This window comes from Ovis canadensis, chromosome 5 (assembly GCF_042477335.2).
Source record: "Ovis canadensis isolate MfBH-ARS-UI-01 breed Bighorn chromosome 5, ARS-UI_OviCan_v2, whole genome shotgun sequence".
In the NCBI taxonomy this organism is placed as follows: domain Eukaryota; kingdom Metazoa; phylum Chordata; class Mammalia; order Artiodactyla; family Bovidae; genus Ovis; species Ovis canadensis.
Window position 1 is genome coordinate 118,843,901 of NC_091249.1, and position 487,587 is coordinate 119,331,487.

At 43.1% G+C, this 487,587-nt stretch overlaps 1 protein-coding gene, 2 long non-coding RNA genes and 1 pseudogene across 5 annotated transcripts; 2 read left to right on the forward strand and 2 right to left on the reverse strand.

The window, feature by feature from the left end:
• Positions 1-53,839: 53,839 nt before the first annotated feature.
• LOC138441539 (uncharacterized) lies at positions 53,840-74,355 on the reverse strand. Its single transcript, XR_011257394.1, has 4 exons — positions 74,198-74,355; positions 56,454-56,530; positions 56,052-56,142; positions 53,840-54,004 (listed from the first exon to the last, which is right to left on the reverse strand). It is a non-coding gene; the product is annotated as an uncharacterized lncRNA (long non-coding RNA).
• An 82,414-nt stretch (positions 74,356-156,769) lies between these two features.
• On the reverse strand, positions 156,770-449,470 carry EFNA5 (ephrin A5). Of its 3 annotated transcripts, XM_069592648.1 has the most exons (6): positions 449,297-449,455; positions 447,479-449,161; positions 209,297-209,589; positions 166,987-167,052; positions 166,480-166,560; positions 156,770-161,244 (listed from the first exon to the last, which is right to left on the reverse strand). In XM_069592648.1, exons 2-6 carry the CDS (start codon positions 447,601-447,603, stop codon positions 161,123-161,125), a joined length of 687 nt encoding a protein of 228 aa, XP_069448749.1. In that variant the 5' UTR covers positions 447,604-449,161; positions 449,297-449,455; the 3' UTR covers positions 156,770-161,122. The 3 variants fall into 3 exon arrangements, with proteins under 3 accessions (XP_069448749.1, XP_069448750.1, XP_070148526.1); XM_069592649.1 differs by lacking the exon at positions 166,480-166,560 and having other exon boundaries at positions 158,012-161,244; positions 449,297-449,464; XM_070292425.1 differs by lacking the exon at positions 166,480-166,560 and having other exon boundaries at positions 158,012-161,244; positions 447,479-449,470.
• LOC138441541 (uncharacterized) lies at positions 449,235-455,366 on the forward strand. Its single transcript, XR_011257396.1, has 2 exons — positions 449,235-450,081; positions 452,767-455,366. It is a non-coding gene; the product is annotated as an uncharacterized lncRNA (long non-coding RNA).
• Positions 455,367-458,734: 3,368 nt separating this feature from the next.
• Positions 458,735-481,466, forward strand: LOC138441644 (high mobility group protein B1-like; annotated as a pseudogene).
• Positions 481,467-487,587: the final 6,121 nt, after the last annotated feature.

Sequence of the window (487,587 nt, forward strand, 5' to 3'; positions counted from 1 at the left end):
ATATAAATGTGAAATGAGAAGACGGGATTGCCTAGGACATTCTCATTGCCTGTGTTGCCCCAAAACAATCTTTCTGCCAAGCCTTATTCTTTCAAAACATTAAAAACCTTATTCAAAACTCACATTTTCCATGAAGCCTTCCCAGATTCACGTTGCCTTTATCCTATCATTCTAATAACACTCATTACCCTTGCAAAAGTTATTGTTGGCTGCATATATGTTTATGAGACTCTCCTCATGCCAATATTATGTTGCAAGCTCCCAGAGGACAGGCGTCTTATTTCTTGTTTCGTTAATTATATACATCACTCATTCAATTGATATCTTTGACAAGCCAACTCTATACCTGCTAGTAATATATGCCTATTTAGATTTTATAGATTTTGACTTTCCTCTTGTCCCAGTTTCAGTCATTTATGTAAATATTTTTGTTTTGGCCATTATTATGTGTGTAACTAAAGAAGATGTAATCCTATGATTTAGTCAAAATAGAGGGTTGGAATTATAGCTAGCCAACACATTGACCAGAAGAACATTAAGGCAAAAATTCTATCAGAGCATAAAGCCAGCCAGTGTCTTCCATTACCATTTCCAATTCCATTCCATTGGTGTGGTTAGGTGCTTTATAGCCCCGTCTCTGATCCTACATAATGTGGCCTACACAGACAGTTCCCATCCACTTAGCCTTCCCTAAGATCTGACAGCAGTCAAGAAGCATCCCTGACAAAGCGATGTTGAGCACCCACAGCAGCTGGTCCCGCAGCCCACTGGTGGCTTGTAAGAGAGAGGGCTCTGACACTGCAGATGGCATTCCATCAGGTCAGTCTCTCACTGAAGCCACTGAGTTCATTTTCTCAGACTTCGCCTGAACTGGGTGGGTGATGATAGCGAAAGGAAAGGTGGCTACCTCTAAAAACTTTCTATCAGATTTTTATATCACCTGACATCAAGTCAATTAGTGATCCTTTCTTTCTGACTGGCACATAGCAGGTGTTCAAAACACAGTGCCTGAATGATTTAAAGAGTGAAATTAACATGAACTGAATACATAAATAGGCAATGCATTATCTGTTTGGGCCTTTTTTTTTTTTTTTAACAATACCAGGGTATTGTTTTCATCAGTATGCTAAAGATGAAACCAGCATTCAAAGAAGTTGTTTAATCTGCTCAAAGTTAGATGGCTTGTCAGTAACAGAGTGAGAATCTGAACACAAATCAAAATTTTTTCCCCGGGTAAGAGTCTCCATATTGGCAAGTTGAGGTTACTGCTCCAACCATTAGAAAAGCATAATGATTAGAGAATGTCAGTGGCTAGAAAGGTGGCAGGCTCTCACACGCCTACCTTTGGGCTCTTCAGCCTTGATCAGGGCAGACTCAGCATCATGTGAGGCTCTTTAGCAGCCCACATTATACTACTGGCACAATTTCTCCGAGCTCCACCCCCTTCACAGAACAGATGATGTTCTGTACAAATATATAAAGCTAATCAGTTGAATAAAACTGTATAATGAGCCCAGATCACTGAATCAGATTTAAGTGTTCCTCTGTTTGAAGTGAGTCACATCTTACAAGTTCAGAGTCCACCGTACATCCGTACACAGCAAGTAGTTTTATCTCCTAGGCTGGCTTCAATTCAAGAGGAAGGTCCTAACATTTTTCTTCTATTGGAAATTCTGTAAGTGCTTCATGCTTAGGGATTCTTACAAAACACCTATTACATTGTTTCTAGCCAGTTAAAAAGAATGGCTACCACTTCTGATTAGTTATAAAAGGAGCGTAGCATACCCATCACCTAGTTTATGGTGTCTTAGTTAAGAATCGGAGAAGGCAATGTAACCTAGTTAAGAATACAGAATAAATAGGCCATTATCCAAGCGCCACCCACTGTTGCCTACTAGTTCTGTGGCTTTGCAAGTTACTTAATCTTCATTTTCTCACTTGTACAATTAGTAAAAATACTAACCTTACATTCCTGTAAGTATTCAGTTCAGTTCAGTTCAGTTGCTGAGTCATGTCTGACTCTTTGCGACCCCATGAAATGCAGCACGCCAGGCCTCCCTGTCCATCACCAACTCCTGGAGTTCACCCAAACTCATGTCCATTGAGTCAGTGATGCCATCCAGCCATCTAATCCTCTGTCGTCCCCTTCTCCTCCTGCCCCCAATCCCTCACAGCATCAGGGTCTTTGCCAATGAGTCAACCCTTCGCATGAGGTGGCCAAAATATTGGAGTTTCAGCTTCAGCATCAGTCCTTGTAGTATTAAATACTGATAATTACTGTTTCATTACAATTTATAGCTAAATACGTTTAAAATTCCCCTTATGCACAGTGAAAAGTGAAACCCATTTCATAATGATTTGTGGTGCATTTATTTTAAGGGGAAAAAATCTGTAAAAGTATGAATCACTGATGTAGAAAAATTTAAAAACGCAAACATCCATTCATCTCAGCAAATAAATTGTGGATTGTGTGTATGTGCAGTGATAACAATGAGTATTACAATGCAGTGGTATGTATTCTAAATTAGCAATGTCAGAATTTTACAGAGATAACACTTCTAAGAATGATATGAACATTCTTATACTAAAAGATTGCTGAAAACTTCAAAACGCCAGTCTTCCAGAATGCAGAAGCCTTTGACGTCTTTAACAGTAGACCCTGCACTACTATATTCATTTCCTGGGGCTGCAGTAACAAATCACCGCAAACTGCACGGCTCAACACAGCTGAAATGCATTTTCTTACAGTTCTGCGGGCCAGTCCGGGATCGAGCGTCAGCAGGTCCACACCCGATCTTGACACCTTGGGAGGCAGTCCTTCCCTGGCTGTCTCAGCTTCTGGTGGCTCTCAGCAGTCTTTGTGGACGCATCGTTTCAATCTCCGCCTCCGTTTTCACATGGACGTGTCTCTGTGCCTGTGTGTTCGGTCTCTCATAAAGACATTTGTCATTGGACTTGGGGCCTACCTCAGTAGCCCAGGATGGTCTCATCTCTCAGCTCTTAACCTGATTACGTTGCAAAGACCCTTTCCACAGATTCTGGGAATTAGGACACGGACATACCTCTTTAGGGCCACCGTTCAACCCACTCTTGTTGTTCAATTGCTAAGTCATGTCCTACTTTTTGCAGCCCCACAGACTGCAGCACAGCAGGCTTCCTTGTCCTTCAGTATCTCTCAGAGCTGGCTCAAACTCATGTCTATTGAGTGGGTGATGCCATCCAGCCATCTCATCCTCTGTCGTCCCCTTCTCCTCCTGCCCTCAATCCCTCCCAGCATCAGGGGCTTTTCCAGTGAGTTGGCTTTTCCCATCAGGAGGACAAAGTACTGGAGCTTCAGCTTCAGCATCAGTCCTTCCAATGAATATTTAGCATTGATCTCCTTTAGGATGGACTGGTTTGATCTCCTTGCACTTCAAGAATTTCCCAAGATTCTTCTCCAGCCCCACAATTAGAAAGCATCAATTCTTTGGTGCTCAGGCTTCCTCCTGGTCCAACATTCACATCCAAACATGACTACCGGAAAAATCATAGCCTTGACTACGCAGACTTTTTTTCTGGCAAAGTGCTATCTCTGCTTTTTAATACCCTGTCTGTGTTTGTCTTAACTTTTCTTCCAAGGAGTAAGCATCTTTTAATTTCATAGCTGCAGTCACTGTCTGCAACCTACTTTAACCAATAAAAAATAATTACAATCATAATTTTAACCATAATAAATTATAAGAAGTAGCAGCTCTTTCATATTAAGTGAAATGTATTCATTCTTTCATCTGTGTAATACTGACAAAATGCCTTCCTCTTGCAGGCAGCATTTTAGACAATGGATGTTCCCTCGGAATCAAGTAACCATGGTCCATACTGCCTTCCTGGACGTTATAGAGTAGTCTGAGAGATGTTCAATTATTAATAACAACTAAGCATGTACTTATAATACATTGTGGCTACTCACATGGGGAAAAGGACAAGGTCCTATACAAAGAATAACTCTAGGGAGAGTATTCAGGGAAGGCTGCTTCTGTGGAAACTTTAAACTAGGAAGACTTTTGAATATGAAGGCCTTGGGCACACAAAGAATTAGGGAAGAAGGGAATCTGCAGGAGAAAGAACGTATGCAAAGGTCAGGAAGCATTAAAAGCTGAGGCAGTCCCCAAGAACCAAACACACAGCAGTGCTGGAGAGAGAGTGAGTAGACGGAGAAGGCCTGGGACTGTGTTCAGAGGGGCGGACAGGGGCCCAGAGCAGATGTTGCCTCGTATGTCAGTAATGGTAAGGAGTCCGGTTTTATTCCTAGAGAGAGAGGAAAGTTGTAAAGTAGAAATTTGGATTTTTAGAGATGACTCTGCTTGCCAGGTTGAGAATAGGCAGGAAAAAAGTGGAACCAGTACAATGGCCCAGACTAGAGGCAGTGGTGGCTTGGACAAGGGGATTAGAGGGAGAAAAGACAAGAAGGTGGATGGGGCAACATTTACAAAGTGAAATAATCCTGCAAAATAAAACTTCATGACGGATTTACATGATGACAAGAGAGAAGACTATCAATTGCAGGCACCTGGCTTATACAACTAGATAAACTGTGAAAGCATGTAATGAGATAGGGAAAGCTGCAAAAGGCATCAGATTACGCAGTATTGTTTAGTAAATTGTGTCTGACTCCTTTGCAACCTCATGGACTGCAACCCGCCAGGTTCCTCTGTCCATGAGATTTCCCAGGCAAGCACACTGGAGTGGGGTACCATTTTCTCTTCCAGGGGTTCTTCCCAAACCAAGGATCAAATCTGCATCTCATGCTTTGCAGACTTTATCACTGAGCTACCGGGGAAGCCCTGGAAGATTATTTAGTTCAGTTCAGTTCAGTCGCTCACTTGTGTCCAACTCTACGACCCCACGGACTGCAGAACGCCAGGCCTCCCTGTCCATCACCAACTCCTGGAGTTTACCCAAACGCATGTCCATTGAGTCAGTGATGCCATCCAACCATCTCATCCTCTGCCGTCCCCTTCTCCTCCTGCCCTCAATCTTTCCCAGCATCAGGGTCTTTTCCAGTGAGTCAGCTCTTCACATCGCGTGGCCAAAATATTGGAGTTTCAGCTTCACCATCATTCCTTCCAAGAACACCCAGGACTGGTCTCCTTCAGAATGGACTGGTTGGATCTCCTTGCAGTCCAAGGGACTCTCAAGAGTCTTCTCCAACACCACAGTTCAAAAGCATCAATTCTTCAGCACTCAGCTTCTTTATAGTCCAACTTTCACATCCATACATGACCACTGGAAAAACCATAGCCTTGACTAGACAAATGGGAAGATTGTTTAAAAGTGAAAGTGAAAGTGAAGTTGTGACTGACTCTTTACGACCCATGGACTGTAGCCCCCAACCCATGGACTGTAGCCCCCAGGCTCCTCCATCCGTGGGATTCTCCAGGCAAGAATACTGGAGTGGGTTACCATTTCCTTCTCCAGGGGATCTTCTGGACCTAGGGACCAAAACCAGGTCTCCCACATTACAGGCAGAGGCTTTAACCTCTGAACCACCAGGGCAGACCCAAGGAGTCATTTAATATTTATTTAGTGAGACATTTAATTTTCTGTCAACTTGCCTAGGTCATAGTATCCAGATATTTGATCAACACCAGTCTAGATATTGCTTGGAAAGTATTTTTTTAGATGAGATTAACGTTTAAACCAGTAGACTTTGGAAAAAGCAGATTGCTCTACGCAGTGTATGTGGGCCTCATCCAATCAGCTGAAAGCTTTAAGACAAGGAGACTGAGATCTCCAGGAAGAGAGAATTCTGCCTCCAGACTCCACCTGCAACGTTACTGCCTCCCTGAGTCTCTGGTCTGCCAAACTGCCCCTCAAACAGTGGACTAGCAAAGCCCCCACAATCAGATGGACCAACTTTGTAAAAATCCCCTTTTCTCTTTTTCTCTAGATATAGACATATAGATTTGTCTGTTTCTCTGCAGAACTTTGAAAAATACATATAATAATGATATAATTTTGTAAGACAAAACATATGTGCATGTAAACAAAACTTGGAGAAAATATACCAAATATTACTGTTTGAGCTTTATGACTGGGGTGCCTATGATACATCTAAATATAAATGTCAAGTAAAGAACTGAATATACAGGTCAGAAAACAGGGCTATATTGTTGTCATCTGTCAGCATCTGAATACATATTAAAGCATGGAAATGGATGAGACATTTAACCACTGAGAAATTTCCAGAAGTTGTTCTGACTATTTTATATATCTCATTTCACTTAAAGCTTACAACTTACAACTCTAAGCTTAAAGCTTAAAACTATAAATTTATAGGTGTGGAATTGAGACTCTGAAAATTTTTGGTCTAGAGTCACATAGGTAAAATTCAAACCTAGAATGACTAACCCCAAAGCTGATGCTCTTAATTACTATGATGTTATTTTCTTTGCTTTTTTTTTAGTTTCAGTTTATTTTATTGGAGGTTTTAAACCCAGTTTTAACTTTGTAAATAAAAGATTGAACAAATAGTTTAGTAAAACAATAATATCTTTTGGAAACTAATTTCTAAACACATATATTAATAGATAGCTAAAGTTTTTTAATGCCATTTAACACACTGATTCGACTTTCAAAATCTATCCTAAGGAAATAAACAGAGGGGAAGATAAAGATGCTTTGCATAGAAATGGTCATTACAGATTACATAATCTTGGAGATCTGGAATAACTTAAATATCCAAAAATATCTATCCTAAGGGAATAAACAGAGGAGAAGATAAAGATGCTTTGAACAGCAATGGTCATTACAGATTACATAATCTTGGAGATCTGGAATAACTTAAATATCCAAAAAGATCCTAAATATCCAAAATAACCTAGTGTTTAATATGTAATCACTGAAAAATAATTATTTTCAAAAATCTTTTAAAATATTAGAAAATGCTTTAAATGTAATATTAGCTGGTAAAGCACATATACTTAGTAATAATCAAATATATTTGTGTATAAGCATGTAAATATTTATAGAAAATATGTCAAATATTGCATGTTTACATCTATACTATAGGATTATGACCAATTTTTATATTCTTCATATTTTTAACTACTTTCCAGACTTTTCTACAAGGAATATATATTACCTTGAAATCAGGAAAAAAAAAAAAAAACCTTTGTTTCACTTTTAATAAACACTGAATTTCAAAATCCAGGAGCAAAAGCTGTAAAGCTTCTATTCTCTAGCTAAGCAAGCCATTTAATATGTTAGCTTCAGCCATAGCATGCATTTATATTTTTATTAAAAATTTTAATGAGTTTAAAAATACTGATCTTCCAGAGTTTTAAGAATTAATGTTTATATTGTGCTTGGGATCATTGGATGAAAGGTGCTACATAAATACAATGTATTATTATTAAGTGTTGTTAAAGTAAATTGAAGACAAAGCATGTAATAAAAATTTCCCTGTGGCAAAAAATCTGAGATCCATATATGGTACCATAGTGTTTAAATCACATTTAACTGTGAACGTACCAACATTAACATGAAAATGTTTTTGCTGTGGTCTGGAATCAGCGATGAATATATACTGTGTAGCATGCCGGTTTTAATTATATATCACATTTCATAGTAGATATTGAAATTGTAGACCACAAGATTTTATATCACGTACTAGGTGCCAAAATTACAAAAATGAAAATATTTTTTAGTTCATGGAACTTGCACAGCTGAAGTTTCACTTGGTAACAATAATATTCAGAGCATATTGATTGAAATGGGATTTTAACATCTAAAACCACCATCAGAGCTTCCAGGTGTGCAATCATATTTTCAGTCAGTTCCTAATTATTCCCATTAGAAGTGAGTAATAGAGAGCATCTGTCAATCCAGTTCTGAGCTTCTGACTTACAGTGATCAAGAGATTAGCGAGAGAAATCCAAGTGAAGAGAAAACGGAGGGCAAGCCCAGAGACTATGTCTGTCTGCACAATAGAGAGGGTCTGTCTAAATAATAGGCAGAGAGAGGGAAAGGCTAGCTAGGTTGGAGATGGAAAGGGAATTTCCAGTTTATGGTGTAGGGTGTGCAATAACTATTCAGGGCAGGCAAAGGACTAGAGAATGTAGGGAGAACTTTCTGAAGCCTAATCAGAGGACCCCTTTTACACGATATGAAGGCGGTAGGTAGACACTGGAGTGCTTTTGAGGTTCTCTGTCTGCGTCTTTCTGTCTTCGGGGTTTTTGCTTGTTTGTTTTGCTTTGTTCTGTTTGGGCTGCACTGTGTGGCCTGCATGGTCTGAGCTCCCTGGCCGGGGTCAAATCCGTGCTGCTGTGGAGGCACTGAGTCTTAACCACTGGACCACTAGGAAAGTCCTCGGAAATAATTTTTAAGTATATTTGTTGGCTGTACACTTTTCTTTGAATATAATTATCTGTGTAAATAGTGCTACCTGGGGCTCCCAGATTTATTTGGGTTACAAAGGAATGTAACTGACTAAAAACAGATGAGTTATAACCTTAATCACTGTAGTTAAATGTATATATAGTAAAGATCCTTTCCCTTTTTATTATACAAGTCAAGGGAAAATAGTGCTATGTTTTTAAACCTTAATGCCACTATTAGTTTACAAAACCATATTTGCCAGATTGAACTATTAGATTTAATCAGCCTTGGGAAAACCTGGAAGAGGTTAGGCAGCCATTTTTCACAGCGTGTGAACTATCCTTCAGGATGGAAAGGAACCTTCAATAATGCATATTTCCTTTGGTGTTTGTCCATTGCCTAAAATGAATTTAACTTTTTTTAAATTAATAAGACAATGTTAATTATATAAGCCAGAAGACAGTTTTTAAAAGCAGCTGATTGTCTTCAGACATGATAAGGTTAAGACAGGAGATCTAAACTTTAGTATGTATTACAATCATCTGCACAGTTTATTTCAAATGTAAAGTCTGGGATTCAGTACTGATGTGAAGATTCTGAGTCATAAGGCCTGATATTGAACCTAGTAACATGATCAAGTGATCCTCAAGCAGAAGACTAAAAACATCTCAGTGTTTGAAAAACACCGAGTTAAACCTTAATTTTAAATATTTGGAGAAAGTTTGGGATGCCAAAGCCATATATTTTTCAGAAATTTTTGTTTACATAATATCCTAAAGTATTACTAATTGCAAGTCAGTTTTGAATTCACATACACAATTTCAGAACCACAAAAAATTTCCATGCAAACTTTAGTCAGCCCATTCTTAAACTTGGCTGTGCATTTTTAAACTTCAGAAGCCAATTTCCATGTGAAATGTTTTTATAGCACATTTTTATTATGGTAAATTATTGGCAAAGTGTTGAATAATAAAACAGATTATGGAAAAAAATAGTTATTTTACATTAGAAAAGTTGAAGCTCATTTTCCTTTTCAACATTTTCTCATCAGTTTTGTCCACATGCATAAGGCAACTGAAATTAAAAAATTTAGATCTCAAAGCACTGGGTAAACTTTTTTTTTTTTTTTGGAAAGTATTGCATAGGTTGCTCTTTTATTAATGGATCCAAATGTTTGTTCATGTTTCAACTGGAAAAACACAAACACCAAAGTCTGAGCACCTCCCAGACTGAAATCTGGTCCTATTCACTGTTGTGTCTCAGCACCTAGAATAATTCTGGCAAGTGGAATGATCTCTAAATGGATTTGCAAAAAAGTGAACTGTATTTCCTACAGTCCATGGGGTTGCAAAGAGTCGGACGCAGCTGAGTGAGCACACACGCACAGACCCTATGTGTGCATTCTGTAGACCAGGGTCGGAGGTTGTGCAGTTTGAGAGCGTCACGCAGACCCACCCTTCTGTGTGCAAGCGGTGCCTATCAGTGGTTTGTGAGCAGAAGACGTCAAACCATGTCAGAGGCTGTGTAATGTTTAGTCACCAGACTAGTTCAGCGTATGATTTTATTCACTTGTCTTTTTGTCTTCATTGCTCGAGTAAACTGGAGCAGGTTGATAACAATTTGAAGTCTTTGTCAAAAGCATCATGGTAAACTCTCAGCAATATAATAGTCAAGTCTATGAATGAATTTGCCCCTTTGTGAATATGAGCTTTGATATATGAGCTCTCACCTCTGTTGAGTTAGTCTACATATAACCTCTGCAGCACTTTAGAACACTTCTTTCTCTCCCTCCTAGGGTCAGACATTGCATGAAACCATGGAAGCCAAACACATCATTGCCTGCCAATATGCTCCTTAAGGGAGATGTGAGTCAGCCCACGGGTGAGCTTAGCGAGAGATAAGGTGAGCTCCAGATGTGAGTCAGGCAGAACCATCCAGCATCTCTCCCGAGCATGGAATCAGTAACAGGAAAGACTTTGGCAAGGGATAAAACAAGATGGGAAGCTGGGGAATTTTCCAAATCAGATATTCAGAATGTGTTTTTATCATTTGAATGGAAATAGTGTAAACTCCCAGCACATCAAACACCTGGATTAAATTACAGAAATATAGGGCCAAACAAATATAAATTATTTATAATTTACCATTCTTGCACTACCCTTGTCAATGCCCCCTCTATTAGCATAAATAATTCAAACTTTTAAAAATTATTTGTGCCCAGTTAATCACATTGTAAAATAATTGACTACATCTTGCAATGTTTAAAAGTTGGGCTATGCTTGAAAATTTTTACTTTGTATTGCTATGTATTTAGACAAGCTGGATGTATATTTGAAAGAACATTGTTGGATTCCAGTTAATTAACCTACCATATTTATCAGTAATCATATTAGTTTGGTGAAATGTCTGATATAATTCTAATCACAGACTTGATCAAATGATCACATTTGTACTTCCTGTGAAGGTTTGATATTTACAAAAAATTTATTTTTCTCTTTAAAAAATATTTTTTGGAACTTCATTAAAATTGTGCTATTAAATATACATTAATAACTCTCAGCTGCAATCCAAACATATGAAAATGATAGATAAAATGAAATAAGAGAAAGATGAAAATTACAGCTATGCTCAAAACAAGGCAGTCATCTCTGTTGAGAAGCCATCTCTATGCACAGAGACATCATCTCTATGCACAGAGACGTCAGTGGGGCAGAGAGCAGTTGTGCTGGGCTGTGTGTCTTAAAACAGGCAGAAGCAACCAGGAACTTGGTACCCGCAGGATAACGGGACTGAGTCTATATGTATGTGGGGACTAAAGCCTGTCTCTCTGCTTGAAAACAGAGCCAATGTAGGCTTTTCATGCTGAAGAAAGGAAGCTGAAAAGAGCTGCAGTTGAATATTTTCTGAGGTTATTGCTTATATAAAATGCCCTGCCTGTTATGCACTAACATGTACTCTCCCAGAATTCATATGTTGACGACCTAACCCCTAGGACCTCAGAATATATTTGGAGATAGAATTTTTCTTAAGACATAATTAAAGTTAAAGGAGATCATTGGTGACTGCCCCATCCAACATGATTGTTGTCTTATAAGAAGAGATTAGGACACAGACAATCACAGAGAGAAGAGCATCGTGTGGAGACATTTGGAGGTGATGCCCATCTACAAGTCAGGAGGAGAGGTCCTCAGAAGCCCAGTCCTGCCGACACCTCGATCTTGTGCTGTCAGCCTCCAGAACTCCAAGGAAATGAGGTTTCTGCTGTCTAAGTCACCTCGTTCTGTTACGGCAGCCCTAGCAAGTTAGTGGAATGCCAGTGGAGGCACAGTGATGCCAACACAGCTCCACGGGCTCCACGCCAGGCTGCCCGTTAGCCAGCCACTGAGTGTGTCCTAGCCCTAATACGACATCACTGGGGCAGGTGGGTTCCTAGGAACCTGGTTGGGTTCAATCACAAAATTGCTCTACAGGGATAGGTATATCCAGAGAGAAGTGGGGAGACAAACCACTCTTTCAAGATGAGCCTGAACACCAAAACTGCAAACACAGAGCAAAACATAATATCAAAAAAAGTCAGCCAATCAAATCACCAGTTGGAAGATGGATTTACTCAATACCAAATTAAAATATTAATAATCTGAAAATAATTTTAAATAGAGGTATTTTGGGAATCCTAAAGAGATAAAGGAACACTCTCCATAAAAATAAAAAGATTAAAAACTGAGAAATGATGAAAAAGAACAAAAAGACACAAAAAAACAAAAATTCCTTGAAATAAAAAATTACAGTTATTAAAAGGATAAATTCAATAGATTGTTTGTAATCTAGACTAGAAAGTGGAAAACAAAAAGTAGCGAATTAGAAAATAATGGTGAGGAATACACCCTAAATGTGGCAAAGCAAGAAAAAGGGCAGTCAGTCTCTATGGAGCATAAACTGAGAACCGAGACAATCATCTGATGCAAGCTCCACAGAGTAAGGGAGATCATCGTAGAAGAAGCAGCATTCAAAGATGGAAAAACTGAACATCTTCTTTAATTAAATGGAAGTCCACTAAAAGCATTAGTTTTAAAAAGTAGAAATTATGAAATTTTCTTCCCAAGGAAAAAATGCAAGATGTCATGCTCTATCACTGTGGACTTAATAAGGAAGTTAAAATCTGTAAAAAAAAGTACAGACCTTGGGCAGTACGCATGCGTTAATGCTCAGCAGCTTCAGTCGTGTCCAACTCTTTGAGACCCCATGGACTGTAGCCTGTCAGGCTCCTATGTGTATGGGGATTCTCCAGGCAAGAATACTGGAGTGGGTTGTCATGCCCTCCTCCAAGAGATCTCCCCAACCCAGGGAGTGAACCTGCATCTCCTGAATTGCAGGCAGATTCTTTACTTACTGAACCACCTGGAAAGGCTTGAGAAGTATACCAACATCTAACAATTGTACCTTGGTAGGTGGGAGATTCCTTTTAAGACAATGGATACACTCACCCCATCAGTCGTCATGGGCAATGGTAAATCCTAGAGCAGAAAATAAGGCAGGCCTTAGTGCTGGTGGAGAACTTCCTGTGTTGGGATCGAGATTCCAAGGAAAAGAGACTCTACAGTACTAGTGATGGCCTAGTACTGCAAGGAGCTGTTTTGTGAATTAAACGTTCATCCTCAAGAGGGTACATCTAAGTTTTAGCCCCACTGGTATCTTGAACTTGAGTGGTCCTGTGCTCACACCCTAAGAACCACGAGCACGTCAGGAACAGGCACAACAGATGTCTGATGCTAAAAGCTCTCGATACCTTGTAAAATTCATTTACCTGAACTGAAGTGTCTGGTCAGTAGAACTGTAACCCTTGAGTCTTGGTGTTTTCTGCCTAAGAGGAGGATGGTACCCATCTTTAATCCTGAAGGCACCGTCTAAGTCTTGGTGAAGCCATGAAATTAAAAGATGCTTACTCCCTGGAAGGAAAGTTATGACCAACTTAGACAGTATATTGAAAAGCAGAGATATTATTTTGCCAACAAAGGTCCGTCTAGTCAAGGCTATGGTTTTTCCTGTGGTCATGTATGGATGTGAGAGTTGGACTGTCAAGAAGGCTGAGTGCTGAAGAATTGATGCTTTTGAACTGTGGTGTTGGAGAAGACTCTTGAGAGTCCCTTGGACTGCAAGGAGATCAGCCCTGGGACTTCTTTGGAAGGACTGATGCTAAAGCTGAAACTCCAGTACTTTGGCCACATCATGTGAAGAGTTGACTCATTGGAAAAGATTCTGATGCTGGGAGGGATTGAGGGCGGGAGGAGAAGGGGACGACCGAGGAGGAGAGGGCTGGATGGCATCACTGACTCAATGGACATGAGTCTGAGTGAACTCCAGGAGTTGGTGATGGACAGGGAGGCCTGGCGTGCTGCGATTCATGGGGTCGCAAAGAGTCGGACACGACTGAGTGACTGAACTGAACTGAACTGAAGTCTTGGTGAACTGGTGAAGATGGGCCTTCGTGATTATGGAGGCCCAGAAACACCGGATGCATTCATTTGCTAAGGCTACCATAACCAAGAACCACAGACAGGTGGCTTAAATGACAGAAATTTATTTCCTCACCATTCTTGTAGCTAGAAGTCCCAGATCAACGTGTTAGCTGGTTTGGTTTCCCCTGAGGCCTCTCTTCTTGACTTTTATATATCCATCTTCACCCTTTGGCTTCACGTGGTCTTCCGCTATGTACATCCGTGTCTGTGTCCCAGTGTCCCCTTTTAGTACAGATACAAGTCATATTGGCTTAGAACCCACACATATGACATCATTTTACCTTAAGTATCTCTTCACCAGTCCTTTCTCCAAACACAAGCACATTCTGAGCTGCTGGGGTTAGGGCCTCTGTGTATGGGTTTGGTGGGGGTTGGCACCCTATCCGGCCTATAACGTGAGGTTTTTGTGCAAATGTCAGAACAATCCAAGAATAGGTTCTCGCAGTGTCGACAGAACCTTCTAGTAGTGACAGCAGCTAGCAGGTGAGGGGGGAAGGGCTGCCTGAAATGTCGCGGCCACAGAGGTCTGGCCCAAGGGTACATCAGAGCTCCTTCGGAGGAGCCCTGGCTCAGAACCTTGCTTCATAGAAGCGTCTGGAAAGAGAGTTATTTAGGGACATTTGAATTTCCCCTTTGAATAAATAGAGGCCCAAATTGAACACCAAAGAAAATGTGACTTTTTTTAACCCCAGAGTAGAGAATTGAGGCGTGCCAATCATGATCCCAGAATATGAATGCAACTTTTATTGCTAAAGGAGAAGAGACGTGAGAGGTAGAGAAGCTGAGAGGGCAACTGAGAAGAATGGGTTTCCAGAGATGTAGGCTTCCTACTCGGAGAAGGCAATGGTACCCCACTCTAGTATCTTGCCTGGAAAATCCCAAGGATGGAGGAGCCTAGTAGGCTGCAGTCCATGAAGGCTGCTAAGAGTTGGACATGACTGAGCGACTTCACTTTCACTTTTCACTTCCATGCATTGGAGAAGGAAGTGGCAACCCACTCCAGCGTTCTTGCCTGGAGAATTCCAGGGACAAGGGAGCCTGGTGGGCTGCCGTCTATGGGGTCACACAGAGTCGGACACGACTGAAGCGACTTAGCAGCAGCAGCAGCAGCAGCCTTCCTACTTACTGTACAGGGCTTAGCAGACCTGCACTGCAGACTCTGCTTGGGGCTGAGGGTAACCTACTGAATTAGGTATGTGAGAGGACTGTTAAAAACAAGTATTTGTTTCAGCACAATTCCTAGATCGTATTTTCAAAATTCCATACAAGTTTTAAGACTCTAAAAATAAACATAAGCAAAAGGAACACGGAAAAGTTCTATGTAGGCCCTTAATTCTTAGATAAACTCAACCACAAGGAGATTGCCTTCGCACACAAAGCTGCTCCCCTGATAACTAATCAGTACCTTTAAGGCAAATGTACAGATGCAGCCAATGGAAAAGAGGCTCAAATATTTATTCATTTGTTCATTCAGGAAATACCAATGAATATACACTAGCAAATGAGAGAGATAAGGGCCCTTCTCTCACTGTATTTCTACTTGTGCCAAATCAGAATAACACAAGGAGGGTAAAACCCTTTGTAAACAGAGGACTCTCCACAAAATCGCGAGCAGAGTGAAAGAAATTATAAGCAATTGCCTAGGACCCTGGGTCCAATAACACATGACTTTTACTATCATAAATTTAAAGAGGACTAGAATAGAACCAAGTAGGAAAGAGCCCTTTGGAGAAGGCCACCCTAAGAGACGCTGTGACTTTTAGTCCAGGTGTTAAGTCAGCCCAAGGCAACAATCAGGGGGCTAGAGGAGTCAAAGCTTCCATTCTGTCTCTGCCCTCACTGGGTCTTCTGCAGGGGCACCCCACTGCCCAGATCCAAGCCCCCGGCAGAAGACGAGGGCAGCAACTCAGGGATCCCAGGCAGATCAGCCTCCAGGGCTGCGTGCGCGGTGAAGTCAAGTGGAGACTTGATCTGGACGGGGTAATAGAAGGCGTCTGGGCTGGCGCCCCTATCTTTACATTCCATCTGCTTGACACCAGTGCACAGAGGAGCTCACTCCCTTTTACACACACCATGTTGGGCCCAGCCTCAATAAATGGCCTTTCCAAATATTTGATGTTTTACAGTCATGGCAAGGAACACACTCAAGGAATTTGGACACTCGTAAATGAGATCAACACTTACAAATCGAAAAGCATTTGCTTTTAACACACTCCCGAAAGGTCGCTGTGAAAGGCTGGGGGTTCTTTCTGGCAAGGCTTGGTGATAATAATAGCTTCGTCAGGAGTCGCTGCCACGGCCTGTGCCTGGGGAAGAAGCCTTCGAAAACCTCAATACTGGGTTGAAATGTTAGGCTCCCGCTAGAAAAGAAATCCCTTAGAAAGTCTCAAGGCCAGGAAAACGAATCAACATACGTCCTGCGTCATTTCTCCAGACTTCTAAAGAAAGCATGCCACGGCCAACATCCCCCTCAACAGCACTTTTCTCTCTATTGTCCCAACACTATCTGTCCCCATTTTGAACTGATAACTGAACATTTTTAGCGTATCCGTCCTTTCCGCCATATATTTTAAGTATACTGAATATCCTGTTATCCATGAGTCTCACAGTAGTTTACAGACATTAATTCTCCAACCAAATATGTGAAGTTAAAGCATAATGACCCCTTTCCTTCCAACGGTTTAAATACAGGAAGCACAGAAACAATAAGAGACCACACCTCTGGTCTCACAGCAAGCGTGTTGCAGAATAAGACTGAACTTGCCTCATCGTTAGCAGTTTTCCAGTTCTTATACCATTGGACAGAACATATTAGTCTGTTCTTTATTTTCCATTACCCTACCCCCAAAACTGAGGTGTCTTCTAAGGAAAGTAATGATTGCAGGGCACGTGACATGTTTCAGGTACTGTGCTTTAAAATCACTGATTCTTCAAATTTCACATTCAGGGCCCTTCATCTTTATAGTTCGGTTCAGTAGCTCAGTCGTGTCCGACTCCTTTTGACCCCATGGACTGCAGCACACCAGGCCTCCCTGTCCATCACCAATTCCCAGAGTTTACTCAAACTCATGCCTGTCCAGTCAATGAAGCCATCCAGCCATCTCATCCTCTGTCGTCCCCTTCTCCTCCTGCCCTCAATCCCTCCCAGCATCAGGGTCTTTTCCAATGAGTCAGCTCTTCGCATAAGGTGGCCAAAGTATTGGAGTTTCAGCTCCAGCATCAGTCCTTCCAATGAACACCCAGGACTGATCTCCTTTAGAATGGACTGGTTGGATCTCCTTGCAGTCCAAGGGACCCTCAAGAATCTTCTCCAACACCACAGTTCAAAAGCATCAATCCTTCGGTGCTCAGCTTTCCTTATAGTCCAACTCTCACATCCATACATGACCACAGGAAAAACCATAGCCTTGACTAGACAGATCTTTGTTGACGAGGTAATGTCTCTACTTTTTAATATGCTGTCTAGGTTGGTCATAACTTTCCTTCCAAGGAGCAAGCGTCTTTTAATTTCTTGGCTGCATCTGGTCACGTTCACACGGGGCTTAGAAACAATCCTGACGTTCAGGCTATCATTGTCCCATCGCTGAGCTGAGTCCTGCTCTTTGTGTCCTCATGGACTGTAGCACGCCAGGATCCCCTGCCCTTCACCATCTCCCAGAGTTTGCTCAGATTCCAGTTGTCCATTGAGTCTGTGATGCCATCCAACCATCTTATCCTCTGTCGTCCCCTTCTCCTCCTGCCCTCAATCTTTCCCAGCAACAGGGTCTTCTCCAATAAGTTGGCTCTTCACATCAGGTGGCCAAAATGTTGGAGCTTCAGCTTGAGCATCAGTCCTTCTAATGAATGTTCAGGTTGATTTCCTTTAGGATGGACTAGCTTGATCTCCTTAAGGGACTCTCCAGAGTTTAATCTAGCACCACAATTTGAAAGCATCAGTTCTTCAGCGCTCAGACTTCTTTACGGTCTAGCTCTCACAGTCATACATGACTACTGGAAAAACCATAGCTTTGACTATACCGACCTTTGTACTGAATGCTACTTAAGTCAGAAACTTTGGGGTGGGGCCCAGACACCAGTATAGTTTTTTAACTCCCTAGGTGATTCCAATGGGCAGTCACATTTAAGAAGCAGTGCTTGAAAACCCTTCCATCTTAAAATGTGCTGTGCAGCCAACAGCCTCAACACTACCTGTGAGCTTCCCGGACATGAAGAATTTCAGATGCTGCCCCAGGCGTACACAGTGTTCATTCTGGCAAGCTACCAAGTGGCTAACCGGCACACTGACGTTGGGAAAAACTGCTGCTTTAAATAGTTACACAGTCTAGTGATGTCCGTGTCACTGTCCTCATTTTACAGATGAAGAAACATGTTCAGAGAAGTCAGGTAATATGCAGATTCTAACACAGGGCTGATTGGCTTTTACTGTTCGTATCGTGTTTTTGGACGGCTCCAGTTTAACACTGGAGGAGAGTTTGTTTTGTTTTGTTTTGTTTTTTAGAAAAGCTGACGAAAGCTTTGAAATCTCACCCAAGAATTAATGCCAAAGAAAAGAAACTACGTGCACTTTGAAAAGTTCATTGGCCTCTGTGCCAGCGTGCAAGTCCAGGGGCCACAGGGGGTGAGCACTACCACCCCCGTCCATCCCCCCTGCCACGACGCCGTGATCGATATGATGCGAGCATGTTAAGTTCTTCTCAACATAAAAGCTGATCTATAAAGAAAATAAACTTTATCTCAAATGAATATAAAAGCACACACCCCAAGCATGTCCCCTAAATAGCCCAAATGCTCTGGGAATTTTACAACCAAAGCCCTCGCCAAAGGCACATTGACAACGGGTAAGATTGTACGTGAACACTTCTGCATGCCTGCTAGCAGTTGAACCTGATTGTTCGGCAGCTGATTCTCATTTGGAATTCTTTCACTATATTTCATTATTCCTTTTCCATGGTTCTTTTCTAGCTGGGGCTGCTGCTGTTGTTTACTATGTATATACTTTTAAAACTAAAAAGGACATACTTTGAGAGAACTCTAGAGAGAGACATAAAAGTTACTTCTTTATATATCGTTTCGCAGCTGAGTTTATTTAAACTGATGGTGGGTGATTATTAGGTGTGGAAAAATCTAAGGTTAAAAAAAGATTTAACTTGCTGGCAGCTTTCCTTAAGTTTTTTTACACCTCTTGCTAATCTTTAGGTATCTTGGCTAAATTCGTAAACATCTGATTTGCAGGTATTTGTGAATTAGAATGCCAAGGAATATTGTTGTTAAGTGGAGAAAGATGCCTTTCCTGGGTCAGAAACCCTCTTAAAAGAAGTACATGTGCTCATAGTATTAGTTGATTTCATCACTGAAGCAAGATGCCCTTGATGGAACATTTGATAGAATAACCCATTTTCAGATGAAACATAAGGGAAATGTTAAGGCAAGAGATTTTAAATGTATAAAATAGAGAGAAAGTAATGACTGCATTCAGAAAAACCACCAATGTATATATGAAATAATCACATATCAAGTGAATACTGGAGAGCATTAATTTGTAAGTCTGCAAGTCCAAAGTGGTTTTCCTTAAATGTGATCACACAGCATCAGGACCAGTGGCTACCTTTGAAACACAAATGCCATCCGATGTTCAGCTCTTAGAGGCAAAACACAGACAAAAGCTTTAGACAGTCATGAATTACATCATAAAAAATAAACATAGAGATCTTCAATTATATGTAAAATAGTATAGAGAAAAGAAAAAGAAGCTGTCCAATAATTTTATCCCTGTAAAAAAACGCTATTCTTAAAAGCATGTAATTAATGAACTTGTTTCTTTAGTAGGCCTGGAAAATACAGTGCATTCTCCTTATTATTCTGGCTTGGCAAGATTATATTAACTCTTCAAGGCCACAAAGTGCAACAGAACAAGTATATGATTTTACTCATGTTTATTTCATACACAACACCTCAATGCCTGAATGTGGCACTGGAAATAAGTAAAAATCAGGCTTGTGTTCATCTTCATCTAAGTGAATTTTCATATTTAAGGACCACAGAGACCTACTAATGAGGCAACATTTATCAAGCAGGACTTCCAAGGAGAACTATAAAGTAAGGTTTTCATAAAAATTATATATCTATAAAATTCAGTATATATATGATATATGATACATATATATTATTATATGTATATATATATATATAGAGAGAGAGAAACAATAGATTTCTTAACTCATTCAGTGGCAAAGTTCGCTAAAATATTCAGTGCTGTGGCCACATACTTTTATAACATGGATTCACATTTACTTCCACGTACCTAGAATTCCCCCAGAGGAGGAAATGGCAGCCCACTCCAGTAATCTTCCTGGGAAATCCCATGGACAGAGGAGCCTGGTGGGCTCCAGTACATGGGGTGGCAAGAGTTGGACATGACTGAGTGACTAAACAATGACCTCAATGACCTAGAATTCTCTCTTCATACATCTACTGAGTATTAATTAATCATACTACTATGATTTATTTTTGCACTTTCTCCACACCTGAGCTGATCTCCACTGTCATTTTTTAATCTTCTGTGTTGTCATTGTTCAGTCATATCTGACTCTCTGTAACCCCACTGACAGAATGTGGTCCACTGGAGAAGGGAATGGCAAACCACTTCAGTGTTCTTGCCTTGAGAACCCCATGAACAGTATGAAAAGGCAAAATGATGGGATACTGAAAGAGGAAGTCCCCAGGTCAGTAGATCCCCAATATGCTACTGGAGATCAGTGGAGAAATAACTTCAGAAGAATGAAGGGATGGAGCCAAAGCAAAAACAATACCCAGCTGTGGGTGTGACTGGTGATAGAAGCAAGGTCTGATGCGGTAAAGAGCAATATTGCATAGGAACCTGGAATGTCAGGTCCATGAATCAAGGCAAATTGGAAGTGGTCAATCAGGAGATGGCAAGGGTGAATGTCGACATTCTAGGAATCAGTGAACTAAAATGGACTGGAATGGGTGAATTTAACTCAGGTGACCCTTATCTCTACTACTGTGGGCACGAATCCCTCAGAAGAAATGGAGTAGCCATCATGGTCAACAGAAGAGTCTGAAATGCAGTACTTGGATGCAGTCCCAAAAATGACAGAAAGATTTCTGTTTGTTTCCAAGGCAAACCATTCAATATCACAGGAATCCAAGTCTATACCCCAACCAGTAATGCTGAAGAAGCTGAAGTTGAATAGTTCTATGAAGACCTACAAGACCTTTCAGAAATAACACCCCAAAAATATGTCCTTTTCATTATAGGGGACTGGAATGCAAAAGTAGGAAGTCAAGAAACACCTGGAGTAACAGGCAAATTTGGCCTTGGAATATGGGATGAAGCAGGGCAAAGACTAATAGCGTTTTGCCAAGAGAACACACTGGTCATAGCAAACACCCTCTTCCAACAACAGAAGAGAAGACTCTACACATGGACATCACCAGATGGTCAACACCGAAATCAGACTGATTATCTTCTTTGCAGCCAAAGATGGAGAAGCTCTATACAGCCAGCAAAAACAAGACCGGGAGTTGACTGTGGCTCAGACATGAACTCCTTATTGGCAAATTCAAACTTAAATTGAAGAAAGTGGAGAAAACCACTAAACCATTCAGGTATGACCTAAATCAAATCCCTTATGATTATACAGTGGAAGTGAGAAATAGATTTAAGGGACTAGATCTATCTAGATAGATAGAGTGCCTGATGAACTATGGAATGAGGTTCATGACATTGTACAGGATACAGGGATCAAGACCATCCCCATGGAAAAGAAATGCAAAAAAGCAAAATGGCTGTCTGGGGAAGCCTTACAAATAGCTGTGAAAAGAAGAGAAGTGAAAAGCAAAGGAGAAAAGAAAAGATATAAGCATCTGAATGCAGAGTTCCAAAGAAGAGATAAGAAAGCCTTCCTCAGTGATAATTCAAAGAAATAGAGGAAAAGAACAGAATGGGAAAGACTAGAGATCTCTTCAAAAATATTAGAGATACCAAGGGAACATTTCATGCAAAGATGGGCTCGATAAAGGACAGAAATGGTATGGACCTAACAGAAGCAGAAGATATTAATAAGAGGTGGCAAGAAGACACAGAAGAACTATACAAAAAAGATCTTCACGACCTGGATAATCACGATGGTGTGATCACTCACCTAGAGCCAGACATCCTGGAATGTGAAGTCAAGTGGGCCTTAGAAAGCATCACTACGAACAAAGCTAGTGGAGGTGATGGAATTCCAGTGGATCTATTTCAAATCCTGAAAGATGATGCTGTGAAAGTGCTGCACTCAATATGCCAGCAAATTTGGAAAACTCAGCAGTGGCCACAAGACTGGAAAAGGTCAGTTTTTCATTCCACTTCCAAAGAAAGGCAATGCCAAAGAATGCTCAAACTACCACACAATTGCACTCATCTCACATGCTAGTAAAGCAATGCTCAAAATTCTCCAAGCCAGGCTTCAGCAATATGTGAACTGTGAAATTTCAGATGTTCAAGCTGGTTTTAGAAAAGGCAGAGGAACCAGAAATCAAATTGCCAACATACACTGGATCATGGGAAAAGCAAGAGAGTTCCAGAAAAACATCTATTTCTGCTTTATTGACTATGCCAAAGCCTTTGACTGTGTGGATCACAAGAAACTGTGGAAAATTCTGAAAGAGATGGGAATACCAGACCACCTGACCTGCCTCTTGAGAAACCTATATGCAGGTCAGGAAGCAACAGTTAGAACTGGACATGGAACAACAGACTGGTTCCAAATAGGAAAAGGAGTACATCAAGGCTGTATATTGTCACCCTGCTTATTTAACTTCTGTGCAGAGTACATCATGAGAAACGCTGGGCTGGAAGAAGCACAAGCTGGAATCAAGATTGCTGGGAGAAATATCAATAACCTCAGATATGCAGGTGACACCACCCTTATGGCAGAAAGTGAAGAGGAACTCAAAAGCCTCTTGATGAAAGTGAAAGTGGAGAGTGAAAAAGTTGGCTTAAAGCTCAACATTCAGAAAACTAAGATCATGGCATCTGGTCCCATCACTTCATGGGAAATAGATGGGGAAACAGTGGAAAAAGTGTCAGACTTTATTTTGGGGGCTCCAAAATCACTGCAGATGGTGATTGCAGCCATGAAATTAAAAGACGCTTACTCCTTAGAAGGAAAGTTATGATCAACCTAGATAGCATATTGGAAAGCAGAGACATTACTTTGCCAGCAAAGGTCCGTCTAGTCAAGGCTATGGTTTTTCCAGTGGTCATGTATGGATGTAAGAGTTGGACTGTGAAGAAAGCTGAGTGCCAAAGAATTGATGCCTTTGTTCTGTGGTGTAGGAGAAGACTCTTGAGAGTCCCTTGGACTGCAAGGAGATCCAACCAGTCCATTCTAAAGGAGATCAGTCCTGGGAGTTCTTTGGAAGGAATGATGCTAAAGCCGAAACTCCAATACTTTGGCCACCTCATGCGAAGAGTTGACTCACTGCAAAAGACTTTCATGCTGGGAGGGATTGGGGACAGGAGGAGAAGGGGACGACAGAGGATGAGATGGCTGGATGGCATCACCAACTTGATGGACGTGGGTTTGAGTGAACTCTGGGAGTTGGTGATGGACAGGGATGCCTGGCGTGCTGCAATTCATGGGATGGCAAAGAGTCGGACACGACTGAACGACTGAACTGAACTGAACCCCACTGAACTCCAGCACACCAGGCTTCCCTGTCCTTCACCATCTCCTGGAGCTTGCTCAAACTCATGTCTATTGAGTCAGTGATGCCATCCAACTGTCTCATCCTTTGTCGTCCCTTTCTCATGCCCTCAACTTTTCCCAACATCAGGGTCTTTTCCAATAAGTCAGCTCTTAATCATACTGCCTTGATATATTTTTCCAATTCCTCCACGCCCGAGCTGTTCTTCAGCATCATTTTTTAATCTCATTTACTCTTTGCCAAATGCCAGTGCTTCTATGAGCCCAGCAGATGGTCTTACAAGTCCCGCTCAGGTTGATGACAAAGACTAAGGGTCAGTGGCATTGAAAGTTGTTGGGAAATATTTTCACCATCTGTCCTGAAGTCTCTAGTTAGGGCACACTTCTTCCTTAATGATGAGAGCGGACGTGTCACGAGAGGTTGTGTGTGTCACTGAGAGCACACCATTCACTCCTTTTGTCATGGTGTCAGCGCGTGCATCATGTTCCTTGCACACATATTTAGAGCATTCAGAGTCTGTGTTCAGTATAACAGGCAATTTGCATCACTATTTGCAACCCCAAGTAGAATAGTTAGAACTGAATTAATTTGCATCACTATTGATGGAGTGGGGCTGAGATCCACCTATTAGTGTTCCTATAAATCTCATTAATGGTGTAATAGAGGTCACTTTAGCCATGTGCCCTCATGTAATTCTGCCACCACAGCAAGTAGAAAGCAGTAACGTGTCTTGAGACCATTTTCCCTTAAAATAGTGTCTCTGTGACTTGCCAGATATTTATTACAACACTGTTTTATGTCTTTATCTTTCTTAATGCAGAATTGGCAGTGCTATTGACTTCAGAAGAGAATTATTATGTAGAAAGAATTCCTGAATGGTGAAGAAAGAACATATTTACTCTTATTAAGGTGAGTGGCGTATTTGTAAAGACTTAACAGAATAAATACATGCTGACTTGAAGATTATGATATTCAGTAGAATTAGATAAACATTAACATCAAGTTTATGGTTATAGTTGTATTTTTGGATGACTCTCTGAGCTGTTACTAGTTTGGAGGAGCATATATTTTGAAAGAGTGAATGGAAACAGAAGGTTGAAGACATGAAGTATAAATCTGAACCCATATTTAAATCCTAAGTTGTACCACATTGTCCTCTCAGATCAACTATTTGAGTGATGATAGACCTGATCTCAACAAACAGGAAGCAAAGTGAAGCGGGAAACGTCTGAGTAGGACTAGATTCTTGCCCTGCCCCTGCCACTGTCTTTCTAAGAACCTGGGTGTTTGGGGAATTCTATCTCTGTAGTGTAAAACCATACTTAGAGGACAGGACAGTCTCTCCAGTCCTTTCAGCTTTGTCCTTCAAACATCAGTTCAGTTCAGTTCAGTTGCTCAGTCGTGTCCAACTCTTTGCGACCCCACGGACTGCAGCACACCAGGCCTCCCTGTCCATCACCAACTCCCAGAGTTTACTAAAACTCATGTCCATCAAGTCAGTGATACCATCCAACTATCTCATCCTCTGTCATCCCCTTCTCCTCCCACCTTCAATCTTTCCCAGCATCAGCGTCTTTTCAAATGAGTCAGCTCTCTGCATCAGGTGACCAAAGTATTGGAGCTTCAGCTTCAGCATCAGTCCTTCCAATGAACATCCAGGACTGATCTCCTTTAGGATGGACGGGTTGGATCTCCTTGCAGTCCAAGGGACTCTTGAGAGTCTTCTCCAACACCACAGTTCAAAAGCATCAATTCTTCAGCGCTCAGCTTTCTTTATAGTCCAACTCTCACATCCATATATGACCACTGGAAAAACCACAGCCTTGATTAGATGGACTTTGCTGGCAAAGTAATGTCTCTGCTTTTTAATATGCTGTCCAGGTTGGTCATAACTTTTCTTCCAAGGAGCAAGAGTCTTTTAATTTCATGGCTGCAATCACCATCTGCAGTGATTTTGGAGCCCCAAAAAATAAAGTCTGACACTGTTTCCACTGTTTCCCCTTCTATTTGCCGTGGAGTGATGGAACCGAATGCCATGATCTTTGTTTTCTGGATGTTGAGCTTTAAGCCAACTTTTTCACTCTCCTCTTTCACTTTCATCAGGAGGCTTTTTAGTTCTTCGCTTTCTGCCATAAGCATGGTGTCATCTGCATATCTGAGGTTATTGATATTTCTCCCAGCAATCTTGATTCCAGCTTGTGCTTCCTCCAGCCCAGCATTTCTCATGATGTTAACTCTGCATAGAAGTTAAATAAGCATGGCTACAATATATAGTCTTGACATCAGCAACTGTATAAGAGGAAAGAATCGGGCATCAGCCATTCTGTCACCTCTCATATGGTTATTCACGTGTTATTTTAAAACTCACATGAGGCAGGATTTGTGAGAATTTTTAGAAATGTAGAAAGTATTAAAGCAGAACAGGGGGAAATGAAGGCAGAGGTGACATTCCATAGTTCATCATCTCTAACCCATCAGCTTTAAGTTTTTGTATCTTGTCCCTTCTAATCCGAGTCTTTTTTACTATTTATCCTCCATTTATTGACTCACACTCAGAGTCACAACCTCAACCCGAAGGAAGGCACCTTTTTAATATTACAAAATTCCAAGGAACAGCACAGGACTTTTGTAATTTCTCAACCTGTTGGTTGAGAAAATATACTTAATCAACATTTAACAAACATTCTTTGAGTACTCAGGGACTTAATGGAGTGGAAAACAGACAGCAGAACCCACAGTCTAATGGGGAGAGACATAAAATAATCACACACACGAAAGGAAAATGCATAATGGTAAAGGGACACAGTGAATTAGTAACTTTTAAGGGGATGTATTTTGTTATTCATGACAGCACTTCCTTTGTGCACTTTTAAAATACTGGCATTTACGTGCACAAGCATATCATTTATTCAGACTACATTTGGCATAATATTACAGGCCCCTAACAGTTACATTTCTGCCCAGGTTAGAAATCTTCACCTTGTCTGACGGTTGTGTCCCTATCTAGAATATGGTGGTTGAGGACAAAGAGCTTGCTTATTAATTAAATGCTTTTGCCATGTAAGTGCATTAAGAGAAGTAACTTCTTGCTGTTACCTCAGACAAGCCCCAAATTTATTTCCCACTTCTGTTATCGTCACCCGGCTGAATGCCCACCAGAGGAAGCATAGAATGGGGGTGGAAATTTGTTCTCCCAGAGACCAAGCTGTCGGAATCTCCGCTGTCTTGCAGCTGTTCCCTCTGGGTCGCATATCCTCTGATGCTGCCAGCTTAAGGCACGCAGGTCTGGAGGAGGTATTCCAGCTTTACCTCAGCCTGAAACTGTGTCACTATGCAATGTAATTTTTCCACGGCATCTGTCTTCCCAACAACACTGCCGGATTCTCCGGCCCAACATGATGCCCACTCAATACATTCTTACAAAATGAACCCGTGGAATGTGAAAAAGCATGTTCTTTGCAATTCAGCATGACAAAGGGATTCTCAGTCCTTCTACCAGGACACAACAGACTCCACAGCACTGGCGAAAAAAAAAAAAAGCATTTGGTATAGTCACCACTGAGACGCACTGTAAACACAGCTTGGACACTTCCATCAGTCATCTGTGAAGTGTCCCCATGACTCCGTGGGAATGGGAGCTGACTGGTGGCTGTCCATGGGTCCATCAGACTGGGTCTCTCCGACAAAACGCCCTCCTGTTCTTCATCCTTCAAAGGAGTGACGGAGGCCTGCGAATTTGCAGCAGCATTGAGTGAATCTCTCTCCTGCCAGTTCCAAAGGAAGAGCGACAGAAAGTTTGCAAAGTGAAATATGAACACAGACTCCAAACACACATGTAAAGGAAGGAGATATTAATTGTTGCCAAGTAAACACTTCTGTTACTGGTCAGAATTCAGGAGTTTTAGAGTAAAACTGCCTTGTGTTTCCCAAGGTCATTGGGTTTTCAAAGCACTTCTGTATTAGCTATCATTTGGGCCTCAGAACAGCACTGTGCCTTGGAGGGGCGGGAGATTCTACTCACATTTGAGAGGTGAGGAGGGTGTCCACAGGGGTGGGCGGCTTGTCCGAGGTCACACGCTGAAAGAGCTGGAACGAGGAAGAGCACCCAGAATCCTCAACATCTTGATTCTTATCTTCAAATGGATGAAGATCCTTTCGACCCCGGGATGTGGGTTGGACAGCTGCTTCCGCGTTTGCAATTACTGTCACGCCTGGTCCTTGTCTCCGATGCATGCTATTTAAAATGACCACAGATAGCTAAATCTGAAGGGAAGTAGTTAATAAAGAAGCTGTGAAAAAATGACCTCGGTTTTTCTACATGAAAATGAAGTCAAGTGCAATTTCAGATACAGCTCAGCTATCCAATCCACTCCTTTCAAGTTAGGATACCAACCTACCTGTGAAATAAACAACCAACCAACCAACCCAATCACAGTTTTCAGGAATGATTAACATTATAATAATTTCCTTCTAAATCTAAATGTTCCCAAACTCTTATCAACCATGTAGCTGTTCTGAGAATGGCCTTAATTCCCAATGTTTTTTTCACAAACAGTAAAAGTTAATATCTTTTTGTGCCAAAACATTTACATAAAATTTAAGAAATCTGTAAATCGGCACCATGAATAGATGGCTTTCTCCCTGTCCTTACTAAAATGACTCTCTGTACATTATGGAACTATAAACTACCACGAGAACTACAAAAATGTTTATTTCTTCAGTTCTCAGGAAAAGAACTTAAAATTTATAAGTGGTTGACAGAAATTAAAATCATATTTGGTTTGCATTTAAAGCTGGCTGTTTACGCCTGTTAGTTATGCACCAGCACACTGCCATGCTTATATGGGTGTTCAATAAATATTTGGTAAATGATTGATGGATGAGTGATCCAATGCCCTGTAGACATACACTTGTCTTTGTCCTGCTATACAACTTTCAGGAGAGAATTAAAGAGAATTATAAAGCATAGAGTAGAGAATTAGGCCTTTAAAGACAAAAATTTGAGTCATTAGTTCTAAATAATGAAACGATCTAGGCTTAACTTCTTGACTCAGCAGGCCTTCGGATTTTTCAACAATAGACTAAAAATATGGATAACATTTCAGGTCTTCTCTAAGGTTACCTCTAGTATTTTCTAATTCTACATTGAAAAGCTATCAGCCAAGGAAATGTCTCACTCCCACCAGAAAATAAGTACAGAATGAAGGGTGATCACAGAGGTCTTAGCTTTCTAAGGTTAAATGTGCTTAGGGGCTGAGAGGTGGGGGGATTATGAATTGTAAAGACAATAAGGACTTCCCAGAGCCTTACAGACATTGTTTTCAGCACATTACCATCTATTACAGAGTCCTATAAAAGAATTGTGGTGGAGACGGAAGTAGCCTCGAAGGGACAAGAAAGGGTATTGAGGACGTCTAAAGTTTCTTCTCCCGTTTTTTTGATTCTTTAACAAAGTAGGTGAAGGAAAGGGAAATGCATTATGAACTGTTTTGAAGTCCCAGAACTTGGAGAGTGAGTCATGGAAGCCTGGAGGAGTACAAAAGAGAGGACCTCTAGGAAGAAATGGAATTCACAGACAGAACCCGCACAGGGCTCTTAATTTTTGAAGAACTGGCAGCTCAAAGAAGGGTTTCAGCCAGACCCCCAAAAAGCTAGAACTGGGACCCAAATAAGAGAGCATTGCGCTCTGCCGAAGGCCAGGAAAGAGCTGAAGAGGGTACCTGAGCCCAGGAGGAGAGAAAGGGCACAGTGTCAGCAGACTGCTGACAGGAGGACCCCAACTGTGAGGGGAGTACCCCAGAGCTCAGAGAATACCTCGTAGCTGCCTGGAAGGAGCTGAACCTTTAACCTACCAGCACCAGGCAAGGGGACTTCATCCGCCTCAGCTACGATCCTGGCCGCCCAGAACTCGCTCCCACTGTTTTGTACAACACTTGGAAGAACCAGGCAACTCTGTGCATGGGAGAACTCCATGAGCAGGCTTAGCATGGGAGAAGGGGAAGCCAGGAAGGATGGGACTCCACAGTAGGATCTTTAAAGGCCAAATCCTCTACCTTTCTCCTCCTCCTCCCACAGCACATCCCCTGTCCTTGTTTTCTCGGGACGGGGAGAGAAATTCTAGCTGGTATAGAGAGGCACTCCGGCCAGCCAAGGAGCTCCTTGGTTCTGTCTCTGGGGTGGGTGTTACTCCCGCACACCAAGCTGCCATGGAGAAACTGTGGATTCCACCCAAACGCCCACAATGCACAGATTAGATAGATGTGTTCAACAGATGAAAAGGTGAGCTAGACATTAGAATTGCTTCCCACAGAGGGGTGGACATAAGGCCAAGAATGACCAAGACAAAGTGAGTAAATGGTAAGCCGCATGTGAGGCTGAAACAGATCAGTGTCCAGCTCACTCCCTGGGTAACTGGGAGGACAATTTGCTTCTCTCCATCCTCTGCTTTCACCCACTTCCAAGCTATACTCTTCTCTACTCTTGCCTGGAAATCCTAAAGACTCCCTCTTTTTATCTTTCCTATTTCCTCCTGTCAATTCTCTTCTCACTGGGTCAGAGTGCCCTTTTTAAAACCAAGTCTCAGTCCCCTCCACCGCTCTCAAACTCTCTAGTTGTACTTAGCATGTAGTTCAGGGTCTTGGTTTCCGAGGCGTCACCAATCTGACTTGTTCCGCTGTAGCTTCATCTTGAACGTCTCTTTTTGGTGATGTCTCTCAGCCTTGCTGGTCTGCGTTCCTTTCTTCCCAAATACCTTGCTCCCATCTGCCTGGGGGTATTTACATTTGCTTTTCCTCTACCTGAAATGCTCACCTCTCTTCCTTCTTGCTTAGTTGACTCTGCACCATCTCCCTTGCCTCTCCCCAGACTCCTCTCCTGGCATATCTCCTTTCTCTGCCCCCACTGGGTCAATAGCTCTTGTTGACAATTCCTGTGGCACAGAGTGCCTCCCTTCATAGCACTAAATGCATGTTGTGAGTCATTCGTTGACAGCTGATACCCACACACCTAGGCTCCACGAGGGCACAAACTGTGTCTCTTCTCACCATTGCCTCCGCAGCACTTGTCTCAGGCATAAAGCAGGCACTCACTGGCTACTTCTTGAATGAATTTTAGCCATCAGAGAGCAATCACCCAACCCTTCTTCAGAAGAGGGAACCGAGGCTCAGAAAAGCAAACAGACTTGCTCAAAGTCCCAACTTGCCAAACCAGAAAAAGTCCTCTTGCCCACAGGCTCGTAATCCATAGTTCTTATCCAATTCTACCACATGACCCTGAAGCTTGTTCAAGGGCCAAATAACAGCCTCCAGTTTTCTTGCTGGGACAAAAGGTGATTGAGAAGAGAAACAAAAGGAATTGTTCACTGGGTCATGTGAGTGGCTGAGCATAAGTGGGAAGCTGAGAAATGGAAGACTGCCACTTAGGAAGACTGATGAGTAGGCGGTGGGCTTCATGCGTTCACACACCGAGGAGAGACCGATCGGGTGGACAGGCCTGGGATGCGCACGGGCACAGGCCCAGGGCGTGAGGCTCCACAAAGACGCCACGTGGCCCCGGCCAGCATCTAATGAAACGAATTTTTCCAGGGAACAAATGGGAGTACTGGAAAGTAAAACAGGGTCAAAGTTTGTTCAACTTATTTTGAATCTTCTTGAGTGGTGGAGAGTGGGAGCAAAGGGCTGAAGTTGCAAGGTGGAAGGCAGCTGTCGATGGTCTTATATTTGAGGAATTGTATTTAATAAACTGTGAGGGTGCTGTTGAGTTTGTTTGTTTGTTTTAAGCCTCTAAAACAAAAAAGGGAGCATTGGAAGCCAAAGAAGTAGCTTTGTCTGATGAAGTGACAGGGGCTGGGGATGAGAGAGGGGCTCCGGGTTGGTGCAACTCCCTTCTGTTCACCCAGATCGCACCTTGGCCACCATCCTCCCTTTCAACCAGTGCCAGTCCCCAGGCACAGGGGTGAATCTGGGCCAAGGTTGCAGCACACGGTTGATGAGCCACGAATTGGAGGGCCCCCTCAGCTGAGGCAGAGAGGGCAAATGCTCTTTTCCCTGTCCGCTGAGAGAAGCACCATGTTTTATCTTAAAACTGGAGGGTTATTCGTTTCCTTTATGACCAACCTAGACAGCATATTAAAAAGCAGACAGATTACTTTGTCAACAAAGGTCCATCTAGCCAAGGGTACGGTTTTTCCATTAGTCATGTATGGATGTGAGTGTTGAACTATAAAGAAAGTTGAGCGCAGAAGAATTGATGCTTTTGAACTGTGGTGTTGGAAAAAACTCTTGAGAGTCACTTGGACTGCAAGGAGATCCGTCCAGTCCATTCTAAAGGAAATCAGTCCTGAATGTTCACTGGAAGGACTGACGCTGAAGCTGAAACTCCAATACTTTGGCTACCTGATGCGAAGAACTGGAAAAGACCCTGATGCTGGGAAAGACTGAAGGCGGGAGGAGAAGGGGATGACAGAGGATGAGATGGTTGGATGGCATCACCGGCTCAATGGACATGAGTTTGGGTCAACTCTGGGAGTTGGTGATGGACAGGGAGGCCTGGCATGCTACGGTCCTTGAGGTCACAAAGAGTCGGACACAACTGAGCGACTGAACTGAACTGAACTGATTCACTTCCTGACCAAAAGAGAGAGTCTCAAATGTGGGATCCCACATAGCAGGGCGGCTTTTGAACTCCTCATCCTCAACCTCTGTAGCCGTTTCCAGTCTTCAAGCATTGCCAACTTCTGCATTAAGGACTGATGTCTACAGGGACACGTGGGTTCTGGCAGCCCCAGTGCCGGTATCAGTCCTTAATACAGAAGGGCCACGGGACTCTGGGTGCTGGCCCTGCACCTTCCCCCAAAGCACAGCGTCAGACTCAGGAATAGAGTGTGCAGAGAGGCGCTGAGCCTCTCTTGTGAAAATGGCTCCAGACTTACACACGCGTAATTAAATTAAAAAAAAAAAAACTCAAATCGGACTCAGGGTACTCTGGGTAATATTACTTTGAGATTTTAGTAGAGTAATAATATGTTTTTAAGTTAATGTTTAAACAGAGAAGAATCAGAGTGGCATAGTGGAAAAAGTACAGACCGGACCTCCACCTAGTTTGGAATCCTGGCTGTTAAACCTCTCTGAAGCTGTTTCCTACTTTTCCTATTGTAGGAGAAGGATCACAGCACTGGCCTTGGAGATCTGGGGGAGGATTGGAGATAATATCTGAGAACACATACACGGAGCCTGGAATGTAACAGGCCTCTGTTCGTTGAATGGCAGCCACCTTTACATGGAACTATGAAACAAGACAAAACAAAAGGCAACATTTTTCTTTGTCAGTGGCTTTTAACACTCATTAATTAGATTGTAAAGCTTCAGTTTATAGAAATCTTCTCACAACAGTCAAACGAGGTTAGTCACTGACCGGTCGTCCTTCATTCTCGTTCTAGATTCCAGTTATCAGCTATTTCCCTGTGTCCCTTCATTCAGCAGGGGCGTTGAGGAGAGTTTCTACATGTTTGAAAATGTAGGAGCTAGTCTATGGTGTAATTTTTGTCACAGCAATCTTAAGGACTCCTTAAAGTTCTTGCATCACCCACCTGGACTTTGCCTTGCTCACCTGCTTATACTGACAATTGCTTAAAGATCTATCATAGACAGTGATTGTATTTAGCTTCAGCCTATTTAAGTGCCAGCTCTCACATATTATTAGCTTTGGCTAATAGGAGTCCCCAAAACTACCTCTCCCCACTAAGTACCAGCCACCCAGCCTCAGTTTCTCAAAAGACTATTGTTCCAGCTCACTTTGTAGGTTTTTAATCTTGAGCAAATAGTGGAAAATTACATAGTACTTAGAAATGATGTAGTTCCATGGACAGTCTACAAATTGCAGTGAGTTTTCAGTAAAGAGTTGCAGGCAGGCCCTCTGCTCTCGTCAGAGATTTAACTCATTTTTCATGAACATGTGGTGGTCATCCCTCCCTAGAACTCCCCACAACCCTCCAGTTTGAATTCCTTTCTCTCCCAATGTTACTGAGATATAATGGACAAATAAAACTGTATATTTTTGAGGGGTACAAGATGATGATTTGACATACATATACACAGTAGAATGATTTCCACAGTCAAATGAATTAATATACCCACCACCTCACATGCTTACTGTGTGTGGAAGAAGTGGTGAAAACACTTAAGACTGACTCCCTTTTTAGATCTACTCTCTTAGCAGATTTCAAGTGTACGATGTAGTATTATTAGCTGCAGTCACCATGATGTACAGGAGACCTCCAGAAATTCATTCATCTTCTCAGTGAAAGTTTAGAAAGCTTTAAAAAAAAAAAAAAACTCACTCCACATCAGTCCCTAAGCCCAAACCAAGAGTGAGCTCAGCTATTACATCTGCCTCCAAGACTTTGCAGCCATTCTAACCCTCAGTGACATCTGCTTCCTGTGGGCACTTTCTAAAGTACCTCAGGCCCACAGCATTCACCATCTGCCACTCTTGTTTGACATTAAATCATCTACTGCTTTGGGAAACGTTTTCTCTCAGTACTTAATTCTAGTCATCTAAATGGTCACGGCATCTCTTATCTGTTAGATGAAAAAGTGAAAGCTGTTCAGTCCTGCCCGACTCTTTGTGACACCATGGAGTATATAGTCTGCTCCCCGTAATTCCAGCATAGTTCAGTGTGATTTAAAAAAAAAATCTTTATTTAATGTCTTGAATAAGAGTCAGTAAACTTCCTACCAGATATTACTTTGGTAAGTCATCTTTTACTCTTTTGTACAAATAAACTTTACACTTATGCAGTATGGTTTTCACTAGGCAGGGTGAAAGACCCAGATCGAAGGTGCTGGGAGCCAAGTATTTAGCTTTGCCAATTCTACTCTGGCTAAAGCAAAGCTGGCTCCGTATCGTCCCATCCCCTCAGCCAGGTGAGGCTCACTTTTGTCAGAGATATGCCAAGTTCCTTTCACTTGAGGTGTCTGCTCTCTATTCTCAACCCTTGCAAATTCTTAAGTATTCTAAAGTTAAGTATATATGCCCTCCACTTATTATTCTTGCTTAACAGAGGTTTTGAGTTAAAATTAGAGATATAATCTGAGACTGTACATATATATTTATACATGTATATGTATTTGTAAATGCATAACTAATAAAATAGTATATAAGTAAAAGTGGAATCTCTCCATGTGAAAGTGAAAGTTAGTCACGCAGTCATGTGCGACCCTTCGAGACCCATGGACTGTAGCCTGCCAGGTTCCTCTGTCCTTGGAATTCTCCAGCAAGAATGCTGGAGTGGGCTGCCACTCCCTTCTCTCCATCTCCTTCTCTCCACGTAGACAGAGTGAAACTTGCTTAACAATGTCTGTGGAATGAACACAGACCTGCAAGCAAAGAGGTTCTGGTCTCACAAAGAGGAACAGGATCTGTGAAGGCGTCTCATAAATAGATTTCCACGGGCTTAGGAACCAGAACCAACTAGCCTCCTCTTCTTGGAAAAAAGAGTTTATGAAAAAGGGAGTTCTTTCTAGTCATTCAAAACTCCATATCCATAAAGCATGTTAAGGAATGTCTCAACACTGTAGATAAAAGTTATTTGGAGAAAGAACACTCCCCTTAAGCCAAGGAATGTACGCTGATTAGATGAGGAAGGTGAAAGAGAGACGTACACCACCTATTATTAATTATCATAAAATGACTTTGAATTTCTCCAGCCCCTTTCGTCTAGGAATTTCAATTTGCTTATATGAGCTAATGAAGCCTCACTTCTACTTTATCACACCTTGTAAGAGAATAAGTCTGTAACCCTGGAATGTCTACCATCTCCTGTAGTTTTCAGCCCTTTGCAATCATTCATTTGGTGTTCAAGGCTACGAGGTACTGAGTAAGCGAGCGTAATTAATCATTTTTTACAGGTAGGGAAACTGAGACAAAAACATAGTATCTTGCCAAGACCACACAGTGAGGCCACTACAGAGCCAGAATCAAAGCCAAGGAATATTTGAATCCAGGGCTTCTGATGGAAAAACTAAATCCGTCAGTTTTTTCCATCTCCCTTCTATATAACTGTCTTTATACACAGGTAGTTTTAGGAGAAGGAACTCCAGAAATTTAAAAAAACAACTTAGAAATAGTAGAATAATGTTGAATTTTCCACATATTTCAGATCGGAATGACTCAACAAAGTATAACTGATAACCCACACTAGGAAGATGATGAGGGTAGCATTTATTATTTTTCCAAAGATTCGCCCTAGAGTTTCATAGTAAAGAATTGGAGAAGACCAACAACAGTACCTAGCCTGTTTTATGTATATGTTGATGTTATTTGGTAAAGGCTCAAATTGCCTTTTCTCCCCACCCACATGTAGTCTGGAGAAGGGGATGGTAATACCTAAATGTCTTAAGTTTCAGAGCCTCCCTGAAGTCTCAATAACAGCACCAGCGACAATTCTTGCAGAGCGCCGAGTATTTTTAGCTCTTGAGGACCTACTCATCTGAAGTTAGTGGATTTCTGAAGAATAATTGCTTTAAATATCGTATTTTAAAATTCAAATATTGTATGCAAAAAAAGCAAACACTTTATCAGGCATTTGTGGTCTCTTGACCTTTTCCAAACCTAGAATGTAAGCCTTATTAAATTCACAGCTTTTTCTGCCTCTCTCTTTTGGGACAGAGAGGAGAGAAAGGCCTAACCCACAGATAAGTATTTTTTTTTTAATTTAGAGGCAACTGGAGTGTTTTGTTTTCTTTGTTAACTTTCCAAGTACCTTCTGCCCCAGGCAACAAGCAAGGTGCAGATTTAAGAAGCTTGCCAGGAGAATCCCAGGGACAGGGGAGCCTGGTGGGCTGCCGTCTGTGGGGTCGCACAGAGTCGGACACGACTAAAGCGACTTAGCAGCAGCAGCAGCAGCAGAAACCAAAAGTGGCTTGGCTGCTCCTGTCCAAAAATAAAAACCAACATGTCTCACAGTTGAGATAAACACCCTCCAAGACTTGCATGTTGTACATGAAGCAGGGTCAGATCAGGCCAGGCCAGGTCGTCGTTCCCAGTGATAGTCACGGCTGGGCAAGTATAATGTCAGAGGCAAAGCACATTGGACCAAATAGGGCCCCCTTGCCTCCATGTCCCCATATTCTGAAGCCAAATGGTGCACTTTGGCATAGTCTTAATATCTATAGAAGCACAAAAATAAATAAACCATCTCCTGATGACCAATCTCAGACTTCAGGCAATGTATGCATGAGTGGCCAGGAACACACTAAACTGCGCGTTCCTTGATAGAAACTTTGTACAGCTTGTACCTCTGTTAATTTACACATTAATAGTTACAATAAGACTAAAAGAAAGGAGCCTCTGATATCCCATAGAGTGATATATATCCACTCTTCCATTTTTTTCTCATTAGCCCACTCTGCAAAATATCAACAATAAGACATTCTTCCCCAGATTTTTAATTTCTGCGGATATTGTCAACTTTGTCAATGAGAAAGCCATGATTTCCCCACTTCAAAAAAGAAAGAAAAACAGTAGTTCCAGACAGACTGGACAAGTTCATTACAAGAAAAATCAAGAAAGTTGTAGAAACAGAAAATTATTTTAATTAATTAATAATTAATTACCCTTGATTTTAAAACACACATCCAAATCAAAGGGTACATGAAAAGTTCTCTTAAGGAAATATAATTTGGCAAGTGACTGCCTGCTACAAATTTGCACCGCTGATAAAAGTTATTCATTGGATAAAGAATGGCTAAGTGGGTAAATTCAGGGGAGAAACCAGCTCTTTAAATTTCAATAGAAGGTTAGAAGGCCATTGCCTATTTAGCTTAGCTTTAAATCTGCCAAACTTGCTTGGGAGGGTGGGCAGCTCATTTTTTTAAATACAAGTCTTCATTCAAAAACAAAGCTGGACCCAACTGTCCCTTGCAATTACATTTCAGTGGCTCCAGCTGGATGTTTGTGTTTTTTTCTGGGTGATTAATAGCGCTCACATTTCAATGGTCGCAGTCAGCCTCCACAGTCATTAACACCCCATTAAGATGGATGAGAAGAACTTCTCACCTTTTGTTTCAATCCACTGGGCCATGGAGGCAAGGCAGTGATGGAGGAAGGGGGGATTATCTGTACAACCAAACAAGCTAATACTTCCTCTAAAAGCAAATTTTTTAAAACCCTTATAAAGCCTTATTTTCAAAAACACTCTTTAGACATCCTTTTAAGAACACTTCACCCAGAGTTTCCCCATATCTTATGGGTGTACTTGGCATGGTTCTTCCATAATGTTTACAAAGCTCTGTGTTTCTCCCCTACTGTTTGTTTGCTCTAAGCCTATAATTATGACAGGGAGACTTCTTTTTCTAAGGAAAATTAGTAGTAACATGAATATCGAGTTACCTTTGAGAAAAAAAATACATGCATAGAAGTTCATGCATGACAGTGTAAACACTGGCCCCATCTCTCCCAAATGGTAGTGGAAATGCCATGTTTTGGAAAATTCAGCAAGATAATTGCTTCTATTTAAAGGAAACTGAAGAATCCAAAATTTGAGAGCAGGATGATACCTAAAAGTATTTAAGCATGGATGTGTCCAATGACACTTGGTATTTTTAATCTCTGATCAAAAAGCCTTCCTTCAAGAGGCTTTTGTGTGATGACAGGGGTAAATTTTGTAGAAAAACTACTTTGTTTACAAACTTGCAAAACACTATACTTCATCCTTTGAGCTGAAATTCTCACAGGCAGTGCCAGGCACGCTCTCCTGATAGAACCTACCTATCCAACGCTGAACTGCCAGGGTGGTTTTTATGGGAACAGGATGGGGTCAGTCAACATACCACTATTTTTATCATTTGGCTTTGCGGTTAAGAGAGTGATTTTATTGAATCAAGTTATTTATTACTATCATCTTTTTTTTGTTATTATCTTCCATTGAAATAGGTGACTTTCAAATCACATAGCAAAATTTTTAAAATAATGACAACATGCTTATCTTAACTAAGTTAAGTCAAAGTGCAAAATCTACAGGCATCTCATACAACATTCACACACACACACACACACACACACACACTCACCAATATTCTTTATTTTACTTTTGTATAATGTACAGAAATTCTTCCCCTCACAGCAACCACTTACAGCATTCCAACAAGGTATCTACACACAATTTTTATAAAGGATGATTTCTTCCTTCTAACTCTTTGAAGATCCCAGTCATTTTAAAACTTACTAGATCCTTACTCATCTCAGCTCTAAAATTGCAAAGTTAGCCACTTTCTTTCTTCACCCCTATTACATGGGAAGGACGGCCCTGCTGCTGTCAGGGAGCAACCCCTCTCCTAGTATAAAATCCAACCCCTCCGTCCTGCCTAGGATTCAGTGCTCTTTTACCCCGCCCCCCCCCCCCCCCACCAGCTTCTTCCCCTGTACTGGCTCTTTCTCATCAGCCTACAAGCATGCTTCAGTCTTGTTTACGCGATGTTGTTGTTTTTTTCCTTAACCTTCTTTGGCCCTATCGTCCCTTCCAATCCTTCCAACCGTCACTCCATTGCTTTGCTCCAATCCACAGGAAAATTCTTTTCAGAAGAAATTCTCACACTCTTAACTCCCATTCATTTAATCAGTCATCTGTCTTCCGTACACCCCACTGCACTGATATCGTTGTCACACCACCTCCAACAAGCTCCACGTTGTGACTTCATCTTCATCAGGGTCTCAGCAGCATTGACTATGGTTGTCTGTTTCCCTGGTCCTGAAACATGCTTCCTGCTCTCTGCTCTGATGACTTGCTTCCTACCTCCACAGCCAGTCCTGCTCAGACTCCTTTCTTGGTTCCTTGGCATCTAGTTGATCTTGGTATTTGGAACACACAAGAGTTTGGTCCTGTGTTTTATCATCTTCTGATGGGAGCAATAGATACTAAAATATGAGGTAACCCAGGGAAGTCATCCAAGAGGAATGGTCCATTCCGCTAGTTCTCTTTCTCTTCTTTGCCTGCGGGGCCAGCCAAGGAGGTCAGGACTTGGCTTAGTGGGGCAGGAAGGAAACCTGTACCGTGTGGTATTTAGAGAATGGAAGCGATCGACGGTGCTAAACGTAACCACAAGTGAAGTGCCATGAGGAACAAAATACGTCCACTGGATTTCTTGACATGAAGGTTTGTAATGACCTTAGAACCAGTTCATTGGACATGGAGACAGAAGCCAGACAAGAGTGCGTTGAGCTGTGGGTAGTAAAAAAGCAGAAATAGGGAGAAAGACACCCATTGGACAACTAGGTACTAATATACTTTAAAGTTCTACAGAATAAGTGGTGTACTTTATGTGTGTGAGTTAGCTTTAATCAGACCCCAGTGTGAGGTTAGTGAGCACTTGGAGAATTCAGCCAGGAATCTAGAGTATCTGAAACAGGCAAGCATCTAGGCAAGCATTTCAGATATTATCACTATCAATCCTAGACAGTTAATTACCATAATGGATGTTAGAAATAAATTTTTGTGTGTTCAGTGAGTAGTGTTCATGATATTTGGGGAACAAAGGAGATTATGTGGGTTCTGCCACCTCCATCACAAAGAAATGAAAGAATCCAGCCAACCTAATAGCCTAATATCTTGTAACTAGAGCCTGGATCTATAACTCAATTTGTTCCTTTGCCCCCACCCCCATATGTATGGAGCTCTAATGCCTAATCCAGCTAGAAGTTCTGTAGTTAATCTCAAAGTCTGCTTTAGGGTAAATGTTTGCCAAAGAACAGCAATTAAGGACTTAGCTGATTTTATGAGAACTGGTTCTACGAATTTTGTACCTACTTTCTAATAAATATTATAAGGAGCAGATTTCAAACTAAGACTTGCATTCATTGTAACTCACCACCTAGAAGGGCGGTTATAAAGAGGAGCCAAGAAGCCTTATTTGTCTCTAAGGATCAGAGCCTACATGGTTTGGTTTAGCCGCTAAGTGGTACTCGACTCTTTGCAACCCCATGGACTGTAACCCTCCAGGCTCCTCTGTCCCTGGGATTTCCCAGGCAAGAATACTGGAGTGCATTGCCATTTTCCTTCTCCAGGGGATCTTCCCGACAGAGGGATCAAACCTGGGTCTCCTGCATTGTAGGCAGATTTTATTTTTTACCATGGAGCCAGCAGGGAAGCCTGCAAGGCATACAGTCTACCAAGTAACCTGACCATTGTTGAAATGCAGATTTGACTTGAGGTCACTGGGGAAGAACAACTTTTTAAAAAAGTGTAACTATTAAAGGAAGGAGAAAAGCAAGGATAGTGAACTGCAATCAAGAAAAAATGATTTGTTTAATGTTTGTTTCCTTATGTTTTGAGATACCAACATGTAAACACTGATGAAAGGATCCCGGACAAGGTGAAATATTTAAGATAAGGAATAAAAAGAGAACAGTAGCCAGGAAGCAGAGAAAAAAAGAGACCTAAAGCAAAGACAGGGAAGCTTTAGAAATAATAGGCTCCCCCACCCAGGTGGTTCAGTAGTGAAGAGTCTGCCTGTCAGTGCAGGAGGACCTGGGTCTGGAAGGTCCCCTGGAGAAGGGAATGGCAACCCACTCCAATATTCTTGCCTGGAGAATTCCAAGGGCAGAGGAGCCTGGTGGGTTATAGTCTGGTGGGGTCGCAAAAGAGTCAGACATGGCTTATCAACTAAAAAAAATATTCTACACAGAGGGAAGGAAATGAGGGATGGGCAGTATTGAATGGCTTTGTGGGTTTTGTAGCAAAGATTTAAAAGAGACCTTACCTAGTTCCCCTAGAGATGAAATGCAAGGTGAAGACATTCTTTGCAGATGAGTGGGGTGGTAGATAATTCACAGATTTTTAAATTGTCCAAAGGTAGAATTGATCAATGGGCTCTCAGTTTAAGGTTGAGAGTTTCTGATGTTGGTTATTCTGAAGATAACAGTCCTGCGCTTGTATAAAAAAATAAAGACGGGACATCTGTGAATTCACAGTGAAAACTTATTTTAGTTTTTCGTAGTTTCCTTGTTTCCAGTGCTCAGAATGGAGACTGCCATTTAATCAGTTTATTTGGGAATTAGATCACTGCCTTGTAAAAACAGTGATGTCCATTACCTCATAAACGCATTAACAAAAGGGCAGAGTCACTCCTGCCACACCCTAACCTCCAGGGGGAGGGTTGGGAAAAAGAAGAATATGAAGAGTAGAAGTTAGTTTATTTTTATTTTCCTATGTTACTTCTCAAGTAATTTGGGGACAGGGGCATCCTTGCATTTTACCTGGTTTTGAATTTGTTTCAGTCCAGCTTTGGGGCTATGGTTTGTTTTGCAGCGGCCAGTCTAGCTTCTGTTATATTCCATTTCAAAACCAACATTTTAAATCATCATCTTTTAGATATCGGTCATATGGGAAAGTACCTGCTATAAATTGCTGGAGAGCAAAACTTTTAGTTTCTACGCCCACTGCTATTTCTTTCACACTAAATGGAAAGAGTGCCTCGCTTCAGTTTTCTTCTTGATTTTTCATTATCCTATATGAAGCACCAGAAAGGCAGTGTTTGACAGGGAGGCTACATGCGAAAAGCAAAGGTTAGGGAGGACGTGAATTATCGGTACATATGGTCTGGGGTTTGGGTATTATGGAGACTTAGCAATCTGGAGTATTTCATCTTGATTATCAAGCCCTCTGGAATGCTTCGGGTGTCTCTCCACATGGTGGAAGAGATGGGAGAAAGCTGGCAGAAGCTCTCCCTTCCCACCCAGTTTAACTGATTGAGACAGGGCAATTTTGTTGGAAAAGTCTGCTGGCAATCTGTAGGTCTCAGCTTGTTCCTCTCTGCCTTGCTGAGAGAGAGAGCTGTTGGAAGAGAATCAAGGCATGAAACTTTCGCCGCCCTAGTTTAAAGCTTATGAAAGCAAATGATCTCCCGGGCACTAATCCTTTCACCTTGGTAAACATGCAACACATCTCCATGAAAGGAGAGACATCATGTTTCTCTCCTGCAGCAACTCAGATACCTGGAGGCTCCAGACTGACTAATAGGTGTCTCCTGAGCCTCCACGGGAGGAAGAAACATCCTAAGAAAACAAGAAAGACAGAAGTTTGGGGGTAAAAAAAAAAATCACGAATTCCCATAAAGCCCAAAGTTACGCTGACAAGAAGCCCTGCGTTATTTCTCCGTCCTTACCGCACAGATAAAGATAGTTTGACAGAAATCAACGTGCGTTGCTAATAGTCATTTTGCTTTATTTTTAAACTCACAACAGGATGTCAGGTTTTGTGTGGTTTCACTTTTTAATCAACCCCATCCTTCCCTACTTACTGGCACAGACTCCTCAGTAACTTGCTGTGTCAGGGAGGGGCTGGGAGAGGCAATGTATTAAGCTCGAACTGAAGGATTTTTTCCCCCTGTAGACCTGTTTATCACTTTTAATTATTGATTGAAAAGTGTTTGCAATGAATAGAGATACATGCTGAAGGGAGGGGATGAAAACACACACACCCAAACCTAAAGATATTCCCCACCCCCCACACCCCCCGTGAGCCCTACATTCCTTTTAAAATATTGGTATGAATTGTCAGTGTATGTGAGGACATTTGGCAGTCTATACCAGTGCTTTCATCTCTGGAAACCTAATATCAGGTCAAACCAGTGGTTTTATCAAACCCTTATCAACAAACAGGAGCATGAAAAATAGCATTTGATATATAGTCCCTAGAGAACATGGTGAGGCAGCTTGGCACCAAGTTACAGGAAAGCTCCAATTATGGATGTTATACCAAGATTGTAATCAATAAAGCTGTGACTTTTCCCCACTAGGGAGGCATCACTTGGTGAAATACCTGAGCTTGTTTTAAAAAACTAGGCTTCTGGGCAGTATAGGAGGGGAAGGGGAGAGGAGGTGAGGGAGGTCTCTCTACATCTGATCCTAACATCTTTAAAGAGAAAAAGAAATTCACTGCAGGAACAAAGCTAGGCAGCCATCAGCATGCAAGCGCCCTTCCTGAGCAACGGAATGAAAAGCCCACCCCCTCCCAGGGTGAAGACTTCATCAAAGAGCAAAGCTAGTTTTATCTTCTCCCTTTCGCCCTCTTTCCTCCAGTGTCATGTTGAAAAATCCTTTGAAAACTTCCGCTGTCACCCACTAAAAACCATTAGCGGAGATTTGGGAATGACCACGGATTTTCCGCCACATACAAATGGGATAAACGTGGCTGGAGAGGTGGATTTTTTTTCCCCTTGGTCCCCCAGAGACACTCCGGGACACTGAGGACCCCAGATTAAGAGGTATCATGACGTCCTGACAGGCGGTCACTTCAAAGTCTTGGAAAGGAATCTCTGCATCACAGAAGGAAGGGAAGGGGTAAGGACCCGAAGAGGATGGGATCGGAGAGCAGACCAAACCTCTCACGGACGGAGGAGGTCCTCTGAAAGCCGGTGAGGTGCCGCGGGAAGGGAAATAAAGCACCCAGGTTTCCCAAGAGACCTGGAGAGACGTAAGACCACACTGTGGCCTGAGACAAGCTCCCCGAGGGGCTCAGGGCTCGCTGTCTCCTCCTGCGTCATCAGCTGGGTCCCTGCACCATCGGGCACCTCTTCCCCTCGTGCGGCCGTGCTATGAAGGATGGAGGAATCGGGGGACACAGACACGTGTGGCCTGGCCACAAGCAGGCTCTCTGGGCAAGGAAGTCAGAGGTCCTCACGGCATCATGGGGCCTGATTCCAGGAGCTCAGGAGGGTAATCAGGTCAGAGGAAGTGTTGGCCGGAAGAAAAGGGAGTGATAGAGAGAGGCTCCTGGTGCTGGGGATACTGAGAAGCCTAAGGATAAAGCCACTGTCTCTCCCATTATATTGAAAAATGTGACTCCCGAAAGGGCATGTGGGAGAGGTGGATGCTTGGGTTACCCACCCTGCACCGTCTCTCATCCGGTTACCTAAAAACCAGAGCTTTCTTCACCGCAGCCTTTGACAGGATCTTCCAGGTTCCTCAGTTGCTAGCCCAGAGGTTTTCACAGATTATCGCCCAGTGGCATAAGGACCACCAAGTAAAACCCGAAAGTCAAGAGCTGAAAAATACTTCCCTGACCAAAACCTTGATATTCCTTTTCCGCTTCCTCTCAACTCACCGCTGTGTATCCACCACTGCTCGTCCATTTCACCGGGATTTGTTTATAATGAGATTGGCATGCGGCAAGATAATGTTTGGAAATAGTTGTGTTTTTCTTCTGAACCCGGTGACTTTCCCCCAAGTCCGCCAGAGGCAAGCACATAGCCTTGAGGAGAAGTCAATTTGGGTATTTGTTTTTGATTTGTAAAACAGTCTCTAGAGAATCAAAAGAGCAGGCCTGAGGGAAGCAAATAAGCAAGTTCCGGCCATAAAAATAGAGCCGGTGATAGAAAAAGTTGAGGCAGGACGGGCCTAGAGGCTTCAGAAGACAGGGGTCACAGCGCACTGCAGAGAGCAGCTTTGCAAGAGCAGGGCTCGTGGAAAACTGCAAGCCATGTCTCAGGGTTCCGAGAGCACAGCCGAAAGGCTGGGGTGAAGACCCGCACGGGATATTCATTGCCATGCCGCGGAGTGAGGACCGCAGTTCGAGGGCTGCGGGCGCATCTCCATGAACGCACTGCGCAAGGACCGCTCACGGTGCCTGGGACGCTCCAAGCTCATCTGAGCGGACTTGCAAGGGCTGCTACCTTCTCCTTTTGCCCAGACTCTAAACCAGCGTGAGTCCTCACAACAGAAAACAAGGTCGCTTACACCTGGGCATCAGTGGTGGCTTTGAATTGTAGAGGGAAGCCTCAGAGTGAGATAACGGCAAAAGGCGGCGCGACTCGACGGAGCCTCTGTGCCAGGCATTTTGCTAGCTGAGGCTGAAAAGCCCTAGCGCACAGGTGTGGCTCTCAAGCAGGTGTAAGGGGTTTAAAAGACAAAAAGGTGGGAGAGCAAACAGAGAACCATAAACGTAGAAAGACTACGGCAGTAGCTGTAGGAACGTAGACGAGAATCTTGACATCAGAGTTGTTGTTTCAGCTGAGGCGTCAACAGTTGATAGACTTTAACCACAAGGGAGGTGGATTAGTTTCCTGTTCCATTCAAGATGGATCTAAAAAGCCATGCTAGCTTCTCAGCTCCCGCTGAAGGCTCTCCGGCTGCTGAGTCAGGTTAACACCTCTCTCTGCCCATCCCTACTTTCCACACCTCCTTGGAGGTCATCTCACCATTCCACCAGTGTCTCCTCATCTCACACCTGACTGTGCGGGAGTGGGGTGTCTCTTTAAGAACAGCTGCTGCAGGAAGACGTCATGGATGGTTTAACTTCGGATGCAGTTGCAAACCAAAAATGGTCTGCCATTGCACTTTGAATAGGTTTCCCTTGTAGCTCAGTTGGTAAATCTGCCTGCAATACAAGAGACCTGGGTTCGATTCCTAGGTCAGGAAGATCCCCCTAGATAAGGAAATGGCAACCCACTCCAGTATTCTTGCCTGGAGAATCCCACGGACAGAGGAGCCTGGAAGGCTACAGCGCATGGGGTCGCAAGAGTCAGACACGATTTAGCAACTAAACCACCATTGCACTTTCAAGGTAAATCTGAAAGTCATCAGTGAGGAGAGTCTCCCACTGGAGCTTCAGGTGAGGCTACTGGTCATCTACTTAGTGTGGAAAAGGAAGTGGCCTGGGGCAAGTAAACTACCCCAAAGTGGCAAACGATGGTCAGCCAGGAGCCTGGAAGGAGAAAGGTTGAAAGATCAGTGACAGTGAGGCAAAGAGGTGTGTGGGTAGCTTGTGTTAATGCCCACCAGAGATCAGGCACCCCAGAAGAGGCCCTGGTCAACACAGTGACGAGTTGACTTGGCCAACAAACATACAGTCTACATCATCAGCCACCCCCATGCTAAAACAATATTTATATGAACAGAGTAGCTGCATTCGCAGGAATGGAGGATATGATGGTCCAAGGCTTCCCACTCACTACAGGTTATCTAATTGCTCTGCTCCTGAATGGACTGTCTGCCAGCATCCAAGACTAAAACTGAGCCCCAACAGTGTTATCCTCTCTTGGAGAATTAAAACGTCACATGGTGGCAATCAATGGCATTGGACCTCTCCCATTCTGCAACAGGTAGTAAAATAGAGTTGACTCCAGAATAGAAGTCCAGTATAATAGACTTGTCACCAAAAAATGTTTCATCTCCTCAAGGGATAGTGCCATTCCAGGAATCCAGTGTTGGCCTCCATTGATGGCAACAATTCTTCTTGCCTGGCATTGATTAAAGCAGAATGCTTTCATGAGAGGGAGAGAGAAAGAGTCTTACCATATTTTAAACTACTTCTTAGTCACTTTGGGCTCCTTAAGCCCAGTGACTAGCAGGTCAGGAAATGCTTTCCCCAAGGAGTCATTCATTTGGAAATCAATGGACCAGCACACCAGCTATGACCTGAGAAGGGCAGAGTGACCTTTCAGAGCTAAACTGTGAGTCAAAGTTAAGGTCTAGGTAAACCACCTAGACAAAGAGAGTGCAGGCTGAAGCTGAGGAATCCAGAAGGGGTGGCAGAGGAAGGAGATGATGTCAGTTGCAGGCCTGAGACTACAGTTCATCTTGGAATCCTAAGGGAGTCATTCTCGGATAGGGAGGACAAGGCCGGTGGGGCTGAGTGGCGCACAGGCTAGCTCTAGCACCCTCTTTCAGGTCTGAGACACGCATCCCCCCACTGCTGGTTGCATTATTCACTGCTCGTACCCACACAGCATGCAGGATTTTAGTTCCCCAACCAGGGTTTGAACCCACGCCCTCTGCAGCGGGACCTTCGCCACCAGACCGCCAGGGAGGTCCCTGACAGCCCACAGATGAGTCCCTTCTCGGAGATACCCTCCGCTGCGGGAAGCTGCTTCACACCCAGTCACCAGTGAGTAGGCAGTTGCAAAAGCTCAGGCCCGTCACTTCAGTCCAAGACATCTCAAAAGAGTCAGCCCGCCCCGGGAGCTCCGTGTGAGTGTGGCTGAGGGCTCTGGTGCAGCTGCACTAGCATTCAGCCCCTCTCTGCACAGCCCTGTATCACCCTTCCCACTCGAAGGGTCTCTCCAAGACCACTCCCAATAGACCAACTGCACACGAGTCTCCGTTGCAGCTGGCTCCCCCACGGAGCCCAGATTATAACAACCGGCTTCCTGCATCTTTGGTTTTGGCACCATTGACCTACTAGAAAGCCTCCGTACGTGGATCGCATTATATAAATAAAAGCTCTGATATCCTCACTTGCTTGAGTTTGACTACCTCATAAACAAGACCGTGTTACTGAGCCTTGTGGTTCATTACTCCTAAGGCAGTCCAGAGTTATTTATATATTAACAAAATATGATACACCTGTAAGAACTCCAAGGAATGTGCTATTTTCTGTCTGGATCATAACATATTTTAGAAAGAACTTATTGTGCACCCTGCAGTCTTGCAAATATTTACCAGAAAACAATCTGTTAAGTTTTGATCTCCCATTCTTTAGCCAGCTTGGACTTAGTGCTTGGAATACCCATTGGCCTACAGGTAGTAACTGAAATGCCATTATTACAGAAATAAATATTTGATTACATGGTTTATTTAATACAATAAAGCGTCTTCTACTCCTGATATTAAAATGATGGCACATCTTATCATCAGTTTTATCTTAGAGTTGAGGGAATAACAGTAATAAGAGTTTGTATAATATTTCCTGGGGGCTTCCCAGGTGGCGCTAGTGGTAACAAATCTGCCTGCCAAAGCAGAAGACATAACAGATTTGGGTTGGATCCCTGAGTCCGGAAGATCCCCTGGAAAAGGGAGTGGCAGCTGATACCAGTATTCTTGCCTGTAAAATCCCATGGACAGAGGAGCCTGTCTGGCTACAGTTCATGGAGTCACAAAGAGTTGGGCATAATTGAGTGACTAAGCTTGCACGCACACACATAATATTTCCTCTTGCTTGGCTCAGACAGTAAACAATCTTCCTGCAACGCAGGTGACCTGGGCTCTATCCCTGGGTCGGGAGGATCCCCTGGAGAAGGAAATAGCTGCCCACTCCAGTATTCTTGCCTGGAGAATTCCATGGACAGAGGAGTCTGGTGGGCTACAGTCCATGGGATCACAAAGAGTAGGAAATGACTGAGCAGCTAGCATTTTCATGTTATAAACATTTCTTGAAATGTATCTTTCAAATGTATCTTACCATATAGTACCCTATCAACAAACAGTATTCCTTATTAAAGACAAGAATTCAGGAATCAGATGGTGGTTTTCCAGAATTAACTTGTCAGATAATTTTTCATCGCAGTAACTTTAGTTTCTTCATTTTAAATATCCCACGTTTTCCACAGCCAATATAAAACACTAAAATCTTCACTTTACCAGTTTGTTTTATGTGATTTCTAGACCCATTGCAATTTCTACTGAAACGTGTCGTAGATGTTCCTCAAAACTACCCTCAAAATGTGTCACAGGCCGATCAAAGTAGAAGTCATGACTTCCCCTCCCCTCCGCCAAAAAACCCATTCTTCTCCAATCTCACAAAGTAGCAGCGCCACCCACCTTGTTGCTCAAGTCAAAATTCTGTTTGATGCCTCTTTCCGCACTCAGACAACAGTCCACCAGCAAGGTGTGTCCCCTCCGTGCCCATAACGTGTCCTGAGCCTGTCCGGCCATCTCCACTCTCCCGTGGCCAAGCTGCCATCACCTCTGTCCTGTAGCAGCCCCCAAAGTGGGCTTTGCACCTCCATTCTCTGCCCACTTCGGGACACACAGAACTATCCAGAAAACCTTTCTTTAGTGCAAAGCCAAATAGATCGTGATTCTGTTCCGCTCCCCAATTACTCCTTGTTGATTATAGAACAAAATAAAGCCTCCTCGCAGGAGCCTGCAAGCCCCTCTGCCATCTCTCTCCACCCTACCCTCCTGAGCTCGCGGCGCTATAGCTCCTCCCTCGCTAGCTCCAGACTCCTTGGCTTCCGGGGTTACCGCGGCTGTTTTCAGACAGGACAGTCTCCTTTCTGCCTGGCGATTCTCACCTTGTCCCCGCTGCCTGGGACATGCTGCCCCGTGGCTTCCTCTCGAGACAGCTCTTCATCTGGGTCTTAGCTCAGCTGTCACCTCCTCAGGGGTTTCCCAGGCCAACTCGAAAGCGGATTGCTCGTCTAGTTAGGTACTCGTTAGCAGGTTTCCTGGTTTCTGTTCTGTGGTCTTCTCACTATCATGTAATTTAATTTTATATGTACTGTTTCTCCCTTACTGGTACATGAAAATGGGCTACCTATATGAATAATACTATAAATATATGTATAGGTATTTATATTTATGCATTTATTTATATGCATGAATATAATATATATATATTGAAAAATGCAGGGGATTAGTAGTGCCAACCCTCCAGACCATCGAAAATCCAATTATACAGCCCTCTGTTACCCTCAGTTCCTCCTTATCACTGGTTCCAATCAACCAGTGATCATGAAGTACTGTAGTAAATATTTAATGGGGAAAAAAAATACATATAATTGGACCCATGCAGTTCAAACCCATGTTGTTCAAGGGACAACAGTATTTATATGTAACTATATGCTTATAAAATGTTTCACATATAAATACAGCAATTATATATTTAAAATAATATAAATATATATAAATGAATGAATACTATCTCAGTATAGAGGACAAGGAGTTTAGTCTCATATAAACACTGAGCTTTAGATCTAATAAAATATGTATTAAATTAAAGGTGTCTCCATCAAAAGTACAAAATATATACTTCTGTGGCATTTCCTCGTAATGATAGAGTTATACTCCAACCCATGTTTTGCGAATTCCGAGATAAATATATTCTCTCATATTTTACATTTCTATACATTTAATCCATGGTTTTGCTTAATGCAATAAGATTTCTTTTACCCCTGATACTAGAGTGGTGATGCATCTTATCATCAGTAATGTCTGGAGTGGAGGGAATAACAGCAGCAACTGTGTAATAAACGCTGAAAGCAAGAAGGAAGCCCCTGCCTTATGAACACCTGGCCGTGTGGCACAGGTAACAGAATTAGGGCAGGATCAGAGGTTGCAGGACAGCCTTCCCTGTGTTTCTCTGACTGATTCTGAAGGAGGGAAGGGAGCTGAAGCCCTGACTGTGAGCTCATCAATGCCACGCTCCAACCAACCAGTTTAGATCATACCTGAGTCAGAAAGGAAAAAAAAAAATGTGAATGCAACTTCAGCAATATAAACAAAATCCTACTAAATTTGAAAGAAAATTAAGATTTTTTGACTAATAGTAGCTTTCTCCTATGAATGTTTTTGATAACCTTATTGGTATCTCAAATTGTCCATATATACAACTTTTTTCTATTTAATTTTTTTAAAAGTGAGAGAAACCCGTAGTACTTAATTTTCATGTTGAGGCAGTGTTAACACCTAAGGAGTGCAGAGAGAATTCAGGTTCCCACCTCTTCTGCTGCTGTTAGTCAGGTGGAGAACATTTAATGAAAGAAGTGAGATTTAATAATTTCCCATAGTCCTGTTATCTGTGATATGAGCATAAACTACCACCTAAAAGTAAAGCCCCATGGTGTCATGGGAAGAAATCAGAAATAGTATTCCTTCTCTCCGTCTCACTTCTGAATGACCAGTAGGATGCAAGGACAGGTAGGCTTTTCAGATGACCATAGAATAGCAACCAACTCCATGTTTATCAGCCCTAGAACCAACGCATTCCCTAGACCTTAGGGTGGTAAATGGGCTTTACCTTGCATCGTTATCCTGCAGTTCTGGTTTGAGAAGAATCTCTAAGGTCCAGCCAGGCTTAGAAAGAAAGAGTATTATCAATTAACAAGTTGAAGCAATTTACGTAGACCATAATGACCAGAACTGGGAAATTCCAGGCATTAAGTAAACCTGATATTTAACCAAGGTGTGATGTTCTTTATAATATGAGGAGGCAAGGGGAATGATATAGGAAGTTAGAAAAATTTACTCTCTGATCCTACAGCTAACAGTAATATAGTTTTAAAAAAGGATACTTTTGACAAAATGTTCTTAATATTAGTTTTTGAGTGCCAACAAGCCACACATTCTAGGTGCTGAAGATTGGTCAGTAACCAAAACAATAGCATCCTGCCCTCATGGAACTTATATTCTAACAATAAAAACTGTCAAATAAGTATGTGGTGCTCATCATGTGTCAGATTTTGTTCTAAATGAATTTTTAATGTATTAGGTCACTTAATTTTCCACAAGAACCCTACAACATGGGTGCTGTTGCTTCGTAAAGTCACACGGCAGTTTGGAGGTAGGATTGAGTTTCTCACACAAGTTTTCTGTCTCCAGAGCCCGCGTATTAACCACTGCTTTATGTGGCTTCTTATCTGCTGCACTGCTTCTCATTCTTTTATGCACTGGACTGTGATGGTGAGCAAGACAGAGAAAGTCCCTGCCCTCACAATAACTCACATTCTGGAGGAGGGAGGCAGACTGTTCTATTCATATTATCTCCGATAGTGATTAGAGGTTGGGATAAACCAAAGGAGAGTGATATCATAAAAAGCAATCAGGAAATGGTTCTCTAAGGAGATTAGAACTCAGTGATAGATGGGATCTCACAGCAGAGTGGGAACGGGGGAAGCAACTAGGGCAGAGGCTCTGAAACAAGGAGTCAGCTGAGCAGGTCTTGGGAAGAGGGTGTGTGAGACGCAGGGTGAGGAAGGGCAGGAACTGTGTGAGATCAGAGCAGAAAGAGGGGCCACAGCCGGACCACGGAGAACCCTGCAGGTCGTAAGGGACGAGAGTTGTGTTCTCAGAGCAATGAGAAGCCCCTGGAGGGTTTTAAATCCATAGAGATACAATATAATTTAGGTTTTTAAAGGAAAGGAAAAGGGTAAGAAAGGAAATACAGAAGTCTCTGACACACGCTATTTGGCATTTGTCTTCACTTGCTCATTAATTAATTTTCCTTTTCTAATGTTTGCATCTTCTAAAATAAGCTTAAAGGTGGGTGGGTTGTTATCATCCTACCCACACTTTTCCGGCATATGCTCATTAGCAGAAATGCTCTACCGTGGAACTTTGGAGCAATTGCTGTAAGCCCCAAGAAGAATTATAAACAGAACCAGCCCCCAAAGTGGAGGCAGGGAGCACAAGGAGGGACAGACGACAATCACATTGAATACCAGGACTGTCCTTAAAGAGACGGAGAGACCTGGAGGCCCCCTGGTTCCAGGCAGCAGTCTCTTTCCTTTATTCGGATCATGGTTGTGGTCCTGAGATTGGGGGGGTGGGGGCGCGGCGGGGTTGGTCTTCGACTGATAACACTGAAGTGGTATTTCACTAGCTCTTTGTCAGGATGACATTCAACAGATTCCAAAACCAGAAGCATACAGGCACTGGGCAATCAGGGCAGACACTGTCTTTAGTCCTGGGACACAGGGCCTCTGCTCCGACATACACCTCGAGTTGCTGAATCCTGGGGAGTTCTCAGGGGTCCAGGGTCTGAGGGAAGACGGCTGAGGGCTGTGGGTACAGGAGGCGACTCAAGACAGTGGCTATTTACCAACTAGTTCAGATGTCATTCAGTATTTTAACAACTCTTAACGGCCACACTGATATTGCTGTCTACGTTGCACCGTCTCCAGAGCCTGGGCGATTTAACAAAGAGCATTCTGAGTTGGGTGTGTCCAGCACAAGCAGGCAGGAGCTGGTTTCCCATAAAGTTAGGTCAGATCTTTGCTTCAAATCCTTGGGCTGTTTACACAAGTACAATCAAATGTATTGGCTGGGAATTCCCCTCGCTGTGAGAGAACAGACTGATTCCCATAGTATATTTTTGCTGGACTAGCTAGCTGTGTTTCAAACCAGCCCTGTTAGGAAACCACCACCCACCCCAGTCTGGTCAGCCTTGAGCCAGACTGTGGTCCTCACGCAGACTCGGGGTCAGAGTACAATAGAGCGGAGTTTGCCAGTGAACACTCGCTTGTGAGCCAATACTCGGGTGATAAAGGCATTGTGGCAGACACGCTCACAGTTATTATTCTCGAGTGCCAAGCAACACAGCATCGACCTCGGACAGCTTGTCAGAAGCACAGTTCTTTCTCTCAAAGAGTTTTTATAAATACCCACACCCCGATTGGAAATAATCAGTTACAAAATTTCTGATACAGGTGAAAGACACCGCTCCATCTTTGTAATCCTTAAACCAAATGACTTTTCAAGTGTCTTTAGGTGATTATAATTTGTATAAATAAACATACCAAAATATAATGAAACATTTGGGCCCATGAGATACAAAGTAAATTGTTTTATTAATAGATAATTCTCATGGTGTTTGGGGACCTCTTTTTGCTGGAAGCGCACCATATATCAATGCAAGGTCTAGTGTTGCGATTTCTTCAGACGTTTTTGCTTCTGGTATACTACTGGTATTTTTCTTTTGCAGGGAAGACCTGGGAAAACCATTTACATCAGCCTAATTTTAAGATCTTTGTAACATTTTTCTGGCTAGCGAATACTTTTACAATAAGGCTATTTTTTCTCTATAAAGAATAATAATATAATAAAAAATTTTTTTTCTGGAATAGTGTGGAAAATTTGGCACCATATGTTCTTACTTTTTGCTCATGATATTTTATGTAAATGCCATTGTAGTCTCTTTTTAAAATGATAGTTTATTAAGTCCCTGGTCATGAAAGTGGGTTTCTATAAAACTGGAGTCACAAAAATACATGTCTACAGTTTTTGTTTTCATTTAAATCATGATTATTCCTTTTTAGCTGTCAAGCCCAGTTTTTATTCCGTTTCATATTACATTAGCAGTGTAACACAGACTTAAGAATGAAAGCGTGTGAAAAGATCAAAGCCAATTTTAATGTCTAAATCACTTGAAAAATTGATTTAAAACATTTCAATCTATCACACTTAAATGAAAAGAACCATAAAAGATATTAGTTGCTTTTTAGACAAGAAGCATTCATAGAGGTTCATCTAAATTAGCCTTCCAATTCTGTCACTAACGTGAAGCCATATTTTGCAATGCAAAAAATAAAGATGGGCCATACCCTCAATCATTACCTCACCCAAACAAACATAAGGAACTCACTAGCCTAGATGCCTGACATTAACAGCATTATGATAACTCAAAGCACATCATCTCCTAGTACTTGCCCATAATAAAATCTGTGCTTCCATACTATACAATTTTCTTGTAATTAGTTCAACACATTAATCATATCAAGGGTATTTTAGGCAATTGTCCAAGATGCATTGGCTTTTGATGGGTATTTGGTACTTGTTTTGCCAACATCCAGCCTCCCTTCTTCACCAGCCCTACATTTCATGTCAGCCTCTGCCCTTCCTTCAGCCTCAGTCTCTTAACCACTTTAAGGCAGCCATCCACCCCTGGCCATAGGGGTTGGGTCAAGGATAGGATGTGACCAACACTGCTTAACCAATGAAATGCAGATTCGTTGCGGGAAATGCCTTTTACAGCTTCCATGTGTTCCACTGGCTTTATTCTAAAATGATGAAAACTCTGAAATCAGTGTAGCTTTCGGGCCACTGCTAGAACTGAGGAAAGAGGGAGCAGACGAGAGGCAGAGTTGGGGGCTGGAGAGAAACCTTTGACATGATTTGGGCACTGATGGCAGTCACTTCCCCTTGCCTAAGCTGGTTTCAGCTGGGTTGACCAACAGCCTGTGTCTCTGGAACCAACTTCATTGTCTTCTAGACGTGTGTGTTCTAAGCCCTTGCTAGGGAGAACTGAATGCTGGAGGTTATGGCAACGATCCTCCTCAGTCCACAGTTACTGCGCTTTTGCCACATACCAGGCACTGTCCTAGTTGCTCAAATGTATTAACTTATATAATCCTCTCAACAACCTAGAAAGCAAACAGTGTTATCCTAACGTCACAGATAATAAACAGAGGCACAGAGGTCAAGGTCACACCTCTGTAGATGATGGAGCTGAGGTTCCATCCGAATCAGTCTTATTCAGAACCACTGCTCAAGACTGCTGTGCCATAGTGCCTCTTGAAGGCTATTTGAAGACACTGTCCAGAAATAAATTCTTAAACTTGTATGTATGACTATATAGTATATAAATGACTTTTATATTAAAATGCCCTGTTAAATTAATGGTTGCTGCTGTTGCTGCTGCTAAGTCACTTCAGTTGTATCTGACTCTGTGCGACCCCATAGATGGCAGCCCACCAGGCTCCCCCGTCCCTGGGATTCTCCAGGCAAGAACACTGGAGTGGGTTGCCATTTCCTTCTCCAATGCATGAAAGTGAAAAGTGAAAGTGAAGTCGCTCAGTCATGTCCGACTCTTAGTGACCTCATGGACTGCAGCCTCCCAGGCTCCTCCGTCCATGGGATTTTCCAGGCAAGAGTGCTGGACTGGGGTGCCATTGCCTTCTCCAAAATTAATGGTTAAGTTCCTGTTATTCCTGTTTTACAAATGCAGAAAAAAATTCAAAGATTAATGGGTTTACTTACCCAAGGTCATTAAACTAATGAATGGTGAATTCACATCTCCTTCCATGCAAAGGAAATTTGGATCAGAAAATAGTTTCCCATTGGCTCTTTTCTATGGAGAGAAATGTTTGAAACTTGACTGAAAATAACTGGTTAAAATCATCCTCTGTAACTGAACAGTGTAAAGGGTACCCTCTGGGCTATCTAAGAGACATCCACATTAATGATCAATTAAGATTATAATTTCATTTTATTTGCACTCTTCAAGTTGATACCTAGCTCTCCTGAAATTATTTCCTTCTTCCTTAAACATACTTTAATTTTCAACATCATTATTCCTGAGTCTGACTCCAGAATTGGATGAATGAGAATATGTAGCAATCATAGCACAGGAAAGAAATCAAGATAGAAAGTATGTCTCACCAAGTCTTCAAGTAACTTCCACCTTTCCTTTTCACATCATGGGAAGTCAAGAAATAATCCCTGTGTTGTCTGTTTACCTGGGAAAACAAAGGTATGGCTTTACAGAGTCTTAATTCTAGAAGGATTGGTATGTCTTCCCTTGACCAAAGAAACAAAGCAAAATATGCCCTTGTTTTGAGTCGAATTATGTCCCCCAAAAGGTATATGGAAGTCCTAACCAGCCAAATGTGACTTTACCTGCCTGCAGTTGTGTAGTTAATTAGGACACGGGGAGGTCATTCTGATGTGGGGTCGGTCCTTAATCTAACATAACCGATGTCTTTATCAGAAGTAAAGGAGAGGTACACTGAAGGAAGATGACCCTGTGAAGACCAAGGCCGAGGCTGGAGGCTGGCTGCCACAAGCCAAGGAAGGCCTGGGGCTCCAAGATGCTGGAAGAGGCAAGGAAGGATATTCTGCTAGATATTTGTAAAGAACGTGGCCCTGCCAACACTTTGATTTCAGACTTGTAGCCTCCAGAAATATGAAAAGAATAAGTCTCTGTGGTTTAAAGACTCATCTGTGGGATTTTATTATGGTGCCCACAGGAAACGAACACACTCCTCTTCCACTATCAAAAACTTGTCAGAATTTATAAATATATAGCAAACATATAAGATGTGTTGCTGCTGCTGCTTCTAAGTCGCTTCAGTCGTGTCTGACTCTGTGCAACCCCATAGATGGCAGCACACCAGGCTCCCCTGTCCCTGGGATTCTCCAGGCAAGAACACTGGAGTGAGTTGCCATTTCCTTCTCCAGTGCATGAAAGTGAAAAGTGAAGGTGAAGTCGCTCAGTTGTGTCCAACTCTTAGCAACCTCATGGACTGCAACCTATCAGGCTCTTCTGTCCATGGGATTTTTCAGGCAAGAGTACTGGAGTGGGGTGCCATTGCCTTCTCCGATAAGATGTGTTATATATCTACAAAAAATAAGCGGTACATTTTATGAAGCATGTAAGATTTGAGTGAGAAGCTTTAAATTTTGAGCATAGGGAGAACAATGAAGATATGGAGAAATGGTTATTTATCATTTGACTTTTCGAGAGACAATTGATAGAAGCATAAATCTCCATTTAAATTCACATGACTGTCTCCAGATTTTAGGTAGTTGATGGAAGACAATAACAGCTTTCAAGACAAAGTACTAGTTAAATCACTTCAGTGATTTTAGAAGATTCCATTCGTCCCTCAAATTATCTCCAATCCATTCTTACCACATTCTATCTCAGGAAAGTTACAGATCAAAGCCCTTCAGCAGAGGACTTTTACAAATGGATACTCCTGGTGTTCCTAATTTCAACTGCTTCATCTGTGGGGCACGTCCTTTAAACTCTAAGCCACAAACTGATTTCTGGCACCAGTTTTCAACTTCCAGTGTATTAGCCCTGCCTCCTCTTAGCTCACCCATCTTTCATCAGTCTGCGGGACGAAAACCCAAACTTGATATGACCGTTAGGCTATGAGCAGATGAGTGAACACAGGGGCATTTTAGCAAACACTTGTCTAATCTTGAATTGGTCTCCAAGAGTGCTGCGTTCTAGCCTCACTGCTTGTATTTTTTTCAAATACACGGTATCGTCAAGCCATTCCATGAATAAACCGCACTCCCTCTTGCTATAGCAAGCAAGATGCCAAACATCCTTCTTTATGTTGGCCAAACAGTTGAATTTTCTCTGACAGTAAAACAAACAAAAGCCTTAAGCAGTGGACTCATCAGTTTGTAAAAATCTAAAGGGGTCCCTCAGTCTCATTTCCATCAAAATTGGTAACATCTGGTAAGCGTCCTCTAACATTTAAAAAGACATTTTCAAATAATACCATTCTGCAGATTTAGGTATGTTGCGTGTGTTTTGCAGATTACTCTTCCTGGCAGGGTTATCAAAATAGAGTTCTGCTTAGAAACTGGACCTTCTGCACATAGAATAAACATTTTTCTGGCTAATTCAAATCCATCATGCTCTATGCTTACAACAGCTAGGCAAATAGGAAGATCTGGGCAACTCTGGCACTGCCTTCAAACTCTGCACTTACCCATGACTGTGCTGAGGCTCAGAGTGCTTTTTGAGTGGGTGAAATGCAGGTTGGGCTTTCCTAATAGAACAATGGTACCTCACTCCTACCTATGAGTTTCTGGTTCAGAACTGTATCCTGAAATTGCCTGTGACCCAGGACTTACCATGGGCCTGCTTAAAACATCTGAAATTTGAGACAGATCTTGCAGGAGAGTTGAAGGTACTTCCTTCTTCTGGATTCTGTCCTGTATTAAGCCAGCTCTTCCCCAAGTGGAATACTTTATTATTTGAGCCCCTGGAGGAATACCTTCACTGCATAGTGGTTTAATATTATATCCTCAACCTTCAGAGAGCACTGGTTCAAGAAGGGTCATCTTGAACAATATTTCTATAAGATGAGGCTGGAGTTGAAGGCATTGTTTACCTTATTAAAAATCCCTTGTACAAAGATACACATAAAAAAATTCTTCTTGAATTTACATTCTGAAATAAGTTTTTCTCCACAGACTAATACATATGCTTGCTTTGGGATTAGAGAAGGAAGGTTATATAGTCAACTTACTTTCCTCTTGCCTTGGATGCCAAAAATTTCAAATCATTTCAGTTCCATGATCAAGTGAATGTTCATTCTTCTACTGGACCCAGTGAGAGAGTACCCCTGTTCCTGTCTGCATGTTTCTTTTAGCTGCTTATATTTGTCTCATCACATGTTATAATTCCTTTTTACCAAAGACTTCAAAAGCATTTCAGATGTTAAGTATGGTAATTAATCCTGAAAACTAGAATGCTTCTCTATAATTCTTCTTTATTTCTTTATTTTCTTAAAAAGGGATCTCTAAAGGCCCTTCAGGGAACTAATAGTCTTCCTTGGGAGTACAGTGATAAAGGAGGAATAAGAATTATCACACAACGATGCCACACTAGCAAAGCAGCAATGACATAGCAGTCAGTATCCTGACTTACCATCTAAGCTTTCGGACTTGGTGATCCCCAGAAGTACATAAAATTCAGAAAGAAACTGAAGATAAACTCATGATTTTTGCTCTTTTCCACAGAGCATTAATAGCTTTTAGAACTGAAATTGTTTTATTAATTTGATTAGGTTGAGGGAAAATCCAAGGCTTCTATGAATAATTCAAGTTGCTGTCAGATCCTAGAAAGCCTTATGGAAAGTAGTGTTATACCTCAGAAATGCCCGCACAAAAGACCATACATTTAATTTTCAATAACATTGATTTATAGTTTTATAAGGAAAATAATAAATATAATGAATTACCTCCATATTTCCTGATCTCAGTCACTATAAAATAACTGCTGTAGTTTTACATTTCCAGTGTGAAATATTAAATGCATAAATCAAAACAAAATTATTTTTCATCTTAGAGAGACTGGTTCCTGAGACTGACAAATTCATTTTATTTTAAAATTAATGTTTTAAGAAAAAAATCTCCATTGAATCTCTACCAACTTTAAAAAGAATAAAAGAGCTTTCATTTTACTATTTTGCCTATGATGTCTTCCACAACAGGTAATGTGTGTGAAAAATTATTATGGTTTCTACAACTCCAAACTTATCAGAAGCCAAATTGCACTTCCTTCCATGAATCATTCTCTTTACTCACTTCCTTTCTCACGGCATTTCCTTTTTCCACAATTGTTTTACCTTCAGTTGCCACCCAGAGATAAGCGTCACCCACAATATGTTCCTCTAATGCCCCCAAATTGGCACTTTTATAATTCAAATATTTCCTTACGGTACAACTAAGTAACTGCATAATGAGAAGAACATTATCAAATAAGAACAATTCAAGAAAGACTCAGATTTTCAAATAGGTAGAAACAGATGCATTCACTTTTGCATTTTCTCAACTTCATCCTCTAAATTTCATTGAGAACAAGAAACAGTATTTTGCATCCTTGATTAAAAAGAGTAAATCTAATTATAAGAATTCATTTTCACATTTAAATACCTATCCGCTTTTGTAAGTGTTCAGCATTCAACCATAAGAAGCTTTCAGAAGGAGTAATGAAGGCTGAATGCTAAAAAGTGCCAAATCCTCGAACAAATGGGTAACTCTGGGCTAATTGGCCAAGAAGAAAAATTAAATCCACCTAAGGACCAGGATATCAAAGCTTGGAAATAAGTATAAATGAAATACTGTCTTTATGGCTCACTTTACATCCTAGAAACAGAAGAATTAAGATAAGCTTTTTTAAAAAGTTTGTGTGTTTACATGACTCCTTAAGCTATCATATATGTTTTTGGTCAAATATGAATGCAGTTCACTCGCTGATTATAAAACCAAATAAGCTTCTAGGCAAATCTTCTAATTTAAAAATACCTGCTTGTCCTGTGGCTAATTCCAACGTGAAGGAGTACAGACTAACTCCTACGTGAAGAAGGTTAATGTGAATAAGACAAGGAATCAATGCTTTCATTTTAATCTTTACAATAACTCAGTCTTGTTTTAAGGTGGTGTGCTTTCTGGAGGAGTTTCATAAAGAATCTCTGGAGTCCTGAAATAACCGTCTGGCAAAGATCTGAACAAGCCTCTCTAAAAATAACAATGGGCTGCGGACTTCATAAACATTTTTAGAAATTAAATAGCTGCTAACTTGTTCCATATGGAAACAAATTCACAGAGTCCAACATGTTGTTCATTGAGATCACCAGAACGCATACTCCAAAGGAAGAAGCAAAGTTGTCCACAGTCGTTCCAAAGAAGCCAGAGGAAACAGATGATCCTGAAACCTCTTAAAAAAATAGAAAAATGAAGCGCAAAGGGCTCTAAAAACCACATGAGACTCTTGCCCTAAGACTTCTTAGACTTTCTTAGCCCAGCAAGCTTTGAAGTTCCCCAAATAGTAATTATTGCTCGTTAAATAAGGGCAACAAAAACTGACTAAAATTTTGGACAGTAGTTATACATGCTGAACCATAAACAAATTTAAATTTTACCATTCAGACCGAAAGGATAGTGTCTCATAAATCTACTTCCCTAATATACTTAAGACATGACGAAGCATAGAGAGTCAGAGATGTCGGCTAATTGATCCTATGCATCCAGAGACGTATCAGTTATTCAAAGCGCCCCATCTGTCCTTTCACTCGGAATTCTAAGTAGTCCCAAGTACTTCCCAAACCTCATTTCTGTTTTCATTTGTTGTTGTTGTTGTTGTTGTTGTAATCTCCTTATGTAATAAAAGAAAATGAAAAGACAGAACCAGCAGCGCCCTCTCCCATCTGCTAGCCTGTTAACCAGTGTTTCAGCCATCAGCTCATGAACACCAAGGGTTTATTCATTCCAGTGTTATGTGAGTAAATTGGGAAAATTGGTTTCCTCTGGTAAAAAACACTTGTACTTCAAAGTATTTCCCCCCCGCGTTCGTACTCCTGATTTTCCCTTTTTGATCTTTACATCTGTTGTCGTATAGATCCAAAAGCTCAGCGATCCCCACCTCCCCTCCAACCATCCCAAACACATGGTTAGTATTTAACATCCAGAACTGCCTTTTCGTTTTTTACTACTTATAATTTTGGGTGCAACTGTCACAAGGAATGAAACTCAAGGAAAAGATAATATCAAAAAGACATTAAGACCAAATTTATTCAGGGTTTTATATTCAAATAAAATTGGTTTTTCTAAATAAAAGGGGGGGTAACATTTCTGGGGCTGTTGCCATAGAGAAAAGTAATAGGAAAAATCTATAGGAAAACATCTTTGAAGTCTGGTATAGTTGGTTGCATTTGGACGGGCAGAACACAGCAGGGCTATGATACTGGTACCTATATGATCGCTGTAGCATTTTGTACTTGAATACCCACAGAAAGATAGGAAATATGTCTGCAGAGAAGGGATAAGATACATATGTAAACCTTTGTTACAAAGATTAAAGTTGCTCAGAATTAAAATTTGCTCTGAGTTAATGAGATGGTTGGATGGCATCACCGACTCAATGGACATGAGTTTGAGCAAATTCTGGGAGTTGGTGATGGACAGGGAGGCCTGGTGTGCTGCAATCCATGGGGTCGCAAAGAATAGGAAATGACTGAGTGACTGAACTGAACTGAACATTTAGGTGCTTATTTCAGCAACCAAGTGCTTAAATTAAACTATGTTAATCTGAACATATGGAAATCAAATGGTTTGTCTCTGGTTGGTAGCGTGCAGGTCAATTGAAACAATTGCTCAGTGTTTCTTCTCAATTTCAGGACCGTTTTGCAATAGCTGGAATAGACGGCCAAAGCACTATGAAACTGTAATTTTAGGAGCATGTTCCCTGTCTTAAAATAGTTCCCCATCAGCTATTGGCACCTGAAATTTTGTCATTAAAGATTGATTTTATATTAAAGCCTAGTTAAAGTGTTTAGCTGTAGAGGGCAGAGTAGGTAACACAGAATGGATGCAAGTGTTTTGTGTGGTGTATTATTTTTATTTTGAACCATGTCAATGTATTGCTATGTGGCGCTGGTAGCTTAGTCACTAAGTTGTGACCGACTCTTGTGACCCCACAGACTGTAGCCCGCCAGACTCCTCTGTCCATGGGATTTCTCAGGCAAGAATACTGGAGTGAGTTGCCATTTCCTTCTTCAGTATTACCATAAATCACCTATTAATAGATTTTTAATTAAAAAAAAGATTATCTTAAAACCATAGAAATCCTCTGGAAGTTCCAGTTGACATGTAAATGCTTCTGGGAAAAGGGCATCTTTTTGCAGAAATTAGCTGATAGCCAGCTGGGACTGAGAGCAGCCCTTAACTCAGAGAGCGTTCCCGGTCTGTGAATTCTCCCCTTCCTGGCAGAGCTTCCCCAGCCACCCTGATTTGTCAGAGCACCTCTGGCAATGTGTCCTTGGAGCTATGGACATTATACAGGGCACAATACTGACTGTGAAACAAGAACAGGCTGGGCATGGACAAAGAAGGAGAAGTTGAAGGGGTCACTGCAGGATGTAGGGAGGAAGCTACCTGCTGTACTGTACTACCCATGCCTGGCCTCACCTCTGTCCTCCTCATGTGTATGGATATGGTATGGACACACGCACACCATCAAATACCCTCTATAGTGCTGTAGTGTCCAGTGGAGAACCAAGGGTAATTTCCAGGCCAAAATGTGTGAACTACATTTGGCATCTTCTGGTTTCTTTCTGAAGCACTCCCTTTCTTGCTAAATGTTCACGGATCCCCTCATCAACTCGCTTCCTTCTCCATCATCAAAGCATGTTCTACGTGTGTCAAAGAACATGAGAAGGATAAATATACTAATATGATGTCTCTATGAGTCTTCATGAGTTGTGCTGGCTGCTGTAGCAAGCAATCCCAACATCTCAGGGGCTTAACAAAGTGCAGGTTTATTTGTGGTTCACATCACAGTCCTTAAAGCTTGGGGAATGTCCCTGGGCGTGTCTTCTCCAAGTAGCAGCTCAGGGATGAAAGTGCCTCCCATCTTTATTTTGCCGCCATCTCCCACAGACGGCCTACATGTTTACCAAGGAAAGAGTTAAAGAGTTAAGACAGTATGTGGACAGTGATACAGGAGACTTTATGGCCAGGGCTGGAAGTCACAGACACCATATTCTCCCACATGCCTTGCATAACTAAATAACTTTGAAAGAATGTATTTTTCTTTTGTGCTCAGGAGAATAGAACAGGATTGACCAACACTTAATCAGTCTATTACGCAAGTCCCCTCTCTTTCTGGTCATCAAATATCTATTTCAATACTTCTCCTGCAGTATCTTCTCGTCATGCCATCTACTACAAAGTTCTGTTTCTCTGGGCAAAGAGCAGTCCTCTCACCAAAGCGGGGTATAACTAAGCTAGTCGCCACCACATATGAACCAAAAAGACAAGTTAGCAACTCTTCATTTACGCTTTCCTTATACGACGGTGGAAGAGAGGCAGGGTAACTGCGAGAAAGACTTCTATTTAGAGACAGGAATGAGAATTAGAGAGTAGTCTAGTAGTTCCAGGAGACTGGTGGGCCCGTTCCTTAATTTGGCTTTGATTCTGTTCGCTGGGAGAAACTCCTCTGTTAGCTCTTCTCCATTACCCCTTTGCCCATCTTCTAGGCAGCCTGTTCTTGCCCTTTGTCTGCCTTGCGGACATCTGAGAGATGTGTTTCAGAGGATGGCCTCTTTGGAGGCTATAGAGCATCCGAAGCCCTGCCTGCTGTTCACGGAAGCTTGAGAACTGTCCTAATGGGCATTGGCTAAAAATAAGACCTTTGACCAAGGATTTTGGTGCAAGCTCTTGCACTGGGAGGTGATCTCAAAAAGCGCTTTGAGTAGTGGAGAGAAACACATGGAAGGAAGGCAAGTCAGTAACACGAGCGTTCATGAGTAGGTTCAGTTCAGTTCAGTCGCTCAGTCATGTCTGACGCGTTGCAACCGCAAAACCACAGCGTGCCAGGCCTCCCTGTCCATCACCAACTCCCGGAGCCTACTCAAACTCATGTCCATTGAGTCAGTGATGCCATCCAGCCATCTCATCCTCTGTCGTCCCCTTCTCCTCCTGCCCTCAATCTTTCCCAGCATCAGGGTCTTTTCAAATGAGTCAGCTCTTCACATCAGGTGGCCAAAGTATTGGAGTTTCAGCTTCAAATTCAGTCTTTCCAATGAACACCCAGGACTGATCTCCTCTAGGATGGACTGGTTGGATACCCTTGCAGTCCAAGGGACTCTCAAGAGTCTTTTCCAACACCAAAGCATCAGTTCTTCTGTGCTCAACTTTCTTTATAGTCCAACTCTCACATCCATACATGACTACTAGAAAAACCATAGCCTTGATGAGACGAACCTTTGTTGACAAAGTAATGTCTCTATTTTTTAATATGCTGTCTAGATTGGTCATAACTTTTCTTCCAAGGAGTAAGCGTCTTTTAATTTCATAAGTAGATTACCACTAGAGAGATTTTAGTAGACAAGCTGGAGCTCAAAACCTCTGGGGACCCTCTGAAAGGCTATGTGGAACGCAGCTTCCAAGAGGGATATAGAAACTCCAGTCTCTCCTTGATGTAAGGTCACTCCTGGGGTGCAAATTCCAAGCAGTCCTTCAGGTGACAGAGTCCCCCAGGGCAAAGAGATACGGGGCTGAGATGTGTCAGCTGTGTCCCGAAACAGGCTGGGGAAATAATAATAGTGAAATGATAGCATTTGCTAAAGGGCCTGAGAGTTCCTTAAAATTTAGTCAAGGAATTTTCTAGTCTGGATTCACTATTTCTTTGGCAACACAATTCCCTCAACAATTTAGTAGGCTTCCAACACAGTCACCTCGAGCAGGAAACACTCCCAAATTTCTGAGATACAATTTGTAAATGAGATTCCCTTCTTTGCATTCTCACCCTCAAGCCTATCTCCTCCAGTTTAATGAGCTAACTTGAGGCTTGTTGAAGAGGTCTCTAGTCCTTCCCATTCTGTGGTTTTCCTCTATTTCTTTGCATTGATCACTGAGGAAGTCTTTCTTATCTCTCCTTGCTATTCTTTGGAAGTCTGCATTCAGATGCTTATATCTTTCCTTTTCTCCTCTGCTTTTTGCTTCTCTGCTTTTCACAGCTATTTGTAAGGCCTCCCCAGACAGCCATTTTGCTTTTTTGCATTTCTTTTCCATGGGGATGGTCTTAATCCTGTCTCCTGTACAATGTCACCAACCTCCGTCCAGAGTTCATCAGGCACTCTATCTATCAGATCTAGTCCTTTAAATCTATTTCTCACTTCCACTGTATAATCATAAGGGGTTTGATTTAGGTCATACCTGAATGGTCTAGTGGTTTTCCCTACTTTCTTTAATTTAAGTCTGAATTTGGCAATAAGGGGTTCATGTTCTGAGCCACAGTCAGCTCCTGATCTTGATTTTCTTGTCTGTATAGAGTTTCTCCAACTTTGGCTGCAAAGAAGATAATCAATCTGTTTTTGGTGTTGACCATCTGGTGACGTCCACGTATAGAGTCTTCTCTTGTGTTGTTGGAAGAGGGTGCTTGCTATGACCAGTGCATTTTCTTGACAAAACTCTATTAGCCTTTGCCCTGCTTCACTCTGCATTCCAAGGCCAAATTTGCCTGTTACCCCGGGTGTTCCTTGACTTCCTACTTTTGCATTCCAGTCCCCTGTAATGAAAAGGACATCTTTTTGGGGTGTTAGTTCTAAAAGGTCTTGTAGGTCTTCATTGAACCGTTCAACTTCAGCTTCTTCAGTGTTACCGGTTAGGGCATAGACTTGGATTACTGTGATATTGAATGGTTTGCCTTGGAAACGAACAGAGATCATTCTGTCATTTTTGAGATTGGATCCAAGAACTGCATTTCAGACTCTTTTGTTGATATGATGGCTACTCCATTTCTTCTAAGGGATTCCTGCCCACAGTAGTAGATACAATGGTCATCTGAATTAAATTCAGCCATTCCAGTCCATTTTAGTTCGCTGATTCCTAGAATGTTGACATTCACTCTTGCCATCTCCTGTTTGACCACTTCCAATTTGCCTTGATTCATGGACCTAACATTCCAGGTTCCTATGCAATATTGCTCTTTACAGCATCAGACCTTGCTTCTATCACCAGTCACATCCACAGCTGGGTGTTGTTTTTGCTTTGGCTCCATCCCTTCATTCTTTCTAGAGTTATTTCTCCACTAATCTCCAGTAGCACACTGGGCACCTACTGACCTGGGGACTTCCTCTTTCAGTATCCTAGCATTTTGCCTTTTCACACTGTTCATGGGGTTCTCAAGGCAAGAATACTGAAGTGGTTTGCCATTCCCTTCTCCCAAAGATGTGCTTGATAAAGGACAGGAATGGTATGGACATAACAGAAGCAGACAGAGAAGGCAATGGCAACCCACTCCAGTACTCTTGCCTGGAAAATCCCATGGACGGAGGAGCCTGGTAGGCTGTAGTCTATGGGGTCACTAAGAGTCGGGCACGACTGAGCAACATCACTTTCACTTTTCACTTTCATGCATCAGAGAAGGAAATGGCAACCCACTCCAGTATCCTTGCCTGGAGAATCCCAGGGACAGAGGAGCCTAATGGGCTGCTGTCTATGGGGTCGCACAGAGTGGGACACGACTGAAGTGACTTAGCAGCAACAGAAGCAGAAGATATTAAGAAGAGGTGGCAAGAATATACAGAAGAACTGTACAAAAAAGATCTTCATGAACAAGATAATCACAATGGTGTGATCACTCACCTAGAGCCAGACATCTTGGAATGTGAAGTCAAGTGGGCCTTAGAAAGCATCACTATGAACAAAGCTGGTGGAGGTGATGGAATTCTAGTTAAGCTATTTCAAATCCTGAAAAATAATGATGTGAAAGTGCTGCACTCAATATGCCAGCAAATTTGGAAAACTCAGCAGTGGCCACAGGACTGGAAAATGTCAGTTTTCATTCCAATTCCAAAGAAAGGCAATGCCAAAGAATGCTCAAACTACCACACAATTGCACTTATCTCACACACTAGTAAAGTAATGCTCAAAATTCTCCAAGCCAGGCTTCAGCAATATGTGAACTGTGAACTTCCAGATGTTCAAGCTGGTTTTAGAAAAGGCAGAGGAACCAAAGATCAAATTGCCAACATCTGCTGGATAATGGAAACAGCAAGAGAGTTCCAGAAAAACATCTATTTCTGCTTTATTTACCATGCCAAAGCCTTTGACTCTGCGGATCACAATAAACTGTGGAAAATTCTGAAAGAGATGGGAATACCAGACCACCCGACCTGCCTCTTGAGAAACCTCTATGCTGGTCAGGAAGCAACAGTTAGAACTGGACATGGAACAACAGACTGGTTCCAAATAGGAAAAAGAGTCCGTCAAGGCTGTATATTGTCACCCTGCTTATTTAACTTATATGCAGAGTACATCATGAGAAACGCTGGGCTGGAAGAAGCACAAGCTGGAATCAAGATTGCTGGGAGAAATATCAATTACCTCAGATATGCGGATGACACCACCCTTATGGCAGAAAGTGAAGAGGAGCTAAAAAGCCTCTTGATGAAAGTGAAAGTGGAGAGTGAAAAAGTTGGCTTAAAGCTCAACATTCAGAAAACGAAGATCATGGCATCTGGTCCCATCACTTCATGGGAAATAGATGGGGAAACAGTGGAAACAATGTCAGACTTAATTTTTTTGGGCTCCAAAATCACTGCAGATGGTGACTGCAGCCATGAAATTAAAAGACGCTTACTCCTTGGGAGAAAAGTTATGACCAACCTAGAGAGCATATTCAAAAGCAGAGACATTACTTTGCCAACAAAGGTCCATCTAGTCAAGGTTATGGTTTTTCCAGTGGTCATGTACGGATGTGAGAGTTGGACTATAAAGAAAGCTGAGTACTGAAGAACTGATGCTTTTGAACTGTGGTGTTGGAGAAAACTCTTGAGAGTCCCTTGGACTGCAAGGAGATCCAACCAGTCCATTTTGAAGGAGATCAGTCCTGGGTGTTCTTTGGAAGAAGTGATGCTAAAGCTGAAGCTCCAGTACTTTGGCCACCTGATACGATGAGTTGACTCATTGGAAAAGACTCTGATGCTGGGAGGGATTGGGGGAAGGAGGAAAAGGGGACAACAGAGGATGAGATGGCTGGATGGCATCACTGACTCGATGGACGTGAGTTTGAGTGAACTCCGGGAGTTGGTGATGGACAGGGCGGCCTGCTGCTACTGCTGCTGCTAAGTTGCTTCAGTCGTATCCGACTCTGTGCGACCCCATAGATGGCAGCCCACCAGGCTCCCCCATCCCTGGGATTCTCTAAGCAAGAACACTGGAGTGGGTTGCCATTTCCTTCGTATGTTGCAATTCATGGGGTCGCAAAGATTCGGACATGACTGAGCGTCTGAACTGAACTGAACTTGAGGCTATCTGCAACCTGGAGGATGAGGTAATCTTCCTTATCAGTAAATCACAAGCGGGAATCAGTTGATAATCAGCTAAGGAAACACACATCCTTAATCTGACCTTTGCCCTGAGTTACTTGATTTAACTAACAATTTTTTTAACCTCACTTTTCCTATTGAGGATTTAGGAACAGCATTTTCACCCAAACATTTCTGGATTCCATCTAGTCCCTCTCCTTTATGTTTGTAAACCAGCCAAGTTTTTCCTGAGCCCATCTTTTTTTGTGTAATACCTTAGCCTGTAATTGCTGGCCCAAACTAACGGTCTGATTCACTTCAGCCATTGCCCCAAACGCTGCAGACTGAGCAGGGACTTGTTCTGACCTCTGATTTATTGCAAGTGGTGGTTGTACTAAATATTTCGCCACCACCTCACATGAACAGCCGTCTTCACACACTTCGATATCAATTTTCTCACTGTGTGTGTCGTTGCTCAGTCGTGTCCAACTCTTTGCGACCCCATGGACTGTAGCCTACGAGGCTCCTCCATCCATGGGATTTTCCAGGCAAGAGTATTGGAGTGGGTTGCCATTTCCTTCTCCAGGGGATCTTCCAACCCAGGGATTGAACCCGGGTCTCCTGCATTGCAAACAGATGCTTTACCCTCTAAGCCACCAGGGAAGCCCCTACTTACCTCTCAACAGTTAAGTCAATGCTAATACTACATATATTTAATGGAAGTGCTTCACTTCTGATATAAACATTTCTATTTGGATAAATAACCTTAGCTGCTATAACAAGCAACCTCAAAAATCCCAAAGGCTTAGCAATGTAAAGGTGTATTTGTCGTTTGTATATAGTCTGATGTGCATGTAAAGCTCTCAGGAGGCTTTCCTACAAATGAGGCTGCTTCCAGTTTCAAATGGCACCATCTCCAATATAACCTTCTCAATAACCAAGGTGGGAAAGAAATGTTGGAAAATTAAGCAGAGGATTTTAAATCCAGAGCTAGACCTGCTAGACATCCCTTCCACGGACATTCCTTTAGCCCAGACCTAACGCAGACAACAAGCTTTCTGCGGGCCAGAACAAGGGAGGTTGGAAATGCCAGGTACACGTTACCTGGAAAGAAGAAAGGGAGGTTTATGTTGCTTGGCTCTAGCAAAGCGACTGTCAAGTCTAACATATTTCTACTCCAAAACAGGGCTAACTTTGAAACAAAGAAAATTAATCTCTCACAATAAAATTCTGTATTATAGACCAGCTTTGGGGGTAAGGGATCCCCTGACATCCTCTCCATCACATGACAAGCATTTGGTTTATCATTCAGTATTTAAGGCCCTACCTGTGTATATGATTTCTGTTTTCACTGGGAAGTAAACGACCAAGAAGAATCGAGCAGAAATGCTCCGTTATTTGGTGACTTATCTTACAGTGATGGCACATGTGGTTTCTTCCTGCTGATCTACTAAAATGTAGAAACGCTGCCAATCCCTCCTAGAAGCAGACATGGATACATGAATTTCTGTTTTTACTTTCCTAGAGGCACCTTTGCTGCAACTGATCTCCAATTGCCTATAATATTTAAAACCTTGGAGAACAAAGTATCCACATGTTAAATTACCTTTTATCATCTACTTTTCTTCTGAATAAATACATTAGCCTTTAAGTGTCAAGGTGCATGAAAAAATATGCAGGCTAAGAAAACCTGGGAGAACACACAGCGCAGAGAATAGAAATCGGCCCAGGGCCCAAACATAGTTTTAAGAATCACATAATAGGTGCATTTAACCTAAATGAAGTCAAGTATCTATGCTCAATATACAGTTTTAAATATTATAAAATTCTATAAAAGGCAATATTGCATTTGTACTATTTTTCACGTATTAGACACACACTATGTAGGGTTGTATGTACAAAGCCATTTATGAATCATTCATGAAGTAAAAATCGTTCATGAAGTAAAAGGGATTTTTAAGGATAATTTTCTGTGATTTTTACAAATGTGAGCTTTTGAATCATTTAATGCCCTGGTAAGAAGCAATTCCTGATGCTAGGAAAGATTAAAAGCAGAAGAAGAAGGCAACAGAGGATGAGACGGTTGGATGGAATCACCGATTCGGTGGACGTGAACTTGGGCAAACTCCAGGAGATGCTGAGGGACGCAGAAGCCTGGCATGCTGCAGTCCTTGGGGTCTCGAAGAGTTGGACATGACTTGGTAGCTGAACAGCAACAACAAGATGCAATTCCATAGTAATCTCATTTCTGCACGTCAGGCCTCCTGATTCAGCCTCACTGCACTCTGACCTTATTTCCTCTTTGCTGGTTCATCCTCTCTCCTGATCCTGGGCCAGTCTCCAGCTCAGGAATGAACATCACTTTTTGGATAATCCTTGTTTGATGACTGATATTACTTTGCCAACAAAGGTCCGTATAGTCAAAGCTATGGTTTTTCCCGTAGTTATGCACAGATGTGAGTTGCATCGTGAAGAAGACTGACCACAGAAGAATCGATGCTTTATATTGTGATGCTGAAGAAGACTCTTGAGAGTCCCTTGAACAGCAAGGAGATCAATCCAGTCCATCCTAAAGGAAACAAACCTGAATATTCATTGGAAGGGCTGATGCTGAAGCTGAAGCTCCGATACTTTGGCCACCTGATGCGAAGAGTTGACTCATTGGAAAAGACCCTGATGCTGGGAAAGATTGAGGGCAGAAGGAGAAGGGGACAACAGAGGATGAGATGGTTGGATGGCATCACCGACTCAATGGACATGAGTCTGAGCAAATTCTGGGAGATGGTAAAAGACAGGGAAACCTGGCCTGCTGCAATCCATAGCATCGCAGAGTCAGACACAACTTAGTGACTAAACAACAGCAAATATAATATATTAGCAAAGACTTGAACTTTGTCCCATGTTTCTAGCCAGTTGTTTTCTACAGAATGACAAGATCTTGTCTAAAGCAGGGCTCTCGATAGGGCTATATGTATATCAGATGTAATCCAGGACTGAGAAGCAACTGGAGACCACTCACGCCATTACTGACTGAGGAGAAGCAAGCCCTTTGCCACAGCTGCATAGCCCTCATCCACGTCTCAGGTTTAGCCCATTTTGGTCTCTGCCATAGCTTCCTGTGACCTCAAGATGCCATATCATAAACCCTCTTTTGCTAAAAGCAGCCTTCACTTTCAGCAGCAAGAATGCACTTGACCAAAGGTTTTCAGCTCCTGGTTCCAGCTTCACCTAGGAAGCTGAAGGGCTAGTCCCTTTTAAATGATGAAATACTCAAAACATTAACTAAAAAAAAAAAAAAAACTGCTACTATTTATTGCGTACGTACATTTCCCTGGGGGCTCAGATGGGAAAGAATCCGCCTGCAATGCAAGAGACCTGGGCTCTATCCCTGGCTCGGAAAGATTCCCTGAAGAAGGGCATGGCAACCCACTCCAGTATTCTGCCTGGAGAATTCCATGGACAGAGGAGCCTGGCGGGCTACAGTCCATGGGGTTGGAAAGAGTCGGGCACGACTGGGTGACTAACACTTTCACTTTTCACTCACTGTGTGCCAGACACTCTGCTAAGAGCGTCACATATATTAAATCATTTAATCATCACAACGACCATATGTGCTAAGTACTATTATTATCTTCATTTTACGAATAAAGACATCAAGGAAAAAGAATTTCAGTCATTCGCCCAAGGACACGGTGCCTGTCATGGTGGAGCTGCAATCTGAACTCAAACATCCCGACTCCAGGGTCTGCGCTGTTACACAATTTCCTCCCTTACAGAAGACTCCGGTTTCATCTGCCAATAACCAATACCTTGTTTGTGGTAGCCCTAGGACTGCTGTCGGCAGTGACAAAAATAGAAGGAAATTAGCATTTCACCTGAAAAAACCTTCCTTTTCAAGATTGATACCTTCTGGACGTTTAGACCTGAGTAAGTTCTAGGATGTTTTCACATTGATTAACTGAGGATGATCACTTAGTCCAGCGTTATTATTTCAGAAAGTACTTACAGCTATTTACCCTAGCAGAAAATCGGTAGGAGTTGTCATTATTTAAATCTTATTGCTGAGGCGCTACAGTCATGAAGCTATTTCCTGAGTGGGTGCTCAACGAGAGAAGACAGATAGTCAATCACCTGGACCCCAGAAAACTGAAGTGAGAAAGGCAAAGTTGTACAAGACTAGGTCACAATAGAGACGCAATTAGCTTTGGGCACCTATCCTTTGAATTGGGCTGTGTCTATACAACGGCAGAAAAAAAATCTTAATTGCTCATTCCCGTCAGTCAGCAATTCAAAGTATCAAATTACAGGCAAATGATTTATTTAATAGCACATTACTATTATAATATATGCGTAGATGTGTGTATGTGTGTGTATACATATGCACCCCAAAACTGTTTACTACCAACACTTGCTAACTATTTGGGTGTTTGATTAATGAAAGAAGCCTAGACTGTACAGCAACTGGAGCCTTCGTGTGTCACTGTTACATGGATGGGCGCCTTAACTCACATCATTTGGTGGTGGAGGGAAGTGCCTCACAGAGGAGGAATTTTGTGTTTAAAAATATATTGGAGAAAATAAAATGAAAACAGCACCAGGAGTGTGAGCAGATTTTGAGATCTTACTATTCGGGTGGCAATTATCTGCGTGGGCTCTATTTAGGCTTCTGGGAGCTCTTCCTGCAGCCTGCCCTGGGACGATACTTGAACTCCCACAGGAGCGTTCAAAGCCCGGGGATGGTAGGCAGTTGGCTGTGTAATAAAACCCAGAGGATATGACAGGTGTGCGTGCCCCCAAGACATCTGCCCTTCCCATCACCCACACCCTCCCCATCATGAAACTCACCCTTCTTGCCTTATTTTTCTGCCAAAATCCCACCTTGAAGACGAACCCTGTTAAAACAAACACGTTGCTTGTGAGACATTACATCTTGACTCGGCAATGGTCACGTATATAGTGACCCAGTATTTACTCAGCAGACCAGATAACATGCTCCTGGCAGAGCTCACAGTTCTGAGAAAATGTGACACTCAGCCAGACGGTTGAATAAGGCGAGGAGGAGGAAGGAAGTCACGGGACACATCCTGAGTAGGCAAGGCTGACCTTAGCCATCCATGGTCACGGGAGAGCGTGGTTGGAGCTTAGAAGACAGCTCCTAAAACGGCCGCTGGGAGGTACCGAGTAAGCCAGCGAGTTGGGGGCGGCGGGGAGGACCATTTTGTTCCTATGTGCCAGATAACAGAGGAAGAAAGCGGAAAGCATGAAAAAACACATGGTTTGTGAGACTTAGTCAAAAGTTTCTTTCTTTTGGAAAGAGGTCAGGATGTGATGATTAAAATAGTTAAAATGCATTTTCTTGAGGTCATCCACATTTTATCTTCTTGAATATAGTCATTTCTGCAAGCTGCCCTAACCACAACCTGGAGGGCTTAAAACAACAGAAATGTATTCTCTCACGGTTCTGGAGGCCAGAAGTCCAAAAGCAAGAGGTCAGTAGGGCCGTGCTCCCTGAGGCTCTAGCGGGGAATCTGTGTCGTGCCCTCCTCTCGTCTTTGGTGTTGCCAGAAGCCCTTGGCACTCCCTGGCTTGCGAACAGACCTCCGCAGCCCTCTGTCATCGTGCGATGCTCTCCCTGTCTGTCTGTCTGTCTCTCTGTCTCTTGTCTTCTAAGGACACTAGTCACTGGATTAGGACCCACCCTCATCGAGCATGACTTCCTTTTAACCTAATTACATCTTCAGAGACCTCTGTTTACATGTTAGGGTCACATTCCTGGGTACTTGGGGTTAGGACTTCAACACATCTTTTAGAGGGGGGACACAATTCAACCCACAAATTGCGGTCTTTTTTCCACCAAAGCATCAACACTTCAGTGTTGTGCATCATTCTTCCCAAAGCCTTCCCACAGTTCCGATGGGATCATTCACAGTGAAGCATGGCCGTTCCAGTAAAGGAAGCAATTGAGGAAAAGACTTATCAGTGTCATTATGAAACTGAACAGCTCCTAGAAATTTAAGATCATATTCTTATTATGTTCTTCCATGGAGCTCTCCTGGCGTCAGCGCTTCCATAAAGTTTTCAGTTTCACCCTTGGCAATCATCCAGTACATGAGCACAGCAGACAGGCGTTGGCACAAAGGCATAAAGGACCATTGTTAGGACAAGGAGTGGCAGCCCAGGAATAAGGAAGAAAGAGAGGAGCTAATCTCAGGGGCAAAGAAAATTGCCCACTAAATCAGTGATATCCATAATACCAAACAAAGGGAGGCTTAAGAGACAGGTTCTTATTTTAAAAGAAGGGGGAGTGGGGAGAGAGAGACAGGAGAGACAGGTTTTCAACAGGATGAAAACTTGGAGTAGCATCTGGATATAATTAGCATACAAATGGAGTGTTGATTCTATAACTTTTCCCGTCTTTAGTTTTTACAACACACACACACCCAGATTCCAAGTAAGGCAAAGAAACTAATTAATAGATCAGTCATTAAATAAATGAAACTCAGGTTATCCACAACATCCATTAATGGGCCAGCATCAATACACCTACATCCATGACAGACACTGTCCGCTGAGACCAATCAGACTCTGCTTGTCGCTCCGTGTTTAGGAAGCAAGTCATTAATATCAACAGTTAAGGTTTCAGAATAACACTCTCAAATGAAATGGAGGCATTATAAAAATCAGGATCGCCCATTCACAACACAGCTTCATCACACCCAAATTTAAAAACTTGAAAAGCTTTAAGAGACGTTAGACGTAAGAATGGTCTCTAGACTGCTTAAAATTGGATAGGAAATGACTTTAAGATGTGAATCTACACATCAAAAGATAATACTGTAAGAACTTTGACCCCCAGCTTCCAATAAAGCTGCCTTTATTTATGAATTCCACCTAAGCTAAGGGCATTAGGAATTAAGTCCTGAGCTACTTTCTCTGGCTTTAATGCCCTCCAAAACAGCAGAAATTTATTGAATATCTACCATGTGCCACGTACTGTTCTAGAAGCTGATGATTCAAAAGTAAGCAAGGCAAAAAGTCCTTACTCCATGGAGATGACATACTAGCAGGTGAGACAGATCAGTATGCCTCTCTTCAGAAACAAGTGTCCAGTTGTCTCTTTTACAATTGTTAAAGAGATTTGGGGGTGTTGGCTTTTCTCCTACTACATAAATATTTTAATATCAGCTACCTCTAGTAACTAGAAGTTCATTCTGGAGTTTAATGTCCTTTTACAGACACTAAAGACATTAATGTAAAGATTGTATAGTATGTTTCATAAACTACACTATGTTAGAAAATCTGAAAAATAATCCTGGAAGGCCAAATATCTTGATATACTTCCTGTACTGGTACTAAGAAAAAAGCAGTTTCAAAGTCACAAGGCATGAGCCAAGCAGGTCTGTGTTCTTGTCCTCGACTTCTCACTTTCCCAGTTCCCTCGCTGGGCTTTAGTTTCAAAATCTGTGATACTTGAGGGTTAAGTTGATTCATCATTTTTGAAGAATTGTTCAAGTTTTGGGGATTCATCAGAGGAAGTTTACATCTTGCAAAACTTTGATTTAAATGCTTAATTTTTCAGATAATTTTAAAACTATTTAAAAAATATAGCAAAGCAAATAGCTCAAGTAGTGTTTTACACCGAATTTTAACCCATTGGATGGTAATATATGCGTGTAGGCTGTTTGTAAGACCTCATGATGATCTCTGGACGTACATTTGAACTTCTTGAAATCGGATTATTGATAAAGTAGGTTGTAGCTCTGACTTGGCCTTTCAGCAAAGTTGCCCTTTCCAGAAAATGATTCCAGGAAGTACCTTTGTCAGCCCAAACTCAGCCAGATTCACTGGGTGTATATTCTAGCAGCATGTAACAGCCAGCTCTGCAGTAACAAAGAAGCATAACATCTGTCATACCTAATGTGAGGAGTTCTAACATTTTCTTTTTTGTGTAAGGGGGGATTGCCCCCCTTTTAAGGTCACTGTAAAGAATGCAAATATGTTAGATATTGATAAGAGTCCAAATATTTAAAGGAAATTAACCATTGTTGAATTTTCTAGGTCAGTTTATTTGAAGAAAATCCTGAGATTTCAAATCCTGAGCTATTAAAATTGTTTATCATTTGCACCTGTTCATTGGTGCAAATCAGAATTTTTTTTCAATATTGTGTAAGCATTACAAAATACAAAAGTACAAAATACAAAAATAAAATTGAAGATTGAGAGTGCATTTATCAGCCATGGCCCAGAGTTCACATTTTTGTGTTCACTGAAACTGCCATTTTTCTCATTAATTTGGTTTTAGAGTAGCAAATGTTACAAAGGTGAACTTTTAAAATAATTTTCAGCAATAGCACTGTTCTCATCTCTTTTATTGGAGAAGGCAATGGCACCCCACTCCAGTATTCTTGCCTGGAAAATCCCATGGATGGAGGAGCCTGGTGGGCTACAGTCTATGGGGTCGCTAAGAGTCGGACACGACTGAGTGACTTCACTTTCACTTTTCACTTTCATGCACTGGAGAAGGAAATGGCAACCCACTCCAGTGTTCTTGCCTGGAGAATCCCAGGGGGTTGCCGTCTATGGGGTCGCACAGAGTTGAAGACGACTGAAGCGACTTAGCAGCAGCAGCATCTCTTTTATATGTGAAAGTTTTACATGATATTGAAATAGAAAAAAATGATTTTTATGAAAAATATTTTATAACTATTCTAATCAGGGGTTTGTTTTCAAGAAACAGAAACCTACTCAAGCTAGCTCTACGTACATAGTCACAATTATTGAACTATAAGGTCTGTCTAGTCAAAGCTATGGTTTTTCTGGTGGTCATGTATGGATGTGAGAGTTGGACTATAAAGAAAGCTGAGCACCGAAGAATTGATGCCTTTGAACTGTGGTGTTGGAGAAGACTCTTGAGAGTCCCTTGGACTGCAAGGAGATCCAACCAGTCCATCCTAAAGGAGATCAGTCTTGGGGGCTCATTGGAAGGACTGATGCTGAAGCTGAAACTCCAATACTTTGGCCACCTGATGCGAAGAACTGACTCATTTGAAAAGACCCTGATGCTGGGAAAGATTGAGGGCAGGAGGAGAAGGGGACGACAGAGGATGAGATGGTTGGATGGCATCACCAACTTGATGGACATGAGTTTGAGTAAACTCCAGGAGTTGGTGATGGACAGGGAGGCCTGGAGTGCTGCAGTCCATGGGGTCGCAAAGAGTAGGACATGACTGAGCGACCTAACTGAACTGAACCGACTGAAATATCACTATAGGAAAACACAAGCAATTCCAACTCACCTGTTCAAAATGGCCTTAGCATGGCCTGCAAGGCCCTACAGATTCTCCCACCTCTCTGATCTCAAGTTCTTCCCGCCTCCTTCTAGCTTACATGGCCCAGCCACACCGACCTTCTTGCTGTTCCCCAGGACCACCCTTGTTCCTATCTTGGCATTTTTCTGCTCTCTCCATGGAACCCTCCTTTTCCAGCTATTGGAGTAGCGTACTTCCTCACCGCCTTCAATTGTCGGTTGTCACCTTAGAGATTCAAACCTTGGTGAACCCATAAAAATACAGTCATCCTTTCATGCATTTCTGGACCACTCTCTGTCTTTTGACACTTCTACGTTTTCCTTCAAAGCGCTTCTGATCCTCTCTCTTTCTCTTCGCATACGGGCAGGTTTCCTTTCTTCCTTTCCTTACTTCTCCCCCTCCTCCTTTCCTCCCTCCTCCCCAACCCTGTCCCTTTCTCTTTCTTTCAGGTTTCTCTCCAAATTATAGGCTCCCTGACAAAGCCAGGAGCTTTACCTGCCTAATTTATCACTCTATCTGTAGAACCTAGATAGTGCCACACAAAAGAGGAGTCTCAATGCTACTTGTTATTTGTTAAGTGAATATAAACACGTGAATCAACTGGGAAGCCGGAAACTTAGATGCTCCTGTCATCTATTGTAGACCCCATGTCTTCTCATCTCTCTCTCTTCGTGTTTTTTTTTTTGGCTTGTCAATTGAAGTCCCCCGTTCCTTTTTCCAAGTTTGCTTTCTGCTTACTAGTCAGTTTGTACAAAGCTGAAAATTACCTCCAGACTCAACCCTACCTGCAATTCAAGTGCTCATCTGGTTCTCTGGTTATAATCCTGTCTTGTAGTATAAATACTCAAATGAGATAAAACATTCAACTCAGTTTAACCTCTAGATGGACCCAACCTTTTTCAGGTCCCAGAGAGGTGGCAGGAGCTCAGCATCACGTGGAACCTTCTAGGATCATCACCTCCGCAGGTACCGCCAACTATATGGGTGCAACCTAAGAGGGGGGGATTTTGTGACACCCAAACAGTGTCTGTTAAGAAATGACAATGCCAACAACAAAGAATGCTGAGGAAGATGGTTTAGAATCGTCCCACTTACCTTTAACATCTTAATATCACAATAAGGAAGTTAAACATATTTTAAGAAGCGTTTTGCTTTGTTGCTTTTTTCACTTCTTTTCGCTTTTATATTTAGGATTCTTTCTATTGCAGATCACTGAACTGCATTTCCAGTTTGCTTAAGCACAGAGATGAACTCTGCTGGCTCTCATAATTGAACAAGACAAGATATTCTGTATTCAAGCAAGGAATGATCCAGAACTTGGATGGTTTTATCTGTAATTTTTTGCTGTCGGATTTTTTTCTCATTTCTTACTTTGATATCCTCAACGTTGTCTCCAATCTCATGGCTTCAAACAGACTGCCAGAAGCTCCCGTGGCTACATCCGCCTAAATTCAAGAGCTTCCCAAGTGTCCTAATGGACTGATTAGAACGCTCTTGAATTAATCACAGGTGTTAAGGGGATGTGATATGTTAATTGCCTTGGGCTCATATTCTACCCCTAGAATTGGGAATGAGCTAAGGTTGGGAGAGAGGAGGTTCTACCGACATATAACCTGGATGCCCAGCAGCAAAACAACAAATTTTCATCACATAATACTTAACTAGTGAGGCCTGGAAATAATTTTGTACAAAACAATGAAATCTCATCTTCTAATTTTGCTCTGTTAACCTCACCTGAACAGATATGGACTATGGAAACTTCTGGGGGCTTCCCTAGTGGCTCAGATGGTAAAGAATCTGCCTGCAATACAGGAGACCTGGATTCAGTCCCTGAGTCAAGAAGATCCCCTGGAGAAGGAAATGGCAACCCACTCCAGTGTTCTTGCCTGGAGAATCCCATGGACAGAGGAGCCTGGTGGGCTATGGTCCATGGGGTTGCAGAGTCAGGCACGACTGAGTGACCAGGCACAGCACACAGCTCAACCTCACATGAACAGATACTGACTATCAAGATTAAGTCATTTTCCAGTGGTCTGTAGATAAAGCATGGCATACTTCATATTCACACTTTACCCTTTGCTTTTGGCTGAATGACTAATTCTACTGATCAGCCCTCAGTAGAGTACCCACAAGAGTCTACTCTCTCGACATGTACATCAGGGAAGGAAGTGAATGTTTCATTAATTAATATTTGCTGGCTAATGCTTTGACATTTACAAAGTCTGGGCCCATCTGCATGAAACTCTAAAATAAAATTAGCAAAGTGATCAAGAATAAGACTTGAGGAAAAGAAGCCAATTGAACCCAAAGAGTAGATGCATTTCTTAACTATTAGGAGATTTCAGATGACACTTATCATCTCCCCATTGTGTGGAAACAACCTGTCAGTTCATTCCCCTCCCACCAACCAAACAGCTTCATTTCATGGGCTCACAATCAAATGATTGGTGGGCTATTTCAGTGTTCAATAAATTGCATACTACAACTGCTACTAAGTCGCTTCAGTCGTGTCCAACTCTGTGCGACCCCAGAGACGGCAGCCCACCAGGCTCCCCCATCCCCAGGACTCTCCAGGCAAGAGTTGCTGGAGTGGGTTGCGGTTGCCTTCTCCAATAAATTGCATAAGTGTCATGAATCTATGCCTGTGCTGTTCTGTGCTTAGTCATTCAGAAGTGCCCGACTCTTTGCAGCCCCATGGACTTCAACCCGCCAGGCTCCTCTGTCTATGGCGATTCTCCAGGCAAGAATACTGGGGTGAGTTGCCATGCCCTCCTCTAGGGGATCTTCCGGACCCAGGGATCGAACCCTGCATTACAGGGGGATTCTTTACTATCTGAGCCACCAGGGAAGTAAACAGAAAATTCAAATCCAAGTTTATTTTGTGTTTTAACTATTTTCAAAATAATAACCAGCAATTTTTATATAGAGAAGAAATATGCCATAGAGGCTTAGAGACTCTGCTCTGGTGTCAGACTGCTCAGTTCAAGTCCTGAATCTACATTTACTCATTGTGATTTAATTTCCTCACCAGAAAAAATGTAAATAATAACAATAGCCATCTTATGGGGTTGTTACAAGGAGTACATGAGTCAATCTACAGGAAGTCTGTAGAAGCTCCTGGTATTGCCTAAGGAGTGTTACCTATAACCTCCTTTCATTTTTTTTTTTTCCTTTTTCTCTCTCTATTCCACTCTCTCTCTGTCTCTCTCATTTCTCTCTCAATTTTTATTTTTCCTTCACACTAAGAAATGCTATTAAATTGTTTTATGGACACCTCACTTCTGTAGGTGGCTCAGTGGATAAAGAACCTCCCTCAATGCAGGAGATGCCAAAGATATGGGTTCAGTTGTTGGGCGGGAAGATCCCCTGGAGGAGGGCATGGGAACCCACTCCAGTATTCTTACCTTGAGAATCCCATGGACAGAGGAGCCTGGTGGGCTACAGTCCATGGGGTCACAAAGAGTAAGACTCAACTGAAGCGACTGAGCCCAGCACAGAACTTCTATATAATTCACGTTGCAAACTGGCCTGGCTATGATTGAGATATAATCACCAAAGAGATGCCTTTGACAAAGATGAAGTAGCTGACAAGTTGCTAAACACAATGTTAAATTGTTTGTTATTGTTGAGGAGTGGGAAGCTTCTCTTTTAAAAGACTCTCATGTTTAAAGCCAACATGATTAATATTCACTGCAGACAGACTAGTTTATACAGCCAGAGACACTGAGGTCAGCCTGGATAATGGAAGAGCACGCTCATTCCTGAACCTGTGGTGTCACACACTTACATCTCTCCCGAGCCCAGGCACCTCAGGCTTGTCAAGAAGAGGTGTGTCCATCAGGCTGTAAAGATGTGAACCTTACAAGTGGCATCATGTAGTCATAAGCATTGGGAATGAGTCATGGCCTATTCCATGAGTGTAGCTCATCTTCAAAGAAAGATTGAACTGACCATAAACACCAGATCATGGAACATAAGCTTTTCGAAAGGCTCCTCATAAAAAATACAATAAAAATAAATACAGCTATTGCCTAAAATTCAAAGTCTCACGTAGATTTATTGTGAATCTGACGCATCATTGCTCATCTTCTTTTTTTGGATGATATCTTTAGCACTGGACTGAGTTTCTAAATGTTGATGACGCTATTTGCGTTAATATACAGAATCAGTTATAGGAGATAACCTCAATAAAGCACAGGACGAGAGAGAATTTGAAAACATTTGCATTTTCACTATATTTTCCAATTTTGTGTGACTATCAGAAATCTTGTTGACATATATCGCTTTTAGGCCTCTTAGTATGGAATGTGATGTGACCTCAATAGTATCTATACTTGAAGTGGCCAAAATGCCAAATACTTCATGATAAAAACAAGATTGTATTTGTATAACCTTCTGAGGGTTCTCAGATATCATAGAATTGAGAAATTTCTGATTTTTCACCAAACTTTCCTTAGTCCCACACACTTGTCTCATTAGGGGTTGCCTTTAGCTTGCAGCAAAGAATTACAGGGATGTGGAAAAAAAATAGCCAAATTTCAAACACACACATATGTATAAGATATGTAACTCACCCTTAATTTTCTGAAACTAGACATGAAGATCATTTTAATGAAAATATAAATGACATTTTTGATAGCTCTCAGTAAATAGGAAATCAATTAACACATACTGTCTTAATATACCTATTACTTCCACGGTACCAGCCAGGTTCTGTAGGAAATTTAGAATGACTGTGAGAGGCAATCTCTGCACACTAGGAGCTTGTATTTCAGTGGGAAGGTTATACTATGTGCAAACAACATCAAACATCTTGAAACAGACAATAATTTAGTGGGAGGAGTAGTATAAATTAACTTATTGTTCAGGTTTAGAGGAGAAAGAGAAGAGCAACGGCATGAGTTTGGTAAAATTCAGCAAAATTCCATGGAGAAAAACAAGTCTTGCACTGAATTCTAATAAATTTACAAAGTCCAGAGGAAAGACGAGCAATGAATGGAGTCTCTTGATCAGTTATTTACTAGATTAGCCTGAATAACAATTACATCACTAAAAGGTGAGTAGAGAATTGAGTTGATTCTTGAGAAAAACCCCCAAGTTTCCTTGATAAAACAGGGATAAGTCAGGGGTTACTTCGGGATTTCAAACTTGGGTAACCTAGAGAAGAGCTTTATAAGAGACAGTGTTCAAGAACAAAGTAAGTTCCATTTGAAAGATATTACGGGTGAGGTGACAGCAAGATATCTCATTGTTGATGTCTAGCACATGAAGGGAAGTGATATACGGGGGAAGTGATCGAATTTTTTAGAAAGATTTGTGAGTCAATAGGGTGAAAAATCATAATGTCACTTACATTCTCTTTATGCAGCTTACTTATTAGTATTCAATATCTCCCCTCCTGCCCACTGTCCCAGAAACAATAGTGCAGTATTAGAATGGTTTTTTCCTTTTGTCTTGAACTAATCCTACCATTCTGTAATTCTTACTACCATTTTGTCTACATCAAAAATTATTCAACTTTAATAGATCAGAGCCAATTGAACCATATTGTCTAAATTTCCCTCTTTCCCTCCCTGTACTTGTGGAGTTTTTAATCAGTATCATACATTAGATACGCCAGATTTTATTTTTTCTATGAAGTCAGGCATGCTACGATAGGCTGACTTAATGTAATTCTGCAGCATTAATATTTTATATATACTATTATTCCATGTAAGTGTATTGAAGCATAAGAAATTTTCATTGTTTTCGTTTTTCTTATTCCCTTTATCTGAGTCTTGGCGGTTTTGCTGAAGCAATTGTACAACAGGCTTATTTTTAAGATCTAGAATGTGTCCCAACATAATGTACAGACAGTTATTTTAAACTATGTTTTTAAATCCTGACCAAATTATTTGTGCCTTCATTAGATAGTCAAAAGAATCAGAAATGGATGCCCTGGGTGGTTAAAGTCAAGATATGATTTAGTGGCTGAGGGGCAAGGATTGGGAGGGGGAGAAGGTTATAGACGTGAAACATAAGTAAAGCCTTTTGGCAAATCACGTTTCTCCACATGGAAACTTAGGCCTCTGGGTTGAAGGATACCTTAGAGACCTTCTAGAGCCACATTTCTTAGGGAGGATCAGGGCTGGGGCAAATGCAGAGGGGCTCTCTCAGTGGAATTTCCTGTCATACTGTTCTACTCCCACTTGGCATATAAATTTAGGCTTTGTGTCTGAGTGCTTATAAATGATAGCATTCAAAAGTTAGCACAAAACCCTTAGTAAAGCTTGAGCACTCTTTTCCCTAAAACATGCTAAATGATTATTTTAAAAGTTCACAGAAATAACAGTGGAATCTCTAAGATAAGTGTTAATTACCTTCTATAAACTGGCACTCCTAGACGTCCTTTGAAGGAACTCCAGCTACAAATGGATATTTGACCTCTAGCTCCATCTGTAATTAGCTACCTGCTCAACCTCGCTAGACCTGAGTCTCCTCAGTTAAGCCAGATGCCCCTATAGTCATATCCAGCCACACCATTCTATCAGGATAATCCCATTCACGTTCTCAGTCTCATGAAGCCCGTTGAAAGGGTTCGTGATGGCAGATTCCTGATTCAGTTTACGTCTATGATTCCAATTCGGCAGTTTTAAGGGTGTATAAATTACTGTTGATGTTTTGATGATAACACCTTAAACATAGAGAGGCCTGGTATCCAAAGCATTTCTTTAACATTTGATTGATTCACGAGTATAATGTAACAATCCATGAAAACAATGTGAATACTAATTTTTCAGAGTGAAAAAAACAAACATAAGAAAGTCAATGTACCTATTAACCCACAAATGACAATTTTGATCAATAGTCTAGTTCTGTGTAGACCTACAGAAATTTATCGCCTTATATTTTAATTTCACCATAGGTGAGGCTATTTGCTCTGTATTTAAAAGTAGGTCAGTAACTATTTTTCCCAGGTTTCCAGGCTATTTGTTTGCATTTGGGAAAGAATAAAAAAAGATTGGGACATATAGGCTAATATTCAATTTGCAGATTTTTTTTCAGAACCAGAAACATTTTGTAATTTTTAATAAACTCTTTCCCTCACGCCATATCTACTTATATATTGTAGGAAAGTTAAAGAAATGGGGGTAGGGAGAGGTGGTGATCCTTGCAAGAGGTTTTGTTCATCTTATGACCTAAAAACCAGACTGCCAAATTAGACCACTGAAACATTCTTCCATGGGTCAGACCAAATTAACGTTTGAAAATGAAAGTGTATTTCCCTTGCCTCAATGGTCCTCACTGGCAAGGGACCACCTGTTTCCAGCTTCTGAACGTTTCACACCTCCGAGGAGCCTGCCGTGTGGCAGCAGTGCCCAGGGAGATGGCAGTGAGTCCGGAGAATAAGGGAAGCCCCTGGCCAGCACGCGCTGGAAGCGGTAGCTGAAGCCCCCTTCGCACTGGAAGCAACAGAGGCTGTGTGCTGGGGAACCTTGTACCACGCCCTGGTGCTTGGCTCTGCTCACTACAAGTCAGCATCTGCGTGCTCCTTCTTTAAACCGGGAAGGCACACTGCGGCTTGCAGTTTCTTTCTGGTGAGCGTCCCCAGGTTCTGGAATGTTCTGTGGCCCCTCTTCCCCAGGAGAGGAGGAAAGGCTGTAGGCATAGTCCTTCCACTTGAGTTTCGAGCTCAGGGAGCCCCTTTCCTCCTCAGTACACTTTCCACAATTTCCTGGTGATTTCTTCTTGCTTAATGGAGTTTTTCAACCACTGGACCCTTCATCCGTCTACACCTACGTAAGTCCAGGAGGAGCAGTTTAAACGCCCAATATCTCTCCGACAAAATCATTGTTCTGCAACACTGAACAAGCACCAATAGAGCGGAGAGCCCATTCAAGCCGGGAACCACCCTCCGACCAGGGCAAGCTTGCTGCAACTCAGCCCGGATGATGACAAACGTGGGCTGCAACGTTTCCGACTCTCTAATCTGGACAACTTGGCTGATATTTACATACAGTGTGTAATGTGAAGCTTGGTAAAAGGAAAGCCTGCCCTTGGAAAAAGATAGACGGTTTGAAACAAGGCGAATTTAAAAACCCGAATCAAAGATCAATCAGCTCTCTGAACTTAGAGGGGCCTTCTCTCAGCACAGGTCCACACACACAGCCCACCAGCGGAGGGGTCTCCCCCTTTCCCCGCTGAGAACAGAGCCCCCCGCAGCTGGGAGGATTCCTCTGCGAGCGCTCCCTGGATGTCCCGGGAAGGAGCCTGTGGCCCTTGGAAAGGGCATTAATCAACTTTGGTTCCTTGTACCTGAGAAAAAAATAGCTATCTCTGGGATCTGATTTCTGTGTGTGTTTCAGACTGGAGAAAGCTTTTATGATGTCTCTTGGTGAAATATAACCACTCTCTCACTCTAAGCAGCCTCTAAATTCTTAAATGTGTGTAAATGGAAAACATGCTCTGGGTCTTTATTCCACCAAGCAGCAGGAAATAAATCAGAATCCCCCCACCCCCACTCAGCCTCTCCCCTGATACCTCACAGATGTGCAGCGTTAGAGGGAAGAGCAGAAATGCTTTATAAAATTAATATGTGGAAACTGCTTTATTTACCATAAATGCCTAGCCTGGGGCTTTCTCTACCATGCCCCATCAAGATATTAAGCTGAGTTCTTGCCTTCTGCCTACCAAAAACGTCTTCCTTGGTTCCTGCCAGACACCAGGGTCTCCATTTTCCACACGGTGGTGACGAGGGTTCAAGCATCAAAGGTGAGCTGGCTGCAAGTCAGTGGTAAACAAGACAGGTCCACTCTGAAATGTGTAAATCATCTTAGGATCCTGCTGGCTTCAATGTCCTAAATAAATATCTGTCGTTACTATAATTGACATTAAATTGAATGCGGGAGACCCCACAGACGCAGGCAAATGGTGGAACTTGCCTCTGTGGTTCATTCACATTTAAAAATATGTAGAAGATATCCCACCGAGCTCGTGAAAGGCATTTAACTGATTTTAATAGCAGTCATTATATTAGAAAATGAGACTTTCCCTTGTAACAGAGATGAACTGGGAAGAAACAAAGGAGGAGAGGTAACTAGCAGCGCCCCAGTGCCCTGCCGGAATCGCGGCTCATCATTCTTGCTTTCAGCAGTTAGCCAGCTCCTTTTGTCAAAGACTACCACCGTCTAATGAAACAATTAGGACTTGACAGTTTAAATATGCTATTTTGTTCTTTTCAAGCTTAAGTGCCAGCCACTAAGACAAACTATACCCACCACCTTCCTATCAGCAGAGCCATTGTTATCCCAGATAGAATGCCCTAAAAATAAAATCCGTTTTGCATGTGAAGCTTCATCAAGTCAGGTCATGCCTGCTCCTCAGGGCAGACTGCAGTGTACTAATTTCATGGTGCTATTTTTAAATGTGGCCTCCTTGGATCTTTCCGTATGTCCTACATAGCTCAACAAGGCACCGAGTTAATGTTCAGGGCGCTCATGCTAGTCACCTCTGCCCACTCTGCCCTCAACTCGAACCTCCACAACCTCTCTATGTAGGCCCACTACTGATGGGTGTGGTCACACTGTGATCAACATCACTTGCTGGGCACTGTCCAACACACGAGCTCTTAGAAGATAGAATTGGCATCAGTTTCTCGAATTCATTATTCAAGTTGTTGCAGTTTCAAAGTAAATCACAAAAAGAGAAAATGGCTTATCATCCTAAGCTAATTTCCTGTCTCTGGGTATCTATTTTTGCCTCTTGTATAGAAGGTTTTTTGGTTTTTTTTCAGTTATAAAATTAACATATTCACAGGTATGTGAAAAGTATAGAAGAGTGTATCATTATTCATGACCCTTTTGATTTTGACCACTAGAAACCCAACTCAAACTTGATATGCAAAATTATATTGTTCATATAATCAGAGGTCAAAGTGGCCTTCTGTCACAGCTGGGTTCACTGTGGCTCGATATAATCCCATGAGGACAAGCTTTCTCTCTCCCAGCTCTCAGTTCCGCCTTGCCACACGTCAGCCTGATCTCCAGGAGGCCTTCTCTGCTTGGCGGCCCATGACAGCCCCAGGCTTCCGCCCTACCAGTAACGCAAATGAAATGGCATCTCTTTCTGCCCAGCTGCTCTGACCAGAGTCTCCAAATTGAGTTTCATTAGCATGACTTGGGTATGTGCCTAGCCCTAAACCGTCAGGGTTCGGTATGGTTAGAGGAAATCTCCGATTAAGCAGATTTTTGTTATATGCCCTCCATAAAGCCAGGATTTTAGATCAACCTCACATTAAACCATATGGACTCAGAAGGAAGGAGGTATGGTTCCCCAAAAGAATATCAGGTGTACCGTCATAAGAAGGAATATATGGATAGCAAACGACCGCAAACATCCGTGACAAAGACCTCTGTCCTTACAATCTGAAATAAGAATCAAAGATGCATGCTTAATCCTAGAGGAGGTGGAAGCTCTAGGGCTATCTTTGCAAACTTTCATAAATTCGTACTAAGTGAAATAATGAAATACTTCCCACACAGGGATTCAGAAAGCATCAGGAGATAATGTGGGGAATAATGAGGAAATCATCCAGGATAGAGAGAAAGAGACAAGTGTATGATAAGAAGTCCTTGGGGAATAATGTCCACAGAATCCGGCCTCCCATTACGCACTCACATTTTGAGTGTGCTTTCCCACTGCCTTGCAGCCTCCCTTGCTTCTGCTGAGAAGTTAGTTATTAATCTTCTTGGGGTTCTCTTGTACATGGCGATTCATTTTTCTCTTGCTGCTTTCAAGATTTTCTTTTTATCTTTGGCTTTTGACACTGTGATTATGATGTATCTAGGTATGGATCTCTCTGTGTTATCGTACGTGGAGTCTGAAAAAAATAATGGCTGGAAACTTCCAAATTTGATGAAAAATACTACATGACCAGAAAGCTCAACAAATGCATTTTCTCCCCATTTCTCTCTCTCCTCTTCACTTAGATATTGCCTTTATACATGTTGGTATGTTAATGATGTCTCACATTTCTCCAAGACTGTGTTTTTTTGTTCTTTTTTTCTCTCTATTCTTCAGATTATGTACTCACTATTGATCTAACTTCCAGCTTACGGATTCTTTCTTCTGTCATTTCAAAACTACTGTTGAGCCCTTCTTAGTGAATTTTTCATTTTGGTTATAGTTTTCCTCCACTTCAGAATTTTCATTTGATTCTCTTTTCCAGTCTTTTCACTGATATTTTCTATTGGATGAGACACTGTCGCTGTGCTTTCCCTAAAGTTTTTAGACGTGGTTTCCTTCAGTTCTTTGAACATACTTTTAATGCATGCTTTGAAGTCTGTGTCTGCTAAGTCCAATATCTTGGCCCCTCAAAGGCAATTGCTATTACCTGCCTTTTTTTTTTTTTTTCCTGAGTGTATGTGTCACGGTTTCCTGGTTTTGAATATGTAATTTTTAATTGAGAACTGGATAATTTTGATAATATATTGTAGCGGTTATGGATACGAACATCCTTTGAAGGATTGTTCCTTGCTTCATTTATTTCTTTGTTCAGTGACCTGGTTGGACAGACTCTGTGAAATCTCTTTCCCCTCGATATGCAGTCTGTGATGTCACTGCTAAGATGACTTTCCGCTTGTTTTTATCTTTTGCCCTGCCTTCCCAGAGGTTGTCACCGAATCTACCTATGTATCAAAGGTTATTTTAAGCCTCCACAGTCAGTTAGGCTTTACTTTTTATCACTGAGTGTCTGTGTGACTTGGAGACTGCTATCACAGTTCAGAGGGTTTATATTTTTGCCCCACAATCAACCAGGAATAGGAAGGTCCTGAGAGGATAGCGCTTGGGGCCAAACATAATCTTCCAATTAGTGATGCGTGTAGTTTTAAGCCTGGCTTCCTAGGAGCTGCCCCTTGGCCAGAGCAGGTAAGTGCTCAGCCAGCATTTGGTCAGAGGTTGTGCTCAAACCTCTTGTGCCAGTAAGGCTTCTGCCCTGTGTCAAGGGATCCATGTGCAGCTTCGGAAAGGACTTCAAATCCGCCCAGCCCCTGGAGTCCTTCTGAGTAGGTACCAAGTCCACGGTGGTGGTGGTGGTGGTTTAGTCGCTCAGTCGTGTCCGATTCCTTGCGACCCCATGGACTGTAGCTCAGCAGTCTCCTCTATCCATGGGATTCTCCAGGTAAGAACTGGAACGGGTTGCCATTCCCTTCTTCAAACTAGTCCATGGGCCCAGCTATTTCCACCCACAGGGTGGACTGTGGTTCCAGGCAGGTTACTCTTGGCTGCCTTTTCCTATGGTTCCCTCTGTTCAACTCCTGGCTGGTCTGCGGTTTCACTTGTTGCTACCAGTACTGTGCAGCTACCAAACCCGCTTAATTGCTCTCCTCCAAGATCTCCATTGTTTCAAACAAAAAGAAAAACACCCTTAGGCCTGGAATTCTCCAAGCTCTGCTCCAAATAGAGTCAGTCCCTTCCAACAGAGTTGTTTACAATTTTCCTCTTTCCTTGAGCAGAACCTGGAGGCTGCTGTACAGGAGCTGGGAGCAGGGACAGCAGTCTGCCTCTCCAGAGTGAACCCCTGCTCTACCAGTGGGTGCTGGGCTGGGTGCTGGTGCCCCTCGTCTTCTCGGCTGGCCCGCCCCTGCCCAAGGGCGGCGTAGCCACACTCCTGGGCTACAGGCAGTTGTTGTTTGGTCGCTCAGTTGTGTCCGACTCTTGGCGACCCCGTGGACGGTGGCCCGCCAGGCTCCTCTGTCCATGGGATTCTCCAGGCAAGAATGCTGGAGTGGGTTGCCATTCCCTTCTTGGCCCCAGTACCCTCAGACTGCCACACCTGGGGTAGTCTTCACTCTCGGAGGGACTGGTGGGGGACAGGGGACCTCAGTCCTTTCAGCCACACACGCCCTAAATAGAGTTTCTGCAACGAGAGCGGGGGAGGGAATTGATAAGCACGGTGCAGCCTGGCCCCTGCAGAGTGAAAACGGAGCCCTAGAGCGGAGCTGGGGAGAGAAGGAGGCCCCTTCCACGCCCATACCTCCTCGTCTTCTGGGCTGTGTCACCCAGAGTAGAATTCCCAGAAAAATCTTTCCCAAACATCGAGCTGATGGGCAGGAGGGGGCACCGGGAGAGGAGGTCTACTGTTCCTACTGGCTGAATAAATTTTCTTGAATGAATGTTCCTCCACTTGCTGTGTGCCTCTGGGACAACTTCCAGAGTTTTAACTATCTATCTATATACATATATCGGAGAAGGCAATGGCACCCCACTCTAGTACTCTTGCCTGGAAAATCCCGTGGACAGAGGAGCCTGCTGGGCTCCAGTCCATGGGGTCGCTACTAGTCGGACACGACTGAGCGACTTCACTTTCATTTTTCACTTTCATGCATTGGAGAAGGAAATGGCAACCCACTCCAGTGGTCTTGCCTGGAGGATCCCAGGGACGGGGGAGCCTGGTGGGCTGCCGTCTATGGGGTCACACAGAGTCGGACACGACTGAAGCGACTTAGCAGCAGCAGCAGTATATACATATATATATATGGACTTCTCTTGTAGCTCAATCAGAAAAGAATCTGCCTGTAGCACAGGAGACCCGGGTTCGATCCCTGGGTCAGGAAGATCACCTGGAGAAGGAAATGGCAACCCATTCTAATATCCTTGCCTGGAAAATCTCATGGACAGAGGAGCCTGGTGGGCTGCAGTCCACGGGGTCACAAAGCGTAGGACACGACTGAGTGAGCAACACTTACTTACATATATATATATATGTATATATATATATCTATATATAAATTTTTCATCAGCTGAAATGTCTCGCTGGGAAGAGCGCCTGCCAGGCTCGTGCCCCTGCCCCTCTGGAAATCCCTCCGCACTCACATTAACTATTGCTGTTCATACAGACCCATGTCAGAGTCTTTCAAGAACTTAAAAACTCATCCAGTCGGTTCCCTCTGCCTTTGAGCAAGATCATACCTTCGTCAGCCCAGACAGATGAGAATCTATACTGGTTTTGAAAACCTCTAGAGGAAAAAAAATTTCACAGCCTTCCTTAATAACCTAAATCAGTGCTTAACAATGCTTACTGCCAGGAATTCCTTTCTTGCGCATAAGCTAAAGCTCACATGCTACAGTTTAAAGGCGTTTGCTAGTCATCTGTCCTGGAGGAGATAAAGAAGAGCTGGTCACCCACAAAACATTCCCCCACCAGGAGGAACAATCTCTACCCTTTCTTTTAAAAAAGTATTTTTCTTTTTGGCCCTGTCATCGGAGTAAATAATCTTAATATTTCCTCATACTTTTCTTCAATTAACAAACAACCTTAGGGCTCTGTTCTGAAATCTTTTTCACTCTTGCCATTGCCCTCTTAAGACTGGAGATGTTTCTCAAAGGGAGGTCCAGGCGTGCTCCACATGGTTCTCTTGGAGCGCTTACTAACCACCCAGATTCCTGTGCTTCCCTCGAGACTCTGTGAATCATAATTCCACCTATCCATCTGGGAATCAGCATGCCTGACAAAAATCCCCTAGGTGACTCTGACGCACTAAAATTTAAGATCCTTTAGGCCAGACTGAAGCCTGTATTGTCTCACAGATTGAAGCGGAAGAATCACACAGGAGCTTCTAAAATCCTAATGCCCAAGCTGTACCCAGGTCCAATCAAATCAGAATCTCAAGGGGTGGCACCTGGGGACGTTTGATGGCGCCCCAGGCAAGTTCTGAGTGCAGCCGATAGGCGGCCAGCTTCTTCAAGGCAAGGACGGGGTAGCGTTTGTATCCCAGCGCCTGAGGACACAAAGGCTAACAGGAACGTCAGTCCTCGGCATTGACTGAGTAAGTGAGACTTGTTTTGTCCCTAGATTCATGCTCATCTTGTGTCCCAGTCTCTTTATCTCTGCATGCCATTTAATTGTAAGCATTACTTTGCTAACAAAGGTCCGTCTAGTCAAAGCTATGTTTTTTCCAGTAGTCATGTATGGATGTGAGAGCTGGACTGTGAAGAAAGCTGAGCACTGAAGAATTGACGTTTTTGAACTGTGGTGTTGGAGAAGACTCTTAAGAGTCCCTTGGACTGCAAGGAGATCCAACCAGTCCATTCTGAAGGAGATCAGTCCTGGGGGTTCACTGGAAGGACTGATGCTGAAGCTGAAACTCCAGTACTTTGGCCACCTGATGTGAAGAACTGACTCATTGGAAAAGACCCTGTTGCTGGGAAAGATTGAAGGCAGGAGGAGAAGGGGACAACAGAGGATGAGATGGATGGATGGCATCACCAACTCGATGGGCATGAGTTTGAGGAAACTCCAGGAGTTGGTGATGGACAGGGAGGCCTGGCGTGCTGCAGCCCATGGGTCGCAAAGAGTCGGACATGACTGAGCAACTGAACTGAACTGTGAAGATCAATCTTTTTTCACTGTTTGTTTTGGAAGGAGACTTGACTTTGAAGAGGGAGAAGAAAGACTTCTGGCTTGGAAACCTGCAAGCTGAGAGATGCTAAGAGACACCTGTGTGGAGATTCCCGCTGAGAGATGCTAAGAGACACCTGTGTGGAGATTCCCGCTAGCCACCGTGAGGCCTGGAAACGTGGCTGTTGAGTGTTGGAATCTTCAGTTTGAGTTATGTCAAGGTTCCTTACATGTAGCACCTTGCTGACCTGCCCTGATCCCATTCCATCCTCCCGCAGGGTGATGCTGAGCGTTTCACATGGTGTGCGTCGCTTCGCACGGATACCCTAGTCCCTTCTCCTTCCTCCCGAGACTTCAGTGATTACACGGCTTACAGCAGAGCTCCCAGTAGATGTTCACATTTGGGCAGCATCCAGTGTAAAAAGGTTAATACCCCAAGGGGCAAAGAGCTGGTAGATGAATCTGTCCCCCTTTCTCTGTAACTTTCTAACCATATAATATCCTGAAACAGAGGTTATAATGCTTCCAGAGGGTGGGTCTGAGGGGTCATTTGCACTTTGTGTTGGTGAACTCAGCAGTGCTTCCTCGTGTTTCTCTGCCTCCGACCCTGCCTGGCTGCCCTGCCTCTCACCCCAATTCCAGGGATCACACTCCCTCATAAAAGAGTGACATGCAGGGGCCTAAAGCTGTGTCTAAGGAACCCAGGGAAGTAGCTGGTATATCACTCATTTCACATCCTTTCCCATCACAGTGTCTAGCTCAAATGAGGTGCCCAATAAATATAAACAGACGTGAACACGGACCAGAAAACTAGACGAGGAAGCGGTGCACACTAACTCTCTGCGGTGGGAGACTTTTGGTGAGAAAGTAATCCAACGGTTATAATTTTCCATTTATCAGCCGTGGGGAAAGGGGCAAATCGGCCACTTTGGATCTCAAATTATTTTACTTTCTAAAATGGGACTCTTGAGTTGTATCTGAATATCATGAGGTTCAATTGAGAAAATACATATTGCTGTGTTCTGAAAATTGTAAAACCAAAAAGTTATTGCTCTGGTATCAGAGTCTTAACTAGATAGCTTCTTCCCCCTTCAGGTTTTGAGAGTATTTCCATATATTAGCGATTAACACGCATCAGTAAGAATTTGGGAAAGCTGTGTGAGAGTGAGCTTATATTAAGCTATAATTAATTAATTCTATAAATAAGAATTGTGAAATTCGAGATAAACATTTTCACTTTTGCTTCATATCTTTTTTTCCTCAAGTGTACAATTCTGTGTTACACCGTGCTGTATGTTACAGCCCCAGGATTTATTGTATACCCGTGCTGTGCTGTGCTCAGCCGCTCAGTCATGCCCAACTCTGCGACCCATGGACCCCCGCCAGGCTTCTCTGTCCATAGGATTCTCCAGGCAAGAATACTGGGCTGGGATGCCATGCCCTCCTCCAGTTCTTTTATACCTAGAAGTTTGTAAATACCTTTTCACTACTTTTACTCACTTCCCCACCTTTACGCCCTCCCACTCCACCTCTAGCAATACAGCAAACCTATGCTCTGTACCTATCAGTTTGCTCTTTTTAGAGTACATATCTAAGTGAGATAATACAGTATTATCTTTTTCTGTCTTATTTCACTTGGCCCAATGCCCTCAAGGTCCATCCATGTTGTCACAAATGGCAAACTTTTCTTTCTAATGGCTGAGTAGTATTCTGTTGTGTATATATAGACACCACCTCTATTTTATTCTTCTTCCAGTTTCACTGAGCTGCAACTGACCCACTGCACTGTATAAGTTTAAGGTGTGCAGCAGAATTACTTTACTTACAGCTTGTAATGTTCATCACCATGAGCTTAGTGAATATCCGTCCTTATACATAAAAATTTTAAAAAATAAAAGAGAAATATTTTCCCTTGATGAACGCTTCAGATTTACTCTTAACAGCTTGCATGTATAGCATACAGCTGTGTTATCATGTTATAAATTGTATCATGTTGTAAATTATATCCCTAGTGCTTACTTATAATTATAAGCTTATGCCTTTTACCTGCCTTCATCCAATTTTCCCCAACCCTCACCTCTGTTAATCACAGATCCGACCTCTCTTTCTGGGAGATGGTTTGTTTCTGAAGTAAAATTGACCTACAATACTGTTAGTTCTAGTCACACAACATAGTGATCCTGTATTTCTATATGTTCCAGACTGATTGGCAGGATAACTCAAGTTACAGTAAGTCTCCACACAAAGATTACGCAGGCGCTGACTGTACTCCCTCCCTACGTTTCCTAATCCTCACTGATTCTGCATCTGGGAGTCTGTATCTCTTAATCTGCCTCACGTATGTTCTTCTTCCTGCATCCCCCTCCCCTCATATTTGGCAACCACCTGTTTATTCTATCTATAACCCTGTTTCTGTTTTGTAACGGTTATTCATTATGTTTTGGACTTCACACATAAGTGAAATCACGGGGTATTTGTCTTTCTCTAACTTGTTTCTCTTAGTTTAATATCCTCTAGATGCATCTATGCTGTCACTGATGGCAAGATTTCATCCTTTTTCATGACTAAGTAATATTCCTTCACACACCCATAGTTTGTTGATGGACACTTAAATTACTTCTATACACTGCTGCTGCTAAGTCACTTCAGTCATGTCCGGCTCTGTGCAACCCCATAGATGGCAGCCCATCAGGTTCCCCGTCCCTGGGATTCTCCAGGCAAGAACACTGGAGTGGGGTGCAGTAAATAATGCTGCTGGGAACATTGGGGTACATTTATATTTCCAAATTAGTGTTTTGTTTTCTTCAGAAATATACCCAGAAATAGAAATGCTGGATTATATGCTAGTTTTATTTTAGTTATTTGAGGGAACGCCATATAGTGTTCCACAGTGGCTGAGCCAACCTACATTCCCACGACCAGTGTGCAAGAATCTGCTTTCATCACATTCTATTCACCAAAATTTGTTATTTGTAGACTTCTTGATACTAGCCAAGCGTGAGGTGATAATCTAATTGAGACTTTGATTTGCGTTTCCCTGTTGATTAGTGACATTGAGCATCTTTTCATATGCATATTGGCCATCTGTATGCCTTCTTCGGAAAAGGTCATTCAAGTCTTCTGCCTGATTTTTACCTGCGTTGTATTTTTTTATGTTGAGTTGTATGAGCTGTTTATGCACTTTAGGTATTAACCCCTCATCAGTCTCATCATTTACAGCTATTTCTCCCATCAATAGGTATTCTTTTTGTTTTGTCAGTTGTTTCCTTTGCTGTGCAAAGAAAGGTTTTAAGTTTAAATCGGTCCCATTTGTTTACTGGAGAAGGCAATGGCAACCCACCCCAGTACCCTTGCCTGGAAAATCCCATGGATGGAGGAGCCTGGTAGGCTACAGTCCACGGTGCGACTGAGCGACTTCCCTTTCACTTTTCACTTTCATGCATTGGAGAAGGAAATGGCAGCCCACTCCAGTGTTCTTGCCTGGAGGACCCCAGGGACAGGGGAGCCTGGAGTGCTGCCGTCTATGGGGTCACACAGCAGCATGTTTATTTCTGCTTTTATTTTCTTTGCTTTAAGAAATACATTCCCCCCAAAATGCTATAATTTACATCAAAGAGGACTCTGTATGTTTGATTCTAGGAGTTTTATGGTTTCCAGTCTTGTATTTAGGTCTTTAACGCATTTTGAGTTTCTTTTTGTATGTGATAAGAACAGTTTTTCTAATTTCATTCCTTTACATATACCTTTGCAGTTTCCCAGCCCCATTTATTGAGACTATCTTTTCCCCATTGTATAAACTTACCTCTTTCGTCATAGGTTAATTTCCCATTTAAGCATGCATTCATTTCTGGGGTTTTTTAATTTTGTTCCATTGATCTGTCTGTTTTTGAGCCATTATCATATGATTTGATGATTGTAGCTTTGTGATAAACTTTGAAATCAAGGAGTGTGATATCCCAATCTATGTTGTTCTCAAGACTGTTTTGGTCATTTGGAGTCTTTTGTGTTTCCGCACAAATTATAGACATTTGTTTTCTTTCTGTAAAAAATGCCATTAATTTTTAGATAGGGCTTGCATTGAGTTTGTAGATTGCCTTCGACAGCCTGAACATTTTAACAACATTAATTCTTCCAATCCATGAATACGATTTATTTTTCCACCTGTTTTATTGGCCCCTATTTCTTTCAGCAGTGTCTTAAAGTTTTCTGAGTATAATTCTTTTACCCCTTTAGTTAGACTTGTTACTAGGCATTTTATTCCTTTTACCAGTGGTAAATGGAATTTACCATTTTCTTAATCTCTCTTTCTGATAGTCTGTTGTTAGTGTATCAGTTTAGTTCAGTGCAGTTCAGTCACTCAGTCGTGTCCTACTCTTTGCGACCCCATGAAATGCAGCACACCAGGCCTCCCTGTCCATCACCAACTCCTGGAGTTCACTCAAACTCATGTCCATCGAGTCGGTGATGCCATCCAGCCATCTTATCCTCTGTCGACCCCTTCTCCTCCTGCCCTCAATCCCTCCCAGCATCAGGGTCTTTTCCAATGAGTCAACTCTTCACATGAGGTAGCTAAAGTATTGGAGTTTCAGCTTTAGCATCACTCCTTCCAAAGGACACCCAGGACCAGTCTCCTTTAGAATGGACTGGTTGGATCTCCTTGCAGTCCAACGGACTCTCAAGAGTCTTCTCCAACACCACAGTTCAAAAGCATCAGTTCTTCGGTGCTCAGCTTTCTTCGTCCAACTCTCACATCCATACATGACCATTGGAAAAACCATAGCCTTTACTAGACAGACCTTTGTTGGCAAAGTAACGTCTCTGCTTTTCAATATGCTATCTAGGTTGGTCATAACTTTTCTTCCAAGGAGTAAGCGTCTTTTAATTTCATGGCTGCAGTCACCATCTGCAGTGATTTTGGAGCCCAAAAAAATAAAGTCTGACACTGTTTCCACTGTTTCCCCATCTATTTCCCATGAAGTGATGGGACCGGATGCCATGATCTTCATTTTCTGAATGTTGAGCTTTAAGCCAACTTTTTCGCTCTTCTCTTTCACTTTCATCGAGAGGCTTTTTAGTTCCTCTTCACTTTCTGCCACAAGGGTGGTGTCATCTGCATATCTGAGGTTATTGATATTTCTCCTGGCAATCTTGATTCCAGCTTGTGCTTCTTCCAGGCCAGCGTTTCTCATGATGTACTCTGCAGAGAAGTTAAATAAGCAGGGTGACAATATACAGCCTTGACGTACTCCTTTTCCTATTTGGAACCAGTCTGTCTTTCCATGTCCAATTCTAACTGTTGCTTCCTGACCTGCATACAGGTTTCTCAAGAGGCAGGTCAGGTGGTCTGGTATTCCCATCTCTTTCAGAAGTTTCCACAGTTTCTTGTGATCACACAGTCAAAGGCTTTGGCATAGTCAATAAAGCAGAAATAGATATTTTTCTGGAAGTCTCTTGCTTTTTCCATGTTAGTGTATAGAAATGCAAAAATTTCTGCATATTAACTTTGGATTTTCCAACGTTACCAAATTCATTGATCCCTAGTAGTTTTTGGTGGTGTCTTCAGGATTCTCCATGCGTAGTATTAGGCTCATGAGCAAGCAGTGAGAGTTATATGTCTCCCTTTCCAGTATGGGTGACATTTACTTCTTTCTCTTGTCTGATAGCTGGGGCTAGGACTTCCAAAACTATGTGGAATAAAAGTGGCAAGAGTGGGCCTCTCTTTCTTATTTCTGATCTGAGAGGGAATACTTTCAGGTTTGTGCCGCTGAGTATGGTGTTAGCTGTGGCTTGCCATGTGCTTGTCTGACTCTTTGTGACCCCATGGACTTTAACTCACCAGACTCCTCTGTCCATGGAATTTTCCAGTCAAGAATCCTGGGATGGGTTGCCAATACCCCCTCCAGAGGGATTTGGCATACGTGACTCTTGTTATGTTGATGTATGTCCCCTCTCTACCCTTTCTCTGGAGAGTTTTTTAAAGTTATAAATGGATGTTTAACTTTGTCACAAACTTTGTCTGCATCTGCTAATGTGACATATCGTGTTGATTTACAAATATTGATCCATCTTTGCATCCATGGGATAAATACCACTTGAATGTGATGTATGATCCCTTCACTATATTGTTGAATTCGGTTTGCTAGTATTTTATTCAGGATTTTTGCATCTATGTTCATCAGTGATATTGCCTGTAATTTTGTGTGTGTATGTGTGTGGCAATTTGTCTGATTTTGGTGTCAGGGTTTTGCTGGCCTTGTGGAGTGAGTTCAGAATGTTCCTTCCTCAAAAAAAAAAAAAAGATAGATAGATAGACAGATTTCTTCCTCTGCAATTTTTTGGAATAGTTTGAGAAGAACAGGTGTTATTTCTTCTCTGAAAGTTTGGTAAAATTAACCTATGAAGCCATCTGATCTTGTACTTTTGTTTTGGGGGAGTTTTATTTAAATTCATGATTCAATTGTATTACTGGTAATTGGTCAGTTGATATTTGATATTTATTCCTAGTCCAGGCATTGGAGATTGTACTTTCCCAGTAATTAGTTCATTTCTTATATGTTGTCCATTTATTGGTGTACAATTGTTTGCAGTAATCTCTTATGGTGCTTTACATTTCTATGGTGTTGGTTGTAACTTCTCTGTTTTTATTTCTGATTTTATTGACTTGGGCCTTCTCACTTTTTTCCTTAATGAGACTTAATGAAGTTTTATTAACTTTGGTTATCTTTAAAAATCAGCTCATATTCATTGATCGTTTCTGTTGCTTTTTTCAGTGTGTACTTCATTTATTTCTGCTCTTTTTTATAAAATTTATTCTACTAACTTTGAGAGTTTCCTGTTAGTTTTCTTATTCCTTTAGATGTGAGTTTAGGTTGTTATTTGAGATGTTTATTGTTTCCTAAGGTAGCTTTGATCTCTGTAAACTTCCTCTAAGAACTACTTTTATTGCATTCGTCCATTTGTCCATTGGACATTTAGTTGACTTCCACGTCTTGGCTATTGTAAATATAGCTGCGAGAAGCATGGGATTGCAGATATCTTTTTGAATGACTGTTTTCATTTTCTTTAGCTAAGCACCCAGAGCTATAATTCCTGGATCATATGGCAGTTCTGTTTTGTATTTTTTTGAAAAGCTTTCATGCGTATTTCCATAGTGGCTGCACCAGTTTCCATTCACACCAACAGTGTTGCATTTTCCCCACATCCTCACCAACACTATTGTTTCTTCTCTTTTTGATAATAACCATTCTAACAGGTGGGCTTTGCTGCTAGCTCAGCTGGTAAAGAATCCTCCTGAAATGAGGAGACCACAGCTCCATCCCTGGGTCAGGTAGATCCGCTGGAGAAGAGATAGGCTACTCACTCCAGTATTCCTGGGCTTTCCTTGTGGCTCAGCTGGTAAAGAATCCGCCTGCAATGCGGGAGACCTGAATTCGATCCCTGGGTTGGGAAGATCCCCTGGAGAAAGGAACAGCCACTCACTCCAGTATTCTGGACTGAAGAATTCCATGGACTGGATAGTCCATGGGGTCAAAAAGAGTCGGACACGACTGAGCGACTTTCACTTTCACTCTACCAGGTGCAAAGTTATATTTCATTATTGTTTCTGGTTTGTGTTTCCCTGATGATGAGATGATGTTGAGCAACTTTTCCTGTATCTGTTGGCTATCTGTAGGAAAAATGCCTATTCAGATCTTCTTCCCATTTTTCAATTGAATTAATTTGTTTGTTAGAAGTTGTTCAAGTTCTTCATATATTTTGGATATTAACCCCTCATCAGATAAAGGATTTGGAAATACTTTCTCCTACCTCATAGGTTTCTTTCCATTTTGCTGATGGTGTCCTTTGCTATGCAGAATTTTAGTTTGATGTAGTCCACTTATGTATTTTTGTTTTTATTAAAGAGACTGTCCTTTCCCAATTAGATACCCTGAGCTACTTTGTCCATAAATTAGTCCATAAATTTGTCCGGGTATAAATGTGTTAATTTCTGAGCTCTCTATTTTGTTCCATTGATGCATGTGTCTGTTTATGGCATCATACTATTTTGATTACTATGGCTTTGTAATAGTGTTTGAAATCAGAATCTGTGATGCTTCCAGTTTTCTTCTCAGGATTGCTTTGCCCATGGAGGCTCTTCTGTAGTTCTATAAAATTTATGGATTAGTCAAGTTCTGTGAAAAATGCCACTGGAATTTTAGCAGTGATTGAATTGAATCTGTACTTCTTTGGGGGTAGCATGGGCATTGTAACAATATTCTAATGACACAAAATAATCTTTCTATTTATTTGTGTATCCTTCAATTTCTTTCATCAGCATCACAGTTTTTACTATGCATGGGTCTTTCCCCTTCATGGTTAAATTTATTCCTAGATATTTTATTCTTCTTTTATGTAATGGTATGTGAGATTTTTTGTTTAATTTTATTTTTATAATTGATACATTAGTTTCAGATTTACACCATGAGTCTTTCTTTGTATATATTGCAAAATAGTTACCACAATAAGGCTAGGTAACATCCATCACCCTATATATAGTTTACAATTTTAATTTTCTTATAATGAGAGCTTTTATGATACACTCTCTTAGCAACTTACAAAAATACAAGACAGCATTATTAACTGTAGTCAACATACTATGCATTACATTTCCATGACATTAATTTTTTCATTGAGGTAACATTGGTTTCTAACATTAGATTTCATTTGTACATGATACTTCTGTTTCTGTGTACCCTTCTGTATGCTCACCACCAAAACTCTGGTTTCCATCTGTGACCATTATAAGTTTCACCTCCCCCGAAACCCTTTCCCTTCTGATAACCACTATGTTCTTCTCTGCATCTGCGTGTTTTTGTTTGGTTTGATTTGCTCATTCATTTCCTATTATTTGGTTTTGACTTTCCACATATGTGTGAAATCGTACGGTTACTGACATAGCATTTATGTTGTGAAAGGAAGGCTCCGTCTTCTTAGCCCGCCGTCCACGGGCACTGCGTGTGTTGGCTTTCATTTGTGTCTTCTTTGTTTTCTTTCATCAGTTTTCTGGATACCGTTTTCACCTTCTTGTCAAGTTTCTCCTGAAGTATTTTATTATTTTTTGATACAACTGTAAATGGGATTATTTTCTTACATTTCTGTTTCAAAAGTTCATTATTAGCACATAGAAATGCAACAGATTTTCATATTATTTTTATCCTGCAACATTACTGAATTCGTTTTGTAGGTCTAGTAGCTTTTAGTGTGGCGTCTTTAAGGTTTTCTATATAGAATATCACGTCATTTGCAAATGGTGACAGTCTTTAGGGTGTCTTTAATCTCTTGTCTAATTGCTGTGCCTAGGATATCCAGTACTGCATTGAATGAACGTGATCATTGTGGGTATTCTTGTCTTTCTCTTGATCATCGAGGAAAAGCTTTCAGCTTTTCATCGTGTATGAGGTTGACTATGGCCCTCATTAGGTTGAGGTATATCCCCTCTATACTTACTTTGTGGAAAGCTTTTATCATTAAAGGATGTTGAATTTTATCAAAAGCTTTTTCTGCATCTACTGACATAATTGTATAATGTTATGCTTTATTTTGTGAATATGGTGTGTCTTCTTGGTTAACTTGTGGATATTAAACCATCCCTGCATCCTTGGAATAAATCTCACTTGTCCATGATGTATGATTATTTTAATGTATTATTGGATTTGGTTTGCTAATATTTGTGAAGCATTTTTGCATCTTTGTTCATCGGGAATATTGGCCATTTTTCTGTAATCTCTTTAACTTGTTTTGGTATCAGGGTTATATTTGCCTCATAAAATTAGTTTGGGGATATTCTCTACTCTTCAGTTTTTGCAATAGTTTCAAAAATAATTAATAACTGTTGTTGAATGTTTGGTAGAATTCACCTGTGAAGCCATCTGGTGCTGGAGTTTTGTTCACCGATAGCTTTCTCTTTATTGCTAATTCAGTTTCATTACTGGTGATTAATCTATTCCGATTCCCTATTTCTTTCTGATTCAGTCTTGAAAATAGTATTTCTCTAGAAATTTGTGCATTTCTTTTAAGTTGTTCAATTTGTGGCCTATAATTGTTCATAATAATCTCTTGTGATTCTTTTTATTCTACAGTGTTTTAACTTTTTCCTCTTTCTCTTCTGATTTTATTTATTTGGACACTCTTACGTTTTGTTGATGGGTCTGGCTCAACACTTACCAACTTCATCTTTTCCAAGAACCAGCTCTTAGTTGTAACTGATCGTCTCCGTTGTTCCTTTTAGTCTCTGTTTCACTTACTTCCTCTCTGTTCGTGATTGTTTGCATTCTACTGACTCTGGGCTTCGTATGTTCCTCTTCTTCTAGTTTCTCTAGCTGTAAGTTTAGACTGTTCTATGTTTTTCTTGTTCCCTGAGATAGGCCTTTATTGCTGTAAACTTCCCTGCTACTACTTTGGCTCCAGCTCATAGCTTTTTGGAACAATTTGTTTCCATTTCCGTTTTGTCTTATTGCGTCATTTTAATTTTTTTTTTCTCTTTGGGGACTCATGGGTTGTTCTGTAGCATGTTGTTTACCTTCAAATGGTTTTGTTTTTTTCCAGTTTTTCTGTAACTGATTTCTCATTTCATAATGTCATAGTCGGAATGGATACTTGATATGATTTCGGCCTTCCTAAGTTTTTTGAGCCTCTTTTTGTGGCCTAACACATGATCTGGACTGGAACGTGCTCCGTGTGCGCTTGAACAGAACGTGCATTCTGCTGTTTTGGTGTGCAGTGTTCTGTATACGTGTCTATTAAGTCCATCTGGACTAACGCGTCATTTAAGGCCAGTGTTTCCTTATTCGTTTACTGTCTGCATGATGTAGTCATTGAGGTAATTGTGGTGGTGACGTTCCTTGCTGCTGTCACAATGCTGTTGTCAGTATCTCCCTTGAAGTGTGTAAATACCCGCTGTATGTGTTTAGGTGGTCTCCCGTTGCATTTATAAATAATTGTGACTGGTACATGTTCTTGCTAGAGTGATCCCTTTGTCATCATGTAATGCCCTTTTGTCTCTTGTTATGGTCTATATTTTAATCTCCTCCATATGTGTGACTTTCAATTCACACACTGAACCTGCTGTGAATTTTGTAGTGCTGTAGTGTGTACTTAGTAAAAGAAACTCATATACAACTGGACTAATGCATTTCAAACCCATCTTGTTCAAAGGTCAACAATAGTTATTTATATATATATAGGAAAACAATAGAACGGGAAAGACTAGAGATCTCTTCAAGAAAATTAGAGATACCAAGGGAACATTTCATGCAAAGATGGGCACAATAAAGGACAGGAATGGTATGGACCTAACAGAAGCAGAAGATATTAAGAAGGGGTGGCAAAAATACACAGAACTGTACAAAAAAGATCTTCATGACCCAGATAAAGATGGTATGATCACTCACCTAGAGCGACACATCCTGGAATGCAAAGTCAAGTGGGCCTTAGGAAGCATCACTATGACCAAAGTTAGCGGAGGTGATGAAATTCCAGTTGAGCTATTTCAAATCCTAAAAGATGGTGCTATGAAAGTGCTGCACTCAATATGCCAGCAAATTTGGAAAACTCAGCAGTGGCCAGAGGACTGGAAAAGGTCAGTTTTCATCCCAATCCCAAAGAAAGGCAATGCCAAAGAATGCTCAAACTACCACACAATTTGCACTCATCTCACACACTAGTAAAGTAATGCTCAAAATTCTCCAAGCTAGGCTTCAACAGTATGTGAACCACGAACTTCCAAATGTTCAAGCTGGTTTTAGAAAAGGCAGAGGAACCAGAGATCACATTGCCAACATCTGCTGAATCATTGAGAAAGCAAGAGAGTTCCAGAAAAACATCTATTTCTGCTTCATTGACTATGCCAAAGCCTTTGACTATGTGGCTCACAACAAACTGTGGAAAATTTTGAAAGAGATACCAGACCACCTGACCTGCCTCCTGAGAAATCTGTATGCAGGTCAAGAAGCAACAGTTAGAACTGGGCATGGAACAACAGACTGGTTCCAAATCAGGAAAGGAGTACATCAAGGCTGTATATTATCATCCTGTTTATTTAACTGTAGGCAGAGTACGTCATGTGAAATGCTGGGCTGGAAGAAGCACAAGCTGGAATCAAGATTGCCAGGAGAAATATCATAACCTCAGATATGCAGATGACACCACCCTTGTGGCAGAAAGTGAAGGAGAACTAAAGAGCCTTTTGATGAAAGTGAAAGAGGAGAGTTAAAAAGTTGGCACAAAGCTCAACATTCAGAAAACTAAGATTATGACATCTGGTCCCATCACTTAATGGCAAATAGATGGGGAAACGATAGAAACAGTGGCAGACTTAATTTTGGGGGGCTCCAAAATCACTGCAGATGGTGACTGCAGCCATGAAATTAAAAGACACTTGCTCCTTGGAAGAAAAATTGTGACCAACCTAGATTGCATATTCAAAAGCAGAGATGTTACTTTACCAACAAAGTTCTGTCTAGTCAAAGCCATGGTTTTTCCAGTAGTCATGTAGGGATGTGAGAGTTGGACTGTAAAGAAAGCTGAACACTGAAGGATTGATACTTTTGAACTGTGGTGTTGGAGAAGACTCTTGAGAGTCCCTTGGAGTGTAAGGAGATCCAACCAGTCCATCCTAAAGGAAGTCAGTCCTGAATATTCATTGGAAGTGCTGATGCTGAAGATGAAACTCTAATACTTTGGCTACCTGATGCAAAGAACTGACTCATTGGAAAAGATCCTGATGCTGGGAAAGATTGATGGCGGGAGGAGAAGGGGACAACAGAGGATGAGATGGTTGGATGACATCAGCAACCCTATGGACATGAGTTTGAGTAAGGAGGGGTTGGTGATAGACCAGGAAGCCTGACATGCTGCAGTCCATGGGTTGCAAAGAATTGGACGAAACTGTGTGACTGAAATGAACTGATAGTTATTTTAAATATAAATTATTTCACTACTTATGTCTCTAATGTTCACAGTAACCACACAAGATTAATTCACTACCTTTATTACAAGCATACTGTGCTGTGCTTAGTCACTCAGTCATGTCTGACTCTGTGTGACCCCATGGACTGTAGCCCACCAGGCTCCTGTGTCCATGGGGACTCTCTAGGCAAGAATACTGGAATGGGTTGCCATGCCCTCCTCCAGGGGATCTTCTCAACCCAGGATTGAACCCAGGACTCCCACACTGCAGGAGGATTCTTTACCATCTGACCCACCAGGGAAGCCCATGAATACTGGAGTGGGTAGCCTACCCCTTTCCATGGGATCTTCCAGACCCAGGAATTGAACTGGGGTCTCCTGTATTGCAGGCAGATTCTTTACAAGCTGAGCTACTAGGGAAGCCCTACTTACATGCTTTAAAGATTTAGCTCCAGATCACGAAATATAGCAAATACAGCAATGAAATCAGTCATACATTTTTTATTTCATAGTGCGTATAAGTTAAGCTTATATTCTAGCATAGTCTATTAAATGTGTCATAGAATTTTGTCTAAAAACTAATGTACATATCTTAATTTTAAAATACTTTATTTCTAACAAAAAAACCTAACAATTATCCGAACCTTCTGTAGGTCACACCTTTTTGTTTATGGGGCGGGTATTACCTTGATATTGATGGCTGCTCGCTGATCGGGTGGTAGTTCCTGAGGTTGGGGTGGCTGTGGCAATTTCTTAAAAGAAGGCAATAATAAAAGTTGCTGCATCAACTGACCCTTCCTTTCATAAGCAATTTCCCTGTGGCATGCAGTACCATCGGACAGCATTCTACTGACACCAGAACTTATTTCAAAATTGAAGTCAGTCCTCTCAGACCTGGCTGTTGCTTTATCAACTTAGTTCATGTAAAATTATGTAACGTTCTAAATCCCTTGTCATTTTTACAATCTTCACAGCATCTTCACATGGAGTAGATTTTATCTCAAGAAACCGCTTTCTTTGCTCATCTGCAAGAAACAGCTCCTTATCCATTCCAGCTTTATCGTGAGATTGCAGTAGTTCAATCACATTTTCAGGCTTCTGTCCTAAATCTAGTTTTCTTTCTATGTCTACCACATCTGTAGGGATTTCCTGTACTGTAAATCTTGAACCCCTTGAACTATCCATAAGGGTTGGAATAAAGTTCTTTCAGATTTCTGTTAATGTTGATATTTTGACCTTTCCTCATGAATCATGAATGTTCTTACTGACATTGAAAATAGTGAACCCTTTTGAGAATATTTTCAATCGACTTTGCCCTGATCCATCAAAGGATTCACTATCTATGGCAGCTGTAGTCTTGTGAAACATATTTCTTAATTCTTGAAAGTTGAAATTACTCCTTAATCCACATGTTACAAAATAGATGTTATGTTAACAGGCATGAAAACGTGAATTTCATTGTACATGTCCATCAGAACTCTGGGTGACCAGGTGCATTGTCAATGAGAAGTACTATTTTGAAAGAAACCTTTTTTACTAGACACTATAGCTCAACAGTGGGGCAAAAACATCCTGTAAACCATATTGTAAACCGCTGTGCTATCATCCAGGTTTTGTTGTGTCATTTAAGCACAGCAAAGTAGGCTTAGCAAAATTCTTTAGGCGCTCTGCTCTGGAGTTTATGAAATGTTAAAATGAACATGGGCTACAACTTAAAGTCAACAGCTGCATTAGCCCTTACTTAACAAGGCAATCCTTTGAAGCTTGAAAGCCATGCACTGACGTCTCTCTAGCAGTGAAAGTTCTAGATGGCACATCCTTCCGATAGAAGTTTGTGTTTCTCTCCTTTGAAAACCTGTTATTTCCTGTAGCCGCTTGTATTAGTGATCTTAGCTAGATCTCCTGGAGTACTCGCTTCAGCCTCTACATCAACACTTGCTTCTTCACTTTGCACTTTGATGTTACGGAGGGTTTTTTTTTTGTTCACCTAGTGAATCAACCTTCTCTAGCTTAAGACTTCTGCAGCATCCTCACCTCTCTTGTCCATCATTAAATTAAAGAGAGTTAGGCCCTTGTTCTTTTAATTTCATGGCTGCAGTCACCATCTGCAGTGATTTTGGAGCCCAAAAAAATAAAGTCTGACACTGTTTCCACTGTTTCCCCACCTATTTCCCATGAAGTGTTGGGACCGGATGCCATGATCTTCATTTTCTGAATGTTGAGCTTTATGCCAACTTTTTCACTCTCCTCTTTCACTTTCATCAAGAGGCTTTTGAGTTCCTCTTCACTTTCTGCCACAAGGGTGGTGTCATCTGCACATCTGAGGTTATTGGTATTTCTCCCGGCAATCTTGATTCCAACTTGTGCTTCTTCCAGTCCAGCATTTCTCATGATGTACTTTGCATAGAAGTTAAATAAGCAGGGTGACAATATACAGCCTTGACGGACTCCTTTTCCTATTTGGAACCAGTCTGTTGTTCCATGTCCAGTTCTAACTGTTGCTTCCTGACCTGCATATAGGTTTCTCAAGAGGCAGGTCAGATGGTCTGGTATTCCCATCTCTTTCAGAATTTTCCACAGTTTATTGTGATCCACACAGTCAAAGGCTTTGGCATAGTCAAGAAAGCAGAAATAGATGTTTTTCTGGAACTCTCTTGCTTTTTCCATGATCCAGCAGATGTTGGCAATTTGATCTCTGGATCCTCTGCCTTTTCTAAAACCAGCTTGAACATCTGAAATTTCACAGTTCACATATTGCTGAAGCCTGGCTTGGAGAATTTTGAGAGTTACTTTACTGATGTGAGACGAGTGCAATTGTGTGGTAGTTTGAGCATTCTTTGGCATTGCCTTTCTTTGGGATTGCAGCCATTAAATTAAAAGACACTTACACCTTGGAAGAAAAGTTATGACCAACCTAGATAGCATATTCAAAAGCAGAGACATTACTTTGCCAACAAAGGTCCATCTAGTCAAGGCTATGGTTTTTCCAGTGGTCATGTATGGATGTAATAGTTGGACTGTGAAGAAAGCTGAGCACCGAAGAATTGATGCTTTTGAACTGTGGTGCTGGAGAAGACTCTTAAGAGTCCCTTGGTCTGCAAGGAGATCCAACCAGTCCATTCTGAAGGAGATCAGCCCTGGGTGTTCTTTGGAAGGAATGATGCTAAAGCTGAAACTCCAGTACTTTGGCCACCTCATGCGAAGAGTTGACTCATTGGAAAAGACTCTGATGCTGGGAGGGATTGGGGGCAGGAGGAGAAGGGGACGACCAAGGATGAGATGGCTGGATGGCATCATGGCCTCGATGGACGTGAGTCTGAGTGAACTCCGGGAGTTGGTGCTGGACAGGGAGGCCTGGCGCGCTGCGATTCATGGGGTCGCAAAGAGTCGGACACGACTGAGCGACTGTGTTGAACTGAACTGAGGCCCTTGCTCTAAGTTAGGCTTTGGCTTAAGGGAATGTTTTGGCTAGTTTGATATTCTGTCAGACCACTAACTCTTTCTCCGTACCAACAATAGGCTGTTTCGTTTTCTTATCATTAGTGTGTTCAGTGGAATAGCATTTTAAATTTCTTTCAAGAACTTTTCCGTTGCATTCACACCTTTAACTGGAGCAAGATGCCCAGCTTCAGCCTCTCTTGGCTTCTGACATGCTTTCCTCCCCAAGCTTAATCATTTCTAATATTTGATTTGAAGTGTGACGCATGTGCAGCCTTTCTTTTTAACTGAACTCTTAGAAGCCATTGTAGGGTTATTAATTGGCCTGATTTCAATACGGTTGTGTCTCAGGGAACAGGGAGGCCTGAGGTGAGAGGGAGAGAGATGAGGGGATGGGTGGCTGGTGGAATAAAGCCTTTGAACCTCTCCCCATTTCCCCCAAACCTCAGCCCATATTTACCTCCATTCTACTATGTTTCTCTGAGTTTGGCTTTTTTGCATTTCACGTGTAAGTGATATCATACAGTATCTGTACTTTTCTCTCTGACTTAATTTCATTTAGCATAATATCTGCAAGAACTACCCTTGTTCCAAATGTCAGAATTTCATTCCTTCTCATAGCTGAATAATATTCTATCTTCTTTATCATAACTTTATCATCTTTATCTTCTTTATCCATTCATCTATTGACTAACAGTTAGGTTGCTTCCATATCTTGACTATCATGAATAAAACTGCGATTAATAGGGAGATGCAGATGCCTCTTTGATACCATGTCTTCATTTCCTGTGATGTACACCAGAAGCAGAATTGCTGGATCGTATGGTAGTTCTATTCTTAATTTTTTGACATACCTTCACACTGCTTTCCATAGCACTAATTTAGATTCCCACTAATGGTGCACAAGGGTTCCTTTTTCTCCATATCCTCCCAAGAAATTTTTATCTCTTGTCTTTTTGATGACAATCATTCTAATAGGTATTAGGTGGTTTCTCATCATGGTTTTGATTTATACTTCCCTGATGATTAGTAGTATTGAGCACCTTTTCATCTATCTATCAAGCATTTTTATGTCTTGGAAAAATCCCTTTTCAATCCCTTTGTGCCCATTTTAAAAATCAGATTTTTTTTGTTTTACTGAGTTGGATAAGTTTCTTATATATTTTGGATACTCACCCCTTATTTGATATATAGTTTGTAAATATTTTCTCCCATTCTTTAAACTGCAGTTTCATCTTGCTGATTGTTTCTTCTGCTGTGGAGAAACTTTTTAGTTTAATGTCATCATACTTATGTATTTCACCTTTGTTCCTTGCACTTCATATGCAGAATCTCATTGCTAGGAACTGTATCAAAGAGGTCTTTTATTCTAAGAGTCTTACAGTTTCAGGCCTTACATTTAAATCTATAATCCATTTCAAGTTAATTGTTATAAGTTGTGTAAAATAGGAGTCCAGTTTCATTTTTCTGTCTGTGGTCACTCACTTGTCCCAGCACTATTTATTGAAGAAACTATCCTTTTCCCCACTGAGCATTCTTGGTTTTCTTGTCAAGAATTAGTTGACTATAGATGGGGGACTGTTTCTGGACTCTTGATTCTGTTCCATTGACATATATGTCTATTTTTATGCCTGTATAATACTGTTTTGATTACCATAGGCTTGTAATGTCATTTGAAATCAGGTAGTAAGATGCTTTTTTCTTTCCGTTCCAGGATTGCTTTAGCTATTCAGGGTCTTTTGTGGTTGCATACAAATTTTAGGGGTGTGTGTGTGTATGTGTGTGAAACATGACTGGAAATTTGATAGTGATCGCCTTGAATCTAGAGATAGGTTTGAGTAGTATGGGCTTTATCACAACATTTACTCTTTGGCTTGATGAACATGGGATATCTAATCTTCATGTCTTCAGTTTCTTTCGTCAGAGCCTTCCCTGGTGGCTCAGAGGGTAAAGCGTCTGCCCGCAATGCAGAAAACCCAGCTTTGATCCCTGGATCAGGAAGATCCCCTGGAGAAGGAAATGGCAACTCACTCCAGTACTCTTGCCTGGAGAATCCCATGGATGGAGAAGCCTGGTGGGCCACAGTCCATGGGGTCACAAGAGTTAAACACAACTGAGCAACTTCACTCTCAGTTTCTTTCACAGAGCCTTAGAGTTTTCAATGTACTAATCTTTCATCTCGATTAAATTTATTCCTAACAATTTGATTGATTTTGTTACCTACCATTGTAAATGTTATTATTGTCTATTTCATTTTTGATATTTTATTGCTAGTATATAAAAAAGTGACTGATTTCTTTATTTTTTTTTTTAATATCCTGTAACTTTACTGAATTCATTGGTCAGTTCTAACAGGCTTTTGATGGAGTCTTTAAATTTTTCTCCATGTAATACCATACTAAGTCACTTCAGTCGTGCCCAGCTCTTTGCCATCCTCTGGACAGTAGCCCACCAGGCTCCTCTGCCCACAGGGTCCTCCAGGCAAGAACACTGGAGTGGGCCGCCTTGCCCTCCTCCAAATGTAACACCATGTCATCCGCAAATGAAGACTGAAGAAATCTTACTTCTTTTTTTCCAATATGGATGTTTATTCATTTCCCTTATCCGATTGCTATAGCTGGGATTTTTAGTCCTATGTTGAATAAGAGAGATAAGAGTGGGAACTCTTCTCCCTGATGCTGAAGGAAAAGCTTTTAGCCTTTCACCACTGAATGTGATGTTAGCAGTGGGCTTGTCACATAAGACCTTTATTTTGCTCCAGATACACAATTTGTTGAGAGTTTTTATCATAAGAAGATGTATTTTGGCAAATACTGCTTCTGCATCTATTAAGATGATCATATGTCTTTTATCTTTCATTCTATTAATCTGGTTTATCATATTTATTTATAGTCATATGTTGAACCATGCTTGCATCTCAAAGATAAATCCGCATTGACTGTATGTATGATCCTTTCAATGTGCTGCTGAATTTTGCTTGATAGTATTTTGAGAATTTTGTATCTATATTTATCAGGGATATTGGTCTATAGTTTTCTTGTATCTTCCTGTTTTGTTTTTTCAACCTATTAAAGATTATTTTAATATATTGAACATCTTCCTTTTCTTTCTTTTGATATTTTATTTTTAATTGGAAGATAACTGCTTTACAATGTTGTGTTGGTTTTACAGTTGTGCACATTCAAGTCCGCTGCCTCTGCACTGTGCCTTAGGACAGGAATTTGGGGGGTAGCCAGTTAAGAACTGCTTTTTCTGTTTGTTACAAGTCTATTGAATCTGCACAACTAAGCCGCACTGGCCAAGAGAGGCAGGCAGTCAGGGGGCATCTCCTAAGTGGTATCCACAAATACTGGTGCTGGACATGTGTGCAGTCTTCTTTCTGGGAGATGCTGGTAATCTGGAGCAGAATAGACGGAGATTAAAAAGGCAGCACCTGCTGGCCTCTGCGGTCTTTAGACAGCATTTCAGTAGGGCCCTGTGTACTGATTAGACACCTGAGCTAAAGTTGAACCTTTTACAATAAGCAAATAGGCCTCTTTCATAAAAAGACTTGATTCATTTCGGTCAGCCCTGGGGTATTAGCCACAATGAGTCCACACTAACTCCTTAGGAACTTTTCCTTGGTTTGCTGTAGCCACGTGTCTTTGGTGACCATCTCACAGATACAGGTCCTAAAAGCTGGAGCTCCAGATAAGTGCTTCAAACTCTTCACTCTTTAGAAGCTGGGATTTGGGAGTTCCCTTCCAATGTTGGGTCACCATGCTGGGGATGGTCTTTATGGAAGATATATCTGTTTTGATGTGGGGTTATTCTTCATCTGAGGTGCAGGAATTGCTCAGTAGTAACATGTATTTCTTCAGAGGAGAGGTTTGTTGTATATGTTGCTGTGTGGGCACGCATGCTAAGCCACTTCAGTCGTGTCTGACTCTGTGACCCCATGGACTGTAGCTCTCCAGGCCCCTCTGTCCATGGGAATCTCCAGACAAGAATACTGGAGCGGGTTGCCATGCCCTCTTCCAGGGGATCTTTTGACCCAAGGATTCAACCTGTGTCTCCTCCAGCTCCTGCATTGCAGGTAGATTCTTACCCCTGAGCCAGCAAGGAAGCCTCCTATGTTGCTGCAGATTCAGTGCATCCATGGGAGGTGGTGAGTTTAGGATTCATCTACATTGCTGTCTTAAGCTGGAACTTTTTGTTTCCTGGAAGATGGAAGAAACACCTAACAAAAATATCCAGAAATCAAGACATTTTCCTTTTTTTTTTTCTTTCAAAATTGCAGTTCTAAAATTTGGGGTAATCAATAGTCCTCCGTTGGGTTAAGTTTGTGAATGACTGTTACTGAATCTTTGTAGTCACACCAGCTAGCACAATGTTTGCCTAATTTTGTACCTATTATTCTACTGAGTATATAATTAAATAGGTTGAGTAATTACACTATGATATTTGTTGGCTGTTCTCAAAAGCTATTCACAGTCAGGTCCCATTTAAGCGACAAAGGAATGGAAATGGTGTTGAGTCAGAAGTGTGCAGAAGGGCCTCCCAGTGATGGGGGAAACCTCTGTTTATTGGTCCCAAAGGGTTTGGGACCCGCCCCCTTACTACCAGTAAAGATGAGTGATTCTAAGTGGTGACATTAAGGAACTTTAAATGTCACATGAAGACATGTATTTCCCTTTCAAAAATCTTTCAAGCTTTCAGAAAAACTCAGGTGGTACTAAAATGGCTTTCCCAAACTTTCCAGTCTCTTTCTTTCCCCCTCCCTGCCTCTTTCTCTTGCTTAAACAAGCAGCAAGGCTAGCACGCAGAGCACTTGACTGTGAAACGGCCCAGTGGAGTTCACTATAACTGGCTTACTGTCTTTATTTTTACTCTTATCTCAAGTGGTATTGACTTCTTCCTTTTATATCAGTGGCATAAATTTTTCTTTAAAAAAAGTTGCATATAGGTTTTTTTCTAAAAGTAAGCCATTTAAGAAAAATATAAGTGAATAATACAGATGACATGCAGACTTTTAAAATACCAAAGTTGTCCAGAAATGAAGTTTCAGAATCATTACTAGGGGACTCTGCAGAGTATAAGAGATCTCTTACTCTGGCCTAGAAAATAAATGAGTGAAGTCTTTTGTCTCGTACGTTTGCTTCAAACTTTAATATGACTACTAGAAGGAAAGTTTAGGTTCTGTGTTGGTTTTTTTTGCATTCACTGATAAAGTTACATTTTCTCCTTAAGTCAGCCCTAGAGGAGATTCAGCTAGAGCTTCGTGGATTGTGGCTTTTAAGGGCAGTTCCTGATCAATACTCATCAGAGGTCAGAATAGGAATTCAACTGGCATTCTAGGCTTAATAGAAGGACAACATCAGTCATATTCTTTTACATAAAAGATTGTGTTTATCATACATAGACCTAAATTCATACTGGTTTTGTTCTCTCTGTACAGTATCTTAGTTGCACTCTGATGATTTTCGTATGGAGACCTAGAGAGGCTAATATAAAATAATCTTCAAGGAAAAGTTTCACAAACTACAAAGCTGCTTGCAGAGAAAAACATGCTAGGGAGGGGGGATTAATTCAAATAGCTTTTTCACCCCACCAATGAAATAGTTATGTGCAAGACACATATATAAAAATTTATGTTCTGAACCATACATGCATTTTTTTTATTACTTTATCCTTTTTTTCTCTCCTGATTAAAAATGTACATTATTTCCTTTTTTGTAAATGTGTGTTGTCTGGTCATTTAAATATGTTACATGTCTTTAAATAGACCAGAATATATGACAAAGCAATTCACATAGCAAGTAATTGTATAGGTTTTTATAAACTACAAAATGTCTCAGAACCAAACTTTATTTATCAATAGCTCTTCTAGACAACTGTGTGAATGAACAAGCAGTTTGATCAATGTTAAGAACCACCTCAGAGATGGCAAGGCTGAAAGATGGGTTGATTGTTTGGAAAACCAAAGTGAATAGTTGAAGCATTTATATAAGGGTTTAGATAAAATAACAGAAATATAGGTCATTTAGAAGAAGATAGAAGCGGGATATAGGATGGGATTTTCACCTGAGTATTGTGATTCAGTGTCCAAATGATCTAATTCATTAAGTAAACATTGATATCGTTTGTCTTATGCAGATATAATCACAAGTTCCAATGAAACTGTGGGAAGACATAAACCTGGGCCCACTCGGATATTACTATGGGGATTGTTCTTCGTTACAGTCATTGTGGGATTAGAGTTCTGAGTTGAACAATTCCAGTTTATGTCCCGTTGGGGCTTTATTTAAAATTGTGAAACTGGGGGAAGGAGAGACCCTAGAAAATAAGTCTTTTAAATTAGGCCAGTCTACATTTATGCCACATGGAGAGTCAGACTAAGGGCTGCCATGAGCTCATAAAGTGTCCTTGCACAAACCAGAGACGGTGCTTCTTCTTCCGGGCTTACATGGCCCCACTTCAGAGCACCCAGCGCAGCAGATGGAGTATAGGCTAGATTTCAGCCCTCACTTTGTCCCTCCCTTCAGCAGTAACCTGCACAAGTGACCTGTATGACTATATGGAGCAGCTCTGAACGGCGGGAAGGAGTTCTAAAGCATCGAGACTATCTTTTTGCATCTCTTTTGGACAGCTCACTAAAGTGTTTAACAACCAGTCTTACCGAGAAAGTCTTTTTAACAGTTAACTGTCTTGACAAACTAGGTCACTAACGTCTATATACTAAGAATCCTTCAGATTTTTTTTTTAATTAGAAACCTAGTGCTGTTGTCCTTTGTGGAAAAGGATGCCCTGTGTTAGCCACATTGAAGTTTTCCTTAAGGAAAGCATTGATTCGGGACTTTCAACGATTTCATCATTGACCCAGTGGCCCTGGGAACAAAAGCCTCAGATAAGACCAGAGCTTATGTGGCAATTCAATTTCTATCAGGTGGAATTATACTGAAATCCAAAAGACAATAATGGTTAGAGCCATTAAATTACCATCTGTGACAATAAGTATAATAAAAACATTTTTAACATAATTTGCTCTGCCAGCCCAAGATTTAAATGCAACTGATTTCAAACTTTAAAAAATCTTTAAAATTAGATTTTAGGATTAAATTGCATAGTTCCTTGAAAGTAAAATTCAGGAAAATATGTTTAAAATATTTTAAGCTCTTTTAGATGTCACTGAGTGTGTAGTGGGTATTTTTTTTTAAATCATTCCAGATCATTAGGAACCTTGAAAACTTTGTATTTTTTCCCCCTCTTTAAGGAAAAGATCAGGAAAGGAGTGACCTTTAATTTAAGAAGGCTAGAATTATCATGTGAAATATTAAACTTGCGAAAATGCAACATCCTCATCTGACTTGCTTTGGGGAACCTAGTAATCTATAAATTCACCATTATTTGTATAAAATACATTAAAACAAAAAAATGCAAGCTGAATTCTTATTAAATTTGTGCAAATGCACTCACTAAATTATAACAGTAACGCATTATTATGCAAATTGGAGCTAATTTTACAATAGCCCTATCTAATTGTTTACAGTAGAGGAGAATTATGGCGCTGTGAAGCAGGACAGGATATTGTATGGAAGAGCATGTTTTTAATTTGAACCATTTTTACTCTGCAGTTTTCCTCTAGCATGGAAAAGGGATTTAACACGGAGAAAACAAGGGCAGATGTCTCCTGCATTGTGTACCCAAGGACTTAGCTAATTAGTATTTTCCATGTGCTTCAGATACAGGGATGGAGATGGGCTCTCTTCAGAGACGCACAAGCTTCCTCTCCTGAGTTTTTATGAGATGTCAGATAGAACTGTCTACAAAAACTTGCTCCAAGGAATATTTTTAAGAGATTTGTTTTGAAATGAAGGGCTCCTTGAGTGTGAGGCATCCTAAGTGGTCCTCGGCCTCCAGCTGTGCTCCTTAGCAGAAGGGGTTAGATAAGGCTGCTCCGACATGACAGTCCCCAATTACGTCTGAAACAGCACTTACGGAAGGTTTGGGGAAGGAGACAAAACCACTCTCCATACAGTGGAGAAATCACACAGAATAAACAGTTTTAGCAGGAGGTAAGTGAACGCCGCTTCAAAGCAAAGTCCCTTCATCTTTTCAGATAAGCAAAAATCAGTGTCTGGAATTCGTTTGTGGAGGGCACTCTGCTTCCTGTTCCCTGAAAATCCTTGTTTTATCCTTCCTATTACTCAGCGATTTCATATAAGCTAAACTGTCAGCATATGAGAAACCTCTCTGCCAATGAGATGATTTTTTTTTTTGTCCCAAAAGCCTTGCCAAGTTTATGAGCCAAGAAATAGCTGAATTATAATGGCTGGAACTTCAAAGAGAAAGAAGAGCAAACGTTATTCAAATATTTCTGTAAAAATCCCTGACTCTTGATATCAGCAGGAGCGGATCGATCTGAGAATAACACAGTAAATTTTTACGGGGGAACAAGGAGGGGCCTGAATGTCTGCTGAGGGGGAAGTGCCCCCAGGTGGAACCTTCTTGCCCAGTTAGTCTCCATCTCTGGGTGGGGAATGCGACTATAAAATTCAGGGGAGACACAGATGAACAGAACTGCACTGCTTTTTCTTTTGGCTTAGCACAAGTTGCCCTACTGATGTGATTCCCTTATTTTTCCTTTGTTTTGGAATCTCCCAAAAAATCTCAGTGCAAAGTCTCTTGATCACTCCTCCATTTAGGCTAAAATGAAGTGATTTATTTCCTTGATTAGTGTAATTGCTTTTTTTGTATGCCCTCCATGACAACAGCAAACACCTTTTTTTTGTTCGCCCTAAAGCCTTCTGTCGATGCTTTCTCTGTCTTTGAAAAAAACCTGCTGGGCAGAAGTGACCATAAGTTCAATGAGGGGACCTCTTCCAGGGGACTTTGCATTTCTACAGAGATCAAAGCTTAAGACTAACAAGACCCCTTGCCTTCTAAACTTAGACAGTGGTGAGTATTTTACTCCATAGACCTATTAGGAATTATATCTAACTGCTAGCAACAGAGACCAGAAATAACAGTGACTTAAATATATAATAAATAGATTTCTCCCAGATGAGGTCCAGTGACAGGCAGTTCACAGGGATGTGGTTCCTTATACTTTTCTGCCTTTTTATTCTGAAAGCATAGTTTTCTTCCTCAAGTTCACCTTGTCTGAGATGGGTGCTGTAATTATGTCCACATCCAGCAGGAAAGAGCCTAGGGGAGGGTGTGTTGGTCTGACTGCCCCCCTTTTATGGTATTTCCTCAGAAGTTCTCCAAATAACTTTGGCTTACATCTTCTTGACTATAACTTTTGCTTGGAAATATCTTTGCCCAAAGTAAAATCAATGGGTCTGATATTAAGAAAAAGGTATAATTATTGGATAGATGAGATGGCTGTATGGCATCACGGACTCAATGGACGTGAGTCTGAGTGAACTCCGGGAGATGGTGATGAACAGGGAGGCCTGGCGTGCTGTGGTTCATGGGGTCGCAAAGAGTCGGACACGACTGAGCGACTGAGCTGAACTGATTGGATAGATGAGTAGGCATTTCTGTTGAACCTCTTAAAAAGCAAACTCCTTGAGAGTTAGCTACCTGCTTCAGTTATATCCGAGCCCAGTCCTCACTTTTTTAAAGGATCTAAGTTGTAGTTAATGTAAGGAAAGAAACATGGTCCCATAATCAAGAGAGTAGTTCATTTCTTATTCTCATCTATATTGAGAATAGCCAATCAAGCATATTTATTGCTCATTACTCTTTCATGATTAGGCAACCTTAATATTTCACAGTAATGGGACTACATTGTCAAGGATAACAACAAACAAAGAAACTGGCGAAATGCCCAAATTAAACACCCATTTGAGAGTTTAAGAAAGAATCCCCACTTAAATTGTCAGTCGAATTTCACACATACGAAAGTAAGTGAAGAAACCAAGTACTTTTCTAAATAATCTCAAATTCTGCGCCTGTTAGACAAAGCCACACACAGAAGAAAATTACAGTTTGCTTAAGTGAAAGAGACAGAAGGAATTCTCCCTGTTGCTTAAAGGAAGTTGTCGAGAAAAGTGTCTTAATATTTTAGTGTGTTGGTGTGAATTATATGTCATGCAGGGATAAACAGCTAAGGTAATGCCTTTCTACTCTCTCTCTTTCGCCTGTTCCTGTTTACCCTATCAGAGTGGGGTTAATGAGGAGTCAAACGGTAAAAGTGAAGAAAGCCAGAGTTGGGGCTGCCAGAGGGAGCGCGGGCGAGGCCACCTGAAGGACCAAGGGACGCGCTTGAACCCACAGAGTGTGCCATCACAGCCGTGAGACTCTCGGACTGGCTAGGCAATCATGCAGCCTCTGCCCCGTCCAGTTAAGGTCTTGACAGCGCTCCACTGATGGCGTTTATTGCATCCACTTTGAGTCACCAGGGCTTCTTGGTGAGGGCTGGACCTGTATGCACACATGGCTGGTTTCAAGTCCTTGGTCCGCTCCTTAGGAGAGAGGAATCTTTGGGCATAGGACCCAAATTCTCTGCAGCTCACTTTCTTTACCTGTGAAGTGTTATGAAGATGAGAGACAGAGCTCAAGGGAGAGACTGGTAAATAGGAGTGACTCGAACACTGCTTAGGAGCTGCGGAGTTGGAGAGAACAGAGGCTCATTGGAGACTTTTAGACAAAATCAGGTGTTCTTTTTTAAAAAAATTATCTTATATCACAGTATAGTTGATTAAAACTGCTGCATTAGTTTCAGTTATATAGCAAAGTGATTTAGTTATACACATATCTACTCTATTTCAGATTCTTTTTCAATACAAGTTATTATAGAGTATTAAGTAGATGCTCCTGTGTTATACGTTGGTCCCCTCCTGATTATCTCTTTTATAAATAGTAATGCATATATTTTAATCCCAGCCTCCTAATTTATCCCTTACCACCGTCGTTCTCTTTGGTAATGTAAGTTTGTTTTCTAAGTCTGTGAGTCTGTTTCTGTTCTGTAAATAGGTTCATTTGTAATCTGTTTTCGATTCCATGTAGAAGTAATATCGTATGACATCTGTCTTTGACTGACTTCACGCACTAAGATCATTTTTAAGTGCATTCACGTTGCTGCACTTGAACTTATTTCATCCCTTTCTATAGCTGAGTAACACTCTGGATGTGTGTATGTTTGTATATATATGTAAATACACCACATCTGTTTTATCCATCCATTTGCTGATGGACATTTAGGTGGCTTCCAAGGCATGGCTGTTGTGAACACTGGAGTGCACGTGTCGTTTCAAAGTATGGTTTTCTCTGGGTTTACGCCCGGATGTGGGATTGCTTGAGTATGGTAACCCTACTTTTAGTTTTTTTAAGGGGCCTCTGTACTGTTCTCCATAAAGTGAAAGTGAAGTTGCTCAGTCGTGTCCGACTCTTTGCGACCCCATGGACTGTAGCCTACCAGGCTCCTTGGTCCGTGGGATTCTCCAGGCAAGAATACTGGACTGGGTTGCCATTTCCTTCTCCAGGGGATCTTCCCCACCCAGGGATCGAACCCAGGTCTCCTGCATTGTAGGCAGATGCTTTTCCATAGGGCAGTACCAATTTGCTTTCCCCAAAATAGTGTAGGATGGTTCCTTTCTCTATACTCCCTCTCTAGCATTTACTGTTTGTAGATTTTTTTATATTTTCATCAATATTTATTTACCTTTGGCTGTGCTGGGTCTTTGTTGCTCTGCATGGGCTTTCTCTAGCTGCGGTGAGCAGGATCTCCTCTCCATTGCAGTGCACAGGCTTCCCAATATGATGGGTTCTCTTGTGGAGCATGGGCTGTAGGCACGGGCTTCCGTAGTCCTGGCTTTCGGGTCCTAGTGTGTGCAGGCTTCAGTAGTTATGGCACATGAGCGCGGTAGTTGTGGCTCGCAAGTCTAGAGTGTGCAGGCTCAGAGGTGGTGGCACACAGACTTAGTTGCTCCATGGCACGTGGAATCTTCCCAGGCCAGGGATCAAACCCACGTCCTCTGCACTGGCAGGTGGATTCTTATCCACTTCTTATCCACCAAGGAAGTCCGGTAAATATTTTGATACTAACCCTTCTGACCGGTGTGAAGTAATACCACATTGTGGTTTTGATTTGCATTTCTCTGTTAATTAGCAGTGTTGAACATCTTTTCATGTGCTTCTTGGCCATCTATATGATAAACCTTTAGGTAGACTAATCAAGGAAAAAAAGGAGACAGGGAATATGCTGATGGTCAGGTGGCTAAGACCCCATGCCCCCAATGCAGGGGAACTGGATTCCATCCTTGGTCAAGGAACTAAATCACACATGTCACAACTGAAAAAAAGGTCCAACATGCCACAATGAACCTAGAACACCAAATAAATAAGTACATAATTTTTTTAAAGACAGAAAAAATGGAGAGGATTCATATCAATAAAATAAGCAGTTAAAAAAAGAGACATTATAATTGATACCACAGAAATAAAAAACAATCAGAAGAGGCTACTACAAGAAATTATATGCCAATAAAATGGACATTCTAGAAGAAATAGATGAAATCTTAGAAAAATACTATTTTGTAAGCATAAATCAGGAAGAAATAGAAAATATAAATAAACTAGTCACAAGCACTGACATTTAAACTGATTTTAAAATTCTCAACAAACAAAAGTCAAGGACCAGAAGCTTCCCAGGTGAATTCTATCAAATGTTTAAAGAGGGGTTAACACCTGTTCTGAAATTATTCCAAAAAAATTTAAGAGGAAAAAACATGCCCAAACTCATTCTAAAAGGTCACCTTTACCCCCATTCAAAAAACAATGATACACAAAAAAGAAAATAGCAGGCACTTATCATTGATGATAAGTGCCTTATGGCAGAAAGCAAAGAGGAACTAAAGAGCCTCTTGATGAAAGTGCAAGAGGAGAGTGACAAAGTTGGCCTAAAAGTCAACCTTCAAAAAACGAAGATCATGACATCTGGTCCCATCACTGCATGGGAGATAGATGGGAAAACAATGAAACAGTGACAGTTTTCTTGGGCTCCAAAACCACTGTAGATGGTGACTGCAGCCATGAAATCACAAGATGCTTGTTCCTTGGAAGAAAAGCTATGACAAACCTAGACAGCATATTAAAAAATAGGCATTACTTTGTCGACAAAGGTCCATCTTGTCAAAGCTGTGGTCCTTCCAGTAGTCATGTATGGATGTGAAAGTTGGACCATAAAGAAGCTGAGCGCCAAAGAATTGATGCTTTTGAACTGTGGTGTTGGAGAAGACTCTTGAGAGTCCCTTGGGCTGCAAGGAGATCCAACCAGTCCATCCTAAAGGAAATCAGTCTGGAGTATTCATCGGAAGTACTGATGCTGAAGCTGAAGCTCCCATACTTTGGCCACCTGATGAGAAGAGATGATTCATTTGAAAAGACCCTGATGCTGGGAAAGATTGAAGGCAGGAGAAGAAGGGGATGACAGAGGATGGGTTGTTGGATGGCATCACTGACTCAATGGATATGAGTTTGAGCAAGCTCCGGGAGTTGGTGATGGACAGGGAGGCCTGGAGTGCTGTAGTCCATGGGACTGCAAAGAGTTGGACATGACTGGGGGACTGAACTGAACTATCATTGATGAACATAGACAGAAAAATCCTCAATAAATTACTAGGAATCTAAATCTAGCAATACATTAAAAGGATCACACACCATGATAAAGTGGTATTTATTCCAGGGATACAAAGATTTTTCAATAACTGCAAATCAGTCAATCTGATACACCGCATCAACAGATTGAAGGAAAAATAAATAAATCATATGATCATCTCAGTAGATGCAGAAAAGGCTCACCCATTTATGATAAAAACCTCTCTAGAAAGTAGGCACACAGGGAACATACCTCAACATGATAAAGGCCATACATGACAGACCGAGATCTGACATCATACTCAACAGTGAAAAGCTAAAAGAATTCGCTCTAAGATCAGGAACAAGACAAGGATGTCATTCTTACCACTTCAAAACCTTCAGCATAGTTTTGAAAATCCTAGCAACAGCAATCAGAGAAGAAAAAGAATTAAAGGCAATCCAAACTGGAAAATAAGTAAAACCATCACTGTTTGTAGAGGGCAGATGACATGATACTATACATAGAAAATCCTAAAGACCACCAGAAAACCAGTAGAGATCATCAATAAATTCTCTTGCATTTCTATACTCTTAAAATGAAAATATCAGAAAGCAAAATTAAAGAAACAATGCCATTTACCATCACATCAAAAAGAATAAAACACCTGTAATAAACCTACCTAAGGAGGCAGAATACCTGTACTCCAAAAACTGTAAGATGCTGTTGAAAGAAATCAAAGATGACACAAACAGATGGAAAGATATGCAATGTTCTTGGAGTGGCGGAATCAATAATGTCAAGTGACTATGCTACCCAAGACAATCTACAGATTCAATGCAGAACTTATCAAATGAAGGACTGTATGCTTCATAGAGCTAGAAGAAAAAAATTTGTATGGAGCCACAAAGACTCTGTATAGCCAAACAATCTTGATAAAGGAAAATAAAATTGCAAGAATCAGACTCCCTGACCTCAAAGTATACTACAGGGCTACAGTCATCAAAACAGTATGGTACTGGCCCCCAAACAGGATTACAGATCAATGGAATGAGACAGAAAGCCCAGAAATAATCCCATGCACCTGTGGTCAATTAATCTATGACAAAGCAGGCAAGAATATACAATGGAGAAAAGACAGTCTTTTCAATAAGTGGTGCTGGGAAAACTGGACAGCTGCTAGTAAAAGAACAAAATTAAACCTTCTTTAATACAAATACACAAAATAAAATGCATTAAAACCTAAATATAAGACCAGATACTATAAAACTCATAGAGAAAGACATAGGCAGAACACTCTTTGATATAAATCCCAGCGTTACCTTTTTGGTTTCACCTCCCAGAGCAATGAAAATAAAAGCAAAAACATGTGAACAGGATCTGAATAAGTTTAAAAGCTTTAGCACAGCAAAGGAAATGATTAACAAAATGAAAAGGCAACCCAAATAATGGTGAAAATATTTGCAAATGATGCAACCAGCAGAGGATTAATATCCAAAATATACAAAGAGCTCATGGAGCTCAATATCAAAAAAGCAAACAACCCAATCAAAAAGTGGGCAGAAGATCTAAATAGACATTTTTCCAAAAGTAAATATTCTTGTATATTTTAAATTACGTGCTGGGATGTGATGGTTAATTGCACACGTGCAAAGATTGAAATTTGTTCCACAAGCTGTACATAAATCATCAGGATAAATGATCAGTTTTGACATATCATTCCTTATTAGTGTATAGAAATACAATAGACCTTTGAATACTGACTTTTGTATCCTTCAACTTTTTAGATTCATTTATTCTAAGATTTGTGGAATCTTGAAAGTTTCCTAAGTATGATATCATGTCATCTGAAAATAGTGGCAGTTTTACTTCTTATCAATTCAGATGATTTTTCTTTCTTTTTCTAATTTATCTGATGAGACTCCCAATACTGTGTTGAATAAAAGTGGCAAAAGTTGGCATCATTGTCATATTCCTGATCTTAGAAGAAAAACTTTCAACTTTTCACCGTTGAGTATAACATTAGCTGTGGAATTTTCATATATGGCCTTTATTAGGTTGCAAGAATACTGCAGGGGGTTGCCATGCCCTCCTCCAGGGGATCTTCCCAACCCAGGGATCGAGCCCAGGTCTCCCGCACTGCAGGCAGACTCTACCATCTGAGCTTGGTTGTCCAATTTTTCTACTGTACAGCTTTTCATAGACTCCAGATCTTTTGTGTTTCTGTGATATCAGTTGTGATGTCTCCTCATTCTTTTCTGTTCTTATTTATTTGGATCTCTTTTTCTGTTTTTGGTGAGGGTAGCTAAATATTTAATTTTCTATCGGTTTTCAAAAATCCTTCTCTTAGTTTAACATTTTTCTCTTGCCTTTTTAGACCCTATTTTATTTTTTCTTATTTGATCTTTATTTCCTTTTATTGTTTTTTTACCATAAACTAAAACTTCATTAATTCTTAATATGGTTCCTCAAAGTTTAAAGTTAAGCTGTTTACTTGAAATCTTTTATCTTTTTTCCCTTGATGTAGGCATTTATGCTTATCAACTTTTGTCTTAGAATTGCTTTGCCAAGCACCCTGTATGTTTTGGTATATAGAATTTCTGTTTTCATTTCTCTCAGGGTATTTTTTTTATTTCTCTTTTGATTTCTTTGACCAATTGGCTGTTCAGGAGTATGTTGTTTAATATCCACATATTTGTGAATTTTCCATTTTTCTTCTTGAAATTGATTTCTAGTTTCATATCATGATTTCAGCCTTAAATTTATTACGAAATGTTTTAGGGCCTAAAATATGATATATGCTTAAGAATGTTCCATGTGCTCTTGATAGAATATGTATTATGTTATTTTAGTATGGAATGTTCTTTCAATTCAGTTCAGTCGCTCAGTCATGTCTGACTCTTTGTGACCCCATGAATCGCAGCATGCCAGGCCTCCCTGTCCATCACCAACTCCCAGAGTTCACTCAAACTCACGTTCATCAAGTTGGTGATGCCATCCAGTCATCTCATCCTCTGTTGTCCCCTTTTCCTCCTGCCCCCAATCCCTCCCAGCATCAGAGTCTTTTCCAATGAGTCAACTCTTTGCATGAGGTGGCCAAAGTACTGGAGTTTCAGCTTCAGCATCAGTCCTTCCAAAGAACACCCAGGAGTGATCTCCTTTAGAATGGACTGGTTGGATCTCCTTGCAGTCCAAGGGACTCTCAAGAGTCTTCTCCAACACCACAGTTCAAAAGCATCAGTTCTTTGGCCCTCAGCTTTCTTCACAGTCCAACTCTCACATCCATACATGACTAATGGAAAAACCATAGCCTTGACTAGATGGACCTTTGTTGGCAAAGTAATGTCTCTGCTTTTCAATATACTATCTAGGTTGGTCGTAACTTTCCTTCCAAAGAGTAAGCGTCTTTTAATTTCATGGCTGCAATCACCATCTGCAGTGATTTTGGAGCCCCAAAATATAAAGTCTGACCAATGTTCTTTATATATATTTTAATTCTATCTAGTCTAACACATCATATAAAGCCTGTTTTTCCTATTGATTTTCTGTCTAGGTGATCTATTTCTTGATGTATTTCTCCCATAAATCTGCTAATATTTGCCTTATATATTGAAGTGCTTCTATGTCAAGTACATAATTATTTACACATTATATCCTTTAATTGAACTGAACCCTCTGTCATTATGTAATGACTTTGTCTCTAATTATAGTCTTTCTCTTAAAAGTCTATTTTGTCTAAGTATTGCTACTCAAATTTTCTTTTTTTTAATTTTAAAAATATTTCCTTTTTTCAACAAGTTCTTTTTCTATATTGGAATACTTTCAGTCACAAATTGTGTTAATTTCAGGTGTACAACAAAGTGATTCCATTGTATACATACATATATCTATTATTTTTCAAGGTTTTTCCTATAGATGTTATTACAGAATATTAAGCAGAGTTCACTTTGTTATACAGGAGGCCCTGATTCGTTACATATTTTAAATATAGTAGTGTGTATGTCAGTCTCAAGCTACCAGTTTATCATCCCCTCTGCTTTTCCCATTTTGTAACCAGAAGTTTGTTTTCAAAGTCTATGAGTCTTTTCTCTTTTGTAAATAAGTTTATGTGTATCATTTTCTTTAGATTCTGCACGTAAGTGATATCATATGATATTTGTCTTTCTCTTTGATAATTACCAAATCCATCTAAGTTGCTGAAGATGGGATTCTTTCATTTTTCTTAATGGTTGAGTAATATTCCACTATATATACAGATATGACTTTAACTACAGCCTTTGTCTTAAATTCTGTCTTGTCTGATATAAATATTGCTGTTCTAATTTTCTTTAATTTTCATTTGCATGGACTATTTCTTTGTATCTGTTTATTTACAGTCTGTGTCTGTCCTTATATCTGAAGTGTGTGTGTGTGTGTGTGTCTCTCTCTCTGTAAACCACATCTTCCTTATCCACTCAGCTGTCAATGGATACTTAGGTTGCTTCCATGTTTTGGCTTTTGTAAATAGGGGTGCAATGAATATTGGGCTGAATGTATCCTTTCAGGAGTTTTCCTCTGGCTAAATGCCCAGGAGTGGTATTGCTGGATTATACAGTAGCTCTATTTTTAGCTTTTTAAAGAACCTCCAGACTGTTCATTTTGGTGGCTATACCAGGCTTCCCTGGTGGCTCCAATGGTAAAGAATCTGCCTGCAATGCCAGAGACCCAGATTTGATCCCTAGGTAGGGAAGATCCCCTGGAAAAAGGAATGGCTACCCACTCCAGGATTCTTACCTAGAGAATTCCATGGACAGAGGAGCCCACAGGGCTGCAAAGAGTCAGACACTACTCTCACTTTTTCATGATAGCTCTATTTTTAGTTTTTAAAAGAACCTCCAGTTTGTTCTCTTTAGTGGCTATACCAATTTACATTTCCACCAACAATGTCAGTGCATGCTAAGTCACTTCAGTCATGTCCAACTCTGTGCAACCCTATGGACTGTAGCCCGCCAGACTCCTCTGTCCATGGGATTCTCCAGGCAAGAATACTGGAGTGGGTTGCCTTTTCTTCCTCCAGGGGATCTTCCCAACCCAGGGATTGAACCCATGTCTCTTACGACCCTTGTGTTGGCAAACAGGTTCTTTACCCCTAGCACCACCTGGGAAGCAACTGTGTAGGTTGTTGTTATTGTTCGGTCTCTCAGTCATATCTGATTCTTTGTGACCCCATGGACTGCAGCACGCCAGGCTTCCCTGTCCTTTGCCGTCTCCCAGAGCTTGCACAAACTCATGTCCATTGAGTCAGTGATGCCATCCAAACATAATCCTCTATCGTCCTCTTCTCCTGCCTTCAATCTTTTCCAGCATCCCTGTTCTCCACATCCTCTCTAGCATTTATTACTTGTAGATTTTTTTGATGCTGACCATTCTGACTGTTGTGAGGTGATATCTCATTGCAGTTTTGATGTGCATTTCTGTAATAATTAGTGACCTAAGCATCTTTTCATGTACCCCTTTGGCATCTGTGTGTCTTCTTTGGAAAATACCTCTTCAAGTCTTCTGCCCATTTTTTGACTGGGTCATTTGTTTTGTTTTGTTTCTATTGAGCTCTGTGAGCTGTTTGTATATTTTAGAGATTAATCCTTTGTCGGTTGCATCATTTGCAAACATTTTCCGCACTCTGTGGTTTGTCTTTTGTTTCATGTATGGTTTCATTTGCTGTGGTAAAGCTTTTAAGTTTATTCAGCCCCCATTTGTTTATTATTGTTTTTATTGTCATTACTCTGGGAGGTGAAACCGAAAATGGGATTTATATCAAAGAGTATTCTGCATGTGTTTTCCCCTGAGTTTTATAGTATCTGGTCTTATATTCAGGTCTATATAATCCATTTTGAAACTATTGTTGTGTATTTGTATTAAAGAATGTCTAATTTTGTTATTTCGCATGTAGCTGTCCAATTTTCCCAGCACCACTTATTGAAGAGACTGTCTTTTCTCCATTGTATATTCTTGCCTCATTTGTCATAGATTAATTGAGTGTAAGTGCAAAAGATTACTTCTGGGCTTTTGGTCCTGTTCCATTGATCTGTATTTCTGTTTGGGGGGGGGGGCCAGTACTATACTGTTTTGATGACTGTAGCTTTGTAATGTAGTCTGAAGTTACAGAACCTGATTCCTGTAATTTTTTTTTTAATCAAGACTACTTTGGCTATCCATGTTCTCCTGACTCTGTACAAATTTAAATTTTTTGTTCTTGCTCTGTGAAACAATGCCAATGTTAATTTGATAGCTATTGCATTGAATCTGTAAATGGTCTTGGATAGTATAGTAATTGACAATATTTTTTTTTCTAATTCAAGAACATTGTATATCTTTCCATCTGCGTTGTCTTCAATTTCTTTCAACAGTTTTTGGAGTGGAGGTCTTTTTCCTGTAGATTTATTCCCAGGTATTTTATTCATTTAGATGAACTGTAAATAGGATTGTCTCTTTAATTCATTTTTCTGATACTCCATTGTTAGTCTATAGAAATGAAACAGATTTCTGCATGGTAATTTTGTATCCTGCAACTTTACCAAATTTATTGGTGAGCTCTAGCAGTTTTCTGGTAGAATCTTTAGGATTTTTTATGTGTCGTATGTCATCTGTGATCTGCAAACAATGACAGTTTTACTTCTTTTTCAAATTGAATTTCTTTCAATTTTTTTTCTTCTCTGATTGCCATGACTAGGACTTCCAAAACCACTAGTTAAAAAAGGGGTGCAAGAGTGGACATCCTTATGTTGTTCCAGATCTCAGAAATGCTTTCAGATTCTTACTGATGAGTATGATGTTAACTGTAGAGTTGCTGTATATGGCCCGTAGTATGTTGAAGTATGTACCCCATGTGCCCACTTTTTGGAGAGTTTTTATTATTAACGGATATCAAATTTTGTAGAAAGCTTTTTCTGCATCTATTGAGATGATCAAATGGTGTTTATTCTTCAGTTTGTTAATGTGCTGTATCACACTGATTGCTTTGCAGCTATTGAAAAACTCTTGCATCCCTGGAATAAATAACATTTGATTATGGTGTATGATCCTTTTGAAGCATTGCTGGATTCAGATTGCTGGTAATTTCTTGAGGGTTTTTGTGTCTGTGTTCATCAATGATCTATGCCTGTAATTTTGTTGTTGTTGTTGTATCTCTGTTTTTCATATCAGATTGATGGTGCTCTTATAGAAATGAGTTTGCAAGTGTTCCTTCCTCGGCAAATTTTTTACAATAATTTCAGAAGAGTAGGTGTTAACTCTTCTCTACATGTTTGATAGAATTCACCAGTGAAGCCATCTGGTCCTGGACTTTTGTTTATTAGAAGTTTTAAATCAGTTTCCGTGCTTGTGATTGATCTGTTGATATTTTCTATTTCTTCCTGGTTCAGGCTTGAAAGATTGTACCTTTCTAAAAATGTGTCCATTTCTTCCTCTTTGTCCATTTTATTGGCATACCGTTCCTTGTAGTATTCTCTTGTGATCCTTTATATTTCTGTAGTGTCAGTCATAATTTACCCTTTTTCACTACTTATTTTATTGCTTTGAATCTTTTTTTTTTTTCCTTGATGAATCTGGCTAAAAGTTTATCAATTTTGTTTAGCTTTTCAGATAATCAGCTTTCAGTTTTATTCATCTTTTCTATTGTTGTTTTTCTCTCTTTTGTTTCTGCTCTGGTTTTGATTATTTCTTTCCTTCTACTAACTTTGGATTTTGTTTTTCTTCTTTCTCTAGTTGCTTCAGGTGTAAGGTTGAAATTTTTGCAGTTTTTCTAGTTTCCTGCTATAAGACTTTATTGCTATAAGCTTCCCTCTTACAACTGCTTTTGGTTCCTCCCATAGGTTTGGCTCATGCCTTCAGTTTAATTTGTCTCCAGGTATATTTTTATTTTTCTTTGATATCTCCAGGGATCATTGGTTGTTTAGTAGGATGTTGTTTAGCCTCCATGAGTTTGTGTTTTGTAAAAGTCTTTTATCTTGTAGTTCTTTTCTGTTCGCATACTGCTGTGTTCAGAAAAGGTGCCTGATGCATTTTCAGTGTTCTTAAATTTACTGAGGCTCACTTTGTGGCCCAGCATTTGATCAGTCCTGGCCAGTGTTCCATGTACCCTTGAAAAGAATGTGTCTCTTGCTACTTTTGGATGAAATGTTCTATAAATATCAGTAAGTCCATCTAGTCTAATGTGTTATTTAAGGTCTGTGTTTCCTTACTGATTTTGTCTCAATGATATGTCCTTGATGAAAGTGGGGTAGTAAAGTCATCATTATTACTTTGTTACTATATGTTTCTTTTTTATGGCTTTTATATGTTCCTTATATGTTGAGGTGCATCTATACTTATAATTATTGCATCTTCTTCTTAGATTGACCCCTTGATCATTATGCAGTGTCCTTCTTTATCTCTTGTTGTAACAATTATTTTAAAATCTATTTTGTCTGATACAAGCATTACCACTCCAGCTTTCTTTTGATTTTGCATCTGCATGGAATACCTTTTATGGAAATGGCAATCCACTCCAGTACTATTGCCTGGAAAATCCCATGGGCAGAGGAGCCTGATAGGCTACAGTCCATGGGGTCGCAAAGAGTTGGACATGACTGAGCAAGTTCACTTCACTACTTTCAGTCTGTGAGTATGCCCACATCTAAAGTGGGTCTCTTGTAGACAGCATGTATCTGGGTCTTTTTTATTTTTTAATCCATTCAGTCTGTCTGTCTTTTGGTTGGAACATTTAATCTATTAATGTTTATGGTAGTTCTGTTGTTAAGTCACTAAGTGGTCACTTTTTGTGACCCCATGGACTGCAGTACACCAGGATTCCCCATCCTTCATTATCTCCCAGAGTTTACTCAAACCCATGTCCATGGAGTTGGTGATGCCATCCAACAATCTCATCCTCTGTTGTCCCCTTCTCCTCCCTCCTTCAATCTTGCCCAGCATCAGGGTCTTTTCCAGTGAGTCAGTTCTTCCCATCAGAGGGCCAAAGTATTGGAGTTTCAGCTTCAGCATCAGTCCTTCCAATGAACCCTCAGGACTGATTTCCTTTAGGATGGACTGGTTGGATCTCCTTGCAGTCCAAGGGACTCTCAAGAGTCTTCTCCAACACCACGGTTCAAAAGCATCAGTTCTTCAGTGCTCAACATTCTTTATAATCCAACTCTTACATCCATACATGACTATTGGAAAAACCATAGCTTTGACTACACAACTTTGTTGGCAAAGTGATGTCTCTGCTTTTTAATATGCTGTCTAGTCTTCTCATAGCTTTTTTTCCAAGGAGTATTTAATTTCATGGCTTCAGTCACCATCAGCAGTGATTTTGGAGCCCAAGAAAATAAAGTCTGCCACTGTTTCCATTTTTTTCCCCATCTAATTGCCACAAAGTGATGGGATTGGATATCATAATCTTAGTGTTTTGAATGTTGAGTTTTAAACCAGCTTTTCCACACTGCTCTTTCACCTTCATCAAGAGGCTCTTTGGTTCCTCTTTATTTTCTGCCATTAGGGTGTTGTCATCTGTGTATCTGAGGTTGTTAATATTTCTCCCGGCAATCTTGATTCCAGCATAAACTTCATCCAGCCCGGCATTTCACCTGATGTACTCTGCATATAAGTTAAATAAGCAGGGTGACAATATACAGTCTTAATATACTCCTTTCCCAGTTTGAACCTATCTATTGTTCCATTTCCAGTTCTAACTGTTGCTTCTTGACCTACATATAGATTTCTCAGAAGGCAGGTCAGGTGGTCCGGTATTCCCATCTCTTTAAAAATTTTCCAGTTTGTTGTGATCCACACAGTCTGAGGCTTTAGCCTAGTCAATAAAGCAAAAGCAGATGTTTTTCTGGAATTCTCTAGCTTTCTCTATGATCCAACAGATGTTGGCAATTTGATCTCTGGTTCCTCTGCCTTTTCTAAATCCAGATTGTACATCTGGAAGTTCTCAGTTCACCTACTGTTGAAGCCTGCCTTGAAGGATTTTGAGCATTACCTTGCAAGCATGTGAAATGAGTGAAATTGTGTTGTCATTTGAACACTCTTTATTGATATGTATATTCTTACTGCCATTTAAAAAAAATTCTTTTGAATTTGTTTTCCTAGGGTCTTTCTTCTTCTCTTCCTCTTTTGTTCTCTTGTTATTAGATGATTAACTTTCGTATTGTGCTTGTATTCCTTTTTTTTTTGTATATCTGTTGTAGATTTTGGTTTGCCATTACCATGAGATTCTGATATTGCAGTCTATATACAGATTGTTTTCTGCTGGTGCTCTGTTAACTTCAAGTGTGTTTCCAATATCCTACATCTGTGTTCTACTCTTCTGAAGGCTGCTGGTTTGTCTTTAAGTTTTGTCGCTTTAACTACCATGTATCTGGTGTGTTCCTCGTTGGGTTTATAGTGCCTAAGACTTTGTCCTCCCTGGATTTGGGTGACCATTTCTTTTTCTACATTAAGAAAGTTTTTGGCTATTTTCTCTTCAAATATTTTCTCAGATCTTTTCTCTCTATCCTCTCCTTCTTGTACCCCTATAATGTTGATATTGATGCATTTAATGTTGCCCCAGACATCTCTTATACTGTCCACTTTTGTTTCATTATCTTTCCTTTATTCTGTTCCATACAACTGATTTATGCTTTCTTTATTTTGTTCCATAGAACTGATTTCTATTTTTCTGTCTTCCAACTCACCTCTCTGTTCTTCTGGCCCCTTATATTTTGCTATTGATTCTTTCTAGCGTATTTTTCATTTCAGTTTTTGTACTGTTTATCTCTGTTCGATCTTTAGATCATCTAGCTCTTTGCTAAATATTTCTTGTTTCTACTTGGTCTGTTCCTCCATTCTTTTACTGAGATCTTGGGTTATCTTTGCTATCATTACTCTGACTTATGTTTTGGGTACATTGCCTATCTCCACTTCACTTGGTTGTCTGGGGTTTTATCTTGTTCCTTCATCTCCCCAGTATTTCTCTGCCATCTCATTCTGTCTAGATTTTTCTGATTGCAGTTTCTGTTTTTAGGCCTCAGTGTTTAGTTCTTCTTCCTTTTGCTGTCTGCCCCCTAGTAGGTAAGTCTGGTCTAATGGGCTTTTGCAAGCTTCCTCATGGGAGGGACTGGTTCCTGATCACTGGTGATGAAACTGGGTCTGATCCCTCTAGTGGGCAGAACTGTGTTAAGGGGTCCATTTAAGGTGGCTGTGTACTCAGGATGCGTGTAGGCAGGCTAACTGCTGATGACTGGGTCTGTGTTCCACCCTCTTTGTTGTTTGGCCTGAAGTATTTCAGCACTGGAGCCTACAGGCTGTTGGATTGTACAAGATCTTGTTGAGAAAATATTAGCCTCCAGGTGGGTTCATGCCAACGGGTAATCCTTAAAACATCTACCGTCAGTATCTTTGTCTCCACAGTGAATAGCAACAGCCCCTGCCTCTGCGGGAAACCCTCCAGTACTGGCAGGTAGGTCTGGCCCAGGCTCCTATGAGGTTGTTACTTCTTCCCCTGGGTCCTGGTGTGCATGAGACATTGTGTGCTCCCTTGAAGGGTGGAATATCTGTTTCCCCCAGTCCTGTAGAATTCCTGCAATCAAACCTCACCATCTTTCAAAGATGAATGCTCTGGGGGCTTCTCCTTCCTATACCAGACCCTCATGCTGGGGTTCCTGATGTGGAACTCAACTTTCACCCCTGTGGGGCAACCTCTGCCCTATAATTATTATCCATTTTATGGGTAGCCAACCTGGTGGGTATGGAATATGTGATTGAGTTCCTCCTGACATCTCATTGCGGCTTTGTCTTTGAATGTTAGATATATTTGGGGGTAGATTCTGGTGTTTGTGTTTTTAAATCAACAGTTGTTCCACAGTTAGGTGTGATTTTTGTGTTTTCGTGAGAGGAGGTGAATTCAAGCCCTTCTGTTCCGCCATCTTGTCTCCGATTAGGGAAGCCTTAAGCAGAGCAGGAGCCTGAAGTGTGTCTCTTATAAGCAGCACATAATTGGATCTTATTTTTTTTAATCCGTTCAGCCACTTTGTCTTTGAAATCAAATTAGACCATTTATATCTAAATTATTAGATTTAAATGGACTTCCTGCCTCGTTGTATATTTTCTGATTGATTGGAAATTCTTCTGTTCCTCCTTCTCTTGCGCTCTTCCTTTGTGATTTAATAATTTTCTGTAATGTGACACTAATTTTCTGTTTGCTTTATCTTTAGTGACTTATGAGGGTTACATAAAAAAACTTTTATTTATCTATTTATTTATGGCTTCTCTGGGTCTTTTTTGGTGCTCACAGGCTTTCTGTAGCTGTGGTGAGTAAGGGCTATTCTTTGTTGTGATTCTCAGGCTTCTCACTGATGTGGCTTCTCTTCTTGTGGAGCAAAGAAGGTGCTTCCAGGGTGCGCAGGCTCAGTAGTTGTGGTGCATGGGCTTAGTTGCCCTGCAGCATGGAGAATCTTCCCAGACCAGCGATCAAACCCATGTCCCCTGCAATGGCAGAGGAATTTTTAACCACTGGACCACCAGGAAGGTCTGACATATTTATAACAGTCTTTTAAAGTTGATAACATGTTAAGTTTGCTCATATTCTAAAAGCTCTTCATTTTTAGCAGCCCTCATGTTTCATGCTTTTGATGTCAAAATTAACATTTTTTCTTGTGTATTCCTTAACAAATTACTGTACTTATAGCTATTAATACTAGCTTCACAAGTGAGTATCTTATCAACTTTGCAACATGAGATTATTCTGAGCTTTACTACTTACCTATCTTTAGCAGTGAGACTATAATATGTTTTCCTACTATTAATTAGTGCCCCCTTTTTAGCCTAAAGAAGTCCGTTTTTCTTGTAAGGCTAGTTTAGCGGTGATGAACTCCACTTATTTATCTGGAAAGTGCTCTGTTTCATCTTCAATTCTGAAGAATAATTTTGCCAGGTAGCATATTCTTGTTTGGCAGGATTTGGGGGTTTGTTTTTTTTTTTCTTCTGCACTTTGAATGTATCATCAGTCCTTTCTGTTCTGCAACATTTCTGCTCAAAAATCTGCTGATTGGAGGTTCTCTTGTACCGAGTTGTTTTTCTCTTGCTGCTTTTGAGATTCTTTCCTTATATGTAACTGTTGACACTTAAATTGCAATGTGTCACAATGTGGGTCTCTTTGGATTTCTCTTGTCTGGGCTCTCTCGGCTCCTTGAATCTAGGTGTCTTTTTCCACATGTTAGGGACATTTTTAGCTCTAGTTCCCTCACTTAACTTTCCCTCCCCTTTCTCTCTCTCTGTTCTCTTTCTCTACTCTTAAAGTGGAAATATGGATTGCTTGCTGTCCATAGTCCGCTCAGCCTATCTTCACTCGAATTTACTCTGCTTTCTTTCTGAAGCTCTGATTGAGTTTCACCGCTGTGTCTTTGAGTGCACTTTCCCTTTATTTCTGCTTCACCTTGTCTGCTGTTGAACCCTCTGTTGGGCTTTTCAGTTCAGTTACTGCATTCCTCAGCAGAGTGACTTCTATTTGGGCACTTTCTTATATTTTGTGTGGCTTTGGTGACATTTTCTCTGCTCATCTATTCTTCTGAGCACAGTAAGCATATTTATGAGTATTAGTTTGAAGTTTTATCAGGTAAATCATTTATGTCCATTTCAGTAACCTCTTTCTCTGAGGTTTTATCTTGTTCCTTTCGGAACACATTCCTCTTTTCCTTAGTTTTACTTGCGTCTCAGTTGTGTTTCTATGCATTGTATAAAAGAGCTAGTTCTCCCCTTCCCGAGGGACCCGCCCTGTCCCCTGGTTGTCTCTCAAAGCTTTATGACTTTCCAGTCAACTTATTTTAGTGTGTAGTTGAGGGTTTGCTAAGATCTGTCATTGGCCCAGAGGGAAGGATCTCAGTCAACACCTAGATTCAGGCTGGTTGGAAACCAGACTCGTAGGCAATCACTTTTAAAGCCTGTAAATATACTTCTTACAGAGGAATTAGGGAGATGAGTTTTTCTATTTGCTCCTTCTGTGCTTAGCCATGGGGTGATTACCAGATGAGATTTGCTTATTTCTCTGCCACTATCCCATTGAACTTATGAACACAAGCCCCACTGACCACCTCAGCCAGGTGATCAAAGGCATCCTGCATGGCAACCAAAAAAAAAGGCACCAGACTTAAAACCTGGGGCACAAGGTGCAGGCTCAGGATTCCCTCTGGGAGTTACTGATGCTCAAGAGAGTAACAGAAGGGTAGCGTGAAGACAACGCTCACCCTCACACAGCCAAGGGCTTAGACGTGTGCCCCTCAGGCTTCCACTGTGAAGGAAAACTAATAGGCCTCTTTCACTAAAAGTCTGTGGCTTCCCTGCTATGATCCAGGGGATGAGCTGGTAAGAATTCTGTTTGTTACAGTTCTATGGGACTCACAAGGATAAGCCTTGCTGGCCCACCAGAGCCAGGCAATCTGGAGGTGTCCTCTGGGCAGCAGAAGCAAAACTCGATGAAGGTACAAGCTGCTTTCTCACAGGCACTGATAAGCTGGAATGAGCTGAGAGAGAATGCAAAGATGGCCTCTGTCTTCAGAGAATAGAGCAGGAGGCCCCAAGATGCATGTTAAGTTAGATGCCCGCCCTCCAGTGCTACACTTTAAGATAAGCAAATAAGCCTCTTTCCCAGAATATCTGGGTGCCTTTTAGGTAGGTCATGGGAGGGGGGAAGTCCGCCTGTGAGCTCTCTAAAGAGCGATGGCATTGCGGGTTTCCTGGACGCAAGCTCCACTGGCTTTCAAAGCTAGATGTCTTGGAGGATTGTCTTTCAGGTATAGATTTTAGAAGTTGGTGTGCTTGATGTGAGCTTCAAAGCCTGTGCTACTCAGGGAGAAGCCCAGGGTTCTGAATTCCCTCTTGATGTGGGATCACTTAGCTAGGAGTGCGGTTTATGGCAAGACCGTCTCTCAGTCTCTCCCGCCTACCTCATTTTGGGTTTTCTCTCATTTGCCTGGTGTATTGGTGTCACTCAGCTAGTTTTGGATTTTTTTTTTTTTTTGAAGGAAATTGTTCTGTATGTAACTGCAGATTCAGTATATCCATGTGTCTGGTTTGCCACCTTGAACTAGAACCTTAGACTTTTTTTTTTTTCCTTGATTCATAACGTATACTATCCTATACAAACTGGGATGACCATGATTATAGCAGATGTTTATTTTACTACCAAAAAATACTAGCAAATAAGATGCCCAAGAAGCTTGCTGTCTTGAATGTTATCAACCAACCTTCACTTGCCTTACAAGTATTATTGACTAGTCTAGACCAAGATTTTTCCATTAGGCCACAGGTACATTCACATAGCATTTAAAATGAACTTTTTTTTTTCTTGAACTGAAAAATAAGAAATCTGATCCACTCCATAGTAAACATTTATAACTGCCAATTTTTTTCACCTTTTAAATTAGATGATATATTACAGATGTGAGAAATATCGCCATCTCTGGATCTATATAGTGATGACTGACTGTGACTGCGTGTTTTAAGCAAACACAAAGGGAGTTATGTAGCAAAAAGAGTTATCCTTCAAAGGAATAACTTCAGAAATACATACTGATTCCAGAAATACTGAGCTTATTCAAGATATCTTTGGACCTTTCCCTCAGAAATACTTAAAATCCGTACAAGAACATTGCATCAGTGATTTATGAGTTAAATCTCATTTTGCTTAAAAACAGAACTACACAGATAGATGGCCTTCTGTACTTATCAGTTTTGCTTTCAAGAACTTTTGGCTATTTCTCAGAATTAAATGCACTCTCAAAGCACATGAATGTATCATCACTGAGAACACTGAAATATTTAACATTTACAGAATGGAAATGTTGAGCAAACTTTTTAAACAAGGGTAGCAACATTGGGAGTACATGTATGGGGTCCAGAGGACTGTTCAGAAGCAAGGGATTCTCATTTGGCAGGATGCATCCTGATGGGTTTCTTTTTATAAAGCTGTCATCTCAGGTGTACCATCTGCAGAACCTTCCTAATCCTGTCAGACAAGAACATTTTCATCATTTCCTCCATTCTTAGGGACTATGACAAGCAATAGAGATCAGGGCAGAAATTGGGAAAGCTACACATTTGCATCTCAGGTTAAGAAAAAAGAAAGGGAGCAGAAAACAGAAGACAAGCACTAAAACACAGCAGGAGGAGGTATTTACTATGTTACATATTTCCTGGATGCTGTTTTAAGTGCTCTTGTTGGTGACAATTATCATTAAACATTTAGCATGAGCCAATCACTATGGTTGTTCTTTGATATATAATGTCTTATTAACCCTTTTAATAACTGTATCTAAGGGAGGTATCCTTACTAGTCACTTATGGGTGGAAAGATGGAGATTTTTTTTTTCCTATAAGTAAATGGCCTAGACAAGATTCAAACTCAGTGTTTCTCTGATTCCAAAACTAGTGATCTATTAAATCATAGCAATAAGCTAACAGAATCAGCATCTTGCTCATCTTTAGTAAGACAGCAAGTTTAGATACAAGTCAGTCTGTTATGGGACTTGCTTGTCCCTCTAAACCTGTCTCATGTGGCTTCTGTAGATCCCATCATGTACTTTTTTTTTCTTTTTTAAATTATGAAAGTATGATAAAATGTTTACAGGCAACTTGGAAAATACAGAACAAAGTTACATATAGTTCCCCTATATATTACACTTTAAGTAGATAAATTAAGATTTTTATCTGGAGTTTCAATAACAAACTTTCAAAGTCTAATAGAATGAATAGACAGAAAAGTAGACGGGGATATGTGAGCGTGTGTTATCACACAGTCGTGTCCAGCTCTGTGACCCCGTGGACTGTAGCCCTCCAGGCTCCTCCATCCGTGGAGTTCTCCAGGCAAGCATAGTGGAGTGGGTTGTCTTTCCCTTCTCCAGGGGAGCTTTCTGACCCATGGGCTGAACCCAAGGCTCCCTCACTGCAGCCAGATTCTTCACCATCTGAGCCACCAGGGATATAGCAGACTTGAAAAACACTGTGAACCAATTCAACATAATGAAGCATTCGTGTGATTTCCATACAACAACAGGACACAGATTCTATTCAAGTTCCCGTAGACTATAAACCAGGAAACACTGGAATGTATCCAGGGATGTTAAACAAGGTACCAAAATTTAATCATCTAAAGGCACTGAAATCATACAGAGTCTGTTCTCTGATCCCTGTGGAATTATATTCAAATCAATGTCAACAGATACTTGAAAATAACCCACATATTTTCAAGTGCAGTGTGACATTTACCAAAACAGATCTTTGACTTAGCTGTTGTAAGTCTCAATAAAGTTAAAAGACCAAAAAAGAACAGAGGGTGATTGCATATAAGGCATTTCAATGAGAAATTAATATCAAAATGAGAATATCAAAGATATTTTTTAAAACCCCTTGAATTTAGAAATTAAATGTCTCTTTTACATGATGGGTGTATCTAAGAAGCCATAATAAGGATAATTTGAAAATGTTTGTAACAATAAAAATGAAAAAGGAATTTATCAGAATTTGTTATATGCAGCTGAAGCTGCTCAGTGCAACAGAATACACTGTGAAATAAGGTATGAAACAAATAGTGGACACTAGCATAAAATTTTGTGAAATTTGAAGAAAATCTGTATTTTAGTTAATAATACTGTATCCCATATCACATATTAATTTCCTGGTGTTTTTTTTACAGCATAGTATTTCTTTATATTTTTAGAATTGGATTATTTATATTTTTAGAATTGGATTCAAGCCTCAATCAGATTTTTTTTTAAATCCTAAAATAATCCTTCCAGACTTTTAACAGTAATCATAGATGCCAGAATAAATGAAACTGATCAAAGGATTTGGTGAATATAAATTAGGAATCTAGCATTCTATTCATACTTAGTCAAACAAGTGGAACCAAAATGTCATAAATTTTTTAGCTAAGCAAAAATTCATGTTTTCTGGAATATATATATTCTATTATACATATTATACACACACACACACACACACAAGCTTTTCAACTGCTCTTGATAAAGCCTTGAGAGAGACCAACAAGAAAACAAGAGATGAAAAAATGGAAGACATAAACTGACACGAGAGCACCAAATATGAAATAGAAAAGGCGAAACAAACTGGGTTAAAGTAAAAGCTCATTATACAGTCCAGTTGCTTTTAAACATGACTCTTTAAAGTCACACCTGGAACTTTTGAGAAACAATAATACCTGAACACTTGTGTTTTACAAAAATTCTAAGATAATTCTAATGTGCATCTGGATTTTAAAAAGTGATTACATTTTTTTCTGTTAAATGGAGGTTTCAGTAATGTAGAATTATTTTGTTTTCTGTTGACTAATCATGATACAATGGTATTAAAATGAATAATTGTTACATAATCACAGTAATAAAAGATGGTTCTCAGTTTTCACAATCAATAGCCAGACCAAAAATAAAAAAGATAATTACAGTCGCAAACCATAATGGAGACATGATTAACTTAACAATGTAAAATAATTACACACCATGTGGGAGGTTAAGTAGAAGGATGTGGTTGATGGAAATGCTTCCATGTTTTCATCCACTGAGCCATTTGGTAATTTTAATCCATTTACATTTAAGGTAATTATCAATATGCATGATCCTATTACCATTTTCTTCTCTGTTGCTGAGTCATGTCTGACTCTGTGACACCATGGACTGTAGCCCACTTGGCTCCTCTGTCCATGGAATTGTCCAGGCAAGAATACTGGAGTGGTTACCCATTCCCTTCTCCAGGGGATCTTCCTGATCCAGGGATCAAACCCAGGTGTTCTGCATTGCAGACAGATTCTTTACTGTCTGAGCCGCCAGGGAATCCCTACCGTTTTCTTAATTGTTTTGGGTTTATTTTGTGTAGGTCTTTTCCTTCTCTTGTGCTTCCTGCCTGGAGAAGTTCCTTGAGCATTGCTGTAAACCTTGTTTGGTGGTGCTGAATTCTCTTAACTGTTGCTTGTCTGTAAAACTTTTGATTTCTCCATCCAATCTGATTGAGTGTCTTGCTGGGTAGAGTATTCTTGATTGAAGTGTCTTCCCTTTCATCACTTTAAATCTATCATGCCACTCCCTTCTAGCTGGCAGAGTTTCTGATGAAAGATCTGCTTGATAACCTGATGAGAGTTCCCTTGTGTGCTATTTGTCATTTTTCCCTTGTTGTTTTTAATATTGTACCTTTGTCTTTAATTTTTGTCAGTTTGATTACTATGTGTCTCATTGTGTTTCTCCGAGGGTTTACCCTGCCTGGGACTCTCTGTACTTCCTGGACTTGGTTGCCTATTTCCTTTTCCACCTTTGGCAAGTTTTCAGCTATTATCTCTTCAAATATTTTCTCAGATCCTTTCCCTCTCTCTCTTCTCCTTCTAAGGACCCCTATAACATGAATGTTGGTACATTTAATGTTGCCCAGTATGTCTCTTAGGCTGTCTTTTTTTTTTCCCCACTCTTTTCTATATTCTGTTTTGCAGCAGTGATTTCTACCATTCTGTCTAAGGTCACTCATCTGTTCTTCTGCCTCAGTTATTCTACTAACTATTCCTTCCAGTGTATTGTTGACCTGTGTTTGCTCTTTTACTTCTTCTAGGTCTTTGGTGAGCATTTCTTCCATTTTCTCCATTCTTTTCTGGGATCTTGGATCATCTTCACTATCATGATTCTGAATTATTTTTCTGGAAGGTTGCCTATCCCCACTTCATTTAGTTGTTTTTCTGGGGTTTTATCTTGTCCCTTCATCTCGGGCATCATTCTCTGCCTTTTCATCTTGGTTAACTTTCTGTGATGCGGTTTTCATTCTGGCAGCTGCGGGACTGTAGTTTTTCTTGCTCATTCTGTCTACCCTCTGGAGAGGAGGGTGGAGGAGTCTAAGAGGCTTTCATGGAAGGGACTGGCAGTGGGGGAAATGGTCTTGCTCTGCCCCAGCCATGCTCAGTTAAACTTCGATCTGATCGCGGATGGGTGGGGTTGTGCTCCCTCCCTGTTAGTTGTCTGAGGTGACCCAGTCCTGGAGTCTACAGGCACTATGGTAGGGTTGATGGCAACCTCCAAGAGGGCTCAAATCAAGGGTCGCATCCCAGGACTGCTGCTGCCCGTGCCCCCGTCCCTGTGTAGAGAGCCACTCCTGACCCCCCCCTCCACGGGAGATGCTCCAGCACCAGCAGGCAGGTCCGAGTCAGTCTCCTGTGGGGTCCCTGCCCCTTTCTCTCGGGTCCTGGTGCACACAGCACTTTGCGCCCTCCAAGACTGTTTCCCTCAATCCTGTGGAAGTCATGGGATCAAACCCTGCTGCCTTCAAAGTCACGTTCCCTGGGGATTCTTGGTTCCTTTGCCAGGTCCCTAGGCTGGGAAGCCTGACATGGGTCTCAGAACTTTCAGAACAATGAGAGAACTGCTTTAGTATTACTGCTCTCCAGTTTGTGGGTTGCCCCCCCAGTGGGCATAGGATCAGATTTTATAGTGATCGCCCCCTCCTGCTGTTTGCTGCAGCTTCTCCTTTGTCTTTGGACGTGGGGTGTCTTTTTTGTGGTGGGTTCCAGCATCCGCCTGTTGATGGTTGTTCAACAGCTAGTTGTGATTTTGGTGTTCTCACAGAGGATGAGTGCACATCCTTCTGTGCTGCCATCTCGAACCAGTGCCCCCGATGTGCCTTTATTTTAGACTTGGCACACCTTTTGAGATGTTAAAGCACCTGCTTGGAATCAAGGGAACCACAGTTAGATTGAAATTACTCAGTCGTTATGGTGCCACTTAGCACTGTTTTATTTGATTGATTAACTTTCATTTTAAAACTGTAAGTTTTTTCCACGTAGGTTTTTGGACCATGTATGTCCATGACCTAATATTCAATGCCATGAAAAGCAATCATTAAGGATTAATTGCCTTAATTAATTAAATGCCTGTTAAATGGAAATAGTTGACACAAACTAGCACTGGTACAGATTGTTATAGCCTTAGGTTTTCAATTCTTTTTTCTTTTGGTCTCATCCCACATACCCCTTCTCACTCATCCCTTGTAAATATATAAATGGAGCAAAAAAGCAGAAAGCCTTCCTTTCACTGGCCTTCTGACCCCCGATAACCACATGAACTATTTTAAATGGCCATTTTTCTACAATCTCTGTCATGGATGTTTTATCTATAGTTTGAAACATCAAATCCTTGATAGCAGGACTCATGTCCAACTAGGTGTTATACTGGATTTCCCATTGACTAAATGTGACCATCATACACTAATCAAAAGCAAAAGTCAGACCTGAGGTCCTGCTCTTTGTCTTAACATTGTTGTGATGCTATAATCATTTTTTTTGTACTGTCAGCTGTTACTTAACATGGTGCAGAAAGGAATCATTGGGGCTCCTGGGCCATGGAATTGGGTCTATTGGAATTACAATGTGTCTACATAGATTTCAGCCTTTGGAGTGATTAAGGCTTTTGTTTTCTATGATAAAATAGAGTTTTAAAATGCCTGCTTAGTTCTTCTAAGAGACCTTTGATTTTTTTCCTGCCAGTCCAGTGGCAAGGGCAGAGACTTTCCTCGGTCTCTGTTCGATTAGGCCAGTAACAGGAATATTAGCCTAATGCTTAGTCTCTTTTCTGTTAGGCTTCCTTCCTCATCCTCTCTTCTTCCTCCTTCCCTTTTAGCTTTCCCTCCTCCAGGCCTGTTTCTAATTCCCTGGAGAGGCCATCGGGGGTCTATCCTGTGCAAATCCAGTTTCCGGTTACTCTTTGCTGTATGAAACCCCTATCATCTGCTCCTCGGACTTTAACACCTAGACACGTGTATGTGCTCCGTTAAGGGAGAAGGGCTGCCGAGTGCGGTGTGCTGTGTGCCGAGACTAATCTTCTGTTCGGTAGATGCTGGGGCTCAGTCTTGGTTGGCTGAGCAGCCCCCATGTAGCTTTTGCTTAATGTCTGAGTAACTGGAGAGAGGGGAGCTTTGGTCTGTAACTTCCTCCTTCTGTGATTTCTTCTCTTTGCACTTTATTTGAGATGACGAGTGAGTGTGATTTCAGATGAGAAACACTTAACCGTGAGTCAGGGAGATGAAATTTCACTGAGATGCAGGATACAGGAAGAGAAAATGTGTGAAAAATCACGTTGACGGGGTTTTCTTGGTAGCTAGTAAAGCAGAGAAAGGAAATTCCCGCACAGCAGGCTTTAATAAAATTGGCAGGCAAGGACGTCTGACTGTATGAGATACTGGTGAGGAACACAGAGGTGGAGAAGGAGCAAAGGAATCATGGGGGCCTATCGGACATTTTTTCTCTGCACCTCATTTACTCTTTAAATGAGTTTCCAGATGAGAGTTGTTTTCCCACAAATCTGTATTAATAGATTTATGAGCATGGTTGTGCATTTCCCAACACAAGGGTTAACCAAATATTAGACAGTATTATTGTTTGGTATTTGTTTTCCAATCCCAAGGGTAGTTTATGAAGAGTGGACCCTTATGTCTGTGTATGCTAAACTCAATATATGGAAATTCAGATTCCCAAAGGAGATAAAGCAGGACATGGTCATTTAAGGAAGGCATTCATCATGTATTAAAGACACACACTTCTTAAGGGCTTGAAAAGTATCGTTTGATTTTCAAACAATTTTTTTCTATAAATTTTATATCAGTGATACCAAGCAAAACTATTACCAAGATAAAATGGAAGTCCTGTTTTCTTTGTTGCCTGGGTCACTTTGCCAAGGATCTACCATTTACTTGGCTTGCTTATTTTTTATATTCTTTTCCATCCACCAGTTTGTAGAATTCTTGAAGCAAGGCCATTGTTGCTCTTCTTCCTTCCTTGATGTCTCACACATCCTCAGAACCCTCCGAGGCATGTAGTGAGTGCTCAATAAATATTTCCTATATGAAAGACTTTGGGAGATGGGGAATGTTTGCTTCATGGGAGTGAATCACCTAAGCCAGAGGTGGCAGCTAGCCCAGAGCCCCTTGACCTAATTCCCCATTATGTCAGAGGCTGTCCTTTGCATCACCACCAGGTCAGGCTGCAAGAGACCAGGAACTAGGGCAGAGAGCAGGCCAGAGCATGGTAGGGTCACATAGGGAGCTCTTTGCCTCTCATACCTGAACTACTGGTGGGGGTAAGAATACAAAGGTTTACCTCCTGAAAGCTTCTGCTGAAGGCCCTCCCACATTGATGCTTGTGGCCTGTGAGAGAGTCTGCAGCTTCCAGAGTGAGGGCCTCACAGCTTCGGCCTTCACCAAGTGCTTTTTAACTCATAGCTGGCTCAGAAGAGGCCAACCAGCAAACTCTGCTGGCGACCAAAGCCAGCAATGCACGCTGTTAGAAGTGGAAGGTCTCTTGAAGACGACGGTATCCGCAACTCTGGGCTTCCATCACCTCCAGAGGAGACTGCGAGCTTAGGCACAAAGAAGGGATAAAATGTCTTTTTTTAGCTGAAGGTATCTATTAAAAGAGTGGGGGAAACAAGCTAACCACTTCCCCCACCCCCAAGTGCCCCCGCTTTGCACTGGTTCTGGTTAGCGAGGAGGAGAGGCCCTCAGCTCCTGCTGTTCTCAGTGGGGTCCCTCCAAGAGCAATTCTTGTATTAACCACTTCACTGTTTTGTCCCCATCTCGTTATCTGTTCCTGTTAGAATCTTTATTATTCATGGATGCAAAAAAAAAAAATATCCCCATCATTAAACCATCATAAATATTCATCACACTTTGCAATTGTGTGCATTTCATTTAACCACTTGGCAAAACTTCTCTGAAGTACCAAGAGTTTTAAGGAAATCTGGCTAATGAGACCAGAGCTCAGGAAATGCAGGGTGGCTTTCCTCCTCTCTGTTATTTGATTTTCACCTGAAAACAAAGGTAGAGTATAAATAATAATTAAAAGAGAGAAGCAGGGGAGACTGTCCCTTGCAGTGAAGAGCCTCACATTCCTCAGCTTTGTCTTGACTGTGCTTTTGTGTCGAGCAGAAGATAAGAGTAAACACTGAGCTACAAGAGAGGGGCTCGCGAGTCTGCAATGCTAATGGATTTATCCAGGAGCCTACAAAGGCCAGATAAAGCCCCCTGCTTTGGTTAACAGGGACCTCTCTTCTCATGTGCTGTATAATTACTGACGTCAGGTTGGCGTTGAGATAAGCGTGGTTCCTCTCTTGGTCTTATTATAGTAGAGAGCCATCCTGGTTTTAGTGTCTGAGAAAGAATTCTATCCATCTCTCTCTTCTAATCCAGTTTATCTAAACTGCGCACTCTCCATCAGCATTGAGAGCTTTCCACAGGGGTCGAAGAGAAGCCGGCACACTTTGGCAGCAGCCAAGCAGAACTGGGATAATGTGCTCCCCACTGCCAGCCCTGCCACTCGGAGCACACAGATTTAAACCAGTGGGGGCATCTTTTATACCACAGAGTCATGCCTCGAGACAGTTTCTTTCCTGCCCTTTCAGCCTAAGGATACTTTTTCCCCACTAAAAAGGAATTTTTTAAGTGGTATGAACTTGTAGGGAGAAAATATTTATACCAGTATGTTCCGTGGCCCCTGCCTGCACCAGCCGAAGAGTCCTCCATGCCATTCTGACAGCCTTTACGTTTGATGATGAGATTCCTTCCCTGCCTCATGGCTGACGGGTGCTGGAAAATACTGGTCACCATTGAGACTGCTCAGAATTTCTCCTTTCCCTGAGGAGCTTGCGTCCAGCAGAAACAAGGACCACCAACCCAAGTATGAGCCTGGCTGCTCCTGTCCATTTCGTTTGGGAAGGAAATGCCTCGTGTTCACAGGAGAGTGCTCCCAGTTCCCAAACAGAGAGCCAGTTAGAGAAGGTTCTCCTTGGTCTGCGCCTGTGGATTCAGAGTGGGTCCTTCTTCCTGCTCCTGATTGCTGAGCTCATGTGCAGTGCTGTGTGGCCTCCATCTCCTTCTTTGCTGGCCCATCTCAAACACTCTCTGATTAGGGACTTGACTTGGATTCTTGTAACCCCTCCCTCCCTGTGCCAACTGATACGGGTTATCAGCAGACAGAAGAGGCTCTTTTCACTTTTTTTTTTTTTTTCTATTTGGCCCCATCAAAAAGAAAAAAAAGTCCGAGTCTTCAAGAAAATCAAGTGTGTCATTTTATATAATTTGTTGTGTCAGTTTATATACGGTGACCTTTGAAATACTGCAAATTTCCTCAGTGCTCTAACATTGATATTCAAAATCAGGTTTTGAAAATTCCAGCAGTGTTAATTACTCCCTCTGCGCTTCCATCGCACTTTCTTCATAGCCCTCTTATCCTATCATATTTGTTTAATAGACTGTTTTGCTTGCAAGCAACTGTGATTCACTCAGGCTAGCTCAAATAATGAGGGCTTATTTTAAGGATGCCTATGCCAATAATAGAGTCAGAATCTCACGGAAGTTTCAAAATAGAAGCCAGTTAATGACCAGGCATTACAGGGACTGGGACTCAGGAAAGGTTCTGGGTTGAAGGAAGCAGTTCTATGGAACTGAACAAGGTGAAAGCTAGGGCTCTGCTACAAGAAATGTGGCCAAAATGCTTTCTGTAGACCTACTCCCTTTTTTGTTTATCCCCTTCCATCCTGACTCATTCTATTTATATTCCCTCTCAAGAGGGCCATGCTAATTGTCCTGGGTAATTACTAAGTAGCAAGTAAGGACAGAGATGTTTTTCCTGCCAGGACACGTATAGGACACCGAGTAGCGTTCAAACTGGCTGCCTCTCAGTCAGGAGTCCCCTCGCGGTCCAATCGTTTGGGACCACGGACGCGCAGGACTGAGGACCGCCTCCTTTCTTTTCCATAGGAGAGACCATGGATATGACAAGCTCCTGGGCGAAGCCACTTGGACGCCTCTAAAAAAGCACATGCAGTGCTTAGCACAGGTTCTGACGTCTCAGAGGTATTCCACGAAGTGTAGCTAAGTGATTAAGCGAATCTTTGCCTTCTTTCCTGGGGCTCGTCTTAGGTGCAGTGAAATAAGCTGCAGTCTGCCTATGACTCAGTATCACTTATTTCCCGCAGCGGGGAGTTCTGCATTCTAAGGCATGGGTTATCTTACTTTTCCTCTGTCCTTTCCAGTAGAGCTTTTTTCTTCGTCTATAAAAACCAAGCCACAGTGGTAGAGCCTACCGTTTTATAGTATTCTGGGATGTGAAGTCTGTCTTAGTCCGCTTGGGCTGCTGGGACAAGTACTATAGGCTGGGTCACTTAAACAATAGAAACCTATTTCCCGCAGCTGCAGGCTGAGAAATCAGAGATGGAGGCGCTGCACGGCCGCGCTCTGCCAACGGAGGGCCTTGTGCTATGCAGACGCTGCCTCACTGTGGCCTGCTCCAGGGGAGAGCGGAGAGAAGCCAGCTCTCCTCTGTCTCTTCTTCAGTTCAATTCAGTTCAGTTGCTCAGTTGTGTCCAGCTCTGCAACCCATGGACTGCAACACACAAGGCCTCCCTGTCCATCACCAACTCCCAGAGTTCACTCAGACTCACGTCCATTGAGTCGCTGATGCCATCCAACCATCTCATCATCCTCTGTCGCCCCCTTCTCCTCCCACCCGCAATCTTCTTCTTATAAAGATACTAATCTCATCATGAGGACTCCACCCTCATGACCTGATCACTGCCCCCCACCAGAGGACCTCTGTCCAAACATCCTCTCCTTGGTGACTAGGGTGTCAACATATGACTTTTGGAGGGACACAAACATGCAGTCTGTAACGAGGCTAAATCTTACTTTAAGATGAGACGCTTGCTGGGATTCCAGCTATGCTCTCTGGTTCCCCGGAATCACTTTTCATGGGAGACCAGAATAAACCCCACCAGCTTCCACCGGAGCCAATTGTTCTGAGGAGTATCAATCTGTATTCCGGTCCGAAGGAAGTCTGGGCCTATTTCTTTAGAGGGAAGCGTGAGAACCTTACTTGAACGCCCGCCGCATGGCCTTCTCTGCAAGGCCGTGGACAGATGCTGGGGCGGGAGTTGGTTTGGGAGGCCCCCTGGCCAGGATGGCAGGCATGCTGTGCTCCAGCCCCCTCTGCAGATTCCACCGTGGGAGGGTCTCCAAGGGACAACGGCACCGAGATTCCGGGACCGCATCTGGCAGCACAGACATCCAGGATCAGGATTTTGCTGGACAAAGGCTTCTTGCTGTCTGGGCGTGGCCTCTCATCACATAATTATCTTCTAGTTGCTCCTGCCTATATATCCATCAGCTTGATCAGGGCAGAGAATGGGATTAGAAGCAGAGGAAATAATTGTGGTGAGTGGAAAATCAATCTTCCCTTTCGCAAATCGCCCACCAAAACAATGAGTGTCTGTTCCTTTGAGGTAGATTCTTGAATCGCCCCATATTGCTTGAATGAGAAACATTTCCTGGTGCTTGGAGGCGGGGGTGGGGGTGGTGCAGGAAGGGGGCTGCTCCTGAAAGGCCACCCCCCACTGCACATGGTAACTTGGCTTCCTGCTGACTCCTTTTCTGCTGTCTCTTGTGCTTCCCCAGGGCATTCTGGGGAGTTGGGGGCAGTTTCTGTGGAAGTATACCACTTTCCCTCTCCTTCTCGGGATGGAGCTGTCGAAGTTTGGGCCAGAGCAATGGGATAAGTGTGGCTGTTATGAACAACTTAGCAAAGGAGCCTGGTGTCCTCAGTAGACAGAGTAGCTGATAAATCTGTGCGCAGGATCAATGATAAAAGGAAGAAAAGAAAAAAGTAGAAAGAAGAGACGAGGACAGCCCAACAGATTCCAGCTGAAACAGATTCAGCTTGCTAATGAAGCCACAAACCGGTACCGAATTCTTCTCACTTCTCAAATCAAGTTTAAAAATTGATTCTGTGCCAGTTACAAGGGGCAGAGCTGTCATTTACCAGGGAGATTAACTTGCTTTGTTGAATACTGACAGGGTCCAGGGAAGGGCAGGACCCGCACGGCACACAGGGTGCTCGGATTCAGCGAAACTTCAACCGTGAAGTAGGAGTAAGTTGAGGGTTGGAAGTTTGCACCAGTGAAGCCCAAGGTAAGGTGAACTTGGAGGGAGCGTTTAAGGAAGTCCCAGACCAGCGTGAATGTTTGGCATCTCTGCGGATCCTTGTGCCCTGGCTAGTTGGCCTTCGGAGTCCAGACCCAAATCCTCTAGTCCTCGTGGTCCTCATCCTCATTCTTAGCCAGCGAGGCTGGTCAAGGAGGTTGTGGGCCTGAACACGGACGTCAGGACGGCTCCAGATCTTGGGAAACTCTGTGGGTGGGACAGTCAGCTGAGTTGAGAAAGAGACCCCTGGGTTCACAGTGCCGAGTGAGTCCCCCTGCCAGTGCCGGTCCTTTTCCTCTACAGCTGGGCTCGGGGGAATTGTCTGCACTGCGGTCAGATGTGTGAACACCCCGGGGCCTGGCCGGCTGGCCCCTAACAACATTTCTTTTAACCACTATGTGTTGGCCCTATGGCCTTAGATGCTATCAGACTGAAGTTTAAATATATCGCAAGTGACCCTCCGTGTCCTTACACTGCAGAGAGTAGATGATGTCAAGAAAAAAAGTGCTGTGAATCCATAAGATTAGAGAAAACAAGTGTACAAGCGTGAGCATGCGTCTACAGGGCCGGGGAAATTTAATGAAAGAAGAGACGACACGCATTTTTCCTCTCTTAAATTCTCCCTGAGTTTTAGATAGGTTTGGCTGGGCACAGAAACTGGGGCTATCTTGAGAAATCACGGAGTTAATGTGTTGTTTGTAAAGTCCACGTTTCCAATAAAACAGCCGACTGATGGACAAGAGGGTTTGGGGAAGCTGCCTGGTGCCCCTCTCCCAACCGCACTGCGCTCGAAACTTCTCCAAGACGGGATAAGCGTGTCATTTGTTTTCCTTCAGCCGGAGCTCTTAATCACGTTCCTAGGAATGAAGACTAACAGACTGGAGGCCTCTGTCCAAATTTCGGATCAGCTTGACTCCAGTCCTTTCCCTGGGCGACCACCTTAAGGCGCTCCCTCCTCGCGTCTCCAGGGAAGAAGGATGACTGTCCTCCTCTCCAGTTAATTCTCCCCAAGCTTGTTGGAAGGAGCCATTAGTTTATGTTTTATTCTTCATGCCCTTAAGATCTTGGGATGAAATACTCTCAATAAACCACCAAGCGTATTACTATTTTAAGTACCTGCATCGTCTAGGAGAAGGAACATGCTGACTCCCCGCAGGAGAAATAAATGGAGTCAGCTTGCTGGCTGGCACACCGTCTTTAGCAAAGAATAAAAAGAGACACAGATCTTCTTGTTCTGTCTGCTGCAGAAAATGTGTCCAGATCTGGGGAAGCAGAGCACAGATTTCAGAGGCGTTGTATGTCCCACGCTCTGTGCTACACAAATCAGGGGTGGTGTTGTTGTTGTTTGGCCCAACAGAATAAGCTCTGAACACGAAAAAGGAGAGGCTACTAGGATGTTGATGAAATGCACTTTCTGAGAAGTGTGTAGGAAGAAACAGGTTTCTTGTCTTATTTGGGTGACTTGTTCCATGCTGTGTGGCTACCTGCATCTCAGATGAAAAATGCAGACCGAGGGAACCCCTGGCACTTGTGACCAAAACAGCATGCAAAAATATTTTGTTCTGTTTTACCGCTGTACTCTCTTTGCGAGGCCTTTTTTTTTTTTCCGGGGGCAGGGGTGGGGAGTCCTTCTCTTTGTGTTCTTGTCAAAACCGACAGGCATCCATGTGTTACCAAGTGACGTGAAGTTCTTGCTTGAATAAGCAGGACTAAAAATCCAGGATTTTTCAAGGCACACTGTTGACTCAGACAGCCACCCACTCGACTGGATTTTCCTGAATTAACCCTGACCGACAGCTTCAGGGCGGCACTGCCTTCACCCCACACCGTCAGGTCCTGCCACAGCCACACTACGGCTCTGACGCCGGCATCCTCGTCCCACGGTGATGTGGGACGGGTTGTGTTACTAAAATGGTTTCTTTTTATTCCAGAAACCCCCACATTTAGGAATTAAACTGAGTCAAAACGCAGACATCAGGAAGAGGAACTGAAAGTTCTTTTTATTTGACCTTCCTTCAGGGTGAACCCTAACCAATGCCATTGCTGGGAGTAAGAGGGCAGAATTCACGGGACACTTAGAATGGAACTAGGCATGATCTTTTTAAATGAAGATTCGTGTGTTAATCTGAGCGTGTGCCGAGGCTCTTAGGAAGACAGTATGGTCATCTCTGATGGGAACGTCAGAAGGGTCGTTATGTTGGGATGTTCACGCGGCCTTTTAGTGCCCTGGTCTCTGCTGCTCCAGAAATCGTGTAGAAAGGGCGCAGAAGCTGCTTTCTGTTTGGAAAGGGAAGGGAGAAGAGGGGACTTGCCCAGAAGCAGCATTTGTACACCAAGCTCTGTTTTCACTTAGGTACTATTTTTTAAGAGTGGTTTGGCTAATTACCTCCCCCAAAGCACCATGGTACCCTTGACCAATTCCTTGGGCAATGCAATTTCTTGCCTTAAAAAAAAAATACATTCATTCATCATCCATATTTAAAAAGGACATACAATTATTGCACATTTACTGGTAACAGGGTCCATCAGTACTTACAATTCCATCTTTAAAATAGGCACATATGTATTTAACTGCTGAACAACTTGACTAATATAGCAGCACGTATCAAACTAAAAACTGACGGAGAATATCAGCCTGATTAGTTATTTATAATCATTTTCAGAAGTGCTTGTTTTCCAGAGGGACCATACAAAAATCATCGTGCTTTTCACAGCATTTCTGCCAGCACTTGCCTGAAGTATGCTTATGTTATCAGCAGAATATGAAACGAGGCTTTGCAAACAATCTCCAAGAAACCATTTCACCAACAGTTCCTAAGAAACTGTTAGAATGGTGAGTGAGCAGTTCATCAAATTATCTCGGTCTCCCTTTATGGCACCTAGGTTGCACACGCTCCTGTAACAAGAGATGAAACACTCGGATCACCACCCCCGGGACACGAGATTCAAACACACGCGTGTGCCTCACCCGCCACGTCGTCTCCTTTGATTCTTTTTGTGTGACGGCTCGGGCGACTTGAGCATTCCACAGGCCTCCCTAGCAAAGAGTGGCTCTTCCCACAGCGCTCACGTCCTGTCTCTGATCCTGCCCTCTTCCCTGTTATGTGTGCAGCACTATCTGTCGAGAACTGGCCTCTTTAATCAGCGGCTCACAGTCACTTTCAAAGGAGCTTAGATCCCACTTTTGGATGTTCTATCTACTTTATCCCTTTGGCCTAATCTGAGAAAACTTAGGCATTGTCTTGGCTGAACTCCTCGGCAGCTCACAATTCAGTGTAGATACAGTCTTGGCTCCTGGAACACACCTATGATTATTCTCTAAAGCAGAACCTGACATTGCCTTCATCACCTTCCCTGCTTTCTTGGGGCACCATGGTGATTTCTCTGGACCAGCCTCCTCAGGGTTTGCATCAGAGATACTTAGGTTTCTTCCTCTCCAGAGTCACCTTTGTAGCTGTGATAAACCCTTGCACATTACACTGTCCTTGTTAAGCCCACAGTGTTGTGTAACTCACTGAGTTTTTTCTACTTCCTACTCTTAACCCCATTTTGACTATATGTATAATTTCCTTTCAGCTTCCTAGTCTTTTTTTCTCATCTCATTTTTATTTTATGAAAATATCTATCTCCCCTCTCATTCAGGCAGAATAGAAATGCTTGACTTGTTTATCTTCTCTATAAATCATTATTATGTTACGTTGACACATAATGTCTGCCTTACGCTATAAACTTTACAAGTACAGGTTGTAAACATTAATGTCATTCTGCACAGCGCTGAGCACAATGTCATGACCACTTCAATGCTTTTGATGATGATGGCGATGATGAGAATGACCACGTGATGCTGTTCTGGTTTGAAAATATCACATAGGTAGTCCAGTGCATCTTTTTTTTTTTTTTAATGAGTTGTTCCTCATTCTATAATGCTGTCATTCTTCATTAGCAAAAAAGGTTACTGTAAGTTATAATTAGTGTTTAGTGCCCTGTCAAATAATTAAGTGTAATAAAAAGCTTTCAATGAGTTTAATGTTAACATGGTATAATTAAAGCCAAGTCTTGAAATGCATTAGGTTGTCCATTATGTCAGACATCTGATGCTTTCTCCCCTCTACAGCTGAAATTCTCAAATGGTGCTTATAGCAATATCATCGTCAAAGACAAAAAACTCATTATCAGTCTGAGGCAGAATGGGCTTGGCAGTGTCCAGCAAGGGCAATATTTTAAAAATTAAGCAGATCATTTCTACAAATCTACTATTTACTGATAAGGAAACAAAGATGTTGTGTGACTTGCCCAGGGTCACATGGTGGTAACTTACTTTTACTTGGTAGTGAGAATTGTGGCTTAGGATTATACAGAGGTGATTATCACTACTGCCATTCTCTCTTTTGGAAATATCAGATATTTGCTGTAAAATGATTATTTTTGTCTTTTTCTTGATGAGGTGAAAAAAACAGGTGCAAAATAAAAGAACACAGTTTGTATTTAGCTTTTTGCACTGAACACTGGTTCTAGGAGGCAGGGCGTCACAGTGCCTATTTTAAGGCTCAAATACTGAGGCAAGGCAGAAATCTCACCATTTTCTCATCAGAATAACTGGAATGTGCCTAGATACTTGGCCATTTTGAACCCTGCATTCTCTGACCTTCTCAGGCCTTCTCTTGTGCATGTCGTATTATCTTTTCTATCCACAAGGATTCTGAAAAAATTCAGCAGAGTGCAAGTAGCCCCTGAAATAAAGGCGTCATTCAAGGAACAAAGAAGTAGAAGGAGGGCTCCAATTAAAATGATGAAAATCTTTAATTTTTATTTAGGTATACTTGTACGGACACGTGTATATACAAATACAGATCTTATGGGTTTGTCTGTGTGTGTTTTGTATTGGTTTTTTTTTTCCTTTTTTTTCTTACATTTTCTTTTACGTTTATATAATGTCAGCATTTCAAAACAGCACTCGATGAGTAAGTGCCAAGGAACTGCAAAGCGGGCAGTACAAGCACAGGACCACACGGAGCTGGACTTCACACCCAGACGCACACACAATGAGTGGCTTCAATGGGGTGTCGAGAGTAAAGCATGGAAAGCGGATTTTGACTCATGGGCAACCTCCAACATGCCAGCATTTATTACACTGTACAGACAATGGGGGCAAGCCCATTGTAGGGAGATTTGTCTCACATCTGAGCAGCTCTGGGGCAGACGCATGGGAAAAACTCAGTGATGCCAAACCAGAGACGGACCTGTCCATTCACGGTTCTGGGGAAATGCAAAACGCGGGAGGAAGGCGAGAGAGAAAACATAAAGATAAGAAATAAAAGGGGGTTGTCGGCAAACGAGGGTTTTCGTGGAGGTGGTTTCCAAAAGAAGGGAAAAAAAAAAATCAGTGATCACAGCTCTGGGAGCAATGAATGGAGGGAAAAAGTTCAAACTGCTTTTTGCTTTTAAATTTTGGGTAAACTAATAAAAATGGCTGCTGCCGTGGCTAAGGCACCAGAGAAAAACAAAGTCCCTGAAAACCCGCAGGTACGGCGGCTCTGCCTTTGCCGGTGACGCGGAGAGGAAGAGCCCTCAGCTAACCTCACGGGAGCGGGTTTGCAGTCTTTCCCATGCTTTGGCTGCGGGTGACAGTGACAAGCCTCTTCCTGGAGAAAAATGAAAACAGTCATCTACGAAAACCTCCCCCCACAAATAGGAAACCAAAGCAAAGCACAGAACCGTGACTGAAGTCCCTAAAACCTTTCAGACCAACATGCTGGGGTTGGGGGCGGGAAACACCACAGGGCTCCAGCATCAGACCTTGAAAACTTTGAGGACCAACTATTGATCAAAAAAAGTCATGTTGTTCCAGGTCCCAAGATGGTGGAGTCTTAAGATCGGGAGGGCGACGACCACATGTGAGTCCTGTGTGGAGCAGCGTCTCAGGCCGCTTGGGACTCTTCTCAGCCACGTATACATTGGATGTTTCAAAGCCTCAATGCATGTTTTGTATCCTGAAAGACTATTGTTCTCACTTACAAAAGACATAAGAATCAAATTAATACTTTATTATCAAACACTATATACAACAGAGGTTGCTAATAATACAGAGTTTAAAGAACGCAGTTTTTTTTTCTTTTTTAACGTTTAATTTTTCTTTCTTCTGCCACCCAAGAAAGTACAGTACAAAACAATAGCCTAAACTAACACGGACTGTTACCTGGTCTATTAAAGGATACACGGTATCCACTAAACAGACAGATCCTTATTTCCCTGCTTCACACTGCAAAGCCCTTGGCAACCAGGGGCAAAGGTCGCTGGGGTTTGACTAACTGGGGCTGAGAGGCAGTGAAAGCTGCCCTTCAGATTCTGAATTGGTTTTGAAATTAAAAGCTGCTACAAAGTTGCGTCGACATCCTCCTAAAGCCCCCTGAGGGTTGTAACACCATCACAAAAGGCCACCAGCACTTTTTGGACAAAATGAAAACTGTCTGATACCAATCATCCTGAAAACTCCATGGCAAGCTACCTACAATTACGTCACTTACAGGTAGAGAAGCACGTTTTCTACTGGTGTGGATAGTCTTGCTTTTTTTTTTTTTTTTTCCTTTTACATTTAATCTGTTGGGGCACAATGGTGAAGTAAAGGGGTCTAATTTCACCGTGAAAAATGAAAGACAATGGCAGAGAGGGCCATGAGTAATTATTTCATCATTTGTTAGAGACAAATGCTAGAAAAACCACAGAAGTCACCATTTCTAAAATGAAATTAGCGCTGCTAATGTAGTTATGACTAAACTGGAATCATTACAGGATCGTTTGATTTCCTTGCGGTCATACAACATGCAGTATAATTTTGGTTCTGACTATTGATCCATTTTAGAAGGTATCTTTTTTCCCCCCTTACCCAAATCCCACCGGACCAACAAGCCTGTAACTATTAATAAGAAAAGAATATTACTGAGTATTACTGAGAGTCCCGAGTATATAAATAGTTAATGCAAGAAAAAAAAAAATCCAATGCTGTGAACTTTTGTTTCAGTGAAATGGTGGCTGCTCTCTGTGATAAGACTGCCACTCCAGAGACGTTCCTGGTGTCTGGGGGAACAGGACTGGTTCCATCTGCGAGGCTGGCAACCGCAATCACGCGGTTCCAAGTCCTACTCACACGGTTCCACATGTGAGCAGACAGAGCCTGAATATCCACTCCAAATGGGTCGGGTGAGCCCAGAGTACATTCCAACGTGTGCACAACTCTCCAGGGCGCCGTACCTTTACAGCTGTCTTTCATTCACATATTTTTCTAATTGAGAACTACGCACAGTTCTTTAGCAAATTCCCATTCATAAAGTCTGTCCGTAATATGACCCCCCCCTTTTTTTAACATGTACATTAAAAACAAAATTTTTTAAAAAAATCCATATTGTGCTGGAATGCTTCCAGTTTTTCACATCTTACATGATCCTTGCATTTTATTGGTTTTGTTTTGAAAGGCATGGTTTCTATTGACGTGTCCTGCCATAGCAAAAAAAAAAAAAAAAAAAAAAAAGGCTTGATTTCTTTTCCATGGGTCTGACACTTTTCCCTGTCTCGGCTTTCGGAGTTCAAAGTTCCTGACACCCTCTGCAGTAGAAACCCCCAAGGCTTGCATTTCCTGGTAACATCCCGGTTGGCTGATTTACTATCCTCTCGCCCCACCCCCACAATGAAACAAGATAACCCCCCATATTTCTAAATGTATCAAGGGATACCACTTTTTTTCTCACAAGTTTAAATAGGACAAGCATATATACTCACTCTCAGCATAAAGTATATCTAAATAATGTATTTTCTATTCTAGTGGATTTTTAAAAAAATATTTTGTTAAAGTCTTTGGGACTCCATCCTGTTTATCTCCCACAGATAAACACATGTTCCCCCTAGGCTTCAGGCTGTATCAGAAAGGGAAAGGATATAAAATCAACTCTTGAATTTTCTCTTTCCACAGTTTGGAATCTTTATTCCAAATTTCCCTTTAGCCCTCCCAAGTAGTACAGACTGACTCTCCCGGGAGCAGGGGTGTGCGCCGGAGTCGTGGAGTGCGGAGCCGAGCGTGGGCACTGGGCTGGGAGTCGGGGAAAGGCCACACCACACTGGCGCTCCAGCAAAGCCAAATTTCGTCCCCTCTGGCCCCTGACAGCCTTTCCTTGGTACACGTGGTCCCCCAGAGGAGTATCCAAAGCTATTCGGTAATATACTCATCGACCCTGGCTTCTCAGCCTCGGGGAAGGTCACTTTATTCGTAAAAATGCCTCTTTCAGGTTCTTAAAAAAAAAAAAAAAGGTTGTAGCACCATGGTGATCTGTATTCAAAGGAAAAAAACCAAAATCATCTGGTGTGCACTGCCCAGTCACCAAAAAAATTAGAGGCACTCATCACACGCGCATGTTCCCCACCCAGCCTAGCTTTCTGCTTTCTCGCGGGCTCTGTGCTAGCATTCGGCCCCTGACCCGCCTCCCAGCCCAAAGGCTTCCTTTACGGAGCACAAGTTTTGCTGCCAAGGATGGTTTAAGACAGTCACCTGTAAAGGAAAGAAAACACAAACAAAAAAACCAGTGTCTCAACCTTTGAGAAGCCTGTGTGTGTACGCGCTCCTAGAGGAAACGGTGTAATCTGATCTCTGTCCTTAATACCTCCCCTCTGGACTCCACACGCTGACACGGTGCCCTGCAACGTACAGTCCCGAATAAGAAGGCATGAGCATCCTGGGCCAGGGAACACCCCCCGGGCCTCCCCGCCCCCGTGCGCACTGGTGGCGGGGGAGCGCTCTCAGGAGGACGCACAGGAGCGGACGCCCACTGGGGTCCCTCCCACAATCTGGCATGTTCATCTGGAGTCCGTGCAATTTGGAAAGGGGTGAGAGAGGGCAGGGGCCGGGGTGGGGGTGAGGAAGGCGGGAACTACTAAAGCACGCCACCACCACCACCCACCCCCGCAAGCCCCGAATTGTTGCTTAGAATTCAGGCTGAAAGAGAGAAAACAAAACAAAACAAAAAAAAATCTGACATCTGCCAAGAAAAAACCAATATCAAGTCCTTTCTTAGGATGAGCAGTTAGGTGGATCTCTGGCGTTCCAAGACCCTGATGTTCTCGGTGACAGGTGACGGGAGGAGACTGTGCTATAATGTCAAAAGCATCGCCAGGAGGAACAGCAGGATCGCCAAAAGGCGGCTGGGTATCCTTGGTGTTTGTGCCGCGTTCTCGCCACGGGATGGCTCGGCTGACTCATGGACGGTGTCATCTGTTCAAACAGAAAGCACACGTTCCAGTGAGATTTCACATCCTTAATAACTCTCTCTTGCAGCAGCAGCCTGCTGTTCGCAGACCTCGCCACCCTCTGCAAAGTAGGGTAATGAACCTTGCGCCACCATTGACTTTCATGTCTGCATAATCACTCATTATTTACAGCAAACAAAAGGAGAGGCAGAGAAAATTGGACTTTCTCGGCAACATGAACGCTTTCCGTAAAAACTGAGGCGGAGAAAAACGTGCATGCGCTGTAACCTCTGGCCCGTGAGCTGCTTTGGCCCGCTGGCAGTCAAACACACCATGCGCAAACCTGACGTCTGAGCGGGCCTTCTAAACCCACCAAGCCAGGGAGAAGAAAGTAACCGGGCGGGGGCGGCAGGACGCAGTTAATGCTGGCATATTAGTGGTTAATCGGAACGCGACGCCCCTTTCCCTCTTTTCAGCGGTTTCATAGGATTAGTGTTGAATGCCTGGTTGCTGGACGTCTAGATGCATTTTCAAAGATGAAGAATTAAATGATAAAGGAGCATTTTAACTCAACGATATGTGATGCTCTCCGAGCCTAAATAAATCGGTGCCCGCTGGCTTGCCTACCATTAGGAATCAATTATGGTGCTATTTCTATTACAGACCCTGAATCTTCAGGATTAAATGACTTGAACTTGACTATTTTTATCAGGCTGAAGCTGGGCACATACATCATCAACGTGGATGCAAATTTCCCCCTAAATAAAATGGATTAAGTGAAGTAAGCTTCTTTTATTTAGCCATCAAGTGTTCTGGAAGACTGCCTCTGACTCTGGACCGCCTTCCGGAGCAGCATGATTAACAGGCTTAACTTGGAGACAGGAACTCTGCAGCAATTAGCACCCAAGGAGGACCTCACCACGCTCTCATGTCATCCGCCTCCTTCCTTCCACCGGCCATGATCCCTGAACTCCACTGGGGCCACCAGCGGGGTTCTCTGGTAGATTTCATTTTAGCATCTGTGGGGCTTCCTGTCGGAGCTTAGGGATCGGCAGGGTGGGGAACAGCACCAAGTGAGACTGTCCAGTGGTTCCCATCTCTGCAGACCTCAAAGGGTCATCCCTAAACCCCAGCTCCAACCCCTGGATGGAGTCACTCTCTTAAATGCGTCTCTGTTTTCACATCACGTCACATGCCTCTTCTTTACCAGGTAGAGCACCCTCCCTTGTTATTTGTCCTAAAGCGACTGCCTTTTAGCCTCAGGCTGGCTTCTACTCGAGCTGGGCGCTCGCGGGCTGTTTCTGTTCATTACTTTCTCTCTATCAACTTAGAAACGTGTCTTCTCAGCGCTGAGGCTTCTGCTCTTATGTTAGCCTGTCCCCACGTGTAGAAAATGCTGCTTCCTTGTGTCAAATTTGCTCTCCTCTCCTGGACCTGAGCAAACCTGCATGGAGTACCTACTGGCTGAGCAGACTAGAAAAGGTTAGGAAGCAAGAATGGGGCGTTAAATGGATGCAGAGGGGAAGAGAAAGCCCCCACGTGGTGTAGTCAAAGACTTGTAGACTCTGCCCTGCTCGTAGCCTTGCAGATTCACTGAATCTGGAGTTAGGAGGTGGATGTGAATGCCCTTGAATAGCCCTGAAAAGAAAATCCAAATCGCTGTCGTAAGAGCACCAATCCGTTGTTATGCGGAATAACAGAGGACTTGGGGCTTAACTATGAAAGAACCATAAACCCTGAGCATTCTAAGGGTTCATTTTGAAATACCACTCGTACTGATAGACCTGAAATTACATCAGCCATTGGGTTCCTCTCCGTCTTACTTTCACTAACCTATTACCCAATCCTCTTCCTTGTAAAGTTGGGTCGTGCACTGATGAAAGGGACCCAAGTAACAGGTAGACGCTCAGTGAGCTTGAAGGGGGCCCACCGTCCCCACTGGGTCAGGGAGCTCAGCGAGGGCTAGCCATGCTCTCGGCCCCCACGGCACAGACAGGGGCCTGACCCTTGCAGACTTTTGAGAGGAAAACTTTGGTTTCTCACATGAGAGGAGCCACAAGGCCAAATGTGCCTTTGGAGCCTAATCTCTTCCTAAGCCACCAACCAGTAAACTACCATCTTGGCCTCAAAGGGGGAAAAAAAACTCAGTCCCTTAGGGCATCAGGGCTTGTCTCTTCTCACCGTAACACGCTAGTCCTGGCTTGGGATTCTATGAGCAACCTGTGATTAAACAAGTCCTCGGTGCTGGGCGATGCCCTGGCCTCCAGGAAGCGAGATGAAAGCTAGGCTGCCATTTGGGTGAAGTCTGAGCAAATTTCAGAATTCTAAAGAGGAAGTCACAAGCCAAACCTAGCCCAATAGAAACTGCACCTAAACATGAGAGAATTTCTAAAACTGGAAACAGAGAACGTGGCTTGGAGGAAGAAAACACTTCTCTTTGGAGGCCAAATCAAGTCTCGCCTCCTGGTACAGGAGTCCATACCACGAGGGTTTCGGCGGTTCACTGAGAGAATGCTGGCGATGTTTCGGAGCCTGTTATGTGGCGTATTTCTGCCCTGAGATCATCCTGTATCCCTGATGACAGGAAATTGGCAGGCAGAGTGTGCAAGCAAACAAACAGAGGAACACATTCCGAAGACAGGTGAATTAGTATGCGTTGCTGAGAACATGCAGCGGGACCCTTCCAGCCTTGCCGGCTTCATGAAGTCGGTCTACACTCAACTGTCCAACACCGTGGGGCAGAGCTGCAAGCCTGAATTTCCTAAGGCACTCGGGGAAGTAGCAAGTCTGTGATTGTATTCATATAGCCGGGGATCATAGCTCAACCTTGTCTTACTTTTTTAGTGAAGATGCTCACCAGAACGCCCGTAAATACAGTCCTCACTGCCCCCAAGGAGCTTTTCCTACATGTACACCTGCACAGCCATCCCCAACACACAGGGTCTGACCACAGTCTGTCCAAGGTTTGCAAACTTGTATCAGCTATGAGTGCTTAGATTTGGGGGCTGTTATGGATTTAAACGCCCAACGAAAACACAGCCTGTTCCCCCAAAGACTGTGAAATAGGTTCACATATGAATGCATCTTAGGATCATGCACTTTTATCATTAGTTGAATTCAAAGGTAATTTTCCTAATGTTGAAATGGTCCTCTGTGTGACTCTTTATTACCAATAAAAAAGAAAAAACATGCAATCTGTTATACTTCTAAACAGTCAGTGGGCAGTGGGATTTACCTGGAAAAAAAAAAAAGATTACTGGAAAGCTCTGCCTACAGTATGCACCAGCGTGCATCAGAAAAACTTAATTCAGGGTAAGTTATGTCTGGAACATGCCCAACGCCACCAGTCAGCTTCCACGCAACTTGTGAACAAAGCCCCGATGATCAAGTTCTCTGCGTGGACATCTCCGTCAAGCAATGGTAAGAGAGTCCTATGTTTATACTAACGTAGGAATGGGAGTTGAGAAATACGAATATCACCCCTGGCTCTGGGTATAACCAGCTCAGTTACTAAAGGAAGACTGTAGACTCCAGGGTCCTTAAAAGAGACCTCCGCTCACTCACAGGTCCTACCATGGCCCACAGCCTCAAGCCTGGGAGGGGTCTGGTACCTTGAAAAGCCACAGGAATGCTTCCAGATTTCCAGGACACAATTAAAATGTCTCCCTGTCAGCACTCATTCCTTGCAAGTTTTCTAAGGCAGCTAACGGATCCCTGGGGAGCCGCTAAGGCCTCTGAGAGCTCATTGTACATGCGTCTCCCTTGCACAAGGGGCCTGCCTTCGAGAAACAGAAATGCTTGGAGAGAAAGCCCGACTCTTCCCGTCAGTTACAATGTGGAGGCTCTTGTGTGTCCGGAGGCACCACGTCTATTCGGATATTTCCCTAAGGCCCACCAACCGTGTGTCCCAGCAACAGTACTCAAAGGATAAAGCAGATGTCACACTTGTTTCCTGTCCAAGGCCGTCAGAAAGGTAAGTCCCACTGCAAACAGGTTGGGGTGGGGGGGTGCTTACGCCTTTCTGGGAAGAGGAAATAATTTTGTCCTCAAACTTTGAGAGCTTCCCTGGTAGCACAGTTGGTAAAGACTCCGCCTACAGGGATCCTGGTTCGATCCCTGGTTCAGGAAGATCCCCTGGAGAAGGGAAAGGCTACGCATTCCAGTATTCTGGCCTGGAGAATCCCAGGGACTGTATAGTCCATGGGGTCACAAAGAGTCAGACACCGCTGAGCGACTTTCACTTAAGCTTGGAGGTAGTCCCAGGAGATGGGTAAGGACATGAGTGAAGTTCTTGAGCAGGGCGGGTGAGGAAAGGCAGCCACAGGTAGGCGGGTGTACAGGCGCACACCTCAGTGAAGACTCCCCGGGGGCTCCCCGCCCCCGCCTCACAGCCTAACTGCAATCAAGAGCCGGGCTGAGCTCATGACCCAATAAATGGAGACTTTACAGATTTACGTTAGCCACAGTAAGCTGCAGTGCAAATGCTTCGGTGAGTCCTTCAGTGGGCTTTATTTTTCTCCATAGTGACGGGGAAGTTTGGGTGTGTGGAAGATGAAAATTGTAGAAAAATTTATTTATCCTTAATACTTGTCTTGCCTCAGTAATCAAGGGTCACATCTGGCACGACAGACTACCATGGATACATTCGTGGGAGCAGCGGGAGCGAGAATTTGTGGTGTTAGGAGGCAACGTGATTATCCTTCTCGGGCCTACTTCTATTGACAATGGCACAGATAATATTCGAAATAAAATGAAGTCCTTCAGAGCAGTTCAATGATGCCTGTGAATTTCTAGAGAAAACTAGAGAGGCTGAATTAGTTGCTATTTTGTGCAACAGTCTGATTACTTTTATCCGAAGATTGGGATCTAATATGAAATTTTTATAAGCGCATACAGTAGAAATTTTCTTTGAATTATATGAAAACAGGTCCATTAATAGTCACAGTGATTCACCAGCATGCTCAGAGGGTATGGTACAAAGAAGTGAGACTGTAGCATTCTGATGGGGCTTCTACCCTAGGGTGCTGTGTTATATCCAACCCACGTCGAGAGAAAAGCAAAGTCGTAATTTGTCTAACATGCATTAATTACACAGAGAGACTGGAGGAATGAGGTAGAAATAAGGAACATTAGCATCGCTAGCAATGAGCAAAAGCAGGGCAGCTACGGCATGCAAACATGCAGGGAGGAAGGAAGGAAAAAAAGGACGGAGGCACCAGAGAGATGCACTTGTTAAAAGAGATTCTCTAAGCATACTAACCTGCTGGTTCTAATGAATTTTCTACTTTGTCGTTAACATCGAAAACACGATCATGAACACCTATAGTTTTCATACAGCTATCTATAACAAAAATAGAGATAACAGCCAAATATGTTAGTGAAGACACCCTTTAACTCCCGTTTCTTTTTCTTTTCTTTTCTTTCTTTTTTTTGCTTTATTTCTTTCTAATTTTTCCTCTTATTTATGGAGAGATTGGTTTACAATCAGTGGCATGTATCCAAATGCCAGAATTGTTCCCATTTGCTGTGCACGTACAACAGTCTGAGAAACAACAAGTTAGCAACTGCTGTGTACTTAAAAGCATCATGGAAAAAAAAAAACCGATGAGAAAAAATATGATGGAAACTAAAACATGGAGGTTGATATACAAAACAGATACCACACAGGATTTACAGTAAAAAACAGTTTTACCGCCGTGAACCAGACCACACAATAGTGCATGCGCAGTGAAGCCACCCTCAAAGACACTCATTCGCGGGAACTTACTTGTTGGCCGCACAAAGACTTTGAGCTTTAGACAGGACCGCCTTCCGTTATCCGGGATTGCAGAGGCTGTGGGGGAGACAAAAAGAGAGCGAGGGAGAAAGAGAACAGGACCAGATTACTCTTCGTTTTCAAATGCAAAGTGTCTACAGCAAATTCTTTCCTGAACAACGGGAAGTACTCTGAATTCTTCCCAGAAGGTGAAACAGAGATACTTCTCAGATGGACACTGATAGCTAGAGAAAAGGGCTGCTTTCCTAAGCCTATCTGTTCCTTTCCATGAGATGAAGAATCACGCAAGAACACTGGTAATCTGCAGGAAGATACTTTGGATCCTTATTTCAAAGTCTCTGCCGTTTAACTAGCTCTGTAATCAGTTTTCTCTACAATAAGAAGATAAAGCGTGAGTCCCTGGGGTACCCTTTCCTCTACTGCAGGAAAAGGGCCCACACACCCCTGGAGCCCAAGGTGAACGTGCTGGTAAAAACCAGTCCGCGACAGCTACAAGGCCAACTTAAACATGACCCAGTTCTGCTGGGGAAAGCAAAGCTTCGTCTGTCCTGAAAGCCTGTCTGTCAGTGTTTCGCAGGTAATTCAATTAGAGGTTTTACTCCGAGCTTGGCTCCACATTCTATATGACTAAACCGAGCCCAGCAACTTCCATCAGGCCATTATAAGTACAATATGCTATTGAGAAAGCGCCGTGTTGCAATGGTACATTTATTTTTTAAAGGCTTGCCACAGAGAAGGATGGAATTCATAAAGTGGGCTTACCAAAACATGACAACATGTTTCAAGTTATAAATCATTTGAGGAAGAAACTTTCTTCTCCTTTTCAAGATAATCAGACTGTAAACTTTCCTTGTGTTTGAAAGATTATCTCCCCTCAGTGCACCCAGCATAATGTCAAAGGGACTTCCAAGGCAGTAAGACCCTTAACAGTCACATATGTTTACAAATGCATCCTAGAAATGACGACGATTAGCAATGGGAGCTGCGTACTTCCCTCCCTGCGTGTCTGCTTCAAGTGTTTCCTTTGTTCAGAAAAAGCAGATGCTATCAGTCAAAACGCACATGGCTCCGTTAGTTTGGTAATCTCCTCTGTGTTTGGTGTGCCTTCTCTCACCCCTTTGTTCTTACTGTCCCTCACAGGGGGAACCCAGAAAATTAACATGCTGATTTTGTAGGCGAGAGGATTCAAGCGGCAAAAATTCAAGACTAACTTTCCAACCATCTCCTTGTGTAACTCCAGGCCCACACCCTGGAGGAGAACCGATCAAGTCACCACCCAAAGGACATCAAGCTGGAAGGGACCCTGGTGTCGCTCTTTAACACCTGTTGAAAACTCTTTAATTCTTAGACCGAAGTAGATACAGGAGAGACGTTTTCAGCCCTCCCCATCTTCCCATTCGCTCCGACAGGCAGTTAAGAAGTGCTAACAGCTGGCTTTGCCGTAGGCGTTCATTAAATCAAAGTAGGAAAAACTCCCTCCACTGCCATGTACAGTAACTAGTGTGTTATTTAGGGTATAATACTCGCACTCTGTGGTTTGATCCAGGAAACGGTGTCCTTCCTGTGGACCTCCAACTGCAAGCGTGCACGTGATGAGTACAGTGCCCTTAGGTGCTTCCAGTCCATTAGAAAAACTACGGGTTCTTGAGATGGTTGACATCTTATTCTTGAGGGGTGGTGTGGACCAGTGACACGTGGGTATTTACGCTGCTAATCTGCTGGTTTCTGAGCTGGGGTGAGCTTATTCCCAGCCTCACGTGCTTGCTTCTGCCACATGCAACAGCCCATTCTGCTGACGACACTATAAGACACAAGGAGCTCAAGGCCAGATTAAATGTTTGTTCTAGCGGGGGAACTTCTTAGAGTCAGCACAAGTTTTTCAGATATATATATAGGTATGTATGAGAAATCCAATTGGTCCAGACATAAAAATCACTGGGGCACATGGGAATAGCACCAACACATGATAAGCTCTGTCTAGGCAAGAACTGGAGAATTCTTTCACGAGTTCACAAAGAGGAGCAATTAGCTACTGGATGAGCTCCATTGTTCTGCGGATTAAGAGCGTACAGTGCACTTATTTACCCAAAATAAAGACCGCCCTTCCCCACCGGACTCCTCTATTACTTCCTCACCTCTCTCTATCACCAGACAAGCTCTATGACAGTGCTAACACGACAGACCCCTCACGGTGCGGTCGGACTATCACACTCCAACCCTTGGGCTGACGGGCCAGGACTAGAAGCAAGGCATGTGAGCACACAGCGCGGGTTAAGTTAGGTCAGTTCCCTCCACAGCCTCTGCCCTGAACCTGTGAAATAACCTCTTCATCCTTCTCGCCAGCCTGAGAGGGTGTGCCGTGAGAAGTCAGGATTACATGGGGTTCCTTAGTTACCACACTACAAAACAAAAATAACACCAGAATGCATAAAAACCTTTCCCGTATACCCGCATAACTCAACCTTTTATTCAAGGTTTAAAAACAGTGGGACTGTGGCTTTATCCCACGTCATGTTCCAGGTTAAGAAACTCCCACATCCCTTGGCTGACAAATAGAGGGTGCCTTTATACCACTTGCAAATAGTGATTGTTAATTATTAGTAATATTCGAAGATATAAAGTGATATGAGATTACTGGTCACAGAAAAGCAGAGACAAGCACTAAAAACACAAACCAAAAAAACCCCACAGAAATTGAAAAGTGTAATAGACACACAAGTAAATTTACAGGGAAAATTCTCTCGGGATCAATATGAGCAAGATTGAGGACTGCTGCTGCTAAGTCGCTTCAATCATGTCCGACTCTTTGCGACCCCATAGATGGCCTCCTACCAGGCTGCCCCGTCCCTGGGATTCTCCAGGCAAGAACACTGAAGTGGGTTGCCATTTCCTTCTCCAGTGAATGAAAGTGAAAAGTGAAAGTCAAGTCACTCAGTCGTGTCTGACTCTTAGCGACCCCATGGACTGCAGCCCACCAGGCTCCTCCATCCATGGGATTTTCCAGGCAAGAGTACTGCAGTGGGGTGCCACTGCCTTCTCTGATTGAGGACAGATATAAGTAAAAACTGAAAATGTGCCCAGCTTTTGTCAGGAGGTAGGTAGAGTTAATTTCAGTGATTCTAGAGAAATCACTTTATAATCAACCCTATTTTAGTTAAAATTTATATGTAAATTCTTATGTTGCTTTCCTTAGAAAAAATAGTGAACATTTATATATATATAAATAAATGATATATATCATTTATAAATAAATGAACATATATGTATATATTTATATATAAAACTGGATCACTTTGCTATATACCAGAAACTAACACAACATTGTAATATCAATTGTGCTTCAATTTAAAAGAAAGACATGGATTTTAAAAATAAAATTTGTCAGATTAAAATGAGAAGTTCATCTTGTCTTAAACACTTGTCACATAACCCAAGTTCATATCCCTTTATTCAGTTTACTGCTGAAATTGTCCATCTGGAGTCGGGCTGGGAGTAGGGGTTCCGGGACCATTAAAACAAGCACACCTGCCCATTCCATGGCCAAATGGGAACCGTACAAATCAATCACCTCAATGATCTGCAGAGCACCAGTCCCAGCCTCACACCACATAATGAAGAATCTAGGGGCCCTGCAGTTCTCCAGGCTTCCCTTGTGGTTCAGCTGGTAAAGAATCCGCCTGCAATGCAGGAGACCCGGGTTCTCCCCCTGGGTTGGGAAGATCCTCTGGAGACGGGATAGGCTACCCACTCCAGTATCCTGGCCTGGAGAACCCCATGGACTGTATAGGCCATGGGGTCACAGAGTCGGACACAGCTGAGCGACCGTCACTTTCTGGTTCTCTTGAGTTTACAGCATCCTGCTAATAAAGGGCTGCTCTTCTTTGACCCCACGCTCTGTCCCATGACCCCAGACAGGAGCCCAAACTTTAGCCATTCCTAAAGACCTGTGTGCTTGCTCTCCTGGGGCTCAGGTGAGCGTGGCTCAGCACTCAGCAACCAGCTTGATACCTAAAGGGGACCAGGTTCAATGCCTCCAAACCAGTACTTCCGAAGGCTGACTCGAGCACTGCAAACATTTGAATAGTTCACATCACAGTTCACTGCGGGCCCATCGGTTGGATGTGGCATCATCTTTGGGGCAGGCCACTTCTGCCCTGGCTTCAAGGCTCACTGCCTGGCGTGCCTGCTCTGTGTGTTCCCTTCCCTGTGAGAGTGGGCTGGACCAAGTTCCGTGCATCTAAGGAGCTGAACACAGCAAAAGCGACGGCTGCCACTTCTGTGCTTCCCCGGTAAAAGGCTGCGCCCTCCTCCTTAGGACTCCTGCCCCCTCCCGAAGCGAGGTGCCACGCTGTGAGATTCTCACTGGAAAGGCCCCACGCCACAGCAGAGAGAGACTTCCAGCCAGGAGCGTGCAAGGGACTGGCACCTCAGGGCTGCAAGTAGCGAGGAACAGAACCAGCTGACAGTCGCGTGACTGAGTTGCAGCTGAGCCTTCCAGGGACCATCACCTCGGGAGAGACCCGGACCCAGCTAAGCTGCCCCTGGATTCCTGAGCCCCAGAAACTTTGAAGAATAATAGATGCTGCCTTAGCCACAACCTTGGGGGTGATGGGTTACTCACGAGCTAACTGACACAGGGCTGTGTGCAGACACCCCTGCGGCTTCCATGCCCGTCCGTGTGAGGCCTGCGGGGCACCGGGCTCCCGGCTCCCACACAGCAGTGCCCCCAATGCTGCCGCCACATCTGGACCACTGCACCCCTTACGAGTTTACTTTTCGAGCTCCTGTCACGAGTCCACTTAAAACAGGCCCTTGAAGAGAGGTAATTATAAACTGTTGAGCAAACGCTACAAGACACTTCTATTTGTTTTCACACCAGCGTTTAGAAAACTGTTTTTCATTTTCGTCCCCACACCGCTGAGCTTGGTTTTGCTCATGCAGCCATTCCTGTGCGGTCTCCATAATTAGCAGGGTGCCTCAGGTGAGCTCCAAATTGCCAGGCGGACCTGAAGGAGCTTTGGTATTACAGGATATCCACTTAAATCGCAGAGTGCCTTTCCTCCAACACGAGAAATACAACATTAAGGGCAGCTTGAAGACACCAGAAACCAAAGGACGTATACTCATAAGTTAACATTTCTCTTCATGTCAAAAAACTGTCCATTATGTTTACACAGGCTATCAGATTAAACGTAAACATTATGAGAGTTTAAGCAACTCAAAGTGATCGAGGTAACAAACGTTCGCCTTCAGGAGAACTGATGAAAGTTTAGCAGGAGAGAGACGAGACGCTCATTCTCTCCTCACACTCTCAGGCCCGACACGGTACTCATTCGTCTGCTTTATCATTCCTCAGCCTGACCTTGTTCGTGCATGTCAGTCGCTCAGTAGTGTCCTACTCTTTGCAATCCCGTGGGCTGTAGCCTCTGTCCATGGGGATTCTCCAGGCCAGAATACTTCAGTGGGTAGCGTTTCCCTTCTCCAGGGGATCTTCCTGCCCCGGGGATCAAGCCCAGGTCTCCTGCACTGCAGGCGGATTCTTTACCATCTGAGACATCAGGGAAGCCCCTGGCCTAACCTTACTCATCTTCACATCTTAATTCCCAAGGCCAAAATCCCCCTTCAGTGTCCCGTGTCAATCTAGGTACTTTAGAAATTTTTATTTTTAAAAAGAATCAGCTGCTTTTTTTTTCCCCTAAGAAATGAGTATGGTTGGGGGGTGGCTTAAAAATGAAGTTTTCCATCATCCTGTTTGCCACAGGAAGTAGTTCTTAATTTGTGCATGGGAAAAGAAAGGATAGGCTCTTAGTTGTTAGCACAGGCTGTTTTGCCTCCGTAGGTTTTCCTGCGGTCTAACATACCACACAGATATATGTAAATTAGACAGGTGACGGCAGAATTAAGCACTAATATTCTTTTCACAATAAATGCTGGAAAAGTAAAGCCCATTTTAATAAACGGTACTACTGAAAATGTCTCTTAGAAGTCAGTGAATCAGTGAAATCCGTTTTGTGTGTGTGGGTTGAGGGAACAGAAGTTGTGGGAATAGGGTAGAGTTTAACCAAAGCCATACGGACTTCTTGGAAAATGGTTACCAGATCCCCAGAAAAAGTCTTAAAAGTTAGACCTCTTGAAAGAAGACCCCAGCAACAACTTGCAGCTGGCTACCTTTTTTTAAAAGCAGCACGACACCGAATTTTCATATTAAAAACAAAATCACCAGCTGTGAGGCAATACGTCTCATCAGCCTACACCTTTCAAGATTTAAGAGTCACATGACTTAAAACCCTGCTCTCGGCTCCGGGTTTATCAAGGTTGCCTCCTAAGAGCAACCTCAGCCGTTGACTCCCCCACTCAACCGGTTCCTCTCCTGCAGCCCTCAGTGTCTCATGATTTAAGTCACTGCAGGTTAAAGGTCAAAGCCCCAGATGTAAAACTTGGAAACAGCGCTACTAAGTAAAGGCGCAGAAAGTTAAAATATCATGTAAATATTAGATACGGCTCTGGAGATGTTTCTTAAAAAAAAAAAAAAAATATATATATATATATATATATATATATATGGAAGAGGGGTATTTCCAACAATAAAATAAGGGTAGAGCACACTTTGTAAGCTAAATCTTGGTTTCAACACCAGGGAGCTGTAACAGGGACCAAAAAAAAAAAAAGATTAGAGCAGAGTTCAGGGTGAGAGAAGCAAAACAAGTTCCAGCTGTACCGTCTCAGACAAAGAAGAGCAGAGGTGCCCAGCCTCAGCCCTGCAACTCCCTGACCCATCTCTCTACCCCCTTAGGCAAAGTTTCACTGTAAATGCGAACTTAAGTCTTATTTAAATTCCACCAGCTAAGCTTCAGCAGATCAATGACTTTTCCTCGGCAACCTCAAATAACTGTCTGAGGACCAGTTCTTTCCACTGACTTCTAGGAATAAACAAATAAGGCATCATCGTGTCTTTGTACACATTTGTTTCAAGTGTGGGCCAACTTTTACTTGCTTGTTCAAGCTCAGGGACAACAAACTTGCTTCTACTGCTTATTGAGGAAGGCCAGTCCCATGTATTTGGATATCTGTGAAAGCAAGACCAAAAGAGTAACCTGGATTTCAGAGAATGCTTTTAAAATACCCTCTATAAGAAGCGTTTCTAATTCTTTTCAGGAAAAATTGAAGTCAGCTTAAACCTCAGATTCTGAACCTTCAGACTTGATCTTCTTCTGTGATGTGACTGGCGAATTCTAGCCCACCCAGGCACAAAATATGAGATAACACTCAGCTATCATTTGGATTGTTAACAAACCCTTAAACACGAGGGAATGTAGCTTCAGTTTCTAATTGGATCTTTTACTTTTTTTTTTAATTCACTGAACATCTTTAAACAGTTAGGGAAAAAGAAAGTTTCCTAGTATAACCTAGTGTTGTAACTATTTGCTGAGACCTGGGCTTGCCCGAGGCCTTACTATCGAGATGATGGTCCCAGGCCCTTAAGGTCAGATCGTTCAGCATCTCTCTCTCATTTGCAGTGATTTCGTTGAATTTCACCCCCTCTACCAAACAGGTATAATCTGGCAAAAGGAGACAGACAAAATGATTCACTTACAAAATACAAAAAAACTCTTCCTCAGCTAGAAGCCACATAATGAAAGTAATAACCACAAAAATGAGAAGTCAGACAAGTGCAGGGTTCCTGGAATCCCAGGAAGGAAACACGTGTTCGTTATTTGACACAGGCTCCTCGGTCACCTTGGTGAAGCTGGGGTGACTGTTAACCGGTAACCAGTGTAGGCCACACACCCCGTTCCTCATTTGTACAGTGATAACAGAAACCCTGTCATTCTCATGTAGCACTAACAGAGCTTGGCAGCAAATTACTAATAAAGCATCAAGTTAATACAGTGCAAAGAAGCCTCTAGAAACAAGTTAGTATTCCTCTGAACCTTTCCTAATAAGCTTCGTCCTTATCGTCCTTGGTGGAGGGTCTCGGAAAGAGCCCGGGTTAGTGGCCTGAGTGCACGTGTGAGGGTGGTCTGAGCTTCCTCCTGGTTCACTCATTCCGACTGCCTCTGTTCCTGGCGGTCAGCTGGTCAACCCACACAGGCCTGGATTTCCCTGGAAGCCTCCCGCTCTGCAAAACAGCGGAGGGACGACTAGCTTTAGAGGGGCTGGGAGCTTTCGTATCACGCCTGGAAACTCAGGTGACGCGTTCCTATACCTCTGGAGTGTCACCACACTGTTCCACAGACGATTCAGTCAGCTCGGTCCACACTGCGCCTCTGCGTGGCCATTTCCCTAAAGCAAGCAGTCTCTGGTTCCAAGGGCAAATCTGGACGAGGCGGAAGGGATCAGCTCTGGATAGCAGTGATGAGAATAACTTATGAGGCACAAGGGGAACCCAGGGGCCAAGCCTGACCCCTTATCTCCAGCCTAAATGAGAAAAACTGGATTCTACCATAGTTTTGTGGAGAAGGAAATGGCAACCCATTCCAGTACTCTTGCCTGGAAAATCCCAGGGATGGAGGAGCCCGGTGAGCTACGGTCCTTGGGACTGCAAAGGGTTAGACACGACTGAGCAACTTCGCTGCTAATACTACCGCAGTTTTGTGTGTATAGAAGGCGAGGGTGGAGTGTGAGGCGGTTTATGTGAGGATGCGCACTGAGGCTGGGGTGAGAGTTTATAGAGACTTGCAAAAGGCACTGGAAGACCCTGGTTCTCGTGAAAAAGCATGCACAGACTCTGTGAGTTCCTTTTTTTTCTTAACCCATTTTAAGAGTGTGAGCATGCCATCATGTTAGAGGGATACGGCCAAAGATGAGGACATAAATCCCACCGAGAGGCAACCTGGCTGGCATGGAGACTGCCTCTGCAGCTGCTCAGACTAACTGTGCCATGGGGATGGCCCAAAACATCAATAAAGCCAGTCCAGAGGGGCGCGGACGCTGCAGCACACCGGCAGCCATCTACGGAGTCCGCGTTGCTGTCAGCGGCTCCTTCGCCCATCCTTAACTTTCTTCTGCATCATATCTGGGTAAATATCTCTTCACACAAAGCCCATTGGAAAAGACCCTGATGCTGGGAAAGATTGAAGGTGGGAGGAGAAGGGGACGACAGAGGATGAGATGGTTGCATGGCATCACCAACTCGATGGACATGGGTTTGAGTAAACTCCGGGAGTTGGTGATGGACAGGGAGGCCTGGCATGCTGCAGTCCATGGGGTCGCAAGAGTTGGACATGACTGAGCAACTGAACGGACATAAAACCCATCATTTCTTCGGTGGTGGTTCTCAGTGAGTAGGTCCTGTTTCCCGTCATCTGCCCTGCCTGGTAGTAAGTCGCACATCTGGACAGGAGGAGCATTTGGTGGGTCAGCGGGCCCTGAATCCGACAGAGGCCTGAATGGAGGAACGTTCTTTCTGTGGAAAGCTGCCTTCTGCCTAAACGGAGTTGTTTAGGCACCAGGGCTGGACATTTTGGTTCACATCAGAAACACTTTCCTTGAGGAAAGCCACATAATAAAAGTAATATGTGTTGACCGAGTGAATAAAATCACAGCTACCGCTAGGGCCCGCATTCTCGTGCCCTCTGCTCGTCTCTGCATCTGACCGTTTCCTCTTCAGTTCACGGCTGCACACGCAGCATCACCCCTCAGGGTAGCAGCCAGCGTCTTTCACAATCTGCCCCGACCATGATATCCTTCTTGATCTCTCCTAATTCCTTTCCCTCCTTTAATTCACATTACAGATTGAGGGCAAAAGGAGAAGGGGGTGGCAGAGGACAAGATGGTTGGACGGCATCACTGACTCGATGGACATGAGTTTGAGTAAACTCCAGGAGACAGTGAAGGATGGAAGCCTGGTGTGCTGCAGTCCGTGAGGTCGCAAAGAGTCAGACATGACTGAGCGACTCAACAACAATCCACGCTATCAGCCTAGGCCCAATCATCCTCCCAGAACCTCGCCGTCTCCATTTTCTCATGCGACCTTCCCTGTGCCTTGTAAACATCTCCGCTTCCTCTGGCCATGTGGGATAGGTCTCCATTTTCCTAACACAAAATCCTTCTTCTGGGTTCTTGCCCTGCTCTGTTTTTATCCCCTTGGTAGCACACCCCCCAAATGCTGTGTTTTCTGAGCTGACCTGTTACAGTGCAGACTTATGAGTTCCTGTGGGCAGGAGCCACGCTGGGCTTTTAGTTCCTGGGGGGCTGGGGTTTCACCGCTTTGCTTATAATATGCTCAATAAAGATGTGAAAAATTAGTCTACAGGTATCAAAAATGTAGGTATCTGCAAAGTGATTTGCTGACCAAATACCAACAAACTCAGGATTAGAGCAAAAAGGGAAAATGAAGAGTGGTTAAGGAAAAAACAAATAATAATTTTTTAAAATCCTTTTTCCTGGAAGGTGCCTCAGCCCTCCCTACTGGCTCCTTCCTATGGAATGCTGCTGGGAACTGTGCCCTCATAGCCAAAACCCAGAGGCACGCAGAATTCAAGCAGGTGTTATGCTCATGGTTTCAAGTACATGGTCCAGGAGATCAGAAGTAATTGAAGGGAACGTGCACACTGTTAGAGTCTCACCACATATTCAGCCTGGGTAGGGCGGCAGGCCCCTCCAGGACACAGGAGGGTAGAGGCAAGCAGTGCTAGAATCCAGGTGACCACAGGCTGCTTTCACTAAGGACAGGAATGTCATGTTTGAGGAGCTCTTGGTCAAAGGTGAGAATGAAGCCATCTGGCTGAAACCCTCTAGTCATTAAGAAGCCTGGCAAGTTAAGATACCTCGTAGGTTAAAGGAAAACATAATCCCAGAGTTGTGTTAAGGGGACACTTTAGTTACAGTTGCACTCGAATTTACACCTGCTGTGAAGAACTGACTCACTGGAAAAGACCCTGATGCTGGGAAAGATTGAAGGCGGGAGGAGAAGGGGATGACAGAGGGTGAGATGGTTGGATGGCATCACCGCCTCGATGGACATGAGTTTGAGCAAGCTCCGGGAGTTGGTGATGGACAGGGAGGCCTGGCGTGCTGCAGTCTATGGGGTTGTAAAGAGTTGGACACAACTGAGCAACTGAACTGAACTTAGTTACAGCTGAGTTTAAAAAGTAAGTAGAGACATTTTTAAAAGCATCAAGACCAGTGTGCTAGTCGCTCAGTCATGTCCGACTCTGCGGCCCCATGGACTGCAGCATCTGTCCACGGAATTTTCCAGGCAATGATGCTGGAGTGGGTTGTCATTTCCTTCTCCAGGCATCAAAACCAAAGAGCTAGTAACTTTTGTGTTAAAAAAGCATCTGAGAATGTGGAACTTTAATAACCTATAAAGCGTAGGAAAACTTCGGCCATTTAGAATAACAGGTCAGACATGTAACTCCAATGTAAAATATAATGGAACAATTGATTTCAACTTGTGATTAAGTGAAATTTTAGGTTTATACACAGTTTTAAACCATTTAAGAGAACTAAAACCTCATCATATTTTTAAGTTTGAATTATGATGATGATAAGAGTTACTTAAACACTTGGGAAGGTTTTACAGTCAATTTAAGTACTTAAGAAGGGAAAAAAATATATCAAATCTTTAATGGTTAAAGGAGTTTAATTAACCAGGTTTGTAAATGGAGCCAAATATTTAAATTTACTCATATACAGAATAGTAACATGCATAGACTAATTTGAAATATTAAAGAATTTTTTTTTATTTTGTTACTTTACTAAGTCAGCTATTAAAATTTAAAACCAAACTAACTCTTTAAATAATCCTTCCTAAGACAAAAAAAACAACAAAACTATCCTGAATGTTTCTGGCTTATTCAGCTTTTATTTCATTCATTCATTTATTCTTTCAAAAACATTTTTGTTTGCCTGCTTTGTACCAAGCGCTGTGTCAGATTCCGGGAGCTCTGTGGTGTATTAAAAAATGGTTCCTGCTTCTGGAGCTTACAGTTTAATTGGGATGGAGACAATAAACCTGGAAACAAACAAATCTCCAACTGCCAATTATACTCAGACCTATAAAAGGAGCATCCAGCACATGGATAAGCCAGAAATATTCAGGTCCATATCTTACAGAAATAACCACAGGGACCAAGGTGCTGAAATCTAAAACCTTCACCAACCAACGGTCTATGTTTTCCACTCTCTGAACATTACTTTTATGTATTCTCTTGCTAAAATGCAGAGAAATCTCACAGCTAGAGGAAAACTTTGACCACATTATTGCTGCAGCAAACTTTTTGAGATATTTGTATACTATTTGGTCTGCCAGGAAGCCCAGTTATCAGGCAGCTAATGCACAGATTGTCGACACCAAGATGGTTAAGAAAAGTTTGATCTGTTACAATTATGACTTTAATATGAAGTATATTAAGTAAATCAATGAGGTATTTTTAGCTTCTAGTATTTGAGAAGTCCACAGAATGGAGAAAGGGGTTACCATACTTCCAAATATGTTCCTGTTTCTTAAGAAATTTGTGACGCTAACATATAAACACAAGCATTCTATACACTAGCTACGATAGTAATACTAGGAATCACTTACCTTTTGATACTGACATCGTATGTCATATACACAGGAATTTGTTTGTTACACGGTATCTGGGGCAAAATCTTTCATTTTTCTTCTGCTTAGTGAAAGAAGAAAGTATATATTCTTGGGTCAACTTATCATTTTAATCTGGGAGGTCTCAGTTGAAATTGCCTTTGAAGTTTTGCTAATTACAAAACTCAACAGGGGTTTTTCCTTATTTGGTATAACACATATTTCTATTCATTAACCCCAGTTTTAAAAAAGATTAAAAAGTCTGACTAGAAACAACTTAGAAGTTTGACACTTAAAAGCTCCCGGAGATGGTGAAGGACAGGGAGGCCAGGTGCGCTGCAGTCCAGGAGCCCCAAAGAGTCAGACACGACGGAGCGATTGAACAACAATAAGTTTGGAGACCGGCCTCTCCCCGAGATACCTTTTCGATGCTTCAAGTGCAAGCTGGCCCCGCCGCCCGTCCATCCTATCTAATTACCAACCTTGTGTGGTTACAGGAAGGGGAGGTAACCCTTACACCTTCTGAACTCCCTAACTACACCATGCTGTGGGAAGATGAGAAAGCAGTTTTTGTACAACCTCTATATTGGGAAAACTTATGTCAACCTGACTTACAAGGAAACTCGGGTTCTGAAGGGCCATCCTGCCAGCGGCCTTTCTCGGGGCCAAGCCACCGGTCCCGACGCTTTCATTCTGGTGAAAGGATCATTCCCAGGCGGCCCTGGGGAAGCTGGCCCTCCTGTAAGTGCGCCCCTTTGTTATGAATATGGAACAGATGGAGCCAAATCTATCTGCTCCCTAGGAACAAAAACACTTACAACCCAGCTCTCTATTAAAAGACTCTACTTAGCTCCTTTATACCATCGGCGTTCTGTGCACTGCTGTGAGGTTTTGACTTTATAGAAAAAGGCACTTCATAAAAGCAACGGTTCTTACTCTTAAACCAAAGTGGCCTAAGAACTAAAGAAGATGAATACATGGTCTCACCCACAGGACTCCTTGGAGATATGCAGATATTCAATTTAGGGGCGCGTGTGCGTGAGTGTGTGTGTGTGTGTGTGTGTGTGTGTGTGTGTGTGTGTGTGTGAACTGACTGTATTCAATTCTCGTAAATGTCTGCATTAAAGCCACATGAAAACAGAGAGGAGAGCGATGAAGATGTCATGTTTCTCATTATGAGGATGGCACCTAATTGCTCTGGCATAATAAAATGCCGGGATTTAATTTCGTACGTATGTCTGTAAGGCTAGTGAGGCTTGTCTTGAACCAAAATATATGACTAGGCTCAAGAGAATCACGCAAGTAAATACAGTTAGCAATGAGGACCGTATCACAAGACAAAGGCTATATGACGCGTCCTCCCCATGAAAAATAGTGATAATTACATTCAGCATCATGCCAATTTGCTGTTACAACTGGAGAGCCGAACCGCCGCAGGTCAAACTGGAGCACTTGTTCACCACGCCGATGGGCCCAGGCACATCCAAGGGCCATCCTTACGGAGCACTGTTGCAGAGAGCTGGGTGAGCCTCATGGGCACCCGGGGCGGGGGGTGTGGGTGCCAACGAGAGACGCCCCTCGCTCCCCTTGATGGCAACAGGAGGAAGGAGGGCCTGCCCTGTCTCATGGCATTTATTATACTGATGCATTTACAGTCCAGGCCGCCTCTTCGGAGATAATTGAAAAAAAGGAAATTCTGGGGTAGGAGTCTTTGATTCTGACTAAAGTCTCCGGGCAAATTTCCTCCTGCCAGTGGAAGCACAGCTTGTCTGAAGTCGTAACCTTTGTTGGAGGAGAGGAACTGGCCTTGAAGCAGATCATGAAGCAGATGCTTTATGCCAAATCAGAGTCTGGGGAGACGTAGGCTACTGCAAATAAAACTCTACTTCTGTCTGTTCCATCATTTCAATTCCCCGCAGTGTGAAATATGAACTTGCCAACAAATGGCCAGCGTGCTGTGCCTCGCAGCGGGGGGGCGGAAAGTGCCACAGCTGTGCCAGAGCTTGGAAAACTCGAGACGCGCCTGACATGTTCATTAGGCCTCTGTTCAGCCGGGCCTGAGCCAGGCCTCTTCGCTGGAACCCACCACGCTGAGCAGGAGTCGGACCGCAGACCCCGCCTGGGAGACAGAAGACACACTTTCCACCAGAACGCCATGCACGACCTGGCCTGATCCCTCAGATGACCCGACAAGGGTGCTCTTTACACCAAGAAATCATCTGGGTACCAATAGATTGGAAAAAAAAAAAATACAAGAATGACGGAAGATGATCACGGCTTTTTTTTCTGACTTTATTAGTAGTCTGCTCTGTGAACAGTGAAAAACTGAAAAGCTGACACGTATCTCCAGCCTCAGAGCATCTCTGAGAGATGGAAACAGCCCAGTGAACAAGGCATCAGAAAGATGATCAGAAAGATATCTTGTCTTTATCAGAAACACAGGACGGTGGAAACTGTCCAGCTCACCTGTCATAGGCACGTGGAAACACGAGTTCCCTCTGGCAGATTACACATTATAGTCGCCCAACAATAAAATGATTAATTTGTCTAAATTAAAGTTAGAGTTAACAAGTTTCAGTGTGAGGTCCTTTGCAGCATCCTGAACGTGCATATTCACACACACCCTTATGCTGTAATCCTGGATTATAAATATCCCATATTCAGTTCCATTGTGAGATTTTTCAAAGGTTATTCACATGCTTTCTAGTGCCACATTCTTTCAAGTTTTAATCACTAGCTCCTTAAATAGAAGTCATTTGCATCTGTAAACATTTCCTTGCAGTAGTATTTAGCAGTATATTCTCTTTGTGCAGAGCTATTTTAAAAGGAAAATAGACCTTGATATGGAATAACAATCAAACAGGCATAAAAAGACAAATCAGAGGCTTGAGAAGCCTCTAACCCCTTTATGCAATTTCTGAAAAAAAAAAAATTTTTTTTTGAAGTTTTCCAATCTTAAAATAGACCAGAATCATATGGTTTATTTTGGATGACAGATTATAGGAATACTACTCATATAATCCAAAGAATGACCTAAATTACAGGGACATTTTCAAGAAATGAAATGAGTTTGAAATAATATATTATTTTGAAATGAGGCCAAATAAGTACACACGGTTCAACCTCGAAATGATAGACCATTATCACAACTAATGGCCAAGTTCTCATTAGTTTAGCCTTTCTAAATGAATGCTGTAGTCAATAAATCTGTCCCACAATGGTTACAAATGATTATTTTCAGGGATTAATAACAAGACCTATATTTTTATTTTAGGATTCTTTTGGTACCAATTATTCTAGGATATTATTTCCCCATAATGTTTTTTTTTTCTCTCTCTATTTAACTTGACCAAGTACACACTGGAAACATAAAATCATTTCTTAATTGATATGGAACTTGGTGGGAGGGAACTTCATTTCAGGATGCATAATAATATTATTATAATAGCTACCATTTATCTACCATTTCTATGTACCAGGCACTGTGCCAGGTTTATTACATTTAATCTTTAGAATAGTTCTGCAAGGCAGGTATTATTATCCTCATTTTAGAGAGGAGGAAACTGAGGCTTAGAGGGATAAGCCGTCAGCTGATGACATACGAAGCTAGTGTACAGCAGACTGGATATTCAAATCCAATCTTTCTGATGCCAAAACTATACGACCTCCGTTTACAGTACAAATCATACATTCAAATATTCATTTCGTAATTTCCCATAAATTTTTAAAAGTCCTTCTAAAAGAGTCTGGGGGTGGGTTAAAACTTGGACTGCAAGGAGGTCAAACCAGTCAATCCTAAAGGAAATCAACACTGAATATTCATTGGAAGGACTGATGCTGAGCTCCAATAATTTGGCCACCTGATGAGAAGAGCTGACTCATTGGAAAAGACCCTGATGCTGGGAAAGACTGGGGGCAGGAGGAGAAGGGGATGACAGAGGATGAGATGGCTGGATGGCATCACTGACTCAATGGACAGGAGTTTGAAAAATCCGGGAGATAGTGAAGGACAAGGAAGCCTGGCATGCTGCAGTCCCTAGGGTCACAAAGAGTCAGACACAATTTGAAACTTGGTGAAACCTGACTGTGTCATCGTAGGCATTTGCAGTGCGTTTCAGTAAAAAAACCAAGCGAGAGTTTTGCGGCAGAGAAGTGCCCTGTGTGTTGGGTATTTCCTGATCGTGCCTTTCAATACTGCATTACTGTAACTGAGGCACTCCTAAGGACCCATAGGAACCCCTGTAGGAGGAAATATGAAACAAAACACAGTAAAGCGATACGCCAAAAGGCAAGCAGAAAGCGGGCGGCATCCTTAGTGCTCCCAGCCTGCGAGAGGAGCTCCTCAGCCTGGCCCGCCTGTCTCTGACCCACGGCACCCCCTGGGACTCGGACACCCGCTGCCTGCTCCCAACCCTCTGGGGCTGGGGCCTTGGCCCAGAGGAGAAGTAGACGAGCTGACTTGCGGTGGCCCCAGAACCAAATGTAACACACAAAGCAGAACCTTCCTCTTATCCAAAACCCTGCTGAGAGGGTTCCGTCTGGAGGTCTGCTGAGCCCAAATGCCTGTACACATGCAGACAGTCACCGGCCTTTCCTGACGCCAGAGAAACAGCAGATGCCGTAGGCTCACTAATTTCTGCCTTAAGTTCAGGAAGAATGTGGCTTCATTAATAAAGTGCACCAAGGGTGACTCAGCGAGAAGGTGATTTTTTTTTTTTTTCCTTTTCACTTGCAGTGTAGTTATTTGATCCAGGAATGTCCTATTCAACAACACATGTAACTTTTTTTTTTTTTCCTGCATCACCTATTTTCCAAAAATTCTTCCTGGTAACGGACTACATCCAAAGGATCCCAGCCAGCCAGGGAAAGAAAGGATCCTGCTGCAGTCTGGACAGACGCACAGGAGTCCAGAGCGATCCTGGCAGAACCCAAGTCAGATCATGTAACTGCTCCGCTCAAAACCCGGCAACGGCTCCTGGATCCTTGGCACAGTCCACCGTGACCCTGCGCTCTAATCCCTCACACACAGGAGCACACGTGTACAGAGTGCATGCGCGCGCGCGCGCACACACACACACACACACACACACCCTGTCCCAATGGTGTGGACACAGACAGGCAGCCCTCCCCTGGCCCTTCGCGGTTTTTTGTTCCCTCTGCCCAGAAAGCCCTTTTGCCAGACAGACACATGGCTTCTTGTCTCACAAGCAGCAAGTTTCCTAATATTATTAGGAACACGGTTCCAAATACTATTTAATAGCATTAACCACTAGAAAGGCAATGAATGGAACATTCATTTTGTATTCATCACCTCTATATTATTATAGAGATACATAATTATATAATATAAAATTATATTGATTGCTGAATGAAGATAGATTACCCTACATATTTTAATGTATTATATTTATATTTTATATTATATAAAATATGTATATATTATAATATAAATATATATTAAATATATATAAAACAGTGATTTTCCCTACCTTTCTATTGCCTGTCCTTCTTACTGCTTTATAGTTTCATCCTAACACTCACCAACTACATGACCTACTGCACATGTCTTTGCTTGTTTGGTCCTCTCCCCACCCCCTGGCACCCTACTTTGGCGTGCAGGCTCCATTAAAGCAGGACTTTTGCCCATTTTTTTTCCCTCTACTGTATTCACAGAGTCTAAAATGCATCTGGTCAGCAGTGTGCACTCAGTAAATATGTGCTGAATGAAGGAAGGAAAGAAATGATAAATGAGTGAAAGAGAAAGTCCCCGCAAGGAAATGCTTGTTTGCTCACTGACCTACTCTAAAGGCCCACAGAATCACAAGTGCAGAGCAGAAACGGTAAAACAGAAAAGCCAGTAAGAGAGTAAGCATGTGGGTTTCCTGCAATGTAAGTAGGTCCTTAAGCCTGCTATAAATGTGAATAAGTGGCTTATTTTTCAAGGTAGAGTGAGGTTTTTTTCCCCCACTTTCAATTAAGATACACTAAAACATATTTGTATAAAGCAAAATGACTTTAAAGTACCTTTGAAAAAGTTTCTGCTAATAACCTGACGGTTATTTTCAAGGCATTCCTGAGAAGGGTGAAGGCAGATGGTAACAAAATCCCAGCTGAGTATCAAGTGCAAGGAGGTCAGGTTTTCGTTGGGAGCCTTTCCTTGGAGGGGCGCTGAGGGGACGCGCCCTGAAAATGCATTAGGGGCCACGGGACCAGAGGTGAATCTTATCTCCATCCTCATCGACAGCTTAACAATGGGCCCCTTTGCCTCCTTACATTAACCTGCAGGCCGAAATCACCGAGCCACTCAACTCAAGGTCAGGAACTTTAGGGGCCATCTGCTTCGGTCTCCTCTCTTTACAAGTTGAAGAACCTGAGCTTCAGAGCTTCAAGAAGGCCAAAGTCCACCTTACTTTGGAGAAGGGTATTGAACAGACTGACCTGCCCCTGGGACATTGATCCAAAGCATAAAAAAAAAAAAGTTCACTCAAACCACCCAGGATGTAATTAGGGCAAAGGAATCATCCACAAAGCTCCTCTTAAATACAAAGAACCAAATTATCTGGGACTAAATAGTCAATGAATTTATAGTATAGTTCGTTCTGCTAAAATCTCATGAAATCATCTAGCTAAACTTTTCATTTGCTGACCGTATTCTTTAGAGTGTATGTAAAATCAATGTGTATAATACGTTTATGTCCCCTTCAAGAAAAGAGTATAATTTTTACTATTTTAAATAACGGCGGAAGGTTATGGCTACGGCATCTTTGCCTCTGACACAGGGGCGCTCAGAGTTATGATTTATTTTTTCTCAAATATGCAGTCAGAGACACAGTCTCAATTAAGATATTAGTCCTGGAGGGAAATGGGAGGCACTTTACAACTCTCTGCTTTATGGTTCTGTTTCCAGAAAGCACAGTGGTGAAAAGTGGGAGCTGTCTCTGATACTAATTTGAAAAACTAATGAAGTTATAGAACGGTTATTTCTCCTAAGCAGCCACCAGCCTTTATTTACAGTGTAAAACTGGATCAACACGTACAGCTCCAGCCACAGTGAGAGCCACACGGGCACGCTCACCGTCCTCTGCTACAATCGCACTGAGCAAGATGCTGATGAGGTTGGACCTCGATTCTCGGGCATCTGGGATTCCAGCCCACTCTCAAAGAAAGGTTCTTCTCATCCCCGATAGCTATCTCTTCAAAATCTTCAACTACTTTTGCTCCTCGCAACTCATTTGATCCTGAAACGTATACGGAAACTGGATTTTTAGAAATCAAATCCCTGAAAAACTGTTCGAGGGCTACTGAAAAGAACTCCATTTCTGTCAATGGAGTGATCACTCTCTGCAATTTGTCTTTTGTAAAATCCTGATTTTCACATGCCACGCTTGTCTAAAATGATATAGACCGGTTCAGATTTTCCTCAAGGGGATAAAGTCAACATTAATTATTTCCTTCTACCCCATTTCGGTTAAACTTCCTCTTAGAATAGAAAGGACTTCCGTGGCGGCTCAGACAGTAAAGTTGTCTGCCCCCAATGCGGGAGACCTGGGTTCGATCCCTGGGTCAGGAAGATCCCATGGAGAAGGAAATGCCAACCCACTCCAGTATTCTTGCCTGGAAAATTCCATGAACTGAGGAGCCTGGGGTCGCAAAGAGTCGGACACGACTTCACTTTCACCCCATTTCGGTTAAACTTCCTCTTAGAATAGAAAGGAGAATTAAAAAAAACTACGTTGCAGGGTCTGTCTTAGATTCTTTAAATCTGCACGGATCAGCCGTTCCAGAAAGTAGGAATCCTCACTGTCGAAGCTGTGATGCATTGTGTCTGAAAACCCTAAACTCTCACAGAGGTTCAGTTCAGTGCAGTCGCTCAGTCGTGTCCGACTCTTTGCGACCCCATGAATCGCAGCACGCCAGGCCTCCCTGTCCATCACCAGCTCCCGGAGTTCACTCAGACTCACGTCCATCGAGTCCGTGATGCCATCCAGCCATCTCATCCTGGGTCATCCCCTTCTCCTCCTGCCCCCAATCTCTCCCAGCATCAGAGTCTTTTCCAATGAGTCAACTCTTCACATGAGGTGGCCAAACTACTGGAGCTTCAACTTTAGCATCATTCCTTCCAAAGAAATCCCAGGGTTGATCTCCTTCAGAATGGACTGGTTGAATCTCCTTGCAGTCCAAGACTCTCAAGTGTCTTCTCCAACACCACAGTTCAAAAGCATCAATTCTTCAGTGCTCAGCCTTCTTCACAGTCCAACTCTCGCATCCATACATGACCACAGGAAAAACCATAGCCTTGACTAGATGGACCTTAGTTGGCAAAGTAATGTCTCTGCTTTTGAATATGCTATCTAGGTTGGTCATAACTTTTCTTCCAAGGAGTAAGTGTCTTTTAATTTCATGGCTGCAGTCACCATCTGCAGTGATTTTGAAGCCCCCCCAAAATAAAGTCTGACACTGTTTCTACTGTTTCCCCTTCTATTTGCCATGAAGTGATGGGACCAGATGCCATGATCTTCGTTTTCTGAATGTTGAGCTTTAAGCCAACTTTTTCACTTTCCTCTTTCACTTTCATCAAGAGGCTTTTTAGTTCCTCCTCACTTTCTGCCATAAGGGTGGTGTCATCTGCATATCTGAGGTTACTGATATTTCTCCTGGCAATCTTGATTCCAGCTTGTGTTTCTTCCAGTCCAGCGTTTCTCATGATGTACACTGCATATAAGTTAAACAAGGAGGGTGACAATATCCAGCCTTGACGTACTCCTTTTCCTATTTGGAACCAGTCTGTTGTTCCATGTGCAGTTCTAACTGTTGCTTCCTGACCTGCATACAGATTTCTCAAGAGGAAGGTCAGGTGGTCTGGTATTCCCATCTCTTTCAGAATTTTCCAGTTTATTGTGATCCACACAGTCAAAGGCTTTGGCATAGTCAATAAAGCAGAAATAGATGTTTTTCTGGAACTCTCTTGCTTTTTCAGATTTTCATTTTTATCTGTCACTGCTTCTGTTTCCTGGGCCACTGTGTTTACAATAAACAGAAGAGACACACAGTCCCTGCCCTCAGGCCATTACATTTCACAGTGTGTGTGCTAAGTCGCTTCAGTCCTGTCTGACTCTGTGTGACCCTATGAACTGTAGCCCATCAGGCTCCTCTGTCCATGGGATTCTCCAGGCAAGAATACTGGAGTGGGTTGCCATTTCCTTCTCCAGAGTATGATACACAATCTGAAAGTATCACCAGGTTTCCCAAGGAAGAAGCAAGGATTTGATAGATGGGGGCTGGAGGCTCCATATGGGATGGAATGGTTGCATCAGCTTTGAACCAAAGCGCCTAATCAAACTTGGGCAGAAAGTCATTAAAACCCTCCAAGGGAGCAGGTTAAGCGAGGGCCTTTTGCCCTCCTGCCAATCTGAAGGGAATACCAGACGCAAGGCAGTTGAAAAGCTTTCAGTTCAGTTCAGTCACTCAGTCATGTCCGACTCTTTGCAACCCCATGAACCGCAGCACGCCTGGCCTCCCTGTCCCTCACCACTCCTGGAGTTTACTCAAACTCATGTCCATTGAGTCGGTGATGCCAACCAACCATCTCATCCTCTGTCGTCCCCTTCTCCTCCTGCCTTCAATGTTTCCCAGCATCAGGGTCTTTTCAAATGTCGGTTCTTCATATCAGGTGGCTAAAGTATTGGAGTTTCAGTTTCAACATCAGTCCTTCCAGTGAATATTCAGGACTTAGTTCCTTTAGAATGGACTGGTTGGATCTCCTCGCAGTCCAAGGGACTCTCAAGAGTCTTCACCAACAACACAGTTCAAAAGCATCAATTCTTCGGCGCTCAGTCTTCTTCACAGTCCAACTCTCACTCACATCTATACATGACCACTGGAAAAACCATAGCTTTGATGAGACAGACCTTTGTTGGTAAAGTAATGTCTCTGCTTTTTAATATGCTCTCTGAAAGTGAAGTCGCTGAGTCGTGTCCGACTCTTTGCGACCCCGTGGACTGTAGCCCACCAGGCTCCTCCATCCATGGGATTCTCCAGCCAAGAATACTGGAGTGGGTAGCCTTTTCCTTCTCCAGAGGATCTTCCTGACCCAGGGATGGAACCCAGGTCTCCTGCATTGCAGGCAGATGCTTTAACCTCTGAGCCACCAGGGAAGCCCGGGTTGGTCATAATTTTCCTTCCAAGGAGCAAGCATCTTTTAATTTCATGGCTGCAATCACCATCTTCAGTGATTTGGAGCCCCCCCAAAATAAAGTTTGCCACTGTTTCCACTATTTCTCCATCTATTTGCCATGAACTGATGGGACCGGATGCCAGGATCTTAGTTTTTTGAAAAGCTTCACTGAATGCTTATTCCAAGGCCGCCCAGGGCTGAATGCGTGCGGGTGGGACCGCACCTCACCTTTGTTTCCGGATTGCTGCTGTAGGGAGTCCCCATAGGCCATCATCCCAGAACAGCTTCCAAAGACTCTCTTGGCCCAGCGAGCAGAGCCTCGTGATTCAAAGCTCTAGGGACACTTTGAACATGGTTTTGTGGGGGCAGAAGGACTCATGAGCGGGAGGCGGGGACACTGCCTGGAGGGGCCACGTGGGCAGCAGGAGGGAAGAGCATCAGGTGAAAAGGCCTTCCAGAGACACAAGTAAAGAGCCTATTACCTTGGATGGGAGCGTGTGAAACTGGCTAGTTCTCCCTTGCGAGATTAGGATGATTGGTGTTCAGGACCAACTCTGAAGGCGTGTTTGGTGTTCAGGACCAACTCTGAAGGCGTGTTAGTGAGTGCCTCCCCGCTCCCTCTAGCCCTCTGCCCAGTCCTTCATGAGGTTTCACTTCGTCTTTTCATCAGGGGGTGTGAGATGGATTGAGAAGGGGTTTACAAGCAGAGCTGCTTGCGTAAGGTAACTCGTCCTCAGAGACAACCAGTGAACTGGCCCATCAAAGCGGGATGAGGCTCATTTAAAACAACACAGGACAGATGCAGTGGCAGACTGCAGGCCCAGGTATATCTCAGGAAAGGCAACCCGCACCGCGGACGATACAATGAACACACCGCAGGCAGGTCCGCTTGCCAGATCTCATCACGGCGCTGCTTGCATGTTTTGGATGGACGTGTGAAATCAGACTCCAGAAAAGGGGCAAAAGTTAGGTGCAAAACTTGAAGCAGCTCTCATAGGGATAGCCAGAGGCATTTAAGGGGCAAAATCCACTACAACACATGAATCCTTGAAGGAAGAAACAGCTAGCCTATAGTCGCTCATCTTCAGAGAGGACGAGATGCAAGCACATAGATTCAACTACAGAGCAAGTCTGCAGAGAGGGCTGGATGGTAAACGTCATTGCAATGCATTTCACCCTGTTCACGGCTAGGAGGAGTATCCATGCATGTGTTTAGTCGCTCAGTCGTGTCCCACTCTTTGCGACCCCATGGACTGTATGTAGCCCACCAGGCTCATCTCTCCATGGGATTCTCCAGGCAAGAATACTGGAGTGGGTTGCATTGCCCTCCTCCAGGGGATATTCCCCACCCAGGAATCGAACACAGGTCTCCCACATTGCAGGCAGATTCTTTACCATCTGAGGCACCAGGGAAGCCCAGGAGAAATATATATATACTTAGTATATTTTAAAGTTGAATGGGATTTTATAAATAATCTAGCTTTTTCCCATGCAGGCCAGGTCCCTCAAGATGCTCCAGTGAAAAAGAATTCCTAAATCTAGTAAGTTCGGTGAGCAACATATATTCTATCACTCTGTTTGGAGAGTTACAATTCATGGAATAACATTTAAGGCCCCAAGAAGTCTTGCAGGAAAGAAAAAATAATTTTATTTAACTCAGAATTTCCAAAACTTAAGCTTGGTTGTCAGAAATTGTAACATCTTAATCATTTTCCTGTTCCTTGCAATTGAGCCCAACCCACTTATTTTACATTTGTAGACACAGACTCAGTTATCTGACTCAGTCTGACCAGAGTTGGACAGTTGCAGAAATGGGACTTAATTGATTTCACTGCATTTCTTGTATTCTGTTGATGTCAGTGAAATAAAGCTGAAAGTCAATAGGGTATTTTCCTTTTTTTTTTTTTTTTGGTCTAGTCTTTGCTTCCTCATAGTATCTCCATTAAGAGAAAGAAAAGCAATTAAATGTGAGAGGAATCCTAACTGAAAAATATGAGTCACATTTTTTAATTTGCTGGGAACACAGTAAAGCCTGCAAAAGTTCTAGACAAAGATAAAATATGACTGTAGAGCCAACTAGACGTACAACTCCTAAAGTGATGCTCCACCCCTATTGCACTTGGAGGGTTTACGGCATAGATTTCCTCTCCTTTGGAACAATTCCACGTTCCACACTACTGTTCATCAGTGAAATACACCCTCGTTTTGCCCAGTGGTGGTCTCCACCTCCTCGGCATCACTGCCTGTCTTCCTCAGGCTAAAAACCAAAGCACAGCAACAAACGCTTGAAGAACTCCTCTTTCCTTATTCCGTGCAGTCTTGGTGGGGTTCCAGGCAAAGTGCTTTTCATTCTTTCCAAAGGAAGAGCATAAAGGCAGGGGACATGTGTATACCTATGGTTGATTCATGTTGATGTTTGGCAGAAACCAACACAGTTCTGTAAAGCAACTATCCTTCAATTAAAAAAAAAATAAATTCTTTAAAAAAAAGCATATATGCCAATCAAATTCCTTTTTCCCAGAAATTGTGCATCCTGACTCAAGTGACTCAAGGCATGGAAAAATGTTACAGTTGAGAAAATCTAACAGTTGGGTCTTGATAAGATAATTCTAATTATGTACTTGTTTCCAAGTTCTAGATACCCAGCATTGCGTTGGTTTCTGTCCATCCTGAGGTCTTCAGTTGAAATAATCTGTTTACTAGAGAGAGTTGTTTTTTTTTTTAAGTTAGGTGGAATTGATAAAAATTCTTTACAAGTGGAATACCTTAATGAGTTACTCATCTATGGGGTATGTTGCAAATGGATGAAGGACATAATCAAATATCTGCAATTATTATAAGAGTCACGCAGTGAAGATGAATTATTCCAGAAAGAGAGTGGACATAACAATGAAATGTGATGGGTAAAAATACAGCTGCTCGTATACCAAGATTAGATTAGGCACTTTGCTTATCTATAAACAAGGCTTGCCAGAATTTAAAAAACTATGGGTCAGGTGACATAAACCTTACTGATCTGCTTCTGACGGTGGAATGGATTATGCTCTCTTGTGTCTTCATTGTGCAATTTTATCAAGGAGCTGACAAGCCGTGCTTTTCAGAGATGCCTTGGGCTGAAGTGGAACGCACAGTAAAATACAGATTTCCTCAAATAAATTGCCAAAACCATTAATCTTTATCTAAGGACCCATAATAACAGTTTGTTCTCAGTAGCAGGTGGGGGAGGGAGAGAGAATGTCTTCCAGAAAGCACTTTGGCAGTCAACCTGGTTGATAATAAAACTTGATGAAACATCTGTGATTAATATTAATCCTAATTCTTCCTTTAATGGATAATTGTGAAAAAGATAATTTATCCCATTTCATTTAGACCACAGCTGAGTTTTTCAATTTAGGAAAAGAGCATTTCTCTGTATTTCTCAGGAATGAGACTCTATGGAGGTAAAAACAGAAAACAAGAACCGGTGCATAAAACCTGCTAATGGTAAAGCAATTTTCTAGTTACCTCTGGAAGATATTTTGAACGAATTCAACTGACCACTGCAGACTTGGATGGGACCCAAAGAATGGTTCTCTAAGTGACAGACTGGTATTTCTGCCTCTTCACCCGTGTAGAACAGTCTGAACGAACCCCAGTCAACTGATTTAATACATTTTCGTCATATTTGATTCTGCAACGAGTGTGAGAAAAATGCCCTTGTGAGTAAATGAGAGTCAGCTATTTCTGATCACCAGTGTATTTCAAACTAGTGGATGAGAGGAACTATTTTTGACACATGTAAATGTATAATTTAAAGCACCCATAAAAACTTGTCATGGTAGCTACCATTAATTTTGACAGAAACTCAGAAAGTAATTAATTGCCTTTCAAATATCAATATTAAGAATACCATTTATTAAACTAGCACTTTAACTCATTTGTCTATAGCAAATTTGAGGGCAAGGCTTTGAAGCCTCCTGCCCAAATTAACACACCTAAGAAGCGATGGACTCAAGACCCAGATCTCCTCATTTTCATCTGCCTTTCTACACTTAATAATATATTTTAAAGGCACCTATTAAATCATGGTCTTATTTCCTAAGAATCAGAATATATTATGCAGTTAAAAAATGATTGCTGGGACTTCCCTGGCAGTCCAGTGGCTAAGACTCTGTGCTTCCAGGGCAGCGGACACGGGTTCCATCCCTGGTTGGGGAATTAAGACCCCCACACGCTGCATAATGCAGCCAAAAAGTTAAAAAATTGCTATCTCAATACGGACGTAGTAAATAGTGATTAAACAGACAGCACCGTTGAACTTTCATCCAAACCGAATCTCGACTCCGTTTAGATATACTCCTTTTTCATCAGACTCTAACTGAGCATCAGAGAGAAGAAAACATAAATTGACAAGCAGGAAGGGTCTCAGACAATAGGCACCCACTTCTTCAATGTACCTTCCAAAAACCTCACAGAAAATTACAAAACTGCTCACTATTCTTTCGTTCCTCCCCAGGCACACACTTTTCTTCTCAACTCTTGGTCCAAAATGAATATTTCTTATCACTGGATATCATGCCTGTTTCCCTATTTTTATATGATTTTATGATTCTTATCCTCACTTTACAAAGGTTACCACATTGCAAAAGGAACACATTTTATGACAAAATTTTTATAATTGCGTAAGAAATACAAAAAAAACCCCAAAGGGTTACCTGGTTCTTGTTTGCATCAGCCTGGTTGAAATTGCATCTTGTTTATGGATGAAGCAAATGAGACAGTTCGCTTTGTAAGACAGTAGGAAGAATTTTTATGACCCCGGTGAGTGGGCTTTACTCCCAGAGTGTTAGTTTATCTTAGTCTTGATCTTAGACCAGGACTAGCGTGCCCTCTCTCTGAGTTCCCTGGTTTAAACAAACTTTCATATAACAAAGACTGCCTTTCCTCAACACTGATGCTGCGGCTTCCTTCACTCAAATCCTCCAATACCTCCTTCTTCTATGTCTCGAATTCAGACCGACCTACTCTTACTTTAAGCCTGCGTTCCCTAAGTATGACACAAATATCACCTTCAGGGGAAATTTCTGGAGCACGTATTGCAAATGAAATCTCCTACTGCAACCTCATAAACTTGAATGAGTCAGACTTTCTGGACGTGGGTTCCAAGAGCCTGCATTTGTACCCTTCACGCAGGTGGGTGACTCAACTTAGGGCAGGATCTCAGGCCGTGAGACCCGAATTCCACCTTGTCAAAACTGCAGGTCACATCTTTACCGTCTTCCTTTTCAGGAAGTCTTCTCTCTCTCTCTATGAACAGTGTCCATCTAGCGATTTTTTCTTTTTTTTTGCTATCATCTTCATGGATATACGTTTCTCGTGTTGGACTGTGAGCTCCTGGAAGACAGAGATTTCGAGCACTGTCCATTGTGACTTGATGGTGCCCTCCCGTCTGCCTGATGGGGAAGCGCAGCTCGGGGAGCGCTGAGGGGCGGACTAACGAGGAAAGAGCACGTGACACTGAAATCTATCCTTCTGTAGCCCCTGGAGATGTTCTACGAGTTTCATGATGTACAAGGACTGACGGCTCAAGCAAAATGGATTTGTATAGCATTTTTAATACACATATTTTAGGAAAGAGCTACAATAAATCTTCTAAAGTGGACTTCACTAATAAACTAACACATCACATCAAAAGGCCAGAAATTCAGCTATTTGATAAAATTAGTAATCCAGAAAATGTTATTGATTTAGTGATTTCACAAAACATCATGAAAGCTTACGCAGGGTTTCCCCGGTGGCTCAGTGGGTAAAGAATCTGCCTGCTGATAAAAGGAGACACAGGTTCAATCCCTGGTTTGGAGGGGCCCCCCCATGTTATAGGGCAACGAAGCCTGTGTGCCACAACTATTAACCTGTGTTTAGAGCCCATAAGCGGCAACTACTGAGCCCACGCGCCAGAGCTACCAGAACCCACATGTCCTGGAGCCCCTGCTTGGCAGCGAGAGAAGCCACCGCCACGGGGAGCCGTGCACCGCAATGGGAGAGCCGTCCCCACGCTCAGCAACCAGAGCGGGGTTTTTTTAAAAAAAAATTTTTTTTAATTTTTAAATTTAAAATTTTTGAATTGAAAAAAAATTGTAAACCTTATGTAAAGAAAAAAAAACAAAACCCTAAAACTCTGCAGCTATAGCAAACAAGCTGAAGACCATACAGAAACAACAGAGATGGGAATAGTTTTTTCATAAGCACTGCTACTGTTTATGCAATAAGCTTCCAAACGTTACTTGCCACTCATGGAAAAGAGCTATGAGCATGAACGGTGGAGTTGGGACGCTCAACGGCGGCCATCACTGCACCAGAACAGTGCGATTCCAGTCAAGTTATGTGACCTGTGGGTCTTTGGTTTCCTCATCTGTAAAATGAGGGTAATGCCAGCACCGAACACACAGCGGAGATAAGATATGGATGAGACAACACATGTAAACACGTGGGGCGGATGAGCGTGCACTGCCTGCTGGCTGATACTGGACAACCAGCCTGCATGATTTATTCTTTCAGTGTGGTTATATGATAAGGCCCAAGTGAGTTTTCCCTCCAGAAGCAGGGAAAACGCACAGATTCTAAAAAGAAACACTGCCTGCTAGGTAAGTTCCAAATTCTTCAGATCAGACATAATGGCCCTCCACAATCTGGCTCAACCTATCCAGCTGTATTTTCCAATATCTTCCATGCCAGTCAGCCCCGTCTTGTCACTGATCCCAGAGTCTCTGCTGTCCTGATTTCCTTATCAGGAGCCGGAGGCAGGTCAGAGAGGAAATCCCATGGGCTGCGAGAAGCTTGTTCTCTGGAGGTCTGTGGGCTGCCCACCCTGGCTCTGACGACCACCACTGAGAATCAGAGCTGGGGTACCTTCTGTGTAAAGTCTGGGGGCAGCCCATGCCTGCGGCAATTCCTGAACCTCCTGCTACAGATCGCAAGTGTTGCAAGTCCTCCAGGTGGCCCTTCTTCTCATAGAATCTCTGCTCCTTTTTCTTGAATTTGCAAAAACGTGTGATAACCAAGTCTGCGAAAGGCTCTGCTGCTGCTGCGTCGCTTCAGTCATGTCCGACTCTGAGCGACCCCATAGATGGCAGCCTACCAGGCTCCCCCGTCCCTGGGATTCTCCAAGCAAGAACACTGGAGTGGGTTGCCATTTCCTTCTCCAATGCATGAAAGTGAAAAATGAAAGGGAAGTTGCTCAGTTGTGTCCGACTCTTAGCGACCCCATGGACCGCAGCCTTTCAGGCTCCTCCGTCCATGGGATTTTCCAGGCAAGAGTACTGGAGTGGGGTGCCATTGCCTTCTCCGTGCATTTCAAATAACAACGATAGCAACAGCAGACACAACTCACAAAATGGAAATAGTCATTGCGGCCGCTGTGCAGCTTAAGGACAAGGGAAGGCAACAGGTGGTCCCCCCATGACCTGCTGACAAGCTGCCCTGTTGAGGCAGTGGCTCATGACGCTCTGTATCACATCCACCAGCGCCGACACTGCGCAATCGATTCTGTTAATCAAATTTCATTCTCTGAAAAAACGATTCAGGGTACCAAAGAGATGCAGAACTTTCAAGAGTCTTGCGAATCATTCAGTGTCTTCATTCCAGTGGAAGAAGGGAGACTAGGTGACATTTTACTATGTCATCATTTTCAGTAACCCTCTACCTTGTTTTACAAACCCGTAAACCTCCTAGCATGTGACTCAGGGATCACATCCCTCACTGTGCGTGACATTTGCCATTTTTAGAGCTGAGTTTGCCTCAAGTTCCAGGGTGCAGATGGCACGTACATGATGACTTGCCAAGGGCGCTTCAAACCTGCCTCTTTTTCACTTCTTTGAAAGCATTTCTCATGACGTAAGTGAGTAATGAGCTTAGACGTGAAGTCAAACTGCATGGGTTTGAATCCTGACTTCACTGCTGACTACATGACCTCAGGCAAGTTACTTAACCACTCTCAGCCTCCGTCTCCTCACCTGTCAAATGGGGATAATAATAGTACCCACTTTATAGATGAGAATTCAATGAGTTAAGACAAGTATAGTGTTTGATACAGTGCCTGGCATATAGCAAACTTGTAATAAATGCTAAGTCACTATCACCATGATTATCACAAGTTTTAGGGGAGCAGTTATCAGTCAATGTCCGAGTAAGTCTTTGGCAAAAGGCTGCTTTTTTATGCCCCTACCCACCCCCCATGCAGGTGGCTCACTAAAGTTGGATAGTATCGCAGCCCTGGGACCTGAATTCCATCTGGCCTGGCAAGTCAGCACTTCACATGCATCTTCCTCTTGACACAATCTTCTCTTTTTTTAATGAAAAAAAAGTCTCTAAACTTTATTTAAATCACTACAATATTCATTACATGGTCTCAAAATTGACTAAACTAAACTACTCGCAGTGTATATAGCAAGACCTTTAAGCACTCTATTTAAAGTTAAAAAAAAAAGTCACCTAGTTATGTGTTTGTCCTCTATTTTACACTCCTTGTTTAGATTTGTTCCTTAAATATAAATCTAAGTAGATAAGCCGTGTCTGACTCTTGTGACCCCATAGACTATAGCCCTCCAGGCTCCTCTGTCCATGGGATTCTCCAGGCAAGAACACTGGAGTGGGTTGCCATTTCCTTCTCCAGGGGGTCTTCTCAACCTGGGGATCAAACCCGGGTCTCCTGTATTGCAGGCTGATTCTCTACTAATGGAGCTACAAGGGAAGCCCTTAAATAAGGCCTACTATCAAGCAAGATGGTCTGAATTGAAGATTGAGGACTCACTGAAACAGATCAGCAAGACATCCAGGGAAACGTCACAAACTCAGATCTTAGAGCTTGTGATCATGTATTTAGGAAGAAAACTGACTGAAAAAAGTGTGTTAAAAAGTGTGGGGAAAAAAAAGAATTTCCCTTAGAAAGCAGATATTGGAGCTACTGTAATCTGGGCAGAGTTAAACTAAAAACATTATATATATTCTTTCTTAATGACTCAGAAATACTGTTTTTAAAGATCTGGGTGCAAAAGGGAGTGCTAACTATAAACTAAAACTTACCCAACCTTAATGTAGATAAAAACTAGTTGGAAGTATTGCATATCTCTGAAAATAGTTCCATAAAAAGATACTGAAATTCCAGTTCCTAACAATAATAGACTGGCTGGCTGTTCTCCAATTCATGACTTTTAACTGTTGGGGCTCCAAATGAATTAATATTTTGTAAAGATTTACATTTTAAAACCAAACCTGGATACAGCCCATACACTAAAGTTCTGTTCCTAAAGCAGACTTTCTACCACCTGCCTAAAAATATCTGATGGAAAAGAAGCCTGTTGCCAAAGTCCACATATCCCCCCCATTAAACAGAGGTAAGCCATCCTCAGAAACCATATTTCAGGCCCACAGGATACTCATGAACTAAAATAATGAATGATAATGCCTCGTTCTCTGCATTAATATTAAAGAAAAGAGAAAATAGAAAACTTTATAGCCACCATCAGCTCTCTGGACCATAAATCTCAAGTTTTGAGAATTGCTTCCCAAAAGGGTAGAGAGCAGGGGATGAGTTGTGAGAGAGCTTTGGAGCCTAGAGATATTTTTCAGCAAGCCAGCAAAGCACTGACACAAATTTCTACATATCTCTGGCTGTGAAAAGTCTCATTTGTGGTGATTTATATTTCCTCATAAAGAACTCTGTAGATAATATAAGCCTGCTGTGAGGCTGTCTGACAACTTTCAAACCAAGAGTTACACGACCATTCTGTTAAAATAGAGCACGAATAGATGAGGAGAAAATCTGCAGAAAGAGCATTTCTTCTGAGCGGAAGGCCAGGATACTGTTCTGCCAGCACGCCCCATGTTGAGAGTCACCTTTCACTCCGTGTGCACGTCTCATGGAGAATATTTTGGTTGTCTATAGGAGGAAATGCTTTTTTTTTTGGTCGCTGAAGATTGACTATGCGTTTGGTGTGTGCATGCTTGTGTAATTTACAACAAATGACACTTAGACACCAGCACACTGGAGTTCAGCTGCCTTAATAAGTTACTAAGGGAAACACAGAGAATAGCATGCTGACAACCCAAAGTCAATGGGGTATAAACACTGTTATTCCAAGCGTCACTGGCGTGTTATTCCCCTGTCTCCCGGCGTCTGCTCTGGGTAACACGGCACATACACACGGTACGGCAGCTCATTAAACTGTTTTCAGTTAACTCGGAAACCAAATGAGTACATTACATGTTTATAAGGCTGAGAATTAGCGCTTCCCTGTGAAATTACACAATTAATCAGGTGCGTTATTTCTCGGAGAGGCGGCCACTTCTGACATTTAGGGATTAGAAAGAATAATCCTTTCATCCATTTCCACATCAGCATTTAGTCTCAGTGGGGTGAAAGGAAGCAAAAGGTGACATGATTCCTTCCTCCCCTTTAGGAGGTTAGAATGCGACATGTCCCAGCCCCCGCCCACCCCCGGCTCTATCTCGTAATGTAGCATTTCAAGTTCTTAAAAGAAACACAAATTATTTTGTTTTTGAGCTTCTTATCTGAGTGTCGCAGTCTTTGAAAAATTCAAGCAATGAGAAGAATTCTTATGAGCCTCCTGCTTCTTATGGCTGATCCCGTGAATTGCCATCAAGCCCCAATTATTCAAGAGCTTTTAAGGCTCCCTCTGCGAACTTTAAGAACGGTCCCAAAGTCAAAATCTATTAGGCAGTGATGTCTGCCCCAGTTTCCTTTTTCACCAACCCAGCACCAATTTCTCTGATTCTCTTTAACAGGATCTCACCCTTTAGTCATTTAATGGGGCATACGTTTCTTTTTTAAATTCTCCCCACTTAATCAAATGACACTGGCAAGAATTTTAAAAATAATAAAGTGCCGTTAAATATCCTTTGTTGCTATTAATTGCCTCCTGCACCCTGGGTTTTACTCAGACCAGGTAAAACAAGCCGGGGAAAGGCTCCACGCTCCAGCCACGTGTGAGTGGACACGCGGACACCTAGCATTCTTGCTTGTTCAGAAGGTTAACCCGGCAACAAACTACCATTTTCATAAGAGAAACATAATTAAATCAGAAGAATATCTGGAAGTCTCTAAATATCCTGTTTTAGGTTCTTTACTTAACCTTCATTAAAGAGCCCTTGAAAGCCATTCAAGCTTTCCTAAAAGATGGCTAGGGACAACTTGAAACATATCCAATTCTCTAAGCTCATTCCTAAATAAAAAGGTGCATTCTTGCAGGTTCACTGAAGACCTCTGGAAGCATACAAAGGGAATATAATGACTATCTTCAGACAGAAATCTGATAGAACCCCAGACAAACTTCTAGTGTCTAAGTGGGGGAAAACTGTTTCATTTGTACATTAACATTTTTTTAAAATCTAAGAAAAAACCCTAAATTTTAGCAACTAAGATATACTCTGTATCTATATCTGAGCAATTACTATTTGATGTCTGTGCCATATTCATTATCTTCTACTTTAGAAAATATTAAAATTTGTCGATTCCCTAACACTACCCTTAACTTCCTTCCCTGTTAAAATAAATATGCCTCATGAATGCCATTATCTGAGTCTACAAAATTAAAAAAAAATTCAGCAGATGAATTAGTATTTGACCATAGCCCTGGAAATTTGTTATAAGACCCTTGAATCTCAGCTGAAGTATGTGCTAGAACCTTTCGTGCTAAAATAAGGCCGGTAATCAAAAACATTTTTCCATAATAAAAGCAAAAGTGCACAGAGACACACCCTGACACTGAAGCAAGGACCGAGTTGTTCACTTTAAGAAAGTACGTTGGGCTCACAGGTCACCCTGCATGCAAGAGCAAGACTGCAAAAGGCGAGCAGAGATTACCTCCTGCTTTGATACACATGCCATTCTGACACTCTTCTGTTTCAGTGAGAACAACTCGGAAAAAAAGGCAGATCCATGTGAACTGTCAAGACCAAAATAATTCTTAATGTAGATTACTAAAGTAAGCTGCTGAAAAACCAGACCTCTGAAGAGGGATGAAGACTTCCTTAGGCACATGTAATCCTGGCATACTATTCCTTCACACTATAGTGCATGGACTTAGAATGTGAATTTTTACAAGGTATTTGTGAGGTTTTCTTTTATTAAACTAAAATGTCAAACAGGGCTATTCAGCTTGCTGTAACTTTTCAAAGGGTGCAAAATTTGTTGGACATTGATCAAAGCCATCCTTTTGGTAGTCAACTTGTCTTTAAAAAATTTGTTTTAATTGAACCTTGGAAGTAAGATTGACTCTGATAATAAACTATTATTATACACCCATTGTACAGATGACAAAAGTGAGGCTTGGTGAGGTTAAGTTACCCAAAGTTACATAGCAATTAAGAATGTAGAAGTGGGATTTGAGCCCAAGGGTACATTCACTAGAGTCCATGCTATTCTGTGTTTTAAGCCATGATCCACCCTCTCCTTTGATGTAATATATCCCCCCCCCGCTTTGATATAACCCCCAGCATATGAACAAAACAACTTACTAAGAAACTAGGGAGCTGCTGCAGTGGCTGCAGCGAAACCTAATGCTTCTAATTTATCTCCTTTTCTCAAACAATAGCATCTAAGACAGAATTTAATTGCTTTTTTGTTCCATTTTGTTTACTGTTGCAGTATTTATTCGTTAAACAATGATCAACACTTCTATGTGCTACTTTCTACTATTTTTGACTTAAAATATACAGGTTTAAATCAATATTATGGTTCAACAGATTTTCCACATTATGGAGAGCTTGCCTGATTTTAGAAACACTTGTGGAAGAAACAGCACTCTTAAGTTCCAAACAGCTCACCTGTAAATAAGCCTCTGGAACATTTCCAGTTGGCAAGCGAAGCGCTTTCTCTATGTTGGTATTCTCTGGATTGCCTGAATATTGCTACACCTCGTAAAGGACAGTCTGTAACTAACTTGTACAATCAAATGATTTCTGAAACTTATCTTGATCATCTCAGTAAGATATCTCTTCAGAATTTAGGTTTTTTTTTTGGTCAGTTAAAAAAAACTGTATAGTACATATTAAAATTACTTCACAGCTTAAGACTATAAACTTTTAATTAAAGAACATAAAGCAGAGAACTAGCAGTTAACCACATGCATTCAAGTATGGATTTAAGAATGGTGTTAATAATAACATAAACAGTCCTCATGATTTTCTTTCTAATTAATATATATATATATATATATATATATACCAAAAAGACCAGAGCAGACAGCTTCAGCTCCATGAAAGTTCTTTTCATTGATGAGATTTTCCATACTTCTGGAAATTGACGAGCTCCATACTTCTATCACCGTTATCAGTTATAAAGGGGTAAAGCTAAAGCACCACATGTATCCAAGTTTACTTGCCAAGAAGCTTAGGAAGAGTGTTGCCTAATAATGTCTCAGAAACTTCTGGTTTCCATCTGAGTGCTTTGACTATCCACTGTCTTTACTGCATGTATCTTCTTTTGAAGGAGATCAGCTATACCTTAGATATGGCAAACGCTAGAATTCTCTGCCTTTTTAGTATCATTTTTAAAAAGTGGTATCTATTTTCCTTATTGTAGGTCTCTCACTGACTTCCCTCATAGCTCAGTTGGTAAAGAATATACCTGCAATGCAAGAGACCCGGGTTTGATTCCTGGGCTGGGAAGATCCCCTGGAGGAGGAAATGGCAACCCTCTCCGGTATTCTCGCCTGGAGATTCCCATGGACCGAGGAGGCTGGTGGGCTGCAGTCCATGCGGTCACCAAGAGTCGGACACGGCTGAGCGATTGAGAACAACAACAACAAACTAAGTGAGAGCAAGGGAGGTGGCTGCCAGGTGGATGGGCGCCTCCGGCAGGAGGGCATAGAGGCCCACAGCCCTGAGGTCAGGGTGCTGGACAGGGAAGGGGAGCGGGGCGGCTGGAGCAAGACAGCCCGCAGAGCCGGCAGCAGGGGGAGCCCCAGACGCCGCGGTGCAAGCGGATGCGCCTCGGAGGACTTCGGGTGCCAGGTTTGGACTTCGGACTTTGTCTTGGCCAGACAGGAAGTCACTGGAGCGCTTTAACAGTGCAGTGATGCAGCGTGTGTGTGCGTGTGCGTGCGTGTGTGTGTGTGTGTATAATAGCACAGTGATGCGGCGTGTGTGTGTGTGTGTGTACCAGTGCAGTGATGTAGCGTGTGTGTGTGTATAATAGTGCAGTGATGTGGCGTGTGTGTGTATAATAGTGCTGTGATGTGGTGTGTGTGTGTATAATAGTGCAGTGTGTGGCGTGTGTGTGTATAATAGTGCAGTGATGTGGCGTGTGTGTGTGTGTATAATAGTGCAGTGTGTGGCGTGTGTGTGTGTATAATAGTGCAGTGATGTGGTGTGTGTGTGTGTATAATAGTGCAGTGTGTGGCGTGTGTGTGTGTATAATAGTGCAGTGATGTGGCGTGTGTGTGTGTGTGTATAATAGTATAGTGATGTGGTGTGTGTGTGTGTGTGTGTGTGTGTGTATAATAGCACAGTGATGCGGCATGTGTGTGTGTGTGTGTGCACCAGTGCAGTGATGTGGTGCGTGTGTGTGTATAATAGTGCAGTGATGTGGTGTGTGTGTGTGTGTATAATAGTATAGTGATGGGGCAGGGGTGTGTGTGTGTATAATAGTGCAGTGATGTGGTGTGTGTGTGTGTGTATAATAGTATAGTGATGGGGCAGGGGTGTGTGTGTGTATAATAGTGCAGTGATGCGGCGTGTGTGTGTGTGTGTATAATAGTATAGTGATGTGGTGTGTGTGTGTGTAATAGTGCAGTGATGTGGTGTGTGTGTGTGTATAATAGTGCAGTGATGTGGCGGGGGTGTGTGTGTGTGTGGTGTAAACAGACAGGAGCCTGCCGCACTAGTCAAGACCACACACCACGGGGCTCGGTTGGGTGGCTGAGGCAGAGCTGGTTCGGTGATTCTAGTACATGGTTCCACTCCTTTCCCCTAAAAATATCTCTTTCACTAGCATTTACTGAACACCTACTAAGTAAGGCTTTGCGCTAGGCCATTTTACCAATGTTAAGTCCACCCTAGTACATGGACCCTATGATATATTAACGCTTCAAGGAAGTTTTCATCAAGCCTCTTGATGAAAGTGAAAGAGGAAAGTGAAAAACCTGGCTTAAAACTCAACATTCAGAAAACGAAGGTCATGGCATCTGGTCCCATCACTTCATGGGGAATAGATGGGGAAACAGTGGAAACAGTGGCTGACTTTATTTTGGGGGGCTCCAGAATCCCTGCAGATGGTGACTGCAGCCATGAAATTCATGAAATTAAAAGATGCTTGCTCCTCGAGGAAAAGTTATGACCAACTTAGACAGCGTATTAAAAACAAAGACGTCACTTTGCCAGCAAAGATCGGTCTATGCAAAGCTATGGTTTTTCCAGTCGTCATGGATGGATGTGAGAGTCAGAGTATAAAGAAAGCTGAGTGCCAAAGAACTGTGGTGTTGGAGAAGACTCTTGAGAGTCCCTTGGACTGCAAGGAGATCCAACCAGTCCATTCTAAAGGCAATCAGTCCTGAATATTCATTGGAAGGACTGATGTTGAAGGTGCAACTCCAATACTTTGGCCACCTGATGCAAAGAACTGACTCATTGGAAAAGACTCTGATTCCAGGAAAAGATTGAAGGTGGGAGGAGAAGGGGATGACAGAGGATGAGATGGTTGAATGGCATCACCAACTCAGTGGACATGAGTTTGAGTAAACTCTGGGAGTCGGTGATAGACAGGGAGGCCTGGCATGCTGTGGTCCATGGAGTCACAGAGAGTTGGACACAACTGAGCGGCTGAACTGAACTGAAGGAAGTTTAAATCATGTATCACAGGCTCATTATTTTACAGATGTGGAATTCAAAATCCAGAGAGATTAGATGATTTACCCAAGATCATATACCTACTTAGGTCAAGACAAGGATTCAGTACTCAGTTTTCCTCGCTTTATCAAAGAGGACATTCAAAATCAGCGGTTGTATTGACTTATGAAATAACCTACAGTGCCCTTATTTATTCCCCTTGCCTGGTCTGATTTAAAAATAGCCACACAAAACTTCTTTCAAACATGTCCTCATGGTTATTGCTTATGAGAATCATTTCTAAAGGGAGTGTTTTTGAAGTTTCTAAAATAACTCTTTGCCTTAGGAAGTCTATATAAAAGACTACTGCCATCACCTGTTGACGGGCAGTTCTGCAAATCTGTAGATAAACTGATGGAAAAAACAGTGACCTTCTCTATTCTAATGTGTCAAACTCTTACTGTAGATTAAAAACAGTAATTGTCCAATTGAGAAGACAGGCTTGGTTTGCCTGACCAGTTATTGGCGATTCCAACAACTTAGTGTAGACTGCCCGTTCCCACGGAAAGGAAGCCGAGGTGCAGTCATTCTTGGGACAAATAAAGGATCCAGACCCATGAAGGATATTTTTATTTTTAACATAGACAGGAAACCCCATGAGCTATTTCCAACTACAGTATTTTCTTAATTTTGTATAACTTAGAGAAATTAAGGAGGAAATAAAGCAGAACTTGATAAGAACACTCCGATTGGTGTCCCGAATCGAAGTCGTGTGGTGGATTTCCTGTTATGAAATATTCCTCTCCCCCTGCCCTCGCCCCAGTCCAAACCTGACCTGAATCTTGGGCCTCTGCACTTGCCACTGAGCTTGAGCCTTCCTCCAGCATCCTGAGCAGGACTGCCAAAATGCTGTATAGCTTGCATTTTTCTTTTGGAAAACTTGGAAGGGATTTTCAGGCCTTGAGGAGCTGAAATATGCCCCCAGCCTAGTAAGGACATTTTATAAAATGGCAAGTGGGCAGTCAGACTGGCTCCTGAGATCAGCAGTTAGAGCCCCTTGTAAGGTAATAAGTGTGAAAAGAGCCGTTTCCCAATCATCATGTTCATTCCACGCATATTAGGAGAGAGGAAAATTCAACCGAGGGCCAGCCCTCCCCTAAGAATCCTTTGGTTTAATTACGACCACAGTATATGAAACATTTGCAAGACATCCACTCTGAGCAGTGAAAGGAAGACAGGAAACCCTTTTCTACTAAAAAGACAGGGAAGGAAGCACTTCTGGTTCTAAAACCTGGTTGAAAATTCAATTTAACCAACGACCAGGCCACTGCACCTCTTGTAAATGAACATCTTTTTGCTGCTAATTTTGTGCTATTTTACCTTTCATTTTAAAAAAAGTAATTCAGGTTAAACTCAGCCGAACAGCAAAGAAGCTCTTGATATTTTGAAGCATTTTGAACAATTACTTTGACAGGAGCCCTTGACAGTTAAATGACTCTGTTAAATGAATGTTATAGAAGACACATAATGATTTTTAGTGAAATATTGAATTTAACCACAAATGAGGAAAAACCAGTCATAAGCACCATGGGTGTATTTGAATAATAACATCTTGCTTATGAACCTCAGTGGATTCTGTAATTTCTAATAATCATGCAATCAACCATTTATCTGTTGAGTATGTCTCCCATCTTAGCGTTCTCTATTCATTTTTGCTTTTTTGCTTTTGCAGTTGTTGGCTAATCTAAGCAACTGTATGAAAATTTTGAAACTGGCATTAGCTCCCTTTTGCATCAGCATGATATTTTAAAGTTGGGCGATTAATGAGTTGCTGTCCCACAACTGAAGTCTTCCTTTTTCCTCTTTCTCATTTGCTGAATGAGATTCTTTCACAAAGTTAAAAAACCAGCAAGAGGCGAGAGCCCGCGGCCTGAGAGCGTGTGGATCCACTGTGTGCTAGCGTTTCCTCCATCTGTGGGACTCAATATTCCTTTTCTTATTTTATGGGTTGAATGTGAGATAACGATCAAGACTTTTACATGTTTTCTCATGACTAACGACTGAAGTATGTACTGAAATAATAAAACTGGTACTGTTCAATTTCCTCTTTAAATTCAACTCCAATATAAGTGAGAGTGCCCTTGTGAGGGGGAAATCCGGCTTATTAGAAAACTCTGTTTTCTGGAGAAGAGGAGCTAGAAATCCTTGTAGACTTCAAAAGTGTGGGTGAGGCTCTGGTTGCGGGGGAGGACACTGGGGTTGAAGCAGTGAGTCAGAAAACCAGGAACATTTTGTTCTTTATCTCGTCTGCAGTGACAAGCAGCTCAGCACGTGGGGAGGCCCTGCCTGGCTCAGCACTTCCTGGTCATTCCAAGCAGGTGAGGTCCTGCCTCCCCTGGTTCCCACGGCTCCCGGCAACTCATCGGCCTTCAGCTCTTGCTCATTTCCACTGCCGGCTTACACGTCTGCTCCCCCATGAGACGGTCGCTCTCTGAGGACAGAGAGTGTCTTTTCATTTCGCACCCCACCCCCTCACCACCAAATTTCTGAGCCATGATAAAGCTGGTCAGCACACGTCCTTTAGATCAAAGTACCCTAAACATTTATTATCTTCAGCCGACAGAACACTTGGGAAAGCCCGGATGGCTCAAATATCTGATCTGCCTGCAGTGTGGGAGACCTGGGTTCAATCCCTGGGTTGGGAAGATCCCCTGGAGAAGGGAATAGCTACCCACTCCGGTATTCCAGCCTGGAGAATGCCATGGACTGCACAGTCCATGGGGTCCCAAAGCGTTGGACACGACTGAGCGACTTGCACGAAATATCTGATACTAGTTAAAGGCAAGTCCAGGCACCCAGCAAGATGCCTGACTTGGGTATTCCTACAACCCTGCTAACTCAAGTATGGTCCATGGACCAAAGCAGCACCACCGGCAGCTTTCCAAACACCCCATCACACGTCCCACCAAAGACCCCCTGAATCAGAATCTGCCTGAGGGCAAGATTCCGAGGTGACCTGTGCACAGTGAAGCTTGAGAAGTGTTACTATGACCAGCATGTGGCCTGGAGACGCAACGGTGTGTGGGATGGAGGACAATACAAGGCCATAGCCATGTGATTAATACAGGTCTGCGGGGAAAGTTTTAGAGCTCTCTCAGGACAGAGTCTCTCAACGCTCACAGGTGGGAAACTCACTTATACCAGCTCCCTGGGAACCCTTTCTAGACACTTCTTCACGCTCTTTCCTGTTTAAAGACACAGCTGCTCTTAATAATTGTCTTTTCTCCTTGGTGCAAAGAGAGTATTTATCGTCAGCGTGCCGACATGTGCGGGAGCTTTGGCTTCCCCCCTGAACATGTGCATGAGTGAAAGGCTATTGCTGACACCTGAATAAGAAATCCGATGACTTCAAGCTATGTGGATTTAATTATTTCCCTTAATTTTTCTTTCAGGAATCTCTTTTTCTTTTCCTGAGCTTTGGGGAAGTCCTAGCAATTTTCATTTAAAAGAAACACAAGTCAGCAGTGGTTCGCTGAACAGGCTGACACGCAGCTTCATACAGGGAGAGGCGCTGTGTCTTTAATCTAATTTGTGCTCCCAATTTCCAGCTAATGTATCAAGGGATCCTGGTGTATGCATTTACAAGGAGACATCCGTAAGGCAGAGTCCAGCTCTCTGCAATTCTCTGAAACATGGCTTAAAAAAAAAAAAAAAATTAGTCTGGCTTCGTGTAGCTGCCCCCTAACACACACACACACAAATCGCTGTGTACTCACAGATGTAGAAGTATTCCCGGCCTGGTCTGAATTCGAATCCTAGAGAAAAAGGTGTGAAGAGCTGGAACTTCTCAGAGAACTTGAGCGGTCCGTTTGGAGAGTGAGGCCGGTTACACTCCCACCTCTTGAACCCTTTGGACGTGTGGTCGCAGGCACTGTAGCCGTCAAAGTTCACCATGTAGAGGACATAGCGCTCCGTCTTCTCTTCCGGGACGGAGTCCTCGTAGTGGGGGCAGAAGACGTCCAGGTAGTCGTTGATGCAGACGTCGATGTGGTAGTCGCCCCTCTGGAACCTGTGGGAGGAAGAGAGCCATGCGGTTACTCAGGGAGGAGAGGCGCCTGCTGGGAGTCGGCGGGGAAGGCTTTAATCATGCTCTGGCTAAAAAGATTTATTGCAGCAAGTGTTTATTTGGGGCCGCATGACTTGAGGAAGAATTGATGCTTTTGAACTGTGGTGTTGGAGAAGACGCTTGAGAGTCCCTTGGACTGCAAGGAGATCCAACCAGTCCATCCTAAAGGAGATCAGTCCTGAATATTCTTTGGAAGGACTGATGCTGAAGCTGGTCACCTGATGGGAAGAACTGACTCACTGGAAAAGACCCTGATGCTGGGAAAGATTGAAGGCAGGAAAAGAAGGGGACGACAGAGGATGAGATGGCTGGATGGCATCACTGACTCAATGGACATGAGTTTGGGTGAACTCTGGGAGTTGGTGATGGACAGGGAGGCCTGGCATGCTGCAGTCCATGGGGTTGGAAAGAGTCAGACACGACTGACTGAACTGAACTGAACTGATGATTTGAAGCGTGGTTTGACATGTTGCTGTTCCAAATCTTAAATAACAGCAAGCCATTCTCCAGAGGACTTGCACTGTATTTATTCCAAATACCTTGCCAATGGAGCACCTCACTTTCACTTTAACTATTAAACATACTGATGGACTGTTTTCCTTTCACTGGTAAAATCATATATATATTGAAGCAAACTTTTCATATTTCTAAAGCAGTGTTTCATTTAATAAATGTTTTTGAATAATTTAAAGAATAAATGGTATTTGTTATAATTGAGAGCCTTCATTTCCTATGCAAAATGTGGAAAATGAGAGGGATAAAATTGAGAGAATTACAATCATAAAGTTTAAAAGTTGAAAATTAAATTCCTAGAACACTTCCACTTCAGAGGCAAATTAAACCCAAAGGCATAATGATGAAGCAATGAGCCCCTGAATTAGACCCAGAATGGAGACTCTGGATCCGAATTAGGTGTCTCTCTTAGAAAATCTGCTTTGTCACAAACTTGTTTTAGCCACTCTCTGTTTTGATGCCCTGCTCCTTTCCCTATTAAGTTGAAGCCACCTAAGTCAAATGACTTTCCCCCTTATTTCTTTAAATTTCATAGGCTGTGTTCTAAAAGGGCTGGACTGAGAAGCAGGGAAAAGAACAAGTCAAATGCAAAGAGCAAAACCACAGCCACCCCATCCTGAAAGAGTTAAATATATGCACGCACACACACACACATCACTGCACACACCCCCGTGTCTGTTTCAATTCTTATCTTAGAAAAGTTTTGCTTATTCGTTTTAACTAAGGTGCCTTTCCCCATCAACTGAACAGCTTTTCCCAGGACCCAGCGGTGCGTGAAACAGGAGTTGTTATGTACACAACTTTCTAAAATCAGGGTGGCAAAGGCCACAAAACCCCCTTGTTTCTAGCTAGTGAGGAAATTCTTCTCTGAGCCCTTAGGAGGGTCATGATAAAACTACATTACTGCTGAAATACAGCGCCCATAAAGTCATATAATCTTCACGTCAGTCTCAGGGAGAACACTTCCCAGTGATGGTGAGCTAGTCTCTTCCATTTTCGGACATTGCTAGATGTTAGCAAGTTTCTCCTTATATTAAGCATAAATCTCCCTCTGTGTGATTTCCATCCAGCGGTCCTACTTCTGCTGCCTGAGATTGCAAAGAGCAAATCTCATTCCTCTTTCACCAGGTAGTCCATAAACCACTCGGAGACATCAGCTGTGTCTCTGTACCCTCCTTTCTCCAGACTTGAAAATCCTTTGTTCATTTCTGATAGAGTTTTCTTCTCCTCATTATTCTAGCATTTCGACGCTCTTCACAGCTTTTAGCTTGCCAGTATTCTCCTTAAAGTGTGGCACCCAAACATATCGAGGACCTCTGACAGGTTGTTGTGAATGCTGGTACCTTTGCTCTGGACGCTAAACATTCATCGACAAAGTCGAGATTCCCTTCTGAAACACACTGTGCTAACAGTGGTAGAGCTACTTATTTTGAGTGAGTAGAACAGGATTTAAGGACTTGATCTGCTGCTGACTGAGCAGGAGCGTCGTAAGCCATCCTGAGCCTCAGTTTCCTCACGTGTTAAGTAGAATAATAACGAGAATACACCTTGCTGACCTCACACGCCTGCTTCAGACCTCGGATGAGGAAATGTATGAAAAGTACATGTGAATAAAAGGCATCATTACTATTAACAGGATAGATTACAGTGGGTAGATAACAAAGTATTGCTTTTTAAACAGTGGCAGCACATGAAGCAGAAATAAAAATAATCCCCAGGTTTCCCTTTTCAAAAATCCCGGAGAAAGGATGTCATGTAAAAATCCTAAATTCTGTCCTCAAATATCAAATGGTCCTCAGAAACTCCACTTGCTCGATGCTCTTGAAAAGCAGCATGTGGATGTATGCAAGAGAAATAAGGGAAGGCGGCCAGATCACTTTTCCGTGAGGGGGTCTCAAGGTACATAACCATTTGTAAAAACTAAGAAGTATTTATTTCTTTATATTTACAGTGATCACGAAGCCAGGTTTACTTTTTTCTTCATTACCGGCAGACAACGATTTGTCAAGACGCAAGGACAGCCTGTGCTGCTTTTAAAAGGTTTTTGAACATCAAGGTAACATCACTGCCAAAGTACAAAGAGAAGACACTGCAGCGTTCGGATAAAAGGGTCTGTGCCGTCAATCACCTGCACTCAGAGCAGGCGGACGGTGCTGGCTCAGAGCCAGACAAGAACCGCAGCAGAAGGCAATGCCCAGATGCACTTTACAGTATTATATTATTATTATAGATTTTAAAGACATTGCAGGGGGAAGTTGTTCCGTTCCCCAAGCCATGTCACTCATCTTAGCTTCTACTAGCCCTCGACCCAGCTTAGGAGAGAAAAGGAAAGACGCTGCCACCGCCCGCACCCATTCTGTGACTCCGTTATTCTACAAACTGGCAGGTTTTCTTGTGCCTCAAATTCAGCTACCCTTTTCTAACTTTTATCCTTGTTAATTCTGCTATAATTTTGATAAACAAACCATGAGACTGAACACCCACTTTACACTGGGTTGACCAGTTATCCTTTTCTGGAGACAATTTACTTTGTGTGGGGTGTTAAGTGAATCACTCTGGAGCCAGTTTTATTTTTTCTTACCTATTTTTTCAAGATGTTTATTTCCTTGTTTTATTATTTTTTTTTGAAATTTAAGTATTTTAGTTTTATGGCCACATAGCATATGGAGTCTCAGTTCTCCCACAAGGAATCGAATCTGCACCCCATCGTTGGAAGCACAGAGTCTTAACCACTGGATCATCAGGGAAGTCCCTGGAGCTGATTTTTAAATATGAGATTATCTCAGCAGTTAGTACGGATATCCTTCTATGCATATGACAAAGAAATGATTATGATTTACCAAAGAATCAACCTACACTTCTGTTTCACATATTCAATTTGCATAAATTAGTTTAATAATGTAAATTTCAAAGAATGGACATTGTGAACATAAAAATAATGACAAAATGGAACTCATAAAAGGCATCTGTATGATGTAGCTAAGTACAAAACAAAGAAAGGCTGAGAGTTAGTCTAATACTTTCCCAAATTATGCTCTTCAACTACAAAGTGGCACTGAATCATTCTTTCCTGGCCTTACCATGAGGAAGTACACGTGTATGGCTAATATTATTGAGTGGTTATTATACTACATTCATTGTCTCAATGTAATCTCTATCACAATCGCACAGAATAGACACAGCTAGCGCCCTGAGTCAGAGATGAGGAAACCGAGATTAAGAAGTCAAGCAGCATGCCTAATGTCACAGGAACAAACAGGCGGAGGCAGAATCCAAACCCAGGCAGTCTGACCTCAGAATTGAGATTTGATTGCAAAAGTCAAGTTCTCGGGTCTTCTCTAAATGTTGCCAGAGGAATGATTCTTGCTCTTCACGGGGTTTCAGTTCTCTCCTTTATTCACTGATGCAACAAACATTTGTCGTGTCCAGAATCTGCTAGACTATGGCTTTACATATGTTGCCACGTGAAATCCTTATTGGGTAGTTACAATTAGTTTCATTACACCAACAAGAAAATGACATTCAGAGAAGCTGTTATCCACTTTGTTGTTCAGTCCCTCAGTCATGTCCAACTCTTTGTGACCCCATGGACTGCAGCACGCCAGGCCTCCCTGTCCATCACCAAGTCCCAGAGCTTGCTCAAACTCATGTCCATTAATTCGGTGATACCATCCAACCATCTCACCCTCTGTCGTCCCCTTCTCCTCCTGCCTTGAATCTTTCCCAGTATCAGGGTCTTTTCAAATGAGTCAGTTCTTCGGATCAGGTGGCCAAAGTATTGGAGTTTCAGCTTCATCATCAGTCCTTCCAATGAACACCCAGAACTGATCTCCTTTAGGATGGACTGGTTGGATCTCCTTGCAGTCCAAGGGACTCTCAAGAGTCTTCTCCAACACCACAGTTCAAAAGCACCAATTCTTCAGTGCTCAGCTTTCTTCACAGTCCAACTCTCACATCCATACATGACCACTGGAAAAACCATAGCCTTGACTAGACGGACCTTTGTTGGCAAAGTAATGTCTCTGCTTTTGAATATGCTGTCTAGGTTGGTCATAACTTTTCTTCCAAGGAGTAAGCGTCTTTTAATTTCATGGCTGCAGTCACCATCTGCAGTGATTTTGGAGCCCCCAAAAATAAAGTCTGATACTGTTTCCACTGTTTCCCCATCTATTTCCCATGAAGTGATGGGACCAGATGCCATGATCTTCATTTTCTGAATGTTGAGCTTTAAGCCAACTTTTTCACTCTCCTCTTTAGCTAATGCTAAATGAGCAGAGTCACCTCTAGGAAGAATGATTACACATGCCAATATTTACAAATTTCATGGGAAGCCAACCACTGCTTGAACACATTTGTAAGTTTCTGGGACATTTTCTTATAAATGTCTCCTCTTTAACTGCTACTGCTGCTACTGCTAAGTCGCTTCAGTCGTGTCTGACTCTGTGCGACCCCATAGACAGCAGCCCACCAGGCTCCCCCGTCCCTGGGATTCTCCAGGCATGGACACTGGAGTGGGTTGCCATGTCATTCTCCAATGCATGAAAGTGAAAAGTGAAAGTGAAGTCGCTCCGTCGTGTTTGACTCTTTGCGACCCCATGGACTGCAACCCACCAGGCTCCTCCATCCATGGGATTTTCCAGGCAAGAGTACTGGAGTGGGGTGCCATTGCCTTCTCCTCTTTAACTTCTACTCTTTAATTCCATCCCTTGGACCTGTGGTTCTCTACCTCTCTGAAACCACTGCATGTTATGAATTGTTAAGAATTCCTGGCTGCATACAACAGGCCAACAGTAATTACAATACAATCCCTAGTAAATTATCACAGTGGTTGGACTTCCCTGGTGGCTCAGACGGTAAAGCGTCTGTCTACAATGTGGGAGACCTGGGTTCGATCCCTGGGTCAGGAAGATCCCCTGGAGAAGGAAATGGCAACCCACTCCAGTACTATTGCCTGGAAAATCCCAAGGACAGAGGAGCCTGGTAGGCTGCAGCTCATGGGGTCGCGAAGAGTCGGACACGACTGAGCGACTTCACCTTTACCTTACAATGTGAAAGTATGCATGGTTGCCACCCTTAGAAAAGTGACTGTGTTTGAGTGAAATGATTACTGCTCTGGCTCTGATGTGATAACACAAGTCCCAGGTGCCGGGAGGCATCTCGTGGGCGTAGAGTTATGGCCCCTGTCCTCCACTGGGTTGCGTGGCTACTGAGGTCAATGTTCCGTGTAATACACAACAGCATGTATATTTTGTTAGGACAAGAACGCAGTATACACGTTTGTCAAAATTTGGCAGTAGACTGGTTGAGAATGTCATCTATAGTGTGAAAGGATCATTTTAGTTAATGAAGAAGAATAAAATTCAGCATGGCAACTAATTCTTTGTAATCAATTCACCTACTAAAACGAATTATGCAATTCATGATTGTTTTGATGACCTAGAGGCTGCCTGGAGGGTTGGAGAAAATATATATATATATAGACAGTTTCGGGGCTACTAACAGCAAAAATGACAACAAAAGGTGGGCTCCGAGCTACAAAGTCTCTATGCAGACAAGTGTGTTGGTCTTCTTTTCCCTTCAGCGCTCACCTGACGGCATCTCACAGTAGATGCAGTTTTTGTGCTGCATTTAGACTACTGAAGACATCTATCTCCTTATTTAACCTGTCTGGAGAATGGGAATCACAGCTTGAGCCTTGGAATTCAGATGAAATCAGGACCACAGAGGTGACGTGAAGAGTTGACAGGCTGTCTTTTCTCTTAGTTATCAACAATGTACCACCAGGTTTCTGCTGAGAAAAGGACCCAAACACTGTTTGATGACCACAGTTAACCTGATCGGTGGGGCTCTGCTCCCAAATAAATAATTTCAAACGTGGGTCACTCTGCAGGGGACACCTGGTACCTGCCCACTCCAGGCCTTGACCTCCAGTGGGCGTTCTCAGCTTACACTGCCCTTGGTTCCTCTTGGCTCCGCCAAGGAGCCATCACCTAGCTTCCTGTCTCAGTGGGTGGTTTTGCACAGCCTTGCCCTTCCTCCCTCCTCTCCTACCATCTGCGCTTGTGGGGCGGACACTGAGAGCTGGGAGGCCGCGTCCACAGGACGCACGGGGGTGCCCTGGGCTCAGGCTGCAGGGAAGCGGCAGCGTCGCGGCCTCCGAGGTCCTCTCCAGCCACTCGCCCCTGCAGTCCTCCTCCGCTCATGCCATCCTCCTTTGCTAAAGCCCAAACGTACTTCATTTTCAGTAGCTGGGAAAGAAAGGGTGCGGGGCACATTTCAAATGTTCTAAATTGGCCTTTAGCATATGCTGCTGGCGCAGCAGAGAGCCCGCTTCCAGGGAAATATGTACCCAGGTATTTTATCAAGCAGCTCCCAAGCGAAGTTTCTTCACTCCATAAATAGAGAAACGGCGTTACTGAAAGGAGACAGGGTGGCCGTTAGAGGTTAGGAAGCTGTGAGGCACTTTCATCCCCATCTCGTGGAATGTTCTAAAGGACTCAGTGATGAAAATGTTATTTTTCATGAGCTGGATAGCTGATTATTACATTTTAAATGTATTTTAATCTGTCAAGGTGGTGATGGTTTTAATATTCCTATTTGAACCGGACCACAATGTCACTTCGTTAATTACGGGGCAACTTAATATATTACATTCTGAAATTGAAATGTAAAAGAAGGATACGATTTATGGTCAAAGATTAGGCAAATTTATCAGCTCAGGGTTCCTCCCAAATTTTAGACTAAATCTAGATTGACTGTGTCTTGACAGCACAGCCTTTCCATTCTATCATGGATTTAATTTGAGAATAAGATGTCTCTTTTTAACCAGAAGAATTTCTCATCTGTCCTGAAGGGCCTAATGGGCTCAGCAACAGACATGGGGTTTGGTTTATAACTATGTTTTGGGAGGAGACGGGCAGGATGCGTTCTCTGTTGCGTAACATGCCTTTTCCTGTCTCCTCCTGTTACTCCTTTCAGCACAGAATGCCAGCCTTATGGCTTTCAGATCCTAAAGCTGAAGCCGTTCTTTTTTTGTTTTCCCGCAGAGGTTCAAGTGAGAAATATAAACAGCAAATCAGACTTGGGGTGGATAAATCATGTTCACATCACTGGGAGCTAAAGAAATTTGCTTTGCTGATTTTAAACGTTCCCTCTCTCACACAGGCTGAAACATGCCAGTCTTTCAAATGTATTGGTCACTGACCTTCATTTTTAGTTCTGAGATATCAGAGTCATAAACAGTTGTACCGATACCAGGCCGGTTGTTAAGGCTGAATGAGATACACGACACGATGACGGAAATCCATCATTTCAGGCAGCCTAATCCCGCTCTTTCAGGCTCTAGAACACACCGAGAATGACGAAAACCCTCACAAAACTGAAGATTTACAAGTTAAAAGAAGACCTCCTCAAGGATGAGTTTCAGATACGTCTTCTACATATTCTTGCGCAGTTGAAAGGCTATAGGTTACAACACACACTCTCACTCAACGAAGCATACAATTCTGACAAAATATTTAGAACCCAGAGCCACCTCCTAGCTCTGCTATCCATTAACAAAAATTCCAATGACGTTCTTACACATGCAAGCTGGAAGAAAAAAATTAATGTTTCAGTAATCACAAATTCTGCTGCATGAGAGCTTTGTCTTCAGTTCAGTAGCTGTTGGTGATAAGAATAAGATGTAATTTTCTTGGCCAGATATTTAGAATTTATTAGTGGTTTAGTATACCAACCTGTCCCTTTTCTTCTCTGTGTGTGTGCTTTAAAAGCAAGTCATTTAAAAATCACTCAATTAACACTAATTACTCATCTCAAATAGATGGACGGAAATCTCAATGCCTTGTGCTTGTGGCTTTTCTAGTACAAGTCACTTCGGGCTGAATGACTTTTTAAAATTGGGATCTCCCAGATGCAGTACCTGTTTCAAATACAAGGCCCACAAATGTTCTGTCCTCCAGTGTTTTAACTTGTTTGGGGTTTGTTTTATTAGCTTGACTGAGGAGCTCCAAAGGAAACAAAGCATTAAATTGGCAGAGCCTAAACAAGACCTTCTTTCAGGAAGGGACCCAGAGCTTTGGGTGACAGTCTAATTGCTTCCAAGCCCCCAAAGAGGCCTCGGGCTTGAAGTAAGAATGTGTCGACATCAACAGGCTAAATCAGCCGAAGAATGAAGCAGGCAGAGTTCCACAGACCTGACATATTGCCGCTGCTGCTGCTGCTGCTAAGTTGCTTCAGTCGTGTCCGACTCTGTGCGACCCCATAGAAGGCAGCCCACCAGGCTCCCCCGTCCCTGGGATTCTCCAGGCAAGAACACTGGAGTGGGTTGCCATTTCCTTCTCCAATGCATGAAAGTGAAAAGTGAAAGTGAAGTCACTCAGTCGTGTGGGACTCTTAGTGACCCCATCGACTGCAGCCCACCAGGGTCCTCTGTCCATGGATTTTCCAGGCAAGAGTACTGGAGTGGGGTGCCATCGACACATTGCAGACCACTGCAAATGGTTTTCTAAAAGGAATTAAAATAAAATAAAGAATTATCATCTGGCAATCGATGTGTGACCTCATGGAGGTCACTTCCATCACCCAAAACGGGCTCCTTCTCGACTCCTTCTGGTCAGGAGCTTCCAGACCAAGCTGCCCTTTACATCCAAAGTTATCCAGAGTCTACAGGGTGTCAAGCACATGGAACAAAGCGGCTGCCACACACACCCAGATCCGAAAACAGATGCAGGAAGTCCATTACCAGGTTGTCCAGCCACCATCCTGGGAGAACAAGGACCTAACAAACGGACTCTGTTCAGGGCATAACGGGGGCGGAGAGTCAGTCAAACCATTAAGCTGCCTGCCAAGCGGCTCACACACATGCGGCCCTTTTTGTATCCTACAAGGATGGACTTACCCAGCCCAATTTCAGGTCCTTCCTAGTTTCAAAATTAAGAACAATAACCAAAGAGCCGCAGTTAATACCCTTACTACTAACCAGCTCAAATAATGATTTCACGGTCCTTACCTATTGCTGTACAAGCAGTAAGGAAATATTTATATTATTCCTTACCTACTGCTGTATAAGCAGAAAAATAAATATTTGTATTATAGCTTGATGATAACCTACTGGAATCATTACCATGGCCCGAGTTTTCAAAAAAACTGCGTGGGGTGTCCAAGATCGACATGGAGTGGAACTAATCTCTATTAGTTTATTATTAAATGAGCAAACACAAGCTGGAAGAAAGAGAATACATGTTCTATGGCTTTTTTTAATGTTTGATCGTCATTGGACCAGGGTAAGCAAGAACCTTGCAAAGCTAGGGCACAATAGTGATACTAGTGCTTTATACAAAGCTCTAGGATGCAAAGCAGAAATTATTGCTGTTTCCACGCAAATCGGCACATGAGAAAGTGGCTGTTGTCACTTGGTGTGGTTGGGACCTTGCTGGATACAAATCTGGAGAGACGGAAGTGATCTGGAGTGGTTAGGAAGTAAGTGGTAAGCAGTCACAGAGAATATTGAATTCATTCAAGGTAAATGCATAGATGTAGGAAACAACACCAACAGCAACGCCGGCAGAGCACTGAGCCCCACCCACTCGATGGCCGTGAGTCTGAGTGAACGCGGGGAGCTGGTGCTGGACAGGGAGGCCTGGCGTGCTGCGGCCCAGGGGGCCTGTGCTGCGATTCATGGGGCTGCAGAGAGTCGGACACGACCGAGCGGCTGAGCGGAGCTGAGCACTGAGAGCACATCCCCAGGGCTATTGTGACGCCAGCTATTTTTACGGGGGCTTCCTTTCTTTACGTAGAGTGCTCCTCGGAGGTGCTCCTGGAGTTTACTCATTCTTGTATCCCCAGCGCTCATCATGGTGTCTGTACACAGTGGTGACTTGAGGGACGTCCCAGACAGGAAATCGTAGCTGATGGACACTAGAAGCAGCGCCTAAAAGCAGACAAAACTTTGCAAAGTGCCCAATAACCTCCTTCTGTGCTCTGGACCCCAGTATCAAACGCTGATAAGAGCCAAATAATATACAGACAAAGGTCAAGACCAGGAAACAAAATAACAGCCAAAGGCAGAAAGGAAAATGGTAATCAGGACTGTTGTTCAAGCAACGCTAGAGAATCACGCCCAGCCGGGTAGACAACTTCAGCACCTAAGGCAGAATGGAAGTTTCTCTCGTCATTAAGTCCTCTATTCAATTACCATTTATCGGGGTAATTAAACACTGGAAAGTGATGCCAGGCTAATTGTTAGATTATGATAATTACATGTCTTTGCTATGCTACAGCTGATCAAAATAAGATGTGGTCCCGTGCTCTTAGCTGGAGCCACTCTGCGATCGTCAGACTTGCAGGGCGCACAAGGCCATTTATTACTAATTCATTACAAATCAGGCGGAGAAGCTTATTATTTGTAATGCTTCTTTCTCTCCCCCACACAGAGTCTCCTGGAACAGGACTCCCCAAAGGTTAAGAATAAACTGCTGCCTCTCATTGGCCTATTTCCATCCCAATTACACAGCTGAGCAGCATTGGGTGCCTGTATTTGAGAGGGTTCATCAGCCGGCTTCACAAAATCCTACAAGTGCCTATCACATTGGCAGGAACACCCAAGGCTCCCTTTCAGCCGCTGCCAACCCCTGTGCTGCTCTGAGCCGTGTCCCAGCAACCACAAGCTGGCGATCCTGAGAATCTTTTGGTTCCGAGGCTCCCTTCTGCTCAGGTCAGGCCTGGACCAGGCTGGGGTATGCCCAGGGTCTGTCCCAGTTCACGGGAGTCACAGGGACCAGAATGCGCCTCTGCTGTCGGGACACCCAGCCTTTGTTCCCCAGGCCAGGGTCACGAAAGGAAAGCAACTTTCTCATCACCTCAAGGCTGCCAAAACGTAGCTTGAATCTTTGTAGAAAATCACTAGAACCAACCCCTTGTCCATGAGCACTCCTGGGTGTTAGAAATCTCCTCTCCCACCCCTCCTCTCTCGGAAGGAGGGAAGGCAAACTGGCACTCGGCTATTTCCGGGGACTTTTCAACTTTCCCCTGCGACCATCATCAGAATGTGCTCACATGGGGCATTGGTGGGTGGCTGAAGCATCAAGTGTCAGGTCAAAAGGTGAACTACCAAATTCTCATGTCACGATGTGGTTCTCTTAGTTTTTTTTTTTTTCCCCCTCCTTTTACTTGGGCAGTATTACAGATTGCATGTTTGGGTCACCCTCCAATTTATACCTTGAAGCCTCAACCCGCCTGTGATTGTGTCTGTAGATAAACATGGAGGTAATTAAGGTTAAATGAGGTCACAGGGGTGGGGCCTTAATCCAACAAGATTAGTGTTCTTCAAGAAAAGACGCCAAAAAATGCCCCCCACCCCTTACCCATCTCCATTCTCCTTTCCTATGCCTCTGCAGGCCAGGAAGAGCACTCTTAGCAGAGGCTGACTCCGCTGGACCTTCATCCAGGACTTCTATCCTCCAGAATGATGAGAAAGTAAACTTCTCTTCTTTAAGCCAACAAGTCCGTGGTATTTTGTCATGGAAGCCTGAGGAAACTAACACAGGCCCTTTGAAAGTTAATTAATGGTAGAGTTGGGGCTGGGTGCTTTCAAATTACATCACTGCCAGGGACTCCAGAGACATGGAGGCTTCCCGAATAACAACAAGAGAAGAGTGGCCAGGAAGAGAGGGAATAAGGGGGACCAGAGGGTGGAGGGAAGGCCTGGTGGCAGCCCACACCGCCCTGCACACAGGAGACCCTCGACATCCACCTGCTGTTCTGAGCAAGTGGCTGGTCTAAGGGGACGCCACATTATATTCCTGCGTAAGGATAGTTTCACCTCTGAAATTAACTCATGGCACCACGAAAATGACTGTATTATCACCCAGCAACTGTGTTATCTCACTGTTTCAGCAAGGCTTTCACCCAAAGACAGAATGAAGGGTGTTAGAGAAAAGTCACATACTCCATGTTACCCTTCCTCAACCCTGGAAATTAAAACAGAATATGCCACCGCCTTCCGAAAAAAATCATATTAAGTGCATTGTGGGGACCAAACACACCGTGAGGTACCTTTGTTAACGCCAGAACGCATGAAGCTGTCATTTTACACAGGCATTTCCTGGGGGCCTGTGGCTCAGGACTGGGGAGCTGGGGAACAAAGGTACTTTGGTTCATCACATAAAAATGGTTTTCTACTACTTAGTATTATTATTTCCTCCCCACACTCATTAAAAGCATATTCATTCATACAGCTGGATCCTCTATTTACTTTTATAGCCTGGACCACAGAAAGATATATGCAAGAATAATGCAATCATAAAAAATAAGAAACTAATTGCTCTATCCCAAGAAAACATAAGGGGGAGAAAGAAATAAACAATTCACCATTTATTTCTCAGAAATAAATCTAAGCACTTTAGGGGATTCTCAAGTGCTATAATACCCCTGCCTACTTAAATGCTTGTCTGTCTCAGTGACAGAGAATAGACTTGTGTTTTTCCCCTGCCCCCTCCATTTTAGCAAGCTCTGCTTTCAAAGTGTCTACCTCGGAGAAGAGCTGCAGTTCAAAGCGAACGCACATGACCCTCCTCTTGAACTTTCAGAATTTTTGGTCCTGCTACAAGCTCTGAACGAGCCACTCGGGGAGATTGTGGGATTTCAGAGGGATGGTTAATGCCAAGACACAGAGATGATGAAATAAGAGCGTGATAAGGGGCCTGCCAGGCTGCATGACAACTCAGCACCGAGGGCCTTGAGAGGACGGGTCACAACTGGCTTTCTTCAGCACTCGACAGTACAAGCCCAGACCTCAGAGTTTCTTCCACGACCGCGTTAACACTGTATTCCTGTTCAGGTTCAACAGAGAGAATGTTAACTACGACTGAGTCATTAACTCAATTCTGGTACGCTGGGTCAAAAAAATGACAAAGGCATGAATGAACCTAGGGGAGCTGCGACGTGGGCCTGGAGTGGAGCAAAATCTGTACCTAGGGTAGCGACAGCTGGGACTGTACTGCACTGTTTATTTACAAAACAGGGCACTTTCACTGATGTTTTAATTCAACATCTGAGTACCTACTCCGTGTGTGACAATTAATGAAAATCACAAGGCATTTGGGTTCTAAAGGGAACATAGATTTTTCTCCATCCTAAACACAAAATATATTTGAGACAAACGTAAAATATACCTTTCCCCCTATCTCTGGAAAGTGAAAGGGTAACCAAACAGGGAATTCACTTTAGCGCCCTCTCAGATTCTCTGTGTCGGGTACCCTGGAGCTGAGAAAAGATTCACTGCAGCCAAAACCCACCCGAGGATGTTTTTAGGAAGCCAGCCATTAACTGAAAAGCCTGAGTCTTGGTCACTAAAAGTGCTGGCAACTACGGTCGTGTGAACATGGCTTGAGAAAGGAACAGAGGGCACGCGCAGGCCAGGTGGGCAGCCTGGAGGCACAGGACACGGGCTATCGCAAAGGAGACACACTGTTTGTGCTGCAGAGGCCGCCCGGCGTCAGGCATGCACACGGGGGCCAGGAAGGGAGACGGGCCGGGCGGCAGAATCGCCTCACCTTTGGCTCCTGCGGGCTGTGACGTGAGCTTCCGTGTGTCTGCCACACGACCGGGACAAGGTCTGGAGCGTACACGTACCCCATCAGGGTTGTGAGTCCTAAGAGGCGACCCGCCATTCTAACCCACAGGAGGAGACGAGCTGAAAAGTTGGAACTACAGGGCGGGGCTTCTGGCTTTTGTTTTGGTTTAAATACAAGTTTCTGGCCATGAAAGCTGATGGAAGCAACTCACAGGTGCCCAGCAGCACTTCCCAGCAGAGTATCACTTTAGTTTTGCTTACTTTGAAAATCGGGGTGGTGGCTTCAAAATATAATTAATATCTCCAAAGATGGCAGAGATGTGTGGAAGTCTCTGGAAACATGAAATACTGCTCTTCTCTGTTGGATCATTAGGACATTAAAAAATTCGTATCACGAGTAGGCAGATTGTGTTGGTTCCAATGACTAGGAAAATGCATGCTGCTGCTGCTGCTGCTAAGTCGCTTCAGTCGTGTCTGACTCTGTGTGACCCCAGAGACGGCAGCCCACCAGGCTCCACCATCCCTGGGATTCTCCAGAAAAGAACACTGGAGTGGGGTGCCATTTCCTTCTCCAGTGCATGAAAGTGAAAAGTGAAAGTGAAGTCGCTCAGTCGTGTCCGACCCTCAGCGACCCCATGGACTGCAGCCCACCAGGCTCCTCCATCCATGGGATTTTCCAGGCAAGAGTACTGGAATGGAAAGGTATAGAGAGACTCAAAATTAGATGCATCACTCCTATTTTTTCCTAATGGTAAATTGCAACCCAGCTTCTCCAAGCACTCACTTAAGTAAAATATAAGGGAATTCTCAGTATTATAGTTGTAGCCAAGTATTTGTGCGCACCGACTCTGTGCACTCCTCTCACATAAAACTTTCTACACAGTTAGTTTTGACTCTAGAACAACCATAAGGAAGTTACTACCGTCGAAAGCAATAAAATCCTAACGCCTCACTCCTTAAAAACACCCAACTTGCTTGCCTCTGCCGCCCTAGACATGACTCACGTTTACCGGTCTTAACCTACAGCAATTATGAATTCTTCAGTGTGCAAAGCATGCATAACATAGGCTTGTAAAGAGAGAGCCCCTGGTCTTCCCTTGGGATGTGATATTCGATAATAATTTCATAAGAACCCTACTTCTGCATCAAGACAAGAGAGACGCACACGAGAGGGAGGAACTTTGAGCACCATTTCATCCAGCTGTTTCCTTTCAGGACTGTTAATTATCTAGTCTCTCAGAAAACAAGTCTCCAGGGAGAATTTGAGTCTTAAATAGGAGCTCTTCCCAGGACCTGTGGATGTCATTCAAAACCCAGGGCATACAGACATTCTCTCTTCAGGGGCAACCAGCTTTCCAGTGGTGTTCAGAGCATTTCCCTCACTCCCGCCCGATGAGAAGGATTTGAGAGAAAAATAGGGGAAATTTCGCTTGTGTTTTCCTAGGAAAGTCGAGCTGATTATATTATCGACTGTCTGCTGCATTAGCGATTTCCAGCTGAATTACAAACTGTTTCCCTGCCTTATATTGCTATTGTTCAATACCATTTTCATTGCCCTAATGAAACAAAGCTATATCATCTAACACAGAGTACTGATTACAGTTAAGAGCAATAATGGAAGAGGGCTAAGGAAAGACCTCTTTCAAAATATGCAAAGAAAAAGATATGAAATGCTGATACTTAGCAGACATGTAAAAAAAAAAAACACACACCTCTTTCTGGCTGTCTGAATTGAGAGCAAAACAACACTGACAAGTTAATTCTTCTTTCTCTTCTAACAATACAAATGGTATTTCCCCTAAGAGAGAATTTCTAGATTTCCCCAAGAGCAAACGTTCTCCAGGTGCTGTAAAACAATAATAAAAACAATGATAGCAGTGTGAATTTCACACATACCTTATCTTAAAAAGCACCTACTTCAAACCAGAGTATTCCCTGATATCATGAAAGAGGATATTGAAATTTTCCCTGGGGTGCAGGTTTCTCCCTGTCTATAATTGAGCTCTTTGGAGAAATGCCATCAAGAAACCACCAGGGTTATTTCTTATTGGCCTGCATTAAGTCAACCAGCAGCACAAGTGATTCGGTTGCTGGGCTGGACTGAAGCCTGCCCAAGTGAGATGGTGAATCCATGGCGGAGATTGCCTTTTAGCAAAGGCCCTGAAGGTTACTGTCAGCCTTTTTTAATACCCAGTTCCTTTCCCACAGACAGAAGCGATAAACGAAGAGGTGAAGAGCCCAGGAAGAAGCGGCAGAGAACATCCTTGGGCGCTGCTAATTACATTAAGACGCGAAGCTGGAGTGCCAGACCCTTGCTGCCCTCTGACATCGGTGCTTCCATCACTCCCCCCAAGGCAGAGTGTAATCGGTATAATGGGGAACAGGACACGCTGCTCTCATTCCCTCGGAATTCCCTGAGCTGAGCCAGGGAGAGTTTGTGAAATTGCCGTGTGCTGCTACGGTGGTAGATGACTACCCAGGTCCCAGACACCCGGACATTCTTCATCTGACAAATCCTTCCTGCCATTTCCGAAGTGGACATGGTGTAAACACAGAGTTCACTGAAAAGACCCGAATGTCAGCATCAGAGGCTCGTTCCTCCAAGACAAACTCTGCTCTTGAAACAAGCCCTCCTCCGGAGATCTTTGTTGAGGGCCGGTATTTCTGTGCATAACACTGGACGGTGTCAGCCACGTGGACACAACATGCTGAGTTCCACACACTGGATCTGAAACATCGACCTGATTTCAGCGGCCCAGAACAGGCACCTCAACGCTCAGTTTACTTGCATTTTCTAATTTTTGCACCCATGATAAAAGATTTTTTTTAAAAACTCAGGGTAGTATCTGTTAGACCTCTTCCAATCACGTGTATGGCTTGAAAGATGAAAGGGAACGTGCATTTATCTTTTCCTATTAAGAGTGCTAATTCATGCAAGTTCATTTGCCTTTTGCGTCTATTGATTGGATTCTTGTTTTCTCATCCCCTGCACTCCATTAGGATCCTCGCTGACTTAACAATAATGCCAAGCCAGACGAAATGCGTACCACAGATTTTAGACGCTCCATCTACAGCCTATTTAAAAGTTTGCACAGGCAAGATGGTGGTGTAAGTGGAAATTACGGGCGACATGAAGAAGCATTTCACTTCATCACATCAGAAAGAAAATCTCAGAGAAGATGAGGAGACTTAATGGTTGAATTTCTCTTTTCAATTTGAAATAGTCATGTCTGAACAGCTGATAAGAATCCTGTGCTTTAGGAATGCTGAAATTAAAATAGAAGCGCAATTTAGGATTACAGATTATAAAACCAGTAAGCACAGCTGCTATACAGAGGGCAGGGATGGCTCTTCTTTTCCAAATCCATTTGTGTAAAAGTCAAACATGGAAGTAAACTACCTTTACTGTAAAAATTAGTAAAAGGGCTAGAACCCAGGAGAATAATTTTCAGACATAGCTTGCTATTTATCTGCTCCCAGTCTGAAATAAAGTTTCTGTTTTGTGCTTCAGCCTGGAGGAAAAAAAAAATTGTTTATCTCATCACATAGTTTTCAATATTTATTAGTCTAAATGTTTTCTGCTTATAAGTTTAAGTAAACTAATTTTAGTCTCGGGACTAATGATAAAATACCTTATTTAAGTGTGTGTGTGTGTGTTTGTGTGTTAGTCACTCAGTCCTGTCCAACTCTCTGCGACCCCATAGACTGTAGCCCACCAGGCTCCTCTGTCCACGGGGATTCTCCAGGCAGGAACACTGGAGTGGGTTGCCATTCCCTCCTCCAGAGGATCTTCCCAACCCAGGGATCAAACCCGTGTCTTCTGCATTGGCGGGCAGATTCTTTACCACTGTGCCACCTGGGAAGCCTGTTATTTAAGTATGAACTGATGCCAAAGCTGTCGCTCACAGGACAAAAGAATACAAAATTGCCATTTTGAGACATGATTTTCAAGCCCCAAAGAGTATTCTAATCCACTCTGTGCCAAGAACACATGTGCTTTACTGAAAGGTTTAAAACGCTTTGCCCTTGTGTCCACTTCACTAATTCACCTGTATCCATAAAGGCAGTGGGGAAATGTAAAACCCCAGGGAGAAATCCGCTCTCCCCGGCAGCGCAAATCTGACAATGGAAAAAGCCTGAGTCGTGGAGCCCATGGGTGGGGAGGCTCGTCAGCTCATCGAGCATTTTACAGCTGCTCAGGCAGAGATGTCGGCAGGGGCAGAGAGACCTCTGGCAAGCATGGAGCTCAGCCACCCAGGGCTCCCCGAGGATGGCTACAGATCGTACACGATGTCCTGGGATACGGACAGGTGTCTGCTGAGCCACTTGGGAGGCAACGCTAATAAAAAGTGGAAATCAGAGTGGAAAGAAAACTGCATTTCCAGTCCTCCTGGTGGCACCTGGCTTTTTCAGCACATATGGTTTGTAACGTTTGCTGATTGTCTGGTGGTTATCAAGGAAATCAGAGTTGATGAAAGATAGTCCAACTTTCCCCTTCATTTCCCAGACTCCGCAGACATCCACCTGATAACTGAGCAGGGACGACTCTCTCACTGATCATGGCAGACAGCACAGGGAAGAGCTCACAGGGAAGGGACAGAAAGCCATCTGTTGAGCTCCGAATCTGGGCTATAGGACTGCTGACTCTGTACCCTCGGCAGGTTACTCTGCCTTCTTGCCTTGGTTTCCTCGTCTGCAACACTGGAATAACGCTGCACCCCTAGGACGTTTGTGAGGATCAAAGGAATGGATGAAATGCAAGTCGGGACTGACTGTGAAGTGCTTAGACAGTGCTTGACAAATAGTGACACGGAAGAGGACCATGTACAATTCCATTATTTACATAACTAAAAAAGGAATTTTTTCAGCGCCAAAGAGTTGTACTGCTTTGAAAGATATCATGAGAGCCTCAAGGATCTTTGGAAGTAGAAATTTTGATAGTTGTCGGAACATCTCTTGAGCGGGCAGAGTGTAATTATAACAGATTTTTGTTTGTGAAAGAAGGAAAAGTGGTTTCAAAAAGAAGTTTATAAATGAGGGGAGGAGAAGTGCTGACTCTCTGGAGGAACTGTGCATACACAAGACAACTCAGCCTTGTGGAAGTGTGTTGGATATAAAAATTCACAGGAGTGCGGTCGGGGGTGGGGGGAGGTTCAAGAAGGAGAGGACAGATGTGTGCTCACGGCTGATTCACGGTTCTGTACGGCCGAAACCAACACACCATTGTAAAGCAACTGTCCTCCAATAAAAGATAAATTTAAAAAAAGATAAAAAAAAAATACACGGAGGAAGGAAGGGCTGTTTTCCCATGTGATGTGATTTCTGGGACACAAAAGCAATCTTTAAACAAAAATAACTTCCTAAGAGGGAATTTCACTTCTTAACTGGGTGTTATTTCGCCTAAGAGAGAAATCATACTTGCCCGCTAATACATTAGTGTATTTTCATTTCTCTGACTGATTAATACCTGTCACCTAGCAAAGACCCCTGAAAGACTATGGGATACAGTGGGTAACCTCAGAAAGGGCAAGTAGTCCGCAGGGCTGGGGGAAAAGGCCTCAGGAAAGGGACACTGGACAGAAAGACAGAGGTGCAGGCCCAGAGAGTAGAGAAACACTTGAGACTTCCCAGTTCTGCTGAGGTCAGCTTTGTAGCCTGTCATCATATTTCATTAGAAGGAATCGCATTCTCTTCAAGAAGGCCTATTTTAACTTAAACTATAAAATTACAGTTTACTTGAACAATATGGTACTCAATGGACCTACTGAGCAGTGCTGGACTGAGTCGCTCTGTTGTGTCCGACTCTCTGTGACCCCATGGACTGTAACCCGCCAGGCTCCTCTGTCCATGGGATTCTCCAGGCAAGAACACTTCAGTGGGTTGTCATGCCCTCCTCCAGGGTCTCTTCCCACCCCAGGGATCAAACCCAGGTCTCCCAGATTGCAGGCAATTCTTTAACGACTAGGCCACCACAGAAGCCCAGACTGACCTACTATCCTTTCTTAATCTGATTAACTTTTCACATGTTTATGACTTATCTTTGTTCATTCATTCATTCACTCACTCAAGTATATGTGGGGCTCAGGTATTGCTCCTGTGGGCAAACAAAAATGAACCACGGCAGAGTCCTGCCCTAAAGAAACTGACAATCTAGTACGGGAGAGAGTCACACAAATAAATCTCTGTGATGAAATGTGATATACATCATAGGAGACCTAGACTTTAATACTGTCCCTGTCTTAAATATAGTGTGAATTGGGGAAGGCATTTAATCTCTCTGTATCTCACCTTTAAAATAAAAAAAATAAAAAAAAGAGAAAAACTGGATGACCTAAATGTTCTACAATGCTGTTTCAGTTTAGCATAGAGATCATGCAGAATCATCTGGCTGAGTCATCTCAGAAACTAAATGGTAAGACATCACAGTGGAACATTAAGATTTTGCCAAATTTCATTCCTGGGTTTCCCTTCATCGCATCCATTTCAGTGCAGTGAGGAGCAGCTGTAACCAGACCCTCAAGGTGGCCGGTGGCCAGTGTCCATTGCCCAGGGACCCAGGGGGTCGTGATGACTAGGTGTCTAGTGTCTGGTACATAAGGTTGGAAGGGCAGAATATGGCTACAATCACGAAAAGGATTCCACCCTTTCCCATGGAAAACGACAAAACTAAGGACTATTTGCTGCTGCTAGGTCAGTTCAGTTGTATCCGACTCTGCAACCCCATCGACAGCAGCCCATCAGGCTCCCCCGTCCCTGGGATTCTCCAGGCAAGAACTCTTGAGTGGGTTGCCATTTCCTTCACCAATGCATGAAAGTGAAAAGTGAAAGTGAAGTCGCTCAGTTGTGTCCAACTCTTAGCGACCCCATGGACTGCAGCCTACCAGGCTCCTCTGTCCATGGGATTTTCCAGGCAAGAGCACTGGAGTGGGAGACTATTTAGGTGGTGGCAACTGGTAGGAATGTCATCATTGATGAAAAGCTTCAAGAAAAGCTGTAGTCACAGTTTATCACATCATCAAACTCCCCCCTACACCTGCTCTCAACCCTACAGAGGGCTGAAACTGCACAGCAGGAAATGGCGAGCATTAATGATGAGAAGAATCAGTGAGGTCATCATTCAGAAATGTCCCCCTCAAGTATCTTCTGAATTGTTTCATGGGGTCTCTTAACATCCAAAGCCCTTGAGGAGCTCTCTCAGTTCCAACTTCCCCATCATAGGGATATAAATGCATAATGTGCACTTAATCAGAATTGTTCTACACCTGTTCTCTCTGCCTAAAAAACGAGGGGGAAAAAACCCCACATCTGTATTACCCTCACTGGACGGATAAAACTTCTTCTCATCCAAAGTCTTCTGGAAGGTAATTAGGTACCTTAAGTGCAGAGGTAATTTAAGATTTTTGTCTGTCTCCAAAACTGTTGACAACATGTTAAACAGATGGAGGTCATTTCTTTTATTTCTCCAACTTTCCCTTCTGGCTCTCGGATGAAGGATATGCTGACATAAATGTTGTGTTGTTATGCATGGTAGATAGACCCACAGGTCCCAAAGGGGAGGCAAATCATGTTCTTTCAAATGATCTGTTATTTTTGGCAATAAATTTGGGTTAACTATGACAGAGAGCCTTGAAATATTTTATATGCCTCAACTTTAGCATAAAGAGGAAGGAGGGGGGTTAGAAGAGAGGGAATGGGCTGTGCCAAACAAAAATGTGTTTTGGTTGTTTGATTCATGAAACAGAATGGCTTTTTGAACACCCTGGGGCCTCTGTATGTATGGGTTCAGGATCCCAGGGACAAAGTTCTTGGCTTCTCTGGTTGACAGCAAAATCTTCACTGAAAGCTGAGGCTATCAGCCTGATTGTGACTTGCTTTAAATTAAGTCCCAGGCCGTGGAGTGTAGAATGCCTTGCCTTTCTCTCTCTTCTAAACTCGTTTTGCTGACTAAATATTTTCTCGTCTTGATGTCTTTAAGTATGTTCAAAGCTATAATTCATATATAACATTCATGAGAGCCTACTGCCTGGAACTATTCCTCTGCAACCCAAATGTTTTTTTTTTTTTCTTTCTTTCTACTTTTGCTCCTTAAAATTTGCTCATAATTGATAAAAGCACGAAACACCAAGCAATTAGAGGGTGAAGGGTGAAAATCAGGGCACTGGATGTATGTGGTTCATCTACTAAATCCTCCAACAAAGTACTCATTATTTCATATGAACTGCACTCTGTTTTGTGAGACACTGGGGGTGTTTAGGATTCTAAAATTATATAGTAGACTTGAGGTCAACCGGAGACCGCTCAAGCCCGTGAGGATATGAGAGTTCTGCCTCCATGTCGCAACTCATAAGCAAGCTTTAAAAAGTCACAGTGGTCTACCATTTGTCACATTTCTTAAGAGAACAAAGGTAATGCTTCTGGAGGCTTCTCGTTTTCTTTAGACAACCGCAGGAAATCGAGAGCTGCCTGGCCTTGGCTTTTGATCCCTTGGGGTTAATCCCTTGGGAAGTTAGAGAGCTTTCTTCTCAATGTATCAAGGACAACCCTCCTCTTCTGCATAGAGAAAGCTGTAGATCTCACTAAGATGGAAAACCTTAAATCCAGAAAACCTTAAAAATAGTTTACTAGACTGTTAAAAGTTTATGACATCACTTCTCTATTTTCTGGTATTCATCAATAAACCTCCATTGATCCCTTCAGGGATCTTAACATAGCCTCTCGTACAGTAATACCTATGTGCTCAAGTTTCAAAGACCCATTTACTTCACATGTGTAATTTGCCCACTTATTCCTGCTGCGATAATACTCCTGGTTTAATTGCCCATAGAGCAACTAGATAAATCAGCTACATTGCTTTGTATTAGCTATCTAGGCATATGTGTAAAAGTAAAAAAAAAAATGCAAGACCGTTCAACCTATAAACTGCAAAAATTAAGATAAAAATACGATTTTCATGAACAAACAGATCCAATAAATATTCCTAAATTTTGCAAAATAGAAAGGGCAAAAATCTTAAAAATAAATTCAGTACTTGGAGATTATCAACTAGCTCACTGTTTAGGGAGGTGGAGAATAAATATTCTCAATATATGTTTATATATGTAAATTTATTTATATAAAGAGAGAATAGATTTTGATGAATGAATTGATGAATAAATGAATATAATCTTGAGTGAGTGAATAAATAAATGCATAGAGAAATTATATAGATTATCCAAGCCCAGTCCCATTTAAGAAATGTCGACTTACGACATTTGCTTGGAAAAACTCAAATCTATTTTCATCAAATGATCAGAACTATGAAAGCAAAACTTTTTTATATGAAACAAATCATTATTTCTTATATATTAAACTCTTAGAGAATTATTTTCAAATTGACCTTCCCTGCTAAGAGTCATTAGCTAAATATAAGAATTATAGTGTATACACACGAGAAAACTTAGGAATATACCAACATGCACACACAAAGACCTAACTCAAAAACATAAAAGTAGCATTTCAGTAAAACACCTAAAGCCTTCAAGAAACAAGAAAGGAATGCTTATTTGGTTTTTCTTTTCTCCTTTTAAAGAAAATTTCTATGAATGTTGCATCCTCATATAAGAATAACAAGCCCCATACTCTTTTAAGTAGATCTCTCTTTATCCTTCTGGCATCATTCTAAAGACACTTCACTTTTAAATGGTAATATACAAGTGAAACTAGATATTCAAATAAACTATATGTATTTTGACTACAAAACCCTGAAACTGAATTACATTCTAGACTGAATTCTAAAACTGGCAGAATATTCAACTAGAAAGATGTGATACCTATTTAGATATATAAGATATTAAAAGGGTTGATAAAAAGCCTTGCTTTTTTTATTAGGATACTTTCAGTAGCTGGAAAATCAGCCAATCACCAGATTATTATAACAAAGCTAATATTCAGACAAAATTTATTTCATTTGAAAACTATGAAAATATATTGCTGTCAAATGAGTTTTATGTCAGATTTAAGTAAGGCTTAAAATATGCTAGGCGAATTATATGTGGGACTGTCTTAAGCAGTATATGTTGTATGCATTTTACATAGGAAATGAACTCTATGAATCAAATTTCCTAAGTGCATAATAAATACAGAAACAAGTAGAAACCTATTTATAGGTAATTGATTTCATGATTTTTAGAGCTATTGACCGGGCAATTTTCAAATGCCACCAGCCATAGAGGTTGCCAAGTTTCCCCTTTAGAAATTTTCCATACCTTGTGGCCTCAGTTTAAATAAACAACTCACAAACTCAAGCAATTCCAGAGAAGAGTGGCAGATCCCGACAGCAGCAGGTGGCGCAGAGGAGGTCTTATTGGAACACGGGTTGATATGACTCAAGAGTGCTCAAGGCCATCTGATGCGAAGGGCCACACGCAAAATCAGCAGAGCCCTAACCTGATAATCGTCTCCCCTGATTGTGACAGTTTTGATTAGAAGAATAATCAGCTCTCAGCAGCCTGTAGGCAAAACTGCCAGTGTGTGTGTGTGTGTGTGTGTGTGTACATGTGTGTGATGGATGCACAGCTGTATGAATGCAGATCGCCACTAACCCGCTCTTCAAACATTAAAGGACCAAACAGGAACAAAGCCAGTGATTCCCTTCATCATCAGGGTGAACATTTTCCTTCTGCCACTCTGCAGTCGCTTTTATACAAAAGCAAATGCTGATGCTCAGGCTTTCTGAAAGTAAAAATGTATTTATAGTTTTTCACCGAAATTTTGAAGATGGAAAATGGAAGTCATAACATTCTATAATGCTCTTTTTAGAAGTTATTTTAAAATCATGTATGCTAAACTCAATGAGAAAGTGTTCTAAGATAAATGACTGTTTCTTTAACTGTTTCTACTTGTTTTTACCTAAATAGTCATGAAAATAAATAAAAATATAGTTTAATTTTTTAAATAAAGATTTGGAATAAACATATAATCTTTCCAAATGCTACATTAAAATCAGTTCAATTCATCACCTGAAGTCCTACTTTGGGATCTGCCTCTTTCAGTTTTAGATTTTAAATGACTTCATTTGTCCATCAGCTTCACACAGAGCATCTTTTACTTAGAATGGTAACCTACTTCAACTAATATTCTTATGTTAGTGATTTTTAAACCGCAAGATTTACAAACAGAAAACTTCCAGAAGTTAAGCTGTTGAAAGTGAAATTTTAGGGAAATTTTGTAATATGCAAATACTCACATTTTCAGTAGCCATGATAAATTTAAGGGCATTTTGTTAGTGTGAGAATGTAAAATGTTTATTAAGCTTTTACTTGCTCATAAATTTATCATGTTTAGTATATTTATAGAAGGGAAGGGATGGAATAAGGCAGAAAACGTTTCAGGAAAAAATCATTCTATTACTGTTTTGTAATCTAACTTTTACTTCTTAAACTTTCTTCCTGCCTTGGCTACAAAAGCAGAGAGAAGGTGAGATAGAGAGCGAGCCAGGTATTTAGATCTAAAGAGCTAAACCTAGGTTATTTTGAGCTCAATTCCATGTACTGAGGTGGGTTAAGCTTCAGGTAAGTGGTTAAAGGCATGTGATAACATTAAATGTGATTTCCATCTATCTGACAAACTCGAGAAAATCTCAGGCCTTCCACCGGGGCGTCTCCAAATATAACTGCCAGTCAGCCGATGTCAAAACCTAATGTCTTTCCAGGGCCTTACACAGCTGGTCCCTGTCAGTGTCGACAGGCCTTGCTGGCTGGGGTGTCGTGGCAGGCAAGATGATTTATACACACGGACCCAAGGATCTCAGAGCTCGCTCGGAGGAGGCATTTCATCCAAGTGAAATACTCGCCATCAACAAACGAGTGACTGAAATTAAACAAAACCTGATATGCTGAAATCTAAGCAGGCTCTGCCCCTCCCCTCACTCAGATCATTAATACATTCAGTTAGCCTGGGAATTCACAAAAGACCCATGTCAACAGTCTATTAGTGAGATAGAAAAAAAATGCACATTAAACACCTCCCTGCTTTAGCCTCTGACCTCCTTCAAGCTGGCACATTTTTAAAATTCTTTGTGGGATAAGGAATTACTGGCCAGCCACACTGGAAACCCATGAATATGCGGTCTTCAAATTTGACCAGCATTTTCCTTGAAAGGCTTTAACTGAGGGAAGACCTAACATACTATATATATCACAAGTGGGCACTGCTTTTATCAAATAAATTATTTAAAATGCTGTATCAGATTAGGATAGAAAGTTTCTCACTCTCTGCCTCTAATCTTATCTTGATTCCACTTTGCTAGGACAACATATAGGCATGTAATATAAGACACCACCCAAAAACGTCTTTTTTTTTTTTTTCATCTGTTAAAGCTCATTGCTGCAATATCTGCTAAGGGATAATTCTCTCCATTTAACTCAGCGTTAATTATTCTTTCTCACAAGCATCGTAATGATCCATAAAACTAACACTTTGGTCCGGTTAGCATTAGCATATGTTCAGAACAACTTTAATGCACAGTTGCCCTGATTGGGTGCAGCCAAACCTTGTGAATTTGAGCACTTCCTGCAGAGAAAAGCCATTCACTGAAATGCTCCATACCTTGCTGTGGCTTGATTAACACAGTTTTAGCTTCAATAGACACAGGACAAGTTAGGGCTATTAACTGTCCCTTTAACTTAGAACTCTTAATTCAGAAAGAATCAGGAACCCTGTGGAAGGCTACAGGTCCATATTCCGCATGCAGCGGGCTAATTAAGGGCTCAGGGGGAGGGGGTGAGTGTATGGTTCAGCTCCTAAAAGATGTCCATATATATCTATCCAAAGTTAATTTAACCTAAGCTAGCTAGGGTGTGGCATCTATTTTTATCCCAGGGCTGTAGGCCATTTCCTACATCTCTTTTTTCCAACAGGCTGAAACTTGCTTAAGCATTGAAGGAAGACAAAAGTCAGTAATGACTGTTTAGGTACTGTCACGGCAGTGAGTCAGCTCCTGGGGAAGCCAGCTGCGAGCCACTGTCACCTGCCTAGGCAGGCCTGCGGGCACATGCGAAGCGGTGGGCCACAGCACCAGGCAGCACCAGGATGGGCTTCCATCCAGGCAAAGGTATAACACGTGGCAGGCACAGAAGCCCAGCAAACAGAAGCAAAACCTTTTCAGCTCTGGTTCAGCCTCGAGGGAGCTGAAAAGCAGTCTGTTTTAGGAAGAGATGACCTGAAGCCAAGTGGTTGCTGCTGCCACCAGGCCAGCAGTCGGGGTATTTGTCTGTGTTAGTTGAACAGACCACGCTCGTCCCAGCAAATCAATCCGCCCGGGCTATGGCTTGGGACGGGGGCTGACCCTTCACCACTTGTGTCTCCTGTCCAAGCGAGCCCCCTGGCTGTTGTCCCAGACAGCCCCGCAGGAACTTTCTTGGCGCTTTTAAAGTCCAGTTCCTTTAAGGACAAATACAGTTCACACAGGCAGAGAGCTTCCCCAGAACCTGCGCGACGCTGAATGCCCTTTCTGACTCTGCCCGGTGGTTCAGCACTTGTCCGCTGCTCCCCTTCACGCTCACTCTGCTTTCCAGCTGGGCACCCCCTTTCGGCAGGTCAGACTCTGTGCATTGACTCCCCTTTGCCCAGGTGTCAGCTGGGTCCACAGACTCACAGACCCTTCAGTCAAGCTACCAGTGACCCACTCAACTCTGCTTGAAAATTCCTGCCTTTTTTTTTTTTTTTTTTTTAATGAAGTGTTACTTGTTTTCAGTTGCTCAGTCAGGTCAGACTCCTTGCAACCCCATGGACTGCAGCACACCAGGATTCCCTGTCCTCCACTATCTCTCAGAGTTTGCTCAGACCCACGTGCATTGAGTCGGTAAAGCCATCCAACAGTGTGTGCATTCTAAATTCCAAATGCTATTGAAAGAAACGTAACTTACATGAGTTTTCCTGCTTTAACTCCATCACTGACTTGTTAAATCTCAAGCTATCTTTTCCCAAAGAAAGTTCACTTGCCACTTACTCCTGCACACCACAGCGGTGCTAGAAAATGGCCAGGTAGTCTTTGAAGATAAAGGCACTTCTCTTGGTCTCTGACCCCATCAATTTTATGTTTATCGCGTGTGTGCCTGCTCAGTCACTTTAGCCATGCCACCTCTTTACGACCCCACGGACTGCAGCCCACCAGGCTCCTCTGTCCATGGAATTTTCCAGGCAAGAATACTGGAGTGGGTTGCCATTTCCTTCTCCAGGGGATCTTCTGGACCCAGGCATCAAACTCACGTCTCTATATAATTTAACAAGTTATCTAGTTAAAGGAAGGAAAAATAGCAATTAACTGTTTTAAAAAGTAAAGTCTACCAATTAAAACAAAAGACCACCCATAGTCACCCTCTGAATCGCCTCAGTCTTGAGCAGGAACTATATGCAATTCACACATATCCCTTCATTTATTCTTTAGAATAACTATAAAGTAGGTGTTCTTTCCAGTTTGCAGATGAAATAAATGAGATGAAGAAAGACCCTAGAACTTGCCCAAGGTCACTAGTGAATAACGAAGCCAAGATTCAAATCCCCTTCTCTTTCCCTCCAAATCCTATGCTGCTCTTTCTACACCACATTGCTTTCTACTATATTTTGGTCAAATTATATTTATTGTTGGACTTGGCTGCCAGGCAGCTTAGGGCTCAATCAGAGTAAGACATTACCTTTGATATATTTGTTCTCCCTCACAACTTTACATTTTAACTATTATTATAATTATTATTATTTGAATGATCTCATGTGATACGTCTTCAGTCTGTCATTCAAAACCCTTTACGTTAGTGAGCCCTACCTAAATGACAGGTATCGGGTCAGACATGAGTACTAGGATAAATAAGATACAATTCCTGCTGACAGAATTCAGCCCAGAGAGGGGGACAGACGCATAAATTTGCAATTATATTCTGAGATGGGATTCTGAACATACTCTTGGAGATAAAAGGCTTCCTAGAGTCAGAATGTGAACAGGAGTTATCTCAAGGTGACCCCATGGACTGCAGCATGCCAGGCCTACCTGTCCATCACTAACTCCCAGAGCTGGCTCAAACTCATGTCGATGGAGTCAGTGCTGCCATCCAACCATCTCATCCTCTGTCGTCCCCTTCTCCTCCCGCCTTCAATCTTTCCCAGCATCAGGGTCTTTTCCAATGGGATCACAAAGAGTTGGACAACTGGGCTGGACTATCTCAAGTCAGCAAGGACATCCAGGCAGGACAGACAGCAGTGGGGAGACAGAGGGTGCAGAGGGCAAAGCAGGCTGCCCGGAACACCGGCTGCTGAAGCCTTTTTGGAAGAACTGAGACAATAAACCAGGGTTATTAATAAACACTTTGTCATAGCAATTCTGTGACGCAGAAACAGAGTGTTGGAAACTCTCAGTGTAGGTCATGAATTATTTGCTGAAATCGTAACAGAAACTCAGCTCCAAACTCCCCTCTACCTCACAACCCATTTAAAAGATTTAAGCTTCTGTTTGGAAGAGTGAGCTCTTTAGGAAGTATTGTTTATTACCTCTCTGTTATGTGCAACAGAAACTCAGAAATTTTATCAGTCATGGAACATCAGGGGGAAAAATAATTGCATTTTTTTTTGAAATTTCAACATATTACTTATATTTTAATAGATATAGTCTAGATCTTTGTTTTTAAGTTTGATTCCTTACAAAGGCTCTTTAGGGTTAAGTCTTAATTTTTTCCTTGACATCGAAATATACTTTTTTATAAATGCTTATCAGGCAATCTTTTGTTTTTTGATGTAAGGAACTTTTTTTTCTTTCCTTTAAATTTACTTTTTAAACTAACACTGCTTTTTTTTTTTTTTTTAAGAACCTCAGATATCAACTTTTTTCTTAATGTCCATGACACACAAAAAATGAAATGCCCCAAGGAACAATAAAAGTCCAGAGCTACAGACAAATGGAGGGTCAGAGTTTAGAGGACCTTGGGGATCATTCATCCTATGCCTGTGTTTTACAGCTGAGTAACTGACACCCAGAGGGGCGGACTCACTTGGAAAAATAACCAAGCATGTTAATGACAGAGCTCGGAGGAGAATGAACTCCTGAGTTCCAGGACAAGGTGACAGAAACCATCTCCTGGAGTTCTGTGAGTACAGAAGAACTGAAGACCCTGTAAGGTTGATGTTTTTTCTTCCTCGGGAATTTCACGAATGTATAAGTGGAGGACAGGACTGGTCAGAACGGAGTCGTCAAGCAACGGCACAGGCAGAAGCAAGTGCTGAGCGCTGAGGGTGACGGGTGGGTTTCCACCCACGGGTTCACACCAGCATCTCGGTGCGGGGACATCAGTGACCGTGGGCCCTGCGTGATGTTTCATGGGCGCTGATGCTTTAACAGCCGCAACTCTGCAGCTGCCACAGACGCCAGAATCCGCCTGGCCCAGGCGCCTACGGGGGGTCCACGGTCACTCCGTCTTCATCCCTCTGCCCTGCTGCGTGCCTCGTCCTTAGGAACCGTTCCCCACTGCAAAGGGAACAATTTGGAGCTCACTTTTGGCTTTTCTGGTTTCTTGCTGTTTTGGGAATCAGGGAAGGCTAAGGTGCCACACACATGCCTCCTGCACCCAGGAAGGAACCCACAGGCAGGAAAGGCCAGCTCTGTGTGTGTTCAGCAGAGGGGACAGAGACCCTTTCATTTGACAATCACTGAACACCCTTTACCAGAATAAAATCAGGATGATCTGTAAATGCTTGGAAAGTATCTGCCTTTTTATTTTACTGATGCGGTGTTCATATTGATGAGAAAAGAATTTTCACTAACAAAGAAAAAAAAAAAAAGACCTAAAAATGAATTTTTAAAACGGACCCAGCACCTTGGAGCGAGGGATTATGGGCCCCATCCATTTCTGCTCCGTGTCTTCCATTATTGCCTGCTGACTATTTCTGCTCATCAGGGACCGTGAACCACCCGTGAGTGCAAAATGGATACAGCACAGATTGATTCAGTAACATCACACAGACATGTATGAATAATGAGGTTCGGTTGCAGTCTGTCACACAGCAAGCATATCAGTGTAACTGATTTATCGAAAATTTGACTGGGTAAAGTCTCCTTCTTAAGAGAAGGTATCAGCTTTTTTTTTCACTTTTTTTGGCAAAAGAAACAAATTTGAGCAAACTCAGACTTTGCAATTTAAACTGTGGAAAAGCTGGAACTGGCATAGAGCTGACCAAGTTCCTCTCTCTCTACCAAAAAAAAAAGAAAAGAAAAACGAGGAAGACAAGGAGGCATAAAGCTTGAAGGCTCATCAGAGATGCTAATCAATTTTGAATTCCCTAAGGAAAGCTGTGTCTTCCTAGGGTGTCTGCGATTGGTAAGTGGAATATAGCTAAGTCATTAAAACAAGAAAAAGTGAGCTTCTCATTAACTCCTTCTTAAGAAATATCCTAAGATTATTCTGTGAGGAAAAACAAAAGGGCACCCTGCACTGGTCCCACATTTGTCATGCAGACACGGTGGGCAGAGGTATCAAAACCAGAAAGGAGCAGTCGCCCCTTGGGCCCAACTGCCACTGTTTCTGAAACTTGCCCTGTTGTTTCTTTGTCTAAGTACAGAAGTTTCAAATTCTGACCACTGTCCATTTAGATGAAAGAGGTAGGAATCAGACTACACGACACTCAAGATTTCTTCCAATTCCCAGGTTCTGGGAGACCTTGAAATTTAAAAAAAATAAAAATAAAAGAGAGAACAAGGAAAGTTAATGTTTTTCGAGAAGAGAGATTGAAAGTCAAAGCACGATTTAAAATACCGACGATTACGACATGCGGTCCTATGCAACTTTCTGATGAAGCAAGGACAGAGCACATACAAAGATGTAGAAATTGAACTCAGCCAGGAGTAGAAAGAAAGTGATTCCATGGAATCCTTTCAGGGTATAAAGGTACCACTTAGTAAGTCCCTGAGTTCACGCCCCAAATAGCATCTTTGTGAATCCAGTCTATACACCCCTAAAGAGAGGTCCTACATGCCAGATATTAAATACAGAGAAAAAGACCCTTTCCAGGGGTTGCAATGTAGGCAAGAGAGCACGGAGGAAACGGTGAACCACCACTCAGCCAAATGAACAGCTTACAGAGATGCAGCATTGCTTCCATAGGTCAAAAGTGTTTAATTTTATATGAAGATAACAAAGGATCTTGTTTCTGCTTCTATAAACAAGGCATCATTAAAAAAAAAGTGGGGGAAATTAAGCAATCCAGCAATACCTCGATCAACCTATGTAGTCATGTAGGTTCATAAAAAAAATCAATTATTTAACATAGGCACTAAGTAAAAAAAATAATTTTTTTTTAGGCATCTGTAATGTATTCACTGGCACTGGGGATATCTTTGGAATCAAAGACAGCCTAACTGAGTTCTGAAGTTCTCACCAAGTACTTGTACACGTGTTCAAAGGGCCATGACCGCAGCTGGGCTTTTCCTGCTCCAGGCTACACGTTAACTAAACTCCGATGTGCCCTGCGCAGATCAACCTCTTGATCAATCATTTCCTGCAACTTTTTAGAATGTTCTTTCTGAGGGGTGTGCCGTTAGGCCCTGGGATCTCTGGCGAGAGCCTGAAAGTGCCAGGACACACACGTTCACACCCTGAAAGGCATGGCCCTAACAGGCTCGCAGTTGTCATCTTCACGGCAAAGAGTGAGGAGAGAATTCAGAAGAGGTCAGGACAGTGTGTGTGGGTGGGGATCTGAGACAGAGGGCATCAGAGAGGGAGAAGGGAGAGATGGGGGGAAAGAGACACAGAGAAGCAGCTTGGCTTTGCTGCTTTTTAGCTGCTTCAGTCGTGTCTAATTCTGTGCGACCCCATGGGCCGCAGCCCGCCAGGCTCCTCTGTCCATGGGGATTCTCCAGGCAAGAATACTGGAGTGGGTTGCCATGCCCTCCTCCAGGGGAGCTTCTGGATCTAGGGATCTGGTCTGCAATGCAAGCAGATTCTTTTACCACTGAGCCACCAGGGAAGCCCCATCTTTGGTCGATATCAGCAGCTTCCAGGTTGAACTCTTTCCATTGAAAAATCAAGCAAACAAATAGGACAAATGCTGTATTGAAAAATGGATATCACCCTTTCAAACAGCAGCTGTGCCCCACGATAAACACTCACACGGCAGAAAGCACACTGTAGATGGCCTCAAGTCCAGGCTGTGAGCATAGACTTAAAGCTTCCCACACAGTTAATACATTCTCAAGTCCCAGAATTTACGCCATTCGCTCAGCAGAAACCATCCCCACTTATCTTTGCGATGATCAAAACTTAAAGGATTCAAGAACACCTGGCAAAGCCCAAGGCTGAGTCCCACGCCGTGAGGGGCAGTCACCCAGGAGGACCGCTCCCAGGCTGAGAAGCATCACCACCCGCCTGGGGAGCAACTCTGCAGCCTGGCTCTGCTGGGCCGGGTCCCCTCTTCCTCTCTGTACTCCCAAACCCCTAGACTGGATGGTTCGTGCCTTTTTTTGGTGCCAGGATTCATAGGATTCCAAAGGTCCATGAACCTGAAGCTCATTCATGCGAGGACAGAAATATACCATGCCCTGGTGAGAACACCCGGCTGGCGTGAGGAGGAGTCTGGGTTCCCGTTCCCATCCTGCCACCGGCTCCAGTGACCATGAGTCCATCACACACTTTCCGGGGCCCAGTGTCCTTATCGATGAAGAGATGGTACAGAAAAGAGAATCGGGAAGGGACTCTAGTTCTGCATGCCTTTTTTTTTCTTTTTTAAAGTTCTACATTTTTTAAAGCCTAAGGTGGCACCCTTTTTATTTTGTTCCAAAATATAACCGCAAACATTTGCCAAAGGCTTTGAGAAAGTTCAGTGTGGTCAGTTCCCTAGTAAAATAAATATCACATCACGAAATGAAGAAGCAGATTATAATATACAAAATAATCTTCATCATGTTAAAACACTCATGCAAATATCTATCTTAAACTACATATAAAATCAATACTCTGAATAGTATTATGAAAAAAGTATATTATCAGTGCACTGTAAAAATATGCATTTCTAATTTTTTCAATGATAAACTATTTCTTTCAAAATCAGAAAAAAAAATAATACTGGAATGAAAAAGCTAAGCTACTATGTGCCTAGCTATTTTCAGGACTAACTTCTAAGATTTCTCCAACAAACATCTGCAACATACATACACGTGTGTGTGTGGGTGTGTATACAATTTATAAAGTACTGAGATTCAGTAAGAGAAACTGTGGTATTTAGCAAAAACAACTGACCTAAACATTTTAGAAAACAGAAAATTAAAATCTATTAGGGGAGCTTAGAAGAACACTGCTAATCAATAGAGCGATAGAGTCAGGATACAAAAAATAAATAAACCTACTGCTTGAAGTAATTTGGGGATGCTCTATAGTTATAAGAATTTTCTTATAACCCAGTAAAATTTTTTAGGCTTGAGCTTTCCAGCATTCATTCATATGCTTCCACATGCCTTCCTTCCCTAACATCTACCCACACTGCTTCCTGGTGGGGAAGATCTGAAGGCACTAACGTGGACGTCAAGGGTGTCAAGTCACACCTCCCCCACTATGTCTATGCACCTATGTGGGAGCATCCCAGTCAGCCCCCTCACATTAGACTAAAGTTTACTCCGAGTGATAGCAATAAGAGAAGTGGTTGAAAGTATTAAGAAAACACTTTCAAAACTTAGGAAAGTTTTTAGGGAGTTGTAATATTCAATCTCTATAAAAAGCAGAGACATTACTTTGCCAACAAAGGTCCATCTAGTCAAAGCCATGGTTTTTCCTGTGGTCATGTATGGATGTGGGCGTTGGACACAGAAGAAAGCTGAGCACAGAACTGATGCTTAAGGTGAAACTCCAATACTTTGGCCACCTGATGCAAAGAGCTGACTCATTGGAAAAGACCCTGATGCTGGGAAAGATTGAAGGCAGGAGGATAAGAGGACGACAGAGGATGGGATGGTTGGATGGCATCACTGACTCAATGGACATGAGTCTGAGTAAACTCCGGGAGTTGGTGATGGACAGGGAGGCCTGGCGGGCTGCAGTCCATGGGGTCGCAAAGAGTCGGACACGACTGAGAGACTGAACTGAACTGAACTGAATCCTCAATCACTGACCAGAAGCAAAGAGTACAGAAAGGGGACAACAGTTACTTTATGAGGCTGAAATAGTAGGCAGGGAAGTAGGTTAGGCACCAAACTCGCCCTCATGCCTAATAGCGGAGGTTGGCTGGCTTTCATCCAGCCTCGGGACCAGCACATCAGCAGTTTGTAGAGCCAAGAAGGAGTTCGGTCCAGTCTACTGTCCTCCAGGGCCTCGTGTCTCAGCCTATCCAATGTAGGCCTTCCTCACCCTCGTCACAACTCAGGGACCAGGAGGCCTTCTGATCAGATGATGACGTCTGAGTCTCCCCTGCCCAGGACAGACTCGAGCAAGGCTGTGCTCTAGCAAAGGTGGGGGGGAGGGTGGGCAAAATACGGTGGCGATGCTGCTTCCAGGGGCTCCCCAGGTGGTTCCGTGCTAAAGAATCTGCCTGCCAATGCAGCAGGCGCAGGTTCAACCCGAGTCGAGAAGATCCCTTGGAGAAGCAAGTGGCAACCCACGCCAGTATTCCTGCCTGGGAAATCCCGGGGAGAGAGGAGCCTGGCGGTTTACAGTCCACGGGGTCACGGAGTCAGACACAACTGAACACGCACACTGCTTCAAAGTCTACTGTCTGTCCATCCTCAGGGGACAAGGGCAGAAGCTCCGCACATCACTTTCCAGAGAAACAAAGCATCACGGAGGATTCCAGGCCCAGACATCCCCTCCCCTGCCACAAGTCCTTTCTCGGGGGTGGTGAACGGTTTCATTTCCGCCCGAGCTTTCTACCAGGAACTCTAATAACTCAGCCCTGCACCATCCTGACAGTTTAGTTAAACCCACAGAGCAAAACGTTACAAACAGAATCCCAGGCAAGAGGGGAGTTGCCCATGGGCTCAAATTAACTACCAGTCCCCAAGTAGCGAACCTTCACTTATCACACAGAAAGAACTCAGAAGCAAAAGCAAAGCCAGGAGCGAATTCATCACGCCAGGACAGAGGGGAGGGGAAATAAACAGCTCAGGTCCACAGCTACTGTTTGCAACTCTCCCTCTGGACGCCAGGTCCTGCCAGAGACTCTGTTCACAGCCGTCCCTCCGCCTGGAGAGGTAAGTCTGTTTTTAATGCAAAGCTTTTTTTTTTTTCCTCTCTCTTTTTTGTCCTTGAGACCAGCACTCAGCTCACTGAGGAAGCAGGGCCTAAGGGTTTACACCTGTGACCCAAACTTTCCATTCTCTGTGAGATTTTTTTTTTTTTAAAGAAAAACAATTCAAGGGAAGTTTCTGAACCACTGCTTTTCCTGAGGCCAATGATTACCAGCAGCGACAGAAAAGCTCTTTATTTTCAAATTATGGCTTACCCCAGACTTCACCTTCACTTCTTTCCAAGTCCCTCCCAAGGCCATCTTCTCTTCTGTGCTTGGATAGAGGGAACATCAATAGGTAAGCCGCTGCTCGACAGTTGGCTAAGATGACAACCCAACAAGCATCTCTCTGTTTCCTAGATCTCGTTCTATCACGGGTTACGTGGGCCACTAGAGGAAGTAACGTGGCCAGTGAAAGTGAAGCCGCTCTGCCGTGTCCAGCTCTTTGCAACCCCATAGCCTTCAGCCCACCAGGCTCCTCCATCCACGGGATTTTCCAGGCAAGAGTACTGGACTGGGTTGCCGTTTTCTTCTCCGGGGGATCTTCCCGACCGAGGGATCGAACCCAGGTCTCCCACCTTGCAGGCAGACGCTTTACCCTCTGGGCCGCCAGGGAAGCGTACATGGCCAGATGACTCCTAAAAACGAGGCTGCTCTTACGGGGCAGAGCGCTAAGGGTCTACTGCCTTCCTCCAAGTACGCCACGTGACGCGGGGCTTCACCTAGCAGAGTGTGAGCCAGGGTGACAGCCATGTTCGTGACTGCCACTGCAGTCAACGTGCAAGGACTCGAGTCCCGCACACTGAGCATCAAGTAAACAGGTCGCTAAGTAAGTACCAGGGGCCTTACTCCCCAGCAGACCCATCAGAGCAGCAGAAGACACGCAATGAACACTAAGGTGACACTCTCCCCGACTCTAACTGCAGTTTGCTTGCAGAAATGGTCCCTCACCTTAAATGTATTGTCACCATGTCTTAGTACATTGGAGAAAAATAAACACATGTGGGGGGCTGCATTCCCAGAGATATGCACACTCAAAGCAAGAAGGGACCTGCGATCCTCACTGGAGACCAAGGCAAAGAGAACGAAGCGTTTGCACAACCCCTGGTGTCGCTTGCTCCACACCTCTCTGCTGCCCCGGCACACCCAGCAAGGACGGCTCCTGGTCTCATCATCGCCAGCTCACATGAGAACATCTGGGGGCTAGGAGGCTGACCCGTTCACTTCCGATCACCCCGCTTTCTAAGTGCAGGGCTGGGAAGCGATCCCAGGTGTTTCTGATCCCCAAGCAAGCTTCATGATGCCATGATTCCAAAGACGACACCCGAGTTATTCAGACCTGCATCCTTTTGCTAAAACAGTCTGTCCTTGCACTGTCAGCGCTTTGCCATGATCCCAAAGCCCCACGGTGGATTTAGAAATGGTGGACAGCTCATAAATTGTGTTAAGCCAGAGTCTGTGTCAAAGGTGCAGGTATTAAATGCTGAGTCACTGCTACGCTTTGCAGAGGTAATACTTCATCCTCCCCGTCTGCGTACTCCAGCCAGTCAGCTAGGCTTGGAGAAAGGTGACTCAGGCAGAGCTGGCACCAGAGCTGAAACACCCGAAACGGTTTCTCCATCCCCAACTCCCTTCCCTTCTCCCACACCTTAGTGTCTGCCTGGTTTAATGATCTGTATGCACGGAACCAAGGCTGATGACCCGGGGCCAAACCTGTGTGAATGGAATTCTGTGCTGCGAGCGGAACAGCCTTGCGAAATCAGCCTAGAGAAACTTGCTTGGGACACTCGCTTCTCCTACATTCTCTCAGTCACTGAAGACAGATCTCCGGCTGATACGCCGCTCGCCTGGTGTGGAACAGAGGGGCAGAGACGAGCTCACGCTGGCCGTGGGGTAAATCAGCATGCAGAGAGCTCTGTAAGCGAGACACGCAGAGCCTCCACCATCTGGGGAGGCACAGAGATGGAGGCATCCGAGCCCCATCTGCAGACGGTGTGACTATCCAGAGTCTGGGGAACAGGGAAGACGGAAACCCTAAGATAACCCCCCCGCCAAGTTCACTGCAAAGAGCGTCTGTTGGCCTGAGTGCGTCTCTCATTCTTTCACAGCCAGCATCTCTAGCCTGTGTGTCCCTCTTCAGCGGAACCTTCATCTCAATGAGGGAAACCAATCTTTAGAAGACTACTAAGAGGTTACAGAGTAATTTACATTTAAATTGGTAATTACTGAACAAAATCGAAAAGCAGATCTAAAGGAACGGTCGCTAATGGTGGTGGAATCAGAGACAACGGGGCAAGCGAGGGGCCCCGTTAGAGTCTCTCTGATCTCAGCACCGAAGGCAGTATTTTCAAAGCGAGTGATCCAGACCCTTAGCAGTATCCTAAGACCCACGGGTGACATGCAGGTTTCACATTAACAAACAATGAATCACAGGATGGGAAAACTAGTCCTTTATGAACCCTCTTTCAAGGACTCAAGGGGAAAATCTCAGTGTGATGCTCGGAGGCCTACCACCTCCCTAACACCAGCTAATCTCTACTTTTAATAGCAGGTTTCAAGAACACGGCCTTATTTGCTTACTTGTGGCAAGTCATCATTCAGGGCAAATGGATATTTAGTAGAAGGATATGAAGTTCCTTGGAAGAAACGTTATGACCAACCTACACAGCACATTAAAAAGCAGAGACATTACTTTGCCAACAAAGGTCTGTCTAGCCAGGCTATGGTTTTTCCAGTGGTCATGTATGGATGCGAGAGTTGGACTATAAAGAAAGCTGAGTGCTGAAGAATTGATGCTTTTGAACTGTGGAGTTGGAGAAGACTCTGGAGATTCCCTTGGACTGTAAGGAGATCCAACCAGTCCATTCTGAAGGAGATCAGTCCTGAATATTCACTAGAAGGACTGATGCTGAAGCTGAAACTCTAGTACTTTGGCCACCTGATGCGAAGAACTGACTCATTTGAAAAGACTCTGATGCTGGGAAAGATTGGAGGTGGGAGGAGAAGGGGAAGACAGAGGATGAAATGGTTGGATGGCATCATTGACTCAATGGACGTGAGTTTGGGTGAACTCCGGGAGTTGGTGATGGACAGGGAGGCCTGGCCTGCTGCGGTCCATGGGGTTGCAAAGAGTCAGACATGACTGAGCAACTGAATTGAATTGAACTGATGAAGTTTCCATGAAAAATTATTAGGGATATTAATAAAAATACAAAAAGGATAAAAGTAAATAAAAGGATAAAAAATAAAAATACGAAAAGGATAAAAATACTTCCATGAAAAATATTACGATCTTTTAAAAAATATAATTACTGAACTCTGACACAGGTGACATGCACATAGCAAAAATTTTGAAAGTGGCACTTAGGTGATCAAACTTGTAGAAACCCTGTCTCCTAGCCTGTCCGTAAGGCAGCTTCACCTTTTGGCTTTACTGACCCAGAAGTGAAATCAGAGAGTGAACTTCAGCAGGGAGGCCAGCTCAGAGCGCTAAGGAGGCAACACACCCGGAGGCAGGGCTCAGAAATGCCGCCATGCTGACTTTCCCAGGAAGGAGAGCAGTGACCCACGGCCAAGGTCCGTTCCTTTGCACAGCAGATCACAAATAGTCAGGAAAGGTAACAAAAGTATGTATGCATCCATGCTGACATCAAAACCGAGCTTCAGGGTTCTTTTTTTTTTTTTTTTAACAGTCAATTCAGAATCATGTTATATTAGAGGAATGAGGACTTTAAATCTCAATTTTCCAATGCAGCACAGCATTTTGTTATCTTTTCATGACCTATTTATGCTTCATTTGATGCTCAACACCACTGACATCCTTGTAGAACTGATAACACACAAAGCCATATAACTTTCCTTTTTAAGAGCAGAGTTATGTAAAATGTGCTTTAAAATGTGTAAAGAAATGCCAAATCACAGTTTTTTTTCAAAAAGGGAAGAAATCTTGGCTGTCCTCTGTTTTGTCAGAAAGAAAGTTTTATCACCCAATAAAAAGGAAATTATACTTACAGCTTTAAATGGGCAAGACTCACATTGTCAAAATGCACATATTTTGTTGAAAATAGTCTCCCTTGGGCAGGAAAAACAAAATTGCTTTTAATGATAGACCTTTTTAGATTGAAGTTGGGAGGGAAGCGTGTTTACGAGAAATAAAGCTAATGAGTCACAGAGCAAAATACAATAAATGAGGCTGTTCCTCACTTGTCAGTACAAAACTTGATAAAAAAAAAACCAAACCCTGCTAGTAGGAACCATTAAACGTCCTTTCTGCACTGACCCAGTGCCAAGTGACCTTCCTTAGAAGGCGCCTTCGAAAGCTTCCAGGTCTAAACAATCAAACCCTTAGAAATTCAGGAATGTGCCCCAGGGTATGTGGGTGTTAAAACCTCACCATTTTTGATAGTTCACCAGCTTTAACAACTTTTTTGGTTGAAGTAGACAATAAATTTATGAAACTAAGCTCATTAATTACTTCAAATTTCAACACAAATCCACAGCCTACATTGAATGTAGAAACTCCACTTGAAAAGTAAAAAGAGAGGGAGGAAAAAAAAAAGGTCAAACAGGTTATTTGGCATCCTGCAAACATCAAGGAAATACAGCTGCTTGACTTAATGACATTTTTTAAAAAGGAACAAGCCTGCAGTGTTGTCAAACCAGTTTGTGTGTTGATAAAGAGTGCAGCATTGAATTACTCATGGGTGGTTGAGGAGAACCTGGCTTCTAGCACGCTTGGTGAAATTTAAACCACAGTCTGCCCCAACCACCAGGGAGTGTTTAGGAGAACCAACATGTCATTTGCAGGGACCAGTGCAAAATGAAAATGTGGGAACCCTTGTTCAAACATGACTAAAAGCTGCCTGACAGCAGCAATATAATGTTATATCGAGGGTTGGGTCCTGCGTGAACGAGTGCCCAGGTGGGACATCTGTGGAGCCTGTCACTCCTCTTTCTGGCCCTTAAGAAAGCTCCTAGGAGGGGTGTCACGGAGACGCCCATCCGACCCTCAAATGAACATTTTCGGTGCAGCCTGTGTGGGGCATTTGAGGATCTATGCCCCAGATAATATTCCCCCTAACAGATTCAAAGGTTGATAAACTTCTGGTATTTCCTCTCTCTCTTTTTTTCTTTTCTTGCAAGCCTGAATAAAGACTACTCAAAACATTTCAGTTTCCTGTTGCAGGGTGAAGCTGAGGAGTCGCTTGGTGGTGAACAGGCAGTTCAGTGTATTGCAAAGGAAGAAGTTCGCCACCATCTGAGAGGCAAGGCCTGCAGCCCACCGCCGTCTGGCTGACCTTGCCACACTGGAGTCTTTCTTTTCTTGTTAATGTGTCTTTCAACATTCAAACAGGATGTCAGCTCTGAACGAAAGTTTCTGCCCTTTTCCTACTAGGAATCCCAGAGCCATTTCCACGCCTCGAAGGAATCCCTGTTCCTTTCCAGCGATCGTCTGTCTGTAGATTGCGGCTTCACCTCAAAATGCAGCAACCCTACAGTACCTTGAAAGGAAACAAACACACACACCAGAAAGGGCCGTCATCCCACAGACTCTGCCCCTAACCTCCAGCATCTTTTCTCTGTTCTCCATTTGGAAACTTCCGATGGTCCTCATTGAGTTTTTAACAATTCTTTTCTGGCAATGAAATATGAAGGGGTGATGATTTCCTCCAAATTTAGGAGGACATTAACAATTAAGTGTTAATGCGAACACCGTTAACAGTAATGCAATTATAGCTGTATTCCACAAAGGGCAATAGGAAATAATTACTCTGATTCTCAGGTGATAGTTCCAGAAGAATGAGATTCTCAATGTCAAATTCATTAGGAGGGGCTCGAAAACTCTGAAGTACACCTACAGCTGGAAAAGCCTCTCCCCACTCCCCCAGAAGGATAACCCACTCGGTGCCAACACAGGCACTCTCTGGCCGTCTACTTTTGCTCCTGAAAAATGGCCCCAGTGGGGGTCCTGGGACCAGTAACTTGCAGCTGCTGGGGCTGCCATCCAGTCCCGAACAAGGCTTATCTGAAGAGCCAGAGATGCTCCTGTAAGCCTGCAAGCTGGACCAAAAGCAAATGATACCCAGTCATCACGGGATGGTTTCTAAGGATGATGAACTACATCCCTGGAAATGACTGATCTCCAATCACCATACGCATGTCAGCACGGAGACTGCACCAGAGAGAGGGGAGTAGCGGCAGATCGCCCAGTAATGCCTGGCTCGGTCTTACTTGATTAAAACTGGAGGACTAAACAGAGAAGCTGATAGTCGATCAGTGGCCAACGCTTTCTCCTAATGATGTATATATGGCAGTTTAGAATGTGTCCCTAAATTCCACGACAACCTTCGAAGTGAGCATTCCTTCAATAATCCGTAAGTCTTTCTCCCCTTCCATTCATCAAAGTGTTACATTACTACCCATGAATAACGTGAGCATTTTAAAATTCCACTCCTCTATCCCCTACTTGCTGACAGACATGGACACAAGAACGATGGAATGAAATCGGGAGAAAGCTCTTTTCTTTTTGGTCTCTCTTCTACGCAAGCTCCTCTGTTAAATTCTGATGACTTCTTTCGCCATGGTCCTGCTCAGAGCACTTATGGGCGACGCTCGGCATCACCGGCGAGGGTCAGCATCATCTCCTCCTCGCTGACCTTTCTTTCCAGCCTCCTTGCCCAGTTTATCAGGCTGTCCCAAGTAAAGAACCCGGAAGCCTCCCTGTCTATGAGCACAACTCTGACCCACGTTTGTCCCTTCACGTCCTCCCTGCTTTGACACCATAGAACCTTTCCAGCTTCCCAGGACCCTCTGCCAACCTGGCCTTCTCGCCTGCCAACCAAGCCCCCACCATGGGCCCCAGCTCATTCTCCCTTTGCCTCCAATTCCCTCACCCCTCTCCTGGGCTTTTGCGGTGGTCGAGCTCCTCTATAAATCTCTCACTACCTTCCCAGCCCACAGAACCCTTCCCTTTCTGAAATCCAACAGAGCTGAGAACACATGAGAAGCATCTGTTTACAGAGATGCTCTTTTCTAAATCTGGTGCATGGTCCCAACTGCATTCTGTATTCTCTGGGCTTGATAAAGACCACATCACCATCTTCCCTTTATCCTTCATTTTAGAGTACATGGTCTGCAAAGTCTCACGGTGGTCAAGTGAGGATAGAAATAGCAATCCTCCAATTGAATAAGGCAGCTTGGATGTCTGACACTAAACTACTCTGACGAACAGGTGAGTCCTCTGGCAGGCCATGGAGAAGGCAAGGCCATGATGCTTAGTGATGCTAAACCATGAACTGTGGTGATAAAAAGCCAGTCCCCCTAAAATCAAGGTCCTCTGCCAAGTTTATGATTAACTTCTCTACCCAAAACTTTATTCCCTTTCTCGTCCTGCCCCTGGTCCTCTGGGGATTGATGAGTATCAAAGAAAAGTTGGCAATGAAACCAAGCAGGACCCTGCGGGGCCCTCGTGGAAACAAGCGCCTCAATGTCCCCTGCTTCTTGCTCGGCCTTCCCTGAGTTCTAAAGAGCAGACTCAAGCTGTTAATGATTAGCACAACAGAATCGTAGGCCTGCTAGCTCCTGCTGAGGGGAAGCACGTAGCAATCTGACACAGTATTTCGGAGTTGTTTGAGAAACCAAGACGCTCCCACACCACCACCTCCCGTTACCTGCTGACCGCAAGCATGTAGACCCCAGACTGGTTAGAACCAGAAGGCCGAGGACTGAGATTCCTGAAACATCACCCTGTTACCTCACCACCAACCGCTCAGAAAAATGTTCATGGCAGTAGCTGATCACTCACCCTGCCATCCAGACTCCTGATGTTGCCTTCAAAGACTCTTGCCTTAAAGTCACTGGGGAGTTCGTGTCTTTTAAATGTGTGCTAAGTCGCTTCCATCATGGCTGACTCTATATAACCCCATGGACTGTAGCCCGCCAGACTCCTCTGTCCATGGCATTCTCCAGGAAAGAATACTGCAGTGGGTTGCCATGCCCTCCCCCAAGGGATCTTCCCGACCCAGGGATCAAACCTCCATCTTTTACGTCTCCCGCGCTGGCCCTTTACCAGTAGCACCACCTGGGTAGCCTATCTTTTAGATACTGGTTGCCTGGTCTCCTTGCTTGGTGCTCTGCAATAAAATGCCGTATTTTCTGTCACCACAAGCTGGTGTCAATACAGACTGGCTTTACTGCACATTGGCGGGAACAGACTCAAGTTCACGTCAATAACAGTAAGACCCCAAAGTGCACCTTATACCAAAAGATGCCAAAGGGATGTATTTGATGATCAGTTCGGGTGTAAATGGTAACCAAGGACCTAGAGGGGTGGTGGGTGGGAGGTGACACGCGTATACTTTTGGCTGACTCACACTATTGTACGGCAGAAACCAACACAACATTGTAAAGCAATTATCCGCCTAAGTATTCACGATCTCCCTTCACAACCTGGCATTATATTTGTAAGGAATAATGAAGCCAAATTAATATTACATATGCAGTAGTTCCTATACAGAGTTGAAGATGTCTCTATCATTTCAACATTTAGTAAGTGATGTCTGTGTCAGAATATCTCAGAAATAGCTCTTGTAAGATATTCTTGCATAAAGTCAGAATAAATAGCCCTAAGTCTGAACTGATACACAAAATCCTGGGAACTGTAGAAAAAGCTATAGCCCTCCATTGAACATACATGCACAAAACCACACATACGAAATATAAAATGCATCTGAATAATTTATTACACCAGAAAAGAGAGCGAATAAACGTAGAGGTTGAGGGAATGAAAAAACAACTCTAATCTTCACAGTGTTTAAGGCTGGTTTCACCTATACTAACTAGATATCTTGCAGATCTCAGAGCTAGTCAAACCAGTCCTTCCCAACACTTGTTTTATCACTGATTGCACAACAGTCATGTAAGGGTCTATGCTTGCAATGAGCTGAGACTAGGTTTCTTTTACCTACAACACATACTGATCTTGGCAGTACTAGTAATGAGAAAAATTGTAACATAGGGGCTAACACCCTAGACGAAGTTAGTCAAGGTCCCTTGAGATTTTTTTTTTTTAATCTCAGACCCTAAAGAATATACCTTTTGCTCATGAGCAACCATCACTCCGCAGCTTTCATATTAAAAGCAGACTCGAAGACTTGACTCCCCAGTAAGCGCTGCTCAAAGGACATTAGCCAGAAGCCTGCATCAGATGACAGTACGGTGCCTCCCAGGACAGGGGGACTTGTCAGACTGTGCAACCGGACCCCAGGAACCTCTCTCAATCAAGTTAATTAGCGGCATCTGTGGCACAGGACGCACACCAGGCCAGGCCAGGCAGCTTATTTTGCACCAAAAAAAGGTACAACTCCTGTGGGAGGTAAAGGGGCTAGAATGACAGACAGATAGCAATCAGTAATTCGAGCCTCTGTCATCCGATCACACTCTCCGCTGAAATAAAGCTGGGAAGACCAGGGGAGGCAAATGTTGAGCTGATGAAAAAAGGCTGGAGGATATCCGAATAAACCTTTGATATTCTTAGCCCCTGCAGGAGTCTCAACACCGTAAATGGGGGTTTCCCCACAACCCCAGCACCTGCTTGAACTCTTCATTCACCTATGCCCTGCCTTCCGGGGGACTGCTCCCACTCATTCCAGGGACGCTCCCCGCGGTTTATCTGCAAACAGCCCTGCCCTCTTCCAAGATGTGGTTTTGATTGGAGATCTGCTCAGAGATACGCTGTGTCTGAAGCTGTAGCCTTTGTACGGCCAACACTTTGAAACTCCACTTCTGGAACTTTCCTTCCACACGAGTCAACTCTTGGCCCGAGAAAGCCAGCTCCTTCCCCAGCTCTGCGTTCCAGGCCTTGGGTTTCACAATCGGGCTCTGCTGCAGTCAGTGCAGCGTGAGTCTTGCATGTCTTTATTTTACTCATCTTTGCTTTTATTCTTCTTAAATTCCCCCAAATGAGAGCGGCCAGCTTGTCACAGGTTCCCGACTGTACTCTGTATACGTACGCTGAGAAGAGCTGTGTCTTCACCAATGACAAACAGGCTGTTTTCTCTAAATTTCTACTAGGGATATGGTCGTGTGTTAACGTAGGCTACAGCTCACTGGAGAGGCTGCTAGAACTGTGTGCCAGGTCAAGAATTGTGGCTACGATAGACCCAATGGCAGACAGGCAAGAGGAACTAAAGAGGCTCTAGAAGGTGAAAGAGGAGAGTGAAAAACCTGGCTTAAGACTCAACATTCAAAATCCTGCATTCATAGCATCTGGTTCCACCACTTCGTGGCAAAAAACTGAAACAGTGACAGGCTTTATTTTCTTGGGCTCCAAAATCACTGGGGACAGTGATTACAGCCATGAAATTAAAAGACGCTTGCTCCTTGGAAGGAAAGTTATGACAAACCTAGACAGCATATTAAAAAGCAGAGAGATCACAGCGCCAACAAAGGTCCATACAGTGAAAGCTATGGTTTTTCCAGTAGTCATGCATGGATGTAAGAGTTGGACCATAAAGACGGATGAAGTGAAGTCGCTCAGTCGTGTCCGACTCTTTGCGACCCCATAGACTGTAGCCTACTAGGCTTCTCTGTCCATGGGATTTTCCAGGCAAAAGTACTGGAGTGGGTTGCCATTTCCTTCTCCAGGGAAGGGAAAGAAGGACGAGTGCCAGAGAACTGATGCTTTCAAACTGTGGTGTTGGGAGAAGACCCTCAAGAGTCCCTTGGACTGTGAGGAGATCAAACCAGTCAATCCTAAAGGAAACCAACCCTGAATATTCATTGGAAGGACAGATGTTGAAGCTGAAGCTCCAATACTTTGGCTACCTGATGCGAAGAGCTGATTCATTGGAAAAGACCCTGATGCTGGGAAAGATTGAGGGTAGGAGGAGAAGGGGATGACAGAGGATGAGACGGTTAGATGGCTTCATCGACTCAATTGCCATGAGTTTGAGTAAACTCCGAGAGATAGAGAAGGACAGGGATGCCTGGCGTGTTGCAGTCCATGGGGTCTCGAAGAGTCAGATATGACTGAGTACTTGAACAACAAATAGATCCAATTCTCAAAGCTAAAAGAATGTGAAAACACAATTAGCTTAGGAGTAGTAATGTTAGTCGCTCAGTCATGTCCATCTCTTTGTGACCCCAAAGACTGTAGCCCCCCAGGCTCCTCTGGGATTCTCCAGGCAGGAATACTGGAGTGGACTGCTATTCCCTTCTCCAAAAGATCTTCCGGACCCAGGGATTGAACCCTGGTCTCCTGTACTGCAGGCAGATTCTTTACCATTTGAGATACAGTTTAGCCAACTATAATTTGACATGGGGTGGTCATCACACCACAGCCCACTCTTCCAGCTCCAGAACATGTTTTGACTCAGTGTTCTAATTTATTAATAACTATATTTTCCTTTGCTTTAATACATGTAATGCACCATTTTCATGATTTAGAAATAAATACCACAGGAGCCAGACTGTAAGGTGGTAGACAGTGAACCTATTTCAGTGCCATATGTGTGAGTGTTGGCCAATCCAGTGTTTCAGACTGATCTGAACCAATGTTTAGAAATCCAGATATGGATTAAATTTCATATCACGTACAGATTTCTGCCTTCTGGTGAAAAATTCAAAGATCTGGCCTCTTTGGTTCCATATTCTTCTTCTAGGGAAATATTCTGCTAGAACAGGTGAGCAGCTGTTCTTTCCACAAGGTCCTTACTCCCCGAGTTTGTACATCCACCTGATTTTCTCACTGACGTGTCTGCCTGGTTGCAGAAGCCACAGAAGCCCGCATTCCCTGCCAAAGAACCTCTGTCTCTGTCACTTCTCCGAGTTTGCCATGTAATCAATAATATTTTACAGATTGTCTTATACTTTACAAAATATTCACCATCAGAGAACAGCCAGAATAGAGTTTTCAAGGATTTCAGACAGTCTGAATTCCAGTTTTGAATGTAAAAATTTCCCAGAGGATCAGAAACCCTCGTTGAGTTTTCTCCAAGCATGGCTAACGCAATACAAGGAGGGGGTAGCAGGCAACCACGCATCTCTGAGATAGCAATGAGGACTGGCTCGACTGCAGTCCCCTACCCAAACTGCCCTGGGACGGCTTTAAGAGGCTGGAGAGCCTGTCTCTAGACCCACAGCTTTGTCATGAGACGCGAGGCCTGCCGGTGTCAAACACTAACATAGGAACACCATTTCCATCTGACACCTCTGTTTGGGGATGAAAATTACCGATACCAGGCCACCATGTTTCAGCCGCGAGTCACTCATTCTAGAGACAGCAGCTAGAAACCAGCAGCTGTTCTAGGATGGCTGCTGGCTAACGTGCCAGCGGGAGGGAGCAGGGCGAAGCCCGGAAACCAAAGACAATGCAGACAGGACGCGTCCCCAGGGCCATTATGAGTGAGACGACGAACTGCGGGAACTCACAACTGAACAGGCCGCAACCATTCAATGCGCTTACACTTCCACCAGAATCACTCTCTGTTAGAAGAGCTCTGCCCCACTGCTGGACAGCAACCGCGCAATTTGCGGTTACGTCCTGCCTCGGCATTAGGGCTGCCCCTTTCTAGAGAAACTTCTAGGCTAAGACGCTTACTGGACTGAGACATGCCTACTCACAAGCTGTGCAAGGACACAGCCTCAAGTTACCACCAGCAGCATTTGTAACACGTTCCCTGTTGAGCAAAGGCGTTGCAGCAGCACTGTGAACAGTCTCTTTTCCCCTCCCTGTAAGGTATACAGTACTGAGTGTTAATAATTAATTTGGCATTGTGAATGAACACACACACTCTTTCCAAATGGGTCCCGCTGCCACCCCGCCCCACTCCTGCGAGGCGGCTCACCATTTCACACACTTCACACCTACCTGGCTATCAGTATCACTGACCTCAGGTAGCTGAGTGTGAAACGGCAGATGGCTTGTCACGTTCAGTGATATCCCTACGAAAGTTCAGCACAGCCAACTGCAAGGGTTTGGGTGAAGGAGGGTGCTTTATACAAACTTTCCAAGGAACTCAAGAGAAACCAAATGCCACTCCTGTCAACGTCAAAGCATTTGCTGAGGCTCCTGGGAGAAAACTGTCAAGGGATTTTAAGACTTTCAGTAGTACAGTACTTTCAAAGTGCCTCAGAAGTTATTTTAACCTGCTGCATTGCCCAAAAGGGGATCCGAGCCTGAAAAGGCAGTGTAATTTGGGGGGCTGCTCAAGGACTCTGTTAGTGCTGTAACCTTGCCCAGGACTCAGACATTAGAAGGTAGATTTTTCTAGGATATCCCCAACCTTGGATACACGTTCCTCCCGAGATCATCCCACCTGTACCACCCCGAAGTGAGAAAGACCCTTGGATTGTTGTCCAAAGATTAAACTACTCCAGGGTCTCAAGATACCCAGGCTGAACTGTTTCTGGGGCAATGGGATGTTGTTAATTGATACCAACACTTCTCAGATCCTTTTCAAATGTCTAAGTATTTTACGAGGGTGAATTCCAAAGTGTGTTCACATTTTTCACAGCATGGCCCCCGTATGAAATGGTAAAGTTCGAAAATCGGTAGAACAGGAGATGAAAGTTATTAGGGCGGCTTGAGAGTTTTAAAAGAACTACACTCTTGGGAGCGAAACAGAGTACATAATATTTTGAACAGAAATGCATAAACCTTTCCAAGTTTATATTTTCATATCTCCCTCATGAAGCAGGGGTCTGCGGCTGTTGAACTGATAAACAAAGCCATCACTGACTTGTTCGGAGTTTCCAGAACAGACCCTGCTATTCCTGCTGTTTCTCCCTTCTGGTTCAAAATCAACTATAAAATCAGTGAAAATGACCAGTTCAATGAGAATATCTGAGTAGAATTTGGGGAGGAATACTTCACTACCCTTCCAGCAACTCCAATAACTAAAATTTTATGTGTCAGGGTTTTCTAACTCCTTAAAGAAATACTTTATTCTCAGTCCATTTAGCTGCCTTTAAAACGTGTATTTTCTCTCTCTCTGGGAGAGAGACCCACACACACAGAGTAACAACCAAACCGTGCTGTCATCATCCACAACGGGGCACATTCCTTTCCTATTTGTTATCATACCCTGACTCCTTCGTGAACTAATTTAATGGGGTTCACTAGGAAGAATCAGAACTAATGACCCTACTTAGATCTTAGATAGCTTAAAAGCAAACAAAAAAAAAGCCAAATATAGAGAGAATGGGAAGTCCACTTTAAGGTAAACACTTCAAGCCAGACATCTGCTGATTGAGTACATATGTCCTGAGCAGGTACTAATATGAGTAAGCATTGCTAGAGAGCACGGGGCAGTGAACAGGAGATGCTGTGTGGCAAATGAACACAAAACCTAGCTGAGCTTCCTGGTGGCCAAAACAAAAAAGGAAACACTGCGTCATACAGTTTCAAAGGGGGAGGTTACTGGGCAAGAACCTGAGGAGAAATTTAATGGACAGGTCAACACACATAAAGGAGATATTAAACAGAACAGTAACAGAACGAAAATGGTTGTCTCTATATTGTACCTAACTTAGGGCTGCTTCTTCTCCTAAAGCAGATTAAATAATCTGCAGTCTTTCAAAGTAAAAAAGAAATCAAGAGAGTAACATGTGGGGGAACCCATTTCTCTCTGGTCCATTCACAGCTGTAAATCTAGACCCAGAATTGCCTATGAAAAGGCAGGAAAGGCCGAAAAAGGGCTTTCTCTACCTGAAGTAACTGCTGCTCTACAACAAAAGTTTTCCGTGTTGCATTTGTAAAGAACCTCTGGCAATTATGTTGATTACATGTCTTAGTTTTTTCGGGTGTCTTTTTGATCCTATGTACTTTCGGGGGGACCTGATAATAGTAACTAAGCCACCAGGTGAAAGGTTCTCTATTGGATTCTCTTGACTAAATTCCAGCTGTACTGGTTCTTTTTTATAGGATGGGTCTTTTGTGGCTAATCTAGGCTGCAATATACGATTTTTTTTTTAAAGTCAGGTAAGAGTAAATGTCTGTAGATCTTTAATTATATAGTACTTTCTTTGCTTAATTATGCAAATCAATAACCCCTAAATCAAATACCTACTCTAAAGAGAGTTTCCCTTGGTTCTGAAACTCACTTTAACAAGCTATCAATCAGAGGCTGATATTTAGAGGTAGCATAACTCATGGGTAGTATGGGATTTCTGGCCATTTTTAGGGATAACTACTGCAATACAGGAGCACGTTTTCAAACCATAGGAAGGGAAAAGCCTGGGGGAAAAAAAACCCACTAATGGATATATGACGCCATGATAGAAATACTACTCGTCATGTCATACCTGATAATCCACCAGCACCTTATCATCCAGATGTTTGTTTACAGCGAGATGCCAAAGAAAGCGACTCCTTTCTCCTCCTCATGCACTGATTAACATGCACACCAAGCAAGCGGCCAGACATCTGCGGAGAAGCTGGGGCAGGTGGGGGGTCCGTAGCAGAAGCACCTCCGCGCCCAGCACGCCCAGCACTATGCAGGAATACTTAGTTGCTGGCTCAAAGTCACGATTAACAAAGGGCCTATTTCCCACAGGTTTGCTCTGTGTAATTAGCAGCAACAAACACTGCCCCGGCTCAGGTCAACCTAAGGGATTAGTTACAAAGGTTTTGTAAATTTCAGAAGCTATCTACACAGATGTCTGAGAAAACACACACACGCACACACACACACACACACAGAGAGAACAGCATAATGGATGCAGCCACAGACATTAAGTAGTTTAGGATTTGTGAGACTCAGACAACCAATACATTTTATGGGGGAAGTCATAAAAGTCAGACAGGAAAAAATATACTGCATGAAAGTTGCAAACTTCTAGACAGCATGTAAAAAAGTGCCAAAAAGTGGCAGGGGCAAAGGAATAAACACACCAACTGGAGCTGATCGGTCTCAATAAATAGGATGGGGTTCACCTGAGTTTACTTCTGGAACCAATGGGCCTCCCTGCGTATTTATTTTTGTGAAAGTACTGAATTCTTTTCATACTCTCATTTACTGTTATCGTTAGATTTGCTCAGACTTCATTAGCCTGCTTCCTAAACCAAAATCCTCATTTTATTTATGGAACTTGTTATACTTCTCTCACGCTGCCCCCAAACATGTAACAAAGCAATGCTAACCTTTCAGTCAGGAAGGTATACGACACTAAAAGAGATGCAAATACATGCTGACAATTCATATCAACTAAAAGGCCTCAAATGAACTCATCACATGGTACACTCCAAGTATCTTACGATTTTATTAGTCAGTTATACTTCAGAAAAGCTGGAAAAAAAAAACTGACCTCAAATTCAAAACATAATTTTAATTTGGATTAAAAAAAATCTGTTAGTGATGGGGTCTGGAAGAGTGTGAATAAAAATGGGGGCTGCCCTCCTGTGAACAATGAGTTAATGAAGAGGTCTGTTCCTGTTTGGTAAATAGCGCTGCTCATTTTTTATGATGGTTGGTGCTGTTTAAACAGGTTAGCAACTTTCAATTCAGAAGTCAAAACTATTGTCCTGGTTGCCAACAAAAATAATTAATAAAACATCTCTAACCCCAAATATGTAAGCAAGTGCAAGGTAATGGATAATAAAAATAGCACTTCCTTCGACATCTGGGGCTAATTAAAACCTGATCCGAGTCATCACTGAGCAGTGCCCAGGCTACCCTTGATTTTCCTTGTCAGGTTTCAATTGGTCGACACAAATGCACTGACCTCAATAAGTGAAAACATATTTTTCTAAAAAGCTAAATTATAGCCACCCTTTTCCAGGACAAAAAGAGTGATTTACCGGTGCCAAAGGGCCTTAAGGCTACAGGAGACACAAGTCTTCTCAGGAGTCACTCAAGGCCACTGCTGTTCATGAATTAGCAAGCACCCGGGAGTCCCTGAGACTTTTCTTCCCAGTTTCCCCCAACAAACACACAACCCCCTCCCTACACAAATCACAGTTAAAATAAAAGAATCTAACCATGTACTGAGTGAGCATGTGCCAAGTACTCTGAAGAGTTTAAAGGCATTGAAACATGTATAATATCATATAAGAAACGAATCGCCAGTCTAGGTTCGATGCAGGATACAGGATGCTTGGGTCTGGTGCACTGGGATGACCCAGAGAGATGGTATGGGGAGGGAGGTGGGAGGGGGGGTTCAGGATTGGGAACACGTGTACACCCGTGGCAGATTCATGTTGATGTACGGCAAAACCAATACAATATTGTAAAGTAAAAAAAAAAAAAAGAAAGAAAACCTGAAAAAAAATGAATAATAAAAAAAACGAGTTTAAAGGTACTATCTCCAATCTTCACCATGCTCTCATGAAGGAGAATCATGACTAGCCCCATCTTACAGATAAGAAAACTGAGTCTCTGAGCTTCTGACTCCAGAGCCCTCATGCTTAATTTGCTATACTATCTGAAAGCAATTAAAAGAAAAAAAAATAGAGCTTATCAGTGAATTTTGAAAAAAAGTAAATGAAATAGGGTTTCCAGAGTATACTACACTCTGAAAATACCTCTTTTATTTAAAAAAAAAAGGTAAAATACCAAAACTCAGTTGAAAAGTACTGATTTAATTCTTGCAAGGTGATATCTAAAGCCTGCAAGTGCCTGCTTGTATCAATTTTTAAAAAGTCATTAGAAAACACATAGAATAATACATATCTCTACGTCCAAAGTGCCCTGCAGACATGCTTCACATGCGCAGGCTTTGTGGAGACTGGAAAAGCCAGCATATTACCACTTCTGACACGATTACTTAGTGAAATATATACTAATGCTCAAATGGAAGAATTTCTTTTTCCGCAAATGAACATGTTGCAGCACTGTCTGCATTTTTATCCAGTCAACATTCACTCTTTTTATTTAAAATTAAATTCAACCACATTCTGTACATACCTACTTCTTGCCCTTCCTGACTTACGAAAGGATCCAAAGACACAGCAAAGATGGTCTCTGCTTCACAGGAGATTAGTGTCCGGAACCAAGAAATGCCAAGGATCCAACATCGACTATAATACGTAGTAGAGCATAATAAAGGCTAGAATTCAATTTTCTTTTTTAATGTAACGTGCCAGGCTACATGTTAAGCAGTGTCCTAAGTACCAGATGGATATCAAGGCCAATGACACAGACCTCCCACTAACGCTTTCTATTGGGAGGGGGTGGTGTTCAATAACAACAGACTGGTTCCAAATAGGAAAAGGAGTACATCAAGGCTGTATATTGTCACCCTGCTTATTTAACTTCTATGCAGAGTACATCATGAGAAACACTGGGCTGGAGGAAGCACAATTTGGAATCAAGATTGCCGGGAAAAATATCAATAACCTCAGACATGCAGATGACACCACCCTTATGGCAGAAGGTGAAGAACTAAAGATCCTCTTGATGAAAGTGGAAGAGGAGAGTAAAAAAGTCGGCTTAAAGCTCAACATTCAGAAAACGAAGATCATGGCATCCGGTCCTATCACTTCATAGCAAATAGATGGGCAAACAGCAGAAACAGTGGCAGACTTCATGTTTTAGGCTCAAAAATCACTGCAGATGGTGATTGCAGCCATGAAATTAAAAGATGCTTGCTCCTTGGAAGAAAAGCTATGACCAACCCAGACAGCATATTAAAAAGCAAAGACATTACTTTGCCAACAAAGGTCTGTCTAGTCAAAGCTATGGTTTTTCCAGTAGTCGTGTATGGATATGAGAGTTGGACTATAAAGAAAGCTGAGTGCCAAAGAATTGATGCTTTGAACTGTGGTGTTGGAGAAGACTCTTGAGAGTCCCTTGGACTGCAAGGAGATCCAACCAGTCCATCCTAAAGGAAATCAGTTCTGAGTGTTCAATGGAGGGACTGATGCTGAAGCTGAAGCTCCAAGGCTTTGGCCACCTGCTGTGAAGAGCTGACTCATTTGAAAAGACCATGATGCTGGGAAAGATTGAAGGCGGGAGGAGAAGGGGATGACAGAGGATGAGATGTTTGGATGGCACCACAGACTGGATGGACATGAGTTTGAGCAAGCTCCAGGAGTTGGTGATGGACAGGGAGACCTGGCTTGCTGCAGTCCATGGGGCCGCAACGAGTCGGACACGACTGAGTGACTGAATTGAGCTGGTGTTCACTAAACCAGTTATTCAAACACCTAGTTGCATTTGGTAAGTGCATAAAAGGCAAACAACCTTAATGAAGGGCTTCACCAGGGCCTTCTCAGAAGAAGCCACAATTGAGACAGAATCAAGCTGCTGCTTCCTTGGGTGGTAAAGAACCCGCCTGCCCATGCTGGCTTCAGTCCACGGGCCAGGAAGATCCTTTAGAGAAGGAAATGGCAACCTACTCCGGTGTTCCTGCCTGGGAAATCCCATGGACAGAGGAGCCTGGTGGGCTAGAGTCCATGGGGTCACACAGAGTCAGACATGGCTCAGAGACTCGGCACCAACAGAGGCTGCTGAGATGTGGGGAGGCTGGGCTTGTGTGGGAGGACACAGAAACTGTGGAGAGTGGAGTGAGACCAAAACGCCCAATGGAAAGGAGTTTCAGATGCTGTTTATCCAGGGGCTTCCCTTGTAGCTCAGACAGTAAAGCGTCTGCCTACAATATGGGAGACCCGAAGATCCACTGGAGAAGGAAATGGCAACCCACTCCAGTATTCATGCCTGGAAAATCCCATGGACTGAGGAGCCTTGTAGGCTACAGTCCATGGGGTCGCAAAGAGCTGGACATGACTGAGCAACTTCACTATCCTGAGTCATCTTGACTCTGCTACAAGGAATGATCTTACGTTTTCCAGTATGTTCAGCAGTGTGATGGGCAAAGTCATCCTGACAGTGGAGAGCAGGGGACGGTGTACAGGTCTTGGGGAAGGCAGGTCCAAGCGTCCTGTAAGCTGCCCAGGGAGCAAGAGAGCCGGCTTGCACAAGGGCCTGGGAAGGGGAGTGAGGCTGAGTGGGAGGACTGAGAGACGGGGGAGAAACTCACCCTACAGGATGGGCGACTGCTTAGCTTTGAGCAGAGAGGAGAACTTAATAAGGACTGAAGTCTGAATCCAGGAAGGAGGAGAGCTAGCCCTTAAATGGTGAACAAATAAGGAGAAGTAGGCTTCTCAGGGGCTTCCCCCATAGCTCAGCTGGTAAAGAATCCGCCTGCAATGCAGGAGACTCTGGTTTGATTCCTGGGTCTGGAAGTTCCCCTGGAGAAGGGATAGACTACCCACTCCAGTATTCTTGAGCTTTTCTGGTGGCTCAGATGGTGAAGAATCTGCCTGCAACACGGGAGACCTGGGTTCGATCCCTGGGTCAGGAAGATCCACTGGAGGAGGGCATGGCAACCCACTCCAGTATCCTTTCCTGGAGAATCCCTATGGACAGAGGAGCCTGGCGGGCTACAATCTACAGGGTCGGAAAGAGTCAGACAGAACTGAGCGACTAAGCCCAGCACAGCACAGGCCCGGCAGACAAAGAGAAACAGGTGTGGCACTGACTTCCTGGCTTTGAGGAGCTGACAAGACATCCTAGGGAGAATCTTGTGTTTAATCCATTCAGCGTGTAATTATTGAGCTCCTACCATGCGGCAGGCCCTGTTCTAGAATCTGGGGATACAGCAGTGAACAAAACAGACGCCAGTCAACAGGAGACCCGGGTTTGAGCCCTGGGTCAGGGAGATCCCCTGGAGAAGGAAAGGGCAAGCTAGACACAACTGAGCAACCTCCCCTTCCCGTCTCACTTTCCCTTTCTCTAAGAACACAGAGAGGGGAGTGGTCTGTTCTGAGCAGGAGACCTGGGGAAGCCTACGGGCGGGCGGAAGCAACGATATCTCCTGCTTTTGCACAACACACGCTGGAAGAGCAGAAAAGAGGTGAGGGAGGCAGGGTGACCACAGGGTTCATCGCCGGTCCTAGTAACTCATCTCTGAGAGGGGTTCCTGACCCAGAAAATGTGCTACATTAAAAAAAAAAAAAAGATCGCTCTTCTGGGTCTAATTAAGTAAATACACTTATGTGTTGTTTAGGGAATAAAATCGTAGCCTTGGCTGGGTCCTCCACCTAGAAACGATGCGATTTTAGAACGGAGAAAGCAAGCTGGTTTGGTTGAACCAGGCCACGAGACGTGGAGGTGGGCAGGCCCCCCCCCCCCCCGCCCCCGCCAGCTCCGAGGGAAGACCCATCTCTGGGAGACAGGGATGCAGCCTCAGAACCTAACCTCGCTTCGCCGGGAGCTGCCAGAGCGCTCTGAGAACCGCAGGGATTCCTCCGGGCCTCGTTGTGACGTCACGTGCCCAACGCGGCCTGAGACAGCGCGGAACGACGCTGGTATTTACACAGGGCATCGGAAGGGTTCCCACCGCGCCAGACTGGAGATGGCAACGTGTCAGCCTCCGTCATCTGCCAGGCTTCCATCTCCCTCCCTAACCCCTTTCTTTCTGGCTGCTCTTTTTTTATATACATATGACACTAACAGAAAAATAAATTGAAAAGAGCACTGAGGCAGAGTGTATTTCACGCACTGGTGCCAATGTTTCATATCTCATGAACCTCGGGAAAACAATTCGTAGAACTAATTAGTTTACAGTGTTTAAGCAGCTTGTTCCTCGTCTTTAATCTTCTTTATGTAATACTGCGAACAAAGCCATATTATCTTCTGATTTTTTTTCCTCCAGTTTAACAAATATAATCTCTTTTCTTTCTGGAGATTACTTCATTTAGACATCAAGCTATGGAGGTGGTGGTGGTGGTGTTTCCCAGCGCCCCGGGGGAGAAGGGGTATAAATAAATTGCCATCTATTCGCAGAGGTCTCAACGGCCTACCAGATCCACCCAGGCCCTAATCCTCTTTGTTGTCATGGAATCCACCTGGCTTAATTATATTTACAGTTCACAGCTACACCTCATGGCAGGCAGGTTTTTCCCCCCGAAACTCTGCACATCTTCCTGAGCCCTGGCTAGAAGTCTCATCTAGGCTGCTATCTCTTAGATCCTGGCTGATGACAAGGCCACCTTGCCTTGCCTGAAATTTACCATCAGGTTCTTAAAGAATGTGCATGCTAAGTCACCTCAGTTGTGTCCGACTCTTTGTGACCCAATGGACTGCAGCCCACCAGGCTCCTCTGTCCATGGGATTCTCCAGGCAAGAACACCAGAGTGGGTTGCCATGCCCTCCTCCAGGGAATCATCTCAACCCAGGGATCAAACCCAGGTCTCCCACATTGCAGGTGGATTTTTTACCATCTGAGTCACCAGGGAAGCCTCCTTAAAGCTTAGAACCCTAATAAATCTGCCCTTGGGATTTTGTTGATGTTTAGTCACTAAGTCGTGTCCGACTTTGTGACCCCATGGACTGTAGCCCACCAGACTCCTCTATCCATAGCATTTCCCAGGCAAGAATCCTGGAGTGGGTTGCCATTTCCTCCTCCAGGGGATCTTCCTGCCCTAGGGATCAAACCTGCATCTCCTGCACTGGCAGGTGGGTTCTTTACCACTGAGCCACCAGGGAAGCCCCTTGGTCAGCTTCCCAGCCGCTGAAAGAACACGACTTAAGGGCCCTCATGACCTTCTTTTTGGAGCTAACTCCGGGAGATAGTGAAGAACAGGGAAGCCTGGTGCGTTGCAGTCCACAAGGTTGCAAAGAATCAGACACGACTTATCTGAGTAAACGACAACAACAAAATGACCTAGCGACCTCATGAGCCAAGTGAATGGAGATAAAAACATGGATGCGCAAATTAGACGGAGGGGGATAAGCAAGGAAGTATCAAAATTTTAAGCTGGCAAAGTTTCATCTGTGAACTGTGACTCATCAAGTGTTATTTTTAAGAGAAGTGGGACGTTTCTGTGCCTTCCTGTTGTAGCTTTGCTATTTAATCACTAGGCTGTTCCATCTGTGATGTATTAGTCCAAAACCAGGCAACTGACATCCCAGGACTGGTTAAGGCTGGTGTTGAAACATCTGGTAGGCGGTGGCACACCCGTCAGTACCTGCACTGCTGAGGCTCTCCAGCTGCCTTATTCCCTGAGAGAAACCCCTTCCAAGTGGCAGGAAACATACTTCAGACTTATTTATACGTTCGAATCCACATTATTAAAGAAATTTTATAGTCTCGGTAAAACATGCTACTTGGTGCAGATTTTCATCTTGCTTGCCTGAGACCTGTTTACCGTCCCATGGTACCCATCTGCCTTAAAGTTCACTCTGTCCTTAATTGTCAAGCAGATCCATGGTAACCCCTAATTAGTGCAAAGCAGGTTACACAGCTGCGCCTTTGCGAGCGCCGAACACCTTCAGCATCTCTATCAAGCTAAGCTCAGAAACTCTCCCTGCTTCCCTGCCAAGGTGAATGGTTCCCAGTCTTTGGAGAGTTATGAAGGAGGTACCCAGAGTACAAGGCGACGCCTGGTTCTCCCAACTGCTGCTTCCACCCCTGATGGAGCCGGCAGATGAGGCTGCCAGGTTCCAGCGGCAGTAGCACGGGAGAAATGCCTCTCTCACCGCACAGCCTCCAAATCCCCCGGAGGATCTAATTCGGAACTAAGTCATGAGCCAATCTTACTCTAAGGGTGACACCGAGAGTGAGACCCCTAGGAAACCCAGCCCTTCCCCTCTGCTGCTGGAGGCCCTCGGGCAAGTTAATTCAATAAGACAGACAGTGAAGGATTGCAGAGAGCCGGTCTAGAGCCCGGGGCAGTGAGGCAGGACGAGGAGTTGCTGCTGTTGTGACGGTCGTGATTCCTGGGCATTTGCATCGCAATCTGAGACAGCAGAGTCTGCAAGCACTTGCCACAAGGTGTGCGAGGAGGAGGACATCTACCTGAACAACAAACGTGCCCGGGAGAACGAGGAAGTAAAGAGCAGTAAGATGGGAGAGAAAGGCAACAAGAGAATTGCAACAGAAACCGTATAACAACGCAACCAAAGGAGCGGAAGGAAAGAAACCTCTAAGGGCAGGACTCGAATTCCTAATCCTGTTCTCTTTTTCCTTGAACATCCATTCAAACCCCTTTGCTGCCTCCCAACTCCGCCTACACGATCTGGCCCCAGAGTGAGCCCAGCTTCCACCTGCAGCGGTCCCGAGGTAGCCTTGACGAGAGAAAAGAAAGTTCCCTCTTAAGCGATGAAGAATGAAAAACGTTAAAATGCAAATTCAGTGTTAAAAAAAAAAAAAAGAAAGCAGGACTCCACACAGGCTTCAGAGAAGCAAATTCTCAGGCAGCAACGGAAGCTGGAGAGCAGCCCCCTGAGGTGTGGACTAGAATGCCAGTGTTTCCAGTTTGTCGATGACAGATAAACAGCTCGCCCTGTTACTACTGAATCAATCTCTCTCCTTTTTTTTTTTTTTTTTTTCAGGGCAGAGAATGTTTGTGGTAGAATTGGTCCTTGAAAAAGAGTGAATTGATGTGTTAGTTTTTTGTGTTGGGCCAAAAATAATTACAGCCTTACCTACTTCCTATGGATTATGTTCAAAAGCTACACATACCCACTTATTCTGTCTTTGTTCCATGGGGAACTGATTGGAACTGGGGTTTGCTTCACCAACTCTCACTTATTTTATTTGGGAGGGAAGAAAAAGTCAGAGATTGACCAAGGGAGGAGGAAATGTGCAGTGTGGTTAAGCAAACACTGTTTCAGATAAAGAGCTACATGAGTCTCTACCTCACCTTCTACAGCTAGGAATTCATTTCTCAATTCATTTCTCAATATTCCTTTTTCAAGCGAGATCAAGTGTACTTATTTTCAGCCGGGGATGGCAATTGATTTATTTTCTATTGAACCTCGCCAACTGGATGCTGAAGAGAGGATGGCATATTTAGATGCCCTTAAACTTTCAGATTCACCTTTAAAACGTGCCAAGGCGAAGTCACGTTCAGGGTAAATGTGCAATTTTTTGTTAGGCTGGGACAAGGAATGAGGGTCTACACCGGCAAAGTGACATTAAAGGCTTTACAGGAAAACAGGGTCAACCTCCATTGATTCGTTTTGGTTCCAATCAAATTCCAATTATCTGATGATTGTGAAATCCCCAACAAAAAGAAAAACAAATCAGATGATTCCTGACTGTAAAATAACAGTCTAGGTACAAACAGGAAAAAAAGCCAAACCTGACCGGTTCAGTCCAACGTGTTTTCCTAGGAACCCACTTCGCTTACTGGCTTGTCCTGTGGTGTCAGGATGTGTGGGGGGATATAAACGTGAGAGGATGTAGAAAACACAAACCCACCCTTGAGGACGTATCACTTTCAGGCAGTTCGAGAAGCAAGGCACACGAAATAATAAGATGAAAGTTCTAACGAAATGTGTAACAAAATAGTAAAGAGTGTGTCAGGTAATATACCCCGAGGAAACAGAAAAAAAAAAAAGCAGATTATGGAGTGGTAGGGGTTTCCAGGGTTCACGCAAGTCTGCTTCCTCCTCCTTTGGAGAATGGGACACCCTTCCCACCATCTCGGAGTTAAACAGCTATAAGCAGAAGGATGCTTAGTCGCTTGTGGGTTAAAGTAAGACCCTCTGTGTTCCCTTCCGTAGGAGCTTGTGGAAATGACAAAGCCATGGCATGAAAGCCGCCTCTCGGAGGCTATATGGAGTCACTGCCTGGAGAATAGTTACCTGCGGTAAGAAATAAAACTTCGTTATGTTCCTGAGATCCCGGGGCCATTCGTTACTGCGGCGCCAACTAGCCTGTCATAAAAGTTATATGTATACCAAGGCAGAGAAGACCAAGGGGCTGCAATGAAAATGATGTCAGCATCTGCTCGTTGACTTCTTCCCGCCGATGCTCGGAACTATTTCGACCCTCCGGCCTGCCTGCCGCCAGCATCTCTCACTCGAACAGCCATATCTGTTCATATCCGCCTCTGCACCTCTAGGTGGATCTTCCTAGCGCAGAAGGCCGAGAACAAACTCCCTGGCCTAGGAGGCAAAGCCCCTGATCACCCCAGCCCCCAGAGTTGGCCGCTGTTCTTTGCGCCTGCTCAGTCCCGCACGGTGTTCCTGCCACCAGCATCCTGATCAAGCACGCCCGGCTCTGCTCCTGGCCTGGGCTGCTCTCCACTCCGTCTTCCTGGCAAGCACATCGACTGCTGAGAAGATTCCCTTCCTCTGTGACGCCTCCATGTCCCGTGTCCTTCCTCAGTACGTCACGTGCTCTGACATTGCTCCTTAGGAACCTTGTCTTCCTGGTCTTTCTCTTCCCACTAGACGGCGAGTCACTCAAGGCAGGGACGGGTTCATGTTTGTTTCCCCCAAAGTCCCGAGCCCAGTCCTGCACAAGCAGTGGCATTCGCAGAAACAGCAAATAAGCAAATGAAGGAAGGAGCGTGTTGCTGGATGTATTTAGGACAGTGTTAGACAGAAGCCACGGAGAAAACCCCGAAAGTGAAACGTGAAGTCGCTCAGTCGTGTCGGACTCTTTGTGACCCCATGGACTGTAGCCCACCAGGCTCCTCTGTCCATGGGATTCTCCTGGCAAGAGTACTGGAGTGGGTTGCCATTTCTAGTAAAACATAAATGTAAGCAGCTAGGACGGGTATCAAATGATGCAGCCTGGGAATTTTTCACATGATTCAAAAGGTGACAGGGAGTCATGCTAACTTCTTGAGCAGGGAAATGATGAGAACTGGGTTCAGCCTCATAGCACCTTGTGTCTTGAGTGACAGCTGTGTTTATATCACTCTTGTTTGCCCTTTGACTGTAAAAGCTCCCTGAAAACAGGAGCTGGATCTTAATCATATTTGTATCCCCTATAGCGACAAGCACAGTGTTTGTATAACAGGTGCCAACAAATATTTGCTGAATTTAGTTCTAGAAAAATTACTCCCTATGCTGAAGGTTGGAGATCCAAGTTAGCCGGCTCTTGCAATGTATATAGCCGTGGATGGGAAATGAATTTATGCGGGAGGTTATGCCTCTGGAAACATGGAAGGAGATATCCAAAAGTCTAACAGCCCAATCTCCAGGTTTCAGGGTCTTTAAGGTTTAGTGTTTTGAGCCCAGGGTTCTACAAAAATGGCGGTGTATTTAAAATGCAAACTTTGGGAGGAAGATTTGTTTTTCCCATGGGGGAGATGAGTTCTGTGCTGAAGCTGTAGCTTCCAGAATGGAATGGAACAAACAAAACGGTATGCCAGCGTGATCCCCCATCTTGGGACGTGGTTGAACTTTTATTGATTCACTAACTCCATTCACTTTTTTGTTCATACATTCATTTAATATTTACAAATCACTCACATTAGGCAAGGCAATGTTCCCTCCAAAAACCCTACTTGGATTTATCGTGTGCGTCACGTTGACTTTTTTACTGACTCCCCAGAGGCAAAGACGATGCCCGAGGCAGAGGAATGGTGTGCCTATTTCTCCTGCTGTGTTTGGTCTCCAAAGATCCCGGTCATTCACTCTCAGGAAGGGCTTGCAGGGACCTCTTCTTCTTGAAGCACTGTTTTGAAAGCTAGAGCTGTCAACGTGCAGCCCTACAGGCATCTAATTATTTTCTGAATTCCACGTCAAAAGCAGAACTCCATCCAGAAGCCATACCTGGTTTTATTGTGAGCCTCTTCTTCTTAAGAAGACCTCTCCTCTCTCTGTCTCTTTCTCTCTTTTCCTTCTCTCTCACACACAGATACACAATGATCTAATGAAATTACATCCTTAAAGAAACATTAAGAGTGAAAATAGAATGTCTCTCTGAAGAGAGAACCCAATCTTCAAACCTAAGGAACTCGGCCTTAAATCTTCCAAGACGGATATATGGATTTGAAACAGAACTCAAGGTATACATGTTCTCAATAACTTACACATTCTCATTGCTAATAACACATTCAATAGGTCATTTAATTTATAGCAAACTCTTGTATTGAGCTAAATGAAATTTAAAGAAAAGTTCAGGTTTAAATTTGCCTTGGGTTAACTTTAAAATAATACCTGAAAAAACAAAGAATATCCAAGAAAGCATCACTCCAGGGTAAACTAAGAAGGTATCCAGAACGTTACTTCATTGACCCTGAAGCTTCTGACATTTCTTGGTTGACCTGACTCACACCTACAACCCACAAGGTGAAACATCAATGCTTCATTCCTACAAGTGGACTTGAGCAGTTTTTCAGATCATTTATCTGTTATGAATAGAGGAAAGCACACTCCCATGGCAGGACCACGTCTTCCCAGTATGCTCACATTTAACCCACCCCCTTCGTACTTCAGGCCTCCCTGGTGGCTCAGGCAGGAAAGAGTCTGCCTGCAATGCGGATGACCTGGGTTTGATCCCTGAGTTGGGAAGATCTCCTGGAGAAGGAAATGGCAACCCACTCCAGTATTCTTGTCTGGAGAATTCCCATGGACAGAGGAGCCTGGTAAGCTACAGTTCATGGGGTCACAAAGAGTCGGACGCGACTCAGGGGCTTTTACTTTTCACTTTCACTTTCTTCATACTTTGAATTAAGTAATTATTCTTTCTCTAAGAATTGGTTTACACTTGCAAAAAAAAAAAAAAAAAAGCCAATCAGCAAATCAATCATTTCAGAGGAAGTCAGGCATTTCTCGCTGCCTCGGCTGCAGCACTGAGACACCCGTGAGGAGGTACAAACTTCACCTCACTTCCGGGGGCCAGCCAGCACCTACACTCCAAAGTGCATCCAGACAGGGAAGTTCCCGGGGAGTCACTAACTGCTGACCTGTGTCCGCCACTACTCGGAGGAAAGCGTCTGATCAGGTACAGAAGGCCACACGTGCACGCACCTGGGCCACACATCACGGGAGTGCTGGGCCACTACAACCGAGGACAAGAGACTCAGTGTTAATCCCAGGCAAACAACCGCCAACCTGACACTCCTATACCATTCCCAGAGTAGGAGTACCTTTCAGAGACGCAACTCATCAGACATGTGGAAATGGGATGGCATGTCATTAACCCTTTCACTCAATGGTCTTTAAAACCCACCTCCAAGACAGCAAACTTTACACGTATCCTCATTCAAGCCACATCTTGACATAATTTATGAATTAGGGAGCACAACTGCTATCAGAATTCAGTTTTAAAATGTTCAGGGCCCCCTTGACTTTGTCACCATCAGGGACAGGACACGTGCTGGGGTGTCCACGGCCCGGAAAAGCTGCCTCCAGCTAGTGTGTAGAGGACAAGGTTCTTCCTCTGGGCATATTTATTAAAAATTATGAGATGAGATGTGCTCCACGCAGCGGGGCTCCTGACTGTCACGTGGCGATAGAAAAGGCTTCCGCTGTGTTTTCCCCTCCCTGCCTTGGGGACTGTAATAAGGGAAGTCTGCATTTTTTATGGTTTTCTTTGTGCGCCCACAACCCCTGGGAACAAATGTTTTCCACTTGGTGGAGGAACTGGACAACTGAGAGCAGACGTGGGAAGAGACACTTCTCACTGCAGAAGCCCCTCCTAGGCTTTCCACATGGCTGAGAGGGAGAGAGCCTGCCCTGCAATGCCCGAGACCTGGGTTCCATCCCTGGCTCAGGAAGATCCCCCGGAGAAGGAAACGGCAATCCACTCCAGTACTCTTGCCTGGGAAATCCCATGGGCAGAGGAGCCTGGCGGGCTACAGTCCATGGGGGTCACAAAAGAGCTGGACGCAACCTCGCAACTAAACAACCACGACATATCTTTGCTTTTGAATGTTTTGTACCATGCACATGGGTTCCACACTCAAAATTTTAAAAAACTTAATTCTGGAAGAGAATAAAAGCCAAAAAAAAAAAAAAAATTCAAATTTTCCTAAACTATGCTTAAAGGGAAGCAACCATTCTTATAAAGTTACCAAAACTTAAAAAGACTTAGTAAAAAGCAAGTCAATATTCACAATCAATTTTATGAAAATGCTTCAGAGACTTTATATCTAAAACACTGCACTTAGGCAGACGCTGTTAAGAGTCATAGGGCATCTTTTTATTAAGATTACTATTCAGCCAGAAAGATCATTACCTACTTCAATATTATAAAGTTTAGAGATTTTTAAAAGTAGATAACATGTTTTTAAAGCAAAGCATGTTATTTTCCCCGCTAGCATATTACTGACAAACATTCAGCACTTTCAGCAAATCCATGTTATTTTCTTTGCTTATGGTGAGCATCTGATCCTCTTCAACATGACCCACATCATTCATTCTCATATACTGGAATCCCATTAGAGAAAGAACCTATCTGTTGACCGTCCTCATAGAAGAAAATTACGTTGAGACTAAGTCTGGTCCCTCAATTTCACCCGGGGAGGAAAATTAGCCTTAAGGCCTACTCTTGTGTTTGATTTTCAAATGGAGAACCAAAAAGTGCTAAAAAATAATGAAGTCGAGATTTGAAGCCACCAGCTAGGGAAAAGTAAGTATATCCTATTCGTTACTAATGCCCCTCTGCAGTAATTACTCTATTTGTTCACTTTCTGGAGCGGACACAATAGTTTTGTCTTTATCTTTTACAACCAAACACCTTTTAGTAAGCAGGAGATAAAAGACCAATAAAATCTTTGTACTTGCTCCCTGTAGCCGCCCCCTAAGGCCTATTTTATCTCCAGAGTTGTTATCTGAAGTGAATTACTGATAAGAAAAATTAAAGGGCTCAGAAGCTGAAGGTAAGGTAATTTGCAGAGTGGTTCGCACACCTTGTCTCTGTTCAGCCAGGCCCCGCCAACAGTCCTCCCATCACCACCAGCCAGCTTCCAGGCCTTGAAAGCAAGCTGCCTGAGTAGAATGGTTTCCCAGCCCCAGACTCCTTTTCCAAAAGGAAAAACACAAGTAAATAACGAGACTCTGAAAAGTCAAAGTTGTATGTTTACACTGTTCTTATTTGTATTTGCAAACTGCGAAGCAGGAGAGTATTAACTTTCCTTGTAAAGGATCTTCATGTGCAAAGAGATTAACTTTAATACCCACCTGCACGTACTTGACGAGGAGCTATCAGCTCTATTTCGTGACTCCCCTGGTCGTAACTGGTGTGGTCTGCCTTCCGCGTAGTGGTGATAGTATTTATTGGACACAGGCACACTTCTCAGCACTTTACGAGCATCAGGTCATTTATTATTCAGTTCATGCAATTATCACCCTCATCTCATAGAAGAGGGAAACGGAGGGACAGACAGTTATCATTTTGATTACGTCACGGACTCTGCATGCATCCCTGGATCTCTGGATCCCTGATCTATGGATAGGATGCATTCTTAGTAAACAACCCCCGTAATGTGCAAATTCCAGAATGAGACACTGGGGAGGAATGTGAGCAGCAATGACTAATACAGGCTCTCAAGCAATCAGAAACTTCCTGACCCTTCCTCTCCCTCAGAGAAAAAATAAAAATAAAAAATAAAAAAAGCAACATTTCCAAGCCAGGCTCATCTGATACCCACAGCCTCCGGTATAAAATGGCTCCTGCCTGGCGTTGACTGGTCACTGGGTCCAGGGTGAGTGGAAGTCAGTTCTGGGACAGGTGTCAGGGCACAGTCAGTCTGTTCAGTCGCTCAGTCACGTCCGACTCTTTACAACCCCATGGACTGCAGCACACCAGGCCTCCCTGTCCATCGCCAACTCCCAAAGTTTACTCAAACTCATCTTCATCGAGTCGGTGATGCCATCCAACCATCTCATCCTCTGTTGTCCCCTTCTCCTCCCGCCTTCAATCTTCCCCAGCATCAGGGTCTCATCATCTGTCAGGGCACAGGTGGTCTCTGCAGTCAAAGGCAGGAGGAAAGCCTTGGGCGCACCCAGTACCCGCCTCCAGGGAGACCAAGAAGTCGCCTTCCTGACGGCCTGTCCACGCTTTTGGTCTCTCCTTTCCACCAGCTTCACCACAATCCCCTAGATATTAATTTTAACAATGAAACTCCCGTCTGCAGCTTCCACCACAGAGCAGAAGAGGGGCTCCGGTTGCCGTCAAGTTTCTGGGGTGATGTCCTGGTGAGTTACTAGGCTGCGTACATCTCAACACTGGATGAGCATTTGGCCTAAGCATGGAGGGGTGGCCTGTGAAGTCCTCGTGATGACCCGCTTCCATGTGGGGTTCCTCCCACCCTCCGGCCCCTATGGAGGAGAGATCTGTCATGGAAGAAACAAACGTGACTCTCTCCTGGGGAAATGCTGCCAACTCTTGCTCGAGACAACAACCGAGACAGTGCGTCTGGGGCTTGCTAAGCAATCGAGTGTACATGCGTGAAGGCCAACTGCAACTTGCTTAAGTGCCTGACCGATTCCTAGGCAGGAGTACGCTGGGAAAGAGATCTGGGCCAGCAAACCTAGGACAAAAACCAGTTGGAGGTAGGGCTTTTGGCTTTCCCTTCTCACTCTGGGCCATAATCTCTCCTGCTGAGATAAAGTGGTTTGGGGACAGAATCAAGAGGACACTTGGCGGGGATGGCTCCTAGCAGCCAGTCATCCTTGGCTTTCTGCTAACCTCTGGGAAACGAGGTCCCTGGGGCCCCTCGGCCTGGCTCACTGCTTGCCTCCCCGTGACCTGCTCTCCCCGTGGCTTCAAGGGAAGATCTCCGGCTTTATAATCAGCTCCCTGAGACTGCCTCCATGGAGTAACAGCTCGGACCCAGAAGTTGGTTAGTAAGTCAGCTTGGGTGAGAGTGGTACGTGGGTTTCCATATATCATGAGCCAAGTATTAGCCAGATCCTGTCTGCAGTGGCAGGCACACGCTTCTCAGAACGGTTGATGTTCACGAGGGCAAGTAGATCAACACACCCATATCCCCTAACTCATTTGCAGGAACAAGAACACATTCTGCTGAAAAAAGAAAAGGCGGGAAAGAATAAAGAAGCAGAGGCTGGGCAGGTGGGGAGTATTATATAATATGGCTGCGCTGGCACAGGATTCTTTTTTCTAACCACACCTAGAAGGTAAAAGGACCCTCACGCATCACTGGAGAAGACCACAGTCTTGAACAGACAGGTTGCCTAGACAGAAAATCTGCCAAAGCTTTCCTCTGAAGAGGGAGAAACTTTGAAATGTGCCGGGATCTGGTTAAACGAGAACCTTTGCCTCAGAAAGGCTCTAACAGTGGCACAGGTGTGTATCCGTCTCGTGTCTACCTCTCACAGGCTACATGGGGAGCATCTGACCTTAGCATCCTCTTCAGTCAGACCCAGTGCATCTGAGACTACAGACCACTGAGTATGGCCCACTCCGTAATCTCCAGAGCATGGGATGAAATGCAGGGCCTCTTGTCCAAAAAGCAGGGAACAAGAGTGCCATTAAAGCACACTAAAATATAGAGCTTTTTCCTTTCTTCCATGGTCTCTCCCAATTTCTCATGATGTCCTTTATTTGCTCTTTTATGTTGTTCCCCATAGAGAGAAACTACAGTATTTAATCATTAGCATGAATTTTACCATTCTTCTTGATGTGGTTCAATGATAGCTTTCAACGCAAACAGAATGGCATCTAATTTGTAGGTGGAATCACCAAACACCACCACTTGCACACTGCAGTTCATGTGTATGTATTCGGTTCTTCCTAGGAGAGGGGAAACACTTCCATGAGGCTAATGCAACCGAAACTAATTGAACTTTCAAAAATTTGACTTCTTGATACATGCATATTCTACCACCACCCTATGGAAATGGGGAGCTGCCCTCCCGTGCTGACCTTGTATCCACCTGGGCTCCCTGAGGCCCCGCAGTTCACAGTCTGGGCTCCCCGGACCTTGTGGACACTTTCTGCAAACTGTGCCGCGGCAGGAAAACCCACGTCTTATATGCCATTTCTGCTGATGCGTGTGCTCTACTTAAAAAACACGGGTCAGAGAAGACTGAGAATTCTGAGCCGGTGACAGCAGAGCCTTAAACAGAGCACGCGGCCCTCCTTCGAGGGGATCCCTGGCCACTGGGGCGAGAAGGATTCCTGATCACCCACAGCAGGGCTTTCCAAGGGCGGAGGTCTGATGACGCCGGAACGCACAGTGTTAAGGCTGAGCGCACTGACTGCATCCGGCGATCACCCTGTAAATTACCGGTTCACACACTTGCTCAGGGGGGTGTGCTCGGGCCTAGCGTTCTATGGGGCTGTCCTCCTGCAGGAGCTCTCGGTGTGGCCCAACTGCGAGCCCAGGAAACCACCCAGCTTATTACTTATAGCAGCCAAAAGGGATGTGTGGCTTCCCTTCCTCTGAGTGCTGCTTTGCTGCTGGAACCAAACACATTACTCCCTTCTCTTGGTTTTCAGTGTGCCGGCACCCACCGGCAAGCACACAGATTTTTGGTTAGTCATTCTAAGTCAAAACGGACACGAAAAATATGCAGGGAGCTGTCAAAATAACAGAAGGGAAAGAAAGTTAAGTAACAGAAGAGATCGGGAGAAATTAAAACACGCCCTAGATACTAGATGTAAATCCCCCGCAACTGACAACAACAAAGCCACGCCTGATGTGGGCATTGTCCCGGCACACTTCCCTCCCTCCAAGTCTCGGAACAGCAGCGGGTTTCAACCAGTTTGAATTAGGGAGCCAGGCTGCATCCGCAGCCAACAGCTGGAATTCAGCAACTGTTGTTAATCCACCTTAATTGCTTATTATTCTATCTGTTCTTGCTTGTGCTTTTGTTATTCAAAGTAATTTTTCCTACACACACAACCAAGCGTGGTTTTTGCAAGCTGCGGCCAAAGAATTCTTGCTTCCATCCTAGGGCTGTTATTGTTTTGTTGTGAAATGAAAACCCACTGACACTAGATTAAAAAAAATAAAAATAATAAAGTTAACAGCCATGCCCACAGATGGACTCACACTGGCCCTCTATGTACACAGAGATGGCAGACATTAGCCACCTCTAAATGAGAACAGGCTTCTTTGGCGGTTTTAATTAGAGTAGCAGTTAGCATGGCTGCTGTTTTCTCTAAACAGTTCTTCCCCTCCTTACTTTAAGGCGGGGCTTCCACTCCAGCACTGTTACGGCACTAGTGAATAAATGAGATCCCCCGGTTCCAGGGAAACAAACACACAAAAATGACCAATATAAACGCATCAGGTGCAAATTACCAAGGTAGAGAGGCCCACGGAGACTGTAACGCTGGCAACGCCAACTGGAATATCTGAAGGGGGGCAGCAAGAGAACGCCCACAGGTCACGGTCCCGGTTTTGCGGTGCACGGGTCAACGTGAGCCCAGACCATCCCTCCTGTAGGAAGGGCAGCCACAACGTTGGCGAGGCAGTTATGACTTGGGGTTGATGATATTCATACTGGAGATTTCGGCTGTGGTTTTTCTCTCTCCCACTCTAACTCCCCCAAAACGTCGCTGACAGGCACCCTCTATCCATGCAGATTCCCCATCCAGGGGGAACACTGCAATATAATTTCCCTTTATAAATGGATTCCCTAGTAGTAATCTGTTTGCAAGGTTTTGCTTATAATTTATAAGAAGGCGAAACTAGTGCAAATTTATCATTAGTAAGTGTAATCCATAGGATGTGAAGACTTATCTTCCATCGCCTCTCTACAAGGTGTGTATGTATGTGTGTGTACATAAGTGTGTGTATATGTATATATATAATACATATAAATATATATGTATACCTTCCCCTAAGGAAGGTATTTGGGGATTTTCATGGGGCTTCCTTCATAGCTCAGTTGGTAAAGAATCTGCTTGCAGTGAGGAGACCCACGTTCGATTCCTGGGTCGGAAAGATCCCCTGGAGAAGGAAATGGCAAGCCTTCAGTAATCTTGCCTGGAGAATCTCATGGACAGAGGAGCCTGACAGGCTACAGTCTATGGGGTTACAAGAGTCGGACGTGACTTAGCGTCTACACCACAGTCTTCTCACCATAACGTTTACTGTCTTATTCCCTACTGATTTGACCAGCAGAAGCCTAGTGCCCTGTAAGGTTGGTACAAAGCAGAGCCCCATCATATACTTGTCTCTTCCGCATGCCTCACTATTTACTGAGCTGAATTCAATTACCTCTAGATGAGAAGAGACAAGGTTCTGCAATAGCCTGGCCGGATGTCCACCCTGCACCGTCCTCATCAAATGGGGCTATCTTCCTTCTTCCTGTTTTCCAGGTCTATCCTGAAGGCATACTTGTTAGTCTTACTTATTTCCCTCTTCATGTCATTGGATCAAGTCCCTTGGAGATTACCCTGCTCTGCCATGACTGGGACCTGAGACTCTGCAGGCTGCTGAGCACATGTGCTAACCCTGAGCTATATTATGATGAAGGTCTTTAAGGGATGTTTGCGTTGCTCTTAAATCACTCTGACTCTGTTTCTTCTCAGAAAGAGCTGATTTTTTTTTTTAAGTGTTTCCTGCAAATGTTTCAACCAGGATCATTCATCCTGGAGCCTACAGGAAGAAACCTGTGAACCAGTGGGGAGAATTCACGATGGAGGAGCTTTTCTTTCGAACTCTTACTATTTATTCATACCTGGTGTGGTCTTAGTTTTAAGCCTCCTGTTTTAGGGTGCGCACCGAGTTAGGTAAGCAAGTGTTGTACATATGATATAAATTAGCATGAGGACAATTTCTGCAAGGCTTCTTTGGGAGCTTCCATCAAGTGTCATTTCCTAAAGACCACAGACCTCTGTTTGAACCATTTACTCGTTTGGGTTAAGCCTCATTCACAGAAAGTGAATCAATTATATGATTTTTAAATATCATTTTAAAAATATTCCTTTGCTCATTCAGGATATTTCTCACTGTCCTCATTCTACCAACTATATAATCAGCAAACATAGCCTTTATCTGTAAATTAAGCCTCTTATTCAATTTGTATAACAATTGCTATGTGGTTTGATGATGATCTGCAGTAGTTTTAAATACATTATATCCTGTTTTATTAGAGATGACATGTAACTGCAAATATTATAGCTTATTAAATCAGCCTCGCATTCATCAGTTCAGTAGCAATGAATCAAATTGCCCTGATTAGCAAAGAAACTCCCAGAAACTATTTTTTCTCCTTCAAGACTGTTCACTTTAATTCTTAAAAAAAAATAGTTCAGTACTTTATTGAGCACAGTCATTCATTATTTTTTTTAAATTTTACTTTATTTTACTTTACAATACTGTATTGGTTTTGCCATACATCAACATGAATCCACCAAGGGTGCACACGTGTTCCCAATCCTGAAACCCCACCCCTCTCCCTGTACCATCTCTCTGGGTCATCCCAGTGCACCAGCCCCAAGCATCCTGTATCCTGCATCGAACTTAGACTGGCGATTCGTTTCTTACATGATACTATACATGTCTCAATGCCATTCTCCCAAATCATCCCACCCTCTCCCTCTCCCACAGAGTCCAAAAGACTGTTTTATACATCTGTGTCTCTTTTGCTATCTCACATACAGGGTTATCATTACCCTCTTTCTAAATTCCATGTATATGTGTTAGTATCATTATTTCAATTTTTTAACCATAATAACATTTTAATACAGCCATTATTAACTGAAAATTTAAGATAGATACCATAGGCTACATTTCACTGAACCTGAGATGATCTTCATAACCAAAATTAAAGAATGTTGAGTTTGTATGTGAAAGACAGGATGGAGAAATCCGACCTCACTTTAATTCATGGCATCAAAATTAAGAAAAGAACACAGCACCCAAATGAGAGGTGACAACTAGGTGAACCAAACAGCAGTTGTAGAATCCTGTGGGATTTTTTCATCTAATTTAAACTGCTTCTTGTTTGAAAGGCTAGACCTGCAGCAGGAATACAATTCTACACTCCCACCCCTCCCCCACCCCAATCCCTAGAACCTGAGCTCAAGGAGGAATCGCCCACCTTCTGGGTTTCTAAGATGATCCTGGGCTCTTCCTACCGAAGCCAGGCTCGGCCTAGCCATGAGCTTAGGGTACCATCGTCGTTCAGAAAGAACCCTCATCAGAGCGCTGTGGGCATCAGAACTGTTCCTCCATCTGCCAGATGCAACCAGCACACGGTCCTCGTCTGATGCAAACGAACCCGCAATGACTTTACAGGAGGAAGTGTGCGCCTGACCCCGAGGAGGCTGCCGTGGTCCATCGCAGAGCACAGCTGCACCCAGATGTCGCGTCTGGGTGGGCTTTGGACGGCGCAGTCTCAGAGCTGCTGAAAAGCATGCACACGGGGTTGGTCCGCACACCCGGGCACACACGCTCGGGGCGCCTGGAGAAGAGGCGGACGCACTGAGAGTGTATCAGACTCGGACCTCCAAATCCCTTTTCGTCCAACGCCAGTACCAGCACTCCATCAGCGGCCCCTGGGAGGGCGCTTCTCAAGGCCTTGGGATGGAGTGACTCCATCAATGCAGAGAGCGGTTTGCAGACGGAGCGGGGAAGGACCACCCCGGACCCGGTGCCTCTGCTAGGCAAGAGCAGCCCCCAGCCGGCTTCCCCATTCATCGCCTGCAGAAACCACTCCTGGAGAGGTGCGCCAGCCAACAGATGGTCTCCTGCTAAAGCGTAATCACCAGCAGCTTGCTGCATTTACCCAGGACAAATAGAATTACAGGCGTTTGCCCGAGTCTGAAATTGAATCGAGAACTCGGGTGGTGGATAACGGAAACGAGCAAATGGAAGAGCTCAAAACGGATCACACTGCCGTGGGCAGAGGGCCGGCATGGGACGAAGTCTCCGCAGTGGACTTCACCGTCACCACCCACCCGGGCAGCTATTTCCAGTAATCCAGTCTACTGCGCCGCATGGTGGCCTGCACTATCGAGGTTTCCAGAATAGGTACCATCATCACCAGCTAATAAAGACATCTGCCTTGATCAGATGGCCAGTCAACAGAATACTACCTGGCATGTTGAATATGTTTTTGCCCCGTTACAACGCCTTCCTGTGAGGATGACTGTACACTGCCACCAGTTTTAGCCAGTCTTGCCTTTAGGGGGTAAGGGTCATTAAGGGCTCTGAATAATCTTGATTTTTCTGAGGCTGGGTGTTCCTGAGTCTATCCCCAGAAATACTCACTATTTTGAATCATGCATTGCTTAGAATAATGGCAATGTAAAGCCTCAGAAATTGCCTGGAGGAGAAAAAAAAAAAGGCAGCATAAAATTAAGAGTACATCATTTACCCTATGCCTGGGTTACACTCCCTGCTAGGAAGAACAGGGCCATCCATGTAAATCACTGTATAAGGAGGCTGTAAGAGTAAATGAGGCAAAATGTGCAAAGATACTAAGTAGTTCTAAAGAGATAAGGTCTTAAAAGGTAAGGCCATTTTTAACCCAAACTATCAGCAGTCACCTTAAATTATCCTCATCATTAAATAATATGTATCACCAGTGAAACCTGTTTACCCATTAAAAGAAAAAAAAAAAACCTAAAAATCTCAGTGACAGCATGCATGAAACTACCTTTAAATGAATAATCAGACAATTCTCCTCATTCTTCATGGTACAAACACATTATGGAAAATTCTATTTTCCTGTATCAGTCAGGCTAACATTTTCAAACATGCGTTACATGAGAAGTGTCTGAAAAGTCTTTCAGTGTCTTCAGGCAGTTTTGTTGAAAGGAACTCTCGGCCATGCAGGAAAGCAACCCCAGAAGAAAGGTGCTTCTCCTGGCAGGATTAAGGCATTTGGGGAGAGAGGGTTTTTTGTTTTTGTTTTGTTTTACATTATCTAAATAAGAGCTTCATTCTTCAGGTTCACATTTCAGACTGGTAAGAGGTGAAGCATCTTTTAACATAATTGCTTTAAAAGGTGGCCAATTTGAAGTGAAAGGAAGATTTTTGCTGAATGTATGCCATTAGTGAATCTGACTAAATGTGCTCCTACTCTCAAGGAGGACACATTTTTTGAAACATGTTATAAAAAAGAACTAGATGCTAGACCCATCTTACTATAAAATATGTTCCCTCTCTATAGGTAACGTTACCTGCTGTCCTTTCTTATTTTCTTACATAGAAATAGAAGATGAAATACAGAAGTCAACTACTCTGAATAAAACAAAAATATGAGTTACAGAAGCACACACGATTTGCAGGCGTACAGGCATAAACATCTTGAGCAGTGTGACCCAATAAGAAGAGCACAGCTACAGACATTAACTACTACACGACATTGACATTGACGTCGCTCAGCGTGTCCGACTCTCTGCCACCCCGTGGACTGCAGCCCGTCAGGCTCCTCCGTCCATAGGATTCTCCAGGCAAGAGTACTGGAGTGGGGTGCCATTTCCTTCTCCACGAGATCTTCAGATCCAGGGATCGAACCCGGGTCTCCCGCATTGCAGGCAGACACTTTACCATCTGAGCCATAACCCCGGGCTAACTATTTAACTGCTCCATGATTCAGTTCACCCATCTGTAAAATCAGTAGGATGGGCTCCCTACCTATCCCCAAGGTGTTTGGTGAGAGCCCAGGAAAAGTGCCGATGAAGCCTACTTAGACACCATGTCTGGCACACATTTGTGGAAATACAACTATAATGATTTTCATTACTATATTAGTAGACTTAATTTTAATTGTGAGGGAAAATTCTTGCTATTTTATTTTAAAACGCTTCAAAAATATAGCTACATAAAGGAAAAACCTAATTATTACCAAAAGTATGGCCCTATAATATCAGTTACTCAATTATTGCTTCAATAAGTTACTATATATATTTTAAAAGTGGCCCTTATTATCTGTATTTTTTAAATTCAATTTGTTCTGAAAAACTACTGACATTAAGAAAAAAAAAAGCCAAGTCTTATAAAAAGAAAGCACTCAATAAAGACTTGGCTATCATCTCAGTGTAAGGCAAAAATGCTATGAATTTTAACATGAGGGACCGGACACAGACTAAGGAAATATTCATAGTTTATAATTTGTGAAGCAATAGACATTGTATAGCTATGAGAAAAAAATATTGTTCATTATATAAAAGGCAATTTTCGATAATATCAAGTAAGTTACAGTGACTCAGGAGAGCTTCATGGTGTCTCCGTGTTATCAATTTCATATACATTTCACTAGCGGAGAAACCGTATCCCCTACAAAGGATGTGGAACTGCAAGGGGCACGGTGTACTGACCCTCCATGCAACAAATCCGCAAACACTGCCTATGGCACGCTGTATCAGAAATTCAGGCAGCTGGAAATCACAGCAGACCAGCGTCTCAGGTCATTGATCTTAGAATTGGAAAATTTCCGGTAGTGAGCCAAAATGAACCCAGTGCAGAGCCTCAACACTCACCCACCCCCTTCCACCCCCTCAGACGAGTGGCAAATCACTGAGAAAGATCATTAGAAAATGCAGCCTTCTATAATAGGAAAGGCATGAATACATAAATGATTGATTGCTGGCAACGCTCAGTCATTCGGGAGATGTTGATGGAACACATTCTATACGTGGTACCCTGAGAATCCATAGTGAGAGATGCAAACATAACTAATTATTAAGCATTTTCTACTCTAAATTCTTTAACTCATCTAATCGCCCCCTTCCTGTCTCTCTTCCTCTCTTGCCCTGCCTTTCCCCACATCATCATCCCCATATTCCATTTGAGAGAACTGTAAGACAAAATGACTGAATAACTTTCCAAATTGATAAAGCTAGTGAGAGGCAGAGCCCAGATTTGAACCCAGGTCTTCCACAGTGGGACGAGTGGCCAGCCCCTTAATGCCAAGTGAAAAGCCTCAGATGTGTTCTTCGGGAGCACTAGAGTTTTGAGTTTGGGAGTAACATGACCAGACAAGCAAGATAGGAAAAACCCAGTTTGGGCTGTATGAAAGAGAAAAGTGAATGAGAAGGAAAAATATGAAAAACCTAATTTTAAAGAGTGCAATCTATTCAGAATTTCTTCAGTAGAAAAAAAGGCAGCTGTTCCATTCACTACTTGCTAAAAAATCCCAACTTTCCCCACCAAGCAAACTACTATAACCAGGAATTTTTTGTTTTTATGTTTTTATTGGGGTATAGTTGATTTACAATGTTGTGTTGGTAACCAGTAGCTTTTTTTCTTTTTTTAATGTAAGTAAAAATTCATCTAACACCCATTGCTGCCTTTTTATCCTATGTGCTAAGGATACAGAAATGATATCATCATCTTTAGTGATAAGAATCTCAAACAGGATAAGGAATAAAGAAGAAATTCATAAAAATGATAACAGATTTGTTTGCAAAGGTCAGCAAAGGAAAACTATTCTTCTATAATACAAACTGTCAAAAGAAAAATACATTTCTTCAACAAATTATATAATCAGAGAATAGAAAAGGACAGTAAAAGAAATTTAATTCCACAGCATTTTACAGATGATTAAATTGAGAGGACCAGAGAAGTTAAGCAGTCAGCCCCAGGTCACACAGAAGGTTGCTGGTATTATATGGAATACAAATCTAGTCTCCAAGCTCTGCTTCGCCCTGCTGTCTTTTATAGATATAAACGGAAGTATACTATAAATATAATTTCTAATATATTTTGGTGCAAAACAATTTCTAACTCTTTAATAATGATACTGGTGTGAACTTTAAAAGATTAAAACAAAAGGGCTAATGAAAATGGAACATGCATTCATTCATTCAGCAGGCTATATAAGAAAAGACCTAGGCAGGCAATGAGTGTGGAGGAAGGTTCAGATATAAATAAGGACAGACGCCAAGCCCTGCTCTCTAGATGTCCACAGTCTCTATGATGTGTCCTAAGTATAAAACCCACACCAGATTTTGAAGACCGTACAAAAAATGTAAAAATCTTATTAATATTTTATATTGGTTAGGTGGAGAAATAATTTTGGATATGCTGTTTTAAACATAAAAATAATTTTACCTCTCTCTTTTTTGTACTTTAAAAAAAGTCGCTATTAGAAAACTTAAAATCACATATGTAATTCACGTTGTATTTCTACTGGACGATGTCGCTCTAGAAAAAGAGCAAGGAGATTAGCCAGTTGTGGGATCCGGCCTGGCTAGAAGTCCAGGAAAGAAGACTAACCATTAGAGAGATAAGGATCTTAAGAGAGAGAGGGGAAAAAAAGACTCATCTTCAAGGCATTACCTTATCTCACAAGAAAAAATTCGGGGAGTTACCCATGGGAAAGGAATCTCTCTCATCATCTGTGGAACTTCACAACACAATGCCTTTGGGCAAATCAGATCTCCTCCCACTGAACTAAAGCTGGAGTTTATCTGTTCTCTGTGGAACCATGAGTCAAGTGAAGTGCACATGAATGGTTTCTTAGAATCGGAAGCATGCCAGGCTTTATGCTGGGAAGCATCCACCTTCAGGGACTGCAGTTATGATGGCAACATCCCAGGTCCTCATGAATGCGGTCACCAGATGACAGAAGCAGCTCTCTTGATAATTAAGTAGTGCGCGCACACACACAGACACACACAGGAATAGGAAGTGGCAACCCTCTCCAGTATTCTTGCCTGGAAACACACACACACACCACACACACACCGGAATAGGAAATGGCAACCCACTCCAGTATTCTTGCCTGGAAAATTCCTTGGAGAGGGAAGCCTGGTGGGCTACAGTCCATGGGGTCGCAAAGGGTTGGACACAACCTAGCAACTGAGCAGGCATGAACAGGAACACACACATGCACAAAACAGATTTCATCACAGAGGTGTTAGGTGTTAAATCAAAAGAGACAGAGGCCCCAAATGGAGTTACTTACACTAAAAAAGCCCACCCCACCAAACCAAGACTTCATACCTCACCTAATCACAGTTTCAGCGTCCCCCAGGAATGCAACCTTACCTAGTCAGTCTGGAATTTCCTAGTCAGCAGTAGTGAGGTCAGCTACCTAATAGACCCCTTTTGTCCCCTGAGGGAACGTAGGTAGCCTCACCTATAACAACTCACCCTTTCCTTGTCCCTCCCCAGTTTCTTGCTGTTAAAATCTTCCACAGCGCCTCAGAGTGTCTTTCTATTTGCTAGATGGGATGCCTCCCACTTTATAAATCGCTGAAGAAAGCCAATTAGGTCTTTAAATTTACTCAGCTGAATTTTTAACTGTGTAAACAGACACTATTTCCATTTGTGCCTTAAGCTGCAGTTTCTTCAACTTCATAACATGCCTTTTAAATAGAAATGTGGGCTTCACCGGTAGCACACCAGTCTTAAACACACAAACTGTGCACAGACTTTGAGAATGGCTTTATGTTGTCAAACTGGTAAGAGTTCAAATATCAAGATCAATTTTGCCATTTTCTAATCATCTTTAGTCACTAAGATACAGTAATAACAATTAAGCAGATTCCCCTCAAAACTAAACCTGAATAAATCAAGCCAGAACCAACATTATCTTCAATAGAAAATAGAAAACAAAAAGTTGGTGATACATGTAGGAACAACACAGAATAAACCCAGTTTTCATGTTGAAAAAAGTTTTAGAAGTGAATTTCACTTTAAGGTGTTCCAATATTTAATCTCAATAATTTGTTTTCTCACACCCAGTATCATTAAGGAGTTGGGCTTTTCTACTACTTGAAACATTTCATTTACTCATTCACACATTACCTTTTTTCAGTATTTCTGTATTGTATGCCATATTATTCTGATATCTCAATTAAATGGATATTTCAGGTATCGTAGTCTAAATTATCTAGAAGCAAAATTCAATTTTTAAAATTGTATTTGGACAAAGTACTATCCTATAGATTTACTTATAGGATGGCTTTGCTCTGCAGGTGATCAGAATCTGTGTCACAGAATAGTGTTGACGAGCATGACATTTTAGCCTTTATTGCAATTTCGCCTGAAATTTTCTTATATTCCTTTAAAACATTAGACTAGATGTCTTTAGATAGCCTTCTCAGATTGTTTAATAAGACAACTAGCTCTCTTCATCTAAAAGAACCAACACAAAAGAATAAACACTATGCCAACTTCTCACATTAATTAAAAACAAAACTGTATTTGTCACAATGGTTTTCAAATGATTTTAGTATGTCTGAGGAACACTGGACTGTGTCTTCACCAAGGCAGAAATTGTTGCCTGTTATATACATTGCTATAATCCCTAGAAACCAGAAGAGCTCTTGACACACAGTAGACACTCAGTAAATATGTGTGTATTCAATGATATGTAATAGGCACTCAAAATATAAATGGTTAATGACTGAATAATTAATGGGAATGGTGAGGCCATCAGTTATTAACAATACGCTACATGATCACCATTTCATTGAACGTGAACACTTTAAATGGTAGCTGTCAGAAGTTATTAAGTGTTAATAGCAAGTAAGTGCTTAATAAGTTTTCTTGAATAAATGGATGGATAAATAAACTGCAAAGATTGAGTCAGGGTTTAGAAAAATGAGTCATTGGAGACATCATGATTTCAAAACTACATGTATATTTTGAAAAGGAGCTGAAAACCAGTAGAATTGCCCAATCTTTTCTTAAAAGCCTCCTGAAATGCAAGTTCTAACATGATGTCAAAAAAAAGTTGCCATCAGGGTCTCCAAAATCATAGAAAGGCTAGGATGTCAACGAGCCATCCACTTGGGAATTTGTCAGGATGACAAACCTCTTCTTGATTTAGAATATTCTGAGATACCAACAAACTAAATGGTAAATTCAACCACGTGGGCCAGGCGGCCATCGCAATGATTACATAATTAGTTCAACATAATTGTTTAAAAAGATAATGTTGAGATCGAGGACATTGTGAACACTTCTGTTTTAAAAGTAGATGGTATTTCCACCTCGCAAAATACATTTGCTTTGGATGTATACTGTATATTGCCATAGTGATTTCCAATGCCCATCCATTCGTAAAACACTATATGTATGTCACAGGATGTCTGCCAATGCTATATGCCAACCTCAGACAAAAAAGTACAATATGCCTTTAAATTTAAATCTGTAAATTAAGTAGTTTGACAGCACAGCTCTAAATCTATCCTGACCGCAACTTTCTACTTAAATAAAAACTGTCCCTTTAAAAAAACCCACCAATACAGTTACTGTCCATCCATGCAAACACATTTACTTTTATCTTATAAAAAAAAAAGTGACTAGTACTGTGGTTTATGAACATGTTATGTGCAGATGTGGTTTGTTCAAAGAGCAAAGTAGCAATTATAGTGCCAACCACTCACAATTCATTCCCCTAAATTTTCATTAGCTTACATCATAGGGGGAGGAGGCCTTACAAAATTTTCATTTGAAAAGACCTACTTTCCTTAAGATCTTGAGCACAAAACACCCAAAAGGTGCATTTCAGGGGAGGGAAGGGAATTGCCATGATGCTATCTATGGCTGCTGCAACACTTGTCTTACTTCCTTTTGTAATAAATAGAAAGCCAGAGGAGAATTCAAATGGTGGGCCGAGGTAAATGGCATCTGGCTGAAAAGACAGAAAGCGGCATTCAGCAGGGAAGTCCCACCCCACCGAGTCTGCACAAGCCTCACTCCGTCCCTGCTGTAGTGGAGACAGGGGCTGTCAGTCAGGCCACGCTGGCGTAAAGAGCCCGCCGGGCTCCTCGGTAGGGTGTCCCCTGCTCAAGGTAGAAGCAACCGATTTGCAAGCTGAGGCGGGGGAAAGACCGGTTTCTTCCTCGCATACCCCGAAGTCAACCCCCTGGCCTGTTTTCCGTCTTCTCCAGGAGCTCGAGGCCCTTCGGAGGCCATTCCCTCAGACCCCCGACGGCGCAACGCCGAGCCGGCCGCTCGGGCTAGGTGGCCGGGGCTCCTGGTCCGCGGTGGCCGCCAGCGGGGAGAGCCGCCCAGGGCCGCGCCGGCGTGGGGTGCTCACGGGGGGCACGCAGGCCCCGCTCTGGGTGGAGGCCGGCGGCTCCGACGGCCAGCGATCCCAGGAGCGCCCTTCGGAATTCAGAGGTAACCTTGCCAAGCACTCTTTTCTGAGTAAATCACCTAACCTCGTTGGCGCCTCAGGTTGTTGGTTCTGAAAGACCTCCATGTGGGTTGCTTTCCAAGAAAAGGTAATAAAAAATAATTGTGACGCTCTCTGAAGACCTAAAATGGCTGTGGAAAACAACATCCATGAGTTTAAGTCTGTGCTCTTGGGTGAAGAAGTTGCCAAGTAAGTCTGATTACGGCTCTCCTTGTGAGGGGCTCTGACCCCTGGCTAAGGGGGTGTTTGTGTGCACGCTGCAGCCTGGAGCCCAGCCAGGACCCCAAGCGAGGGCTGGAGCCAGGCTGGGGGCACCCACCCGTCCTGAGGGACGAGTGCCCCCCGCCCAGCCCTGCCTCGGACCCGAGTCTGCAGGACCAGTGCCTCCACCGTGAGGGCCAGCTGATATGAGGAAGCCGGAACCTAGTCAGAAATCTAGACTGGACAAAGAAGGGAGGCTTTTCTCGGAGAGACAGCCTCAGCATCACCCTGAGCCACGAGGAGAGAGAGAGTGTTAAGCTTGATGAAAGCAAAATGCCTGTTGAGATTTACACGGAAACACGTACTAGGAAGCTGATGAATAATAAAATATGACGGGCACACTGATCCTGTGAGTTTTATTTTCAGTATGCTTTCATATCATTTGCTAACCCACTCCCCTACAGAGTATTCCAGAAACAAGATACTGTCCCATTGTAAAGATGGATAAATTTGCCAAAGCATCTCTTGCCTAGCAAGTGGGAGCCAGATGTCAGAAGCCGTATGCTGGGCAGATGTTAAGAGTTTTAAAATGAACTACCTGAATGGCCCTGGATGAAAACATGGTATTCTAAAAATAGGACACGGACACCCCACTGAAATCAACTGTTCATTTATTTATTCCACATGAAGGGTACCGTGGGGTGCCAGCTTCTCGCAAAGCCAGCAAAACTGCACTCGTGGATTTATAAGATGCTTCTGAACAGAAACGCGGCGGTGCCTGTCAGTGAAAACCAGACTCACCCCTGAGATGAGGCTGGGCTCCATATTGTTTTTCCATTAAGTCCAAAAAGTCAGATGGCGGGACAGAAACGCTGGGCGGATCGCTATGGGTGGACGGGCAGAGGGGACAGGGCGTGTGTGTCACATGTAAGCAGATCTGTGCGCTACAGTAAGAGGAGGATGTTGCAAGGCAGGTCTGGGTCAGCGTCCACAGGTGCTGGCGCTGGAATGCGTTTCCTGAACATCTGTGCTGAACACAAAAGAGAGCCAGGACTGCGGGGGACAAATAACAAACCCCACATGGCCTTAACAAAAACAACAAAACGAAGCATATCCTTTTTGTTTTTTCTTTTTGCTCTGTCTGTCATGCTAAACGACACCCTTGTCCCCAAATCTAGCTATATGTCTTGCCACTTCATAAAACCTGATCAACCTCCCCTCCTCTCCCGGAACCAGGTTTTGCACACTCCTGATCTCCCAGAGCTAAAGAAAACAGCAGTGAGCCCCAGCTCCCCCATCAGGGGGAGGTTTTCCTCTTTGCTCAGAATTTGAGACTAAATACAGATTGGAGTATTCACCTGGGGAATTCAACAGAGATCCATCTTAAAGAAAGTTCCAAATACACAATTGGAAGGAAAGCATTTGCGGTGATTTTCTGCCCCTCCAAGAATGTGGAGAGAAAGAAGAAGTGACTGTTTCCTATAAAGCCATTTCCCCCTTCACATTAGCCCACCTGGAATGGGAGCCACTTGTGAGAGGCTTGTTTTTAATCCAGACTTCTCTCCAACCTGAAGAGAGACCCAAAGAAGCAGACATAAAAAGGACGGGCTTATCTTTCCACAAGAAGGGAATTGTCCATGCAGCGGCCAGTGGTAACCCTAAAAATAGGAACGTGCCAACAGTTTTACTGTGGAGCAAAACAAAGCCCAAACCGTTATTCTTCAGAGGGGGAGAACCCACCCGTGGATTCCTGCCTGGCTCCCAGGAAGAGCCCAGGGCCCTCCGGTGGTCTTCCCAGGCCCCTCTTTCCTCCTTGGGAAATCTCCTACTTCTCCCCTGGTTGCAGAGCGTTCCCCTCCAGCCACATGGGAACCCACCGGGCCTGCCACCGGCTCCCCCAGGAACCAGGCTGGCCGGCTTCCTCCCACACTCCCCAGGATGTCTCCTCGCATTTCAGCTCCGCAGAGGGGCCGTCCTGACCCTGCCAGCCTCCACAGCACTCACTCCCCTGCTCGCCCTGCTCTGCGGCACTTAAACTAGCCCCCTGGGTATTACCCCACTACTGAGAACAGAGCCTGGCTCACCACAGATGTTCAGGAAGTTCCTCCTGAATGGAAACTCACCATTCCTGAATAAGGGCATCTCCCCAAATGACATGTGATGTAAACCGTGATTCCACTTCCCACGTGAGAGCAAGGCACCCGCGGTGGCTCTCAAGGTGCTCTGATCACCGCCAGGCCTGGACGCCACAGATCAAATCGACGAATCATAATACAGAACCTCTGGCACTTCTTAATCTCATAACCTCATCCCACTCATGCTCATGCCCCACAGGAATCTATGAATGAGACATACTGCATACAGGAGAACCCAGGTCCAGGCCACTGAAAATCACGGCAGAGCTGCTCGGAACAAAGCTGGTTTCACCACACAGCGTGTTCTGTCATCCCTTTGTTGATTACCCCTTACGTGTCACTTAAACCTTAAAATTCAAATGACTTGTAGTCCTGATGCAAAGAGCTGACTCATTGGAAAAGACCCTGATGCTGGGCAAGATGGAAGGCGGGAGGAGAAGGGGACGGCAGAGGATGAGATGGTTGGACGGCATCACCAACTCAAATGACATGAATTTCAGCAATCTCTGGGAGCTGGTGATTGACAGGGAAGCCTGATGTGCTGCAGTCCATGGGGTTGCAAAGAGTCGGAAACAACTGAGCAACTGAACAACAACATCCCTGAATGCTGTAGCTTTAGGGTTTTTTAAGCAAAAGTCAAGTAGAAAATCCTCTAGGAAGAGAATAATTCAGCCTGTGTCTACATTATGCCTCTCCCAAAACCTGTTGGTCCGCTAATCTGTTCATTAAAGACCTGTTTTACCTTTCAAAATAAGAAATAACCAGCTTAATTTCTTTCTTTCACAGTACTGACAGCTTTTGTTCCTCTTAAACTGCCTATCTGACCCTGGGCATCTTTGGTTGAGAAACAGATGCTTGAAATAGCAATGAAGCGCACATCTACAGCCTTCGTTAACTGGCCAGGATGGCCACGATGATGACGATGTCTGTCCTCAATGGTAAACGCTTCAGGGCTCCAGCAGGGCCACCTAGATACACCTGGTGTGACAGCTACAGACCACAGCACTGGGTCAGGAAAACACTCCTTCACTGTCATGGAGGCAGGGCTAAAGCACATTTGAAAGAGGTCTGCAAATAATGGAAAACTTTTACATGGAAGTCCAGTATCCAGAACCTCAAAATCATCACCCTCAGTGAAAGAAGTCAGCGGAAAAGAACACACGTTATATGGATCTGCTAATAGAAAATGCCCACAAAGGGCGACATCTAGAGACAGCAAGTAGAGGAGAGGTTGCCTGGGGCTGTGGTGGGAAAAGGCAGTGACTGGTAATAGATGACTCCTCACTAGGATGGTGGAAATATCATAGAATTAGATTGTAGTGATGAGACCGGATGACTCGAAATATACTAGAATTCATATTCAACCCCCTTGAACTTTATGGTATGCAAATCACATCGCAATAAAGCTGATACAAGAAAAGAGAGAGGGAAAAAAAAAGTTTATCCGTAAAAGTTTATGTTACGATGGTGGGGGGAGGAGTAGAAGAAAATGGTGCATTTTCAGTGTTCATCGCGCAAATGATGGCTTCTGTGTTCTTCCCCGCTCCTGTGCATTTAGGATGAGCCGAGAGAGGTTTGCCAGGGCGAGCACAGCGCAGGCGCAAGCACGAACTAACTCCAGGCCAGGCTGCCTGGGTCCCGTGGGGGAGACCACCCACTGGCTCTGTGATTTCACAGCAAGTCACTCGAAGGCTCTCCCCGAGCTTCGGTTTCCTTCATCCGTAAACAGGAGTGACAGTACCTACCTCAAAGGGCTGCTGTAAAGACGACATTCGGTGTGTGAGAAACAGCTAAAGCTTCTGTTTCTAAGTGTTTGCTAGGATCGTTATTCCTTTAGCTTCTCCGTTTGCAGGATGAATATTCCAGTTTTCTGCGAAGGGCAAGATATAAGAAAACCTGGAGAGCATGCCTTACACGCGAATCAAAACTGCATTCTGTCTGAATCGTTATCTAGAAGTCGCAGTATGAGTGGCCCTATTATATTATTAAAATCTACGAGATAACGTGTGTGGGAAAAAAGATGAAGTGGGCTACATAAGATTTCTTTCCAAAGTAAGAAGTTGGAGGTAACTTAGAGACACATTCTTAAGGATCTACTGAGTTCATATTTTCATTATAATCTAGCAAGTAAGAACACTATAAAAGTACTTTGTCTACTCAATTGTCAGGGTCAGAGTAGAAATGGGTGGAGTTTATTGGTGTGTCTTTCAAAGATACTGTATTTTGTTCGTGCGATGAAGTGTACCCAGCAGGGATCCCAACTGTATATGCAGCCACAAAGCACGATTAAGACCTTTTAAAGGAAGGCACGGTAAACAGCATTTTCCTTCTGCTTTAGAATATTTCAAATACAAAATTACCAAGCCCCAGAGACTGGAATTTCTGCTGCAGGAGAGATGAAAGGTTAACTGCCTAAAAAGGAAAGAATATGTTTGACATATTCTATTTGGAAAATAAAAGGTTCCTAATAAAAGCAGAGCCCCACTTGATGCGCCTAATGCTTCTTCAGTGTTTGCATACACAGTCCGGTAATTAGAAAGCCCCACTCCAAAAAAAAAAAAAAGTGAATAAAAGCTATCACAGACATGGGTCCCTTGTTTACCAGGCTTGCTAGACGCCCCCAGAGGTCACTGTGATTGACAGGATTTTGGTGTTGGTAGGAGGGTTGATAATGCACACACATCTCTTGAGAGGCGAGTCCTGACCAAGCTTAATAGAAGGGCAGCTTCTGTGGAGGACAATGGGACAGGCAAAGCAGGGGGGTACTGGTGGGAGGAGGGATGTTCAAGGATTGCAAATGACATTCCCAGTCAATTAGTACCCACTGGGGAGCCAAGGTACACCACGCAAAGAAAGAAGACTAAAAATTCCCAGGGCAAGCATCTTCCTTTGCCAAAGGCAAGGCGCCCTATGGCCACTCCCATTAGGTACACTTCAGTAAGCCCAGATCCCAGAAGCATCATTCTGAGCTGCTGAAGCTCTAGCTATTTTGCAAAAGCCGCACTGGTTTTTGTAATGTATGGCAGTGTTCTTTCCGTGAGGCATGTCTGGAAGGCAAAAAAAAAACACAGCTTGAAGTCACGAAGCCAACTTCACTCCATCTCCCTGTCATACTTGAACTCCTTGAAACTCAGTGAAAACTATTTTGTATATTTCCAGTCATACAGAGAAACCATATTTATGACTTCCAAGGTTCTTATATTTGAAGATCCCTGTGACCCAAGTTTCACAAGAACATCCAGCCTGTTTCATTTGATGTAATGTTGTTTGGGATATGGGACTCCAGACAATAAATTTATTTCCATGATATATTATTAAATTAGCTTAATGAACAGGACTTTGGCCAAGGAAGATGTCACTCTTTGCGGTACACAAAGACAGTTGCTGTAAGAACTTGGGCTTTCCTTTCACTGGGCTAGACCTCTACTTCTTAAAGACACCACCTATCAGCTGCTGCCCACGCAAATTACTAGCCATCAGAAACCTCTCATTCTAAAAGTTAAAGGCTGGTGGGCAGAACAATGGCCCAGTTGCTGATTCTGCTTCATAGAACATCAATTAAAATTACAGGAGCATATATGCTGAAATGGAGAATTTTACCAAATTGGAAATTCACCTTTTCATGACTCCTTTCACCCGAAAATGCAAACCATTCTTGGAGGCACAGGAATAAAAACAATCTTGTCTTGACAAGGTCACACCAGGGTTTTCCTAGCTTAATCCTTTTGGAAAACTTCTTCTCACTTAATCCACTTCATCCTGTAGAAAGCCCTGTTCAGAGTTTCATGTAATATTGAAACAATAAACAGACATGTATGGTGTCAAAGCTCTAAGTGAAAAATATACGGAGGTCTTTAAAAGAGTGTTTGGTCTTCCAAAAGTAAAAAATGAGAGTGTTCTTTGGGATAAGGAAAGACACGCTCCCCTTAAAAAACACCCACGGCAGAAAAAAAATAAACTATAAAATCAGACATCTAACCAAACACCATAAGTAAACCACAGAGCAGGTATTTAGACAACTCAGGTTAAAAAAAGAAATGCAACGTGACTTAAGTCAACATCTTTGAATATTCCCGCTTGAAAAATAAAGACATTCTTTAAAAAAGAGGGTTGTCAAAGCATTTTCGTTCTGCGACCATCAAAACTGAAACTCAGCCTTGAAAGCCCAGCTTCCACGCCCTTCTGAACCGTGAGCACTGTCCTGGCCATGTGAGGTGTGACAGAGTGTGCAAAGCAAGCGACTCACTTCCCTCTCCTCTCCCAGCTTCTCCATCATGACTTGGTTTCCCTTCTTAGAAACGGGAGGGGGGAGGACCCTCCGTTCACTCGCCACAAGGTCCAGAGAGCCACTGCAGGGCTTTCGGGGACAGAGTGTCACCAGGACAACCGAAATAAACACAAACGACACGTGAAGGCCGAAGTTCTTCAAAGGCAAGAGGCTCTGACACTCCATACATCACCGTGTCAGTTGGACAACAAAAGCGGCTCTCATGTACTCTGCTCAGGTTCCTCCTGCTCTGCTTGCTGGCGGAGTCTGTTTGCATACCACATCTGGCTCGTTACTGAAAGCTTTATAAATGCAACAAATCTAGGCGGGTGAGAAAACAGCAAGGGCTTCGGTCTTGAAACAAGAAAGCCGTCTTCATGGAGGATCCAAGGGAACAATTACTAAAAAAAATCCCAAACCAAGAAACAAATAAAAAACAAAAAACCCAAATCGAAACCCCAACATTGTCTCAGGTGTGACACTGAAATACTTTAGACGTGAACATATATGGAAAAGCATGGATACATGGCAAGCTCTATGGTTTCAGCTGTGTGACCCTTGTGTGGTACTCAGGATGACCGTCTTCTCAAGATGCTGGATGTAAAATGCCGGCGTCTGTGGGTGTGGGTGTGTGTGTTGTGGGGGGATGCTCAGTTGTGTCCAACTCTGCAATCCCATGGATTACAGCCTGCCAGGCTCCTCTGTCCATGGAATTTTCCAGGCAAGAATACTGGCGTGGCGTGCCATTTCCTTCTCCAGGGGATCTTCCTGACTCGGGGACAGAACCCGTGTGTCTTATGTCTCTTGCACTGGCGGGCAGATTCCTGACCACTGTACTACCTGGGGAGCCACGCAGCTGTTGTTACCTGTGTTTAAATCAACTATTCTTTCACCTGGTAAGCAGATCAAAACTCAGTGTTTGTTACATGGAACTGAGTAATTCGGCCCTCTTAAAAATTTCCTCTCAACAGGTAGAGAATAAGAAGACCTTGCCTTCAAACCAGCATTACCAAGTTTTCAGGAATGTGTGAGATCATTTTTCTGTCTGGTAGTTACCACACAGGTCTGCTTCACGCAGAGTGAATCAATAGTAATGACTACAGATCAAGATGTTTTTGCTGTTTCTTTTAATATATTATCTTTACAGTGATAGTTCTGGGTAGTTTGTAATTATTCACTTCCTTGTCATTTAGTCATACATAATAAATATTTAAATTAATCATATTGAATGAAACACCCTTTTTGTCTGTTTCCCAAGCTTCCACCCTCTTACATTAAGTCCATAAATATTAATTATCAGGTAAATGTAATATGATTTCAATCTAAGTGGAAAATGAATGCATGCCATTTTATCATGAGACCTATAGTTTTGCTCTCTTATTCTGACAGAAGAGTTCATGCAGCAGAAATGCAATTATCAATAATTATTATATAGCTATGGATCCCAGTCTTTTCAAGAATGAAAACACTTACACTAAAGTAGCTGTATTTCTTTTATTTGAACTCTAAAAAATGCAAAGTGACAAGAAATACTGAAGGGAAACCATATTTTTATATGAATTTATATTTTACTAATATCTGTTCAAAATTGAGAAAGGAGTACATCAAGGATGCATATTGTCACTTTGTTTATTTAGCTTCTATGCAGAGTACATCATGCAAAATGCCAGGCTAGATGAATCACAAGCTGGAATCAAGACTGCTGAGAGAAATATCAATAACCTCAGAGATGCAGATGACACCATCCTAATGGCACAAAGTGAAGAGGAACTAAAAAGCCTCTTGATGAAAGTGAAAGAGGAGAGTGAAAAAGCTGGCTTAAAACTCAACATTCAAAAAACTAAGATCAAGGCATCCAGTCCCATCACTTCATGGCAAACAACAGAGGGGAAAAAAGTGCAAACAGTGGCAGACTTTATTTTTGGGCTCCGAAATCACTGCAGTGACTGCAGCCAGGAAATTAAAATGCATGTGCTTCTTAGAAGAAAAGCAATGACGAACCTAGACAACGTGTTAAAAAGCAGAGACATCACTTTGCCAACAAAGGTCCATCTAGTCAAGGCCATGGTTTTTCCAGTAGTCATGTATGAATGTGAGAGTTAGACCATAAGAAAAGCTGAGTGCCAGCGAATTGATGCTTTTGAACTGTGGTGTTGGAGAAGACTCTTGAGAGTCCCTTGGACTGCAAGGAGATCCAACCAGTCCGTCCTAAAGGAGATCAGTCCTGAATATTCATTGGAAGGACTGATGTTGAAGCTGAAACTTTTGGCCACCTGATGCAAAGAATTGACTCACTGGAAAAGACCCTGTTGCTGGGAAAGATTGAAGGAGGGAGGAAAAGGGGATGACAGAGGATGAGATGGTTGGATGAATCATCAACTCAGTGGACATGAGTTTGAGCAAAACTCAGGGAGACAGTGAAAGACAGGGAAGCCTGATGTGCTGCAGTCCATGGGGTCGCACAGAGTCAGATATGACTGAGCAGCTGAACAACAACACTTGTTTGAAAAAGAAAGGTATGTATAGTCCTAGACACATGTACACACTTCACGGTCCACCATCGAACACAAGGGGATGTGAAGACCCCTTTGAAACATCCACAGATCTCCCAGGACCCTGTGCCCTCTGAAGTCACTGAAACCTGGGTTCCCTGGCTCTCTCTTGTTCTTCTGGTCTCAGTTCAAGTCTCACCACCTCAGAGCCATCATCTCCAGTGACTGCTCAAGCCACGTTAGCGGCTTTCCTCCACCTCTTCTCCATCACATTGGTCGTTTTCATTCATTTTTATTCAATCATGATCTCTAGTTCTCTTGCTTATTCATTTATCTGAGGGTCGTCTGTTTCCCACACTCAGAATGAAGCAGGGACCCTGGCTTGCTAACAAACAGAAGGGTATTCCCAAAACTTGACTAAAACTCACCCCATTTAAAGACCATTTAATTTCCACTGATCCAGAAGCCAAAACAAATGAAGAAAAGAGACAAAATGGCTTAATTTACCAAGTTAATGTTACTAAGCTCCATTACTACTGTTTAAAAGAAAATAAACAGTGGCAAGTCTTTAGAAAGCCTGTAAATTATGGCCCTCTTTTTGGTTTGTTCTTATCTTTCTTTTTTAAATATTTTATATATGCGAGACCACTCTGGAAGGACAGTTATCTTAGCTTTAGCTAGAGTTGGGAAATGACCATGCTAGCAATCAGCTATGAAAACTGGAAATGTGTGCTTTATTTTTAGAAATAAAAGGAAGACATTAAATTTCTCTTCCATTTTGTTTAAATAGAAAACAATTTAAGAGGTGTACAGGGCAGGCCCACTGCTCTGCAGCAGGCATACCTCTCACAAATGCACCCAGCCTTTGTGGCAATACCAAAAAGGCTACATCACTCAAAAGCTCTGGTCCCCGGGGGGGGAGGGGGGGGGGTCACCAGGAGCAAGGAGCAAAAGGATCAGCCATGATTTTGTGTTCTCTGTCTGCCAAAGGAGCAACAAAGTGCCAAAAAGACAATTATGGTTCCAGGTACATCAGTCTGACCAAAAGGCTCAGAGAATACGGAGATATCTTTGGTACCCAAGGTCTCCGAGCTTGCCATGCTGCTCAGAACATTTAAAAGTGCATTTATCTGACATCCCTGCACTTTATTTCTTTATTGAAGTCAATCCCTTCATAATAACAAAGCCGAGTTTCTTCTCCTTATGCAGATGAGCAGAGCGCAGTGTTTCACACTTGGTTGGTGGGAAAGAACGGGGGCAGAAGTGGACTGTGGACTGCCGTGTGCAGTGAACGAGAGCAGATATAGCTCCTTTCTTCCAACTCCCTTCATTCTTCTAATAGGGAATAATTAAATCATGTGGCAATTTAAAGTAACAGGTTAGTTTCTGAATATTTTTAAGGCCGTGCAAGACAGCAATTAAAAGGATTTTTTTTTTCTTTAACACCAGTAGTTTGGATCTTGCAAGTCAATCTATTGGATTCTTCTGTTTTATAATTCATGCAATTAATCAAGCAAAATTCTATTTTACCTCTTTCTGTCCAGCCCGTCTCTACTGTAGATAAAGTCACTGAACCATGCACACTCAAACTTAAAATTACCATGAATGACTCATCAATTTGAGGTTACTCACCTGTGTTCCTGGCAAACCAGCAGTGTGAACACAAAATTCAGTGGAGGGAACATAAAGGCCATACTTGGCACCAGCTGTCCCAGTAGGAACAATGACTCAACAGGCAAGGAGGGATTAAATAATGGCAAAACACTGCTGCTTGCCGGATCAGAGAAAAAAGGCCCAGGAGAGGGGTTAAATGAGTCACAGCAGAGCAGAAAGGGCTTCAAAATAGGCTCATGTCTGAGAACATTAAAAATGCAACAGCTTAAGGTAGGTGAAAACGAAAAGGCGTTCACAGCTGTTTACACGCCATCTACTACTCACCGCACATCAACTACTGTTCCCTTTAATATAACCTTAACTAGATGCAGCCCCAATGACAGTGACAATACACTGAAGACAGAAAACTCTGAAACTTCTGTTTGCTTTACTCAAAGTTCAACTGGGTTTTAGACATTAGGTAAGTTGACCTTGTAATTAAACCCAAAGCGAGGCCGCTTTCCGGGCTCCCCACGTGGCTCAGCAGTAGAGAAGCTGCCTGCCAGTGCCAGAGAGGCAGCAGACACAGGTTCAGTCCCTGAGTCAGGAAGATCCCCTGCAGAAGGGAACGGTAGCCCACTCTAGTATTCTCGCCTGGGAAATCCCACGGACGGAGGAAGCTGGCAGGGCTACAGTGCATGGGGTCGCAGAGAGTGAGGCTGACTTAGCCACTGAATAACAACAAAGAGCAAACCACCACAACAAGGTCTCTTACTGCGCATCCACCAGGCCTATGGTGAGCCAGCGGAAGCCTGCAAGCGGGAAAGGGGCACACGGCTCTATCTCTACCCATCAATCTTCGCCTATAAAGACGCACCTTACACCTTCCATAAGTTTTTGAACAGTTTCTCCATATTCCTAACAGTCAACCTAGCAATTTCCATCATAAACAAATTTATAAAAAATATCAGCATGTCAGCTCACGGTTTTTAAATTCATACTGTTAGTGCAGATGAGGCATATGTGTGCGACACACAAAGAGCACGTCTGGATTACATTTTATTAATCTTAGTGCTACACAGTCAGCAAAAACAAGACCGGGAGCTGACTGTGGCTCACATCATGGACTCCTTATTGCCAAATTCAGACTTCAATTGAAGAACGTAGGGAGAACCACTAGACTATTCAAGTATGACCTAAATCAAATACCTTACGATTATTCAGTGGAAGTGAGAAATAGATTCAAGGGATTAGATCTGATAGAGTGCATGATGAACTATGGACGGAGGTTCGTGACATTGTACAGGAGGCTGGGATTAAGACCATCCCCAAGAAAAAGAAAGGCAAAAAGGTAAAATGGCTGTCTGAGGAGGCCTTACAAATAGCTGAGAAAAGAAGAGAAGCAAAAGACAGAGGAGAAAAGGTAAGATATAAGCATCTGAATGCAGAGTTCCAAAGAATAGCAAGGAGAGATAAGAAAGCCTTCCTCAGCAATCAATGCAAAGAAATAGAGGAAAACAACAGAATGGGAAAGACTAGAAATCTCTTCAAGAAAATTAGAGATACCAAGGGAACGTTTCATGCAAAGATGGGCTCGATAAAGGACAGAAGTGGTATGGATGTAACAGAAGCAGAAGATATTAAGAAGAGGTGACAAGAACACATGGAAGAACTGTACAAAAAAGATCTTCACAACCCAGATAACCATGATGTTGTGATCACTCACATAGAGCCAGACATCCTGGAATGCAAAGTCAAGTGGGCTTTAGAAAGCATCACTACAAACAAAGCTAGTGGAGGTGATGGAATTCCAGGTGACCTACTTCAAATCCTAAAAGATGATGCTGTGAAAGTGCTGCACTTAATATGCCAGAAAATCTGGAAAACTCAGCAGTGGCCACAGGACGGGAAAAGGTCAGTTTTCATTACAATCCCAAAGAAATGTAATGCCAAAGAATGCTCAAACTACCGCATAATTGCACTCATCTCACACCTAGCAAAGTAATGCTCAAAATTCTCCAAGCCGGGCTTCAACAGTACATGAACCGTAAACTTCCAGATGTTCAAGTTTGTTTTAGAAAAGGCAGAGGAACCAGAGATCAAATTGGCAACATCCGCTGGATCATGGAAAAAGCAAGAGAGTGCCAGAAAAACATCTATTTCTGCTTTATTGACTATGCCAAAGCCTTGGACTGTGTGGCTCACAACACACTGTGGAGAATTCTGAAAGAGATGGGAATACCAGACCACCTGACCTGCCTCTTGAGAAACCTATATGCAGGTCAGGAAGCAACAGTTACAACTGGACATGGAACAATAGGCTGATTCCAAATTGGGAAGGAATACGTCAAGACTGTATATTGTCACCCTGCTTATTTAATTTATATGCAGAGTACCTCGTGCGAAATGCTAGGCTGGATGAAGCACAAGCTGGAATCAAGATTGCCGGGAGAAATATCAATAACTTCAGACGTTATCCTTATGGCAGAAAGTGAAGAAGAACTAAAGAGCCTCTTGATGAAAGTGAAAGATGAGAGTTTAAAACCTGGCTTAAAACTCAACATTCAGAAGACTAAGATCATGGCATCTGGTCCCATCACTTCATGTCAAATAGATGCGGAAACAATGGAAAGTGACAGACTTTATTTTTTTGGCTCCAAAATCACTGCAGGTGGTGACTGCAGTCATAAAATTAAAAGACGCTTGCTGCTTGGAAGAAAAGCTCTGACCAACCTAGACAGTGTGTTGAAAAGCAGAGACATGACTTGCTGACAAAGGTCCGTCTCGTCGAAGCTATGGTTTTTCCAGTGGTCACATATGGGTATGAAAGTTGGACTACAAAGAAAGCTGAGCACCGAAGAATTGATGCTTTTGAACTGTGGTGTTGGAATACAGTCTTTAGAGTCCCTTGGACTCCAAGGAGATCCAACCAGTCCATCCTAAAGGAAATCAGTCCTGAATATTCATTGGAAGGACTGATCCTGAAGCTGAAACTCCAATACTTTGGCCACCTGATGCAAAGAACTGACCCACTGGAAAAGTCCCTGATGCTGGGAAAGATTGAAGGCAGGAGGAAAAGGGGGTGACAGATGATGAGATGGTTGGATGGCATCACTGAATCGATGGACATGAGTTTGAGTAAGCTCCAGGAGTTGGTGATGGACATGGAAGCCTGGTGTGCTACAGTCCATGGAGTCGCAAAGAGTTGGACATGACTGAGCAACTGAACTGAACTGAACTGAATCTCAGAGCAACAGCACAGCATGAAGGAAAAGAACATGAGCTTCGTATCTGGAGAAAGCTGAAATGCATTTTTTCTCACATCCAGCATTGCCTGGAGAACCTCAAACAGAAAAGTTCATCTGAGTCTCCATTTCTTACATGGAAATGAAGATTAACTATATTACAACTTGTGAGGGTTTGAGATTAATGTGATTATGAGATTAAAGAGGTAATGTATAGGAGAAAAGCACAGTTCTGGACACACGGTGGATATGTGGTCAGCACAAATCACAGGGGATATAAATGTAGTGTTTATGGTGTATTCTCGAGATTTGTGCTGGAAGTGCTGCACTCAATATGCCAGCAAATTTGGAAAACTCACCAGTGGCCACAGGACTGGAAAAGGTCAGTTTTCATTACAATCCCAAAGAAAGGCAATGTGAAAGAATGCTCAAACTACCGCACAATTGCATTCATCTCACACGCTAGCATAGTAATGCTCAAAATTCCCCAAGCCAGGCTTTAGCAACACGTGAACTGTGAACTTCCAGATGTTCAAGCTGGTTTTAGAAAAGGCAGAGGAACCAGAGATCAAATTGCAAACATCCACTGGATCATGGAAAAGGCAAGAGAGTTCCAGAAAAAAACATCTATTTCTGCTTTATTGACTATGTCAAAGCCTTTGACTATGTGGATCACAGTAAACTGTGGGAAATTCTGAAAGAGACGGAAATATCAGACCACCTGACCTGCCTCTTGAGAAATCTGTATGCAGGTCAGGAAGCAACAGTTAGAACTAGACATGGAACAACAGACTGGTTCCAAAAAGGAAAAGGAGTACATCAAGGCTGTATATTGTCACCCTGCTTATTTAACTTCTATGCAGAGTACATCATGAGAAACGCTGGGCTGGAAGAAGCACAAGCTGGAATCAAGATTGCTGGGAGAAATATCAATAACCTCAGATATGCAGATGACACCACCCTTATGGCAGAAAGTGAAGAAGAACTAAAGAGCCTCTTGATGAAAGTGAAAGAGGAGAGTGAAAAAGTTGGCTTAAAGCTCAACATTCAGAAAACTAAGCTCATGGCATCTGGTCCTATCACTTCATGGCAAATAGATGGGGAAACAGTGGAAACAGTGGCTGACTTTATTTTGGGGCTCCAAAAATCACTGCAGATGGTGACTGCAGCCATGAAATTAAAAGACGCTTACTCTTTGGAAGAAAAGCTATGACCAACCTAGACAGCATATTAAAAAGCAGAGACATTACTTTGTCCACAAAGGTCCATCTAGTCAAGGCTATGTTTTTTCCAGTAGTCATATATGGATGTGAGAGTTGGACGATAAAGAACGCTGGGCACAGAAGAATTGATGCTTTTGAACTGTGGTGTCGGAGAAGACTCTTGAGAGTCCCCTGGACTGCAAGGAGGTTCAACCAGTCCATCCTAACGGAAATCAGTCATGAGTGTTCATTGGAAGGACTGATGCTGAAGCTGAAACTCCAATACTTTGGCCACCTGATGTGAAGAGCTGAATCATTTAAAAAGACCCTGATGCTGGGAAAGATTGAGGGCAGGAGGAGAAGGGGATGACAGAGGATGAGATGGTTGGATGGCATCACCGACTCAATGGACATGGGTTTGTGTGGACTCTGGGAATTGGTGATGGACAGGGAGGCCTGGTGTGCTTCGATTCATGGGGTCCCAAAGAGTCAGACACGACTGAGCAACTGAACTAAACTGAACTGAACTCAAGATTTGTTGCTTTCTTATCTCTTTTTTCCTAATTCATATGTTAATGTGGATATTTCAATTTCAAGGTTTTTTTGAACAATGAGAACCTCACTCAGATTTGAAACAATAGTAAGTACTCTCATTTTCCTAAAATCTCTTTCTAAATTGTGTTTCAAAGCTGTTAGTTAGCAATTAAATTTAGATTGCCCTATAGAAGATGTTTGCAAAGACAAGCAGAAGGATCAGACGCTGCTCCAAAAAGTCAGTCAAAAGAAGCCATGATACCATTTTGCGTATAACATACGTATAGAATCACTGAACACAGAAAGTGATGAGCTTATCCAGAAAGTTAAAAGGACAAACACGTTATATCATTCTAGAATAATCCTAGAATCCAGATTGTAGATTTCAGAAAGAGAACACTGCTTTTTGTAATAACGGTAGATTTCAACTGTAAGACTCAAAGCGTCAGAAAAGAAGAGTGATTCTGGTTCCTGCGCCATGGGTCCATGGCCCGAACTGCATTTTCTCTGGAGCAATTCATTCCAACATAAGGTTTACATGGAAACATTCTTCCCAAAACCAAGACTGGGTTTTACATAGGATTTCGGCTCTCTGTGCCAAGGGAAAGCAAACAGTCCCAACTTGACTGCATCTGAACACAGACACCCTCTGCCATGGTTACGCTGTTGTATTCCACAAGCAAAGGCTAAATGAGTTCCACCTTTCTAGAAATCATCCTGATATGTGCTTTTATATTCAGTTATGGATTATAAATAGATCCTCTGATTTAATAGTTTCCCAAGTGAAAAGTGTGGAGAGAAAAATAGAACAGAATTTACTTCTGAATGTTAAAATACATATTTTATTCTAACAACTAAATCAATGGAGTAGCAAGTCATCCCAAAGAGATCACGGAAGCAAATTCCTAAATAATGAGGTGTTATGGTTAAAAAAAAAAGGAATATGAGGATAAACTCTTTAAGTACAATGCGAAATTCTAGTTTCTTCAAATGTAGTGATACAGTAGTAGCTGAGAGTGCCAGAAAAAGACCCTCAAGCCATTAGAAAAGCTGCAAGTTATGAAAAGATGGTTTAAAGTGAAAAGAAAGAGACTCTGGTTATGCTGGTCTTTTAATCCAATGACTATAGGTACTATTATGTAGTTCCATTTTTGATATAGAATAGCCAACTATATTAATTATAAAATATCAGATTTCTACTTTATTCTCTCCTGCATAAATCAGGAGAAAACATTTTAGTGCTGGGAAAAATTAAGTGACTTGAACTTTTTCAATTTTCTGAGCTTCTGACTAAAAATAAGGCCTTACATTTTGCCTAAGAACCAGAAAACCCAAAAGTCTCATGTTTTCGCTTTTTTTTTGCAAATTGGTTATTCAAATAAACTTTGTTACAATGATCATTTAAAATCCTTTTAGATTGGGGTGCATGGGTGGGTGTGTGTGTGTGTGTGTGTGTGACTGTGTGTGTGTGAATGTGTGAGTATGTCCGTGTGAGTGTGCGTGTGAGTGTGTATGTATGCTGGGAGAATGAGATGAGAGAAAATAACAACCCTAACAGGATTATATCAGTAAAATTAATTTACCTATTCTCAAATACATACATCTTACACGGCAGGCAGGAAAGGTTCAGAATAACCTCATGTAACAGATGTGAAACACGTGAAAGGATACAAGGAAGGTCCCATTAACAACGAACAGTGACCCTGTCAGGCAACCAGGTGCCATTCCTGCACCCGACGCCCTCAGAGCACGGAAAGCCCTCCGCTTTCTCCCTGAGACGTCGAAGTCCAGAATGTTCTCCACAGACGTTATGTCAAGAACCGAGACGTAAAACGGTTTTCAGGAAACAAAGCCTGGAGGATAGGTGGGCCCAAGGAAACAAGAGTCGGCACCACTAACACGGAAATCGGATCTCCAAACTGGCAGAGGGCTGGTGGCTCCAGAGACGGCCCCTCCGCACGTGTCCCTCGGGAACCGGAAACAGCAGCCGGCCCGCTGACGTCACCGGGGCTGCGGCCCGCTGACGTCACCGGGGCTGCGCCCGCCGGCGGCTGGGGCTCAGGGCTGAGACTGAGGCAGAAGCGGGGCCTCCGGCCCTTCCTCTGGGACATGACTCACTTGGAGCAGAGTAACAACGGCTTTTACTAAGTACCTTATTCATGACTGGGAACCTTTTTTCGTCATCACAATCAACATCAATTTAATTTACTGAGAGCATATCCGAAGTACCCTTAAAACTCCATAATGTTGAGAGAAAAAAAAAGTAAAATTCCAAGTTTAATAAAAATGGAAGGATGAAACTTCCTCGGCCACTCGGTTAAGCTGTCGCAACTTTATGTATGTGATATGAGTCTAAAGCCACAGGAAACCCTCCAGCTAACTTTCATACACTTCCATTCTTGGTTATATTAAATAGTTCATTAATTTTCTCTCTCCATCGTTTCACAGCTGGAAGGTTCTTTCTAAATACAACAATAAAAGCCATTTGGAAATTAAATGTGTAGTACCTCTCTCCGTGATACCATTTTGGTCAAATGTGCTGCAAATTAATAGTTTAGTTCTATCATATATATAGATTTAGGTATAAAGAGTTGTACTTTGTAACTCTTTATGAGTTATGATAGATAGGAAGATGGATGAGATATGTTCTAGGGTTTTCAAATTGGATCATGACCCATTAATGGGTAGTAGTAGCTTTTTGTTAACTGAATAGAACATATCACAGTTACTTACCTATAGTGAGGGAAGTATTCTTGTATGAAATTTTTGCTTTCATTTTGTATTTGTGTACATGTGTTTTCTCAAACATTTAGAAAACAAATTTCTTACTATGAGTCACTATTTAAAAAATAAATGTATAAGAAACATTATCTAGGGTAAAATTTGTGTGTTTTAAGATTGTTCAGGTTCAAGCTGCTCTGTTAAATTCAATTAGCTGATGAATTTTTCTGATACTGGTAGACAAATAGTTGGTACAATCGGAAAAAACTTGGCTTAAACATTGCAAAAGAGTTAATAGAATGTTTCAAATCATCTAATCCACTGTACTCTGTTCATAGGCTGGGGAAATGGAAGTCTTGAGTGGTGAAGGCCCCAGACTCAAGGTTTGTTCATGTTGGCATTAGACTCAATTTATGCACCAGACCAGATATTCTGACTGCCACTAACTGCACCACAGTCCAAGAAAATCACCTGGCCAGAAGAGCTAGCTACGTGGCATCCTGTCCAGACGGTGCCCTCCAAGGCTCTGGCTTCCCCTGATGCCACCTGGGTGGGTGCAGGCAGCAGGACTGGAAATGCATGGGATCCAGACAACCTAGAGGCAAGAAAAGGCAAAGAGCCGGGAGGTGAACTGCTTGCCTTCCCTCTCTACAACGGGTTAGTCCAAGGCAGAGTGGTCGTGGGACTTCCCTGATAGCTCAGTTGGTAAAGAATCCACCTGCAATGTAGGAGGCCCTGGTTCGACTCCTGGGTTGGGAAGATCTGCTGGAGAAGGGATAGGCTACCCACTCCAGGATTCTTGGGCTTCCCTGGTGGCTCAGCTGGTAAAGAATCTGCCTGCAATGTGGGAGACCTGGGTTTGATCCCTGGGCTGGGAAGATCCCCTGGAGAAGGGACAGGCTGCCCACTCCAATATTCTGGCCTGGAGAATGCCATGGACTGTATAGCGCATGGGGCTGCAAAGAGTCGGACACGACTGAGTGACTCTCACTTTCAGAGTGGTTGTGAAATACACTTGTCCCACTGCCCCTCCACAGCACCAAGTGACCACTTCTGATTTGTGCCGAAGCCGTGGCCGACCCAATGATACATCCCCCTGTACCGCTCTCCCACCTTTCTGGCCTGATTCATTTCTCCCACACATTCTTGTTGCCCTGGAATTGCATGGTCAACCAGCCCCCTCCCCCAGCAAAGTGTTAGCACATCAGTTAAGGATTCGTGCTCTGCCTCCTAGAAAGCCCAGGCTAAGATAATTTCTTATAAACAAATGCTGATTCCACTGTGCATTGGTAACATGGGGGGGGGGGGGGCGGGGAAAAGAGGTTTTAGATATTACCTACACGTAGAGTTTGCCTTTTATGTTTTCATATCAAGAAATGTTTCTGGGTAAATGCAAATCTTCTACCTTTTAACCTTAAATACGGTTAGGATTCATTGCAAGCATCTCAATCACAGTCCAGCTTTGGCAATCTGGTTGTAACAGTCAGAACAAGTTAGATTATGAAGCAGTAACATCCAGCTCCCAAATTTCAGGAGCCAGAAACAATAGGGATGTATTCTTTGCTTGTACCTCGTGCCCACTGTAGGTCAGTAAGGGGGCTCGGCTCACGGGAGTCACTCAGAGACCAGGCTGGCAGTCTGCACATTCGTGGTCATGCAGAGACGGAGAATAGCACAGCGACTCGGGCAAAGTACATGCTGCTTCTTAAAGCTCCTGTTGATGGGTGGCATGGATCATCTCCACTCACATCTGGCTGACCAAGGCTAGCCACAAAGTCACACCAGATTTCAAGCGGGATCAGACGTGCCCTTCTACCACAGGTCTGGAAGGTAAGAGAGCCAAACCTTGGTAGAAGTCTGAATGACTAACACAGACAAGGTATGGGGTAAGTTATCTCCACTATAGGAGCACTTTATGCTTGGTCTCTACTCCAGTGACTTGCTGTGGTTTCTAATGGGCTGTGTAAAATATAGGTAATGGGCTAAGTAAAGAGCTGACTCATTCGAAAAGACCCTGATGCTGGGAAAGATTGAAGGCGGGAGGAGGAGGGGATGACAGAGGATGAGATGGTTGGATGGCATCACCGACTCAATGGACATGAGTTTGAGTAAACTCCGGAAGTTGGTGATGGACAGGGAGGCCTGGTGTGCTGCAGTCCATAGGGTCGCAAAGAGTCAGACACGGCTGAGGGACTGAACTAGGTGACCGATGTAAAGTATTGGGGCATTTGGGAACTTATCTTAGAAGTCAAATTCACAAACACAGTTCATCACAGACATCCTGGTAGAGTGCAAAGACAAAGGGAGAAATCTGGGCTGAAATTCTGGTTATGCCACTTACTGTCTTGGCTTTAAGAAAACCCGTTAATGTATCCCAGTCAGGGTCCCACATCTGTAAAAGGGGAAACAACATCCACCTTGTAGGTTTGGTGTAGGGTTGAGTGCTAAAGGGTTTCCTGTCCCACACTGGGCCTGGCAGACAGGACACACTGAAATAAGGCCTCTGGCACTGATGGTGTTTTCCAGGAGCTGTGCTTTGCCTCTTTTGTCGAGAGGAATCCAGCTGTTATTATTCCCTTTTGCCATATTTATATACTTTATTATTAACATAGGTGTCTCACTTTATAAAGAGAATTTTTTAATCAAATTTGCCAATGAATTAAAACTGCAGAAAGATTTAGAATTTGATAAGATGCCCTTTAATAAAGATTTTTTTTTTAAAGCCCTCTACTCAGGTTCAGAAAAGTCAGCTACAGCAATCCAAAAGGAAGGCGAATCTCTAACTGAAGTTCATGTGAATTAGTGAGGGATCCTGGTTAACTGCAAGCTCACCATGAACCAGTGAGACAGGGCTGTCCCTCAAACCTAAGTAATCCTAGCCTTTAATTAAAACCTAGCGTCCAGATCAAGGGGTGCAACCTTTGACTTGCACTGTATAGAGACAGTAGACGATTGTGGTGCTTGGGGTGTCCTCTCGTGACATCTCCTGACAAATGAAGGGGGCACACAGGACAGGGGTTGTGCAGAAAGCATGACAGATGAGAAATGGCTGGGGGGAGAAAAGGAACTGGAGATGTTTAGGCTGGAAGAGAGATGGTCTTAGGCAACATGATACCTGCCCTCCAATACCTGAAGGGCTGTCGAGGAGAATAGATCTTTCTACTACTCTAGGGAACAGGAAGGGGACGAAGCCATAGGGATCACCCCTTGACTGATGGTGCAATCATGTCCAAGCGGAGACCAACTGCTGACCCACTGGGGGGACGCCGGCGATACCAGATGGGCCGGAGCCAGAGCTTAGCATCATGCATGTGCTTTCTCTCCAACCTCAAGCATCTATCAGCCTCTGGATCTGCTGTACTTGTTCTAAATAGGCATCTCCTCCTCTTCTTTTTAATAAAGACATTATAACAATGCTAATGTAATGTGCAGGAATTCATTTACCCTGCTCATGCTACAGAAACCGTGATTTAGTAGATCTCCCTTCAGGTTACCGTGTCGGCTGCTGGCTGCAAATATAATAAAGATGCTGACAGTTGTGAATTACTGGAGTCCTACAAATGATCAACTCCAGCGGTAAACAGGAGAGAAATAAAAGGTAAAGTTCGGTGGCCAGGTCAACGGGGGTGATGCCGGCCTTTTCTACACAATTGAAGGCCTCCTGAACAGGCTGGCGAATAGATGCCTCTTGGCAGAGGAGGAAGAGAACGTCCAGATGGCTCCGAGTTGCAGGACACGGAGGTTAATGGAAAAGTGGGAACGGCCGTGCTTTATGGGCCCTGCAGAAGATGGATGGCGGGAGATGGGCAGGAGGAATTATTTCTTATCTGGGAGAGGCCGAGGTGAAGAGAGGGAGAAACAGTGAGGAGGGGAGAGCTCCCACGAAAGGGGCGTGGCTGCAGGGGGGCCCGGGGGACATCTGAGAGGCCAGGTCAGCCTTGCCCGGGGGCCCTGGCCTCATGCGTAGTTAAGCATCGGGCTCTGAAAGCGAACGACCCACACCTGCCCGTCCGGCGGAACGCCCGCCCCCTCTCCTGGACCACCCACTGTCGCGACCGGACGTGCGGACCCAAGGGCCCTCCGCGTGTCCGAGGACGGCCTGGGCGCCGCGGGGACCTCCTCCCCATCCACCTGCCGTATGGCCGTCCTGCAAGAGCGATTCGTCAAGCCTCCTTGTTGCCAGACATGTGGGCTGGAAACTGCCAGGTGGAAGGGAGACCACTTTTAAAGAGCAGTTTTAACAACCTCCTAATCTTCCATTGGAAGGCTTGTCTCCCGGCTCTGCACACAAGATGACTTAAGGTGTTCACGCCACCATTAACGTCTGAGCAGACAAAGACTGTGTCCCCCCCCATCCACCCATCCAGCCCCAGTCTCCAGGTTGTCTTTCTGCTGCGTGCACAGATTTTTGAAAAGAGAGTACAATAAATTCCATGCACGACGGCTTACTGCTGGCCAAAGAGTGAGCTTCTGAGATGCACCTTTTATTTATTGGGGTTGGGGAAGGGAGGTGGTAATGTTTCCTGTATTGGATGCCTTATACTTTGCAGACCTTTGGGGACTCATCTCCGCTGAATTCTTTAACAGCTGAGATGACAAGGATGTCCATTACCCAAATGGACAGCACTCGCTATTGATCAGGGCTCCACTTAGCAATCTCATTTGTCATCCTGTTGTCTCTCATCTTCCCTGGTCTCCATGTGAAGGGGGAATCTTTTTTTTCAGGTGTTGGAAAGTTAATCTACATTCCAGGCACAGCTGAGCAATTAAAACATATAATGAGCAGAACACTTTAGCGGCTGCACCTACAGAGAAGCCTGAATTGGGCTTCTCCCTATCTCCCCAACACAGGCCAGAGGAAGTTAAAGAGGTAATCCACTCCCGGAAAAGCCCAGAAGAATAACTATAATACTCTTCAAACCTTAGCTGTGTCAAGTGCTTGCTTTGCCTCCATTCCTGCTTTCAGAAACTCATTTTAAAAGATAAAAAGGAATATTACAGGAAGAAAGCCCAAATCCCAACAAAACAAAGGAAGATCTACCTAATCTTGCCAGTTAATCATTTGGGGAAAAGACACGCTCTGCATCTAATTAGATCCATGCAGTTAAACATCCATCAAGAATTCTCCTAGAAAGAGTATGTTTTATGGAGTTCTCATATGAGGGATTAAATTGGGCATGTGGAAAGCAACCTTGATCCATTTAATGGACTCCCCCCAAATATACATCAGCATCCATGTCACGGAGCTAGATGGCTTCTTTATCCTCTCCCCAAAATGCAATAACAGAAAATAATTAAACATCTCTCAGACCTGAACGGCACAGTCATTAGGCCACAGTCAATGACTGGAACTGCCACGAGAGCCTGAACCGCACTTTACCCTGGCTTTTCTGGCCATTTCGATTCAGAAAGCTTTCCATATCCGGATCTCCCCGGAGAACCATTTTATGATGCTATAAAGACTGTCAACCAGAGGGGAGCTCCCCAACACCTGAGCCACACACAGACCTATCAAATGACATTTAATTGTGAGCTGACACTGTATGTCTGAGCCTGCATTCTGATCTCCAAATATTATCCATGCTGCTGTCTGCAGAGATAAGACTGTTATGATAACAGCAGATCAAACCAATTAGACCCGGGAGCAGCAAATACATCAAGATCTTGACTCTCACCCGAGAGTTTGAGGGTACATAACTAAAAGAGGCCCGATGTTATCTCCCTTATGAAAGAAACAGGGCTGGGGGCCTCTTTCCTTTTGTGTTTGTGGGTGAGTGTTTTCATGTAAACACATGGGCTGCGAGCAAGCATCACATGCAAAGTGCATGAGCTACTAATTACTCTTACATCTAGTGTTGACACAAAGACGATAGACTGTAAACCTAGGTCATTTTTTTAATACTTAATATTGATGGTGGTTTCACTGATAAATTCAAGCAGGCTATCCTAAGTGTACTCAGCACCGTTTTCTTTCTTTCACATTTCAGCATCTTTTCTGCTTTTTAGCAGACAAGATTCTACTAGTGTCTCTAGCTGTCTGTACCCATATTACATCTGCTTCAAGGTACGTTGGCAGCACCAGAGCCAAAACACCAGGTGGAAGTGCCAAGCCTTAACCCCAAGTTACTTCTGGCAGACCACAGATAAGGAAACAGCACTGAACTGGGGTGAAATGAACAGCATACATGAGATCCCCAGAAACCTTATCAAAATCTGACAGCTAAACAGGATACCCGGAAATTTATCAACCGCACGATGTTCTAAAAGAAAACAAACTTAATAGAAAGGGGAGTGGTATAGCTTCAAAGGGAGCCTGATTTTATACAGCATGAATTTTCTTTTCATGAAAAATACAGTGTAATGGAAGTTTGTCACTAAAGAAAATATTCCATTTTCTTTGCAAAAATGCCTTTCTATACTTTTTGTGAAAAAAAAAAAAAGTGATATATTCTCCTACATGCACACTTTTCTGATAAGAAGGGGGGAAAATTAGGACCTATTTCATTTAGCTCTGTCTCATACCTGGGGTGTAAATAGAGGATAATAACCTGTATTGTCCAAAAGAGGAGGGAAACAGCAGAGTAGCGTTCACTAGTGGCGGTGGGCAGGTAGATAGAGGACTTCAGACTTAGAGAGAAAAACAAATATCACATGTGACGGGTGGACAATGGTTATCTGTAGAGCGGAAAAAAGACTGGAAGCCTGATGGTCCCCACAGAAAACACAACAGAGTGCAGAGTTTACAAAGAAAGCAATTTACCAGTAGCATCAGATAAATAACAGTGAGAAACTTCAATGTAACTGTTCTATGGATCTGACTGCACTCTTCCCAAGACTATGATGAGGTAAAATACAGAACGAATAGAGCTAAGAATAAAGACTAGAAAATAAAATTAAAAACTTGAAAAGCATAATACCAATCTTCATTACATAAGAATATTTTACAGAGAATAGAGACTAGGCATTCTTCAGTTCAAGATGCTCAGGGTTCTCTCAGAGTAGCACAAACAAATTTTTTTTTTTTTTTTTTTTACCAGCAATAAGAAGAAATGTCCAGATTTGGAAAAGTCATATGCAAAGAAAGTAGTGTCTGGTCTATTTTCTTACTTGGTGACAGTTGTTATCTTGAGGCTCTTTTGGACTAAAGAGATAGCAATTAATTTTAGGCGTCATTATTATTCTTGAAGTTAACGCTGCTGGACCAGCCACTGCGCCAAGGCCTGGAGGAAATGCTAATATCCCTCGTTTTGCAAATAGCCAGCAGTCCTTACTCAGAGTCCAGTCTAAACTTCTTGTCTATCTGGGAAGTTCCTACTTCATCCTCTTCAGCCTTTCCCAGCCCTTGCAGGGCACACGGAACCCTGTCTTCTCCTTGACCCCAGAGCATCCTCTACAGTCCTTTTCTCACTAGCCAAGCCCCCTTCCACAGGGGACCCCTGCTTGAGCAAGTCTGCACACGTAGCACACTGTACTTCCCAGGCAGGAGGCAGGCACGGAACTCCTAGGAAGACTCAGATGACGCCACAGAACTGTCCCCTCTCCCTGTTTACTCTCTGCAAAATTCCTACTGCAGAGAAGCAGCTGGCTAAATAAGACACGAAATGATGACATGTGGAAGCCTTCAGAAACCTACTTCCTGTCGTACTATTCACCTGTAGCAATGATGGGCAGACTCCCTACACAAAAATACAGATCCTGATTTAATGGGGGCAAAGCCCTAGTATCTGAATTATGGGGGGCAACTCCAGAGATTCTAATATGTAACCAGAGTAGAAGATTACTGGTAAAGAATTATAACTTCTTTATCAAATTCTTTCCTTCATTTCCTACCACAGGCCATTCAACAGCATCTTTATGCTACTTGTGGCCAAGTATATTATTAATAAAAATTAATCAATATTTTAAAAATCTATTCCAGGCACACTTAGGACACTGCTTGTAATCTATTATTTTTAATGGATGGTCACCACAACAACCTTGAAATGAAGATAGACAACATGTCTGAATTCTCAAGTCAGAAAATATTTCTTAAAAATATACATAAAATATTTCTTAAAAATATATATAAAATATTTCTTTAAAATATATATAAAATATTTCTTTAAAATATATATATAATATATTAAAATATGTAAAATAGATGCTCAAAAGCCTTCCAATCAGTGTAGTAACATATCAATTTTTTTTTTTCCAGCACTGACTCTGAGCCAGGTATGATTCTCAACTTGGAGATATAGAGAATATAGAGTTCCCTCAAGAAACTTAAACTCAGTGAAGTTTAAAAAAAATTTTTTTTTAGTTAACAGTGCTATTTTTCATTAGTACATTGGTAATTTTAATTGTAACACCTGCCCACACATACTCTTACACAATATTCATGATAATTCAGTGAGAGATCATGATCATTTCACCAATGATGAAACACACATTCAGAGAGGTAGTGTGATTTGCTCAGCTCACACAGTTATTAGGTAACAGAGCCATGCAAACCCAAGTTTCTAAGTGCTTTCCCCTAAATCCAGGGACAAACATCATGTTAATTACTGTGCTGTATGCAGAGATTAAACTATGGTCCTAAGACCTCAAAGGAGGCTACAATCTAGATAGGGGAGGAAGCCAGATACACACAAATGATTAGCATATAATACACTGTGGTGTTTGCAAACACTGAGTAAATGATAGAGGAAAGTCAGCTGGCCTACAGGGTTGCAGAGAAGGGGCGGATTGAGACTGGAAAAGTGGGCGAGGCTTTTTACAGCGTGGACCCGGCGTTGAGTCTTTAAAGGATGGGTAAAGCTGGGTAAACAGGGAGAGGGGATGCAGAAACTCTATGGATGAGCTGTCTCACCATGGTCAATTTGGAAAGTTCCGGCTAAAAATAAATCCACAAAGTATGCATGACCAGTTTTCATTTCATATATAATTTGGGACCAAGAAAATTTCACTCACTATAGCCAAGTTAACTCAATATAGAGGAAAACCTGGATTCTACTCTCAAACTTACCCACTCATATCCATTTTCTTAAGGAAAGCATTAAATCAACCAAGTATTGACTGAAGCTCAACTATGGGCAAAGCCCTAGGCTTGCCACTCTGAGAAGTACCATGCACTGCTCTACTTAGCAATAGTTTACGATCTCACTGAGCAGAGACACAGACATGTGGGTGCTCTGAGGAAACACCACAGGACTAGGAAACAAACACGGGGTCGCACGGCAAGCGTAACAAACGTACGGGGGAAGAGTGAGATTTCGACGAGCTGGTTGCTGGGACGGTGGTCCTGGCCAGTAGGGCACAAGCAAAGGTAACCGGGCCGGGAGGAGTGAAAAATCCATTCAATAAAGTCATGCGACAGACTGTAGGGTCTACCCTGTAAGGCCCTGGAGACAGCACATTCCACCAGGAGTCCCGCAGCAGGAACAGAAGGTTCAAGAAAGCGATGACATAGTTAATCCCTGTTACGTTCCTAGCTTCATAATTCCACCCACAACGGCCCGAGTCGGCCTCAGTGGTCTAGGAGAAGGGGTCTGGGGAGAAGATGCACCTCTTCAGGCTCTGGATCCTTTGAGGCACTCAGCCTTTTCTCTTTGGTGAAGGCGCCCTTGCTTCGATACGGTTTCCGGCTTATAAAATTAACCGCTGCACACAGAAGCCCCTATCACAACATTGCCAGCTTGCAAGGTATCGTGCACAGAACGGACGCAAGTACACTACTGACAAGGTAGGCTTTAGAATCCCATTCACGCCCAGAGAGGTCCGGGAGCACCCGCACGCCCCTGGGAGCTGCCTACGAGGCACCGGGGGCTCAGGCTGTAGCCCCGACCCCGTTTCTCAGGGAGGCGATCCTGCTTTCTGTGCCTGGACTGGTCAAGGCCACATGTGCTAGCTGAATCTACCGTGCTAAGAAGCGCTGCAGTTTGCAAGGGGAGTGGAACGCTAGGGGCCACTCCCAGCTCTGTATCCACCAGGGATTCCGCTGCTCCTCTGAACAGGAGGGCACGCAGCAGTGGAAAAGACTAACCGCGGCCTGATTGCTGATAATGCGCTTCATCTGCGGCCACCACCCCCGGAGCTATGTGGGCTGTGCTTGGAAGGGAAGTGAGCTTTTAGGGGGGGTGGGGGAGGGGGCCTCGCTTGACTGAAAGCTCTTCAAAAGTTCAAACCACTCCGCATACCACTGGAGGCAAACTGCTTAAAAGGAAAAGGAGGGCGGGGGGTGTCACTAAAAAGTCACTAAAAGAAGCATTCGTTCCAGAGCCAGAGGTCAGACAGGCTTTTGGAGGTGGCTTCCAACAGCTCACCTTCACCGATGAATTCTGGCCTGGGACCACACTCGGGGCTAGTTCTGGGGAGCAGGCTGCCTTTCACGCAGAAATGCTCATTGTGGCTCTCTCTTCTGGGCGATGCTGAGGGGAGTGAGGGAATGCTAACTCCTTAGACAGATGACCTGACAGATGGACTCCAGGGAGGCGAGGCTCCATCCTGGGGGTGAGTGGGGGGAGGGAAGAAGAGTCAAGAAGCAGATAAGAAAAACACAAAGGGCACGCCACTCCTTAAGCCTGACAAACACACACAATTGTGTCCGTAACTAGGATACACAGTCAAGACCAGAGAAGCATTAAGTCATATTCTAACAGATGAGCTAAAGCCAGATCGCGGATGCATGACAGAACCTGTTTAGGAAACAGTTTGCTACTATTTTTAAAACGCTTTCTATACTTCCACGTATTTTAAAAAGGAAAAATGTCATAACGTGGTGGATTCATGTCAATGTATGGCAAAACCAATACAGTATTATAAAGTAAAATAAAGTAAAAATAAAAAAAATAAATACAATAAAATGAAAAGGATGTCACTGATCTTCAACTTTTGTGCCCTAACTTCATGAAAACATCACTGCAAAGAATCGGAGCAGATTCAAGGAATAACGAAAACGTGTGACGTGCATGAGAATACCCACTGGTGAGGTAGTTAAAGATGCGGAAAGTGAGTCACTTTTGCTATAAATTATGAAAGCTAATAAAAAGATCACCCAATATTTCCAGACGCTTTAGGACTATAAATTTGTAAGAGCTTTATTAAAAGAAATTAGGCAATCAATATACATTCAGAATCTTCAAATGTTCATAGATTTTGACCAAGAAAGTCTGATTCTAGGAAGCTGCCCTAAGGAAATCATCACAATATGGATAAAGATTTTTGTTTAAAAGCTTTAATCAAGAAAATTATGTTATAAAGATTTTAATTTTATGTATAAATAATTATACTATTAACTGAGAAAAATTAGGCTGCAGAATTATACTCACAGTATGATTACAGCTACCTAGAAAGAAGAAACAACAAATCAATGCTTTCATATGTATACAGGAAGAAAGGCTGGAAGCTAACCCACCAAAACATTACAATTATCTATGGATTCTCCTTTTACTTTTAATTCCCTAGAATTTTACAAATGTTACAAATGATAACTATTATAATCAGAAAAACACAAAGTCTACAAACTCCAAAAACAGCAGTAAATTACCACAAAGCTACTCCATGAATTATTTATGAAGGAATAAAAAATTAGATTAGAGCAGATATGGTCAATTTTCTCTAACACAACATGATATTGACCCGAAACTTTTATTAGTTATAGACTAAATAGGAAGGCCAGGTGGTGACGTCTCCCCATTTGTCTACACACACATGCCCAGATTAAAGCAGGCATTCCTCAGTTTTAAGCCCAAACTGTAAGAAGGAGAAAAGAAAACAGTGTTCTAAGTTGCCAGAAACCAACTTTATAGATTTTGTACTTGATAATTATTGATAGGGACAAATGAAGGGCTATCTCTGGAAAACTTGATTCCACTTGGGGAATTTTTATGGCTGACCTGGAGAAACAGGCCAATAAACATTTTAATTATTCTCTCTGTTCTTCTGGTAACCTCAGATACTTGTTTTTATAGTGTATCTACAAACTACAAATGTTTGTAGATACACTATAGTTTTACCTTTTTAGACACCTAATGTTATAGAGTGACCAACCTTCGAACTCACATTTCCAAGTAAGTGATACACACACACACACACACACACACAAAAAACACTGAAAATTCTTCATGAAAGATTAATTTTCAAAAAAAATTGTTAAAATCTGATTATACCCAACACTTCTATTTCCCATATGCTCAAAGAGCTGAACACTCACCATGAGCCACACTTTTGGGGAAAAAAAAGAAAAATTCTCACAGCGTATGTTTTCAAATTTCATCTAATTCAAAGCTTTTGATATCCTAAGACAGCTTACCAAAAGGTAAAGTCTTGAAGAACAAGAAATGAGAAGCCCTTGCCCCCAAAATTGTACAGAAAGGAAACTGCCAGAGAGGACCTGAAGTGTCCTGATGAAGTGAAGTCGATCAGTCGTGTCCAACTCTTTGTGACACCCCGGACTGTAGCCCACCAAGCTCCTCCGTCTATGGGCTTTTCCAGGCAGGAGTACTGGAGTGGGTTGCCCTTTCCGCCTCCAAAACCCTGATAAGAGCCCCATTTTCTCTAGTCCTACAGGCAGAGGGAGAATTCCCCACAGAAAGGACAAGTACAAATGGTATCAAATTAGTAAGAGATGGTGAAGAGAGGACAGCTACTCAGGATCAGAACAGTGATGATAAAATGAAGGGTTTTGATTTTCAAGTCCAGTAGGTAGAGACTGCGGCCTGCACTGCAGCCTGCTCACAAACGGCCCACTTCGCTTTACTGCTGGCTTGTGTTGTTACCCGAGTACAAAAGCAGGGGAGGGCGGGGGTGGGAGATACAAAGGGTCATGCCTTCTCTGTGGGCACACACGACTAATGTGCGCCCCGGAAGAAGGAGAAACGCACACACCTGCTTATCAGCAGGCCTGGCTCATACCTCTTGCCATTTTACAACACGCGTCCAGAAAGTCCAGTTGGTGTTTAGAGATGCTGCTTTCACGTCTGGGCAATGAGTGTGCTTTTCCTCTTGCTTGTAGGAAATACTAGTTGAGTTGCTGGAAGCTTTTCACTTTTCACTTTCACGCCTTGGAGAAGGCAATGGCAACCCACTCCAATACTGTTGCCTGGACAATCCCATGGTGGGTGGAGCCTGGTAGGCTGCAGCCCATGGGGTCGCTGAGAGTTGGACACGACTGAGCGACTTCACTTTCACTTTTCACTTTCATGCATTGGAGAAGGAAATGGCAACCCACTCCAGTGGTCTTGCCTGGAGAATCCCAGGGACAGGGGAGCCTGGTGGGCTGCCGTCTATGGGGTCACACAGAGTCAGACACGACTGAAGTGACTTAGCAGCAGCAGCAGCAGCAGCAGAAGAGGAAGTCAACAGGCTTGTCTCACCACCTAATAGGGAGCTACGGTTCGTGCTATCCTGATTTCCAGGCTCAAAGGCTCAGTGAGCAGATGGACTATCATAAAGGAAAACAAAAGCAATGGCCTAATGTCAGGCCTTCCCTGGTGGCTCAGACGGTAAAGTGCCTGCCTGCGATGCGGGAGACCCCAGTTCACTGGGTCAAGAAGATCCCCTGGAGGAGGGCATGGAGCCCACTCCAGTGTTCTTGCCTGGAGAATCCCATGGACAGAGGGCTACAGTCCATGGAGTCGCAAAGAGTCAGACATGACTGGGCGACTTCACGACTTCATTTTAATACCAGGCCTGTTCACACCCCTTCCAGGCTGGTTCTAAACAGTCTGGCAGCACCAAGAGCCGATGCTCCCGAGTGCAAGAGACTTCCCGGGTCTGCTCCAAGCCCTTCCTGGGTGGGGCTGACAGTGTGGGGGTCCACCCCTGGCGTCTACTCTCTGGAGCCAAACTCACCCATCAGTCTGCAAGAACAAAGGACAAGGGAAGAGAAGCTGAAGACTCCAGATCAAAAAGAAAAAAAGAAATTTTTTTTTCAAAGCAACGTCTTCAAAGGCCTTTTTATATTTCTTTTAAGGAAACATCTGAATTTAAGTGACACTGTCAATCATTTCCTTTCTCAAATATGACAGGGCTCGTCTACCCCTAACTTGCTCATGGCTTGATAGAAATGAGGGGGAAGCTATTTTCCTCATCCAGAATTTTAGACAGAGTGTCTTGGCAAGGGCAAGCAATTCCAATGTTTTCCTCTCAGTGTTTCCTTTAATTTAGCTGTTTCACATTTGCTTATGATTAAATGCACTTTCTGTAGAGAGAGTGTCCAAAATTTTCTGAGGATCTCCTTTGGGAATACAGGAGACTAAAAGACATGAAGAACATGAATTGCACAGAGGCTAACAAAGTAGTGAAGACACCAAAATACAATTAAAGTGCTTTTCTTCTGGTTTCCAACTTTTCAGGAGCCATTAAGCCACAGTGTACACGACAAATATAACTTTGATATCCTAAATATTATCCTTGGTAAGACTATCACTTATGGATGTTAACATGCAATGGGTTTTTAAAGTGGGATTAAAAATGCCTCCCACTTAAGCACTCCGTTGTTTCCAGATTCTCAAACTCAAAGCAAAACCCAAAAGGTAGAGAGGTCCGGCTCCCAAACCCCAGAAGGGGGCAGGAAACCAGCAAACAGTCCAAGAGACTGTAGTTCGGGGCAGTGAAGGTATTTGAGAGGGAAGCCCATTATATCTGTGGGGGTCCTGACATTTGGGGTAATCTAAACCTTATTAGCACGCGAATCACCCCTGGTGGGAGGGAGATTTGGAATGGATGCCTCTTTACCCAGGCAATTAAGATCATTTAGGGAACAGAGAAAATGGGCAACAGGGATCTCCCTCCTAGAGCGCTCTTGCAGGTGTTCAATCAGACGGCTCCTCTGACAGCTCGTGGTGGAGATGTAGCATCGGCTGAGAAGGACCCCCGAGTCAGGGCCAGAGCTCGGCATTTCAAGCCCCCCGCCGCTTTGAACATCTCTCCGAGTGTCCTGCAAGGGCCATCGGACAGCTGTGTCCCCGGGCACCTGAGAACCAGGCAGGAAGGGAGGTATTCTTCTGGGGACTTGCTCCCAAACCAGGAACGACCTGGTCTGCGAGAGAGGTTGTGTTCTGTGAATGAACATGAAACTCTGAACCTTCAATTACACAAAAGCACTTGGAAAAAGCAAAGACGGAATTCTTCTAAACGCTAAACGCTATTTTCAGGGCCTGCTTCAAGAATCTGAAGGGGTAAGAGCAGTTCAGGGGCTGGGCCCACGGAATAAACCACTCCCTGCCCAACGCTTTTGGAATATTCTTCAGTTAGAGCACCCACCACTGAGGGCTGTAATTATTAATGTACTTGCCACTCTCCTGAGAACAGAGTTCACCTCTTGATGCTGGTGGTTAGCCTAAGGAGTAGCTAGCTGCCTTAGTTGTTCTGTCATGTCAGTTTGCGACCCCATGGACTGTAGCCCGCCAGGCTCCTCCGTCCACGGGATTCCCCATCAAGAATACTGGAGGGGGTTGCCATTTCCTTCTCCAGGGGATCTTCCCGACCCAGGAATCAAACCCATGTTGCTTGTGACTCCTGCACTGTAGGCAGATTCTTTCCCCACTGAGCTGTTGGGGAAGCGCTGGTTAGCATAATCCTCGGCAGATTTTAATTTAAGTAAATATACAGTGAGGAAGGACCTCAAGAACTTAATCAGGTATGTGATAAAGAAACCCTGAAAGACCACCTGACCTGATAGCTCAGGTCTGCACATCATTTTACTTCTTTTGATCCACCTCTCCCCTCTCCATCCTGGAAACTATTTGTGAAAACATGTGACTCATAAAGAAAAATCATGGATGACAAGCATAACAGACAACTTCTAAAAAGTGAATGGCAAGCGAAAACATGTTCTTCTCTACCTGCTAAAGCCCTGCCCAGGTCTCAGCAAACTGAGGAAACAAAAGTCACACGTTGAAACTTTCACTTTCCTTAATCCATCAAAGCCGCATCTCTTACACACATCACCTGCCTGTCACAGTATCAGGGTTTGGCTGAAGGCCTTAGTGTGGGTTCAGGATCATTGGCTTAAATCAGGTGCGTTCGGGGCAACGAGCCACATTTTAAACACATTCAGTATTTGCCATGGTCTTCCATGTTGGGTGGGTTTCCCTGGTGGCTCAGAGGGTAAAGAGTCTGCCTGCAATCCAGGAGACCTAGGTTCGATCCCTGGGTCTGGAAGATCCCCTGGAGAAGGGAATGGCAACCCACACCAGTACTCCTGCCTGGAAAATTCCATGGTTGGAGGAGCCTGGGAGGCTACAGTCCATGGGGTCGCAAAGAGTTGGACACGACTGAGCAGCTTCACTCTGTTTGGTACACTGAGTATGGGACTGTTTTTCGAAAATCTCGTGAAAGAGAAGTCACCCAAAGGAAAATATTCACGAAGGGACCGCAGAAGCAAAGGAGAGGGCACAGAGGCGCAGAAAAAAATGTCAGTCCCACCTGGGTTTCAGCGAATCTGTCCTGACCCTGTTTGCAGAAGGCGGCCAGCTCGGCTTCACACTGGCATCCGTGCATTCATTGAGGACGAGGAGGCCGTTTTCCCCTCTGGACTCTGGGGCTCAGAGTCCCTGCGGGCCGGGGCAGGACGGGCGGAAAGCCACCGCAGGCCCTCGGCGGCGCGCTCAGCCCTGCCCCGCGCCGCCGCCAGCCAGTCTCAAGGGCAGGCGCGCCGCGCGTTCTGCCGCCGGGAGGGCCTCTTGGCTCCGCAGTCATCCCGGCCCCACCACGCCTCCTGCACAGCCTGGAAGGAAGCCCGGCCCCTGGAAAGCCCGTGCCTTTTCTCCAAGTGAAACAGTTATCTTTTCCTCCTCATGCTGTCCCTGTGGAAAAGACTTCGGTGAACTACCCGAAAATTTCGTCAGTAGCGCGCTTGAAAGCAGGACAGGCGACGCTCCCGCCATCCTGACAGCAGTGTTTCGTGTTTCCCCGAAACTCGACATCAAATAACGTGTTTGTGATGAGGAAGGAGGGAGTGGACTTCTGGAAAATGGACTTTCCGTAGATTGTTACTCCACAGACATATGGAGGCTGTTTTCCACTGGCATTAAGCTATCCCAAAGTGGCTGTGTGCGGAAGTGAACAAAGGAGAAAAAGACAGCCGCCCTCGCAGTATCGAGAGGAGCTAGTAGTCAAGAGGCCCGGAAGAGAGCACGGCTTTTCGGGGCGCCCTGTGGCCCCGTGCTGCCGCCCCGCCCGGCCCCACGGGTCAGTCTGGTCCCCCCAGCACGTCTGCTGGTGCACGGACACATGATGGATTCCATCTCTGAATCCAGAAGCAGAAAGAAGCCTGCTGATTAACAGCCATGAGCGGAAATGTATGCACCTTTCATAAGCAAGACAAATCACTCATTCTCACCAAACGCTTCCAACAGGAACGCTAATTTTGTATTTATTTGCACGGCATATGTACCGCGTCCGAAGCAGTGCATTAAAAAAGATCTCAGGCAGCCAATTGCTTTGATTACATTTATTCATCACAGGATTACAAGGGCTCAATGGCACAGCGATGAAATAGGAAGCTAGTGAAGACAGGAAACACCTCATCAATGCCTTCTCAGGGTTGGAGATTTTTCTGGTGCCTAAGACATAGAGACACACACACATCCCCCTAATGTAGGAATTAATTTTTTTTTTTAACAAAACACTGTGGCCATGCATCTTGAATCTGCTATATGCCTTTCCTGTCAATCAGCAGTCATTTTTATTAATAACTCCAAGAACATATTGTGGGAGTCTTTTTGTTTTCAGATCCGGTCATGTGACTCCTTTAGCACCAGGGAACACTGGGTAAATTGTCATGTTCTAACCGGCCAATGAATGGTCTCTTTTAAAGCCAAGTTGATGATGAATTGATATTTACTAAGGCCTAAGCAAGCACAGGGCACTATATATACGAGTCCTTCTGGGCTCTGCGTGATGATGGATGGAGGTGAGCCGCGGAGAAGAAGTCACAGAGACACACTCAAGCTGACAAGCAGGCAACGACAAGCAGACGGTTTTAATCAAGCGGCAGAAGAAACGGCTTTTTTTTATTACTTACTGCGGCTCCATTCTCCCAGTGTACGTATAGATCATGGATACACGGTACCACACTGGCCTGGCTGAAAGCTGAAATGAAGTAGAAAAAGCAGAGAAGAAGATCCAGCTTCCTCCAGGCCTGGAAAAGAAGGTCCTTTAAGCCAGGCGTTTTCCCAGAGGTACCAGCGCTGGAAATCCACGCTCCACCTTCCAGAGAGATCTGACTTTCTAGAGGAGGAGCAGGATGGGTCTGCTGTTCTCCTGTAATAACCCTGATTCCTCCCCAAGGCAGAAACTTCTGGAACCTCGACACAGGTGTCAATGCTTCACCAAGCCTTCTAAAGACCAAGCTCTCTGGAGCAAGGCTTTTCAGCTTACACTTTGCAAAGTTAAGGGCACGATACTGATGTTATTCAAAGAAACATAAGCCTAACTCATGAAACCAAGCCATGCTGTGCAAATAAATATAGAGTTAGCGTTTACCCTTGGCAGGACATTTTTGGTTGAGTTGGCTGCAGAACATTAAAAAAGACATTAAGTGGATTATATATTCATATGAAGTCTCCTGTGATTTTTAGCCATTAAAAAAGCCCACTATTTTTCTTTTTGATGCTATATACTAATTGTGAATGATTACAAGAGGCGACTGTGTAATTGTTTTCTACTCCCTCCCCTGCAAGAAATGTCATGGTATACAACTTTGGTAAAATAGTTTAAAATAAGCTCTTAGATGGAATCACCATGTTTTGAACAAACAAAAATCATACCCTGAAATAACATTCCATTTCAGAGAAGATAGCTCATTCTTTATGTAGTTGGCTCCAAGTTCCCAAAAAGGTCTCTGTAAAATTTTGCGATGGTTGTCGAAGCTAAAAGCCACAAAAATCAAGCGGGCTGAACTTTGAGGAATGTGAGAAACTAAGGCGCAATCTAACCCACCCCAAGGAAACAGAGCTAGCACAGCTGAAATCAGACTCAAAGTTAAACCTCAGAATGTGAATCATTATTTTCGTTGGGGCAGAGCAGAATGAACTGGCTATTTGTTTTCTCCTTCTATTTCTTTGAAGTTTAGAACCAACATAAACTTGATGAAACAAAGGACTTCTGAAACAATCTCTTTTCCCACACTTGAACTACGTGGGAAAACTGGATACCACATACACAACACTGCCCTTAATGATCAATCTGGTACTCCCTACAATTTTGCCTCACACTTAACATGAGATGACTACTATTTTTACAAGGGCAGCAACTCAGAGGAATTTTGCACACACAGCTTCAGACCATTTTTGGTAGGGAGTATAAGTTTTTGAAACGATCAACAGACAAAGCTTGAAAGCTGAGAAATACTTGCTTTGATTCCTGTTACAAAATGGACTACAAGACACCACCACATAAATAACCCAGTGCTGAGACGCACAGCTGATGTGAGACGTGAGCAGGAGAAATGTCCAGCAGAAGTCCGGAGACCAACGCTGGGTATCTGTTGAATCAGCCCCTTGTTTAGGACCAGATGTATAAAATGTGAGACCACCTGTTGAATTGCTGTCTGGAGGAAGCAGTCTTTCAAAAGACTTGGCTGTAGTGAATTTTGGTGTTACGACTAGGACTCCACCAAGTTCAACAATGAAAAGTGGAATTGGCAGAGATCTCTAGCTAAAAAAAATCTAAATTTTATCCAGACAAGACAAAGATCCCCAAGCTCTTCAGTGTCTGAATTAAGTAAAATGACATGATTCACACACTGAGCAGGAAAGCACATACATACACTTGCACATATACACTTCACACACTGGATATTTCTTTTCCATAAAATGCAAGGGGAGTAAAAAATTCAAAGTTTGCCAAGAAACTTGTTTCCTAAACTAGTGATCCTGATATATTTTAGAGTGAAAATAAATTAAGCCCAAACTCTAATTGGTTTACATGATGGTTTCAGGAATGTTTTCTTTTTGATTAACAATTAACAAGTGGTCAAAAGTACTGAGGCTTTCAAACATATCGGTACCTCACCAATCTCAATCTGCCTGCTAATTAATTGTGGAAAAAATATATGCCATAATCCATCTACTTAAATATCAGTTCAGTTCAGTCGCTCGGTTGTGCCCAACTCTTTGCGACCCCATGGACGGCAGCAAGCCAGGCCTCTCTGTCCATCACCAACTCTGGAGCTTGCTCAGACTCATGTCCATCAAGTCGGACAGCCGTCATTTCATTTGATCCTCATCCTCACAAGGTGTTTAAAACAGGCAGGGCAAGAAGTATCTTCATTTATAGGTGAGAAAATAGATGCTCATAATTTACTACAGAGCTAAGTGGCAGCTTTCCAGTCTCCTCAAGCAGATGGAAAGTGAGAGATGAGTATCTGGTCCCTAAGAGTAGACCGAGGCCTCTGTGAACAGATGGGCCCGGGATGATCATATTCCGTGCTCAACCGCGGGGAGCATCCACATCTCCCGGCATCTCGTGCTAGCCTGAACCTTTTCAGGCACCGTCTGAAACGGGACAGGTCCCTGATGAGGGTACGAGGGGAGGGGTGCCCCCGCTGAGCCCGTTCAATGGCTCAGGCCTGGCCGCAGGCTATGGTGCCGCCACCCAGAGCCCCCCTCTCCCGTCCCGAGGACCAGGTGGCCTCCCTCCACGCCCTGTCTATCCTCTCCAGAGTGTCACCGCCCGGGTGCGGCCCGACTCAGGCAGAAACGGCGCCCCTCTCGGCCGCAGACAGGCCCGGGTTGTTCCCTCCCGCTCTCTGGAAGCCGGAGTCAGCCCTTGTAAGTGTCTACCTTGCAGCTTTCAGACTTGGGCCTCTTACACACACACACTCAGGATGGGAATCTGCATTCAGACAGGGGGCTGCTTGTGGCTGGGTCTTCTAAGAGCAGAACAGACGTGAGCAGAGAACACTGTCCAACAGCCCTCTTCAGAGGCCAAGGGCTCTCACATGCGCCCACTAAATGCAAAGATGCTTTCAGCTGCACTCACTTCTAATGGGCCACACAACTGCTGGTCCTCACGCATAAGCAGTACATCTGCTCAGTACTTTCCTCAGAGATGCTAAATACCTATTTAACAGAAATATTATAACAACTCAATCTAGAATATTTCTTTTAATATGGTTGGATTGGACGGCACTGATACTACGTTACCACTCATCTGTCAATTTCCTCATGTGTCTATGGATGAGAGGCAGTGTTCACGGACGTGAGCACAGAAGACTGGAGTTTATTCCCCTTCGGTGGCACTGCAGAAGAGAATAACTATGTACTTCCCATTTAGGCAAACTGGCTCATCTCTCTGAGCTTCAATTTATCCCCCCATTTCTCAGACAGGAAGAAAAACACATACCATGCAGTACTGGTATGAGGGGTAAATAATAAAACGTGCATGATGTAGCTTAATTGCAAGGCCAGTGTTCTCATGTTCTGGGTAAAATACTGTAATATTCTAGGCAATAGACCTGCTAGATACAATGAAACTAAGTTTTCATAACTGTCAATTAAGCAGTTTTAAAAGCACATAAATATCAAATATTACACAATCAGAATCCTGAAAAAAACTGTCCTTTAATCCAGTGGTACCCTACATCAGCAAGGTGCTTTAATCATGTAAATCTTATATAGAACTTAATAAGTGCCAGCTGGTACGCTAAGAGCTTACATGTATAATTATGTGTATTAACTCGTTTTCACTGTTCTGGGCAATACATGGCATTGGTGCTGTCATCTTCTTCCTTTTACAGATAAGAAGACTAAGACATAGAGATGTTAATTCACCAGCCCAAGCACTCCACAGGAGGCAGACCTGGGTTCAAGCTCAGGCTAGTGGCTTTAGAGTCCGCGGTCTAAACCAGGGCTCCACCAGCCTTCTTATGAAGGGCCAAAGAGTAAATATGTCAGGCTTTGTGGACTACGTGGCCTCTGCTACAGGCGATCCCTAACGTGTAGTTTGCCAACTCCTGTTCAGAACCATTACACGCTTCTGACTCTCAGATGCTTTGTAATTTTCAAATGAGTGGGACGTGTAACCCATTTGATTCTCACTACAATCTTCCGCAGTAGCAAGAAAACCAAAGCTTGGCGGCGTGTATCTCCTTTAAAGCAGCCGCAGACTAGGGCAGACCTACGTGCCTCGACTGTCGGGTGGGGGGTCTAGAGACAGGCTCCTCCTGACCTGCTCCAGCAACTCCCTACAAATCTCCATGCTCCTCTCCACCCAACAGGACGCTCACCAAGTGAGATTATCAAAGAGGCAGTGAGGACACTGCCCCTCTGCAGTATCGATTCATTCCATCTCACTCCATTCCATCAGAAGAACTGATGTCTCTGAACATTTATTTTAAAATTTCCCCTAAGACATGATAATTCTTTTAACTCTGAGAAGGAACTATAAGCAAAATATGTAAGCTTTCAAAAAAAGAGCCTGCTAGACTTCACAAAGCTACAAGAATCCCCATTACTTTTTCCCATGACCAACGCACTCAGCTAAAAGTATACTTTATGGCAATCTCTTTTATCTTTTTTTTTTCCTATCATCATCCAAACTTTTTCAAAATTGCCAAATACATATACTATAAAAAATGACTTAAAAAAAAAAATCTCTGGCTTTGGCAGAAGTGTGCAATCCTGGGCACTCACTGTGGCCAAAACACTGCAGGACAAGCCCAGTGCCCTCCCGGTCTCTGCTAACTTCTGCTGGGAAAAGAGAAAGGAGGCCTAAGAGCCCACTACATACTAGGTTTTACAGTCATGACAATAACAGAAGTGAGAGGAAATGATTACAACCATAACGATACTGAGACAATATTAATGACTGCTGATGCTAACTGCAGGCTGATTGTGAGCTAGACATGGTTCTAGGCATGTATGAAATTGTTTGATCCTCAAGCAACCCACGAGGAAGGTACTATTATCATCTCCACTTTACAGGTGAGGAAACTGCGGCACAGAAAGGTCAGTAACTGATGAGAGAGAAGGAAGCGGGGATGTGATAGACTAGGATTACCGCTACGACCGCTGGCTCCAACGTCTGTGGGAACCTCTCTGTGTTCCATTAATGAAACAATATTGGTGTCTACTTAGAGCAATGCATTATCAAAAATGTCAATAACTCAGATTACATGGTTCTAAAAACCATTTACACAAATGGGCATCACCTTATCACAGAACTCTATCTATATTCATGCAACTCTCCATTTTACAAAAACCAAGGGGATACAGATTTTTACAAATCTAGAAAATAAAGAGTATGTTTTAATGCTGTCCACGCGCACCACACATTTCAGACAGCTGTCAAAAGACAAAGTGGAAAAGCCTGCCCACGTCATGGAAACAGATTTCTGGGTCCAGTCCCTGACTCTGCCACTTTGAACAACACTTTCTGCAAAAAAGGGATGATAGTAATTTACCTCTATTGGTTTGAGACTATGTGTGTGAGGACACTTTGTAAACTGCGAAGAGATAAACAAGGCTTATCACCCTATCATTTGTTAGCACTATTTTTGAAGTGGGACAGACAATAAAAGTTCATTTACTAAGGCATTTTTTTTTTTTTGCTATAAAAATGTCAAGGTTATTTTATTATTATATCTCTTCTCTAAAGTATTAGGTTTTACATATAAATTTCCCTTCAGAGAAGAAATTCTGACCACGAGGCAATATTAACATACCAATAAAGAGCGATGAGGAAAGGAAAAAAATTGCCACTGATCCAATTCAGCCAAATCCCCTGGAAAGGTGTTTACTGGGCTTCCCCGGGGACTCTCTTCAGTTGTGAGCTGGCAGGGGCCCCAAGGGTTGGGTGAGCACTGACCTCTCTGCTGTCACCGGAAGCCCTGCTACAGCCTTAGAAAGAAGAGTGTGTGACATAGCGAGGGGAAAACGGGGATCCAGGAGCCCTCTTGTCCCCACTCCACCAAACCTCTGCTTAGGAAACCTGGAGAGAGTCATCTGCTCAAAGGTCAAGGCCACGGTAACCCCAGGGAAGGCACCCCACCATTAGATGTATATCCCTGAAGGGGAGAAACCACCTTCATGCCACCCCTCCCTGAGGCACAGTTGGTTTAACATTCAGAGGAGACCTTGACCGTGAACAGAATTTTTTGTTGGCCTAAATACAGACTGCCTTCTCCAAAAGACAGAGCAATTAGCTGGCAGGATACTATACTTTGGGGCCATTGCCACTGACATTAATGTGCCATCTTCAACATCCAATGGGAATTCTATAGATTTCACATAGATGAAGAGAGATGAGAAGTTGATTTCCTTGATGATTTTTCCTCTACTAAATGAAGAATGTTGATTATGGAAAGGTTTTTTCCCCCCAAATGATACATATGTTAAATCATTCTGTGGGATTCTTTATCAAATCAGTGAAAAAGTATTTAAATATCTTTTTTTAATTAAAAAAAAGGAAACTACACCTAGTAGGGTCTTCCTCACATCATTTTCTATCTTTGCAGTTGTTTTGTGATTACTATTTTATCTGCAGTGTAAAAATGTCTTTTTATGGTACTTTGTGAAAGGAAATTAATACTTTAAAGAGCTCAGAAGTAATTCCTTTAAAAGTAGAATATTTTATGATAAATTCTGTATGCAGAATAAAGAGTTATTTCAAAGAAAAGGCAAGCTGCAATTGAAGTCCAGAAAGCTGGCTGGTCACCCTATAATTTGCTAGCGCTGTTTTTGAAATTGTGCTGACAGTAACACTTCATTTACTGAGGCATTTTATTTTTTTCTCCTGTAAAATATTTCAAGGCTAACAAATTACAAAAGGGAGAAATTAATTACTCTAGAATATAAACAGATGTATATTAAAAGCACGCACCTCATTTGTATTAGAAAGAAAAATAATTAAAGCTTTGAGTACCTTTTTAAGAATCCTCCCATTTTGATGTCCCAGTTGAATCTTATACCCAAAATAAAGGAAGCAGTACTGATTTTTCTATGTCACTGACATGGGAACAATAAAGATCTGCATAATACATGTAAGATCCTAATAAAACAAAAACATACTAATGGTAAGTAATTGTGAGTGTTCTCTATTTATCCTCATAGAAACATGAAGTGAAAGAGAGGGTAACAATGATAATCATTTCCGAAAAACAGGGTGCTGGGAAGCAACGAACTCGATAGGCAAAAAAAAAAAAATATATCAATGATGAGCAAAGAGTCCTGGGTTTAATCCTTTGATTCTACCCACTGATTATGGTGTATCCTCTACTGGGAGAGGCATTTTAATGCCAACAACCTTATGAGCTAGGCACACTCTGCAAGCAGGAACACTGAGTCTCAGAAGGCTCTGTGTTGTGAGCAGGATCAGTGGGCTGCCGTGTGTCAGAGCCCAGATCCACACACGCTCTGCACACCTTTTAGAGGCACTCACTACCAGATTCCACAACAGCAGCTCCTGGCAGCCGGGAGGCCTCGGGGTCACCATGCTGTCTGCCGAGCAGCTGTGCGTGAGCAGCTGCCTTATTTCTGAGCAACTGAGAGACGTTCGGCTCAGTCTGGAGCTGGGGCAGGGTCATCCTTCTGGAACCTGGATCCTCCCTGGCTTCCCCACCTCCCGCTCAGCTCAGGATCCTGGGTCTCACGCCCCCTGCAGGGTCAGATGTAGAGAGTAAAGCAGCTTAGAACATGACAAGTCTTGGCAAAACTCTTGGCTTCTGAGTCCACATACCAGTTGACAGATGACTGGAATTCGCAACTCAGGTTACTGGACAGGCAGCTTTCTTATCTTGCTCAGGAGCACCTTCAGAAATGAGCTAACCAGAGACACACTGCCCATTCATCTGTTTGGTCAGTGTGCAGCTTTCTAATCCTATTTGTGCAGTTACCCAGGTTCAAGGTTTTCCTCTTGCTTTGGTGTCTGTTATTATGTTTATTTTGCATACTAAAGGGGAAAGGGAGATGTTCCTGTGCTTTTTTCACATATTTAGATTCAGCATTGTTTTATTCTACAGTTGAGACTTAGAGTCATTAATCTGAACTTCCACCCGTTTATGCCTCATCTAGTGCCTGAAACTGAATGCTAAAGATTCCACCATCAAAAGTAAATGCTGACCACAATATGAGTTTAATTAACCTGGGACAGAAGAAAGGAATGCTAAGAATGGCTACGAGCTTCAAGTTAGATGTAAGATACACACATTCTTCCGTAATGGGAGGGTACCCGGCTCATCTGATTTGACTACAGCTTGTCATTCAATCTCCAGCTAAACATGATGGAAAGGAATTTCTTGACAGGATACCAATGAGTGTGAAGCTCCATTCCAAGGATATTGAGTACAAATAGCATTCTAGAACTTTCTCATCTTCCATCTAGGAGGCTGAGGAGGATAGGTCCCTTTGGGGTACCAGGTGAAACGCCTGGCCCCTCTGAAGTGTCACTATTCAGCTCACCGGTGGATCCTCGCCTGTGAGAACCGGGCCTTCCCGAAAACTGGACAACTTAGTCTATGCTGCTGGACACACCTATGCTTCGCCTTCCCCAGTACCTTGAAGCCCCTCTAGAACATCCCCCTCCTGAACCCCTACACCACTTGCCACCTATTTTTGGGAGGTCAACCCAACAGTGCCCCTTTGCCTCAGGTATATCATAAACTGCCCTTTTCGTGGCTAAACATCAGGTCTCTACCAAGGCCGTCCACACTCTTCCAGTGTCTAATCTTCCTCGGTTCCTCCCACACCAACTGGTAACAAGGAGAACTGAGTTCAGTCGGTAATTCCTGTCTGCAGGCAACTGTGTGACCTCTCATGTGTACAGCTTCTTTCTTAATCGTCACAAGAGTGCTGTTAGATTTTACCAAAAAAATAATAATAATAATAATAACCCAAGTTGTTTGGTGACAGAGGGCAAGTAAAAATTCCCATTTTTTTATCCTTCAACCTGGAACACTTTCCTGGCCCACAGTAGTTTCCTTAAATAAATGTCTCAAATCCCATTGGTCTGCAGCAAGAAGTTACCTGAACCAAGGTCCTCATAAAGCCAGTTTGTCATTCCACTTCACATTGCACTAAAGAAAAGCCACAGAAAGACATTTTTGATCAAAATGTTGATCTTATTCAGATCCCTTCAGCACATTTCATCTGTGCTAAAGTATCTGCTATGTGGAAGACTGTTCATATCAAGGATGGAACCTTTGGAAGAAATTAAATGAACTGCTAGAGCCCAAAGCCCACGGCTCCTGTCCCCCATCCCCCTCCTGCGGCTGCCTACGTCTCCTCTATTACTCTCAGCACACCTGGGACTTTATGTCCCTCTGGATGACTGTTTCTTTCATGCCCACCTGCTCACCGAATTGTAAGTTCCATCGGGCAGTAGCCTGTCTGTTGCCCTTACTCTCTGGCTGCAGTCTCTGGCACAGGGTCTGTACGTGGCGTGTGCGCAGTCGTGGCTCACTCTGTGTGGCCCCATGGACGGCAGCCCACCAGGCTCCTCTGCCCATGGGATTCTCCAGGCAAGAACACTGGAGTGGGCTGCCATGCCCTCCTCCAGGGGATCTTCCTGACCCAGGGGCTGAACCCAGGTCTCCCGCATTGCAGGTGGGTTCCTTACCACTAGCGCCACCTGGAAAGCCCTCTGCATGTGGTGGGTACCCAGTAAGGAAATATCTGTCAAATCAGAAGGCGTGAGAGAGGGAAGGATCAAGGTCAGGTGGAAGGCACCTGAGCATGAACGTGGACCAAGCGCTACCTCAGCATTAGGCAGCTAGCTGAGAGCTGACAGGAATTCGGCCTCTGTGATGCTGGGAGCTATGTGGTAGAGGTTATTTCTGCTTCCTCATTTCTAAATAACAATATTTGTCAACTGACATACACAGGAATAAACGAAGTCCAGGTGAGTGGTGGGGTTCTCCTCCACCCTCCCACGACTCCTCTGGATACGCTATGGGTCTCCTCTAGACAATGGGAAGTTTTTAAAAAGCCCCTTTGTATTACCTATAAGAAATATTTTGCTAATTAAGTAAAATAATAAATGACCTTTCTCAGAGTTCCTTTAAAGACAAAGGAGTTTTTATATTCAGCTTGGGTACCATTGTGTATGTTGAGAAATATGTTCACTTTTTGCGTAACTGAAATATTTGGCCTCATATAAAAATGATATAAATAACAAGGCAGCCCAGCACAGCGTTTCACAGGCATAGATTCATAATCCAAGAGACGCAGGTTCAAGTAACTTAATTGAAATGTTGGGTAAGATAAAGCAAGAATGAAATCGCAGTCTGATGACAGTGCCTACTCGGCAGAGCTAGTCAAAGGATTAAGTGATCAAACGTGAAAAGTTTAGAACAGCGCCTGGTGCGTGGCAAATATAAATGCTTACGATTATTATTTGCAACAGCACAGAAGTTGGATCCCCAAAGATATTAAATGACTCCCCAAGTTTATACTGCAGGGTCCAAAGAAAATGCTATAACTCAGGTCTCATTTACCACCTGGATTCCATCATGACACATTGTATTATGTTGTTTAAAAAAAAAACGTAGCTTGCTTTTTTCCTTTTTCCTTTTTCTTTGAATTTTCCACTGACTGAGCATATAATTTCCTGGCTTTCAGAAAAGAGTAACTTTTAAATGCTTACTACCTGATTATATTCATTAAAGATTTCCAAATAGTCCCAAGTCTAGCGAAGTAGAAATCATACCATGATTATATTATTACAGAGTTGAGGGAAGAGAATCTATTTCTCCTCCAACACTTCTATGAGAGTCAATATAATTTCCATTGTACTTTCCCTGCTATTTTATTATCCGCATCTTTATTAGAGGTTCAGATGTGAAGCTGCTCTAAGGACAGGAATGGAAAGAGATTTAAATTGCTCTTTGTCCATATTCCGTCCAAAGCTTCAGCAGATAAGGGCAAAGGAAGGTTAGGTCACAATAGTCCAAGGCTCTGACCTAGTTATGTCTTTGCATATTTCCTTGTCCCTTCATTAATAAGAATTAGCCGATTTAGACTCAGTTATCATGTAACCACAAAAGCCATATTTGTTTAAATGTATAGCTTTTCCTTAATGTAATTACTCTTTAAATGGGAAATATTTATGGAGCCAAAGAATCTGGGCGGAATCAAACAAAAGGGAACAAAAGGAAGTTAGTGTATGTGAGGTTTTTTTGTTTGTTTTTTTTTTTACTTTAAGCAAAAAACTGGAAGTAGACAGAAAGAGAATTCTACAGCCAGGTGGGCGCTACAGTGACAGAAATGCAAGAAGCAATGTTCGACATAATCTGACGCTTGAAGGAACTGGCACAGAAGGAGGGTCAGTAAATCACCAGGCTAGTGAATGGGTCACAGCGGGGCTGGAAGGCCTCTCCCAAAGCAGCTCTCCCCCCTCCCCAGAGGCCTCCCACAGCACTCGTGGCCTTTGCGGCCGTGCTCAGTCCCACCTCCTACAAAGCCCTTCTTCCCAGGCACTTCTGCTCTCTGGCAATTTATTTTCTGATCATTCACTGTGACTCTTCTTCTTAAGCCATCATTTAACTCTCTCCCTTATGGCTATTACACCAAAAAGAAAAAAAAAAATACATATACATTCTTGAGGATGTCTCGTTTACTTGCAACCCTCTTGACACACAGTACAGTGGTAGGTCCATATTTATTGACGAAAGAACATGACTGAATGCATGAACTCCTTTCGGCAATAATGACGTTTGGATAGTGCTCTCTAATGAACCCCTCAATTTGTCTCCCCCACAATTATAATTCATGACAGGATGCTAACTTTAAATTTAACTAAGACACAGTTACACATGCTTAAGTTCAGTTTGCTACACAGAGAAAGCATTAAGTAATATGCACAACCCAAAGAATATTTATATTCTCTCTAGGAAAATATGGTCTCAAATAGAGCTGTTTAAAGGTCACTCAATACATCTCTGGGAGGAGTCCTCCTGCACCCATCCTGATGCTAGAAGTGAAATTGCTGAAAGAAAATAGAATTGTATCACATTGCAAAGATAAATATTGAAATATATGTTGATGTTTTTAGAAGAGCAATTACCCTTTAGGGAGTTTATTTGCTTTAAAAAACACTTCTTTCTGCATGCTTTTTGCCCCCAAATCTGAGAACATGAATATACTTTGAAACAAGGACTGTGCAAATATATTGCTTTGCTTAGTATGTATTCTGAAATCGACTAAAGAAACAGACTTGCTCTGAGGATAATAAATTCACATCGGATCCTATCTCAAACTTGTTACTGTAAAAACATGTTGGTATTCTAAGAGTATTAGAGTAGTTATATAAAACTAGATACTCTATTTCCTCAAATGCTCCAATACTGAAGATGCACGCATGTTAGGCTGAAAGTTTATTTTTAAAAGATGACTTTTACATTAAAAACCTACAGAATGAATTACTTTCAACGTCAAATTTTATATAACGCTTATCAGCCAGTACATGAAGATTTTCAATTTGTGCTTAAAATATAGTCATGGGCTATGTTATTAAAAACAAAGCTTTTCAAATAATGTAAAGTGGAGGGGAACGGGGAAAAGAAATGGTTATCTCACTCCTTAAACAAGGTAAGTAGTTAACTGGTGGAATTTCTTCTTCTGTTTAGGTAATATGTAGTACAATATTGTATTTGTAAGAAAAATATGCATTTGGTCATTCAGATGCACAAAGTCTATTTCTTATATATATATATTTGGTCTTCTCCACGGCATCTGGCTCACACCTCTCCATGCCCCTGGATTTTACTGGGTGTCCAGAATGATACAAGATGTCTTTTGTTATGTGAATGAAGTAGTTTTTGAATACCCCTGAGGATGGGCTTCCTGGTGGCAGTAGTGGTAAAGAACCCACCCGCCAGGGCAGCAGACATGAGACCTGGGTTCGATCCCTGGGTCAGGAAGATCCCCTGGAGGAGGAAATGGCAACCCACTCCAGTGTTCTTGCTGTGGGGAGAATCCCCATGGACAGAGGAGCCTGGTGGGGTACAGTCCATGGGGTCACAAAGAGTTGGACATGACTGAAGCATCTTGGCACCCAGGCCCACCCTGAGGACGGGGGCTGGTTGCCAGTGTAGACAGACCTGCGATTCCAGGGCAGGAGCTCTCGGGCCCACCCACTGACTTCAGGGAGGGGCTGAAGGTTGAGCCCCACCAGAAGCCGAAGAGTCAATCAGTTCTGCCTGCGCAATGAAGCCTCCATAAAACCCTGCAGGATGGGGCTCAGAGAGCCTCTGGGGGGTGACAGTGGAGCTCTGGAGGACGGCACGCCTGGCGAAGCGTGGAAGCGCCGCACCCTCTCCGCGTACCTGCCTTGTGTATCGCTCCCATCTGGGTGTTCCTGAGCTCCACCTTCTTATCCCAAAGCGGTGATCTGGTAAGTGAAATGTTGCTCTGAGTTCTGTGACCTGCTCCAGCAAGCTAATCAAACCCAAGCAAGGGGTCAAAAGGACCTCTGATTTATAGCCAGGCAGTCAGAAGTCCAGGCAACAACCCGGACATGTAACTGGCAGCCGGCGGGGAGGGGGACCGGTGTCAGTCTTGTGGAACGAAGCCCTTTACCTGTGGGATCTGGGGCTTCCATCAGATTCTCTGGGAAGGGTCAGACACGGAGCTGAACTGTAGGACGTCCAGATGGTCTCTGAGAACTGTTTCTTGGTTTGGGAAACCAAGCCACTCCACATGTGAGGAGTCTAGGAACCTCCCATAAGAGATGGTCATCTTGGCTCTTTATGTAAAACAAATACAGGAAAATACCCTGATCGAACATTCACTGCTTTACCAGTACCCACCTGTCCCTCCTTCCACGCGGCTACCTGGCCACCTTCCACATGCTGATTTGAAGGGGGCTCACCTCTTTGCCGCAAATGTAAGTTGAGCTTTTGATTTTTATACATTCTAGTTAGACACATGCTGCTTACCTAGATGGGCGACATGGCTATTGGGCTTAATATTTTAAGAGATCTGTCTGATCTCTTTAATATCAGACTTCTCCTCTGTCAGTGGGGGTGGCTTAGAATTGGGCCAGTCTCTTTGCCCCAGTCCAACTCTCTCCACATAACATGGCAAGGGCAGGCCTTGTCCACGATGATGGCTGTTGCTTAGGGCCTGGCGTGAGGCACCCTGAGGCCAGGAGCCTAAAGATGAGGTGTATCAGTGTCCCGGCACATAATGCAAAAGCCTGTTCTTTACATCTGTGTCTCTTTGCATATAGGATCTGCCTTGCATATAGGGTCATCGTTACCATCTTTCTAAATTCCATATATATGCGCTAATATACTGCATTGGTGTTTCTCTTTCTGGCTTACTTCACTCTCTATAACAGGCTCCAGTTTCATCCACCTCATCAGAACTGACTCAAATGTGTCCTTTTTCATGGCTGAGTAATACTCCACTCTGCATGCGTACCACAGCTTCCTGCTCCATTTGTCTGCTGATGGGCATCTAGGCTGCTTCCACGTGCTGGCTGTTGCAAACAGTGCATCAGTGAACACCAGGGTTCACATGTCTCTTTCGATTCTGCTTTCCTCGGTGTGTATGCCCAGCGGTGGGATTGCTGGGTCGTATGGCAGCTCCATTTGCAGTTTTTTAAGGAATCTCCACCCTGTGCTCCTTAGTGGCTGTACCGGTTTGCGTTGCCGCCAACAGCGTAAGAGGCCTCCCTGTTCTCCATAGCCTCGTGCACCTGCGGCTGATTCACGCTGATGTACGGCAAAACCCACCAAAATACTGTAAAGTAATTATCCTCCAATTACAATAAATTAATTAATTAAAAAATAAAATAGAATTAGAGCGTCCCTGCAGGTCAGGCTCTAGGGATCCTGGCGGGGTTTCAGTTCTGTCTGGGAGAGCTCCCTCTACATCAGGTTTCTAAAGACTGAGCTCTTTCTCCAACCAGCGGGGAATAACTGCTTTAAACACCAATGAGGATTTAGCTGTCAATTAACCACTCCTGTGATGCACAGGTGAAGCATTAGACAGACAGGCGGTATCGGGGATATAGTTCCTGTTCATGCCTTGGGGTTCCCCAGACCACGCGTTCAGGCCAGATAACCAGACTAAGCATACCTGGCCACCGACGCATCCTCGAACGCTGCAGCCTGCCTTACCTTTGCGGCTGAAATGCCTTCTCTGAGTTACTAGTGACCTTTAGAGGGTCATTCATTAGAAACAGCCATAAAAGGCAATTTACAAAACGCAGCGGAAACTCTGCTGTCCTACTTGGTCCCACTGATATTAAGAGCCACGTGACAAACATCTTCTGGGCATGAGAAAACGCCAACTATACAAACACTCAGGCCTCTCTCTTCTTGTAGCCACAAAGACACTGAAAACCAAATTTAACACTGACATAGATGTTCTGGAATCTTCTACAAAATTCCCCCTAAAATATTCTCACCCAAATTTCTGCCCTCTTTTATAATCTTTATTTCAATTGACTTGGTTTAAAAAGATGTCATCTCTTTCAGCTATGGCTTCAGACTATACTTGGAAGTGAGTGAAGATCTATATATTCTAAGACCTCAGCCAATCCTCTCTCCAGGATGAAGGCGTCTGTGACCTGAGGGCCCACATGGTGTCAGAACAAAACCCAAGGACCAAGACCATGCGGACGCCCCTGCCTCCTTCCTGCCCAGGCAGGGGTGTCCCACTACCCACAGCGGCTGTGGCCTGGCCCCTGGTGAGAACCAGCTTCCCCCCGTCAGGAAACAGCCATGTGGACTCACCACGGAATTTCCTGAACCACACGGGAGCTTCAGGCCCCCTCTACTCAGCGAGGACTTCTCGCAGAGCTCAGCGACGTCGTGTCTTGATCCCTTGACAAAATTAATGATGTAGCAATTCATTACCGACAGGGCAAAAAATTTCGTCAGAATGTTTACCAGCTCTAATAAATTATGGATAATTTACCAAATTATACCAGTGAAACGAAGCCTGCCTTTTAGATTTTCGTTTATCTCCCTCTTTCCTTCCCCCACTTTCTGTCTCACTTTTTCTCTCCCGTCCCTGTTTCTCTCTCTCTCTCTCACACACACGCATTTCTGCCTAAGAGTCTGGGTTGAAATAAAAACTGGAATATAGTATAATTGGTATCAGAGAAGGAAATAGCAACCCACTCCAGTATTCTTGCCTGGAGAATCCCATGGACAGAGGAGCCTGGCGGGCTACAGTCCATAGGATCACAAAGAGTCGGACACAATTGAGTGACTTAGCATGCATGCGTAATTGGTATATTCTGCCCTGCCTGATGGCTTATAAGACACTGGAATGAGACTTAACGTAATGAATGGATTCTGTAGGAAGTAAATGAGCATGAATTAAAAAAAAAAACTATTAACATTTCCAAATCCATAGTAGACTCACCTGACCACAGTAAGAACCTTTGTGGGGAAGACTGACTCCTCTATCAAGAAATTTTAATCTAGTATAAGAAATTTTTTAAAAAAGAGCTTCCCTTTATTTTTTATGTTTTAGTTCGGAAAGAATATACTAGTATATGACCTTATAAAGCCGAATTATTCTTAGCATCTAGATAAATTTCTTGCGGTAATAATTGGAAATTATACTCATAATGTAATATTTATATTGGAAGAACCAGCATTAAATTACGGGGCTGACTGTTTGTGTTGTAAAATGTGAGGGGAAAGGCCTCATTTTCAGTGGATTCACAAACCGACATGAAAGTCAGTGGGATGTGAAACTAATCACCCTCTGGATCTACAACCGTCCAATGCTGTCATGAGATGGATGCAAATGTTTTCTTAAAGGTGAACCCAACTCTGTGAAAAAAAGATTCCAACTTCTTTGGAAAAATGGGGCTTAATGAACAGTTCATCCTCTTCGATGATAAAATCTTTTAAAGATGGACCACGCTTATTTTTCTATTTTTGAATAGTTCCACAATAACACCTCAGCCCCAGCTCCCTATCTGAAGTCAAGTCTGATTTTTTTCCAAACATCTCCCTCCCCTGTCCAGGGGAGGTGGACGTCACCATCTGCTCCTTCTGTCTCCCTCCTCTGGCCAAATGCCTTCTCTGCCCATTCACAGGGCACCTGCTTTCTTCTCCTTGCCCACAGTCTACCTGTATCCAAACCCACACCCTCTTCCTTGCACTGCTGCTGCTGCTGCTGCTGCTGCTGCTGCTCCTAAGTCACTTCAGTCATGTCCGACTCTGTGCGACCCCATAGATGGTACCCCACCAGGCTCCCCCGTCCCTGGGACTCTCCAGGCAAGAACACTGGAGTGGGTTGCCATTTCCTTCTCCAATGTGTGAAAGTGAAAAGTGAAAGTGAAGTCGCTCTGTCGTGTCCGACTCTGCAGCAGCCTTCTAACTAACCTTGTTACGTCCAGTCTCTCCCGACAAGATGGCTCTTCCCTGAAGCACCATTCTCAAAACATCATAAGACTGCTCACAAGTCATCAGAGCTCCCAACTACATTCCTGGCACAAATGATGGCTCGGGTTGCTGTCGGAGGACTTCCTTGATGGCTGCTGGGGACGTCCACCAGGCCCCAGCCAGGGTCTCCCAACTACACTGCTCCGGAGGAGAGGGGGTGAGCGGGGTGCGGGACTGGGAGGCCCGTCCTGGGTAGGAGAGAGATAATTTGCAGGACATGCTTCTTCCTAGCCTTGAGCAGCTGGGTAAACCAAGGGGCCTGTATAAATTATTTTCTGGAAGATGCTCCAGGCAAAGTGGCCTGACAAATGACTCTCAAAGGCAGAACTTCTAGTCTCTGTCTTGGCTCCTAACCTCCTCCTCTCCTCAATTCTGCATTTCAAAGACTTTATACCAACCTCTGCTCACAAATTCTTCTTGACCTCCCCCATCACATAAGACTTCTTTCCCTTAAAATACAAAACAAAACAAAACCTAATACCATGTGCTATATACTTGATTGTTTCGGTTGCATCAGTTCTGCTATTAATGAATGACGGGCCTCTCTCCCATTATTAGGACAACAACCGCGTTGTTACCCCAAAAGCACTGAACTCATACTGTAGCAACCCAGTGAATGTGTGTCAAATGTCACACTATCGAAGACAAGATGGTTAAAATCACAGCTGGATCCTCTCACTTGCTCTGATTAGTTTTCTGATTGGATACCTTCCATCAGGCAAGAGTTCAACATAAGTTTCATGAAAGTTCCAACAAGCAATGACCCCAGCACGTGGGGCCTTTCATGGTGATCCTTAGTTCCCTTCTGGTTTTCTCCAGGGTTCTTTTTCAGGTTTAGGGTTATTAACATGCTAAGGATACGTGATAATAAATGTCTAGCATTAATTCACTATCACTCACTGATTCATGAAATTTTCAGCTGGAACGGTGCCATAAATGTTGGTCATAAGGACAGAACATGGAAAGCTCCACCTTGCCCACTCTTAGTCACCTTCCCGAGAAACCACACAGCATGCATGCTTGGCCGGTAGTTAAATGGTAAGTGACCTTTCCAGGGATTTGGTGCCAGAAGATGGAACGCTGGAACTGTCCTGGCAAACGTGAAAACCAATAACACGCTACCCTTCCAACAGAAAGCCGCAGAGAAAGTCCACGCTGGAACTAATTGGCACCAACCAGGAAGTGTGATACAATACTCTCCATTCCACTAAAAACCTTCTGTGGTTTCAGGGTGAGGACGAAGAGAAGGAAGAAAAATAAACACAATGTGAAACTGAAACCACACTGGGAACAAAAAATACGAACCAAAAGACCACAGAGCAGTGTTTTTATGGGTAACTTTCAATTTTATCAAGATAGAGTCAGGAAAGGAGCACGCATCGCTATGTTATGTGACTTAAATGCCGAGCCTGCATTTTGTTTTTACATTAATATTTGGACTTCTCATATTTCATTTCTGTTTATGTTTACATAAATTACTTTTATATCAAATCCAGATTTGGAGCCACTCAGAATAAATACTGGGGTAATTCTTATTAATATTTTCACCGGAATTGAACTTTTAATTTTTAATGTTTTGCTGGAAAATAATACCTGCATGTATGAAGTTAACTCAATTACATTGCTAAATTGCTATAGCATGTTTTCTCATTTTCATAAGAAAACTTGCTGAAGCTAATGTATAATTTGTATACATTTAGAAACATATTTTTTCCAACTTATGGATGCTGAATAACACTAGGTATATTCAACACAGAAAACCTCAAGGGAACTTTTCCTCTATCACATTCTTTCCTAAGTGTGAAAGGGGGGATAAATTTTCTTATAATTTAGTGGCTAAATGATTAAAGTTCTGTATATCAAATAAGGGGATGATATCAAAAAGAAGAGTAGAATCAATCAACACTCACCTCTAAGCAAGAAGAAGGAGGCGAAAAGGTTAATTTCACATGAGGCTGCATAATTTTCATTTAACTGCTGTTTCATTCAGTGTCTGAAAACACCGTTTGGGAATATCCTTTTGTCATATGTACAGAAAGGCTTTGCTATTGTTCCTCAGGAAGGCTGGCAGCTGGCCCTGCACTTTGACCTCTGACCCTGCCTCTGCAGGGGGCTCATTGATATTCCCAGAAGCTTCTCTCAATGGAGGAAGACCATTTAAAAAAAGAAAACCCCTCCTCAAGGGCTGGTGGTCCTTCCACTCCCACCCTCTCCTCCTGCCCCCCTAAGTGGTGGCATGCAGGTCCGGTCAAGCCCAACAATTCCCGGGCCTTCATAAACTCACTATTTTTCATGTATATTTGATGGGTCCTTTCCCTCTCATTCAAAGCGGCTTTCACAGTCATGTTAGTGGGTGAGAGCCTTCTATTCTGGACTTACATTTGATTAATTTGTGGTATTCATGTGTCTAATTCTCTACACACAAAGGGAATGAACTAGCTTGGACTCTATCGACAAGCTATTTCTGCCAGGAAAGTTCAAACGTAAAGGGAAAGCCTGTGTCAGTGGAGATGGTTTCCAGTTTGCTAAAAGCAGCTTGGCATACTGCACCACACAACAATCCGGCTTAAAAAAAAAAACAACTCAGCTATCATCTCCAACGCTTTTGTTAATGATATTTTGAAACATGTAAGCAAATTCCTAAATGCTGCATTCCTTGTCACGCATACGTAGATCTTTACAAGAGGGAGCGCCTGAAATCACTGCAGCTTTACAGACATCACATACATACAAGAAAAAAAAAGACTCCTGGCTTCCTTTCAAATCCCATCAGTCAACTTTTATCAACCGTAAGGGAAGCAGAAGATGATAAACACTGCCTGCAATATCGTTTGAGTTTTAAGCTTTGGGTCTTTCCCAGTTATGTTTACAAAACTGTGAATACTTTTTAGGAAAAGAATACTGATCAAATTCCATGTTTTTACTACACAATGAATACCTCCAAATATATTCCTAAATGCATTCCTTTATGACCCCCTTAATTATCTTTGCCAATCCTTAAAGAATAAGGATGGTCCAAAATTTTCTGTCCTCAATAACCTTCTTACTACAATTTCCCTTTTTAAGTTTTCATTTGAATTTGATAAGTTAATATTTACTTTTAAAAATCCACAAAATTCTATTCAATGACTACTTGAACTTTTACAAACTGTTGAAAGAATTTAAAGCTAGATATGAATTCTCTGAAGTCAACGGAGTAAGAAAGAGTTGTCGTATGTGTAGCACAATCTTTCCTGTGTCCTTTAATAAGAAGCAGGACTCTGGTCAGGCCATGATGTCACTGATATCCTGTACAAAAAAAGTCCCCTCGGACCAAATTCCACTTCCTTTCTGTATTGCCAAAGATGAAATAAATCTTCAAAATGCAGGGGAGGAAAAAAAAATGTATATGAGTTCTTCAAGAATAAATGACGGAGCCTGCAGGGAATAATATTAAAAAAAAAAAAAAAAACCCAGCCTGGTTTCCACTTTTGCTGATTTACTCCCATGACCTTGGGCTTCCCCTCCCGCTAGCAGCAGAAAGGCGTGTGCACAGGTGTGTGATACACTCATGCCCTGGTAGCTGGACCAGTCATCTGTCTACTCTGGAAGGAAAGAGAATCCCATGTCAGGTAAATGGAGACAAAGCTCTCTCCCCACACCTGCCCTGGGCTGGGCTGCCTGAAAGGACACACAGGCTCCCAAGGTAGGACAAAGGGCAGGCATTCCCCCACAGCTGGAACAGCCTTCTCTGATCTCATGAGGCTAAGAGGACCAGTGACTCTCAAACACCAACAACCGAGTTTTCTGAAAACATGGAAAGGGAAAACCTAGGCTGAGGTCTACACAGCATCTCTAGGCTGCACTAGGAGATAAACGCGTGTAGCAAGGGGCACTGAACTGAGCCCTGGGTGCGGCAACCTGGGGCTTGGAGTGAAGAGTGTGTCTCTAACACTTACATTCAAGTTCTATACCAACATCCATATACCCCTCTGCCTGGACACATATATACCGGTGGATCTCAATATATACATTTACCTCCCTAAGGGCAGTGAAAGGGGACACCAGAGGAAAGAAGAAAGATAAAAGATCAGGGGCACAAAGGACCATGGAGAGCCGACAAAGAGCTGAGTGGGCTGGGGAACCTGCAAGGGCACACCCAAGGGACACACTGAAGCAGGTGGGTAAAGGAAGACATGGTTAAATAACACCCCCCACGCAGCACTATGCTGACAGAACAAGCAAAGGACAAAAACCGAGCAACGGAGGAAACCGCGGGGCACCCGCCAGCTGGGGCCCCTACCGCCTGCGCTCAGGGACGCAAGCACCCTGCGTCCACCGCGCACGCTCAGACGCGGGGCCAGAGTGCGCTGGAGCCCCCTGGGCGAGGGCCTCCTGGACCAGGGCTCACGCGCGTGGCGCCTTCAGAACCAGGTGTGCCCCACAAAGGAAGCCCGAGCCTGTTAGCTGGGGCAGCTCTGTGGTGAGGCCAACTATTTCAAACACGAGGTCTTTATAAACTCGCTAATAGAGAGTATAGCACATGTATAATATAAAAACACAAACCTCCGCGCTATAGAATTATTTCAAGCCCTCCAGATTTTTTCACAAATCCACCTCAGTTTCCAGACGCAGCAGGAGCTCTATGATGGGAACCGGTTCTGAAAGCCCTTAGAAAGGACACCGTCAGGATAACCCAAAATACTCTTTATAAAAATCACTAATTTCTCCTACCCTGATGTTTTCAGTTAGAGACTGAATCTTTTTCCTGAGCTTATAAGTAAACACATGCAGATATACACACAAAGTACGCAGCAGAGATGTGTGTGTACGTGTGCATATACATAAAATTGAAATATATATGTGTCTATACTTGTATGTGTGTGTGTGTGCACACATAATTACATCTGTACTTAGCATACCAACTCCAAGGTGGGCAAAAAGACACATGGTGCTGCTCATACTAGTCAGAACTGAAGCCAGCTCTGGAGAGCTTGAGCAGAACTGGGGTTTCCTAAAGAGAATCAGCGTGTCACAAAATCTCCTACAAGATTACAAGGAAATGGACTCAAACTTAAGAACACAGTTCCTGGAGCTACCAGCCCTGGTCACACCTGGTCACTCTCCCCTGGGCTGCTGGCCTCAAGACTCCCCTGCCACTTGACCCCCAAACAGCACACACTGGAGCCCACTGCCAATGGCGGGAGCTGTAGGGCAGGGGTCCCCCACCTCCCAGATCGAATGCCTGATGATCTGAGGGGGACCTGATGCAATAATAAAGGGAATAAAGTGCACAGTGAATGTAAAGCACTTGAATTCTCCCGAAACCATCCCTCCCTGCCCCCCACCATCCATGGAAAAAATTATCTTCCACCAAAAAACCCGCCTTTGGTGCCAAAAAGGTTGAGGGCCACTGCTCTAAAGGATCCATGATTCTCTGTGTCTGTCCCTCCGGATTCCAAGTTGAGGGCAAAGACATTGACTGATGAGTTCAAGCCACATGCCTGGGCCCAAGCTGATATCACCCCAGGGAACAAGAATCTGGCTTTCGGGGCTTTCCTACTGAAGGTGAGCCCTCGCATCTCCGATGGGAGGTGTTCCAGCCCGCCAGGAAGGGCCATCAACATGCCAGCCACATCCACAAATATGACAGCTCACTTGCACACTCACACACTGGGAAGCAATGACACACCACTCTTTTTTCAAGTGAAGTGGACAGTACTAAATTTATTAACAGAGAGCATTACAGATTACCTTAAAAAAAAAAGCAAAAAAAAAAAAAAGAAAAACAGTACCAGAGAAAATGGTCTCCTAGAAAAGAACAGTGAACCATTAAATTCCTCTCCCTAGGCCAAGCATCTTACTAATTTTTATAATATATACTAAGTTTGAATTCAAACATCAGAAAGACCTCTGACAGAAGAAAACTAGGACAGAATGATCTGGATTTGGGCCCTAACCCCAGGGACTTGACATAGCATAACCAAGGCCTCCTTAAAAGCAAGCTGTGTCTGTCCAACACCAAACTCTGAGCAGAGGGCTACCTCCTAATGGTGAAAGAAACTGTTTCCACATTTGGAGAGGCAAGACCCATAAAGGAAGGGCTTTTAATTTCTAGTAATTACCTTGGTACCTTAAAGTCGGTAATTACGTAGAGAGCCATGCCCTGAGCCGGCCTTCATTTTGTTCCAAACCCAGTGCGTGTAATTAGCCTTGATTAATATCCCACATTTCACATCAACAGAAACAGTGAATCCAAATGGTTCCCCACATTCTGCTGCCTCAGGAAACCTCGCTGTTCGAAGTCTGTGTCTTTATCAAGGGAACATGCTGAGCAAATGGGATCAAATGAAGCCTTGGCACCCACCTTGGTCTAACTATTCAGAGGGAAGCAGCAATGCCTTTCGTGTAACCATCTTAATCCCTTGTATCAACTAATTAATACACAGAGAAAGCTTTTACTTGCATGTGAGCAATTATAGCAAGTTCCTGGTCGGTGTCCAAATGGATTCACAATATAATTCACGGACAATGAGGCTCTGGAAAGGACAGCATCTAAAGATGACTTTTTAAAAGCAAAAGGGATTGGGGGCGGGGTGGGGGTGGGGTGGCGTGCAGAAATGAAACAATTTTGTTAACAGTAGGAAGAGAGGACAAATAATAAACGTCCGCTTCTCCAAAAGTGTTTTTAATTTCAGAACTCTATTTTGCACATGCCTTGCTTAAACAGGTCCATTTATGTGGACAAAGAAAGACCCAACAGACAGCAGACAGCTTTGATTCTGTGTCCTTACACAGCTGAAAATCCAAGGAGTTTCTTTACAAGGGGCTTCAAAACAACGAAAACGGAGGCTGTTAACTCGCTGCTGCTGCTGCTGCTGCTGCTACTGCTAAGTCGCTTCAGTCGTGTCCGACTCTGTGTGACCCCATAGACGGCAGCCCGCCAGGCTCCCCCGTCCCTGGGATTCTCCAGGCAAGAACACTAGCATCTGCTAAAAGTAAACCCAACTATAGACTTAGTGAACGCAGACTTCTGAAAGCCAACGAAGATGTGAGTTCGGTGATTTCACATTCCTCCCTGGGGGGCAGGTACCTGCTGCACAGGCCCTTTTTTTTTTTAACCCCCCTTCTTCAATATAGGAGACTGCAGCTGCAGCTGCCCGAGAACAGACCCAAGAACTGGGAGCACGGGGTGGCAGTGTTTGGCGAGCTGCGGTGGAATTCGGGGGAGAGACTCCACAAAGGACACCCCATGTGGCAGCACCTGTTGCGGGGCGTCTCTCAGCCCATGATTTGGCGTGACCCACGTGATTCGACGTGACCCACGTGATTCGACGTGACCCACGTGGTCCAACGTGTCCCATGTGACCAGACGTGACCCACGTCATCAACCTAGCGGCTGAGGCGTTCAAGGGCAGGCTCTTGAGTCGTGAAGCAGCGAGTTGAGGCCACGGGCCGCGGGTGCGCCCGCGAACTCTCCCCATGCAGGTGGCTCGCTGTCCGGCGGAAGGCTTACCCAGCACAGACCGGCCCATCCCACAAGCATACTGAATCCGGGTTTCAAGAGACAAGCCCTCCTCACATCACCCCCTCCCACCCGACGGCGCCGAAGCTGCTTCAGAAGTGCCCAGAGCCGTCGTCTTTTTTTTCTTCTCTCCCTTAAAAAACACAGTGCTGGACAGACGGGCGTGGGCTCCGTGAATTAAACCCCGTCCTGAGGGCCACCCTGGGAAGCAGACGGCATCCTCCCGGCTAAGCGGCTAAAGACCGGGCCGGCAGCAGCCCGTGGCGCTTCGTGCCTCAGTCTCCCCACCGTCCCGCCGCACACCCAGCGGCAGGGACCGGAGGGCGGTCGCCCCCGGGGGAGGAAGCAACGCTGGGCCCCGCGTTGCGACACAGGCTTCCCCTTTGCCGCAGACACTGCTTTACGGCCGGGCCGTGTGAAACCGCAGAGCGCTCGGGGAGCGCGCGGGCCTCCGCCCGGCGGGAGACGGTGCCCTCCGACCCGACCTGAGGTACCGGCGGCAGGAGCGGGCACCAGCCTCGCGTCTCCACGGGGAGAGGGGCCCGGACGGCGGCCGTGGCGAAGCGGAGCCGACAGAAACTGAGGACAGCCGTGTACACAGCACGGCCGTACAGGTGTGAGCCTGGGCCTCAGAGGGGTCGGCTCCGGAGCCGGCACGGACTGCAACGGGTAGACGAGAGCCGGCTCGGGGCGGCGCGGGCCCGGGGAGACCGGCTCCCACCTGGCAAGCGCGCCCCCTGCGGGCCGCGGCGCCGAACTGCGCCTCTCGGTCCGGCCCCGCGCAGCCCGCGGCCTCGGGGGCGACGCGCGCCGGCAGGCCGGGCCCAGGGCAAGCGCCCAGAGTGGCGCCAAGGCCCTCTCGGGGCGCGGCCACCGCCCAGCGCCGCTGTCCCTCCGGCCAGATACACTCCAAGCTGGCGGAAAAGGATGGATTCCACCCTGATGGCTGTCCTGCCTGTGAGAAGTTGAGAAAAATCGGGGAGAAGACAGAGGGACACAAAAGGGGGTCCCGCTCTAAAAAGATCCTTCAGTCACTCACACATACAGGGCTTGGTCCTTGGAGGAAACCCTGACTGCCCTTTTAAAGGCGGGAGTTTATGATGACATTCTTAATAATAATTTATAATCCCAAGCACAGAACACTGCAGCACTGGATTAAGACGCAAACCTTAGAGCAGAACTTAGTGCCAAGAAAACTCACAACTAAAATCAGTTTTTGCATGCCCATTGTTTCTCTCGTACATGATGCTGCTCTACACAGATAGTCAGGCCTTCCCAGTTTTCAAATCCTTTTCACCCAATTTTTTTTTTTTTTTCATTTCTTTCCCTGCTGGGCTCTTACAAAACCATCCTGATGTTTTGTAATATCAGCCCAGTGTCTGTTCCAGTGATTCCCTTCAGCATCGCAACATTCAGCGTCTTTGGCAAAAAATCCCATGTAACGCACACTCCCACCATCGTCAACTGGGAACGCTTACTTAAGGAAAACTGCCAAGACGTTCAGCTAGGCTCCGACAACCAAAGAGAAACCTATCTGTGAAGGCCGGGCGGGTCTCTCCCCTACTGGCGCAAATGTCACACTCGTGTTATCTTCAGCTCGCCTCATCTGCCCAGAATCCCAGGGAGTTCACCAGTTCAGGCTGAACTTGGCTTCTCCCTGGGACCTCAATCTCGTGTCTGTTCCCAGCTCTCCACTTCAAACACGGAGGAGAGAGAAGGCAAGGCATCTAAGCATGAGCAGAGAAATACAATGGGCAAAGCAAACGTGCTTCATCTCCTTTGGGTCATCTGGTCTGGTGTTCATTTTCTGGTTTACATATGAAATCAGGGGGTAAGAAGTGCCAGTGGACTACAGGCCCCGAGGACAAATGCTCTCATCTGAGAATTTAAGAAGAATTTCTAAAAGCTGGCAATCTCCATGCTTGTTCATTATTTAATCATCTCTGCTGAAAATTTTAGTTTTCATTTCTTCAACAAGCAAAAGACTCTCCAGGTAAAAGGGGGGTTTGAAGGTATTCTTTTATTTATTCGTTCAATGAACACTTATTGAATGTTAGGCCCTTCTTTTTGCCAAAAGATCCTACGTGGCCAATCCCTGATAACAACAGTGGCTTTTATTCACCACTTCTTTTAGCTTGTACTACACACGTCTATCCCTGGGAATAACATGATTATTTGGGCTTCCATGCTGTGGTTTAGAGTTCAACCTTTACCTATCAAAAGGTCTGAAATTGAGTGTGTGGGTCTATTTTTATTTATAAGAGAGGAGAGCAGGACATTTTTAGAATGAGCAAAATCAACTGGTATCAGTTTGGGGAATAAGCTTCTGCTTTGAATAGAGTTGTCGAGACATTCACAATCTGTTTGGCCCTGTGTCCACAGGAGGCTAAAGGTTTTCATAATCAAAAAGTAAGGGATTTATTCTTTGCCACTCCAATAGCAGGCACCACATAAGATTTGAGGTGATTTTTAGCTGTTCTGTTATATTCTAAAGCACAAAAATGCACATCTATATTTATAGTCACATTCACATGTGCACAAAATAGTCCATAAGAAAAACAGAATCTCAGGCTCACTGTTGCTTTATTTCAAGGGTGGCATAAGCATGATAGCTATCGACTGCCCTTCTTATTTGTGAGTTTAAGACACAGGCAACTGTTCAATAGATCGGGTGGAAAAGAGTTGCTCAGAAGAACTGAGGATTTTTACATATGGTTAGCTGGTAAGCAACATATAAGTATGCGGAAAAGTCCTTCAGGAACCAAAACCTCTTACCCTTTTTTTAGACAGTGTCTTTCTCTCATATTGCAACAACACGATGGCCTCTCTTGCAGGGGAAAAAAAATCAATAAGCTCTGACTGATACCAAACCCCTTTAGATTAAGCTCAATATGCCATTAATATGGAAAGAATTTGACAGTTTACATAAGGGATGTGACCTGGTGCCAACAACCTCTGGCTTCTCCATTCTCCAGATGGTAGCAGATTAGTAGGCAGCCTTTATTCTCATAAGAAGATTTTTTTCCCCCCATGGAAAAACTATAAAGGCCAATTCTGTTCCAAACTTCAAGTCTCCTTCACAAATGTCTACTCAATTCTGGGCCTTAACTAATGCCTATTAAAAGAAGCCCTTGGGCTTGAAGCTGTGGGGGGGGGGGGGGGGGGGGGAGAGACTAAGGCAAACTTAACTCTAATGCCTGCCTTTAAAAGATCTATTGACAGAAGCAGTGGGGAGAGTTTGAACTAATGTTAACTTAAAAAGGCTGGTGAGATTCAATTGTGGATGTGAATGCTTGCTTGAATTTGATCTTGACGGGCTTAAGATAAGGGAGATAAAAACCTAAGCCTACTTACATATTAAAAAATGCAGTTGTGCTAAATTCACTACATACCACTGTTCTCGATGTGATTTATGCCCATCATCACCAAAGCCGTTGAAGGACATCCCTGACTAATACGGTAAAGAGCCACAGCAGAGGGCACTAGCTCTGCTTGGCTAATGCTAACATGAAAAATCATTTCCTGACAACACACAATGTTCTTTCACATCAATTCTTCAAATGTAACAAAGAGGAAAAATGCAGTTTTTTTATTTGGTCTTGTTCTGGAGGTATAAATATAACAAGTGGTTAATTAAAAAGATTCTAGATGTTTTTTTTAAAAAGTCCTTAATCTGTAAGAAATTCTTCCCTCAGTGGACAGGAAGTGTTCTTTGAATGATCAGGAAAAGTATATTTTAAACAGACTGACCGTCGTAAAACTTTTAAGGCCATTCAGCTGCACTAACAATTCAGAAAACTAACTGGACACCTCCCAAAATACCTGGCTTGTTTGGTGGTCACCTGGACACATACAATTTTTTTTTGAAGGGAAAAACTTTTCTCTAGGACACTTTTAAACACAGGAAGGCTTCTTTTTATGCCTGTTGGTTCATATAATGTTGGAGTTTTTTAATGTCATTTTAAATATTTCTATTAATATTTTTACAAATTGGTAAAAATACAATCAGTTTTGCCTGGATGTTTTTTAAAGCAAGTTTGTCATGATCTCTGAGATCCTGACCGATCTTAAAGAAAAAAAAAAATCTGTGGTAGACTACTATGCAAAGTGAAAATAAGTTGTACAGCACACAGTCCCTACCCTCAAGGACTTCATAGCTCACTAGGAAAACTAGAGCAAAGAATGAAAAGCTTTAATGAAAGTTCAAAATAATAGGAAAGAAGTGATCAACAGAAAAAAGACAAAGGGTTTAGGATTCCACCTGGTTAGCATGACCTACTTTCATCAGTTTCCAAAATCATTTATTTAAGAACATCAGCATTTGCTCATACCAAATATGCTTAGCATTCCCCAGAAATAAGTTTTCATGGAAATCTTGACGACAATAAAAACAGAAAGGCAGGATTTATTTAAATTCTTTTCTGTGAACTGCCTATTTCCTTAAACAGGAAGTAATAGGCAAAGAGTTAAAAAAAAGTGCTCAACACTCACCCAAGGATATCTGCTCAAAATGATGACGGCCCAGAACTGTTCTCCAAAGGCATTGGCCTGGTACAACAGGCAAGCTGTTTTTTCAGTGGATGTTTTCTAGTCCTCTGTCCTTACCACGGTGTTCTAACAATGTCCATTTCCATGGTCAGTATCATAATCGTCTGTACTGAGAAAAGTTACATCCAGCAAAAGAACTATCCCCCAATCCAATAACAGACCATCCCAGCAATCCGATAACAAGTTTAGGAAACGGCTTAAGGAAATGAGCTAATAACTTGACTGCACACAAGCAGATTCTCTCTGATTGCCGCACAGAATGCTATTAGGAGGGACTGTGTTCAAGTGATCATTTTTCCAGCCTGTTACAGAAAGGTTATCTGCAGCTTTATTCATAAAATCTATTTTGAATCATGCCAAATACAAAAGAATTACATTAAACATGTATCTTCAGAAACTATGCTGACATTTTGTTTGGGAAAATATCTGAATCAGTCTAAGACAACCAATCACACATTTACCCCTGAAAATAAAGGGGGATATATGACTTTATCACTTACTCAGTTTACCTAGCAAGTTGGAGTAGACCCAGGTGAGAGGAAAGCACCACAATGGTTGTTCATAAAGGCTCTCATAAAGCTATTAGCCTCAAAATTCTTCAGTTCATGAAGATGAGGGAACATGATCAGAGAAGCTTACTGTTATTTAATTATAGACATCTTCAAGCTCCTTCCTTTAAAATCTCACGAGAACTGTTTAGACTATACCATGCTAAAATGTGATGAAACCCTTTCTCTAATCCACAAGCTGATAGTCAAATCCTTGCCCACACAAAGTCCCCTCACCCCGCAGGTTAACATTCCAGGGTTATCTCCCATCCAAGACATAGAAATCTGTTTCAACCTGCCTGCCTATGTAAGCTTCAGTCAGAGAATTTCACCTGAATAGTAAGCATATATATTTACCCAGTTCAAAAAGACCCAGTGGCCAACTGCACCCGTGTTTTCACTCTTGGCTGGCAGCAGATTGGACTGTGAAATGTAAATCAGAATACCTTTCACCTGCAAAATGACTAACATAAATGCCAATACAGATTTTCTCAGGCCCTGGGGGAGTCTGCAGAGGCCTTCTGGCCACCTGGCCACTCTGAAACAGGTCGATTGTTAATGGAAAACTCCAACCTTGCTTGAGAATGGAGCCTGGGAAAATGGGAAATCTGCCATTTCCAGATGAAGCCAGTTTTTTTTTCTGCTGGGCTGTTGGGTCTATGAACAATATTTTGTGGTTCCTATGAAATCTAAATATCAGATATTACTACAGGCCTAAAGAAGACGAGCTATGTGCCCTTGTCAGAATCAGAAAACCCAGGGAAGGTTTAGAGATAAGGGTGAGACCCAAAGGGCACCCCGGAACGGGGAAATTTTAGGTTGCCCCACTCCAGCAGGATTACCTCCAACACCCACTTATCTGAGATGGAATTAGACCAAATGTCAGGAGGAAAGAATGAACTGGCTTACCCCTTCGTGTATGGGGAAGAGCTAGTCTTAGTATTTTGCTGACATTTTAAGTATAAAAGGGTCTTATTGTAAACTCCAGACCCCCAGAAGGGCTGCTTCTAGTGAACTCTGAAAGGAGAGATTAGTTGAGGGAGCCTCAGCATCGGATTCCACCCTTCAATCACGTTAGACACAGAGCTTTAGCCACTTTCTTGCTTAAAGTCATGCATGTGGTCAAAAGTTTAATTATATCACCGGCTGCATCAGCAAGCATATTGTCTGCCATCCACAGGAGGGATAAAACCTTTCTGGAGCAGTTCAGACCCCAGTTCAGACATCGCCGTGGACAGCTTCCTGGAATCTTGGGTTATGCCTGACACTTGGTATTTTTTCCCTTAACTGATCAAAGAACATTGCCTGGATCCTGATCAGATTATACAAGGTTTTTCTCAAATTTTAAAACTTCCGAGAGGGCATAAGGGCCTCACCAAAATGGCTGAGTTTTTAATGGATTGGGGGCTAAACACAATCATGTTGGCACCTCTGACATAACCCGCTGGTTCTTTGCCAGCCACTCATTTATTATTCAGTCAATAAGAATTTATTAAATGCTGAGGTGTTGAGACGATGCAAGTAGGACTTTCCTGGAGAAGTCTGTGATCTAAGCCAGCCCAGCACCAAGCCATTAAACTAGTAATGAGTCAATCAAACTGGTTAGGCGTGTGGCCTGGGCCCAGATCCATGAAGTCTGAAGTGACCCACGTTTCATTCTGAAAGCTGAGAAATGCTGATTATAGTCGGTTGTGGATTTTAGGGGGTAGGAGGCAAGGAGAAGCTGTCCCGAAAACCAGCTTCCAACCCAGAGAAGACCAGGGTGGGGAGACCACATGGGACTGAAACCAGTGGCCAGTTCTAATCGGCAGAGAAAACAACAGCAAGAAACTCTCCTGGGCCTTAGTATGAATGGATTTCAGTATGAAGATGAGTGCTTTAAAGCTGGAAGATATGTCAAATACCTGGAAGAGATTCTTCCAGGCCTTACTATAAATAGTTTTTGATATGAAGATGAGTGCTCTAAAGTTGTAAGATATGTCAAATATGTAAGAAAAAATAAATGATAAACAGTGTAAACCAGACTAATCAGTCAAGAGTCAGCCTCTGTGAATACCCATTGTTGAGAATATCTGTCCAGCTAATACCAATGATGACAGACTCCTGTTCTCCCCAAAAATACACCTTCACACCCATACATGCCTGCTGAGCAGAATTTGTTATTTCAGTGACAGGCTATAACAGGAACGTGATTCACAAAAGGAAGAAACCAGTGCTCTGAAGCTGATGGGTCAGCCTGTGATGACACAGGTCAACTTCTATAACTGGGCACTGTACGCCCAATGCCTAGGGCCTACACAGTGTTCATATTTATTATAGTAAAAGAAAATGGTAATAAACCCACCTTAATTATATCTGCTTTTATACCAGCACAGTGTTAGGATAGAACCTTCAATATTTTCCTTAAGGAGGAAAGAGCTGATGAAGACAAAAATGCCAGCGGTTATGCAAATCACTGTGGCTCTGATCAAAACCTCCTGGATTCCTGTGGGCCTCCCAGCCATCACGAACTCAACATAACCTCTCCATTCTTCCCAGCATCTCTAGGAGTATTACTATGTCTCTGTCTTGTATATGTAGATATTATAGGGCACAGAACTTAAGGAATCTTGATACAGAAAAGAGATCAGGAATTTAGGTGGCAATCACATCTGAATGGGAATTCTGGTTTCTCCATTAACCAGCTATGTGATACTGAACAAGGTACAGCTCTATCCAGGGCTAAGAGAGCTAGTTAAGATGTACACAAAGAGCCAGGCACAGAATAAGTAATAAACAGTGGCTATTAGTTTAATCATTATTATTGCCCAAGGTTAAACAGCTAATGGCTAAACCCAAATTCCAACCCAGGTCTACAGCTGAAGTCTTTCCTTTATGCAACCATGTTCCTCTTTAGATCTGTGCAACAGACAAGAAGTTCCAAGAATTCTGGAGCTGCATGATTCGGTCTTTAAAAGAAAACAAGAGGCTATTCTTCAATAAAATCAATCTATGCAAAATAGAAAAAAAAAAATTATAAAGCCACAGTTAATAGTGCCATAGTCCTCTTTTTGCCTCTTATTACCAGGATCAGCAATGTGACCTGGTAATTTCAGCTCAGGAAAATGCAGGATGAGCTAATTATTCACTTAAAATGCTTCCATCCACTAAAGAGGCAGCACTCCTTAACTTACTTCCAGCAGAACTTTCCTGGGCCCCACCTTTACACCATGAGCTGCACTTCTGACCTGTGTCATTTGGCCATTTCACTATTAATCAATCCAGTGCTCCGTGGTTGTTTACAATATTTTGATTATATGACAAACAGGTAGGATGTTTAATCAACCATAACTCAGAATATTTATAATACAAGTCTCTATCCATAAATCTCTTAACAGTTTACAGTCACCCATAGCATTTCCTGGACTTCCAAGGCTGACTTTGTATGCCTTCAATGAGAACTTTAACAATGATTCAGCCTCTCTGAAAGTACATCAGAGGACCACAGAATCACACTTCTGAAGGTACTTGACAAGTCTACATAGCTATACAAATTACAATTTAAAGAGCTCTTTTCAGCTCCCGACTGCCATTGCAATTGAAGACACTTAATTCTAAAAGTTAAATCTCTGACAAAACCTCAGGAACAATGTGAGGAATATTCCATTTAGAGACAATTCTGATAATATGCCAAATTCTGCATTTGAATTTAAAAATCAAGGACATCTGCATGAGAACAGAGTCTGTACCTTAATAAACTCATTTTCTTCTCTATTTATTTTCCCCTTGCAGGGATCTTCCTCTCTTCAGGATTATCTGAAATGATGATAAATTGGGGTGAAGAACTGCAAAGCAAAAAGACAGACAATTCCCACAGTGCTGCACAGGGAAAGAAAAAAAAAACAAGAAATGAGAGGAAGACAGAGAAAAACCACCACCAAAAGCAAGCCCGCACACACACTGTGTTGTACCACTCCATTAGCTGTGTCCACTCAAGAGCTTGGCTGTTTTGGTCAATTTGTTGCCTTTCAAACACTAGGAATCTCTGATCCTAAAATCAGCATGTTAAAAAAAAGAATGAGCTTAGGGAATTTCCTGATCTCAGCACTGAGCCAGTACATTAATAATTTTTACTGTAAATTTGTACTTTGAGGTGAAACTGGAAAATGACTTGGAATGAGAAGTTTTTAAGATGTGTGTGCATACAAAACATAACAGCAAGTGCAGCAAGATCTAATTAAAGTTGAGCAGTGCAGGCTGCGGACAACATTACCGCCCTGCCACCCGTGGAACTCAGATCCAACTCGCTTCTCCCCACAGCATGCTCCTTGGCCAAAATTCCAGTAACATACTATTTTTCACCTTGGAACACACTAATACAGCTTAAACTGCTTCATCCACAGTCCTGAAAGAGGCTTTAGAAACAATTTCATCTACCTCATTCCCCACTTGCAAAAGTTTCATTCCCCCTGTGATGGGATCCTGAGAGATTATTCATTATTATGGTCCTTTACTCCTGAGACGTAAGAAGGAACAACAAAGCGCAAAGAGACCCACTGTGTCTTTAGGGACGGTAACAGCCAGAAACGGTAGAAAATTCCACTAGTGGAGAGCACATCAAATATCTGATTAAGCTGCAGGCCAGAATTATACTTCAGTTCCGATGAAAAGGGTTTAAAATCAGTTTCAGAGTCATCTGCACTGGTGACCCGGGGCTGTTGGAGCCTCCACGGTCAGGTCCAAGGCTGAGATTGAATTTCCCCAGACAGTTCGCTACTGCAGACAATAACAGTTGCCACATTCAAGTTTCATATGTTATAACACCCTGTGATTTAGACTCAAGTTCCACTCGTGCAGCTGCCTGCCTTCGTGTGTAAATGGGAACAGAAAGTAGAGTTGAGGTCTCTAGCGCAGGGAAAACAGATCCTTTTATGTCTTAAGAGACAAGCATGTCCCACGACCTCCTGAGAACCAAGACTCCTGTATCACATTAGGCAGCCAAAACATCTACGCAGATATTTAGAAAGGGTGAGTGAGCGGCCTGTCGTGGGTACTCCTCAGATCACCGGTATGAGTTGAGGTCAGTGCAAACAAAAGAGAATCGGAGACAGAAAGCACCGCAAACCCTGTCTCATCTCAGCAAAAGAAAAAGAACAACTCTCGGCATGTACCTGGACAAACCCCAGCACCCAAGTCTCATTCTAAGGAGATGGTTTAAATTAACAAATGGAAGATGAGTGCATAAAAGATAGATTGAAGACCTATACAAAACAGTTGCTTTAATAGAATGATTCAATAGTATTTACAAGTCTGTTACCACTAATTATGTGTTTTTGATATGCTAACGCACTCACCCAGTACCCAGCCTGGCATATAGCAGTTATTCAATACATGTTGGTAGACTGAACAGACATTTCAAAACTACTTGTATTATAAATCCTTGAACATAGCCACATAAGAAAATGAAGTTCATTTGAGACTGAGATTCTGTCTGGTTCACCTGAGCATATATAAACAGTATCACAAATAATAAATGACTTAGTGCCTGGCGACAGACTAGGCCCTTCTAAAGACTATACTTCTCAGAGTATAATATTTGGGAATATCATTATTGTCCAGATGATATTCCTTGGAGCTCATTTTTAAATAATTTTTAAAAATTCTCATCCCATCCAAAATAATGAATGACTTAGAATGAAACCAAGCATAATTTCTAAAGAATTTATGATGATCTTGTTCAGAAAAGTAAAAGTAGAAACAAATGTGCTCACACTGTCTCCTTCTGCCCCTCTTCTACTCTCCGGCCAGATCAATGTCAATAGATTCCACATTCCGTCTCAAACAACAGATGAATAGAAGATTAGCTGTTCAAGGAAACAGCTGTAAATAACTATAATCTAGTTGGTAGGACTCCCTTATGGCCCAAAAGGTTATAACAACAGGAGCCCTAAGTCTCCCAGATCAGAAATTTTAATTCCCTCCTATAGGGAAACAATAGGACATCTTCTAAAGTTCAAAACCAAGGTCATATGTATAACATTTATATATATATATATATATATATATATATATGAACTAGTAATAGAGAACCAGGATAAAGAATCTTCATCCTATCAAATCGAGGTAAGCAAAGATCCAAAGTTCTCATAACCAAATATTCCCTGAGGAAAAAGTGAGACGGTAGCTTAACATGAATTAGCAGCCTTTGTCCTAAGAGTGACCCTCCCCCTCCCCCAAACCATAGCAGCCTACGAAAAGGTCCAAATAAATTAGAACAACTAAAAATGAAGTAGGGCTCATTTGTTTGACCAAAAATTCTGGTTCAGACTGACATACCTAAAAAGGGAAAATATAAAAATATCAGGGTTTACTGGCACAATAATAATTTGGCTGTAAAAACGTTAATTATGCACTACCATGTACCAGCCATTGGCAGGGCAATGAGAATATCAGGTGTATAATTTCCTCACTCTTGAGAGTCCCTTGGACTGCAAGGAGATCCAACCAGTCCATCCTAAAGGAGATCAGTCCTGGGTGTTCATTGGAGGGACTGATGCTGAAGGTAGAACTCCAATACTTTGGCCACATCATGCGAAGAGCTGACTCACTGGAAAAAACCCTGATGCTGGGAAAGATTGAGGGCAGGAGGAGAATGGGATGACAGAGGATGAGATGATTAGATGGCATCACTGACTCAATGGACAGGAGTTTGGGTAAACTCCAGGAGTTGGTGATGGACAGGGAGGCCTGGCGTGTTGCAGTTCATGGGGTCGAAAAGAGTCAGACACGACTGAGGGACTCAACTGAACTGAATTTCCTCACTCACGAAATGTGTACTTGCTTCTTCAGACACCTTTTCAATGAATGAGAGTGTCGCTGGAAGAGCTTGTTGCTTGATAAGAACAAAGAGGGTCCTTTGTAGGATTGGACTCACTCCTTAAGCACCTGCTCTTTGAAGGAAGTGTGGCTCAGCGGTGAAGAATCCACTTGCAATTCAGGAGACACGGGTTCGATACCTGGGTCTGGAAGATCCCCTGGAGGAGGAAATGGCAACTCATTCCAGTATTCCTGCCTGGGAAATCCCATGCACAGAGGAGCCTGGTGGGCTGCAGTCCATGGGGTTGTTAAGAGTCAGACACGACTGGGCAACTGAGCACGCACACTCTGAAGGCCAGCATGGGTCATGCTATGGCTGGAGAGCCAAGGCAGAGTGGACACAAGACGGGAAAGGGTCCGTGTGACAGGATGTCAGCACTGCCCCAGCAGGCCTGTCTGTAGCTTTGAATATAGATATGCTGACATGCTATTTCCAGTGAGCACTTTATTTGGAAGAAGAAGCTCTTATCCAGTTACAACAGTGGATGCCTTTTATTTTCATCCCTTTAACCACCAACTCTGGAAGACACCCACAGCAGACCAGATATGACAGAGGCAGGTCAAACACAGGCAGATTATCTGGTGACCTGTACGCTTCACCTACAGCTCAGAGGAGATGAAGACCCTGTTCCTAGTCACAGTTCAGAAGAGGATCCATCGTGGATCCCCTCGGTGTCCCTCGGGAACTGCTCATCCCTAGAGAAAGTCCACACGCAAACACTCCCCAAGGTTCCAGTTAGCTCCAGGGGAATAGTAAGGAGACCCAGGCTGCTCTGAGAATACCAGGATGTTCTCCACAGAACCAATCAGAACCCCCTTAGGAAGGTCTACAAAACAGAACTCTGTTCTTTAGAGACCGATGAAGTGGGCAGTAAGCCAACAAAACAAGCTCGAACTTTCAAGGTGACCAGAATTCAGGAGTCACCAGATTCACCTAAACTACTTCACCTAAACTAATTTATCTGGACAGATAAATGAGTCCAAAAGAGAGAATGGTGATTCAGTCACCAAGTTAGGGTTCTGATAAATTCTAAATAACATCAGACCATATGCATAGATAGGAAAATCTGTGAATAGCATCCTTTTGTACCTTAAAATTGCAAATAAAGAAACAGAATTTTTATAATGAACTTGGGATGAATCCAACAATGGGACACCAGATCAGATATCACATATACTACCCAAGACAAGTGAAGTAACAAAGTACCAAAAAAAAGGAGGGAGAAGACTTTATTAAGTTAGTCAATCCTTTAAAATTAAATCCTCAAGTATGGAAAAGATAATTCTCTTTCCATGCGACAAGTTGAGACAGTGCCATAACAGAAATTATCCCTAAACATTTCAGAACTGTGGTTAGAAGTTAAGTTACATAAGAATATCTGGACGGTGATAAATTAGTGGAAGATATTATATAGTATAAAATGAAATTACATTTTGGGGACAGTTTAGCTCACTGGTATGTTTAATACTTTGGGTAGCACGGGTAAGTAAAACTGCTGAAATGAAGACCACTATGTAAAGCAGATCACTCAAAGAGAAAAATCAAACTGACACCGAAATCCCCAACCAACTAATGCTGGAGTGGGTGTAGTGTTTCAAATGTGACTTCTCATACCACTGAACTGAAAAATATCATGTTTACAATATTTTCCTTTGTTTCTGGATTCTTTCATTGACTAACGAGATTGCTCAAACTCAGGTATTTATGTTTTTATTCAATCATGCTCAATTAAGAATCAAGCCTGCCTAAATAAAACGTACTACATAAAGATCTGCAATTATGAAAATAATTGCTCACAGTCATGGTTTTTAAAGGCAGTTCATATCTAGAAATCAGGAAAAGTAAGCTAGCCTTTCCTATATGGCATGAAAGGAAAGACAATAAACAAATACATCTCCACCCCAATTAGGGTTATTGAGTAGACAACTGAAAGCTCAGACCTCCTAAATCCATCTTTGGGAAGAGGAGATTGAGATTGAGGAAGGACTTAGGACCATGAACAGAACGTTAAAGTGCCGGACACACTGCCCACGCACGCATCTAGGCTCACAAGCAGGTACCTGGTGCCACTGTATTTTAGTCATCCCTGGGGTATTTTTACTTGATGACTATTTTTTACTACCTCTCTCCCCAAAATAATTATTATCCATTAACACATACATTTTAAGTGCAGGGAGTGGTTTAAATGTGGTTTTCAATTTTATGATACAAGTCAATGGGAAAATTGCTCCAATGGCCTAGCATTTATAGAAATGCACCCATCTTAAAGGGCTTCCCTGGTGGCTCAGGTGGTAAAGCATCTGCCTGCAATGCAGGAGACCTGGGTTCAATTCCTGGGTTGGGAAGATCCCCTGGAGAAGGAAATGGCAACCCACTCCAGTATTCTTGCCTGGAGAATCCCATGGACAGAGGAGCCTGGTGGGCTACAGTCCATGGGGTCCCAAGAGTTGGGCACGACTGAGCGACTAAACCACCACCACCACCACCACCCATCTTAAAGGAACAGCCTGCTCTATAAAGCAAAGCCTCAGTTCAGAAGGGAAACCAGGAGCACTCCTTCAAACATTAGTTATTTTAAGGAAATAATTCAGGTTGAAAACTAGAGACAACTTGGTCTCCAGAAGTTCTTCAGCTTTTAAGTATGTCAATGCATTGCCAAAGAACACCACAGAGTCTCTGTTTTTGGAGTAAAGAAATGCTTTTCAGATATGTCTAGGTGTCATCTTACATGGATATAGAGGAACCAGCTAGAGTCTTTCTTATGGAATCTCCCCAGACTTGTATGTCAATGTAGGCTTAATAGACACACCAAATCTCTTAGAGATTCCATTTATTTTCACCTGTATCTTTAGCAAAATATAGAGGGCAAGGGAAAATAAGGGGCCATAGGGTTAGAATTGTAAGGAAATCCTAATGGCAGTCAAGAGCCACTTAAATAAGTAATACGTATGAAACAGAAAAATGTTGATTCACAGGCTTAACCAGATCAGGCATCTCCCTTCTCTGCCTGTCCCCGCTCCTCCTTTTGATGGAAAATTAGGAAAGTAGTAAAAGTGGAAGCCTCTTGGCCTCCAAAGAAACCTGCAAGTTATTTCAGGACTCTCCAAAGGCTTCTTGACCTACTTGTATGCCGGGGAGAAAAGGATGGGGAGGGAAAGTGGAAGAAACAACGTGTCAGGTTCTTAGAGGCACGAAAATCAGGCATTTCCACATGAAGCTATATGTGTGACTGCGATTAGGCTCTGTGCCACCAAGACAATGTCATCACTTCTCTGTCTTTGTCGCCTACAATTTTAAGATACGACGAAGGTTCCTCTCCTCTGCAATAGCCACTCTTTAAAGGGCAGGAAAACAACCCAGGCAGGAGATGCTGAGAGACCTGCACAGCCTCCGTGCACGACACTAACAGTCACAGGCGCTAGGATGCTCAGCCTCGGGCTGCAAACCAACTTACACAAGAGAAAAAGTGACGGAAGCCAAACAATCTGGGAGGGCCACGTGACTCGCCACGTGCAAGGATGAAACTGCAACCTCGCAATGACCTTCTCTGGCTCACACAAAAACTCCTTTAAAAATATGACTTGGCAAGAAGTTAGACAAGCCAAACCCCAGTTTGGGAAGACTATTCACATTCTACTTGCTGCTTACGTGGTCAGAATGAGTCTTCAAAACAACCAGATTTTATTTGTATTAAAAACCAGAAAACAACAGCAGCGGCCACTAGGCCTCTCAGCACGCGGCTGCAGGGTTAGAACACAGAAACGGGCCAGTCCTGGTCACGCCCACTGTGTCCTCACTCCCTGGAAGAGGATGTGCTGAGATTTCCCTTTTCTTCAAGTGATGTTCGTTGCCTATTTATCTCTGCACTGCCACTAATCTGCCTTGAAATTGGCTGATTCCACCCAAGCCATGTTCACAAGGAAGCGAGCTTCATCAGGCCATCCTTGTTCATAGACCAGTTTATGCTCTATAGCCGAGAGATTACTAAAAACTATATATGACGTGCATACACTTTAAAATGACTTAACTTGGGGACGATAACTGTATCATATCTGCATTTCACTGCTTGTGTTGTAGAAAGGGGCAAGCTAGCATTACAAACCTGAATGAAAATTTTTCCTAAATATACTATCCTCATAAGAAACATTTAGCAACTGTTAGTGCCCAGGAGACAAAGGCTGAGAGGAAAAGAAATGTGCTCAATAGAATGTAGAGAGGGGTGGGGAGAGAGAGAGGAGAAAGCCTCATTTAAATGATCAAGCTGAGCATTAACCACAAGGAGAGAAAAACAAATGTTCTATGTTTTGCACAAACATCAATCACGTCTAGTAATTCAGCTGATTCTTCTCACTGAACAGGTGCTCCGGCTGCAGTGCAGAGTGGAGCCTGTGCACACCACTCCAGCTCCTGTGCAAGGTACCGGAGGTCCTCAGCTCGCTCGGGAAAAGGCTTCAGCACTCGACCCTGCTGACAGTCTGCCCCGAGCCCCGCCCGGTGTGTGGCATCCTGAGAGTGAAACTTAGTCTGCGGACGGCCAGCAGACTGGCCACTTCAAGAGGCTGCAAATTTGGAGCAAAGAGAATAAACTCAAAGAGAAATTATGCAGATAGTCATGGATTTAGGCACCTGAAGCCAACTGAATTATGCCTGACAAGGAGGAGCAGGATGAATGAACTAAGTCTACAGAGAGCCACAAGCTAAATATAAGCAACAGATTTAACTTTCTCAGAGACTAAGTCCCAAACTGCTGAAAGGACCAGAATCAGTCCTTTAATTCCCAGATCTCCTTTTATTCAGATTGCAAAAAGCAAAGTGACTGGAATACCTAAAACAAGGAGGAGGGAAGAGATATAATCAAGGGCTCTGCTAATATCCAATTGAGTTAAGGAGGCGCCAAAGAATGAAAACTAATTGTAAACACACACACACACACACATACATGTCAGTAAAGAGAATGAGTACTCTTTTCCATAGTAAATATTTAAAAGCTGTGGAATGAAGCTCAACTCGATGAGGTTTCCTCTGCAAAGAAGTATATCTCCCAAATGGGACTTGAGAAGGAGGCAATTTGCCTCTTCGTTATTTTATCACCATTGTTTGTTTTGGTTTGTTTTTTAAGTCCAGAAGACATCATGTTTTAACACTTTTTGTTTACTTTCTCCCTTGGTTAGTGATACTGATCCCCAGAGAGGAGAGGGGTTTCTGTGGAAGCAATCATCTTAGGCACTAAAGCATCTGTTTGCTTGAGTGTTCCCCCTTGCTAAGTCAACTTAAATGACTTGGGTTGTTCTCTTTTTGCTTACACTTTTGATTTCCTAAATTTTCCCCCCTATAAACCTTGCAAGGAAAAGAATTCCTTCATGCTCCTGCCTTCTCTTGACAACGGACTGCTATATCACCTTGTCTTACGTATATGACCGCATTTATACGGGATTAGAGACCACAGCTACGCATCCTCCATGCCCTGGCTCCAAGGGTGCCTCTGCCCATAGCCAGTTACACACCTCAGATTACGAGGTGGCCCAGAAATGCATTAATGAGTGCTAACTTTGAGCCTTATTAGAGACAGTCATCTTGGATAGACAAACCAGGCTTCTTTACCTTGGTGGTTTCCTCACCTGTACACCAAGAATGCCGTCTATCAAAGCGCTTAAGAGGATGAATGTCAATGACTGAGGAAGACAGTCCAGAGTTCCACAAAAATTGCTGAAGAAACAGGCTTAGCTCAGCTCTCTTTCGGTGGTAGTTCCTTCCTATACTCTAGCCTCTGCCCTCCAAACCACAACCCTAGGAAGAATAACATTCTTGAAATACTTCCAAACGAGTTCCATCCAGAGGGAGCGGAATTTATAGCTCTGTGTCAAAGGTCAGTGATCTGGGATCTCTAGTCACCGGCATGAATCTATCTTAAACATAAACGGCAGACATCACACAGAAGGCAAGATTCCCACGTGCTCCAGAGCCATGGGCCCGGACCAAGCCCACCGCAACCACAGCTGCTTTCAGAAGTTGTGTTGAGAAATAATGTGACCAGAACTCATTGAGATAGTCACTCAGATAGTTTATGTGCCCATATTTATGAGCATTTTTCACACCAATAAGCACAGACGCTTGTAACCAGTTTGGGTCTTCATGTAAAAATTTTAACAGTTGTGTGGGTGGGTCAAGAGGGGAGTTTATGTGTGAAATGAATCTATCATTGTACATATTTTATTACCATCTGCTGTTTCAATGAGTTTTAATTACTTAACATGCAATTCTCAGTGCTGAGAATATATTTAAAACTAAGCTACCCCACTCAAGTAGTTTCCACATACTGGGGGCTGGGTAGGGTGCAGGGAACAGAGCCACAAAACGTCAGAGGTCACAAAAATTCTCAGCCTGCACACAAGGTTTACTTGGCCGGCACAGGATTTTTTTTAAAAAAACAAGACTTAAAGTCAGTGTTGAATTGACCTAAAAATCGAGATTATTAGTTTGTCATAAAAATATGTTAACATCTGGCAACACTATCATATTAATATTCGTGTCTAGCCACAGAGCTGAACAGCAGTTGCCCTGTGAAGTAGAGCCTGCTCTCTCCAGATGACCACAGTCACACTTCTTTCCACAACACACCATCTTCCTCACTTATTTGTGTAACCCTCTTGGCCTTTATTGGCAATTGAGTTTGAGACACCTGGGAGAGCTCAAAGAGCTTAACACCTGTTAAGATCTCCTGAATGCATCAATGAAGGATCAAACTTTACAAAAAAATCAGAGTAGACAGACAAGACCAACATAAATTCCAGCCTATTTCTCAAAGCAGTTACTTTTACTACTGTTAATAGACATAGTAAATGCTGGCTTCCAACATTTAAAAAATGATTCGTGCATTACTTTGCCGACTAAAGTCCATCTAGTCAAGGCTATGGTTTTTCCAGTGGTGATGTATGGATGTGAGAGTTGGACTGTGAAGAAGGCTGAGTGCCGAAGAATTGATGCTTTTGAACTGTGGTGTTGGAGAAGACTCTTGAGAGTCCCTTGGAATGCAAGGAGATCAACCCTGGGATTTCTTTGGAAGGAATGATGCTGAAGCTGAAACTCCAGTACTTTGGCCACCTCATGTGAAGAGTTGACTCATTGGAAAAGACTGTGATGCTGGGAGAGATTGGGGACAGGAGGAGAAGGGGACAACCAAGGATGAGATAGCTGGATGGCATCACTGACTCGATGAACGTGAGTCTGAGTGGACTCCGGGAGATGGTGATGGACAGGGAGGCCTGGTGTGCTGCGATTCATGGGGTCGCAAAGAGTCGGACACGACTGAGTGACTGAACTGAACTGAGAGAGACCTTCAATTATACAAAACCTTCACTAAGTCACAGCACACACTCAGTACACAAATCTGACCAAGAAGTCAATGAATGAATGTAAACCCAGCCCCTGTTTTTGAGCAAAGCTAAGCCAAATAATGTATGGTCATTTGTAACACAGATTTTAAACACTCTGTGAATTCTCTCATTTTTTTTAAACTAGAAAATCTGACCACACACAAAGAATTATTTAAAATGGACCTTGAATACAGGAAATGAGGCAAACCAATGATATGACTTCTTATATATGGCTTTAAACTCTAAATTCCTTGGAGGTCAGGGGACCCCCCTCTCACAATACTCCTACCAAAAAGCTCTAGAGACAGAAAGCCTGTAGAAGGGAAGGACCTCAGAGAGGAGACAGGGCCTTTTCAATGCAGACCCATGAGCATAGGCGAACAGTAGGTGCTGAGAAGCAGTCTACAGCTAGGGAGGTGAAGGGACATCTCCAGCTGTGATGAAACCATCAGGCTTTCTAATGCCTCCACCAAAACCAGCCAGGGAGCCCTCTGCCATTTTTCCTGCGAGTGAGTTCAGCCTATAAGCCACAGTGCAGACGGGAATAAACCGAGCTTCTTTGACTCATTTTTCTGAGTAGCCACAAGAAAAAGCATCAGTGAAGCAAAATCTGTTAACGTTTCACGAAACCAGCAGTGAAAAATATGACAAGGGAAGTGGGGAACTGACCCCCAGAAGAAGCTGTAGCATGTGGTGCGCTCAGGCCCCTTATTAGCAGCTTCTGTGCAAATTCCTTGCTGTCCGAGGATGTACACTGGCACCAAGTTTGAAAGAGCTCTGAGAGCAGCTGAGGGACCCTGACTGGGGCAAGAGATGCATCTACACAGCACTGCCTGCTGTCAATCATCCACCCGCGACTGTCAACGCAAGGCCAGACTGTTCTAGAAGGCTGCGCCTCTTCCTAGCCGAGAACCAGACTTCAGCATTGAGCCATTCGGTGGCTGTGCATCAGGAGAGCACGTCTGTTCCCTCTGGAAGCAGGGGTTTCCAGCCAGTCTGCTCAGTGGCAAGTGGTCGAGCAGGCTGAGACTTCAGTGGGGAAACTGCCTGGCCTCTGACTCAAACCCACTTACTCTGCAGTTGTAAGGCACGCCCACTTACTCAGACAGCTGGTCAACCTTCGCGGCCAACTGCTCCTGTTTAGGCTGCATATTAGAATCCCCTGGAGAGACAGGAAACCCACCACCACTCTGGCCTCACCTGACGCCCGTCACAGTGGACTCTCCAAGGGTGGGGTCCCAGCACGCTCTCCACAGCCCCAAGGGGATTCTAAACGTGCAGCCGGTGTTGAGAACCACAGATCTAAGAGACGTAAATGGGAAAAAAAGAAACAGAACCGAAAAGACCATGCTGAGTGAAAGGCAGGCTGCTGCTGTGAAAGGACCCCCTCCTCATCAAGTAATTACACACTTACCCTAGGTCTCCCAGGACAGCTCGTGGCTAATCCCTCTCCTGGCCCAGCCAGCACCCTCTTTCTACCGGAATATCCTTTAGTTGATTATAATCCAGTTTTTTTTTTTTTTTTAAGTAAAGCTACTAAACTAGAATTATATTCTGCCTAGTAGAGAAGCCCTTCTTTCTTTTTTAAAAAAAGGTTATTCGTTTAGTAAAAAAGGATCAGGCAGAACAAGGTATGTGCTTGTGCTTTCACTGCTTTTCATTACTAGCCCTTGGAAAAATTAAACTTGAATGGAAAAAGGGCGTCTTGTTTCAAATCATATGGGAAGCTTGGATACACCTGCCTTGTTGCTACAACCTGCTTCACCTGTACTGGAAATGACAGCGTTTGTGATAGTGCGGACGATCGTTAGGATCTTTTTATCAAAGACCAACTTGGAAGGTCAGGTGGATTTTAAAGATTATGCGTACTGACACTCATTTGTCGTTACCTTCTAAACCATGAGATTGGACGAGTCGGCAGCGCTACCCCAGGCTGATAATGAGGGGTGGGCCGGGGAAGGCAGGGGCCCAGAAAGGCAAGGGAAGCGGGAAGGTAGGAGAGGGCAGGAGGGGAGAGGGGGAGAGAGCAAAAAGGAAAAAATGAGCTCGGTGACTGCAGGGTGTGACGGCACAGGGTTTGCATAACCGTGCCAGGGGCCGTCATCACCACCATCCCCGGGCCAAACCCTTCCACAGAGGCTCAGAGATTGAACTTTTTTCAAAAGCTAATTTTTTTTTACAGCAAAACCCCAGTTAATAAAATGTTCCAGTAATCCCCTATCATCAAATTTTACTCCATTTGTGGCATGGAACTTCATTTATTCATATTTTTAGCTACACAGTCAGGGCCTGCTAGCTTCCAGCCAGCCCCCTCGCCCGGCGCCCCCCAGACGTGCCCTGTTGGGGGCCGCAGGCAACGGGACCCCCGGGCTCTGCTGCAGATGCCGAAGCGCCCCGCTTGAAAGGAGGAGAACACAAAGGAACGGCCCACGAATCGGATTCCCACACGCAGATGGCACTGGGGGCTCTCCCTGGCTCGCTTTCGTGACCTGGATGCCAAAGGAGACTCGGGCCGGACGGCGGCTGCGTGGGAGCGCCCTTGCTTTCAGTACTGTATCTTGTATCATATAGTTTAATTTGCGTGATCTGCGGTGGGTGGATGGATGACAAGAAGCAGCGAAACGGAATCCAAGAAAACATGGAAAAAGAAGGAAGTGGAGTTACCCGTCCCCACTCTAGTAACCAAAGAAGTACATTATAAAAACCAAGATTGAACCTTTGGTTTAAAAAAAAAATTTTTTTTAACTTTGATTACACAGTTGGATTGGTTTTTGAATATGGTAATAAGTATAACCTTTAGAGTGGAAGGCCAGATGAGCAGATGGAACCTCATTAAGAGTGAAAAACTATTAATCTTCCTAAGAGGAAGAGAAGTCAGTCATTCTTTACAAAGGAATTTCTCTGTACAGTGTAATAAAAGGCAGAACTCACTACACAACCGGGGGCTCATTATGAAATGGATATGTCTGATCAAAGCCTGGACCAGACCCTAATAATCAAAATCACCTCACTCTATCATAAAAAGCTTAACTATACCATTAACACGAAGATCAGCTGTTGTGTATCGCCATGTACCCTTTTAAACTCATCATTCAATAAATACCCTGTACAGAAAAAGCAGCGGTAACTCATTCTGGGGAAGACACACAGGGAAAATAAAATTACTTTACTATGAACTCCACTCTCTCCAAAACTGTAACACTTATTCAGAGCAGGACTCACTTCTGAGCACCCTAGCCCCCACAATGCCACAAGGCACACCACGCCCTTCAGCGTGGACACTAAGCACCGGGATCAAAAGCGTAAGATTCTGGACAAGACGACCAAAATGTGCGTCCCAGCCTTGCCCCTGCTAGCTGAGTGTATCATGCTCAAGACGATGATGCCTTCCAACCCTCAATTCCCTAGTATCTAAAATGAGGATACACTATACCCCATAAGCGTTACTTACCAAGAGAAAACGGCACATCAACCTGAAAAAGTGAAAGTCGGGGAAAGGGCACTTATACTTCCAGGTGGAAGCAAGCAAAAAGACTTAGACTGCCGGCAGGGGATCGTCACAAGACTCCAGCGGCTTATTTTTCTTAAGTTGTCTAGGCAAAAATATTTCCTGCTTTCTACTTCTGCTTCTCAAATCAAGACTGAGAAATAAAATTCAAGGGTAAGAAGTAAAGCTACGATTTTATTAATACTTAAAAACTATCTTGTTAGAAGAAAACATGATTTTCCTAGTAGAAAGTGATAACAGATGTCTTTCCTTTTTCTTTTATTAACTTATCAATAATAATTTTGATCATCTGGAAGACAGCCCAATCTCTGGCATCAAAGCATTCGGAAAGTTACTCAACTTGTAAAACTGAAATTTCTCCAACTGCCAGCAACAGGATATATGTAACTAGCAGGTTATGTCCACACCACACCACCCTCCCCTGTCCGGAGTGGACAAGAGAAAATACTGAGGACTCTACTGTTGTCGCCACTGAGATTCTATATATTGAGAAAACCAGAACAAAGTCAGTCTTAAAGTGAAATCTCACTGGCACTTCACTAAGACAGATCAATCAAAAACTGGATCAGTGACAGCAAGACTCCAAGACCCCAGATCTGGCTCTGCCACTTACTAATTCAATGGCCTTGAGTACGTTATTTAACTGCTCCAAGCTTACTTTGTCACCTGTAAATTAAGACTGATAACACTTCTTAAACTGCTGCAGTGATTAAATGAAATACAGCTGAACAGCCAGACACATTAAAACAAAAAAACTGTTTTAGAAGATAGCTCATTATTATAAAATTTGATTTAATATATTTTTTTAAACACCCACCAAAAAACTTTATATAGTAAGGGGAATGAACGCTACTATTTTAATCCTTTTAACGCCTAACATTAACTATCAAAGTGAAATCATACCCTGTATAATATATATACACACACATAGCATAAGGTATACGGGAGGAGACAAAGACAGTGTATACACACAGCCTTGTCTTGGTCAAATTTGGTTTTCTATCAGACAGCCTAACAAATTCCAATGTAAGCTTCAACCCAGCCAACATTACTTGGAAATGGATTCATCTTCTGCAAAATTATTTCCTTCCACTGGCACTGACCCATCACCACAAACATCATTTAGGGTTTTTTTCAGAGCGCTGAATTAGTAGCTGGATGCAAGAGCTGAGGAACATCTTGAAACCCAGCCATATTGTATCACACAGAATATAGCTTGGAAAAATATGACTTTTCACAAACAAAAAACTTGGCTAGAGAAGAGGGGAAGGGAAGATTAAAACAAAATACCTCCAAGTAAAAAGTGTAGAAAAGGAATTGAAACAAAAACACTGAGAATTAGGTGTACTCAAGTCTTGGGCATTGTTGCTGCTTCCAGGAGATGCATTTCGAATATAACAAGATGAATTTCAACAGACCATGAACCGGAGATTTTCAACATGATAAAGGGGAAGAGATATATATTCAATTTTTACAAGCACTGAGTGAGCAGAAAACTGAAAATTCTTCAGCTGCTGATAATGTGCTGATAGAATTGCATCCCCCAACAGAATTCCTAATGAACTGCCAGGAAAAAAAAAAAAGAGAAGTATTCAACAAACTAGAGAGAACAAACAATCACAGGACGGTAATGCAGATCTCTTAACAGCTTCCAGAGTCATTTTCCTATTTTTGAATAAGAAAATCTTTAAAGATCATTTGAACAATTTTTTTAGCCATTTCTAATAACCCTTGAGAGTCTTCAAAGACAAGAGAAACTCAAAAAGTGATGCACGTAGAGCATCTACCATTTCCGCTACGGAATGAGATCCTTGCAAACCCCGTGTGGGCGTTCCCCAGGCCTCACCACCATGCACCTCTCGGTAACACAGAGGGAAGACACGGGGCTTGTACTCACTCACATTTTACAGATGAGATTCCCCTGTAAAGTACTTAGCTCAGAGGAGCTGAGTAACTTCCCTTACCTGCGTCTTGCCCTGCTCTCTGCCTCATTTTTAACATCTTATCCATAGTGACTGGCTCTAACACCAAACTGAGTGGGATACTAAATACTCCAAAAGGACAGATGGTAAGCAGTAAACTGAATTTATCCATGAATAGAGGAAATTACATTCTGGGAAAACTAGTTATGCTTAAATATAGAAATAGCAAGATTCATAATGGCCCACAGACTCTTTGTATGATGAGGAATACAAGGAAAATGAAAAACCAGAGAATAAAGCAGAATTATTCACTTGAGAAGGTTACAGCCTTTCCTTTGGGAGGCTATGAATTACAAATGCCCCCACAAAGCAACTTCTGAAACCATGAATACCTAGACAGCAACATATAAAAGGCCTATAACAGTGAGAATTCAGAGTCAGAGTTAGGAACCCTCCCTGGCCAGTCTATTATGACACTAATTTGTTGCTCATCCAGTTACATTTAAATTCTCAGTTCTTAAGCTGTAATATAACACTTTTCATTCCTTTTCTCTAAAGTAGCCAATAATCTAATTAAAATTTTAATATTTCATTGCATGGTAAACTACCACAAAGTTTAACTCTTTAACTCCTATGCATGTAGAAAGCTTACATTCACTGTCTTTTAGCTCAATTCTCTGACTTAAAGGTGCCCAAAGAATTAGGCATCAATTAGGTTCAAATGAAACACCAGAACTCTGGACTGGGGGCATCCTGAAGTTCAAGACATTGTTTCTCTATTTAGTAAGTATTGTGGATATATTAAAGCAGATTTAAAAAAATCATGTTTACTCAAGTTTTATAGTGGCTTATAAGGTCTACAAGGAAATGGGCAAGGAAACAGGATAAAGTTCTGTAGGCACACATCTGAAATATGTACACAAGGTTTCATATATGACAGCATGGCTTACATAGAAAATTACTGCCAGCAACCCAAGGGCCCACCACTAGGGACCACCTAAATAAATTATAGCACATCCACACAGTAAAATGAAGTTGTAAAGAATTATGAGCAAGCTTTCTGTGTACTGATATGGAATTTTCATATTTAAATCTCCAATTTAAGAAGCAAGGTACGGAACAGAGGATATAATAAGCTCTGAGTATAATATGCTTTGAGGAAGAAAGAAGGGATTATAAAAATATATATTTGGATGTGCTTGTATTTGTACAAAAATGGAACACTCGAAACTCTAATAAAAGAGGTTCTCTCTACAGAGGATAGCGGGGACCAGGCGGAGAAAGGCAAGGGTGGAAGGCAAACAATATGTTTCTTTTAATATTGGGTTGATTTTTAACCTCACGAATGCGTTAACTCAAAATGTAAAATGTAAAATCAAGTAGAAGTTCTACAGACAACAGAAATTGATAGGGAATTTTTAATCATACAGTAATTATAAGGACTTTCCTGGTGGCTCAGATGGTAAAGAATCTGCCTGCAATGCAGGAGACCTGGTTGTTTGATCTCTGGGTCCATAAAAGACCCTGGAGATAGGAATAGCCACCCACTCCAGTATTCTCACCTGGAGAATTCTGTGGACAGAAGAGCCTGGCAGGCCACCGTCCTAAGTATCACTGCAGTCTAGAAAGACTTATCATCAAACACTGAATGCAAAGCAGCTACCTACAGAGCACGTGTCAAAACTGTGGCGATTTGCTGAGACAAAAAGAGTGATTGCCAGTGTATGGTTCCAGGGAAATCTTCCTGTAGGGAGCTTGCTGTAAAGACTCCAACGAGAGCTCTCGTTTTCAAAATGCATCTCCTAGGGCGTGCCTTACAGGCATGCAGTAGCAGCAGCCTCGAGGAACACGCCTGGAAAACCTTGAGTGTCCGCGAGAGCCCAAAGCAGCAGCTTCCCCTGAGGACTCTCCCCAGTCGCCTGAATAGCCTCCACACTTGCAAAAGGAACTATGAAGTCATCAACCGATGATGACTACACCACCGCCCCGAACGGCGGAAGAGGCTGGGCGCTGGCCCCTCGTGATGTCGTCGGGGTGATGAGTCTGAGCCGCCAGCGTTGGCCGGGGCTCCTCGCAGGCTACTTCCCAAAGGAAGTCAACCTGCAGCGAAGGTGACCAAAGGGAACTGAAGGCCCAGCTGACAAGACACGAGCTGCAGGAGGTTCCCCAGGGCTGCCGAAGAGACAGAAGGCGGCGGAGAGCCGAAATGCGGGCAGCTGGGACGGCGGGCGGCGAGGGGAGACGGACGTAAAGCGCATCCGCAGGATGGTCAGCCGGCTACAGGGCGTCAGGACCCGGGAGAGGGACGCCCGGCCTCGGATGAAGACCGCGTCCTAATACTGGAGCCCGAAGGCCAACCGTCAGCGGAAGGTAATCAGCTCAGGTACTGAGAGTGTTTCCCTCTTAATACCCAGACCTAAAGTATGCTTAGCCCTGGTATTCCATCTTAAATTTGGACCCTACCACTCACAGAGCTGCAGACAGTCAAGACGAGAGATCCAGATAGGATGACAGTGATCCAGATAGGGAGAGACCCAGAAGACTTAAGAGGATTAGAATCCCTTTGTCCACAAGAGTGAGAGCTGAAAAACGTGATGATCCAGTTCTTCTTACCCCCAAACCTGGGATATGAGACTCTAAAGCAAGCAGTCTGCGAACTCAGAGAACTCATTAACCCAGCAGCGGCTCATGCTCAATCTCAAGGTGACTCCTAAAGAGGAGTTCAGATGGTTTCACGGTCAAGACATTCACGATGCATCATCTCTAGAAATAAGCACCACTGGTATTACATGCCAAGGGAAGGAAGCTTCGTCCACAATCTTTTGGCCCTGTTGGCAAGCAAAGAAACTCATAATACAGCCCTACCTCTATCTCAGCTTAGGTCCACTGACAAGACCAACAGTGGGGAAATCTCAAAGGAAAAGAATGTGAACCTCAAAGCATAACCCGAAAGATGCTCCAGGGAACTCACCACCAGTCTCTGCTCACCGTGCCCTGGGCTACACCCTCTTCTCAGGACTGTGAGTAAACGGCCATTCTGAAAAATCACCCTAAACAGATCAAGGGTACAAATGTAAACAAGGTTAAGAAATCTGTGTGATTCCATCTCAGGAGGATGGCAGAATGATAGGGGAAACCTCTCAGCTGATTAAGAGGGCAAGGCAATGATCTCTTTCAAGAAGAGTTCATACATTTGAAACACAGAAGGACTGAGGGACACTGATATTAAGGACATTTCCTACGGGTGAGAGTGTGGGCTGAGCCTGTACTAGTCACTAGACACTGCCAGGCACTCTACGTTCTTTAACCCATATTTTCACACTTTCTCCTTTTACTTTTGATTAATACCTTTACTGAAACAAAAAGCGGAAAGAAAAAAATCTAGACTAATCTGTGGGGGTAACCTGGAGCCCTGACAATGTGACTGCACGCCGATGACTCAAGACAACAAACTGCATGCCAAAATACTCATTAAACACAGTAGATGTTTTCTCAAAAAGCTATGTTTTTGGATGGAGCTAATTCACAGCTTTCCAGGAACTAATTATCTTTTCCCTTTCTAGCCTTAATGCATATATTTAAATTTTCCTTAATTTACTGAATACTTCCAATGAGCATTACTCTGAATCTAACACTCCAGTTAATCTTGGGAAAGAGACATGAGAGCTCACCAGAAGCAAAGAAGGAATGGGAATTTATGATCACTGGGGAAACGTGCGCTTTATTAACGGAATTCCGAGTAAACACACATTCAGTATGAGTAGCCCTTTCACAGTCTCCATTTAACACAGGAGTTAAATTGGGAAAATCGACAGACACTCATCCCTTGACTCTCGAAAACCCAGCCTTTTATAACATGTCTGTAAGTCCTAATACTGTGAAGGGGCCAGGGGGCAGGGTTGGGGCTTCCTTACATCTAAACAGGCCTGTTAATGTATGTGGATGTGTAGTCCCAATAAATAACCCTTCTAAGAAGGAAGAAAAAAAAAAAAGGAAGACACTACTATTGGGTAAAGACAGAAATCAGAGCCTGTTAACTGCTTTTAGAAGGGAAAGTGGAATTGCTTCTTGTTTGGGGGTGAAACTTTCATCAGCAAACAGAACATCAGGAACAAAGCAAAGCAGCATTCAAGCAAAATGAACACGGCAAGTCCAAAGCCCACGTGCTTTATGGAACCGGAAGGGGGGGCGGGGTCAAACCCTCCCGGGCCCACCCCACGTCCCACAGGCTGGAGACACGAGTAATAACCTGAGTTAATTACAAGGAAATTCTTATCTGGATTCACCCTGAAATCCTTATACTACTCCTGGGTTATAAAGGGAGGAAGGAAAGAAAAACCAATTTGGGATTTTGGAAGTCAGAGCAAGTTCTTGGTGGTTTAAAAGCGGCAGAGGAGAAGAGAAACTATGAAGAGGGAGCAAAAAAGAAAAATACTAATTAGAGGAGCACAGAGGCTGTGGGCTCTGGGATAAAAAGCCCTCGACACTGGCAAGAGGCAGGAGAACCAGCCATCTGGGAAATATCATAAAGAGTCAGGCTAAACCTACAAGACCTCAAAGGCTCCGGAGCGCATTCCAGTATTACCAAAGAGTTCAGTAACTGGTGTTCTTAATGAGGGTCCTGGTTCATTGAGAAAACGCACCATCCTCTACCGGGCCCCGTCTGGCAATGACTGTGACATTTTAGAACCATTTGCAATGAGAGCAGTTATAACTGTTTCATTGTTTAAAGGATTAAGCAGATTTAGGCCGAACTCCTCCTTTCTGAACACCCTAGACGGATTAGTTAGTAGAGGAAGGTTGTAGTTTCAGATATATCAACGTGGAACATTATTGCTTCTAGTGGAACTGAACCAACCCCCGCCCCCCTCGCCACCCCCAACTCATCCTATTCCATTTTTAGCTTAGAAAGGAAAGGATACACAGAGTTAATTACAATTCTTCCAGCAAATATCATGGCAATGTTTATCCCTTCCCTTCAAATAAATTCACAGGCTTTTTTAAGTGACAGGCTAAATCACCGTCTCTGTTACGTGAGGATTTACATGTAGCGGAGGTCCGCAGGCCGTATCTCGGGAGCAGAACGGGCCCGTTCTGCGTGATGTGTACTATCCAAGGGAGAGGTGCCATCTCAGTCACTTTCTTCCATAAAACGCAGCTGCGTAACTTCGATTACTGCTGTGACTCACTTCCTAACCACTGGCCTCCAACAACATCCAAAATATTCAATCACCAAATCTGTCGTCAGTGTTTCTGTGCAGGCGTCCCATGCTTGGGAATCTGCGTTTGGTAACTACAAGCACACTATAGACAGCATCCTTGGTGTCTCACCACTCTACCCGTGAAGAGCTGTGACTTACATTAGCAAGTGAAAACTGGTAGGCATGAAACCTCTTTTACAAGAGCAAGCCAAAAGTGATAGCAGAAATTTACTTGGTTTGTACAGTTTTCCAGAGCGATGATTCCTGCCCATGGAACAAAGTGAGCTAATCTAGTTTTCATTGTTCGAGAGACAATGACCTTTTAAAGCAACCAGTGATAGGCTTATTCCTCAGTTTACGAAAAGACTATCAGTTGTTTAGCAGCATCACCAGGACAAGGTGATTTTATAAGGACTAATTCAGGTACTCCTTTCTCAAGGTGAAGCACGCATATTTCTCACAGTATAGTGGACACGAACCAGCAGTATTCTGCATAAATGCAATAAAATTCAGATGACCAATAAATCTTGAATAAGACATTATTGGAGAGCTAAGTCTCTATGCGAGAACCGCTGTTCCCGGTCACTAACACTAATCTTAATTTTCTTTTTTTTTTTTTAAACTGGACCAATTTCCCTTTCGAAAAGTCAGCAGACAAAGACATTGGCTGTGTGGATCTCATGCCGTGCTATCTCGGCAGCAATGTGAAATACACAGGAACTGGAAAGGAGAACAGAGGACTAGTTTCCGTGAAGGAAATAACTTAATTCAGTATTCTTCCTGCCCTAGAAGCATCTGTCCTCAGCCTTACTATATTAAGGAGAAAAAAAAAAAGAAAGAAAGAAACATGGAGGAGGGAATAGGGATATGAATGAAACGCACAAGAAAGAAATAATCTAGAAATTTTTTTAAATGAATATAATTAGTGCAAGTTGCAATCCGCCGGAACACAAATCTGTTTAAGTCTACCCGCCTCACTCCCAGGCTTATTAAAATTGAGGAAGAATATCAGGGGAAGGAGTTGGGCATGTCTGTGAATTTTTTAAACACCCTAGATGATTCCGATTGGTCATCCTAGGTTAAAGCCGCGTATCTATTCAAACCACAGTAGTCCACTCACTGGATCACAAGCTCCTTTATTTGGTCAACTAACTTCATGGAGTGCTTTGTTGAGAGGTATTTCGATAGGCCCACTGGCCCCGAAATGGGTTCAGACTTTGTTCTAAATCTCTCACCATCTACAAATGGGTGTCTCCTTGTTCACAGGCACCTGCCAACCAGCGACATAATGATAGTGATCTAAACTAGCAGAACTAGTTAATTCTTCATGACTGCTTGCTTTCGCTCAAAGAGAGCCACAGGGCGAAGGGACAGCGTTTCCACTGGGAGGAAAGCCATGTGGGACAAATTAGGTGCCGCTCTAAGATTTAAAAGCTGGGGGGGAAACAGAGCTAACTGGAGGCAGCTGTTAGGATGTGGTTTCTGTGTTTATATTCTTCTCCTTCCCCCCTAAAGCCTCTTATGGGTATTAGGCAGGAAAGCATACATATGACCCTTTGGGGAGAGCAGGCGCTCTTGACTCTACGTGGGGCCGCAGACCATAACTCAGCCTGTCTGAGACCCAAGTTACCTGCCAGAAGAAGGCAAACTCTGGGAAACCCTCACTTGATGATAAAAAAAAAAAAAATCTTCTAACTAAATATAGCCATATAGTAGAAAATTGAACTGCTGGAAGATAGCAGTCATGATAAGGAAGAGACACTCTGCAAGAACAATAAATCGGAGCTAACTGGAGATTTAAGACCGACCTACCAGTCTGCAAACGGTACTTCCTGTTGCTGCTGTGACCTCTGCCCTCCTCTCCCCCAATTCCACCTTCAAACTCTCAACCCAGGATTTCAGCATGGCTCATTGCCAGCACCTTCCTCCTTTCTTGGGTGCAAAAGTGGTCCTGTTGATCCATACATATTTCAAGAGGCTTTGACTTTGAGCTTCAACTGAGAAGTAATGTCACATACTATTTAAAACAACACAGAGAAAGTATTGTCCCTCCAAGCACCTCCCTTTCGCCTGCCTGCCCTGACCTCCCTTCCCTTCAGTATTGTCCTCAATAAGGGGCTTTCTTTCCTCCGAGTACAGCCAATATGGGGGACCCAGAGGAAGCGGGGGGAAGGGAAGGATTTCTGTTTCTCTTGGCACTGAATGAAATGGTTTTCCAGGGGAAAGCATATCGCTCCTATTTTAATAAAACTCCTGCTTCCTATACAGTATCACCCGGGTCGCTTCAGGGTGGGAAGGCTCTCAAACGCAGAGACACGCGCGGGAGGCTCCACTTGTGGGCAGTAAACAACACAGCCCCCAAGCTTCAGGTCCACAGAGCGCGCAGGCCCTCCATCCCACGCCCCAGCCCCTCAACACGGCAGCCTAGCGCTGCCGTGTGCCAAAAATAGCTGCTGCAACAACTTAAGGCAATGACGTCACATTTTACTTTTCAAAAAAAATCCTCTTACTTTGCCGAGCTCTAGTCTTATCACCTGGGTCATAATGAACATCCATCGAAAGGGACTCTTGCTGGCTCCCAGGACTGGCTTACCCCTGAGCTTTACTGCAGCCAAGAGAACAGACTAGAACAGCGTTGGTCTTAACACTTAAAACAGCTTTGACCTTCCCACTGGGGGGTGAATGAGCAAATGAATCCCTTTGATTCACAGAGGAAAACGTTTATTCCTTCCTCCCTCCCTCCCATCCATCCATCCATCTTCCCGTTTTCTTTTTAATTGCTCTGGATACTTCAGCCCCTGCTACTCCATCCCGATCGGAGACACACACACACACACACACACACACACACACACACACACGGGCATGTACGACGTGCACACGGGGCCAGCAACGTGCTGTGGCAGAGGTTTTACCTGAACCACACACTGGCTCTATGACTTTGGCCAGTTCCATAATATCTTCAAAACTTTAGTCTTCCCCTTCCCTAAAATCAAGATGATAATTCTTTGCTCAGAGGACTAGCAAGTCACGGCCCAGCACAGCAAGAACAGGCACTTTATAAATATTAGTTTCTACCTCTTCACCTCTCCCCAAGCACAGTGCACGAACATTCTTTAAATATCGACTTTACAGATCAATGAATGGGGAAAGGTATCTTCTGGGGGTTGCTGGCACTGGGGACAGTGCCCAGCTTTTTCTCCAGTGCCACTTTTTCCTAGGTAAGCACTTCTTACCCTTTCTTTTGTTGGTCTGTACTCTCATATCGTTAATAGATTGTTATTTGCTTTGCTTTTCTGATCTTGCATAAAGGTTAAGAGAGCCAATATACTGTAACCACATTAAAAATAGATGCCAATTTTAAACAAAACTATAAACGTAGTTATCCTGTCATTAGCCTTGACTTTTAAAGCTATGTTTGAAATGTTATAAATGTCCTACAGCGGTGAAAAGCCGATACAAAAGTTTATGTCCTAAAAGAGATTGTCCGCAAGTTCGAATAAAACCATCTTTGAATAGACTGCTAGGACTAATAACATGTTTCAGCACATTAGGAGGAGAAATGGAGGAGGCCTGTGATCTTCCCTGACCCCCGGGAGGGAAGCACATGCGCACACACTTGAATGAAGCAGTGAGCAGGCTGGCCGGCTCTCTCCTGGGGGTGCCACTGCGCTCATCTCTTCTCCGTCTCCAAACATTTGCAATAGAGTTGGAGCCCAGGTAATCGATATCTTAAAAAAACTGTTTTAGGACAAAACTGTCTATTTCACTTTCTGGTCATTTAATGTACAAACTTTTAAAACTAATGATTCCCCTCACCCCCACCCCGGGGATTTCAGATTTTACTAACCTATAGTACAAAATAATAAAAAATAATCTGTTGTGACATTTAAAGTCAATACTCATCATGACAGAGACTGTGATACCTGGAAGCTGAACTTGCATCTTTTCAGCTGAAAATTCAAAAGTTTGCCTTCTTTTTCTTCTTCACCTCTCAACAAAGTTTTTGTGGGGGAGGAGGAGAGTCGGGGTGGGAACACAGGAGGGCAGAAAGTAAAATATAAATGAACCTTTGGTGTCACAAAGGGGCCTTGCCAGGCTTAGCACGAATGGCCCTTATCTGGGAACAGACCGAGAGCGGACAAGCACACTCACCCCTGGAAGCCTTGCCTCCCTAACAACTCCCCAGTAACGGTCTCCCAAAGCCGCCACCTTCACACTCAGCTGCAGATAAGCTGTCAGAGCCTGCAAGTCCACGCCATCTACGATCCAATTTCCCTGAGTTTTGCTCACAAATTTCCCTGAGTTTTTGTTTTTGTTTTAATTCAGCCCATAAGAGGAAAATGGCGTTCAGCAAAGCCAACGGGAACACAGACCCAGCTCTTGCCTGAAGAGGGCTGGCAGCGTGCAACTGAGTGCCGCAGCGGTTCATTCAGAGGCAGGGCTTACACTTGTAATAGAGAATGTCGCTTGCACCGAAGCAAAAGCTTCAGAAGCTAAGCGTCTCCTGTCGGCCTCCAGGTACCTTGTCTGCGGCTCAGAGGACCCACCATTCAGCCCAGTCCTCAGACGGCTGGACACCCCGCCCCCAGGTCTGTGGCTCCGTCTGCGCCCCTCTTGAGCAGCTGTGATTAGGAGACTCCATCGAGTCAATGACACAACACAACCAGGGCGGACCCCCAGCCTGCGGCCTCCTCGGCGATGTCAGCTTCGGGCCGCGTGCACGGCCGGAAGACCCCCTTGGACCGCAGGCTGCCCTCTGCCTCCTGGAGACCTGCATCCAGACGCTGGGCCGCGCACAGGACGGTCTTCCAGCCTGGCTGTCGAGCCGAACGTGCCCTCAGCAAAGCCTCCTCCTTGTCCCCCGCCTGCCTCTGCGCCCGACGGCCATGAGCACGGGGGTCCCGAGAGGGGGCTCCCTGCACAGGACACCAGGGTTCCGGGCCCGGCCTGGCCGGAGGAGTGGGAAAGGAGGCGCTGCCAACCTCCCCCGGGGCGTCCCCCGCTGCTGGGGGGACCCGGCCACGCTCCCACAGGGCACCCCGTCCTCAGAGGGCAGCGGGGCCGCCGTGGCACAGCACCCCCTTGTCTGCAGGGCCGCGGGCCCCCCGCGCCAGGCTCGGCTGATTCCAGAAGTTTGGCCAAGACTTCAGTCTGTCAGTGTCCATCCGTCCAGCCAACAGATAACTTCACTGGAGTCTGGAAAGCTCTTCTTAAATTAACCCCCCACGGTGCCGTCTCTCCCGGCCCGACGCTGGCTAACTGGGCACCCAAAGCCTCCCGGCTCCCTTACACAGGGAGTCCTGGGCGTGACAGGCCTCCTCTGACACACGGATGGCACGCGTTCAGTGCCCATCTCTATGCAGCTACGATAACTCACAGAAGAAAAAACTGTCAAATAATCCAGTGGCTATTCAATTAAGTAAGCAGGACACTGGAAGGACCAACTGAAAGTACGCTGTCTAATTAAAAGGGTGTCATCTCCAAATGTATAACAAAAGGTGCCTGGGTGTTACGCTCAGACGACGGTGTCCTTTTTAATGCCAGCCTTGGGTACCCGCAAAGCGGGGAAAGCAATGCACATTTACTATCGATAATTTGCATTCCTGTGATCAACAGGCGCAATCCGTCATCACGAAAATTACCCAGAAAAGTGGTCATTAAAACTAACTGTCTGCCATGCCAGCCAGCCTGCCCTGCCCGCCCCCCCACCCCCGCCCCGTCTTCCCTGGCCTCCTTTGCCCTCTCTGCCCTGGTTATTAACATGAGTGGCAGGAGTAGTGGATTCACGTCGAAATGAGAGAAAATAATTCCTAAGCCGACAAAGGGCTTGAAACCCGGCAAGCGCCCCAGACGCTGAGCCACGCTACGCGGGGGAAGCAACATCGCCCCAGCCCGCCGGGGGCCCCCAGGCTGTGTGACTGCAGACGCCTCACCTCCTGTCCACGGCGCCCCCGACAGTGCTCAGCAGAGAGGAGGGGTCCCTGCGGGAAGCAGCTCCCCCTGAATCGCTCTGCTTCCCAGAGCCACGCGCCTCCAGAGAGACGGCCGTCCGCCTGCCACCCCAGCATCCCTCCAGCCACCCGGGTCCCTGCCGGCCGGCGATTAACACCGGACGCCGGAGCCCTGCCTCTTGAAAGGTCGCGATAACAAATCCAATTTACGATTCTCAAAGGGATGAAACCCAAAAGGTGGGAGAGTCTGCACAAGTGGAAAAAAAAATGTATTATCGTTTTAATTTTATTCATCAACAAGATCACCTCTCATTTAAGAAGCCAGCCTAGATAGCACTGTTCAACAGACTGCACAGGGCAGGGGCGGGGGTGAGGGGGGGTACTGCAAGGAGGTGGGGGCCCTGGGGGGAGGGGATGCCACCTGTCCTTCAGAGTCGAACCCGAGTTAGATTCTCTCCCATTATTTGCATCCTTAAAATAGTCAGATAGCAAGAGGTTCAAAGGGACACAAAGCAGTATCGTAGAGCCGCCTTCTTTCAAAGGGCCGGAGCAGCGATTCCAAGAGTTATTCAGGTCACAGAGAAATCACACTTCTTTATGCATCTCTAAAGAACTCAGAGTTTTCCATTTTTATTAGCATTATTATAATATCGAAGGTTTTCAGGCATATCATGAGAGGAGCATTTACAGAGAAATGCTGGAGCAGGCCAACCGCCTCCCGTTCTGAGCTTCCAAAGCCCGGCAGACATTTTGAAAAGCCTAATAAACACATTCAGTGGCAGGATCGTGTTAATTTACAGATACATACAGCCAAACACTTCATGGGAAGAAGCAAATGACCAGTTATTTTTGTTAGCCTACGAAGACGCCAACCCCGATGTTTTGTCTATAAAGACAAATTTTTTTAGGACTAACCCTCCATTTATAGAACTGTCATGTTATTGAATTGTTACAAAAGCCTCTTTCTTTTTTTTAATCCCTTCTTAAATTTTGCTCTTGAAAAACGAGAGTTTCTTTTTATTTTTTTTATGCATGTGATGTCAAAGTCCCATGGTTCCGATATAAATTCCATGAACGCTGGAAAAAAAACGAATACGATCGTGTCACCAACTGCTCCTTTTATTCACGTGTCCCCTACCCTCCGCCTGGCACTCTTTGGGGCAGCCCTGATCTTCCCGTTAGAGGCACTGAGGCTTTAGGCGCAGATTCAAAGGCGGGAGACCAAAAAGGTCATAGAGCAAGCCGAGAATATTCCAGCAACGCAGGTTTCGATCTTTGCTATTTCAGGGCTATTCCCGCTGAGCCTCGCGTGCCAAGAATACCGCTGGTGCTGCTCAGAGACGCTCATGATGACTCAATGGAGAATCAGGAGACCTGGGCACTTAGCTATGCGCCTGTTCCCAATGATATTCTGTCTCAACTCATCTCCATCCTCATAGAAACATGAAAGTCGGGCAATGACAGATATGAAGCCCAGCATGAGCTGCCTGGCAGAACTCTGCCTAGCAACACAGCTTCATCACTCCACCGCGCGTATGAGGCCAGAGTCCGCGGGCAAGAATAATGACACAGAAGCTGAGCGGGAGACGCCATGGGTTAAGGAGAAGGCTGCAAAAATCACATCGCAGAAGACAATGTCTGAAGCAGTCTTATCCTCAATCCGGAAGTACAAATGCAACGTTGGTAGACATCTTAACCCACAATGAAACAAATAGTCAGTGGATGCCTTTGTTGCTATGTAAAATCACATGCTACCTGCAAAAACCTAAAGGTTGTAATCATTTCACAGAAGTCAACATAAAACAATTTGCTCACATCTTGACTTAAGCTTGACCCTGAGCGCAGAAAAAGGGGGCTGAGCGTTCAAATCTTGTACACAAGTACACTATATTTCCTTTATTCTGTTTCATTGATAGGTACGTGTGTCCAGAAGATTTGGTTTTTCTCTTGTTTTTTTTTTCTTTAAGAATTCCAGGTTCTGATTGCAGATATGTGAATAGGAAAGACACAGAACATGAGCTTACTTTTTATTTTCAGAGAGAATATGGCTTTGTGCTGCTGTAGTCACACTGAGTTTGCATTAGTTCCAAAGATAAATATTGGTGAGTGAGCAAGATGGGCGTTGCTTAGCCTTGGCAAGGAATTAAACTAGGTAGTTTAATGCAGCCTAAACCCACATCCTTGACCTAAATTAGTAACCAAAAGCACTGTAGAAGCAACCAAGGAGTGAATAAATGTGCAAGGAGCAGTTATTTGAAATCATTTTCTCTGCCAGAATTCATTTAAAGAAACTGAATGGGTAACTGCTTCAGAACCCAGGGATGCAACAATTCTGACAATATTCCAACCTGACATTAGCATAGGACAGGAAGTGAGGAGTTAGGGATGACTAACAGATAGATATCCTTCAGATGTTTCTATTCTTCTCAGAAATTAACAAAGAATTTTAACATAAAATTCACACATATGAAATATCATCATTCAGTAGAGAACCTCAAGTTATTTTTGCTATGCCATATGTTATATATAAACACCTACATGAAAATTATTTCAGGTTCCTAGACTAGAACTATGTTTCTCTTATTTATTTCCTGTATTTCTGAGTAAGTAAATTGCACTAATAAACATGAACCTTGATTAATCATAACTTCCATGATATATATAATGAGTTATATAGCAACATAATGAAATTGCACAGAATCAGAAAAATACATGGATCACTGAAGAATGCCTAACAAGGCCATCTTCACTACGACACTCTGGGCTCTTACAACCAGGAAAGCCTCTGTGTTTTAGAACACAGAATCATCAACAGCCCAAGCAAGCGAAAAATCGGCCCAGAAAGTAAACACTGTCTTTTCAAAACAGGATTTGAAATAACTGTTTTAAAAAATAAAAGCTCATTCAAAATATTTACCTTGATTGGCCCCTCAACCTAACTGGTAACCGTTGAGGTCCACACGAAATTAGTACTAAAAAGTTAGCAAGGAGAGCGTGTTCTTTGTTCAGTCAGGATATAGATGCAAGGAGAAGGGCTTACTGCAACGCACAGGGAAGACCTGGAACAAAGCTGTGAGCAGCTCTCCAACAGAAAGGCCTGAGTTGTGATATTCCCGTCAGCCACTTTATTAATACAGGGGGAGCCTACTTAATGAACTGCTGAGAACCGAAGAGAGCCACTCTGAGAATACATTTTGTGTTTACCAGACTGTAAAATCTGCAGCAAGATCCCAGAATCCTCTTAGATGAATAAAAGTTAAAGGAAATAACCTTCTAGATACAAACCCAGTAGCAAAACAGGGAATAAAACAAATTGTTTCCAAATAAAATTTCTGAAAGACTCACTGCTTTGGCAAAAGCCACAGAATTTGCTTCCTCATCTAGAAACAGTTATAAAGTAACACAAACAACTAAAGATAATTTCCTAAAAGACTTGAAACCCTATAACTTTAACCATTTTCTTTTGCAATTAAAAAAAATAAGAAAGATGAAGGTAAACCTTGGGAAAGGCTGTGATTTTGTTTCTTTCATTAACTCAGCAATATAAACTTGAATTATATCACTAAGTTTATTTGCTAGTTTCTCATTTCTAACTGTCTTATACTAATAAAAATAAAATCTCAAGTGTTTTATAAAAGTAACAGGCCTGGAAAAATTGCTGAGGGTATCTTTTTTAATATCATGTAAGTTTCTTTTTATTTTCATGCCTTTGGGGTTGAAGAAATGACATTCAAGTTATTAACTATAATGTGACCAGTGTAATTACTACCACAAAATTAAAATAAACATAATCTTCAAGATGGTTCAAGTTACCTAAAAAGGAAGAAAGCACTGAAAATTCCCTATGAATTGGTGATTGGATGGCATAGTATGACCCTTGCTGAATGAACTTCTGTTCTCTATTTCTTCCTGACAGATCTCACTTCTACAGTGAAATAAATTAAAAACAGTTTCAACTGATTGATAGCTTTTTAAACACAGTGTACCTTGAAGGAAATCATTTACATAAAGTATTTCAAGAGTTACATTGCTAAGTTAAAAATCAAAGTAATGACCCCAATAAGAGATTCCTGAATCACTAAGTAATTTCAAATAAATGAAAAGAGAATGAAAGGCATTTTTCTCACTGGATGATAGACTCCTGATTAAATCTTCTTCTGACATGAAAGTAGGCCTTGTCGTTCTAACAACTCTTCATTTCAACGAAGGTCATCATGAAAAGAATGATTATCAAATAAACCCAATCAGAAAAGACCTCAAAAACTTTCAGGGCCTCCAATTCCTTAAGATTTCTAGGCATCCTGATTGACAGTCTTGTAAAACATAAGGGTAATTAAACTGACATGAAAATCATTACCCTGTATAAATCCTAAGAGCAGTTTATCTAACCTTTTGATCCTTAGAGAACGCATAGTCGTCCCAGCACCTGTTCCTAGATACCACCCTATGACCTTCATAAAAAGATTAACACCCAACTCTCACACCCTGTGTAGTTTACACACATAATCCACGACCCCCACAGTATCCTGGCTACACTAATTACACAGATAATGCTTCTTGCTGGAACCGGTTCAGGGCAACTTCAGTCCCATCCCTAGGCATGATGTAGAATGGGGTGGGACTTCCAGAAGGAAACTTGGCTATGGTGAAATGAAATAAAACTGTATTTTTAAGCTATGAAACACTGAATAGTTAGCATATTCACTTGGTGTTGACAGTATTCAAATTTCAAGTGGTTTCATAAAATCAGGCAGTGTTTTAAAGACTCTTAAATCATATACAAATTACTATCTAATGTAAAGTCTGTAATTATTTTTAAATTGCCACTGAAATGTACTTGTAAAAATAAATAAGCTAGTCATACATGAAAACACTTAGCTTTCCCTGGCCTCCTCCCAGGCAGAAAGGTGCACAGACCATTTATCATGTGTCCATTTATAATTCCACCTTATTTCGAAGGCAACACACATACAATCTTCAAGCACCTGCAGCTGATTCTAGATAAGGCTCTTTCCTCCAGTAAAGACCAGGTACACTCACATGACTTTCCTGTGAGGTTCCAATTGGACAGATATTCTCTCTCAAAAATCCAATAGCAAAAAACCTGTTGAATATTTGCGTGCCATTAAATCAGGAAAGGCAAAAATCCCAGGGGTATGATCAACAAGCCTTATCCGGAAGTTATAACATGATGAACAGTATATTTAAATGTTTAAACAACTCTTTAACTTTTTAAAATGAGTGATGCAAACAAAAGGTCTATGTGCAGAGACAGCTCAGATTTTATTGCTGTTTTCTTTTTCTACACAGGATTTCACTTTATCTCGTTCTACTTTGAATGGAAACAAATTATTCAGAAGCGACGATGTTTCGATGTTAGAAAATACCTATGTCCACCATTCAAAAAAAAAAAAGTATCTCCTATATTTTCATGCAAAATGCATAGAGAAAAATGGCCAAGTCCTGCTTTCTAAAAAAATATTGCCACCAACCTCTCTTTCTTCCACTTAAAAAAAAAATCTTTAAAATGACAAGTAATCTCAAATATTAAGGGGCACCTGAGGGCACCTGACTGACTTGTCAGGCTCAAGTGGCATATTAACTACACTCATTGTGGTACCATTGGAGCCTAAGTTTTTATCATTTTGATATCCCCTCCAGGGTTTCAATCTTCTCTCTTGGAGCTCAATCACGCTCTGTTCGTACATGAGGATGCAAGAGGATTTCTATTTAAAAATACATTGGGGAGGGGGGGGGTGTCAGGCACTACTGATTGAGAAGGCATTCTGTGATGATCCCTATTTTCAGTTAAAACGCGCACTTACAGTTTTGGATTTAACACCCCTGCCTTTGCAGTCAGACAGTCATTTAGCTGGAGTCAATCAAGCGTGTGATTAGAAATAATAACTCACAAGCAATGAATTCAAAAAGATTAGATCTTTGCCGAAATGCACAAGTACAGCATCCCATTATGCATCCTTTCCTCTCTGGTTACTAGAGAGCAGACCAAAAAAAAATTTTTTTTTAGCACTCTAAAAGCTGGCTTCTCTTAAAATCTAACTAATAACTTTTCTATTCCATGATCAGAAACCTCAGTCACTTGGAGATAAAACCAGCACAGGTCAGGGTATCTCTCCCATCTTTCCTTTTCCCCAGTTATGCCAAGAGCCATACACGGAATGGGTCAGAAACTAGACACACTTGTATCTTATTTATGCAGAATAAGAGAGAGAGCATGGCGAAAACCCAAGGATGGTTAACTTCCAAAACAAAAGAAAATCACTTTTAGAATTAGTCTTCACATTACATATCACTTCCAAATCTAATACTTTATTTAACTAAGGGCTTAAAGAGGTAATCAGAGAAACTGTGTTTAGATTAAATAAGCATGATATTGAAACCAATAACCCAAGTTCAATCAAGTCTTCCCATGTCAAACCTTTGATCAAGTCAAAAGGATTTAATTTCGCTGAGAAAGTTTAGAGAATTAAAGTGAATTATAAGATAATAATTATATTATGTGGCGCTTTGTTTTTAATCAGAGTGCATATAACTCATAGCCAACAACTTTAATAGTGGAGATAATGATTTCAAATGGCCAGAGATTGATAACATGGTGACTGATTTGCTTAGAATGTAACACAGAGTGGATGGGTTGATGCGCCTCCCCAGCCACGCTTGGAGTAGGCTGCTCCACCGCAGCACACACTCATGACACTGACATAATTCATACAAATGAGGAGAGCAGAGAGCAGCCTGGGATTTGACAAATTTCTGCAGATAATTCCCAAGGCTGAACCAACCACATGTGGGTAACTGACAGCTAATGCAGTGTGGGGGATATATATGTCCACAAGCACGCTCTTAAAAAAATTAAAAAGTCAAAAAGCTCTTCTGTTTCTACATGTTAAAATTTAAAAAAAAAAAAAACAGGAAGAGCAAGACTTGTTTCAGTTGCTAATAGAAAGCATTGCACCAGTGAAGAAATACCTCAACATGTGGAGCAGTTATTTGCACCAGTGCAAGCTCCTTGCCATCAAGATCCACTATACTCATTTATAGCCGTAGTCTTTACAAAGTGCCGCTGAGAAACTTAAAGGAGCCAGTGCTTTTTATTCAACAAGCACACTTTAGATTTTTTTTTTAAAATCCAATTATTCATTTGGATGACTTTGGGTACTTTTGACTACATGTGAGAATAGCCAGATGTAACACTTTCGTTCTCTTTCAGGAGGCAATTAGGGGATCAATTTCTACCCCTCCGCCTGTCTTCACGTCCAAGGGCAGTGGACACATCAGTGGTCTCGTGTATGAAACTCCGACCTACTATTACTGCACTTTCAGGAGCCAAATCGAAAGGCTTTTGCATCTCTCCAGCTTTAACCCAGGGAAAACCTACCCTGACTCAGCTGATGTGGCCGCTTCCTACCCTACCTTACCATTACTTTTCAATCCATAAGAAGGTGACCATCTCTCTCTCACATTCACACACCCACACACGATCTCCAAGTATAGAGAAAATGGAGCTGGAACAGCTTAAGGTTCCATTCAAGACACATTCGTCTACTAGGAACCAGATGCCGACCGCTGCACCAGAAACTGGGACAGAGGCTAAAATCACTAACATAGCTGTTTGTTCTAGGAAGTTTACCTCCTAATCCGAGAAGAAGGCTGAGTCGCCTCCAGCAACATCACCGCCACACTACACTCACAACCTCCCCAGCTACCGTCTGCAACTCCAGACTTTACAGGGCTGCCCTGGTGGCTCCGCTGGTGAAGAATCCACCTGCGATGCAGGAGACCCGCCCCAATTCCTGGGTTGGGAAGATCTGCTGGCGAAGGGATAGACTGCTCACTCCAGGGTTCTCGGGCTTCCCTGGTGGCTCAGATGGCCAAGAATCCACGTGCAATGCATGAAACCCAGGTTCCATCCCTGGGCTGGAAGACGCCCTGGGGAAGGGACAGGCTACCCACCCCAGCATTCTGGCCTGGAGAATCCCATGGACCGTCCATGGGGTCGCAAAGAGTCAGACATGACTGAGTGACTTTCACTTTCACTTTTAGATCTTACAATAACTGTAGGCAAAAGAAATAAACAGAAAGAAACAAAAAGTCTCATACTGAAAGGTTAAGTTTGTCCCAAAGAGTCTGCATTTGTTCGTAACATGCTAGTAAAGTAATGCTCAAAATTCTCCAAGCCAGGCTTCAGCAATACGTGAACCGTGAACTCCCTGAGGTTCAAGCTGGTTTTAGAAAAGGCAGAGGAACCAGAGATCAAATTGCCAACATCCACTGGATCATGGAAAAAGATAGTTCCAAAAAATCATCTATTTCTGCTTTACTGACTATGCCAAAGCCTTTGACTGTGTGGATCACAATAAACTGTGGACAATTCTGAAAGAGATGGGAATACCAGACCACCTGACCTGACTCTTGAGAAATCTGTATGCAGGCCAGGAAGCAGCAGTTAGAACTGGACATGGAATAACAGACTAGTTCCAAATAGGAAAAGGAGTACGTCAAAGTTGTATATTGTCACCCTGCTTATTTAACTTATATGCAGAGTACATCATGAGAAACGCTGGACTGGAAGAAGCACAAGCTGGAATCAAGATTGCCAGGAGAAATATCAATAACCTCAGATATGCAGATGACACCACCCTTATGGCAGAAAGTGAAGAGGAACTCAAAAGCCTCTTGATGAAAGTGAAAGAGGAGAGTGAAAAGTTGGCTTAAAGCTCAACGTTCAGAAAATGAAGATCATGGCATCCGGTCCCATCACTTCATGGGAAATAGATGGGGAAACAGTGGAAACAGTGGCAGACTTTATATTTTTGGGCTCCAAAATCACTGCAGATGGTGACTGCAGCCATGAAATTAAAAGACGCTTACTCCTTGGAAGAAAAGTTATGACCAACCTAGATAGTATATTCAAAAGCAGAGACATTACTTTGCCGACTAAGGTCCGTCTAGTCAAGGCTATGGTTTTTCCAGTGGTCATGTATGGATGTGAGAGTTGGACTGTGAAGAAGGCTGAGCGCCGAAGAATTGATGCTTTTGAACTGTGGTGCTGGAGAAGACTCTTAAGAATCCCTTGGACTGCAAGGAGATCCAACCAGTCCATTCTGAAGGAGATAACCCTGGGATTTCTTTGGAAGGAATGATGCTAAAGCTGAAGCTCCAGTTCTTTGGCCACCTCATGCGAAGAGTTGACTCATTGGAAAAGATTGTGATGCTGGGAGGGATTGGGGGCAGGAGGAGAAGGGGACAACCAAGGATGAGATAGCTGGATGGCATCACAGACTCGATGGACGTGAGTCTGGGTGAACTCCGGGAGATGGTGATGGACAGGGAGGCCTGGCGTGCTGCGGTTCATGGGGTCGCAGAGAGTCGGACACGACTGAACGACTGAACTAAACTGAACTGAAAGAAGAACTGAAAGCCACTGGTGGCTTGGTCAGTAAAGAATCTGCCTGCAATACAGGAGAGAGACGCACCTTTGGTCCCTGGGTCGGGAAGGTCCCCTGGAGGAGGAAACAGCAACCCACTCCAGAGCCTGGCGGGCTACAGCACCACCATGAAAGTAAGCACCATTCCTTCTGCAGCAGAGCAGTAAGACTTTAAGGCAGGGATGAGCACTGCAGAGAAAGTCAAACAGAAGTGAGACAAGGCACAGCTTAAGTTTTCTTTTTCCAAAAAGAAAGATACCCACTTAAAATAAGAGACTATATTAAATACTTAAATTAAGACGCATGCATTTCAGGATGCAAAGCGTGTATCCCTAGCACACCATGTACAATCCTCCATTCACTCACCACACAGAGATTTACTAAGCTCTGGTCATGGCCAAGACCACTCTGGGCACAGTGTTCTCACGTGAATAATATACATACAATTCAAAGATTTCCTAAATTAGTCCTTCCAACAATGCTCCTCTGCCTCTTTCGAAGAGGCAAGGCCACAGACGAAAAATGTGAAGCTTTCGGTGCTAATTCGTTGATAAAATCTTGATGCATTTCAGTTACTCTCCGTTGGTACGGAAGTGTGTGAGCATGAAATTCATTTTCAACAAAATTCATTGTATGAACTTGTGACATCCTCATGCAGTTTTTCCCACCCCCTCCATGTCCAAACACTAATTGACAGCGCTTGAAAACAGGGATTCAGCTTCCGCGTGTCACATGATTCCTAGGCACAGCAGCCATATTCCTCAGGCCAGCCGGCTGACAAAGCGCAAGATAAGAAGTACCTCTCAGCTTTGCATCAACTGAAATGTGTCAGAAAATACATTTGGCGTGATCTTCAGAAATGTCAGTTTTGGCGATGACAGGATAGTCAGAGTTTTCCTGACAGTTTCAGCACACCAAAGTTTCAGAGTCCACGTTAGGAGGAGGAAGGAAAAAAAAACAACACTTTGGTCTGCTATTTCGGAGAAAACAACTACAGACAACAGGAGGAAATGCCTGACAGGCCACTTCAGTCTCTGACAAAGATGTTATAAAATGCCTGACTGCCTAATTAATGAAACATACAACTTATGGCCACTAAGATGAAAGTGATTAAGGCATCTTTCAGCATTTCTGCTTATGAAAACCATCCTAGCCAGTCCTCAAGAGAAATGCCCAGCCTCATTTCTCTTCACGGTCCCACCAAGTCTCGCACCAACTGGGTGCATGTATGACGGTGTGTCAGATGAGTTAATGAGTCGAGGGCATCAAGCAAAAATGTTGAGAAACCAAGACTTGGCTGAATATATTACATGACATGCCTCTGCTGGAACTTGCATATCATCTTACCTTGCCATGCCTTTGCCTTGGCAAATAAAAAATAAATTAATGGGCAAGTTGGCAAATACTAATCTACATCAGGCTCCTTTCTGATTTCTCCATGAGCTGGAATTTCCTCCATTTTCATCACCACCATCTACACCCCAGATGCACACACGCAATCATACTCTACAAAAAGAAGAAACAGCTTAATCAGTTCTCCAAAAGGCACCACCCAGAGCCAAGACCCATTTTTCCACCTCTGGCTACAGAATTCTGACTTCTCCAATTTCCCATTTGTAAATAGATCTCCAAAAGAAATCAGCCCGAGGGCACTAAATGGTGTAGATGTCTGCAGGAGCACGGCACTCTGACAATCGCAAACCCCACTGAGCATCTCCGGGCTGCCGTATTTAGACACATTCCCTCCATGTAACCTAACAACTCCAGCGCTGTCAACCCTCATCTGATTTTCATTTATAAATGAAGTTGCACAAATCTGCAACAATAAAGAATATTGACACAATCTTTCTTAACACTTGGCATCTCTCATTTTCTAAAAAACAAAAACAAGATCCCCATATTCGGGCAGCTTCTAAATGTGCTGGCCACGTTTCATTTACTCTCACCACCAATTCAGCAACAATCTGTCAATATTTGTACCGTAAACTACCAAACACTCGGAGTTACTTATTTTAAACTGATTTATATGTGAAATGCATGAATGTTAAAAGTTAAAAATCATTGCTTTATTGCCTAAATCTATATATACTATCTTCCAAATTAGATGGGTTAGTCAATTAAAGGAAATATTTAAAACATACATAGTCTGACTTAATATGGGTCCTGTATTTTCAGCATGGCTTTGTGATATTTTTCCTTGTCTAAGGAGCATAGTCAATGTATTTTTTTCACTATATTGGGAAAATGTAAAATACTGTACTTTAAGATACTGCCACAAAAGGCTTTTATGTCATCATATTCCAAAAATTAGTCATTTCAGGATATGTATTCTTCAGTAACTATGTGCCCACTACCATACTTAATGGAAGGAAACAGAGCTCAGGAGGAAAATTCCCGCTATTAACATATACAAGCCAAAAAAAAAAAAAAAGGAAGAAGGGCGGGAAGGAGGAAAGAGAAAGGCAAATAATTACAATGTAAACTAATCAGTACACTAATAGTTTTGTGTGCCAAACTCTGGGTACACAGAAGCAAGAATGATTAACGTGGCCCGAGAACTGAAGAGTGAACACGAACAGCGAGGCAGAAAAGAGAGGCGAGATCGTCTCAGGGTCGGATCACCAAGTCTGTGCCCAGGAGCAAGAAAGCGCGGAGCTTGAAAGTGTGAACGTGAAAGGTGCTCAGTCGTGTCCGACTCTCTGCTACCCCATGGTCCATCCAGTCCATGGGATTCTCCAGGCCAGAATGCTGGAGTGGGGAGCCTTTCCCTTCTCCAGGGGATCTTCCCAACCCAGGGATCAAGTACAGGTCTCCCGCTTTGCAGGCGGAGTCTTCATCAGCTGAGCCACAAGGGAACTTGAAGGGAAGATAACTCAGTAGGACTAGAAAACAGTACGCGGTGGGAGGGCGTGGTAGAGATTAATATGCGAAAGCGGGCGGCAATACGGAGTCCTCCTCTGGGAAATGTGGGCCAATCAAAGCTTTTTAAGCAAAAGAAAGGTGTGGTCCTCCATGCTCACAGCAGCAGTATTAACAACAGCCAAGATAAGGAAACTGTCTATGTGTCTATCTACGGAGGAATGAAAAAGGAAAACGTGAAATGGTCATGTATATATGTGTATCTACTTGTCTATCTGTCTATCTCTCTACAATGGGATATTACTCAGTCACAAAAAAGAAGGAAATCTTTCCATTTGCAACAACATGGTTGGACCTTGACGGCATTAGGCTAAGTGAAATAAATCAGACAGAGGAAGACAAGTACCATGTAATCTCACTTTTATATGGGATCAAGAGAAAAAAAGAAAGAAAAATGAGCTCAGGAGACTTAGTGTTTGCCACAGGCAAAAGGTAAGTGGTTAGCAAAATGGGGGAAGGCGATCAAAAGGAATGAGCTTCCAATAATAAAATAAGAAAGCCCAGGGGGTGTAACACACAGCACAATGGCTGCAGTTAGCAGTGCCACAAGGAAAACCATTTATAGTTACGTGTGGTGACAAATTTTAACTAGACTCACTTCAGGGACCATTTTGCAATGTATATAGAATCAAACCATTTTACCTGAAACTGATATCACGTTTTATGCCAATGATATCTCAATAAAACACACAGGAAAAACAATAACAAAAAAGAAACCCAGAACAGAAACAAAAAGATAGGATCACATCTGTGGCTTTGCAATGTAACCAGACCAGTTAGGCAGGTAGGCCTGGCAGAAGATACCTTTAGCCGAAGATGGACTGGGGGCGGAGTAAGGACAGAGCGATATCAAGAAGCTACCAAGAGGGTCCCAGGTCGGGAGACGAGGTTCAGTGCTTCTGCTTCCAGCCTCTGGGCCCCTGACCAGGGTCCATGTCCCCGGAAGCAGGGGTGGCCACTCGTTACCAGGAGGAGACCACTCATCACCCAAGGGATGGGGGCCATGTTCAAGATCAAGAGAAACAATGGTGCCAAGACTTCCTGTTTTAATCTTCTCAGCCAAAAGAATCCAACTACATGTGGCCTGTTTAGGTCAAGTCAGCAGAACTGGATAGCAAATTATACGCTTGAAGCCGAACAGCACGAAGGTCTAGGCCAGAGCTTTGGAGTCGGCAGGACCAGACGCCTCCCGGATGCACGTCTCTGAGCTGCCTGGCAGTGAGGGACTCGCTTTTTCCCTCTGTTTCCTCATCTGGCAAACTGGAATAATACCTAGTTCATTGGTTTGTTATGAGAATTAAATGAGGACTAAGCTAAAAATTATCATCATCATTACTAAATGAGGAAGAAGAAAGAGGAGGAGGTCACAGATGCAATTCTGGTAGATTTGGGTTAATATCAATAGAGAAGGAAGACCAAGTTCATGTGAATTTGGTTTTAGATGAGCTGTTTTTAGATTGAAGTGAGTTTCGTGCTGGAGACAAGAGGTATTTAGATAGAAGATAATACCCTCCTCAGTAGAAACAGTGTCAGACTTTATTTTGGGGGGCTCCAAAATCACTGCAGATGGTGACTGCAGCCATGAAATTAAAAGATGCTTGCTCCTTGGAAGAGAAGTTATGACCAACCTAGATAGCATATTAAAAAGCACAGACATTACTTTGCCAACAAAGGTCCGTCTAGTCAAGGCTATGGTTTTTCCATTAGTCATGTATGGATGTGAGAGTTGGAATGTGAAGAAAGCTGAGTACCGAAGAATTGATGCTTTTGAACTGTGGTGTTGAAGACTCTTGAGAGTCCCTTGGACTGCAAGGAGGTCTGACCAGTCCATTCTAAAGGAGATCAGCCCTGGGATTTCTTTGGAAGGAATGATGCTAAAGCTGAAACTCCAGTACTTTGGCCACCTCATGTGAAGAGTTGACTCATTGGAAAAGACTCTGATGCTGGGAGGGATTGGGGGCAGGAGGATGAGATGGCTGGATGGCATCACTGACTCGATGGACATGAGTCTAAGTGAACTCCGGGAGATGGTGATAGACAGGGAGGTCTGGTGTGCTGCGATTCATAGGGTCACAAAGAGTCGGACATGACTGAGCGACTGAACTGAACTGAACTGAATACCCTCCTCCTATACTTGTTATCCTTTGATTTGAGACTCAGTTTCCAAAACTTCTCATCAATCCCTGTATCTCTCAATTTTTAACTGAATGCATGACTTTCTGGAAAAAAAAGAAAAAAAGAAGACACTTCATTTTATAGGCTCCTTGCTAGGTAATTCAGAGATGACAACTGTGACCCAGCAGAAGTGTGCGTACAGGACTTCTTAAGAGGAGGGTAACATGCTCCTCCTCATTCTTCTCTGGCCTGGTGCCTAGGAAGTAAATCTGATGACTGGAGCTTCAGCAACCACTGTGAACCGTGAGGACACAGGCCACATCCTAAGCAATGGCCAGGGTTCTCAACAACTTGGCTGCACCCCTTGCCTGCACAGAATCACCCTGGAAGTTTCGTGGGGTTTTGTTTTCTTTTTCTTTCTTTCTTTCTCTTTTAAATATCATGCCTTGCCCTCGAATTTCTTGATTTTAATTAACTGAGTTGAGACCAACACATCCTATTTGGGTAGGGGTATTAAAAGCTCCCCAGGTGATTAAACATGTGAAGCAAGAGTTAAAAAACCAGTGACTTAACCACATTGTCTCATTACATTACGCAGTATCATAGTCCATCAATACTTCTGTGAAAATGGTATAAGCAGATTAAGAATACAAACTACTGTGTCTAAAATAACTCAGCTACAAGGAGATATTACATAGCACAGGGAAACAGTCATTATTTTATTAAAACTTTAAATGGAGTATAATCTATAAAAACATTAAGTCACTATGTTGTACACCTGAAACGAATATCATACATCAACTACACATAATTTTTGTTTAATAGCATAGCTAATATAAAACAGTAACAGCAGCTACCACTTTTTGAGTATTCCATTACATCATCATGTCGTTTCCTTGGAGATCGCTTCACATGCATTTTATAACTTAATCCCCATACCAGCAATCTGAGGTGTATCATTTCATGTTTATTTCCTGGAAACTGAGGCGTATGGAGTTTGAGTCACTGACATGATTCCCACAGACTAGCACACGAGCCCAGGACCGACTAAGCCCAGGGCCATCCTCCTAATCACCACAAGGTACTGCCTCTTTCCAGATGAGTTTTACCAGCTTCCAGGTTTTCTAGGGGTGCCAGTGAAGGTGGTCATGAGCGCTGAGATGGTGGCCAGGAAGGAGGAAGAACAGGATGGTGGTGATACTCGGGATCCATCACCTCTGAATAACCAAGAGTTAATCTAACTTCTCCAGCCCTGTGATGTATTCAACAATGGACCTAATGGGAAGTCACTTTCCTTTAACCACTCTGTAGATATACTCAACAAAGGTTTACATTTGCTTCCGGGTAAACGCCTCTCTGATCTAGACCCAGAAAGGTACCAACTTCTGATTAAATTCCAAAACATAAACAGAAGCACCAAATCTTCACCTTTTTTCAGCTTCCTAGTTTAGAAGTTTAAATAAGTCGTGTGAAATGCATAGAAAAACCCTTCCCTTTCTCTCCTAATGTTTAATGATAATTTACAGCCAGAGAACATTTGTAAATTTAACAGCCCATCAAAGTGTCTCAGAGCACACCAGTTCAGAGGACTCATTACATGACATTAAACGTAACTTTCCACAAAGGACTGTAGAGCCTGAATGGGTGGGCAGGCTGGTGAACAGCCACCACTACAGTAATTTATCGTTTGTAATTCTGCCTTAATACTTGCAAAAATATTTGTTAAAGGGAGGGGGTGACAGTCACTTATACAAAAAAGTACTTCACTACTTTGCCAATGCCATAAATTTCAAAGGCAGAGAAATCCTTTATGATCCTAAGGATGTGCTAATTCTTTTTCCAGCCACCCCAAAATGACAAGGAAGAACTTTCTGGTGAAGTTTCAGGATATTAAAAATTCACTTCTTTGAACAGGGTGGTTTTGTTTCCAACTTACCTCCTTCCCAAAGTCCAAAGAACATCAGTAAAAGGAAAATTTAAAGGTAGATTTTATTTTTTTCCAACATGCAAGTGAGAGAGGCCTCTACCTTATCCAAATCACGCCTTTAAAATGTTTTGTTTTGCTCCAGAAATATCTGACGGAAAGGGTCTGAAACAGGCCTTTATCCTGTGTAACTGGATTTTATACTACCACAAACAGCTATGCTAATTTTGTCAAGGCCTTCATCCTAAATAGGCAAAATCAGGACAACGATTATTGCTATCACACGAGGGGATTTTAACTTGGCAGTGACCACAGGCCAAATTATAACCAAAGCCACGGTCCAAGGTTCATATTCCCACCTGCATGAGAAACACCCTTCACATACTTTCCTTACAACAACCCTCCCAGAGACATCAGGCCGAATTCACTGTGAGCATCCCTTCAGCACATACTGTGACTGCAGAGCTAACATTCCAAAGCTTTAACTACCAGCGCCTTGAGTATAACATAACACTTTTGCTGATAGCATAATTTTTACCACTCAAAGTAGGTCACTTATTTAGTTTAAGTTTAGTTTAAAAGACTGCTTTCTTCTCCTCCTTCTAGACCTGTGGTCCCAAAGTCCCAGCACAAGTATCTTTATTTCTTTGCCAAATTCCACATATCACTTCTGCTAACTTTGTTGACTGAAAATACCCTCTCCATAAACTTTAGCAACTTGACGGTGGTGAATTTCGGCAGCAGAAATAGTTTTCCCATATGAAAATAAGGTCATGGGATTCGCTTTACCCCGAAAGAGTAGTCATTTTGAAAATGACCTCACCAAAGTCACAAGTAACCTTAGCTAACTCATTTTCTTCTTATGCGTACAGAACACCATTTATGATAGTCTCAGCAAAAGCAGTGAGGGATTTGCTGCCTACTTTTAAAACTTCCTCTCAGGAGCAACATTATTTTAGGGGGAAAAAAAATACAGCTTTCATGGAGATTATATTTTAACATAAACATTCGTTTGCTAACTACTTAATACAGTCCAGACAAACAACTCAAAAGTAATTTCACTGATTTTTATCAGATTAATTCTAGGGTTTCCATAAACTTTCTGTGCTTCTATCTAAACGCACAAGACTGACCCAAATGCAAACCTCTAAATATTGCTGAGAGATTTATCAATCGAGAGTAGAAAAACTCGCACCAAAACGACTTCTAAACTTAGGCTGCAGCAATTAATTTTTAAAATTCTACTCAGAGCTAATAAATAAGTGAGGACGGTCTCCCTCCCCTCTCCCCCGAATAATCAATTGTTTGACCCAATCTAGTGAATTCAGTTGGCTGTTTTGACTTTAGGCAGCTTGGAAGGCATATGTTCTACCTTGACAGCTGAAGTGTTTTGAAACTCACTTATGTACATTTCTGTATTTGGCAACCATCAGTAAGTCAGCACGATTATTAAATTCACAATTAGCCAAAGTCTTACGACATACAGGTAGGAAGCAGAACCAAGGCGAGTGAAAAATTACCATCAGGCCCCAAGTCTTGGTTCTTTTCCCGTCACTAATGCCAGTTCATATAAACTACATAACATGTGATAATGTGAAGAACTGTGTTCACATCCAAAATTATAATTCTAATTCATTATTAATTGGTGTTAAGTAAGAATTACCAGATTATTCCAAAGCTAATATTCCATAATAGCAAGCAGACCCAGGTTGAGCAGTCATCTAAAATTAGCTTATTCACTGTAAAATAAAGATTGAACGTTAAGGTATAAAATTATTCTAAATCCCCAAACACACCAGAACCAATCGAGAAATTAAATGTGACACTTTCCATAATCCAAACTACAGTGCTTGCTTTTCGTCTTTCTCCTCAGCTACCCCTAAATTAAATTAGCCTTATTGATTATAACTCAGAAATCCCTGTCTTGTTACCATGATTTTCAAATTTTACAGAAATGTACAACTCGGTTGTACACAGTTAAGCTGGCTTTCTTAAATTACAGTATAGAGATGGCGTAAAGGCTCAATGAGTATCTCAATACTATAGTTTACAGACATAGTGAAAGCCAATTTCTTTGCTAGCTTAAAACCACTGGTAAATTCAAGCATCACAAACCTGTTTCCAGTCTACCATGATGGATGACCACTCATTACTGAAGTAAGATCTTATGAAATGATTAGCAATGTGATTTAACTAATAGGCCCTGGCTGTACACAGGTCCTGGAATGAAACAGAAGCCCTAGTCCAATTAAAATGTGTGACTGTGTATAAATGATGGTTAATAGCTTTTGTAAAAGCAGAACCACTAAACTGAAATTCACAAGTCATTATTCGAGAAAAGAGAAGAGTACACAGTATATTTGCTATAAATTTGCTAATGAGACATCTATGGACAACTGGACCACAGGCCCCCATTATGTGCTTAGCCCTGAAAAACATCGCTCTGGTGTTGCAGACATTATCAACAGCCTCAGAGAACACATTTGTGACTCAGATTGTTTTAGCATTACTTTCAATGTCCTGGGATTTGGATTTGGTTTTCATTTCTTTAACTTAAGAGAAAAATACTTCTTAACATTTCCTTGACGATCCCAGAGCCCTGAGCCCTGTTCTTTATTAAGGACAGAAGGATTTGTAACCCCCAGCCTCATCTCCAGACCACTTCCCCAGCAGCCCCAGTCCAAAGCTGCCTTATTTGTAAACAGCGATGAGCCGCCTTTCTTCACGGCTAATATTAGACTTTACGCAGCATCATCAAATCTGCTGTGATGATTCCTGTTACTTCATTAACCGCTGCTTTCTCTGGTGAAGAAATGATGGGTGTCCCCTCTCCCTTTTCAGTCTTAATAACACTTAAGTGATTTATTTCCATTTATTTCTGTTTGTTAACTTTGCTAAAATCAACATAAAAATATTACTGGAGAGGGATATTACATTCCCTGGATGAACTGATTTGAGCTCTCATCTCACTTTCTCTCAACAAATGGGGATGAAACACTCATTTTCTCCACACAGATATAATAATAAATGTTATTAGCCATTTTACCACCTGAGGAATTGCCACCAAAGGCGTGTTTAGCATGCAAATGCCTGTACCACAGCTACCCTCCTCCTCACAAGAATGCAAGCCAAGGCTGTATTAAATAGCTCCTGGTCTTACAACACACACCAAAAATAACCGAGCATGCTACTTAAGATAAGAATGCATTAGCATTAAGAGCATTAAGCCATTGTTTCTGAGTCATAAGGCAGTAATTCTCAACTGTAAATAAATTTATACATATTTAGGTATAATGTTTCATTTATTGAATCATGTGTTTTATATTATGATGAATTTCAATTCCAATTACCAAAATGATGTTTACACACGCTGCAAACATTTATTTTTTTTACTAGAGAAGAGTAAGTCCTAGTCATTAGCACTGCTCGCTGTCAATTATAAAATTCATTTATTTTCACCATCAGAGCTATACAATACTTAATTTCAAAATATATATCATCACTCAACGAGAATAAATTAGAGCATCAAGATTAACTAGGCTAGATCCACAGTAATCTATCACTCAAATAATAAAAGTTAATGCTTATTAATTTCTTATGATGTTCCCTACATGGAACCAAGCACTTGATGTATAGTAACTCAATGTCATCCATAAGATTACACTGTGAGGTAGGTACTGTTATCATCCCTACTTTACAAACAGGAAACAATGATGAACCAAGTAAGTTAGAGAATTTGCCTATGACTATATAGCCACTAAGTGGCAGATAATTAGTTACATAGGTTATGCTCTAAAATCCAAAAGAAGTCAGTATGTCATGACGCCTCTTACGTCATATGAATCGAATGCTGTGTATTATCAGCACCAAGAGGACTCTGATTTTTAAAATAAAGTAGCAGGTATATTAAGTTATTCACATTGTAGCACTTGACAAGGTCCATGTGAGACAGTCTGAAAAATGCGTATAAAGTGAAACTCAAAGCACAAAGTAGCCAGAGTCAATACTTCGTATAAATCGAGCATCGCCAGCCACCTCCTCCTCCACCTTTCCAAAATCACTCATCATGAAAATCCGTTTCTAGGTAAATAGAATATTGAAAGTGCTTCTTTTTGTCTCCTACTTAGACTACAAGCTATTCACGGCTTGGAAAAGCAGCTAATCTATACATTATTGAAAATGCCACACCATACTGTACCCAGAGAACCCTTGATAAATAGTAAACATTACATTGACAATGAGTAATGGCAACTGAAAACGAAATTACAGTGTAACTCAAGGATGAAATATGAAGCTGAAATAAAATGGATGTGAGTCCTATTCAATCTGTGCCTTAGTCTTTTGAGGTCTTTGAAAAGAGAAGTCCTTATTTAGGACAAAGGAAGGTAGTGTTTTTGAGGTCTGGGGAAGATAATGACATCAATGCTGATTAATACTGCAATACTAAAAATGAACTGTGTAGGGAAGTCATGAGAGAGAGTAAGGATGGACCCGTCATTTACACACAGCTACTTTATTTTCTGCATATACAGAAAATAAATATAAAACCACCAGCATATTATCTCAAATGTGGTTTTCAGGTATCATAAATTATTTTCTTAAAGTCTCACATACTTGCCTCTAGTGAAAAGGAAAAAGGGAGGAAAGAAGGAGACATTTTCCTTCTGTACTTCTGAACTGCTTTTGTACTGTTTGAAAAGTACTGTGTGCATGAATAACTATTATTTTAACAAAAATAAAATCTTAAGTGCCAGTCTACACTCAATCAAAAATAGCAAGGTTGAGCAAAATCAACTCAGTTATTTTAAACAATTAATAAATGATTAGTAAACAATTCTGAAGAATTGACACCTAAAACAATAGGACAGGGAGAAAAATAGAAGCCTATATTTAAATATAGAAGCTCTATACTTGTATATATACAGACATACGTGTGTGTATATATACATACACACACATATACATATATGGCCACGGTGAACCTAATATAACTGTAAACATTCACAGAGCAAACACAGCTTTCCTGGACACCAAAAAATTACCAGTTTATGTGGAAACACAAGAACGGTTCTTCCTACAGAACACTGATGGATGTGAAATAAGCGCTATCCCTTGTTTACTTGAAACCTACTTTTCAATGCAAATGAAGTATAATTTGGAGACGCAGAGACATACATTTTCCTAATGGGGGAGAAGTTTTTGTTTACATTCTCTTAGATTATCTCTAATGTAGCAGAGATATTTTAACCATCACACGAAATATTTCACCCACCATCAATGTAAAAAGATTTAACACACAGCATTAATTTTCCCCTAGGGAAAAATAAAAAAGGAAAACCTAAAGCTGTCAGAAAAGCTTGGAGTTCTGGGGTTTCCCCAAGTAACACTCAGCGTGTGGAGGACTGGCATCTGTTCAGACTTTCTTAGGTGCCACTCCGAGTACGATTCCTTCCCCACCGCGGGATGGTGCCCGCAGCCGCTTGCAGGGAAGGCCCTGCGCTGGGCCCTCCAGGAGGCGGTGGAGCGGACCCGAGGGAGAGCAGGCGGGGTGAGGCAGGCGCCGGCCGCTCCCCAGTCCACCCCCCGCCGATCCTCTCTCCTTTCTTCTCCTTTCTCTCCGTTCCTTTCTCTCTTCCCAAGCATCTGGTCTCGCGCTCACCCTTCTCGCCGGACTCCCACCTTCTCTCCTTGCGTTTCCGCCTCTCCACTCCTCTCATTCCCCAGGTCTCTCTCTCTCTCCTCTAACCTAGACCGGCGAGTGGTGGGCTGTGCACCAGAAGTCCTGGTGCCCTCCCAGACTACCCCAAAGCTTAACAACGGGGAACACCACGCCAGCCGGGAGGAGCAAAGACCCAGCAGGGAAGGCGACCAGCAGGCACTGGTCCTCGGCGCCCTCTTCTCTGTACCTGCAATCCCCATCCTGCCAGCTGCCCACTTCTCCCCGTCTGGGCACACCGTCCTCTGCCGGCCTATTCACCCTTTTCCCCTGCATCCTCCCCCGCCTCCTTGGCTCGTCTCTGTATCGGGATAACCCTAGCCGGGTTGTATGAGTTACACTCTCAGAATGAACCAAGATGTATGAGTTACAACTAACCAGATGCTCCGCAACCTTCCTCTTCAAATACACATAAAATCTCACCAAATGTTATTCAGAGACCATCGCTTTCTCCCATCCTTCCCTCTCTGGTCTGCAAGGCTAAAGCAGAAAGCTGGGAGCATGTCTCTCAAACACTCTCTCTCCTTGGGTGAAAATAATACTGCATCTATTCAACTTTTTAATCCGCGGTAAGAGCGCTCCAACATGGCTGTTAACGATAGTCTTTGAAAATATCTTCCTAATCTATTCACGGGCCTCAAAATCTTTATTTAAACTAAGTTTAAACATTGCCCTTTCGAAATAATTTGGCCAAGATTACATTCTAGAATTCACGTCGAAGTTCAGCATTTTATGTGGCCTTCATAGGCACTGAATCAGCGCTAAACTCATTATCCTTACAAGCACACTTTTTCTGCACAATGTGGATTTTTTTTTCCATCTCTTACTTTCCAATAACTGCAGACAAAGGTATAACAAGGAGAAATCCTTCCGCAGTCTACACTGAATTTACTTTTCCATCTTCAGTCTGCTTTTTAAAAATTAATTTGTTAAGGTGAATACCAATCAGGCCAAACTCAAGAGTCCTTTTCTGCAGTGAACTCATTCTCGGAAAAGAACTTATTTTTCGGACAAATTACATGTAAACCAGCCAGCCAGCTCTACTCGAGAGCCAGTCTCAGACGTGCTACCAGGCTGCAAAAATCTGATGCGCACTTTCCACCTCCCCTGTCCCTTTCCACATGGGAGAAAAGCAAGAAGGGACACATTTCCGGGGACCAGCGGCCACGGGAGCCCCGGAACTGGCCGGCCTGCCCGGCTGCCGCAGCGCATTACTTCTGCTTTTCTAACCTTTCCACTGGTGAGCACCATCAATTATGCACTAGAATAACAGGGGCCTGGCGAGGCAGTGCAACAGAAAGGCCGATTATGACAATGAATAATTCAAACACCTACGCGCTGTGTTCCTTTTACCACTGATAGGAGGCCAGGGGACGGGGATCCACGTTGCAGACTGCACCACAAGGACTGGTTCGGGGCAGACGCGCCGCACGCTGGCCAGGGAACCCGCCTGCTGGGAGCGAAGACTGGACAGAAATGAACTGCTCGCAGAAGTAAAGCACGCTTGCAGAAACTGATTAAAGAATGGCAGAGGCCACACAAGTGCTAACATCTGAGGGATACCGTTGACCCTAGATGCAGGCAAGGACGTGCAGGGAACAACATTTCAGAGGCTGTTAGCATCTTATACCTTCCAGAGAAAGGTCACCCACTACATATACAAAGGTCTTCAGAGAAGACACCCTGTTTCCATGTAACGTTGCCCAAACTTCACTGAAAAGAAATTCAACCTTGGCGCCTCTCTGAGAGGCTTATACCTTCACTTGATGATAAAGTACGAGCTGGGAGCCACCAACCTACAGACTGCTGGTCTACCTCTCTTTTAAACTCCCTCCTCTGTCAACTGAAATTCAGAAATTCTTTATTAGTATGCTATGTTTTAAATTGTGATTTGAAAATTCACAGTGGGAAGGAACTTTATGTCCAAAACCTGCAAGAAAAACACAAGTGCCCTCCTTCCAATGCCCTGGGAAGTTCAAAACTCAGCAACACTGACAGAGTCTGAATATCAACAGGATACGACTCCTCACCCACACAGGCAAACTAAATTTTAAACTGAGTCTTTAAAGGTGTAAAGCCAAACTAAAAAAGAAGATTTCCAACTGAAAAAGTTCCGATAACCGCCTCGAGCCTATTCATCTCCATCATGGAGATAACTCCTAAAATATAGTGCCACATTTCTAATGCTCAGAAGAGGAAAAATAATCCCAGGGTTCTACACCAGATTCGGAACAGGAAAGAATAAAGCTAGGTACCAGTAGGGATGTTTATAAATCAAACGCTGACCTTAAAATATAGGAAATTCAGGAGAAGAGCAGTCAGCTTTTGTCAAATGATACATGACTTCATTTCTGGAATGAGGCTCCCATTATCTAGAGCTATTCCAAAATTAATCCTTAGTCTACATGAGAGCTAATATTACATTTCTAAATGCAAATTGACGAAAACTCTTGGGGAAAAAACCATTTTGAACTGTGGTTTCCAGAAGGCTTCAGGTTTAGTCATGTCAAATTAAAGGGGGGAGCAGAGCTTCTTAAAATAACATTCTTCTTAAATCACATCCATATGATTTAGCAAATTGATATGGCCAAAGTCAATAAATCATGATGCGCAGTTCTCATTTTACTGTATGACTGTTTTTATTTTTTTGCTTTAAGCCAACTCCTTATCATTTTTAGCCCAAAGCTGGGTGGATGTTCTTGTCGAGGCAAAACAAGTTCTTTCTTATGTAATGGCTGTCAACCCACCACCAGGGAAAGAAATGTCCCCACGAGTTCTTCAGGGCACAGAGCTAGCCACCTCTGTGGCTGCACCAACAGGCGTCCCATGGACAGCCTTTCAGTCGGCAGTATTTGAATTTGCAGCTTTTCCACCACTTTTCAGCGTGTGAGTGCTCCTTTTTTTCTTAACCCCAGGGATTTCATTTTGTGCTGACCCATACTCAAGAGGCAATCTCCACGAAGCTATCCTTTTAAGGCAAGCATTGTGTGCACTCCTTAATGATGAGTGTTTAAGAGAAATGGTAATTATGATAGATTTTGAGCCTTGGGTAACAGACAGCCTCACAGTCAGAGGGTTCACTACATTTAAGACCAAACTTCTCATTAAGAAATGGAGCTATATCCATTCAGATCCTTGCAGACACACCAACAGCGAAGTCCGGGTTAGTGAAAGCGCTCATCCTTATGATGGACGATTTCCTGAGAGAGCCAACATTCCACAAGGCTGGGCGAGCCTGCCTGGACTATTAACACACGGAACGTCTTGGGAACAATTAAACTAAGGGACCCTGGTTAAAAATATCGATAAAGACATCAGTGCTTTAAACACCATTCTCTTCTTTCTTAGTCTTATGACTTTAAAACTTTTTTGTTTGTTTAAAAATGTCATTTAAGCTACCAGATTAGACACGCTGCATGCTGCAACTCTGATTGTGAAATCATAGTTTCAAACAAAAGCAGTTTACATGCTAGTAATGAAACATGAAAACATAGTGTATCTGTGTGTTTATGTGAATATGTATGTTTTATATATATTTGACTCACATGCATCTCTCAAGACACATTCCAGTCAAACGTTACTGTTAAATGAGAAAAAAGAAAGAAAACAAATCATTGAACCAAAACGCCATGACCTCAATGCTTTCCTCACCCATGTGTGTGCAAGTTTTCCAGCCCAGCTTGCCTGAAAAGATGGCAAACACAATTTAATATTTCATGGAGCCAAAGCACAAAGCATGTTCAAATTCAACACAAGGAAATGCTTTATCTCAACCTCTATAGATTAACAGCTCAAAAACTGAGAAACTTCGGGAAGCCACGGTAGGTTCCAGCCAAGTGACATGGAAGTTTCTTCAGGGCACTCTCCAACTATGAATGAAGTGGAAAATATGAAATACAGGGTTTATCAGTTTAAGATACTTATTTCCAGAAGAGTTGCTATATCAAATCACGTGATTTGTTAGAGCTAAAATAATTTGGAATGTCATGTCCAATTTTTTCTCAAGAAGATAAGATTATGTTCTCAAATATGGGTGGCATTAGCCGTGTATCTTGCCTCGCAACACTTCTATTGGAAAGTTTAAAAGCGAAACTCAGTGAGGACTGTCTAAAAGGGAAAGAGTGAAACATGGGCAAACACAGTCCCGTCACAGCCAGCTGTGAAGGTTGCAAGGTTCTGACAGAGGAGTGGATGAGATGATACTGATGGGGCAATAATCTGCAAGCCATCAGAAACGAGCGTGAAAAGCATTTAGCATTTTATAAATATTTGAGAACCAAGCAAGCATTTCTGGCTTAAATCAACTATATTTTAAACTTTCTGGTTTTATAAGAACATCCTACTATAAATCTTTCCAAAATTTGCCTGCTGTTTGTTTATTTTACTTAGGCCAGTAATGACCACTACAAATATCCAAATGCTGAACTAAGCAAAGATTCTATCTCTAAATTTTAATGTGAAAGACTTAAATTTCTTCTACAAAGCCAACAAGAGTAAATAAGCTTAGGACTGGTCACTTTCTTTTTTTTAACCATCACTGAAAAATAAAATCATCCCAGAATCTTAAGGGGAATCAACAGTCTGGAAAAAAAAAACAAAGCTATTGCCATATCCTCTCCAGTTCTTAATTCACTGCCCCCAAAAGATTTTTGGTTAAAATAAGTCCTTTCAATCTATAATATTTAGAATGACAAGAGAAGTCCTGTGACTCCATCCTGCTTCCAGCATCTGTCAAGAAAATCACAAACCTGACTCTCAATTCATGGCAGAATGCTAACAGGAGATGAATAATGCTTCAGAGGGAGAAATCGTATTATTAGGAAGGTTCAAGACCAAATACTCACAGAGAGTTGCAAAGTCTCCCCCTCACCATTTTTTTTTTTTGCTTTCAAGTCTGAGTTATTGAATTTAAAATACAAAGCACAAGTTATTTTTAACAAAAACCCTCAAAATAGGAGGAAAATGTAATGCTGTATATATATATACACATATATATGTATATATATATACAGCATTACATTTTTATATGTGTGTATATATATATACAAAACAATGTAAAATCTTCTAAAAAGAAAAATAACTAAGCTAATGGCTTACTTTTTAAGATAATTTTTGCATTTCAATTACTTTTTCTTTTTAAATTTTATTTATATTGGAGTATAATTGATTAACAATGTTGTGTTAATTTCAAGTGTACAGCAAAGTTATTCATTTATACGTATATAGGTATCATTCATTTTCAAATTCTTTTCTTATTTAGGTTATTATAGAGTATTGAGCAGAGTACCCTGTGCTACACAGTAGGTACATGTTGGTTATCTATTTTAAATATATCAGATACACATTTTGTATCAGTTATACATTAAATATATTTAATTTTTTAAAATAGCCTTCAAGGATGCCTACTGTCCAGTCTACACAACACACATTATCAAAGATCCTCAAATAAGCTAAGTTGTAGACGCCTACAGAAGCATACAGTCGGCACTGCAGGCAGCGGAACTGCAGCCCTCAGTTATGAAGGTGTTCCTTTTAAAGCACTGTATTATTTTGCACATTTAACATTCTCTGACTTTTCTCCATCCTCTGTCCTCACAGGCAGGAAAAACAACATGCATAAATTGAGATTTTTAAAATATGAGGTATAATTCACACTTTCTAGAATATCACTACTCTGAAAATGGCAGGGGACCCACAGGTTAGTGACACAGCTATCTTCATTTGGTAAGCTTAAGAATGCAACATGTCCTTTCATAATAATAGCGGTAGCTGAGGTAGCACAGAGTTCAGAGCAGTGTCTAGAACCAAAGGCCCGGCTTTGTAATCTTGCTACACTGTCAGTAATTGTAACTCACATCACTGTACTTAATCTCTGTCTTAGTTTCCTCATCTGCAAGATGAAGATGGCAATAAAAAGCTACGTCACAGAATCACTATACCAATTATGTGGCTGAACATATACACACTGCTTGAAATGAAATGGTGCGCAGTAAGAGGTGTGTAAGCACGTTCTTATCTTAAAGCTGTGGGACAGACTATGACCTCAGCAAGCGTTCAGTGCAGCGTCCGGTGCAGCACAGCGGTAGCCAGGGTGGTATTTTTATTCTAAAGGCACAGGTTAATAAGGGCAAGCTTTATCCATTATTAGTTCCTTTATAAAGAGTGAACAAATAAACAAGCATCTCATCTCGCTTATTATCAAAGAAATATATATTAAAACAACAGCTCTTTCTTGGTAGTTAAATGAACTCCTTTAAAAAAATAGAAAGTACCCAGGTCTGGTAAAAGTGTAATAAAACTATAAAGCAATCTGACAGTATTACCAGCAATTAATACAATGTTAGGGCTTCCCAGGTGGTGCTAATGGCAAAGAGCCTGCCTGCCAGTGCAGAAGACGTTGAGACACAGGTTCAATCCCTGGGTCAGGAAGATTCCCTGGAGGAGCGCATGGCACCCCACTCCAGATTTCTTGCCTGGAGAATCTCATGGACAGAAGGGGCGTGGTGGACTACAGTTCACAGGGTCACATAGAGTCAGACATGACTGAAGTGACTTAGCATGCATGATACAATGTTAATACCGTTTGACCCAATAATCCTACTATCTACCCTGGAGAAAACTCCAAATATAAGGAAAGCTTTAAGAAAAACAAAAAGTTACCCATGTGTCATTTGTATTACGGAAAACTATATTGTGAAACACTGTATGTCTAACAATAAGGAATAAAATTTGGTCTTTCTAAAGAGCAAGTTTGGGATTCATGCATACTTGCTCCCTCGTGGGCTTGGGTTCCACTGTGGCTTCTCAGAGATTATTTATGTGTCAAAGGCACCAAAAGGCTCAGACGTAACGTCATTTCTTTAATCCAGCTTTTCCCAAACAGACTGGTAACAGAAACTCTGGGGGGATAGGGTAGTTAATAAGGTGGAAAAGTATTAGCTAAGTAAGTAATGGCTAATCATCGTGATGAAAATGTACGCAGTCAATGACAAGGATAATTTTTCTGTATTACACCAGCTGCTTCCAGCAATATGAGAAAATATTTATTATGTAATATTATGGGGGAAAAGGGCTAGATGCAATCAGTTAATAAACAGCCAAGCACCTGAGAAAAGCTCAAATGGAAATATCCCACCGTAAGCTATATAGAACTGTGGGTAAATGTTTCTCTACTGTTTCTGGACTTCGCTAATGAAAGCAAATCCATAATAAGAAAACCAGTTTGAGTCGGTAGTATCCAGTCCCACCGTAGCTCTTCCTGCCTTGGAAGTACAGTTTGTTTGTTTACCTGGTTGTTACTTTAATAAGGCCTGAGGGGAGACGCCCGACTGAAAGTGACCTGTAAGAAGAACGCAGAGAACAGAGCGATCACTCGGCTCCACCAGAGGAAATCTGGGGAAGCAGCCAGCCTGTCAACTGGAGAGAGGCTAATGAAACATTATCTGCAGGTGAGCGGACTGTCTCGCAGCATTACAACTCTGAGCTACAAATGATTTCCTAACCACAGAGGTAACCACTCTACAGATAGTTTGAAAGACAGATGAGGATGCTGGCACACGCAAGGTCAATCGCAAACCTCCCGGACAACCTTGGTGCTTCTCCTTCGCCAGGAGAGGCTGGTCTGGGGTGGGGGTGGGGGATGGGGGATGGCGGAGTGTCCTGCTGCGCACACTGAGGCCAACCACACCAGTCACTTCTCCTGCCTTTCTGAATTTGAATTTTAGCAGCCTGGTGTATATTCGTATCCACGTCCAAATAAATAAAATGTATGTAGACAGAAGCTAAAGCTCACACACATCATTTGAAAGCTTTGATTTTCGTTATGTTGGAGAAAACGAATAAACATCGTCTTCCAATCCCGATAACTGTTAGATTATGATTAGAATGGGTTCGTGAAATTTTTATAGAGGAGCATAGCAGACCATAAACTATAGGGGGATCATTAACGGACAGTTCACTTTTATCTAAGAACTTTCTTCATAAATCAACTCCCTGGGCTTACTGGGACCACAGTTTTATGTGAGGCAGTACATTCTAATCAGGGATTTTTTTTTTTAATTTTCCTTTTATGACCTAATGATGCATTTAATTTTTAATTAAATTTCATTTTAAAGTGTAGAGTATGTATAAAAGCAAAGCACGGGAGCAGCATCTGTGCATTGCATCTGCACTCACTGCCACAGAAATTACCCTTAATCTAAAGAGGCACAAATGGGTCTTCAAGCCATCAGGAGGCCCGAGTATTTAAACATCAATGACTGTCCACCCAGGCAAAGAACAGCTGTTTCCTAATAGTCCAGCTCCACACTGAGCCCAACCTCCACCCCCAAAGACGAGTGCCCACACCCTCACCTCCCCAGTCCAAAGTGTCAGAGAAGGGCCTATCTAATAGTCTTAAAGTGGGTTCAGTGGACATGAGATGGAGCAAACCTGGCCCAAGCAGATGGCATGTTTGGAGCCAGTTTCTCTCACCACCACTTAATGCTTTCATAAAATCATCACCAACCTTACTTCCTGGGTCCAGAAATCGACCTAATGAGAAAGTCTACCCGCTGTGTTAAAAGGCCAACGAAAGCTCAGCGTGGACTGATTGCCAACACTCTCAAACAGGAAGCTCCCCTCCCTGGGGCTGGGAAAGAACATTCCACAGCTGGCTGGTGACAGCATCACACATCCCTAAGGCACCTGCCTTCACCTTCATGAGCGCCATGACGTCACGACCTCACGGAGAGAGAAAGCAGTAGTGTGCAAAGCCACAGAGGAAACTGCGGATATGGGGGTTGGCTATGGTTTTCCTTAGCACACTGGGACTTTCGAGAAGTTCTTCTGGGGATCACTTTAAACACAGAATTGCACAGGAGAGGGCAAAGGGGCGAGAAATCTCAGAAATTACAGAGGAAAAGTCAGACCTGGGCTCTGTGTGACATCTAGAATGTTCTCTTGCCTCCCAATTTTCCCACCTACAAAGACAAAATCAGACATTACATGAACCCGAAGAACCCACAGGGCACCCCCTCTATAAAGGTTGCCCGAGTCACCTTTGAGAAGGAAATGGCACCCCACTCCAGTACTCTTGCCTGGAGAAGCCCATGGACCGAGGAGCCTGGGGGGCTGCAGTCCACGGGTCACAAAGAGGCAGACACGACTGAGCGACTTCAATCTCACTTTGAGTCACCTTAAGAACTAAATTTTAAAAGCCACGGATTGGGATGAGTCACTAGGTGACATAAAAAAGCTTTTCAGTGGGCCTCACAATCGAGCGGCCACAAGACACGTCTCTCCCATCCCTGAGGCACTCGGAACCCCCTGCCCTCCAGTAGGCTCAGCCTTTAAATAACATCTCAGCACCCTGCGCCAGGGTCCCCACTATTGGGGGGGTGTCTCCCCATGGGGTCCGATAAGCCTGGGACCATGGGACTTGAGTGGTGGCAGTTCTGGCTGGTCAGAGTTAAATCCAGCAATTCAAGGGAGCGTGCAGTCAGGCAGGCTGAGAAAGCATGGGACGCAGCCCCTCGTGACTACAGAGACCCATCCCTCTCTTGACTGCTTCCGAGTCTGCCCTTCCAGGGGACTCCCTGCTACTGGGACTTGCTGGGCCCCATGGACCCCGGGGTCCCACCTGGACTCAGCCATCTGGGCCCTAAAAGGTTCCACAGTCCCCAGCAGGAATGGCGATTGTCTCCAGAAGCGTCTTGACTGTGTTTGAAGCATCAGGGCTTATTAAAACCCTGAAGGGAAGTAATCCCTGAATGCCACGAAACGGTCTCCAGCTGCTACCGTTTATGAAGGAGGCTTGACAAGACGTGGCGGGGAAGAAAGGGGAAGGGGTGAGCAGGAAGGACGGCGAGAGAGAAGAATTTAGACAAGGCAAAGTTATCCAAACAGAGCCCCCATCAAAAAGAGTCGTGTTTTATCAGCTTAAGCTTTCCTGCCTCTCTTCCCAAAGGTATTCCCCCCCCCTCAACTCTCATTAACTCTTCTTTAGAACTGTCTACTTTCTTTAAAAAACAATAATAAAGGCAGCACATGGCTAGAGAAAGTCCCTAAATGTGTGAAAATTAGAAAGAAGAGCCAGATGAATTACCTGGAAACAGGGCTGAATATGCCTTCCCTAAAAAATCTGGAAGGAAAATGTTTTTTTCATGGAAAAGAATTAGAGTGGTTCTCAGTATCTGTCTCTGCCTTCTTCATTCTTTTGAAAAGGTCTTTTCATCTCATTAAGTTAAGCTGATTAATAAAAATTCAGCAGTTTGCCCATGGATCCTTTAGAAGTGGTGATACAAGCTGAAAGATGCAGGCGGAAGGTTTTTGTGCCGGAGACAATAAGGGGATGACTTCTTAAATCCGTCGTTGTCATCCTCCATTAGAGAGAAATAGTCACCTTGGCTCAGATTCATCAAACATTATATTGCTACTTGTTAGCTCCTAGTAACCTTCCCAAAAAGGTTAGTGCTTACTTATAAATGAAAGGAGAGAAAAAGAAACATTTAGAAAGAAAGTATGTGAACATTTTGCTTCATTTCAAAAACTATTAATACAAATTAATGAAGAAAACACAACCTTTAGAGGAAGGTTCATTAAAGGGAAAAAGCAATGTTATCTAAACAAATTTCTTATGTAAACACAAACTTGTACTTTTTGCTGTAAAGCAAAATAAGCGGGTAAGTTCAGTTATTTATTCATGAGTAACTGCTAACTTTGATATCCAAGAATACCTTAATTACCCAGACAGTACCTAACACACAGTAGATGCTCAAAAGTTAAAAATGAATTTCCTCAACAATTTCTTTTTAAACTGTGATTTACTTTTAAATATGGGGAAAAAGTCAGATTATATAACGTCATGACTTGCAAATGTTTTCAACTGTTCCGGTGTGAGTTAAATTCATCCAGAAAAAAAAAAAAAAAACTATAAAATGTCTATTAAGTGACAAGCTTCAAACAAGGGAACAAAAAAATACGTAAATCTTGCTTTATAGATGTTGAAGCATTTTCTCAGCCACTTTTAACTTACATAAACACCAAATTGTTCACCTGTACTTTATCCAGAGATGACTAAATTAAATTTATGCTACCATTCATGATATTTTAGTCCCCCTAAAAGACACACACTGTTCACATGTTAAACATCGTTACCAAATTTACTTCTATCAAATCTCGGTGTGTATATCACCGTTTTTAGTGCCATCTTAAACAATCTGCCCACAATATATTGGATCAAGTTTTGCAGTTAGTCTGGTCCTGTCATTAAATTTATCCTAAAATAAATAAATAAATGTTTTTGTCTGACTCTTACTTCAAAAGGATTTGAGGACGGGGAAATGTTATTTTTACTTTGCTCATATCTTGCGGACATTGCATAGACTTAGAGTCATCAAGTCTGTACAGAGAGCAAATATTTAAAGTGTTTGGCATTTTTAAGATGCAGTTTTTGATTTGAAGATTGTTATCTTAAAAAAAAGAGAGAGAGAGCCATAAAAGCACTGTTAAACGTCCATCCTAAGCGGTAAGCAAAGGAGCCATCTAGCTACTACTGTTTCCTGCAGGTAAATATGGAAGATTCAGTCATATAAAGACAGGCAAACTCACTTGCGCACACGTTCCCTGTGGCCCGAAGCCTGTTACCTGCTCTGCTCTGCTCTCATCAATCCATCTCTTCAAACACCTAAGAGGCTGAGGCCAAACAATGTGGCTGAGAAAAACAATGAGTAAGATCTGTTTACATTCCCACTGTGAAGAGTAGTCATGGGGTAGCTGTGACTGATAATTATCAAGTTCAATACCTGTTAACACGTGGCCCCTTCTCCACGGAATGAAAGATGAGCAGAATCTGAGCAGGTGCTATGCGCTAACGGCATTATCGTTCTCACATTTTAAACCTTCCACAAAGCACCTACTATGTGCCAGGCACTACACCAACCACAGTAAACACAAAGACTAAACCAGATGAGACCCTGACGCCAGGGCGATTACAGTGAATCTGGTGTAATTGTCTTCCGTGAGGTCAGCCAGTTACCACCAGGGGACACGGAAGGGAAAGGGGGGAGATGCTAGTTAAACGTGGGGGTGCTGTTCTTCCTGTCACAAATCCACTTGCGTTCCTGGGTCTCCCTATAAACGAAGAGACAGGAAGAGCTACATTCACCCCTGACGGGCGTGTCATTTCTGAAGGACGCAGCTGTGAAATCTACGAGAAGGTTAAAAGCCCACTTCTGGAAAAAGAGCACTTCCACGGGAGTATGGAGGTGGATCTGGGGACCCTGTCTCTACCAGCGGCGCTGTCGCTGAATGCAGTTCCTAAGATGGGACAGGCTTGATTCCACAGAAATGGGAAAAATCTTACGGAAAACCTCTATCGTGTAGGATTTTTTATTGTGTAAAGTATACACACTCGAGATCAGTTCCGCATGTTCCTCCAGACATGGTGATTTTAGTAGGGACTCAGGAATTTTGAATATTATCACCAGTGCATGGTAGATTGCTAATGAGGTTTAAGTAAAATATCATATAAATGATACCTGTGCCCTACAATACAAATTTGTGACTTTTTTAAAAAAACTAGCATCTATGTCATGATGTCACTTTGATAACAATATAAAACAAAAGGCAAATGACACAATCGAGGGAATAATTTGCAGATAAAATGAAGTTTACGTGTGGATTTAAATAAAATTATTTGTTGTGCATATTAACTAATATCAATGTATTTCTATCTTATGCAATTCTGGAAACTCATGAGCCACTCAAACCACTCAGTCTAAATATACAGCTGCTTTATCTATACTTTCTTCAGCCTCTCACAATTTCATTGTGGGTACAGGTGTCTATAAGAGATTAATAATTACTCAATATTTGTAAAAATCATAATTTAAAATCATAGTTTCATAATCAGCATTGTTATCATAATAAGCTATTATTTGAAAAAGGTCTTTTAAACAACATAACTATATTGTTAGCTAGAAATAAAAGTCAGCAAAATAAACTTACTTTAATTCTCATTCTGATAACCAACAATGAAAGGTTACAAAATTACAGGCTAAGGGGGAAAAAAGCAGAGTCTAAAAGTTAAACTTGGATTGTTAAACTTAGTCAGACTGCTTTTATTAGATAGCAAGGAAATGAACAATGTTAAGTTCATGTCCACCAAATCACTAAATGCAGAAACACACTGGCAAACACACACCCGCTGTGGGTAATGGCTGGTGTTCACAAAACCAACCTCCTTGAAAGAACAAGGCCTGACCTTTATGAGGCCGCACCTTTGTGCTCCGTGATTGTGACCGGTCCCCTGAAAACCCACCCTGCCCCAGGACGTGGGGTGAAGCCTGTGGAACTGATTAGGAATGATCTGACTAACAAATGGGCCCTGAAGCTTTATCTGGCCCATCCAACAGATGAGACGATGTCTCCTCTGCAGGCAGGTCTAATACAAGGCAGGCATGAGACAGGTGTGTTAGGTCCTAATTACTCCTTATAGTTTATATACCTATCTATACATTTACCATCATCCTGATATAAACGTGTAACTCACTTAAAACTTTAGCTGATTTTCTGGCTGAATCATTCTCCCTTTTAGAGTGAACTGGAGTCCTGGAATTTATTTTAAAGCTCCAGGGTGTCTTGTCCACTTCAGTTTTCGCTGATTACTAGAGTAATGTTTGAGATATTCTTTTCATTTTATAAAGTCTTCCACGACATTATTTATATTTCAGTTATAATGCGAAGATAAGTATGCAAACTTAGATGTGATATAGCAAAAACAGCTCAGAGGACTACGGAGTCAGGAAAACCGCAGCGTCATATTTATGTAACTTACGATACAGACTTAAATAGACAATCATATGCTCTGTTCCGATACGCACACATTCGCCCGATTTTCTAGTCTCCCCTCTTCTACTTCATATCTCCTCCCAGAGAAAACCAGACAGCTTAGTAACTCAACTTGTGACTTAGATCTTACGGATGGGACCTGAAGAATATATATTTTTTAGCTCCAGGCCCTTCTTTTTCTTTTGAAACACTTCTTAAAAACTCTTCTTATTTTTTAGAACCGAACTAAATTCAGAATTTAATGTGGTAGATTTCTGCCAAAGCCTCCCTGTATCAAACCTCAGGATTGGATTCATTAACTTGGATGAAGGTAGCTTGGCTTGTTTTGGTATAAAACGTGTACCCAAAGCTCTGAAATTGTATATTATTTTTCTTACCAATTAACTATAATTTCAGGATAGTTTTCCAAATAAATCCTTCAAATCATGTTTAGAAGTCACACAGAAAAAAATTTTTTTAAGTTTGAAAGTTTAAAAAAAAAATCTGTGTGTTTCCTTCTAAAGTTTAGACGTGTTGTAGACACATAGATATTAGGTCCTCTGCACTGACAAGCTAAAAGGGTGGGGGGAATACAGAATATGTTTTAACCAAGGAAGTTAAAGAGACGGAAAGATTTGTGAAGTTGACAATGACCTCCCAGAGGACAACAATCCTCTGGTTTCACAGATGAGGAAACTGGTCTCGCCCAAGGTTAAGTGACTTGCTCAAGGTCAAAGTCAAGTAGTGTCAAAGCACTGACTTGTTGGGATCTTCAGACGCTCTAGCACAGGCGATGACCTTGTTCAGTCACCTGTGGTCAAGCTGAAAGCGAGTCCTGGGGCACTGGGTGATCTGCTTAAGGCCAAACGTGGGGTTGGGAGAAAATAAAAGTGGCAACCACATCACCGGATTCCAGGCCTTACTTCTTTTCTCAAACATTTCATCTTTCAAACTGACAAAATCAGAAAGGAGAACTTCCACACAATTAACACACAGGTTCAGTTAGGCTACCAAAGCATTCGGCAATAGGCAGGCAAGAAAATGAAACGACGACAGCGCTGTGGGCAGAGCAGTCAGCTCATAGGTTAATACTCAGGTGCGTAACTCTCTAAATTAATAATAATAATAACCAGGTTTCACAGAGGGGATACTTTGCAGCAGGTATTTTACATGCAATTACTTTCCTCTTAATCATCACAAATTATACATACTCTCTATTTCACACACAGGAAACTGAGAGGTAAAGAATCAGCATTTGAACCCAGATCACCCTGACGCCAAGGACAGTCAATGTTATCTCCTTAATACATCTCTGTACCATTGTAAGGTTTTTGTTTTTTTTTTTTTTTTTGGTACATAATGGACGTGAGTTTGAGTGAACTCCGGGAGATGGTGATGGACAGGGAGGCCTAGCATGCTGTGATTCATGGGGTCGCAAAGAGTCGGACATGACTGAGCGACTGAACTGAATGAAAATAGAGAAAGCCACACAAAAGTATTTATTAGTAGCTAGCATTTATGAATCACATACTCTGTGCCAGGCATTGTTCTAATGTAACATATCATTTAATCACCACAATAAGTCTTATCAGATAAATAGATTTATTATTCTCATTTACAGCTGAGGTAGGTGAAGCGGGGAAAGGTTAAGCAACTTGTCCAGGCCCATAGCACCTGCTAAGTTGAGAAGCTGAGAATTATACCCAGGAAGTGCCTGAGATTTTTAACCATCCCAGGCCAGTTCTTGTATGTAGTGTTTCTGCCCATCAACCACAGTCTCTGACGTCAAGAGTCTTATCATCCAGGGAACAGAACACAAACAAAGATGTAGATACTATACACAAATTCAGGATTATCCACATATCAATATCATTTGTATACACTGAAGTAGAAGGGGTAAGAACTTCCACTGCAGAGCCACAAAGGTTCTGCCTGGGTGATGAATCACCCCATGTTTCCAGGCACATATTTCAGCTCACAGACCTGGGTTAGCCTGCAAAGCAGATGTCCACAATGGATAAGGTGCGAAAACTCTTTCTTCCTTCCCATGCTGTCTCTCCTGAGAGTAGCGGGGAACCTGAGCCACCCACATCCTATCAGGGGACTTTTGCCTTTGAAATAATTTACTGGCTGTTAAGCTATCGGACAAAAAACTCCCATGATGAAAGGAAGCAAGGAAAGGGGAGAGATGGGAACGTGGAGTGGGGTTTGGGACACAGGGGAACATAGAGTCAATTCAAGCATTCATAGGCAGTTCTCCATACCGTTAAAAACACGTGCTTCTTGATCAGAACGTATTGAATGTGAAGGAGGCGGAAGCTGTATTTTTTTTTTAATTTTAAGTGAATTCATAGTTATTATATAAACCAAAGCTGACCGAAAGTACAGGAATTTAGATGAAATATATGTGAACTTTTCCAACAATATGATTGTTAAACTCCAGCTTTTATTCTAGGAGTTCTACAAATGTTCCTATTCTTTTACAAATATTACTGTATTTGGCCAGGCCTCAGGAGTCAAGCTTACCCAAATGCACAGGAGAACAGCTAGCTGGCATGTGAATTCCCTACTAGTCCCAGTATTCTTCGTATACAACACACGTTTTGTGTGTGTGTATATATAAACACACACAGCCTCACAATTAGCTCCAAAGAACGAGTCCATGAAACACTTAACCTCCAGGGGTACTAATTATCTGCTGTGGGTAACCAGTTGCAGTTTGCAACCTTCCAGCCCATTAAACACTCAACAAGGGGGAACACAGGTGTGCAATTCTAACCCTCCTTTCACGTCAGCATATAGTCTCTATGTTCTTATCCCCTTCGCCTCCTGGAACCTTCTGTCTCAAGGTCACCTTTCGATACCTCACTGAGTTCTCTAAGATGGAGCGTCACCCCACAAAGCCCAGCTAATAAGCAGTTAAGGGCCACTTAACTGGCCAAGGTCAAAGTATATAAAGCTCGGTTTTCTCATCTGTAAAATGGGACCATTATAATGCCTTCTTCTTAAAAAGTGTTGTCCAGACTAAACACTTGATAATGACTGCGGAGTCCGTAAAGCACCATGCTTGGTATACAGTAAGTGCTTGATAAATGCGAGCTATGGGAGGAACCCCTCCATCTCCAGAGGGGCACGGAGCCCCGTCTGCGCCTGTAAAGGCAGAGGTGAGTCATCCCACACTCCTCTAAGTAGTCACCCAGGCGGTACTTGGGGTTTTGAAAAGGGACTCATACAGGCAGCCCAGGGAGCTCTGCACAGCCTCTCTGGAGCAGAAGAGGGGGTGCCCTACCTGCCAATCTCTCCTAAATGCAGCCTGTTTTGAATGATGTTTGAATGATGGCATCTGCTTTTTTTTTAACACATAAGTTTTCTGCTGATGATCTTTGCAAATAATGGTTTTTTTTAAGTTTGAAAACAACTGCTCAATCTAGAAATCAGAGAAGTAATTTATATGAGATAGAGCACCGTCCGGTGCCATCAGGAAATACTAACACTGCCCCGGTTTTTACCTTCCTACCACCTAACCACTTATGAACCAGACCTAATTCGAGGCCTTCAAAATTTTCCAGTGCCCGGTTTTATTTGCAAGTCAATTAAACAGCGGCTGAGAGACACAGTGGTGCAGAACTATGATGATACATACGCGCCTTCTGCTAACTCGCCCATTATAGAGAAGAGTCCATCATAACGACCCTCCCCTCAATATGGGAAGCTTCTCGGCGACACCCCGCAACGTGGCTAATCCACTGCAGCCCGAGCTTCCGATCTTGCACCGGATCTCACTGACTCAGAATGAACTACTTTCTGCATGGCCCCCAAATCCACCTCCAAAGCTACCGCCAGCAAATCTTCACTCCTCTTGCTGTGACTCCCTGGAATGGTCTTCTCCTGCTTGCCTCCATCTCTATGAAGATCACATCCATCGTTCAAGGCCTACACTGCTGCATTCCTCTTCCAGGAAGCAGTTCCTGATACCCTGAACAGATGCGCTTTCTCCCTGTTCATAGCATTCCAGGCTTTGTTGTGACATCATTTGTTAGTTGCTCCTTATTAGCCTGAGTGAAGCAGAACATTCTGATCACTGCCTTGACAATTAATGAATTTCCTAATTGTGTTGGTATGTGGCTGCATGTGGTCTTTAGCCCTGGTGTGTTCGCATCAAATGTCACAGAAGGACAGGCATTTAAAATGTAGGGACGTTTACAGCATCACTCAAAGTGAAAGGCAGTCCAAACACGCTATTGGTTTCACTGTGTCTTTATTAAAAATCACTTAGCAGTCAGGACGCATGAGAATTCCATTTTAAGGATGTTAATTTTTCCAGTTAGTAAATGTACCAGGACGGTTTTTACTAAAACATAAGTCAGCCAGCTGTTTGTTTGGGTTCTTGAATTGAATGGTAAAAAAAAAAAAAAATACAGTCAGTTTTCACTCAAAGAACTCCACTTTTGAAACAAGGGAATCTGTTCCACATTTCAACGATTTAATTTTCTTTCCCAAACAAGTTGAAATGTTTCATATAATAAGGACATCGCCTCTTTAGAACTTCAGAACTGGCACTTCAGATGGCACATGGTTGTCTCTGGCCCATCCGATACCTGGGGGAAGCTGAAGCACTTAGGAGGCCCGAGAGAGTGTGAATCTGACATGACAGCTGAAGCTGCAAAGCCTGACAGAGTCATCCGGACAGGTATCCGCGAGGGAGGAGGATCAGCCTGGAACCCAGGGTTCCCCCCATCTCTCGCTCCTCTCCAGCAAAAGGCTCCCTTTCCAGTGCGAACCCCGCATCGCCCGACCGCCAGGACCCAGAGCTCCGCACCTTCCCACTGCTCTGCGGGTCTCCCCACGTCTGGCTGTTGGAGGCCGCCGGCCTCTCCCCACACGGGCGCCTGTCCGAGTCCAGCTCCAGCCCTGGTGGTCCCCGCGCGGCCCTTCTCTCCTCCTAACAGGCAGACCCGAGCCGGCTCCGGGTGCTGCCCAAGCGGGACCACAGGCGGCTCTGAGCGGTCCAGCCAGCCCCGGACCCGGTCAGCATGGACTGCAGTTTGCAGCCGCTGTTTTGAAGCTCCTTCCAAGCAGAAGCCAACACTGGGGAGCCCCCCGAGGTTTCTAGATTTTACTTTAACCAGCAGGAAGAGGGGTGTCGAGCTAGGTCAAGCAGATTACTGTCCAAACCACTTTCTCAGAGAAAGGAAGGGAGGCGGTTCAACCAAACAGGTCAGACTTTCGATCCGAATGAGCAGTTTCTACCAAGAAGAACCAACCAGATATCTTCGGACATGGATGACTGCTGTCTTCACACTCCAGCCTGGCCCGTGGTGCAAATCCACTTAGTGTGACCCCTTGCAAGTCTTGCCAGCAGGGCCCTGATGGGATCAGGCACCCTGAGCTTGCCAAAGGTTGCCTTCTCTGCCTGCAAGGGCCCTAGGGGAGGTTCCTCCAAACTCCTTGGCTGACTCCCAAACTGGATGCCAGGTATACCACCTATTCAAGTGTGTCCTAAAAGGAAACTCAGATCGCGGAACACCCAGAGTTCAGAGTTGGCTATGGTGAAGACTACCACGCGTGTCTGCTGGCTTGGCAGCATTCAGAAGGCAAATCTTTGGCTTTGAAGAGAGGAACTGGGGAAAGAAAAGTCACAAACACTCTCTTCCCGCCAGTGACAGTCCCATACTAAGGGATGGCAGGTGGGATGGGGAGGGTGGTGGTTCTAATGCTATACTGGGATCACTGGAGTCTTTCCATACGTTTACGTGGCCTTCTGTTAGAGTAAATATAGAGATTCTTTATTAGAAAATAAAATGAACTAACTATAAACATTTTTATTTTTGCCCAGTTGGTGTATTTTTTTTTTCAAGGAGTCAACTGTCAGAAAACTAACCTGAAGTCACAGTTGGGAAGTTTTTACTAAAATGATTACAGCCATAAAAAATTACCTGAGATTCCAGTTAGATATCTGAGGCAAGAAATTCATAGTTGTTGGCTGTAACCAATTATGATGCTCATTATTGCATTCAAATCAATAAGTAGACTTCACTGTTTGTGCTTAAAGACCCAACTATACATGCCATTCGCATTTTATAATATTTCTATAAGGACAGTCAGATGATCTGAAAAGTTCAACAGGAGAGAAAATGAAGACAATTTGCAACTGTCCAAATGCTAAAATTCAAGTTTATGGCAACCTAGTAATAAAAGGCAGTTCCCCATTGTCTATATTTTAGACATGTAAAATACACTGACATAATTTGGCATATCACAGAGAGAATGAAGAGAATTCAAAATAGTCCTCCTCAAAATATATGAGGTAAAAGGTTAGGAATATCAGGATAGGCTTGTTCCATCATGTTTATTTAAATTCATCAAATGCACTGAAATATGTTCAGCTCTAATCTTTACTACATTACTTACCATATTAATAAAAGCTAAATAATTTAAATGCAACTCAATCCAATCATTTCAACATCTTAAGGAATTACGGGATTGCTATACACTCAATTTGATCAATCAACATGCTCTCATGGAAAGAAAATACTGAGTCAGCCTAGCTGAAATGAAGCTTCTAGCTGATATGTTTAAACTGATACATGGGTTGTAAGGAATTATTTTTCTTAATAATACAGAGTGTCAATAAGTAAGTCCTCAAAATTTAAACTTCCTGACTACTCTATCACCAAGAAAGGACGCCTATAACATGGGAGAGATTGGAACCATTAATCATTCATCAGACACTGAGTCCAGGTAACCGAAAATTACAAATTTTAAAACTTGAAATAAACTCATAGCAAGCTCATTCTCTTGACAAATCTTAACTTCCAATTTAGCAGGACCAAAGAAACCCACTTCTGTATGGCACAATAGAAACATAACAAATCCGACTGATACGCTGGTGAGCACAGCAATTCCAAACACTGAAACACTGAACTTTGAAGGGAAGCCAGTTATGCGGACTCATCAGGGCTCTCTCAAATAATTTTGCTATTGCTAATATTCACGTCAATTTTATTGCTACTAGCCAAATGCTGCCCTTGGTTGTCATGAAATCTCTGGGTTATAGCACGTAAGGATCACTGACAATTTCCCTTATGAATTACATTGTGGGGAGGAGCTTAAGTGAGGTTTATATCATCAGGAGAAAACTGTCATAAAATAATCATGTATGATTGCTATCCTAAAACAAGCAACAGGAACACTGGCTATTGTCCTGACTAACTATAAACATATGAAGTGTAACCTGCTTTGAGTCACCACCGGACAATTCTAGAGGAAAGTGGCCCTTTGACAGTAATGTGTTAAAGAAACTCAGGTTTCAGAACAATATGTGTGCCTTGACAAATTCTGTTTCCTTTCCTAGCTAGACGTTGTTATGATCTATTTATGCTCCTAACATCAATGCGTGTATAATTAGCATGCACTAAGTTTAAAAGCAGTCGATAACAGGAGATTTTTAAGCACAGAGGCGTCAAGAGGCTCAACCCTGTTCTTCTGGCAGTAGCAGGCAGAAGAATCCAAGGATCCCAGAGACAGCCACGCTGCCCGTGAGGAACAGCCCCAGACAGGAATTGATTTGTTTCAACAAGCTCCTCATTGGAAATACAAGCATTCTCCAAAAGGGTGTCGGTATTCATTAAATTCTCCTTTGAGATGGAGATACCTCATTATACCTGTGAAGTCCAAAGCAGAATATTAGGGTTTCAGAAGTCAAAGAGGAAGCAATGAAGCAGAGATTAGCTGGGAGCACCAACTTTACAAGGGAGATCCAACATTCCTTTCTGGAAGAAGGCCCCAGCCAACTGGCCTCTCCAGTGTCTACTCTTCACACTTCTATTACTCTCGAAGAAATTACAAGATAAGCCTAAAATGCGAATTCCTTTAAGAGGAAATCTGATGTAAATGCATAACTGGTATCTAGCAGGGGTGATGGGTGTTACAAAATAAGACAACTTGATTTTTTAAAAGGTCAAATCGTCCATGATGATTTGACAAATTATTTGTAACAATATATTTCTATGCAACTTAAAAGGACATATGGAGTTAAAAAGTTGCATCAGTGCAAACGGAGGTTACCCCTCAATCTCTACTCGAACTTTTATAACCCTTTTTAAAGTCCTACTGTATTTTCCTTCAAATTTTCACAGATCTGAGGGAGACAATATTCTCACGCCCATTTATTTGTCAGGGAGAGGAAACAGGTTGAAAGTCATCACTATGAAAGGAATGGCGTATTTAGACTCAGGGCTGAAATTTAACTAGATCTGAAATATAACTAAAATGTTAACAAAGACCATAACATCTTCCTCTCTGAGTCTTGCCTAGTCAACATGGAAACCCACTTGAAGTTTTATGTGAAACAGTTGCTATTATAAAACTCAAAACAAAAAGGTACATGAATTCAGTGCTTTTACTTTATACCACCAAGGCAGTCTGTAAATGTACAAACATCAATGTGTCAAAGAACTTGGTTATAACCTATTAATCTGAGAAGTCACTGTTAATAGTCTTGAGTTAAATAAAAACTGTTTGGTGAATGGGGACAAATCACCGTTAACTAAAAGTTCTTCAGTGTATTTATTTTCCCTTTTTTTAAAATATGGAGGGGCAAAGCCATAATGAGCACTACCGGGCAGCTGCTGCTTTATCTAAACACGGCAATGCCCACAGATCTGAGGTGTGTCAACTCCATTTTGAACAAAGCCATTCCTTTAGAGATATGCAAGTGACTTCATTAATCAATGAAGAGAGCCTATTTCTACGTTTAATAATCTTCTAAGCATACGTCTCTTTTAGGACACCCTTAAGTTCACACAAAGTCACGGAAGATGCTCAAATTTCTTTATCTATGAGAATCAAAAGACTGGGAACACTTAAGTGGATGTCACCTCAAAGTCACTGTCTCAGATGCTTATTTACACCCTAATGAGCATTAACAATAATCTACAAAAAGTCAAGCAAAAGAGACACATCTTGATTTACTATTCTTAATAATACTCATAGTTCTTACAAAAGTTACACAATAATTAAGTCCATTTTTGCCAAGGATTTGAAAATGAAAAGATTTCCTTCTGCTTGATAATTAACTATAAAAAGGCATCAGCAAAATTTTTATTAAAAAATGAAAGTATGCTTGAATTAAGAGTGCTTACTATCCCTTCTTTTGGCTTACTTTCATACAAATATAGCTGATCTAAAGACAAACAGTTTCACCTTTCTTTTAATAATTGTTGCATAGAGCTGTATCAGTTAAGGAAGTCTATTTATGCTTTCAAAGACTTTCAAGTTCACTTAGGAGAGTGGGAATATTGTATTTATACACCCAGGGAGGGAGTGACAATAAATAAGCAGGCAGGGTAATGTGAATTTAATTAGTTTCACCCTTTATTTGTGAAAACAAGCATCACACAATTGTTTTGCAAAAGCAAATGATATACAGGCTATGAAAAAAATACAAGTGTATTTATATCACTGAGACTCTATAGAAACAAAGATTTCCCACTAAAGACACTAAAATTATGGCATTTTAGAGCAGATAGGTATTTTCCCCAAATCTCCATAAAAGTGTAGGCTCCTAACGTCACCCACAAGAAACCCTGTCAGAGGAAGCAGGAAAGTTGTTAGTCATCTTCTGGGCTGAATGTAAAATGAACATTTGGGGTTCATTTAACCATATGAATTTCACTTAGAAAGTCTTAATAATCTGTTTCTGAGGTGTAATTCTGGCATTGCCACAGAAAATATCTCTGGGGAGGGTTTGCAAATATATTGAGACATTCATGATAGGATCCTCCTTAAACTTTTGGACCAAGACAATTTTTTCACTCCAGAAGATTTGTCTATAGAGAGCAAGACTTCCATCCAAATCCCTGGCCTGTTACTTTTGTTAGCGGTGCATTTTAACGATGTATAAACCTCAATGTAAAAATCTATTTTGTCTGTCTGAGACCTGGAGGATAAAGTCACAAGAAATACAGACGGCCACCAGGTCTTAAGACAGATAACTTGCACTCCTGCAAATACTGAGCCACTTGAGAAAATGTAGAACCACTCAGACAGTTCAGGGCAACCAGGAGCCCTTGATGAGCAGCCAGAAGTGATCTCTCTCCCTGCTGATTTATCCAGAAGCTGGCTGCTCAAACTGTGGTTCCTGGGTCAGCAGAATCAGTATCAGAGAGTTCACTACAGATGCAGACAGGCCCCATCCCAGATCTACTGAATTAAATTCTGTATTTCAAGAACATTCTCAGAGCACTTCTGTGCACATTGGAGTGTGAAACGCAGTGATCTAAAAACTGGAAACTGACCACTTCAGGATGGCATGGGGTGCTGTTTCTGTATTACTTACCACACTATCTCCAGCACCAAGAGCTATACCCGACCCACGGTGGACACGCAATAAATGTTTGCCGAATAAACCCAGAGGTGAAGATCACATATGTGATGAGAACAGTGTCTTCCTCTCTGCCCTGTGATCACGTGTATACAGTTCTTAAATGTACACAAAATTGCAAGTTCCTTAGGGGCACAGATGTTGCTTTATCCACCTCTGAATCCACTGTGTGCCTCCCACTGTCTGCAGGTATCACTCAATGTTTCACCAATTGTAACTTTTAGATATCCAATACAGAAATATACTACCGTTAGATAGTGATCTTTATAATATTCCTTCAATGTGAAAACTTTGGAAAACTCAGTTTAAATCAACATATAATTCCTGCACTTACCCATTTGGCTCTGGTTTTAAATACAGTAAGGAGAACTCACCCAAGAAATCAAAGTGGTAATGGAAAATATTATTTAGGGCCAAGTCCTGTTTCTATGTGGTACCACAGAACAGGAATGGCATGGATGATTGAAATTCAAAACTGATTCCAAACCTCAACTTATTCAATAGCCACAAAGTCTCTTCTTACCAAATCTCACACCAGAGCTCCTCTACATCTCAGAAATATATATATATATTTTTAATTTTCTTTCCCAAATCCACCTACTGAAGAGTGAAATGGCCAAAGCCATCCAACGAGAAATACAGGAACAGAGATATACATAATAAACAAAGCAATCGGTCCTCAAACAACCAGATACCAACACCGAACTCTAGAGCTAAGAAATAACAATGCGAGAAAGAGTTACATAATAAAGGATGAGCACAGATCTATGGGTGACAGGACCATTCCAAAATGATACTCAAAATAAGGACATATTCAGAGCAATAAGTACTGCTGACTCTCCCAGGTCAGATTTTAAAGAACAAATACTAAAGCGGGAGCCCTCTTCCCAATAAAGAATTGCTTTGTTTCTATTTAATTAACTGAATTAGACTGTCCTGATGCTTTTTTTTTTTTTTTTGCTTCAGGGCTCTCAGAGTTTTAGGTTAAGCCATCAGGTATGTTTGACCCCATGTGTGTATACTCACATGGAATATCCCGTATACATACACACCCACACTCTAGCACGCTGTGGGTTTCCCCAGAGTATAGTTGACGGGGGCGACAGCAGAGTGTGTAATTAGTTTCATTGTTCCCCTGACAGCTATAGTTCCACACAAGACCCTTCTCTTTCTAGGTTGTAAATGCTATGGAAAAAATACACTAGTAACAGGCATTTAATTATAGGTCCAGCAACCACAGTGGGAAGGCTGACAGAGGAGACTAGAAACTCTGAGACAGCAAACACACATATTTCCAAGGGAGGGGAGAATTTTGTTCTTCAATTACAGTAATGCTTAAAATATGGATGACAGGCATATGATTAAAAAAAGAAATTTTTAATTTCCCCCCTCCAAGTCTCTATTGAGGATAAAGTATGTGTACAATGCTACATCAACACTAAAACCACGAATACTATTAAATCCATATTAAAATATTTATAAGAATAAAGACATTGCTTATTAATAAGCAAAATGCATAAAGAATAGCTTCCTGTCTTGATACTATTAGTGAAGTACAATGACTCAGTTTCAATTTTGGTTTTCACATGGACGTAAAAAAAATGAACACTTGTGATATCAACTCTCTGGGTGCTGTGTCCCCTGAGGCTTACTTCAGTTTGCTTTACAGAGAGTTTAAAACCAGGCGTCCCTTTCATTGTTGGCATGGCAGACACCAGCTCCGTCACTGAGGTCCTTTCTCGCCTGATTAATTAGTAATTGGGAGACACATTTTGGCAGCTTTCACTTCCCTATTATTTTCTCTGGTTTGACACAAAACCCTGTCAGGAGCCCCACTATCTGAACTGTACCCCATTTAGTGCCGGGTCACTAGATTTTAATAAACAGAGCCCCTGCCAGAAAACTACCAAAATAGGCATAAAAGTTTCCTGAAGCAGTAACAGTAAACAAATATATGAAGAAAATTCTGAATGCCACAGTATCTGAAATGTTAATGGTCTGTCTGAACCCAGGGGTTATGGGCAAGATTGCAGAGCAGAAGCTACAAGAAAAGGCCTGCAACAAAACCACTGCTTTCACCTGTCTTAGGAAAAAAAAGAAAAACATATTAGCTAAATAAAGCAGATAAACACTTGGTGCGGCAGAACCATACATCTGAGCCTCCTCCGTTATCCCAACCCGATGAATAAACTTATTGGGAGGAAAAGACTGATGGGGCCCACGGGGACACAGGTCCCTTCCGGAAGTCACAGAAGCACTGTCTAAGCCCAACAAAGAAATGTGGCTCATCAAAGGGAAGGTGAGGAAGTTAAAACTGAAGCTAGCAGGCTGAGATTTGGGAGAGCTGCAAATAGCTACAGAATCCCCTTCAGGTTCTCCATCACAAGTGTCAGTCACTTCAAAAGGGGGCTGCTGCGGCGGTGGCATGCTCACTGGGGACACTTGTGAGCCAGGGCAGCGGTCGTGCTGTGTGGGTCAGAGGTCACCGAGTCCACATGCCGACATCTGTCTGTATTTTCTGGCCCCGAAACAACAGCAGGGCAACCAGGCTCATTTGCCCCCACTTTGTTTAACCTAATTGTTGAACACAAAAGATGACTTCCCCATATCTAGACTTATTTTTCCTTTCCTCCCTAATCCCCATTTGACTCCATAAAATGAAATACTATTAAAGAAAACCTCACCGAAAGGTCAAGTCCCCTATCTATTATTAAAGTTGGGGGAATGTGACGAAGCCATATTTTCCACTGGCACCTGTGAACCACAGAACTTCATATCATGTCCACCACCATCAACACCTAGACCACGATCAGTACTACAATTATCCCACCAAAATAAGCCACGACTGCCTCAAAACCGCAAAGCGGCATTTTGAATAGAAGATACTTCCATTTACTTTTATAATGTGCTTTCAGAGTTCAGAGGCAAGAGCTAATTGTTAATTACAGTTTCTACATACATAAATAAGTCACTAATCAAACCAGAATGGACATTCTGACACCTTAGAGGCAGCAAGGAAAAACAAAAGCAATTTGGTAGTTCATTTCAAACAAAAAGGTCACTTTGAACAACTTGGTTATTTCAGCCTTCTCCATCAGCCAAAGAACAAGAGACGATGAATAGTGGAGGAGAGGGTTTTGGTAACAAAAGCTGTTAACTCACACCTGGACTTTAATGAGAAGTCCATGAGATGTCTGTCTTACCCCAAAACATGTACTTTATATATCGCCTCACACTGCCCCTGCAACACCAAAAATCCTACTTCTAATGAACTAAAACCATCTGTGACATCAGCAGCATTCAATCTGTGCCCAGTTTAATCAGGTTAACTGAGGCAGGCTACTTTGAAATTATTCTTAAGAATTTCTGTTTTTACTGCAGTGCATGGGAATAACGTTCCCAGACATCACCAAACAGAAGCAGTAGCAAGAAGCGTGGTATAAATTTTTGGTAAAGTTTACTAGGCCACATGTTCCTCCAAATGCATCCAGAAATTTAAAACATGGTGGAAAATACCACAGTCTCAGGGCACTCACATTATTTTTAATAACAAATATGAATTTACTTCCAAAATAATTGTCTGTAAGAACCCACAGGAACGGTTTAGTAATGAGACTGAACGCCTGTGTTGCAGGGAGCGGAAAGGCTCTGGTTTCGTATAATGCTTCTTAAACCACCCCAAGTGCTTCTTTTTGGAGGTACCTATGTTTTTATCAGTACCACGTACTAGAAAAAGATTCTGAGGACTGCTGAGCAATTTGGGGGAAAAAAATATATATCAACCAACAAATTTAAGAGACTACTTAATACAGTGGGAAAAAGGCCATCAGGATTGGGGGGGGGGGTAGTGATAATAGGAGATATTAATATATGACTGAGAAATAATAAGTTTCAAGAGAAAAATACATATGTAAATATGGTACAGCCCAATACTTAACATGAAAATATAATATGCCTGGGTTTAAAACATATCATTACTAAGTTAAAATATCCATTTTTGACAACTAAATTCGAGAAGACAGCATTTTTAGTGAGCTCACAGATAAGACGGAGCTCTCAATGGAGACCCCTGCTCAAGATGACTATAAAGTGGTTTAGCCCTTTCCTATCGTCCATATTCATTTCCGGACCATTTTCATGAAAGAAATAAAATCGGTCTTAAAACAAGATGGCTGCTTCTGGGGGAAAGAAAAGAAACGCTGATTTAACTGAAAGCCAAAAACCTCGCTTTTTCTAAATCGAGAAACAAGAACTTCCGTGTATGTTTCTTCTCATCTCCAAGCATATATTCACACACTTCCACATGGAAACTTACGGATCAGGCTGGGCAGTGACTGAAGAGTATTAACAGCAAAGCCTTTTTTTTAAGAGGTCTGCTCTTAGTGCGATAATAGCCTGATGGGCCAACGCATATACACAGAGCTACAACAAAACCCAAATTCCCACCCGGCCTTCACACCAGAACCGCCATCACCAGCTCCAGAATCAGGTCACTTGACAAGTAGTAACAGGAGTAATATCGGTCTCTTATATCTTGTACAGAACTCCATCAGAAAATGCTCGGTGATACCCTGTCACAAACAAATCAGCTGAATTTGGCTTTTTCAAGTGAATACCCTAGGAACTAAGCTGTGAGATAACCTCTCTGGGAACCGCACTTTGATGACCTTCCCTGAAGCAAATGGCAGATTAATTCTATGACATATATGTAAAAGCTGAAAACATTTCCCCTCCATTTTGAAATAATTTTAAGTGGATTTTTTTTTAATCACTCAAAACTATTTTTATTTCTCACTTGAGGGGAAAATAAGGCCTGACAGTAACATTTTCTTCAACCTGTCAACTGTCAATTGCATGAAGCATGTTTCTCGAGATGACAAAGGTTTATTTTTTCTTATTGAAAACGATAGAATTCTACCTGAATGAAAGCTGAGCTAACCTTCACTGTGGCACACTATGGTCGCTGAGCAACTGGTTAACTCAGGGAGAAGTTTTCACTGTTTTAAAATAATGGTTTTATTGAAATCTGTGACTCCCTGTTTGAATACTATATTCAAAAACCTCAAAGTCAAGTTTCCATCTGCATGGATTTCAGATTAGAAAATAGTATAGAGATTTCAGTAGTTCACAATGAATCCCTCAGGAGTATAGATTATCAAGAATAGTAAAATATAAGGACCTTTTTTTATTTATGCTAAAAAACAAGGCATAATAGTTGTAATACAGAAGACGCCACAGCATCACTTCCTAATTCTAAACTGAGGGTTTCTATGTCATTGTGCTGCCTGGTTTCTAACTGACAACTTTGCAGACATGAATGCAGGCAAATTCCAGGGGAAACTGAGCTCCTGGTAGTGAGTAATATTCCATTCAGAAACACTGGAAGTTCAAATTAATCACAGGAAACTTTTCTACCAAACAGCTCGGGGTATAGGCTGAGAAGCAGAAGAAAATATAAATTTAATAGTATAAATCAGGCCCTTAAAAGAGACAGCAATTTATTGATGTTTCGCTGTCTAAGGCCACCATCATAAGACAAATGACTAAAGTGAATATTAATATCTCATTTCTCATACTCCTCTTTGAGGTTTTACACCTGAATATGAAGGTGTTTTCCGTCACAAACGATCAGAAGGCAATTTTTTCTCGTTTTGGAAGACTCATCCCTGACTGAGCACCCTGGTGGGAGGCCGGGCCTTCCTCACTGTACTTATGACACACACATTTCCTTTCCAACATTCTAATCAGAGCTGCCATTTTAACAGTTTGCATACTCTTTCTGAAAAGAAAATGGATTATATGGCCTCAGTGAACATAAGAGGGATTCATTATCTAAAATATCATAGCTTTTTAAGTTCTCATTACTGCCTGAAGTTATTCAGAACCAACACCCACAAAGAACATGAAGAGGGCTAAGGCGCATCTTTAAAAACAAATATTAATCAAATTATTTATAATGGACAAAAAAAAAACATTAAACAGTGAACCAAATGCTCACAGGAAATTCTCTTCTAAACATCTTCCCTATGTTTTGTTCATTTTCCATTTTAATGTTTTCTCTTTCTCAAAGGTACACTCTTTGGGCATATACTTCTAAGCTTGCAAAGGCCAGGACTCCTGAAGGACTAATTGTATTCATTCATTTTCTTGGCCCAGCATGAAGCTGGTAGCTTGCTTGGTTCATAGCAACAGGGGAGAAAAAGGAGACGCTCCTCTTTATCTGTCCCATCCTACAGGAAATCAGGCCAGTGGACAGAAGGCATCTCACAAGATTAAATGGCAAGAAATTCACAAGGTTAATTTGCCCCCAGATCACTAAATATCCCCTCCAAATGTGATCCCCAGCCTTCAAATGAGGAGGCCTCTACAGCTCTTGATTATCAGCCAGAACACACTAGGCAACGAGATGCTCCTCTGGTGAGCCAATGGCTTAGCTAACACCGCTGAAATCAACTAACAGGGAGTAACGACTTACTGAAGGCTCTCTCTGATTCTTTTCATCAGGAAGAATTTATCGACCTCGGTCTCACACTGGAAATGCCAAACTAGACTGTACATCAAGTGCACCTCAAACAGCACTGATGTTCCAGTCTCTTAAGGAAAAGACAGTTGACTGTTTCTGATGGCTTACTACGAATACAGAGCGCAGTGCATAGAATCAGTGGAACCTAACATCCCAATGGCTTGTTTTGCTTTCAAAATCCTCTGGAACACTGGCCCAAAATGAGCAGCACGCTTTCCTTTGACAAAATTCTAGATAAAGAAAGGGTAAGAGGCGGGGGAAGTCACTTCACATTTCCTACAAATGGATAAGGGTATAAATTTCCATCACACAGGCTTTATTTTTAAAGCAGATGGATATAAACATCAAAATAACAAAGTTACCCCACTGTATCTAACAAAATGTTACACTGAGTTCGGAGTTAATAAAGTTAAAAGACTCTTAACTAATGTTTTTTACTTGAAGAACTTTTGTTTCTAATATATGAAATACTATTTAAAAGATATAAAATTCTAAAACTAGAGTTATCAAGGTTGGTGATAAGGTCTTTCAAAACCAAGATCAACTTTCCATATTTCCTCAAAACAGATTCGTAGATTTCGACCACACTGATACTTGTTTGTCAGTGAAAAAGGCGCAGTATTGGCGTAACGGTATATATACATGACACTGGCAGCTTGGACTTTTAAAAATGAAACAAGTGAATTCTGAAAGAGCAAATAATATGCAAGGACTATGATTATCGAAAAATGTTACTACGTCTCTCAGCTTAGTCACATACATACTGCCTGAGAGATTCTGGAATGTTGATCTAGAATTCATATCACTTTCACAACTCAAGATTTCATGTTAGCAAAACTAAATGGTGTCAATTACCTGCTACTCTAACATGAAATGTTTAATTTACAAGTCCAAAGAAAACATACCATTAGGCTGAAATTTATAAAATCCCAGATGAACTATAGAGATATCTTTTCCCATAAGAGAATAACATTTTAAATTGGTGATTCTCAAACATGAACAGAAGCAAAGAACTGAAGAGAATCAGTACTTTTGAACTACGGTTATATTTCACATTGTATTATTTTACCATTCCATCCATTAATGCAAACCAGTAGGAGATAGGTTTACTTATCCCAACATCATTTTGGTAAATGGGCAAATGAATCCAAGAATTTTTCAGTAGACACAGTTCGAATATTTTCTTCGAAAGAATCAAACTGTTTATAGCATGTTTCAGATTAAAAGGCATATTCTTAATACTAAGCCAACTCTACGGTTATTAGCGTAGCTACTAAGGGAGAATGTAAAGAAAGTTCTATAGTTGAAAATCTTTTTAAAAGTTACTTAAAAGTATTTTATGTTATTAAATTAAGGACAAATAGCTATATTCTCCTTGACTTGGTTCTTAATTACTCAAACTCTAACAGGCCAGTTCAGACTAGAGCATAACATTAAATGGATCTTAATATCACTTTTACTATTTAGGTGAAACTCATACAACTCTTCAAATGTTTAGAATATAAAAGATGCACTTACAAAAATCTTATCATATATTTCTACACAGATTGATAGGTCCCAGTTGCTATTTTAGAGATCTGTAGCGAGTCAACACATAAAATCAGTGTTGCCCACCAGCCAATAAACACTGGAAATTTTAAAAGTTATTAGCATTTAAAAAGTGAACCTTTATTTCCCAGAAGTGAATACCTGGGAAGACCAAGTCTAAGAGTGAAAGTATCCGACAGCAAATAAACTGTCCACGTTTTTTCTCTGTGAACTGAGAGCTGTGGGTCTACTTCTGTTACCAAAGTTCTCAACTGTGAAGCCCAACACAGCACATAAACGCCTATGACTGCACAAGTCACATGTAAGGTATTTAGACCTTGTGATCAAGATATAACACTTTAATTTCATTCTAAACTTAATTTCAAACTGAAGTCCATAGGTATAAGCTAAAACACTTCATTTACTTCATTTTGCCATAATATCCACTTGTGATCATCTTAATGTGCCCACTTAACTTTTCTTCCAGGAGAAAAATCTCTTAAGTCTGTTTAAGTTGCAATTAAGTTCTCTACTTTTTTCTACAAGACTGAAGTCTTCTGGGAATATTATTCATTTAGCAAAATCTTAAAAGACATGATTCATGCAAAATCAAAAGGCACGGCTAGCTTACTTTACATACAAACAATAGATAAAAAGAAAATGTAAAACAAAAAATTTGAATTAGCAGACCTCTTCAAATTTTCTAAACTATTTTTTCACTACCTTTTGTGATAAGCTGTTTGTTTCTAAATTACTTATTTTGCATTTGGCTCCTTTTAAATTACATCCAAGCTGACTTTTCTTCATTCATCAAAAAAGCACCAACATTTCTAAGATAAATCTGCCCACCGGTACCTAGCTTTAAAACATTACTTTTTAAAGTAAGTTTTACTGCAGTAACACATAAAGACAAACACAGTCACAAATCCCTAAGAATACGAAAATTACAGTTGAATCTCTTGGGTAGGGGTACATCATTCTTCCTTTTAAACATTATCAAATTGATAATGATCAAATAAACAGTATTTCCACAAGCTTCAAATTAGAACACTGACTACTCTTGGTATTTTAAAATTCTACAGATTAACTTTGGGCAGCTTCAAAGACACCATGGCATCCTGAACAAGAGAGTTTTCCACAGGCAGGGCAGATCTATTAAAAAACATGACCTGTGACAAAAATCAATGTGCTAATCTCAAACCAAACAACAGTATCAAAAGCATAAAACAGAGATAACCTAAGATAAAATGTCCTCAAACTAACTCAGACTAGCTTGACAGGTTAAGAAGGAGGGGTAGACTGGGGACGTTGCTGATGCTTCCAGGACGAGTGGAACTCCCAAGTATTCCAATAAATGAATACCATGAGAAAAAAAAAGATCACCCTGTGAAGTTTGGGGTGGGGAAAAGAAAAGACAAGCCAGAGCAAAACGTCCCAAATTCAACGAACCAATTTCACTGCTGTTTTATTTAATAAGGCACTAAAGTTTAAAATATAAATTCCTCTTTCGAATATGCTGTCTAATAAAGCCCAAAGGGGAATAAAACCAACCAACATAATGAGACTTGCTTTTAACACCATCACAACTGGAAAGCTCGCCCTATTTGTCTTGTCAGCTTTAATAAAAGGCATCTCCTCTGGCAGGATGGTTCTCTTGTCTTTTTTCCTAATAGTGGTAAGTGGCACGTCAGAGAAGAAATGAGTTTCCCATCCCATCACCCATCTCCAGGAGATGTGTTTTTTTAAGCCAGACTTTGAGGGATGTCTCCACTTGGGCCAGGCGCTGCAATCAGCTCTGGGGCTACCTGGGTGTGACTGTCTTTCCTGGGAGGGCAGGGGTGTGTGTTGGGGGGGGGGGGGGGTACTCTATCCGCGTTTGGCAGCCGGTGGACCGCTAGTAGGGAGATCTCCCTGTCTGCAGCGGAGAGGACCTTCCTCCAGGCGGGGGAAGCCCTCCGGTGCCAAAGTAACAAAGGCCGGCGGAGAGGGCCACGGGGAGCGAGGAAAAACTAAGGCGCCGGCCAGCGCCTCTCCCCACGCGCGCAGCGACAGCGAACTCTTTTCCTTGGCCTCCCAACTCCCACTCCAGCCCAGGGGAGGGGGAAAAAAAAGAAACAAAGCTGGGGTTTTCGGTGTAATCGAGGCTGTTTCCCTCCTCCACGGAGGGCGCGGAGACCAGCCCACCGCTGGAAGCTGGCCTCGGTCCCGGAGACGCAGAGCAAAGTGGGCCCAGCGGGGCCGACCGCTGCCCGGGCGAAAGGAGAGCTGCGACCTGCCCTCGACCCGGAGGGGGCCTCCCGGCCCTGCGGACAAGACCCCCGCGTCCCACGTCCCGGGGCTGTGAGCCAGGACCGGCCGCCGGCGGCCGGGGGCCGGCGCGAGCGCTCTGGCGGCCCGGGGCGCGAGTCTCCGGCTTCCCCGCGTCCCCGGCGGTCTCGGGCGGCGCCGGAGAACCGGCTCCAGGTGACCGCGCGCGTGCCTCCGGCGGCGCCGCCAGCCTCCGGACCCAGCACTCCCACCTCCAGGGGAGGGCAACTCGGGCAGCTAGCCCGGCCAGCCTGCCGTGACCCGGCCTTCCATCAAACTTTCTGGCCCCCTGCGCCCACCGGGCGGCGCAGGATGGGGGAGCGTTCTCCCCACCTCCAAGAGCGCCAGGGCCAGACGGACTGGGGGGCCGCCTGCTCTCCCCGCAATTAAAAGAGGAAAATAAAAACCTCCACCTTCCGCCTCCCAGGCCCCCTCTCTGCCCCCAGCCAGTGCGCCTTCCGAGCGCATCGGGGGGAAAAGGAAGGAAAAATTCACACACACACACACACACACACACACTTTGGGGATCTTTGGCGGGTTCTCCCCCGCAATCCTTGCGCAGCCAGGCTCCAGGAGGGAGCTCCTGGCGGCGCTACGCCCAAGGCTCTCCTCGCCCAAGCCCCGCGCCTGGATCCGGATGCCGGATCGGCCCGGGTGCAAGAGCGAAGTCTCCACTCCCGGGCTCCCGCCTTTTCCGAGCGTTTCCCCGGCGTTGCGCAGAAGCCGCGGGTCCGGGCGGCCCTGGGGACGCCCAGGGGGCACCCAGGCTCCCCCGCCTCGCCCCAATAAAGAGGGGGCCCACGAGAGGCGCGTTTCCCGCGAGCGCCTGCCAAGCAACCCGCGCCCGAGCCCACGTAGAGTCAGCGCGCGCACCGCGGCCGGCCAGGGCGCGCGGGTCCCCGGCAGGCGCCGCCGCTCTGTCCGCAGGGCCCCGAAGCCCGGGGAGCCCCGGTTCTCCGATCCGCCGCCCCCCACCCCACCCTCCGCCGCCCTACCTGGGGTTGCTGCTGTTCCAGTAGACTGCGTAGCGGTCGGCGACGGCCTTGGAGCCGGGGTCCTGGCTGCACACGCACATCCACAGCGCGAGGAGCAGTAGCGTCAACATCTCCACGTGCAGCATCACGGCGGCCAGCGGCGCGGCCCCCGACGCGCCACTCCAGGGAGAGAGCAGGGGTCCGGACACCGGGAGGGGGGCGCGAGCGAGCGGGGGCCAGATAAATATCAATAAATAGAAACGCAGAGGGGCGCGCAGCGATCTGAGAGCGGGCGGAGGCGAGCGAGAAGAAAAGAAGGCGACGGAGTAGAGGCGCGATCCAGGCAAACTCGCAGCCCCGCTGGAGGGATCGGGAGGAAAAAAGGGAAGCGCAAGATGGAGAGGAGCGTGCGTGTGTGTGTGCGGTGGCGGGGGCGGCGCGGGCGGGGGAAGGGGTGCCAAGCTGGGTCTCGGGCGGCGGCGGCGGGCCGGTCACCCGGGCAGAGGGCGGTGCGCGCCCGGCCGGGCGGCGGCACGCTGCGCAGTCACCGCGAGGGGCGCGCCGCGGCCGCGGGGAGACATACACCGGCCCGCCGGGCCCGGCTCAGCGGCGGCGGCGCGGGCTGCGCACGGCTCCGCCGCCGCCCGGGGCCCTGGGCACCGCGCCCCGCTTCGCTCCAAGTTACTTCGGCAGCCTTTGGGGGGGCAGGGGGCGGCAACCGCAGGAGAGGAGCTCCGTGCGGATTGCGCGGGGGCGGAGGGGGGGGCTTCGCGCCTGCGGTCCCGGGCAGTCCGAGGACCCCCCCGTTTCCCCCGCCTCCTCGGTGCTTTCGAGCCGGGTGAGCCCTGGAAATCTCGGAGGCGTCCCAGGCGCGGTGAGCGCGGGGCGGTACGCCGAGAAGGGCGGGATCTGGAGTCACGGAGCGGCCAGCCCCGCCGGCGTCCTGGAGCTGGGGGAGCGGCCGCGGAGCTCTGGAGGAGACGTCTTGCTTCGCAAACCTCCAAGAAAAGTTTGGCTCCCCGTGTCTTCGGGCGGGTCCCCCACCCCGCCTCCGGCGGAGTCCGTCTGCGGCGGCGGCGGGAGGCGACACCCGGCCGCGGGCTGAGTCCCGGGGACCCCTCGCGCGCGCCTTCCTCGGCCGGGAGCGGGTGCACCGGGGCGCGCAGAGAGCAGAGGTTACGCACCAGCCGGCCGGGCGGAGCTGGGATGCCGAGACCCGCGGGGCGATGCCAACCCAGCTGTGACGCTCGGGAGGGCAAACGACCCCTCGCAGATGAACCCCTCCAACTCCCGAACGGGCCGATGTCAAGTCTCCGATCGCCTTCCGGGAGCCAGACCGAGCCCCCCAGCTGCGGGGCCGAGAGCGCTGGGGGGAGCTCTCAGAAGTGTCCCTGCGACTCCGAGTGCTTCCACCCCAAGCCCGGCAACTTGTAGAGATGCATCAATCAGTTGGAAACGCCAAAGGAGGAGGGAAAAAAAGAAAAAGAAAGAAGAGAGAGAGCGCACGAGCGCGTGGCACCTCCCCGATGACTACATCAGAAAAACCTTCCAGTTCCTCCAGCAGCGGCTCCTCTTTCCCTCCTCGGGCGCAGCAGCAGCGAGGGTGTGAAAACCACCGAGAGAATCCCCAGACCTTCGCCAGGCGGGAAAATAAACTTGAGCGCAGCAGCGGCGGCACCAGCAGCCCGGGAGGGACTGCAACGCCTGGCGAGGAGTGGGAAGGGGTAAAAGTCAGTTTTGCAAAAGAGAGAAAGGGGAGGAAAAAAAGAGAGAGAGAGAAAATGCTTTATGGGAAAAAAAAAAAAAAAACCTCCTCGGGCACGCCCCCTCGTTAATGACCTGCGTGTAAAGCCGACAGCCGCCGCCGCCGCCGCCGCGCGGGAGCTCGGGGCCGCGCGCGTGGACGTGGACGGGGGCGCGGGGGCCGGGGCGCGGGGTGGGCGTGCGGCGCGGAGCCCGGCCCGACAGGGGGAGGCGCCTGCCGCCTGCGCCGTCGCCGCCCGGGTCATGTGGGCTGGTTTTTTTTTTTTTTTTCTTCGCCCCCCCCCCCCAACCCCTTGCAGTTTACTTGGGAAGGGGTGGGGAGCGGCTGGAGCAGCCAGTCTGGCCCCGGCCTGCTGTTTGCTTACCGATCGAGGTTTTTTTTTTTCCCCCTCTATCCAACCCTATTGGTCTGCTCCACGAGAAAAGAGGCGTTTTCCTAATCTCCTCCCTTCCCCACGCCTCCTAACCCCCCCTCCCTCCCCATCTCGGGCCCCACCTTCTAGAAACCTGACTAATTGAATTACTGGGAGTGCTCGGGCGCCCTCTCCTTCGCGCGAACCCAGCTGTGCCGCGCGTAACCCTTTGGATGCTGACATTTTTTTTCCCCCCATCTGGGCTTCGGAATGGTCCTGACGTCTCTTTACCTGAGACGAGGGGGTTCTTTAATGACAAAGGAACGGGTTATCCCACCCTGCCGCCGGAAAGCCGAAATCCGTCTCCGGAGCCCCTCGAGTATAATAACGAAGTCTCAGCAGCCGGCGGGCAAGGGGACCACAGTGACCACGTGTTCTCGTAAATCTCCGCCGGGGTCTTCACGACGCGCGCTGCCCGGCTTATCTGGCGACCCGAGCATCTCTCAGGTGCCTTTGAATTGCCCTCTTCCTACCAGGGATTTCAAGGTTCCAGGGCAGCAAGGGCGAGTTTTCTTTAAAGTGATCCTTTGGAAACACTTATTTTTTTAAGTCCAGAAAATCAGTGTATTAAGTCGAGAAAATCAGTTTACAGTGATTACAATTCAGTGCGAACCCACGGCGGGGAGGACATTGAATGCAGCAGGGACCACCCTACACACACCCGGAACACCTTTCCTAGTTCAGCTCCGAGGTCGGTTCAGTGCGCACTGCCCAGAGGAGAAAGGGTCTGCACGAACCCGGTGCAGGAAAAGAAATGGAGGGCAGGGAAGGAGTTCTCTTAACGATCGGAACGCGTCTTGTGTCCCCGGGCTCCCAGAGTAAGGCTGCAGCGCTTCGGGCCCCGCACCGCCCCCCACCCTGGCCGCCAGCTATGCGCGGCCGCCCTAGAGCCGGGCGGGCCTCACGCCCCGGGACGCGGGCAGCGCCGGTGAGGCGCGCAGGGCGCGCGGCGCCGCGGCGCCTGGAGACTCGGCCTTGCGGGGCCGGGGGCCCGCTGGGGTCCCGTCTGCCTGACGCTCCAGGGGATTCGCTGCCTTAGCGGGAAGGCCTGATCCCAGGAAAGCGGCCAGGTTCGGCTTCCGAGCCTGCAGGCTCTCCCGAGTACTTAGGAGCACTAGGAAAGGAAAGATCGCGTCTTTCCTCCGGCGCCCCCGGTCCCCGCGCCCTGGATTTGCAGGCGCTTTCGAGCTCTTTGGAAGCGTCCACGCGCCCTCCAGTGGCGGGCCTGCGGTCTGCACCCAGTGGGGCTACTGCCCGCGGCCCGGCCGGGTTGAGGAGGACCGAGGCTCCAGGGCCACCAAGCATGCAGGTTGGAGAGGGAAGAGACAGTCCCCCTCGACGTGGGGTCACCTGGGTGTCCCCGGCTCTCACCTAAACTCTGAGTCGTTTCTCAGTTACAGAATTATTTCCCATCTAACCCTGAAATTGTCCTGGAAAAGTAACTCTTGTGACTAGACACGAAAAGCAACCTGTAATTGCAGATTGCGCTGCAGACCTCCCTAACAAACCAAGGGCCTTTCCACATTAAGAAATGTGTATCCAAAACCATCAACAGAAATTCTTCTCGACCATCTGTATGTTTCGCAGAATTCCAGCAGTGAGAAGTCAGAAAACTTAAGCTAGGGAACTGAAGGATAAGCTTTAATTTTTTTTAATCAAATTTTCATTTAAAACGTTTTCTCCCCGCCTCCACTACCCGCCGCCCACCCCACCCCCACCCGCCACCCCCCAGTTCTGCTGATGTTCAAGTTCTTGGCCTTTTTACGATAAGCTTGTTTCCTTTTTTTCTGTTGCAAGAAGGATGCATTTTACCCTGTCTTTCAGATAAGAGCTCTAATAGGTGTTCCTATGACTGAGGCAGTTTTGCAGGAAATATTCTGGACCCTTTTAAGGGATATATGCATCTTTAGGAAGATGAGAATTCACGACTCCTATCTTGGGGAAAATGCTGACTCTCATCAGAGAGACTTTTTAGTCAGGGAAATATCAGGTGTCAGGAGTCAGCAAGCTGGCTTCCTGTGGCAGCAAAGCCAGAAAGAGTAAAGAAAAGGGAATTCTATCCACTTATTTCCTATTTGAAACATACACTGCAAGAAAATGTGAAATATCAACATGTCAAAAGAATATGGATGTCCTGATATTTTAAATATTTCCAATCTGTTTAAGTCTGCACGGTCCCATTTTATGCAGAAAAAGACATCCTACATTACGGTTTTCCTTAAAATGATTCAAGGAGTAGGAACAAAAGCCATCGGAATTTGCAACAGTTCGGAACACAGTTCAAACGTCTATGGGAAATAATTCATAGACTTACATGCCTCCTTCTGGGATTATATACCTAAGTAATTACTGATACTGAACTAAGTAAGAAGTAATATGATGGATACATACATAGATGAAGTTTGAAGAGAGGTATTGTAAAATATACTTATCATTAGATAATGTGGCTTCGTCTCCTCGGGAAAATACTCAAGTGATTTGAATTTATACAAATCAGCATGACATAAAATAATTATGATTAGCTCAGTGTCACAGAAGCAATGACTCCAAAAGTTGGCCTTCACAACATAAGTCATCTTTTGCCAAGTATAGAGGAAGGTGCTAGTGTGTCAGAGAAAACAGCAAGAAACCAAAACATACAGAATAAAAGTGCAAAGAGCGTTAGAATGCTTTGAGTTCTCCAAGACTGAAACAGGGTTGTTGGGAGCTTAGAGCTGAAAAGTTGGTTCAGAATGGACTGTAGAAGTTTAGCTATATTCTAAATATATTTGGCTTTAAAGGTACAGGCAAACAGGCACACTGGTGTTTTGAAAGCAAATGACACTGAAGCAATCCTTCAAATTAAAATACAAATAGGGATTGATCTATTTATTCATTTATTTATTACATTTTGGCCAGGAAGTATCTAGATGGGTGTTCTAACCTTGGCTACAAATTAGAATTACCTTGGGAGGTTTTTTTTTTTTTTTTAAGAACCATGTCAAGACCCAACTGCCTGTTTTAGTTGGTTAGGGGTGGGGATTTGGTTTCTGTAATTTTTAAAAGCTCCTCAGGGAATTCTAATCAGCATAGAAAATTAAGAATCACTGATCTAGGTAATTTACTTTTACCTTAACTATTTCAATATTTCAGGCAAAGAAAAAAAGCTCCGTACTTAGAAGAAATGTCCAAGCAAACCATCAAGGCAAGAGCATTGACACTTCCAAGAACTGAATTTCATGATACTATCAAAATGAAGTGATACTTTAAAAATAATTTTCAGATGGCACAAAACAGAATACCATCTCCTAGATGTGACTGCAGGGCAAGCTTATTTTGAAATATGGATTAGTCTTCATTTTTAGACTAGTTTGGATTTCCTTTCTGTATTAGCTGCCGCCAGATAGAAGTGGAAATCTACTGAGTCAAATGTCCGGACAAGTAATGAAACAAGCTGGTGAACCAAGCTCCACAGTTCACAGACTAAGCAACTCTTGTTGAAGATAGCAGTTAAATTAGAACTAATACCCCGAAGAAATAATAAGGGAAATAAACGCAAGAGCAAAGATTGAGAAAGTAGTAACTAGACAAAAAACTTTCTAGCAGGTGACTCACATAATGTGATTTATGCTAACCCTGCTGTCTTCCTAGAACTTCAGAATTCATTCCAAAGAAACACAAGTTCCATCACCAAACTGTCACCCTGCCATCCTGCGCCCAGACTGTTTGAAGTTATTTCATGAAGCCTTCTCCCTTCTTGACCCCGTTTTATAACAGCTTTCTCAGAACCTTTAGAAAGAACTCTTCCCTAGCTTTGCTTTCCTTACAGACCTTAGGAAAGGCTCCTTTTCTGTTTCTGATGCAGTTGAGTTTCCTGGGTGTAGTCTAAAAGAGGGAGGAGAAACAACCTCTACTAAAGTACCAACTCTCTACCTTCAACCTGTGATCTTCAACTTCCATCTTGAATTTGCTAGGATCCCTACAATTGCACTCATCTCACACGCCAGTAAAGTGATGCTTAAAATTCTCCAAGCCAGGCTTCAGCAATATGTGAAACGTGAACTTCCAGATGTTTAGGCTGGTTTTAGAAAAGGCAGGGGAACCAGAGAACAAATTGCCCACATCTGCTGGATCATCGAAAAAGCAAGAGAGTTCCAGAAAAACATCTATTTCTGCTTTTTTGACTATGCCAAAGGCTTTGACTGTGTGGATCACAATAAACTGTGGAAAATTCTGAAAGAGATGGGCATACCAGACCACCTGACCTGACTCTTGAGAAACCTGTATGCAGGTCAGGAAGCAACAGTTAGAACTGGACATGGAACAACAGACTGGTTCCAAATAGGAAAAGGAGTACATCAAGGCTGTATATTGTCACCCTGCTTATTTAACTTATATGCAGAGTACATCAAGAGAAACGCTGGGCTGGAAGAAGCACAAGCTGGAATCAAGATTGCTGGGAGAAATATCAATAACCTCAGATGTGCAGATGACACCACCCTTATGGCAGAAAGTGAAGAGGAGCTAAAAAGCCTCTTGATGAAAGTGAAAGTGGAGAGTGAAAAAGTTGGCTTAAAGCTCAACATTCAGAAAATGAAGATCATGGCATTCAGTCCCATCACTTCATGTCAAATAGATGTGAAAACAGTGTTAGACTTTATTTTGGGGGGCTCCAAAATCACTGCAGATGGTGATTGCAGCCATGAAATTAAAAGATGCTTACTGCTTGGAAGAAAAGTTATGGCCAACCTAGACAGTGTATTAAAAAGCAGAGACATTACTTTGCCAACAAAGGTCCATCTAGTCAAGGCTATTGTTTTTCCAGTGGTCATGTATGGATGTGAGAGTTGGACTATAAAGAAAGCTGAGCGCTGAAGAATTGATGAGTTTGAACTGTGGTGTTGGAGAAGACTCTTGAGAGTCCCTTGGACTGCAAGGAGATCTAACCAGTCCATCCTAAAGGAGACTAGTCCTGGATGTTCGTTGGAAGGACTGATGTTGAAGCTGAAGCTCCAATCCTTTGGCCACCTGATGTGAAGAGCTGACTCATTTGAAAAGACCCTGATGATGGGAAAGATTGAAGGCAGGAGGAAAAGGGGACGACAGAGGATGAGATGGTTGGATGGCGTCACTGACTCGATGGACGTGAGTTTGGGTAAACTCCGGGAGTTGGTGATGGACAGGGAGGCCGGGTGTGCTGCAGTTCATGGGGTCTCAAAGAGTCGCACACGACTGAGTGACTGAACTGAACTTCTCTTGAAGCCTGTGGATAATTTTACAAGTTACTGAAATATTCTTAAAGAGACATTTGTAGAATTTCTTATTTATTGACTACATGTTGCTTTGTTCATTTTGAAACTTAGTTTAAGACCTACATAGTAAAATTTTAAGCATATAGAATTTTGAGCAGTCATTGTGATAAAAAGCCAAATGAAGCGATTAGTCACATATGTAAATATGCGTTATGTTTCTGTGTATTACAAATGTGTATGTGCTTAGATATAATTCTGGAAGAAGCAAACAACAACTGGTTGATTCAACCAATTTCCACATCATTTTTCATTACCCAGACTTCAGTATATATACCATAGAACTACATGGCCAACATTCAACTATAAAGCTGAAATTGGTAGGTGATGGTTTCCCCTAAGAAACGTTTATGTTGCCCTTCACTATTGGAACACGTATGCACCTTCACTGCTCTGTAGTTCCCCTCTTCAAATATTTAAATAAAAATCACCAAATAAAATCTATCTGCATTCTAACACTCTAATCAATCAACCGACATAAGTGAACTATCCTAAAATGGTCTTTGTGAGTGATTAAACAGCATTACACTCCTTGCTTAAAAGAATTCAAAATAAAAAATAAAAAAAGAAAAAGAAAAAAGAATTCAGATTGCCATGAATGCATATTACTTACTAAATAAGTAAATACATGTATAATATATCTGTTCTATTACAATAGCAACATAGATACCTACAGCACGCTGCTGCTACTGCTGCTAAGTCGCTTCAGTCGTGTCCGACTCTGTGCGACCCCACAGACAGCAGCCCACCAGACTTCCCCGTCCCTGGGATTCTCCAGGCAAGAACACTGGAGTAGGTTGCCATTTCCTTCTCCAAAGCATGAAAGTGAAAAGTGAAAGTGAAGTCCTTCAGTCATGTCTGACTCTTCGTGACCCCCTGGACTGCAGCCTACCGGGCTCCTCTATCCATGGGACTTTCCAAGCAAGAGTATTGGAATGGGGTGCCATTGCCTTCTCCCACCTACAGCATACCCTTATTTAAATAAAAAGAACATATGTAGCCTTTTCAGAAATAAAGTTAACCTGTGCTTTTTTACTAAAATATATGCAAACTAATAATTAGGATACTTTTCTCCACCAGCTACATCTAATGTCACCCAAAAAGCATGTAAGTTGTGTGCTGTTGTATTTTTTTTACTTGTTTAGAGACTCCCCAAAGGCAAGAACATCTTTTTTTTTATTTAATTGGTGCCATTATGTACATACACATTTATATACATGTAGCATGTTTATGAGCATGTATATGGATAGGAAGAGAAAGAACTTATCTTTCAATCAATTTTCCCCCAAGATTTCATCAACTTCTGTGAGAATTCTATTTATAGGCAAGCAGAGGATATAACCCTTAGTCAGTGGGCATGATTTCATGAAGTAGAAAATGCTGTTTCTAAGCTCCTTTTTAACATTGGCTTTACTTTTTCTCCCTGGATCTAAACTGGCTAAGCAAAATAGAATTATGGTAAAGTAAGAAACTCTTTCCTCAACTATGTGTTTTTTTTGTTTTGTTTTGTTTTTACATAAAAGGCTCAGTTAGGGGATATTTTGAAGTGTAGTTTTGTTTTTTTTTTTTGGTAGTCATTTAAATAATTGTCTCAATTTTTTTTTTCATTTCTCTTGGCCATGGTAGAGATGGTCTTTTAAAGTATATTATTTATTTTTTTTTAGGAAAATCGTCCTCTTACTGCAGATTTATAACTCTAGTTGAGACTTCCAAAAATCTTATGCCAACACTGTAAATTTTACTGTGATGTCGTAAAGTTACAGTTAGGGCATAATTTTTTAAAGGCATTTCATTTTGTAGTTTGGAGTAATAGTTATAAAGCTGCTCTCTATAGAAACCACTGTAACTTGTGATTTTAGAACATCAGATAATAATGCAGAAGAATATTGGCCAAAATTTTTTAAATGAGAAATATTTTACTGAACTGACTCTTTCTAAACTGAAGTCTGGGAGAGAAATGTGTTGTTAAAATGACTACCTTTTAACCAAAGATTATCACTTCCATTTCCATTAGTCTACCTTGGCGGGGGGGCGGGGGGGGGGGGCGCGGGTTGCATATGCTGTATACTAATTCAATAGGATTTATTGGTTCAGCTAGATTCTGAATTACTCTCCTTCCTTATGGATTAAGAGAGTGACTTTCTTAACCCTTTTCCTTGAAATCCATCAGGATCTTTTATGTGGACTGGCTAGTATTCTGCACACTTCTAATGCTTAATAAATATTATATTACAATATTAGCATAATAATAAATCATCTTAAAGTACTACATGGGCTATTAAGTGAGATCCTATTCAGTTGAGCCAAGACATCAAAAAGTTTTATTTTCTCTATACGCATACAAAGTAATTTAAAAACTCCCTTTCCATGAAATGTCCTTGCATCCATAAGATGCCTACATATTACAGAGTGAAGTGGTGAAGTGTGCACCTCCCAGTTATGTATCTCATTTGTTCAATTCATTCTGGGGCCTGAATTTGCCATTTTAGTAAGAGGAAATTTAAAATCGGGCAGACAAAAATGGAAATAGCACCATTTGTCAAGTAAATGCCCTTTTCCCAATGGCAATTCTGAACTCTTTATAAAGGATTTCCAAGCCAGCAGCTAGGTAGTGTCCCTTGCCATTAAGAAATCCTGCTTTGTCTGTGATCGGTTACGTCACACACACCTAGACCAACAACTGTGGAAAACATGGGGATTTTGTTTATGGTTACAGAAACAAGCAAGAAGTTAAAAATATCTTGTCAATACAGTCTCCTCCTAACTGGTTGCTGTGAGGGAGCTCCTAGTTGGAAACTGCCATCAAAGCTAAAAATAAAGATATTTCTTTTTCCAAAAGTATTGTTCAAATATTACGCATTGTATCTGCCAATATGTGACTCGAATAGGATAAAAATGATGCAGATAAATGACAGATATCAAAAGGGCCCCAATTCTGTCTCCTTCACAGTCTGCCTTTGCAGCTAGCTCCTCACGTCAATGAAGACTCATTTTTTTTCACCCCTTGAATCTGAGCTGACCTGGGACGTCCTTTGCCTGCAAGGCTGCTGTGCCAATTCTGAGACACATCTCAAGAGACGCTTAAGCTTCCCCTCTAGGAACCCTGCCCAGTGGCCACCTGGACCAGCTGAAGCTAGCCTTCTGGTTGCTGGGAGACGTGTCGCTCATCCACCCCACTGGCCCTGGAAATTCCCAGATGCAGTGCTAACCAGCTGACTGGCAGTGGCCAACAGGTATTAAAATTTTTCAGTGGAAACTAGAAGAGCTTCACAGCTGAGCCCAGTCTAAACTGCCCACCCCCCAAAATCCTGTCCTCAATAAATGGTCCTCATTCTGAGCCACTGAATTTTGGGGTGGTTTGTTACACAGCAGCAGACAACAGATACATCCGCTTCTTAAATTATCAAAAATAAAATTGAGGCTATTATTCAGCTCAAATAAATGTTATTCTTTGACAGCTTGGATTTCCCTTACTGAGTTCCTTGCTGCTAAGTCTGTAATTGGCACCACAGGTTTCTGAATATCTCTACCGCAAGTGTTTACAGCTTTCAGAAGGAGTCTTTTTCTCCTTCAATAAAAACTTTACGTGGAGCCCTCAATGAACACAGTCAACTTTCAGGCCCTTCTGATCCTCTTAGGATAATGTCATTTGCTTAGACTGGCAAACCTGAAGAGGTGCTTTATCCAGAGGTGATTCTTCTTCTAAAGTGGTGTCCAGCCAGAGAAAAAAAAGAAAAAGGTGAAAAATCAAAGGAAGCTATGTTTAGCTTCGTCTCAAACGGCCACATCGCTCACCACATTGATTTAACATCATGGCACCTCCATCTTTCAGCAGGAAGGGCTGGCGCAAGACAGCAGCTGCGGGGGCCCTGCGAGGGTCAACGTCAAATGACAACATCGCTGCTCTTGGCCGACAGCCGAGGTGGGGCTCGGGATGAACAGCTCTCTTCCGGTAGACGGAATAGATCTATTTCAAGGAAGTGGATACAAAGTGGAGTTCAAAGAGACACAAAGTGGAATTTTACATCGGCAGCCTTATCTTCCTGTGAGTTAAACGTTCTACCACTAGAGGAGGTTCTGTCCGCGTCTCTCTCCACCATCCCTCTAAGCCCGGTTCCCAGCCCGGGTTTCTAGAGTGTGCCGCCTCGGCTGGGGGCGAATCCACGGACTCAGAGTGGTCCCGGCCAGCGTGCATACTTTCCGCCTCTGCAGACACTGAACTGTGGCCACCCTTCCTTCTTGAGGCTGTCTTCCCGTTGATGTTTATTGCTCCGTATTTCCAGAGTTCTCTTGACTTTGTCTCCCCGCTAGTTTCTTCCGCCTGCTTGACAGGGATTCACAGCCTGGAGGCAGGCACAGGGTATCTGTGGGATGACCGTCCACCCTGAAATACAGGTGTTTTTCTTTAGCCCTCTTCTCTTCCTTTACTGACAGGACCTTTAATAAACACATTCATATTCACAGCTTATCTCCTTTTGTGGATTCAGGTAAAGACCCCCATCAGTGCCCAAAGGAGAACTTCTCACTGACAGATTTGATGAGGCAGAGGATTCAGTATTCTGCCAAGGGATGAATACTCAACTTCTCCGTCAGGTTGCCTCCTAACGGATCTCAGCTGCCGACGCTTACCTCCATCCAGTATTCAGTCCACTCTGCAGCTGGGGTCATCTATTCCAGAGAGAAGCGTCACACTCAGCCAGACCACAGCTTCCCATCAGTTCAGTTCAGTTCAGTCGTTCAGTCGTGTCGGACTCTTTGTGACCCCACGGACTGCAGCACGCCAGGCCTCCCTGTCCATCACCAGCTCCTGAAGTTTACTCAAACTCATGTCCATTGAGTCGGTGATGCCATCCAACCATCTTATCCTCTGTTGTCCCCTTCTCCTCCCGCCTTCAATCTTTCCCAGTATCAGGGTCTTTTCAAATGAGTCAGCTCTTCGCATCAGGTGGCCAAAGGATTGGAGTTTCAGCTTCATCATCAGTCCTTCCAATGAATACCCGGGACTGATCTCCTTTACGATGGACTGGTTGGATCTCCTTGCAGGCTGAGGGACTCTCAAGAGTCATCTCCAACAACACAGTTCAAAAGCAACAAAGATAAAATTCTTGGCGTGGCCACCAAGCCGCACATGGACTGATTCTTGCCTTCCTCTTTGACCTGATCTTACAGAACCCCCCCCAACACACTAACGCCAGTGACACTGACCGTCTCTCCTGTCCTCAGAGAAGCCCTGCATCCCTCTATGTCCAGGTTTTTGCTTATGCAGCCCCTCTACCTGAAACATTTAGAGTCTCACCTGCCGGACTGAATTCAACTTTCGAGGCTCAGCTGTGATGCCAGTTTCTAAGGGAAGCCTCTTCTGACTCCACAGAACAGAGCAGGACTCCTCTAACTCACCCAGGACACCGAGTTTGTCTTCATACTGCTTGTCCTCTGATTGAGACTCGTGTTTGTGTGGCCCTTCCGTGGTGTCTCCTTCTAGTTCAGTTATTCTTCATCACTCTCTGGAGTTTAGCGTTACACACAGCAGGTATTCTACGAACAGATACTCAGTAAGGGAAGGAAAACAGTGCCCTGGTACTTGACACTACATCTTCCCTTGTGTTTTCCAGGAGGAACCAGGTCTCAGGGTTGCAAAAAGACAGTGGGGGTGAGAGGGAGAGACAGTTCAGTGCCTCACAAAGGCTGACCCCCTGCAAGAGGAAACGGCAACCCACTCCAGTGTTCTTGCCTGGGGGATCCCATCAACAGAGGAGCCTGGAGGGCTACAGTCCATGGGGTCACAAAGAGTCAGACACGACTGAAGCTACTGAACACAGCACCTGGTTCGCTGAAGAGTGATACAGGCCAAGCTAGAAGGTAATGCGGGGAGCGGAGGGCGATTTCTGGCCGGGGAGATTTCGGCTTAGGTGTCAGAGGACGAGTCTGGATGTGCTCAGAATCCAGGGCAGAACAGAGGAGCTGGGAGGCCCACAGGAGGACTTATATCAAAGACAGAGTCTGTTCTTGGTGAGTTTCTACTGTCATTAATCACATTATATTCACACTAGGTAAGTTCTACAGATCCGGATTTCAGAATAATTATATATTTTTGTATTTTTAGCTATAGTTTTTTCTTTTCTTGGTAGGATTTGACATTGAAGTCCAACAATGTACAGTTTGGGGCTGAAGAAGTGGTAATGGAAATACTGATCCCAACCCCAGGATATCCGATTTAGAAGCGATATGATACAAGAGAGGAGATCTTAGATATCATCACCCTTGTTCCTTGATGTCACAAGTCAAAAAGCAATTCCTCTGCAGCCAGAGGGCAAATTAGTTGCTGGCTCCTGTGTACATGAATTATGGCTTAAGGAATCACAAAAAATTTTGAATTACTAAACAAGTTACATTGAAAAAAATAAGAGAGGAAAGATGCATGAGCTTAGGGAAAGGGTTTTATAATATACCCCAGTCGACTCTGTGATAAATGGACATAATTAATCATAGACACCATTTTGGCAAATGATATTTTTAAATGATAGAGGCAATTATCTGTATAATTACATATGCACAAAATGCATTATTTTCTGCTTTCAACAGGCAGCCAACCCTACAGAAAAGGTAAAGAGACTTATCTAATTTAGCATCCTAATTTTAAACTCAATCTAAAGAGGACATTTTTTGGTAATTAGAGGAGAGGAGCTTCAGAAAAGGAATGTAATAATGGTGACTTCTTGGTTTGCCTACTATCCTGGTGAAACTATTCAGTTGCTGTGTTTAAAGTCATACAATATGTCATATTCTCTTTTTTTAAGTAAGTATAAAATAATCTCCTAAATGCCTTGCCAATAAATGGTCTGGAAATATATTGTAAAGCTTGTGAAAAATGAAAGAATATTTGCTCCTCTCTACTAAGTTATTCTTTCTATTAAAATGAGAAAGAAAATTTCAGCAACTATAGTAAGCAATGATAATTTTTTTTTCTTCTAACTTGATAGAATGAGTACATCCTCTCTCGGCTATTTCTCTACCCTGATGGTCTTATCTTACAAAGGCAGTGTGGTGTGGGGAGAGAGTTCTCTCTGGAGTCAGACAAACATAGCTTCAAATCTTGTTCAGCAATTCACTATGATGCTAACCTTGAGCAACTTACTACACGTTGCTAAGCTTCAATTGCTTTGTGCAAGTGAGTGTAATCACGTCAATCTCATAAAATATGCTGTGAGCAGTGCAGGAGATAGTGTTTATCAAGTATCTGGTCTCCTGTCGGGGACTCAACACATGTTCCATACTGCAGGTATTATTCATGTTAAATCCTCCCCCTCCTTCAAGTTCTTTAACATCTTATCCATCGGAAATAAATCACAAGGTCATTCCATCCCTCACTCATTCTACCAATGTGTATTGAGTGCCAGGCATACTTCCAATATATCAGTATATAACTGAGTCATTTTGGATGTGTTAATAAGTAAAGAAAGGATGGATTATTCAGGAAGTGGTTAGCAGTTTTGAACTCTAACTCAGATGGTCTACAGCTGTGTTGTCCATGCCGTAGCCAATAGCCATACCTGACTCTTGAGCACTTGAAATGTGACAATTTTAAATAGAGATATACTGAATACAAAAAATATGCTCCAGATTTTGAAAACTTAGGATAAAGAGAAAAAGACTGCAAAATATCTCATTACAATTTTTTCATTTTGCTCACATGTTGAAATGATAATATTTTATAACTGTATTTATATTTATAAACATTTATAGTTATACTGTATAAGATATTAAATTCTTAAAATGAATTTTATCTTTCTTTTTACTTTTTTAGATATACAGCTATGGGGAAACTTTAAATTTTGTTGCTCACATTTGTGGCTACAATTATGTTTCCACTGGGCAGCACTTATCTAAATACTTAAATACAGGAAGAAAGGAGGAAAAGAGTGGAGGAGAGGAAGGGAGGTGAGGGGGGAGGAAAGAAGGAAGGGGATAAAAAGGATCTTCAAGAACTAAAAGATACAAGCCTTAAAAGATCAGAGAGTGGAACAACCCTTCCTCCACATACACCAATGACGAAAAAGGTCTGGGAGCCTGAGATGCTGTGCTTCCAGCACCATGCCAGCCAGTTAGCAAATGCCAGGGTGTTCTGATCTCAAGTGGCCTCGGCCTGCGGGGCCTGGAAGCAAGGTTTCAGTTCTCGGCCAGAGATGAAAGTCAGGCTGAGGCATGGGAGTTCTGCACCCTAGCCACTCGCGCTGCAGGGACCAGTGGCCAGTGGCAAGGTCCTGGTGCACCTGGCTGTGAGGAAATGCACTCCCGAGAAGACAGAAAGCAGTGAAACAAGGGGAGTGTGGAGCAGGGAGGAAGAGAACGTCTGGGTAGATCCATGGAGAGGCTCGCAGAGAGCCCGGCCCTTGTGCAGTCTGAATCACTTGAGCGGGGCGCTTCCTCCAGGTTTCCTTCTGCTGGGCGTCTTGCTTCGCCTGGCCCTGAGCTCACGTTTGCTGGATCTAAGGGTCCAGGCGTGCGCACGCATCTCTCCGACAAGACGGATTCTAGCGAAGGGGCCTCATGGTGAGCCGGCATCTCTTACTGAGAGGTGACACCCCCTCCCTTCGGGCTTCTGAGACAGAGCCTTTCTGCAGAGTCTGTTATGCCCAAGTCGCGAAATCTCCCAACGACCACCAGGGAGCCGATATCCGAAGCAAAAGCAAGAGAGTTTTTATTACCAAGTTCGAGCTGGGGCTCCCACCGATACCGATGCAGCGCTATAGGGAGGAGCCCCGGGTCTTGGATTACATTGCTTATATAGGGAGCATACATGGAAAAAAGGATTTCTAGGTAGGGGAACATCTGATTGGTCACTTTCTTTCGAAGGGTTGTGTGTTGGTTCTCGATTGGTCCCTATTGTCTAGGCAGACCACAGGTTCCTGAGCATTAAGTCAGGAGATTTTGGTCTGGGGTCCGATTGGCTCGTGGTGGTGGGGTGAGGTCAGGGGATTTCCAAAGGCTCTTGGATTTCCAAAGGCTCTTTTTCTGGAACCTTACAAAATGGAGTTTTTCTGTTAACAAAATGGAGTAGCTTAGATTCAAGTCTAGTAGGGAAGTCTCTCATTTCAAGAAGGAGAACTATGTGGTCTCTGTTATCTGGGCAGGGTGCACTTCCTGTCTGGGTCCCTGTCTTCACTGCAGGGAAACCAGCCCTCCAGACGGGGCCCCCTAGCTCCTGCCTCAGCAGTGTTCGCTTCCTGATCACCTCCGCTATTTCAGGCCCCATACTAGGTGCTACAGCTACAGTGATGGACGAAAGCCTCCGTTCTCTCCTGGAGTACTCAGTCCAAGGAGAATTAAGAACAAGAAAATTTTTTGCAAGCTTTTACATTTTGTCTTTCATATTGTTGACCTTAAAGATACTATGTTCTAATTTTCTTTCAAAGAGTGTGGACACGCCTCTCCAAATCTGACCCTTATTAACGTGATTTCTGTTTTGTCCTTGTGAGAATGAACAGCAATGGTACACTGAAAGGCAGTTTAGTTCCTTTGTCAAAACTGTCATTGGCTAATATATTGCAAAGTTGTTCAGTAACAGAAATTAGTTTAGAAGCACTCATCTGGCATATATTTCTATATCATACATATCAGTTCAGTTCAGTTCAGTCGCTCAGTCGTGTCCGACTCTGGGACCCCATAGACTGCAGCATGCCAGGCCTCCCTGTCCATCACCAGCTCCCGGGGCTTGCTCAAAATCATGTCCATCAAGTCGGTGATACCAGCCATCTCATCCTCTCTCATCCCCTTCTCCTCCGGCCTTCAATCTTTCCCAGCATCAGGGTCTTTTCAAATGAGTCACTTCTTCGCATCAGGTGGCCAGAGTTTTGGAGTTTCAGCTTCAGCCTCAGTCCTTCCAATGAACACCCAGGACTGATCTCCTTTAGGAGGGGCTGGTTGGATCATATGTATCATTCGCACATAAAATCATTCCTGGATCCTTCCACAGTATTTCGGACCACCTATGCAGTCATATACAATCCTGTTTCAGTACAAATATGCAGAGCAAAGACATTCATTCTGGAGCAATGATAGCTTCACCAGCTCCTTGCCTTCCCCACCCCATGCTCTCAGAGGAAGGAGCCCGCAGCTCTGGCCGCGCCAGGCCTTTTGTTGTGCTGATTAGAATTGAGCTGAGCCACAAGATTTACATGTTAAAAGAAACAGAGCCCTGGCCCCAGAAACCGATCCTGGAAGGAGGAGAGGAAAGGAAAGGCTTCCAGGAGCCAGAGCTGGGAAGCAGAGTTTGGGGGAGCGAGGGGAGAGAGAGAAAGGAAGCAGTTACCATGGCGAGCCGTGCGAGATGCTGAGATTTGAGATGAAATTGAAATGCTGAGCTATTGATACGGGATGAGGTTCTGAGAGAGCAGAAGTGAAGGCAGGATGAGCAGAGGCGAGAAGACCCCAGGAAGGCTTGCTGAAAGTTATGTGATCCCCTGGTGACTTCCGAGAGGCAGCAATGAGGATTTAAAACGCGTTCATTAATTCCTGCCTATCTGACGGGTGTTTCTACTGGCTTTGCAACCCTTCACACTGGTGAGAGCAGCTGGGTTAAGTTAATTAAACAAGGAGGCCGTTAGAGTGGATGGGGCTCTAATGCTTTGGCAGCTGGTAGGCAAACCTAAATCTAAGCCTGAAAACGCCTCCAGCTTAGGAGTCAGAATGCTAAAGACACAGACCACCAACAGCCAACTCGGCTTTAAACCACGGCCGGTCCAATAACTTCCTCTCTTGGCCTTCTTTGCCTGGGTCCTTCCTGAGCTCCTGTGGGCCTACCATTTCCGGTTTGGTGCTGCCCTATTGCAGATGGCTTTTTGCTCAACCTCTTAGAATTTTTTATTCTTAGAATAAGAATGTCTTATTCTTAGATATTCAAAACTGAGTATCTTTTAAGAGCTCCCCTTGTGGCTCAGCTGGTAGAGAATCTGCCTGCAACGCGGGAGATCTGGGTTCGATCCCTGGGTTGGGAAGGTCCCCTGGAGAAGGGAAAGGCTGCCCACTCCAGTGTTCTGGCCTGGAGAATCCCAGGGACTGTGTGGTCCATGGGGTCGCAAAGAGTCGCCCAGCTCTCTCTGGGTTCCTGGTCGCACTGCAGGAGCTCCATCCGGAAGCGGAGGCTGTCCCGAGCCCTGTGCACACACAGTCTCCAGCGCCCTCACCAGCAGATGCTCCGGAGACACGGGTTAAACAGAAAAGGTCTGGCACCTGACTGAATGAACCTGACTGAATGAACCTGACTGCGCCGCTGGAGGAAGGTTTCAGGTACCGCCCCAGGCATGACGGCTCATCCTTTCTGTGCATGAGCCCAAGAGCTAGGGCAGGCCTGGTTTCCTGGTTTCCTGTTTGTCTGGTTTGGGTTTCTTAATAGCCAGTTGCCCATGACAATAAATACACCTTCTGAGTTTGAATACACGGGTCCCTTGACCACAGCAGCCCCCTCCTGCCGCAGACTCCCTAGCTGCAGGGTCATCCCCCTGTCTCAGGGTCAGCACAGCGCAGTCCCCGGGGAGGGCGGACAGGGTAGGTTGTCTGGAAATCCGGGAGAAACCGCAGAGTTCTGGGCAAATGGCACAACAGAATCAACCAGAATCATGTGTGGGCCCAGTCCAGGATAATCAAAACGGAATTCCTGGGCCTCTGTAATTGTTTTTTAATTCCTGGGTCATTCGGACAGTAGGTTAAGAGATGGGAAACCCTCTGCTTTTTCTCCTTGCCCAGCTCAAGTCTGAGTCTTTGCTTCCTACGTCTGATCCCAGAGATCGCAGGCGAGCCTGCAGGCCCCAACGGCTTGCTCAGCAGCCCCTGTGTGCCTCTGAGGGGCGGTTCTTTCTTTCATCCCTGACGATTGAGACCCGATGCCTTGGCTGGCTGGGCCCATCCTGGGTCAGGCTGGCATTTTGGGAAAATTACTAACAGCTCCTCTTCCTCTCTTAGAAGAGCTCCAGGTTTGGATGGTGAATTATATGGTCCCTCCACACATATCAAACAGGGGAAACCCAGCCGCGCCCAGTGCAGTATGTTCCCGGGATTCTTTCCAGCAGCAGTTTTAATATTCCTTCACTCTCTTCCTTCTTCAGACGTCTTTCTTTCCACCCCTTTCTTCCTTCTTTTTCATCAGATAGGCTTGCACAGCCCCAGACAGCCCACCCTCTCACTCCGTACCCACCCCACAGCCCTGGGAGCTTCCCCCTCACCGCCACTTGCGGAGAGTTCAGGGGGATGCTGCGGGGGAAAGACTGGATCCCGCCGGTTCCCGTTTGAGCGCCCACAGAGGCAAGTAGCCCGAAGCCCTGTGTTAGCCCGATGGGCCTGGCTTTCCCGCGGACCTCGGATCACTGGAAAGAAAGGTCTGTGGAGCACAGTGTCCGCCAGGACTTCTGCAGCTGACGAGGGGCTGTCACCCGTGTGGACCCCGGGCTCCTGCAGAGGGAAGAGGAGCTGAGGGTTTTCCAGATTCGCCCACACCACGGACTTCCCACAGAGGAAAGCCCTGGCCTCCGCATCTTTCTCATCTGATCTCTCTCCCAGGGAGGCCCTGATCTCAGGGTCCTGATTCCCACATCTGAGGCTCCGGCCTCTCTCCCGGGAAGGCCTTGATCTCAGGGTCCTGATTCCCGCATCTGGCACTCCGGCCTCTCTCCCAGGGAGGCCCTGATCTCAGGGTCCTGATTCCCGCATCTGAGGCTCCCGCCTCTCTCCCGGGAAGGCCTGATCTCAGGGTCCTGATTCCCGCATCTGAGGCTCCGGCCTCTCTCCCGGGAAGGCCTTGATCTCAGGGTCCTGATTCCCACATCTGACGCTCCCACCTCTCTCCCGGGAAGGCCCTGATCTCAGGGTCCTGATTCCCGCATCTGACGCTCCCGCCTCTCTCCCAGGGAGGCCCTGAACGTATTATCCGACTTTTCGTGTTTGAGGCTCCTTCTGCTCTGGTACACAGATTGCTTTTTCCTCCACCTTTGTTGGTCCCCTGATTCCAGGACGTTATAATCCTCTCCACCCCCCTCATCTTTGGCTGGTACTCACCTTGTGGGAGCTCTTCCTGGGTTTGGCTTCCCATTCTGATGCTTCCCCAAAAACCCAGGCCAGGACTAGGCGCTATACCAGAGATGACACAGAGGCCACGTCAGCGGCTGAGAGCCCGACATGGCCACAGACGACACGGTGGTGTTTACTGCCTTCTCCCCAAAACAGGAGATTTCTCCACAGACGCTACAGAGCAGACGGAGCCCCTGATCTGTCTCGGTGTTGAGGCGTGATTCCTTCACGCCCCTCCCCACCATCCAGTCCCACCCCAGGCTCTCTGCTCTCCTCATCATATTCCCTGTGTGGACTGTGTTAGCTGCTCAGTCGTGTTCCACTCTTTGCGACCTCACGGACCTGTAGCCCACCAGGCTCCTCTGTCCATGGGATTCTCCAGGCAAGAGTACTGGCAAGAGTACAGGCAAGAGTACTTCTCCAGGGGATCTTCCTGACCCAGGGATCGAACACTGGTCTCCTGCCTTGCAGGCAGATTCTTTACCGTCTGAGCTACAGGGAAGTCTCGTCATATTCCCTACCACCCTCCTACGATGCCTCAACTCTCCATCTCACCTTGCATGTGAGTTGCTAAATTAGTTGATGAATCAGCTTTTGGTTCATAAGCCGACTGCCAACACTGACAGTTACCAAACTGAGTTGTCCCATAATGGCAGGTGGTGCAGATTCAGATGACCCGCGGGGGGCAGAAGGCAGGGTGATGGGATGAAGCCGGTGGGTGGGAACCAGAGCATCTGGAGGCTACCTGCCCTGGACAAAGGGTCTAACTGCTGTTCTTTCTCAGTGCAGGGCTCCCAGGAAGGGATGCCGCCTCCAAATGCTAGACCCTTCCAGCTTTCCAGAAAAACAGAGATACCTGGATTCTTATGAAAAATCTGCTATTTTGGGGGTGGAATATTAATGCCTGACTTTAAAACATTTAAATTTCATCCTTAAACAAAACTCGGTGTGAGTAGGATCTGGTTTTCTGGCTGCCAGTTGGCGACGGCTTTTCCAGTGTATTCTCAGACAAATTTTTACATAATTTTAAACACGATTTCCAGATTGAAAAATCCTCTGAGGCAACCCAACGTCAAGGGGTGTGAAATGCTAAAGGATACCCTGGAAATCTACAGATGCTGCTGTTTATGCCTAAAAATGACAGTAGCAACAACAGAAATTCCTACTAAGTGACAGATAGCCACTTAAGAAAATCTTTTACCGAAAGGAGATTTTAAGCATTCCGTAAGAGGTCCACTGTGCAAGCTTTTGTGCCTGAACAATTCATTTTTCATAAACAAAAAGCCTCTAATTGTCTTCCATTTTAAAATATCTTTGTCAGCGAAGATTCTGAGGAGGTAGTTAGAGGGGAAAATAAAAACACTCTGAAAGTTAGCAGGGACATCAGCTAATCTCTTATCCCTTATGGAGTTTACATTTTGAGTGACAACTAAGGTTATCTACTTTGAAAATACTGTAGCTTTATTTTTGAGCAAGGTGAGAGGAAAGCATATTATTTTCCTCTATTACTGGACATTATCTTTTTAAAAAGAAATCAGGATGTCATGCTCTAACACTTCAACAAATGCAATACTTTGAAATGCAAAGTATTTCAATGTGGGATGGCAAAATGGTTCAACTGAGTAAAATGCTAGAGGAGGGGTTTCTCAACCTCAGTATATGCAGCTGACATTTTGAGTCCGATTATCTTTTCGTGTGTGTGTGTGTGTGCATTTGTGAGTGTGTGTGTAGGGGGTTGTCCTGTGCACTGTGGTCTGTTTAGCAGCACCTGTGACCTCTACCCACTAGATGCCAGCAGTACCCGCCCCAGCTCGTAAAAACCAAAAAGTATTTCCAGACACCACCAAATTTGCCCCGATTAAGAACCATTGCTCAAGAGGAAATGTTGTACATCACAACTTGGATTCTGATTCTCTGAAAATCTTAAAATGGCATTTCACACAAAAGGGAAAATACTGGAAAAAGCATCACCACTGACTTCATCTAAGTCCTCCGGGCGCTTCATGGGGGCTTTGGGAGAGAGGTCTTTGAGGCAAGAGCAGTGAATTCGCGCTGACGAGGAAGTTGCTGGGGGCGGGGGCAAGAGGGGTCAACCCTGGAAGTGAAATCTGCTCTTCTTGACAACAATGCCACGACAAGCAGGAACCAACAGAGACCTGTCAGGCCAGGCAGCGGCATCTGGTAGATCCCAGACCACTCGTGGGAACTCCAGCCTTCATCTGGCCAAGTGTGAGGCGGATTTTCAACATCTCCAAGAGCACGATGATACCAACCAGCTAGACATTTAATAGGAAATCCTTTCTCCCCGCCCCCACCCCCCGATTTTGGAGAGAAAACATTTTTCCAGAAAAACATGAAAGGTTATAATAGTGGTTTGAAATCAGTAACTCTCGATTTTTTTTTTCTTTGTGGTTATGGAAGAAATCATCAATTCTGTTTCTCAATAGAACCTCATAAACACAACAGGCCAAATGCCAGAACAGAAATTAAATGGCTCTGTGAGCCTCAAGGGAAGACATACTTTAACCATGAAGTATTCACACCAAACCATGAGCATAGCACATGAAAGAGAGTGAGCTAGAGAATGTGGGGTGTGCGTTTGCTGTTTTTGACAGCACTGTTTATCAGAATAACTAACAATTTTCAAAGACAAGACTACTTAATTTTTACTCTATTGCTTTTCTGTCTGGGAGGAACTATAAAGAATAAGTTCACTAAGTTTTTGGTTGCGTTTTAGTTCATGTTTCACTACAGTTAGACGTTTCAAAACGGCACACTCTGGTCTTTTCATAGTTTGTTACCTTAAAATATGAATGACAGTGTACTGGTGGATACGTATCACTCTGCGTCTGTCAAACCTGTGGATGTGCAACACACAGAATAAACACCAATGTAAAGGATGGTTTAGTTAACGATCGTGTATCGGTATTGACTCATCGGTTGTGTCATCTATATCGCACTAATGCAAGACGTGAATAACAGGATGGAGTGGAGGGGTGTGGGCAGAGGGGGTGTGAGGGAACTCTGTATTTTCTGTGAACTGTCCCTGTACACTTTAAACTGCTATAACGACAAGGTTTACTAAATTTGAAAATCTGTTTTGTAAATTTTATAATAAAAGCCCCAAGACAGTTAAAATTCTGTAAATGTCTTTTAAATAGGACTTTTGAGTATCATTCTGCTACTTGCTTATTTACTGCTGGAAGATAATTGCTCAGGATGAAGTAGGGAAGAGAAAGGACTTCCTGCCTTGTTTGAGCGTGGCCACTGACCACTCTCATCCAAACTCCTGGCAAGTACTATCTCAGTGCTGTGAACAGTGGACCTCAAATTGCATTATATTCATGCATTCGCTTCTTGTCAGCGATTTCAGATGCCTTTACGTTTTTCCCTCACGAAATAACTTTTGAAGTAAAATTCACTCACAATTGTTTATAATACATTCTCCGTGAGAGGCCAAATTTATTTCTAGCTAACAACATATAGTACTCACTGGAAAAGCAGTAAGTTATGATGAATCAAAGAGCTTTTTGTTGGACTTTATCTATGCAACAGCAAACAAGCTGTTGTGTTGAAAAATAGGAAATTTGTTTTCTCAGTGGCATTCTATTCACCCTGTCATAAAGACTATTGGTCCCAGTTTAATCTCTGCAACAGTGGGACATTTTTCAACACAGAAGCTTCTTGGATGGTTGTCAGAGATTCTCCAGGCTAATTAGACTGTCATCTGTCATGGGAAGACTCAGAGCAGAACTTTACACCAGAGGCTCTGAAGGGAAAGAGCAGTCTAAAGAAAGTCTTAAAAGGTCCTTTATTCAGAGGATACACATGTGGTTGAAAGGATAGAACCTACTTTTACGACCACATTAAAAATACTCAGCGTAGCCAAGACTAAGTGCAATTGGATGTAAGAGAAAGCTAGTGCTGGAAAAGACTCCTGAGAGTCCCCTGGACAGCAGGGAGATCCAACCAGTCCATCCTAAAGGAAATCAGTCCTGAATATTCATTGGAAGGACTGATGCTGAAACGTCAGTACTCTGGCCACCTGATGTGAAGAGCCAACTCACTGGAAAAGACCCTGATGCTGGGAAAGGTTGAGGGCAGGAGGAGAAGGGGACGACAGAGGATGAGATGGTTGGATGGCATCACCGACTCAATGGACATGAGTTGACTTTGAGCAAACTCCGGGCAATAGAGAAGCCTGGCCTGCTGCAGTCCACAGGGTTAGAAAGAGTCAAACATGACTTAACTGCTGAACAACAGCAACAGTGCTGAAAAGTACCAAATACTTAGAGTTGGGAGGAACAGAACAAAGTGCAAAACTCATGGGCTTTGGAGTCCTGGAGACGTGGGTTCTACTCCAGACTGTAGAATCCCTCTCTGGGTTTCAGCCTTGCGTCTGTGGAGTGAAGAAAGGAGAGGTCACGTCGTCAAGAGCTAGGTTCCCGGTAGGAGTGCAGGAAGTGATGGTTTCCCCACTGCCGTCAAGCGTGGTGATGGCAAGAGCAGTAGTAGCCAGGCCTCCCCGGTGACTCTGGGGGTAAAGAATCCACTTGCAATGCCTGAGACCCGGGTTTGATCCCTGGGCAGGAAGATCTCCTGGAGAAGGGAATGGCAGCCCACTCCAGTGTTCTTGCCTGGAGAACCCCACAGACAGAGGAGCCTGGTGGGCGACAGTCCACGGGGTTGCAAAGAGTCCCACACGACTGACTTGACTAACACTTTCACTTAGTAGTAGCAGTAGTCATACATTCTGAAAAAGAGACTGTTTCCAAGAAGGTGAGATATCTCGGTGAAAAGCAGGGAGACTGGGTTTCGAGGTGAAAGTTCCTGTTTCCAAAGTAGGGGGAAAGAACGAGGCACATTTTGACTAAGATAGGGAAGTTCCCTTGGGAGATTTACATGAAGTAAAATTAAAGCAGTCTAATATCAGTTAGGGAATAGTATCTGAAGATTTTGGGGGGAGGAGAGCAGATGACAGAAAGACAGTGGGTTCAGGAGTCAGCGAACCTGGGCTCTAAATTAGGTTTTTACCTTTAGAGTTCCAATTACTCTGCTAACTAACTGAGTGACTCTGGGCAGGACAAGGCCTCTTTAGGACTTAAGCTGTTCACCTGTGAAATGGATTCACTGGGTTCAGAGGCTCACTCAAGACGGTGGCAAATAAGAGTCTAAGTCCTTTGGCGTACAAGAGGCTGATTAAAGCAGAAAAACAGTTGCTCGACAAGCTCTTTCTCGAATTTGCTGGAGAAGAAAATAGAGGAGGATCAAGTCAGAGAAAGAGTTATGTTTACAAAATACGGTCACAGCAGGACGACGGGAAGGGAATTACACCAGTTAACTTGGTGCAGGAATGGATACTAAGAGGCCCACGAGTTGGGACAATGGGAATAACACGGAAATTACTGAAATCGAGGGAAAGTAATTATTTGTAGAAGAAAAGGAACATGATAAGCTAATTTTTCAAAGAAGTTAAGTGTCAAGACATGGCAGGAGATCTTTAATATTGACTAATGAGCAATAAATTAGATTTAGTGATTTGATATAAGTAGAATGGATTGTATTACACATTTTAATTACCACTTTATCATATTAAAGATTTCCTAAAAACTGACTATAAAATTCAGATAAGAGCATAAAGTTCCAAGGATAACCAAGACAAATTTGAAGAAGGAAATATGAAGGAAAGATTTGCCTCATTAGATACCATGAATTACTGCAGTATACACTATATCAACTAAAATAATGTGGTGTTAGGGGAAGGTCAACATAGCAGCGAGTGGAAAAGAAGCCAGGCCTGCCACTTAGTGGAAACACCTAATCTTCCATAAGACCCCAGTGTAAGCAGAGGTGACCTTAAAAACCAGGAGGCATTGTAACTAGCTTCACCGCCTATATGGAAAGCATGATTAGGACCCTACCTCACATCATACTTCAAAAAAAAAAATCCAAATGAATTAAAGACACAAATGTGAACACGCAACAAACTATGCCTTTTTATAACGAAAGGGGGAAGAAATTCTTAAACCAAGCTCAGCGAACAAAATTTGTAAAGAAAAAGGTGGATGAATTTGACCGCATTATTAGAGTGAGCATACAAATTACTGGTGAGAATACAGCCTTGGTGAGCAATCTGGTAGTATTCATAAAGAGGCATGTATTCTAGACTCAGAAACTCCAATTGCTGTGATAGACTTGAAAGAAACTTGAACATTTATACAACAGGAGGCATTCTGCGTAGCCTATACAAGTGAAGCACTGGAAGCAACATAAATGCATATAATAGAAAAATGAATAAGTAAATGGTTAGGGCATGTCCCATACCTATTACATTTGTTGAAACCGTGATCTGCATGGACTGATACAGAAAGAACCCAAAACAAAGCACTGAGTGAAAGAAGCAAGACTGACACGGGATGTCAATTACGAACATTTTAAGAACTTACAAGAATAAGTAAGTAAAAATTGATAAAATATACGCTTAGTAAAAACACAGACAGTGGATGGGCAGGGTATATGCCTGCTTTGGGGTAGAAGCTATCTCAGAGAGCAACAGAGGGGAGTCACACCAGAAAGTGGATTAGACCTTCTTTGAGTGTATGTACCTACGTTTATTTTTGAACAATAAAGAAAACCTTTTAGTATCTTAAAATTCTGAGTACTGGTAATGAATGTTTACTGTATTACTCTTTATGCTTGTCTGCTTGCTTGAACTATCCCCAAATAAAGCACAGTGGGGCAATTTTTATCACTCATAATTTAAGCATTATCTATGTATTTGAATATTAAGGCATTGTAATTACTGTTTTGTAAGTGTTTGGAAATTTAACTTCAAGCTTTCAAAATGATTTTTTTGTTTGTTTTACTTCTCTGCTTCCCAAATTATCGAATAAAAATTACATGGGGGAAAAAAAAAACCTGCCATAAAACACTGATAGTTACATCAGCAAAGCATTCTTAACTTTTAACAAGATTTATTTTATGGCTCCACTTCAATTTTGATCAATTAAATGATCAGGGGCCACTACCAATTGAAAGGATTAGTGGGTTAATAAAATTCAGTTCACTAAAAGTTACTTTCCAGTGTGTTTCTAGCATAGAAGGGCTGCGTAAAATGAGGTACACCTGTAAATTCCAAAGTGTAACTTGGGCTCTTGGGACCATGGACCCCTTTGATCTTGTCACAAATTGGCTCCTGGAAACCAGAAGGCCTCCTGGACTCGAGTCTCCAGGGATCTCACCCCTGCAGCATCTCAAAACAAATAAAATGACTGAGACAGATGCTGGACCCAGACAGAATGGCAACCATTTCACAAAATTAACCCCCAGATGATGTGAACAGACAATTCTCCACACGTAATTATGGCTTTTGTTATTTTTCTCCCATGAAAGCTTTCTATTGCTTTGGCTTCAGCGCAACAGATAGAGGTATTCAGCCTTGGCTGGCCATATTTCTGATCCATATTTCAATAGATTATCCTGAATTGGCCTCCTGGAAGCATTTATGCTGACCGGTTTTGAAAACCTCTTTGTCAGCCCCTCACCCTTACCTGCTAACGCCCAGCTCTAATGGATGAAAGCAGGGGGTGATGATAATCACTGTCTGCCCTGCCCTGAGCACATTGCCTGCGTCTGCAAAATAGTCTGTCTGGAGGGGAGGAAAAAAAAGGAAATAAGGAGTGTAATTCAATGAATACTTAGGAACCGAGCTTGAGGGTTTCTTTTTCCGTTTAAAGGAGTAGTGATATCAGAAGCAGGATTATGAAAAAGAAAGTTAGTAAAAATAGGATCTTTGTGAATTAGAATAGCAAGGCCATTTCAAATTGAATTACACAGGATCATGGCAATTAGAATTGGGAAAGATCTCTCAGTCTTTCTCTGTCAAAGCATGATTACTCCCCACGGGATATTCTCCCGAGCTTAGTCCAGTCCAATTTTAAAAGATTCAAGTGATGGGGCCTCCTTCCCTTCTCTTGGGATATCCCTTCACAGTCTGAAATAGCTAACAGCTAGGGAAGCCCCCATGTATACATATGTCCTTTTTCCATTATTCTGGTTTGTACGTCCCTCATCCCCCTTAAAACTATTTGAATTTTAAATGGGTACAACCTACATTTAAATGATTAAACCCAGCTGAGTCTGGATCTTTTTGGACAGGCTGACTCTCTCTTTCACACATACACACAAGTACACCCCCCCACACACAACACTTGAGCTCATGGCACACCCACAATGTATTTATGGGAAGCAATTAATAAAGATCCTTACGTTTTATGTCATTCACTGATAAAACAATGTAAAAACTCAATAACCTACTGCTTTTCAACTGAGAGAGGGGCCACAAACTATAAACCTAAGTGCTACTTCACTTTGTGAATAGTGTATTTATGGTACTTGAGTAAAATAATGCGATCTTCTAATATAGTGCTTACTATAGCTTATTCAGTAAGAAGGATACAGATATGTAATATGGTGCTAATGCCATAAGTAAATTTATAGAAATCATCTTATTCAAACATTTTTCTCATCCATCCAAACAATAGGGGACTCATACTTTCTATGTAGACGGGCTCATTCCAACATTAAATTTGGTTTGAGCTTTGAGTAAGTTGCAGGGCCTAGGGGAACAGCTTGGGGTGTTCAAGGTTAATGGAGGTTGCTTAAGGGTATTTAAATTTGATCAAGGATTTTATATGGCTTTCCATGTCCTTTCCAAAGAGCTGCCCTGAAGTATTTTTCACACCTGTCAATCAACCAACCAATATCCAATCAGTTAGGAAAATGAGTATCCTGGGAAAACAAGAAAAAAATAACTTGCGCTTTCTTTAAAGAGATGGAATCTACCGTTTCTGTGGGCACGATTTTTGATGTCATCAGTTCATGAAATTTGGAGCTGAAAAGAGTCTTAGAGCTAGGAATCTTTGAGCTAGAATCAGCTAGCTCAGTGATTATACGACCACGGTCTAGAAAAACTATAAAGAGGGTCTGTGCAGCAAATTAAACTTTTGAATGTCAGTAGGGTGAGTTTTAACTATGTGGATTGAACGTGCTTTTACATCAAGCACCTCCATAAATCTTGTGAAAATTGCAAGAAAGAAGTTTAAAAGAACAGAGAATGTAAGAGAAGAGTAGCCAAGGAGACATTCCTTGGCTATGCAGACTGGTTTTGAAGATGAGAGCAAATACGGCAGTAACTGAACGATTTGAAAGGAGGAAGCTGACAATAGCCAATATGTTAAGTATCAACATAAAAGTTCCACATAGTTTGAGTCAGGAAACTCTCACAATGCTATAAAATTAAGTAGTATTGCTATCTCCATTTAACAGGTGATGCTTCTGATGTGATAGTTAGTTAGAGAGCTGTTAAGTGACAGAAGCTCATATGTCAACTCCGAGAATCTCACTCCCGCAGCTGTGAGAGGGAAATATCAGGGACGAGCAGGGCAAACTGCCCCACACAACCCCCTCAGAAGCTCCGTGGGAGAAGGAGTGAGCAGGAGGCCTGAATGATGGGTGAAAGACCACTGAGAATGTCCTTAGGCCACAAGCTCCCCTCTGTCACGTCAGATGAAAGGAGATGCTAAACATCCAAGTGGATCCGAAGACTGGAGGAGGCTTTGTGGCGGAAAATGAGTTTCCTTGAAAAAATATTCACAATACCTGGCCTTATGGGTTCCCACAAAAAAGCCAGAGAGCCAACAAATCCCCACACGGTGATGCCTGTTTACCAGTTTCCCATGTAAGCATAGTGCTTAAAATCAGATTTTACTGCCTCTTTCTTGATATCTGTTTCTATTGACTGCTTTATCTCTTACCAATAGGTTGAATTTCCCTTGCTTTTTCTGCGTCTCATTTTTCACTGAATGTCAGTGTGTGCAGAAGACCAATGGAGATGGCTGAAAATTTCATCTGAATATCCATATTTTAAAAAAGAACCTTGATTTCTACCTTACCCCATACACAAAATTAATTAAATATGGATCATAGACCCAAATATAAGATGATTAAGCTTTTAGAAGAAATCACAGGAAAATATCCTCAGGACCTTAAAGTAGCAGAGCTTTCTCAAAGAGCACAAAACTCTGTCATAAAAGGGCAAACTGATACACTGGATTTCATCAAAATTAAAGAACTTGGTTCACAAAATGCAACATTAAGAAACTGAAAGATAAAGATACAGACAGAAAATGCAGTATAAATCTGTGCTACAGATATATGACAAAATGCTTATGAGAGTATGCAGAGCATTCCTTGAAATAAACAAGAGACAAGACAACCCAACTTGCAAAAACTAACTGAAATACTTGAAAACAAGCAGCACAAAAAAAGTATATCCACATGTCCAATCATGTCTGACTCTTTGTGACCCCACGGACTGTAGCCCACCAGGCTCTACTGTCCATGAAATTCTCTAGGCAAGAATACTGGAGTGGGTATGGGTTGCCATTCCCTTCTCCAGGGGATGTTCCCGATCCAGGGATCGAACCTAGGTCTCCTGCATTGCAGGCAGATTCTTTACTGTCTGAGCCACTAGCAAAGCCCCAAATGTCCAATAAGCATAGGAGAAAAAACCTCAACCTCACTAGACATCAAGGATACATAATTTAAAATGACAGTGGGATATCACTGGTAAACTTCCAGAATGGCTAAAATTAAGAAGAGTGACTATATTAAATTTGGGTGAGACTTATGAGCAATTTAAACTCATATATTGCTAGTTGATGTGAGTATAAATTGATATAACCACTTGGGAGAGCTGCTTGGCAGTATGTGCTAAGTCTAAATACGTAACTATTGTACAAGTCAGCAATTCTAGTCCTAGATGAATACTCAAGAGAAATGAGTTTATATGTATACCAAAACATATGTAAAAAATATTAACAATAACTTCATATATAATAGCTTCAAGTTGGAAATAATCAAGATATCCCTCAGTGGGAAAATGGATAAAGAAAGTGTAGTATATTTAATGGTGGAATAGCAAGCATTCATTTTTTTTAAGTTTTAAAAAAGAATGAACTACTACTGTATGCAAGAACGTGGATAAATCTGCAAGGCAATATTTTAGTGAAAGGCAGGTGTAAAAACATATATACTATGCAATTCAATTTATATGATGTTTAAGTACAGGCCATACATACATTTACAGCATTGAAGTTAGAATAGTCATCACCTCTCTGGGGGTCTTATCTGCAAGGCTTACGATGCTGTCTTGGCCATCTGTTGGTTACTTGACTTGTTGCACATGTAAAAATTCATGTATATTTACTATCAGGGCACGTTACTGAATATACACTATTCTCAAGGAACAGTTTTAAAAGGCTAAAAACAAGGTCAGCTAGGATCACAACATATGTGAAGAAACCTTTAAAACAGAACCTTGGGCTTCCCTTGTGGCTCCGTGGTCAAGAACCTGCCTACAATGTGGGAGACCTGGGTTCGATCCTCGGGTTGGGAAGATCCCCCGGAGAAGGGAATCTCCACTCCAGTAATCTGGCCTGGAGAATTCCATGGACTATATAGTCCATGGGGTCCCAAAGAGTGGGACGTGACTGAGAGATTAAAAAAAAAAAAAATGAAACAAAGCTATCATTTTTTCCAGAAAGTCAACGGGACTTACATACAGTCATGAAATAGAAAGCAGAGGAGTTAGAACCAGAAAACAGAAAACAGAAGGAAAGAACTAGGTTTCTTTGGGGGAGGGTGTGGAGATAAAACGTAAAAATTCCATAGAAAATAAGTGGAAGAGATTATCTAGAAAGCAGAATAAAATGTTGGGAGATAGTCAATAGAAGTTACCAGGTTTTTAAACAATTTAGTTACTCCAGGCAAAAGTGCTCATCTCAGGACGTGGCCTTCATGATTTCAGTCTGACCTTGGGACAGCCTGGAAATAGTTTCCTGCAACAAGCTGCCCGGTGACTTCAACAGAGTGTTTTTTACTTTTTGTGAAATTATATTAACTCGGCGTGGTCACAACTATTTCCTCAGGTGTGACTGGCAAATACAACATTTCGAAGACAGTTGAGGAAGCACATTCATTAACCTTCGCTTCAGTCTGTTCGGGAGAGGAAACATTTCAAAACAATAGGGCCATATGAGAGGGGGAAAATAACAAATACAGTCCCAACAGCAAGAAAACAATAAGAGAGGTGGGAATAGTCGAACACTGTCCTTTTGCTATATCCCAGCTATCAGTTAACCCTGTGTGTTTATCCATGTGAGAGCAGTGTGTGTTATCATTTCAAAATCATTTCTGCTTTTCTCTTCTCTTAACTAATGTACATTCTAGAAAATTTGGATAATACAGTGAAGACACCGAAAAATCACCGAGGACCCTTCTGCATACAGATAATCACTATTGACTGAGACTTAGTTTAAAATCCTTGTTGTCTTTCTTCGCTCTTACTATACTTATATATATATCAATAAATATATTGATATATCTTTATATATAAAGATAAAGCTTTATCATACAAACAAGACTGGACCATCAGTAAATGAAACAATACATTTTGGTGCTGCCGCAGCACACTGAACTCCAAAGCTCCGGCGGCGGGGCAAGCAAGGGCCCGTGGGCACCTGGCAGGTCTGTACCTCGCAGAGGAAAAATAAACACTAGCTAAGAAGCCCAGAGGCAAAATGCATTCTTTGTGCAAACTTGCTGGGAGGAGCACAAGAAGAAGCATCCAGATGCTTCAGTCAGCCTCCCGGAGTCTTCTGAGAAGTGCTCAGAGAGGTGGAAGACAATGTCTGCTAAAGAGAAGGGGAAATTCAAAGACGTGGCAAGGCAGACCAGGCCGGTTACAAAAGAGAAACCAAAATGTATACCCCTGCTTAAAGGGGAAACAGAAAAGAAGTTCAAGGATCCCAGTGCACCCAAGAGGCCTCCTCCAGCCTTTTTCCTTAGTTCTGAGCATCATCCAAAAAGCAAAGGAGAACATCCTGGCCTAAGCCATTGGTGGCGTTGCAAAGAAACGGGGAGAAATGTGGAATAACACTGCTGCAGATGCTGAAGCTGAAACTCTAATACTTGGGCCTCTGACTCATTAGAAAAGACCCTGATGTTGGGACAGACTGAAGGCGGGAGAAGGGGACGACAGAGGATGAGATGGTTGGATGGCTTCACCGACTCGATGGACCAGTTTGAGTAAACTCTGGGATTTGGTGATGGACAGGGAGGCCTGGCGTGCTGCGGTCTATGGGGTCACAGAGAGTCGGACATGACTGAGCGGCTAAACTGATGCTGATACTGACAGATGACAAGCAGCCTTAAGAGAAGAAGGCTGCAGAGCTGAAGGAAAAGTACAAAAAGGATATTGCTGCGAACAGGGCTAAACAGAAACCTGATACAGGAAAAAAGGCAGGGGGAGGGGAGTGGGGGAGAGTCCTCGGGGCTGAAAAATGTGAGGAAGAGGAGGAAGGGAAGGACGAGGCGGAGCACGAGGGGGAGCAAGAAGGCGAAGAGGAAGAAGATGGTGAATAAGTTGGTTCTTCTGAAATTGCGTTTTTTTGTTGTCTATACAGCACTTATCCCCCCATGATCAACTTTGGAAGGACTGATGCTAAAGCTGAAGCTCCAGTACTCTGGCCACCTCATGCGAAGAGTTGACTCATTGGAAAAGACTCTGATGCTGGGAGGGATTGGGGGCAGGAGGAGAAGGGGATGCCAGAGGATGAGACGGCTGGATGGCATCACTGACTCGATGGACGTGAGTTTGGGTAAACTCCAGGAGTTGATGATGAACAGGGAGGTCTGGCGTGCTGCGATTCATGGGGTCGCAAAGAGTTGTACACGACTGAGCCACTGAACTGAACTGAACTGAATCAACTCACTCCTTTTAAAGAAAAAACTGATATGTAAGGCTGAGCCAAGATTTGTTTTTAAGCTGTACAGTGTCTTTGTGTGTAGTCAACACACTACCAAATGTGTCTTGAGATGGCCTTGTCCTTGAGATGGCCGTGTCCTTGTGGTGCTTCCCAGAGCCAGTAACCTTGCCTGGTACGGTGTGCATGGAATTCAGAGCAGGCGCTTGGCGGTGTGCAGTGTGAATTAGTCACATACGGGGATGGTAGTTTTTTCGTCTTTAGTTGTCTCTGATGAAGCATATATGAATAATTTTTCTTCTGTTAATTGAATACCATCTGTAATCGAAAAAAAGAAAAAAGTTGCAGCTGTTTCGCTGCCATTCTGAATGCTTCTGAGTAAATACTATTTTTATTAAAAAATAATGATGTGGACATCTTCCTAAATATACAATCACCTTCTATTAATAATATCTCACAATATGATGGTCCATGATTTATTTGCCATTATTGTATTGTTCGTCATTTAGTTTGTTTCAGTTTTAAAATATTACAAGTGATACAAATCATAATAACGATATAAAATATTTGTACATTTTAAAGGAACCTAATTCTTATTGCCAAAATGCCTTGAGAAATGTTACCTAAATTTACATTTACACCAGACACAGCAGAAAGTGCCTGGTTCACTGAGCTTGAGCCAAATCCAGAAATTTTCATTTTTATAAAATCCTCAAAATTCAAATAGAAAAAAATAAAAGGTAACATTGCTTTTTAAATTTGAATGTCTATGTTTCTAATATTATTGAACATCTCTTCATATGAATGCTGGCATTCTAATTTCCCTTTTCCCCCCAAGTTTTGATTGGGTTTTGCTTCTTTTTTCTTATTAAACTGTAAGAGCCTTAAGGCTGTTGCTGCCGGTTAGTCACTAAGCCGTGTCCAACCCTCTGTGACCTGAAAGACTGTAGCCCGCCAGGCTCCTCAGTTCTTGGGATTTCCCAGGCAAGAAACCTGGAATGGGTTGCCATTTCCTTCTCCAGGGGATCTTCCCTACCCAGGGATCGAACCTGGGTCTCCGGCTTGGCAGGTGGATTCTTTCCCACTGAGCCACCTGGGAGGCCCTAAGAGCTTTAATAAGTCAAGGCTAAGACCGATAATTTTCAAATGCTTTCTTTCTCTTTTGCTGTTGTTTTTGTTTGGAAAAATACGCACATCAGTGTGAAGGGACCCGCGTGATGGGACTGTAAGTAGAAGAATGGAGAGGCCGCCAGGTCACGCTGCCGTCAAAGGCGGCAGCAGCCAGTCCAGAAGGAAGCGAAGGTCAGCAGCCAGTGGTGTCATGGATAAGATGTATTTTCAGGGGTTCTCCATATTATTTGTATTACATTAGTGGGAGATTAACAGGATAAAGGCTCTCTCAAAATCTACTGGAAGTCAACTCTTTGGATGATAGAAATCTTTCTTTTGCAGAATGAGCAAGTCTTTCGGCTAAACATAGATAAAAGCTTTTGCTCAATATGGCATAATAACTCCAGTAGGCCCACAGCAGCCAAACTACGTCTGTCTCAAAGTATCTTATTACAATAAAATCAAATTTAACCTCCTAAACCCAAGACACAAATCACTCACTTTTCTTTCAAACAATTTGTTAGTATATTATCATAAATGCTACCTGTCACAAGACTGATAGTTGTCAGTAGCTCAAAAATATGAATAAAATTGAAAATGAATCTGAATGTGGGAACTATAATAGCATTTCATAGAGAGGTGATGATAATAAGAGGTTGTGGCAGACATGAAAAATTCTCAGGAATAGGGAAATCAAGAAAACGTTCTTCAAATTGAATAAGCTCCCAAATCAGTCTCACCAGACTTATATTCCCACCAAACTTAACAGTCAATAAAATACTTATTGGCCCTTGGTAGTCTGTAGCAATGGCAAATTGGGTTTACCTTGTGAATTTTTATATTGCAAAGTTTGTATCAAGTTGCAGAGCGTAATTTCAAAATGATACAATCTGAGTTTATATTTCTTTCCAAATGATATTTGAAACTTTCGTTAATATTTCTCCAACAATGTAAAAAAATAGTCTCACCTGAATTTTAAGGTGCAATTTTAATCACTAACTAGGATCAAAAAACACACTGTCTTTTAAAAGATCCAAGTCAATGTATTTCAGATAAAAGAAGTTTCGTTATATCTCTTTCACATTTTCTGGTTTGAAAAACAGTGTTTCGTGCAATTGTTCTGACGGGGATCTCAAGGGTGTTAGGCTGAGTGAAAAAAGTCAATCTCAGAAGTTATATACTTTATGATTCTATTTATGCAGCCTCCAAACCATAGGCTTGGAGAGGAGATTAGGGGCTGTGGAGGGATGGGGGGTGGTGGGTGTGGCTAACAAAGGGCTAGCAGAAGGGAGTTTCTTTGTATCATATCTTGACTGTGGTAGAAGTTACATAAATCCATACACTGGACGAAACCGCAAGAACTATATGCACTCACAGACCAATAAGTACGTGTAAAACCTGGTGAGACGGAACACAATCTGCCGTTGCTGAGCTAACACACGCAGGCCAGTGTCTTGGTTTTGCAATTGTGCCGCGGCTACGTCAGATGCCAGCTTTGGAGGAGACGGGGCGAAGGGCTCACGGCACTCTGTGCGTGGAGTTTGCAACTGTCAGCGAATTTAGCTGTTTAAAAATAAAAAGTGTTTTCCGCTCATCCATGTGTTTAACCTTCTATAGACAATTGTCAGAGAGGAATCGAATTAGAACTCTTAGCAGCCAAACTATGTATCACAAAAATTCATGCACTAACAGTAATTCATTGTACTCATCGGCAAATACCTCAGGTTCTCATTCAGTGCCTAACGGCTCTTACTTCACACACATTTCTGAGACACTCGGTAGTTTGTCTTTCACAACTAGAGCAGATACATTCATCCAATCAGTCAGCAGTCATCTGTTCACTAATTTATGTTTATTCATTCATCATTTTGCTGATTATGCCGCATAGTGTGATAAGCAAGATGTTCTGATGAATGATAATTTCTGCCCCCAAGAAACTTATGACTTAGATTGGTGATTTCCACACGGAGGGGTAGAGGGAAATGAAGAAATGTGTATCAGAAAGTTACAAGCTTTCAAAATACACACTCCCCCATCCCCCAAACTCAAACATCCCTTAGGAAGACATCCTTCCACCTCCTAGAAAAGAGGGACGATGACAAAGGGGAGATGGGCAGAAGTGAACATAGATGGGACCAGATCTGGACATACCTTGTAGGCAGGAGCTTTGGAATGTGTCCATATTGCAAGGGGGCACTATTGAAGGGTTTAGGCAAGGGGGTGAGGCAAACAATCAAATTCATAGTATTTTTCAAGATTTCACAAACTTCAGTATGCAAGTCTGGAGGGTTGATGACTAGTTAAAGAGATGTTGCAGGAATTTTTATATGATTACTTAATGGCTGTGGGGATGAAGATAATCAGACACATTTTTGAACTCATTAGGAGGACTATTTGACAGGACTTGGTGAGCAGCTATTCCTCATACCCACAGCGATGGAAGCGGCCAGAGACGACCTATAAAGAAGGCTGAGCGCCTAAGAATGGATGCTTTTGAATTGCGATGTTGGAGAAGATTCTTGCGGGTCCCTTGGACTGCAAGGAGATCCAACCAGTCCATCCTAAAGGAGATCAATCCTGAATATTCATTGGAAGGACTGATGCTGAGGCTGAAACTCCAATACTTTGGCCACCTGATGCAAAGAACTGACTCCTTAGAAAAGACCCTGATGCTGGGAAAGATTGAAGGTGGGAGGAGAAGGGGATGACAGAGGATGAGACAGTTGGATGGCATCACCAACTCAATGAACATGAGTTTGGGTAAACTCCAGGACTTGGTGGTGGACAGGGAGGCCTGGCGTGCTGCAGTTCATGGGGTCGCAAAGAGTTGGACACAACTGAGCGACTGAACTGAACTGAACTGAAAGATGACCCATTGCAGGGCGGAGAGGTTAATGACTGGAAGAGACATAGGCGGACTTCTAGGCTTCTGGTAATGTTTTGTTTCTTGACTTGGGGGCTAGTTAAATTGATATGTTTCAGCTTCCCAGGTGGCACAGCGGTAAAAGGTCCACATGCCAATGCAGGAGACGTAAGAGATGCAGGTTCCATCCCTGGGTCAGAAAGATCTCCTGGAGCAGGAAACGGCAACCTGCTCCAGAATTCCTGTCTGAAAAATTCCATGGATAGGAGCCTTGTAGGCTACAGTCCACGGGGTCGCAAAAAGACAGACATGACGAAGCAACTGAGTGTACAAATACGCAAAACTGACATATTTACTCTGTGAAAACTCATCCAGCTTGTGCAGTTATGATCTGCGCGCGTTTGTTTCTGTGTATGTTAAACTATGATCAAGATTTTTACATAAATTATGACATTGTAGCAAAAATGCACTGAAATGTATATGATTTGCATGTTAATGAAATGTATTCAATTGAGCATCACATAGGAAGAAAAAAAGATAAATTTAAAAAATTTCCTTGTTGTAGTATTGTCCTTAAAAGCAAATATATATTTGCAAATGAAAGAAAGTATTAGGCTCTGGGGCTGTCAACTGTCACATTCAACAGGCTAAAAAAATTTGGCAGCTTTGAAAGTACGTACTTCGTATTAGACCTATAAAGACTGACAAGAGTTTTCTTACTGACCTTTGATAAAGATGAACATGGCTTCTTTTAACATCATCTACAGACAATTTTAGATTTACCTATAAAAGTAGGTTCAGGGATTTTGTGTTTCTCATTAATGTAAGGAGCTTAGAAGATGCTGTTTCATCCTAACATCAAGTATAAAGGTGAACAAAACTGAAAAATTAACAGTTCTTCCTAGATCTGTCAGAGAAATGAGGTCATAGGTAAACTCTTGCCCCTCAAAATGGAGAGAGAGACAGGCAAGTTCAGAGACTCCCAACTTGCAGAAGACAGAATATCAGAAGAACCAGAGCCTGGGTAAGAAAACCTAATTGAAGAATTGTTGGAGGCTCAGTGTGGACAAGTCTGAGAGTTAACAATTCCAAGTGGGCCCAGTCATGGAAGGTACAATATTTTCATTGGTTGACCTACCAGGTCTTCATATCGACTCTTAGAGAAAAATCTCTCCTTGTGCTTCTGTCAAGGGGAGAGGAAAGGAAACCATTTTGAAATATAGCAGAACATTCTTTTTCTTAATATGGCCTTGCCCGAGTAGAAACTATTTCACCTGAGCCTAACCTGCTACGTTGTTATCAGAGCATAGCCTACCTGGGGGAAATGACATACCTAACTGCAGCCTCCTGTACCCATTCAGATTCAAAGAAAGGAAGAGAGGGGGGGAGGGAGGGAAGGAGAGAGAGGTGCATTGGTGAAGCACACAGTCCAGAAACACAGGCTCACCAAAGGCTAAGATCTAATCATAAAACTATGAAATGCTTTTCTCCACCCTTGCCTTGCCACTACACTATTAAAGGCTTAATTACTGCAGTTCTGCTTCCCAGTACATCTTGGACAACATTCAAAAAAATTACAAGGCATACTAAAAGACAAAAAAAAAAAAAATCAATTGGAAGAAACTGAACAAGTGTTAGAACCAGAGTCAGATATGGTGAGAATGTTAGAATTATCAGACAAGAATTTTTTTTTACAATTATGATTAATATGCTAAGGGATTTAATAGAAAGAGCAGACAACATATAAGAAGAGATAGATAATGTGGTCAAAGAGAAATTCTAAGAAAGAATTTTTTAAATGCTAGAG

What these genes read in the sequence shown, in the direction of transcription:
- EFNA5 (XM_069592648.1), bottom strand. Translation starts at nt 447,603, where the DNA reads ATGCTGCACGTGGAGATGTTGACGCTACTGCTCCTCGCGCTGTGGATG. An exon ending in TGGAACAGCAGCAACCCCAG is followed by an intron (nt 209,590 to 447,478) that starts GTAGGGCGGCGG and finishes TTCCTCCCACAG; the next exon opens with GTTCCAGAGGGGCGACTACC. An exon ending in AGTCTTTGTGCGGCCAACAA is followed by an intron (nt 166,561 to 166,986) that starts GTAAGTTCCCGC and finishes TTTTTGTTATAG; the next exon opens with ATAGCTGTATGAAAACTATA.